The sequence below is a fragment of the Triturus cristatus genome, chromosome 4_2 (genome assembly GCF_964204655.1).
Source record: "Triturus cristatus chromosome 4_2, aTriCri1.1, whole genome shotgun sequence".
In the NCBI taxonomy this organism is placed as follows: domain Eukaryota; kingdom Metazoa; phylum Chordata; class Amphibia; order Caudata; family Salamandridae; genus Triturus; species Triturus cristatus.
The window spans coordinates 923065784-923642499 of record NC_140586.1 but is presented as its reverse complement, the minus strand read 5'-3'; the positions used below and the strand labels follow the sequence as shown (position 1 = coordinate 923642499).

General features: G+C 47.3%; 1 protein-coding gene across 1 annotated transcript; it reads left to right on the top strand.

Moving 5' to 3' along the window:
* Positions 1-173860: 173860 nt before the first annotated feature.
* Positions 173861-503386, top strand: TIE1 (tyrosine kinase with immunoglobulin like and EGF like domains 1). The gene is made up of 23 exons (XM_085602980.1): positions 173861-174540; positions 258098-258388; positions 308630-308740; positions 311030-311185; positions 319876-320007; positions 327598-327738; positions 338610-338738; positions 339885-340030; positions 349752-349896; positions 353597-353755; positions 361772-361909; positions 362432-362722; positions 389224-389514; positions 391725-391918; positions 393223-393433; positions 409438-409548; positions 419978-420168; positions 422648-422761; positions 424854-424924; positions 466298-466338; positions 473515-473611; positions 475724-475823; positions 499357-503386. Exons 1-23 carry the CDS (start codon positions 174486-174488, stop codon positions 499426-499428), a joined length of 3387 nt encoding a protein of 1128 aa, XP_085459106.1. The 5' UTR covers positions 173861-174485; the 3' UTR covers positions 499429-503386.
* The last annotated feature ends 73330 nt before the right edge of the window (positions 503387-576716 follow it).

Here is a 576716-nt window from a genome sequence, read left to right as displayed (position 1 = left end):
AGGTCTGGGAGAGCCAGACCTTTGCTACATTTTCACCACATAAATTTACAAAAAAGAATCGCATATCCTTCAATTATATCGAGACATGTTTTCTCACACTTCCTCTTTACTAATGTTTGCACCACTACTGCTTCCAAATATTTTAACCACATTATAGTAGTAGTAATTTACTTTATTCGATAAAAAATCATCATAAAAGTATACAGCTTTTACAATACAGTGAAGATAAAAACAGAAACCCACCAATCCTTAATACAACGTCAACACATGTTCATTTTTACTATTTTAGTAAATTATACATTAAAACACTGTCAGCTATCACGGGGATTGCCTGCCAGAGTACCTTCAAGCAATTAAGTGCCTTGGTCCTCCTCATACGTGTCAACCAAGCACTGCCCAAATATTTAGCTACTCCGCAAACCATGGCAGTGGAGGACGTGTCAGTACAGAGAACCCGCAGGGCCATTTTATGACATCTAAGGCCCAACCCCTTACATAGAGGCTTTAACCATGTCCTCCTAGCTACCCTGTATGCTGGACAGGCAAAAAAGAAATGTGCCACAGACTCGTTAGGAGCTGCACATCCCGGGCAAGATTTCAATGAACCACCCTGGTTATTCCACCTGGAGGTGAAATCATTCACCGGAAGAATCCCAAACCTAACCTTTAGGTAAAGTGATCTATCCAGGGGTTTTTCTATAAAGTCCGAAAATGGTTCAAATTTCCTTGACCATTTGAACGCCAAGAACCGCTCAGTTAAGGGTCCCCCTGCATCTCGACATAAAGTCTCCTGCTGAACCCAATCCCAACACAACTTCTTAATCATTAGCTTGGGAGGCGGAGATTGGCTCTGCCACGATTCGTTCAACCCCAGTAGCACAACCAACTGCCTCAAATTGCTCAACCACTTGATCTTATTGCCTGTATTAAGCAAAATCAGTTCATCTAAAACTGCTGCGTAATTTTGAAGCTCCTTGGTCCTTCGTAGACGAACCCAAAAGAGTAATGGGCGCAAGCGCACTAGATCTTTAAAAGGGCGCCTGCCCAAATCTAGCCGTAATGGGATTAACGGAGTGGAAGAAGGAAGGGCTACCAAATCTCTCAGAAATTTATTTTCAGATGTAACTAGCTCCGATGTGTTCTCGAACCCCCATAATTTGGAGCCGTATAGGGCAGACGGTAATGCTTGGCCCTCATAAATTGCAAGAATAGGTGCCACAGGTTTACTCGTGGACTCCCGATGTTCTCTCAGGACCGCCCCTGAGACTCTTTTATGATTCAGCAACATTTTGGCCAAATGATCTTTCCAGCTCATCCGACTATTAACCCTAACACCCAAATAATCAAAGGAGTCTACCAGCTCCAAGGGCTCACCATTGAGCGAGAGATTATTCCTGAATCTATTAGAGGGTGATAAGGCCATGAGCTTTGTTTTAGAGGTATTGATAGTAAGACCTCTATCGGTACAGAACGCACTAAAACGATTCAGGAGTTTTTGGAGACCTGCGGGGGTTTTTGAGATCAAAATGGTATCATCCGCGAAGAGTAGGGTAGGTGTTTTTTCCCGTGCCAGGGATGGTGCATCTGCCGGACCCTCTCTCAGATAGACCACCACTCCATTCACAAAGAGAGAGAACAGGATCGGTGCCATAACACATCCCTGGCGTACTCCCCTCTTCACGGGTACCCTCTCTGTCAGTTGTCCTTGGGTGCCCCATCTGATTCTCGCATAGTTCCTCTCATGGAGTTTCAAAATGAAACCCAAAAGTGGTCCTGGGATACCCATCTTCTCTAGAATTTCCCACAACCTTGCACGGGGGACCAGGTCGAACGCCATCCTGAGATCTATGAAAGCCAGGTATAAACTACCTTTTTTGATGGTAACTGTCTTCCAATAGATCGCAAAGAAGCGAAAGACCTGGTCCATCGTGCCCACCTTTTGACGGAACCCAGCTTGGAAGTGAGAGAGAACATGCTCCTCTTCCATCCAGACACCTACCCTCATGATGATGACCCTGCCAACCACCTTCTGGATCACGTCAATCAGACTGATCGGTCTGTAGTTGGCAGGGTCATCTCTGGCACCCTTCTTGAACACAGTTATCACCTCTGCTCCCTTCCACGAGTCTGGCACGGGATATCCCTTAGAAATCAGGTTCATTCTTTGGGCAATAAGTTTAGCCCAAGCTACGGGTTCTTCCAGAAGGAGATCCCCTGGAATCCCATCAGGGCCAGCGGCCTTCTTCGGGGTCAAGTGTCTAATGGCCAATACCACCTCTGAAGCCAAAAATGGTTCTTCAAACATCATAATAGAAGGGACCCTACTCACAGGGTCAGAAGGGGAGGAGGAAGTCGCTTCTAACCCACCGTACAGAGCACAGAAATGGCTATACCATTGTTGGCTTGTTATATGATTAACTATTGGAGGCATGGTACACTGCCTAGCCTTATTAATCATTTCCCAAAACAACGAAGAGTTCTTCATTTTGGAAGCACATTTAAGATCCTGCCAAAATTGTTCCTCCCATTCTCGTTTGGCCAGCATCAGTGCCTTTGCATAATCCTTCCTGGCTGCTCTAACTAGGGGTTGACTCTTTTTACGTAGGGCCGTTATTAACTCTTTCCTTTTTACCTTACACATATCTGAATACCAAGGGTTGCTGGTTTTGGGCGTTTTTTTTCCCATACTGCCATTTTTACCCTGGATTACAAAGTACTTCCCTACTTCCTCTACTGTGTGTTTGTAGGCCAGTGCAAATGATGATCCCTGGGCACTACCTGTTTCCGATTCAAGATCCATCAACTCCCTAGTCAGGTCTACTACATACGCCCGAATCCTTGCCAAATTTTCAACCTGGGGTTGAACCTTGTCCCATTTCAGCCTACGATTACCATTGTATGGGACAACCTCGTTGGTTGTCCTCAGGGGGGCATTCTTCCCACAACCTTTTTGGTTGCCCCACCTTAACTTCATACACAGGGGGTTATGATGGCTGTCCTGTGAGGGTACCACCACCATATCTATTAGATCACACCACAGGGTGACATCCAATAGAATATAATCGATTCTAGACGGACCGCTAAGCCTATTAAAGGTCATTGCTCCCGCATGCTCAGAAAATTACCTACCATTTAATGCTCTTAGGTTATGTTCCACTGTGAGGGCATTGATCTGAATTGCCTTTGGTGACCATTTTTTAATTGGGGCAAGTGTCAGGGCCGGGATGGACCATGTAGAGTCCTCCTCCTCGATACCCAGGGGGTCATCCCCGCCAAGGGGTTCAAATGTGCAATTAAAATCCCCACCCACAATAATTTTGGAGCTTGGGGGGCAGTTGGCTAATGCCTGATCTAAAATCGTTACTGTACTTGAGGTTGTGTTCCCCGGGGTCCCTCTGGAATAGATATTAAATAAATCTATCCTACTGCCTTTTTTTTGTTCTACAAATGAGAGGTGTTGAATGTCCCTACTCGCTAAATCGTAGGTAGAAACATCCCAATTCAATTCTATTTTAACCCACACATGTAAACCCCCTGCTGGTCTGCCCTTCCCACAACATTGAGCAGGCAGAAAAAAGGTTGCGTAACCAAGTTTGTGTACAGGAAGCAAGCTCCAAGTCTCTTGGAACATACATACATCAAACTTCTCGATGAAGGTGTTTCATTCTGGGAGAACCAACTTTTTTTGTAATCCAGCCACATTCCAAGATACGATGTGGATAGCCTCATTACCTGTTGCAACCAGGTCAGTATTAACCCCCTTTTCCCACCCAGCACACAAGGGATAGAATCATTAGAAGCTTCTACTGGGCATATTAATTTTGGCGATGGGCAGCCATCGACACTTCACCCCGGAGACTGAGGATGAGTGGTAGTTACAATCCCTCCAGTAACAAATCTATTGGCCACCATTGAGGCCTTGTTCCCAATATCAGATCTAATGGCCTCTCTATGGATCTCACAATCACTGCCCACTGGGCTAGCGGCGCCTGAACTGCCCTCCCTGCCCAGCATTGACTGTAATCTTCAATCACATTCATCCATACCGGTGAACACATCAAACCTATTCTCTACCTCCAGGGGAGTAAAGGGTCTCAAATGGTCCATTCTCATGTTGACATTTCTGTTACCTCTCGGGGGCACGATGTTCCACCCTAAATTGTCAGCAGCAGGAGCTATGTGTGGGCCATATGCCAAATACCTACTAGTGGGTACTATAGGTAAGTTTGTAAGAATTGGAGCCTGTTTACTTATATGGGATAAAGGGAACACCAGAGATCTAGGGTAAAAATATGTCAAGGCACGTGGGGTAATACAGTTGTTACCATTTCCCATAGGCCAGTTCAGTATGTAATCAACTGCACGTGGGTCTCTAAAGTTAACTACAACTATATCTCCCTCGATGTCTTTACATCTACCGCCCAACCAGAGGAGACGCCTAACATGCATTATCTCACTATTGATATTCTTTGTGATTGGTCTATGTAAACTGAGCCAATGCATAGTTTTGTTTTTCAACTGGGTGAACCCTTCTCTATTATTATCTACCAGTGGTGGCACCCCCGTTAAGACAACCACTAAGGGCTCAGCTTCTGGTGGTAGATCTACTTGTGGCCCATTATTCACCAGAGCCCTATAGTCATTGTAACTTCCCCGCTCTTCTCCCTTGTTCCCAGGGGGTACCTTTGCTCTTCCCCCAGGGGGGACATTAGCTGAATTCCCGACCATAGTATTTACAATCTTAGGGGGCAATAAACCTTGATGGTTTAGAGCTAACTGGTTAGTGGACTGGGGTGTAGCTTTAATAAATTAGGGTATGACATTAGGTGCATCAATAGTAGATAGTGGGTCTATGGGGGTAGAAGTAACGGCCACATTCACCTGGGCTTTGACCAAATCGACCTTCCTGCTTATAACGGATTCTATATCCGCAAGTCGTTTCTCCACCCTCTTCAGACTCTCAATAATGGGCAAGATGAGAGACCTAATCAGATGGCCCAGATTGTCATGTGGGGCAACGGAGGGGGCTGTCATCAGCAGTGGTTCATCGGCAGAGGAGGGTGCCATCAGTAGTGATTCAACGGGGGTAGAAAATAATTCGGAGCTGTTCACATCCGATTCGTGGCCTACAATAGGAGTAAAGGGTCCAAAATAGGCATGATTACTGGTTCAACCACTTTCCCCGGTGTGGTTCTGGCAGTCCACTTTGTATGCTTCCCAAACTCAGAGTGGCTAATCTTAGATTTCACCGGCCCCGCACCCTTCTTACGTCTTATTTTACTTGGTGGTGGGCCATGAGTCTTAACCACTTCAGCTTTCTTAGGGTTCTTCCTAGCCGGTTTACCACAGCTGGGAGTGAGTGTATTTGAGACAACGGATATACCAATAGAACTGTGGAAGGGAGTAACACTAACATCCAGGTCAATAGGGGTACACTGTGTAAGGGTACAATCCCGAAACAAATATGGGGCACTCTCCTGCGAAGGAGGATCATCATTATCATTAAGTCCACCTCCATCCCGGGGGGGTGACTGGGGTATGAAAACTTCTGGAGCCCTAAGTTTTAAACTTTCAACTGAGCAACGACGCTCAGTCCTACGCTCGGCCAATGATTTTTCCCTGACCTCATCCAGCTGAACCCTTGAGAAGTATTTGTCTAGAGAACCATTTATCAAGCCCCCCAGTTTTTCCGAAGTGACTTTATCCGAAACCTGGGCCATTGCAGCAATACTGTCGGGAGATGCAGATGAACACAGGGATATAAATAACGATCAAAGGGACCGAGCCCAGCCCGGCCTCACTCGGCCTCTGAGGGCCTTAGAGGGCCCACCCTTTGCCGGGGCTTCGCCCCGGTCTGCGTCCCGCACGCGTCCCGCTCACGCGAGACTTAGTGTGGCTAAAGTAGTCAGAGGGAGGAGTCGGGAAGAGGAGCCAGGTGCAACAACTGATTAATGCGCAAAGCGCACTGGTTCTCGCAGTCCCAAAGATTAATATGTTCTTAAAAACACTCGTTCCCTCCTCTGCAGCCGGTCGGGTCCTCCGTGGCAAGCCCCACAAGTGAAGGGTTAGGATCAGCAATGTCACAGCCTGCGAGTGGCTCCCGCGAAGCGGGGTCCGCGAGGCGCTAAGTAGTTTACAGGGGAGGAGTCGGGAAGAAGAGCCAGGTGCAACAACTGATTAATGCGCAAAGCGCACTGGTCCTCGCAGTCCCAAAGATTAAAATGTTCTTAAAAACACTCGTTCCCTCCTCTGCAGCCGGTCAGGTCCTCCGTGGCAAGCCCCGCAAGTGAAGGGTTAGGATCAGCAATGTCACAGCAACTTTCGTGGTTCCGTACACTTGGGGTCGCAGGCCCCAGACAGAATGATCATTGGATCCCACCCTCAAGGATCACGCATAGGTCGTTAGACTCAAGAGCAAAATGCAGCGCCAATCAACACGGTACTTTCCGCACAACAGCCATACTCTCCGAACTAAGATGGCAGCCATCATGCATGTGTCACGTCTATCATAGGTCTGGGAGAGCCAGACCTTTGCTACATTTTCACCACATAAATTTACAAAAAAGAATCGCATATCCTTCAATTATATCGAGACATGTTTTCTCACACTTCCTCTTTACTAATGTTTGCACCACTACTGCTTCCAAATATTTTAACCACATTATATAAATGTTGATTTTCTGCTAAAGTACAAGTATTTAAAAAACCACTGATTATCACTGTGCACTCGGGTACCTTGGGTAGAGGAAGTGACATCACATACGCTTTGACCTTAATGACACTGGAAGTTTTATCGTATGACCTTTGACCCTGATTTTTTCCTGGAAGGCATGTGACATGACCCTAACATCACAACAATTGATGCTGCTGAATTCCCTGGAAACTGCATTAGCAAAACAGCTAAACACGTGCACATGTCTATTGCAGATGCCACCTATATTAGGTTGCTGGGTTGATCTTTCAAAGTTCTGGGGCATTATCCGTGCCCTGAAATTAATTGAGTGAGCAAAGCAATTGTAGTTGAGTTCTCACCCCAAGAAAATTGAAAAGAATGGAGTAAAATTGGGTATTTTAATGAACCATTTTCACATAAATTTGCTAAAATGCCGCTGGCGCTGAAAGAGAGAGCACTCATTGAATATGCAAATCCTTTCATGATGTGCCAAGCCAATGAAACCTGGGGTTCCCCAGGAGTGGACACCATTTTTTTCAAAATGTGCTATGAGTGTCAAAAATGATCTCCATTGTGACAAGGCTAACATTTTGTCATGGGTGGCTACATGTTCTATGGGTGCCACGTATATAAAAAATAACATAAAACATGCCGGTGCGCGAAGTTTGAAATTTGTGCCGTCCACATACCATAGGTAACCTTTATGTCAAAAATTACCTCAGCAAGTCAGGGCCAGCACTTTGTCATGGTTGCCACCCTCTGAAATGCCATGTGGTCCGCCTTTTTGCCAAGAATTGCCACCATTGAACCAGCATTCCGCCACTGGTGCCCACCATGCAAAACAGTCCTTGAGTATACCAGTATTTTTCCATGGGTGTCCAATATGCTATGAATTACCTCTAGCGTGCCAGTAACAATATTTTACCATAGGTGCCATTTATGCCAGGAGTCCCCCTCAGTGTGCCACTCCAATAAGTGTCTACCATGTTAAGATTTGCTGCAAGAGGCCAGTGCCCTTATTCTGCCCCAGGCATCTTTATGAGACAAACTCAAAAGCCTTACATCACTCTCTCGCTCACATCACACTCACTCACTCACTCACTCCCATTCTCTCACTCACATTCTCACTCATGCTTTCTCACTCACCCTCGCTTAGCCTCTTACACTCATTTTTATTCATTCTCACTCAATATCTCATTCTCTCACTCATTCTTCTCACTCACCCTCTCTTACCCCATTACGCTCATTCATATTCATTCTCACTCATTCACCTGCATTCACTGTTAATCTCTCTCAATCTCACTGACTCAAAATTTCTGACACTCAGGCCCATGTTTTCTAATGCTGTGCACCAGGCTTCCGTCAAACCCGGTGCAACGTGTGAGTGTGGGCTTCTCTATCCGTCCGACATCCTGGCTTGTGTTGGATGGCCTCTCCAACGAATGTAAAATTGTGCAATGTGCTGCTTTCCATATTTAAGGGGGCACTCCATGGGTGGTGCATGGGCAATTCCTTGCACCCACCCATAGGTTTTGACGCAAATCCCTATCTACAAACATCAATAGACAGGAATTTGTACCAGAATCTTCTGCCTCCGTGGCATAAGTAGAAATGTTTTCGTTTCTCATTGTTTTTCCAAGTGTGCATGTGTGTTGCATTGTACAGCACACATACAAAGTAGGAATAGCCTTAAAGCATAGTTTTTGTACTGGTAGGGGCCTTTTGCAGCAGAAACCCTATGTTTCAGAGAGCGCACACACCCTAGCACTAGGGCATAGTGTGGTGGAAGGGTGTGTGCATTGGCACAGGGCTGTCAAAAGTGCAACAGCGCACAGGGGGAGAAAAAATGCACAATATCTTCATAGATTGGTGCATTATTTCTCTCTCCCTTTGGCGCAATGCAGCGCAGCAACTTTGGCGCAGCGTTGCCTTGCACCAAAGAACAGTAAATCGGGGCCTTGGTCTCGCACGGATTTATTTACTCACTAATGTCCCGACCTCTCAAACACTTTCACTCACAAACAAGGGCTTACACATAGCCTCTTTCACATAAACACTCTCTCACCCGCAAGCACACATACAACTTACATTTAAAACCAGTTTTACTTCTCACAGCTGCCACCAAAGCCCCTGTTCCAGCAAGTTCATTCCATTTTTTATTACACTGATAGTGAATAACTTTTTTTGAGTCTGGCTGTTTGCCTCGGCTTGCAGCTTAAACCGTTAAAGCATTCAAACTTGCAAAACTGACCAATTTTCTGATATCCATAATTTAAAGTGACCACACAATTGATTTAACATCTATTGCAGTGAAACACCTGCTATTTAGTTGCTTAGAAACAGAGGTGTGAGTGCTTTTGTGCATGACAGTTTCAATGTCCGGCTGTTTGCCTCTGCTTGTAGCGTGCGCCCAATAAGTGTTGCAGCCTGCAATTTATTTGATTGTCTGATGCATTAACTAAAGTGCAAAGAGCTTAGGTAGGCTTCCAAGGGTGGATTTTCAAACATTTTGTGCTGAGTTACTGTCACAAAGGTAATGCTAACCAGCACAAAATGTTTTTCTACCAATTTACTTTCCAGCACAAAACTGGTTTTGCATTGGAACGTACCCTACAAGTAACGCAAATGAGCGCAAAGCACTACTTAGTGCCAAGGGGGTGTTACATGGGTGGTACATGGACGTTCCCATGCAACCACCCATGCCTTTTGATGCAAAACCCTATCTACAAACAATTGTAGACAGGGTTTAGCAAATACACAAAAATGGGGGCTAGAGGAGGTTAAGAGACCAGCGAGGGTATACTCGCCTTACTCAATTAATCAAACACACAAGAGCCCTCAGGTATAGATAAATAAGTCAGGCTACAGGAATCAACACAAAAACCGAAAGGCGGCCCTTTGAAGAACAGTTTCCCTCACCCACCAGAGGTGGCATGCTTCATCATTGGGGAAGCTCCTCGCACCATGAAGCCTAGTCATGGTGCGGGCTACGACCCCCCTCACTGAGAGGGAGGAGCTCAGGGATGTTTTATTTGCTAAGAGGGTATTATGTAATTACCCAATGTGAGGTGAAAGGTGTAGTGAAGGACGCAGTGCAAAAAGTGAGGTGAGTTTAAGACTAGCTACAGGGTTCGCTGCTTATCTTTATGCAGGCGACTCTGTGCTAGGATTAAAGGCAAAGACAAAAAAGCACAGCGGGAGACATTAGACCCGCTTGTATTTGTTAGAGATCAACATGTTTTGGCCCGTGACCCTGTTAGTGTCATGCCTTCATCAGGATCTTGTTAGTGCTAATGCTATGAAGGTGAAGTGTAAACCAGGAGATATACAAATTCTTTTATACAAAGCATACAAAACCATTGATCTATTGTTTTCTGGGTAGTGGATTCATTGGTAGTACCTGTTGGGAGACATGTAAGAATTATACAATAAAATATTATCGCTAGCGAAAAAGGTGTTATAGTATCCAAATAAGCCTAAACTTCAAAATTGTAATTGAAACAATCGTTACAACAGATACTTCTATATACATATATAGAAAGTCAAACAACACCAAGTGAGACTCTGGCACTTAAAAGAACCCAAATAGGTGGAACCCAATCTTCAGAACACTGTTTGAGGCATCTGAAAAGGGTCACTTACCCGCCTAAGTAGGGGTGTCATGCCTTAGGTGTCTTTGGCATGAGCGCTCAAGGGGCAGTACACTCTCCGACCTGGTGCTAGTCAGAGGAAAGAATCTTACAGTCAACCAAGACATCAACGTGTAGCAGCAGAACATAGATACAGTGAGGACCAAATCTCTGTCATTAAAACTCATCTCAAAGATGAAGTACATTATGAATATAGATAGCTGGAGAAGCAAAGATCGTCTGTGATCTGGAGCAAATGACTGGGATCACAGATAGCAAAGTGTGGTTTTGTGCGCACACAAGTAATTCACCTGTCGTGCCATGTCAATTCCACTAGGTTGGACTAAGATTTTGGATAAATCTAGACCCTCGTAGGGCTGTCATGCCATGTTTAAGTGAGGTTTACATATGTCTATCGATAAATGGGATTAGAGATTAACTGAAATCCCATGTCATGTTGCGTAGAGGCTATGTTGGCTCCTAATGGATGCCCTCATATCCAGTTGTCCACAATGAGTACGTCCCTGATGGTAATAAAGGCACACAGGTAGAGAAACCATACTGTTGCTAAGTGTAACGCACTGCCCCCCTACACATGTTGGCATAGTAATAAGCATTACGGTATTGGTGGCCCTGTTAGCCTCATGTGTGGGCTCAACCAGGAGATACGAATGCATACTGCTAGCAAATTGAATCACATATGGGGATTCTAGATATTTATCTAAGACATGCACTCAATGGTTAATTTAATCAAAGATTTTCCACCAGTTTTCTCTTTAGGGCCGAATAAACAACGTATATTTAGTGTTTTTGAAGCTTAGTCTTAGATCACCGCTATCGGCAATACTACACTTCCCAGCATGCTATTATAGCACACAGTTGACCTGGGAGTACTAAAATAGGTGATCATAACTGACCGGCTTCCGTGGTTCCTGCTCCCTGGCATGGTCAGCCGTCTCCTGGCTCTGACACTGGCAAGGTGATCCACCTAGGTAGCGCAACGCTGCCAGCAGTATGCATTGGCATCTCCCGCTTGAGCCCACACATGAGGTTCACCCGGGAATGATAGCCTCCGCTGCTGTACTGCTTATTACAACGCCATCCCGTGTAGGGGGGCAGTGCATTTTGATTGAGTATGAAATACAAACAGAAGGCTTACCTGTCCTCTCTCACTACACTTAGCAACAGTATGGTTTTTCTACCTGTGTGCCTTTATTACCATCAGGGGCGTACTCACTACCAACGACTGGGAGTGAGAGCATCACTTAGGTGCCAACATAGCCCCTACGCAACATGACATGGGATTTCAGTTCATCTCTAATCCCATTTATCAATTGACATATGTAAACCTCACTTAAACATGGCTTGTTAGCACTACGAGGGTCTAGATTTATCCAATATCTTAGTCCAACCTAAGCTAAGGCATGACACCTGACTTAGGCGGGTAAGTGACCCTTTTCAGATGTCTCAAACAGTGTTCTGAAGATTGGGTTCCACGTATTTGGGTTCTTTTAAGTGCCAGAGTCTCACTTGGTGTTGTTTGACTTTCTATATATGTATATAGAAGTATCTGTTGTAACGATTGTTTCAATTACAATTTTGAAGTTTAGGCTTATTTGGATACTACAACACCTTTTTCGCTAGCGATAATATTTTATTGTATAATTCTTACATGTCTCCTAACAGGTACTACCAATGAATCCACCATCCGGAAAACAATTAATTGCTGGATTTCTATGCTTTGTATAAACTGAGAAAAATCCTAACTTTAAGACTTTTGGTATTCACAGAAGGCATTTAGGAGTCCTAAAGTTAGGAGTCCTAACTTCTGTGAATACCGAAATGAGTAAGGGCCTTCTGTGAATACCGAAATGAGTAAGTGCCTTCTGTGAATACCAAAATGGTAGTAAGTTTAGGATTTTGTCTTACGTTAGTTCTGTGAATCGGGCCCTACGTCTTTAACTTTCTAAAAGTAGCATTTTCAAAATTGTGACTTAAAATCTGACTTTACTATTAAAGAGGGTTTTAAATTACAATTCTTTGGAGACCAAACTCCATAATTCCTACCTACTCCCAATCAAAACTTATCACATATTATCTTACATTTATTAGAGTCTTTCACTTCCAGGACATGTAAAACTTAAAAATACATGTCTAACTTTTTAAATACACTACACCCTGCCCTATGGGCTGTTTAGAACCTACCCCAAGGGTGGCTTTTATGTATTGAAAAGGAAGTTTTAGGCCTAGAAAAAAGTTTCTTTTGTGAGGACGAAATGGCAGTCGAAACTGCACATACAGGTTGCAATGCCAGGCCCTGAGACATGTTTAAAAGGCTACTTAAGTGGTTGGCACAATTAGTGCTGCAGACCCACTTGAGCATTTATTTACAGGCCCTGGGTACATGTAGTACCACTTTACTAGAGACTTACAAGGACATTTTATGTGCCATTTGGGTGAAAGCCAATTTTACCATGTTTAAAGGAGCGAGAAGAAGCACTTTAGCACTGGTTAGGAGGGTTAAAGGGCACACAGTCCCAAAAGCCAAAAACAACGGGTTCAGATAACAGGAGGGTGAAGGCAAATAGTTTGAGGATGACCCTGCAGAACAATTACTTAATAGCGATAGCACAACCCCATCATTGTATTTTAAAATCATTGTTAAAAGTGACAATAACAACTTGTGGTGTGCTGATATTGTTATGCTGCACATAGAGTAGGAGAGAGGAGGGAAGGAAAGGAAAAAAGGAGCGCATATAGGAAAAGAGGTGAAGAAAGCAATAGCGAGGAGCAAAGTCAGCAGCAGGACAACCTAAAAACACATACACCCTTACAAAGCGCTGCAAGTAGAAGAAAAAATAGACTAAGACGGTAAACAGAAGCAGTGAAAGGGCACTCCACAAGAAAACATAAGCAGGACTTGGTCCATGCTCCCGGGAGAAAGGAACACGCAAACAGAAAGTGAAGCCAGCACACCGACCAAACAGGATCCAGCAAATAAGAGTGACAATGAAGCCAATCAACAGTAAGCAATGGGCAGGCTGTAAGTCCCTTGAAAGTAAGCAACATGTTTCTCAAGTGATAACACAGGCGCTGTCTCATGGGAGACCTAAAAAGTGGGATTCCTGTTTACAGGATCTGGAATGCAGAAGGAGCTCTTGGTGATAGGTCTGGGGGTCCAATGGGGGGAGGGTCTGTAAGATTTAGATGCAGGATGCTTTCAGGCCAGGATGTGGCCTACAGACAGTCTTACGTGCCTCAGATAATGAATAACAATCATATTGGGACAAACTGCAGAATGCACTGTTTCCAATATTTTTAGCAAAAAGCCCCATCCACATTTCAGGAAGACAGTAAAGTTGTTTGCTTCTACCTGTATTCTGCCCATGCTTAATGTAACAGTGCCATGAACCCGCCTTAGTGGTAACGTTGCACTAAAGAGAACTCCACAACATAAATCTTAGTAGTAGGATGTGAGGTCCACCACAGGGTATTGGTCATAGGATAGCTTGGGTTTTGTATTCTGGGTACAGTTGGAGTTCTTTGCTACAAGATTTTGGGTTCTGTTAGATTTGGGGTACAGTGGCATTTTTAGCTTTGAGTTTCGAGTGCTGTGCAGTTTCTTGGTTTTGTTATTTGGGGGTGCAGTGGGAGGTTTGAGCTCTGAGGTTCACAATGCAGCAAGCATTTTAATTGTTGGGTTTGTGGTGCAGTTGATGTGAACTAGAGTGGTCCTTCTTGGTGATCAAATATGGGGGTCAGTAGGAGTAGTGGTAGTCCTGGGGGAGCAGTGGGAGTGTTTGGCTGTAGGACTGGGGTGCAGTGCAATAATTTCAGATGTAGGAAATGGGTGCACAGTGGGTTGCTGGAAGCAGGATTTATAATTGTATTGTTCTTACTGCAGAATTGGGGTATAGTGGACATTTTTGGCTTTAGAAATTGAGGTAAAGCCAGCAAGATTTACAAGCCCTGACAGAAGACCTAGCACACAAACATGCCATAGAAACACAGCATCGCCTCTACGACGTTGGCAATAAGGCAGCCAACCTGCTAGCCTGGCTGGAGAGCCATGACAGGGAGAGGTCTTGGGTACTCGAGATAAGGGATGAGTTGGAGAAAACTCAGACAACCAATGTGGCCATAGCCTTTGCTTCATACTACGAGGCTCTGTATGCCTCTCGAACCACCATGACACATGATGACTGCAAGAATTTTCTCCAAAAATTTTAGCCTCAGGGAGCTGACGGGGGAAGAATGTGAGACCCTGGAAGCTGATTTAAGCGAGAAGGAGCTGCTACGGGCACGAAGAGGGTTGCAATCAGGCAAGGCACTGGGAACCAATGGTATACAGGTCAAACTGTACAAAGGGTTAGTATTCCAGAAATGTGATAGGGTGATGCCAGAGGTAAATACGTATAATCCTCGGCTAAAGAATCCCAAATTATGGATTGGTGTTGTGGATACAGAAAGAAAAATACTATGTTTTTTGTATTTTCTTCTTTATTCAAATGCAAGCAAACACAGGAACAGCCGACAGGTGTTTCGCCCAAAAGGCCACCGGACCAAGGGCTTTTGCAAGTTAAGATATGACAGCTTCTGTATACAGAGGTCTAGCATTGTAATGGTGTCGTCGCTGCGGTATCTGGAACATCCCGGCATGGGATGCGTGTAATGGTCTCTGCGGTCAGGTCATGTTTAAATAGGTAGCAGGGACAGTGGCTAAGCCGATGCTGGAAAAGTATTGTGAAGCACTCCCTACGGGTTGCCTACCGGCTGACCAAAGAGTGGCGACAATAGTGATCAAACCTAAAGAGGGTAAATCCACAGCGGTGTGCGGATCATAAAGACCGATCTCCTTGCTCAATGTGGAGGCTAAAATTCTAGCATTCAGACTGAGGGGAATTTTACCCTCGATTGTTCACCCAGATCAGTCGAGCTTTATCCCTAGTAGAAGTACACTGCTTAATCTGAGGCGCAGCTACGGAGTGCTCCACCTAACTGATTCTTGCCAAGAAACACAGTCTGTAGCAATGGCCTTAGATGCAAAGATGGTGTTTGAATCGGTGGAGTGGAACTATATGTTTGTGGTGCTGGAGAGACTCGGCCTAGGAACAAAGTTCAGGGCATGGATCCGACTTCTTTACCAGGCCCCCATAGCCAGAGTCAGAGTGAACGGTACAATATCCTGCAGTTTTGAACTCTGGAGGGGGACTCGGCAGGGCTGCCCATTGTCCACCATGATGTTTACCCTGGCGCTCGAGCCCCTGGTGGAACGGATTTGGCAGGACTCCTTGATATGGGGTATAGAGGCACTGGGCGGCTGGGAGGAAATAAATCTCATTGTATGTGGACGTTTTCCTGTTGTACATCGCATGTCCTCTATTGTTAGAGTTATGCAAGTGTTTCACAATTTTAGAGAACACTCTGGCTATACGATTAACTGGGCAAAATCAGTAATATATCCTCTGTCCAGTGAGGCCCCCCATTTGCCCCAAGATAGCCTGGCACTGGTGAGACAGGAGAGGTTTAAATACTTGGGAATTTACATCACACTGGACCCACTGGAATTCTTCTGGGAAAATGTTGACCCACAGTTGGAAAGGCTGAGGTGGGATGTGGCACACTGGGGATCCCTGCCGCTGACGTTGGTGGGAATTACAAGATAATGAGCCTTCCGAGATTGCTCTATATACTGCTGAACACACCTTACAAAATTCCACCGACCGTGTTCAAAGGAATCGATCAGGTAGACCGTAAACTGATATGGAAAGGGGAAGCACCCAGAATAGCACGAGCCAAACTACAGCGTGGGGTGTACGACGGGGGATTCGCAGCCCCAGACATCCAGAAGTACTATTGGGCCTCACAGCTGCTGGTCGTGAATGACTGGGTATTTACTGATCATCAAGACCCAGCATACAGGGTTGATAGGGCATGCATGGGTCCAGGAGGATATGAGGGACTTCTTCATGAGGCAGATCGAGGGACCCCCTGCTCCGACATACGCAGGTAGCCATTGATGTATGGAGGAGGGCTACCTGGTTCCTGGGCTGGAAAGGGAAGCTCACTGGCTTGATGCCGCTCTGGTACGGCACACACCTGCCAGAGGTCGGGGACTGGGAGGATTCCGAAATTGGGAACGTATTGGGATAGAGCACTTGGAGGACATTTGGAGAAATCCGGCATACAAAACATTTGCCGACCTGCACGGGGAGCTCAATCTAGCAGATACTGAATGCTTTAGATATCTGCAGTTAGGACATGCCTTGCAATGCCACCTGCGGGAAGGTGAGCAGTTCCCAGAGTCTTCGCCATAGAGGATCATATACTGACTGAGGCCCTGAAGACGAAGGGAGTGTCACTGATTTACAAGAAATTAATGAATAATTCCCCGCATCTGTTAAGCCCCCTGAGGACAGCATGGGAAGGGGCCCTGGGGAAGCTTGAAGATGATGACTGGGTGGAGGCCCAGTTTAAGGTGCTTCGGGGCATATCAGCAAGGGCCGGCGATAATTATCGCTCAGCGCTCTTAGCGTGAGGATAATTATCGCCAGACACTTCTGAATTTTATCGCGGAGATAGCGTGCTATTAGCAACGCTTATCTCCAAAGCGATAAAATTCAGAGCGCAAGCTGCCAAATGTGCGGTTATCGCTGGAAATCCAGAGATAATCACACAACTTTTGGCGATAGCTTGCTGATAGGACCTCACATACGTAGCCATGATATCCACCTTCCGTAGGATATCATGGCTAAGTCAGTTTCAAAGCAGGCGTAAGGAAAGCAGTGATAACAGAGGTTATCGCTACTTCTCTTGTCGCTATGCTGCTTTACGTGAGGCTTGATAATAGGAGAAATGTCGCTATTCGTTATTCTGTGGAGGAACGCCCACTTTGCATCTCATTAGAGATGCAAAGATGGGCGTTAAGGGAAATGGCGATAAGGCAAGGATTCACACGATAGCGTGACCTTGCTGATTAGGCGATAAAATTATTGCCGCTTTTTGTCCGAAAACGGACGCAAAAGCGGCGATAATTTTTTACACCTGCTTGCTGATATGCCCCTTCATAGGGTCTATTATGCGCAGACGCTCTTGTATAAAATAGGTAAAGTGGGTGAAATTGAGGTCGAGGTTCCTGGGGGTTAAATGCAGCGCTCAATGAAAGTTGTTGCTGGCTGAATGTGCTCTGCAGAGAAAGTTAGTGCTGTTAGGTTTTGGGGTGCAGTTTGAGTTTTTTGGTCATAATATTTGAGGTGAAATGTGTGTTTAATTTCTTGAGTTTGGGCTCCTTTGGGTGCTCGTATCTAGAGGACTCTAATGGTCTCCAAGGCCCTCAGTTACAGGCTTTTGGTGCAGGGCAGCGCAGCGAGGCACCTTTGTGCGCTGCTCTGTGCCAATGTGAAAGGACAGGAGTTCACCGTATTTATGCAATTCGGTGCTTTCCTGTCCTTTCTCCCTGAGCTGGCACCGTTTTGGCAGCTTATCGCCAATGCAGGCACCCTTGCACCACGGTGCATGCAGGATTGTTTTTGTGAGGGGAGGGGACTTTCCTGCACAGAAACAATCCTAAGAGGTGTTTTCCTCTTTCTACGTGTGCTGCAGAATGGAGCACACATAGAAAGAGGAAACAACGAGGAGAAATGAAGCTACACCTCGGGAGGCGTAAGGATTTGGCGCTGCCCCAGATTTACAAGATTTTATAAATCTGGGGAAGCATCAAAATCCACGGATGTTGCCTAGGAAAACCCACCCTAATGCCAATGGAACGCCTCCCGGGCACAGAGTGCAGCGATTTGCACTGCTTTGCCTTACACAAGATTTATGAGGTCACTCAAGCAGGGTGGCTTTGAGTGGCTTCATAAATCTGACTCCGAGGCGTGCGTCACGCATGTACCACTTTACACGGTGCAAAAGTGATGCAGGGCTCTCATGAATAAGCCCCAAAGTGGCCCCTACACCGCCTTCAATGTGCCTTAGGGTCTTCACCCCTGCTCAAGCTTTGGGTTCTAGTCAAGTCTCCCTCGATGATTCGGCTACATTGGCCTGTAGGAGAGGCTGTGAAACCACTGGAATGCCTACGGCTCGGTGGAGTAACGCAGACATATGGGTAGTCATGGTGGTAAGGGGCCTTTAACGCGTCTGTTATTTCTGATCGTCTCACAAAGGGACCTGTGCCCAGCTTGCCCCCCCTAAAATTTGAGGTGTTCCTGCACTACAGGGATTGCAATGGTCTCTTATGCCGCTGCAGTGGCTAAAATCTGGTCTTCGTGCTGATAACCCCATCTGCAGCCTTCAGGGCAGGCTCTCTGCTCACAACAGGAAGGAGGAGTGCCTTCCAGATGTTGGACCTCTTGACCTCTGCTGTAGAAGGCAGCCAAGAGCTATTTCAGAAGGACAATGGAGTCCTCCATCCGGGCCTTCCTCCACCTATCCCTGCTGTCCCTCGTCTTCTGCCAAAGGCGCTCAAAGTTCCGCTTGAAAACGCTCTAATTATGGACTTGCATGTACTGTGTATTTATTCAGCAGGACTCACATCAAAACGTCTTACCTGGAAACGACTCACCTCAAAATGACTCGCCTCAAAATAAATCACCTCAAGCCACCTCACCTCAAGACGACTCACCTTGAAACAACTCACCTCAAAATAAATCACCTCAAACCAACTCACCTCAAGACGACTCACCTTGAAACAACTCACCTCAAAATAAATCACCTCAAACCAACTCACCTCAAGACGACTCACCTTGAAACAACTCACCTCAAAATAAATCACCTTAAACCAACCCACCTCAAGACGACTCACCTTGCAAAAACACGCCTCAAAATAAATCACCTCAAGACGACTCACCTTGAAACAACTCACCTCAAAATAAATCACCTTAAACCAACTCAGCTCAAGAAGACTCACTTTGAAACAACATGCATCAAAATAAATCACCTCAAACCAACTCACCTCAAGAAGAGTCACCTTGAAACAACTCACCTCAAAATAAATCACCTCAAACCAACTCACCTCAAGACGACTCACCTTGAAACAACTCACCTCAAAATAAATCACCTCAAACCAACTCACTTCAAGACGACTCACATCAAAATGACTCACTTCAATGCAACTCCCTTCAAAATGACACACCTCAAAACGACTAACTTCAAAAAATGTACCTAAAAAATAACATCTCAAAATGATCCTTCTCACATCAAATTGACTCACCTCAAAACAACTTTCTTCAAAATCACTCACCTAGAAAAATATTCACCTCATATTGACTTACCTAAAATGACTGCTCAAAACTAATGTACTCAAACAACTCTCTCTAACTAACTCATCACTAACCAACTCATTTCAGTGCTCCTATAAAAAGGATGAAGAAGAGTTTTTTATAGGAAAAAAAGAGTAAAGAAACAAGGGGCATATTAACAAGCAAAAGGCAATAAAATTATCGCCGCTTTAGCGGCAGAAAACTGCCGCTAAAACGGTGATAATGGGCTTGATAATATGCCGCAGAGAATTCCAAATGAAGCCCATGTTAAATGTGAAGGACGTCTAACATGGGCTTCAATTGGAATTCCATGGAGCATATTATCAAGCCCATTATCGCCGTTTTAGCGGCAGTTCTCTGCCGCTAAAGCGGCAATAATATTATCGCCTGGTTTGTTAATATGCCCCCAAGTGCTTGAGCTTTCTTTGCATTTAGTTAGAAGTAACAAAAAACTGCAATATTTGTATTAGTGACAAAAAGGCGGATAATGAAAGAAACAAGTGAGGTTAAAATGTGTTTGTAAAAAAACACAATCTGTAGACGTACTCAGCTTCGGTTGAATAATTTAGACAAAAATAACCGTGCACTTAAATAAAACACGATTAAAAAAATACCGCAAAAGACCAACACGCCTGGTCATTTTGATTTGTTTCCATATATCTGAAAGGAAGATTGACGCTGACTTGTTCTAATAGCAAGAAACCAGATGAGTTCTACCAGTAACAAGCATTTACAAAGACAATGGATTACCAGTGGGCAGGGGGATGGTGATTCTGAAGGGGTGGAAGGCTGGAAGGAGAGGTACCTTGAAGAACTGGTCTTCAGAAGCAGATGGGTCAATGCCATAGGTCATTAAATTTCAATATTCCATTTAAAACCACTTTACAGTATGGATCAGGAATCATCACACAAGGAATTGTCCCCTCGTCTAGAGATGAATGCTGCATTTTAAAGCACATCAGAGCCACTGCAATGCATCACTCTTCACTGACATGTACTCTTCTGCGCTGTACTGCAGTGCATGATACTTAGACGGGTTACACTTCAACGCATCACTCTTTACCGACATGTACTCTTCTGCGCTGTACTGCACTGCATGATACTTAGACGGGTTACACTTCAACGCATCACTCTTTACCGACATGTACTCTTCTGCGCTGTACTTCAGTGCATGATATTTAGACGAGTTACACTTCAACGCATCACTCTTCACCGACATGTACTCTTCTGCGCTGTACTTCAGTGCATGATACTTAGACGGGTTACTCTTCAATGCATCACTCTTCACCGACATGTACTCTTCTGCGCTGTACTTCAGTGCATGATACTTAGACGAGTTACACTTCAATGCATCACTCTTCAACGACATGCACTCTTCTGCGCTGTACTGCAGTGCATGATACTTAGACGGGTTACACTTCAACGCATCACTCTTCACCGTCATGTACTCTTCTGCACTGTACTTCAGTGCATGATACTTAGACGGGTTACACTTCAACGCATCACTCTTCACTGACATGTACTCTTCTGCGCTGTACTTCAGTGCATGATACTTAGACGGGTTACACTTCAATGCATCACTCTTCACCGACATGTACTCTTCTGCGCTGTACTTCAGTGCATGATACTTAGGCGAGTTACACTTCAACGCATCACTCTTCACCGACATGTACTCTTCTGCGCTGTACTTCAGTGCATGATACTTAGACGGGTTACACTTCAACGCATCACTCTTTACCGACATGTACTCTTCTGCGCTGTACTGCACTGCATGATACTTAGACGGGTTACACTTCAACGCATCACTCTTTACCGACATGTACTCTTCTGCGCTGTACTTCAGTGCATGATATTTAGACGAGTTACACTTCAACGCATCACTCTTCACCGACATGTACTCTTCTGCGCTGTACTTCAGTGCATGATACTTAGACGGGTTACTCTTCAATGCATCACTCTTCACCGACATGTACTCTTCTGCGCTGTACTTCAGTGCATGATACTTAGACGAGTTACACTTCAATGCATCACTCTTCACCGACATGTACTCTTCTGCGCTGTACTTCAGTGCATGATACTTAGACGGGTTACACTTCAATGCATCACTCTTCAACGACATGTACTCTTCTGCGCTGTACTGCAGTGCATGATATTTAGACGAGTTACACTTCAACGCATCACTCTTCACCGACATGTACTCTTCTGCACTGTACTTCAGTGCATGATATTTAGACGAGTTACACTTCAATGCATCACTCTTCACCGACATGTACTCTTCTGCGCTGTACTTCAGTGCATGATACTTAGGCGAGTTACACTTCAACGCATCACTCTTCACCGACATGTACTCTTCTGCGCTGTACTTCAGTGCATGATACTTAGACGGGTTACACTTCAACGCATCACTCTTTACCGACATGTACTCTTCTGCGCTGTACTGCACTGCATGATACTTAGACGGGTTACACTTCAACGCATCACTCTTTACCGACATGTACTCTTCTGCGCTGTACTTCAGTGCATGATATTTAGACGAGTTACACTTCAACGCATCACTCTTCACCGACATGTACTCTTCTGCGCTGTACTTCAGTGCATGATACTTAGACGGGTTACTCTTCAATGCATCACTCTTCACCGACATGTACTCTTCTGCGCTGTACTTCAGTGCATGATACTTAGACGAGTTACACTTCAATGCATCACTCTTCAACGACATGCACTCTTCTGCGCTGTACTGCAGTGCATGATACTTAGACGGGTTACACTTCAATGCATCACTCTTCAACGACATGTACTCTTCTGCGCTGTACTGCAGTGCATGATATTTAGACGAGTTACACTTCAACGCATCACTCTTCACCGACATGTACTCTTCTGCACTGTACTTCAGTGCATGATATTTAGACGAGTTACACTTCAATGCATCACTCTTCACCGACATGTACTCTTCTGCGCTGTACTTCAGTGCATGATACTTAGGCGAGTTACACTTCAACGCATCACTCTTCACCGACATGTACTCTTCTGCGCTGTACTTCAGTGCATGATACTTAGACGGGTTACACTTCAACGCATCACTCTTCACCGACATGTACTCTTCTGCACTGTACTTCAGTGCATGATATTTAGACGAGTTACACTTCAATGCATCACTCTTCACCGACATGTACTCTTCTGCGCTGTACTTCAGTGCATGATACTTAGGCGAGTTACACTTCAACGCATCACTCTTCACCGACATGTACTCTTCTGCGCTGTACTTCAGTGCATGATACTTAGACGGGTTACACTTCAACGCATCACTCTTTACCGACATGTACTCTTCTGCGCTGTACTGCACTGCATGATACTTAGACGGGTTACACTTCAACGCATCACTCTTTACCGACATGTACTCTTCTGCGCTGTACTTCAGTGCATGATATTTAGACGAGTTACACTTCAACGCATCACTCTTCACCGACATGTACTCTTCTGCGCTGTACTTCAGTGCATGATACTTAGACGGGTTACTCTTCAATGCATCACTCTTCACCGACATGTACTCTTCTGCGCTGTACTTCAGTGCATGATACTTAGACGAGTTACACTTCAATGCATCACTCTTCAACGACATGCACTCTTCTGCGCTGTACTGCAGTGCATGATACTTAGACGGGTTACACTTCAATGCATCACTCTTCAACGACATGTACTCTTCTGCGCTGTACTGCAGTGCATGATATTTAGACGAGTTACACTTCAACGCATCACTCTTCACCGACATGTACTCTTCTGCACTGTACTTCAGTGCATGATATTTAGACGAGTTACACTTCAATGCATCACTCTTCACTGACATGTACTCTTCTGCGCTGTACTTCAGTGCATGATACTTAGGCGAGTTACACTTCAACGCATCACTCTTCACCGACATGTACTCTTCTGCGCTGTACTTCAGTGCATGATACTTAGACGGGTTACACTTCAACGCATCACTCTTCACCGACATGTACTCTTCTGCGCTGTACTGCAGTGCATGATACTTAGACGGGTTACACTTCAACGCATCACTCTTCACCGACATGTACTCTTCTGCGCTGTACTGCAGTGCATGATACTTAGACAGGTTACACTTCAATGCATCACTCTTCACCGACATGTACTCTTCTGCGCTGTACTTCAGTGCATGATACTTAGACGTGTTACACTTCAATGCATCACTCTTCACCAATGCGACATGTACTCTTCTGCGCTGTACTTCAGTGCATGATACTTAGACGGGTTACACTTCAACGCATCACTCTTCACCGACATGTACTCTTCTGCGCTGTACTTCAGTGCATGATACTTAGACGGGTTACTCTTCAATGCATCACTCTTCACTGACATGTACTCTTCTGCGCTGTACTTCAGTGCATGATACTTAGACGAGTTACACTTCAATACATCACTCTTCACCGACATGTTCTCTTCTGCGCTGTACTGCAGTGCATGATACTTAGACGGGTTACACTTCAACGCATCACTCTTCACCGACATGTACTCTTCTGTGCTGTACTTCAGTGCATGATACTTAGACGGGTTACACTTCAACGCATCACTCTTCACCGACATGTACTCTTCTGCGCTGTACTGCAGTGCATGATACTTAGACGGGTTACGCTTCAACGCATCACTCTTCACCGACATGTACTCTTCTGTGCTGTACTTCAGTGCATGGTACTTAGACAGGTTACACTTCAACGCATCACTCTTCACCGACATGTACTCTTCTGCGCTGTACTGCAGTGCATGATACTTAGACGGGTTACACTTCAACGCATCACTCTTTACCGACATGTACTCTTCTGCGCTGTACTGCACTGCATGATACTTAGACGGGTTACACTTCAACGCATCACTCTTTACCGACATGTACTCTTCTGCGCTTTACTTCAGTGCATGATATTTAGACGAGTTACACTTCAACGCATCACTCTTCACCGACATGTACTCTTCTGCGCTGTACTTCAGTGCATGATACTTAGACGGGTTACTCTTCAATGCATCACTCTTCACCGACATGTACTCTTCTGCGCTGTACTTCAGTGCATGATACTTAGACGAGTTACACTTCAATGCATCACTCTTCAACGACATGCACTCTTCTGCGCTGTACTGCAGTGCATGATACTTAGACGGGTTACACTTCAATGCATCACTCTTCAACGACATGTACTCTTCTGCGCTGTACTGCAGTGCATGATATTTAGACGAGTTACACTTCAACGCATCACTCTTCACCGACATGTACTCTTCTGCACTGTACTTCAGTGCATGATATTTAGACGAGTTACACTTCAATGCATCACTCTTCACCGACATGTACTCTTCTGCGCTGTACTTCAGTGCATGATACTTAGGCGAGTTACACTTCAACGCATCACTCTTCACCGACATGTACTCTTCTGCGCTGTACTTCAGTGCATGATACTTAGACGGGTTACACTTCAACGCATCACTCTTCACCGACATGTACTCTTCTGCGCTGTACTGCAGTGCATGATACTTAGACGGGTTACACTTCAACGCATCACTCTTCACCGACATGTACTCTTCTGCGCTGTACTGCAGTGCATGATACTTAGACGGGTTACACTTCAATGCATCACTCTTCACCGACATGTACTCTTCTGGGCTGTACTTCAGTGCATGATACTATGACGGGTAACACTTCAATGCATCACTCTTCACCGACATGTACTCTTCTGGGCTGTACTTCAGTGCATGATACTTTAACGGGTTACACTTCAATGCATCACTCTTCACTGACATGTACTCTTCTGCGCTGTACTTCACTGCATGATACTTAGACGGGTTACACTTCAATGCATCACTCTTCACTGACATGTACTCTTTTGCGCTGTACTTCAGTGCATGATACTTAGACAGGTTACACTTCAACGCATCACTCTTCACCGACATGTACTCTTCTGCGCTGTACTGCAATGCATGATACTTAGACGGGTTACACTTCAACGCATCACTCTTTACCGACATGTACTCTTCTGCGCTTTACTTCAGTGCATGATATTTAGACGAGTTACACTTCAACGCATCACTCTTCACCGACATGTACTCTTCTGCGCTGTACTTCAGTGCATGATATTTAGACGAGTTACACTTCAACGCATCACTCTTCACCGACATGTACTCTTCTGTGCTGTACTTCAGTGCATGCTACTTAGACGGGTTACACTTCAATGCATCACTCTTCACCGACCTGTACTCTTCTGCGCTGTACTTCAGTGCATGATACTTAGACGGGTTACACTTCAATGCATCACTCTTCACCGACATGTACTCTTCTGCGCTGTACTTCAGTGCATGATACTTAGACGAGTTACACTTCAATGCATCACTCTTCACCGACATGTACTCTTCTGTGCTGTACTTCAGTGCATGATACTTAGACGGGTTACACTTCAACACATCACTCTTCACCGACATGTACTCTTCTGCGCTGTACTTCAGTGCATGATACTTAGACGGGTTACACTTCAATGCATCACTCTTCACCGACATGTACTCTTCTGCGCTGTACGTCAGTGCATGATACTTAGACGAGTTACACTTCAACGCATCACTCTTCACCGACATGTACTCTTCTGCGCTGTACTTCAGTGCATGCTACTTAGACGAGTTACACTTCAATGCATCACTCTTCACCGACATGTACTCTTCTGCGCTGTACTTCAGTGCATGATACTTAGACGTGTTACACTTCAATGCATCACTCTTCACCAATGCGACATGTACTCTTCTGCGCTGTACTTCAGTGCATGATACTTAGACGGGTTACACTTCAACGCATCACTCTTCACCGACATGTACTCTTCTGCGCTGTACTTCAGTGCATGATACTTAGACGAGTTACACTTCAACGCATCACTCTTCACCGACATGCACTCTTCTGCGCTGTACTGCAGTGCATTAAACTTAGACGAGTTACACTTCAACGCATCACTCTTCACCGACATGCACTCTTCTGCGCTGTACTGCAGTGCATGATACTTAGACGGGTTACACTTCAACGCATCACTCTTCACCGACATGTACTCTTCTGCGCTGTACTGCAGTGCATGATACTTTAACGGGTTACACTTCAATGCATCACTCTTCACCGACATGTACTCTTCTGGGCTGTACTTCAGTGCATGATACTTTAACGGGTTACACTTCAATGCATCACTCTTCACCGACATGTACTCTTCTGGGCTGTACTTCAGTGCATGATACTTTAACGGGTTACACTTCAATGCATCACTCTTCACTGACATGTACTCTTCTGCGCTGTACTTCAGTGCATGATACTTAGACGGGTTACACTTCAATGCATCACTCTTCACTGACATGTACTCTTCTGCGCTGTACTTCAGTGCATGATACTTAGACAGGTTACACTTCAACGCATCACTCTTCACCGACATGTACTCTTCTGCGCTGTACTGCAGTGCATGATACTTAGACGGGTTACACTTCAACGCATCACTCTTCACCGACATGTACTCTTCTGCGCTGTACTTCAGTGCGTGTTACTTAGACGGGTTACACTTCAACGCATCACTCTTCACCGACATGTACTCTTCTGCGCTGTACTTCAGTGCATGATACTTAGACGAGTTACACTTCAATGCATCACTCTTCACTGACATGTACTCTTCTGTGCTGTACTTCAGTGCATGATACTTAGACGAGTTACACTTCAAAGCATCACTCTTCACCGACATGCACTCTTCTGCGCTGTACTTCAGTGCATGATACTTAGACGGGTTACACTTCAACGCATCACTCTTCACCGACATGTACTCTTCTGCGCTGTACTTCAGTGCATGATACTTAGACGGGTTACACTTCAATGCATCACTCTTTACCGACATGTACTCTTCTGCGCTGTACTTCAGTGCATGATACTTAGACGGGTTACACTTCAACGCATCACTCTTCACCGACATGTACTCTTCTGCGCTGTACGTCAGTGCATGATACTTAGACGAGTTACACTTCAACGCATCACTCTTCACCGACATGTACTCTTCTGCGCTGTACTGCAGTGCATGATACTTAAACGAGTTACACTTCAATGCATCACTCTTCACCGACATGTACTCTTCTACGCTGTACTTCAGTGCATGATACTTAGACGAGTTACACTTTAATGCATCACTCTTCACCGACATGTACTCTTCTGTGCTGTAGTTCAGTGCATGATACTTCGACGGGTTGCACTTCAACGCATCACTCTTCACCGACATGTACTCTTCTGCGCTGTACTTCAGTGCATGATACTTAGACGGGTTACACTTCAATGCATCACTCTTCACCGACATGTACTCTTCTGCGCTGTACTGCAGTGCATGATTCTTAGACGGGTTACACTTCAATGCATCATTCTTCACCGACATGTACTCTTCTGCGCTGTACTTCAGTGCATGATACTTAGACGAGTTACACTTCAATGCATCACTCTTCATCGACGTGTACTCTTCCACGCTGTACTTCAGTGCATGATACTTAGACGGGTTACACTTCATTGCATCACTCTTCACCGACATGTACTCTTCTGCGCTGTACTTCAGTGCATGATACTTAGACGAGTTACACTTCAACGCATTACTCTTCACCGACATGTACTCTTCTGCGCTGTACTTCAGTGCATGATACTTAGACGGGTCACACTTCAACGCATCACTCTTCACCGACATGTACTCTTCTGCGCTGTACTTCAGTGCATGATACTTAGACGGGTCACACTTCAACGCATCACTCTTCACCGACATGTACTCTTCTGCGCTGTACTTCAGTGCATGATACTTAGGCGGGTTACACTTCAACGCATCAATCTTCACCGACATGCACTCTTCTGCGCTGTACTTCAGTGCATGATACTTAGACGAGTTACACTTCAATGCATCACTCTTCATCGACGTGTACTCTTCTGCGCTGTTCTTCAGTGCATGATACTTAGACGAGTTACACTTCAATGTATTACATGCCAACGCATTTAAAAGTGTGCCTCTCTAGTCCATTATTCGTCGATGCATTCAACCCTAATGCGTTACCCTTGAACGCATTACACTTAAGGGTATCACACTCCAATGTGCTATACTGCACTTCATTCATCTTCACTGCCTTATACTCTGACACCTACACTGGTTTCTTATCACTCAACATCAGACTTCAAAGATGACAGAACCAGGCAGCCAGAAGGCTCCCTAGGGATTCCAAACGGGATCCCATCAGACCCGCTCTGAAGGACCTTCAGTGGTTACCTGTAGAAGGCAGGATCGGGTTCAAGGTTTCTGCGCTGTCCACAAAGCATTCTGGGAGAAAGGCCCAAAACCCCTGCTGAAATTAGCTCCAGCCACACCCCTTCTAGAGACCTGGGCTACCTTGATTCATCACATCAGTTCAGGTGGATAAAACACAGATTAAGACGGCTGGGAACACGGGGCCCCAGGACTGTGGAGGGCCCCTGACCCGTCTGAGATCCGAATCCAAGCCCCGCGCTTCAGGAAGCTCCTGAAAACTGACGAGTTTAGACTCTTCCAACAGAACCGCAGAACTACCTGGGGTCATCTTTGACCACCCCCCCCCACCGATCCTTTGTCTTTTGATTAAACTTAGCTGCGTTCCTTAGCTTGCGCTCTGAAGTAATCTAAGACATACATGCAGTGTGCTGTATAACTCTAAAATAAATAAATATTAAGGGGGGGGGCAGTGTCAGTCTGTCCGTCATTGTTAGAATCTGGGGTCTCTGGTTGGCACAGGTAGGTACTTGTCACAAGCAGGGAACCTTTCCTCCAGTCAGGATAGGGGGATACACTTCACTAATAACCCCTGCTCACCCTCTAGGTAGCTTGGCGCGAGCAGACAAGGCGTTATCTCAGGGCGTTTAGGTTAGCATTTATGAATACCCACACAGTAATACAGTGACCCTCCACAAATGGACTCCACACAGGATATATATAAAAAATACTTTATATAGAATTATCAGGCTTAGCACAAGACCAAATAACGTTTAAGCAGGCCACAATACTTATTTTCCAAGAGTTCTTAAGTTTAGCGTACTTTTACAGTTCTGTGCGTGTCGTCCCTCTTCGTACGTGTCGGAGGTGGTAGACACAGGCTTTGGGACGGGTCGTACACGCGCTGCAGGCGCTTCAGGTGAAGCGTACGCCCTACGGCGCGAACGGGCACAGTACCTTGATGCTTGGTGAGTTCGTCACGGACACTTCCTTGACAGCAGGCGTACAGTACGGTGCGAAGTCCTCCGGGCGGCGCGTACTACGGTACGGGAGTCCTTGGGCGCGCGCGGCTCAGGCGACGGGGCGAAATTACGGTCCGTACTGCCAGACGTTCGGGTACGCGACGTACCGGGATCACTGATCTTCACTTGGACTGCTGAGACAGTCGAACAGTACGCTCCGGACGGGAGACGTACGCAACCACCACACGTAGTACGGCCTTTCCCAAAGCAGGGGAGCGGCGCGTACAGTGATAGTACAGTCCGTAGGGGGGTGCGAGCTGGTACGGTGATGTCCTTCAATTACGGTGCGAGCTACGGCTCGTAGGGGCAATAACTTGCGTTGCTTGGGCTGGTAGTACCTTCCTTCGCGGTGCGAGCTACAGCTCGTAGAGGGGCCAAAGACGCGTTGTTCGTGCTGGACAGCGGGATATCAGCTCACAGGGAGTACGCCGCGATCAGCGAGGCGTACACAGTAGCTCGACGCGAAGATGTGAGGAAAACGGCCCATTTTCCACGGCGATTCCACGGCGGTGAAGTCCACTGTTCCTGGGACTTCGTTCAGGGGGCAAGCTCACTCACAAGCCCTTGGAGATCTTCAGCACAAGTCAGATAAAAGTCTCTTTAGTCTTTGTTCCTCTTCTTCAGCAGCAAGGCAACCACTGCATGCCAATCCCCCAGGTCAGGGACAGTACTCCTCCATGCAGCTTTTCCAGTTCCTTCAGGTGAGACAGAGGTTTCTTCTTGGCAGGACAGGATCTAGTTTCTTGGGAGCAGGGCTCCTACATTTATACAGCAATTCTTTTGTTCTGCCACGCCAGGGGTGCCCTTGCCTAGTCCAGTCCGGTTTCTGAGCACTTTGTTTTTGCGATGAAGGCTGTTTCTTTCAGGGTGCAGGGCAGAGCCATCAAACGCTACACAGGGGGCAGAGCCAGCATTGTGGTGGCAGAGCACACTCTTATTCAGAGCCCAGGTGTACTCCTCCCACCCATCTATCTGCCAATCTTCCTATTCACCACCAGGCTACCTATCCCTGTCCATCTGGGTTTCCCCAGCCCTGTCACTCACACAAGCCAGACAGCAGATACACATCACGCAGAGGCGGACTGAAATGGTTAGGCAAGCAAAGGCCAACTTTGTAAAAGTGGCATTTGCAAACCCGGAATATTAAAATAAACCTTACTAAAAGATGTACCTTATTATTCTGAGTTCAGGCATACTAAACTCGATCTTCTACCATGTTCCCTGGACATGTTAGGATCATAGGATGTAACAATCTCAACAGCCCATTCTGGCCTATGAGAACAGGTAGCCTTACAATAGTAAAGTAACGAAAACGGTTGTAATTCACTATTAGGACATGCCACACACATCAGGGCTTGTCCTACCTTATGCTTACAATGCACCCTGCCCTTGGGCCTACCATAGGGGTGACTAATATGAAGTTAAGGGAAGGTTTAGGGACTGGCAAATGTGTGCACTTGCGCAGTCAGCATGACAGTACCTGACTGCACGCAGGTTCTGCAATGGCAGACCTTAGACATATTTTACCAGGCCGCTTCTGGGGGTGGCACAACCAGTGCTGCGAGCCCACCAGCGGCATTTGTATTTACAAGCCCTGGCACTCCTGGTGCACTTTACTGGGGTCTGACAGTAAACCAAATAAGCCAATCATGGAATCCAACCAACATATACATTTTACATAGGGGAGAGCATATGCACTTTAGCACTGAACAGCAGTTGTAAAGTGCCCAGAGTCATAAAACAGCCGACAACAGGTCACAAAAAATGCAGGAGGAAGGCAAAAAGTTTAGGGATGACCCTGCAAAAAGGGCCAAGTCCAACAGTCATGTTTTTGAATCTTCTGTTACTGAGTCAGGCCATCAAACCTTAAATAACAGAAGCATTTACCAGCAGCAAGAAAGTCATGTTCACTCTTTAGTTGTACTGCTTTGGTCCGTAATGCACTGGAATGCAATGCATCATTACAATAATCCAGGTGGAGCAAGACATGCTCCACCCGATGGACGCTTCGGAGTAATCGAAGGATTACTGCAGATCGATCCACGTGACCAAAGCTTTGACTTGATAGTTCGGAGTCAAAGAACTTATCTGGGGGCATATCATCAAGGGCAATATCGCCGTTTTATCGCCCTATCAGCAAGCTGTCGCTAACAGTTTACTGTCAATAGCGCCCCTTGTCAGCACGCGTCCCATCGCATCGCTAATGAGATGCAAAGGAGGCGTGCCTGACCAGACTCCCTAGGGTAAATATCGGTAACCCAGCTTCGTCATATTGACAACGATGGTTAGCGATATTTAAAATCACGTTAAGTATGCCTTAACGCAAGAATTTTACGTCTGTTAAACTCCTGACTAAAGCGTACCTAACATGGGGTGTGGATTGTGTGGCTAAGACCACAGGCCCTATCATCTAGGATATCACCGTTTTCCACCATGGAAAACGGCGATATCCCCACTATCTCTGGAATTTTAATCTCCTCGGCGATGTGCGTTGTTGATAACGCGCTAACCGGGCGACAAATTCCAGAGATAGCCGGCGATAAATATGCAAGCGCTATGCGCGCTTTGCGATATTTATCGCCAGACCTTGATAATATGCCCTATGGTTCTTAGTTTTTGGGTGGATGAGTGAGAAGCGTGTTCAGTATTTGCTCAGAATTTTGTTCGGTATGACACTGTGCTGACAGATTTGACCCGTCACTCTGTATCGTAATTGTAACTGTAAATTGTATTTCAATACCGCTCACTACCCCTGAGGAGGTGCCGAAGTGCTTTGTGGCAAGGAGCACGTTCCTCTAGCACCCAAGATTAGAGGTTCATAGTTAGTACATCAGTCATTTTTTTAGGTCTCGCTGAGCCCCAGCGCTTGCGCTGGCTCGGAGAGACATTTTATAGTTGGTATTTTCAAAGTGCTGCCGTGGCCTAAAGCCTCAGTGCACGTGAACGTGCACGCGCGCAGCGCCATGTGTCTTTCCTCGGCAGCACGCGATCGCAATCGCGATCACTTTCACTTTCGTGGCCGAGGAAAGTGGCGAAAGCTTGTTCTATTTCTTTGTCTTCTTGTTTTATTTTGCAAGTGAAGCCTTGCTTTCCTGCAGCCTGGACATTTCAGAATAGCATCGCTTTCCGTCCCTAACCCCTCGCAGCTTATTTATTTGTTGGTTTGTGAGTTGAGGAAGATGATCTATCTGATGCTTTTCTTTTCACATTCTTGCCGATCTTCCTGCGTGTTTTCCTTCTTTCAGGGGGAGACCGGGGAGAGGGCTTTTCCTAATGGAAAGAATGCAGGGCGTGTGACTTAAGAATGTTTTGTTCTGAGCTAGTTAAGGTGCTATAATGGACGTTTCTTCCAATGTTTTAATGCAGTGTCCGTACCTGAGTCAAATTATTTATTAGGCCTAATTACTTTCACATTCGGCCATTGCTTGTTATGCACTTGTTTTGTTTTCTTCTCTTTCGTAGTTAGGGAAATGTGATGGTGAAAGGCAGCACGAGTACATTTAAAGTGTAAGAATGCTTGAGTTTTCGTCTGTCCTTGTGCTTTCATTTCGCACCCTCTTTTATTTGTTTGCAAAGCGCTCTGATACCCACGGGTCTCGCCAGCGCTATATAAAGCTTTATAAATAAAAACTCGGGCGCACTTCAAATTACAAGAACGGTTCTGTTTCTGGCCAGTCCCGATCACTGACCCTTGGAAACACTCTCTGCTCACTCCCAGCTCAGCACATCCAACTCTTCCCTCAGTCCACAGCACAGAGAAGCCGATTTAAAGGGGGCGCCGTTTTTCCACAGAAATTGCGTGCACTTCGCCCCGGAATCAGACTTGGCACCAAGATAACAGGCCACAGACATGCCTCATAGCTGAAAATAAAATAAATGCAAGTCCAGTCTGGTCATTAGATAAAGCTCTCTACCAGGTTTTATTGTTGTAGCCCTCTCCATGGATGTTTCACGGGAGCCATTTCAATCAAATGCTAGATGTGTACTCTGTTTTCAGCTGCAAGAATTTCCCTGAAACATGAGCCTAAACGTCTGACTGTTGCATGTGGGCACTGATAGGGCTGATAAGGAAGAGTGATTATGGCAATAAAGGAGGCCTGTGCGAATTCTGTAGCCTTCACTGCTTGTGGATAAGCACATTATATGCGTGCTCTCCCCGTTACTTTTGAAAATGTATCCATGTGTTAAGATGTCTGAAATGGCCGCAAGGAAGCTCTACAAATTAGTGCTCCGCAGTAGCACTAATTTCTGTTATTTATTAACAAAATAAACAGATACACATTTGTGTAGCACCCAAATCAGATTTCTAAGAAACTACCGTTGTGAAACCAACACACCAAGAGCCCCACTGTTCGTTCTCTTGAACCATCAGACTGACACATCTGAAGCACTGTCCATAGCACACTGCACCCCGCACTGAATCCTACTTCTGCATACTTAATATACTTCTGCAAGTCATTCATACACTGGCACACTTTAAATCCGTATAGAAAGCATAGCATATTGTGGCAACTAGCTCATACACACATCCACTTGGCTTGTCTATTAGGTACATCTAGGCTAAACATGCATGTCACCATTTGGGATGCATCTGCGGTTAAAATCTACTGTGACACCTCACCTATTGATCATTTTTGCTATTAACTATGGAAAAAGATCATGTGGCACTTTAAATACTCTTGAAATATCACCAGTCCCAAAAATCTGCATAAGTGACAAGTCAAATAGGCATCATTTCTAAATATGCCCTTTTGGCTGGTGCTATCATCTCACCACACCAAGTTCCCAGTCCTATTTACTTTCCATTCTGCAGAGGTCTGGTAAAAATAGTGCAATTTGTTAAGTATTACATCCCATAATGTTTGTGTAAGTTACCAGATCTTTAGCTGCCACGAAACACTTAACCATAGAATGGTCCTCCAGAATAAGGTCAAGACACACAACCAACCACAACCAACCACAACCAACCACACACACACAACCACACATACAACCACACACACAACCACACACACAACCACACACAACCACACACACACACCCAACCACACACACACACCCAACCACATACACACACAACCACAATCACACACACAACCACAATCACACACACAACCAAACACACACACAACCACACACACACACACACAACCACACACACAATCTTAAACGCAACCTCAAACACACACACAACCACACACACAACCACACACACACAACCACACACAAACAACCACACAACAACACACACACAATCACACAAACAACCACACAACACACAAACTAACACACAACAACACACACACAACCAAGCACACAACCACACACACAACCATACATACAACCACACATACAACCACACACACAACCACACACACAAACACACACACTCAACCACACACACTCACACAACCACACATACACAACCACACACACAACCACACACACAACCACACACACAACCACACACACAACCAACCACAACCAACCACAACCAACCACACAACCACACACACAACCAACCACACAACCACACACAACCACACACACAACCACACACATAACCAACCACACAACCACACACACACAACCATACACAACCAATCACACACACACAACCACAACAACACAACCACAACCACACCCCCAATCACACCCAACCACACCAAACCACACACAACCACACTCACACACAACCACACACACACAACCAAACACACACAACCACACACACAACCACACACACAACCACACACACACACAACCACAGCCACACACAACCACACACGCACACAACCACACACACACTCACAACCACACACAACCACACACACACAACCACACACAACCACACACACACACACAACCATACACACACAACCACATAACCACACAAACAACCACACAAACAACCACACACAACCACAACCACACACACAACCACACATGCACAAAACCACACACAACCACACACACACACAACACACAACCACAAACAGTTTTTTGGGCTGTCAGCATAAATAGGCTGTCACCAAACACGATGAACACCTCGGGAAAGTTTAGGAAGTCACCCTCAACTTTGAAACCACTTGCTGTTGCAGAGTGTGTGCTGTACACATGGCAATACCTTGACACAGCGGACTGTTGCAAGGAATACTTTGAGCCTCGGAGGCTGACAGACTTCAGCCTGTGCATTAGTTCACCCCGACTTGGCGCTGCATGTAAACAGGGTGCCCACTGTCCAGCATGAAGTGAGACATTGTGATCGGGGCTGGAGATGCTATTTAGCAATCTGCTTAGAACACTGTGTTTCATTTATGGCATTAAACATAAAGGAGCACTGGCAACGCTGATAAACTGGATTTCAATTTGAGTAGTGACTAAAACTTTAAAAAAACCTTCAGTACTGAAACAAGTGCAATAGGTCTTGCATTTGCAAAAGTTTAAGCTATTAGCATTGTTCATGACAATGCATTTTTATCTATTTTATAAAACAAACACATAAATAAATGTCATTATCATTTACAATGCCAATAGCTAATGTTGCATTATTATTAGCAATGCCAACTGCTCACACTTTTATAATGCGAGACCTATTGCATTGCAAATGCTTGTCTTCCTTTTTTGCAATGGTTGTGTTAGGTTTGTGCCATTGTGTGTTTAGTACAGTTTAGAGACTGAACGACGGGAAAGGATTTGAAAGGGAAGCAGTAAGATATTTTTGAAAGCAGTGGTTGTGTGTGCCAGTTAGTTGGGTCACATGGCTAAAAAAGGAGGGGGAAGTTTGAGAAGGATGTTTGGGGGTTCATAGTAGTCAGAAAGGTTTGGGATGAGTCAGAGAGAGGAGGTATGGGATGAAGGTTGAAAGGTGGATTTTGTGAATGAATAAACAGGAATTAATTTATGCATACACATATGCACATGACACTTCGTAACGTTGTATTGGCTGGAGAAAACCCCTCTTTATAAACACCCATGGGTACAGAAGCAGTCATATTTACAAGGCCTGATGTGCACACTTGTGTCGTGGCAAAGTATGCAAATGCTTTCACGAAATGTCTTAAAGTATTGGTAGCAGGCATAAACTCCTCTATATATGCACCTACACATGAACATAGAAGCACAAATTATGACATTTTCAGATATGCACATGTATGTTCTACTGTAAGATACATTTTTCCTCATATGAATGTATTTGCTTATAACAGGAGGCATAGCTCAATGTACAATGGCACATGTATAACAATAACTTCATGACTATGCCGTGAGAAGCATAGTTGGTCATGTCTGAGTATAGTGTTGCACTATCGTGTAGTGAGTTTATTTGCCACGTGGGGAGGAGCCAGCTTTTGACGAATCTTCAGAACGACGGATGGCTGTCACTGGCCCACTTCCCTTCTTTTTTAATATTTTGGGTGTGTAGCGCCTTCGGGACTCCAGTCCCTGAGCAGAGTCCACCAACCTGTCATTAACTTCTGTTTGCGGTCAGAGGGCTGCATTCAAACTCCAGTCGCTGGGCACTGCCCACTTAGCGGCTGGGAGCTCTGGTCACCTCCATGCACTGCAGTCTAGAAGCGGCAGTGGGAGGGGTCTCTGTTAGCAACAAACACGCCAAACACCCGTAGTATAGATAGGTCTCTTCACAAACCACAGGGGTACAGCGGCAGGGTATAGCCAGGGCCACTGGAATCATGCATCAGGGGAGGGCCAAATTATGCAGTAGCATTGAGTAAATTATGCGGCAAAAAAAGCAAATTATGCAGCACATTTAGTGACAGTAATACTTCTTTATTTTATTTTTTACACTGTCTGGGCGTTGGTTGCACCTCATTAGCACCAGTGTAACACCCACATATAGCAGCAAGCAACTAGAAAGGTGACCAGTCAACCTTTGCAAATGGCCTTCCACTGCGCAACAACACGTTTTGCTGCATTTTTAGTAACCTTTGAACTGTTTGAGTAAGAAACATGTTTGTTTGTTAGCAGCAAATGCTGGATTATGTGGCAAATGAGGCAAATCTATAATGATGCGCATAAGGCAGAGGCAACATAATGTAATAATTCGAGTGACACTGGCTATAGCCCTGGGGTAGGATATTGATTTTCAGAGAGTATTTGCCCATTCATAGGCCTCCCCCCACTTCTCCTGGCTAGCACTGATGAAGCCACACCCCTCGGAGGTCTAGCCTGTCCCGCCTCCCCCTCCCTGTCTCAGAGTCTGGCCGGGTCAGGGAAGCCTGTGGCACAGCCCTGAAGACGGCTGTTTACTGAGGCCCTTCCTTCCCAGCTGGCAGGAGCTGGTGAGCTGTCTGACAGGAAGTGAGAGCTGAACCCAACACAATGGGGCCACTTCCGGCCTCATCCCCAAGCAGGGCGGCTAACAATACAGGGCCCCTAAGGAAGGAGATAAAAACATTAAGGAGGCGCCAGAAAAGGCTCAGAGTGAGAAGAGAATTGTAACAAAAGGGATGGACACACAAGAAAGAGTTCGCATTAACAACAATTAAAACCAAGCTAAACAACCACCACAGGCCCCGCTCTCTCTCACGTCCTCGCGGAAGGGCCCAAGCCCCATGTTACCATCACGTTTAAACGAAAGACAGCCTGTTTCCTGGCTCGCGCTCTGCCAGTCGCACATACTTCAAGAGAACTGTGAGAGGCGCCTCGACGCCAGAGCTGCCTCCCTGGTGGGCGCTATGGGGCCAAGTCACCGGCGGATCACACCGCAGAACCCCCTGCCGGGCAGGGAGCTGCAGACAGCACGTGGGCATGCAGTGATGAGTCTGCTGTTACCCAGCACGACTGAACCTAAAAACCTGTCCCTAGCAGCAAAATACCTTCATCAGCGGATGCAGCCTGCTCCTGCCTGCTCAGACAAATGTAGCACTTAACAAACATTGGCAAAACCAATTGCGCCACCTTTTACAGGTGTTAGCTGACTTTCTGGCTTTGCCAGTATATGCTGTAGATGCTGATCAGCTATTAAACAAGCATTTGCAATGCAATAGGTTTCGCAGTTCTGAGATTTTGAGCTAATGGCATGTAATGCCTTTTATTCATGTGTTTTGAAAACCTGCATGCAGTGCGTAAACACATACGTTGTACTTATGGTAGTTGCTTACGAGAAGCAAGGCTGGCAGTAACTGAGCTTCTTTTACTGCCAGCCTTGCTTCTCGTGAGCAAGGACCATAAGTACCAAGTGCGTGTTTACGCACCCCCTGCAGGTTTTGCAAACACATAAGCAAAAGGAATCCTCATTTACAATGGCAATAGTTCAAACTCTCGCAAATGCGAGACCTATTGCATTGCAAATGCTTGTTTGGATTTGACGTGATGTGGCGCTGACCTCTTTTTGGGTAAGCGGTTTGATGTGCAGCATGCAGGCCCTTCTTCTCGATGAATGTTTCCGCGTTTCCTGCATTTTGCTGCTTAAACTGTTTTTAAGAGAACATGGTGGGTTCTCGTTTGAGGGAATCAAACCCCTCCCTGGCTTTGGAACGAAACGCGCAGCAATAGAAGCCAAATATGTTATTGCTGTGATCAGATCTGAGTATGTCTCAATATGCAAACATGAAACCCCTGATAAGTGAACACTTGCATTTATTTCCAGACCGTGTATGAAAACAGGGACACACAGACATGCTTTCCTGAAATATAGTTATGTATGTGCGCAAGGCCTTTTGTTAATGAATGTTCTGTAAACAAAAATAGTAACACAAAATTGAAAAAAATCTGACGATGCACTTGCTTGACATTGGTTTGAGCTCTTGGACTTGACATGTTGCCTTTGCAATCCTGGAAAATTGGGCTGTGCCCAGAAGACTAGAAATGATGGGTTGGAGGCCAGTTCAGTCCATTAAAGGTCAGTGGATGAGTGGACGTGGCATTGCTTGTAATTCCCAAATTAAGATGTGTGGTTCACATAGGGTTAGTCGCTGATGAGGCCAGCCTGCACCACCACTAGCGAATGAATGCGCCGCTCATATTCGGAACGATGAGGGCGGTGGAAGGGGAGCTTTCCTGGAACAAGCCTTCAAGCAGCTTTTATGGAACTGGGGGTCGGTTTCAAGATGTTCTGGGGGGCCAGGATTATTTGCCGCAATGCTATTATAAATGGGCCAGTTTGAAAGCTAAGAAGACATAATTGTGCCCACACTTGAGTCTCGCACACAGGTTGGCTTTTTCTGGGATCTTTATTGTAAAGAATGAACAAAATGATGTTTATCTGATGTGGTCGTAGTTTACACCCACATTGCATTAGCTTAGTTTTGACAGTGACTGGTTAGCTGTAAAGGGCGTGGTGATCAGACAGCCGTCTAGGAGTGCAAGGATACCGTCAGTTACCAGAGATTGACTAAATGACATGACATTCGCAGGCTGGGAAGCCCCTGGGCAGCCATGCGCTCTATAAATTCCATAAATAAATAATCCGAGCTGTGGGCTCACGGACAGCTGAGTGAAAGCTGGTGCCTTGATGAGGCACGAGCCCAAAGACAGACAGAGAGACGCGGCTGCTGCAGCCACTCTATCTCGTGGTTTATTAAAGAGCCACCCCTGACGAACCGGCTGCAGGCCCTCCTCAAGCTCGGCAAGAGAGGTTGAAGACAGCAGCTGCAAATTAGACATGTCTCCTATTTTTTATTTACATGTGTCTGGGGACGCGTGTAATTTATTTTCCTGCGAGTTGGTAAGCCGAGCTGTGGGCTCACCTACAGCTGAGTGAAAACAGGTACCTTGATTAAGCATGAGTCCAAAGACAGACGGAGAGGCGCATAAATCCGATACTGGCATCAGAAAGGAGTTATTACAACAGGTCGTTTGGTACCTGACATCTTAGAAACCAGTGAAGCCATCATGGCGCTACGAAACTCGTGTTGACAAGTATCCAGCCCACGTACTCGTCAAGGCTTCCCTGTTCACTTACAACACCCAGATTGGACTGGACATTGTAGGGGCATTTCTGCTCTTGCTGATATACCCTCAGATAGGGTATAGTCACCCTACATTAGGGTTCAAGGTCAGCAGTAGGGGTGGCTTACCTATATCTTATGCAGTGTAAGGGTGGCATGGCACAAAGGGCTGTGTGCCACCTCGACTCTTCGGTTTGTCCTACATCTGGACACGCAGCCTGCAATAGCAGCACCACCTGGTCTGGGCGAGGGGTCCCTAGGCAGCCTGGCACAGAGACAGTCCTGTTCTCTGGGAGCAACCCAGAGCTGTGGCCGAAGGCAGAACATTCCAGAATCTCTGTGGAGAGTAGCTGTGTGAAATGTCAGCCTTGCACATTAATGTTCTTGTGAATGGGGGTCAATGCATACATGCTGTCAGTCAGACAGGCACCTCTCCACGTGTACATCCACGCAGGTAGTGTCCTGTGCACAGACGGCCGTGTTCGCAGCCAGTCTTCGATGCCTGGAAGAGGTAGGTTTGTGGCAATTCTTTGCACAGAAAGCTTTGTACCTAGGCAGCGCTGTGCACTAGTGCCCTTGCGCACTGGTGACTCTGTACACTGGTGACCCTGTGCATTGGTGACCCTGTGCACTGGTGACCCCGTGCATTGGTGGCCATGTACACTGGTGGCCGTGTGCACTAGTGGTCTTGCACGCTGGTGTTCCTGTACACTGGTGACCCTGTACACTGGTGACCCTGTGCATTGGTGACCCTGTGCATTGGTGGCTCTGTGAACGGGTGACACTGTGCACTGGTGACTCCGTGCATTGGTGGCCATGTGCACTGGTGGCCCTGTGCACTAGTGGTCTTGCACACTGGTGACCCTATACACTGGTGACCCTGTGCATTGGTGGCCCTGTGCATTGGTAGCCCTTTGCACTGGTGACCCTGTGCATTGGTGGCCCTGTGCATTGGTAGCCCTTTGCACTGGTGATCCTGTGCATTGGTGGCCCTGTGCACTGGTAACCCTTTGTACTGGTAACCCTGTGCATTGGTGGCCCTGTGCACTGGTGGCTCTCTGAACTGGTGGCTCTGTGAACTGGTGTCCATGTGCACTGGTGACCCTGTGCATTGGTGACCCTGTGCACTGGTGACCATGTGCACTGATGGCCCTGTGCACTGGTGACCCTGTGCATTGGTGACCCTATACACTGGTGGCTATGTGCACTTGTGACCCTGTGCACTGCTGGCCATGTGCATTGCTGACCCTGTGCATTGGTAGCCATGTGCACTGCTGGATCTGTGCACTAGTGACCTTGTGGGGTGGTGGCCATGTGCAGTGGTAGACCTGTGCGACGGTGACCCTGTGCACGATTGACCCTGAGCACTGCTGGCCATGTGCACTAGTGACCCTATGGTCTGCTGGTTATATGCACATGGTGTTGTTCTTCCACACAGGCACACTGGTCACCATTTTTTTAGTTCAGAAACAAATTTTATTAAAGGTAAAAAGGTGGCAGTATACAGTATAAATTATTAAGCATAAAACAATGTATCGTAGAAATATTCCAGTATGAATATAAAAGTGAGAAGGAAGCTTAAAGAGAACATAGCAAAAGGAAACTCAGGTAGAACGCAATTCATATTTTTAAAAAAACTAGGAAAACATCAAGAAGAATCATGGGGGTTTAAGCACTTCTTGCTGAGATGGACTTGGTTGAAGATGTTGCAGAGCACAATTGTCAAAAAATGTTGTGACCATAACTGAATTTGCTTCACAGCCATTTGTAAAGGGAACAAAAGGAATGTATCCAGTCTATGATGATGACATACATCATACCACCAAGCCTTGTAGGAGATCTCTGTGAAGTCCTTCCAGTTTCTCGTTATCTGCTGAAAAGCAACTGCTATTAACAAGTCAACAATTCTGACAGTAAGCTTGCAGTTATCCCAAACTGGTGAGAGGCTCCCCAGGAAAACGTCCTTTGCATAGAACGGGATACTGGTGCCAAAGATTAAGTTAATTTGAGACCAAACCTGTTTCCAAAATTTATGTACAAGTGAACATGAAAAAAGCATATGGAACAAATCGGCATCAGAGGATGAGCATGACCAACAAGTGCTTTGTACAGTAGGGAATCTTTTATTTAAGGTGTGAGGAGATAATAAAAGCCTATTGTAGGTGTAAAACAATGTTTGTGTTAGACTAGCTGTTCTAGAGGTTTTACGTATTTTAGTCCAAATCTTATTCCACAATGAGAGGGACCATACCACATTAAAATCTCGCTCCTAGGCGGACTCAGTCTTAGATTTTTGTCTTGGGGTACCTCTGGATTGGAGAAGAGAGTATAAAATAGAAGCTTTAGGTTTAGTACGTAATAGAGTGGATAAGTCAGTAGGCGCATCATTAATATGTGTAGTACCAGAGACACTGGCAAGTTGAGTATATACACTAAGCACCGTACAGCGAAGAATATGATATTTAGGAAGCAAAGCGACATGCAAGTTATAGGACTGACGAAGTGAATGAAAGGAAACAAATTCATGGTTTGAAAATAATTTGATGGACCCAGATCAATCCACGTTGCCTCCAGGACTTCCAATAAAAGGGTCTATTATTTATCAATAAAGTTTTGTTGTGCCAAATGGTGGAGGCTAGAAAGGACTCAAGAGTGTCAGGAATTAAAGGGAGTAAAGGGGAAAGAAGTTTGGAGGTATATTTAAATTGTGGAGTGGAAAGTGTTTGGGGTTTTCGAGAAAAAGAGAGATATTCTTGAAAGGAAAAAGGGGACATAAACGAACATTCAACTGATGCCCATAAGGGACAATCCATTGTAGGGTCAATCAGCCAATAAGAGGCCTGTCGTAATAAAAAAGCTTTTTGGTAGACAGGAAAGTTGGGGAAATTAACCCCTCCCTCAGTTTTAGGACGTATTAATTTGGAAATGGCCATACGTGGTTTCTTATTGTTCCATAAGAAAGAAGACAGTGTCGAATTAATCAATTTAAATAATTGTGGAGGAATGGAGACCGGAATATTGGAGATAACGTATAAAACCATGGGGGAGAGCATCATTTTTATAGTGTCTAAACGGCCCCACCAAGAGAGGTACAAGGGATGCCATTTGGCAGTGAGTTCGGAGAGTTTCTTAATACAATTATTCAAACATAAAGTAACTGTGTCTTTGATTGTGGGTGTGAAATGCAGACCTAAATATTTGATATAGGAGGATTTCCAAGTAAAATTTGTTGGGGCAAAATCGGCTTTAAAAGTGAATTTAGTCAGAGGTAAGATTTCACACTTATCACTGTTCAGTTTATACCCTGAAATCAGTGAGAAGGATTGAACTTCTGTAAGAAAGGCAGGGATTGATTCGCTAGGATTCGAAATAAAAAGAAGAATATCATCAGCGTAGGCAGCCATTTTGACATGAGTTTCGGGGGTCTAAAAACCGTGTATTTGTGTGTTTTGACGAATCTTTGATAGAAATGGCTCAAGGGCTAAGTTAAAAAGAAAAGGAGATAGAGGGCATCCTTGACGTACCCCTCTACCAAGGTCAATAAACGGTGAAATGAGACCATTAGCGCATACCGCAGCACGTGGACTGGAATAAAGAAGTGAGATTAGGGCTATAAACTTCAGACCAAAACCAAACCAGTGGAGAGTATAAAATAAATATTGCCATTCAACTCTATCAAATGCTTTCTCCGCTTCAAGCGCTATAGCAGCAAGAGAATGTTTAAAATGCGGGGCTTTGGATAAAATATTGAAAAACAGTCTCGTATTGTCGTTTATGACTCGCCCTTTCACGAAACCAGATTGCTCCCTACCCAGTAAATTTGGCAAAATAGGGTCAAGACGTAAGGCTAGTGCTTTAGAAAAAAAATTGTAATCTATATTAACCAGTGAAATAGGTCTATAGTTCTTACAATATTGTAAATCTTTGCCTTCTTTAGGAATTAGACATATATGAGCTTCTGAGAAAGATCCCGCCGATTTCCCCGAAGAAGTAAAGGAATTGATCAAGAGATGCAACTTAGGTAATAGTAATTTATAGAAGTGAAGATAAAATTCGACAGTGAAACCATCTGGTCCAGGTGCCTTATCTTTTTTTAAATGCTGGAGTGCAACCAAGAGTTCTTGTTGTGTGATGTCTGTTTCTAAGGACATTAGATCGGGGAGGGTTTGCTGGGTTTTGTGTATGTTTGAAAAGAAATTTGAAAGCATGTGATTAGTGGGGTTTGTTTCAGAAGCGTACAGTGACTTGTAAAAAAGGGCGAATTCATTCAGAATTTCCGTATCATTACATTTTAAAATAGAGTTATCATCAAATATTGAATCAATGTTGAGTTTGTTATGTTTGACTTTCAAGTAATTGGCTAAAGTTTTACCAGCCTTATTTTTCCCACCATAATATTTTGCGCTAGATTTCAGGAGGTAAAATGAAGCACTATCGGTTGATTGCTTATTAAATTGTAGTTTCGCTTTAATAAGGGCATCAAGAACATCTTTTGAGTTGGATGTGTAAAAAGAATGCTCCAGTCTCTTGATATCTTGAAAGAGGGATTTCGAGCGTTTGCGTGCAATATTACGCTTCTTGGTCACAAAGCTGATAATAAAATCTCTCGCTGAGGCCTTAAAGGCATCCCAAATAGTTGAGAAAGGTAGTGAAATAGTATCATTTATGGAAAAATAATCAGCTAAAAAGGAAGAAAACGAGGAAGAGAATGCAGGATTCAGAAGAAGGGAATTGTTGAACCTCCATCTTCTAGGCGCATTAACTTTGGGTAAAATGTCCAAATCAATAGAAACTGGGGCATGATCAGATAACAATATAGGTCCTATTTCTGCATTCAAAAGTGCTTGTGAGATATGATGAGAAACAAAAAAGTAGTCAATGCGTGTTTGAGAGTGATGCACAGGGGAATAAAAAGTATATTCTCTGATGGTGGGATTGCACAGCCTCCAGGCATCCAAGAGTTTGTGCTGTGTGATAGTATTGACAAAAGATGTATGCGATTTATTGGGAATGAAAGAAACTTTGGAGTTTCGATCAACAAAAGGATCAAAAACCTGATTGCAATCCCCTGCGAGGATAAAATGATCTTCTCTGCAAAGGGCAATCTGTTGGGCAAATGAGAACCAAAAGGAGGAGTCACCAGCAGTTGGCCCGTATACAGTTAGAAAGGAGACTGGAACATCCTTCAACATCAATTTAACATGAAGCCAGCGACCCTCTGCATCAGAGTCTTTTGATATAAATTTGTAATTAAGTGATTTACGACAAAGCATCATGACACCATTACGTTTACCATCACCATTAGAGTAAAAACCTCTTTTAAGTTTTAATGACTCACTCTCCGTTCGATGAGTCTCTTGCAAAAAAACAATATCAGCATGCAATTTAGCTAAATGGGTCAGGACTCTATGGCGTTTTATAGGAGAATTCAGTCCTCTAACATTCCAGGACACTAGTCTCAAAGGCATAGAAAATTAAGAGGACAACAAACAAAAAGGAAAAATAGGGAAAAATGGATATCGACAAATCAATTGAAAGAAAGAGTCAAAAAAGACATGAAAGAGGAAAAAAATCATGAGTATGATTACCAGGACCCAAGAGCAAGAGCAAAAAAGAATTAAGAATAGTGAAAGGAGATGAACAGTATTAGGAGTGAGAGCCAAAAAACAAAAGGAAGTATAGCTGGAACTATGAGACGGAGGAAAAAGATAGGAAAGAGATTTTGAGTTGAAGGAATTAGACAACAATAAAAGTTGAAAAGTAGCCACCTTGAGATAAAGAGCGAATGAAATGGGAGGAAAAACAGGAGGAATTACACACAAAAAAAGTAGAGATTTAACAATAACGAAAAGGAGAGTAGAAACAATATATAGAGGGGAAAAAAACTGGAATAATAAGAAAACATAAATAACTGAACTATAGGAGAAAAACATACCTACGAAAGGAGAAACCAGATGAAGACGGGGAGGGGGTGGAACCACATGGAATGGACGAAACATCCAGGGGTCAGCAAGGCGGAAGATCGGGAAGACATCAGAAAACAAGGATAGGGAATCTGTAGCAACAAAGAAAATCGAACGATAGATTGATCTATAAGAACACATTCAAACAGTAAGAATTAAGAACACTGAGAAACAAAATCTGAAACAAGAAAACATAGAAGGCAACACCTTCAAATATGCCAATAGCAGGAAAAAACAGCAGTTAAACTGCCAAGCAACGAAATGAGGGATAGAACGCTCAGACAACATTTCGAAGGAGAACCATGGCCAACATTAAGAAGAAGGTACCGGACCAGAGGAATCCATGACGGTCGGTTTGCACGAGTTGATGAAACTTTGCAGACGCAAAGGATCTTCATATGTTGTTGTTCTGTTATTGTATGTGACTTTGAAGAGGCAAGGATGAAAAATTCCATATCTGGCATCTATTGAACATAATTCAGCTTGCATATTCAGAAAGGCTTTGCGACGGTTAGCTGTAGCTTTAGCATAGTCTTGTGCAAAATACAAGGAAGTGCCTGACCAAGCGATTTTGGGAGAAGCTCTGACCGCTGAAAGAACCTTTAACAAATCAGTATACTCGAGAAAGTATAAGATGACTCCTCGTGGTCTTGAGGAAGGCGTAGTGTGAGCTTGAAGACGGCCAAGTCGATGTGCTTGCTGAATATTGAGCACTGTTCCCTCTGGCATATGAAGCAACTTAGGGATGAATGATTTGAAAAAAGTAAGATTGATTGATGGGGAATTTATAATGCGCTACTTTGCCCGGAGGCGTCAAGGCGCAACTGATGGAAAACAATCATCCAGATCTAAGATACGGAAAGAAAAAGAGCATTAGGGATAAGCTTCAGAGAAGAGCAACGTTTTAAGGCCTCTACGGAATAGGATGAGAGATTCCTGATTCCTGAGGACAAGGGGAAGCTCATTCCAGAGTTTGGGGGCAAGAGCAAAAAAGGCTCTGCCTCCCCACCTCGCTTTCGTGACGCGAGTGACGGTTAGCAACATCTGACTGGCAGATTGCAGGGCCCTACCTGGGGTGTAATACGACACAAGAGACCTAATGCCCTCGGCCCCTGCGTCATGAAGAGCCCGGTGGATGATAATCAGGATTTTGAATTTAATCCTGGCATGCACCGGAAGCCAGTGAAGATGTTTCCTGATCGAAGTTCCTGAGGAGCGTCTAGGAGCATTAACAACAAACCTTGCTGCCGCGTTCTGGACCACTTGCAGCCGATGAACCAGTTTGTTGCTCATCCCAAGATAAAGGGCGTTACAATAGTCCAGGCGTGAGGATAGAAGGGCGACCGAGACTTGTTTCCGGGCATCAGGGGTGAGGTAATGGGTGAGCTTTCTCAACACCCTTAAAACCCCACAGCAGGTGGAAACGGTCCTGTTCACTTGTTTGTCAAAAGCGAGTGAGGTGTCAAATAGGACTCCCAGATTTCGAGCTACGGGGGATGGCTGGGGGCATAGTCCCAGAGTCGATGGACACCAATCGGCTGACCAAACCTCCTTGTTTCCCCCGAACACAAGGATCTCAGTCTTCTCCCCGTTCAACTTTAAGAAGTTTGACGTCATCCAACCTGCCACGGCCCTCATACAGTTCCTAAAGCTTAGGGCCGTGGACCCAACAGATTGCGACAGGGAAACCATGATTTGGGTGTCGTCAGCGTACGAGAGAACTTCCAATCCAAAAGACCTGACAAGCCTAGCAAGTGGGGCCACATAAACGTTGAAAAGTGTAGGGCTCAAAGAGGAGCCCTGAGGGACCCCACACTGCAAAGGCTTGGCGGTGGAGAGGAAGTCACCCAATTTAACCCTTTGCTCTCTGTTGTTAAGGAAGGAGGTAAGAAGACTAAGAGCCGGACCCTCCACTCCCATCTCACTGAGACGAGAGGCCAAGATGGTAGGAGACAGGGTGTCAAACGCGGCTGTGAGGTCGAGCAGGATCAGCAGCGTAGTCTGACCCCTATCGACCTTGGCGCGGATATTGTTGACCACCACTGTAAGGGCTGACTCAGTACTATGCGCCTTTCTGAAACCATGCTGAGAAGGATCCAGCAGGGAGGTTTTATCAAGAAAGGCGCTAAGATGGAGATTCATATGAGCTTCCAACATCTTGGCCGGGGCAGGAAGAAGGGAGATAGGACGAAAGTTCTTTAAAATCCTGGGGTCCAGAGTGGCCTTTTTTAAGAGAGGCTTTACGATAGCTGTTTTCCAAGTGGCTGGAAAAGCACCACTGGATATAGCCTTGTTCATAACTGCCAACAGGGGGGGGATTAGAGTTGCCATACAGTTTATTAAAACTTTGAGTGGACAGGGATCAAGAGGAGAGCCTGACCTAAGGGAATCCAAAAGTTTATCGAGGTCCTTGACTGTGAGAAGGGGAAAACTAGGGTAAGTTTCGGTAGGGAGAGTGGTATTCGTTGAATTAAGAGAGTCTGTCCCTTCAAGACCTTCTCCCAGGTCGTAAATACGTAGATTATTACGTCTACTATGATTTTCCAAATCCTCGACTTGTTTCTGAAGTGTTGAGACTTGAGAATGAAGATGAGAGACAATAACACAAGTCTCTTTGAAAGAGGAAACAGAATGTTCAACTGACAAGACCCTTGCTTCAAGTTGAGAGCAGTTGTCTGTTAATACTTGTAGTTTGGTATTAGTCTCTTCCATAAAAGGACGCAAAGCTCTAATTTCCTCTAACAACAGCTCCATTGACACCGGCGATGATTATTTAGGCGGCGACGGAGGATCTTTTTTTAAGCGTTTAGTATTGGATTTCCCTGAAGCTGTAGATGGGGGCTCCATTGTAATATCTGAATTTTGAGAGGATGAGGCTAAAAAATCTTCCTATTTAGAAAATTCAGAAAAGATCTTTGAATTCTTTATAAAAATGTGTTTTGGTTTGGAAAAAGATGGGCGTGGTATCTTTGTTCTACCCATAAAACACAATTAGCAAACTCCAGGACAATGCTATTATAATGTGCCAGAAACCAATTACAACGGATAAGGCACTTAGCACATGAAAACACTGTCGAAGTTGAGCAGAGAAAGTGCTCTAGTCAGTTGTAGCTAGTACTCCCAGTATTCCAAGCAGATAACAAGGAATTAAGTAGAGCACCAGATAAAATGTTTATGAAGAGCGTGTCAGAAACAGTCTCTTTGAGAAAAATTTGCTAAAAATAGAGGATATCACTGTGGTAGAGAGGTGCTGTATCCTGAGAGCCTGTTATGAAGAGGTGAAGGTGTCACCATACTGAGTGCTGCTTGCTGCTTACATGAAGGTAAGAAATGAGGACAAATGTTGAAAAGAAAAAGGCTGCAGCATTAAAGCGCCACAAATTCCTTCACAAAAAAACTGCCAGGCAGCATGGGCAAGATTCTGGCAATTGGTAGGGTAATCTTGGCAGGCAAAAATGACACTCCAATAACATTGTGAGGAGTCACGCGCTCGCGCGAAAATTTAAAAATGGCGGCCGCGCTAATTACGGGGCTGCCAGAAAACTCACATCGGAAACAAAAGGGTCCAAATGCCGCCAACAAAGTTCGCAAGGGCCATAAAGCATGCCCAGAATCTTCAGAAGCTCGTCGATTGTTTCAAAGGAGCAGCAGCTGGCCTCGAAGCGCCGAGTCTTCCCGACGGACCGCGGAGCCTCTCCCGGGCGCCACCATTCACTCGGGCGCCAAGCCACGCCCCCCCACACTGGCCACCATTTAAGAGGCAGCGTTTCCCACTGATAGCCCTAATCACAAGCAGCCCTTTAACTGGGGGCCATGTGCACAGCGGCACCATGCTTTGGGGTTAGTGTGCACCTATAGTTCTGTGCCTGCTAGCCTCGTGCATGGGCAACACTTCAGGCAGCCTTGCACACTCTGTACCCTGCACACGACACTGCACTCATCGACCCCCATACTGGGGGCCAGGTTTGAACCTGTAGTTCTGTGCATGCTCGCCTCATGCATGGGCAGCAGTGCAGGCAGCCATGCACACTCTCTACCCTACACACGACACTGCACTCATCGACCCCATACACAGGGGGCCATGTGCGCACCTGTAGTTCTGAGCCCGCTAGCCTCGTGCATGGGCAGCACTGCCGGCAGCCTTGCACACTCTCTACCTTGCACACAACCCTGCACTCATCGACCCCATACACTGGGGGCCATGTGCGCACCTGTAGTTCTGTGCCCACTAGCCTCATGCATGCGCAGCATTGCAGGCAGCCGTGCACACTCTCTAACCTGCACACAACACTGCACTCATCGACCCCCATACTGGGTGGCCTTGTGCGCACCTGTAGTTCTGTGCCCGCTAGCCTCGTGCATGGGCAGCACTGCCGGCAGCCTTGCACACTCCCTACCATGCAGACAACACTGCACTCATCGACCCCCATACTGGGTGGCCATGTGCGCACCTGTAGTTCTGTGCCCACTAGCCTCGTGCATGCGCAGCACTGCCGGCAGCCTTGCACACTCTCTACCTTGCACACAACCCTGCACTCATCGACCCCATACACTGGGGGCCATGTGCGCACCTGTAGTTCTGTGCCCACTAGCCCCGTGCATGCGCAGCACTGCAGGCAGCCTTGCTCACACTATACCCTGTACACGACACTGCACTCATCGACCCCTATACACTGGGGGCCATGTGCGCACCTGTAGTTCTATGCCCGCTAGCCTCGTGCATGGGCAGCACTGCAGGCAGCCTTGCACCTTGTCCGCCCTGCAAAGAATCCTGCACACGTGTTACTGTGCTCAGGTAGGCCTTTGACCAGTAAGTACTTCAGGCAGGCTTCAAAATAGCGACCTAGTACTGTACGGGGCACCTTAGGGGTCCATAAGAGGATTGCTTTACCTATGCCATCTAGGGACTTCATCACTTCAGGCAGGTGGGCAGGTGGAGGGAGGGGTTGGATCTACTGTCCTCACTCTGCGCACACGACTCCTATGTGCACAGTCAGGTTGGGCCTGAACGAGTCAGAGGAGGTGGTCCGGTGCCTGGTGGAAGACTCATGGACATCACCTAGGCTCCAGCCCCATCTAAGAGAACCAGAGGACCTCTATGTGCAGGACAGCATGCTGGACAGGTTGGAGTTCCAGGAAAGACCCTTGCATCACGAAGACTCCAGTAATAGCTAGGCCTCATCTGGAGCAAGGTCTGGATAGAGGACTACATCTGGCTGCTTACTGTGGATTGGTAATGAGAGTCAGGGGTTGTTGTGACCTCACAGACATGCTCCAGATCAGAGGAGGGGCGTGGCCTGCTGACATCACTGAAATGTACTGGAAAGGAGGCGAGAACTCATGGGCAATGCAGAACCTCCACTGGATTGTAAAGCCTGCCATTCCCTGGGATTGGCTGTTCCTCCTGACAGCTGTCTCTTATAGCGCCAGCAGGAGGCAACACTCCCCACCCCCCCCCACAGTAGCATGCATGTCTACGAAAAAATAAAACACACCACACAATTTTTGTTTGGGTAAGAAACTGCCGCAGGTTTATTACATACACCGTTATGTAATATGGTGGGTTATCTTAAGGGCGATCCAAGGGCAGGCAACCAACTGGGCCGCCTGCCCGCCTGATGAACCAAGCAGAACTAGCGTGAACCCCATCTGTGCTGCCCGTTCGGTGATCCTCTTCCCGGATCACGGTCCCTTATTACTCATGCCCATTTCAGGGCGGAGCGTAGCAAGGCAAGCCCCCATTTGTTCAGGCCCACAACCGCCCGAAGGACTAACGGGGCGCCGACACGATTTTCCAGGAACCTCCCATGAGGTTCCTGGGCTCTGGCACCCCCTATGGTGCCGCGCAGAGGTAGCCTTTGGTACCCATTTGCTTCCAGATCGCCCTGTAACTCCGCCTGCAACGAAAAAGAACAACATTACAACATTCTATGCCTCCCCCGCTGCTTCCACGCCGGGTAAGCGGTAGGGTGGGAGACGGCGTGTCCGAGGCACAAAAGAGGAAGGACAGAGGGTGGGGGAGGCCTATATACCTCCCCCCCATTCCTCGCGCCCCGGAAATGACGCGCCCTGCGCGCCGCCGCCACAGGTTGACTGAGTAGGGGGACTCCTCCTCGAGGGGTCCCCATAATCAGAGGAAAGGGGGTGGACTGGTGCCTTGCTGGCACTAGAGGCCCACCCTTCTAGGGCACCCTGCGGGCGCCAGGGCAGGCGCATAGCGCCAGCAGGAGGCAACACTCCCCACCCCCCCACAGTAGCATGCATGTCTACGCATAAATAAAACACACCACACAATTTTTGTGTGGGTAAGAAACTGCCGCAGGTTTATTACATACACCGTTATGTAATATGGTGGGTTATCTTACGGGCGATCCAAGGGCAGGCAACCAACTGGGCCGCCTGCCCGCTTGATGAGCCAAGCAGCATTGGGGCGAACCCCATCTGTGCTGCCCCTTCGGTGATCCTCTTCCCGGATCACGGTCCCTTATTTCTCATGCCCCTTTCAGGGCGAAGCGTAGCAAGGCAAGCCCCCGGTTGTTCAGGCCCACAACCGCCCAAAGGACTAACGGGGCGCCGACACGGTTTTCCAGGAACCTCCCATGAGGCTCCTGGGCTCTGGCACCCCCTATGGTGCCGCGCTGAGGTACCCTTTGGTACCCATTTGCTTCCAGATCGCCCGGTAACTCTGCCACAGCTCTGGAGGCGGCCACCGTCGCCGCCAGAGCCCCCCACCAAAATAGCTATAGTCTTGCCCGCTAGCTCTCCTGTCTAGATCCTCCTTCAAATCTAGATGCCCCACCTATTTGCTGATCACACTGGATGCTGCCCTTCTGGCGCCGTGTGTGGCTGGACACATGTGCCTCCGATCTCTGGGACAGCAGCTCACTTGTTAGGAGACCGTTACTACCCCCACTAGTCAATTAAGCTATTAGGGCGGGAAGGGTTATACTTAACCTTGGCACCGTCCCTTTCCTTGCTAAATCAATGCGCTCATGGATGTCCATAACGGCGTATGAACATTGAGCATGGCTGCACCCCAGCAATTGCCCTGCATCCTATATACTTTATAGGAATTGCGACCGCTCAGCTCCCTCTGGGAAGCCCCCTAGGCCTACCCGCTTAGAGAAACTGCTGATTCGATACAGGGTGCACTGTCTGTAATCTATTGCCTAAGTAATCTATTGCCTAACCTTTGATGTGGGAGATGCCACTCACCGCCTAGGTCATGGGGATCTAAAGGAGCACACCATCATCCCCAGGGCGTACCTCTATGTGTATTTGTGCATTTGTAAAGCACGCATGCCCCCGGGGCACGATGACGCTGACTAGCCAGTGTATGTTACCCACTCGCTGATACTTATCTATCCTAGCTGCCCTTACTTGGATTGAAGGTTTGCAGGATGCTACCCCAGGCCTGAAGACTTAATGCTCCAACCCACTTTGACCCCAGAACTTTGGGACAACCCCAGTGGTGACCATGCCTTACATGGTACATCTACCCCAGCGCTTGGCTATCAATGTATTAGGGACCCCAGTCCCAAAAGATGCCCCTTCTATTGTCTGGTTCTAGCCCGCAGCTGGATAACCCCGGGGGGGGGGGGAGGGGCAGACAAGTCGGTGTAACCAGAGGGGAAAGTGTGTGAAAATACCTGCCCTTTCCTGAATTTCGGGATGCCAAAAGGTCGAAAATACCCTGTCGCCATTTGGCTCTGACACAGTGTTTGCCACTCTTTTCTGCGCCACAGCACACTTGTTAGCTGACAACTACCACCACCACCCGCCAGCTGCCCTGGTTAAAGCGCGGGAGGATATGTCTTACTGAAGCTACCTGATACCGGCCCTTGGCTGCAGGAGAATGCCCACCCAGCGTACATGGTACCTGATTCTATATGGTGTGTAAAATTATACTTTCCCACCATTGGGCTGTTAACCGGTGGCAAAGGCAGACTGTTATTTTGCTGCTTCTGGCATTGCCTCCAGATATATACTACAAAACCACAGTACCTACTACACGTCAGTACCCTTGGCTTTAACACTGCTTGTTAGTTGTATAAGATAACTGAAGCCACAATTCTGGCTTCCCTGCGTAGTATATTGAAAATGCTTCCATTCTGAACTGGTGAGACTGTCACCCTAACGTGTTGAACATTCATTAAATGTCTCCCTTCGGTGAATAGCAGGCTCTACCGCAAATGGGACCATTACACCACTCAACTTCCGCAACAGCCAGGCAGGTCACCTGCACGTGAACAAGGTGCCGGAAGCGGAAAGCGGGAGCCCTTTGGAAACGGAATAGTGGCGCACAATCCCCGCGTTGGAGACAAAAGTGACCTCGTTGTACTGCGAGAGAGGCACATGCGAGACAAATTAACTATTCTTTGCAAAACAGAGCCTGTCCGTAACTTTTGTCTGTATTGGGACAAGGATGAACCTTGATAATATCACTGATCTAGTCTGAGATGTCATATCCGCTGCCTCTGGCATATATCTCATGATTCGCCATATCTGACTGACACCAATCACTCATCCTGTGCTTTGTGATCTTGGCCCACTTTGGTGTGAGCAGAGCCCTGTGAAGTATACTTGGCTTCCAGCCCGATAATGCACAAGTGTTAGGTGAGAAAGATGAAACCATACTTGCCGAGCCCCGGCCAAAACCGACAACCATTTTACCAATTTTCATCAGTAGAACAAACATCAATAAGACATTGAGAAGGGCCACATGCATAACTCCTGGTGGCCAAAGGACCTTGTTGGCCAAGCAGCGAAATCTTCGCTCAATGCAATAATCGAAACAGACTTCTCACGGCGCACGCCACCCAGGCGCCAAACAGGACACTGAGGTTTACACCGAACAACCCGACTCCAAAGGAAAGGCACCACCGACCCAACCCCCTGCGCAAGTCACTCACCGAGGCAACGCACAGCGCCTTCCAAGAATAGCGAGCTCAAGCGCAAGTGGGACCCTTACACTAAGCAACACCACCCATCAACGGAGAGACATTTAAATGAATATGAAATTACCTTTATTGCTAGCAAAATCAAACTCTGGAAGCGAGGGAGACATACCGGTCCGTAATTACACCGCACAATGCTCCCGCCAAGCCGCAAGACCAAGTAACATCACCCACTAACCCTGACACTTGGGCAAGAGTGGCAATTCAGATTATTCCAGGCCCTCAAGGCTGTCGGAATGGCTTGGGCAGCGCAACGGAATATTGTGTATATTCAATGATTTATTGCCTGCTGCTGTGGTCATCTTTAAATCGATAAACAGCGCTGACTGGTGGCAAGCTGTCACAAGCGCTGGTGTTGACAATTAAGTGAAAGTGCCACGCACCAGGGACCGTCTGATCTAGCACCGGTGAACTGTCACTTAGTCAAGCTTGCAGGTCACAGTAGGGTGCCCCAGTCGTGAGTTTCAATACAAGACAAGCAATAAACCGGGGGTAACGTAGGCCTACGCAAAGGGGGAAGGTAACTATATCGCCTACAACCCTTCCAGGGGATACCCATTAAACAATGCTCGCATATGCCTCAACAAAAGTAGCATATAGCATGTCAAGAACCCCGCAGGCTACAGTAACTCGATGCCACCGGTGCCCGTTATCCGCTCGGATAGACGGACATACCACCAATCTGACTAGTGCCACCACCCCGCGGGCACAGAGGCAGGCCCACAGCCCCTTCCTACGGCGCCGAAATGACACTAGCGTGAAAGGAGGAATAACACAAACCGCGGGACAGTGCCACCCGGTGGCAAAAACACCTCCTAGGGCACTGAAATATACATGGATACATGGACTAACAATGGAGTATTCCGTACGTGAGCCTCCCTTGTTGTCGTGCTCGTTCCCAGGCTCCGGCACTCTGTTAGCAGATGCAGTCCCTGGTCACATCTTCCTGCCCCACATATGCACAGCCGCCAGCCACGCCATCCATACAAAAACACAATGCAAAATAAACTGGGCACAATCAAGGGCAAGGAACACTGAGGGAGACATATTGATATCAGTAATTACACCCATTGGACCAATGCGAAGCTCTAAGACCACCGAGGTTTAAAGCGTTTTTTTTTTTGTTGGTTTTTTTGTGCGTTTCTGGGCTGGAGCCGCCTGAGCGATGTACGCATGTTCCATAACCCCTGGCGGCACCAGGACCTTGTTGGCCCAGCAGCAACGTCTTCACTCAATAGAATTAAGCGAAACCGATTGCTCACAGCGCACCCCCCCCCACAGCGCCCCCCAGGCGCCAACGGGACAAGCCAAGGATTGAACCGAGCATCCCAACTCCAAGTAAAGGCATCAACGCCTATCCCGTGTGCTATTAACAATTCAATCTTGACCAGACACAGAGATGTAATACTGTGACAACAAAATGGGTATGAGCAGGACGCTTTGTTGCCATTCTGCATGAACTAGGGCTGTTCCTCCTAGCAAGGATGCTGCGCCCATATAATCCGGCAGCCGAATGGTGTCCGTGAACCGCCCACAAACATATCCTGTAACTCTGCATGTTCTGCGAAACCCCGTACCTGAGCAACGCAAGTGCCCCAATTAACTTATCTCCGCATGGGGGAAGACATACGCGTTTTATAATAATTTCTGAAGGAGACAAAATGAAATCACTGCCAAACCAAGCACTTTTACCTGCAGACCGCTGCAGCGCTACAATGTCCCTTAAACATTCCCTCAACTTTAAAATGAAGTAAAATTATTCACCATCTACTAGACAGTTAAAGTTCATGCCAAAATTAGCCAATATTTAAGGTTAATATAAAATTCTACATTAAATAAAGCACATGTTTGTTGGAAACAGCCCCGCTCCCACCCCGCAGGGTGGTGGTGGACCTTCCCAACACAATGGGGTAGCTTGGCTCGAGTGGTCAGGAAACAGGCGCAGTGCTAAGCATACAATATACCCATACAATAACCATGCGTGCATCCGTTCCAAAAACGACTCTACACCGTAAAAATTATGAAAATATTCTTTCTTTATCTTTTTCTCTTAGTTGCTGATTGGAAAAATAAATAGGTCAATCACAATATACAAGTTTCAATTAGTGCAGGTCAAATAAATATGGGCTGTTTGATGAGATAAATAGGGGTGATCATAAATAACAGGGCATAAATACAAGTGCAATATATACAGACAATTAAATACTTTGAGGCAATAAATACTGTACCAATAAATATTGTACACCAACAAGTCCTGTGGACCTATAAATATAGTGCAGCAATAAATAGATAAAAATTCAATAAATACAGTATCCCCAATAAATAATTACAAGTATACAGCACCCCTCATATAATCAGATGACACTTCACTTCTTAAGGGCTGATATGGCCCAGGCACAGCTTGTAGGGTTGTGGAAGGCTTGAGGGGGGAGGCTACTCCCTGGCTGGGACAAGGCTGAGGCCTAAACTGAGGTAGATCAAAGGGGGGAAATACCAATGCCCTGGCTTTCCTTCTCCACACAACCTCTCTAGGTTAGTCCCAGTTCACCCCAGGCACAGTCAGATGGGTTTCAGCACCTCCCTAGCCCCTTAGAGCAGTCTCTCAGGTCTCCACAGGGCCTTAGGCGCCCTCTACTCCACTTACTGCCCTTTTTCTGATGTTCCGACGCCGCTGGAGTCGTGTCGACGCCGTGAGGCGGTTCCGGTTCGGTCTCGGCGGCCTCGGCACAATGTCAGTTCTTTGACGACGCCGGCAGGCGGTTCCGGTCCGATGTCGGTGGCCTCGGTTCGATCTCGACCTCCGATTCGACGGCGTCAGGCAGTCTCTTCACGATGTCGACTTCGGGCGGCTCCGGTCCGATGGCGCTCTCGGCTCCGATGACGTCGGCCGGCCTGGCCTCGATGTCGACTTCCGGCGACTCCGGGGTGCGATCCTCACCCCCGACCTCCGGTGCTCCTCCTCACAGGTTTCGGGCGACTCCGGAGTGCGATCCTCACTCCCGACCTCCGGTGCTCCTCTACCTCGGTCTCCGACGACTCCGGAGGGCGGACTTCACTCCTCCGATGACGCCGCTCGCTCGACCTCGGTTCACTTCCTCCCCGACCTCTGGTATTCCTCTCGACCCCCGTCGGCGCCCTCTCACGACCTCAGGCGGCTCCGGGTACGACGTCTGCTACTTCAGTCAGCGCCGCTTCTCCACCTCGGGCTCCAGGTCTTCAGGCTACTCGACGCCGGACTCCAGGGAAACCAGTTCTCAGGTCAGAATCTTGCTGTTTTCTTGGTTCTAAGGCCTGTTCCTGCTGTCCAGGTCCTTAGGATGGTTTTCTTCTGTCTTCTTCCCACACAGGGCTATAGGCTGGGATCCATCAGTAGGGACAAGTATCAAGGGTGGGTTTATGGACCCCACTCCAGGCACAAGTTTCCACCCCTGCTGCTTCACTCCTTCCTCCTTCACTGTTGTGCTCCTCTCTCTTCACCAGTCAGGTGCCAACTGCCAGCTCCAACTGCCAACTGCCTCTCTTATCCTCCCAACATTCTAAACGGTCTCCAACTGTCACAGAGTTCTGGAAGCTCCTGGAATGTTCTGGAAGGTGCTGGTAGGTTCCAGTGGATGCTGGTGATGTCATAGGAGGCCACCATTTTGTGCTTCAGGCCCTCAGACAGAAGTTTCAGGGGTAGCTAAAATGGCTCCCTGAATCTGTAGCAACACGAAAAATGAAAACAACTGAGGGAAAAAGGGCCAAGTCCTACACAACCCCCTTCCAGCCAAAAGCCAGGGTAGACCGATCAATGCCTTGATGGTCTTCCCTGCTTGGGGCGAGAAAAGGTGGACGCAGGCCCGCAACGGCAGGAGCACCCGCAAGTTCTCCTCCGCTCTGGAACCCACTGGTTCCCTAACTAACCTCCCTGGACCAACAAAACCACCCCACGGGGGCTCCCTAGCTAGTTGTGGCCAGGACCGGCCCCTGGGCCATCCAGATGTCTCTGGCCCGGGTGATCTCGCGGAGTGGGGGGCAGTAGCCCCAGGCCTGTAGTGCCCGTTGACCACTCCGGTCCTCCTCCTTGCAGTCCTAAACTGCCTCTGGTCCTTCCTCCTGGGGTTCACACCCTTAGGCTGACCAGCCTTCAGGGGCGAGGCTCTCCTCCCCCTAACTCTCCTTCTGGGGTTCCTCACCCTACCCTGCAAGGCACCCTCAGACCAACACTTCCTCCTCAGTCTAGGGCCTTGACCCCTCAACTGATCCTTCAACCTAGGGTCTAAACCCTTAGGCTGAGTCGGTGCCCGAGGCGAGACCTTCCTCCCTCTGCACCCCCTTCCAGATTTCAGCACCCTCCTAACGGGAAAAGTACCCCTGGAAGTCAATTCTGGGGGGACCCTGTTAACAGAGGCCCCACCCGCCAGGTCAGGCAACCCCTGAGCCTGGCATCCCAGCCCAGGACCTAAACCCTGAAACTGGGCTAACCCCAGAACCTCAGGCGCGCTGGTTACAGTCGCCCTGGGTCCTCCTGACACTAGGGGCTCCCCTGCACTGGAGGGCACATCGGGACAGCCTAGGCTCCCAACCTGGGGCTCCCTTGCGGAACTCTCCAGGCCCTGAGACTTCGGTTGGGGCACCTCGGGACACCTCCCCGTCTCACGCCTTCCTACAGATAGGTCGTGAGGCCCTACAACCCTCTCTCCCTGGGACCTAGCTGGGCTATCTGCCACTTCTCTCACCTCGCTGGGTTGGGAGATCCCTGTACTACCCCCTTCAGGTTCACACCCCAATGCCTCCTCAGACACCCTGGTGATGTCTTCCTGGGGTAAATATACTTTTAGCTCCTGTGAAGCTTCTGGTATGCTGCCACCAGTGTCCTCGCTGGACACACTCATCTGGAGGGCACGCAGCTTCATCTCCTTCATCCAAAGCTCGTGCGCCATCCTTTTCTCCTCCATCTCTTTCTCCAGCCTTGCTAAGTCCCATGTGAGCTGTCTTTCCTCCCTCCGGTCTGTTAACTTCCTGACTTGGGCCACAGTGTACGTTTTTTGATTCTCTAGTACAAACTCCATCTTGCCCACTCAGGTTAGAGGACAGGTTTTGTGCAGTAACAATGCAGGGGGGTACCTTTAATAATACCTCCTCCCACCACCAGAGTAAATTTGGAAAAAACAAAAACCCACAATTAGGAAGGCCGCTTTGAGAAAACTCCCGGTGTAGGCCTATGGACTACCCACAGTTATTGTTGAGTATATGTAGGCACAGCTCTATCCCACCGCTGCCACCAATTTATGTTGGAAACAGCCCCGCTCCCACCCCGCAGGGTGGTGGTGGACCTTCCCAACACAATGGGGTAGCTTGGCTCGAGTGGTCAGGAAACAGGCGCAGTGCTAAGCATACAATATACCCATACAATAACCATGCGTGCATCCGTTCCAAAAACGACTCTACACCGTAAAAATTATGAAAATATTCTTTCTTTATCTTTTTCTCTTAGTTGCTGATTGGAAAAATAAATAGGTCAATCACAATATACAAGTTTCAATTAGTGCAGGTCAAATAAATATGGGCTGTTTGATGAGATAAATAGGGGTGATCATAAATAACAGGGCATAAATACAAGTGCAATATATACAGACAATTAAATACTTTGAGGCAATAAATACTGTACCAATAAATATTGTACACCAACAAGTCCTGTGGACCTATAAATATAGTGCAGCAATAAATAGATAAAAATTCAATAAATACAGTATCCCCAATAAATAATTACAAGTATACAGCACCCCTCATATAATCAGATGACACTTCACTTCTTAAGGGCTGATATGGCCCAGGCACAGCTTGTAGGGTTGTGGAAGGCTTGAGGGGGGAGGCTACTCCCTGGCTGGGACAAGGCTGAGGCCTAAACTGAGGTAGATCAAAGGGGGGAAATACCAATGCCCTGGCTTTCCTTCTCCACACAACCTCTCTAGGTTAGTCCCAGTTCACCCCAGGCACAGTCAGATGGGTTTCAGCACCTCCCTAGCCCCTTAGAGCAGTCTCTCAGGTCTCCACAGGGCCTTAGGCGCCCTCTACTCCACTTACTGCCCTTTTTCTGATGTTCCGACGCCGCTGGAGTCGTGTCGACGCCGTGAGGCGGTTCCGGTTCGGTCTCGGCGGCCTCGGCACAATGTCAGTTCTTTGACGACGCCGGCAGGCGGTTCCGGTCCGATGTCGGTGGCCTCGGTTCGATCTCGACCTCCGATTCGACGGCGTCAGGCAGTCTCTTCACGATGTCGACTTCGGGCGGCTCCGGTCCGATGGCGCTCTCGGCTCCGATGACGTCGGCCGGCCTGGCCTCGATGTCGACTTCCGGCGACTCCGGGGTGCGATCCTCACCCCCGACCTCCGGTGCTCCTCCTCACAGGTTCCGGGCGACTCCGGAGTGCGATCCTCACTCCCGACCTCCGGTGCTCCTCTACCTCGGTCTCCGACGACTCCGGAGGGCGGACTTCACTCCTCCGATGACGCCGCTCGCTCGACCTCGGTTCACTTCCTCCCCTACCTCTGGTATTCCTCTCGACCCCCGTCGGCGCCCTCTCACGACCTCAGGCGGCTCCGGGTACGACGTCTGCTACTTCAGTCAGCGCCGCTTCTCCACCTCGGGCTCCAGGTCTTCAGGCTACTCGACGCCGGACTCCAGGGAAACCAGTTCTCAGGTCAGAATCTTGCTGTTTTCTTGGTTCTAAGGCCTGTTCCTGCTGTCCAGGTCCTTAGGATGGTTTTCTTCTGTCTTCTTCCCACACAGGGCTATAGGCTGGGATCCATCAGTAGGGACAAGTATCAAGGGTGGGTTTATGGACCCCACTCCAGGCACAAGTTTCCACCCCTGCTGCTTCACTCCTTCCTCCTTCACTGTTGTGCTCCTCTCTCTTCACCAGTCAGGTGCCAACTGCCAGCTCCAACTGCCAACTGCCTCTCTTATCCTCCCAACATTCTAAACGGTCTCCAACTGTCACAGAGTTCTGGAAGCTCCTGGAATGTTCTGGAAGGTGCTGGTAGGTTCCAGTGGATGCTGGTGATGTCATAGGAGGCCACCATTTTGTGCTTCAGGCCCTCAGACAGAAGTTTCAGGGGTAGCTAAAATGGCTCCCTGAATCTGTAGCAACACGAAAAATGAAAACAACTGAGGGAAAAAGGGCCAAGTCCTACAATGTTGAACTAGCATTGTCACTGGAGAGAAAGGAACTATTCAAAGGCATATGTGAACAATGTGCACGGACTTTGTCGGGTCACCCAAGGTGAGGAGGCCAGTGGGAAAGATTGGTTTGCACGTAGCCCCATGCAGTATGCTGCAAGTAGGTGGAGCCTGGATATGCGTGACACCTTAGCAGACCAATGGGTGAAGCCCACTGACCAAGAGCCCCTCTTATTGTGTACATATATATAAATATATATATAAACACATTTTTTTAAATTTATTTTTTTAGGAAAAGCACTAGTCTGACGAGGTAGCTAAAGCTGTGCCAAGGCTATACCGAAAAGGTTTGTCCAACTGAGTGCACCATAAACCATTGAATCCTGAGTAATATTGGGAACATTTCCGCTCAAGGCATCTCAAGTCTGGAAGTCGGTTCCACTCATGGCCAGTCTCAGCAATCTCATAGGCCCTAATATGAGTGTGTTGGAGAGTTGGTGCTGTTTAACGCACTCAATAAAATTGGACTCCCAAGTGATCAAAATGAATTTGGTGCAGTAACTGGCACCAATTCTGAGGTTTGGGGAATAATGTGAATTTTTGTGCTGACTGCGCTAAAATGTGCATGTTGCAGTGGATAATGCACTATTTTCCTTATTAAATCCTGGTAGATTTGATGTGCCGAAATTTAATAAAAGGTGAGATTATGAACACTCAGTAATTAACAAGATGTGATAAATACTGCATACCTCTGAATGTCAACCCCTACGCAAAATTCGTTTGTACAGGAGTCGAAAATAGCAACCCACTCACAATGTCCCGGCTTTCCACCCTTCTCGGATACACTGGCAGGCTGTCGTCACTGTTGATAGGAGGTGCGCGGTGTCGGCAGACATAATATTAAACGGGAACGAATGCTAAATCTGGAGACCACGGTGCTGTGAAAAAGTTGCGTTTGAGGGCTTCCCCCTCTTTATTTATTTTTACCGTTACGATGGCTCAGGGAGTTAAATTGCCAATTATTTCATCCTGTTTGCCTACAGCGAGGAGACTCTTTTGTTCACTCTAGAGCAGGCCGTGCCTTACTGCACTTCCGCCTTTGATCTCAGCACGAAAATTATTTAATACATTTTCTAATGCCTATTTCAAACTGCGTGAAAACACCCAGAGGCTCAATGGGTGTATGCGCAAAGGAAGGAAACGGTCCTAACAGGGCTCAAAGTAGCGTCGTTGGCTTTCCTGCCTTCCAGAAAGGAGCTACAAGGAAATTGATTCGAAGCTGTAAAACACAGAAATGGATTGTAATATCTGCTGAACCCTCAAGGGAGGCTTCAGACAGTTTGTTATTCTACCATAAATACCTGGGCGCCGCTGGCCACAAGCCCGACCGGTCAGGCCGTGAGCCCTAGCACAGCTCAGCAAGCCTGGGACCCCGCATGCGGATCAGCGCTTGGAAAGGCATGCGATGCGCTAGGTAACATGGCACAACTTTTTCAGCTTGGGGTCCGTGGCGACCAACGATCGCCGCAGCTGGCGCGGCCATGTCCGCAGCGGGATCGCGCTGCCGATCCAAACAGCACAGGCCCTAGGCCCTGAACGCGCCCCAAACACTGTGCCGAGCAGCTCGCCAGCAGGTCAGCACTCCCACACACGCAACAATGGGGAGGGCAGGGGGGGACGCCGGAAATGCATTAGACATACCCTGTAACCACCAATTCATACCACCCTCGCTTCAAAAGCCACCCAATGGAACTCCCATTGACGAATGGCACTGCGGAAACTGTCCCCTCCCCCCAGATAACCAGCTAAACACAAAACGTAACATGCATTTGTAACATGCACACCTGTCACCTTTTCCTTTTATAACGTCTCGTTTGCTACCTTTTGTATATTGTTTTCTCTTGATACTTGCACCATTGACACTATTGCCTCATGTTACGTAACGTTTGCTTTTGTAAGATGCCCACTTGTGATTTTTTTCTCGTGTATCAGTGCTGTTCATCTTATGAAGCGCTCTGACACCTTCGGGTGAAGTCCGCGCTATATAAAACGCATAAAGTAATTAAATTGCTACCCCCATCCACTGCCTGGATGGGTGTAGTGTCCTCCGACACTTGTCGTGGGCCTGCCTGGGTGCTACGCCGTTGTAAGTGTGGGGCCACGTGGCAATAATTACACGGGGACAACGCTGCTGGGTTACTTAGTCCGCCGCCATAGCCGTTCTGGCGTACGTGCGTGCGCACCTTTCTTTTATTAACTTAAGTCACGTGATCGGACGCGTACGCCCAAGCGTATCGCGTCACGATTCACGACATCACATTCCTCCCCAACAAACACAAAACCGAACATTTTATTCTTAGAAATGTCCCAACTTAGAAAACACTTTATCTCCACTATTTACTACTATTTATTCAGGCACCTGATGTTTATTTAAAACCAAAACAGTCTTACGTGAAGTAGTCCTTAAGGCGGCAAGACGGCTCTGGATTGCTTCGGAGATTGTACCTTGACACCTCCCCGGTTGGTGAGCGTCCTGAGTCTCCCCTCATTTCACCACTGGACTCGCCACCTCCCTGGCCAGGTGGTTCTGAACATTCGCCCACACCAGACCTCTGAACCTCATTCATCTCCGGCTGGGGGATGATGGGCTCCCGCAAATCGTCAGTGGGACTGGCATCGCTCACAGACCTCTCTACATGCTCTGGAGTGTTGCTGGGAGCGGCCTGCGCCGGACTCTCGACGCTTGGTGACGACTGGTACCTTTTGAAGTACGACACATTCCTGGTGATCTTTTCTCCCCTCCTGACGGCAGTGACGCATGTTCCTCTGACGGTCTCTACTGTCCACGGCTCCTTTTCAAACCTCAGGCAAAACTTGCTTCCGACAGCTCGGTTCTTTATGAGCACCGTGTCATCCGGGCGGATATTCGGGGTCGCCGCTCTTCGCCGAGTGTCGGTACGGGCATGGGCACTCCGTCGCCGGGCATCAATTGCACTGTCTTCTGGGGTTTCTGGCTGCCACTCAGAGTGGTGAGGTATTGTGTCTGTAACTACTCTTCCCATCAGCAGATGCGCCGGGGCATCCCCGTGGTGGTGTGAGGTGTCTGGCGATAGCTCCGAAGGAACGTGAAGATCGCCAATTCCACGGACTGAGACTTGTCATGCACTATGCAAATTACTTTGCTTAGTGTTCTCATGAACCTTTCTGCTTCGCCGTTGGCCTGCGGCCACAGGGGCGTTATTCGCCGATGACGTATGCCCAGGGCTTGTAGATATGCTGCGAAATCCTGGCTCTGGAAGGGGGACCCATTGTCTGTTCGGATCTCCTTCACCAGCCCATGGGTGGCCATGATCTTCTCGAGCTTGGGGATAACTTCACTCGCACTGAGGGCCGACAGGACCTCCACCTCCGGATACTTCGAATGGTCGTCGATCGCTACGAGGGTGTGGCGCCCATCTGGCAGGCTGCCAAAAACCACTCTGATTTTAGACCACAGGACTCTCGGTCGCGGCTCCATGAGGATGGGCACTGGCCGCGGGGCTTCTCCAGTGACTTGACACGAGTGACATGCTCGAACGGTGTTTTCCACAAGGTCATCCATTAGGGGGAACCAGACTTTCGTGCGAAGTCTTGACTTGGTCTTTACCATGCCTTAAAGTCCTACATGGGCCAGATCCACCATCTGCTGGGTCAGTGAAGTGGGGATGACCAGCCGGTGTCCCCTCAGTAAACACCCAGTGCTATCCTCGGTGAGTTCATCCCTGACATGGTAGAGGCTTTCCATTATCCGTTGCGCCGTTGTTGTCAGTCGTTTCCATTCCTCCCAGGCACGGTGCCAACTGTTCTGCTGTACGGCTTTCTTGGCCCGCTGCAGGCACTCATCTTGGCTGGTGGCTTGCTGTATGCTGGAAATGGAGATAGGGATGGGACATGACCGCGCAGTAACGCACTTCACGTACTCCTCGGTGTCGGCGGCTTCCTCCATCCCTTGGGAAGTGGCCTTTCGAGGGTGTCGTGAGAGATAGTCCACCGGATTCCGGGATCCGGGTTGGTATTCTATTTTACAGTTGTACTCTTGTAACTGCAGCATCCACTTTTCAATTCGCGGTGGGGGCTTTGTTGAGGTTCCAGAGAATAGAGATACCAGAGGCTTGTGATCCGTGGCGACCACAAACGGTTTCCCATATACATACAAGTGAAAATGCCGACAGCCCCAGTGAATGGCGATGGCCTCTTTTTCTATCTGTGAATACCTTTGCTCCGTCTCTGTTAAGGATCGGCTCGCAAAGGCTACTGGTGTCCACTCATCCTGAGGCGTCTTTCTTTGCAAGAGAACAGCACCCAGCCCTACCGGACCAGCGTCTACGGCAATGAGCGTGAGCCTGGCGGGATCAAAGAATGCGAGCATCGTGGCCTCTGATAGCGACTTCTTGATTTTGTCAAACGCTTGGACTTGCTCACTTCCCCAGGTCCACGGTGTGGATTCTTTGGTCAACTCCCTCAACGGAGCCGTCAGGTTGGCCAAGTCCTGGATAAATCGTCCACAGTAGTTGACCATCCCTAAGAAGCTTCGGACCTCTGTGACATTGGTGGGAGCGGTCGCTTCTTTGATGTCCCTCACCTTTTCGGGGTCCGGGTTCACCCCTGCCGCCGAAAACGTGTATCCGAAGAACTGCAACTTCTCACACAGGAACTCACACTTCTCTCGGTGCAGCGTTAGGCCAGCCTCCCGAATTCGGCGCAGTACTTGGAGCAAAGGTTCATTATGTTCTGGGACCGTCTTTGCGTGAACGATAATGTCGTCACTGACATTTATCGCCCCTGGAATTCCAGCGATGAGCTCTTGTATCACATTCTGAAACACCTCGGCGGCGCTTGACACTCCAAAACTCAGTGGAGTATACCGCCTGAGCCCCACGTGCGTAGAAAACGTTGTGATGTTTCGAGAGGCTTCATCCAAGACTAGTTGGTGGTACCCTGATCGGAGATCTAGTTTCTAGAACCACCGGGCTCCAGCCATCTCCCCGATCAGGTCGTCGATAGTGGGAATGATGTTTCGCTCCCTCTTGATTGCAACGTTGGGGAGTCGCATGTCAACGCATATTCTGACAGCGCCTGGCTGCTTGGGTTTCCTTGCAACCACGATGGGAGATACCCATGGGGTGGGTCCGGACACCTTCTCTGTTATCCCGGCCACTTCGAGCTTTTTCAGCTCTTCCTCCACCAGCGGCCTGAGGTGGAACGCTATCCGCCGGTGTCGGAGGGCAACCGGTTGGACTGCCGGGTCTATATGGAGGTGGATTTCCTTTCCTCTGAATTTGCCAATCCCTTGAAACACCTCTTCGAACTCACCCAGGATGCTTTGCATAGACTCGTGGTGCACCCCGAATGCAAACGTCACCACTCCCAACTCTTCTGCCGCTCGGCATCCCAGGAGCATGCCCTGGCTATCCTCCGTGACGTAGATGTTGGTGGTCACCGACTGAATTCCATGGGATATGACTGTCCTGAAGCGTCCCCGCACTCTCAGCGGCTTTTCCTGGCCATATGCAAACACCGTTATCGTTGACGGACGTAGCACTGGTCTCGGGTGCATTGCGCTGTGCAGCGCGGCGGCCATGATGTTGATGCTGGCCCCAATGTCCACTACTGCCATCATGTCTTGCACTCCTACTCGGATGTTGCACTGTGGCAGACGCCTTGCCTTGCGCGTGGCGGTGCCTATCATGTGGATTCTGTGCACCACTTTTTCCTCTTCGTCATCTTCATCCATATCGCTTGCTGCTGAGTCTTCGATCTTGACCACATTCACCGCCGGACGGGGCTTGCGGTACCTCCTCGAGCGACATACTTTTTTGAAGTGATTGAAGCGCCCGCACCCCAAAAACTTCTTCCCTTTTGCTGGGCACTCCGCCGCAGCATGTGGCGGTCCCCCGCAGTATCCGCACGACTTCGGCCGCTCTGGGGCGGTGGCTCCTGCCCCTTTTTTGACCCATTTCTGTTTGGGCCTGGCCGACACCGCATTGACTGGTTCAACTTTCACTGGCGCTTGAAGAGCCGCCTCCATGTGCGCTGCCCGCGCTTTTGATAATTCTTTGGTGCGACCCATCGTCAATATTTCCGCCAACGGCTTACCCGACTCTTCCAGTATCCGCTCTCTTAGTTTGGCTGACACGCATCCCTGGATGATTTGACCCCTGATTTCTTCTGTCTCGTCTCGGAACCCACACATGGCCGCTAGATTCTTTAGGCGGGCGTGAAACCTGTCCAGCGACTCTTTCGGCAGCTGGCGCGCTTGTCGATATATGAATCGCTCGTAGTCGCAGTTAGCCATGGGTTCGAAGTGTTCATTCAGGGCCGCTATCAGGGTCATGTGCGTTTTGGGCGTAGCTTCTGCGAGCGTCTTGACGATATTGTGAATGTCCTTTCCCCCTATGTGAATGATCATCGCACGTTTTTGGTCTCTATTGACTTTGGTGGCCTCAAAGAAAATGCGTAGCCTGTCTTCCCAATCTTTCCACCTGGCCGCTACTGCAGACGGTGACCCCTCCACCGTGAATGGTTCAATTGGGGGTATGTTCGTCATGGTTGGCGCGTGGTGCTCCTAACAGGCGAGACCTGCCACTCCCTTGGGTAGCTCTAGATGGCTCAGCTAGGTTGCCGAATGCAGAGGGCCTCAGGGGCGTGCTAGGTGTGTTCCTAGTGTGAGCAGGTGACGTATCCACTCCCCGAGGCTTCAGGCACTCTCCCCCGTGTACTCACAATGGTTCTGGACCGATCAGCAACACTCCTCAGCTGTCAGCACTTGTCCCCTCAAACGCCACGCACCGTGCGCGCGCGCGAGGCACAGAGTCCAGAATCCCCCTGGGGCCTCCAACAGCTGGGCCACGTCGTCACCCTGGCACTCCGGCGCCTTCAACAGCCTGCACCACGTGGGGCGCTCGATCGGCACAACCGCCGCCAGCACAAGCCCCCCAGAGCTCCGAACAGGAGGCCGGAGGCAGGAGGGGTCGAGGGTCAAGCCGCGCAGGGGCACGAGTGCTGCGAAGGACCGAACCTCGCGCAGCCGCCACACCCGCACGGGCTCCACAAGCGAGGGCCCGCCCACCCTCGTCGCCAGCTTTGTAGTGTCCTCCGACAATTGTTGGGGGCCTGCCTGGGTGCTACGCCGTTGTAAGTGTGGGGCCACGTGGCAATAATTACACGGGGACAACGCTGCTGGGTTACTTAGTCCGCCGCCGTAGCCGTTCTGGCGTACGTGCGTGCGCACCTTTCTTTTATTAACTTAAGTCACGTGATCGGACGCGTATGCCCAAGCGTATCGCGTCACGACTCACGAAATCACAGATGGGGGCTGCTACTGCTGCAGTGGACTCACCCTCGAAACACCGCGATGGCAGCACCACCGCCGCCAAAACCACCCTCCATGGAGATTCGTGCACGCGCACGCCGCCGCCGATACTCGGACCCGAGGGGCTGCCTCCATAAGCTTTTTACACCTAACAGCAACAACAAACCGGCACCCGTTGAGGAAAGGCGAGCCCCTGGGCGGAATTCTGGATTCCAGCAGTGGTGGAGGTATCCCCATGAGCTGCTGCTCCGACTTTATCTGGAACTGCCCGGTGATGGAGGGGGGGGCAGCGCTCCCCTCCGAGGGGGGATGGGGGGCTGCAGCGGCCGGATGCGGGGAGATAGTGCGATCAGCCCCAGGGTTCTAGGATGTGGACCCGACCCCGAGGCCGGGGGGGGCTTGGTTTGAAACTGGGGCCTCCATAAAAGCGCAACACATGCGCTCTGCCACAGAGCTACATTCCCTCTGACCGCATCCTAACAACAGCAAAAAGGGGGGACGGGACGTGGCACTCACTGCTCTCCACCCCCCCTTCCCCCTCATCGCCAAGATGAGCGTCGCCTTGCTGCCCTCGGGCACACACTGGGGCCCGAGGGGGTCAGCGCTTTGACCAACTAAGCCACCGCGCCTCCTGCGGAGACTGCCTGTGCCCCCCAGGAGCTGACCGCCCCCCACCCCCAAGGTGGGCCGCCGCCTAGGCAATGGCCGGGCTAAGCAGTCCTGCCTAAGGGATGGGGGGGGCTGCTAATGGGTACAGCTCCTGGGTGACTGGGGCACAACTGGCAGCGAGACGGCGTGTCCCGCAAGGCACCTATGACGGCGTGTCCAGGGCGCAAAAGAGGAAGGACAGAGGGTGGGGGAGGCCTATATACCCCCCCCCATTCCTCACGCCCCAGAAAAGACGCGCCAAGCGCCGCCGCCACAGGTTGCCTGAGTAGGGGGACTCCTCCTCGAGGGGTCCCCATAATCAGAAGAAAGGGGGTGGGCTGGTGCCTTGCTGGCACTAGAGGCCCGCCCTTCTAGGGCACCCTGCGGGCGCCAGGGCAGGCACATTGGAAGAGGATACATGAAGACTCTACTGCCAAGGGCTTTCTTCAGCTTCTGGTATACTTAGAGTCAGGCCTCGAATAAATCTGGTACCCTGATCCACAGCACGGCAGGCGCAGGTTAGGTTTCTCTTCCAGGGCAGATTCCGCACTGCTTCCGAGGTGCATGTAATTACGTGTAATGTGTTAATCTGTTTTATTTCCATAAACGCATTTCTCTTGTGTTTTGACATGCTGCAACTGGTACATAAGTCATTAGGTATGAACATATCTTGCCCTTCGCCCCGCCCCTAGTCCCGCCCACTTGCCGCTCCTCTATTTTAATGAGTACCTGCACTTATTTTTTCCCATTTAAAGGACTGAGTCGGAGAGCAAGGTTTTGAGATTCTTTCTGAAGTCCGATAGGGAGGGTACTGTCGATGATGGAGGGGCAGGGCATTCCAGGTCTTGGCAGTGATGTAGTAGAAGGAGTGACCCCTGCTGCAACGGATTGGGGGTGGGGGGGAGGGAAGGCGCGCTGTCTAGTGCGGAGGAGCGCAGTTGTCTTGCGGGTCGATGGAAATTCAGTCTACGGTTGATGTCGGCCGGTCCGTGATCTTAGTTAGATAAGATATGAAACGACTCCAGAGAACTGAGAGTTGTGGCTCAGAACACATGGACAGTGACTGGCTACCGCCCTCCCCCTATGACCACACCACCCCCGGACACAGCACCCAGACGTGGTATCTTTGGAAGGCGGGGGGTCGCGAAACCCCCCGGCCGTATTTATTAAGTACAAAAACAATAAATTTCACATTTGCATGATAAACGGTTATACAAAATTCAGCAGGACATTAGATACATAATTGTCAACAGGTGTGAGTGTCTATCCTTAACAAAGACTCTAATACAGATTGTTTCCTAACCGAATCTAACATCCTCCTCTGCATTTTGTATACTAACATTTCTGGGCCATATGGCAAGGTCGCTAACCGGTGTCAGGTCCTACTAGCTGCGCCTCCCCTACAGGTGTGCGCATGCGCAGCCGGGCCCGGTAATTACCCGGTCCACGCCGTGAACTTCATTTACCCACTAAAGGAGGGCCCTTACTCTGCGCCATCCGGTGACGTCATGAGTATGCGCGCGCGGGGTGGCTACCAGCCTAAGGAAAGCGTGACTCCCCAACCCGCGCCCCTTTGAAGCACCAGTTACCTTGCCCCTGAAGTTCTAGGAGGGGCCAATGGCCCCTCCCCCTGGGCGGGCACCTCCGTAGGATGATGCCCGCCCCCTCAGACCTTCAAATAGTTGCTCACCGGTCATGACCTTACCGCATGCCCATCATAATAAATACGACGACCTAAGGGAGAAAATTCTAAAGGACAACTACACTGACTAAAATCACAGGTCATGTATAACATCATAAAGCTACAAGGGAAAGAAAAGACCTAAACACGACTGCAACAGTTACACATAATCCAATATCATTCGCTACCTTGGGAGAAAAAGGCCTACAAAAAAGCATAGTCAAGAACATAACTGCACAATACCATATTGATCACTACAATGGGAGAAAAAGTCCTAACAGAAAAACCTCATCAGAAACTAACATCTCATGACAATTTCCCGCGCCCAATGCCCGCTAGTTGGGCTAGCAACACATCAACCACGTACTCCAGGGATGGTGGGTGGGGAAAAGTTATCCGCCCCGAGCGCCGGGGCATGTCCTATGTGGGGGAGCGTCCAGGGAACAAGGGGGTCACCTGGGCGCTCCCCACCGCTTTATCCCCCCCCCAGTGGCCCGCCCCCCTCCCTTCCGACCCGGATGTCGATTAACGACATCCGGGTCATTCAGGCAGCCAATCGGCGGTAGGGCGCGCCCCCTCAGTGACGCGCCCCACCACCGAGTAGTCCGGGGGGAGGTCGCCGCACAGCCATGCAGGCGGGGGGGCCAAAAGCCCCCCCTTTCCACATGGACAGTGACTGGCTACCGCCCTCCCCCTATGACCACACCACCCCCGGACACAGCACCCAGACGTGGTATCTTTGGAAGGCGGGGGGTCGCGAAACCCCCCGGCCGTATTTATTAAGTACAAAAACAATAAATTTCACATTTGCATGATAAACGGTTATACAAAATTCAGCAGGACATTAGATACATAATTGTCAACAGGTGTGAGTGTCTATCCTTAACAAAGACTCTAATACAGATTGTTTCCTAACCGAATCTAACATCCTCCTCTGCATTTTGTATACTAACATTTCTGGGCCATATGGCAAGGTCGCTAACCGGTGTCAGGTCCTACTAGCTGCGCCTCCCCTACAGGTGTGCGCATGCGCAGCCGGGCCCGGTAATTACCCGGTCCACGCCGTGAACTTCATTTACCCACTAAAGGAGGGCCCTTACTCTGCGCCATCCGGTGACGTCATGAGTATGCGCGCGCGGGGTGGCTACCAGCCTAAGGAAAGCGTGACTCCCCAACCCGCGCCCCTTTGAAGCACCAGTTACCTTGCCCCTGAAGTTCTAGGAGGGGCCAATGGCCCCTCCCCCTGGGCGGGCACCTCCGTAGGATGATGCCCGCCCCCTCAGACCTTCAAATAGTTGCTCACCGGTCATGACCTTACCGCCACGGGCCAGCATTGTTAACCGACGATCTGGCCTCCCCCTCTACCCAGACCTAAACCAGGAGCGCGCCTATTTTTTAAAAACCCCTCCAACCAGGCCCAGACATTATTAGACCACAGGACATTAGCTGCCTCCGTCAAGTGCACCCCGTCCCTCAAGTAAAAATGCTCACCCCAGATACACCCATGTGGAATCGTCTGCAACTGGGGGGTCCGAAATAATTTGTCCAACTGTGTGTTGACCCTCCGTACCGAGTGATTCAACGCCCTGACCGAGACCCCCCCTCGCCACTGCCACCGAGGAATAAGTTGCGACCAAACTACTGTGGAACCCGGGCAAGCCCTGGCCACCCACCCCGCAGTGGAAATGATCTCCTCAATGAGCACGCGCCTCCCCAATTTTGCCAAATCATTCTCCCCCAGGTGAAGTATCACCACTGACGGGGGGGGCCGCTGCTGAGCTAAGATTCCCTGGAAGAAACTCCGAAACTGGCTAAGGCATAAACCCCCCCTCCCGAAAAATGATATATCCAACCCCTTTTGCGCTGCGCTCGTCCTACGGTCTCCTGAAAGAAAAACATGTTCCACGCGCCTAACATAAGAATGGCCCACAATCCAAGTCACCAGTTTCTTGTGTCCTCCGTGCTGTGCCGATGTCGATCGTTGTCGCCCGGTGACGAGTTCCTCCCCTGCGTGACAGGTTTGAGAAACTGTAAACAAAAGAAACATACAGGGCGTGAGCACCATCATGTCACAACATGTCAATTCGTACATAACTCTTGTAACGTTCAGACGACCATCTTCCCAGTGTCTTCACACTCTCCACTGAGAGACCCCTCGCCACTGCCTCGGTTGCTGCCCCAATCCTAAATGAATGGGTGCCGAATTCCTTTGGATCGAACCCTGCCAGACTGACCGTTAGCTCCAAGACTCGCCTAAACTGGTACCTAGTCAATGGTGTACCATCGGCGTGACACAGCAGTGTGTCCCCCGCCGTGCACTCCCGCTGCCTACAGAAAGCCTCCACGTGAGAAACCGGGCAGCACGGGTTGGCCCGCGCCCGATGGAGCACTATGGTGTGACCCCGAGAGTCCTGATCGGTTTTTGATTTCTGAATTGTTATTCGCATAACGTCTTCCTTGATCTCAACCCCGGCCCACTGCAGTCCCCCCACTCTATCAGTTTTTGACCCAGCAACTAACTCCCCAACCCTCAAAGCCCCATAAAAGGCCAGGGAAAATGCCGCCTTGAACAAGATAACCTCCCACTGGGAGCTACAAACAGTGTGCAGTGCCCCCAATAAGGCCGTCAGCCGTGCCAATCCAATGGGCCTTCTCCTATCGCCCCGGTAACCCTGTACACGGCGCCAACCCCTCAACGCCTTGCGCACCAGAAAGGTGTTAGTGGGATCTCGCATACCCCTACTCTGCGCAAAGAAGGAGATTGCCGCCCTATGTCTGTTCGCAGTCGCAACTGAGCGCCCTTCCTTGTGCATTGATTCTAGGTAAGCTGCAAAGCTGTCCTCCTGTGCCCACCTAGCCTCCCATTCCCGCCCCAAGAAAGCCCGGTAAGACAAAAACGCCCCTTCGTAAGCTGTCTTGGTCCTGGGGGCTAAGCTAGCGACCACGAGGTCCTGTAATCTGGGGCACCAATCTGCCAAAGTACTGCCGGGAATTGCGCCGGCTGGGTATCTGCCGCCGGAAGGTGTTCCCTGAAAACCTGCATTTTAAAGCGAGAAAGGGAGTCAGCTGCATTATTGAGGATGCCAGGGACATGCTTGGCTCTGAAAACCACATTCCATTTTAAGCATTGCAACACAATCTCCTTCAGTAAGCGGAGTATGAATGGACAGCGTGCCCCCTGCTGATTTATGCATTCCACCACCGTCATGTTATCCGACCAGAACACCACGGATTGGTTACGCAAGTGTTCCGGCCAGACCATCAACGCTACCCATATCGGAAAAAGCTCCAGAAAGCCAATATTGGTAGTCAGACCCTGTGTCCTCCATTCCGCTGGCCACCGCTGGGCGACCCACCTGGTACCCAAAATGGCGCCGAAGCCGGTACTCCCAGCAGCGTCCGTCCATAGGCCCAATTCCGCCGATGTGGAGGGAGGACCCGGCCACACTACTCTGCCATTAAAATCCTCCAGAAATGCCATCCAAATGAGCATATCCTGGCGAACCTCAGATGACAACCTCGTGTGGTGGTGTTTCTCCCGTAATCCTCTCATTACTTGGGCAATAGAGCGTGAAAAAGGGCGTGCCATTGGGATAACCCGAAGCGCAAAATTCAATTGCCCCACCACCTCCTGTAGCTGTTGCAATGTAACCTTGTCTTTGCGTAGGCATTGCCGTAGGGCTGCCCTGAAGCTAGCTACCTTAGCCCTGGGTAACCTGAAGCATCCCTCCACGGAATCAATTTCGATACCGAGGAATTCCAAACAGGTGGACGGGCCCCCCGTCTTCCCCGGGGCTAGCGGGACACCAAAAGCCCGCATGAGCGCGCAAAATTCCTGCAACGCCCAAGCACACTCCTGAGATCCTGCCGCACCCAAGAAAAGGAAATCGTCCAGATAATGCATCACCTGCCGATGCCCCGTCACCTCCCTCATGACCCATTCCAAAAATGAGCTAAACGCCTCAAAGTACGCACATGAGATAGAACAGCCCATGGGCATACATTTGTCCATATAAAACTTGCCATCGAAAGTGAAACCTAAAAGATGATGGTCCAGAGGATGAACTGGGAGGAGGCGGAAGGCAGATTCTATGTCAGATTTTGCCATCAATGCCCCTGGCCCCAGTGCCCGCAATAAATCCACTGCCTGGTCAAATGATGCATACTTGACGCTACAAATTCCCTCATCAATCGCATCATTCAGTGACGCACCTCTCGGAGCCGACAGGTTGTGGATCAATCTGAACTCCCCTTTCTCTTTTTTGGGTACCACCCCTAGTGGAGAACACACAAAATCGGGGACAGGCACCTCCTGGAAAGGGCCAGTTATTCTACCCAGGGCCAGTTCCTTGCTAATCTTAGCAGCCACCACTGCGGGGTTATGTTGCACCGACAGCTGGTTCCTGCAATGTGTGCTACCTGTGTAACCCCCTGCCGGGATCCTAAAACCTTGAGAAAAACCTTCTTGCAGTAGAGTGGCCGCTGTGTGAATCGGGTACCTATTCAACCAAGGGATCATTGCCAAAACATCTATAGGGGTTACGATATCCCGCATATCGGCCCTACACTGGCTTCCCCCTCCCCCTCTGGCTGTGGTTGCCCTGCTTGGACCTGCAAGTTGACTCGGGGTGGGAGGGGTGACCGCAGATCGAACATGCATGTCTGAATTTACAGGTGCCCGGGGCCCTCGTGCAGATACGCTTATTAAAGTCCCAACACACCCCTTTTCTCTCAAACACCCCCCCCCCTACCCCTACCCGGGACCTCACTCCCCTGAGCCGCCCGAAAGGGGTGCTGAGGTCTGGTGAAGTACCCCCTGCCCGCAGTGGCAGACTGTAGTGGGGCAGAGCTCCCAGAGAACTGCCTATGCCATGACACAGAGTCCACCTTATCCCATGCCAATGACGCGTCAAATTCCCTAGCTTTCCTGAAATTGACATCATACTCCTTCCAGGCATCCCCCGGGTACTGCTCGCTCCACCCCACGATTCTACTCTGGTAACAAGCCAATGACGCCTGCACATTAGGAGGCCGCTCGGCCATGATGGTCGTGAACACTGCGAAAGCCCTAACCCAATTGAGCAAAGATTCTTCAACCCTAAACCTAGCACACTGTGCCCTCCACTCACTTGGAAGCATCCACTCCTTTAGTGTCTTTGCCTGGTCCATCTCCCTGTGATCCAGTAGTAATGAAAAAATGTAAACATATTTCCCCGCCCAAATGCATTCCTTCGTTGCCTGGGACACATGTTGTGCCAAATTCTCAGACCTAGAGGGCAATGACCCATCGCCCAAGAGGGGCAGTGCCACCTCCTTACCCTTTTCCTGCGCCGCGACCGGTTGACCACCATCTGCCGTTGGTTGGGCGGGGCTGGAACCTGTAAGTGAAGAAGAAAGGGGAACCGCAGCTCTATCCGCTGCCGCTGCTGCTTTAATCTTTTCTACCAACTGTGCTGCTTCTGGTCTGATGACGCTGGTAAAACCCCCCCCTTTTTTAGCCAAGGTAATAAAGCCACTATCTGAGATGCCAATTCAGGCGGGACCGAGTCTGGGCTATCTGGTGGGACTATGGGCCCCCCGGGAGGCATAGCCGGTGGGGCTGGCCTGATAGGCGATGGAGAGACCGGTACCGGCAGACCCGGCACTGGGATCGGTAGCACGGGCGGGGGGGTAGGCCCCCCAGGAGGTGGCGGCATGGCAGGAGCCAATGTAACGGGTGCCGGGACAGGTACCAAGGGTACTGAATCAGAAACCGTGGGTGTGATTGAAACCGGTACCACCGGGGCTGGGGCACTGCGCCTTCGCCTCTTAGCCTTGGACGACTTGGGCGGGCTAACAAAATCCCCCCTGGACAATGGTGCCTTCCGCTGCCGCGCGGGCCTGCCTGCAGGTGCTGGGGGGTCAGTAAACCTTTCATTCAAGCGTGCTTCCAATTCATCCACTTTACTCAATCTCTTATTGATGCTATTCATCTCCTGCATCATGGCCTGCAACATGACCTCCATCCTGGACCCCCCTTCACTACCCACTGGCCCCGCCATGACTTGGGTGCACCGCCCTACACTAATACCCTAATACAGGCGTCAGTACGCTTATTACCTTCACTAGGTGGAGGATCTACAGGGGGCTGTAAGCACCATGCAACCGTAACCGCAACGCCCCGGCTTATCCGGTTTGTCAGGGGTGAGTGAACTCTAACGTAGACCCACCCGGCGGCTACCAGAAGCAATGTAATGCGAGCCCCCCGCTCTCCTCTTACCGATCGAATCCTGCGTACTCCCAGCCGGAATTGAAGGTACCTGCGACCACAACCGCTGGCCACCACTCGGGGCTTACCACAAGAAATTACAGGGACGTAGTAATAGCACCTGAAATAGAAAATGTATTAAATCCCGGTAGTTATGAAAAGTTACACACGTATGTACGAGCTCCACCTTCCTTCACTGCCCAGTCCACTGGCCTTGGCTGTTGCCCCTTGCGCGTGTTTCAGTGTCACACAGTCCCAGCAGTAAAGCCGATACCCTGTACTTTCCCTGTAACCCCTTGCCCTCTGCCTGAAATTCAGCAGCACCCACTTCCTTTAACTGCCTACCTAAGCAACCACCGGGCGCTTCAATATTAATGTGTACTACGAGTACTTAAAACTGTGCTCAGTAACAGACTTATTTGCACCTATGATCGACCAATCCTTGCTTTTGTTAGGCACGGGGAGATTAAGTGAGTTGCTCAGAATCACCAGCGGTCCTGTCTTCAAGTCGAGGCTAGGTAAAACCACCTTAATATATAGCTGAATGGGGTCCTGGTCAAGTAATGCGTATCAAACCTCCCCCATCAAACTCGACACCAATATATTGTCGCTCTCTTTCAGGCTCTCTGTATTTCTATTTCCCGCATTAAATACAGCATGTGAACATCAGATTCAGGCCTGTTGGCTATGCCAATGCACGTTTAAAAGAGGGTGTGTAATCTAACACTCATCCCTTTACTGACCGGCGGCATCAATGTATGCATAGATCAGAAACATCTGCTCTGCGGTGCCAAATGCAAATTCAAATAAAAACGTAACAGCCTGGGACCTCACACACTCAGCGCACGATCGCAGGAGGGGCGTGCCACCGCCTCCAGTACCTGCTACCTTCCTTGCACGCTGCCGACGCCGGATCACACGCTCGGTTCCCCTCTCGTGGGACGCGGACCACAGAATGCCTCCGTCGCTTCCGGATCGCGAGATCGTATCCCAGGAACACACGATGCCTCCTGGCGGACCCCACGAGGCCGTCCGGCGATTCTTCGTGCTCCCGAAGCCGCTGCCTGCCGTCCGACGCGAACGCGAATCCTCAGCTACGAAGCGAACCTGCAGATTAAAAATAAAACAAGCGAAAAGTTATCCGCCCCGAGCGCCGGGGCACGTCCTATGTGGGGGAGCGTCCAGGGAACAAGGGGGTCACCTGGGCGCTCCCCACCGCTTTATCCCCCCCCCAGTGGCCCGCCCCCCTCCCTTCCGACCCGGATGTCGATTAACGACATCCGGGTCATTCAGGCAGCCAATCGGCGGTAGGGCGCGCCCCCTCAGTGACGCGCCCCACCACCGAGTAGTCCGGGGGGAGGTCGCCGCACAGCCATGCAGGCGGGGGGGCCAAAAGCCCCCCCTTTCCACTCTCTGCACTCGCATGGAGTCTCTTTCTGTCCCTGTACACTCTCAGACCCCCACTGCACTGTCACCTTGCAGCCTCAGACCCTGCTGGACCATCCTTTTCAGACCCCCTACAGTCTTGGACCCCACTGAATCGTCCGTTGCTGTCCTCTGTCTTAGACTCCAGCTCAGTTGGACTGACTGTTTATCTCCCCTTACAGTCTCAGACTGCCTTCTGTGCCATCCGTATCTGTCCCCTTACACTTTCAGCCCCCATTGGACCATCCGTATCTGTCCCCTTACACTTTCAGCCCCCATTGGACCATCCGTATCTGTCCCCTTACACTTTCAGCCCCCATTGGACCATCCGTATCTGTCCCCTTACACTTTCAGCCCCCGTTGGACCATCCGTATCTGTCCCCTTACACTTTCAGACCCCGTTGGACCATCCGTATCTGTCCCCTTACACTATGGGTCCCCACTGAACTGTCCATTTCTGCCCCCTCACAGTCTCCGACCCTGGCTGGACCGTCGGTCTCTGTTCCCTTTCATTCTTGGGCCCCACGGGTCTTTCCGCTTCTGTCCCCCTACGGGTCTCGAACTCTGGTGGACCTCCCATTTCTGCCCCTCAGTGGAGGTCTTCAAACTGAATATTGTGCGCTGAGCCCCGCTAAGCAACATGTTTTGAAGTCAGGCCCCTCTCTAAAACTTAGGATGGGGAGGGAGGGGCGGGGGGCGGCTGAGTCCGAGGAGGGAAGTGCTTATGATATAATTTCAGGGATACCTTTTTATATTCATAATCCATAGAGCGAAAGGGTTTGGTGCGGCACTTTATGGAGCCCAGATTTGGGGTGCCCAGAATGGAGACGCAATTGTTAATTGGACACTGCCCCACCTTCACACTTACAGCCTTGCACGCTGCCAGCCCTGTGCACTGCTAACCCTGGGCAACCCCAGCCCTGCACACTGCAGTCTGTGCACTGTCAGCCCTGGACACTGCCCCACCTTCACACTTACTGCCATGCACGCTGCCAGCCCTGTGCTCTGCTAGGCCTGGGCAATCCCAGCCTTGCACACTGCCCCCCATGCACACTTACTGCCTTGCACGCTGCCAGCCCTGTGCTCTGCTAACCCTGGGCAATCCCAGCCTTGCACACTGCCCCCCATGCACACTTACTGCCTTGCACGCTGCCAGCCCTGTGCTCTGCTAACCCTGGGCAATCCCAGCCTTGCACACTGCCCCCCGTACACTCACAGCCTTGCACACTGCTAGCCTTGGACAACCCCAACCCTGCACACTTACTACCTTGCACACTGCAGTCTGTGCACTGTCAGCCCTGGACACTGCCCCCCTGCACACTCACAGCCTTGCACACTGCCAGCCTTGGACAACCCCAACCCTGCACACTTACTACCTTGCACACTGCAGTCTGTGCACTGTCAGCCCTGGACACTGCCCCCCTGCACACTCACAGCCTTGCACACTGCCAGCCTTGGACAACCCTAACCCTGCACACTTACTACCTTGCACACTGCAGTCTGTGCACTGTCAGCCCTGGACACTGCCACCCCTGCACACTTACTGCCATGCACACTGCAGTCTGTGCACTGTCAGCCATGGACACTGCCACCCCTGCACACTTACTGCCATGCACACTGCCACCCCTGCACACTTACTACCTTGCACACTGCAGTCTGTGCACTGTCAGCCCTGGACACTGCCACCCTTGCACACTTACTGCCATGCACACTGCCACCCCTGCACACTTACTACCTTGCACACTGCAGTCTGTGCACTGTCAGCCCTGGACACTGCCACCCCTGCACACTTACTGCCATGCACGCTGCCAGCCCTGTAAACTGTGAACCCTGTACACTGGTGTTCCTTGCATTACTGGCTCCCTCCCAGACTGCCTAATCCATCGACTTCCCTCCTTCTTCCTTGACTGGCTGCAGTGTGTCCATCCGCCTCTGAACTTCACTGGCCCGTGCAGTGGACATGAGCTGTGTATAAGTGCCTGGCGCGCGGCCAGCCCTTTGTTGCTTGAAGTGCTGCGCACTGAGGGGCCCTGCACAACTTGGCGTAAGTGCAAGAATCCTACTAATACATTGTTATTGTTTGTGTTGTGCTGGACTGAGTGACTCGGCGGGGGGAGGGAGGGGGCTCATACTCAGTGTGGGAAAGCCGGGGAGGGAGTAATCACACGCAGTGAGGCAGCCCTGACCCCTGCATCAGCCCCGGGGGCTTTGATGCAGCGTACTATTTTCAGAAAGTCGTAAAAACTCACTCTTCCTTCACAGCACTATCAGCCCCGCGCCAAGAGACCCACTAGCACCGCGTGCCTTCGTGTCCCAGTGGGCTCCATGTGTGCCCCTCTGTCCTTATGCCAGTGGCCTCTAACTGCACCACTTTATTCCTGTGCAGTTGGGCCCTAGAATCCGCCACAGTGCCTGTGTGCAGTGTCCCTGTGCCTTTGCTTAGCAGCGGTGTTCCTGTGCCCTTGTGCCAGTGGTTTCTAACAGTGCCCCTCTATGGCAGAGCCAGTGGGCTCCATCAGTGCCACTCTGCCCTTGTTGTAGCGGGTGTCAGCAGTGCCCCTGTGTCAGTTTGCAGTAGTCCATGACGTGCCCCTCTATTGTGCTCCAGCAGTGTCAATGTGCCTCTGTTGCAGTGAGACTCAGCAGTGCCTCAGCAGTGGGACTCAGCAGTGCCTCAGCAGTGGGTCTCAGCAGTGCCTCAGCAGTGGGTCTCAGCAGTGCCTCAGCAGTGGGCCTCAACAGTGCCTCAGCAGTGGGCCTCAGCAGTGCCTCAGCAGTGGGTCTCAGCAGTGCCTCAGCAGTGGGACTCAGCAGTGCCTCGGCAGTGGGCCTCAGCAGTGCCTCAGCAGTGGGCCTCAGCAGTGCCTCAGCAGTGGGACTCAGCAGTGCCTCAGCAGTGGGCCTCAGCAGTGCCTCAGCAGTGGGACTCAGCAGTGCCTCAGCAGTGGGTCTCATCAGTGCCTCAGCAGTGGGTCTCAGCAGTGCCTCAGCAGTTGATCTCAGCAGTGCCTCAGCAGTGGGTCTCAGCAGTGCCTCAGCAGGGGGTCTCAGCAGTGCCTCAGCAGTGGGTCTCAGCAGTGCCTCAGTAGTGGGTCTCAGCAGTGCCTCTGTGGCAGTGGGTCTCAGGAGTGCCTCTGTGCCAGTGGGTCCCAGCAGTGCCACCAATGTTCTGAGCCAGTACACTCTCTATCAGTACACCCTGGCAGTGCCATTCCAAAGGGCTGAGCCCACACCAAATATCAAACTTCACCAAAGACCAGCGATACTCTAGATCTGCTCACCACATATGTCTGCTTTTCTATCAAAGTTTTTAAGCATAGGATTAGCACAGTGCCATCCACGCCGAGATAAACAGGGACAAAGTATTTTGCAATTTCTACAGCAAAGTCTAAAGCATAGGGTTAGCACAGCGCCACCCATGCCGAGCTGTAAAATGGCCAAAGCCTTTTACCACTCCAGGCACAGTACTATAGCTTTGGATTGGTAAAATACCATCCAAGCCAACCTGAAATGAGTAAAAGCAACCCCTGACACAGTGTTTCGCTGTCATTAGAGCTCTTCAGAGAGGCATAGCTTTATCCACACACAAGGGAGCACCCAGTATAAGTAAAAACAAAACCCTTTCAGGCATAGAGTGATGCATAAATTATGCAAAACAAGAAGCAGAGAACTCTGGATAGTTCTCAAGTTTAGGTGGAAAGCAGCTCCTGTATAGAGCACTCTCAACACCAGCGACACTCTAGATCTGCTCAACTCAAATCTCTGCTTTTCTATCAAAGTCTTTAAGCATAGGATTAGCACAGTGTCATGCACCCCGAGATAGAAAGGTACAAAGGGGGATATTCTCAGGAACATGTGATAACCATCGCAAATTTAGCTTAACGCAACTCTTCACATCGCAGTCAATTGTGGGAAAATAACTCAGTGTTAACGTAGTATTCTCAACACGGTGGTACCATGCAATAGACCCACGACAACGCGTCAAATGAACGTGCTAAAATCAACGTGACGCCGCAAAAACACGAAACACGAACGGGAAAATAGAAGGGATGACGCCAATCGTGATACAAAAATCAGCAAAAACCAGCCACAGGCCTGCAAATCCCATGCGTCATGCTGGAAAATGCACCATAAAAGTTGAAAAAAAACCCACTAATAAAAGCCAAACAATAGCAAAGCACAATGGAGGCAGCCGGAGCAAGTGCAGAGGAAAACCAGAACCCCACAAGCCCCCCGGAGGACCAGCCTGGAACCTCAGGGTCAGGGAAGGGTAAGGACAAGAAGAGTAGGAAGAAGCGGTTCAGTACGCAGGAAAACAGGATCCTGAGAACGGAGGTGATAGAACACCATCAACTACGGATCATCACCTCCACTGTGTCACTGGCAACTAAAAATGGAATATGGCAGACCATCGTGGACAAGGTGAAAGCAGTCGGAGTGCTGAAGAGGACAATGGAAGAGGTCAAGAGGCGCTGGAATGATGTCAAGGGCAAAACCAAGCACAAACTAGCAAACAACCAGAAGGCAGCAATGCAGACTGGAGGTGGGAGCCCAGCGCCACAGGAGGAGCTGGACGAGATGGAGGAAATGGTGTCCACAGTCATCAGTGGGGAGACGGTGGCAGGAGTTGGGGGACCAGACATAGCTCACCATGACCGAACACAACAGCAACAGGGTGAGTAACGACCAGGGACTGGGGGGAAGGGAGAGATGGGCACAATGGCAGACATTAACAAATAAGCATAGCACATCTGCGGACAAGCCATGCCCCAGACCCCCAAATGCCACCAAGAGGCCAATGCACCCAATCATGCAACATTCGAGCACAGCAGAAGCACAGAAATCAGAGGCACACCTCATGTAAGGGCCAATAGGCAGCCAAATCAGAGCTGCAGGGGCGACTCCCCCAAAATGCGGTGCACACACATTACATGCAGAGCACATCAACATTGACAACGTTGTGGTACAAACCGCAACACGTTCACAACAGAACAGAGGACACAACTGGTGCCGCATGTGCGTGGAAACTGGCCAATCACATTTGGCATTGCATGGAACTGTGAGTTTACAATGTACAAGTACATACACACATCCGTGCTGTAGTCGGAATGTTCACTGTCCCGCATCAAATAGGCAGCTCCCCACAAACAGTCACAATGTACACTGTCATGCAGTCTGAATGTAAACATGTATAATGCGTCAACATACATGTGAACACAATGTTAAACTGCATCTCCCCTTCACATTGCAGGGGGAAATCCAACACCTCCTGCAGAGCAGGCCGAACCTCTCTTCTCTGATGATGAAGAGGACACCACACCTTCGACTCCGACGCCCTCCAACAGCTCGTGGAGAGCCTCCGCAGCCCACTTCCAGGAGCAGGGCAGCCCAGATTCTACCAGCAGAACCAATCCCCTGCACAGAACACACTGCAGGCGGCACCCACCACCACATGTGCCTCCCAGGACTCCCATGACAAACACATGGCCTTCCAACGCCATGTGTTGGGGTGCCAGGAGAAGCTGGCTGAACAGGTGCAGGTGGGGTTCGACCGCATGGCAGACAAACTAGACGCCAAACGTGGGTGTCTAAGTCCCATTAGGGACCACTCACAGTCCCTAACGGACACCCACAGTCCACCCCATGCTCTCCAAGGAACCATAGCTGACATTGCTATAGTCCTGACTCTGCGACAAGAATGACTGTCTAGTCAGAGTGCCTCCAGCGATCTCGCCCGGGAGTTGGGACTCATGCGGAGGCTCATGGAGAACATGGAGCGGACACGGGCGGAAAGAGCGGCTGCACACCAGCGAGAGGTAGCTGGGTCCCTCAATGCCATAAAGATCCTCCTCATGGCATCACTGCCACAAGGCCTGGCGCTGATGCATGCTGCTGCTACCACTCCATCCACATCTCAGGTCCCTGTGGTGTCACTGCCACACAGTACGACACCACCACCCACATGTGAGGCACATGAAACAGCAGTGGACGAAGATGCGGGTGAATCTGCCCTCGTGGTCTGAAGGAACCAGTAGCATTCATCTCCGCCATATGGCCTGTTCCTGCTTGGTTCTGCCCTCTGCATCATCACCTTCTACTGTCCACCGATGCACTCTGCAACACTCACCTTGAACCTCGGCATTGACTGCCATATTCTGTTTGGTCACCAATGACACAGCCATCAGACTGCGGACTGAACTCCTCCTCTACAGATGTTTCTGTCATTCCCTGAAGGGCTTTGGCTGGCCCTCCGCAGATCAAAAATGTGAAGTGGGGTTTGTATGGCCCTGTACTGCTCCAGCTGCAACACTCCACTGAATGTGCAATAAACATTTATCTTAACTAAGGGTGGGCGTAGTGCTCCGCTCCGCCCGCGGAATATGCGTAGTGCTGCCTGCTTCGTGGTCCACGAAGTAGGCTTAGCAGGCAGCGCTACGCACACGCCGCGGCGGAGCAGAGTTGCCCGCCACCCGCCTCTCGGCTGCCCTCATTTTAAAATAACTTATAAAGTGTTTAAAAGTAAGAAAATGTCTTACCTGAGGTGTTGCGTCCCGGGGCTCCCTCTTCCTGCTTCAGCGGCAACTTCTTCCTCACAAATGAGCATGCGTGGGCGCCCACACATACTCATTTGTGAGGAAGAAGTTGTCGCTGAAGCAGGAAGAGGGAGTCCCGGGACGCTGCACCTCAGGTAAGACATTTTCTTACTTTTAACCATTTTAAGTTATTTTGAAATGAGGGCGGCGCGTAGTGGGGCTACGCGGAGTGCACAAGTGTGCGGAGATTTGGTCGCACTACATGATGCTCCACGTAGCCCCACTACGCCCACTACGCCCAGGGTTAATCTTAACACAGATGTGTCATGTCCATGATCCTTCAAGTGTGGAAGTATGGATGAATGTTGGGTCAGTGATTCCCCCTTGCATCCATGTTGCTCATGTGGTGGGACTTGGGTCACAGGGTGACACATTGCGGATCACGGTGCGGGTGGCTCCGATACGACAACAGGGACACATCCTTTAGTCAATTCCTTGCCCAGCCCAGGACAGAACCACTCCCAGAGCCCAGGGCCATTGTTCACACCCTTACACTGGATTGGCATACGCCAGGACAGCCCATTCCGCTTACGCTCACAGGGGGGGACGACAACGCTACAAGTCCCAGGTCTTCCCTGCAGGGATCTGCTGCTCACAGGTCTAGTTGTCGGCATGCCACAGCTACTCCCTCATGGCTGGTATACACCCACACCACACCCATCCAGCACAGGCGTCACAGGACATGTGACCCTGCCAATAAAAGGGCGGGGCTCACGTGCTGGACGCCATTTACACTCTCTAACTGGGTGTCTCCGTGTGGTTCTCATTTATGCATGAGGGCCTAGGGCCCTGCCACCTCACATTGACCATGCCGTCCGCACCACAGGACTCAATCATGAAGGGTCCATGGCTAGCGTGCACAGACTTGGTGGCACCGGATACACTGTGGCAGGCACAGGCACACCGCCACGGGACGGCGTCTTGCGGTGCAGTGAGATAGAAGCACTTGAACTGCTGAGCAGGAGTGCAGCCTCTGATGATGCCACGTCCTGGCGGTTCGGACTTGTGAGGATTTGTGTGTGCCCTGCTGGACCGCAGTGTAGGCCTGAGCCACAGGGCAGTGCAGGCCTCCTGCCACGTGGCGTTGCCTCGCGGTTCACAGAGTTAGTGGCACCTATAGGGTTGAGCAGGTGTGCAGCCTGCGATGATGCCGTGTGCACTGATGTAATCTCTGCCATAGCGAAATCAAGACCCAAAATCAAGTGTGTGACCTTGTGGCCCGCGGTGTGGGGCTGCATTATGTGGAGGGTGCCATAGTCACGGGCCCCTGGCTTGGTGCTCCCTCCGGCACGTGGTGTGCCCTCTTGGAGACACGACGGTGTCAGAAGGTGAGCAGTGAGGCCTGGTTGAGCAGGGTTGGGCAATCTCCGCTGAGCGGCGCGAGGGGCTGGGGTGCAGCGGAATGTGTGCGCAGGGGCGGGCAAGCGATGATGACGTGCGCTACTGCATGGACTCTGCGATTCATGTCTCTGGCAACTGTTTCAGATAAGGGACCTGGGGGACTGCAGTGTGTACCGGCACGTGGTTGGAGACACACCGGTGGCTGTAGGTGAGCAGTGAGGCCTGGGTCCGCAGTGTCGGCAATCTCTCTCCCTCTCTTTCTCTCTCCCTCTCTTTCTATCTCTTTCTCTCTCTCTCCCTCTCGCTCTCTCTCTTTCTCTCCCTCTCTCTCTCTCTTTCTATCTCCCTCTCTCTTCCTCTCTTTCTCTCTCCCCCTCTCCGCCTCACTCTCTCTCTCTCTCTCTTTCGCTCTCTCTCTCTGTACTTTGATGGGCGCATGACACACCTTCTTATCTGTATTTCTGTCTTGCAGGCTGTGACTTACAAAATGCCCAGAGAAGACCCACCGTGCCTCTTCAGAATTGTTCTTTTTTGTTTAATCTGTAAAAAAAGTTTTATTTGGATTATATGATATGAAAGTATGATTTCCCTTTTTCTGGCCACACCTGTATGTTAGGTGTTGTAATTGTGCGACTTCAGGCGATTTGTTTGGTTCATGGTTTCGTGGAGTTGATGTTCATTCTCTTTGTCCAAAGGGGGGGGGTGTCTGGGGATGGTGGCAGTGGGTGTTGTTGTCCTATTGTGGCTCTGGGCTGCATGTTCAGTTGCTCAGGGGCATCTGTTGTTCTTCATGTTTGGCTATGGGCTGTGCTCCCTTGGCTGCTGCCGGTTGTCGTCCGACTTTACACCAGGTCAGAACAGGTGTTAATATCCTGCTGCTAATGCGCCTTATCGTATGTTTTGTGATTTTATAGCCGATCTGGCTGGTCAGTGAGAATGTTGTGGAGTGGTGTTGTTGCGGCTTTTTGCACGAGAAAGCCTACTCTGCATCTCATTAGCGTTAGTTGTTGAGGTCATCTGTGGCGATATTTTTTGCGACTGCTATCGCAATCGCAGGTAAACTGGTGATATGGGCTGTTAGTACCAGCTTGTGAATGGGGCGATAAATTTATCGCGACTTTGGCTTGGCTGCGCTAAAGTGCTGATAACTTGGCGAAAGATCCTTGAGAATATGCCCCACAGTCTTTTGTTATTTCTACAGCAGTCTTAATGTATGTGCATGCACATCTGCCCCCTGCACAACACGGAATTTACTCCTTTGAGGCATCAAGGTGGGCATGTTATAACCTTTTTTAAAACATTTTTATCATGGCAGACATTCAGAATGACTCTAAACAAAAAGGATGTGATGCTGTATTTTGAAACACAGGTGCTGTGCATGCGGTCGCTGTAGTCCAGAAATAAGTGGTACTGGGACTGAAACGCTACAAACTCAAACGCTGCTCTTAGGCAGTGCACTGTCAATAGAATTAATGAGAGTATTGTGTAAAGCGCATGTAGTGCAGTCCCAGATTGAAAATGAAAACAAGTAAATATAAGTGACTCATGCTGTTAAAGTAGATAATTGCATACAAGCGTCCTTCTTCATCGTGCAGGGGCCAACTTCAATCCCGGGGACATCATCCCCCAGAGCCAGGCATTTATATATTTTTTTTTTAAAGGGGGAGGGGGGCCGCATGACCACCCTTCCTGGGCCAACTTCTCCCCCAGGGACCCCATCCCCGGGGCCTGGTCTCTTTGTTGGGGACTGCAGGGGCAGTCTCAAAGCCCCCGGGATCCCTTTTGGCTCCCTGCCTCCTTGCTACTGCTATGCACCTCCCAGGGTCCCAAAGCAATGTCTGTTTCCCTGCTCCCTTCACAGCGGGCAGGGAAACAGACATACTCTGCTTTCTGAAAGCGAGAGCAGTTTTACTGAAAGCAGAATGTTTGTTATGGCTTGGCAGAAGCGGTGCTCACCCCAAGCCATAGCAAACTGCAATGTCCCGGGGTGGGCACCCCGGGACATTGCTGGAGCCGATCCTGGCGGTGAAGTCCCCAAGGCCATGTAGGGCTCCACAAGGGTCCCCCCTTCCACTGTAATTAAACCCCGGGGAGATGGTGGTCCTCGGGACTGCTGGGGTTGCATGGTCCCCGTATTTAATTTAAAGACATACCCGGGGAGGTGGCGGACCCTGGGGCTGCATGAGTGGGTGGAGCTCCCCCACGCATTAATATTTTGTTATAGCCCTAGGCAGGTGGCGGTCCTCAGGGATGCGGTGGGGTGGTGGAGCCTGCCGCATTTTTCACATTTAGTCCTGGGGTGGTGGTGGTCCCCGGGGCTGCGCGGGACTGTGCAGGCCCCCGCATCACTCTTCATATCTTTGCCCCAGGGACGTGACAGTCCCAGTGGCAGCGGCGGAGACCGTAATGGCTACCCTGCATTTACTTAAATAAAACGGTGTGCCCCGAGGAAGAGGTGGTCCCTGGGCCAGTGGAGGGGCAAGCGGGCCTCCCCTTTTTGAGTTTTCATTGCCCTGGGAGGTGGTGGTCCCCAGGGCTGTACATAAGCCCATAAGGGGGCCCCATGTGTCCCCCTCCTTCATGCCCCCAGGATTTGGCCCACCTGGGGGCATAAAAAAAGAATGTATAGGAGCCTGCACGTCTTTTTTTTTTATTTTGCCACTGATTTGCGGATCCTCCCATGAGTCCGTGGCAGGTCTTGCATTTGTTGGAGCTGGAGCTATTGGCATTTTAAATGGCAATGTTTTGTACTTTGCAATAGGTCTTGTATTTGTTGGAGTTATTCACATTGTAAATGGCAATGTTTTTTATTTATCCTTGGGGTTTTATATAGCACAAACTTAAAAGCCTCAGTTGTGAATTTCGATTCATCAAAGTTTTGTGAGCCCTGAAATTTGCACAAGTAAAGTGCTAACAGTATAAATATGGGCACTGTTTAATAAACAAAGCCACTGCAAAACAAGAGCAAAGGTGACCGAGTGACTGCTTCTGGGTTGACGGAGTTGCTTACAATCACTGCCCGTTAAAGCTAGCTAGCCCGCTACTATGAATTTATCAAACTTAATGCTATGTTTTCTTATGTTATGTTATGCTATGTTATGCTATGCAATGCTATGTTTTGTTGTGTTTTGTTATGCTATGCTATGTTTTGTTTTGTTGTGCTATGCTATGCTCTGTTTTGTTATGCTATGCTATGCTTTGTTTTGTTATGCTATGCTATAATTTGTTATGCTATGCTATGTTTTGTTGTGTTTTGTTATGCTATGCTATGTTTGTTGTGCTTTGCTATGCTATGCTATGTTTTGTTATGCTAGGCTATGTTTTGTTATGCTATGTTTTGTTGTGTTTTGTTATGCTATGCGTTGTTATGCTATGTTTCTTTTGTTATGCTATGCTGTTTTGTTATGCTATGCTATCCTATGTTTTGTTTTGTTATGCTATGCTTTATTATGCTATGCTATGTTTTGTTTTGTTATGCTATGCTATGTTTTGTTGTGTTTTGTTATGCTATGTTATGTTTTGTTATGCTATGCTATGCTATGTTTTGCTATGCCATGCTTTGTTTTGTTATGCTATGCTATGTTTTGTTATGCTATCCTATATTTTGTTATGCTATGTTTTGTTATGCTATGCTAAGTTTTCTTTCGTTATGCTATGCTATGCTCTGTTTTGTTATGCTATGCTATGCTTTGTTTTGTTATGCTATGCTATAATTTGTTATGCTATGCTATGTTTTGTTGTGTTTTGTTATGCTATGCTATGTTTGGTGTGCTTTGCTATGCTATGCTATGTTTTGTTTTGTTATACTATGCTATGTTTTGTTATGCTATGTTTTGTTATGTTTTGTTATGCTATGCGTTGTTATGCTATGTTTGTTTTGTTATGCTATGCTATGTTTTGTTATGCTATGCTATCCTATGTTTTGTTTTGTTATGCTATGCTTTATTATGCTATGCTATGTTTTGTTATGCTATGCTATGTTTTGTTTTGTAATGCTATGCTATGCTATGTTTTGTTGTGTTTTGTTATGCTATGCTATGTTTTGCTATGCTATGCTTTGTTTTGTTATTCTATGCTATGTTTTGTTATGCTATGCTATTTCTTGTTATGCTATGCTATGTTTTGCTATGCTATGCTTTGTTTGTTATGCTATGCTATGTTTTGTTATGCTATGCTATGTTTTGTTATGCTATGTTTTGTTGTGTTTTGTTATGCTATGCTATGCTTTGTTGTGTTTTGCTATGCTATGCTTTGTTATGCTATGTTTTGTTTTGTTATGCTCTGCTATGTTTTGTTATGCTATGCTATGCCATGTTTTGTTTTGTTATGCTATGCTATGTTTTGTTATGCTATGCTACGTTTTGTTATACTATGCTATGTTTTGTTGTGTTATGCTATGCTATGCTTTGTTATGCTATGCTATGCTATGTTTTGTTTTGTTATGCTATACTATGTTTTGTCATGCTATGTTGTGTTTTGTTGTGTTTTGTTAAGCTCTGTTTTGTTGTGTTTTGTTATGCTATGCTTTGTTATGCTATGTTTTGTTTTGTTATGCTATGCTATGTTTCGTTATGCTATGCTATGCTAGGTTTTGTTATGCTATGCTGTGCTATGTTTTTTTATGCTATGCAATGTTTTGTTATGCTATGCTATGTTTTGTTTCGTTATGCTATGCTATGCTTTGTTATGCTATGCTATGCTATGTTTTGTTTTGTTATGCTATACTATGTTTTGTTATGCTATGTTGTGTTTTGTTGTGTTGTGTTATGCTATGCTTTGTTTTGTTGTGTTTTGCTATGCTATGCTTTGTTTTTGTTATACTATGCTATGTTTTGTGATGCTATGCTGTGATTTGTTGTGTTTTGTTATGATATGCTGTGCTTTGTTGTATTATGCTATGCTATGATTTGTTTTGTTATGCTATGCTATGTTTGTTTGTGTTTTGTTTAGCTATCTATGTTTTGGTGTGTTTTGTTATGCTATGCTGTGCTTTGTTTTGTTATGCTATGTTTTGTTTTGTTATGCTATGCTATGTTTGTTGGTGTTTTGTTTTGCTACGCTATGTCTTGTTATGCTATGTTTTGTTTTGCGATGCTATGCTTTGTTATACTATGCTATGCTTTATTTTGTTATGCTATGCTACGTTTTGTTATGCTATGCTATTTTTTGTTGTGTTTTGTTATGCTATGCTATGTTTTGTTATGCTATGCTATGCTTTGTTATGCTATGCTATGTTTTGTTGTGTTTTGTTATTCTATGCTATGTTTTGTTGTGCTTTACTATGTTATGCTATGTTTTGTTGTGTTATGCTGTGTTTTGTTATGCTATGCTATGTTTTGCTTTGTTATGCTATGCTATGATTTGTTATGTTATGTTGTGTTAGGCTAGGCTATGTTATGTTGTGTTAGGCAAGGTTGTGTTGTGTTGTGTTTTGTTGTGTTGTGCTGTGTTGTGCTGTGTTTTGTTTTGTTATGTTTTTGTTTTGTTTTGTTATGTTATGTTTTGTGATGCTATGCTTTGTTATGCTATGCTTTGTTTTGTTATGCTATGCTACGTTTTGTTATGCTATGATATTTTTTGTTGTGTTTTTTTATGCTATGCTATGTTATGTTATGCTATGCTATGCTTTGTTATGCTGTGCTATGCTTTGTTGTGTTTTGTTATTCTATGCTATGTTTTGTTGTGTTTGTTATGCTATGCTATGTTTTGTTGTGCTTTACTATGCTATGCTATGTTTTGGTGTGTTATGCTCTGTATTGTTATGCTATGCTATGTTTTGTTTTGTTATGCTACGCTATGATTTGTTATGTTATGTTTTGTTAGGCTAGGCTGTGTTATGTTGTGTTAGGCTAGCATGTGTTGTGTTTTGTTGTGTTGTGCTGTGTTGTGTTGTGCTGTGTTTTGTTTTATGTTTTTGTTTTGTTATGTTTTGTTATGTTATACTATGTTATGTTATACTATGTTATGTTATGCTATACTATGTTATGTTTTGTTATGCTATGTTATGATTTGTTATGTTGTGTTAGGCTGGGCAAGGTTATGTGAAATGCTTTTGTAAAGTATGCCCACACCCACAGGGCCTCATGGCACCAAACATCAGAAACTGCAGTGTTATTGTATTTTAAAAGTATTCCCATTGGGTTGATCTCATGAAAATAGCCATTTCTTGAGTTACTTAAGAAATGAATTCCCACTTGTCAGTGGAAGAGTGTTCTAAGGGTTGGGGCAGGAGTGGGCTAAGGCAGAACAGGGCCTGCCACCCATCCGAATTGTCTGTTTGTTGGTACTTTGAGAAAGAGAGCATCAGAAAGGATGCATGTAATAGTCGAACTGCCAAAAAGGTGTGCCCTGCATGGAAAGCTTTACCTTTTAACATACCGTAAAGTAGACATTTTTTTACAAGACAAACAGGCGATTCCCGGATGCTGATACAAACATCCCAAACGCTTTCTTTAGGATTTGTTTTTTTAATTCTTAGCACAGAAAAATGATCCTCCAATTGGAATCTGCGTGACAGCAAGGCAACATGATCCGCATGATGGTAACAGTGAGGAAATGGAGGTACAATACAGTGAAACAGATCCAGTGATTTACCAGAGATACCCTCGGCTGCCTCTCAAGGGCAGTACATAGAAATGTGAATGCAAAAGCTGCATTTTACTGTGTACACAGCACTACAATACAAATCCTTCTTGTCAATGCAGGTTTTGTAAAACGTGTCGTATCACTTGCATGAAAAAATGTCTTCTGGTGCCTAACCGAAATGTAGGTTTTTGTAAGCTTGCACTATTTGTAGCAGATGTCTTTTTTTATCACGTGTTTATGACACAGAGCAGAAAGGTAAGACATGTCACGTCACCAAACAATGCTTGCCTGTAACCCGAGCCTATTGTCGCATTGAGCTGCGCGTGCAGTCCGCATTCGGGTCCATTTGAGCCATCATTAATGCAAGGAGACATTTGATACCTTTGGAATGCACGTGCTACAACTTTAAAGATCGGTTCATGTGCTCCATTGATTGCAACTAATACTTGCGAGTATTTAACATGCTGATGGATGAGTACCTTTGTGATCTGGAATCCAAGCCAATACGTCATCAGTGCACAACTGCATTTAGGTATGACGGGAAATGTAATTGCGGCCTCTGCAGGAAAACACAGAGTCTGCCGGGATCCCACGTGCCTCCCCATGACCCTGTGCGCCTCTGAGCTCTGTGCCTGCTTCACAGCTGTCGTTAAGACTTTTCTTATCTGCTTGTTAAATAAACTAGAAGATAAGAAAAGTCTTAACGACAGCCGTGAAGCAGGTGAGCCAGTCCGGGTGGGCCGGAACAAAAAGCCAAAGGGAGGCAACCCAGAAAGCTCATTTCTAATGGCAGGCCACTGTTTACCACAAACGGTGACGCCAGCCAATGGGAATGAGGGGCGGGGCTTAAAGCTCCCTTCTGAAATCTCGTTCATCACAAGAGTCTCGCAGAGCATTGCTGTGCAACGCTACGCGAGACCTAAAAATAAAGGGCCCAATTCACAGAACTAATCTGAGACAAGATCCTAAACTTACTACTTTTGGTATTCACAGAAGGCATTAAGTAGTAGTAAAGCTAGGATTCCTAACTTTACTACTACTAAACTGAGACAAAAACCTAACTTTATGACTTTCGGTATTCACAAAACGGATTCAGTAGTAGTAAAGTTAGTATTCCTAATTTTACTACTAGTAAATGCCTTCTGTGAATACCAGAAGTAGTACGTTTAGGATTGAGTCTCAGGTTAGTTCTGTGAATAGGCCCCTTTATTTTGTCTGGTTTTGTATGAGTGGAATGTCCAACTAACTATAACGTCCCTGAAACCTGTGGTTTTTTCAGTGACTTTCTAAGGTTTTTTAAATGCTAATTTCTAACTATAGCGTCCTTAAAACCTATGTTTTTTTCAGTGATTATTTTAAATGCTAATTTCTAACTATCTACAGAGGAAGGACATGTGCAGAAAGAGGAAGAAAGGTGCGGAAAGAAGCAAGAGATATGCAGAAAGAACCAACAGAAGTACAGAAAGAGGCCTTGTTGCAAAATCATCCTGTGCCCTGAGCACCTCCCTAACTTTTTGCTGACTGGTACTGGTGGTATCTGACTCTGACTGACCTGGGCTCTCCCTAACCAGGTCCGGAGCCAGTGCTATGCTGAAAGACACTTAGAATACAGCGAAAACACCTACATACACTAGGGTACACTATGGGTTGGCATGACCTCCCCTGTAAGGCCCTCATACATAATAGGGCAGGGGTATTAAAACTACTTCTTAGTCCCTAGCATATAATAGGGCATGGTAGTTTAGAGGCCAGCAGCCCTTTTCGGCACTTGCATGTGTGCACTGCTGAGCCTGGGGTCAGTTTAAAAGTAGCCCTGTGTGTGCAGAAAGAAACAAGAGAGGTGCAGAAAAAAGCAAGAGAGGTGCAGAAAAAATCAAGAGAAGTACAGAAAGAAGCAACAGAGGTGCCGAAGGAGGCAAGAGGGGTGCAGAAAGAGACACGAGCAGTGCAGAAACAACTAAAAGATGCGCAGGAAAAGGGTAAAAGGGTGCAGAAAGAGACACAAGGAGTGCAGAAAGAAGGAAGAGAAGTGCAGAAAGAAGCAACAGGTGCTGAAAGAGGCACGAAGGGTGCAGAAAGAGGCAAGAGTGGTGCAGAAAGAGGGAAGAGAGGTGGAGGAAGAGGCAAGAGAGGTGCAGAAACAGGCAAGAGAAGTAGAGAAAGAGGCAAGAGAATTGCTGAAAGAAGCAACACAGGTGAAGAAAGAAGCAAGAGAAGTGCAGAAAGAGGCAAATGAGATGTAGAAGGAGGCAAGAGAGGTACAGAAAGAGGGAAGACGAGTGCAGAAAAAGGCAAGACAGGTGCAGAAAGTGGCAGAGATGAGCATAAAGAAGCAAAAGAAGTGCAGAAAAAGAGAGAAAGTGCAGATAGAAGCAACAGAAATACAGAAAGAGGCAAGAGAGGCGCAGAAAGAAGCAAGAGTGGTTTGCTGACCATTAGTACCCACATTTAGCAATAGGTAACAGGTGACCATGCTATGTTTTCAAAGGGCCTTCCACCACGCTGTAACACTTGTTGCAGCATTTTTGGTAACGTTTGAGCCGCTAGAGCTAGAAACAAGGTTTCTGACCTCTGACTCCTGTGATTATCAACACCTGTGGGCTGCATTTAAATGTGAAAATACACATGCATTTCTTAGGTTGATAAAGGCTGCAAGCACAGCCGAAACGCGTTCCTGTTATCATTTGTACAACAAAATGCTGCCAATAAATACATTTAGTATTCCCTACTGAACGAGAGTACGGGCTTCCATTGGATTTGGAGAGAAGGAGTTTGAATGTTTCAAGGGGCGTGCATGGCATTCGCTCCTGACCTGCACCACCGGCGTTCTGGCAGCCAGCCACAAAGCCACACAATATATATATATATTTATATATATATATATATATATATATATATTTGAGGAGAATATGTAGCAATGACAATGATCTCTGGACAGCTCAAGAACAAAGCAAAATTAGGTTCAGGGCGAGGGGTTACTCGGCGAACATCATTGAAAGTGCCATAGTCAGATCCAATGCACTTAATCGTGATGATCTGTTAAAACCCATCAGTGGAGTTACCAGCAACATGTTGTTGCCCAACAATCAAGAGGAGGCCAACAAAAATTCATGCCACAATTTTAGGATCATCATGGGCTTCAGCAAACAACAAACTGATTTACGTAGAATTATCAACAAAAACTGGCCCATTGTGCGCAGTGATCCTGTCTTAGGTTCCATGCTACCACATCAGGTTACTATTACACACAGCCGAGCCCCCACTATGAGACAAGCATTGGTCCACACGAATCCTGAAACCATTGACAAAACGTCTTGGCTTCAACTCAATAGTGGTTTTTACAAATGTAAAACGTGCAAAGCTTGTTCACACGGTGTCAATACTAAAACTTTTATTGATCCTTTCAGTAAGAGACAGCTCAGGATTAATAAATTGATGACATGTAAGACTGAATTTGCTATATATGTCCTCACTTGTCCGTGCAACCTGAAGTACATAGGCAGCACGAAATTAGCGGTACACAAACGCATTTTACAACACTTGCGTGCGATCACCAACCAAGACAATACCTACCCCGTGGCTCGTCATTTTAGAGAAGTTCACAGTAGTGACAACAAGGGTTTAAGCTATTATGTTATTGACTGCATTGAACCCAGTAGAAGGGGTGGGGATCGCGAGTCCAATCTCCGCAAATTAGAAACACGGTACATCCTGCAACTCAACACCAAGGTCCCCGCAGGCTTAAACATGACAGAGGACTTGCATACATGCTTGGGTTGATTTTACACTTTTATACTGTTTTTTAATGGGAAACCTTTTATCTGATGTGTTCTAAGCCATTTTTTACTAATTTTTAGTCATTTGTCTTAACCCTATGAAATATGTATTTTTAGGTTATTTATTTAGTATTTTACTATTTATTATTGACAAAGTGTACTTTTCTTATGTAAAATTTGCGTGATTTGCACATCTCGATCCCATTATAGATTCTAGTGTTCCCTAGCCTATGATTCAACCTCGCACCCATTACCGCCCATATGCTGTCTATTTGACCAAGGTAGCTGGATCATTCTGGCATAGCAACAGGGACCCTCCGCGGTCCATTTGCGTTGAATGATCCCTCTGTGAATTAGCTTAATTCTCTTTAAACGGAGTCCACTTTATCCGTGATTTTGCCTTTTATGCTACCCATTCCACCTATTTTGTGTTCCCCCATTTGTTTACCCTATCCCTGTGCTACATCTGGATGAGAACTGCATTTATTCATGCCCCTATTACTTAGGTCATGCAGTATTCCTAAGCATTAGAGCTCAGGCACTTTAAATAGTATGTTTATTTGTATGTTTATATTTTATCAGTTTATTTTTCTTGCACTATTCACTTTCCTACTTAGATTGGTCTATGGGACAACCTGGATTAACCACATAAATCAATGTTTTTATCTAAAAAATTTTTTTTTATATATATTTATATATTTATATATATGAGATATGCAGTATTATGTCATTACAGTCTGACGAGTACTTTGTGATTCGACCTATTGGTACCTTGGTAATCCTGAGCAACTGGTTATCCACATTTCCAGGTCTCACAATTGACAATTGCTCCTATCCTTTCCAGATTTTCTGAGCATTTATGCCGACATTGTAACTTATTACTTGCTTGAATATTTATTTATTTTTTTACATGTTGATTTAGGATCACTTGTAAATTAGCGATTGGATATTTCTTCTCTTTTTACCAATGGTGTTGTATCCTTGTCTATGTCTATGACCGTACACGCAAGTGATTTCCCCCATGTGACCATCTATTTCACTTTAAATTTGTAACTTCACGAGCTAATAGCTGTCATGTGATCAAGGCTCCACGGAGCCGAAACGTTATGGCCGTCGCTCTGGGTAATAAATGAAACCAGCACCAATTCCAGGCTCGTGTACTTACTTCTTTGGCAGTTGAAGGACTTTCAAGGCTGATGGGAGTAGTCTTCTTGATATATTTGATCGCTAATCAGTTTCACGCGATGTTGACACGGAGCCCTCTCCATTGAAAGGTTGGCGCCAAGCAGTGAAACTGTTTTCTGGTTCACACCGGATGTACTTGCCTCCGGAAGGAGGAGTTGGCGCCTGACCCCCCTTGGATACCACGACCGGCATACCTGTGGACACAGGTGGCGTTGAACTGCGAATAAGGTGATTCTACCAAGGCCGTGATCGGACGACACGACAGGAGAAGAACCGGAGATTCCATCGAGTGATTTATTGAGGTATCGGGGGTTGGCGAGTTTGTTGAGCAGCAGTGGAAGGTTGTTGTTGAAAGTTTGACCCATCTATTCAGCCCCCACGTGCAAACCAATTGAGCCCTGATTTGAGCATGATGGCAGACAGCGTTCGTGAACGGGAGGCTGCGGCACTATCGATGTTTTCGGACAGCCTACCGGTGCCTGCAACTATTCGAAACAAACTCATTACGGATGGGGCTACGCAGGGAAACGCATTAAAAGACAAATTTAAAACATTGGAGAAAAAACTCAAAAACGAACAGAGCAAATGGTGGGAGTCGAAATCGCTACAAAGCTACATTGATGTAAATCGCATCCCCCGTGGGTTGCGTATCCTTACGGCACCCAGCTATGAAAGCCCGAATCCCGAGCTTATGCGTGAATGGGCAGAGGCGAACTTGGAATCCTCTCGTAAGATGGTCTTAATATTAATAAAGTATGCTGATATCGATAGAGCTACACTACTTAAGGAAATTGATGCTCTGAATGAGGAACTCGACAAAATCGAGGATTCCGATGAGAAAACCAAACTAAGAAAAGAGATGACTGAGAGACTCAAGAAGGAGGAGAAAATAATCATGGACAGAAAAGCATTTAAATTCCAACGTGACCGCAATGATTATCAATTGGGCCAAATTTTTACATTTTCAAAAAGATACGATTCTCTGCGAATCTCTAAGTCCAAAGCAGCACCCACCAATCGGGGCCCCAACAAAGAGACTATCTCCAACGACACTACTCAGTCTGATCTCAGCTCAATGGGTGGCAGTGACTCGGAATCGGAACTACGAGATAACTTGGCAGCGGGTACGATACCTAGACCAACTCCAGCACAAGAGATGAATTTTTTATGCGAGGAGAGAAGGCAGACCCTACGACCAAGACCGGCAATGGCAAACCAAGCCGGAAACATTCAAACTTCAAATCCCGGCAGAGGCAGAGGGCAAGGAAGAAACACTGCAAATTCGAACAGGAGAAGAGGAAGGGGGTATTGGACGAAAAATCAATAACGTGCGAGGATGCCAATACCATCATCAATCTGACACCCCTAGAGCTCACCGATGAAGACAAGAGAATTCTTGCACTTGGCTTATCCTTTGCACCTCAAAACAACTTTGATTATGCCTCTCTGTGCGATGTGATATTTACAAAGCTGTCCGGAAGCTCAAGCTTAAGAAATCATTTGCGATGCGCAGCAACAGACGCAATCCCCCCGACAGTGTCAATGACAACGCCTTGCAGGAGGCCATCCAGGATCTTTGGGACACGGAGGGAGCAGGTGTAAGTTCAAACTGTCCAGATGGCATAAGCTCTAAGGGACCCACCACGTCTTTCAGACCGAAATCTACCTACATTCCAGTCATGCCCCATGATGCCATTGATATCTTCTATGACAATGTGACAACGGAGATTAAAGCCTTGCATACCAAAATTCAATCTAGGAAGCCACGCTACAACCGACAATCTCAGCTATATAATCAGCTTATCAGCAAACTCAAAAACAACAAAAAGATTATCGTTCGCCAGAGCGACAAGGGTGGCAATATCGTCCTATTAACCAAGGAACTTTACGACCACGAAGCCTCCATCCAACTCAATGACAGGAACTGTTACATTCGTACAACGGCAGCAGCCATCCAAACTTCTAACAAAGAATTCCGGGACAAATTGGCCAACTGGATGAGACGTAAACTCATTACGGAAGCGGAATTCAACTTCCTGAGGAAAGATAACCCTGTAATCCCCACGCTGTACTTTATCCCCAAGATACACAAGGATCCTGCTAAACCCCCGGGCAGATCGATAATCTCAGCACGTGATGGTATGTATGAGAAAACGTCCCAATACATTGACTATTTTTTACAAGACTTTGTTAGATCATTGGATTCATATGTACAGGACACTGGGGATTTTTTACAGAAGATCAATGGAGTCCAATGGAGAGATGGCTATTGGATGTTAGCTTTGGACGTAACATCACTGTACACCAGCATTAGCCATGATGACGGCATTCAGGCCACCAAACATTTTCTTTCACGCAAACCTACTCAATTTGAGAGTCACAATGCTATGCTGATCGAGATGCTTGAACTCTGCCTCCTTAATAACAATTTCATGTTTAACAGCTTGTTATATCGGCAATTGAGGGGCGTAGCAATGGGGGCTAGCTTTTCCCCAAGCTACGCCTGCCTCCACATGGGTTACTGGGAGGAAACTACCCTTCGCCATGATTATGTACAGTGCCTCACAGATAATGTTGCCATATGGCTGCGGTTTATCGATGATTTATTTGTTATATGGAAAGGTTCACTAGAGGAGGCACACGGGTTTATTGAAAGTATAAATGTGAATAACCTCAATCTCCATTTCACTGCCACATGTAGCCAAACACATGTCACTTTCCTAGATACCGAGGTATACACCCATGCGGGCAAACTAGAAACTAGGCTACATCGTAAACCCACTGCAGGCAATACAACCCTACATGCCACGAGTGCACATCCACCCCACCTCATTAACAGCATACCCTATGGGGAGATGTTACGTTTGAGGAGAATATGTAGCAATGACAATGATCTCCGGACAGCTCAAGAACAAAGCAAAATTAGGTTCAGGGCGAGGGGTTACTCGGCGAACATCATTGAAAGTGCCATAGTCAGATCCAATGCACTTAATCGTGATGATCTGTTAAAACCCATCAGTGGAGTTACCAGCAACATGTTGTTGCCCAACAATCAAGAGGAGGCCAACAAAAATTCATGCCACAATTTTAGGATCATCATGGGCTTCAGCAAACAACAAACTGATTTACGTAGAATTATCAACAAAAACTGGCCCATTGTGCGCAGTGATCCTGTCTTAGGTTCCATGCTACCACATCAGGTTACTATTACACACAGCCGAGCCCCCACTATGAGACAAGCATTGGTCAACACGAATCCTGAAACCATTGACAAAACGTCTTGGCTTCAACTCAATAGTGGTTTTTACAAATGTAAAACGTGCAAAGCTTGTTCACACGGTGTCAATACTAAAACTTTAATTGATCCTTTCAGTAAGAGACAGCTCAGGATTAATAAATTGTTGACATGTAAGACTGAATTTGCTATATATGTCCTCACTTGTCCGTGCAACCTGAAGTACATAGGCAGCACGAAATTAGCGGTACACAAACGCATTTTACAACACTTGCGTGCGATCACCAACCAAGACAATACCTACCCCGTGGCTCGTCATTTTAGAGAAGTTCACAGTAGTGACAACAAGGGTTTAAGCTATTATGTTATTGACTGTATTGAACCCAGTAGAAGGGGTGGGGATCGCGAGTCCAATCTCCGCAAATTAGAAACACGGTACATCCTGCAACTCAACACCAAGGTCCCCGCAGGCTTAAACATGACAGAGGACTTGCATACATGCTTGGGTTGATTTTACACTTTTATACTGTTTTTTAATGGGAAACCTTTTATCTGATGTGTTCTAAGCCATTTTTTACAAATTTTTAGTCATTTGTCTTAACCCTATGAAATATGTATTTTTAGGTTATTTATTTAGTATTTTACTATTTATTATTGACAAAGTGTACTTTTCTTATGTAAAATTTGCGTGATTTGCACATCTCGATCCCATTATAGATTCTAGTGTTCCCTAGCCTATGATTCAACCTCGCACCCATTACCGCCCATATGCTGTCTATTTGACCAAGGTAGCTGGATCATTCTGGCATAGCAACAGGGACCCTCCGCGGTCCATTTGCGTTGAATGATCCCTCTGTGAATTAGCTTAATTCTCTTTAAACGGAGTCCACTTTATCCGTGATTTTGCCTTTTATGCTACCCATTCCACCTATTTTGTGTTCCCCCATTTGTTTACCCTATCCCTGTGCTACATCTGGATGAGAACTGCATTTATTCATGCCCCTATTACTTAGGTCATGCAGTATTCCTAAGCATTAGAGCTCAGGCACTTTAAATAGTATGTTTATTTGTATGTTTATATTTTATCAGTTTATTTTTCTTGCACTATTCACTTTCCTACTTAGATTGGTCTATGGGACAACCTGGATTAACCACATAAATCAATGTTTTTATCTAAAAAATTTTTTTTATATATATTTATATATATGAGATATGCAGTATTATGTCATTACAGTCTGACGAGTACTTTGTGATTCGACCTATTGGTACCTTGGTAATCCTGAGCAACTGGTTATCCACATTTCCAGGTCTCACAATTGACAATTGCTCCTATCCTTTCCAGATTTTCTGAGCATTTATGCCGACATTGTAACTTATTACTTGCTTGAATATTTATTTTTTTTTTTACATGTTGATTTAGGATCACTTGTAAATTAGCGATTGGATATTTCTTCTCTTTTTACCAATGGTGTTGTATCCTTGTCTATGTCTATGACCGTACACGCAAGTGATTCCCCCCATGTGACCAACTATTTCACTTTCAATTTGTAACTTCACGAGCTAATAGCTCTCATGTGATCAAGGCTCCACGGAGCCGAAACGTTATGGCCGTCGCTCTGGGTAATAAATGAAACCAGCACCAATTCCAGGCTCGTGTACTTACTTCTTTGGCAGTTGAAAGACTTTCAAGGCTGATGGGAGTAGTCTTCTTGATATATATATATATATATATATATATACCACAGCTCCAAGGTTCCCTCCGGAATGAGCCGCACTCGAACAGCAGTGTATGCAATGAAGCCTTTATTGGGTATGGACACCACAGATCCGCAGAATCCTTTCGCAGCTGTGCAGACCGTTGAACGCCTAACGCGTTTCCGAGTCGTTAGACTCCTTCATCAGAGGCCGCGGTGTGCTCAGAAAGCCGTTCTGATGCCGCCCCTTCCCTGTTTGCACGAGTTATAGTTAGCTGAACTAACTATAACGGGGGAATTTCAATGGTTTTTTACGAGGGAAATGTCCAGCTAACTATAACGTGTGTGAAACCTATGGTTTTTTCATTGAATATATAATATATATATATATATATATATATATATATATATATATATATATATATATATATATATATATATATAGATATATATATATATATATATATATATATATAGATATATATATATAAATTCAATAGTCCTGGATCACTTAAGCAGTGCTTCACAAGTTACACAGGTACAGACCACAAAGTGCGCCGTAGAGAGTTTTCGTGCTTAATTTATTCCTCCATTGTCAGCATGACGCGTTTCGGCTGTGAACACACAGCCTTGATCACATGACCCCCCGGTGAAACACATGATTTATATACTGTGACTGATTGGATAATCAAAGCTACGTGACGGTTGGAGCAAGGAGCTAAACAAAATACTTTCATTTTTACAAGTATATGTTAAAATTCATAAATATATAAATAACTTAATAAATATATTATTATCACAGTTAAATATATAAAAAGTGAAAAAATACAAAATATATAAAACAAATTAAGTATTAAAAAGACTAATCTTTTTATATAAGCAGTTCTTGAAGAAAGCCTAAATCTGGAGTCTGATTGTAGTCAAGTGACTCAAATAGTAGCTCCTACATATGAATTTGTCCAATTGCACAGCCCCGTCACGTATAAAATTAAAGTGCTAGTGCTAAAATCCAAAAAGTGTTAAGTTACGAATCATAATGATATTAAAATTCATATCATATCCAATATGCCCATTAAAAAAAGGGAAATAATGGCAAATAAAATTCACATATTACATGAATATAAACATTATAAACATAAATGCTTTAAATCTCCTCATCCTCGATTAGAGCATATGTACTACCTATTAAAATCAAAAATTAAGAACAAAATATTCTTGGTATTCAAAATCATCACCTAATAATTCATAGGATAAGTATTTCCATCAAAAACATGCCGAAATTGAGCCCCCTACAATTAAATTACTGTAATAAATTAGCAATGCAGTGTAGAATTGCCTAAATGCATATAATAAGATCATTACATAAAATACATGCATAACCCAACGAAGAATAATAACTTTATAGAAAGTTATGGAGATCCTCTCCTGTATTCAGTCCCTTCGGGATTCTAGTGTCAAGTAGAAGAATGTATTTAGACTCCAATTGTCTTAACTGTTTTTCTCTATTTCCGCCTCTTAAGTTCTTTTGTATAGAGTCAATGACAAAATAGCATAAATCATTTAGGTTTTTGTTATGTACCAATTTGAAATGCCGTGCTACTGGGTAGCTATCGTCTGCATTGACTATTGCTCTAAGGTGTTGTAGGATGCGATTATAGACTTGTAATTTAGTACTTCCTACGTACTTCAATTTACAGGTGCATTCCAATACATACACTGCATAGTCTGTACGGCATGTCAAAAGTTTATGAATTTTGGTATGGTTATTCTCAAATACACTGCAATATTCTGTAGTATTTTTGCCAAATTTACAGGCCCTGCAAGAGATGCATTTGCGGAAACCTGTTTTCGTGGATAACCAATTGCTAGGGTTAATTACCTCAGGGTTAGATTTAACCAGAGCATCCCTCATTGAGGGAGCTCTTCTAAAGGTGATCAGTGGTTTATCAGGCAAAAGAGGCGCTAAAGTAATGTCTGTTTTCAATAAAGGCCAATGTTTAGCTAAAATACCTCTTATTTTTCTTTCTTCTACATTAAACGTAGTTATAAGCCTAGTTCCATCTTGATCATCTTTAAGAACATCATCTGGGTTTTTTCTTTTGGATTGTGCAATGGTATTTAAGCACTCCTCTCTGGTATGGTTATTAGCCTTAGTTTTGGCCAATTCCAACTCCTTCAAACCGTAACCACGGGCAAGAAATCTTTTAAGGGACTCAAGTTGGCATTTTTCTAAATCAGAGTTAGAACTACAAATTCTGCGCATACGTAAAAATTCACCATATGGTATGCTTTTAATAAGATGACCAGTGTGGACACTGCTCGCGTGTAAAATAGCATTACCAGCTGTTTTCTTTCTATGTAATTTAGTTTGAATAACTTTGTTGTCAATATAAATTTCAACGTCTAAAAATTGGACAGAAGATTTACTAATGTCGGCAGTGAATTGTAAGTTGAGACTATTGATGTTAATAGTGTTGAGAAAAGTCTTAGCAGATTCAGGGGTACCTTTCCAAATCAAACATATGTCATCTATGAACCTCCAAAATCTAACTATATTGGAGTCAAAGATCAGTTTGTGGGTGCCTCTGAGGACATGCTCCTCCCACCACCCAACATGCAAACATGCATAGGTTGGGGAAAAGCATGCCCCCATCGCAACTCCTCTCTGATGCCGGTAAATCTCTTTGTTGAAAAGAAAATAGTTATTCTCTAGGCAGATTTGTATCATTCGTAATATCATACCATTTTGTTGACTAAATTCGATGTTACGCTTGTCTAAAAAATATTTTACAGCTGTTAAACCATCAGCATGATGAATGCTAGTATATAAAGTACAAATATCCATGACCACCAGTACATAGTCTTCTTCCCAGTGTACTTCCTTCAATTTGGACAAACAATGTCCTGTATGATTCATGCAGAAAATGGTCCACATATTTGGACATAGGTTCCAGGAGGCTTTTTTGAGCTGAGATGATAGGCCGTCCTGGTACTGGTATAATCTGTTTATGAATCTTTGGAATGAAGTAAAGCGTGGGCGTAACCGGAAAGTCATTTTTGAGAAAACTGAATTCTTGCTTGCTTAGTAGACCTTCCCTCTTCCATTGGTTTAGTTCTTTAAAAACAGACTCTTTAAGGTTTTTAATGTCATTAAATGATCCTTTACTATAGCACAATATGTCCTCCAAATGGCGATTCGCCTCTTCCATATAGAGTGTGCGTGGCCAGATGACAATGTTGCCACCTTTATCAGCTTTGTTAATGATAAGATTAGAGTTGCTCCTTAATTTTTCATCAACTTTGCATATTGATTTTCCATGTATTTATATCTTTTTTGTTTTCTGGATGATACAGTCTGCAATGTTTTCAGATCTTCAATTACTATATCATTAAAGCTGTCAATAGCATCTTTAGGCATAAGAGGTATGAACGTGGAGGATGGTTTAAAGTGACTATAGTATGGAAGGTTGTTGGTTATGCCCATTGATGCCAACTCATCCTGAGTTGAACCAGTACCGCTTTCTTCATTTGTGGATAAGGCATGTACTGTTTTAAGCATGCTGGTGTCTGCTACTTGAAATTTACTCATGGGGCGTTCTTTCGTAGATATGGTTAATGCTTGATCTTGTACTTTGTTTAATTTGAAATACTTTTTCAGTTTCAGCTTCCGTATAAATTTAAAAACATCTATTCGGGTTTGAACATAGTTGAAACTATTGCGTGGGCAGAACGACAGGCCCAGGGATAGGAGTTGAGATTTAGCTTTAGTGAGTATCGTATCAGACAGATTGACCACAGTGTTGTCAGGGGATGTAGTCATTGACTTTTTGATTACCATTTCTTTCCCCTGCCTCTCTTGGCGAAGCCTCGCCCTCTTGCATTTCCGCCTCTGTTTGCGGCATTCGTTGTTCCTCCTGCGTCTTTGTTCTGTTGTTGTTGCTGCGTTCATGGCCGCAGAGTTTGGCGCCTGTCCTCTATTAAAAAACCCAACTCTTCTGAAGGTGAATATTTTGTTAATGGATGGGTTTGTGCAGAGTTGATCGATTCCCCATCCTCCGAGTCAATACTGCTGGTGGCTGGGCTGGATATATATATCATCAAATTCCCAGCGACAGCAGCTCAGCCGAAGAAAGGGACACGAACTCCAGTTTGCGTGCAGGTATATTCTTCTGTTTATTCACAAACAATGACTGGCATGGCAGATAATGTGTTTCACCCAACTAGTGGGTTTGATCACATGACCAGACTTGGCTATTTTTTAATTTTTAAAGCCCCACTCACCCTACAAGTGTAGGATGGATTAAGCCACGCCCTATTTACAACACTAAGTTAGCATAACCGAGATAATTGTTAGCAAGCCAGCTTGTCGTTTCTGCTGCGCTGCACACGACACTGTTGTTTTGTGTTATTCATTTTAGAAATGCTGACTCGACTTTGCCTTACAGGATAACAAACTGTTGTTTCACATTCTTAACATTGAAATGTGTCCTTGGTCTGTACATCATGCAAAGAACGAGTCTGGGTCACTAGAAGGTACAGAGTGTTGTGATTAGATTGATCGTGCCACTTTTTAGACATATCATACATACAGCTGCCAATATCTGAAGGACAAGCGTCTTTAATATTGCAGAACAGTTTGGTTTTACATTCATTCGAACAGAAGAGCTGATGCATGAGAGAGCTAGCTGATCCTTTGATGTGATTCTACTAAGCTGATCTATATGGTATGAGGTCCCCCCGTTAAACCTAAGAGACCTTCTAATAGTCTAATAATAATAATGTATTAGATTCTAGAGAAAGGAGTGTGGCTGTATACCACTGTCATTATTAGTATGATTGCTCCTTTCATTCTGTATGGTATTGTAATAATGCTTATGGTTCTGATCTGTATTGTTAGTCTGCTAGTGTTAGCCAAAATACTGCATCTTAGGACGCGAGGTTTATAAAATAAACTCTTTAAACTTTACCGTGTCTGTATTATTATGTTGTGGACTAACAAATACATACGAACAGGTATTTCGGACTCCCACCACTCCTGAGAAATATCTAAGTCGCTTGTTCTGGTTTGTCTATACATTGGGACCGCCTAGCTAGAGCTAGGCTAACAAATGGGATACTAAGCTAGTCGGATAAGGGGTTCTGGGTTCTGAGGGGAGTTTTCTGGTACACCACAATTCTCTGAGGTCCTGGTCTCCTGCGCATAGTTCTGTGCCTAAGCAGAATCCCTGCAACATGGCACACCTAACGTTTGGTCTTATGATCTGAGACGCTTTAGTAGTACTTGAGTTTAGTCCACAACTACCCTCACTCTCGTTTCCGGGAAAACAAGAGTGATGGTTTAACCTACCTGGGTTTTAACTAAAGGTTTTATCAAGCTTGAAAATTAAAAAGGTTACAACTTTTGAGCCCAAGTGCTACTGTAAATATTGTTGTTACTCTTTAGTGTGTCCTTATGGCGGTTAATATTCCCGCTCATAGTAGAGTTCCTCTGCGCGCTCATTTGAGGGCTTATGGGGTACCTGATGACGGGATGGCCGTGGTCTTTGTGGTCAGTGCTGATGCCACCTACCCTTATGAGTTGTTTTACTCATGGGTGACCTTTGAGGAGGTGGATACGGACGATAATTTGTTCCACGAATATACAGCCACGCCTGTGCCTGCGGCTTATGCCCCATATAGGACACTAGAAATACCTATTTCTGCCTGGCAGCATACAATTTGGTTTAATGGCGCCCTCCCCCATGAGGTCGTATCGGCGAGAATGGGCCTGTTGTCAATTGCAGGGGCCACTTGGCCGGTACTGGCCGGATATACTCCACACCCACGCTACCTGACGGTGGGAGTGGGTGATTTACGAACGCTACACACAGCCCTGATTACGGTCCATAGGGCTTTAGTGCAGTATGTGTCATGCACAGTTCAGGTGGGAGCACCTGCGGTTGCTGGGCACGGGATGGATCACCATCACGCGGTGGTGATAAGCCCTGTTATGGTTAATGCGGTTGTCGGCAAGCGCCCCCTCAGTAAGGATGAATTTCCTTACTGGCTTGCAGAAAAATGTGATCAATTAGAAGCCGTGTTTCCAAACACTACGCCTGTGGATAAACACAGGATACTCACCATTACTTTGCCGAAGGACCTGGTCCCTGATCTTGTTGATTGTGACAATTGGGGCAAGGTCTTTGCTGCGACCTATTCGAAGTGCTACGGCACTCCGTCTATGTCTGTACTACCCTCCATCATCAAGAAAGTCCAGGACAGTCATGGTGCGGAGGCAGCTATTGAGTTAGGATTAAGGCTTGTCGACAGTTTCGATGTGGTTTGTTCCATGATAATGGGCAACCTCAAAGGAGATGCCATGCAGTTCCAAGTTGGTAATATGCTGGAACTTGTGGATGATGCCGATAAACCCAGGGAGTTCGCAAAAATTATTGCAAAAGACTACAGGATGGTTGGACGTAGTGCCTTAGGCGTGAAACCCACCATAAAAATTCCTGATGTAGTACAGCAAACTAAGGTGAGTTCGTCTACAAAAGACGAAAAGCCCAACTTTCCTAAACAAAGTAGGCGAGCCAATAAACAAGAGAAGCAGCAACAGAAACAGGTGTCTCGTTCTGCCTCACCCGTACAGTCGTATAGTGAACGCACTTATGATTTGCGCGATTGTACTCATATTAAGTCGCCTGATAGGTTTCAGGTTTCTGAACAACGCTCTCCTCGTTCTTCACAGGGAACATCGACTACACATACTGGTGGAGGAGAGCGTGGGAGAGGACGGGGTACTCAAAGTCGAGACCAGCCCCGCCAGACTGACGGTAGAGGCAAGCAGGAAGACACTGCCAGACAACGTCCACCGTTTAAGAAAAAGAAAGTTGCTGCTATCTCAGCGAGATATGCCTCAGATGGTGCGGACACAGCTTCGGACCCTGACATGGGCACTAACGCTGCTAGACAGCGCTGCGGAAGTTACAGTAGTGCGGCAAGCGTTGCGTCCATTTCTGGAGGCGACAGCAACTGACATTTATGTGACAGTTGAAACTGCTGATACTCGCGTAGCTCCCCCAGAAAGATTATTTGAAATAGTCCTTAATATAGAGGGTGACATACAACGCAAAATTAAAGTGGTTTTTTGGGACAATCTTACGACCACCTATGATATTCTTTTGGCGGAGAAAGGTTGGCCTCCAGCTTTCACTTTAGATGCTCCAAGGGGTGAGGAAGTCATTCTTCCTTCCTTTGGACACGCAGTGCCCACGGATGAGTCTAATAGGTTAGCCGGGGAGTGGGCACAGGTGCTTGCACCTGCGTTATATTGTAATCAGGTTGGCTGGGATAAATGTTCTCCCAATCATGAGATTCCATTGCGGTCCGATCCCCAGCCTCAACCCCAATACCCCATGCGTTGCGAGGCAAGATCTCACGTCGCGTCTATCCTTGAACAATTGGAATATCAAGGAGTGATTGAGACATGTGTGTCACCCATGAATAATCCTTTATTCACTGTGACGAAGCCTGACGGGTCGTACCGCCTAGTTTTGGATTACCGGCATTTAAACTCGCATTGCCGGACGTGTGCGGTACAAAATACTCATAGTTCGGCTCTCGTCGATAGTCTAGTGAGAAAACGTTTCAAAACCATGCTCGACTTATCAAATGGCTTTTATTGCCATAACCTGGCCCCTCATAGTTATGAGTGGACGGCATTTACCTCGGGTGGAAAACAAAAATTGTTCAAACGGCTTCCGATGGGCTATAAAAACAGCCCTGGAGTTTTTTCCGCTCGCGTGGTCTCTCTCTTGGAGATGGTAGACCCGGAGGCATACTCGTATGTTGATGACATTTATCTGACTGATGATGAGTTGCTTCCACACCTTGCTCGTGTGGATAACATAGTGACTATGTTTGCAGACTTCGGTTACAAGTTTAACTTTACGAAGTCCCACATTGCTGAGTTTACAGTGTTATTTTTGGGGTACGAACTCAATAATGAGGGTCGAGGCTTGGCACCGCAATTCCTTGAGACATGCGCACGCCTTCGTATCCCTACGACACTAAAAAGACTACTATCCCTGCTGGGCTTTCTGAATTTCGGTCGATCCTACATTCCTGATTATGCCCAGCGTATCAAGACGCTTTATGCCTTGATACAACCAACTTTTACCAGATCTTGCTGGCTGCCAGAGCATTCATTAGCATTGTATACTTTGCAAACTGATCTTCTAACGGCTAAATATTTAAAAACTCGTGACAACCACACCAACCTGGTCATTAGAATTGTTCCAGGCGCGGAGGGTTTCACGTACTTAACGTTCAATGAGGGCGACACAGTCCCCATTGCATACAAATCTCATCTATACACTTCGGCTGAGCTGCGATTTTCCACTGTTGAGAAAGTCTTAACAGCAGTTCAGATGGCGATCCTGAAAGAACGAGCGCTATCACAAGGAAAGCGCATGCTAGTGGTAACACCGTTTCCTGCACTGGAAGCAGTCACTAAGGCTAGTGTACCGAATTCTAAGGCTTTGCATCCAAGGTGGATACAATGGGCGACCTCCTTAGCTTCGCCTGACGTCGAATACATCTTTGACGCGGCGTTGCAGACTCAGGAGAGTTTGGAGTATGAATTTGTTCATCCTGCTCCTATGTCATTGCGCCCTATCGAGGAATACCATTGTGTCATATACACTGACGGGTCGGCGCAACCCGCAACTGGATCAAGGCACGCTTATTCAGCGGCTTGCGCAATTGTAGTCGGTACTTTCGTAAATGGAGAGTTCCAATCTGATGCAGTGCATACGCAGTCATTGGGTGATTGTACCGCGCAGTTGGCGGAGCTTCGTGCTCTAGTGCTTGCACTTGAGTTTGCTGATCATAGGGTCACTACTCTTATAGTGAGTGATTCTTACTATTGTGTTCAATCTTACAACGACAATTAGCTTTTTTGGATTATGAATGGTTTTCGTGATTCCAAAGGTAGCACAGTAAAGCATAAAACGCTTTGGGCTCGAGTGGCAGAACTTAAAGGGAGTCTGCCACTTGTGAATGTAATCACACTCTTGGTCACCAACGAGTTGGTGTCCATGCTGTCGGTAACAGTTTGGCTGACGAGGCAGCTAAAACAGCAGTGGCGACATATCTAGTGGCAGCAGTTACAAGATCAAAATCTAAGATTGACGTTGACATCTTGGCAGCTATTGCTGCTTCTGAGACAGGGACAAACTTCCCTAGAGGTTTCCCTTCTCGATACCATTATCACTTAAGTCCTGATAACGTCCCGTTAGTGAGGATTAACGACGTTGGTGATAGATTGATTCCCAACGCGGACTGCAGACCAAATTTGATAACGGCTGCCCACGAAGGTGTTGCGTCTGCGCATGCTGGAGTGTCAGCAACTGTGTCTCTTTTACAGCAACGTTACTGGTGGTACGGTTTGTATAAACAATCGCGGGCTTATGTACTTAGTTGTGACATTTGCCAGCAGATTAAACCTTCTTCTGTTGCGCGTCCACCTCAAACGCAGCTGCATATATCTAATCAACCACTTGCGTGTGTTTATTTAGATCACTGCGGTCCTTTTACCTCTGATACTGCGTACAAGTACATCTTGGTTGCAGTGGATTCGTGCACACGTTTTCTGTGGGTGTGGCCACAAAGGAGTGCTGATGCCAGGACTGTCATCAAAGCATTGCGTGTCTTTATAGGGAGTTTTTCATGTGGTACCCTTCACTCTGATGAGGGCCCGGCGTTCGCCTCTAAGGCGTTAAGAGAAGCAATGAGAAGTTTGGGGGTCCAAGTCAAATTTTCGTCTCCATACCGGCCTGAGGGCAATAGTGTTGTGGAACGGATGAACCGTGACCTAAAGCAATCGTTGACAGCCAAGGTGTTAGGTACAGGCCGGAACTGGCTTGCCCACTTGTATGACATCCAACGTGCACTTAATAACCTCCCTAGAAGGTCTCTGGGTGGGCGGACCCCGTACATGATGCTCTTTGGAGTGAGAATGTTTATTCCGGACCTTGACGGCCTAGACATGGCGGCGGCTGCCGCGCCTTTTGACCTAGATGACCACTGTGCTGTATTGCAGAATCTACAAGAAGCAAGAGACACTCTGGCAAAGGAACACGTGCCCTCTACATCTGAAGAAGCGCTCCTGATTCCGGTAGTCGGCTGGCTACCTCGTGTTGGTGACCTGGTCCGTGAGAAGGTGGAGAACAAGAAAGAGTTTGGCCCCTCTTATCGTGCACCAGTCCCGGTGCTTGGAGTATTGGGTACACGTACAGTTGTTTTACCCCCACTTCCTGGTCGCAAGGGTAACAGGTACATTTCAATTGAGAATGTCAAGCTACACAGGGTGGCCGATTCTCCATAGTATGACACCTTCGGTTTCCTGCCCTTCGATGCTGAGAAACTCTGTTGTGATGCCACCCTCTATCATCGTGCCTGAGGTTTCCATTGAGATGCTTACAGTTACTGATCCGCCTGTGCCACCTACTGCTGGTGGTTTGCCTGATGATCCTGAGTATGCTTATCCTGCAGAAGTCCCTTTGCCCCTATTACATACAACAACACTTACCCAGTCCCATTCTTCCTTTGAAACTGAATCATTGACTTCCACTGCCCCTTCCAAAATTTCTGTATTTTTTGCCTGGTTCAAGAGAAATTTTTTGGTTGCACCTTGGACTTACATCTGGTTGGTGCTGATTTGTATTTTTTTATTCATGACAATTGGCTTTGTGGTAGTGTTTTTTAGACTTATCAATGGACACTACCTGAATGAGCGTTCTACAATTCAATTAATTGATGGAACTTTGGCCCCCCATTCCTCATCACACATCATGAAAAGAGACCAGACGTTTGTGAACATCACCGCCTGGCCTGTACGTGATGGGATTGCTTGGGATGCAGTGAACTTTCAAATTCATGGTCCCACCGAAGTTATTAATGTGCCAACTGTTTTTCGTGTTTCTATGGGTGATGTAGTTAAACAAGCAATAGAAGCACTGTTTTCTGATTTAAAATATTATGCTGCATTTGATGCTGAAGATCTGTATTTAAATACTGCAAACTACGATGAGCAATTTTGTTTTCAACATTATGGCACACATTTCCTACACAGAGCAAATACTTTTCGAAATTTTGTTAATTTCACTCAATGGTAACATTGTCCTGTCCCTATGCCTGGCAGCTCTGCCACTTTATTGAAAAAATTCACATACTTTTCGGATTTTAGTGTGTCAGACCCTGCTTCTTTTTATTTTAAGGTGGCGGTAGAACGCACTTCTAAGGTCAGACTGACACACACAAAATTATTATATTCCAAATCCTTTATGGATGAATTGGCTATTGGAGGTTATGACGTATGGAAAGCTACTATCGATCTTAAATCGGTTTGGGGAACTAAACCGTGGCAGGTACAAGGAACAGAAGCTTTGCATCGTGCCTGTCTTATCCCAAACCATATATTATTTTTGAATTCGTCTATTTTTCAGACCACTTGTTTTGGATTGGCTATATCTAAAAAATTAATTTCTCCCTCGATCCCGGATCTGGGTGCTTATCCTGGTTGGGAGAATCACTCAGATCTGTCCCTTACTATGTTGCAGTCCCTTGTTTCCAATGGCACCTTCAATATTTCAACATTGAATCCTGAGGGTTGGTTGGTATGGCAAACAAGCTCAGATTCCTGTCAACGTCGGTTTCTGGATTTGGCTCCAGGATATACACAACTTATGGTTGACCCTCGTTTTACATCTTCACACACGGTGACTACCTACTCTGTAGGTAAGTTATGTCAGTCGTGGCTGCAACATTCCACGTTAACTTCAGTTAAGCTTCATTTATTACGATTAAATGACAAAATAGATTTGAATGATTTTATTAAGGGTCCTGCAAATGGCAGGTCTAAACGGTGGGCTTATGCTATTTACAATGAAATTTGGAAATTGTCGCAAATTGAAGCTGCTTCTAGACTGCGTGCTATTGACCAGGCCAATATGGAAAAAGTATTGGCTGTGATAGATAATAGTATTAATACTTTGTCTTCTAGAATTTATACATTAGATAATATTGTTTCTTCTGTCGTAGACATTGTGCAAGATGATGTATCTGTGTTGTATCATGGTCAAAATCAGTTGCGTTCAATTATGCAGTTTGCATGGACATTACAAACGTTAAAGGCAGGGAAAGTCCCTTGGGACTATATGAATATTTCATCGTTGTTCCTTCCTTTTAATTTGACAGCAAAACAGCAGTTCATGTCCATGAAAGACGCAACTTACGCATCGCTGCACATTGAAAAATTAGAACCTTTACCTTTTTCTGTTGCTGAGTTGAATTCAGCCGTGTGCATTATACACGGATTGGTTACTTTACCTTTTAGTCTGTTTAAATTTAGTTCGTGCATGAAGCATTATGCCTTGGCAGATATGAACAACTTGGTGATGCGTTCCTGCACGAAGTTTGGTCACTTCCGTTTACTTACAGATGCGTAAGGGATGGCAAGGAGGTTTACTTAAAAGGTGAAGAATGCACTTCCGCTCCTGATCATTCTGTGGTTTGTAGACATATACAGCTACATGGCGCTTGCAATATACACGCTCCTAATTTAGCTTGTGTCCTAAAGGGGATTCCAATGCCAGTTATAACGTCTTCTTTTAAGCTGCTTGCCAGCGGTAGTTATTTGCTTTTAAATAGTGAAGCTTGCTGTGGGATGCTAGTGGGTATTCCTTACTTAGTCACTGTTTCGCAAAAAGTGGTTTGCTGTAATAACGTTCTTTTCCCACCCCCGCAAGGCCGACTCGATATATCCATCTGGCCGGCGATTCCAACCTTGAACGCAGAGTTCAATAGGATGAGCAGAATAAGGGCTCTTTTGTCTAAAAAGGAAGTTGCGTTGACTTCGTCCCGTGAAACATTTCTTCTTAATGTGGCGAACACACGCACTGAGGTACAAGCTCTTTTAAATACTGACCTCCCCCTCCATTTTGGAACCTTGATTCAAACTATCTTTAATGCTTCGTCTATGACTGGCCTTGTTCATTTTTTTAAAATTGTGGGCTCGGGCCTCGTGACATCTTTCCAGACTGTTTTTGGTGTGATCCCCGCATTTTTACATTCTATTTTTTCAAGTGTCTTCGGAGGGTTCCCCTTGTTCCTCGCTTTGGTGGCTGGGATCCTCTTGTTGATTTGCGCACTTCGATATGGCTGCACACCAGGAGTTGCAAGACAGCATGCTCCGCTTGCTCCATCTTCGTAGCCGGATGCTTGATTACTACAGCACCTTACCTCTGGCGGTGTTAAGCGTCAAGTATGGATTGTCTTTCCGGTTTCCCTTTTTTACGTGTGTGCAACCTGTCTTTCATTGCCTAGATTGTCCCTTCCAATGGGCTCTGGACTTGTGCCTGTCAAACTTGGCGTCACCTGACCCGGATTTTGATGAACTAATGTGTCCCTTAGTGGCTCATGAATTTGATTGTTCTGGTGTCGGGTTTATGGCTTTGGGTGCTGCACACGGAGTCCTTGGTAACTGGGATATCGGAGAGGCGGCTATTGAATTCCTTGAAAGGAGTTATATCGAGGATGCTGACAGTTGTCCTATCATGGTGCTGGATGCTCCGATAATTGATGCACACGTGTGTTTCTTTCCGTTGTTAAATTGGATGGCGGATACTTTTGCGGAACGCTCCAATGATTTCCTCTTGGAAGCTGTTGCAACTTACGGTGCTTATACCTTTATGGATTGACTGATTGACATTGTCACTCCAGTATGCATCCAGGGCTGTTAATTTTTCATCGAAATTTTTACTAATTTTGTTAAAGACATCGTTTTTTTTTTTTTTTCTTTTTGACGATTTTTTACTTTTTTCTCGTTCTCGGACTTTACACTTACCTTCTATGGACTTATAGTTCATGCCCTTGGTTCCGTTCTATATCACTTGAACTCTGCGTTCTTGATAAGTGTATCCCTATTGGTTAGTGCTCCGATCATGGGGGGGTGTAGGATGGATTAAGCCACGCCCTATTTACAACACTAAGTTAGCATAACCGAGATAATTGTTAGCAAGCCAGCTTGTCGTTTCTGCTGCGCTGCACACGACACTGTTGTTTTGTGTTATTCATTTTAGAAATGCTGACTCGACTTTGCCTTACAGGATAACAAACTGTTGTTTCACATTCTTAACAGTGAAATGTGTCCTTGGTCTGTACATCATGCAAAGAACGAGTCTGGGTCACTAGAAGGTACAGAGTGTTGTGATTAGATTGATCGTACCACTTTTTAGACATATCATACATACAGCTGCCAATATCTGAAGGACAAGCGTCTTTAATATTGCAGAACAGTTTGGTTTTACATTTATTCGAACAGAAGAGCTGATGCATGAGAGAGCTAGCTGATCCTTTGATGTGATTCTACTAAGCTGATCTATACGGTATGGGGTCCCCCCTGTTAAACCTAAGAGACCTTCTAATAGTCTAATAATAATAATAATGTATTAGATTCTAGAGAAAGGAGTGTGGCTGTAAACCACTGTCATTATTAGTATGATTGCTCCTTTCATTCTGTATGGTATTGTAATAATGCTTATGGTTCTGATCTGTATCGTTAGTCTGCTAGTGTTAGCCAAAATACTGCATCTTAGGACGCGAGGTTTATAAAATAAACGCTTTAAACTTTACCGTGTCTGTATTATTATGTTGTGGACTAACAAATAGATACGAACAGGTATTTCGGACTCCCACCACTCCTGAGAAATATCTAAGTCGCTTGTTCTGGTTTGTCTATACATTGAGACCGCCTAGCTAGATCTAGGCTAACGAATGGGATACTAAGCTAGTCGGATAAGGGGTTCTGGGTTCTGAGGGGAGTTTTCTGGTATACCACAATTGTCTGAGGTCCTGGTCTCCAGCGCATAGTTCTGTGCATAAGCAGAATCCCTGCAACACAAGTGTCATGTGACTAAATAGACATAAACAAAATACTCCACTTAAAAACTTGTTGCAGGCGCATTGGTTTATCCTTTTAAGAATAAATGCGACAAAGAGGGGCTAATAATTCATACATAGTAAAAAACTTTTTACATGATAAAAAATCGATGAATGAGAAGAACAATTATAAAAATTCCTGGTTATGTCCATTACCAATTATCTTAATGACTAATCTATGACAGCATGCATGGAACATATATTTAATCATTCAATTGAAATGTCGAGTGGGCATGTCAGTCATATAGTCTTCGAAGTCCATTATTTTTCATCATTTAGTCAACCCCAACAAAAAATCACTGCTACCTGATCTAGTTCCTTGTGTAGCATATAACACATATATTAGAGTGATTGTGCCATAAAACCAAATTATTAAAAAAAACCATTAGTGATTCGAACTTGGGCGGTTGTTTCTAAACTAATTCTCTACTTTTTTTTACTTTCTCTTACTTCCTCTTTTAGTTACTTTATTTATTATTTTTATGTTATTTTATTTTTTGTTGCCTTCTGATTTTGCATATACATTCCAATTCGTTGTTATTAATCACCTTTATTTTTCTTTTTACTATACTTTTTCATCACATGATCAGGATTGTTGGTATTAAAACCCCTAAAAATATACTAGAATTTGATAGTTGTCTAAAATTTCAGCTAAACATTAATAAATAAACCATACATAGAATGAGATTGAAACCCGCTAAAATAGTAATAAAACTAGTTAGATAATAAAAACCATGTTATCAATTGTTAGATATAAAAACAATTAATAGGTTAAAACCAATATAGGCTAAAACCCAAAAAAAGGGTCCTGATAATTATAGACCTTAACCCCTTCGCTGCGGCGCAAATTCCGCCGCAGCGCTCCCGCAGTGCTGACATTCCGATCACGTGCGTGGTCATGACGTCTCCCGGCCGTCGTCCGCACACGCCCATCGTGACTCATGACGGCCGGGAGACGTCATGAGCACGGAAGTGGTTAAAATAATTATAAATATCAATAAATAATTATAAAAAGTTATATAATTCCTCCCCATTGTTCAATCCATTGGGGGTACGGGTATCTAGTTCAAGTATAAATCTGGCCTCCAATTGTCTCAAAGTCCTTTCCCTATTACCTCCCCTTCTCATAGGTGGTACAGCAGCTATAACATAGTATCTCAGGTCCTCCAATTTATTGTTGTGGGTAGCCTTAAAGTGTCTGGCTACTGGATAAGTCATATCCGAATTGACTATGGCTCTGAGATGTTGTAAAATACGTATGTGTACCTGAAGTTTGGTGCTACCTATGTATTGAAGTCCACAGGTGCAACTTAACACATAAACTGCATATTCGGTACGGCACGTGTACTTAGCCTTGAGATTACTGGTTGTGGGGCCGTATATGGTCGTATACTGTGATGTATTAACACCAAACTTGCATGCCCTGCATGTGTTGATTTAATAAAACCATTGCGGGGAGCTAGCCACATATTTTTAGATTGATCTGGGTTGTTAATAAGTTCAGGGATAGATTTTATAAGGGCATTGTACATGGATTAGGGTTTCCTAAAAGTCAAGGCTGGAGGGTTCGGAAATATTTGATTTAAGACTAAATCAGTTTGAATAATAGGCCAGTGTTTATGAATTATGGTCCTTATTTTTTTATGCTGACAACTGTAGGTGGTTACAAATCTCATTATTTGGTCTGCCTCTTTCAACTTGTGTTGATTGGCTGTATCAGTAGTTGTCGTAGTCACATTCGTTTAAAAAAACTCATCTCTGGATTTCATTTTAACTTTGGCCAGGGCTGTTTAAATATCTTTTTCTTTATAGCCTCGTGCTAAGAATCTAAGACTGCTCTCTTTGATGCTTTTGTCGAAACTCCCTTCTGTACTACAAATTCTGCAGATTCTCAGGAACTCCCCGTAGGGGATGCTCCTGATTAGGTGGGTTGGATGGAAACTCGACGCATGTAGCGTGGAGTTCCCCGCCGTACTTTTCCTATGTAAGGTGGTTTCCATAGAATTGTCCTCAATGTACACATGTACATCTAAAAAATCAATAGCAGTTTCATCAATATAGGCTGTAAATTGAAGATTCAATTTGTTGTCATTTAAAGAATTGATAAAATCACAGACCATTGCCTTTGGGCCATTCCATATTAAAAAATATCATCTATGAAACGCATCCAACAAATGATGCGTTCATTCCAGAGTTTCTTGAAAGTGACCCTGAGAACCTGCTCCTCCCACCAGCCCACATGTAAACATGCGTAGCTAGGGGAGAAGCAGGCTCCCATCACTACTCCTCTTGTTTGATGATATATATCTTTATTAAACATAAAGAAATTATTGTGGAGGCAAAAAGTAATTATATATATATATATATATATATATATATATATATATATATATATATATATATATATATATATATATATATATATATATATATATATATATATATATTACCTACTGGCGGTCGCCAGTAGGTAGTTATAGTTAGGACCACGTTTCCATAGGAAAACCTCAACATTCTATTTTGAATAACTTTGGCGCCGGACGACGAATCCTCGCGAATTTCTCAAAATAGGTGGGGCGCTACGCTCCGCTCCTACCCTGAAAGTCTCGGGGGGATCCGTCAAGCGGGGGCTGAGATAAAAGGGGGGTCCCATAACGCGTTTTTCCCATGCATTTTTCCATAGGACCTTTAGAACGAGCTACAGCCCGAACGGCTGAACAGAATTACTCAAAATTTGGCAGAGAGGTAGTCCCTAGGTCAAGGAAGTGCCTTTTGTAGGTTTGGTGTAAATCTGTTCAGTAGATTCTGAGAAAATAGCCTTTAAATCAATATATATATCTGAGCCCGCTTACGGTACGCTTACCGTACGCTTACGGTAAGCGTACGGTGGCGTGCGCGAGCGCGATTCTGATTGGCTCTTAGATCTTAGTAAACATTCGAATCGGCCGAAACCAGGAAGCGGCGGCCGCCATTTTGTGTATTTCACTCTGAAAAAAAAGAGTGAAAACAAGGAAAGGGGGCAATGAGGAGAGTTACAGACCCCCTAACATTTGTAAGGGGGTCAAAGAAGGACAGAAAAGTACAAAGAAAACATTTATTGATTTTAAAAAAAATCACGGGGTACGCGTACGGTAAGCTTACGGTAAGCGTACGGTAGGAAAAAAAAAAAAAAAAAAATGAAAATCAGATTTAAGTGTTTAGATATTAGGGGGCTCTAAAAAGAGCCGTTGTGTTTATGAAATGATTTTTTAGTGGTACCTACAAGTAAGTACCGATGCAGAGTCTAAGGTTCAAGAGGAAGACTCTGTTCCCTTCATCATTGAAGTGCACACCATCTCCTCTATAAATGTCTTGCATGTCATAACGCAAGTTGTTGTGGTAAATGGCACCCATACCATAGTCACGGAGGAAAGCAGAAACAGATTTGTTGACGTGCTTTCTTGCTTTGTCATCGCACCGCGTGCCCACCGTGCGTGCACGGCACTAACTGCGTAAAGTGGGCGCGCGGTGCGCGAAGCGCACCGCGTGCTCACTGTGCGCGCACGGTGCGCGAAGCGCACCGTGTGCGCACGGAACGAACTGCGTTAAGTGGGCGCGCACGCCACGAATGGCGTAAAGTAACTTAGCATTTAAAAAACCGTACTAATTCACTGAAAAAACCATAGGTTTCACACACGTTATAGTTAGGAATTAGCATTTAAAAAACCTTGCAAATTCACTGAAAAAACCATAGGTTTCACACATGTTATAGTTAGCGGAAATTTTACTGATAAAAAACCAATGAAATTCCCCCGTTATAGTTAGTGCAGGCAACTATAACTCACGCGACCGCAATCTTCTGCTGATGACATATGTGTCTTTATGAAAAAAAAATATTTGTAATATATGTATAGCTATCAATGTATGGAAGAAGACATGGGCAAATAAGTGTCTAAATACAGTATTAGCATCAGCAGAGGATTGCGGTCGCGTGAGTTATAGTTGCCTGCACTAACTATAACGGGGGAATTTCATTGGTTTTTTATCAGTAAAATTTCCGCTAACTATAACATGTGTGAAACCTATGGTTTTTTCAGTGAATATATATATATATATATATATATCAAACACTCCACTTGCCACTGCCACTGGCGCTTCTGTCAGGAAGAATGGAGAACGGACCACAAGTAAGGTGCTGAATATTCGTTTTATTTACCCATTACACGTTTCGGCTCCTGAGAGCCTTGATCACATGACGCGCTGTCTAGTCAGCTGATCTTTTTTATACAATTTTTTTCATTTGTGTTTAAAGTGACCAGTGCATATATAAACAAACAAGATGTCAGTCATACTTCTATATCAACAGAGTTTAGACCTTACAATCTGTTTTACATTTACATTAAAATTTTGTTCATATATGTATAAATGTACAGATCAGCCAGTGAATTATGGTATGAATACCAGAAGACTGTTTTTGTAAATACAGCAGGCTTTCTTAGTACTCAGTTACCTTTGTCTTAATACCCGTAAAGTGTAATTAATTTCATTAGACTTCCAACGGGTTAAAAACATTTGGGTAGTGCACATTCATTTGTAAAACTTTCGTAGATATGTGCAAAGTGTGCAAACTAACAGTACTGTTTAGAAATAGTCATTTCCTTAGGCATCAGGAATTTGATTTTTTCGTCATGCAGGTTTAAATACCATTTCCAATTAAAACATGGCCTCTCTCTCTAAGGGTTTTAGATGTTAAAATGGAAATACTATAATACAATGTTACAATAAAAAACCTTGATCCAAAAATATTTCTACTTTAAAACCAGAGATTACATTGCAAAGACATACCTATTTCTTGTGAAAATTCCGCATACGATACAGTACTAGTTTGATTTTAGCACCTTATTGTAACCTACAGGATTGAAGAAGTTTAAGCAATAGAGCCTGTGTAAATATATGACTATAAAAGTGAAATTAGTGCAGGTGTGTTTTAAAGTGCTGGTGCCGTTTGTTCCTAAGTGTACAGATATAAAAAAGATATCTATAAAAAAACGTTAAAACCATTTATAGCTTTCTGACTTTTGTTACCGTTTGGCTTTTAGCAGCATCCTTCATGATGAGATAAGTGGCTCTATCTCTGTTTGCGTGTAGTATCTTACTAATAGCCTTGGGCTGTTTAAAGACATGTGTAAAGGTCTTCGGTGGTATTTAACCCTCCTGGGCTTTTGGAGTCGAATTCTAGGATGTACCATGTTTCTAACCTTCGCAATGCTCTTTCCCTATCACCACCCCTTTTGGTAGCTGGTACACTGTCTATAAGTTAGTATTTTAGATCTTTATGGTCTGAGTGATGGTGTTCCTCGAAGTGACGGGCTACAGGGTACACAGGGTCATGGTTCTTGGTTGCTCTGACGTGTTGCAATATCCTTTTGTGTCCCTGCAGCTTGGTACTTCCCACGTACCGAAGCCCACAGGGACACTCCAGGATGTATACAACAAATTCTGTCTTACATGTCAGAGCCCTGGTTATGCACTGCTCTTGGTTGTTGAACGCTGTCGTGTAGGATACTTTGTTAATGTCATGTTGACAGGCCTTACAGGATTTACATTTATTTAACCCTTTTCTATGGGTCAGCCAATTTCTCTTTTGTCTGTCAATGGGATTGTTTTGCACCAACTTATCTTTCATGTTGGGCACTCTCCTGTTGGTAATAGACAGTCTAGTTGGTAGTAGGTGGCCAATCACTGGATCATTTCTCATAATTGGCCAATTTTTTCGAATGATCCGGTTGATAGTTTTATTTTGTTTGCTATACCCTACTATCATCCTAAATGCGTCAACTGTTTTTTTGGTTGTATCAGGGGCCTTTGGTGTTGTGACTGCATTTGGTTGTGATTCGTCAAGTTTCAATAGGGCAACCCTGTCTATCGCCTGACTTTTGAGTATTGCGGCATCTATACATCTTTTAGTGTATCCCCTCTCCATGAATATGGGGAGATGATTCGATTAAAAAGAATCTGTAGTACCTTAGTCTCTATCTTACCATTACGAATGTATACTTCTGTATCTAGAAATGTAACCATATCTGGGCTGATGTTGGCGGTGAATTGCAGATTGATTTCATTCACATTGAGTTGCTCAATAAAACTCTGTGCTTCTCAGTCTGACCCATGCCATATTAAAAACATATCATCGATATACCTAAGCCATGTTTTTACATTCGTATTAAGGATCTTTTCAAATTTCCTGTATAGGACCAGCTCCTCCCACCAACCCATGTGGAGTCAGGCATTGCTGGGGGAGAAGCTGGCTCCCATGGCTACCCCCGTAACTGCTGATATAGGTTGCTCTGACATAAAAAGATGTTATTATTTAGACAAAAGTCTATCATGTCCAAAAGCATTTTGCTGTGCTGCACTTGTGTCGCCGGTCTTTTTCTGAGAAAATGTTGTGTAGCTCTCAGCCCATCTTTTTGGTTAATGCTCGTATAGAGCGCTGTGATATCCATGGTGATCAGCAGATAATCCAGTTGCCATGGAAAATTGTAAATTTTAGCCAGGAAGTCTCCCGTGTCTTTTAGGTATGATGGCAGTTGTTGGACAAACTCTTGAAGAAAATGGTCAACATACTGGGAGTTTTTTTCCGTTAATCCATTCATGATGGATATGATTGGGCAGCCTTCTGGTTTTAATGGGTTTTTGTGGAGTTTGGGAATAAAGTAGATTACTGGAGTTGTCTGTGTATCGTTCCTTAGGAATTTGTATTCATCCTTTTAAATTAGGCCCATACTTTTCCAAGCCATTAATTGTTCAGATTTGCAGATTATGCAGCAGATGATGGACTATGTGGCAAATGCGGAAAATGTGTATCTGTGCAAAAGTCAGTGCAGCCAAGCAGTCGCATAATTCCAGTGGCCCTGCTCAGACCTTTGACTAGGTCCAGAAGTGCTCCTCAGTGGTTCCTTCTTTTTTTTGTCTCATTGAGATTATAGTTTAGCTTCTATGGAAATGAGGAAGACTAAACCTGACACCATTTAAAGCAAAGGGTACACTCTGAAACAAGAGCTACCTCTCTGCCAAATTTGGTGTAATTCCTTTCAGCAGTTCGGGCTGTAGCCGCGAGAAAGGTTCCTATGGAAATTAATATGGGGAAAACTTGTTTTGGGACCCCCCTTTTTTCTTGGCCCCGCTTGGTGAATCACCCCAAAACTTTCAAGACAGAAGCTGAATGGAGAGCCCCATTAGTGTTGAAAGTTTCGTAAAGATTCATCAAACTGTGCCAAAGATATTGGCAAATCAAAAAACGCTTTTCCTATGGCAACTAGGTCCTAACTATAACTACCAACAGGTGAAATTAAAGACTACAGCGCTAATGTTATGAATTACAAACTAAAGATAACATGATATTTATGTTGTGCAACTTTGTACTGCTGACTTTGCAAATGAAATTCCTTGCTTTGCCACAGGCGTTTGCTTTGTAATTAATTTGTACCTTTAAAGATTGTAAGCTTGGAAAAGCGGAAGCAACTCCTGTGATTATCAACACATTTGGGCTTCATTTAAATGTGAAAATATGCATGTATTTCTTAGGTTGATGAAGGCTGCAAGCACAGCCGAACCGCGTTCCTGTTATCATTTTTACAACAAAATGCTGCCAATAAATAAATGTGGTGTTCCCTACTGAACGCGAGTGTGCGGGCTTCTATTGGATTTGGAGAGAAGGAGTTTGATGTTTAAAGGGGTGTGCATGGCATTCGCTCCTAACCTGCACCACCGGCGTTCTGGCAGCCAGCCACAAAGCCACACAATGAACTATATATATATATATATAGATATATATCCAAAGAGAAATTCACCAATTCTTGCTGAAAGAGCGAACCACTCCGGCATGTGGTTGATAATCTTAATTTATTCGGGCAGGATAATATATATACACATTCAACGTCGGCATCTTTCATGACCTGTACTACGACAGCACACAAAACTCCTCAGACTCCGTCCTACATAAATGTTTCACCCTTTTAAATTCTTTTCTCGTTATTCATATTTCAGTTAATATAACTTCATTTCCATTTTCAGTGCAAGATTACACAAATAAAGTTCATCTCCCAGGCCTATATATATTCACTGAAAAAAACAAAGGTTACAGGGACGTTATAGTTAGGTTCAGATTTTACACACAGAAATCCGTTGAAATTCAACAGTTATAGTTATCTATGTTAAGTATAACTCATGCCCCCTCACACACAGTTTTCTCATCAATAATTTCACTGCATGTTGCAGTGATATTATCAGTGATGTCATAGAAGATGTTATGAGTGATGTAATATGTGGGGTAATTGTCAAGGGCGCGAGTTATAGTTTCCTTAGGGCCCAAGTTATTGTTACTTGAGATAACTATGACTATAACTGCTGAATTTCTATGGTTTTGTGTGTGTAAAATTTGAACCTAACTATAATGTCGCTGTAACCTTTGTTTTTTAGTCAGTGAATATCTATGTTTTTTTATGCTATTTCCTAACTATAACGTCCCTGTAACCAGAGGGCCCGATTCACAGAATTAACTTAAGACAAAATCCTAAACTTAGTACCATTTTGGTATTCACAGAATGCACTTACTACTTCTGGTATTCACAAAATGAAGTTACTACTTTTGCTATTCACAGAATAAACTTACTACTTTTGTTACTCACAGAATGGATTTACGACTACTAACTTTACGTCCGCACTCGGGCCGGAAATTCCGGCCCGGATGTGGAGCTTCCGGCCCGGAGGTGGGGCTTCTGGCCCGGAGGCGGGGCTGTTGTTTTTGTATCTACTAAAAGCTAGCACTGCAGTAGAATACAACTTTCTTTTGCGCTGCATGCTCCATTTCTGCTATTTCTGAGTGCTGAATATCACTATAACCAGAGGTGAGGGGGTTCTCTTTCGTGACCTTAGCATACATGCATGCAGTATTTGCAAAGGACGCACCCAGATAAAAGGAAGGTATATGGCTCGGGTAGAGACATGTAAGCAGATTTGTTTCAATAAAGAATAAAAGGTTCATACTTAAAAATGGCACCAAACGTAACAGATTTTACCTTATTCCCCCACCATTACAAATACCATACGAGAGGTACATTAATGTTGTCCGCTATGTGCAACATGTGAATGACACAACAGACCAGTGGAAGAAGAGGAGTGGCTGAAAGCCCCTTTAAGTATTCTGTACAAATAATTTTAGAAAACGCAAAAGGTATTGGCTAACACCAGGCCTAAACAAGCATTGGCATAGCCAATAGGTCTCGCCTTTGAGACCTTATAAGTGTTTAGCCATGCCTTGCGCCCCCACCCCTAGTACAGACAATCAACCCATAAACACCCAGAGTGAACATCACCTAATGACAGATACATGTATTAAAGCAAGCTGCTTGCCAATATCCCACAAGCACTGGCAAAGCCAATAGACATGGCATTAGCCTGCCATCATTTCAGCTTTGTGAGTGCTTGTTTTGAGGTATTTTTTGTAAAACATTATTGCTGGTAAGCTGTCCTGATCAATAACAAAAAAAAAGGAACAGAGGCTAAAAAATATTTTACTACCGGGTTTGAGACCCGGATGAAGTTGCTCTGAACAGGACTGAGGCATAGAGAGTGAATGAACGCATAACGAAGTGTGACGTAGCTTGTACGCCCCGAGCGCTGTTCCCCCCCTGGTGGCTTCATAGATCATAAACCTCATGAAAACCTGCAGTTAGGACAAATCATGCATGCTGCACACAAATTCTGGTCCTTGCTATCAACCCTCCTAAACCAATTCACGTCATAGAGAGAACATGCAACCGATGCCAAGATGACATCCGACAATGCTGTGATAATGGCACAATAACCAGGCCCAGTGGAAGTAAGCAGCAAGAAAGGTCCCGTTATGTGGCATAGTGCGGCACATTTTGTGATAGCATTACCACATTATTTTGTTGTTTTTATACATTAACACTGTCATTACAGTGGGTTCATCCCTTCAGTACACATTTCATATCCAAATGCTGCAACAAGCAACTTAAAGGTAGCAAGTCTATTTTGCAAAGGGATTTCCACTACCTACGTGGCGTTCCTATTTCTGAAAAAGAGGCAAATTCTGCCACAATATCTCCGTGTGAAATTCAGCACTTTTTAAATACATATTTGTGAACGGGTGTGTTGTTGCCAAAGATTCACAGGAAACACCGTGGAACATCGCACAGAATGTTTCATTTCTTTCTGTTGAATCAGATATTTTCAAATCCTTAGCTGTTAAAAATACTGTTGGAGACCAGAAGTAAAGCAGCAAATTACGAGGTAAAATGTTTTAAGTATTTTGAAGGAAATGCCGCTGACCGCGGCCCCCGCAGGGGGCCACTCGGCGGTCGGCGCCTTAGTGGCCCCGGTCACCCCTCCCCACTCCCTCCCTTGGGGGGGGCAGGGACACAAACTAGAGCCCCCCTCCGTGTCAGGGCCGGAAGTGACGCGCAATGCTCGTCACTTCCGGGCCCAGGTGTGAGGGGGAGGCTATTTAGCCTTCCCCACCCTCACTGGCGTCCTCTTTTGTCGCCCACCTCGCCTTTTCCCTCCCTACCGCTTACCCGGCGTAGGCGTGGTTGGGGGGGGGGGGTTTCTGAGCGTTGTAATGTTTTCCTTTTCGTTGCAGGCGGAGTTACAGGGCGATCTGGAAGCAGGCCGGTACAAAGAGTACCTCTGCGCGGCACCACGTGGTGCCTGAGCCAAAACGAGGAGCCTCCAGAGAGGTCCCGGAAGCCGGTCGGCGCCCCGCTAGTCCTGCGGGCGGTTGTGGGCCTGAACAACCGGGGGCTTGCTATGCGACGCTCCGCCCCGAGAGGGGGGGCGTGAGTAGAATTACCAACGGCACGTGATCGTAGAAAGAATCACTTGGGGGGCAGCACTTGCGGGCTTCGCTCCCGCGCTGCCCGGCTCATCAGGCGGGCAGGTGAAGTAGATGGTCGCCTGCCCTTGGATCGCCCGTAAGATAACCCACCCATTACATATACTGGAATTATGTAATAAACCTGCAGCATTTGTTACCCACTTACAACTGTTTCTTGTGTTTCATTGGGTAACCTAATTTGGGGAAGGGGGGAAAGCGGGGTGCCCCTGGGGGTACTATACAGACGGAACTGAGACGAAACTGCTCGTTCCAGATGTCGGCTTTGGGTATTTGTTTAAGGCATGTGTAAGCCGCTCACTAAGAAAGAGCTGCATACAGGCACTTTTAATATTTTGTGAGGAGGTAAGGAGACCCCAGCATCGGCCACGAGTGCTGGCGGTGGTTCCCTTTCAGCTATTTTTTTTAGCTCTGCTGCAGTATGCTCAAAATATGGAGGGAGGGCAGAGGAGAGATAAGAACCACAACCCGGTTTTTGGCAGTGGAGCGCAAAATTGTGGTTATATTTCTGCGAGTAAAGTACTTGCAGCTTTAGAAACAGAGGAAGGCTGCAGAGTCCCCCTAGCAGGACGACCATTCCCGGTCCACCGCCATGGTTTTAGTTTGAGACTGCCCTGTGTTAGGATGCTGGCACCGCAGCAACGCTCCCCCGGGGGTGGCGGTGGCAGCAGCCCAGTTGGCGTAGAGGAAGATCGCACCATACTTGCTTTGTACGTGAAGCAATACCTGGACTGCGTCGAGTCGCTGCCTCTTGAGATTCAGCGCAGCGTCTCTCTGTTGTGGGAGATAGACACCGTTACCGAGAAGTTTTAAATGAAATTGACGAGGTCTATGAACAGCATGTGAATAAAAGCGACCCTACTTGCTACAGCTCTGATCTGTTCTGTATGAGGTGCTTAAGCATTTCCGTTTTCATCAGTGAGAAAAATGTATACTTGAAAAACACGCACGGCAGGGTAAACGAGACTCGGCAATGATGTAAAATGGGGCAGGGGCAGCAAAAATTGCTGCACAATTTGAATACATATTACCAGTGAATAAAAAGTCTGAAAGTTGAAAATGCACTACGGTGCAGAAGTTCAGACAATTCTACACCCAATCACACTATAACTCTGCTGAAACGAAACACCAAAGATGTGACACCAGCAAACCCTCACAACAAAGGAAAACAAGTCACCAACATGCGAGTTGCGTGAATGCGAACGCACTAATGAAAAACAGATGGTGGCTGGGGTGAGAGCGGAAGAAACAAGCGCGGCGAACGCGCTAATAAAAAGCAGATGGTGCCCCTGCTCGTAACCTCAAGGCATAGGCCGTGGGCGGAAACATTTTCTAGGAAAGGTGGGACATGCCTTTTACTTGAGGGTATAAACCCTGCTACGGAAATGCTCTACAGGGGAAAAGTGAACAAACAAGTTTTAAAAAACGTTTTGGAGAGGAGGATATTGGGCAGACTGCTCAGGTGCCCTGGCATCTGATTCCAGAGATTGGAAGTGGTGTGGGAAACACTTCTGCCCCCCAAGTGGCTTTCCGAACAAGCATTGAAAATGCAATAGATCTCGACCTCGTTTAAGTTAAAGCAATTCTGTTTGTAATTAGGTGGCTTTTTAGCTTTGCTTGTATTAGTGTCTTTCAAACTTTCATGTACATAACATGCATATGAATGCATCTATGTATATGTATATGTATGCATGCATTTATATTTGTATTTATATAGATATGCAGATTTATATATATGTTTATATATGTATGTATGTATATATATACACATACATATATTACCTACTGGCGGTCGCCAGTAGGTAGTTATAGTTAGGACCACGTTTCCATAGGAAATCCGCAACATTCTATTTTGAATAACTTTGGCGCCGGTCGACGAATCCTCGCGAATTTTTCAAAATAGGTGGGGCGCTACGCTCCACTCCTACCCTGAAAGTCTCGGGGGGATTCGTCAAGCGGGGGCTGAGATAAAAGGGGGGTCCCAAAACACGTTTTTCCCATGCATTTTTCCATAGGACCTTTAGACAGGGCTACAGCCCGAACGGCTGAACAGAATTACTAGAAATTTGGCAGAGAGGTAGTCCTCAGGTCAAGGAAGTGCCTTTTGTAGGTTTGGTGTAAATCTGTTCAGTAGATTCTGAGAAAATAGCCTTTAAATCAATATATATATCTGAGCCAGCTTACGGTGCGCTTACGGTACGCTTACCGTACGCGTACGGTGGCGTGCGCGAGCGCGATTCTGATTGGCTCTTAGATCTTAGTAAACATTCGAATCGGCCGAAACCAGGAAGCGGCGGCCGCCATTTTCTCTCTCGCACTGAGAGTGATTTTTAAAATATAAAGCCCAAAAACATGTAAAGGGGCTGTTTAGACAGCTCCCACACACATAGCCATGTTGAGGGAGTCCCCAAAGATCCCCCAAGGCCAAAAACGGAATTTAAATTTTTTCGGTAATTTTGCCGATTACGCTTACCGTACGCGTACGGTAAAAAATTATAAAAAAAAAAAAATATCCACACTCTCTCTACCCCGTGTGCAATTGGTGCCCTAAGGGCACCAATTGTACATGGCTTATTACAGATAAGATAAACTAAAATATTTTTAAAAAAAATAATAAAAAAAAAAATTATCCACACTCTCTCCACCCCGTGTGCAAATGGTGCCCAAAGGGCACCATTTGTGCATGGCTTATGAAATATATGAAAAATTAAAATATTACCTTTCAAAACGAAGTGCATCATATGTCCTCCATGTGCGCACGGCACTAACTGCGTAAAGTGGGCGCGCGGTGCGCAAAGCGCACCGCGTGCTCACAGTGCGCGCACGGTGCGCGAAGCGCACCGTGCGCGCACGGAACAAACTGCGTTAAGTGGGCGCGCACGCCACGAATGGCGTAAAGTAACTTAGCATTTAAAAAACCGTACAAATTCACTGAAAAAACCATAGGTTTCACACACGTTATAGTTAGGAATTAGCATTTAAAAAACCTTGCAAATTCACTGAAAAAACCATAGGTTTCACACATGTTATAGTTAGCGGAAATTTTACTGATAAAAAACCAATGAAATTCCCCCGTTATAGTTAGTGCAGGCAACTATAACTCACGCGACCGCAATCTTCTGCTGATGACATATGTGTCTTTATGAAAAAAAAATATTTGTAATATATGTATAGCTAAAAATGTATGGAAGAAGACATGGGCAAATAAGTGTCTAAATACAGTATTAGCATCAGCAGAGGATTGCGGTCGCGTGAGTTATAGTTGCCTGCACTAACTATAACGGGGGAATTTCATTGGTTTTTTATCAGTAAAATTTCCGCTAACTATAACATGTGTGAAACCTATGGTTTTTTCAGTGAATATATAAATGCATATGCATATATATACATATATATATATATGTGCATATGTGTGCGCGTAGAGAGGTAGAGAGGTAGAGGTAGAGAGGTAGAGAGTAGAGAGTAGTAGAGAGAGAGGCAGAGAGAGAGGTAGAGAAAGAGGTAACGCGAGAGGTAGAGAGAGGTAAGAGGTAGAGAAGTAGAGAGTAGAGAGTGAGTAGTAGAGAGTAGAGTGAGTAGTAGAGAGTAGTAGAGAGTGAGTAGAAGAGAGTTAGTAGAAGAGAGTAGTAGAGAGTAGAGTGAGTAGTAGAGTGTGAGTAGTAGAGAGTAGTAGTGAGTGAGTAGTAGAGAGTAGTAGAGAGTGAGTAGTAGAGAGTGATTAGTAGAGAGTAGAGAGTAGTATAGAGTGAGTAGTAGAGAGTGAGTAGAGAGTAGTAGAGAGTAGTAGAGAGTGAGTAGTAGAGAGTGAGTAGTAGAGAGTGAGTAGTAGAGAGTAGTAGAGAATGAGTAGATAGTAGAGTAGTGGAGAGTGAGTAGTAGAGAGTGAGTAGCAAAGTGATTAGTAGAGAGTAGTAGAGAATGAGTAGAGAGTAGAGTAGTGGAGAGTAGTAGAGAGTGAGTAGTAGAGAGTAGTACAGAGTGAGTAGTAGAGAATAGTAGAGAGTGAGTAGTAGAGAGTAGTATAAAGTGAGTAGTAGAGAATAGTAGAGAGTGAGTAGTAGAGAGTAGTAGAGAGTGAGTAGTAGAGAGAGAGTAGAGAGTGAGTAGAGAATAGTAGAGAGTGAGTAGAGAGTAGTAGAGAGTGAGTAGTAGAGAGTAGTATAAAGTGAGTAGTAGAGAATATTAGAGAGTGAGTAGTAGAGAGTAGTAGAGAGTGAGTAGTAGAGAGAGAGTAGAGAGTGAGTAGAGAGTAGTAGAGAGTGAGTAGAGAGTAGTAGAGTGAGTAGTAGAGAGTAGTAGAGCAGTAGAGAGTGAGTGGTAGAGAGTGGTAGAGAGTGAGTAGTAGAGAATAGTAGAGAGTGAGTAGTAGAGAGTGAGTAGTAGAGAGTAGTAGAGAGTGAGAAGTAGAGAGTGAGTAGTAGAGAGTAGTAGAGAATGAGTAGAGAGTAGAGTAGTAGAGAGTAGTAGAGAGTGAGTAGTAGAGAGTGAGTAGTAGAGAGTGAGTAGTAGAGAGTGAGTAGTAGAGAGTAGTAGAGAATGAGTAGAGAGTAGAGTAGTAGAGAGTAGTAGAGAGTGAGTAGTAGAGAGTGAGTAGAGAGTAGTAGAGCATAGTAGAGAGTGAGTAGAGAGTAGTAGAGAGTAGTAGAGAGTGATTAGTAGAGAGTAGTAGAAAGTGAGTAGTAGAGAATAGTAGAGAGTGAGTAGTAGCGAGTAGTAGCGAGTGAGTAGTAGAGAGAGAGTGAGTAGAGAGTAGTAGAGTGAGTAGTAGAGAGTAGTAGAGAGTGAGTAGTAGAGAGTGGTAGAGAGTGAGTAGTAGAGAATAGTAGAGAGTGAGTAGTAGAGAGTGGTAGAGAGTGAGTAGTAGAGAATAGTAGAGAGTGAGTAGTAGAGAGTGAGTAGTAGAGAGTAGTAGAGTGAGTAGAGAGTAGTAGAGAGGAGTAGAGAGTGAGTAGTAGAGATTAGTAGAGAGTGAGTAGAGAGTGAGTAGTAGAGAGTAGTGGAGAGTGAGTAATAGAGAGTGAATAGTAGAGAGTGAGTAGAGAGTAGTAGAGAGTAGTAGAGAGTGACAGTGTCTCACACAAACAGTGTCTCACACACACACACACACACACAGTGTCACACACACAGTGTCTCACACACAGTGTCTCACACACACACAGTCTCTCTCACACACACAGTCTCTCTCACACAGTCTCTCTCACACACACACACACAGTCGCACACACACAGTCTCACACACACACACACAGTCTCACACACACACACACGCAGTCTCACACACACACACACTCTCACACACACACAGTCTCTCTCACACACAGTCTCTCTCACACACACACAGTCTCACACCCAGTCTCACACACCCAGTCTCACACACAGTCTCACACACAGTCTCACACACACAGTCTCACACACACACAGTCTCACACACAGTCTCACACACACACAGTCTCACACACAGTCTCATACACACAGTCTCACACACACAGTCTCACACACACACACAGTCTCACACACAGTCTCACACACAGTCACACAGTCTCACACACACACAGTCTCACACACACAGTCTCACACACAGTCTCACACACAGTCTCACACACAGTGTCACACACACACACACAGTGTCACACACACACAGTGTCTCACACACAGAGTCTCTCACACACACAGTATCACAATCTCACACACACACAGTGTCTCACACACACACAGTCTCTCACAAACACACAGTCTCACACACACAGTCTCACACACAGTCTCACACACACAGTCTCTCACACACAGTCTCTCTCACACACACACACAGTCTCACACACACAGTCTCACACACACAGTGTCTCACACACACATTGTCTCTCACACACACAGTGTCTCACACACACAGTGTCTCTCACACACAGTCTCACACACACAGTCTCTCACACACAGTCTCTCACACACAGTCACACAGTCTCTCACACACAGTCACACAGTCTCACACACAGTCTCACACCCACAGTCTCACACACGAAACAGGGAAGAGCAGACTCAAAACCAAAGGTGGAGACTATCAACATCCAAGGACGGTCGTGCAGCCAGAGGCAACACCTATGGAGGTCCATCAACAGCCATGGACAGCCAGCAACAGGTAATATATCTGGGGCCAAAAGTAGGCACCTTCTGTGAACAGAGAATTTAAGTTACGGGAGAGTCAGCCAGACATAACAATGACAAACTTTCACACCTCACTAATATGTGGATGACATTTAAATTAACAGTCTCTGAACAAAGTAAATTTAAAAAAACACCCAAACTGGGTAAAATCTGCAAATAAGGCCAGCTTCTTTCTGTGTGCCCATTTCCCCCCACCCGGTTCCGATTTGCACCAAACAGTGCTGGTATGCGCCTATCGGCGTAAACTAGCAATCAAGGCCGCCCTGCCAGAATTTCAATATATTTCAGGGAATAGAAATACTAGAACGAGGTTGGTACTTGAGTTGAGGATGAGAGCACACCACGCCAATTTGTGCCATATTTGTCGTCTCCACAAAATGCCATATCAGTGTTGTGTCATGCTATATAGATGTGTGTACTGCGCATAGTGTTTAAGAGGCTTGGCAGGCCGTGTTTTTGCCATACTACAGTCTTCTCTGTATTCACAACCATTTCCTGAGATAAAAAAAAAAATTATAACTTGCTGACTTGCCAATCTGTGCGATCATTAATGCAACAAATCCTCGGCGCGACTGAGAAGCATCTCCAAACCCCGCAAAAGTGTCACCCACTACCTCTTGCATGAGCTTCCTGACGAAACCCCAGCCACAATTCCAGGAAACGCACAAAACAAGCGCTCCAAAAGCGACGGAGGATCGCGCCGGAGCTTGTCTTTATGGGGCCATGTGTTTGAAACACATGTCCTCATAAAGATAAGAAACCTTTTGCGACCCACGGAAAGCAGGCGAGCCCGTCCAAGTGGGCCGTCTGAAAAAGCCAAAGGGAGGCAACACGGAAAGCTCTTTTCCAATGGCTGGCCACCGTTTAGCATAAACGGTGACGCCAGTCAATGGAAAAGAGGGGCGGGGCTTAAAGCCCTTTACTGAACCTACTCAAAAACATTAAATCTTGCCAAGCGAGCTGCGCTTGTGCGCAGCCACGATAGGCGAGACCTAATAAAGGGGACCCGCACTCTCCTGGCTGTGGATGATGGAAGCAATCTGTCAGAAGGGGCCAGAGAATTAAAAGGCAGGGCCAGAACGGTTGAGTGTTTGGTGAGCTATGCAGAATGCTTTAAAAATAAAGATAAACAAGAGATTTAAGGATCCGGTCTCCAAGGTTTCTCCATTGTATTTTCAAGACGGGATTAATGAATTGGGATTCATGATGTATATAATAACGTTAAAAAAGTGAGTATTGGAATAATCTCACACGTCACATCAAGGCTCAAGATTTCAAAATTGGAGGGTTTGTCAAAGTGCATAGATCTGGTACTGTTGGTAAAAGTCTCTTGAAGTTCTTCCAGGGCACCTGTATCATTGACGTAAAAACAAGGGGCTATTGACGTCAAAAATGGGACATGGAGGAGTAATGTAAAGTTACAAGGAAGTGAGTACTAAGACATCCAAAGATTTTGGAATAGACGCCTCACCCACTAAATAGTGGCATGCTTCATCATCAGCGCCTATCCACACCCTGGTAGGGTAGTACCACCAGAGCGGGCTCACCCAGAAATGAGTGTTCCTATATAATAATAATAATAATAATAATAATAATACTGGATTTTATAAAGCGCGAACAGCTACCTCACGAGGAGGTGTCCCGGCGCTAGAGGAACCACAGAAGTCCTGGGGCAGAGATAGAAGACCTAGCGTGGCTGGGAGAAGAGCCAGGTCTTTAGCATCTTCTTAAAGCAGGGTTCAGATGGAGCCTGCTGGATTGCTTGAGGTAGGGAGTTCCACAGAACGGAGACGTTTGCTGAAAAGGTACGACCGCCAAGGCGGGCCTTTTTTGCTCGTGGGACGACCAGTAGGACACGGTCATTTGACCGTAATGCACGGCTTTGGGAATATCTTGGAAGGCGTTTTTTTAGGTAAAGTGGGCAGGAGCCATGCAAAGATCTGAACGCAAGCGTCAGAGCTTTGAATTTTATCCGGTTGACCACAGGGAGCCAGTGCAGGGTTCGAAGATGCGGAGAGACTGACTGCTTGAAAGGAATTCGCAGTAGCAGCCTCGCAGCCGCGTTTTGAACTACCTGCAGTTTATGGGTTAGGAATTTTGGGAGGCCCAGGTATAGACCATTGGCATAGTCAAGCCGTGAGGTGACCGTTGCATGGACTACCATTTTTCTGCAGCTCTCTGGTAGAAGTTTAAGAAATTTTCGGAGGTTTCTTAGTTTACTTAAACAGCAACCAGCCACTTGTTGGATATGGGAAGTGAAAGACATTTTATCATCCCATCTCACTCCAAGGTTTTTTGCCGAGTGACTGGGCAAGGGGGGGGGGGGGGCCCATCTCCGCCGGCCACCATAGCTCTGGGGCGGGGGTGGGACCCTTACCGAAAAAGATAACTTCGGTTTTATTGGCATTTAGTTTTAGTTTGTTAGTATTCATCCAGTGAGCAATGTCCTGGAGACAGCCTTTAAAGTTTGTGAAGGATTCCTGTGTCATCTCAGAGTATGGAAATACCAACTGGGTGTCGTCGGCATAAGAAATTGCCTTAACACCCCAGTTGGCAATTAGCGTAAAAAGGGGGGCCAGATAGATATTGAACAAGAGAGGGCTGAGGGCCGAGCCCTGCGGGACTCCACAGTTGAGGGTTTTAGGTGTGGAAGAAATCGTCCCAAGTGCCACCTTCTGCGTTCTCTGAGATAGATAGGAGTTTATCCACCTCAACGCGTTGTCTTGAATGCCTATCTCTGCCAGCCGGCTGAGTAGTCTAGCGTGGTCCACCGTATCGAAGGCGGCCGACAGATCCAGGAGTACCAGCATAGCTGAACTTCCTGCATCCATCGACCACCTCACTGACTCGGCTACCTCTAGGAGCGCTGTTTCTGTGCTGAAACCGGGTCGAAAGCCGGATTGAGTTTCATGGAGAATGTTGTTGGTTTCCACAAATTTACTCAATTGGCGTTGTATCACTTTTTCCAGCATTTTTCCCGGGGCGGCTAGAAGGGATATTGGGCGGAGATTCGTGAGGTCATCTGGGTCCCCGTTTGGTTTTTTCTTTAGGGGAATGAGAGTGGCATGCTTCCAAACGTCAGGGAAGATTCCTGACGTGATGGAAGAATTCCAGATGCTTTGAAGTGTGGGCGCTACAGAGTCCGCTATGGCACTCCATAGTTTAGCAGGACAGGGGTCATCAGGGGAGCCGGATTTACAGCGGCTGAGTTCTTGCCTCACCTCGTTCAGAGGGATATGCGCGAACTGGGTGAGGGTTTCTCCTGTCTCGCCATTGTTCGCTGTGTCCTGTTTTACAGTACTTATTACTGAGCCAAAGGAGTCATATACTTTCTTAATTTTATGATCGAAGTATTCTGAAATTTGCTCGCAAAGTAATGGTGTGGGAACAACCTCTCTTTCAATGCATTGAGGTTTGAGGAAGGACTGTACTACTTTAAAAACTTGTTTGCTGGACTGTTCTGCCTGTATAATCGAGTCCGCGTAGAAGCGCTTTTTATTATTCCTAATGGCTTTTCGGAATTTTTTTGATGCTTCCTTATATCTAGTTTTTTCTTCTAAGCCGTAGTTTTCTCTCCAGAGTCTTTCCAGTTTTTTACAAGCCGCTTTCTCCTCTCTAAGTTCCTGCGTAAACCAGGGAGCTGAGGGGGATTCTCTTTTTGATAAAGCCCGAGAGGCTGGGGCAATAGAAGAAACCATCCCTCCTATCCATTCATTGAGTAGTAAAGCATCCATATTGGGATTATTTGTCAAGGGGGGGGGTGGTTTGCGCCAGAACCGGGAACATAGACTCAGGGGTCAGTTTTTTCCATTGTCTTTTCATAAAGTAGCATTTACTTGGCGCCTTGGTATCACTTCGAATGTTCAGAGTGAATGGGACAAGTGAATGATCTGACCATATCAAAGGGAGAGGTTTTTCAGGCCGCACATCCTTGATATTAGCAAAGATGAGATCAATAGTATGGCCCCCAGTGTGTGTGGGGCCTTCATTGATCAATCTGAGGCCGGCAGCGTCTAACGTTGTTCGGAGCATCTCTGCCATGGCGCAGTCTGCTTTATCCATGTGGATATTAAAATCACCTACCACTAAGAAAAGGGGGTGGAGGAGCGAGCTCTGCACTATCGTGTCTAATGGGGTAGTTAGAATGGGGTCCGCGCTGGCCGGGGGACGATATATCACTAGTCCTACTAGTGAGAGCTGAGGGCTCACTTGGAAGCAGAAGTGAAGACCTTCAATTCCTTGGATAGCCGTGGCAGCCGAGGATGTCAGTACTAGATGCTCTTTGAAAATAATAGCTACGCCACCGCCTCTTTTTGTCCCAGGCCGGTTGGCGAGGCATATTTTAAATCCCGGAGGGATAGCAAGAGCGATAGAGGTCAAGTTGTCCTCTTTGATCCATGTTTCAGTTAGGAACAGGATATCCCAATCCTTCTCTTGTAGTAGGAGCCAGACCTCATCTGTGTGTTTGACGAGGGATCTACAGTTTAGTAGGCCCGCCCTGAGGTTAGTTTGAGGAGGGGATTTAGGGTTGGGGGGTATTGCGGGGGCAGCGCTGTCAAACGTTATCCCGCAATTGCTACAAGTTTGGGCGGGGTCAAAGGTTGCTGGGTCTATAGAGTGAGGGCAGCAATTGGATGGTGGGTTGAATGCCTTTAGGTCCTCACCTGACCAAGATATCTGTCCACCATATGTTCCGATTTCGGCAGCATGTCTGGCCCCGGCCGCAGTCTGGTCGCGGACAGGCGCAGACGGGCTTGCCTTAGGCGCGCCTTCGGCGCGCGAACGGCGCTCCCGCTGCGCTCGTCCGCTGCGCTTCCTGTGCATGCACATTTGTAGGCGGGAGGGGGGGCGTGGCCTCCAGTGGGCGTGTCCGTCGAGCGCGCCTGCTCTAATGGCGGCCGCTATGTCAACAGGGAAAGCACAACAGCGTCTGCAAAAAAAAAAAATATATATATAAAGTATTTCTCTCGAAAAAGCAGTGATCCAGATAGTTAAAAATGTGAAAAATGCCTCACGGTATACTCAGAAAAATTCCTTTTTATTAATAGGCTCCAGTGGGAATGCTTACAAACAGATACAGGGTTTTAATTGAGCATTGGTATCTCAATTGACCCTTGTGATGTGCCTTGTGGTAATGAATTATCCCGCGAGAATAGTTCTATTGTAAATCTGGTTTGGAATTCACCAATGAGTCCAATGAATACTATTCTTTTCCAAGTACTGCAGATGTTCCCAGTTCTGTTTCTGATGTTAGAAATGATTGTGAGGATTTGTCGGGCTCAATTCGGAACTCCAACAGAGCTGCAAACACCTCCCAAGTACTAACAGGATTTTTTGTGCAAATGAAGACGGGCACTCCTCTCACAGCCTGTCATCACAAGCGAGGCCGAAGTATGGGTATTGGGAGAGGTGGAATACCTGGACTGTGACGGGGAAGAGTAGAACTCAGAGTAATGACGATTACCAGTAAGTAACTGGCCTATCTCTTACCTCCAGTAATGTCCCAGAATGCACAAGTCCATGTGTGATGCTTTGAGGGCTGAAAAAAAGAGCGGAAGAGAGGCAAGAGTGTAAGAAACAGAAGGAAAGGGAAGGATCAAAGTAAGTAAACAATGTAAATATTAGAGACTCTGGAAAAGATGACTGCAAGGGCAGAATAGAAACAGAACGAGGTAAAAATCGGAAGATGACAGCTCTTGCTCCACTCTGAGTCAGAAGCCGTACATTCCTTTCCTCTGATTTATGTCCCATAACTTATAATATATTTTTCTTAGATGCGATCCTCGAGTTAAAGGTTGTGTAATGTCATTTCCTTTGATGTAATCATTATGATAATTGGTGGTTTCCGTTCTTGAAAAGTGCCAGATCTGTTTTAGTGGTAGAATATTGGCAAGTATGCCCTTCACCCTAACCACTCCCAGCTACAGAACTAAAGACTAGTCCACCCCCAGATCCTCCCACCCCTTGCAGCTGCAGGGGCTGGACAAAACCAGGCCCATCACTCACTCAACCACTCCCAGCTCCAGAACTAAAGACTAGCACACCCCTAGGTCCTCCTGACCCTTGCAGCTGCAGGGCCTAGAGCACACCAGGCCCATCACTCACTCAGCGACTCCCAGCTCCAGAACTAAAGACTAGCACACCCCTAGGTCCTCCAAAGTCTTGCAGCTTCAGAGACTGGAGCACACCAGGCCCATCGCTCACTCAGCCACTCCAGTCTAGGCCACATCAATATACTCTGCACATCTCCATTCTAAGCTACAGTACTCTACCCCACTTTGCAACACTGCACTCTACGCCATTGCACTCTAGACCAATACACTCTACACCAATGCATTTTACTCTGTAACACTCAACTCTATGCCCCTGCACTCTACGCCAATCCACCGTATGCCTTTCTAATCTACTCTGCACCACTGCCCTCTACACAAATTAACTCTATGCCATTAAACTCTATGCCACTCAACGCAACTGCACTCTACCCTGCACCACTCCACTCTACACCACTTCAGTGTATTCTGAAACTAACTACTCTACACCACTGCACTTTACCCCATTCTACTCTACTCTGTGCCACTCCACTCTATACCACTGCATTCTACGCCACTCTACTCTTAACTACTTCACTCTACACCTATGCATTCTACACAACTGTACTCTATGTCACTGCACACTATGCCACTGCACTCTACTCTGCATTACTATATGCTATTTAACTGCCATCTATGCCACCATACTGTACTGAACAGCAGACTATACTACTCCATTGTGCACAACTCTACGCCGCTCCACTCTGCACTAGTCTGCTCTGTGCACCACTTTAATCTACGCCACTGCACTCTCTCCGATGCTACATTTTATGCTGCTGAATTGAATGCTACTGCACTGTACGCCACTTAACTCTGCAACACTCTGCGGCAATGCTGTACTCTACACCAGTCCACTCTACTCTACGCCACTCCAGTGTTTGCTACACTCTACACAACTTCACACTATGCCACTCCAATACACGACACTCTCTGCGACTCCATTCTACTTCACTCTTCGCCATTCCAATCTATGACACTCGCCGCGACTCTCCTTTGTGCAAAGACAATAGCTCTTGCATAGGCGAGACCTATTGGCTTTACCAGTGCTTGTTAGAAATGCTGCTTCCAAAGTGGATCTAAAGACAACAAGGGCAGAAGAAGGAAGGAAGCTACAGGCTGAGTGCTTCCTGAAATAGACAGCTCACTAGAACGGAAGTCTATCTCCTGCTGCCTGGAGAAGTCTGCAGGGAAAACCTGCACTCAGTGCCCTCCTTATGTGGCTGAGGGGTTCAGGAGACCTTAGAGGCTCAGTGTCCTTATAAAAAAAACGTACACAAACACATGCAGCCTCCCTTTCACTTTGTCTCTCATTCTCTCTCTCATACACACACGCACATACACACATACATGTGGAGCCCTTCTTTCTCTCTCTCTCTCTCTCACACACACACACACACACACACGTAGCCCTTCTCTCACGCTCTCTCTCTCTCACACCTACACACCCACACACACACAAGCAGCCTTTCTCTCTCTCTCTCTCTCACACACAAACAAACACACAGAGCCCTTCTTTCGTTCTCTTTCTCACACACACACCTTCTTTCTTTCACACACACACTCACCTTTCTGTCTCTCTCACTCACACGCACACAGAGCTCTTCTTTCTCTTTCTCTCTTCTCTCATACACACACTCCTTCTTTCTCTCTTTCACACACACAGACACTTTCTTTCTCTCTCTCTCACACACACACACACAAAGCCCTTCTTTATCTCTCTCTCTCTCTCACATACACATGCCTTCTTTCTCTTTTTCACACACACACCTTCTTTCTCTCTCTCTCACACACACACACATAGAGCCCTTCTTTCTGTCTCTCTCTCTCATGCACATACAGACACACACAGCCCTTCTCTCTCTCTCTCTCTCTCTCTCAAACACACACACCTTCTTTCTCTCTTTCACACACACACACCTTTTTTCTCTCTCTCTCTCTCTCTCTCTCTCTCTCTCACACACACACACACACACACACACACACATACACAGAGCCCTTCTTTCTCTCTCTCATACACAGCACACACTTTCTCTCTCTCTCACACAGACACACACAAACACACACTCAGCCCATCTCTCTCTATCTCTCTCACACACACACACACACAGTTTGATATTGTTGTTGCCCATTTCCCAGAATGGCATTGTGCTCCCCACAACAGAGCCCAGTGTCAGACATCCTGTCAGTACCTTCCCACTCCCTGTGGGGCGAGTATGGTTCAGTTAGAACTTGCTGGGCCATGTGGGTGGGTGTAGATTGTCTGTGACTGCAACTCCCATCATGCTCCTGGCTACACCCCCCCTTCCCAGCATGCCCATACTTCCTTCCTCTTGACTCTGCTTCCCTGTGAGGGTGTGTGACAGCAATGGCAAGATGTCTGACTGTGTAGTCCTGGTGTTTGTTGGTGCCCAGTTCCCAGCATGGCCTTGTGCTCCCAACAACAGAGCCCAGTGTCAGACATCTTGTCAGTCCCTTCCCACTCCCTGTGAGGCGAGCATGGTTCAGTGTGAGCTCACTGAGCCATGTGGGTGGGTGTAGATTGTCTGTGACTGCGACTCCCATCATACTCTTGGCTACACCCCGCTTCCCAGCATGCCCATACTTCCTTCCTCTTTACTCTGCTTCCCTGTGAGGGGGTGTGACAGCAATGGCAAGATGGCTGACTGTGAAATCCTGGTGTTTGTTTGGCTACAAGTCCAAAGAGAGCCCCTGTGCTTCACACAGCAGCACCCAGTATGGTGTATCTTTTGCTGATATTTCACAGAGGTGTGGGTCAATGCATTCTACCCGGTGAGTTGTGTGGAGTTTGTGTTGAGGGGTGTGTGTGTCTCCACATGCTGGTAAGTATGGTCAGAGCTGTCAGTCCTCCTTCCCACCCGGCCAGACATTCCACCATAAAAACGTGGGGCGTGCACGTTGTCTTTCAGATTGTCAGTCAGTGGTGTTCTGCTTCTGATTTGTGCACATGCCCTAGCAGGGCCTTGTGCTCCCCACAGCAGGAGCCAGAGTCAGCCATCTTGTCAGTCATTTTCCACTCCCTGTGATGTGGGCATGTTTCAGAGAGGTCTTGATGGGCCAATCAGGAGGGGGAGCATTATCTGTGACTACAGGCCCCATCATGCTTTTGGATACACTCACTTCACCTGCATCCCAACAATTCCTTCCTGTCAGTCAGCTGCACTGTGAGGTAGTGTGTTTGTGGTGGCAAACTGTCTGGCAGTGTCTAATTAGTTTTGTGCCACTGGCTTGCTCTATTTGTTTGTAGGTTGGTACATGTCATGACACAGTTCCAAGTCACTATGAGATGGCAGGTATTGTGTTTGTCTGACTGGCATACACATCTTGGGATGATTATCTATTGGTTACTGTAGCTTTGCTTGCGGTGCATGGTTTCACTGTTCCCTTGCCACACAATCTTGGGTATGTTGTTTGTGTACTCACCAGGTTCTGGTATGTCTGTTAGCCCATAGACGCTATCTGGTGGTAGGAGTCCCGCACCTTCTCCTCCCAGGTCCTGAAGTATACTGGTTTGGCAGGAGGGCCACCACTGGTGCACTGACTCAGGGCCAGATCTTTTTCGATGAGTTTCTTGACCCTCCTGCGCATGTCATACCACCTGTTCTGGATATCGTCCTTTGTGCGCCTTGCTGGTGCTTGAGCGTTCACCTTGTCCACAATCCTCGCCCACATCTTGGTTTTCTGTGACATGGGGGTCCTTTGGACCAATGTACCAAACAAATGTGGCTCTACTCCGATGATCTCGTCTACCCGTACTTCTAACTCACTATCTGTGAACTTTGGATTCTTCTTTGGGGGCATGGTGATGGGTGGTGGTGGTGAGGGATGTGTGTGTGAGGGTGCAAGTGAGGGTGGGTTGGTGTTGGTTTTGCTGGCTGAATGTGTGTGCTTTTGGATGAGGTGCTGATGGTGTGTGGGTTGTGTGATGGGTGAGTTGTGTGTGTCTGTGGTTGCTGTGTAATGGTGTTTGATGCTGGCTAAGTCTCCTGTTTGCAAGGGATGATGGTAGTGATTGTAGTCCTTTATATATTTGGAGTTGTGGGTGTGTCTTTGTCCCATTTTTTAAAATTTTTATATTTATTGGCTTTGTCATTGCTTGTTTGGTAATTTTTTTGTCTTTTTTCCTTTGGGTTTTGTAGGCATGAAGGAGACGTTCATGTGACGGAAACGGACCCTGCTGTTGTCTCGTGCGGGCTTCTCCGCCTCGTTCACGCTGCCTATCTTCTGTGTTTCATACGCGTCGGTCGCGAATGTCTCTATTGCTTGTGGGCCCAGTTGTCTGTGCGTGTCGGTCGTGCGGCTTGGTCTCTGTGTGAGTCAGTCTGGTTTTACACGCATTGCATCGTACTGCGCGGATCGGACATCACGGGTACGGGTCCGTCGGGTTCATTCCGGGTTCGTGTCGGTCGGTGAAAATCACGTCGGTTTTCCGGACGGATCACTATTTTCCCTACAGCTCGGTCGTACGGCTTGTTTCCGTACATGTCGGTTTTAATTCACTCGCGTTGCATCGTACTGCTCAGGTCGTACGGCGCTGGTCCGTGTCGGTCAGTATCCGGTCTGGGTCCGTGTCGGTCAGTTCATTTTACGGCCAGAATCGGAATCGGACCCTTAGTATGTGTGCCGCACAGTGCAGCATGCATGCAAAGTCCGAAAATTAAGGAGACGTGAAAACATTTCTCCGTTTATCGCCTGCTTTTCAGCTGTGTTCATTTTTGGTGCTAAACCCTGTCTACTAATGTAAGTGAATAGGGTTTAGCATCAAAAAGCATGGGTGGTTGCATGGGAACGCCCTTGTACTGCCCCTTTCACGCAAAGTAATGTAAAGCAGAGTTTTGCGCTGCTTTGTGTTATTTTTCTACACAAACCAACACTTATACCAATTAGCGTTGGTTTGTTAATCATCAAATAGGTCTAGCGTTGGGTTAGCATTGCAAAAGCGACGCTAACCCGACGCTAAACCTTTGTGAATCTGGGCCCAAGTGTCTCAGCAGGGGCCCCTGTATAATCTCTTCTTACCCACGTATTGTTCCCAGATATAACAGGAATGACATTAATTGCTGAGGCAGAAATTACCTGACCCTTCCAAGGCACCTCCCAGGGTCACCCTCTGCTACAGTGATGAAGCATTAGGTCCTTAAACATGACGTAAATTAAAGCTGAGATAATGCAACTCTGTTATTATTTGTCATGGTGGGTTGAGGGAATAGGGTAACATCAGTTACGCTCGGTGCCATTTTTAAATACAAACCTTTTATTCTTTATTGAAAAACATTTGCATACATGTCGCTACCCGAGCCATATACCCTACTTTTGGCTAGGTGTGTCCTTTGCAAATAATATATGCATGTATTCTAAGATCCATAAAGAGAGCACCCTCACCTTTGGTTTTGTGATATTCAGCACTCAGAAATAGCAGAAATGGAGCATGCAGTATAGTTATAATTCTGCGGCAGCGCCAGCCTTTGGTAGAAACAAAAACAAATTCCCTTGAACCAGTTACATTAGATAACGCATTGCTGTTTCTCGCACAAACATGATATTAGCTCCTTTGCTTTCTTTCTTTTTACATATGATGTCAGGGGTGCAGGTACAACTACTGTCTTTCAGGAATCAACATGACCCGGTCGAAAACACAGAGGGACGTGTTTATCAAAGGTTTTGTGTTGCCGTTGCGTCACTCATGGGGACATAGGGTGACACAAAACATAGAAGGTTGTTTACCAAACCACGCAAGGCCATCTTGCATGGTCCTGACTCCTGGGTAGTTTGGTAAATCGGAAGTCACTCGGGGCAGTGGACGTCACTGCCTTGAGTTTCTGTGCCCCATTGTTAGAAATGGGGGTCTCTAGTTGGCAGAGGTAGGTACCTTTGACCAAATAGGGACCCTTGCTTCTAGTCAGGGTAAGGGGGTACACTTCTAAAATAACCCCTGCTCACCCCCTTGGTAGCTTTGCAAGAGCAGACAGGCTTATCTCAGAGGCACTGTGTAAAGCATTTGTGAACACATACAGTAATACAGTAAAAACACTACAAAGGGACACCACACCAGTTTAGAAAAATAAGTAATCTTTACTAGACTTAACACATGAACAAATGACAAAAATCCACAATACTGTAATCAAAAATAGACTTTAAAATGGTAGAAATAGCTTAGTTCAATGTAGATGGTAAATGCGACACGCTACTCTCAAAGTACCTTGGATGCATCGCGCAATACAAACAAAAGGGTCACAGGGAAGGTGATGCGTCAGTTCCTTGCTTCAGAGGAGGTGATGCGTTGGTTCCTTACTGCAGCGCAGGGGAAGTGAAGCGTTGGTTCCTTACCGGAGAGGAGGTGATGCGTCGGTTTCTTACTGTGATCCGGTGCGATGCGAGAAAATGGCGTCTTGATGCGATGCGACAAGGTTGGAGGTGATGTGTGCACGCCTAACGGCCGTGCGGCGAACTCGGTAACTTCTGAACCGCGATAGGCTCTGCGACACACTTCTCTGGTGAAGCAACGCGCTTCGTCGATGATGCGACAGCGAACAGCTGCAGCGGCAGCACGCTTCTTCGGCGATGCGACGGCAACTGCTGCAGCGGCGACACGCTTCTCCTCGTTGTGTCGCACTTACAGCTCCCAGCGACAGGCAGTCTCTTCAGAGGGCCCAAACAACAATAGGCACCTCTCTGCAGGCAGAATTCCACAGCAAGGGAATTCAGGGGAGCTGGTGGTGAAGTCTTGTATCCCTGAGACTTCAGGCAGGAGGCAACGACAGTTCTAGCCCTTGGAGATTCTTCTTCAAGATTGCAAAAGTACACACAAAGTTCCTTTTCTCCTTTCCTTGGCAATAAAGTAACCATTGCAGGCCAACCCCAACAGCACAGCACAGGGGCAGTCTCCTCCTTCAGCTTCCTTGGTTCTTCTCCTTGGCAAAGGGTTGTCTTCATTCCCCGAAGTGATATAAAGTTCTGGGGTCTGGGTCCCCCCTTTATACACCAAAATCCTTTGTCTCTGAAGGCAGAGAGCGTCTGTACCTAGTCCAAACCAGTTCTGTGTAATCCTGGAGCACTTTGTTTACAGGACTCCTTCTTTCCTTTGACAATGTGGGCCAGGGTCATCAGACGCACCACAGGAGGTGGAGCCAGCATTGTGGAAGGCAAGCACAGCCCTATTCAGCCCCAGGTGTTACTCCTCCCACCACTCCTCATGCAGATAGGTCTATTCAGCCTTGTGCTGACTCACCCTGTCTCCTGGAGCCACCCCATCCCCTGTCACTCACAAACCAGACATGGAATACACAACCTAGCATAGGCAGGCTTGGATGGTTAGGCAAGAAAATACCTACTTTCTAAAAGTGGTATTTTCAAACACAGAATGTTAAAACCAACTGCACTAAAATATGTATTTTATCATTCTGAGTTCAGGCATACTAAACTTGAATTTCTATCTAGTTCCCTGAGTCAATTAGCATTATAAGATGTTATAATCAAACTGCCCATTCTGGCCTATGGGAACAGGTAGCCTTGCAATAGTGAAAAACAGAATTGGCTGTAATTAACTATCAGGACATGTCACACACATCAGGGCATGTCCTACCTTTTACATACAATGCACCCTGCCCTTGGGCCTACCTTAGGGGCGACTAATGTGTATAAAAGGGAAGGTTTGGGGACTGGCAAGTGGGTGCACATACCAAGTCGACATGGCAGTCACAGACTGCACATAGGCTCTGCAATGGCAGGCCTGAGACACACTTTACAAGCTGCTTCTGTGGGTGGCACAACCAATGCTGCAACCCCACCAGCAACGTTTGATTTACATGCCGTAGGCACACATGGTGCACTGTACTAGGGTCTGACAAGTAAATCAAATAAACCAATCATGGAGTCACTAATCCAATACAACACTTTACAAATGGGAGCACTTGCACTGTGGCACTGAATAGCAGTGGCACAGTGCCCAAAGCATCTAGACCAGCAAAACATATAGCAAAAACACAGGAGGCAAAAAAATGGAAGGGAGACCCACGCCAATGGTGCCAGGTCTAACACCCATGTAGGCGTTCCAGAGGTGGAGCATGGGTGTTCCACCGCAAGATCCATGGATTTTGTGCATTGCCAAATTTACCCTTACTGGTAGACCTGGGAATGTGTCAAAATGCAATGCCTTCCAAGGGGAGGCGTAACGAGGAGAAACATGTTTATTTCTCCCGCTTTTTCATCTCTCTATGGGTTCTGCATTCTGCAGCACATGTAGAAAGAGAAAAATGCCTCTCAGGATTTGATGTGGGAGTGCATTTTCCACAAAAAATAGTGCAAAAAACCAAAAGCACCGTGAACAACAGATGACGTCATTCATGTGTTTCCATGAGTTCACAGTAAACATTTAATGTAAATGGCATATATGCAGTACATTTTTACTGCAATCGAGGGAATGAAAAATAGAACTTACCTGGAATGACTGGCCTCCGCCTCTCCTCCGTCCTCTTCCTTCTTCCTGTGTCGTGTCCTGGCCGGCAGAAAGGAGAACCCGGGCACACAGGATCCCCTGAACCAATCACAACGTTGCAATGCAGCATTGTGATTGGTCTGAGTGCCTTGATTTGGCACTCAGACAGGGACATGGGGACTGTGCATGTTCCCCACCAGGCTGTGTAATGCAGCCAGGTGGGGAACATGAAAAGTGCGCATGACAGTTTGGTCGGCCCAAGAGGGCCGGCCGAACAGTAATGAGCACTTAAGGAGTGCAAACCACTCCTCCCCCCTGCTCTGGCCAGCCCCCCCTCGCCCCTGACTGAGATAGGAAAAATAAAATGATAATAATGTTATGTTACTATCATTTTATTTTTCCTTCTGAGCAGTGGGGTGATGCAACACAAGAGCAACTTAGGAGGGTAGAGCTGATCAACTTTGATTCTCTAAATAATCCCTGTAGTGACAGATGAGCAGCTCTGGCATGCACTGGATCCTGGTGATCCTGAGAGATGAGACAGAGAGACCAGGAGTACTGCACGGGCACACACAGGATCCAGGCAGACATATTCGATGCTCCTGACTTATGATACAGAGTGGCCAGGAGTACTGCACGGGCACGCACGTTATACAAGCAGACATGGTCGGTGCTCCTGACTGATGATACTGATTGGCCAGGAGTACTGCACGGGCGTGCACTGGATCCAGGCAGACATGGTCGGTGATCCTGAGAGATGATACAGAGGGACCAGTAGTACTGCACGGGCACGCACAGGATCTAGGCAGACATGGTCGGTGATCCTGAGAGATGGTACAGAGTGGCCAGGAGGAATTCACGAGCATGCACAGGATCCAGGCAGACATGGTCGGTGATCCTGAGAGATGATGCAGGGTGACCAGAAGGAATGCACGGGCACGCACTGGATCCAGGCAGACATGGTCGGTGATCCTGAGAGATGACACAGAGTGGCCGGGAGGAATGCACGGGCACGCACTGGATCCAGGTAGACATGGTCAGTGATCCTGAGAGATGATACCGAGCGACCATGAGGAATGCACGGGCACGCACTGGATCCAGGCAGACCTGGTCAGTGATCCTGAGAGATGACACAGAGTGGCCGGGAGGAATGCACGGGCACACACTGGATCCAGGCACTCATGGTTGGTGATCCTGAGAGATGATACAGAGCGGCAAGGAGGAATGCACGGGCATGCACTGGATCCAGGCAGACATGGTCGGTGCTCCTGACTGATGATACAGAGTGACCAGGGGTAATGCACGGACATGCACTGGATCCAAGCAGACATGGTCGGTGCTCCTGACTGATGATACAGAGTGGCCATGAGTACTGGAAGGGCATGCACTGGATCCAGGCAGACATCATCGGTAATCCCTGGAGATGATATGAGTGACCAGGGGCAATGCACGGACATGCACTGTGTGAGAAGGTGGCCTGATATATGCTGTCCACTAGTTCTAGTAGGCACCTTGTATCAGTCCAAACAACCCCTTATGGTGAATGGTTAAAGACAGCCTTATGTGAAAGCTATCCTAGTGGTAGCTATGGAGAGCAGCCTTCAGGCTAAGTCTTGAAGGAATGTAAAGCAGCTTGTTTTACCCGTCTATAATCTCTTGAATGATCAAATGAAAAGACAACCACACCAGGTATATATTCAAAATATATGTATCTAAGGTTAAACACACCCCTTTAGTCTCTTTATGAGACTGGAGTTCCAAGTACTAAAGTTACAAGTGATTAAGCATCAGTAAAAATACACGATTGAACCCTAGGGGCGTACCAAACCATATACTAAAACAGTGGTATAAGAACCACGACTGTAATAGGCACTAGGCCTATTGCCTCTAGAATCGCTGGGACGCCAAGGAACCACCCAAGGTAGTGACACAGGGGACCCACGGGAACTGTATGCAGTGTGGAAACACAACCGCAGGTTACTATTATCTTCTATGGGGAATGTCGCGGTTGGAATTTTAAAGATTAGGGACACTTCTAATCGAGTCAGGACCAAACCCTCTTGGACTTTTAAGTTCTAGGGCTAGCACCCACGAGAGTACCGGAGTACTCGAGTTACCTCAGCCAGGGAAGCCGGGTGCATAGGTGTCTTTTGGTGTCGGGTCGTGTCGTCGATTTCAATGGAAGCCATCAAGGAACTGCTGCTGCCGTGAAGAGGAGAAGTGTTCGGAGAGATCCAAGCCTGGATCTAGGATGTAAGGAACCTGAAAGCAGAGGGGACAGAGTCTGGGTCACTTGCCAGTGACCTAGGGCAGGATGGACCAATGCCCACAGATGTAGGGTGCTTCAGGTGAGTTGATGGGTGTCTTGACTCTTCAGCCACGAGGTCCAGGGGGCGTCGACGAAGTTCATCAGCCGGATTCGAGCTGTCCCACAAATTTTGTCGAGTGCTGCTGTGTCGGCGACTAGAAAGGACCCAACAAGCCTTGGCAACGGCAAGTCACAGGAAATCAGAGAAAGGACTGCGGTGCAGACCAGCAAGGTCTGATGGACTCACCCAGCAAATTTAAGTAAGGGCAAGTCTGGAGCAACCAGAAAAGCCCCAGCAGAAGTGGAGTTGCCTTTGTGGGGACCTGCTAGCCAACGGGCTAGTGATTGCGAAGGAGCCTCAAGTGGTCGCACTGGAAGCTGGCCCACGGGTCACTCGTGGAGTGGAGGCCAACAATCTTCAGTGCAGGAGGTGCTCAAGGCTGGGGCTACTCGGAGCCCAAAGTACAACTTCGAGGAGGACCAGGAAGATAGTGTTGCTGCAAAAGTTCACGGTGTCCAGGGGTAACGGTTCCACGTCACCCACGATAGCCACAGGCCTCAGCTTTGCTGTGGACTCAGGGTAGCCTCGGGGAATTCTGGAAATCCATCTCTGGGGATGCAGAGACTTCGGCGTCCGGCGGGAGCTTCAGTAATGCAGACCGGTCAGTTGCTTCTTTGGTGCCTGCCAAGCAGGGGAGTCACTCCTTGACCCCAAGGGAGATTTCTTCCGTCTTCTAGTCGTGAAAGAAAGTCGAAGGTCCAGGAAATATGTTTTAGAGGTTTGTCCAGGGTAATCTAAAGTCCTAGGGACTGGATTCCTATACTTATACTAAGTTTAGGGGATGGACTAACTCTAAGGCTCCACCTATGGGTGAGCCTGGGGTGGGGGTGGTTACACCCCTTCCCCTTTGTCCAGGTTCGTGCCAGAGCAGGGGCTGAGTGCCCCTGCAACCGGTTTGAACTGGGCTATGCACAGGGACGCCTTGTGTGCCCCAGGCAGTGTCTCAAAAGCATTCTTTGAATGCACCCACCCTGCCCCAATACACATCTGCCTGTCTGGGGAGGTGGTCACACCTCCCTGTGACAGGAAACCTATTGTCCAGGCCTCCCCTGCCGGAGTTTCCCTCAGTAGAAGGAGGCCAGACCCGTGTCTGTGGCAGTAGCATCCATTTTGTGATGCCAGGGCTTTGGAAAGTCTTAACCGGGTTAAGCCAGTGTGAACATGTCTCTACCTCTAGAAGGGTGGAATGCTACCCCCGCCGCCAGAACTGGCGGGGAGGGGGTAGTATTCCAAAGCGTTTGACACCAAACACAACATGTTTTGATGCAGCCATCCCAAAGTTAGCATTTACCGCGAGGTTACAATGCACTTAAGAGTATATGGTATGGCTGTATCACAGAACAGCCATAAGGAAGTATTTCCGAATGCTGCAGGGGGGCTCAACTCATGCCTGGGCACCCTTTCACATAAAACCAAGCACTCTGCCTTCAGGATTGTCAAGGCCTGCTATAGGAGTGGCTGATAGGTTTAGATGTGTCTGTATAAGGTAGTAATATAGGTAGCCTATACCACAGTAAGGGGTGCAAGCACACCCTTACCCAGGTTGCAGTAGCAGACCTGTGGTGTCATTTTGGAGTGCTTCCCAGGGGTGGCATAATACATGCTGCAGCCCCTGGTAGGCCTCTGAGGTACCTATGCCCTAGGTACATAGTATACCATATACTAGGGGCTTATAAGGCACTCCAGAATCCAATTAGATATGTACCTAATGTACATGGAAACAATTTTAGAGAGGAAGCAGCAAGGCTGTGGTCCTGGTTAGCAGGGCCACAGCCAGACTAAGGTTGAAAAACAGTTAAACACCAGCAAAAAGTGGGGGTACCTATGTGAAGCAGATCCTACTCTTCTACACCCTGGATCCAGGCAGACATGGTCGGTGATCCTGACTTATGATACAGAGTGGCCAGGAGTAATGCAGGGGCATGCACTGTATCCGGGCAGACATGGTCGGTACTCCTGACTGATGATACAGAGTGGCCAGGAGGAATGCACAGGCATGAACCTTGATCCAGGCAGGCATGGTCACTTATCAGGAGAGATGATAAAGAGCGACCAGGAGTAATGCACGGGCACGTACTGGATCTAGGCAGACATGGCCTGTGACCCTGAGTGATGATACAGGAGTAATGAAGGAGCATGCATAAGAGGCAAGCAGCATAATATATGTTATGTAGAGACTGCCCCGCAGTGTCAGAGGAGTGACCCACAAAGTGCACTGGCTACAGCTGGTCCGTGTCAGTGGTCTTTAGATCACAAAGTAGAAGAGAGTGTCGATCTCAGACTTTATGTCATTTTCCATATCAAATACTTGCGTCTTGCCAGCCTGTTGAGGGCAGTATTCAAATATCTTGGTTGTCCATGAAAGGGCCAACACTATGGAACTGTGTTCTTATAGTGAGTGTCACAAGACTCACATATATTCAATTCTATCACTTTCAAAGTTTGAAAACAAGTGAATATTCTACAAACCAACAACCAGGATGTAGAAGTCGCAACAGTTCTTGCACTTGGTCAAAGATAGATTCTCTGCCTGCTAACTGGTCCATTGAAACTAACAAAGCATCAGCAGAGTGAGAGCCTAAGACAACTCAGAGTAAAGAAGCTGGAGAAACACTTGTCGGCTACAGAGAGATCAGAACCATCAAAACAGAGGAAGACATCAATATAGAAATGTATTGGATAATGAATAAAGTTAAGACTAGAAAACAATTTGGAAATCGTCATACACTTTTGAGTCCATGAAAAATTACAAATCATATGAAATCCAGGAAAATAATATATCAACTTTCCTAAGATGAAATGTGATGTGACAAACCTGTCAAGGCTGGGGCCCTCTCCAGAGTACGTGCCATAGCAATAGCCAGAGGATGCAGAGACAGCGGCAGTGGTAGCAGGGATGTGGTCCAGTAGCATGTAGTGCAGGCAAGTGAGCTCCCTGGGGTCCAGCCAGCCTTATATCTGTGCTGCAGAGGCAGACTCTGTGCCATGTGTCCCTAGTGATAGATCCAACACGGTTGCATTCTATGAATCTGGCCAATCCATGGAAATGTACGACTCGTACACGTCTTCCTCATCGTTCAAATCTTCACCTTCATAAAACCCTAGGAATTGCAACATTGTTGTAGGCATCCAACTGAATTTCCAGCGCACAACTCGTACAAGTTTTGAATCAGCATCCGTCTCCATGACAGTCCAGAGCCAATGGGTGCGCACGGCTCGATCAACTGACTGTACAACGCGTATTTTGAAAATACACATGCACCCGTCTCCAAATGATTCAATGGCCAAGGCGTACGCCTGTCTCGGAACATGCCTGCCCTACACGCATGCATGATAGTCACCCGCGTCGGACCTTATTGCAGTCAATGGCAAAGCGTACGCACGGCTCACTCATGTACCGTGCAATGCGTATGCATTGTCACCCGCGTCGAACTTCATTGCACTCAATGGCAAAGCGTACGCACGGCTCGGTCATGTACCGTGCAATGCGTACGCATTGTCACCCGCGTCGGACCTCTTTGCAGTCAATGGCAAAACGTACGCACGGCTCGGTCATGAACCGTGCAAGGCGTACGCATTGTCACCCGCTTCGGACCTCATTGCAGTCAATGGCAAAGCGTACCCATGGCTCGGTCACGTACCGTGCAATGCTTATGCATTGTCACCTGCGTCGGACCTCATTGCAGTCAATGGCAAAGCGTACGCACGGCTCGGTCATGAACCGTGCAATGCGTACACATTGTCACCCGCGTCGGAGCTCATTGGTGTGACTATTTGACGGCTTCAACACACAATTTCTTGCCAGGGACACATGTGCACACCTACCACACTACAGCATTGGCCACACAGTGTCCCATGGCATGTAAGGCTGCATTCCCTGTGTGTTGGGGAGGGGGCAACATTTGGTTTGTTGTGTGGCACTTTTGTTCAGCCACTCCCAGGCTGTGCACGTGTTCATGGGGGCAGAATCCTTTGTGTGTTGTGCACATTACCACTGTGATGTGCAACTGTACAGTTATGGGCATGAGTCATGGACACATTTGCAGGTTGGATATGTTTAGGACATGTCACATACACCCTGAGTCCTGGGGTGATGGCATGTACATCACAGTGAGAACTGTAGCCACAATTCTGATGTGCACCCACAGTCTATGTGCATGTTGTATCTCAGATGTGGGTGATCAAATGTGCGAATGGGAGACAGTCTCCACATCCATGTGGTATGTGCAGCAACCTTGATGTTGTGTGTGTGTCTAAGAGATGCCCATGTAGGACCTGCAGAGACAACAGTGGCCACTACCTGTGGGACTCACGTTTGCCTTGTGGCGTGTACGTGATACGCCATGTCATGCCAGTGTCGATGTGGCAATACAGGGAGCCTGGGTATCTGCATGGCAAAGATCTGTGATGCCTGGGAGACATCAGGCCTCACTTGTCACTGTGGTGTGTGTTTGTAACGTCACAGCAATACATAGGTAGGGTGACACAGCCCAATGATTGGCCATTGCACTACATGGGACTTATGTGGACATGTGGAATTGAGATGTGAGGTGATGGCCATGTAGGTGACATATGTGTTCATGCCCAACAGCACACACCTCAGTACATTGTGTAATGTCATGATGTATCATGTGATATTTTGCTTGGTCATGGCCACATGGGTGGATAAACCGACAATCTTCCTTTCTGCATCTCTGTTCTGCAGGGCACCAGCTGTCCATCGACCGTTCCCAGACCTTGAAATCATGCAGGAACGCGACTGCATCCGACGGTACCGCTTCACCAGGCCACTGATTGCGGAGTTGGCGGAGCAGTTGATGCCACATCTGCTACCTGGCCGGACATACCCTACAGCACTGACCCCAGAGGAGAAGGTGATGGCAGCCCTGCACTTCTTTGCTACTGGTACCTTCCAGTACACTGTGGCTACTGCTGGTGGTATGTCGCAAACTATGTTTAGTCGGGTGCTACGCGATGTCTTGGAGGGGATGTTGCATTTCCTAGACCTGTACATCAAGTTCCCGGCCCCAGCTGAACTCCCTGAAATAAAGGATGCCTTTTATACACTGGGGAGGATGCCGAATGTCATCGGATATATTGATGTTACACATGTGGCCCTGATACCACCACAGGCACATGAGCAGGCATACCGGAACAGGAAACATTTCCACTTGATCAATGCTCTGGTGGTATGTCTTGCAGACATGTGTAAACATGTGTGTGCATGGTTCCCCGGTTCTGCGCACAATGCCTACATAATGAGGAGTAGTCGCATTGCAACGCTGATGTCACAGATGCCAGACCAGAGTGCCTGGCTTGTCGGTGTGTACTGACTGTTTACCATTGTGTGTGTTTGGCAATGTTGTATTCCGCACTCCTACAAAACTCAGCTAATTGTTCAATTGTTTGTGTGTAGGTGACTCTGGATACCCCAACATGTCGTGGTTGCTGACACCCCTCAGGAACCCTGTGACACCAGCTGAGATGCGCTACAATGAGGCACATGGTCGGACCAGGAGGGTGATTGAGCGGACATTTGGCCTCCTGAAAAGCCCCTTCCGCTGCCTGGACAAGACCGGAGGAGCCCTCTCATATGACCCTGCAAAGGTGTGCAAAATGATGCTTGTATGCTACATGCTACACAACATGGCAGTGCGGAAGAAGGTGCCCCTCATCCAGGATGATGATGACCGACCTCCGCCACCTGTGGAGGATCCTGGCCTGGGCCATGATGGCAGTGATGATGAAGATGAGGGTGACGTCCGCACACAGCTCATCAACAACTTCTTCACCTGAATGTGAGTTTACTGGGTTGTTATGTCAATGTATGGAGTTAGCCTGGGATGTGTTGTGGCTGCTCTGTTGCTGTTTGAGTGTGTCTGTGTGCCACTTGACTGGATGCATGCAGTGATGTGTCCATTCAGGTGGTCTGTACTCCACAATAGTGTAGTACTGCTAACTTGTTTCTGTGTAGGTTTCTTATGACATGTTTTGTGCATGTGTATTGCATTTCTCTCCTGTTCTGCTGTGCCTTTGACTGTGTCTTGTGTCTGTTCTTCCCAGGGTACTTTTCCTGTTGTTTGGTCAACACTGACCCCCAACACCCAGAATCCAACACCAGTGTGGGAGTAGTCAATTGCCATCAAGTGATGTGCCACACCCCCTCGACTTCAATTCTCAGACACTCTGTGATCGTGTGTCCACCGTAACGTACAATTGCCTTGCAACTATTTTAGAATAAACATGTTGCTGATGTGTAATGAACCTGTGCTATGCTTTGTTAGGTGCGTGGTCTGTCTTCCCACATCTGAGTGACATTTGCTTACCTCACATGTGGACTTGTTACCACTGACTGTGGATAGGTGTTGTGTCTGTGCATACCAATGTGTTTCAGGTCAACATCATTGTGTGGGATGAGTAACATGGCCATGGTGAGTATGTGTTGTGTTGCCATAGTGGTGGGTCTCCCTCACATGTGTCACATCACCATGACTCACCTAACGGTGGTCACAGTGTTGTAGTATTTGGCATGCACTGTGTTGTTTAGTAGATCAACATCTCCATGACACATGACACGTTGGAATCACAATAGAGGCAAGTATGGTGTACTGGTGAGTTTATTTTCGAACATGTGTGAGGAAAGTGCACAGGATGGTGGGTGCTGTACATTGGGGTTTGAATCCAAAGTTCACAGTAGAGTTGGAAGTGTTGGTAGATGAAATGTCCAGATTAAAGTCCACAGTCATCTGCTACATTGGACCAACATGAATCCTCCATGTCATGTGGGCGAGTTGTGTCCGATTGGACAAGGTGAACTGGTTGCGCACAAAGAACATTGTCCAGAACAGGTTTAGAGGCCCTGGGGGATGTGCATCTCACATGTCCTTCTTCGGACGACCCCGCCTCTTCTTGGGAGGGGGGATCCTCAGGTGCAGGCCTCTGCGGTGCAGGGGACTCTCCGCCAGAGTCCTCCTTCCTCCCTGTGGCACTGGCAGATGGTGTGGCAACAGATGTTGTGGCCACACAGGGAGGTGTGGACATGTTTGTGCTGATCCTGCGGAGGCATTGGAGTATGTCCCAATGCACTGCAGTAAGTGCATCCCATTTTGCCTCCATGTGGGCATGGTGGGCAGCCTGCTCCTGTTGTATGTCCTTGAGGATCCCCACTGCATGGCCAATTCCTCCGGTGCGATCCTGGTACGCATCTATGATGCGTGCCAGTTGGGGGTCATCATGCAGTCCAGACCCCTCTGCAAGGTGCGCCCTCTGCTTCCCACCCCTCCCAGCACCCCTATCCACACAGGCAGGACCAGCGGCGGCACGCACAGGTGACACTGGGACCCCTTCGGTGGTGTTGCTGGTGGTGTTGGCTGCAGCTTCCGGGGGGTCCTGTGTCCCTATGCTGTGGGTGTTCTATGGCCTTGGTCTGTCAGTGTTGGCGGGGGAGCCCTGTCTGTTTCTAGATGCTGGAGGCGTGGGTACAGGGGGTGCAGATGTTAGTGCTGCTGGTGCTGCATGATGACTCACACCGGAGGTGCCAGGTTGTTCTTCGTAATCCGAAGAGGACAGAGACAGAGTCAAATCAGAGAGCTGAGTGTCCACCAGAGTCTGGGACTGGAAATCCTCTTCATTTGGTGCTGTGTCCCCAGCACCACCTGTGTTTGGAAGAGACACACAATGTAAGTTATGTTTCTACAGGCATCAATGGTTCACAAACATGACATTTTCTACTGTACGAACGGATGCCTGCCTGTACACTGCTGTGTTCCGGCTTGTCACGGACAGAGATTGATATTGTTGTTGCACATCGCCCAGCCAAAATGAAACATTTCAATGTGCATGTCGAAGTGTGTGCATGCCCAGCTCATGGATAGATTTGTCGGTACATGAACATTACTACTCAAGGGCCATCACGTTGCTGACACAGGTGTGTCATCCCTGTACACATGTGAGATTTGACAAGGACATACGTGCTATTCCACTGTGGATATTTTGTGCTATTGGGGCATGTGTGATAGCAGAGTTTTCTAGTCTTTGTGTGCCACATTGGTGTATTGGTACGACATGGTCACAGTCCTGTATGCCTGTGATCTCTTTGGAGGAACTATTTTTTTCCAGTGTTCCTAGTTCCCATCTCATTTCATACAAGTGATGATGTCACCATCGTTAATGAGTCTGGTGCTGAGTTGTGTACGTGCATATGTGATTTGACTTGTCAATGTTCTCCATGGTGACATGGATTGGGCAAGGTAGCACTCTGGCTTTTCAATGCTCATGACAGTGAGGGCCGGTGGTGTGTGTGTTGCAGTTTGGCTGCTGTGAGTAGCATGTCTCTTCCAATGCTGTCCAGGTTTGACCTTGTGTCTACAGTGTCTATGTCAGTGAGTGGTGTGTTGTGTGAAGGATGTCTATGTTTCAGCACGATGTAGGAGTGGAATGCAGCTCACAACAGCACCGAGTGTGAATGCGAACATACTATGGTGTCGGCTATATTGGTGTGTCCATTCCATTCTCTGTCAGATGTCCCCTGTCAATGATGTATATGTGAGTTCCTGTGTGTTTTGTGTAATGTATGGGTCTCCACATTTGTCATCTGCAAGACACACCTCCCCAGCCCGGCCTGGGGGCACCCCTGTACACTGCATCCCCAGACAATGATTTAGAACATATGGTTGCAACGGCTGTGTGTGCGACCGGGTTTTGTTTGGCCAGTGCATATGTGTGATTGTCAGCCACATCATTTCTCAGGCCCAGTATCAGCCATCTTGTCAGTCCCTTCCCACTCCCTGTGAGGCGAGCATGGTTCAGTATGAGCTTGCTGGGCCATATGGGTGGCTGAGCATTGCCTGTGACTGCAACTCCCATCATGCTCTTGGCTACACCCCCTTCCCAGCATGCCCATACTTCCTTCCTCTTGACTCTGCTTCCCTGTGAGGTGGTGTGACAGCAATGGCAAGATGGCTGACTGTGAAATCCTGGTGTTTGTTGGTGCCCAGTTCCCAGCATGGCTTTGTGTTCCCCACAACAGAGCCCAGTGTCAGACATCTTGTCAGTCCCTTCCCACTCCCTGTGAGGCGAGTATGGTTCAGTTTGATCTTGCTGGGCCATGTGGGTGGGTGTAGGTTGTCTGTGACTGCGACTCCCATCATGCTCTTGGCTACACCCCCCTTCCCAGCATGCACATACTTCCTCCCTCTTGACTCTGCTTCCCTGTGAGGGAGTGTGACAGCAATGGCAAGATGGCTGACTGTGAAATCCTGGGGTTAGTTTCGCTACAAGTCCAAAGAGAGCCCCGGTGCTTCACACAGCAGCACCCAGTACGGTGTATCTTTGGCTGATATTTCACTACGGTGTGAGTCAATGCATTCTACCCAGTGAGCTGTGTGGAGTTTGTGTTGGGGGGGGGGTGTCTCCACATGCTGGTAAGTATGGTCAGAGCTGTCAGTCCTCCTTCCCACCAGGCCAGACATCCCACCATGAAACGTGCTTCCATTGGAGGGTGTGCAAGTTGTCTTTCAGGGTGTCAGTCAGTGGTGTCCTGCTTCTGATTTGCACACAACCCATACCAGGGCATTGTGCTTCCCACAGCAGGACCCAGTGTCAGCCATCTTGTCAGTCATTTTCCACTCCCTGTGATGTGGGCATGTTTCAGAGAGGTCTTGATGGGCCAATTTTGAGGGGGAGCATTATCTGTGACTATAAACCCCATCATGCTTTTGGATACACTCGCTTCACCTGCATACCCACTATTCCTTCCTGTCAGTCAGCTGCACTGTGAGGTAGTGTGCTTGTGGTGGCAAACTGTCTGACAGTGTTTATTTGGCTTTGTGCGACTGCCTTGCTCTATTTGTTTTTAGATTTGTATATGTCATGATACAGTTCCAAGTCACTATGAGATAGCATGTATTGTGTTTGTCTGACTAGCATACACATCTTGGGATGATTATCTATTGGTTACTGTGGCTTTGCTAACGGTGCATGGTTTCACTGTCCCCTTGCCACACAATATTGAGTATGTTATTTGTGCACTCACCAGGCTCTGGTATGTCTGTTAGACCATGGACGCTCTCTGGTGGTAGGATGTCCCGCACCTTCTCCTCCCAGGTCCTGAAGTAGACTGGGTTGGCAGGAGGGCCACTGCCGGTGCGCTGACTCAAGGCGTGATCTTTCTCGATGAGTTTCTTGACCCTCCTGCGTACATCATACCACCTGTTCTGAATATCGTCCTTTGTGAGCAACGTTGGTGCTTGTGTGTTCACCTTGTCCACAATCCTCACCCACATCTTGGTTTTCTGTGACATGGGAGTCCTTTGGACCAATGTACCAAACAAATGTGGCTCTATTCTGATGATCTTGTCTACCAGCACTTCTAACTCATCATCTTTGAACTTGGATTCTTCTTTGGGGGCATGGTGATGGGTGGTGAGTGATGTGTGTGATGGTGCAGGTGAGGGTGGGCTAGTGTTAGTTTAGCTAGCTGTATGTGTGAGGGCTTTTGGTGAGGTGCTAATGGTGTGTGAGATGTGTGATGGGTGAGTTGTGAGTGTGTCTTTGGTTGCTGTGTGATGGTGTTTGATGCTGGCTGTGGCTCCTATTTGCAAAGGATCATGGTAGTGATTAATGTCCTTTATATAGGTGGAGTTGTGGGTGTGTCTTTGTCCCAGGTTTTTTTAAAAATATTTATTGGCTTTGTCATTGCTTGCTTGGTCCTTTTTTTGTCTTTTTTCCTTTGGGTTTTCTAGGCATGAAGGAGACGTTCTTCTGACCGAGACGGACGCTGATGTTGGCTCGTGCGGGCTTCTCCGCCAGGTTCACGCTGACTTTCTTCTGTGTTTCATATGCGTCGCCCGTGGAGATCTCTATTACTTGTGGGCCCTGTTTTCTGTGCGTGTCGGTCATGCGGCTTGGGTTCCGTGCGAGTCGGTCTGGGTTTACACGCATTGCCTCGTTCTGCGCGGATCGGACATCGCGGGTACGTGTCGGTCGGGTTCATTCCGGGTTCGTGTGGGTCGGTGTGGCCGGATCACTATTTTCCCTACGGCTTTGTCATACGGCTTGTATTCCGTACGTGTCGGTTGTAATTCACACGCGTTGCATCCACTGTTCCCAATAATTTGCGCGCGAACACGTGCGCGCACTGTGGTCACACAGAGCGTGCAGCGTCCTGGATTTAGCGCGCACACTCCCTGAGAGACCGTTCACGCCGCCGCTTTTAAAACGTGGGCGGTGCAAAATACTGTCATTTCCTGGTTGGGGGAGGCAGGAAGAGACAATGGTAAGATGAGGGAGCGGCAGGCAAGTGTCTCCCTTTCTTCATGCGGTGAGAGTGAGTGCCAAGCTGACAGTTGTCTCTAGTTGGAAGTCTCAACTGCGGAACAGCTTTGCCCAGGTACAACACCTGCCAGTCAGACCAGCTGGCGTAGGCCCCTTTTGGTTCCGGATGCACTAATAAAAACTGTAGATTTCTTCAAAGACCCTGGATAGCTGCTGACTCCAACCCATCCCCATCGGCTTTTCAGAGAGAACAGCCTAACGTGACTGCCACGCCGCCATTTCAGTGACTGAGCCAGACAGAGGACTGGCTCTGCGCCAGGCCTGCTGGCCTCTCAGTCGCCTTGGCCTCACGACTGTCTCTGCCCCAGCCCTCAAGGCCTTTCAGAGGCACCAGCATGGCACCTGACTGGTTCTGTCCCAGCCCTTGATCCCTTTCAGAGGCACCAGCATGACTGTTTCTGACCCAGCCCTCATGGCCTTTCAGAGGCACCAGCATGGCACCTGACTGGTTCTGTCCCAGCCATCGAACCCTTTCAGAGGCACCAGCATTGCACCTGACTGGTTCTGCCCCAGCCCCCGGGTTCTGCCCCAGTCCTCGAGCCCTTTCAGGGGTGCCAGCATGATGCCTGACTGGTTCTGCCCCAGCCCAGGATTCCTTTCAGGAGTACCAGCATGGTACCTGACTGGTTCTGCCACAGCCCTCAAGGCCTTTCAGAGGAACCAGCATGATGCCCGACTAGTTCTGCCCCAGCCCTTGAGCCCTTTCAGGGGTACCAATATGACGCCTGACTGGTTCTGCCCCAACCCTCTGGTCCTGCCCCAGCCCTCGGGCCCTTTCAGAGGTACCAGCATGGCACCTGACTGGTTCTGTCCCAGCCCTCGGTCCCTTTCAGGGGCACCAGCATGGCACCTGACTGATTCTGCCCCAGCCATCGGGCCCTTTCAGGGGGTTCTGCCCCAGCCCTAGGGCCCTTTCAAGGGTAGCAGCATGACACCTGACTGGTTCTGCCCCAACCCTCGGGACCCTCTCAGAGGCATCTGCATGACGCCCGACTAGTTCGAGCCCTTTCAGGGGTGCCAGCATGACACCTAGCTGGTTCTGCCCCAACCCTCTGATCCTGCCCCAGCCCTTTCAGGGGTACCAGCATGGTACCTGACTGTTTCTGCCCCAGCCCTCGGGTTCTTCCCCAGTCCTCGGTCCCTTTCAGAGGTACCAGCATGGTACCTGACTGGTTCTGCCGCAGCCCTCAGGCCCTTTTAGAGGCACCAGCATGACGCCCGACTAGTTCTGCCCCGTCCTCGAACCCTTTCAGGGGTACCAGTATGATGCCTGACTGGTTCTGCCTCAACACTCTGGTTCTGCCCTAGGGCCCTTTCAAGGGTAGCAGCATGACACCTGATTGGTTCTGCCCCAGCCCTCTGGTTCAGCCCCAGCCCTCAATCCCTTTCAGGGGGTCCTGCATGACGCCTGACTGGTTCTGCCCCAGCCCTGGATCCCTTTCAGGAGTACTAGCATGGTACCTGACTGGTTCTGCCCCAGCCCTCGGGATCTGCCCCAGTCCTCTATCCCTTTCAGAGGTACCAGCATGGCACCTGACTGGTTCTGCCGCAACCCTCAGGCACTTTTAGAGGCACCAGCATGAATTTGAATTTGAATTTAAAAACATTTCTATAGCGCACTTTTACCATGCGGTTTCTTGGCGCTGTTAGATTGTGAGAAGCAGGCAGGAGCAGAGGGGAATTTAAGCATTGTAGGCTCGGGGAAAAAGAAAAGTTTTAAGACCCTTCCGGAACTCAATGTAGGAAGATGACATCCGGAGTTCCGGGGGGAGGGAGTTCCAAAATGCAGGAGCAAGCACTGCGAATTTCGTACCGCCAGTCTTTTTCTTGCTGAAGCGGGGGATGGTTAACAAAGCCTGATGAGTAGACCTAAGCTCTCGTCCAGGTATGTAGGGGGTGATGGCAGAACAGATAAATTCCGGGGCAGTGCCTGTTTTAGCCTGGAAAGTGGTGCAGCCAAGCTTGAACAGAGCACGCTCTTTCACCGGCAGCCAGTGCAAGGCCTGCAATAGGGGAGTAGCTCTATGGTATTTAGGCAGGCCGTGAATCAGGCGGGCAGCCTGATTCTGCACTAGCTGCAAACGGCGAATGGCGTAGGCTGGAGCGCCATTGTAAATGATGTTCCCATAATCGAGGCGCGAAAGCACCATGGCCATCACTATAATTTTTAGGGCGGGTAAAGAAAAAAAACGACAAATCTTCCTGATGATTCGAAGGGAAAAGAAACAGGAGGAAACAACTGAATTAACCTGAGAGTGAACAGAAAGTGAGGGATCCAGGAGGATGCCAAGGGTCTTGACCTTAGGAGCTGGGAGCGGGGGAACACCAAGTGAGGAGGGCCAGTGAGAGGGGGACCAGGGACTGCAACCACCTCTGGTCAGGACTAATTCCGTCTTGTCCGGGTTGAGTTTGAGGTGGTTGCAGTTCATCCAATCCTGGATGAACAGCATGACGGATTGGACATTTGAGGCAGAGGAAGAGGAGTGGGAGAGGTCAAAAATTAGCTGGAGGTCATCGGCGTAATTGAACACCGTGACCTCGAGCTGCTGTAACATAAAAATGAGGGGGTAAATGTATAAATTAAACAAAAGAGGGGAGAGGGAAGAGCCTTGGGGAACTCCACATGCAACCTTACGAGAGGCAGCGGTGAAACCAGCAAGATGGACTGCCTGAGCCCTGTCACTCAGGAAGGACTTAAGCCAGGTGAGGGCCAGGCCCTCTATACCCGCCGCCTTGACACGGGTGAGGAGGATGGAGTGGTCCACCGTGTCAAATGCGGCGGATAGGTCTAAAAGAATGAGGGCCTGGGGGACGTTGGTATCAATGCCCTCGCGTAGGCTGTCCATCACTGAGATCACTACCTTCTCCGTCGAGTGGAGGGGGCGAAAGCCCGCCTGCCGGGGGGAGAGGCAGTGGTTGGCTTCCACATAGGTGCTCAGGGTGCTGGTTACATGGGTCTCCAAAACCTTGGCCAGGTAGGGTAATAGGGAAATGGGACGGTAATTGGAAGGGGATGAAGGGTCGGTACCGGGTTTTTTTAGAATGGGAATGACTGCCGCAAATTTATGGGCAGTGGGGACCACTCCAGATTTGAGTGAGTCATTTAAAAGTGTAAGGGGAGGGATAGGGCAGTGTAGGAAGACTTCCCGCAAGATACGAGCAGGGGCAAAGTCTAGGGGGGAACCTGACTTTACCTTTTGGAGCAGGGAAGGAAGTGTAACTATGGTCAGAGGGGGGAAGGAAGTGAGTTTGGAAGTGATGGCAGGGGGGGAGGGATTAGTGAAGGTAGGGGAAGGGGGGGAGATATTAGCCTTGATCGTTGCGACCTTATCAACGAAGAAGTCGTTGAGGGAGTCGCAAAGCGGTTGAGAAGGGGGGATCGAGGCCGTGGCTCTATTAGATGAGGCAAGCTCATGTACTGTGGCAAAAATCTCTTTAGATTGAGATTCAGCTGCTAGTATCCTGTTTGAGTAAAACAGGGTCTTGGCATCAAGTATGCTTTGTTTGTATACTTTGAGCACAGAGAGGTAGATGGTTTTTTTGGCGGGACTATATTCTCTTCTCCATGCGCGCTCTGCTCTGCGTGCGGCTAATTTCCTCTCCTTGAGATCGGGGGTAAACCAGCGATTGGCAGCATGGGCACGCTTCACCGTGATCCGTCTCAGGGGAGCAAAATCGTCGCCTGCCCGGGTCAGCCAGCCATCGATGGTAGTCAGCTGGTCCGGGGCGGCGAGGCCCGAGAGGTCAGGGCAGGAATTGGCCAGGGATGAGCAAAAAGATGGCATGTCTGCCTTACCCCATTTTCTAGCCCAGGTGTTCTTTGGGAGAAGAGGTTTAGGCACTGGGGCTAGCGCGAGGGAGAAGGAGATTGAGAAATGGTCCGACCAAGAACAGGGGGAGATGACAGGGGAAGTGGTGGGGATATTTAGGGTCCAAACCTGGTCGAGCGAGTGGCCATGAGCATGGGTGGGGCTGTGAACGAGGGGACAAAAGTTAAGACTGGTCATGAGGCTGGTGAATTCTTTGGAAAGGGGGGTTTCAGCGGGATCGTTGGGCCAAAAATTGAAGTCGCCCAACACCAACACTGAGGAGTTGTTAATAACCAGTGTGGCGAGGATGTCTTGAAGGCAGGAAACAAAATTGGAAGTTGTGTGAGGGGGTCGATAGATGAGAACAGCAGTAAGGGGGGTAGAGTAAGAGCTAGCACGAATTATTAGGCAGTCTACCTCAGGGATAAGAGGAGAGGGGAGTATTTGAAAGTGGGAGTCAGTATGTGTTATCAGGGCTACTCCACCGCCTCTCCTGCCCTCCGGGCGATCCGCACGAATGATGGAGTAAGAGGGAGGGAGTGCGGCTAGGACGTTGGGGAGGGAGTCTGCCTTAAGCCAGGTCTCTGTTAAGAACAAGAGGTCCGGGTTGTGGCTGTCGAGAAAATCGTGTAGCTCATGCTGATGGCTAACGACAGATCTGGTATTAAGGAGCGTGGCAGTGGTATTATAGGACGGCGTGTGGGGAACAGGCAAGATGGGATGAGTAGGCGCAGCGGCCCAAGGCCGAGGAAGACAACTTTGAATAACGGCGGAGGGTGCAGCGGGGGGGCTCGTAAGGAGATTTAAATGTTGTAATGTGTTAGACACAGTAGGACTAATGGTGCCAGGGATCCAGTGAGAAAGAAGCTCAGAGGAAGTGTATGACAGCGGGAGGGCATAAGGGAGAGCCCCCTGCCCCGGCCTGCCGCGGACGGGCGCAGACGGGCGCAGACGGGCGCAGACGGGCAGGACTCTGGCTTGACTCCGGCGAGCCTACGACGCGCCCGCTGCGCTCGTCCGCTGCGCTGACACATGGGGGACGTTTAAATAGAGGAGCAGCGTGGGGGGAGTGGCGTGGGTGGGGTCGGGCGAACCAGCCCGATCCAAGATGGCGGCCACTACCGCTAGGCGCCTGAGGTGGAATCAGCTGCCAGCCAGCCTCGCTGGGCCCCTGAAAAAGCAGGGTGAGGGTTAAAGGGTACCTGTTGAATTTCAGTACAGGTTATTCAACAGAATCAAGCAATTTAAAAACGAGTGCGTGTCGCCGCTTTCAATCGGCGTGACAACGCGCTAAAAGCACTAGAAGCTCAGTCGCAGCCCTCAGCTCCCACGAGCAAGCCCACTGCCACCGGGCTGCTCGCAATCGCTGGGGAGACTGTGAAGCACTCCTAAATAGAGGAGCAGCGTGGGGGGAGTGGCGTGGGTGGGGTCGGGCGAACCAGCCCGATCCAAGATGGCGGCCACTACCGCTAGGCGCCTGAGGTGGAATCAGCTGCCAGCCAGCCTCGCTGGGCCCCTGAAAAAGCAGGGTGAGGGTTAAAGGGTACCTGTTGAATTTCAGTACAGGTTATTCAACAGAATCAAGCAATTTAAAAACGAGTGCGTGTCGCCGCTTTCAATCGGCGTGACAACGCGCTAAAAGCACTAGAAGCTCAGTCGCAGCCCTCAGCTCCCACGAGCAAGCCCACTGCCACCGGGCTGCTCGCAATCGCTGGGGAGACTGTGAAGCACTCCTAAATAGAGGAGCAGCGTGGGGGGGGTGGCGTGGGTGGGGTCGGGCGAACCAGCCCGATCCAAGATGGCGGCCACTACCGCTAGGCGCCTGAGGTGGAATCAGCTGCCAGCCAGCCTCGCTGGGCCCCTGAAAAAGCAGGGTGAGGGTTAAAGGGTACCTGTTGAATTTCAGTACAAGTTATTCAACAGAATCAAGCAATTTAAAAACGAGTGCGTGTCGCCGCTTTCAATCGGCGTGACAACGCGCTAAAAGCACTAGAAGCTCAGTCGCAGCCCTCAGCTCCCACGAGCAAGCCCACTGCCACCGGGCTGATCGCAATCCCAAGCATGACACCCCACTAGTTCTACCACAGCCCTCGAGCCCTTTCAGGGGTACCAGTATGATGCCTGACTGGTTCTACCCCAACCCTCGGGTTCTGCCCCAGCCCTCGGGCCCTTTCAGAGGTACCAGCATGGCACCTGACTGGTTCTGCTCCAGCCATCAGGCCCTTTCAGGGGGTTCTGCCCCAGCCTAGGGCCCTTTCAAGGGTAGCAGCATGACACCTGACTGGTTCTGCCCCAGCCCTCTGGTTCTGCCCCAGCCCTTGGGCCGCTCTCAGAGGCACCAGCATGACACCTGACTGGTTCGAGCCCTTTCAGGGGTGCCAGCATGACACCTGGCTGGTTCTGCCCCAACCCTCTGGTCCTGCCCCATCCCTTGCAGGGGTACCAGCATGATGCCTGACTGGTTCTGCCCCAGCTGTCAAGCCCATTTAGAGCTACAAGCAGTAACGCAATGCCCATTGGGCTCAAAGGGCTTCAGTCCCCCCCTCCCCTCCACCGTCATGTGCGGCAGCCCGGACTGAGACAGCTTCCCGGGCACACACAGACACAGCCGCACCCGAGTACTTCACTTGTCTTTAAAAGGTCATTTACTTGCTAACGAGGCAATGTTGTGTTTCCACCCCTTCTTAGAGCCCCTGCAGCTCCACTCTCCATGTTGTGGAAGAATCAGCCCCCCACCCCCCCCGAAATTTTTAGTCCAGTCTGAACTACCAAGCCAGGACCTGGCTTGATAGTTCGGGCTGGACTGTTCCCATGAGGCACAGGGTCAAGACTGATTTGCACATGGCCAGGTCTAAACTGGGGTGGCATGGTGAGCAAAAGAATGATGGATTTAACCCAGATCTCTTGACTGGGGGTGAATGTTTTGATTTGTTCAGCATTCCGTCCATCAATTGTGTGTCTTTTGCTTTCTCACCCTAAGTGCGCCAGGTATGCCCAGACATGGGTCCTGGGCTCACTGCGCCACTGGAATCCAGCTATCCTGGCTGAAGAGGGGTGAAACCCCGAAACCAGTCCTAGGACCTCTACCCTTCCCCATCGAGGCAGGACTGATGAAGATCCTCGGCGTCTGGTTTGGAGGGCCAGGGGCAGCAGCGAAGAGCTGGAACGAACGTTTGGCCAAGGTGAAGCAAAAACTGGGCCTCTGGAGCCTGAGAAACCTGAGCATTGAAGGGAAGGCTCTGGTGCTCAGGAACGATGCACTGCCCGTGCTGCAGTATGTGACACAGGCCTGGCCACTCCTGGCCAACGTAGCACGGGCCATCAACAGCATGGTGTTCCACTTTGTCTGGCACTCCAAGATGGACAGGGTGAAACGGTCAGTCATGCACAAGGAGCACCGAAAAGGGGGGAAGGCAGTCCCCGACATCTCAACGATCCTCAGGGCCTTCTTTGTGTGTGGCTGCGTCCGGATAACCCTGTTAAATATGAACAAGGACCACTCTGCCTACAAGGTGTTCCGCTTTTTCCTCCTCCCGGTGTGGAGACAGCTGGGATGGGATAAGTGGGAGAATGCTGTGACTTTCAACTGGGACCTCCCATGGTACTACAAGGAGGTAGAAAAGTTTGTGGGGGAATTTGGGCTGAACTGTGTCACTCCTTGCCTTTGGAAGCCCAAGACAATCCGCAAACTGATCAGGACCAGGGACACCACCGAACCAGTGAGCGACCTGCCACCAGCAACGGCAACGCACGTGTGGGAGAATGTATCCTCCCCAATTCTGAAAAACAGACACAAGGACATAGCATGGATGACTGTGAAGGGGGGCCTGCCAGTGAGGTCCTTCATGCACAGCAGAGGCCTGTGCCCGCACAGGAACTGCCCAAGGGGATGCCCCGCAGAGGAATCTGCACACCATCTCTTCTGGGCCTGCCCCTTTGCCCAGAGACTAAGGGCCGCCTTACGACAAGAACTGGTAGCCCTCATCCCCTACGAGAACATTACGGACCAGTCCATGCTGTACGGGCTGTTTCCAGGGACACACACAGAGGAAGCTATCCAGGAGTGCTGGAGACTCCTCTGCTGTATTAAAGACATTCTCCTGTTCGCCAGAACACGCCTGGTGACCAATGGAGAGGTGGTAAACAGAGAAGGGTGCCGCAGGATGGTGCTCAGCCTGCTTAGAGACTATGCAGCCATGGACAAGAGGGAAAGTGAGGAAGAAGAAGAGCTGTGAGAAAAAAAACCTCCTTCCCCACTGTACTCTTTAAAGTGGCGTCCCCATTAAAACCGTAAAACGCTATCTGCAAATACATCTGATGAAATGTAAAATGTCTCAATGCATTGATTGACTGAAAAGTTAAAGTGGATTGCCTTCCCTAAGGGGTGAGGTACCACTTCCTTAAAAACTATGTATCGCAACTTTTAAGCACTTAATAAAAGTTTTTGCCCCAAAAAAAAAAAAAAAAAAAACAGTCCTAGGACCCTTGTTTCCAGTTCAGGGAGGACCTGGCTTGGCAGTTCGGGTTGGACTGTTCCCATGAGGCATAGGGTCAAGACTGATTTGCATATGGCTGGGTTCAAACAGGAATGGCATGGTGACCAAAAAAACGATGGTTTTAGGCCCAGCTCTCAATACTGGGGCGAATGTATGACATTGTTCTGCATTCTGTCCATCACCTGTTGTTTTTGCTTTATGGGGTACCGGCATGACACCTGACTGGTTCTGCCCCAGCCATCGAGCTCTTTCAGAGGCACAAGCTTGGCACCTGACTGGTTCTGCCCCAGCCCTCGGGCCCTTTCAGAGATACCGGCAGGACATGTGACTGCCTCTTTTCAGCATACCCACCTTTCAATCATATCGGCCTGGCATGGGCTGACTCTGACCCAGCACTACTGGCCTTTCAGAGACCCACCCTTTCAGAGTAAAGCCTGTGATGTGACTATCTCATGCCCCAGCCCTTCCGGCCTCCCACGGGCACCGGCCTGTCGGCACATCACCTCCTGTGTCCGCACAATCACAACACGGGACTGTTTTCCAGGCTGTTGGGGAATCAGAAAATGTTTCCTGTGAGTCTGAGAGTCAGCGACGCCCTTTCCTCTCCGTATTTCCACCTCAAAAAAGACTACGGCGCGAGGGGGAGGGGTGGGATGGCCACGGGACCCGACCAGGGAGAGTGACTGAGCCAGGAGTGAGCGACGGAGGCTGGAGGAGCTGTGAGAACCCGGGTGAGGGACCTCAGTGCCAACTTTACACCGACGACGATTTGTGGTACAGCGGCCTCTGGGGAGTGACTTTCAAAGCAGACTGACTTCACGAGGAGTGTGACTTCCAAGGAGTGTGACTTCCAGGGAGTGTCTCTTCCGAAGAAGAGTGACCTCTCTAGGAGAGTGAATTCCAAGGAGTGTGACAGGGAGCGTTTCTTCTCTAGGAGAGTGACTTCCAAGGAGTGTGACTTCCAGTGAGTTTTGTTTCAAAGGCGTTCGGGCAGCCCAAGGATGTGGGACGTATAAGGAGAGTGACTTCCCATGGAGAGTGACTTCCAAGCAGCGTGACTTCTCAGCTGGACTGACATCTCAAGGACTTCCCAAGGACAGAGACCTTCCGAGGAAAGACACAACCTAAGAGTGGTCGCAGCGGTTCCACTAGGTGGGACCAGGGGTTGGACAAGGCCCCGGTGTCTCTGGTCTCCATTCCTCGCGCCTGGTGATGAGTGTTCACAAGATGGCGCCTGTGGCGCCCTGAAGCCGCGCTGGTCACGAGTGTGGGCGCCTCCGGGGACAGTGCGGACCATGGGCCTCGGCGGGATTGGCACCTACTGGACATTTGTGCTTCTGCCCCTGGCAGGTAAGGTCGTGAGTCCGGGGGTGGCCTGGGCCCCCAGAGAAGGGAGAGGAGCATGGACATATGGGAGCTGCCTGAACGGGGTGCGGCCACTGCTGCCTGGGGAGGCTGCGTGGGCTCAGCTGGAGGGAGGCTGAGTGTACATTCGGAGTGAGACCAGAGCGAGGCTGAGTGTACATTCGGAGTGAGACCAGACGAAAGTTCAGTTCATTCAGAGTGGGACCGGAGTCAGGCTGTGGGTGCTTTTGGAGTGAGGGTGAGTGTGCATTCAGAGTAGGACCGGGGTGAGGCTGAGAGTGTATTTGGTCTGGAGTCGGGGAGTGAGGCTGAGTGTGATTTCATATTTGGAGTGAGTCTGGAGTGCGGTCGAGTGTGCATATGGAGTGAGACCAAACAAATGCTGAGTGTTCTTTTGGAGTGAGACCAGAGTGAGGCTGAGTTAGAGCAGCGTGATGATGATTGTGCATTCTGAGTGTGACCGGAGCGAGGTTAAGTGTGCATTCGGAGTGAGGAAAAAGTGAGGCGCTGAGTGTGATTTCGGATTGAAGTGAGTCCGTAGTGAGGTCAAGTGTGCTTATGGAATGAGACCAAAGCAATGCTGAGTGCTCTTTTGGAGTGAGACCAGAGTGAGACCGAGTGTGCATCTGAAGTGAGAAGGGATTGAAGCTGAGTGTCCATTCGGAGAGAATCTGGAGTGAGGCTGAGTGTACATTCGAATGAGGCCTGAGCGAGGCTGAGTGCCCATTTTGAGTGAGACCGGAGCGAGGCTGTATGTGCATTCGGAGTGAGACCAGAGCAAGGCTGAGTGTGCATTCGAGTGTGACCGGAACGAGGTTGAGTGTGCATTTGGAGTGAGACCTGAGCTAGGCTGAGTGTGCATTAGAAGTGTGACCCAAGCAAGGCTGAGTGTGCATTCAGAGTATTAGCAGAGTGAGGCTGAGTGTGCACTCAGAGTGAGAGCAGACAGAGTGAGGCGGAGTGTGCATTCGTAGTGAGAGCAGAGTGAGGCTGAGTGTGCATTCGGAGTGAGAGCAGAGTGAGGCTGAGTGTGCATTCAGAGTGAGGCTGAGTGTGCATTCAGAGTGAGAGCAGAATGAGGCTAAGTGTGCATTCAGAGTGAGTGCAGACAGAGTGAGGCTGAGTGTGCATTCAAATGAGACCTGAGCGAGGCTGAGTGCCCATTTTGAGTGAACCGGAGCGAGGCTGTATGTGCATTCAGAGTGAGACCAGAGCAAGGCTAAGTGTGCATTCGGAGTGTGGCTGGAACAAGATTGAGTGTGCATTTTGAGGGAGAGCAGAGTGAGGGTGAGTGTGCATTGGGAGTGTGACCCGAGCAAGGCTGAGTGTGCATTCAGAGTGAGAGCAGAGTGAGGCTGAGTGTGCATTCGGAGTGTGATCAGATTGAGGTTGAGTGTGCATTCAGAGTGAGAGTAGAGTGAGGCTGAGTGTGCATTCGGAGTGTGACCGGATCAAGGTTGAGTGTGGATTCAGAGTGAGAGCAGAGTTACGCTGAGTGTGCATTCACAGAGAGGGCAGACAGTGTGCGACTGAGTGTGCATTCGGAGTGTGACCGTATCGAGGTTGGGTGTGCATTCAGAGTGTGACCGTATCGAGGTTGAGTGTGCATTTAGAGGAAGAGCAGAGTGAGGCTGAGTGTGGATTCGGAGTGTGACCGGAACAAGGTTGAGTGTGCATTCGGAGTGCGAGCAGACAGAGTGAGACTGAGTGTGCATTCGGAGTAAGGACAGAGTGAGGCTGAGTGTGCATTCGGAGTGTGACCGGAACAAGGTTGAGTGTGCATTTGGAGGGAGAACAGAGTGAGGCTGAGTGTGCATTCGGAGTAAGAACAGAGTGAGGCTGAGTGTGCATTCGGAGCGTGACCGGATCGAGGTTGATTGTGGATTCAGAGTGAGAGCAGAGTTACGCTGAGTGTGCATTCACAGCGAGGGCAGACAGAGTGCGACTGAGTGTGCATTCGGAGTGTGACCGGATCGAGGTTGGGTGTGCATTCAGAGTGTGACCGTATTGAGGTTGAGTGTGCATTTAGAGGAAGAGCAGAGTGAGGCTGAGTGTGGATTCGGAGTGTGACCGGAACAAGGTTGAGTGTGCATTCGGAGTGCGAGCAGACAGAGTGAGACTGAGTGTGCATTCGGAGTAAGGACAGAGTGAGGCTGAGTGTGCATTCGGAGTGTGACCGGAACAAGGTTGAGTGTGCATTTGGAGGGAGAACGGAGTGAGGCTGTGTGTGCATTCGGAGTGTGACCGGAACAAGGTTGAGTGTGCATTTGGAGGGAGAACAGAGTGAGGCTGAGTGTGCATTCGGAGTGAGAGCAGAGTGAGGCTGAGTGTGCATTCGGAGTGTGACTGGATCGAGGTTGGGTGTGCATTCGGAGTGTGACCGGATCGAGGTTGGGTGTGCATTTGGAGGGAGAACAGAGTGAGGCTGAGTGTGCATTCGGAGTGAGACCAGAGTGAGGCTGAGTGTGCATTCGGAGTGAGGCTGAGTGTGCATTCGGAGTGAGACCAGAGTGAGGCTGAGGGTGCATTCGGAGTGTGACCGGATCGCGGTTGAGCGTGCATTCGGAGTGAGACCAGAGTGAGGCTGATAGTCCATCCAGGCAGTGAAGTAAGACTCATTAGCAGTGAGACTCCGGCTATCCCAGTACTGGTCTTATTTTGGAATATCTCTTGCAGCTGGCACACTAACCTGCAAGGCAATCTTCCCCCATAAGTTGTCTGCATACTCAGCATTGTGTACAGACCTGTCACCTGCAGTGCAAACTCCACTCACACACAGCACAGATGCAGCACAGGTAGCTGCAGTGCAAACTCCACACACACAGCACAGATGCAGCACAGGTAGCTGCAGTGCAAACTCCACACACACAGCACAGATGCAGCACCGGTAGCTGCAGTGCAATCTCCACACACACAGCACAGATGCAGCACCGGTAGCTGCAGTGCAAACACCACTTACACACAGCACAGATGCAGCACATGTAGCTGCAGTGCAAACTCCACACACACAGCACAGATGCAGCACCGGTAGCTGCAGTGCAAACTCCACACACTCAGCACAGATGCAGCACCGGTAGCTGCAGTGCAAACACCACTTACACACAGCACAGATACAGCACAGGTAGCTGCAGTGCAAACTCCACACACACAGCACAGATGCAGCACCGGTAGCTGCAGTGCAAACTTCACACACACAGCACAGACGCAGCACCGGTAGCTGCAGTGCAAACTCCACACACACAGCACAGATGCAGCACAGGTAGCTGCAGTGCAAACACCACTTACACACAGCACAGATACAGCACAGGTAGCTGCAGTGCAAACTCCACACTCACAGCACAGATGCAGCACCGGTAGCTGCAGTGCAAACTCCACACACACAGCACAGATGCAGCACAGGTAGCTGCAGTGCAAACTCCACTCACACACTGCACAGATGCAGCACAGGTAGCTGCCGTGCAAACACCACTTACACACAGCACAGATGTAGTACAGGTAGCTGCTGTGCAAGATTCCTTTGCAGAACAAGTGCAATAGACAGCAGCAAAGCAAGCTTCAGTCACAGAAGATGAACAGCACAGTCTGCAGCTATGCAAGCGTCTCTTGCACAAAGAACTAGTGCATATACTAGGGACTTATAAGGCACTCCAGAATTCAATTAGAGATGTACCTAATGTACATGGAAACTATTTTAGAGAGGAAGCAGCTAGGCTGGGGTCCTGATTAGCAGGGCCACAGTCAGACTAAGGTCGAAAAACAGTGAAACACCAGCCAAAAGTGGGGGTGAAGCAGATCCTACTCTCCTACACAACACCCCCCCAAATGCAGGGACATTAAACTAACCTTGACGAGTTGAGTCTTCATGTTCTAAGTGGAAATACCTAGAGAGTTCATCTGCATTGGCATGGTTACTCCCAGGTCTATGTTCCACTGTAAAGTCCATCCCCTGTAGGGAAATGGACCACCTAAGCAATATGGGTTTTTCACCCTTCATTTGTTTTAGCCATAATAGAGGGGCTTATGGTCTGTCTGAACAAGGAAGTGAGTACCAAACAAGTATGGCCTTAACTTCTTCAGAGCCCAAACCACAGCAAAGGCCTCCCTCTCAATGGCTGACAACGTTTCTCTCTAGGGGTCAGCCTTCTGCTTATGAAAGCTACTGGCTACTCCTGACCTTCATCATTCATTTGTGACAGGCCAGCCCGTACCCCTAACTCAGATGCATCTGTTTGCACAATGAACATCTTGGAGTAATCAGGACTCTGTAGAATGGGAGCTTTACACTTGGCCTGCTTCAGGCCATCAAATGCCTTTTGACAGCTAGCTGTCCACTGAACCTTTTTGGGCATTTTCTTAGAAGTTGAGTCATTCAGGGGTGTTACTATTGATTTATACCCCTTGACAAATCTCCTATAGTACCCAGTCAGGCCTAAGAAGTCTCTCACCTGAGTCTGGGTGGTTGGAGCAACCCAGTCCATGATGGTCTGGATTTTGCTCTGCAGTGGTTGAACCTGGCCTCCACCTACAAGGTGGCCCAGGTACACAACCCGACTCTACCCTATCTGGCACTTGGTGGCCTTGATAGTGAGACCTGCCTTTTGCAGGGCCTCTAAAACATTCCTTAGGTGGACCAGGTGATCCTCCCAGGTGGAGCTAAAGACAGCAATATCATCTAGATAAGCTGCACTTTAGGCTTCCAGACCTGTGAGAACTGTATTCACCAACCTTTGGAAAGTGGCAGGTGCATTCTTCAAACCAAAGGGCTGCGCCAACAATTGGTAATGCCCACTTGGGGTTGAAAATGCTGTTTTTGGCTTTGCATCATCAGCTAGTCTGATCTGCCAGGAGCCAGCTGTCAAGTCAAATGTGCTAAGGTACTTGGCTGAGGCCAAAGTATCTACAAGCTCATCTGCCCTTGGAATTGGATGAGCATCAGTCCCAGTGACTGCATTGAGATCCCTGTAGTCCACACAAAAACTCATCTCTCTTTTCCCACCACTGATGTGAGGTTTTGGCACAAGGACCACTGGACTAGCCCAAGGGCTATCTGAGGATTCAATCACTCCCAAATCCAACATTTTCTGGACTTCTGAGCTGATACAGTCCCTGACATGGTCAGGTTGCCTATAAATCTTATTTTTAATTGGCAGACTGTCTCCAGTGTCCACTTCATGAGTGCACCAGGTAGTCTGACTTGGAGTCAGAGAAAACATGTTTCTGAACTGATTGAGAACCTATCTGCAATCAGTTTGCTGCTGGGCAGTGAGGCTGCCTGCCAAGGCCACACCATCAACTGACCCATCATCAGGGTTCTGTGAGAGGAGGTCAGGGAGTGGGCCACTCTCTTCCTCCTGTCCCTCATCAGTAGCAATGACCAAGCCCATGTCAGCCCTGTCTACATATGGCTTTAGTCTGTTGAGAACCCTGTGGGCGCTCCTGGGAGTTCCTAGGTCTACTAAGTAAGTGACCTCTCCCTTCTGTTCAACAATAGTGTGGGGTCCACTCCACTTGTCTTGGAGAGCTGCTGGGGCCACAGGCTCCAACACCCACACTTTCTGTCCTGGCTGGTAAACAGTCAGTACAGCCTTTTGGGCATGCCAGGCTTTTTGCAGTTCCTGGCTAGCCTCAAGTTTTTTAGTTGCCTTTTTCATGTACTCCTGGAGCGGAGACAAAGTACAGAGTCCACTATGTCTTGCTTTGGGGGCTTGAGAGGTAACTCCCATCCTTCCTTCACCAAACACAATGGACACCTGACAGGGTGACCAAACAAAAGTTCAAAGGGGCTGTAACCAACCCCCTTTTGTGGCACCTCCCTGTATGCAAACAAAAGGCAGGGCAAGAGAATGTCCCATCTTCGCCTAAGCTTTTCTGGGAGCCCTTTAATCATGCCCTTTAAGGTTTTGTTGAACCTTTCAACCAAACCATTGCATTTTGGGTGATAGGGTGTGGTGAACTTGTAAGTCACTCCACACTCCTTCCACATGGCTCTTAATTAACCAGACATAAAGTTGGTAACTCTGTCTGATACTACCTCTTTAGGAAAACCCTCTCTTGAGAAAATTCCCAACAGGGCTCTTGCCACCACAGGTGCTGTAGTGGTCCTAAGGGGAATAGCTTCTGGGTACCTGGTAGCATGATCCACTACCACCAGGATAAATCTGTGCCCAGATGCTGTTTAGGGATCCATGGGACCAACAGTGTCAATCCCAACCCTTTCAAAGGGCACCCCCACCACAGGTAGTGGTCTCAGGGGGGCCTTTGTAGTGCCAACTGCTTTGCCACTGGCTTGGCAGGTTACACAGGAGCGACAAAACTCCTTTGTGTTTTCAGACATGTGGGGCCAGTGAAAGTGAGGGACAAGCCTGTCCCAAGTCTTGTTCTGGCCCAGGTGACCTGCTTAAGGGATATTATGGGCTAGGGTCAATAGGAAGCCCCTGAACTTCAGAGGTATAACCAACCTCCTGGTGGCACTAGGCTTGGGGTCTCTACACTCTGAGTACAGGAGTCCATCATCCCAATATACCTTATGGGTGCCACTAACATTCCCAGCAGCCTCAGCAGCAGCTTGCTGTCTGAGGGGTTCAAGAGAGGGGCAGCTGGAAGGGCCCCCTGTCCCCAGGAACTCAACCTGATCAGGCTCAAGCTCCCCTGGGAGAGTTCCTTCTTCAGGACTGTGATCATCTCCCTCAAGAGACTGATCCTTCTTCTGAGTCAGAGAGGAAGGCTCTGCCTTAACCCTTCTGCTCCTCCTCTTGGATGGCACTTGGTCCACTGATCCAGAATCCAAGGCCTGTTCAGTTTCAGACATTTTGGCCTGTGACCTGGTCGCAGCAAACACATCTGCAGGGATGCCCAGCATTTCTGCCTGAGTCCTGAGCTCTACTTCTGCCCAAGCTGAAGTCTCTAGATCATTGCCAAGCAAGCATTCGACTGGTAGGTCTGCACTCACCACAACCTTCTTAAGGCCAGTTACCCTTCCCCAGGAGAAGTTAACAACTGCCAGAGAATGGGTGGTTCTGACATTTCTAGCATTGGTCACTTGGTACATTTCACCAAGTATAATCTGCCCAGGATCCAAAAGATCTTTTGTCACCATTGTGACACTTGCTCCTGTGTCCCTAAATGTCAAAGCCTGTACTCCATTGATTAAAGGCTGTTGCCTGTACTTGCCCAAGTTACTGGGACTCACAGAGGGGGTCATATCCATGCCCCCATCACAGACAAGAACAGCCTGAGTGGTTTCTGTGACTAGGCCAGAGCCCAACTCAGTACCCAGGGTCAACCCTACTAAACTCTTGGCTTGTGTACTCCCACCACCAATTTTATCTGCACTAGGGGGAGCAGGTTCCTTAGGGGCATTGGTGGGGGCTGGAGTATTCTCTTTGGACTTGGTGCAATCACTGGTCCAGTGTGTCTTTTGCTTACAGACTTTGCACCATGGTTTCTTTTGGCCTTTCCCTTTGTTAGACTATGAATCCCCCCCTGAAGAAGATTTTTGGGGCCCTTGTGAAGACTTCTGGTCTTTACCCTTGTCCCCACCCTTATCAGACTTCTTAGAATCTTGCTTCTTTGGGTCACCACCTTGGTTCTGTACCTTCTGCCTCACCCTGGTTCTGACCCATTTGTCTGTCTTCTTTACCAATTCTTGGGGAGAGGTCAGATCAGAGTCTACCAGGTACTGGTGCAATAGCTGATTTTGCCAGTTATTAAGAATCTGCTCCCTCATAATCAGATTGTACAATCCTGTGAAGTCACACACCTTACTGCCCAATAACCAACCTTCCAGAGCCTTAGCAGAACAGTCAACAAAGTCCACCCAGTCTTGATTTTGTGCCTTTTGGGTATCCCTGAACTTTAACCTGTATTGTTCAGTGGTTAGGCCAAACCCATCTATCAGTGCACTTTGTAAGACCTGGTAATCATCAGCATCCTCTTCTCTTACAGTGAGGAGCTTATCTCTACCTTTGTCTGCAAAGGAGAGCCATAAGATTGCTGCCCACTGCCCTTGGGGTCTCTCTGTACTTTACAGGCCCTCTCTAAGGCAGTTATACATTTGTGGATGCCATCCCCACTCTGGTAGGGAGGGACAATCTTACTTAGGTTTCTATGGTCATAAGATCTCTCCTTATTTCTAGGGAAGATGCTGTCACCAAGGGACTCTAGTCCCTCCTTTCTTCTAGCTCTGTGGGCTTCCTTATCTAGGGCCATCTGCTGTTTTCTGAGTTGAAGCTGAACTTGCTCATACTTCAGCAGTCTCTCTCTCCTCTCCTCGGAGGTTTCCCTCGCCATGTGAGAAGAAATAGAGGTCCCTAGAGATGAGGTAGAATGGACAGACTCCCTTGAGAGAGATCTTTCCCTTCTAACCCTACTTTCAACTCTTCCTGGAGGGACAAAGAGGGGAGCATTGTGCTCATCCTCATCATCTTCATCCAGTGGAGCTGGGTTGTCCAGATCCTGATCATTGTCATCAGTCTGGTCAGCAGCAGAGGTTGGGCCAGGGGACGTTCCACCCCTCGGTCCACCCTCAACTGCTGCCCCACCCACTCTGCCTACCCCTTCAGGCCCACTAGGCCCCGAGAGATCATCCAGCCTGAGTATCTCCAAGAGATGCTGGGTGGTTGGGCTTTTGCCTGTCTTCAGCTTCCTAATAGAACATAAGGCCCTAAGCTGAGCAAAGGTGAGATCCTCATACTTATAGGGGAGAAGCCCACTCGCTTCTGGCAGGGACCCACTGGTTCCTGGCTGATTAGACATTACTAGTGTGGTGTGGTGTATTGCACTACCTACACTAGTGTGGCCTACTAAACTCTCTTGAGTTGTAGAAAGGGTGTACTAAGCCCTTGACACACAACTCTAAGTTCAGTAGAACTTACTGTATACCAAGCTTGATATTATATGTACCTTTAGTGGTTTTTAGTTGATCAATTCAATTGAGATTATCTGGTAAAACAATAGCAAGCTGGAATCCCACACGCTGCACACCAATGTGAGAAGTTGTCCTGGAATATGCTGTCCACTAATTAAAGTGGGCACCTTGCAAAAGTCCAAACAACCCCTTATGGTGATAGGTTAAAGACAACCTTTATTGAAAGCTAGCCTAGTGGTAGCTATGGAGAGCAGCCTTCAGGCTAAGTCTTGAAAGAATGTAAAGCAGCTTGTTTTACCAGTCTATAATCTCTTGAATGACCACATGAAAGGACAACTACACCAGGTATATATTCAAAATATATGTATTTAAGATAAAACACATCCCTCTAGTCTCTTTATGAGGCTGGAGTTCGAAGTACTTAAGTCACAAGTCAGTATTCAACAGTAAAAGCACAAATACACGTTTGGGCCCTAGGGGCGTACCAAACCATATACCAATAAAGTGGTATAAGAACCACGACTGAACTAGACACAAGGCCTAGAGCCTTTAGAAGAGCTTGGGCCCCAAGGAACCACCCAAGGTAGTGACACAAGAGACCCACGGGGGTCGCGTGCAGTGTTAGAACACAGACACAAATCACCGTTAACTTCTATTGGGAAAGTCGCGGTTGGAAAATTACAAGTTAAGGACACTTAGAGGATGACTACAAGCCAACCCTTTTGGACTTGGAGGTGTCTAGGGCCAACACCCAGGGAAGCCGGGTGCATAGGTGTCTTTTGGTGTCGGGTCGCGGCGTTGTTTTCAATGGAAGCCTGCAAAGAACTGCTACTGCCGTGAAGAGGAGAAGTGTCGGAAGGGATCCAAGCCTGGATCGGGGTTGGAAGGAACCTGAAAGCAGAGGGGGCAGAGTCTGGGTCACTTACCAGTGACCAGGGGCACGATAGTCCAATGCCCACAGATGTCGGGTGCTTCAGGTGAGTTGACGGGTGTCTTGACTCTTCAGCCACGAGGTCCATGAGGCGTCGACGATGACCAGGAGTTGGATTCGAGCTGTCCCACAAAGTCTGTCGAGTGCTGCGGTGTCAGCGACCAGAATGGACCCAACAAGCCTTGGCAACGGCAAGTCAAGTGGAAATAGAAGAAAGACGTCGGTGCAGACCAGCAAGGTCTAGGGGACTCACCCAGTGAGGGTGAGTCAGGGCATGTCTGGAGCAACCGGGAAAGCCCAAGCAGAAAAGGAGGTGCCTTCGTGGGGACCCACTAGCCAACAGGCTAGCGATTACGAAGGAGCCTCAAGCAGTCGCACTGGAAACTGGCCCACGGGTCACTCGTGGAGTGGAGGCCAGAGATCTTCAGTGCTGTAGGTACCCAAGGCTGGGGCTACTCGAAGACCAAAGCACAACTTCAAAGAAGACCAGGAAGAGGATGTACCGGCAAAAGTTCACGGTGTCCAGGGGTCATGGTTCCACGTCACCCATGATAGGCATGGTCCTCAGTTTTGCTGTGGACTCAGGGTAGCCTTGGGGAAGTCTGGAAATCCACCTCTGGGGATGCAAAGACTTTGGCGTCCAGCGGGAGCTTCAGAGTTGCAGACCGGACAGTTGCTTTTTTGGTGCCTGCCAAGCAGGGGAGTCACTCCTTGACCCCAAGGGAGATTTCTTCCATCTTCTAGTCAAAATAGAAAGTCGAAGGTCCAGGATATATGTTGCAGAGTTTCGTCATGGGTAATCTTAAAGTCTCAAGGACTGGGTTCCTATACTTATACTAAGATAGGGGGCTGGACATACTCTGAGAACCCCCCTATGGGAGGGTTTGGATAGAAGGGTGGTTACACCCATTTCCTTTGTCCAATTTCACGCCAGAGCAGGGGCAGGTAGCCCATGCAACCGGTTTGAACTGGACTATGCACAGGGACACCAAGTGTGCACCCAGTGCAGGACTTCAAAGCACCAGAGAGTGCTCCCGCCCAGCCCCAATACACATCTGCCTGTCTGGGGAGGTGGTTACACCTCCCTGGGACAGGAAACCTATTGTCCAGGCCTCCCCTGCCGGAGTTTCGGTCAGCAGCAGGAGGCCAGACCCATGTCTGTGGCATCCATTTTGTGATGCCAGGGCTTTAGAAAGTCCTTACCAGGTAGACCAGTGTGAACATGTCTCTCCCTCTAGAAGGGTGAAATGCTACCCCTGCTGCCAGATCTGGCGGGGGGGGGGGGTAGTATTCCAAAGTATTTGGCACCAAACATGACATGTTTCTGTGCAGCCAGTCCAAAGTTAGCATTTACCGCAAGGTTATAATGCACTTAAGAGTATATGAAGAGGCTGCACCACAAACAGCATCAGAGGAGGTACTCCGAATGCTGCAGAGGGGCTCTGCTCATGGAGGGGCACCCTCTCACATAAACACTAAGCACTCTGCCTTCAGGATTGTCAAGGCCTGCCATAGGAGTGACTTATAGGTTTTATATGTGTGTGCAATGGTAGTGATATAGGTAGCCTATACCACAGTAAGGGATGCACGCACCACTTTACCCAGGTTGCAGTAGCAGACCTGTGGTGTCATTTTGGAGTGCTTCCCAAGGGTGGCATAATACATGCTTCACCCCCTGGTAGGCCTCTGAATTGCCTATGCCCTGGGTACATAGTATACCATATAATAGAGACTTATAAGGCACTCCAGAATCCAATTAGAGATGTACCTAATGTACATGGAAACCATTTTAGAGAGGAAGCAGCTAGGCTGGGGTCCTGATTACCAGGGCCACAGCCAGACTAAGGTCGAAAAACAGTGAAACACCAGCAAAAAGTGGGGGTACCTATGTGAAGTAGATCCTACTCTCCTACAGTCTTTCTTTTCTGATACACGGGTGACTTTTTGCACCCTGCGATAGGAACACGGGTGACTTTTTGCACCCTCACGCAAGGGTGACTTTTTGCACCCTGCGATAGGAACAGTGTCCTTTTTAGGTCGAGCCTAGAGCAGCGCATGTGCTGCTTGCTCGACTTTTAGGAAAGGGGTAAAAAAAAGTGCTACCAGATGCTGCCATGACCGGCCTAGAGCTTGAGTGCATGTGCGCAGGTGCACGATTTGCGTGCCTCTCGCCGCGCTTCAATTTCCTCCCCCTCCCCCAGCACAGATCTCGTCACTCTGCTGGCCTCATTAAGTGCATCGCAAACACTTTGACTTTCGCACACAACTCCTGGGCTTCTCTTGCGTTTCTTCCCCCACTGTTCTTCCTTTAATTCCTCTCCAGCCCCTTTAAGCATCTCCCAATATATGCTGCCTGTTTCTCCTTTTTTCACGGTTCTGCTTCCTTCCTGTCTACACTCTGCTCCCTCTCTTTTACACTTTTCACACTGTTCGGCTGTCCCGACTTTGCTCCTGTTTTTGCATTCCTTTCTATCTTTTTGCACATATCTCATGAGCTGGTCCTCTGTCTGTCCGCCATCCTTTTCCCATTTTTTCCACTCTGTTAAACATCTCCCACTTTCCTTTTCCTCTGTCTTGCACACTATCCTCTTCTCTCCAATTTCTCCTATCTGCATCCTTTCCCTCACCTTATACACATCTTTTACCAGTCTTCTCATGTCTTGAATGTTGTTCCTGCTTCTGTCCTTTCAGCTATCCTTTCCATCCCCTTTAACCGCCTCCCACCATCATGCGCCTTTCCCGTCCACACTGTTCCCCCAACAAACTACATCATCTTTGGGTAATTTTGCAAATTTAGGGCCCGAATGCCACTCTGATGGGTTTTGGAGCACCAAGTCATTAAAGCATATTGAAAAATCAAGTCGCAATGAAAAGAAGAAACTGCAGTTAGGTCATGAGTTACAGCAAGGATAGGCGTAAAGCAGCACTTCCCACCACGTTACGAATTCTTTGCATGGATGTTATTTGCTTTCACAAATGACTGTTTCTCCGAAAAGGGTGCCTTGTTTTCTCGTCTGTTCTTTTATTGAAAAGGGTTTATGTACTTTAAATAAAAAACATGCATTCACCGAGTTTATTATTGACCAAATAATTGTGTCCTTTTAGTACTGGCTCGAGATGAATTGTTTCATTTCGGTACTCTGGTGTGGGTGCTCCCAATTAAAGGCAGCCATTTTTGTCTTTATATGGCTGTCTATCAAAGTCCACCATTTGAGCCGATTAGATTTGCCCGAAGGAAGAAAATTGACCCCGAGAAGAGGGGCTTAGAGACAGATCTGTCAAGTAGTGGGTGGGAGGTTCTAGTTTTCGCTCTTTCCAATACTTTTCTCTGAGAGTGTGCAATTTTCCGCTCTTGTAATTGTACAAGACTTAGTTGTTTTGATCCCTCCTGTGATTGCTCTACACCATGTCATTGTAATGTGGTTTCATGAACTACTTCTGTTCAGAAATGTTAGGAGTGAAATCACCCAGTAGGTGCACAACACATCTATTCGAACTCTATAGTGTGATGGCAGTCTTTAATATTTAATGTCCATCCTCCAAGATCTGCATTGACTTTCCCTAAAGTTTTGTGATCCATTCAGTTCGGTCTTAGCAACATACTGAGCATTTCAATGCTTTGGCCGCAAGATAAAATAAGCAGTGGCGCAGCCAATAGGTCTCGCATTTGGGACCTTATAAGTGCTTAGCCATGCAACAGTTGATGTTGTTGCACCAAGGATATTGTGCTGCATAACTAGACAAGTATAAGGTCCCAAAGGCGAGACCTATTGACTATGCCAATGCTTGTTTGGTTTTGATATTGGCATATGGAGCATGGACACTGGACATTAATACGCACCTGGGTCCCCTTTCTTCTTTTGTGATAAATACACACAGGTACAGCACAGGGAGCTTCAGTGCAAGCTTCGGACACACACAGGTACAGCGCAGGCAGTATCAGTGCAAGCCTCGGACACACATAGGTACAGCACAGGGAGCTTTTCTGCAAGCCTCAGACACACACAAGTACAGCACAGGCAGCAGCAGTGGAGCTTCAGTTACACAAACAGGTACACCACCAGGGAGCTTCAGTGCAAGCTTCGATCACTGACAGAACAGAAACCGCGCACGGAGCAGCAGTGCAAGCTTCAGTGACACAAACACAGGTATAGCACAGAGAGCTTCAGGGCAAGCCTGGGACACACACAGGTACAGCGCAGGCAGCATCAGTGCAAGCTTCTGTCACACACACAGGTACAGCACAGGGAGCTTCAGTGCAAGCCTCGGACACACACAGGTACAGCACAGGGAGCTTCAGTGCAAGCCTCGGACACACACAGGTTCAGCGCAGACAGCATCAGTGCAAGCTTCTGTCACACACACAGGTACAGCACAGGGAGCTTCAGTGCAAGCCTCGGACACACACAGGTACAGCACAGGGAGTTTCAGTGCAAGCCTCGGACACACACAGGTTCAGCACAGGGAGCTTTTGTGCAAGCCTCAGACACACACAAGTACAGCACAGGCAGCAGCAGTGGAGCTTCAGTTACACAAACAGGTACAGCACCAGGGAGCTTCAGTGCAAGCTTCGGTCACTGACAGGACAGACACCGCGCACGGAGCAGCAGTGCAAGCTTCAGTCACACAAACACAGGTATAGCACAGAGTGCTTCAGTGCAAGCCTCGGCCACACACAGGCACAGGACAGAGAGCTTCAGTGCAAGCCTCAAACACACACAGGTACAGCACAGGGAGCTTCAGTGCAAGCCTCGGACACACACAGGTACAGCAAAGGGAGCTTCAGTGCAAGCCTCGGACACACAAAGGCACAGGACAGAAAGCTTCAGTGCAAGCCTCAAACACACACAGGTACAGCACAGGGAGCTTCAGTGCAAGCCTCGGACACACACAGGTACAGCAAAGGGAGCTTCAGTGCAAGCCTCGGACACACACAGGTACAGCGCAGGCAGCATCAGTGCAAGCCTCGGACACACACAGGTACAGCACAGGGAGCTTTTGTGCAAGCCTCAGACACACACAAGTACAGCACAGGCAGCAGCAGTGGAAGCTTTAGTTACACAAACGGGTACACCACCAGAGAGCTTCAGTGCAAGCTTCGGTCAGTGACAGAACCGTCACCGCGCACGGAGCAGCAGTGCAAGCTTCAGTCACACAAACACAGGTATAGCACATAGAGCTTCAGTGCAAGCCTCGGCCACACACAGGCACAGGACAGAGAGCTTCAGTGCAAGCCTCAGACACACAGGTACAGCGCAGGGAGCAGCAGCGCAAGCTTCTGTCATTCACACAGGTACAGCACAGGGAGTTTTTGTGCACGCCTCAGACACACACAAGTACAGCACAGGCAGCAGCAATGGAAGCGTCAGTTACACAAAAGGGTACACCACAGGGAGCTTCAATGCAAGCTTCGGTCACTGACAGAACAGGCACCTCTCATGCAGCAGCAGTGCAAGCTTCTGTCACACACACAGTTACAGGACAGAGAGCTTCAGTGCAAGCCTCAGACACACACAGGTACGGCGCAAAGAGCAGCAGTGCAAGCTTTGGACACACATAGGTACAGCTCGAAGAGTTTCAGTGCAAGCCTCAGACACACACAGGTACAGTGCAGGCAGCATCAGCACAAGCTTTGGACACACATAGGTACAGCACAGAGAGCTTCAGTGCAAGCCTCAGACACACAGGTACAGCACAGGAGGCTTTTGTGCAAGCCTCAGACACACACAAGTACAGCACAGGAAGCAGCAGTGGAAGCTTTAGTTACACAAACGGGTACACCACCAGGGAGCTTCGGTGCAAGCTTCGGTCAGTGACAGAACAGTCACCGCGCACGGAGCAGCAGTGCAAGCTTCAGTCACACAAACACAGGTATAGCACAGAGAGCTTCAGTGCAAGCCTCGGCCACACACGGGCACAGGACAGAGAGCTTCAGTGCAAGCCTCAGACACACAGGTACAGCGCAGGGAGCAGCAGTGCAAGCTTCTGTCATTCACACAGGTACAGCACAGGGAGTTTTTGTGCACGCCTCAGACACACACAAGTACAGCACAGGCAGCAGCAATGGAAGCGTCAGTTACACAAAAGGGTACACCACAGGGAGCTTCAATGCAAGCTTCGGTCACTGACAGAACAGGCACCTCTCATGCAGCAGCAGTGCAAGCTTCTGTCACACACACAGTTACAGGACAGAGAGCTTCAGTGCAAGCCTCAGACACACACAGGTACGGCGCAAAGAGCAGCAGTGCAAGCTTTGGACACACATAGGTACAGCTCGGAGAGTTTCAGTGCAAGCCTCAGACACACACAGGTACAGCGCAGGCAGCATCAGCACAAGCTTTGGACACACATAGGTACAGCACAGAGAGCTTCAGTGCAAGCCTCAGACACACAGGTACAGCACAGGGAGCTTTTGTGCAAGCCTCAGACACACACAAGTACAGCACAGGCAGCAGCAGTGGAAGCTTTAGTTACACAAACGGGTACACCACCAGGGAGCTTCAGTGCAAGCTTCGGTCAGTGACAGAACAGTCACCGCGCACGGAGCAGCAGTGCAAGCTTCAGTCACACAAACACAGGTATAGCACAGAGAGCTTTAGTGCAAGCCTCGGCCACACACAGGCACAGGACAGAGAGCTTCAGTGCAAGCCTCAGACACACAGGTACAGCGCAGGGAGCAGCAGTGCAAGCTTCTGTCATTCACACAGGTACAGCACAGGGAGTTTTTGTGCACGCCTCAGACACACACAAGTACAGCACAGGCAGCAGCAATGGAAGCGTCAGTTACACAAAAGGGTACACCACAGGGAGCTTCAATGCAAGCTTCGGTCACTGACAGAACAGGCACCTCTGATGCAGCAGCAGTGCAAGCTTCTGTCACACACACAGTTACAGGACAGAGAGCTTCAGTGCAAGCCTCAGACACACACAGGTACGGCGCAAAGAGCAGCAGTGCAAGCTTTGGACACACATAGGTACAGCTCGGAGAGTTTCAGTGCAAGCCTCAGACACACACAGGTACAGCGCAGGCAGCATCAGCACAAGCTTTGGACACACATAGGTACAGCACAGAGAGCTTCAGTGCAAGCCTCAGACACACAGGTACAGTGTAGGCAGCATCAGTGCAAGCCACGGACACACACAGGTACAGCACAGAGAGCTTCAGTGCAAGCCTCGGACACACAGGTACAGTGTAGGCAGCATCAGTGCAAGCCACGGACACACACAGGTACAGCACAGAGAGCTTCAGTGCAAGCCTCGGACACATAGAGGTACAGCACAGGGAGCAGCAGTGCAAACCTTGCTCTCACACACAGGTACAGCGTAGGCAGCATCAGCGCAAGCTTTGGACACACACAGGTACAGCACAGAGAGTTTCAGTGCAAGCCTCAGACACACACAGGTAGAGCGCAGGCAGCATCAGTGCAAGCTTCTGTCACACACACAGGTACAGCGTAGGCAGCATCAGCGCAAGCTTTGGACACACACAGGTACAGCACAGGGAGCTTCAGTGCAAGCCTCGGACACACACAGGTACAGCACAGAGAGCTTCAGTGCAAGCCTCGGACACACAGAGGTACAGCACAGGGAGCAGCAGTGCAAACCTTGCTCTCACACACAGGTACAGAGCAGGCAGCATCAGCGCAAGCTTTGGACACACACAGGTACAGCACAGGGAGCTTCAGTGCAAGCCTCGGACACACACAGGTACAGCACAGGGAGCTTCAGTGCAAGCCTCGGACATACACAGGTACAGCACAGGGAGCTTCAGTGCAAGCCTCGGACACACACAGGTACAGCACAGGGAGCTTCAGTGCAAGCCTCGGACACACACAGGTACAGCGCAGGCAGCATCAGTGCAAGCCACGGACACACACAGGCACAGCACAGGCAGCATCAGCGCAAGCTTTGGACACACACAGGTACAGCACAGAGAGCTTCAGTGCAAGGCTCTAACACACACAGATACAGCACCGTGAGCAGCAGTGCAAGCTTCAATCACACAAACACAGGTATAGCACAGAGAGCTTCAGTGCAAGCCTCGGACACACACAGGTACAGTGCAGGCAGCATCAGTGCAAGCCACGGACACACACAGGCACAGCACAGGCAGCATCAGCGCAAGCTTTGGACACACACAGGTACAGCACAGAGAGCTTCAGTGCAAGGCTCTAACACACACAGATACAGCACAGTGAGCAGCAGTGCAAGCTTCAATCACACAAACACAGGTATAGCACAGAGAGCTTCAGTGCAAGCCTCGGACACACACAGTTACAGCGCAGGGAGCAGCAGTGTAAGCTTCAGTCACACAACAGGTGCAGCACAGACAGCTTCAGTGCAAGCTTCGGTCTCACACACACACACAGAGCAGAGAGTGTTATGTCCTGCATAGTATCCTTATATCTAGCAGTTTACCAGTCCACCTGCTGCTCAGCCACTGTGTGTGTTTGGAGTAGAATGTTGGTAATGCCGTGATGCGTGGAATGTTGGGTGCCCGACTGAGTGAGGTATGAGTTACAGATGGGCTGAGCAGCAGGCAGGCTGCTCCTGGTGAGCTGCTGTGGCATAGGACCAAGGGCTGACCACTGAGCTAACCTATATCATTTCTACTTGTTTATCTGCTCTCCCAAGCTGATGTACCTACTTGCCATCCTGCTGTACAACTGGAATAAAGGTACATAAGTACCTTACTCAGCTACCAGTGTATATTTTTACCACAGGGTACAGCAGAGAGCTTCAGTACAAGTCTCGGACACACACACACACACAGGTACCGTGCAGGCAGCAGCAGTGCAAGCTTCAGTCACACAAACAGGTGCAGCACAGAGAGCTTCAGTGCAAGTCCCATTCACATGACAGGCACAGCACAGACTGCACCAGTGCATGCTTCCCAGGGGGCACGGCTTCGCACTCCCTGAACCCAGCGGCGCAGTCAGGTTTCATTGGTCTTAGTGCAAGGAAGGAAAACGGACCGGAGAAATAGTGTCAGTAAAACTGAATCACTGCACCGCCCAGTCTAGTCACAACAAACGTTTCTCTCTTTTACTTCTTACAGTGCTACTGCCCACCTCAATTGACCAGCTGCCAGATGCCCATAACAGATATGACTTAGAACATTGTGATTGAGAGGCAACACGTAGATTAACATAACACATGCAACATCGAGTTCATTAACAAGAACAATTCCATATATATGGACAAATATTCTTAAAGAGATTTTTTATTATGTCTTCTTTATCTTTTTTTCTCATCTTGTGATTGTTACACATAGATGCAACCAATGCGTTTCGCCCTAGACAAGGGCTTCTTCAGGGCTGAAGAAATTTAGCCTGAGCCTTCTGACTGGACCATTCAGCAACTTTGCTGGGAGAATCTTTGCTCTTCCCAAGAGCATCCACGGACCAGCAATTGGCTGTCAGCTCTGCAGCGGGAAGAGCAAAGATGGGGGCTTGGCATACCTACTTCTTCAAACAAGAGCCATTCTGGGCCTTATGCAATGATCGGACATTTCAAATATGGACTCTGCATAATGAGCTAGTATTAGGGAACAGGTGTAGGCAGGGCCGGCTTTAGGGCGGTGCGACCGGTGCCACCGCACCGGGTGCTGGGGGCGCCGTGTTTGAAAGTTTATTATGCTTTTGAAGCACCTGCTGCAGCGTTTCTTTCCTCCGGCAATTACCAGGCCTCGCATAAATGTCAAGATAACTCGTGTGATTAATTATCTTCCTGGAGAGAGATCAGCATTTTGTATAGTTGAGGTTTTGATTTAGGTGAAGTTAGTGCAGAGGGTTAATATTCCTGCTGCAAAGAACGTGTACCAAGTAGATTACAGAGTGCGTATGATGTAAACAGAACAGCAGGTTACTGCTTTCAAAAGAGACATCCTTTTGTTACTTGCAATTTATAACTTAAAGTCCTAATATAGGATAGTGAGCTATTAACTTTCATCCTAGAACTGCATACACACTGCAAAGTATACATTATTAGAACATTGGTTAATGTTGCAAAAAGGGTTAATTTGGCTAGAAATCGATTATTATTAAACAAAACTCCCAACTATGCTGTTTCTTTTTCGACTCTGAGTTTGTGCTTCTCCACACCAAGCTCTCTTAAACTATACTGCCTACCAGTATGGATGACATACACTTTTAGCCCCTTGGCTTATGTAACATTTCCTACACACTGATTTACACACGTATGATTTATTGTCTCTGTGTAATGTGCGTGTGATGCAAAGTGCTCGGACACCCTACACTGGTATGAGTGGCAGCAGTGCTATAAAACTAATTAAACGTATCTGAGAGAGAGTGGTTATGGAGACTCGGTCACTGTTAAAGGGTGCCAGCGAGAGAATCCGTGGTGAAGGTGGTCATTGGGGGGGGGGGGGTCGCCAACAAACATTGTGGCACAGGGCGCCACCAGCACTAAAGCCGGCAAGCTCACATTTGTCCTTCTGAGCCTTAAGTTGTGATCTGCTACTCAGTCATTGTGGGTCTAATGTGACTATCTTTGTCTATTGTAAAGCGCCTCAACACCTTTGGCTAATGTCAGCGCTATAAAATGCATAAATAAATACATACATTTGAGAACACGTACTCTACGACTTATTATGGAATGAACAGTATTTAATGGGATGCTACCTCCCTCCCTTTGCCAGGTTGGAATCTGGGGTGTGCAGGAAGAGGACGTGGCGGTGCCCATGGGCTGGGAGTCGGGGAAGGCAGGAAGGAAGCTGTAGAGATGGAAACAGTGCGGGGAATGTATGAGGGTGACTGAGCTGTTCATCGAGCGCATGTTGATTCATATTTTTATATCTGACGTGTTCGGCGTGTTCACGAGCCCCCTTATGTCGAACGTTGATCTGCAGCCCCGTGTGCGCCGAGTCCCAAGTAGGGTCTAATGCGATGGAGTTTGTGCAGTGAATGTCATAGCAGTGGCTGAGCCATTTGGGTGAAAGCGCGTGTCCCCAGCAGGCGGAACTAGGATGTCCTTCTGAAAGCGCGTGTCCCCGGCAGGCAAAGCTAGGATGTCCTCTGAAAGCGCATGTCCCTGGTAGGCGAAACTAGGATGTCCTTCTGAAAGTGCATGTCCACGGCAGGTGAAGCTAGGATGTCCTTATGAAAGTGTGTGTTCCCAGCAGGCGAAGCTAGGATGTCCTCTGAAAGTGCGTTTCCCTAGCAGGTCAAGCCAGGACGTCCTCTGAAAGCACGTGTCCCCAGCATGTCAAGCCAGGACGTCCTCTGAAAGCATGTGTCCCCAGCAGGCGGAGCTATGATGTCCTTCTGAAAGCGCGTGTCCCCAGCACGCGGAGCTAGAATGTCCTTTTGAAAGCACGTGTCCCCAGCAGGCAGAGCTAGGATGTCCTTCTGAAAGCACGTGTCCCCAGCAGGCGGAGCTAGAATGTCCTTCTGAAAGCGAGTGTCCCCAACAGGCGGAGCTAGGATGTCCTTCTGAAAGTACGTGTCCCCGGCAGGCAAAGCTAGGACGTCCTGGAAAGCGCATGTCCCCGGCAGGCAAAACTAGGATGTCCTTCTGAAAGCGCATGTCCCAGGCAAGCGAAGCTGGGATGTCCTTCTGAAAGTTCATGTCCCCAGCAGGCGAAGCTAGGATGTCCTTCTGAAAGTGCGTGTTCCCAGCAGGCGAAGCTAGAAAATCCTCTGAAAGCGCGTCTCCCCAGCAGGTCAAGCCAGGACGTCCTCTGAAAGCACGTGTCCCCAGCAGGTCAAGCCAGGACGTCCTCTGAAAGCACGTGTCCCCAGCAGGCGGAGCTAGGATGTCCTTCTGAAAGCGCATGTCCCCCGCTCGTGGAGCTAGGATGTCCTTCTGAAAGCGCATGTCCCCCGCAGTCGGAGCTAGGAGGTCCTTCTGAAAGGGCGTGTCCCCAGCAGGCGGAGCTAGGATGTCCTTCTGAAACCAGTGTCTCCAACAGGCGGAGCTAGGATGTCCTTCTGAAAGCACGTGTTCCCAGCAGGCGGAGTTAGGATGTCCACTGAAAGCACGTGTGCCCAGCAGGTGAAGCTAGGATGTCCACTGAAAGCACGTGTCCCCAACAGGTAGAGCTGCGATGTCCTTCTGAAAACGTGTGTCCCCAGCAGGCGGAGCGAGGATGTCCTCCTGAAAGCGCGTGTCCCCAGCAGGCGGAGCTAGGGTGTCCTTCTGAAAGCGCGTATCCCCAGCAAATGAAGCTAAGATGTCCACTGAAAGCACATGTCCCCAGCAGGCGGAGCTAGGGTGTCCTTCTGAAAGTGCATGTCTCCAGCAGGCGGAGCTAGGATGTCCACTGAAAGCACATGTCCCCAGCAGGCAGAGCTAGGCTGTCCTTCTCAAAGTGCATGTCCCCGGCAGGCAAAGCTAGGACATCCTTGAAAGCGCATGTCCCCGGCAGGCGAAACTAGGATGTCCTTCTGAAAGTGCATGTCCCCGGCAGGCGAAGCTAGGATGCCCTTCTGAAAGTGCGTGTTCCCAGCAGACGAAGCCAGGATGTCCTCTGAAAGCGCGTCTCCCCAGCAGGTCAGGCCAGGAAGTACTCTGAAAGCACGTGTCCCCACGAGGTTCGCTTATATGTCTTTAAAGGAGAAGGCCTTTCAGCTCTGTTTTGAGGATCACCAGCGAAGTGGCGGTGCGTAGTTTCAGGGGCTGAGGTGTTCCATGTTCTGGTTCTGTTTCCTGAGAAGGATTGTGCCGTGAGTCATTACTTTTCAAAGGCTGGAGGTTCAAGCAGCAGAGCTTAGGTATATTGCGATGGTCTCGTGCCTCCAGGGAGCTTACGTTTTTCTGCTACGCAACCAAGAGTGGATGGCTTTAGTGTGATACAAGCAGTCTTATGTATGGACCTGGCTTCAATCAGCATGTGTAAGCGAGATAATTTCAAACTTTTATGCTACGCTCCCAAAGCTCTTCCTAATGAAGGCACCAAGATCCTACGGGCCACGGTGGTATTTTATAAACCCTCTCGTGACGTTAGATCTCGCAGTATGGTCCTATAAAAAAACCAAGCTTCTAAGGAAAGTTCCTTCGGGTGGCGGATCTTTCTCGTCCTTAGCCCCCGCTCAGTGGAATTCCTTACCTTTGGAGATTCGTGACCAGATTTAGAAAGGACTTGAAAACCTGGCTTTTTCCAGGGTAATGGATGATATAAGGGCCCTTCTTCAATGTATTCTAGCAGTGGTTACTTGAGGCAACTACTTAGCGCCGCGCTATCCCTTTGGGGATAAGAGTTGAGCTTTAGAAATAAAATAAATAAATAAATAAAAATGGGCAGCCAGTGGGGAGGAACCAGCATGGGAGAGAGGGGGACCTTCCTCTTGGCCCTGCAGACCACGCGTGCTGCGGAATGTGGAACTGATTTCAGAGGGGTGAGATGGGTCTCGGGGAGTCCAGTCAGGAGAGAGTTGCAATAGTCAATTCTGGAAAGAAGCATTGATCGAACAGCAGGCTTCAGGTCTTGCTCTGGATACAGCTGCTGATTCCTCAGAGAAGAAGCAGTTGATATCACGCGTTTCTGGCCATTGTGCTGATTATTGATTGTAAGTTGAGCTTGTGATCTGGGATGACCCCATAGGATGTGCCACTGTCAACAGTGGTGGGTTTACTGTTAAGGATGTTGAGTGAGTCCACCTAGGATTGTGCTGGACGCGTTGTCTTCGAAGAGAAGATGAGGAGTATTTAGTTTTGACAGGGTTCAGTTTTAATTTATGAGAAGTCATCTGTCTTGTACAGAGCTTAGAGTGATGGTGAGATACAAGATGTCCTATGGAGAGGAGACCTTTGCATACAGTTGAGTGCTATCTGCATTTTGACGACAGAGTATCCCTGCCTTTCTTAGAAGGACTCCACAGGGCTCGATATAAAGGGTATATAAGGTCAGAGTGAGGTCGAACTCTGAGGGACCTCTTGATCTACCACCATCGGAGTTGAGACAGTCATCAAATTTTATCTTCTGCGACCTGCCCTTGAGGAATGATTCAAACCATTTAAGGTCCACACCATTGATGCCCATTCGATTTGTGAGTGTGTCAAGGGGCGTAAGGTGGTTTACTGTGTCAAAGGCTGCTGATATCTCAAGAAGAACCAGGAGGAAAGAGTTGCCTGAGTCGAGGTTTGAAGAGCCTCATCGCCCACCTGTAGCCGTGCTGTTTTGTTGCAACAGTCCAAACTGAAATTGAATTGATATTCGTCAAGGAGATTGTTGTCTTTGATGTTTTGGGTTAGTTGCTCTGCAACACATCTTTCGAGGATTTTGGTAAGAAAGCGCAAGTTGGAAATAGGGCAGACGTGGTTACGGTCCTTCACATCAGCAGAAGGTTTTTTGAGGAGTGGGGTGACTAGCGGTGTTTTGAGGGAATCAGGAAATGTTTTTTGGCCGAGACAGAGTTTCAGCATGTCATGTAAGAGAGCCTGAAAGTGGAGAGGTCTTTGGATATGTTATACGGGAGAAGGTCCACAAAGTGGTTCGAAGGTTTAGTCTTCATGATGACTTTGAGTGAATCTTTCTCAATTACTATGTCACTAACCTGCCCAGTATTCTTGGATTGGCACATCGTGCTAGGAGCAGGACGGCCGTCTTGGCACATCAGTGATTTTACTTTGGAGTCAAAGAACTGTACAAGCTCTACTGTTTTCGGAGATTGGTCGTCAAATTTGATAGGGCTATTGGTGGGTTTGACCGGTTCAAAGGGTTGTTTAGGACGGTTCTTCCAGGGAAGTCTGCTTGTAGTTTTTCTACGACAGTTGGAGAGATTTGGAGGGTACATATTTTGAATGAGTTGGCTCCCGCTTTCCACAGCATGAGAGAATTTATTGAGTGACCATAGGGTGGACGGGAGTGGGAGAAGGGAGAGTGCCTCGGTAGAGGGCGAGGAGATACTAGAGGCCAGTCTGCAGTACATGACTGTAACGATTATTAGAACATTGGAATGTTGGGCGCTCCATTGCAGACAATGGAATGCTCCAAGCTTCTACGGGCCGGTAAAAGCCCACAGAGCAACATTCTAATGTTTTACAAAGGCCTCTCGGAGCTTCAGGGAAGCTTCGAGAGGCCTTTGTTTAATTTGTTTGAACATTCTGCCCTCTTTGGCAGAATGTTCTAATAGCCTTATAGCCCTTCGTAGCAGGGCTATACCGGCTATTAAAGTCCCTGTCCCATGTTAAAGTCCCTCGCCTTCGGTTCGGGTTTAACGCGGGAGCGGGCCTTTAATAGCCGGTATAGCCCAAGGCTATATTACATTACATGCTGTTCAGAGCCAACACCGCACAGAGTCTGTTGTGAGTCTTAAAGTACGTAGCTGTAATAGACATTCAACACTGTTGAGAACCCTCGCGCTGCTCTACGTTGTAAACTTGGTGCTCCCCTCAAAGCGTCCTGCCCCACTTTGGTTATTTTACAGCTACTGAGCAGGTTTGAGATGTAAAGTCTGTGCACTAATTGGTGACACATCTGACCAGGCCTCGTGCCCCTCTCCGCTGCTTCCCTCAAGACATTAGAAGCCAGAAGACCAACATGCCTGACCCTCCCTTGTATTCCACGGTCTAATAAAGGCAAGCGTGGCATAACGCAACTATTCCAGTAAAGGTATGAATGCACCACCGTGCCATCTTAACTTCTGTGCTGCCTGTTATGCGGCATCTAGTGAATGCTGATTTGTGAACATCCATGCTTTCACCAAACACAAGCTCGGTGGCCAATACCCCTAGGTACTTGGATCTTGAAACTGCCCAGGTCTACTCCTGCGAAGTACTACGTTGAACTATCTCTACATTTGCCCAGTACTAAGACCTTCATTTTTCCTACATTAATATTTGAACCCTGGAGGCGGAAGCTCTTCTAGCCCAAATACTTCCTGATGACTCACCCTTCCAGCAGCGCATGCGCCTGCGTGACTCGTGGCTGGGACACCTTGGTACCTGATTTTATAATTATTCGTGAATTCACTGTGACTCCTGATTTTTCTGTGACTTTTCCATGTACCTTGGATTGTGATTATACTATGACACTTTGACTATGATTTGTGATTTTGGCGTTGTTTGTGGTTTTGCATCTGATTTTGCCAACCTTGGGTGTTTAACATGATCAACAACTTTACCATGACTCCAGATTGTGTCCTCGCTTCCGGCTCCATCATGACGTTGATTTTGTCAATACTTGCGATTTTAATGCTGTCCTCGGTAATGAGCACGGCTCGTGATTTAACAACAAGGTGTGATTGTGCCTGGCTTCTGATTTCACTGAGGCCTGTTTATACTGCAAAGCTTTACTGTGGCTGTTGGTTTTCCCTTAACTAAGGATTTTATGGTCACTTGTGATTTTGCGATATCTAATGATTTTACAGTGACTTGTCGTGTTGCGATGTCTAAGTCATGTTGTGGTATCTAATGATTTTACAGTGACTTGTCGTGTTGCGATGTCTAAGTCATGTTGTGGTGTCTAATGATTTTACGGTGACTTGTCGTGTTGCGATGTCTAAGTCATGTTGTGGTGTCTAATGATTTTACGGTGACTTGTCGTGTTGCGAAGTCTAAGTCATGTTGTGGTGTCTAATGATTTTACGGTGACTTGTCGTGTTGCGATGTCTAAGTCATGTTGTGGTGTCTAATGATTTTACGTTGACTTGTCGTGTTGCGATGTCTAAGTCATGTTGTGGTGTCTAATGATTTTATGGTGAGTTGTCGTGGTGCGATGTCTAAGTCATGTTGTGGTGTCTAATGATTTTACGGTGACTTGTCGTGTTGCGATGTCTAAGTCATGTTGTGGTGTCTAATGATTTTACGGTGACTTGTCATGTTGTGATGTCTAAGTCCTGTTGTGGTGTCTAATGATTTTACGGTGACTTGTCGTGTTGCGATGTCTGAGTCCTGTTGTGGTGTCTAATGATTTTACGGTGACTTGTCGTGTTGCGATATCTAAGTCCTGTTGTGGTGTCTAATGATTTTACGGTGACTTGTCGTGTTGCGATGTCTAAGTCCTGTTGTGGTGTCTAATGATTTTACGGTGACTTGTCGTGTTGCGATGTCTAAGTCATGTTGTGGTGTCTAATGATTTTACGGTGACTTGTCGTTTTGCGATGTCTAAGTCATGTTGTGGTGTCTAATGATTTTACGGTGACTTGTCGTGTTGCGATGTCTAACTCATTTTGTGGTGTCTAATGATTTTACGGTGACTTGTCGTATTGCGATGTCCAAGTCATGTTGTGGTGTCTAATGATTTTACGGTGACTTGTCGTGTTGCGATGTCTAAGTCATGTTGTGGTGTCTAATGATTTTACAGTGCCTTGTCGTGTTGCGATGTCTAAGTCATGTTGTGATGTCTTATGATTTTACAGTGCCTTGTCGTGTTGCAATGTCTAAGTCATGTTGTGATGTCTAATGATTTTACAGTGCCTTGTCGTGTTGTGATGTCTAAGTCCTGTTGCGATGTCTAATGATTTTACAGTGACTTGTCGTGTTGCGATGTCTAAGTCATGTTGCGATGTCTAATGATTTTACAGTGACTTGTCGTGTTGCGATGTCTAACTCATGTTGCGATGTCTAATGATTTTACAGTGACTTGTTGTGTTGCGATGTCTAAGTCATGTTGCGATGTCTAATGACTTTACAGTGAGTTGTGATTTTGAGATGTCTGATGATTTTACAGTGAGTTGTCATGTTGCGATGGCTAAGTCATGTTGCGATGTCTAATGATTTTACAGTGACTTGTTGTGTTGCGATGTCTAAGTCATGTTGCGATGTCTAATGACTTTACAATGAGTTGTGATTTTGAGATGTCTAATGATTTTACAGTGAGTTTTCATGTTGCGATGTCTAAGTCATGTTGCGATGTCTAATGATTTTACAGTAACTTGTTGTGTTGCGAGGTCTAAGTCATGTTGTGATGTCTCATGATTTTACAGTGAGTTGTCATGTTGCGATGTCTAAGTCATGTTGCGATGTCTAATGATTTTACAGTGACTTGTCGTGTTGCGATGTCTAAGTCATGTTGCGATGTCTAATGATTTTACAGTGACTTGTCATGTTGCGATGTCTAAATCATGTTGCGATGTCTAATGATTTTACAGTGACTTGTTGTGTTGCGATGTCTAAGTCATGTTGCGACGTCTAATGACTTTACAGTGAGTTGTGATTTTGAGATGTCTGATGATTTTACAGTGAGTTGTCATGTTGCGATGTCTAAGTCATGTTGCGATGTCTAATGATTTTACAGTGACTTGTTGTGTTGCGATGTCTAAGTCATGTTGCGATGTCTAATGACTTTACAATGAGTTGTGATTTTGAGATGTCTAAGTCATGTTGCGATATCTAATGACTTTACAATGAGTTGTGATTTTGAGATGTCTAATGATTTTACAGTGACTTGTCGTGTTGCGATGTCTAAGTCATCTTGAGGTGTCTAATGATTTTACGGTGACTTGTCGTGTTGCGATGTCTATGTCCTGTTGTGGTGTCTAATGATTTTACGGTGACTTGTCGTGTTGCGATGTCTAAGTCATGTTGTGGTGTCTAATGATTTTACGGTGACTTGTCGTTTTGCGATGTCTAAGTCATGTTGTGGTGTCTAATAATTTTACAGTGACTTGTCGTGTTGCGATGTCTAAGTCATGTTGTGGTGTCTAATGATTTTACTCTGACTTGTCGTGTTGCGATGTCTAAGTCATTTTGTGGTGTCTAATGATTTTAAGGTGACTTGTCGTATTGCGATGTCCAAGTCATGTTGTGGTGTCTAATGATTTTACGGTGACTTGTCGTGTTGTGATGTCTAAGTCATGTTGTGGTGTCTAATGATTTTACAGTGACTTGTCGTGTTGCAATGTCTAAGTCATGTTGTGGTGTCCAATGATTTTACAGTGCCTTGTCGTGTTGCGATGTCTAAGTCATGTTGTTGTGTCCAATGATTTTACAGTGCATTGTCGTGTTGCAATGTCTAAGTCATGTTGTGGTGTCTAATGATTTTACAGTGCCTTGTCGTGTTGCGATGTCTAAGTCATGTTGTGGTGTCTAATGATTTTACAGTGATTTGTTGTGTTGCGATGTCTAAGTCATGTTGTGATGTCTTATGATTTTACAGTGCCTTGTCGTGTTGCAATGTCTAAGTCATGTTGTGATGTCTAATGATTTTACAGTGCCTTGTCGGGTTGTGATGTCTAATTCATGTTGCGATGTCTAATGATTTTACAGTGACTTGTCGTGTTGCGATGTCTAAGTCATGTTGCGATGTCTAATGATTTTACAGTGACTTGTCGTGTTGCGATGTCTAAATCATGTTGCGATGTCTAATGATTTTACAGTGACTTGTTGTGTTGCGATGTCTAAGTCATGTTGCGATGTCTAATGACTTTACAATGAGTTGTGATTTTGAGATGTCTAATGATTTTACAGTGAGTTTTCATGTTGCGATGTCTAAGTCATGTTGCGATGTCTAATGATTTTACGGTGACTTGTCGTGTTGCGATGTCTAAGTCATGTTGTGGTGTCTAATGTTTTTACAGTGACTTGTTGTGTTGCGATGTCTAAGTCATGTTGCGATGTCTAATGACTTTACAGTGACTTTGTGATGACTAGTGATTTTACGGTGACTTTCATTTTTCTGGCATGACTGGCTTCTGGTTTGATCAAGGCTCATGATCATATTTAGCGATGGGCATAACTTGTGTAACTCCGCATTGCATAATCATTTTGAATTACCTAAGAATTTTGCGAGATTACGCAGAACTATGCAAGAAGCCGCTTGCAATCGCTAAATGTGCTATTGGGGTAGGATTTTTCCACAACTTACTCCCACCATTCAAAGCTATTTTTTTAGTGCAAAATTCACCCTCACGTCCAAAATGAAAGCGAGGATGCATTTTTGCGCTAAGAAATAGCAGTAAATGCAGCAGAATACGATTGGTGAGTACAATCGGCTGAACACGCTCACTAGACGTGCTATCTCAGTATGATTTGTTTCCTCCAAAATATGCGATCTTGGGTAATCGTGTAGTTTCTGGTAATTCTGCATCAAAGAGTAACTCAGAATTACCAAGATTACTTTGATTACTCCAGCATAATTGAAATTCCGCCAAGGCCTAATTGTAATGCTGTCATCGGTGATGAGCACAGGTATAGTGCATGAGTCATTTGCCCCAGTTCCTGATTTTTGCCAGGATGTATGATTTTTCACGAGTTTGTGAATTGTCATTTTTCTGTGACATGTCGCTGTACCATGATTCATGATTTTGCCACCGCAATTCTGGGTACACAACATTAGAGAAAATATATTTTCCCATGATGATACAGTGTAATATTTGTGGGAGCAGTTTTTACACCTTGTTCTGGCCTGACTGGCCATTCTGTCACTCTGTTATTTTCCCAGTGGGCCGCAGGTTGGGGGACTTGTTTAAGACTTATATAACCTGCCATGTCCCTCTGACCACATTCCATCAATAGCTTGCTGCAACGTGGGGCTAGTTTGAACATTTTTAAGTCTCGCCTAAGAGAGTGACATGACATATATATATATTCACTGAAAAAACCATAGGTTTCACACATGTTATAGTTAGCTGTACATTTCACTCGTAAAAAACCAATGAAATTCCACGTTATAGTTAGATCAGGGAACTATAACTTGCGCGATCGCAATCCACTGCTGATGACGTCACATATTACATCACTCATGACATGGTCAGTGACATCACTCATCACATCAATGATGACCTCTCAAATGACACATTGTGGATTGCGGTCGCGCAAGTTATAGTTCCCTGATCTAACTATAACGTGGAATTTCATTGGTTTTTTACGAGTGAAATGTACAGCTAACTATAACATGTGTGAAACCTATGGTTTTTTCAGTGAATTTGCAAGGTTTTTTAAATGCTAATTCCTAACTATAACGTGTGTGAAACCTATGGTTTTTTCAGTGAATTTGTACGGTTTTTTAATTGCTAAGTTATGTATTTATTTTTAATTTTTGCGTGCACCGTGCGCGCGCTGTGGGGACTCGGTGCACTTCGCGCACCGAGTGCCCACGTTGCGCATTTCGTACCGTGCACGCCTCGCAATTTTTTAGAAAAAATCAATTGTTTTTTTCTCTCTTGGGGGTCCTTAGATTTATATATTAAATGTGATTGTTAATTCTTTTTTTTTTTTTTTTTTTTTTTACCGTACGCGTACGGTAAGCTTACCGTACGCGCACCCCGCGATTTTTAAAAAAAATTATTAAATTTATTTTTCATACTTTTTGGTCCTTCGTGAACCCCCTGACTAACGCTAGGGGGTCTGCAACTCTCTTCGTTGCCCCCTTTTCATGTTATCAACCTTTTTTTTTCAGTGCGAGAGACAGAAAATGGCGGCCGATACTTCCTAGTTTCAACCGATTCGAATGTTTACTTTGATCTAACAACCAATCAGAATCGCGCTCGCGCACGGCACCGTACGCGTACGGTAAGCTTACCGTAAGCGCACGGTAAGCGCACGGAGCGCGCTTACAGATATATATATTGATTTAAATGCTATTTTCTCAGGAACTACTGAACAGATTTACACCAGACCTACAAAAGGCACATCCTTGACCTGCGGACTACCTCTCTGCCAAATTACAAGTAATTCTGTTCAGCCGTTCGGGCTGTAGCTGTGTCTAAAGGTCCTATGGAAAAATGCATGGGGAAAACGCGTTTTGGGACCCCCCTTTTTTCTCAGCCCCCGGTTGACGAATCACCCCGAGACTTGCAGGGTAGGAGCGGAGCGTAGCGCCCTATTAGTTTTGAAAATTTCGCGAGGATTCGTCAACCGGTGCCAAAGTTATTCAAAATAGAATTTTCAGATTTCCTATGGAAACACGGTCCTAACTATAACTACCTACTGGCGACCGCCAGTAGGTAATATATATATATATATTCACTGAAAAAACCATAGGTTTCACACACGTTATAGTTAGGAATTAGCATTTAAAAAACCTTAGAAATTCAGTGAAAAAACCATAGGTTTCACACATGTTATAGTTAGCTGGACATTTTACTCGTAAAAAACCAATGAAATTGCCCCGTTATAGTTAGTTCAGCTAACTATAACTCGCGCGCCCGCAATGCACTGCTGATGACGTCACATATTACATCACTCATGACATGGTCAGTGACATCACTCATGACATCACTGATGACATCTCAAATGACATCACTGATGACATCACTGATGACATCATCCTTGTGATAGAGTGACAGACCTCCTCTCACCCTAATATAACCTTTGATACACACATTCAAAAATAGAGACTAAAATTTTCAAAACAATGGACATACCAATACCAGTTACAACAACCTCTTCAGTAATTCTAAGATCCACATACACATCCACTCATTCACCAATAGTCCTATACAGTCACTCATACATGTACTCACTCATCATATGTACTCATACACCTATACATCCTGTTACACAATGCCACTCATCCATAGAGTTACTCACACACATAGTCACTCATGCTAATAAAGAATCAAACATACATTCACCTGCATATACAGTTATACACACACCACCACACTTACTTCTACGGAAACTTACACATACTTAGTCTTTTAAACAATCACTTATAGAAACATATACTTATTCATACAGGAACTCTTTCAATCTCTCCCTTTCACATATACTCACATATATACACCAATAGTCACATATACTAGTTTAAAACATATGTAGTTACTCCTGAAGACACTATTGAGACAGTCATTCACTCACTAAGACACCCATACACACACTCATCCACCCATACAGTCCTGCACACATGCTGTGTTCAACACATACAAACAGTGAGTCACTCATTCATGCACCTATGCACTACGTAATACCCCCCACCGAACCATGCAGACACTCAGACTGATACTCAAAAAAACAACTAATAACCTATATAGACACCCATGTAGCTACTCACCAACCCATGCAGCCACTTATACACAAAGTGAGAGACTGTCACAGATATTTATATGTTTAAACATTACTCACTAAACCATGTATTCACTATGATACACTTAAACAGTCAGTTACACAATCAATTTTTCAAAAAAAAAACAACCATTTACACACTTATATACCCATTTATTCTTCCATCGACCTTGAGATATACATATATAAAACATATTTAATTTTTCAGAAAAACACACATTCACTGGATGATGTCATCAGTGATGTCATCAGTGATGTCATTTGAGATGTCATCAGTGATGTCATGAGTGATGTCACTGACCATGTCATGAGTGATGTAATATGTGACGTCATCAGCAGTGCATTGCGGGCGCGCGAGTTATAGTTAGCTGAACTAACTATAACGGGGCAATTTCATTGGTTTTTTACGAGTAAAATGTCCAGCTAACTATAACATGTGTGAAACCTATGGTTTTTTCACTGAATTTCTAAGGTTTTTTAAATGCTAATTCCTAACTATAACGTGTGTGAAACCTATGGTTTTTTCAGTGAATTTCTAAGGTTTTTTAAATGCTAATTCCTAACTATAACGTGTGTGAAACCCATGGTTTTTTCAGTGAATTTGCAAGTTTTTTTAAATGCTAATTCCTAACTATAACGTGTGTGAAACCCATGTTTTTTTCAGTGAATTTGCAAGGTTTTTTAAATGCTATTTTTTTTTTTTTTCTATTTTTTTAAACATATTTTTAATTTAATGTTCTAACCTTTTATAAAGACTATGGTTAAATTAATAAAATCCTTAAATATTTTTTTTATATATATTTTTTAAAATAAACATGTAAAATTTATTTCCAGATTTTTTTTTTTTTTATTTTTTTTATTTTTTATAGTACGCGTACCGTAAGCTCACGGTAAGCGTACGGTTTACGCAACGTCCGTAATCTATCTACGCTGCTTGCGTATAGTTACGTACTTTGCATAGCCGCGCGTACTGCGCGTGGGACGCGTGCGCGCTTACGCCACACGCGCACGTTACGCGGAAGTGCCGGGGAGTGACTGTTATGCGCATGCGCGGAAGCGCGTGTCTTTTTTACGCGCATGCGTACTTTTTGCCGTAAGCGTACCGTAAGCGTAACGTAAGCGTACGGTAGGTCATGTGATCATGAAACACAACTTTTGATTGGTTGAAACTACTTTCAGTTCTAGAACTCTCCTACACCACACCCATTCCCCTCATTTCTGCTTGTGATCCCTTGGGAGAAGGAGCTGGTTTGTCTTTGGGATACGATGGCAGAACAGCAGAGCTCTTCTGAGAGTGAGGCTAGCACCAGCAGCACTGTCTTGAGGCAGAGAGCGAGGAAAGTAAAGCCCTCTTATGTATGGGATTATTTTACTTTTCCTGAAGGCCAGCAAAAGGTGAATGCACCCTTAGTTACTTGCAAGCTGTGTCAGCGTGTACTTTCTAGAGGTAATCCTGACAGGAAGTATTCCTTTGGGAATCACACCATGATGAGGCACCTCAAGGATGTACACAAAAGGACACATGCTCATCTTTTTGGAGGTAACTCTTCAGAAAGACGAGCCAGTACATCCACAGCAGCTCAGCCTGGACCATCACCTGCAGAGCTTACTCCTTCTTCTGCAGGTCAGGTGAGCCCTTCATCTGTGGGGGGAGAATCTCCTTTTGCTGGCCCTCTGGAAATGAACCTTCGATTTCGGAAGGTTGATATTCATTGCACATTTTGTAAAGCTCTAATTTGTTATAGGGAGACCAGTGTTTCCCTAGTGAACAACAAAATAGATCAGCACATTTGTAGCTTTGAATGATTTTCCCATGGTTCCTTTCCTCTGTCCCTGCATGAACACAACGGTTCTTTTAAGAGCCAACCTTATCTTTCATCTTTTTTTTACATATGTTTTTAAAAACTTTTTTTTTTTTTTTACCGTACGCGTACGGTAAGCGTACCTTTTTTTTTATTTTTTAAAAAAAACACTAAAAATCATTTATCACATTACAAGGTCCTTGAGAGACTACAATTATTACTATTGACTTACCATACTCACTCAAAAAAATATTTATTCATTTGTTTTTTTAAAAAATAGTTTTTAAAATGGTTGTAGTTTACGAAAATTTTCTATATCGATCTGAAAAAAAAGAAAAAAGTATTAATATTTTTAAACCATTTTATAATACAGTACACATATTTACATTTTTTACCAAAAAATATTTTTGCCTTATTTTTGCTGTTTTCAGAATATATTGCATTTCACTATAAATTGTGAAAGCAATTGCATTCATCATTTTACAGCGGGCAAAAAAAAATAACAATCTCAAAGATTGTATTAAAAAAGCCCAGAATCTGTTCTCACTTAAACTTATCATTACAGAAATGCATATTATTCTAAAAAAATATCATCTAAAAACAATACTTTTTTCTTTAAAATACCGTCTGATATTTTTGTTTCAGGAGTATAATCACAATATTATATCTCAAATAACTCCAAAATACATCTGATTTTATTTCCTTTAGGCCAAATAGTATTTTTTTTTTTTCCCTGGAATAAATTTCCAAGGGAAAACCATTAAAATTCTAAAGTTTAATCTGTCCAGATCTCACCGATTCTCTGTAACATTTTGGTTCACGAAAATTTTTTGAATAATTTATTTAGTCCACAATAGAATTGCTTACTTTTCCACATGGCCAAATAGTAATTTTTTAAATCATTTTTGTAAAAATTTCCAATGGCAGTCCAATAGCATTCCAAAATTTAAAATGTGCAGAAGTTACCGATTATCTCTAAATTATTGGTTTTTCAAAATTGCATTAAAAATTTAAAAAGTCCACATTACAATTGGTTATCTTTCCTTTAGGCCAAATGATAATTTTAAAAAATATTTTTTCTACAAAATTGCAATGGTAATCCAGTAAAATGGTAAAATTATTTTGTCCAGATCTTGCCAAGTCTCTCTAAAATTTAGGTTTCAGAAAGATTAGATAGGAATTTGCTAAATCAAAAGGCAAACGTTGTTTGAAAATCAATTGGGAATCATTACACAGTGTCCAGCCTTTTTCACATTTAAGATAAACTGTGTAATGTCCAGAAGTAACAGTAGGTCCATCATGGAAAATTATTGCAACAGTTACAAAAGTTTTTCCTGAAATTGATAATTGCTGTCCTGTAAACTTCTTTATTAAAGTATCCAATTTTGAACCATCAGCTCTACATCGTTGCATCATTAAAATTACATACTGTCCGTATTCCCTTAAAATTAATGTTGAAAACATGTCAGAATTACACTCACCACATTTCATGCTATGATTAGCATCTTTAACTAATTTTGCAAAAGTGACTGTTTTACTCTCTGGCAATGTCAAATAAATAAACCTTTCATTATCAACAATAGAGCCACATATATTATAACAATTTTCACAACTATGTTCCCATTTATAAGAGAGACCAAAAAAAATGTCAATGGGAACTCCTTCTTCTTCCACTACCTGAAGAAAATACATCAAAAATTCGTGTGCATCTTGCTGTTCATTTTGAGAAAACTGTGTTCGTCCTGAACATACATCTAAAAGTTTTCTAATGTCAGTAGCACTTTCTATTTGAGTTTTATCTTTACTCAGCTTTTGAAAAAGGAGACTGAGCTCTGAACAGAATCTTTTTCCCTGATTTACTATTATCTGCTCTTGCAAACTTTCCAGATAAAATGCAACATTCAGCACTACATTAGCGTAGCAGTTGACACCAGAGCTATTTTCAAAATGACATCCTACAACCTGTTCTTCATTTTCCTTATTCTTTTTGCTTGCAATTACATCACTCCTCTTTTTTTTCCTCTTCTCTACATCTTCATTACAGATATTCTCATTTCTCCTTTTACGAGAAACTACACGTTTCTCCAACACAGGATACTGACCTAAATGAGGAGCATAGCTTCTTCTTAATCTATTATACTCCTTTACACAGTTTGTATCAGCACTAACTTTTGAATCATCAAAGTCAATCATGAATAAACCTGATAATGTTTTGACTCGTGACAAAGCTACATATGCCATACCTTCTTTGAACACAGTTGAACCAATGTTCACAAATGCACAATCTACAGTCAATCCTTGAGACTTGTGGATAGTTACAGCATATGCTAGTGAAAACGGAAACTGCTTCCTACGTACATATAAGTCTTTCACAAGCATGAAACGAACTGAACAACGACAAATGTCTTTAACTTCCTCTATCTGATCAAATTTTATTTTTAAACATTCAATTCCATCTTTTTTCTGATAATTAATAAAACCCACAACTCTTCCCATCGCTCCATTCACTAAGCCTTTTTCAACATCCAAATTTCTCCTTAAAAACACTCTACAGTTCATGCAAACATATAGATTTTTTTCTAATCCTGCTGTTTTGGAGATATTCTTCTCTAGTGAGTCCAATTTATTTTTCAGTTTGCCTGTTACTGTGACAGTAATTCTTCCATCCTCAATTTTGTCCACTGCTTCCAATTTCCTGATGTCTTCATTTTCCAATTTCAAAAGCTCCTCATTAAATATTGAGCATTCACGTAGAGTTGGCATTAAGCAGATGACACTTTTGTTTTCTGCAATATTCTTGTATATTTTCTCTGCAACTATTTCTTCCTTTGGAAATAAGTTATGTAACAGCCGACTCTGTAATGCTTTTTTGCCAACTTCTGTGAGTAGTCCAATTCTGATATCTTTCAGAATACTTCCATATTCTTCATCGTTTGCTTGCCTCATATTAGTTGTAAGTTGCTTGTACTCAAAGAAGGACCAAATATTTGTATTTCCAATGCTTCCCAATGACTTCTTCGTGTCTTCATGTGTCACAGTATTAAACACTGGTTGTCCTTTAACTGGAGTAAGTTGCAAAAGATCCCCAAAAACTATGACGTGTTTTCCACCAAATAACACGTCATAGTCTGTCTTCAAAATTTGCTGCATTCTTAAATGCACAAAGGCAAGCATTAAGTTTGATACCATGCTCACCTCATCAATAATGAGAACTTGCATCTTCTTCAATACTCTTGACACTTCCAAGGATGCTTCTCCAGTTAGCTTGTTGAATTGTATTTTGTTCTCATGCTCCACTGGTAACATTAGCAAACGATGTAAGGTGATTCCTTTTATGTTATATGCTGCTAACCCAGTTGGAGCAGTAACCACACAAGACAAAGTAGAATCCGTTTTTTGCTTTAGGTAGCTTCTGATGACTTTAATTAGGAAACTTTTTCCAGTGCCAGCTTGTCCGCTTACATACATCCTGATTGGATGAAATGATGTGCATGAGCACTCTTTTTTGATATGTAGAAATCCGTGATCAATTTTGTTTTTGATCTCTTCATAAATTTGTTGCTGCTCTTGATTCAGTTGTCTTTCCAAATTTTCTAAGTCTATAAATTCTTCTTGAGCTTGATTCATAGCCGTTTCCACTTCATTCATGGCTATTGATGCTTCATTTTCAACGATTGGTTGTCCTAGGGGATCTTGACTGTATGTTCCTGAACTTTGGCTGTCCTGAGAACTGTCTCTAGCTATTTCTGCTGCAATTGTAGTTTCCTGTTCAATTTCTTCATTTAACATTTGCAGATAAGTTGAGAATGTACTGCATTGTATGCTGTCTTTGCAAGCATTAAAAGAATCTTCATAGCTCTGGAATTCTCCCAGTAGTTCATCCTCTGTACGCCATGGTTTAAACAACTGTAAAAGAGCCAAGTAGTAAAATTCTTTCTTGTCGGTAGTGTCGCAACTCAGCTTCCGGTGATTTATCAAACTTCCTTTGGTTTGCTTCACCAAACATCCTTCTTCACCAACAACTTTATATTTTCCACTGTTGATGTCTTCTGCAGCTTTCCGTGAATAAATGTAGTTCTGCAGCACTTCATAGAGACACATGTTCTCCAGATGATGACTTCTCTTGGGATAATATGTGTCCAACATGTTTGTTTTCAATATGTCTGTACTTTCTGGGTCATTCTCAGCCAAATATTCAATTTCTCCAACAGATTTCAGTACCCGATTTCTCATTGCTGCAAGGCCTAAACTTGCCCAAATTATTCTTCTTGACTTCGAGTAGAGACTTGCAAAAGATAACCTATCTGAACATTCGTAGGATCCAATTTCTCGATGCGATAACATCTTCAAACTGAAACTGTACAGCTTCTTACTGACAGTCTTCTCATGAGAAATCTCTTCCCACATTTCCTTCAATTCTGTTTTTTCTGATTTCGTAATGTAAGACGTTACATATCGAGCAACAGCAATGGAATTGTCAGCAACATACTGTATATCCATGTTAGCGTTCCACATGGATAAAATGACTGGGTTGTAGTCATTTATATTTTTTGATTCTTCTTTTCTTTTAAGGTTGTAGGTATTCTTAGGTGATTTTCTTGTGATAGTATGTCTCACAGCTGACATAAAACTGTTGACTCTTCCATTTGTAAGAACAGGTCTAGGAAATCCAAATCGACATTTAGTGTAGTATTTTTCTTTGCTCTTGTATTTCCGTCGACAGTATTTTCCACACCGATGACTTTGGAAACGTAGAACTTGCTCCTTTAACTTGTTCTCTTCTGTGCTTTTAGGTATAGCACATGTTGCATATTCTTCAATGTAAGATAACACTGCTTCATCAGTATCTGTTCCAAACTTTGGGGCATCCTTGATCCACAGCAGCATATGAATATGAGGAGCACCTCTTGCCTGGTACTCTTTTCTCCAAAAGAAATCCACTACTTCTCCAAGGGGTGGATTTTTTTTATTGCAGATGAAGGACATCATAGCCTCAAATCTATGATTGAAATATCTGCAAACATTAACCGGATCCAATGAGCACAGTTCTCCTGCTGTCTTGTATTCGATGTTTTCAATGTTTGAATTGGCCTCTCGTAGAAAATCCAGTAAATCATCCCAAGCGTACTCGGCGCAGCTTAGGGTAAGGAACCATGTTGGTGTTCCTAAATTGCGTAACATGCATTTTAGTTCACCATGGCGTCGGTACCAATATTCATTTGTCCCACGCTGACAAGCCATCAGATTGATCAGTTGTGTTTCCAAATGATCATCTCGGTGCTGCACTTTCTCCATAAAATCCTTAGCAGACACATTTTGTAAATGTACTCCACTTTTTAAAATGTGATTTACTGCATAAGACAGTGCAGACAAGTCGCTTTCAAATAAAAGATGGAACAAATAAGGGATACTTTGTCGAAATCTGGGATCTTCAGCATATAGTCTTGTAGTCCGATACTCAGAAGCTGGAATCTGTTCCGGACGTTCATCGTATCGTCCTCCTTTTCCTTTAGGAAACAGCTGGGGAAAACATCGAGCTTCCAAGCTCTCCTCCCATACACTCACGGGATTTCCTTTTGCTTTCTTCATCTGAAAGAGATCAATATTGTCTCCCATAACTTCTTTCGAATGGAGAGGATGTATGCTAAAATGTTCATAAATTTCTTCTTCCTTTGACTTGTCCACTTTTTCAATTTGTCCAGTTGGTGTTTCTGTGTCTCCTTGTAAATCTTCTTCTTCTTCTTCTTCTTCTATATAAATTGATTCATACCATTTGTTATTTTTTTTCAAATACAAATTTGCTCTTTGTACTTTCCGCACATCTACCAGCTCCTGCCAAATCTTCTTATTCTTTGTAGGGACACCATTAACCAGAATAATTAATGGTTCAGTTTCCAAAGTATCTGCATCAATAGTTTCCATATTTTTTTTCAAATCCAAGGGCAAATACACCACTCTACCTTTTAAACCTCTCAGTAAATCTGAAGGAGGTAATTTACCAGTTTTGGGCTCCATACGTACTATGGTCTGGAACGGATGAACACATTGAATGAGTATAGACTCATATGTATTTAATTCAGAAAGTTCAGCAGGAATAGCATCCAATTCTAAATTATTATGTACAGCTCTGGTCGGCATTCTATTTTCCTCTAACTTGTTGTAGCAGTATTTACAAATACGCTGATCTTCACCCAATTCAAAACAATTTTCAAGAAATATATATGTGGCAAAATCCATCCACTTATAATTATCTTCATTTTCACTCTTTCTGTAGAGATCAACATTCCTAGTTTGTTTTCTATAATGAGTTCTGCGGCAACAAATACAAGTAACATTTGGTCTTTCATTAGAGACTATTGCAAATTTTGTTATGTGATCATTAAATGTCTTACTTACACAAGGTTCTACATTCTCTTCCACTTCTGCCTCATTTACTGTGTCCTTCTCTGCACTGTTTTGTTCAGGACCAAAGTAACAAAACTGAATTTCATCAACAACCTTCTCTACATCTGATACCGTTCCTCGGAACAGAGCCCTATTCAATTCATTTAACTGTATTGCTGGACTTTTGGCAAAATACAACCGTCTCACAAACTTTCTCATTTCAGTATGATGAACAGCCAGCATCCTAAAATGATGGAAAACACTATTGCACACTTTTCTAGATAGACAAGCAAGAGAATGACCCTGCAAACCAGTATTCTCTCTCACTCTGCATGGATCCAGACTTTGAAGCACCTTAATCTTTTGTTTTACACTTTTTTTACTATATTCTCTTAGAAACTCTCGAAATCTGTCAATAGATTCCTGACGCACAGTGCAAATACTACTACAATTCCAAGTGTACACTGGGGCTTTAGGACGTCTCCCCATTGCCTCATCTGCCATCACTTGTACCTCATCTCTTGGAACCATTATCTCCTTCTCCATTATGCAACCATTTTTTACTTCGTATGAACGACCTCTGGTGTCAACTGCATGCAGCAAACTATTACTTTGAAAATAGCTTTCTTCATTAAAAAAAGGTTCACTACTTGAACTATGCATCCACTTTCCTAAAAACACTTTACAAAAGTTTGTTCTGTTCACTACTCTTTTGCTTTTGCTTTGTGATTTCAGTACATTAACCATTTTATCTAATGTACGCATCCTATTCAAAATTAATATGAATAGTTTCCTTTTTAATTCTAATGCTTTTGCTGCAATGGCTTCAATTTCTTTTTTTCTCTTGTAATATTTAGCCTTTTGCTTATATTTCTTTATATCCTTTATCAAATTGGACATAACTCTTCTCTGAAACATTTTTCTACGTATCTCTTTAAATGCTGTTTTTCTGTTTATGTTAAACTTTTCAATTGCAGAAGGTATATTTGCATTAACTAAATCCTCAATTTTTTGCTGTTCTGTAGGTTTTGTTACATTTTTCCGAGAACAGACATTTTGTACATTTTTGTTTGTTTTCAATATTTTGTTTAGGAATTGTTTTTTTTGCTTACCAGAAGATTTTTTCTTTTTCCCAACATCAGCATCTTCTACTAACTTTGGTCCTCCAGTTGTCTTCAAATATAGTTTTTTTTTTAGCGTTTTTTGAACTCGAGATTTTGTAGGCATCTTAAATTTTGTTCACTGTTCTTCAGCAATACCTGAAAAAAACTAAAAAAAAAATCCTTTATTGTATTTAAATATATTACTACATTTCTTTTCACAATAGTCACAAAACGAAATTTCTTTGCCATTTTGAATGCACACAAACTGCTCTTTTTTTTAAATTTATTTAAATGCACATGTCCAAGCTGTTTTTTTTTTTCAGACCACCACCGTGTGTATTCTCTGTGACTGCCTACACTCCAGCAGGGGCAACCAGCCTTAGTGATGCTGAATGTATTTGCATTACAGACTTAAACCTGAAAACCCCACTCGCTTCTAATTACTGTGCATGACTATACATGGCAAGCACATGGGTGTGTGCTAAGCCTCTGCTTCTTCCCCCAAAAATTCGCTCCTCTTTTCCATCTACTGCAACTGTGAAATCACCAGAGCAAGACGCAATAAATTTCTGCCTATAATTCTTCTATGCACACAGAGTCATGTTTTCACATTAGTGCCAAAACGAAATTTCTTTGCCAATTTGAAAGCACACTTACTGCTCTTTTTTTTTCGGGCCAAGTGAAAATCTCTTTTTACACTTTGAAATCACTTTTACAGACTGACACATTCTGAAACCTTTTTTTTAAATTTATTTAAATGCACATGTCCAAGCTGTTTTTTTTTTCAGACCACCACCGTGTGTATTCTCTGTGACTGCCTACACTCCAGCAGGGGCAACCAGCCTTAGTGATGCTGAATGTATTTGCATTACAGACTTAAACCTGAAAACCCCACTCGCTTCTAATTACTGTGCATGACTATACATGGTAAGCACATGGGTGTGTGCTAAGCCTCTGCTTCTTCCCCCAAAAATTCGCTCCTCTTTTCCATCTACTGCAACTGTGAAATCACCAGAGCAAGACGCAATAAATTTCTGCCTATAATTCTTCTATGCACACAGAGTCATGTTTTCACATTAGTCCCAAAACGAAATTTCTTTGCCAATTTGAAAGCACACTTACTGCTCTTTTTTTTTTGGGCCAAGTGAAAATCTCTTTTTACACTTTGAAATCACTTTTACAGACTGACACATTCTGAAACCTTTTTTTTAAATTTATTTAAATGCACATGTCCAAGCTGTTTTTTTTTTTCAGACCACCACCGTGTGTATTCTCTGTGACTGCCTACACTCCAGCAGGGGCAACCAGCCTTAGTGATGCTGAATGTATTTGCATTACAGACTTAAACCTGAAAACCCCACTCGCTTCTAATTACTGTGCATGACTATACATGGCAAGCACATGGGTGTGTGCTAAGCCTCTGCTTCTTCCCCCAAAAATTCGCTCCTCTTTTCCATCTACTGCAACTGTGAAATCACCAGAGCAAGACGCAATAAATTTCTGCCTATAATTCTTCTTTGCACACAGAGTCATGTTTTCACATTAGTCCCAAAACGAAATTTCTTTGCCAATTTGAAAGCACACTTACTGCTCTTTTTTTTTTGGGCCAAGTGAAAATCTCTTTTTACACTTTGAAATCACTTTTACAGACTGACACATTCTGAAACCTTTTTTTTAAATTTATTTAAATGCACATGTCCAAGCTGTTTTTTTTTTCCAGACCACCACCGTGTGTATTCTCTGTGACTGCCTACACTCCAGCAGGGGCAACCAGCCTTAGTGATGCTGAATGTATTTGCATTACAGACTTAAACCTGAAAACCCCACTCGCTTCTAATTACTGTGCATGACTATACATGGCAAGCACATGGGTGTGTGCTAAGCCTCTGCTTCTTCCCCCAAAAATTCGCTCCTCTTTTCCATCTACTGCAACTGTGAAATCACCAGAGCAAGACGCAATAAATTTCTGCCTATAATTCTTCTTTGCACACAGAGTCATGTTTTCACATTAGTCCCAAAACGAAATTTCTTTGCCAATTTGAAAGCACACTTACTGCTCTTTTTTTTTTGGGCCAAGTGAAAATCTCTTTTTACACTTTGAAATCACTTTTACAGACTGACACATTCTGAAACCTTTTTTTTAAATTTATTTAAATGCACATGTCCAAGCTGTTTTTTTTTTTCAGACCACCACCGTGTGTATTCTCTGTGACTGCCTACACTCCAGCAGGGGCAACCAGCCTTAGTGATGCTGAATGTATTTGCATTACAGACTTAAACCTGAAAACCCCACTCGCTTCTAATTACTGTGCATGACTATACATGGCAAGCACATGGGTGTGTGCTAAGCCTCTGCTTCTTCCCCCAAAAATTCGCTCCTCTTTTCCATCTACTGCAACTGTGAAATCACCAGAGCAAGACGCAATAAATTTCTGCCTATAATTCTTCTATGCACACAGAGTCATGTTTTCACATTAGTGCCAAAACGAAATTTCTTTGCCAATTTGAAAGCACACTTACTGCTCTTTTTTTTTTGGGCCAAGTGAAAATCTCTTTTTACACTTTGAAATCACTTTTACAGACTGACACATTCTGAAACCTTTTTTTTAAATTTATTTAAATGCACATGTCCAAGCTGTTTTTTTTTCAGACCACCACCGTGTGTATTCTCTGTGACTGCCTACACTCCAGCAGGGGCAACCAGCCTTAGTGATGCTGAATGTATTTGCATTACAGACTTAAACCTGAAAACCCCACTCGCTTCTAATTACTGTGCATGACTATACATGGCAAGCACATGGGTGTGTGCTAAGCCTCTGCTTCTTCCCCCAAAAATTCGCTCCTCTTTTCCATCTACTGCAACTGTGAAATCACCAGAGCAAGACGCAATAAATTTCTGCCTATAATTCTTCTATGCACACAGAGTCATGTTTTCACATTAGTGCCAAAACGAAATTTCTTTGCCAATTTGAAAGCACACTTACTGCTCTTTTTTTTTTTGGGCCAAGTGAAAATCTCTTTTTACACTTTGAAATCACTTTTACAGACTGACACATTCTGAAACCTTTTTTTTAAATTTATTTAAATGCACATGTCCAAGCTGTTTTTTTTTCAGACCACCACCGTGTGTATTCTCTGTGACTGCCTACACTCCAGCAGGGGCAACCAGCCTTAGTGATGCTGAATGTATTTGCATTACAGACTTAAACCTGAAAACCCCACTCGCTTCTAATTACTGTGCATGACTATACATGGCAAGCACATGGGTGTGTGCTAAGCCTCTGCTTCTTCCCCCAAAAATTCGCTCCTCTTTTCCATCTACTGCAACTGTGAAATCACCAGAGCAAGACGCAATAAATTTCTGCCTATAATTCTTCTTTGCACACAGAGTCATGTTTTCACATTAGTCCCAAAACGAAATTTCTTTGCCAATTTGAAAGCACACTTACTGCTCTTTTTTTTTTGGGCCAAGTGAAAATCTCTTTTTACACTTTGAAATCACTTTTACAGACTGACACATTCTGAAACCTTTTTTTTAAATTTATTTAAATGCACATGTCCAAGCTGTTTTTTTTTCAGACCACCACCGTGTTTATTCTCTGTGACTGCCTACACTCCAGCAGGAGCAACCAGCCTTAGTGATGCTGAATGTATTTGCATTACAGACTTAAACCTGAAAACCCCACTCGCTTCTAATTACTGTGCATGACTATACATGGCAAGCACATGGGTGTGTGCTAAGCCTCTGCTTCTTCCCCCAAAAATTCGCTCCTCTTTTCCATCTACTGCAACTGTGAAATCACCAGAGCAAGACGCAATAAATTTCTGCCTATAATTCTTCTATGGACACAGAGTCATGTTTTCACATTAGTGCCAAAACGAAATTTCTTTGCCAATTTGAAAGCACACTTACTGCTCTTTTTTTTTTGGGCCAAGTGAAAATCTCTTTTTACACTTTGAAATCACTTTTACAGACTGACACATTCTGAAACCTTTTTTTTAAATTTATTTAAATGCACATGTCCAAGCTGTTTTTTTTTCAGACCACCACCGTGTGTATTCTCTGTGACTGCCTACACTCCAGCAGGGGCAACCAGCCTTAGTGATGCTGAATGTATTTGCATTACAGACTTAAACCTGAAAACCCCACTCGCTTCTAATTACTGTGCATGACTATACATGGCAAGCACATGGGTGTGTGCTAAGCCGCTGCTTCTTCCCCCAAAAATTCGCTCCTCTTTTCCATCTACTGCAACTGTGAAATCACCAGAGCAAGACGCAATAAATTTCTGCCTATAATTCTTCTATGGACACAGAGTCATGTTTTCACATTAGTGCCAAAACGAAATTTCTTTGCCAATTTGAAAGCACACTTACTGCTCTTTTTTTTTTGGGCCAAGTGAAAATCTCTTTTTACACTTTGAAATCACTTTTACAGACTGACACATTCTGAAACCTTTTTTTTAAATTTATTTAAATGCACATGTCCAAGCTGTTTTTTTTTCAGACCACCACCGTGTGTATTCTCTGTGACTGCCTACACTCCAGCAGGGGCAACCAGCCTTCGTGATGCTGAATGTATTTGCATTACAGACTTAAACCTGAAAACCCCACTCACTTCTAATTACTGTGCATGACTATACATGGCAAGCACATGGGTGTGTGCTAAGCCTCTGCTTCTTCCCCCAAAAATTCGCTCCTCTTTTCCATCTACTGCAACTGTGAAATCACCAGAGCAAGACGCAATAAATTTCTGCCTATAATTCTTCTATGGACACAGAGTCATGTTTTCACATTAGTGCCAAAACGAAATTTCTTTGCCAATTTGAAAGCACACTTACTGCTCTTTTTTTTTTGGGCCAAGTGAAAATCTCTTTTTACACTTTGAAATCACTTTTACAGACTGACACATTCTGAAACCTTTTTTTTAAATTTATTTAAATGCACATGTCCAAGCTGTTTTTTTTTTTCAGACCACCACCGTGTGTATTCTCTGTGACTGCCTACACTCCAGCAGGGGCAACCAGCCTTAGTGATGCTGAATGTATTTGCATTACAGACTTAAACCTGAAAACCCCACTCGCTTCTAATTACTGTGCATGACTATACATGGCAAGCACATGGGTGTGTGCTAAGCCTCTGCTTCTTCCCCCAAAAATTCGCTCCTCTTTTCCATCTACTGCAACTGTGAAATCACCAGAGCAAGACGCAATAAATTTCTGCCTATAATTCTTCTATGCACACAGAGTCATGTTTTCACATTAGTGCCAAAACGAAATTTCTTTGCCAATTTGAAAGCACACTTACTGCTCTTTTTTTTTTGGGCCAAGTGAAAATCTCTTTTTACACTTTGAAATCACTTTTACAGACTGACACATTCTGAAACCTTTTTTTTAAATTTATTTAAATGCACATGTCCAAGCTGTTTTTTTTTCAGACCACCACCGTGTGTATTCTCTGTGACTGCCTACACTCCAGCAGGGGCAACCAGCCTTAGTGATGCTGAATGTATTTGCATTACAGACTTAAACCTGAAAACCCCACTCGCTTCTAATTACTGTGCATGACTATACATGGCAAGCACATGGGTGTGTGCTAAGCCTCTGCTTCTTCCCCCAAAAATTCGCTCCTCTTTTCCATCTACTGCAACTGTGAAATCACCAGAGCAAGACGCAATAAATTTCTGCCTATAATTCTTCTATGGACACAGAGTCATGTTTTCACATTAGTGCCAAAACGAAATTTCTTTGCCAATTTGAAAGCACACTTACTGCTCTTTTTTTTTTGGGCCAAGTGAAAATCTCTTTTTACACTTTGAAATCACTTTTACAGACTGACACATTCTGAAACCTTTTTTTTAAATTTATTTAAATGCACATGTCCAAGCTGTTTTTTTTTCAGACCACCACCGTGTTTATTCTCTGTGACTGCCTACACTCCAGCAGGAGCAACCAGCCTTAGTGATGCTGAATGTATTTGCATTACAGACTTAAACCTGAAAACCCCACTCGCTTCTAATTACTGTGCATGACTATACATGGCAAGCACATGGGTGTGTGCTAAGCCTCTGCTTCTTCCCCCAAAAATTCGCTCCTCTTTTCCATCTACTGCAACTGTGAAATCACCAGAGCAAGACGCAATAAATTTCTGCCTATAATTCTTCTATGGACACAGAGTCATGTTTTCACATTAGTGCCAAAACGAAATTTCTTTGCCAATTTGAAAGCACACTTACTGCTCTTTTTTTTTTGGGCCAAGTGAAAATCTCTTTTTACACTTTGAAATCACTTTTACAGACTGACACATTCTGAAACCTTTTTTTTAAATTTATTTAAATGCACATGTCCAAGCTGTTTTTTTTTCAGACCACCACCGTGTTTATTCTCTGTGACTGCCTACACTCCAGCAGGAGCAACCAGCCTTAGTGATGCTGAATGTATTTGCATTACAGACTTAAACCTGAAAACCCCACTCGCTTCTAATTACTGTGCATGACTATACATGGCAAGCACATGGGTGTGTGCTAAGCCTCTGCTTCTTCCCCCAAAAATTCGCTCCTCTTTTCCATCTACTGCAACTGTGAAATCACCAGAGCAAGACGCAATAAATTTCTGCCTATAATTCTTCTATGGACACAGAGTCATGTTTTCACATTAGTGCCAAAACGAAATTTCTTTGCCAATTTGAAAGCACACTTACTGCTCTTTTTTTTTTGGGCCAAGTGAAAATCTCTTTTTACACTTTGAAATCACTTTTACAGACTGACACATTCTGAAACCTTTTTTTTAAATTTATTTAAATGCACATGTCCAAGCTGTTTTTTTTTCAGACCACCACCGTGTGTATTCTCTGTGACTGCCTACACTCCAGCAGGGGCAACCAGCCTTAGTGATGCTGAATGTATTTGCATTACAGACTTAAACCTGAAAACCCCACTCGCTTCTAATTACTGTGCATGACTATACATGGCAAGCACATGGGTGTGTGCTAAGCCTCTGCTTCTTCCCCCAAAAATTCGCTCCTCTTTTCCATCTACTGCAACTGTGAAATCACCAGAGCAAGACGCAATAAATTTCTGCCTATAATTCTTCTATGCACACAGAGTCATGTTTTCACATTAGTGCCAAAACGAAATTTCTTTGCCAATTTGAAAGCACACTTACTGCTCTTTTTTTTTTGGGCCAAGTGAAAATCTCTTTTTACACTTTGAAATCACTTTTACAGACTGACACATTCTGAAACCTTTTTTTTAAATTTATTTAAATGCACATGTCCAAGCTGTTTTTTTTTCAGACCACCACCGTGTGTATTCTCTGTGACTGCCTACACTCCAGCAGGGGCAACCAGCCTTAGTGATGCTGAATGTATTTGCATTACAGACTTAAACCTGAAAACCCCACTCGCTTCTAATTACTGTGCATGACTATACATGGCAAGCACATGGGTGTGTGCTAAGCCTCTGCTTCTTCCCCCAAAAATTCGCTCCTCTTTTCCATCTACTGCAACTGTGAAATCACCAGAGCAAGACGCAATAAATTTCTGCCTATAATTCTTCTATGCACACAGAGTCATGTTTTCACATTAGTGCCAAAACGAAATTTCTTTGCCAATTTGAAAGCACACTTACTGCTCTTTTTTTTTTGGGCCAAGTGAAAATCTCTTTTACAGACTGACACATTATGAATCCACCATGTGTAACTACAACAAAAACAATTCCCATTTCTATTATTCATTTCTTAAGTTACCACATACATCCCCTCTCAAACTGTAAACTCACCTTTAAAATTAGTTAGTTGTGAAAGAAATGTGTCACTCAAACAGCAGATTATCAGAGCCAGGATCTCTGTTGTGTTCACCTCTCTCCTCTCAGCAGAACCAGATAATGGCAAACTTTCCCTCTATTTTTCCACACATATACATGTAAGTTTCAAATCTCAGTGCTTCCCCCTTTTTTTCAAATGTAATGACACATTTCTATTGGTTGAAAACCAACCCTTTTCCAAAAGTACCCTGCCCCCAACTTGACTTCTGCCTAGTACCCTTCCCCCAACTTGACTTCTGCCTGCTACCATAGCAACAGCTCATGGAACACTGCTGTGTGCAGTTAGGTCAGAAGTTCGACACACAATGTTTCAATTCCACAGAGCAAGAGTGCTTGACTTTTCAATCCTAACAGCAAATCCATAGTACTGTTCTTTGGTTACACATTTTTTTGTACCAATACAAAACATGCTTCTATTAATTTTCACATACAGCCTAGTTTTTTTTCTAGAATGGTATGAAACAGCCAATCAGTTCTTTTTGTTTTGTAAAAAATATGTATGCCTCCATTTCCAAACTGTCTTTCTTTTCATATTGCCATTCTACTGAAAGACACCTCCTGAGTGCATCCAGTTCTCCTTTGAAGATGTTCACAGTGTGGATTGTAGGGCACAGCTATGTCTTCTGGAGTGAAAAGTTTGCAGAGAAAACAGATATGGTGAGAGACCTTGCTTTGCCAAATGTAGACATTAAATGGATTGGTCAGAGAGGGTTAAAGTGGCACCAATTGATGCCATTGGTGAAATCCTTCATGCAAATCCAACACCCTGACCTCATAATAGTGCACTGTGGTGGCAATGACCTAGGCACTTTGACTGGGGTAGGTCTGGAAATGCTTATGAAGGACACCTTTGCACAACTGTTTACACTTTTCCCTAAAACTGCCTTTGTGTTTTCCAACATATGCCAAAGGCAAAAATGGAACTGGTCCAATCATTTCTGTCCACAGATTGACAAAGCAAGAAAGCACGTCAACAAATCTGTTTCTGCTTTCCTCCGTGACTATGGTATGGGTGCCATTTACCACAACAACTTGCGTTACGACATGCAAGACATTTATAGAGGAAATGGTGTGCACTTCAATGATGAAGGGAACAGAGTCTTCCTCTTGAACCTTAGACTCTGCATCGGTACTTACTTGTAGGTACCACTAAAAAAATGACTCCATAAACACAACAGCTCTTTTTAGAGCTCCCTAATTTCTAAACTCTTAAATCTGATTTTCATTTATTTATAATTTTTTTTTACCGTACGCTTACCGTAAGCTTACCGTACGCGTACCCCGTGATTTTTTTTAAAATCAATAAATGTTTTTTTTGTACTTTTCTGTCCTTCTTTGACCCCCTTACAATTGTTAGGGGGTCTGTAACTCTCCTCATTGCCCCCTTTCCTTGTTTTCACTCTTTTTTTTCAGAGTGAAATACACAAAATGGCGGCCGCCGCTTCCTGGTTTCGGCCGATCCGAATGTTTACTAAGATCTAAGAGCCAATCAGAATCGCGCTCGCGCACGCCACCGTACGCTTACCGTAAGCGTACGGTAAGCGTACCGTAAGCTGGCTCAGATATATATATTGATTTAAAGGCTATTTTCTCAGAATCTACTGAACAGATTTACACCAAACCTACAAAAGGCACTTCCTTGACCTAGGGACTACCTCTCTGCCAAATTTCGAGTAATTCTGTTCAGCCGTTCGGGCTGTAGCTCGTTCTAAAGGTCCTATGGAAAAATGCATGGGAAAAACGCGTTTTGGGACCCCCCTTTTATCTCAGCCCCCGCTTGACGGATCCCCCCGAGACTTTCAGGGTAGGAGCGGAGCGTAGCGCCCCACCTATTTTGAGAAATTCGCGAGGATTCATCGACCGGCGTCAAAGTTATTCAAAATAGAATGTTGAGGTTTTCCTATGGAAACGTGGTCCTAACTATAACTACCTACTGGCGACCGCCAGTAGGTAATATATATATATATATATATATATATATATATATATATATAGTCCTGGCACTCATTTCATGGACTATTATGACCAGAATGCCTTGCGCCCATTGGGGCGGGCCTTTTTTAATAAATAACATGGATTTGAAAAATGGCTGCATTTGCATTTCACGTTGTTGCCACTGATGAAGAGCGGATAGACTGCTCGTAACGCGTTTGGCTGATTGAGGCATGGCGGTATCCTGTCAGCGCTACTGCCGGCAGTGGTGTGCTGTAACCCCTTCCGGAGAGACCTCCTCACTGGGGCACCCCTTTTGGCTTTGTTGTAATGCGGCTGGTCCGGCCGCGAGGAGGTCCCGCTGCTTCTCGAGCGGATCCTCGGTGCTTGCAACTGCAGCACCGTTTGGAGGGATGGGGGTCTCGCTGTCTGGGATACTATGGGGAGCATGGCAGTGTATTTTTCATGTACCTCTACCCACATGGGACATTATATTAATTTTATTACACCATTTGGTTTGCTTGTTTGCAACATGTGGCACCCACTGGGGTTTACAAAGAAATCCAGAGTCCTGGCACTCATTTCATGGACTATTATGAGCAGAATGCCTTGCGCCCATTGGGGCGGGACTTTTTAAATAAATAACAAGGATTTGAAAAATGGCTGCATTTGCATTTCACGTTGTTGCCACTGATGAAGAGCGGATAGACTGCTGGTAACGCGTTTGGCTGATTGAGGCATGGCGGTATCGTGTCAGCGCTACTGCCAGCAGTGGTGTGCTGTAACCCCTTCCGGAGAGACCTCCTCACTGGGGCACCCCTTTTGACTTTGATATATATATATATATATATATCATAGACTGCTCGCTCTATGACTCCATACCACTCCGCTGGAACAAAGCGAGATAGGACCCAAATAGGTGCTTGATAGATTTTATTCACAAGCCACTCTCCACCATGACGCGTTTCGGCAGCTTCTCTGCCTTGATCACATGACAGCGCTGACACGGGAGACATTCATTTTTAAAGTGATAGTGCAAGGTCACATGATACAATCAATACCATCAACATAGAAAACATACTATGAAATTACAAATGTATAATTTAAAAGAAAGACATCAGGAATTGCTTATTTAATCGCTAAAAGCCACTCATTATAACAGGACCTGATTGTCATGACTGTTGGTGATGTAATGTTTAAATATTTATATACCCAACCTGTCACTTCAAAGGTTAAAATAATGGCCTAAATGCCAAAAGCCTTTGTGTTTTCCGTTTGTTGACTGATTGTTTAGCATAGGACCTTTGTAATAAAAAATGATTAAACCCGTGTGTCCAATAAATATTAAAAAAGAAAATTTTAAGAAATTAGCAAGAGAACCGGTGTTGAAATTTTCGTAAAGTGCAAGTGCTTAAAAGGTAATAAAATAGTGTGCGCAGTGGATTGGTTAATAATATATAACCTCCCAGTATGTGCGAATGTAATAACTGCAAGGATGCTATCTAGTGTCACAGACAAAATGTCTGAGCTATAAGTTCTAAAGAAATATATATCGCCGACTGAAATCACCTATATGCCATATGCTCAATTAGAATATTAACTTTTGCCTCATGGACTGACAATTATATGTTGTAGGGGCTTAGATAATGACTAGACATTCCTAGCTCTAATAGACCTTTATAATTAATGGTATAAAATGTTTTAAATACATAAATACATAAATATAAATATAAATAAATTCTTAAAACATCCACATATAAGATCTATAAAAACCTCCCCTAAAAAAGTGGGTAAAATACCAACATTGTAACATATCATTATTGTCTGTGCAAAGATAAATTAATTAAAAGATCTCAAATCATAAGACAATTGAACAATTTATGATGAAAGAAGAGTTACGGTTCAAAAAGTGATAGTGAGGTGTGACAAGCATGTAATATAAAATATGTTAAAAGAAGAATTTTTGTACTTGGATGTTGGTATATACAATCTTAAAATATTCTTCCACATAAATATCCAATCCTAGCATATCACACCATCATCCCACTGAATTCTATTCATCCCTGGCAATAATTAGGAAATAAAGGAAAGGAACCTAATGCCATTAATACAGCTGATAAAAATATGTCTAGTCAAGGTATGTATACAGATCCTCGCTAGTATTAAGACCTCCTGGATTCTTGGTGTCTAGCTCTAAAATGTAGCGTGTTTCAAGGCGCCTAAGTTTTTGTTCCCGATCACCCCCTCTGTCTAGTGGAGGTATCGTATCAATGACATAATACTGAAGATGTTTTAAATTATTGTCATGTTGTGTCTTGAAATGCCTTGCTACAGGGTAGGTTGGGTCGCTGTTGGTAATGGCTCTAATGTGCTGTAATATGCGCTTGTGTACTTGTAGCTTGGTGCTACCTATATACAATAAGTTACACGAGCACTGTAACACATATATAGCAAAGTCAGTGCGACAGGTCAAGTGATGTTTGATATCTCGGGTCGTACCATTGAACGCTGTCTGGTAAGTGGTTCTATTTGAAGCATAGTTACAAGCTTTACAGACAGAGCATTTGAAAAAACCTTTCCTAGCCACCAGCCAACCCACTTTCTTACTTTCCTCAGGGTTTTTCCTTACTAGAGCTTTTGCCATTGTGGCTGCTCTTCTGTATGTAATGGCAGGTTGTTTAGGCAAAAATGTACCAATTATAGGGTCATCATGAACTATTGGCCAATTCCTTCTTATTATAGTTCTTATCTGTTGTTCCTGTTTGGAATATGTAAGGATAAGTCTAGTGGGCTCAACTAGAGTTTCTCCCTTATCCTTTCTCTTTGTTACATTATTTATAAGCTCATGTCTAGCGAGCCTTTTTGATTTGTCAATCGCACTCTGGATGGATGCATTTGTATAACCCCTGTCAAGGAATCGCTGTCTGCATTCTTGCTGTTTAATGTTACAGTCCCCATCCTCACTACATATTCTGCGAATTCGAAGCATTTCCCCATACGGAATGCTATATATCAAGTGTGGAGGATGTGCACTCGAAGCATGTAAAAGAGTGTTGCCTGCCGTTTCCTTACGATGCAGTGAAGTGTTCATGCAATTGTTCACTATGTTGACCTGAACATCTAGGAAGGTTATACTGGTGTTGCTTATGTTGGAAGTGAACTGTAAATTTACATCATTAATATTTAACGATTTGACAAATTCAATGGCTTTATCCTGGGTTCCCTGCCATATAATGAATAGGTCATCTATATAGCGTAACCAGCATACGATGTTGTCTTTGTATGTCTCTTCATACGTTTTCATGAGGACCAGCTCCTCCCACCAGCCCATGAAAAGACAAGCGTAGCTGGGGGAAAAACTGGCCCCCATAGCAACGCCTTGAATTTGCTGGAACATTTGATGTTTGAACATAAAGTAATTGTTCTCTAAACAGAAACCCAACATGTCCATTATCAACTTGTTATGCTGTGCATAGTATAATGGTCTATATATATATATATATATATGTATAATTTAAAGCAGAAAACCATTGGTTCTTGCACTCCTATAACAATAATTGTTCTGTTTGTTGTCCTAATCTCTTACATAACTTAAAAAATGTTTTTCTTCTTTGTAAGCAGAAGTTCATTAGTTTTTACACTCACCTGAAAATATTCCTATCTCTGTTGGCACAGACAAAGACAAAAGATGAGGCTGACCATATTGGAATGGATTGCAATGGTATTTTCTACACTTCTAAGATGGCCGTCAGGTTGCATATCGACACAACATGGGGTTCATCTCAGAAGCATAAAAAATGATCGGTTGTATTGGACTTTCATGGCTGTCGTGTTATGTCTAGATGTAATGTGGCAGCCATTTTGGAAGCCTAGAAAATAACATTTGACGATCCAGGAATGCTATTTTCTGTACTTCCACAATGGCTGACACATTGCATCTAAGTGAAGCCTGATGGTCATTATCAGAGTCAGAACTTGGTAGGGGAATGTTACCTGCATGGTAAACAGGCGTGTTCTCCTGCCGTGAGTGCCCAGCTGCACGTGAAGCTGGTAACCTGCCTTTTTATTGCCCTAGGGTCATGTTAATCTAGCATGTGCACCGAGGCTTAGGCCTGCCCATGACAATGTGAGCTGAAGCTCTTGTCATGTACCTGGAGGGTCGCACATATACTAGGGTGGGGACTACTGCCCATGCTCTCGGGACAGCACATAAAACAGTATGGCAGTGCACCATGTTTTCTGAATTTGTAATGTGGCCAGGCGTTTTTCTCGCTGTCAATGAGAGTGTAGTCTACTGACACCTTTCATATCAAATATTTCTGCTTTTATGCGAAACTCACAACTTTGCGCTAACATTTCGTGTGCATGTCAAGCATATGCTTATGCGTAATACTTGTGTAGCTCATGTGTGGTAGTATGGCTGGGTGTGTTGTGTGTGTACTGAGGCCAGTGTGTCCCATTTTGGGAGCCTCTGGCTTAGCATGGCACATACTAGAGTGCAAGCATTACTTCACAAGACACCAGTGCACTGTCGTCATGCCTGTGTCTGGTGGGTGGAGACCCGGACACTGAAGTTAGGAAGATGGAGACAGAGCTTTGTTTCGAAGTTCCATGAGTAACAGTAGAGAAAGTGTTGGATAGCGGGAGGGTAAAAATTACTATTCCCACTCCAGAGAGTGCAACAGTAGGGAAAGTGTTGGATAGCATAGGGGTAAAAATTACTATTCCCACTCCAGTGAGTGCAACAGTAGGGAAAGTGTTGGATAGCGTAGGGGTAAAAATTACTATTCCCACTCCAGAGAGTGCAACAGTAGGTAAAGTGTTGGATAGCGTAGGGGTAAAAATTCCTATTCCCACTCCAGTGAGTGCAACAGTAGGGAAAGTGTTGGATAGCATAGGGGTACAAATTACTATTCCCACTCCAGAGAGTGCAACAGTAGGGAAAGTGTTGGATAGCGTAGGGGTAAAAATTACTATTTCCACTCCAGTGAGTGCAATAGTAGGGAAAGTGTTGGATAGAGAAGGACTAAAAATTACTATTCCCACTCCAGAGAGTGCAACAGTAGGGAAAGTGTTGATAGCGGGAGGGTAAAGGAAAAAAATGCTATTCCCACTCCAGAGAGTGCAACAGTAGGGAAAGTGTTGGATAGCGGAGGGGTAAAAATTACTATTCCCACTCCAGTGAGTGCAACAGTAGCGAAAGTGTTGGATAGCGTAGCGGTAAAAATTAGTATTCCCACTCCAGAGAGTGCAACAGTAGGGAAAGTGTTGGATAGCGTAGGGGTAAAAATTGCTATTCCCACTCCAGTGAGTTCAACAGTAGGGAAAGTGTTGGATAGCGTTGGGGTAAAAATTACTATTCCCACTCCAGAGAGTGCAACAGTAGGGAAAGTGTTGGATAGCGTAGGGGTAAAAATTACTATTCCCACTCCAGTGAGTGTAACAGTAGGGAAAGTGTTGGATAGAGTAGGGGTAAACATTACTATTCCCACTTCAGAGAGTGCAACAGTAGGGAAAGTGTTGATAGCGGGAGGGTAAAGGTAAAAATTACTATGCACATTCCAGGGAGTGCAACACAGTGGCGTAGCTAGGGGGGGGCGGTGGGGGCGGTCCGCCCCAGGCGGCACTATTTTGGGGGCGGTGGCGGCCAAGGGTTGCGCGACCCTGGTGGCACACGGCGGCAGCATTTATTGTCACACTCTGACATACACGTCACCGACCCGGCCAGCACCCACCCCACACACGCGACTGTGAGTCTGTCGCGAAGGAACGCTGTCTGCACATGTGACTGCAATAACTGCCTGCAAGCGCACTGGCTTCCTGCAGTGCACGCACGCACCACCTAGCATAGTGGCGGTGGTGCGGTGCGCGGCATAACCTTGTATGTGGCTCCCAGGGCCGTCAATCACGCAGCGCGCGAAAGCGCTACGAATGACGACCCTGGGCGTCATGTTTTGGACAGCCCCTGCGCAGTGCCTCTAAAATGCAGCAGTAACGCGAGCCACCGCCACGCGCTGACGTGACGGACCTGGCAAGACTAGAGAGGTTACGTTACCCACGCTGCCCATCGCCTGAGAGAAGGAGAATTGCGGCCCCCAATAAGACGGGCGGAGGCACAAAGGAGCCGGAGTCTGTCAGGTCCCACGTGGACGCACTGTTGGTTGGGCAGGAGCCGTGTCCGGTGGGCCCAACCTGTAGCAGGATGTTCAATTTCCTGCCCGCCAGCTGGGCCCCAAGCACCCAGGAAATTACTTGCTGTTCTGCTGCATGGCCAGGCCGAGAAAAGAAGGAAGCCGATGTTCGAGTCGAGAACCGACCACCTCCTCCTGAACTCGCCATGGGCTGTTGCTGTGCCCAGGCAGAGCCTAACTTGTGCCCTGGACTCACCACTCACAGGATGAGTCCCATAGGGAGCAGGCGGCGCAGGCTGCTCGCCCTGACTGAAGAAGAGACAGGCAAGCAATCTCCAGGGTCCGCCAGCAGCATCATTCTATCAAGAGACTAAGTAAGGCACATTTTAATATAATTTATTCCTGCCTTTTAAAATATTTGTTACGAGAATGGGGAGGGGGCCCCAGCACAGCACAGCGCCGTGCAAATCCACACTAAAGTTGTCTGTGCTGTAAATACAGAGCCATCTAAGGTGGTAGTTTTGTCTAATTAAACTAGCAGTTGATTTACTGATTTATTAGTTCAAAGAGTTTAATATCTTTGCTTGACAGTACGAAGCCGCAGGTTTTATTTTCGCAACACTAAGAGACTTGCTAAGTGAAGTCACATATAAATCGGGTGATTAAAGATCCCACTGGACAGAGGTCATACTGTTTTCTACTGATAGTTTTCACTCTCACCATAAAGTAGCGCAGACAGTTAATATGCCTGCTATAAAGAAAGTCTACCAGCATGTTACAGACCTGTGTTGTATGTGGATAGCTCAGTGGGTTGCCGCTTTTGTCACAGAGTTCCCTTTGTTACTTGTGGTTCAGCCTCACCTGGAGCTGCGGTTGGGGCGGAGGATGCTAATTAATTAGAAATTAACAAATAGCTTTAAAAGCACCTGCTGTAGAGTGTGACTTTCATGTTGCACAAATGAGTGTGTTTTCTGATATTTGTCTGTTTCCATGGACTTCATTGTGGGATTTTGGTTGCAAGAAAGTGTCACTTTAAATGTCACAAATGTAGTCACTGAATGTCTCATAAATCCACTGAATCTATGAAAATGTCACACATAAGCAATCTGAAACATTAGCAGATGTGCTTTAATGGGTGTAATTTCTGATATTAATAGGTTTCCCTTATCTTCATTACTTGATTTGCTTGCGAGAAAGTATCTCACTCATAGTCGTTGAAATGTCACTCATAATTACACTGAAATTATGAAAATGTCACACATAGCAATCTGAAACCTTGGCAACTATGTTACATCCGGAGCGGGGTCCCTCCGTGTACTGTGCATGGGGGCCCCCTCAACTTTCGCTACACCACTGCTCTCCGTGCCAATGATGACTACGCCTTCCATGTCGGGATGTGGCCACATGAATCATGGAACTGAAAGGCAGGTTGGGAGTATCGTATCAGAGCCCGGGCCAAACAGCAGGAAAAGAAAAGGGCCTGCTCCGCACACCACACAAGTTAGTTACATCGTGCAGCCACTGCTGCGAGGCCTAAGAACTAGGGCTCACTGTAAGAGATAGTAGCATGAGGAGGCAGCGGCGCATGAGGAGGCAGTGGCGCCTGAGCACAAAGACGTGGCGAAGCACAGACAATCTTTATGAAGCGCGGACAAGCACCAGCCCCCCCGAAGACAGAGGCCCAAGAAGGGAAAAAGGGCTACTATTGATAATTAACCAGGTGATTATACATGATGTGAGAAATGTTTGTGCACAAAATCTGACTGTGAGGAGAGTGGTAATTATATTTGGAGCAGGCCGCTGAGGTGATTGCTAGTGACGGGGGAGGAGGAAGTTGTACAGTACAGCTGCTCAGGGGCCCTCACAATCATTTTAATGGAAACTGTTTGTTACATGTATTTAAACTGCATGCTTTAAAGGCTTCATTTACCTTTTTTTTATTACAGATATACAATAACATTTGCAATGTCAATAGCTTTAAATCAAACAATTGCGAGACCTATTGCATTTGCAATCGTAAATCAAAACGTTTGACCACTGGCATATTACACCACTTAGCACAAAAAATGTAATTGACTAAAAAGTAATTACAGACATGGTGGTCTGCTGACCCCAGCAGGCCACCATCCCTGTAATTTTCTCCAGTAGTACTGTGTTGCAATTTGTGATCTATCTTAATTTTCATAAGGATGGTCAGATTCTGACCCACAACGATTTAGATTTTTAAGATTAATCCTACAGCACTTCTTAAAAATCTTAACTGTTCGCAATATGCAGCAAGTACTTTGTGACCAGATTTTTGCGCCTATGGCTCATCGTTTTCTTAATGCATGTAATCCTAATATCTCTGTTTTGAACCCAACAGTGTGCTTAAAGGCACCTGATCCTTGCAACTTTTACTGATGTACACTCATGCTTGTATCAACTTTGACTCACTGATCGACTTCTGCATATATCAATATATTTTAGATTTTAAAGGACTACTCCCTTCTGTTATTTGTGTGCATACAGTTACCGGCTGTAACTTTCTGAACACAAAACAACCGGTATTGCAGAGGACACTTGTAGTCTGATGTTGGGGCTATGTGAGTCTACTGTCATGTATGCCTAAAGGAGCTCTCAATTGTTCTCACACCTGGTTTTGTTAGGATTCTATGTTTCACTATTAGGTTTAACCCTATTTGTGAAGACCTCTGAATCTTAAAACAAGCTATTTGGTGTTTTTTAGGGGTTTATAAAATGTGCGTTACATCCTTTATCCCCTATGGATGATCAAGTAAAGCTATGAAGTTTCCATCGGTTTTTAAAAATCTCACAAAGATTATTTCTTGCTTATTTGTCGGCCACATTTAAAATTTCATTCTTTCCCTCAGTAACTTAATTTGTGAGAGGAACCTAAGCCATTCCAGGATTCGGCTGGTTTGCTTTTGACTCCCACTCTAACAGGAAAACTGGCACTCCCTAAGAAGCTTTATTTATTATGTATGGTTAAATTTATCTATGGATCTCCAAGTAAAAACTCAGAACTGAAAGGGGTAAAGAAGCATGGGGTCCCAGATACAGAATTAATTACCATAGGTTTCAAGCTAGCCTTGGTTTAGGAGACAGCCTGCCATGCTTCTGAGCACCGAACAGCAGGAGATAAAGAAACTGAAGTTTGCTTCACGTCGAAATTCGCGATTGCGGTCTTTGGTGTTGTCGACAAGTGATAGGAACAATTTCATCTTAGAACATTACTGAGAATGAAACCATTACTCTTCTTACTTGTGTTATCAAATACATGCTAATAGGTATCTTTTCTCCTTATTTTGATCTTCCATAGCCACCACCTTATAAGTGAAGTTTTGGGTCTAGTATGTGTGTAGGCTCATCACAAGAGATCAGCATGTACAAGCATGTGTTCTACGTTAATGCAAGTCACGTTTTACATGCATGGCTCTAGAGTAGCCATAGTCACTCCTCAGAATGCAGGGTGCAAAAGAAAGGAAAGGAAACCAGCTGCCTTTACAAAGGTTTCTTACTTTCTCTCACCAAAGGCCAGCAAGAACCACTCATGCTTTCTCAGTGTGACACTGGATGTTAGGGCCACTTACACACGAAGGTGGGACCTTAAAACTTTAAAGTGACATCTGATTCCTGGACATGTTCCTCTTACAGGTTTGCAATGGTTTGCAACAAGACAAGGTTTTGACTGTCCTTGGACACTGACTACAAGTGAGCTGCTGTGAGGGCAAGCCTGACCCAGGCTGGAGACAATGGCTCTACAGCGAGCAACTCCTGCATCAATAATCTCCCAAGAACAAAAAGCCAACACCAAGCTGTGGGAAATCAGGTACTCAAGTTGGACAGGGGACGCAGTGTGCATGAAACTGAAAGTGTCCAGTCATATTTGTGAGCCATCACCGAGAGAGTCGCAGCCACAATTGAGAATAAACACAGCACAGATCTGAAATCATTTTGGTTAGCAAGCATCTGACAGTCATACAACACAATCATGAACTTTTTAAAGTCCTGAGGAGTGCTCAAAAGCAGAAAGAAATTGTGATGAGTTATTAATAGCCTCAATTTAGGAAGGTGTAATAACATCTATTCAGACCAACACATTGCCACTGCATATAGGAATCTGGTCATATTTTTGGTTAAATATGCTGGAGGTTGCAAACAAGTCAACCTTGATACCTCTGTACTTGTAGAACTGTAGAACAATTGATGGACAGAATGCAGAACAATGTCACACATTCATCTCAGTACAGAGATCTGGGCCTAAAGCCTTAGTTTTTTTGCTCCCTATGCCATTCCAGTTTGAACCCAGCCATATGCAAATCAGTCTTGATTTGCATATGACCAAGTCTAAACAGGGGTTGCATGGTGAGCAAAAGAATGATGGATTTAACCCTGATCTCTTGACTGGGGGTGAATTATTTGATTTGTTGTGCATTCCGTCCATCAATTGTATGTCTTTGTACTGCCGGTGTATTCAACTGTGTAGCCTTGGCGTGAGTCATGTATGTGCATGTAACTTGCATGATCGAGGTAACTATTAGCGGCGATATCACGTGTCTCTAGGACCTCTTTCAAGTGCTCGCCGTTCTTTTTACCCAGCACCCCCTAACTCCCGCTACCTGCCATGGGCGGCAATCTGAGGGATAGCCCCGGGCGCCAGAAGCTCTAGCTACGCCCCTGGTGCAACAGTAGGAAAAGTGTTGGATAGCGTAGCGGTAAAAATTACTATTCCCACTCCAGTGAGTGCAACAGTAGCGAAAGTGTTGGATAGCGTAGCGGTAAAAATTACTATTCCCACTCCAGAGAGTGCAACAGTAGGGAAAGTGTTGGATAGCGTAGGGGTAAAAATTGCTATTCCCAGTCCAGTGAGTGCAACAGTAGGGAAAGTGTTGGATAGCGTTGGGGTAAAAATTACTATTCCCACTCCAGAGAGTGCAACAGTAGGGAAAGTGTTGGATAGCGTAGGTGTAAAAATTACTATTCCCCCTCCAGTGAGTGCAACAGTAGGGAAAGTAATGATTTAATAATTAAATATATATAAATGAATTATCAATACAAACACAAATGTATTAAAAAATTAATTACCAATTACAAATTATTTAGTAATTAATTAATTTTAAATACCAATAAATATTAATTATGAAAAATAATTTCCTATTATTAATTAATTAACAACAAATTAATTTTTAATACCAAAAATGAATAAGTAATAAAAAAAATATTACCAATTAATAATTAACAGTAAATTAATTATCAATACACAAACATAATTTCAATAATTACTTAATTACAATTAAATTACTTCCCACTCTATTCCCCTATAAACCCACAACCCGCTCCAAATACAAAATAATACAATTAATATCATTATCAATTAATCAATTAATAAACATTATTACCAATTAATAAACATTTATTACCAATTAATAATTAATTAACAATAAATTATTTTTTCGATACAATAAATAAAATAAAAAAATTACTTAATTACAATTAAATTACTTCCCACCCTATTCCGCTATAAACCCACAACCCGCTACAGAACTAAAACGTAAAATTACATTTAAAATATTTCATAATTACTAAAAATTAATATTTAATTTACTTTAATTAAATTAATTCCCACCCTATTCCCCTATAAACCCACAACCCGCTACGGAATAAAATTACGCAAAAAATTAAATAACATAAAATTCATTACTTTAAAAAAATTCAAACATACATTACAAAGATAATACATACTTTTAACTTTATGCAACATTTAAAACTCTATAAAAAAAAATCGATATTTTTAACAACTCTGGGGTCGATTCCGATCCTGGAAAAATATTCCCCATACGAATCGTATCCGGATTTTTTTACGTACGAATCGTACAAGTCCCGTACAAACTGGCAAGTACGATTCGTATGTAAAAAACACCATACGAATCGCATTGGGAATATACCCCGACACGTCCTCGGGTCGGAAAAAGTGTCCGAAACATCCCCGGACGTTTTTACGTACGACTCGGTAAACCAACGTCTGAACGCGCAAGTACGATCCGTCCTGTCCGTCTGAATTCACAACCGTATGGTAAAAACACCGTACGGAGCGAACCTCCACAGCAACCATGGAGCCGTCCAAACATGTGCCCGCATACGCGCCGAACATCCCCCCCCATGTCCGCGACGTCCCCGCAGCCCTCCCGTATGTCCGCGACGTCCCCCCAACACCCCCCGTTTGTCCGCGATGTCCCCCCAGCCCCCCATATGTCTGCAACGTCCCCCCACCCCCGTATGTACGGCGCGGACCCCCACCCCACCCCCGTATGTTCGGTGCGGACCCCCACCCCCGTATGTACGGTGCGTTCGGTGCGGACCCCCACCCCACCCCCGTATGTACGGTGCGGACCCCCACCCCACCCCACCCCCATATGTACAGTGTGGACCCCCACCCCATCCCCGTATGTACGGTGCGGACCCCCACCCCCGTATGTACGGTGCGGACCCCCACCCCACCCCCGTATGTACGGTGCAGACCGCTGGGGGTCCACACCGTACATACGGGGGTGGGGTGGGGGGACATCGAGGACATACGGGGGGCTGGGGGGACGTCGCGGACATACAGGGGGGCTGGGGGGGAGTCCGGTGCGTACCGGGCCCCCTTTTCCTCACACTTCGCGGCGTACTTAGCTTTACCGGCACTTTTTGGGTGCTGTAAAAATATAGCCGTCCGGAGTGCTGTCGGTACGAATCGTACTTGCTGGTATGTAAAAAGGTGCCTAACTCCGTCCGCATGTCGCGTACGCGCCGTCCCGGATCCCATTTGTATGTGTTTTTGTGTCGGTCGGTGTTTTGTACGAATCGTACTTGCATGTTTGTATGGTGTTTTTACCGGGTACGAGTCGGACGGAGAAAACGCTCCGACCGACGGTTCGTACCCGGTTTCTCCAGGATCGGAATCGACCCCTCTATTATGAATGTCGATATCACTAACTTCGATATTATAAAAATCAATATTTCTTACCTGAATTTCGATATTCTGCACCGCTATATTTTTGCAGTTCGATATTCTGTCCATTCTATATTAAAAGCTTGATATTCTGTCCAGTCGATATTTTTTTGGGGATATTGTGACTAGTTACTGCCTCATGCTCGGGGATCAGGCAGACACCGACCCCGACTGAACAGCAGCTCTTCAAGGACTCTTTTGAGCACTCCCTTCCTTAGTCAAGAAGGACTTGAGAATGAAGCCAAGTGGGGTGGTTTGGTCCAACTTTTATACACATCTTTTGAGCCTGTTGATATATATACACTGTGTGAGGCTTCATAACTGGTTTGGGTTGGTCTTCTTTCAAATGACTTTTCCAAGCTGCTCTCAAGACACAGTGTTAGAAATGGGGGTCTCTAGTTGGCAATGGCTGGCCACTGTCCAAGTAGGGACCCTTCTTCCTAAGTCAGAGTAAGCAGCCTACACCCTTTGACAACCCCTGCTCAACCCTGTGGTAACGTAGCACGAGCAGCTAGGCTTATCTCAGAGACAGTGTGTGAAGCATTTATGACCATACACAGTAATATAATGAGGAACACTACAAATGGACACCACTCAAGTAGTTATGAAAAATAGGTATTTTTATATAGACTTAATCACAAGACCAATAACAGTAAAAATCCACAATACTATAAAAATATAATTACTTTAGAAATGCTGCAAGGAAAAATAGTTCAGGATGCACAAAATGATGTTTAGTTCAAGGCAGGGATCTCTGCGACCCTGTTACTCACAAAGTATCTGGTTCCTAGAGCAAAGCAACAAAAATGTCGCTAAGGTGTTGTAGCGATAAATTTCCTCACGCTAACCAGCGATGCGTTGAATCCTTACCGCAAGGGAGGATGATGCGCTGGGTTGAGGTCAGGACAAAGCGACAAACTTCCTCACGCTAGGCCGGTGATGCGATGAAATCCTTGCCGCGAAGGGAGGATGATGCACCGAGCCTGTTGCGTGTGCGATCTTGCTGCGTTGACAAAGATGGCGCTCCGCGAGGAAGCGACGATCCGGATTCGATGCGGGGAAAATGGCGAACGCTCGGCGTCCGCGCTGCGATGATCCTGTTGCGATGATTTCCAGATAGCGGGCGTCTTCAGGCCCGCAGACAGGTGCTGCGACGATCTTCGGATAGCGGGCGTTTTCAGTCCCGCAGACAGGTGCTGCGACGATCTTCGGGGTTAGCGAGCACTCGGCGACAGCGGAGCGGCGATTTTTCTCACGCTCACCAGCTGCAGCGGCTCGCTAACGGAGTTTAGCGACGATTTCCAGCGCTCTCTTCTCAGCAGTAGAACTAGAGGCCCTGGAACACACAGGAGCCTCACCTGCAGATAGTAATCCTCGCTGGGAGGAAACAGGAGGCTGATGGTGGAGTCTGATGTGCCTGAGACTCCAGCAGGAGGCTAGCTCTCTCCTAGCCCTTGGGTGATTGCTTTAGCACAAAAATAAAAGTCCAATCAAAGTTCCTTTCCTCTTCTTGAAGTCCAGTAGTAACAGCTGCAGGCCAGTCCCAGAAACAGCACACAAGGCACAAGGACAGTCCTTCTCTTGCAGATTCCTGTAGCCACACGGACAGAGGTTCTTCTTGTTATCCAGGAGCAATACCAATTGTAGGGGTTTGTGCACAAATATTTATACCCCCAAAGTCTTTGTTTTTAGGGGTCCCAAGCCTCTGAACCCAGCCAGAACCAGTTTTGCCCAGCCCTGGAGCACTTTGTTGATCAGGCTGCATCCTTCCTTTCAGAAAGAGGGGGTCTGCCTCAGACGCACAGTGGGAGGTGGAGCCAGCTTTCACCTTGCCAGGCACAGCCCTATTCAAGTGCAGGAGCTACCCCTCCCCTCACACCTAGGCAGGTCGCTCTATTCAACCCAGGTCTGACTCAGCCTGCCCTGTCCCTCCAAAACCAGACAGCCAATACACATAATAGCAGAGCAACTGGAAGGCTTAGGCAAGAAAGTACCTATACCCTAAAAGTGGTAGTTTCAAACACAGAATATAAAAATAACCTTCACTAAAAGATGTATTTTAATATTCTGAGCTCAGGCATACTAGATTCGTTTTTCTACCATGTTCTGTGGGTCAGTTAGGACTATAGGATGTAATAGCCCAGACCTCCCATTCTGGCCTATGGAGAACAGGTAGCCTTACAGTAGTGAAAAACGAAATTGGGTGTAATTCACTACTAGGACATGCTACATACAACAGGGCATGTCCTACCTTACACATACAATGCGCCCTATCATAAGGGGGGCTTACATGATGCCAAGGGAAGGTTTAGGGGCTGGGAAGCGGGTGCACTTCACAGCCAAGATGGCAGTTCTGGACTGCACACAGACACTGCAGCGGCAGGTCTGAGACACACTTTACAAGCTGCTTCTGTGGGTGGCACAAACCAGTGCTGCAGGCCCACCAGCAGCATTCGGTTTACCAGCCCTGGGCACACACCGGCCATGCTACTAGGGACTAACAGGTAAACTGAATAAGCCAATCATGGATGTACCAATTCATATGTCATCTTTACAAAGGGAGCATTCGCGCTGTGGCACTGAATGGCAGTGGCACAGCGCCCAGAGCATCTATAACCAGCAAAAACAGAGGAGACACAGCGAAAAACGGAAGGGAGACTCACGCCAATGGTGCCAGGTCTAACACACAGCCTTTGTGCAAATGGATGGCTCTAATAGCAGCTAGCAATGGGCTTGGTTACAAGCAGGAGTACCCAACTCGTGGACAAAAGGAAGTGTGGGTTCTCTGCACCTGTCACCAGCCTTCCTGACACAGTAGTCAGGGACAGACAAAATGTAGGTCCTGCCTAGAAACGCCCTTCCCTAAAACAACAGAAACTGCAGTCCCACCTGTGACCCCCACTGTGCACCAGCCGGTAGTGCTGGGGAGGAACTGACCAGCAGATGCTCATGGAATCTCTGAAAGTAGACATGTCTCTATCCTACTCATGCCAGTGTCTGGTGCTCTGCCCTGCAGCTGCAGAACTGTAGGCAATACACCTGTAGTCTCGGATGAAGCTATCCTCACCCTCCGTCTTGGACACCACTGGCCCCAGTAGTCAGACTCACACAATGCTCCGAGTCCTACTTCTGCACTTGTACTGCACATACACACACTTGACGCGTTTTAAAGAGAAAAACGAGGTCTAGAAGGGAGTTAATATATTAACTTTAAAACTCTTCATTTAGTCCCTTGAAGAATTTCCTGTTCAAGTGAGATCCAAGGCTTCGAATTCATCAAGTAGAAGAATTGTAGAAAAAAGAAAAGTCAACGAGTGTTTCGCGACTGTGATCATTATCCTGTCGCTCTGTAGGATTAACAACTTCTTGTGATTTGAGAACTGACGTTTTGCTGGAGCACAGGGTACTTTGGGTGAGCCCAGAAGATTCTGGTTGGCAGATTAAGGTTATCGTTGGGTTTAAAGCCATTAAAGATGTAAGTCCAGTGCGGCAGCGTGAGGGGTTTTAAAGTCCAGGATGAGTAACTGGTGAGAGCGCCAGGGGTCCCGGTGGCCATGGAGGAGGGAGTGTGAAGTGTTCTCATTATTAAAGGTAATGCCCTTCTCCAGTGGGGGAAAGGAATGGTCCGGGGACCCACAAAGGCTAGTAGCCAACCCATGCTTTGGCCAGGTGGCATGGGCTGAAGGGTTGGAGGTCACATGGGCTCACTACTTGTTACCGAGCTGCAGGAGCCGCTAATCCCATATTAGGCTGAAGAGAGCTCTGAGATTCGTCAAAGAGGAGTCAGTGTCAGGGAGTCCAGGGGGAAGTTTAAGGGAAGTGATGAAGAGGATGGAGAGCATACGACAATGCAGGGCGCATGATGGCAGGAGAAGTGAGAGGCCAAAGGAGAAGAGGATGTTACCAGGGGGACATGTAAAGAGTGAAAAACACGAGTGAATCTTGCGCTGCGTCTTGGCGTCCGGAGAGCAGTGGACGCGGGCGACCGTTGGCATCGTTGCAAACTGAGAGGATGGATCAGAGAGGCTGGAGGCAAAGAGGGCTCTCGCGGCACGGGTTCACTGCCCCACTCTCAGGTCTGCAGTTTGCTCAAATTGTGAAGGTAAGTTGGCACTTTTGAAGGAGAGAGTCAAGAGTGTTTGTGTTTCTAAGCCTGGCTTTGATGAAGGCGTCAGCTAAATTGGGCCTTTTGTGTAGTGCCAATGCATGTATGCATGTGGCTTTTGGGTATAATGTATGTATGCGTGTGGCTTTTGTGCATAATGTATGTATGTGTGTGGCTTTTGTGCATAATGTATGTATGTGTGTGGCTTTTGTGCATAATGTATGTATGTGTGTGGCTTTTGTGTATAATGTATGGATGCGTGTGGCTTTTGTGTAGCCCTAATGCATGTATGCATGTGGCTTTTGTGTATAATGTATGTATGCGTGTGGCTTTTGTGTAGCCATAATGTATGTATGTGTGTGGCTTTTGTGTATAATGTATGTATGTGTGTGGCTTTTGTGTAGCCATAATGCATGCATGCGTGTGGCTTTTGTGTATAATGCATGTATGCATGTGGCTTTTGTGTATAATGTATGTATGCGTGTGGCTTTTGTGTAGCGCTAATGTATGTATGTGTTTGGCTTTTGTGTAGCCCTAATGTATGTATGCATGTGGCTTTTGTGTATAATGTATGTATGCGTGTGGCTTTTGTGTAGCGCTAATGTATGTATGTGTTTGGCTTTTGTGTAGCCCTAATGTATGTATGCATGTGGCTTTTGTGTAGTGCTAATGTATGTATGCGTGTTGCTTTTGTGTAGCGCTAATGCATGTATGCATGTGGCTTTTGTGTATAATGATTGTATGTGTGTGGCTTTTGTGTATAATGTATGTATGCGTGTGGCTTTTATGTAGCCATAATGTATGTATGTGTGTGGCTTTTGTGTATAATGTATGTATGCATGTGGCTTTTATGTAGCCATAATGCATGTATGCGTGTGGCTTTTGTGTATAATGTACGTATGCATGTGGCTTTTATGTAGCCATAATGCATGTATGCGTGTGGCTTTTGTGTATAATGTATGTATGCATGTGGCTTTTATGTAGCCATAATGCATGTATGCGTGTGGCTTTTTTGTATAATGTACGTATGCATGTGGCTTTGAAGTAGCCATAATGTATGTATGTGTGTGGCTTTTGTGTATAATGTATGTATGCGTGTGGCTTTTGTGTAGCCATAATGTATGTATGCGTGTGGCTTTTGTGTATAATGTATATATGCATGTGGCTTTTGTGTATAATGGATGTATGCGTGTGGCTTTTGTGTAGCCCTAATGTATGTATGCATGTGGCTTTGTGTAGCCCTAATGTATGTATGCGTTATGCGTGTGGCTTTTGTGTAGCACTAATGTATATATGTGTGTGGCTTTTGTGTAGCTCTAGTGTATGTATGCGTGTGGCTTTTGTGTAGCCCTAATATATGTATGCATGTGGCTTTTGTGTAGCGCTAATGTATGTATGCGTGTGGCATTTGTGTAGCGCTAATGTAAGTATGCGTTATGCATGTGACTTTTGTGTAGCACTAATGTATGTATGCGTGTGGCTTTTGTGTATCGCTAATGAATGTATGCGTGTGGCTTTTGTGTATAATGTATGTATGCATGTGGCTTTTGTGTAGCCATAATGTATGTACTCGTGTGGCTTTTGTGTATAATGTATGTATGCATGCAGCTTTTGTGAAGCCTAATGTATGTATGCGTGTGGCTTTTGTGTATAATGTATGTATGCATGTGGCCTTTGTGTAGCCCTAATGTATGTATGTGTGTGGCTTTTGTGTATAATATATGTCTGCATGCGGCTTTTGTGTAGCACTAATGCATGTATGCGTGTGGCTTTTGTGTATCGCTAATGTAGTCGACAAAGCAAAGGAGCGCTATTACAAATCACAGGTCAGCATCCATCGACGGACAATAGTAGAGGCAGCTCTGTTGTGGATGGCCATTGCGTTGTGATGTAGTGTTCTTGACAGAGATGAGTCTACAACCCTTTCCTAAAGTAGAGCAGCGTATGGCGGTCTGCATGGATATGGGAATGTAGCTTCAGATCCTGAGTGCATTGATGGACAAGCCCTGCCTCCTTGCTTGTGTTGTTTACACTTCTTCTCTAGTCCGAGGGTGTCCTGGCTGCGGGCGTGCTGAGAACCACCAGGGAGGATGGGCTTGTCTGCGGGGTACGCGCGGGTAGCGGGAATGATGGCTCTGTCGAGGCCTCTTTCTCTTCTCTAGTCTGAGTGTGTCCTGTCTGCGGGTGTGCTGAGAACCACCAGGGAGGATGGGCTTGTCTGCGGGGTACGCGCAGGTAGCGGGAATGATGGCTTTGTAGAGGCCTCTTTCTCTTCTCTAGTCTGAGAATGTCCTGGCTGCGGGCGTGCTGAGAACCACCAGGGAGGATGGGCTTGTCTGCGGGGTACGTGCGGGTAACGGGAATGATGGCTCTATAGAGGCATCTTTCTCTTCTCTAGTCTTAGGGTGTCCTGGCTGCGGGTGTGCTGAGAACCACCAGAGGGGATGGGCTTGTCTGCGGGGTACGCGCGGGTAGCGGGAATGATGGCTCTGTAAAGGCATATTTCTGTTCTCTAGTCTAAGGGTGTCCTGGCTGCGGCGTGCTGAGAACCACCAGGGAGGATGGGCTTGTCTGCGGGGTACGTGCGGGTAGCGGGAATTATGGCTCTGTAGAGGCATCTTTCTCTTCTCTAGTCTTAGGGTGTCCTGGCTGCGGGCGTGCTGAGAACCACCAGGGAGGATGGGCTTGTCTGCGGGGTATGCGCGGGTAGCGGGAATGATGGCTCTGTAAAGGATGCAGCTGGTGATGAAGATGGCGCAGGTGCGTGGATGATGGTGGCATATATCTTCTGGCCCTGGATGAGACGTGCTGTGGCATGTAGGATGGCTTTAAGGGGTGCCAGTGTGGAGTCTTGGAGGCCATGGAGAAGGGCGCAACCACTATCCACATGCGAGTGTGTCATCCTTTTAAGTATGTCTGTTAACCATTCTCTGTGCTGTTGCTGTCCGTCGGGGCAGCCGCAGCCTCTCACTAAGGCTGCTTGCATTGGTGTCTGAAGGTCTCAGGTGTCTGCAGGTTGTGTGGTGTCTCCGTGGTTGATGCCTCTGATCCTGTCACTTTCCATCATAAGTAGGGAGGCTGAAAGTATGCCTATGAACTTCAGACGGATTTCTTTTTGACATGGTATCCCACCCAAGAGGCCGCCCTGTCCTCCGAAGGGATCCTGCGTTGGGTAGATAGACAAACCCAACAGTGGTTCCTCAGAATTCGCTTTTCAGCCTATTTCGTTCCTATCTCATTGGGGTCCACAGTCCCAGACCCATGGGCAGGAAGTCATTCGTGGAAAACAATTGCTGGAAATGCAGTAGAACAGATTCATTTGATGTGAAACCCGAAAGAGAACAAATCAAGCGGATTATTTTGCGGACAGACTATCTGATTCTGGCAACTCTTTACTGGGTGATCTGCATCCAGCGATGACTTCAGACAATTTGTTTGAACCAGACATTAGTGGGGGAGACTTCTGTTTGCTCTTAGACTGCTGGTTACAGCTGTTAATCTCTCTTAATGGCAGCATAGAGCAACTGAGGTTGTTTCTGGTGCTTCTCAGCGACCTGATGCAGTCCATAAATTTCTACATAAGGGTTGAAACTTCGACATCGATCCCCTTCGACTGAATACTTTGTAGTAATTAACAGGGAGCATATGTTGATAATTAAAATTGTTTCATTTACGTCAGCTTGAGTTTTTTCCTATATCGTGTGTTTCTCACATTTTCTGCTCACATCATTTAGATGCACTGTGCTGTTTGCACAAATGTGCATCTATGATACACTGTACTGGTGCTTGGTTCGTATATATGTGCGTTTGATTATGGATTGAGGTGCCTTTTTAGGTATCGCCTGCGAACGCAGCGTGAAGCGCTGCTGTCCGCAGCGAGATCTATTGTTGCTGACTTGCCTCGGAAGTGGGACAGGAGATGGGCACGCGCAAGGTTTGTGGCGGATTTGAGCTGGTGTACGCGCACGTGAACACGCACGTGCACACACGCAATGTGCACATCTCCTGTCCTGCTTCCGATAACATGCCAGCCCTGTTGGAGGTTCCGTGTGGGCTATTGTTGGCGTAAAGTGTTCTTCACCCGGGCCCCCTCCTGGGACCCGGGGCTTCTCTTCACTCCGGCCGCATCCGCAGGGCTCTCCCTTCAACATGGGAGCCCCGCGTTAGCACGGCACGCCGGTTTCTGTTTTTGCCGGAGCAGGCCCCGCCCACGTCCCGGGCAAGGGCGCCTGACTTCCGGCTTGTTTGCTTTTGTTTGAGAAAGTAAGCATTACTTATTAGGATGGGTACGTCATTGCTTAAGTAACTGCAGCAAAAGTAGCCACTTCCAGGGTGTGTAACCAAACATAACTTCTGTGCTCTGATCGCATCCTTCCTGTCCCGCCCAGCGCCGCCCGCCAGAGCTCGGTTACGTAAGAGCGTCAGCGCGCATTCACCTTCCGATTACATGATCTCACGGGGCTGATCACCCTGGCTGCACGCGACGCCAGGGAGACCTGCTAAGCTTATAGTCCACCGTCGTCTCCTGCATTGTTCAAGCACTGAAGAAATGTGTCACGGTTCAGCCCGCAGCACCCTGGAGGAGATGACTGCACTGTGAAATGTGAGAGATAATACCTTAAGAGACAAAAAGGGCGGCAGCAGAGGGGAGGACCAGGTTTCCTGCAGAAGATTAAATCTCAAGATTAGATGCCAAAAAAGTAACAAGGGAGGTCAAACGTGGTAAGATCTAGGGTACAGCTTGTCTGCTTCACATACGTCTGGGATGAGCAGTGGCCATTTCTACCAATGTAGTTGGTTGTTACACCGATCAAGCAGGTTGGTGGGAACAAAAGATCAACCATAACCTTTGTAGCAGGCGCGCAACACCCATTGGACTCAAAAGGCTTCAGCCCCCCCGTCGTGTGTGGCAGCCCGGGATGAGACAGCTTCCCGGCGCACACACAGCCGCACCCGAGCACTTCACAGGTCTGTTGCATGTTAATGAGGCCTCGCTGTTGTTTCACCCCTTCTAAGAGCCCCTGCAGTTCCACTCTGCCTATGGCTTAAAATATTCAGCCCCCCCGACATTTTTTCTTAGCCCCCCCCCCCCGAAATTTGGCTCTAGTTGCGCCTCTGCTTTGTAGTACATTTCGTTCTTCTACTTGTTCAGGCATTTCCGAATTTCAGAGGCATCTATGTGTTCCATGTGATTGACCAGAACCGCAGCGGTTCCATTCAGGGTATTGTGTCTTTTTTCAAAACACTCCTTCAGTGTTTAAAGTGTTATAAAACGATGGTGGGGGGTTTCTGTAAAAGAGGCATGTTATCTTCACTTCACAAAGATAAAAAAACAAGCATTTGCAATGCAATAGGTCTCGCATTTACGCGAGTTTGAGCTTTTGGCATTGTAAATGACAATGCCTTTTATTTATGTTTTGGTTTTTAAACCATAAATAAAAGGCATTGTCATTTACAATACTAATAGCTTAAACTCTCGCAAATGCGAGACCTATTGCATTGTAAATGCTTGTTAGAGATGTGTGTTGGCATTAGTCTAGAAAATACCTGGAGGTGTTGTTGAGTTAGGTTGAGGAATTCTGGCAGGGCTAATGTTAATATAGGTATGTTGTTGTTTTAGCTAGAAGAAATGGAGTCTCTGGTTGTTGGCCGTGTCTTCCATATGGAGTTGAGCAGAGTCTCTGGTGATTGGCTGTGTCTTCAATATGTAAGCGAGTGGAGCTTCTGGTTGTTCGCTATTGTTGGAAGCCGGAGTCCCCGTTCCGCACCACTGTCACCAAGTGCGTGACCCGGGACTCCCCACTCAAAGTTAGGCCAAGTAAGGACACCGTTTGAGATAGCCCTGCTCACCCCCTTAGTAGCTTGGCACGAGCAGCCAGGCCTATCTCCAAGGCACGAGTGTACAGTATGTGCAACCACACCCAGAGCAACCCACTGGTGACACCACAAATGGACTCCACACCAGTTTGATAAAACGAGTATAAACTTTATATAAAAAGATATACGATCAGACAACATGATACAAAAGCCAACATATAATCAAGGGTAATATTCGTTCTGGCAGGCTGTTAGGTTGAAATCCCAACCACCGCTTTCAAAATGCTATGCTGGTCGTAATGCTAGAATCACACACGTTTTAATGGACAGACAATAATGCACTGCGTAACGATACAATCCTGTGCAGGGCAAAGGAGAAATAATATAATGCGCAATGATACACCCAAGTAACTTGCAATGGGGGAAATAATGCAATGCGTGCTGCTACAATCATGTACTGCTCAATGGAGGAATAATGCAACGTGTCACACCCCAATCACGTACTTTGCAATGAAGAAATAATGCAATGCGCGCCGCTACAATCATGTACTTTGCAATTCACGAATAATGCAATGCGTAGCTACAATCATGTACTTTGCATTCAAGAAATATTGCAATGCGGGCCGCTGCAATTCCTGTACTTTGCAATGGAGGAATAATGCAATGCGTAGCGCTACAATCGTGTACTTCGTTATGCAGAAATAATGTCAGGCGTCCTAAGACAGTCCAGCAGTTCGTTAGCAGCAATATTGGCAAAGTGTGTTACGACAATCAGCCTCTTCGATAACAGTTGCCTCCCAGACGTATCCACGACGACATAAATTGCAGCTTCTTACTCTGGCCCCTGTACTGCCACTCTGTTGGCCAGTACGGACCCCAATCAATCAATCAATCAATCATAGCATTTGTAAAGCGCACTACATACCCGTGAGGGTCTCAAGGCGCTAGGGGGGGATGCTGCTACTGTTCGAAGAGCCAGGTCTTGAGGAGTCTCCTGAAGGTTTTCGGTCTGCCGTATGCGAATGGGGAGGTTGTTCCACGTCTTGGCGGCGAGGTGGGAGAATGATCTGCCACCGGCGGTCACTCTTCGGATGCGGGGGATGGTGGCGAGAGCATGGTCTGCGGAGTGGAGCTGGCGGGCGGGGGTGTAGAGGCTGAGTCATCTGTTGAGATACGCTGGTCCTGTGTCGTGGAGTGCCTTGTGTGCATGGGTGAGGAGCTTGAAGGTTATCCTCTTGTTGATGGGGAGCCAGTGCAGGTCTTTCAGGTGGGTTGTTATGTGGCTGCGGCGGGGGATGTCCAGGATCAGGTGAGCAGAGGCGTTCTGGATGCATTGGAGATATTTCAGGAGTTTTGCCGGTCTTCCTGCGTAGAGTGCGTTGCCGTAGTCCAGTCTGCTGCTGACGAGGGCCTGGGTGACCGTCCTTCTAGTTTCGGTGGGGATCCACTTGAAGATCCTGCGAAGCATGCGGAGGGTGTTGAAGCAGGAGGAGGAGACGGCGTTGACCTGCTTTGTCATGGAGAATGTGAATTTGAGGGTGACCCCTAAGTTTCATGCATGATTGGTGGGTGTAGGGGGTGTTCCTAGTGCCGTCAGCCACCAGGAGTCGTCCCAGGCCGAGGGGGTGGAGCCGAGGATGAGGACCTCCATCTTGTCCGAGTTCAGCTTCAGTCGGCTGTTCCTCATCCAGTTGGCGACGGTCTTCATTCCTTCCTTTGGTGGTGTGGGGGTCCTTGGTGAGGGAGAGGATCAGTTGGGTGTCGTCGGTGGCTTTGGAGCGGAAGGGGGGAGGCGGACGCTCTGGGTTCTCCCGGAGAGGAAGGAGGTGGTCCAGTTCAGGGCCTTCTCTTGGATTCCGGCGTCGTGGAGGCATGCTCTTAGTGTGCGGTGGCAGACTGTGTTGAAAGCGGCTGACAGGTCCAGGAGGATCAGGGCCGCGGTTTCTCCGTTGTCGAGCATGATCCTGATGTCGGGTGATGAGGGCAGTTTCGGTGCTGTGGTTGCTGCGGAACCCTGACTGGGATGGGTCCAGGATGTTGTTCTCTTCGAGGAAGCTGGTCAGTTGTTTTTTTTTTTTGTTGAAACATTTTTTATTGTTTTCCAACTCAACAAGGCAACAATCATCTCACCATCCCCACCCGTCCAGGAAGTACCACACATGTAGCAGCAACCCCGACTCTCCTGAAGACGGCTCAACCTTCCCACCCGGTCCCCTCCCCCCCCTCCCTCACCCCCTGTCAGTGTGCCCCCGTCCCCTACCCCTTTCCCTCTTTCGACATGCCCCCCCTCCCTAGACAATAAGATACAGGAGCCCAGCCTCTCCCTAAACAAACAGAACCTTCCAGCTTGCCCAGCCAAAGGTGCGGGCGGCCAGAGCCCACCGCCTCGCCTCTTCTACTCCCCGCTCCCCACTACCTCCTGCCCATCAGACCCGCTCTCCTCGGCCCCAGCCTCGGACATCAACCCCTGAAGTTCTACCACCAACGCTTCCCATGCCCGGGCCGTCCCCAGCGCCTTTTCGTCATCTCTCCGGAGGGCCAGTTGCACCCGGAGCGTGCCCTCAGCCCCCGCCCAACGCGCCAACGCCGATCTCCAGCGCAGGAAGTTAGGTCCCCCCCGGGATTTCCAGTGCAGAGTCAGTTCCCTCTTGGCCATTATCAACCCCAGATCATAAAATTTGCTAGTAACCTTCGTGCGGCGAGTGTGGGGGAACCAAAGCAACAAACAGGTCCCCATATCCGGGGCAATGGAGCGATCAGTTACCTGGTTCAAACAATCCACCACTGCTTCCCAGTAGTCGCCCAACTGCGTACAGGACCAAAACATGTGCCGAAAGTCCGCACCGTCTACCCCGCACCGCGGACACTGAGAGTGCGCTCCCCCGAAATATCGCAGTATCTTGGCCGGCGTCAGGTATGCCCTGTGTAACGTAAAAAACTGGACTAACTGAAACCGGGCATTCCTCGTTCCCTTCCAGGCCCTCCGCACCAGCGTGGACCACGTGGACTCGGGGATCTCTTTTCCAAGGTCCGCTTCCCACTTTTCCCTCAGAGCGCCCAGAGGGAGGAGTCTCTCCGTCGACAGCCAGCGATAGAGGCAAGTGATGGCCTTAGTCGTCCCCGCCGCCATCACTACATATCGGCAACCCGCGGCAGTCGGCGGTTCCGAAAGCCCCATGTTCCAATGCTTCTGGAGGCTCGCCCTGGTCAGTTGTTTGTTGGCGGCCTTTTCGATGACCTTCGCCGGGAACAGGAGCAGGGAGATGGGTCGGAAGTTTTTGAGGTCCTTGGGGTCCGCCTTGGGTTTCTTTAGTAAGGCTTGGATCTCTGCATGCTTCCAGCTCTCCGGGAAGGTCGCTGTCTCAAAGGAGATGTTGATGGTTTTCCGAAGGTGGGGTGCGATGGTCCTACTGGCTTTGTTGAAAATGTGGTGTGGGCAGGGGTCTTTCGGGGATCCGGAGTGGACGGTGTTCATGATCTTGATGGTGTCGTCATCGTTGGTTGGTCCAGGCGAGCAGGCGGTTGGTGCGGGTGGTGGTCGTGGGAGTGGGGGTGTCGTCTGTTGCCGGGGTGGTGACGGCATCGAAGCTGTCGTGGATGTCTACGATCTTGCGATGGAAGAAGCTGGCCAGCGAGTCGCACAGGTCTTGTGACGGTGGGATGTCGTTGGTGTTGGAGCTGGGGTTGGAGAGTTCCTTCACGATGCTGAAGAGCTCTTTGCTGTTGTGTGCGTTGTTGTCGAGGCGGTCTCTGAAGGTGGTCCTTTTGGCAGATCTGATGAGTTGGTGGTGTCGGCAGGTGGCGTTCCTGTGGGCTGTGTAGCTTTCCGGTGTTCTTTCGCGGGTCCAGTTTTTTTCTAGTTTTCGGCAGGTTCGCTTGGAGGCCTGGAGGTCTTCGGTAAACCAGCTGGATCTCTTGCTGGTGTGGGAGTTGGGGGAGTTTCTTGAGCGGGGCGAGGGTGTTGGCGCAGTCGTTGATCCATTATTTTAGGTTGCGGACTGTGGAGTCGGGGTCGGTTGGGTCTGCGGGTGGGCTCTGGGCGAGGGCGGCGGTTAGCTGGCCCTCGGTGATCATGCCCCAGCTGCGGCGAGGCATCTGCTGGGTGCGGTGGTGTGTGGTGGGTTTCCGGAAGGTGAAGTGGATGTAGCAGTGGTCGGTACAGTGGAGTTCGGTGGTGCGGTCAAAGAAGACGTGGGTGCTCGCTGAGAAGATGGGGTCAAGCGTGTGGCCAGCGGAGTGTGTGGGTGCTGTGACGAGTTGTCTGAGTCCAAGGTTGCAGAGGTTGGCGATCAGGGTGGAGGAGTTGGGGTTATTGTTGTTCTCGAGTTGGAAGTTCAGGTCCTCGAGGAGGGTGTAGTCCATGGAGGCGAGGGCGTGTGTGCTGACGAGGTCGGTGATGGAGTTGGGGTCCAGGGGTCTGTAGATAAGGGTGCCTCTGAGGGTGGTGTTGGGGTCGGTGTGGATCTGGAAGTGCAGGTCGTCAGCATGTGTTTTGAGATTTTGAGAGTGTTTCTGTGCAAGATGGCAATTCCTCCTCCTATTCCGTTGGTGCGGTCCTTGCCGGTGATCTTGTAGCTTTCCGGGATGGCTATGGCAATGTCAGGTGCCGTGGAGGGAGTCAGCCAGGTCTCCGTCAGGAATGCGACATCTAGGGTGTTGGTGTTGAGTAGGTCCCTGAGTTCGACGGCGTGTTTGCGGGTGGAGCGGGTGTTGAGCAGGATACATCTGAGGAAGTTGGTTTCCATGTTGGGCGGGTTGGCGGGCCAGAGGCTGGTAAAGCTGCAGTTCAAGCAGGAGAAGGGTCCTTGGGTGCGTTTCGGGGTGACCTGGCAGCAGGTGCAAGATCGTCTGGCATTGAGTGCATGGAGAGTGCTGGGGTCATAGCGGAGACGGGTGTCGTGGTGTGTGCGGGGGCCAGGGTTCCTGGTGCTGGGCGTGGTCCAGGCGCGGACGGGCGCAGATGAGCTTGCCTTAGGCGTGTCTTCGGCGCACCAGCGGCACGGCCGCTGCGCGTGGCCGCGCAGCGTTCGGCATATATGGGGAGAGGGAGGAAACAGTGGCACAGAGGCAAAAAACAGGGCACAAAAGAGGGGGAAAACAGTGGCACAGGGGCAAAAAACGGGGCACAAAAGAGGGGGAAACTGGCACAGAAGCAAAAAACGGGGTACAAAAGAGGGGGAAACAGTGGCACAGAGGCAAAAAACGGAACACAAAAGAGGGGGAAAAAGTGACACAGAGGCAAAAAAACGGGGCACAAAAACGGAGGATGAGCACACTTACGAGCGAGTCCTTAGCAGCGGCAGCTGGAGCAGGGGCACACAGGCGGAGCTGTGCGGAGGGGGAGCGACCTACCAGGAGGGTCAGGGGTCGCTCTCCTCACCGTGCAGCGTCCGGCATATATGGGGAGGTGGGAGGGAGGAGCAGCTGGGAGGCGGGAGGTGGGAGCACCGAATGGGCAGTGGGCAGACAGGGGGGTGGGCCGCAGGGTGCTCAGCGGCGGGGGAGACCAGTGGCACAGAAAGCAAAATGGGGCACAAGAGAGGGGGAAAACAGTGGCACAGAAGGCAAAAAACGGGGCACAAAAGAGGGGGAAAACAGTGGCACAGAGCCAATCTGAGCCAAAACAAAGGCTCATGTTGCCAGAGGGATTGAGAGGCCGAGAGAGTGTCCCTCCGAGCCCACGCCCAGCCCAGGTAGTGATCCACGTTACCTGGGGGTGTGACCCCACTCTCCTCGCCTCCTTCCGCTAACTGGGTCTTCCGTGCAGATCTTTCTCAAGGGGCCTCGGCGGCTCGGCCTGGCAGCTCAGCTTCTCTGGGGCTGCTGAGCCGTGACTGTTAGGAAGGTCTCAGGCGGCCGCAGGGCACACGTACCCCACACCCCTGAGATTATATTACTCCGGGAGCACGTTAACCACAGCACCCTCCGGGACTCCTCTGGCACGAAGCCGCACACACAACGCTGATGGGACTTCATGTCGACTCCGCGTGCACGTTCACCAGGCACTCCTTCCTGCAGTCTCAGTTGGCACCAAGACATGCACACCGGGCTGCAGAGCCTCATTTTCTTCCGGTGCACACGATGATCAGCCGATCACCTCCACAGACCCAGGTTGCACCAAAGCACGCACACTGCTTCACTGAGACTTACTCCAACTCCGGTGCCCCGATATCCAGGCGCCCTTCACCAATGCCTTCGGCTGTACCACGACATGCTCACCGTGTCCGAGCCTCACTTCTCCTCCGGTGCACTCGATGACCAGGCACTCTTCACCAGCGCCTCCAGTGCACCCTGACATGCACCATGCCCATCCGAGACTTATTCCTCTTCCGATGCACACGCCGACCAGGCGCTCCTCACGAGTGCCTGCGGTGCACCACGACACGCACCCTGCGTGTACAAGTCTCACTTTACCTTCGATGCACACATTAACCAGGTGCTCCACGACATGCTCCCAGCATGTCCAAGACTCGCTTCACCATCGATGCACATGTTGACCAGTCTCTCCTCACCAACGTATCCTGTGCACCGTGACACGCTCCCAGCACGTCTGAGTCTCACTTCTCCTCCGTGTGTCCAAGATCACAGGGCACACCTTCCAAGGGTCTTAAGCTGCCACAACATGCGCCCACTGTGTTGCTTTAAACTTCTCCGGAAACTTTTATGTTCCTGTGTTTCCAAACAGGGAGCCAGCTCACCTCGGGCCCTTGGGGTTACAAGACACAGCACAAAGCACAGTCATCTTCAAACAGGGGGACCCAGAGCACACAGCAGAGTCCCAACAGCCTCTTCCTTGGTTAAAACATCAAACTGCAGACCAGCCCCAGATCAGGAAGCAAGGATTGGTCCTTCCCAGCAGTCTCTTCAGTTGTTCTCTCCCTAGCAGAGGTTCCTCTTGACCACGAAATGGGTCTAAGCCTTTTCAGTCTCAATCCATTTTGTTTACAATGTTCAGGGACCTCAGCTCTCATAGTTATACCCCTAAATGTCTTTGAAGTTCATTGTGCCCAAGGGTCCCTGACCCCTGCCTATATCAGTTCTGGATGTCTCCCTCCCAGTGTCATCATTCTCCATTTGATACTGGGGGTCTGGATCCTTAATCACTCAGCAGGAGATGGGTCAGTTGGTTTATAGCACCAGCCCAGGTCTTTTCATCTCCCGGGCTTCTCCTACCCCTACTCTCCAGATGCAGAGCAGCCTGGTGCCATCTCAGCCCCTCCCTGGGTCAAGATCTCTCCCAGCTCCTCTCACCTCGCAGATACAGACAGTCAATCCACATTCAGCAGAGACATACAGAAATGCATAAAGCACAAAACTCAACCACTTTCTAAAAGAGTGGTTTCTGAACACACAGTGACAAAACCACTTTCATAGAAAGATAATTTATGACACTGTGAGTTCATACATACTAAACTTCACCTCTCCATTTTAAACTTAAAGGAAACTAGGCTAGCAAACACAACACCCAGCCTCCCCATTCTGTCCTATGGGCAGGATGGCCTTTCAGCAGTGAAAAACAAAATGGAGTGTTTTTCACTGTCAGGACATAACACACACCTTAGTATATGTCCTGTCTTTTACTTACACTGCACCCTGCCCAGGGGTTACCCGGGACCTACTACAGGGGTGCCCACTGTATACGCAAAAAGGAAAGTAAGGCCTGACAAGTGGTTGCACTTGTCAGGACAACATGCTAACTTAGCAAACTGCACACAGGCCCTACACTGCAGGCCTGAGTTCCCTTCTCCACGCAACTTTGCATTACTCGCCCTGGCACACACAGTGCACATCACTAGGGACTTTACTAGTAAGGCAACCATACCAATCATGGCCAACCAATTACCATTACACTTCACACAGGGAACCCTTGTACTTTGAAACTGATCAGCAGTGGCAAAGTACCCAGAGCAACTAAATTGGCAACTCTATGTCAGGAAAACAGTCTAGGGGGAAAGCAAAAAGTTTAGGGAACTTTAGCCAAAAAGGCTATATTTTCCATATGAAAGTGGATGGAGTCTCTGGTGGTTGGTGGCATCTTCCAGATTGAAATGGATGGAGTCTCTGGTGGTTGGTGGCCTCTTTCATATGCATATGGAAATGGATGGAGTCTCTGGTGGATGTATGTGTCTTCAAAATGGAAGTGGATGGAGTCTCTGATGGTTGGTGGTGTCTTCCATATGGAAGTGGATGGAGTGTCTAATGGTTGGCCGTGTTTTCTGAACAGAGTTGAATGGAGTCTCTGGTGCTTGGCCGTATCTTACATATGGAAATGAATATAATCTCTGGTGTTTGGTCATATTGTCCATACACAGTCTGCGGTGGATGGATATTTCTTTCTTAAGGGAGTAAATGAAATCTCTGGTGGTTGGCCGTATCTTCCATATGAAGTCTGTGGTGGTTGGATGTATCTTGCATAAGGAAGTGAATGAAGTATCTGGTGGTTGGCCGTATCGTCCATATGAGGTCTGTGGTGGATGGATGTGTCTCCACAAGGGAGTGAATGAAGTCTCTGGTGGTTGGCCATATCTTACATATGGAGTCTGTGGTAGATGAATGTTTCTTCCATAAGGGAGTAAATGAAGTTTCTGGGAGTTGGCTGTATCGTCCATATGGAGTCTGTGGTGGATTGATGTGTCTTCCATAAGGGAGTGAATGAAATCTCTGGTGGTTGGCCGTATCGTCCACATGGCGTCTATGCTGGACGGATGTATCCTTCAATCATTCTCTTTCTGTAACTTCCTCATCAGGTGCTGTGTTAGACGTCGTGCTAATTTCTCATACGCCTGCACCACCATCAGATGACACCTACCTGAGGTGTGTGACAGGTCAGCGGGATGGAAAGGACATGCGTCTACAGATCGAGAGGGACAACCAGATCGTCCGCACATCCCCACCTCATCGATTTACCACCACTCAGGAAGGGAACGGAGTCCGAACATTGGGTCTTACCCGCAAGGAGCTGGTGGGAGTCTTCTTCTGCACGGGAAAGAGCTCCATCGAGATGACCAAGGTGCTCTATGTCTATAACAGCCAGCACGGTGAGTTTGCATGCCAAAGGCCCGCTTGCATGGAGTGCCATGACCATGAATCTGTGTGCATTACCTCTAGGCATGCATCTTGTGCCATGAGCATGAGTCTGCATGCATGACCACCCACACCTTTATGTTGTGTTTTGGCCATTCTTCTGAATGCCTGGTCTCTCACACCTGCTTATTTGGCCCCAGTTACATGTTTGAATACATGATCCCCACCATACACCTATTGTACCATGTTTATGAGTCTGAAAGCTCAGACGTGCATGGGTTTGCACAACTCAATCCCCAGACCTGCACATGGTGCCATAGGTGGGAATCTGCATGCATTACCCCCACCTGCATGTTAGGTTGTTGGCATGGATTTACATGTGTGACCCCTTACACGTGCACGTTGGGTTGTTGGCATTGATTTACATGTGTTACCCCATACACGTGCACATTGGGTTGTTGGGATGGATTTACATGCATTACCCCATACATGTGCATGTTGGGTTGATGGCATGGATTTACATGCATGACCAACACACGCACGTTGGGTTGTTGGCATGGATTTACATGCATGACCCCCTGCACGTGAACGTTGGGTTGTTGCCATGGATTTACATGTGTGACCCCTTACACATGCATGTTGGGTTGCTGCCATGGGCTTACATACGTGACCCCTTACACATGCACATTGGGCTGTTGGAATGGATTTACATGCGTGGCCCCCTACACGTGCATGTTGGGTTGTTGGTATGACTTTACATGCGGGACCCCCTACAAGTGCACGTTGTGTTGTTGGTATGGATTTACATGTGTGACCCTTTGCACGTGCACATTGGGTTGTTGGTATGGATTTACACACATGACCCCATACATGTGCACATTGGGTTGTTGGCATGGATTTACATTGACCCTCCACAACTGCACTTTACATTCTGGGCAAGACTCTGGATGCCTCGTCAGCCAGATCTGTATATTGCGCTCTGGGTATGTGTCTGAATGGAATATGCCACGTTAAATCATATGCTTTTTCAACGCATGCCATTACAAAGCGGTCATTACAACGACCACATTGTTACATTGCATGCCATTACAGCGCAAGTCGGGTGCTGGGTTTTGGAATATTATAATTTTCTATTCCAACTCCAGTTTGCGCAACAGTAGGGAAGGTGTTGGATTTTAAATCCAACAACTTCTGACCACTACAGCAAGTCGTTGTTCCGACTTGCGTTGTAATGGCATGCGATGTAACAACGCGGTCATTGTAATGATTGCGCTGTAATGGCATGCGTTGTGTCGCATGCGTGGTAAACAATGTTTACCGTCTGAATGAATGACCCCCACCTGCATTATGGCCAAAGCGGTGGAAAATCCTTGATGGACAGGAAGGGAGTCTTCGGAACAAGTCTGACGTGCATGGAATTCGCAGCAGTCAGAGGTGCACAAGCTCTGGGGTAAAATGTGGCATTTAAGGTGGCGAAGACCGCAGGGTGCCTGATGTGCCCGAGTGTGGAAACACCCTGCTGGGTGGAACGTGGAAAATCAAGTTACAACCTAGAGTCCCCTGACATGCCACAGTCTTCAGTTCCTGCAAACGACATTCAACAGCATTGAGACTGTTCTTTACTTTGTATCACTAATTACTATTTTTTTTAGGAAATCAAAGCATGTTTATTACATTAAGCAAACAACAGCAACTCATCAAGCATTAGCAAAGTCCATAGGCCAGGTGTTGGCCGCCAGCCTTTTGGTAATTCTAGTTTTGTTTTCTCCAGGTTTTTGCAAAATGCTATGGTTTGGGAAGCTTCTGGGCCTTCATCCATCTAAAAAAGCATTGGCTAAGAGCAAAGACGTTTTCTGGGCTCAAAAAAGCACACATTACCATAATACTCACCCGCGCTGAAGGGAACTACTTTGTGTGCGGCTTGTGGCAGAGCAGCATGATGTAACTCATGGTGAACTCAGCCAATGACTGTAGTGAGCTCACGCATTGCCCCTGATGCATGCAGGGGGTGGATGAAAGAAAAATGTGAATGCCACAACCACAGACTATTGGATGGCATCTGGCTCAACCCACCCACCCCCATATGTAACTATATTATACACATAATTTTAGAGAAATCAAAATGTTTTGGCTAACACACACTTAAAGAAGCTAATGGGTCTGTCAATTGGCTGCCCGCCTCTTGCCTTTGAGAAAGAAGACAAGAAAGAAATAAGGCATAAAATAAAGAAAGAAGAAAAAGAAAGAAAATTGAAAGAAAGATGGAGGGAGTGTAAGAAAGAAGGAAAGAAAGAAGATGAGAAGACAACAAGGAAACAAGAGGGAAAGAAATAAAGCAGAAAGGAATGAAAGAAGACAAGAAAGAAGAAAGGAAAAATGAAAGACGAAGGAAAGAAGAAAAACAAAGAAAAAAACAAGAAAGAATGATAGAAAGAGAGAAAAAAGAAAGAAAGCAGAAAAGGAGAAGAGAACGGAATTAAACAGAAAAAAAGAAGGAAGGTAAGAAGGAAAAATGAAGGAAAGAAAGTAGGATGGCAAGAAAGAAAGAAGGAAAAAGAAAGAAGAAAATAAGAAAGAAAAAAGACAAGGAAAGGCACGAAAAGAAAGAAAGAAGGCAATGAAAGAAGGAAGTCAAAAAAAGAAGGAAAAGAGAGGAAAGAGAGAAGAAAGAGAAAAACTAGGAGAGAGAAAGAACACAAAAGGAGTAAAGAAAATAGAAAAAAAGGCAAAAAACAGGCATGAAATAGCAAGTAAGAGGCAAGGAAACAAGGCAAGGAAAGACAGCAAGAAAGAATACAAGGAAAAATGAGGAAAAAATAAGTAAAGAAAAAAGAAAGAAGGTGAGTAAGAAAGAAAAAGCAAGGAAAGAAAGAAGACAAAAAGAAGGAAAGAAAGTAAGAAGGACAGAAAGAATGAAAGCAAAAGGAAGAAAAATGAAATAAAGAAGAAAATAAAGAAAGAAAGCAATGAGGATAGAAAGAAAGCAATAAGGAAATACCAACAGGGTTTCAACGATAGAGAACACCCATGAGCTCAAATTCAGAGTTTGTGCAAACTGCTGTTTGTATTACTGTTGTCTTTTAAAAGGGTCTGTTTTCCACAAATGTTTCAAACCAGTAAAATAGCAGCAGTCCAAAAAACAACATTTTCAGGAGACTGGAACCGATAAGGCTGGAATGTGCCCTGTACTTCAAAAACATCTTTCAATCACATGAGGCCTAAACACAAAGACAACACTAAAGTAATTATAAAGTAGAAGCAAAAACACTGGGCGAAGAGAACTACTTTGTGTGCGGATGTGCTCCTTGTGAGAGAGCAAGTTGCAGTCACTCAAAGTGAAGTTAGCCAGTGGCTGAAGTAGTCTGACCCACAGGGGCGTAACACAGGCCCCCGCATCCCCCACGGTGCGGGGGGGCCTCCCAGCTGCAGGGGGCCCCTCAGCACAGTGTTCGGGTCTGAGCGCTCCAGATAAAATCCAGAGCAGGGGCCCCTCTGTGTACATTGCGGGGGGCCCCTTAAACTTTCGTTACCCCACTGCTGACCCACTGCCCCATGCTACATGTAGTGGACAAAAGCACAATGTAAATGACACAACAGACACTTGATTGGCGAGAGGTGGCTGAAAGCCCCTTTAAGTAAGCATATTATACAACTACTTTTAGTGAAATCAAAAGGTCTTGACTAATGCCAGACCTAGAAATGTCCAGAAGTAGGTAAATGCTGAGGCTATGTCACTGTTGTGCATGCCGTCATTAGGAGGGTCATATGACCTTCAGGTGACAGAGCTGTTTATGGTCTACTAGAGGTACCACCACTGATGGGAATAGTCCAAGAGAAGCGTGGTCCCAGATGATGTGTGGCCGTTTTGCCTGTCAGTCTGCCTGGGGTGAGAGGGTGATTGGCTAGGCCATCGGATGGGCATGTCCGAAGTCTGTCTCAGTAAGTTCTGTACGCATTGAGTGTTCGAGGCTGGAGTAGAGGTTGCCTCTATGAGGTGGAGCTTCTCACCTGTGGTGAGTCAGTGCATGGCAGGTTCATCCTAGTCCTCTTGCTGGCGGATGTAGTCACGGGTCAGGAGGCTGGAGGGAGTAGATTGCAGGATTGGGCTATGAGCCCAATAACAAACATCACCCTGGAAAATCAGGAGACCTACTGATTCCACCTGTGATGCATGTAAGTACTGGAGCCACTGCGGCTGCATATGGGTTCTTTACAGGGCACGATCCTCCAAAGAGTGATCCCTTCGTCAGGACCTAGTTATGCATAACTAGGTCCTGACGAAATCCACGATACCTCTCTTGGTCTATAGGCTGAAACATGTAGACCTGTCCTCGTCCATTACCTGCAGTTATAAATTATCACTGTTTTTTAGGTCTCGCCTAGGCAGCGCGCATGCGCTGCCCTAGGAGAGGGCCTTTAGCAATCGGTCTTCACTTTTCAAGCACTTATCAAGCACTCGCAATCGTGCTTGTGGCGGCATCCAACTTGAGGGAGCGAGCAGCGGCGCGCTGTTTGTAATTAACATGGCCGCGCAGCTGTTCGCTCCCGCAAGGTGGATGCCGCCACAAGCACGAGTGCGAGTGCTTGAAAAGTGAAAGCAGTGGTCTTCCCTCACCTCCCTTGAGATGTATCCTTGTACCTAATTTGGTGACATTTAGATTACTAAATGTTGTAACACCAGCTTCAGCATGCAATCATCATGCGTGATTAATCAATTAATTGCACGCGATCATCATGCGCGATTAATCAATCAATCTCCCCATGGTCCCCCTGTTTACTAAAAACGGGGTGCTAAGGAACATTGACATGTACTATAAGAAGGGACCACCTCATTAAATCTGTTTTGTGTTTCTAATATTTGGCCTCGTTCTGATCTCCCATGTTCCCCCTTCAAGATCCTCCTCTCCTTCCGCATTCTGCCAGCACCCTCCTACCCATTAGTCGTCCACCACCATCATCATGTCCACCACCACCACCACGTCCACCACCACCACGCCCACCACCAACACCACGTCTGCCACCACGTCCAACACCACCATGTCCGCCACCACCACCACCACGCCCACCACCACGCCCACCACCACCACCACATCCACCACCACCATGTCCACCACCACCACGTCAACCACCACCACCACGTTCACCACGTCCCCACCACCACCCCACCACCACCATGTCCACCACCACCATGTCCACCAACACCACCATCACCACGTCCACCACCACTATTTCCACCACCATCACCACCACATCCACCACCACCACCACATCCACTATGTCCACCACCACATCCACCACCACGACCACCACCACCACCATGTCCACCACCTCCATGTCCACCACCACCACCATGTCCACCACCACATCCACCATCACCACGTCCACCACCACCACCACCATGTCCACCACCACCATGTCCACCACCACCACCACCACCACATCCACCACCACCATGTCCACCACGTCCACCACCACGTCCACCACCATGTCCACCACCACCATGTCCACCAGCACCACGTCCACCACCACAACGTCCACCACCACCACCACGTCCACTACCACCACCACCACATCCACCACCACCACCACATCCACCACGTCCACCTCCACATCCACCACCACCACCACGTCCACCACGTCCACCACCACCACCATGTCCACCACCACATCCACCACCACCACGTCCACCACCACCACCACGTCCACCACCACCACATCCACAACCACCACGTCCACTGCCACCACCACGTCCACCACCACCACGTCCACCATCACCATGTCCACCACGTCCACCACCACGTCCACCACCATGTCCACCACCACCACATCCACCAGCACCAAGTACACCACCACAACATCCACCACCACCACCACCACATCCACCACGTCCACCACCACCATGTCCACCACCACCACATCCACCGCCACCATGTCCACCACCACCACCACCATGTCCACCACCACATCCACTGCCACCACATCCACCACGTCCACCACCACATCCACCACCACAATCACCACATCCACCACCACCACGTCCACCACCACCCCCACATCCACCACCACCACCACGTCCACCACCACCACGTCCACCACCATGTCCACCATTACCACCACGTCCACCACCACCACATCCACCACCACGTCAAGGGTGCGAGAAGATGGGAATAGGGGCTAGAAGTATTACAGCAGACCCAAGATACATTTTGAAGAGGCGCAATGTCACAGGGGCTTCTGTAAAAGTACTTGCAGCATCTCTACCTCACAGTGGCATACCTGCACGAGCCACTCACTCAAAACAGGCATTGGCATAGCCAATAGGTCTCGCCTTTGGGACCTTATAAGTGTTTAGCCATGCAACACTTGATGTTGTTGCACCAAGGATATTGTGCTGGATAACTAAACACTTTTAAGGTCCCAAAGGCAAGACCTATTGGCTATGCCAATGCTGGTTAATCCTGGTCCCAGGAACGAGTCAATAAAGTCATTTGTTTTGCACCTGGTAGCTAGCTTTAACATCACTACCCTCACAGTTTATATACATTTGTTTGCGCTGCGTCCTCTACCCAACCTGATATCTTTCTACTCATTGTAGGATTCAGTATATCCTAAAAATTAGGAATGAAACATCCCTGAGCTCCTCCCTCTCAGAGAGGGGGTTATAGCCCATGGTGGGACTAGGTTTTCCGGTCACGAGGAGAATCCCAATGATGAAGCATGCCACCAAGGATGGGTGAGGGATTTTGTCCTAACCAAAGGGTCTCCCCACCAGCAGCATGAGATAATCTCTGGTTCTTCTATGTTTGGCAATTTAGACCCAAGGGTTTTTCAGTGTTTATCATCCTTGAGTGCCACCAGAAGCCATGTACATCCTTGGGTGCCACCAGAAGAGTGTACATCCTTGGGTGCCACCAGAAGCTGTGTACATCCTTGGGTGTGACAGAAGCTGTGTACATCCTTGAGTACCACCAGAAGCATGTACATCCTTGGGTGCCACCAGAAGCCATGTCCACCTTGAATGCCAATCGAAGCTGTGTACATCCTCGAATGACCCCAGAAGCCGCGTACATCCTCGAGTGCCACCAGAAGCCGTGCACATCCTTGAGTGCCACAAGAAGCCATGCACATCCTTGAGTGCCACCAGAAGCGTGTACATCCTTGGGTCCCACCAGAAGCTGCGTATATCCTCGAGTGCCACCAGAAGCTGTGTACATTCTTTGGTGCCACCAGAAGCCGTATACATCCTTGAGTGCCACCAGAAGCCGTGTACATCCTTGAGTACCACCAGAGGCCATGTACATCCTTGAGTGCCACCAGAAGCCGTGTACATCCCGAGTGCCACCAGAAGCCATATATATCGCTGGTTTCCACAGAAGCAGTGTACATCCTTGGGTGTCACTGGGAGCCAGTCGGGGGGGCATGCGGGTAAGGCAGAACATCCACGGATCCTACAAAAGGCCAGTGACATCCTTCAAAAAAGCCCCACCAGGGCTTGTTCGTGTCTCACAACTGCCATATGGCAGGAGGGTGGGTGAATGCAGAGCACATGAAACTTACTGAAGATCTGTGGAGGACGAGTCAAAACACCAAATGAAGTTGAGGCATCAGCCAAACAATATAACAAATGGCTGGAAACAGAATCAAATCAAGTAGCCCCCGTAAGGATGGTTAAATAAAGCGACAAAATCCCTCCGCCCCTTGGTTCTAATTGGACCTTAGCAAATGTAATCAAAACTGCAATAAACAGGAAAGAAAATAGAGAACAAACTGCAAAGAGGAAGAGGAGGAAAAATACAAACAACATATAGCCATATATAAAGATCGTATCTTAAAAACCAAGGCGGAATATTTCACGAAGAAGATTGAGAAAGGCAAAGACTCAACTAAACTACTTTTTCGAACAATCACGGCGCTAAGAAGCAATTGCAACAAAAAAATCTCTGGCTGCTACTCAATCTTTTTGGAATTCACTGGCAGATGTCTTCTTAAAAAGAGTAGAAACAATCTTTAAAAACGTCTCAAATTCTAAACCATTGCCTACTATATTATCTGTCAATAAGAGCAATCAACCCTTTGATGCATCCAAAATTATGACAAAATGTATTGCTCCATCAATAGAAGACATTAGAAACCTATTGGAAACCGCTAATTCTGACTCGCCATATGACCCCTGCCCACCTAACATAACTGAGCTGGCAGCAGAATCCATTGCGTCTAAACTAACGCCTATTTACCAAGCCATGTGTGAAACAGGCAACTTCCCAAATAGTTGGAAAAAGCAGCCTTGATTCCTCTTCTAAAAAAAGCTTCACTTGACCAGCCTGACCCATGCAATTATCGTCCAATTTCCCGTCTCCCACTACCAGCTAAAATAGCTGAAAAGTTTTTGAATGACCAGCTGGTAACCTTTATTGAGTCTAACAAACTCTTAGACAGTACCCAATTTTGTTCCCGGAAGGGCCACAGCACCGAGAGAGCTTTGCTCAAGGAAACCAAAGAGATCAGGCAGGTTCTAGATCAAGGAAAAGGGGCAGCCCTTGTCCTGCTTGATCTCTCAGCGGCTTTTGACACTGTTAATCATGAATTATTACTAAGTCGGTTAGCAACCTGTGGAGTCACAGGCTTGGCCTGGAAACTGTTAAAATCCTATTTAATGGATCGGGAGCAAAAAGTAAAGTTGGAGAATTTTGCTTCCCATCCTTTTTCCCTTCCATGTCGAGTCCCGCTAGGGTCCTCGTGAAGCCCTTCTCTTTTTAACATGTCCCCTCATTAGCAGATCTGATAAGAAGCTTTGGATTCTCTCTTACATCCTATGCTGACAACACCCAAATTGTAGTCTCCACAGGAAAAAATGATGCTGGCACAGGAATTAGATTTCATGATTGCATGCTGGCTGTCCACGATTGGATGGACAGCAACTGCCTTAAACTAAACGCAGAAACACAGAAGTCCTGCTCTTTGGACCACAATAGTCCTTTTGGGGTCCATCAGCCTGGCCCAATCTCCTCTCCAGTGGAAAAGGTTAGCAATTTGGGAGTGATCATTGACAATAAACTCAATTTTACGGATCATGTAAATAAGCTTACTTCATCCACGTTTAGCACCCTTAGAATAATTTAAAAAGCTCTGCCTTTTATACCTCCTAATTTGCAAAAGACATTAGTTACTTCTTTAATCCTGTCTGTTGCAACAGTCTGCTTCTCACGACTCACAAGCACGATATAAATAAACTTCAGGTCCTGCAAAACGCTGCGGCTAGACTTTTGTTGAAAATTTCCAAACTTTGCTCAGTGTCCCAAGAACTAAAAAGTCTGCATTGGCTTCCAAACAAAGAATCCCCTTGAAGGTGCTATGTCTGGCTTACAAGGCATTTCATGATCTCAGTCCTGATTTTTTGAACCAGAGTTTCAAACTTCATCTCCCTATCAGAAATCTTCGCTCAGCAAATGCAGAACTATTCGCATTGCCAAGATTTAAACAAGTACGATGGGGCGGAGAGATCGTTGTGCTTGAAGCATCCAAAGCGTGGAACATACTCCCTCTCTGCATACAAACAGCCCCTTGTCTCCTTGCTTTAAAGAAAGCTGTAAAGACCTGGTTATTCAGGTTTTGGTCACTTTTTGCAGTCCTTTGATACTCGCAGCTTGAACTGAATAGCACTTAGACGCCTCTGGGTCGTAATGCGCTTTATAAATCCAGCTAACATGACATAACACCTCACGTCCTGTGGTCAATGGAGCAAGAAAAATATCCATGTGCCCATTACTGCACATTCCACAGTAAAAAGCATGATTCACGACAAAAGCTACATTGGCAAAGCCAATGCACAGGGATCGACAGAGTGGGAGCTGGAGATGGGCAGAGGAACCAGGCCCTAGTTTGTCTGCAGGTCAACGTGACTCCAGGTACATAAAAGGTGCAGCAGACAACGACACATACACAACTCAAGAAGACTAGTGATGCTCCCATGGCATTATGGGCTGCCTCATGTGGGCTCTGGTGACACGCTGTCAACAGTGGGGGTTATAGACACCCAGATGTGTCAGTGGCATCTGAAGACCGCCTTGCACCCAAATCAGGATGACGAAGCAGGGCTAGCGACAGGCCAAAGACATGACAGGCCTGGTCCGGGTCCATCAGAGGAGGGTGGATACCCCCTCAGGAGGGGGAAGTGCCTCAACAAAGGCCCGTCTCACCTCTGCCATGTCCATCACAGGAGTCCCCCTCACCTCTGCCATACCCATCAGAGGGGGCTGCGGACCCACTCAGAAGGCGGAAGTGCCTCAACAGAGCCGCCTCTCACCTCTGCCATGTCCATCACTTCTTCCATGCCCATCAGAGGGGGCTGTAGACCTCCACAGAAGGCTGAGGGGCCTCAACAGAGCCCCCCTCTCACCTCTGACATTTCCATCAGATGGGGCTGCGGACCCCTTCAGAAGGCTGATGTGCCTCGACAGAGTCACCCCCACCTCTGCCATGTCCATCAAAGGGGGCTGCGGACCGCCCCAGGAGGCGGAAGTGTCTCAACAGAGCCCCCCTCTCACCTCTGCCATGTCCATCAGAGGAGTCCCCCTCTCTCCTCTCCCATGTCCATCAGAGGGGGCTGCAGACCCCCTCAGAAGGTTGAGGTGCCTCGACAGTGCCACCCCTCACCTCTGCAATGTTCACCAGTGGGGGCTGCGGACCCCCTCAGAAGGCTGAAGGGCCTCAACAGAGCCCCCCTCTCACCTCTGACATGTCCATCAGAGGGGGCTGCGGACCCCTTCAGCAGGCTGAGGTGTGTCGACAGAGTCCCCCCACCTCTGCCATGTCCATCAGAGGGGGCTGCGGGCCCCCTCAGAAGGTGGAAGTGCCTCAACAGAGCCCCCCTCTCATCTCTGCCATGTCCATCAGAGGAGTCCCCTCTCTCCTCTGCCATGTCCATCAGAGGGGGCTGCAGACCCCCTCAGAAGGCTGAGGTGCCTCAACACAGCCCTCCATCTCACCTCTGCCATGCCCATCAGAGGAGAACGCAGACCCCTCAGAAGGCTCAGGTGCCTCGACAGAGCCACCCTCACCTCTGTCATGTCCATCAGAGGAGACCGCAGACCCCTCAGAAGGCTGAGGCGCCTTGACAGAGCCCCTCCTCCCCTCTGCCATGTCCATCAGAGGAGACCGCAGACCCCTCAGAAGGCTGAGGCGCCTTGACAGAGCCCCTCCTCCCCTCTGCCATGTCCATCAGAGGAGACCGCAGACCCCTCAGAAGGCTGAGGTGTCTCGACAGAGTCCCCTCACCTCTGCCATGTCCATCAGAGGGGGCTGCGGGCCCCCTCAGAAGGTGGAAGTGCCTCAACAGAGCCCCCCTCTCACCTCTGCCATGTCCATCAGAGGAGTCCCCTCTCTCCTCTGCCATGTCCATCAGAGGGGGCTGCAGACCCCCTCAGAAGGCTGAGGCTCCTCGACAGAGCCACCACTTACCTCTGCCATGTTCACCAGTGGGGGCTGCGGACCCTCTCAGAGGGCTGAGGCGCCTCGACAGAGCCCCCCTCACCTCTGCCATGTCCATCAGAGGGGACTGAAACCCCCCCAGAAGGCTGAGGTGCCTCGACTGAGTCTCCCTGTCACCTCTGCATTAGCTCTTTACAGATCTCCTGAAGCACCCGGGCATTCAAGGCTCTTTCCTATACAGTGAACTTTCAATCTAACTTTTTGCAGAGGGGATGCATGGAGACAGTCCCTTACTTCATGCAGTACTCAGTATCCATCAATAGAGTGACTCTGTATCCATGGTGGACAGTTCCTTACTTCCTGCAGGACTCAGTATCCATGGAGAGTTCCTTACTTCCTGCAGGACTCAGTATCCATGGAGAACAGTTCTTTACTTCCTGCAGGACTCAGTATCCACGGAGACAGTGTCTTACTTCCTGAAGGAGTCAATATCCATGGAGTACAGTTCCTTACTTCCTGCAGGACTCATTATCCATGTAGAGTCCCTTACTTCCTGCAGGACTTCGTATCCATGGAGACAGTTCTTTACTTCCTGCAGAACTCAGTATCCATGGAGACAGTCCCTTACTTCCTGCAGGACTCAGTATCCATGGAGACAGTCCCTTACTTCCTGCAGGACTGTCCCTTGCAGCATCTCATGGGACATCTGGTGTGACCCTCCTTGTGTAAGGGGGTGCTGCAAGGACTCTTCATGTGTAAGGGGGGTTGTAGTGTAGCGATTCGGTATCGCGCGCCATGTTAGAGTGTAAGGCGCGCGATGCCTTTTCTAGATGTTATGTATTGTGTACCTTTGAAATGTAGCTCGGGGCATGGCGTTCTTCTTCGTGGACATTCGAATGGCATTTTAGCAGTTGCCGTTCGGACGTCTAACTGAGGGGACGCTCTTGCTGCGGGTGGAGTGTATTTCCACGGATTTAAATAAACCAAGTTTACTCACCGCGCTTCTGCAACTTGTTTCATCTGGCGACGATCGGGATTTACTCCACCCGTCGAACCACGCGGATTTTGGTGAATTTCGGCACGCTCCCTGTGCGAAGTTTCAGCGCCGTCGATGTGGATGCCATCAAGTTAGGACTTCGTCGATCGCCTCTTGGGTAATGAAAGAACATCCAGAGGTAAATTAAAAGAGGTTTTAATTGGGCGTTCCTCATTCATCGATGGTTGGGAGCTCATTGTGTCCCCGCGCATGCGCATATCTACCGAACCATTCCTCCAAGTGACGTCGACACGTTAATAACGTGACGCCATCTTGGATTGGGATAAACTTTTGCAACTCTACCGGCTTAAAGGGTGAATCGGCTGCTGCCTGCCTGCGTGTTGCATCTCGACGACACGCACGTCATAATTGGTACAAAGCAGGCGTTTCATGTTAGCAGCGCATCGCTAGTCTTTTTGAAGAGACTATTTGCTGGATTTTATTTATTCGGTGTATATTTCAAGGATACACACATCATTATTTTTTTTATTTTTTTTTAAAAGAGAAGAGAGCATTATATATTCAGAAGAGTTGGAGTACATTTTCACAGTTGATTATTTAAAAAAAAAAAAAAAAGACTTTCATGAGCTTATACCAACACATTACATAATTCAACGTCCATACTGATCCATTTTAGGATTACTTGTGTGACATTTGGTGAATAAGCGTTCAGGATAAGAAATGTCTTCAAACAATCAACAACTCGGCCTCAACCTTACTCAACCACCACCATTTTTAAGCAAGCCTGGTAGTCCACCTATTATCTGGATGGAATGGTTTAGGCTTTTTGAGAACCACCTTGTAGCGATAGATGCTGACGGATACTCTCCTGCTCGCAAGTTCGCTATACTTTTTGGGTGCCTGGGTCAGGCGGCTCAAAGAATCTTCGATAGTATCATCCCTATTCCGCCACCAGCTGCACAGTCCTGGGATAATCGTTGGAATGTATATGTAGAGGCCGTGGCTAGACTCAAAAAGCAATTTGAAGATGAACCCAATATTATGCTTGAACGACACAATTTTTTCTCTCGTAAACAGAAGGAAGAGGAGAAAGTGGAAGAGTACATTTCCGCTCTGAGGGTGTTGGCTACTACCTGCGGATTTGGTCCATTATCCGATAACTATATAAGAGACCAGTTTGTTTTCAATTGCGTATCACGTAAAATCAGACAAAGGATCTTGAGTTGTAAAAACCCGCCTTTGTCTGAAGTCATCGAGTTGGCCCTAAGCATTGAACGTTCAACAATTACAAGTAACGTGATACAAGCTGACACTAAAACTGGTATTAATGTTATTGAACCGAAGGTAGATCAAGAAAATACATTAGCGTCAGCTGGAAGCGTGTTCCAAAAATTAATGGATACCCTGTTCGAAGGGATCGTGGGGGTCCAGGCATACTTGGACGACATCCTGATCTATGCTAAGTCTCTTGAGGAACACGATAAAATCTTAAGACAAGTTTTGGCTGTTCTCGAATCCAGAGAAATGACAGTAAGAACAGACAAATGCAAATTCGCGGTGCAGGAATTGGAATATTTAGGACACACGGTGTCCGAGAATGGAATAAAACCCAAATTTTCAGTAATTAGGGCAATTGAAGAGGCTAAAGCTCCGAACGATAAGGACGCTTTGCGTTCGTTCCTGGGGTTGGCGGAATACTACGCTAGGTTTGTACCTAATTATGCCCAGTCTGTAGAGCCTTTGCGTGGATTGCTAAAGAAAGGACATAGTTTCAAGTGGAGTGATGATATGGAGTCAGCATTCAGGAAGGTTAAGAAACTGATCGTTTCTGCCCAAGCCTTGTTCGCATTTAGAGATGATTGTATGTCCACCATAACAGTAGATGCTAGCATGTCTGGGTTAGGGGCAGTACTGAGTCAGAGTGTAAATGGGCGTGAGCAGACCGTGGCATTTGCCTCCAGATCATTGAAACAATGTGAAAGATTATACAGCACAATAGAGAGGGAAGCCCTAGCGTGTGTATGGGCCATACATAAATTCAAAATGTACATTTGGGGGCGGAAATTTGAGTTAGTGACAGACCATAAACCACTAGTGTACATTTTTAATAATATTAATTCTGCTAGCATGTCAGCTAGGCTTATGCGGTTAGTCTCCAAAGTCCAAGAATTTAATTTCTCTGTCAGACACATTCCAGGTGGGAAAAATTTTAGAGCGGACTGCTTATCAAGGTTGTTAATGGATAAGGATGACGAAGATGACGTTTTGGTGGATGATGTGGAATGTGTTGCGGTGGTGGATGCAATTCAAGTGTATGATTCGATATTGTCAGAGAACGCATGGAAAGAGGCATGTGGCAAAGATGCAGTCCTAAAGAAAGTAATTGAGTATTCATCAAGTTCATGGCCTGAACCTAGGAATTTGGGCGGAGATCTTAGAGCTTTTGCTCAAGTGGCAAGTGAGTTGTCAGTTCAAAATGGAGTTGTTCTTCGGGGGGACAGGTTTGTTCCACCGGTTGATCTGCGTGCTGTAATTATAAACAACGCACATTTAGGCCACCTAGGGTCCACGAAGACTGCAATGAAGATTAAGCAGCATTATTGGTGGCCTGCGATAGATTCACAGGCGAAATCCACCATCGATAATTGCCCTGAGTGCTTGTTATCAGATAAGCATTGGCGAACTTTGAAAACCCCGCTCCATCCTACTGAACTTCCGAGTTCCCCTTGGGAAAAAATTGGTCTAGATTTCTCCGGACCGTACTCGGTTCTTAATCAAGATAAAAAATTTATTTTACTAGCGGTGGATTATTTTTCCAAATGGATGTATTATAGTTTCATTGAATCTCCTGATACAGAGTCAACGTTAGCGTTTTTGAGGAATATTTTTTCAATCGAGGGTGCTCCAAAGGTTATTGTCACAGACAATGGCACGCATTTTGTGTCAGAGAAAATGTGTACTTTTTTGGGACAGCTTGATGTAAAACACCTCAAGGTAGCTCTGTATTCCCCGACCTCCAATGGTTTGGTCGAAAGGGGGAATAAGATTGTGAAGGAAAGCATCCAGACCGCCCTGGCGGCGGGCTTGGATGTGAATGCATTTCTGGAGGAAAAATTGTGGAGCTATAATACCTCCCCTCACTGTACAACAGGGGTATCTCCTTTTACATTATTAAGAGGTAGGGAAGCACACACTGTTCTATTTCCATCTTGGTTAAAAGAGAGATCTAATGATAAGAAGATAGATATTAAGGGGAACAACCTTTACAACGCAACTTTTACAACGCACTACCATTACAACGCATTTTTTACAACGCATAATCCATTACAACGCATGACATTACAACGCATGACACTACAACGCATTTTTAAAAACTACCTTTACAACGCATTCCATTACAACGCATACTACCATTACAACGCATACCATTACAACGCATAATATTACACTATACTATCCAACACTTACCCTACTGATGCACCCCCTGGAGTTAGAATAGTAATTTTTACCCTTATACTATCCAACACTTACCCTACTGATGCACCCCCTGGAGTTAGAATAGTAATTTTTACCCCTATACTATCCAACACTTACCCTACTGTTGCACCCCCTGGAGTTAGAATAGTAATTTTTACCCCTATACTATCCAACACTTACCCTACTGATGCACCCCCTGGAGTTAGAATAGTAATTTTTACCCCTATACTATCCAACACTTACCCTACTGATGCACCCCCTGGAGTTAGAATAGTAATTTTTACCCCTATACTATCCAACACTTACCCTACTGATGCACCCCCTGGAGTTAGAATAGTAATTTTTACCCCTATACTATCCAACACTTACCCTACTGATGCACCCCCTGGAGTTAGAATAGTAATTTTTACCCCTATACTATCCAACACTTACCCTACTGATGCACCCCCTGGAGTTAGAATAGTAATTTTTACCCCTATACTATCCAACACTTACCCTACTGATGCACCCCCTGGAGTTAGAATAGTAATTTTTACCCCTATACTATCCAACACTTACCCTACTGATGCACCCCCTGGAGTTAGAATAGTAATTTTTACCCCTATACTATCCAACACTTACCCTACTGTTGCACCCCCTGGAGTTAGAATAGTAATTTTTACCCCTATACTATCCAACACTTACCCTACTGCTGCACCCCCTGGAGTTAGAATAGTAATTTTTACCCCTACACTATCCAACACTTACCCTACTGTTGCACCCCCTGGAGTTAGAATAGTAATTTTTACCCCTACACTATCCAACACTTACCCTACTGTTGCACCCCCTGGAGTTAGAATAGTAATTGTTACCCCTACACTATCCAACACTTACCCTACTGTTGCACCCCCTGGAGTTAGAATAGTAATTTTTACCCCTACACTATCCAACACTTACCCTACTGTTGCACCCCCTGGAGTTAGAATAGTAATTTTTACCCCTATACTATCTAATACTTACCTTAAATGTAATTTAATATTATGCGTTGTAATGGTATGCGTTGTAAAGGTAGTATGCGTTGTAATGGTAATGCGTTGTAAAGGTATTTTTTAAAAATGCGTTGTAGTGTCATGCGTTGTAATGTCATGCGCTGTAATGGATTATGCGTTGTAAAAAATGCGTTGTAAGTGCATGCGTTGTAAAAGTGTGCGTTGTAACGTCATACATCCAGATATTAAGGACGTCACCAAGAAGGTCTGCTCAAAGCAATTACTAATGAAGGAAAATTTTGATAAGAGGTGTCATCTCACAAAAGATGATGTGTTGGTGGGAGATTGGGTCCTAATTAAGAAACCAACTAAAGTAAGAAAAGGGGAATCAAAGTTTTTAAAACCAGAAAGGGTGTGTAAAGTAAGTAAAGGAGCCGCTTTTGTTGGAAGTAGAGGGTGGTGGAACAAGAGGCAACTCGTTAAGGTTTCTGACATGCAAGCCAAGACCTTGTTAGAAAGACAACAAGATAAGGTGCGTGACGACCTTCATTGGGGTCATTGGTTGGAATCGAATGAATTGCATGGGGTTCCATGTACGCGCACCCTGGCTAATGAAGTCCCTAGTTCTCAGGGGTCAAGTATTGTATCTATGGGGGAGTGTTCACGTTCTAGTGTGAATAAAACCTCAACACAGTCTTATGAGAGTACGAGCAGTGTCCACACTTCCAGTGGACGCACTTCTAGGATTCCCAGGCGACTCAAGGATTTTGTTAGGTACTAAGGGAATAGCGTTGTTTAGATATGTATTAATATGGAAAAAAAAATGGAATAATTTTGTCTTTGACAATGTATCTTCTTTGATTTCTGTAAAAGGGGGAAGGTGATGTAGTGTAGCGATTCGGTATCGCGCGCCATGTTAGAGTGTAAGGCGCGCGATGCCTTTTCTAGATGTTATGTATTGTGTGCATGGCGTTCTTCTTCGTGGACATTCGAATGACATTTTAGCAGTTGCTGTTCGGACGTCTAACTGAGGGGACGCTCTTGCTGCGGGTGGAGTGTATTTCCACGGATTTAAATAAACCAAGTTTACTCACCGCGCTTCTGCAACTTGTTTCAGGGGTGCAGCAGGGACTCTCATCTCACGACCTGAGGGTGGTTAGTGACACACAGACTTCTAAGCGCCTGGTGGGTTATTAGTCTGAGGTGGGGTGATTTATGGCCGCTCCGAATCCGGATTTAACTCTCACACTCAAAATTAAGGAGCCATACTTGATGTTTTGTGATCCCGGCCTGCTATGGGGGACCTTTATTATGTGTCTTTTATTTGTAATTAGTGAACAAAGGGAAGTGATCTTTAACCACCCTCTGGTAAATTCAGCCTCCACCTATCCTCTTAATATCAACATAAACATTGTTTTTGGAAAAGAACGCCTTTGTTCCACAATAAACTCACTGAAATCATGCACTGAGTCGCGGAAAGTGGAGCCATACCCGCCCCAACATAGCGCAATTTGAAGCGGTTTTCTGGGGCCAGAGGAAACGGCAGAAACACTGTAATTCTCATTTGTTTAACTCCTGCTGATGATCATAAAACTCACCGACAGTCCACGGTTTACAAGGGTCTCTGAAGCATTCCTGTAACATAAAGGCTGGACACAGGAAGGCTGTTTCTTCTTAAGTTTATTCCATAGAGAATCCCATCCATTACCAGGCAGGCATTATCACCAACTGCTCTGGTTACTTCCATATCTCATTATAGAATCCAGTGACATGGGTACATGACATATGTAAGATTCTGCATATGACATATTACATTTCTACTACTAGTACAATGCAAGTGAGGCAGGCAGTACACCACACACCTCCCTTCTTTACCTAAAAAAAATAACAATAGAGTAAAACAACTTATACATAATCAGAAAGATAAGATGCCCGTTTGCACTTTCTGGATGAACTATGATTTGCACGTCTTTCACCAATCTGTGGAGGAACACAAGAGCTATCCCAGTTTTCATTAGAATCATTGCTTACATTTCCCTTAACTATCATAACTCTATTCATATTCCAAATCTGATGATCTTGTGTTTTTATTGCATTTTTAAACACTTTGATTACTTTGATGGGTTTCATGAATTTGGAAACAGAATTTCCCTTTAAACCTGGGCGTTTAATCATTACTACATCACCCACCTCCACTTTGGTTGTCCTTACAACTTTCTTTAAATAAAAATAACTTTTCCTTTGCTTTGCCTTCTCTTCTTCTTTCCTCTGAATGATAAAATTATCACACTTTTTCTCTTTACCTATACTTAATTCATACTTGTTGACCCATGCAGGCTCCACACTTGTATTAGGAACTCTACCTTGGAACAGTAAGAAAGGAGTCTTCCCAGTGATAGCATGAGGAGACAATCTATATTCCTCAATTTTCTTTACAACTGCACATTTCCAATCTAAAGATAATGACTTTGCTAAAGCAATAGTTTCTTTAATCACTCTGTTAAATCTCTCTACCATACCATTGGCCTTGGGATGATAGAGAGAACAGGTTTTATGTACAATTCTCTTAGAGGAAAGAAAATGTTCCATCTCCTCAGAGACTAGCTGAACCCCATTATCAGCTAATATTGATTCAGGGATCCCTTCCTTTGAAAACAAACTCTTTAAACATCGAATCACATGAGCAGAATCAACAACAGGCAAAAAGAAAACTTCAGGCCACCGTGAAAACATGTTGATCACAACCAACACAAAGGTTTGTGAACCATTATTATGTATCCGACCAAGAATATCTAAGGCAATATCTTGCCAGGGATTAGAGGGACGCCTCCTTAAAACCATAGGTTGAACATGTGCACACTTGGATTTGTCACTCAATGTGCACAGAATACAATCTCGTATTATACGTTCAACTTCCCTATCCATGCCTGGCCACCAATACGGCATGCGCAATCTCTCTTTACTTTATGTTAATCCAGCATGTGAGAAATGAACTAAATCAATGAGCTCCTTCCTAAGGCTGCTAGGAGGAATTAATCTCGTGCCACAAAACAATAGCCCATTGTCCACAGACAACTCATTGCGCATTATCCAAGATTTTTTAGTGGCATCAGATCCCTCCTTGTTGCTGATCCAACCCTTTTGAATAAGGTTCAAAACTTCGTTTAAAGTAGAATCTTGAGCCATTTCATCACACCACCTCTTTTCAGAAATTATTTCTTGATCAATCACACAAACCCATTCATCAGCATCCTGCAATTCTTCTTCTTTAGATAATACTTTGGGTGTAAGGCGAGACAACACATCAGCTACGTTATTATCTACACCCGGAATGTACTTTAGTGCAAAATTGTATTCCTGTAAACCTATAACCTATTTAGTTATCCTACTAGAGGTTGAATCAAGACCCTTCTTGCTAAATATCTCAACCAAAGGCTTGTGATCAGTGCGTACCTCAAAGTCAATGCCCCAAAGAAACTTTTTAAACTTTTTAATTGGACAAAAGACCGCAAGAGATTCTCTCTCTCTACCACTGAATACCTAGTTTCAGGGTCTTTAAGACTGCGTGATAAAAACATTATGGTTTGCATACCCTTCGGGCCTTGCTGTTGCAAAACTGCCCCCAGACCCTTTTCACTGGCATCAGTGATGAGAATAGGTTTAATCTTCGGGTTAAAGCTTCTAAGAGAAGGTGCAGCTTTAAGTTTCTCTTTAATGCAAACAAACTCTTTCTAACAACAATGTGTCCATGCAAAATCAACACCTTATTTCAATAGATACCTCATATTGGCAGCACAGTCAGCAAAGTTTTTCACACATTTTGCATATTATTCCACTACTCTTAAAAATTTCATAAGCTCACTCTTGTTGGAAGGAGAACTCATTTCTTGAATGGTGTTGATTAAATCAGTCTTCAGTTTGACCCCCTCACTAGTAATGTTGTGACCTAAATAATTTATGGAGTTTGTTCTGAACTTGCATTTTCCTGCTTTTATAGTAAGGTTGTGATCACACAGCATCTCCAAAGCTAATTTTAAGTGCGCATCATGCTGACTTACATCATCCCCAAAAAACAGGATATCCTCTTGATACACCTAGACACCCGTGAGACCATGAAGTATATTTTCCATTACTTTTTGAAAAACCGATGAGGCTGACATTAGGCCAAAAGGCATTCATATAAATCTGTAAGTACCAAAAGGTGTACTGAATGAAGTAGTCCCTGCATGACTCCTCCAATTCTATTTGGTGGTATGCTGAAGTAAGGTCGATTGTACTGAAAACTTTTGTCCCCACCCAACAAAACCAATAACTCATTTATGTTTGGTAACGGATATTTATCAACCACTACACATTTGTTCAACTGCCTCAAATCAATGCAGAGCCGCAAGTCCCCATTAGGTTTGCGCGCTGCTACAACTGGGGCCAACAATTCAGTACCTTCAACCTTCTCTATGATACCCCAATCCTTTAGTTTAACAATTTATTTTTGCAAGTCTTCCTTGACAGAAAGAGGAACATTTCTTACCTTACAACTTACCGGATTGGAATCCTTATTAAGTATAATTTTATGTTTACAACCTTTCAGGCAACCCAAATCCTTTCTGAAAACATTTGGATATTCTTTCTTAAGAGTAGAAACCAAATCATCGTCTTCCTTCTCAAGAACAGAATTCACATATTTTTTAAGTTGAATAGGAGGATCAGCATTAGAATCAAGGAAAGCTCCAAGTTCACCTTGATGGATCCAACTAATAATGCTGTATACTTTTTTTGAAACATAAATGTTTCCTGTGACCAATCTATCTTTATATTCAATATTCAATAAGACCTATAAAATATCCATGTAGTTTAATAGGTTCCCCTCCATAAGCTAATGGCGTTATGTCTGGTTTCAAGAGTTTTACTTTATCTTTCACATTTTCCATGTAAAATCCACAAGAGACAATAGTAATTTTAGCACCTGAATCAAATAATACTTTAGCCCTAGCTCCCTCAACTAAGATATTATCACAAGGACAATTTTTTTTCCTTTCTCCATTTACCACCTGTATTACAATTTGTCCGCACTCATAATCATCCGTGCTCGATTCACCATTTTCGCCATCATAAATCTCTACCTCTTTATCTTTGGATAGAGGCTTACTGTTACACAGTAAGGCTAAGTGACTCTTCTTTTCGCATCTAAGACCTGTTTGACCCAATGCAGGACATTTCTTTTGTTAGCCAAGTGTCCCGTCCTACCACACCTGTAACAGTTACAGTCTACCCATTTTTCATTAAAACTTTCCTTGTTTGATATAATATTTTTATAATTTTTATCTTTAATTGCAACATCTTGTTTACTCTTATTTTTAATTTCTTGAACCGTACATTCTTTTTCAGAGTCTTTCTTTAAGACGGCAACACATTTCAATGAATGTTCAACCCTTTAAGCCACACTGAGAACTTCATCCAACGTAGTATCATCACGTAGCCACAATTCTTCTCTGACTTTTTACATGTTACATCCGAACATAAACTAATCTCGAATGCATTCATCAGTCAGATTTTCAAATTTACATGAAGACGCAAGCATCCTCAAATAAGTTTCATACCCTTCTACTGTTTCATCACCTCTCTGCATTCTTTTAGCGAACTTGTATCTTTCTAAGATGGTGCTCACCTTTGATAAATAATGCTTATCTCGTTTTTTTATGCATATTTCATGATCATTGAGCCCTCTGGCTTCTTCTGGAGATAAATCCGGTAGATGGTCAAATACATCCAGGCCCTCCGACCCTAAACAGTGTAGAAGCAATGAAGATTTCCTTTCAGCGCTAAGTGAAGGCACACACACTCTAGCATATCTTTCAAATACCACCTTCCACTTTTTCCACTGTATAGGTGGAGTTCCTGCGCTAGTAAGAAAGAACAGTGCAGCAGTAACATTCTGCATTTTTAATACCCCAAACTTAACTTGAAATAAAGGAGAATAAATATGTTCATGCAAAATTATTATGTATTACTGCATATTTCAAATGTAATTGCAATTCAATTAAAAACTGTTAATAATAAGGCATGCATGCTGTGTGCATCAGCGTGAAGAAAGAAAGTAAAAAAACTATGCTGTACACGTTTGTTAAGTTTGACTATGAATTTTTTTTTTTTAATAATGAAACAAATTTTTACAAGTAGTGCTGTGCGCATCAGCGCAATGACTATCTCATTAAAGACATGCTGTGCACATCAGCGCAAAATCGATGTCACCACCGATATGTTGTGCACATCACAGTGCTGTAGGCATCAGCGCAATGACCATTTCATTAAAGATATGCTGTGCGCATCAGCACAAATGAAATAAATCTTCACGCTCACTGCAGAGGGATGTAGAATGCAGCTGAGATGTGCCACGAAATGAAAGTCAGAAACACATTTACATACTGACTCATCCAAGATGGCTTCCACGTTATGTTACGCTGCGGAATGACGTAGAACGCAGCTGGGGAGATCTTAACACACTGCAGAATGACGAACACAGATGAAGAGAGGGCAGCCTCAACACTCGGGATTCCACTGAGAACAACGGAGCTGCGCATATGGAAGGATTCCAACACAAACACGTCAACACTCAGGTACCGACGGCGAAATACGTTGATGTTTACTTTCAAAGTTTAAACCATTACTACAGTTCTCGCCGCAGACAAATCCCAAAATTCTCATGTTTTCAAATTCACATAGCTCTAGTTTTGATAATCAAAACCCAAGAACAGGAAAATCTGTGAGTCGGATTAAATGATGAATCAGGAAGTTCGATTGAATGATAGTTGTTACTTCCTCGAGCAATGCACTGCCACAATATCAAACGCTGACCACCATCTCAAGCGCTTGTTATAGAAAATAACAACTCTCCCAGATCAGCAAGGACGAGCCCGACATACATATCTCCCAACCCCACCAAAGCAGCCAAGAGGGGCGAGCATGCGGCGAAGCTCCCAATCCATTGAATATTAAGTCATAAATTAACAATCTTATCTTGTTTAAAACTCATTCCTTAACGAATATGGAGAGAGAAAGACCTTGAAGTTGGTAGAGACCCAGACCTTGCCATTTAAATTCCTGGAATGACAAATCCTTTTTTTTTTTTAAATGACAGATATCTCTCACCAATCTTTCGTGTTGAGAGCCTCATAAGGCATCCTGCCGACTACGCCAGTAAGGCATTCCTGTAACATAAAGGATGAACACAGAAAGGCTGTTTCTTCTTAAGTTTATTCCATAGAGAATCCCATCCATTAACAGGCAGGCATTATCACCAACTGCTCTGGTTTACTTCCAAATCTCATTATAGAATCCAGTGACATGGATACATGACATATGTAAGATTCTGTATATGACATATTACAATTCTACTACTAATACAATACAAGTGAGGAAGGCAGTACACCACAGTCTCCTGCTCAGAGAACAGAAATGGGAGTGGAAAAGGCCCTGTGATGTCATTAAGCCCGGGGCGGGGCTTCGCTTGTGGTTTTTGACCATAACACAGGGTCGAATGTTATTCCCTATTCCGAACGGAATACCTTGGAACAGCTGAATTTAGATGTGGGGATTCCAGCAGAAACCGGAAATACCGCCTCCGGACACCCCATATTCTTTCAGCTATAGCTGGGCTGCTCAATGAGGTCCTAAAACAGACCCCGGCAATGGGATGAGGGGAAGGGTTGGGCCAGGGGCATAAGGAAGCTGTACCTCAAAGTAACCTTAGAAAAGAATGTTGCATCATAAGTGAGTTTTCAGACCCAATAATTCTTCACATTTTTTATTTCTTCATTGTGCTGTTATTCAACCCCAGCTTATTACGCAGAAAAAAGCAGTCTCTCTGGAAACTTACCTCCAATTTATGTTTGGGGCTGAGGTTTGGGGGGCATATTATCAAGGACGGCGTTAAAAAACTTATCGCCGGTTTAGCAGCAGAAACCTGCCGCTAAAGCGGCAATAATGGGCTTGATAATATGCCCCTGAGAATTCCTATAAAAGCCCATGTTCTGGTGTGAACCTGGGCTTCTATGGGAATTCTCTGCGGCATATTATCAAGCACATTATCGCCGCTTTAGCAGCAGTTTTCTGCCGCTAAAGCGGCGATAATTTTAACGCCGAGCTTGATAATATGCCCCAAAGTTCTCCTGGCTAAACGGGTGAGTTTCATATTGCATTCTGTAGAAGGCTTCCTGGTGCCTCGTTGTCACAATATCCATAAGTGGTCCCATCGGTGCGGCCCTCCTCCTGCGGCCAAGGACGCGCTGCTGCCCCAGCAGTGACCATAGCAGCTGCAGGAACTTCAGAGAGACCAAACACGGCCACACACCGGACAGCCAATCAGTGACCGGAGCCTTCAGGAAACCACAGGATTAGTTTAGAGAAAGGTTCCACGTCTCAGCACACAGCAGCCTAAAATGTGTCATGTCTGTTCACAATAGCCCAGAAGTTCATACATATATATATGTAAGGCATGTAGCAAAGTGGGTAAAAGTAAATGAACTTATGTTACTTTTCTTTTATATGAATGCAAATAGGTACATTTTTAATTTACTTAAAAAAATATGCATTGTGTTCTTACCCCCTCCCAAAAAAGAATGCACGTCCCCTTTTAAATCAATAAAGTGTTTCACATTTTTCCTCATCTAGGGGTGGGCCTCCAGCAGGCAGTATCATGCTCTAAAAGCATAAAAACGTTTGCAGAGAATGTGGCAACATGGGTAGAACATTGTGTGTGCAAAATTCACACACATGAAATTCCGGAAGTGTACGAAAACAGTACGTCACAGCAAGAGACCAAGGACATGAAAATGATTCCGATTCAAAGAAAGATTTTCTCAAATACGAAAAGTGAATCCTAAACTATACATGTCTTATGAGTATTCAAGTAGATCAAACTTTACAAATATCAGCTGTGCCTCTTCAGCAAGGAGGACAACAAGCACCTCAGGGCGCAGCTCCTGTGCAGCAATCGCAGCCTGCAGCAGACAGCCAAAAAGACTTAGGGTGCAGTTCCTGTGCAGCTGTCGCAGCCTGCAGCAGACAGCTGGAGAGCCCCTCAGGGCAGAGCTCCTGTGCAGCAGTCGCAGCCTACAGCAGTGTTAGACGGACCGGGAGGGTCGGCCGAGGACAAGGGGAGAGGTCTCCGGGGAGAGCCAGCTCCACCGATCGTACAGATGAGTAACTTCCCCCCCCCACAGATATACACCACACAAGGATAGGATTTAACGCTCTTTATAGGTGATTTCTTAAGGTACGATGAAATGGTACAAGGAGGTCTGGACTCAGGGGTCCCCTCGATTCTAGTCTCTGGGTTTGGGAAAAGGGGGTAGCGGGACAGTCTGGTTACCAATCTGGTAGCTGAGATGGTATGGTGGATAGCTCACAATCCTCGAGCTCGGTGTTCTAGCTTGGACGGGCCGCGGCAGCGCCAGCAGGTCCCGGTGAAGGTGGTCGTTACACGGTCCGCGGCAGCGCCAGCAGGTCCCGATGAAGGTGGTCGTTACACGGTCCGCGGCAGCGCCAGCAGGTCCCGATGAAGGTGGTCGTTACAACGGTCCGCGGCAGCGCCAGCAGGTCCCGACGAGGATGGATGATGCAGAAGGCCGCGGCAGCGCCAGCAGGCAGGACGATAATTCACAAGGCAGGGCTACGGCAGCGCCAGTAGTCCGTCAAGGCTGAGTTCTTCTCGGTGTCTCTCGACTCCAGGATACAACTGCCTTCCTGCTCTGGAGCTGCCCTAGTTATAGGTCTGGCGCCCTTTGATGTCCGGACCCTCGCACTTGGAGGTCGGGGGGTCCGGGATGAGGGAGTCCAGACACCCAGCAGGGAGTGGAGCCAGCGCCCGGGGGAGCTGGAGGGCGATCGGCACCTGGCGGGGGAGAGCCATCGACACTTCTTTCTCCCATTGACCTGCCAAGTGGTCCGTTCACCTCCTGGGTGGATGGTGGTGCCGGGATGTCGGGGCCGGGCCAGGCCCAGGGTTAGGGTCGAGCTGAGGCCACGCGGCCTCGTGGCGCAGTGTCCAAGATGGCGGCTGATCCGGCCGGGGGAGCCGGTAGTGGTTCGGCCCCATGATACATGGATGTCCGGGGGCAGGAGTTCCGTCGGGAGACGGGGTGCGGGTTGCTTTTGTGGGTAACACCTGGGAGTCCGGGGCTTGGGCCGTGTCATGCGGGGAGGGAGCAAGCCCTTCATGTGGCCTGTCCAACAAGCAGGAGAGCACTTCAGGGCACAGCTCCTGTGCTGCAGTCGCAGCCTGCAGCAGACAGCCGGAGATTGGCTTAGGGTGCAACTCCTGTGCAGTAGTCACGGCCTGCAGCAGAAAGCCGTAGAGCACTTCAGGGCGCAGCTCCTGTGCAGCAGTTGCAGCCTGCAGCAGACAGCCAGAGATTGACTTAGGGTGCAGTTCCTGTGCAGCAGTCGCAGCCTGCAGCAAACAGCCAGAGATTGACTAAGGGTGCAGTTCCTGTGCAGCAGTCGCAGCCTGCAGCAGACAGCTGGAGAGCACCTCAGGGCACAGCTCCTGTGCAGCAGTCGCAGCCTGCAGCAGACAGCCGAGAGCACTTCAGGGCGCAGCTCCTGTGCAGCAGTCACAGTCTCAGCAGACAGCCGGAGATTGGCTTAGGGTGCAACTCCTGTGCAGTAGTCATGGCCTGCAGCAGACAGCCATAGAGCACTTCAGGGCGCAGCTCCTGTGCAGCAGTTGCAGCCTGCAGCAGACAGCCAGAGATTGACTTAGGGTGCAGTTCCTGTGCAGCAGTCGTAGCCTGCAGCAGACAGCCAGAGACTGACTAAGGGTGCAGTTGCTGTGCAGCAGTCGCAGCCTGCAGCAGACAGCTGGAGAGCCCCTCAGGGCGCAGCTCCTGTGCAGCAGTCGCAGCCTGCAGCAGACAGCCGAGAGCACTTCAGGGCGCAGCTCCTGTGCAGCAATCGCAGCCTGCAGCAGACAGTTGTAGAGCACTTCAGGGCGCAGCTCCTGTGCAGCAGTCGCAGCCTGCAGCAGACAGCCAGAGATTGACTTAGGGTGCAGTTCATGTGCAGCAGTCGCAGCCTGCAGCAGACAGCCAGAGATTGACTTAGGGTGCAGTTCTGGTGCAGCAGTCGCAGCCTGCAGCAGACAGCTGGAGAGCCCCTCAGGGCACAGCTCCTGTGCAGCAGTCGCAGCCTACAGCAGGAGACCACTTCAGGGCACAGCTCCTGTGCAGCAGTCGCAGCCTTCAATAGCCAGCCGGAAATTGACTTAGGGTGCAACTCCTGTGCAGCAGTCACAAGCTGCAGCAGACAGCCGTAGAGCACTTCAGGGTGCAGCTCCTGTGCAGCAGTCGCAGACTGCAGCAGACAGCCAGAGATTGACTTAGGGTGCAGTTCCTGTGCAGCAGTCGCAGCCTGCAGCAGACAGCCGGAGAGCACTTCAGGGTGCAGCTACTGTGCAGCAGTCACAGCCTGCAGCAGACAGCGGAGAGCACTTCAGGGCGCAGCTCCTGTGCAGCAGTCGCAGCCTGCAGCAGACAGCCGGAGATTGACTTAGGGTGCAGCTCCTGTGCAGCAGTCAAAGCCTGCAGCAGACAGCCGGAGAGCACCTCAGGGCTCAGCTCCTGTGCAGCAGTTGCAGCCTGCAGCAGACAACCGGAGATTGACTTAGGGTGCAGTTCTTGTGCAGCAGTCGCAGTCTGCAGCAGAAAGCTGGAGAGCGCCTCAGGGCGTAGCTCCTGTGCAGCAGTCGCTGCCTGCAGCAGACAGCTGGAAACTGCCTTAGGGTGCAGCTCCTGTGCAGCAGTCGCAGCTCAGCACCTTTCAATGTCCCCCAAAAGTATTAGGAAATGTTAGGGAAGGTATGCTCAAAGTATGGCTCTCGGGCCACTTGCAGCCCCCAGATGGCCTGCAGCACTGGCTCCTGCTTACTTAACTGAGCACTAACCAGGGCCGGACTGGGAACCCAAAGCAGCCCTGGCAATTTTGTCAGACCAGCCCCACCGCAGGCGGGGTGCAAGGGTGAAGCACTACGGCTTTTGCTACTGGGGGTGGATATTTCAGCACCACTGCAAAATTGGTCCCCATTAACAAAACCTGCCCTGCCCCGCCCCCCACTGCTGCAACCCCCCCTCCCCCCACCACCACCCATCCATCCTTCCAGAGAAACGCATGAGGCCCTGGCGCTAACTCAGAAAGGGGTTGAACGGGCAAGCATTTAATATGCCTTAACTAAGGTAAAAGAAACAAGGTAAAGGTGCCCTACACCACTTATCTTTAGGAAACCACTCGTTTTTAAAGACATTGTTGTACAAACTTGTAACAATGTGATAAGTTCTATTCAAAATTAAACAAAGTACATTTCATTAACATGCAGACGTGTTTCATCTGATTATATCACTGCATTCAGAGGCATTTGCTAGAGGTGATAGTTTTTAAACATTCAGGCCTCCCCCCACCAAGACAGAAATGCTATGTGTGAACAAAGAGGCAAGCCATTTGTCACTACCCCCTCTGGGTGGCCTGGGTTGTTGTTGTACATGGAACAACATAATTGTTTATTAAATCAAACACAAGATAATGTTTTGTGCAGCGCTCATCCTGAGCTCATGTACTTCAAGGTCCTCTCATATGTGATAATCAAGAAAGAGGAGGGAAAGTGAAATAAAACATTTGTCTAGGATCACACAATTTGGCCAAGTGGGGAAAACAGGATTGATCCCAGGTTTCCTGGTTTCGCATTGTGCAATTCAGCCACTAGATGGTCAAGCTAACTACCCCCAAGGAGTGCAGGCTCCCTGTTCCTGAGGAGTGCACGCTCTCTGTCCCTGAGGAGTGCACGCTCTCTGTCCCTGAGGAGTGCACGCTCTCTGTCCCTGAGGAGTGCATGCTCTCTGTCCTTGTCCATGAGTCGTGCAAGCTCCCTGTCCCTGAGGAGTGCACACTCTCAGTCCCTGAGGTGTGCAGGCTCCCTGTCCCAGCCCCTGTCCCTGAGAAGTGCAGGCTTCCTGTCCCTGAGGAGTGCACACTCGCTGTTCCTGTCCATGAGGTGTTCAGGCTCCCTGTGCCTGCTCCGTGGGTAAACGACGGAATGCTTAGTGGAGTTAGCTACTGCACCCGCAACCCTTTGATAAATCAACTTTACCTTTACATGCTGAAAAGCATATAACCAGTTGACAAAAGTGACCTTTGAAAAATATCAGTCAATGAGAGAGGTGATGATTTTGGGGTCCCCCTAACCTAGGGGGAGGGCAAGCAGATGCCTTGAACACAAACAGCATATCATGCTGAACGATTCGGTGGTCCCATCCTCCTAGGACCACCCCAAGCAATGTTATGGGCAAAAATACAATGCCAACCAAAGGCCCAGCAAAGCATTATGGGGCGAGATTCTAGAGTTTAGTGAATATTATAGTATTAGCTCTCAGCTGAGCCCCAGAGCCTGCCCCTTGAGGAATGTTTTGATATTGGATACTATAATATGCACTGCACCCTAGAATATCGTCATATAATGCTTTGCAGGGCCTTTGGTTGGGATTGCATTTTTGCCCATAACTGTGCTTGGGGTGGTCCTAAGAGGATGGGACCACCACCAATCGTTCAGCATGATGTGCTCTTTGTGTTCAAGGCATCTGCTTGGTTCTCTCCCTAGGTTAGGGAGGACCCCAAAATCATCACCTCTCTCACTACTTGCTAAATTTTCTTTTTCATTATTGTGAGATGACTGTATGCTTTTTTGCATATATCGATAAAATAGAGTTACTTTTGTATTATCAAGGGTATGTGAGGTTTCTGTTGTATTAATTGGGGTGACACATAACCAACTCTGCAGCAGAATTCCCTATAGTGGTACTCAGCCACTACGCTAACTATGCCCACCCTTATTTGAGTCCCAGATGAGTGCAGTCTCCCTGACCCTGCTCCAGAGGTGTGCAGGCTCTCTGTCCCTGAGGTGTGCAGGCTCCCTGTCCCTGCCCCTGCCCCTGCCCCCGCCCCCGACCCACCACTGAGGTGTGCAGGCTCCCTGCCCCTGAGGAGTGCAGGCTCCCGGCCCCAATCCCTGAGGAGTGCACGCTCTCTGTCCCTGAGGTGTGCAGGCTCCCTGTCCCTGAGGTGTGCACGCTCCCTGTCTGTGAGACCGGCCTCGTGGCGTGGGCCCTCCCGACCAGCAAGTCACGCTACAAACACGCCGAACCTCGTGGGCACGGCCTTCTGGCCTCTGTGGACCAACATCCCGAGGGCCGACCAGATACCCAACACGCATGCCCGGCCGAGGGAGAACGACACCCCCCCAAAACCAGACCGAGAGGCGCCGACTCTGTCACACCTCTGGACTCTTCACCAAGGGAGGTTTCGATCGGCCACCAGGCCCCCGGTGAGCGGGCGCCTCTCCTGCTGGGCGTCTGGGGTCCCTCCCGGACACATCTGAACAGATCAAGGGGCTGAGCGACAGGAAACCCCGACACCTCGCCCCCCAGGCACGAGACCCCTCTCCGCGAGAACTCCGGACTTCAAAGAGGAGGGAGAGTATAACAAGGGGTGCGGAAGGGACGAGAGGCAGAGAAGACCTGGACTGACGAGAGCCTGCGGACCTGGTCGCGGCTCGATCGCTCACCGAACAGAAGAAACGCTATCCGAACTCTGAAACCACCTGAGCCCTGCTGACGCCGTCGCGGCTCCTCGAATTCTGAACCATCTGAGCCCTGCTGACGCCGTCGCGGCTCCCCGAACTCTGAACCATCTGAGCCCTGCTGACGCCGTCGCGGCTCCTCGAATTCTGAACCATCTGAGCCCTGCTGACGCCGTCGCGGCTCCCTGAACGCTGAACCATCAGAGCCCTGCTGACACCGTCGCGGCTCCCTGAACTACGACCCTCCGGTGCCTGCTGAGTGACTCGCGGCCTGCTCCTCCAAAAGAACCGGCAGAGATTGCCGAGAGAAGCAACATCCCCTCAGCTCGAGGATTGAGAGCTGTGCGCCGGATACCTCGCAGAGACACTGATTGAAAGACTGTCCCGCTACCCCTTTTCCCATCATCACAAGATCGCTGCCGCCTGTGGCATTAATTCTGCACCTGCCTCCCGGATCATAAAGATCCCTGACAACTACCGATAAAAGCTTATTGCCTTGTAACGAACTACTGTGTGGTGTCCCTCTATCCAAAGAGAGAGTAAGCGCAGCGCGTGCGATCCTAGGTGCGAGACCCTTCCAGGAAGGGCCTCCCTGCTCTTGCTCGGCCTAATTCTGGGAAAGGTGGGTCTCAGGGTGGGCAGGAACCCATTCCGCAGCCTCCCCGGGGAACGCCTTCCAACATTTGGTGGCAGGCGACGGGATCCGAGCCAACACCTAGAGATCGTGCAGTAGACGGCTTACGCACCACCAAGAAGAATGGAAGGAGAAACTTCCCTAGGTGCCGCAGGCACCAGCCCAAGCACGGCATTTCAAAAGGACCAGTTAGAATCGTATACGCACCGAGAACTGAAACAATTTTGCAAAGACTTTGGAATCGCTACCACCGGACTAAGCACGAAAGAGGACTTCCAGGGGGCATTAAAAACCTGGGTCGAGGCAGAAACTCCCCGGTCACAAGCAGAAGGAGAGCACCCCAATGAACCACGAAGCAGCCCGGGGAGGAACGGCGCCCCCTAGGGGGGCCTATCCCCAGAGGAACTAGCGGACCGAGAAAGAAGTCGCAACCACGAACTGGAACTAGCAAAACTAAAAATCGAAGGAGAGATAAAGCTGGCTGAGAAAAAACTGGCAGTAGAACAGTTACGCCTACACGGAGAACTAGAGGACAAGAAACGACAGAGAGAACACGAAGAAAAGAAACTCCAACTAGAGCACGAACGTAGCCTAAAAGAAATCGAGCTCAAGGCCAAGAGGGCGGAGACCCGACCCTCAGAAACACAACCCATCTCCTCCACCGTGGAACCGAAGGTCCACATCCCCAAGGATGTGGTGAAAGAATACTATAAGAACGACGACATTCAGCAATGGTTCAAGGCCTACGAGGTTGCCATGACCTCCCACCAAGTCCCGCAGAAAGACTGGGGGGCTGGGCTGTGGGGCCGGTTCCTGAGTGAGGGGAGAGATACCCTGCTGGACCTGCCCTCCACCGTGATGAACTCCTACAGTCACATGAAAGACGCCCTGGTAGCCAGATATTGGCTCACCCCTGAAATGTACCGGCAACGGTTTAGAGACTGCAAAAAGATACCCGGTACTACATGGGTGGAGTACGTGAACTTTTACAGCCGGGCCTTGGACGGATGGATCAAGGGCAGCAAGGTCTCCACTTTTGAGGAGCTGTTCGACCTAATCGCATGGGAACACTTGGCCGCTAATTGCTTCGTAGACCCTCGGAAACTGGCCGTCGAGGCTGACCGGTGGGTGAACAGCCAGACCTCCCGGGGCCCCGTGGGAGACTACGGTCGCCACAATCAAGGACCCCCCCGCCAGAGGGGCGGAGGGAACCAAGGCCGGCAAAGGGAGCTCCCGGGGGGATCCCCGCTCAGCCCTCCCAGAGGACAATCTCCGCCCTTTCCAGCTCCGCCTCCGGCCAGCACCGGGCCCCCACGGAGGCCGGGACCCCGAGGGAGAATCACATGTTTCCGCTGCCAGCAGACCGGACACTATGCCAGTGACCCTCAGTGTCCCCTGTACCAGCGGACCACCCCCACAACCCCGCCGGCTCGACAAATGGCCTCTGTAGCCCTGGGCGAAGAGATGGAAGACTCCGAAGAATGGGAACCAGCCGCCATGGCCTTGGTCTCCCTAGGGGACCGGGAGATGGTCCCCGGAACGCCCCTGCCCGCCAACACGAAGAAGTACCGACAGCAGGTGACGGTCAACGGTCACCGCATCGAGGGGCTTCGGGACACGGGGGCGAGTGTCACGGCGGTCCACTGTCACCTGATTTCCGAGGATCAGATCCTGCCTGACGCCTTTTGCCCCGTCATCTCATCAGACAATTCCGAGAGCCTCTGCCGGATGGCCCTAGTTAGTCCCCTTCGAATGGGGGGGAGTCACCGGCAAGTTAAAAGTAGCGGTACGAACCTCCCAGCCCGTGGACTGCCTCCTGGGCAACGACCTGGAGAACTCCCCATGGGGACAAGTGGAACGAAGGGCCCACCTCGAGATGAGGGGCCTACCCGAGTGGGTATGCGCCACCACGCGCTCGATGACTCTCCGGGCGCCTTCCTCCGAGGGGGGAGAGGCCATGCCCCTGAACACCGCCACCATCCCCGAGAGCCAGGATACACCACCAGAGGCCAACGACCCCCTTCTGGACAAACCAACCGTGCCGGCGAAGAATCCGGGCCTTCCGACCACGCAACCCTGACCAAACTCGGGGACTTGCCAGAACTGGCCCCGTGGCCCTGCGAAGGGGGCCCCTCCCGTGAAGAGTTCTGCCAAGAACAATCCACCTGCCCGTCCCTCATTGGACCCCGACAACAGGCCGAGGCCCAAGCAGCAGGCGACCAGACTGGCACCCACTGGGTATACTGGGAGAACGGACTGCTGTACAGTGAACAGAAGTCGGCCGAGTTGGGATCGGCCCGAGTACTAGTAGTACCCCTACGCTTCCGAAGTCTTCTCCTGGGCCTGGCCCATGATGTACCCCTGGCCGGACACTTAGGCCAAGATAAGACATACCAGCGACTCGTCACCCACTTCTACTGGCCCAAGATGCGAGCAAATGTGGAGGCCCACTGCAAGTCCTGCCCCATGTGCCAGGCCAGCGGAAAGAGTGGGGGCAAGCGCAAGGCTCCGCTCCAACCCTTCCCCGTCGTCAGTACCCCTTTTGAGCGGGTAGGAATCGACATTGTCGGACCACTGGACCCTAAGACCGCCCAGGGCCACCGGTTCATCCTCGTCCTGGTGGACCATGCCACCCGTTACCCCGAAGCCATCCCTCTCCGCACCGTAACGGCCCCCGTGGTGGGCCGGGCCTTGATGGGGATCTTCTGCCGCATGGGGTTCCCCCGCAAAGTCGTGAGTGACCGGGGCACGAACTTTATCTCCCGATATATGAAGTCCCTCTGGCAGCAGTGCGGAGTATCGTACAAATTCACCACCCCGTACCACCCCCAAGGAAACGGCCTAGTCAAGCGCTTTAACAAGACACTGAAAGGGATGATCATGGGCCTCGAGGAACCCCTACGCCGGAGGTGGGACGTCCTCCTCCCCTGTCTTTTGTTCGCCTACCGGGAGGTCCCCCAAAAATTCCTGGGGTTCAGCCCATTCGAACTGTTATATGGACACCCCGTCCGAGGACCCCAGAGCCTGGTCAAGGAGGGGTGGGAAGCAACCCCCCGGGGGACCCCTCCAGACGTGTTCCGATACATCCTGGTGCTCCGCAACCAGACCCGAACATTCAGGGAACTCGCAGAAGCAAACCTCGAGGCCAGTCAAGAAGAGATGAAGCGCTGGTATGACCAGAATGCTACGCTGGTCGAGTTTCAGCCGGGCCAACAAGTCTGGGTCATGGCCCCGGTGAGACCCTGCGCTCTCCAAGATAAATGGACTGGGCCCTTCAAGGTGATCGAGCGGAAGAGCCAAGTCACATATCTCATCGATGTGCAGTCCCCGCGGAACCCCCTCCGGGTTCTCCATGTGAACCGCCTCAAGCCCCACTTTGTGCGGACCGAATTAAGTCTACTCCTGGCCACCGACAATGGGACCGAAGAAGACACCGAGCCCCTCCCAGACCCCCTGGGGGCGAAAGAAACCGATGGATCCGTGGAGGGAGTGAGACTGTCAACCGCCGTCACAGCCCAACAGACCGACGACTGCTGCCAGCTACTTGGGCAGTTCGCGGATCTCTGCTCCCTGACCCCCGGGGTCACCAGCTGGTGTGTCCACGACGTGGACACCGGAGACAGCCCGCCAGTGAGACATCGGGCCTACCGGGTCCCTGATCGGGTCCGGACCTGCATCCAGACCGAGGTGGCAAAGATGTTAGACCTTGGGGTGATTGAACCCTCCGACAGTCCCTGGGCCAGCCCGGTAGTCCTGGTCCCGAAAGCGACTACCCCGGGTGTTGCCCCCGAGCTGAGATTCTGCGTGGACTACCGAGGCCTCAATGCGGTCACCCGAGCAGACGCTCACCCTATCCCCCGTGCCGACGAACTCCTTGACCGCCTTGGGGCCGCCTGCTACCTCAGCACCTTCGACCTGACCAGTGGGTACTGGCAGATTGCCCTCACCGAGGGAGCCAAGGAGCGCTCCGCCTTCTCCACCCCGGATGGGCACTACCGCTTTAGGGTGATGCCGTTCGGAATGAAAAATGCCCCGGCCACCTTCCAGCGGCTGGTGAACAGGGTCCTGGCCGGACTAGAGGGGTTCAGCGCAGCATACCTTGACGACATAGCGGTCTTCAGCTCCCAATGGACCGAGCACCTCCAGCACCTCCGTCAAGTCCTGCTGGCTCTACGCCGGGCCGGCCTCACCATCAAAGCTAGCAAATGCCAAATTGGGCATGGCTCCGTAACTTATCTGGGGCACCAGGTGGGGAGTGGGCAGGTCGCCCCCCTCCAGCCGAAGATCGACGCCATCTTGTCCTGGGAACCCCCTACAACCCTCACCGGCTACTACCGAAGGTTCATTAAAAACTATGGCAGCATCGCAGGCCCTCTCACAGAACTAACCTCCAAAAAACACCCCAAGAAAATACACTGGACTCCCGCCTGCCAGAAGGCGTTCGACACCCTAAAGGCCGCAATGTGCGCGGCTCCAGTACTCAAAGCACCCGACTACGCCCAGGAGTTTGTGGTCCAGACGGACACCTCGGAACACGGCATCGGGGCAGTCCTCTCACAATACGACGACAAAGGCATAGATCAGCCCATAGCCTTCATCAGCCGAAGGTTACTGCCCCGGGAACAGCGGTGGAGCACGATTGAACGTGAGACGTTCGCCGTAGTCTGGGCTCTCAAAAAGCTACGGCCCTACCTGTTCGGAACACACTTCCGAGTGCAAACAGATCATCGACCCCTGCGGTGGTTGATGCAGATGCGAGGGGAAAACCCCAAGCTGCTACGCTGGTCCATCTCTCTCCAGGGGATGGATTTCACTGTGGAACATCGCCCCGGGACTGACCACGCCAACGCGGACGGCCTGTCCCGATTCTTCCGCTTCAGCGAGGAGAACTCCCAAGTGGATGGGTAGTTCTCCCCGCCTTTCAGCTGGCGGGGGCACGTGTGAGACCGGCCTCGTGGCGTGGGCCCTCCCGACCAGCAAGTCACGCTACAAACACGCCGAACCTCGTGAGCACCGCCTTCCGGCCTCTGTGGACCAACATCCCGAGGGCCGACCAGATACCCAAAACGCATGCCCGGCCGAGGGAGAACGACACCCCCCCAAACCAGACCGAGAGGCGCCGACTCTGTCACACCTCTGGACTCTTCCCCGAGGGAGGTTTCGATCGGCCACCAGGCCCCCGGTGAGCGGGCGCCTCTCCTGCTGGGCGTCTGGGGTCCCTCCCGGACACATCTGAACAGATCAAGGGGCTGAGCGACAGGAAACCCCGACACCTCGCCCCCCAGGTACGAGACCCCTCTCCGCGAGGACTCCGGACTTCAAAGAGGAGGGGGAGTATAACAAGGGGTGCTGAAGGGACGAGAGGCAGAGAAGACCTGGACTGACGAGAGCCTGCGGACCTGGTCGCGGCTCGATCGCTCACCGAACAGAAGAAACGCTATCCGAACTCTGAAACCACCTGAGCCCTGCTGACGCCGTCGCGGCTCCTCGAATTCTGAACCATCTGAGCCCTGCTGACGCCGTCGCGGCTCCCCGAAGTCTGAACCATCTGAGCCCTGCTGACGCCGTCGCGGCTCCTCGAATTCTGAACCATCTGAGCCCTGGTGACGCCGTCGCGGCTCCCTGAACGCTGAACCATCTGAGCCCTGCTGACGCCGTCGCGGCTCCCTGAACTACGACCCTCCGGTGCCTGCTGAGTGACTCGCGGCCCGCTCCTCCAAAAGAACCGGCAGAGATTGCCGAGAGAAGCAACATCCCCTCAGCTCGAGGATTGAGAGCTGTGCGCTGGATACCTCGCAGAGACACTGATTGAAAGACTGTCCCGCTACCCCTTTTCCCATCATCACAAGATCGCTGCCGCCTGTGGCATTAATTCTGCACCTGCCTGCCGGATCATAAAGATCCCTGACAACTACCGATAAAAGCTTATTGTCTTATAACGACCTACTGTGTGGTGTCCCTCTATCCAAAGAGAGAGTAAGCACAGCGCGTGCGATCCTAGGTGCGAGACCCTTCCAGGAAGGGCCTCCCTGCTCTTGCTCGGCCTAATTCTGGGAAAGGTGGGCCTCAGCGTGGGCAGGAACCCATTCCGCAGCCTCCCCGGGGAACGCCTTCCAACACTGTCCCTGAGTTGTGCAGGCTCCCTGCCCCTAGCCCTGAGGTGTGCAGGCTCCCTGTCCCTGCCCCCACCCCTGAGGTGTGCAGGCTCCCTGTCCCGGACCCAAGGGTGTGCAGGCTCCCTGTCCCTTCCCCAGTCCCTGATGTGTGCAGGCTCCCTGGCCCTGGCCCAGTCAACTGAGGTGTGCAGACTCCCTGTCCCTGCCCCTGAGGAGTGCACACTCTCTGTCCCTGTCCATAAGGTGTTCAGGCTCCCTGTCCCCGAGGTGTCCAGACTCCTTGTCCCTGCCCCCACTCCTGAAGTGTGCAGTCTCTCTGTCCCTGCCCAAATCCCTGAGGAGTGCAGGCTCCCTGTCCCTGAGGTGTGCAGGCTCCCTGTCTCTGTCCCTGAGGTGTGCATGCACCCTGTCCCTGAGGAGTACACTCTCTCTGTCCCTGTCCCTGAGGACTGCAAGCTCCCTGAGGAGTGCATGCTCTTTGTCCTTGTCCCTGATGTGTGCAGGCTCCTTGCCCCTGCCCAAGTCCCCAAGGAGTGCAGGCCCCCTGTCCCTGAGGAGTGCACGCTCTCTGTCACTTTCCCTCAGGTGTGCAGGCTCCCTGTCCCTGAGGAGAGCAGGCTCTCTGAGGTGTGCAGGCTCCATGTCCCTGCCCCTGAGGTGTACAGGCTCCCTGTCCCTGAGGAGTGCACGCTCTCTGTCCCTGACTGGGGGTGAGTGCTTGCAATGTTCAACACTCCGTCCATCATTTCCTTTGGTTTTTGCCCTGTCCCTGAGGAGTGCACACTCTCTACCTTGAGGTGTGAAGGCTCCCTGTCCCTGAGGAGTGCACATTCTCTGCCCCTGAGGTGTGCAGGTTCCCTGTCCCTGAGGAGTGCACGCTCTCTGTCCCAGAAGAGTGCAGGCTCCCTGTCCCTGCCTCCACTCATGAAGTGTGCAGGCTCCCTGTCCCTGCCCCAATCCCTGAGGAGTTCAGGCTCCCTGGCCCTGAGGTGAGCAGGCTCCCTGTTTCTGCTCCCACCCCTGAGGTGTGCAGGCTCCCTGTCTCTGAGGTGTGCAGGCACCCTGTCCCTGAGGAGTGCACACTCTCTGTCCCTGTCCCTGGGGGCTGCAAGCTCCCTGTCCCTGAGGAGTGCATGATTTTTGTCCTTGTCTGTGAGGTGTGCAGGCTCCTTGCCCCTGCCCCAGTCCCTGAGGAGTGCAGGCCTCCTGTCCCTGAGGAGTGCACGCTCTCTGTCCCTGTCCCTCAGGTGTGCAGGCTCTCTGTCCCTGAGGTGTGCAGGCTCCCTGTCCCTGCCCCCACCCCTGAGGTGTGCAGGCTCCCTGTCCCTGCCCCTGAGGTGTGCAGGCTCCCTGTCCCTGCCCCTGAGGTGTGCAGGCTCCCTGTCCATGATGAGTGCACGCTCTCTGTCTCAGAGGAGTGCAGGTTCCCTGTCCCTGAGAAGTGCACACTCTCTGCCCCTGAGGTGTGCAGGCTCCCTGTCCCAGAGATGTGCAGGCTCCCTGTCCCTGAGGAGTGCACACTCTCTGTCCCTGAGGTGTGCAGGCTCCCTGTCCCAGAGGTGTGCAGGCTCCCTGTCCCTGAGGAGTGCACACTCTCTGTCCCTGAGGTGTGTAGGCTCCCTGTCTCTGAGGAGTGCACACTCTCTGTCCCTGAGGTGTGAAGGCTCCCTGAGGAATGCACACTCTCTGTCCCTGAGGTGTGCAGGCTCCCTGTCCCAGAGGAGTGCACGCTCTCTGTCCCAGAACAGTGCAGGCTCCCTGTCTCTGAGGAGTGCACACTCTCTGTCCCTGAGGTGTGAAGACTCCCTGAGGAGTGCATACTCTCTGTCCCTAAGGTGTGCAGGCTCCCTGTCTCAGCCCCTGTTCCTGAGGAGTGCAGGCTCCCTGTCCCTGAGCAGTGCATACTCTCTGCACCTGAGGTGTTCAGGCTCCCTGTCCCTGGCCCTGAGGTGTGCAGGCTCCCTCTCCCTGCCCCCACCCCTGAGGTGTGCAGGTTCCCTGTCCCTGAGGAGTGCACGCTCTCTGTCCCTGAGGAGTGCACGCTCTCTGTCCCTGAGGAGTGCACGCTCTCTGTCCCTGAGGAGTGCACGCTCTCTGTCCCTGAGGAGTGTACGCTCTCTGTCCCTGAGGTGTGCAGGTTCCCTGTTCCTGAGGAGTGCACGCTCTCTGTCCCTGAGGAGTGCAGGCACACTACATTAGTCCTTGGTGCCGGGGATGATTTGTTAGTGATAGGTGTGCAGTCCCCTTGGCCCAGAGACGTGCAGACACACTGTCCCTGAGATGTGCAGACACGCTGCATTAGTCACTGGGGCGGGGGTGGTGTGTTAGTGATAGGTGTGCAGGGTCCCTGTCCCTAAGACGTGCAGTCACGCTGCATTAAACCCGGGTGCCGGGGAATGGTTTGTTAGTGATAAGTGTGCAGGTCCCCTGCCCCTGACCGCCCCTGAGACGTGCAGACACACTGCATTAATCCCTGGTGCAGGGGATGGTTTGTTAGTGACAGGTGTGCAGGCTTCTGCCCGTTAAATGCTTTTAAAAACAAATATGGCGTCAGGGAATGGGGTTCAGGGAGCATTCACTACTGCATGTGCCTCCCGGCGACAGGTTTCACTGAATCCATATCACCTGCTGCTAGTTCCGTGCACGGGCCTCAGAATGGTGAGTGGCAGACGTGCACCACAGATCTGAGGTGTGATCTTGTGCACCCCAGGCTTTGCGACCGCTAGTTCCGTGCACGGGCCTCAGACTGATGAATGCTGGACGTGCCTCGCACCTCTGGGTCGTGCACGCACACAGCTTCAGGTGCTGGGAAAGTGCTTGTTGTTGTTGTAAGCTTGTCTTGTGTTCCTAGTTATCTCACTCAAGTCTCTTAGATTTGGCCGCCAGCCAGGAAAGGTTCGTGTGCAGGAAGTGAGATAGGGAGGGAGGAAAGCAGAGTGTGAGAACTGGAAGGAGGAAGGAGGCGTGCGGTGGGGGAGGGGCGACGAGAGACGGACACATGGGGCCGAGGAGACCCAGGACTTCCCAGGGTTTGCCCCGGAGTCTCACACCATCGCGGGTTCATTCACAACCCACATGAACACTTCTTGTACCTGTTCCGGCTGCACACAGCACAGGCGAGACTGTCATTTTTATTAACTACGTGTAGCGGGGTGTCATCTTACACAACACTGAATGATTTGTGCTATACAATAACATTATGAACATCTGCTTACTTGATTTCAAGCGCTAGACCAGTTCAGGCTTCGAAGCGCTGTAGAAAAGTAAGATAAAACGAAAGTTAAAAGTAACAAGGGCTCGTGAGTCTATGCAGTGAGTCCGTGACCAGTGCACGCCGAGGGCCGCCTGAAATCAGGTACCATTGGTGGCTGTCTTCGCCAACACCTGCGACTTCATCTCCTCACCCTAGGGGGCATGAGTATTCACAAACATTTTTCCAGGAGCCACAAACTTTGGTCTTTGATGTGACCGAGGGCACATTGATGCCGCAGGGTGGCGGTCGAGGGCTGGGGGTGGGGTAGGGGCGTTGGAGGCAGGCGCGCAACTCCCATTGGACTCACAGGGCTTCAGACCCCCCCCTCGTGTGTGGCAGCCCGGGATGAGACAGCTTCCCGGCGCACACACAGCCGCACCCGAACACTTCACAGGTCTTTAACCCCTTCCCCGCTCATGACGGAACCGCTCCGTCATGAGCCACGGTTGCCGTGTGCTCATGACGGAGCGGTTCCGTCATGCCACGACCGTTGGCGGCCGCTCCGCCCACGCGGCGCTGTTTCCCCGCCTGTGCGGGGGGACAACGCAACTGGGCGGAGTCATGACGGAACCGCTCCGTCATGAGCGCAGCTCAACCGTGGCTCATGACGGAGTGGCTCCGTCATGAGCACAGCGCCACCGCGCTGCCCCCCGCACACCCCAGCGCTGCGGCGGAATTCCCGCCGCAGCGAAAGGGTTAAAAGACCATTTGCATGTTAATGAGGCCTCGCTGTTGTTTCACCCCTTCTAGGAGCCCCTGCAGTTCCACTTTGCCTATGGCTTAAAAGATTCAGCCCCCCCCCGAATTTTTTTCTTAGACCCCCCCCCCCCCGAAATTTGGCTCTAGTTGCGCCTCTGGTTGGAGGTAAGGTGGGTGCAGGGGAAGTGAAGCATAGATGTCTAGTGTCTGAACTGCACAACGTGAAACCAGAATCTTGGGAATAATCTCAGCTTTTCCACTTAACCGCTGTGTGATCCTAGGCAATTATTTTATTTCACTTTCCCACCATTTTCTTCATTATCATGTCTGAGGTCCTCGAAATACATAACTTGAGGATGTGCGCTGTACAAAACCACCTCCTGTGTTTGATTTAATAAACGTTAACGCTGTTCATGTATTATAGAAACCCAGGCCACCCAAAGAGAGCACACACAAACTGCCTTACATCTTAGTTCACTATTGACCTTTTGTCAGGGTGGAGTGAGGAATGAATGGTTTTAAATTCATGTTTGAGAACTATCACTTTAAAAGATACTTCTTAATGCACTGATATAATCTGATGTACTAAGGGGAAACAGATCTGTATATGAATGAAATACACTTTCTGAATTTTGAACGGACTTTATCATACTTAACACTTTTGCTGCAAGAAGTCTTTAAGAATGAAGGTATTTCTAAAGTGAAGCGATGCAAGTCACCCTAGGTACTTCCTTTCTTTAACTTAAATGAACCTTTGAATAAATCTTTGCCTCTTTTCTTAACATCTTAGTGCAGACTCGAATAAATAGCAGCTCATGCTCCTGGTGATGAGGGGCCTGCACGTAAAGGCCATGAGGGCCGCATGTGGCCCCCGGGCCGTACTTTGAGTATCACTGCTCTGGGGGGTACCCATAGCCTCCTCTAGGGCTGCTCCCCTCTCACATTACAGTCACGAGGCAGGACAACAATAAATTAATGTACAATGCATAGGTCCTGTCACTCACTCCCTGTCCGGCCATGACACTCCTCACCTGCGGGTCCATCTCCTCACCTTCTAGGTTGAGCCCCCCCAGCTGAATTCTTTTAGATGTTGGGCCCCCCACCACCTGACAGAAATTTCTGGAATCGACCACCATGTACATATTCCGGGCATATCCAGCAAATAATGTTCAATACAATAAGATTGTTTAGTAAACGGCAGGTTTGTGAGTGGGTGTGGAGAAATGACAGAGGCTTATTACACAGCTCAAAACACCACTTTCCAAGATAAAATGTGCGCAAATTGTTTTTACTAGGATGCTTTGTTTTACACATGACATAGATTGATAATAACACCACCAACATAAATGTGAGGGGTGTGCCTGTTTTTCAGAGATGGTCAATCTCTGGATGGATTCTTGCTACTGCCATCCTCAGGTTGTGCTCCACGTCCAGTCTTGAACGGTACTTAGTCTTTAATACCACAAGTGCTGAGAACCCAATCTCACATAAATAGGACGAGGTGAAAGGCAAGAGAGTTTTGATCGCAGTTTCTCTCAAAGCTGAATATTCTGCAGATATTTTCAGCCAAAACAGGGACTGTAAGGGAGACAGTGTTGTCAGATGTTTCGAGCACTACCTTGCTCAGAGCTGGTACACGAGAAACAAATCTTCTCTAGAAATCATTAACAAACGTTTTAGGCATCATCCTAATGGGATAATTGCCCAACAACCAGTTATGGATCCGAAGACAGTTGAAAGCCCACAGAGGGGGCGCTGAACGAACACCTAATTGAGAATTCCTTAGTGGTACGATAAGTTGCTTACCTGAAGCAGTGGGGGTTTAGGACACATCACGCTTATGTTTAAAATAAATAGAACTAATAATAAATGAATGATGTTGTCTATTTTACTTCAGAGTAATGTTGTCTGACAGACTTTGTGATGGGATGGACATGTTAGGGATTTTGGTTGCCCTGGGCCAAAACTAATTTGGGGACCCCTGTTCAGTACAGCTTTGAGTTTAAATGATTTACTTTCAATACCCTATTTAGCCAGTCTTCTAACGGTGCACAGGCACTGTAGTCGAAATTCTAAAAGCGTTTACATCTAATATTCAGAGATAGTGATGTGTTTTCACTGTTGTAACAAAGCAGCAGCCCACTAATTGTACAGTGAATAATATCTGGGATATCCTCCAATTTCTCATATGTGAGGACTCGCTTGGATCTACCTTTTTGTGGTTAACTTTTTTATGGTTGTTGCATGAAACAAACACATTTCTCTGCAAATAGTAATAGACTCCCTCACATCAATCACATTAAACAGAAATTAAACAAAACGGTATTTGCAAGAATCTGTTAAGGAATGATTCCAGCCCAACAGGGCAAAAACAGAACTGTCTCTTTCAAGGGGACCCTGGAAGGCTGGATTGCAGAGCATTTAGATGTCTCCTTTTGTAATTTAGGACGAAAACCTTGATGGGGCACGACATGCCCATACTTGTGTACAGGGTGAGTGAGGTGACCATATGAATTTAGGTGCGTATTTTAGTGCAGAGTGGGACGAATTAATGTATGATTAGGGGTGGCTTATTTGAGTGAGATTGCAGATTGAGCAGTGAGGGGGACAGGTGTGTGAAGTATCTCATGATTGCAGGGTGAGTGGTGTGCTCGTGTGACTGCAGGGTGAGGTACAGGGTGAACAGCGCAAGTGCATTGTGAGTGAAGAGTGATCACTGTGAGTGCAGGGCAAGTGGGTGAATGATGTGAGTGCATGTTGATCAGTGTGTGTGCAGGGTGAGCGGGTGAATGGTGTGAGTGCATGGTGATCAGTGTGAGTGCACGGTGAGCGGGTGAATGGTGTGAGTGCATGGTGATCAGTGTGAGTGCACGGCAAGTGGGTGAATGATGTGAGTGCATGTTGATCAGTGTGTGTGCAGGGTGAGCGGGTGAATGATGTGAGTGCATGTTGATCAGTGTGTGTGCAGGGTGAGTGGGTGAATGGTGTGAGTGCATGGTGATCAGTGTGAGTGCACGGTGAGCGGGTGAATGGTGTGAGTGCATGGTGATCAGTGTGTGTGCAGGGTGAGCGGGTGAATGGTGTGAGTGCATGGTGATCAGTGTGAGTGCAGGGTGAGCGGGTGAATGGTGTGAGTGCATGGTGATCAGTGTGAGTGCAGGGTGAGCGGGTGAATGGTGTGAGTGCATGGTGATCAGTGTGAGTGCAGGGTGAGCAGGTGAATGGTGTGAGTGCATGGTGATCAGTGTGAGTGCAGGGTGAGCGGGTGAATGGTGTGAGTGCATGGTGATCAGTGTGAGTGCAGGGTGAGCGGGTGAATGGTGTGAGTGCATGGTGATCAGTGTGAGTGCAGGGTGAGCGGGTGAATGGTGTGAGTGCATGGTGATCAGTGTGAGTGAAGGGTGAGCGGGTGAATGGTGTGAGTGCATGGTGATCAGTGTGAGTGAAGGGTGAGCGGGTGAATGGTGTGAGTGCATGGTGATCAGTGTGAGTGAAGGGTGAGCGGGTGAATGGTGTGAGTGCATGGTGATCAGTGTGAGTGAAGGGTGAGCGGGTGAATGGTGTGAGTGCATGGTGATCAGTGTGAGTGCAGGGTGAGGGTGAAAGTGAAGGGCGAGAATGAGGAGCGAGTTGTCTGAATGCAAGGTGCATTCTCAGACGCTTGAAGTAACTCAGCATGTTATTGACGGCAGAGTAGGGTTTCAAATGTGTTAAACTATTGCTCTTATGACAGTAACCAGGGATCAGGGTGGAGGAAAGAAATAGTGTGCTGATGCCTCAACAAACTTCCAGTCTTATGGTTAGGGTTCCAGCTCATTATTTTGATGTCACAGACGGTATAGAAATAAGCAGTCACCTAAAGCTGTATTTTCAGCACTTGTCTGTCTATACTTTGAACAGCAAATATAAATAGAAAGAACTTTTAATTGTTTTCTAGAGCTGTCTGAATGATCCATGACTGATAATAAAAGGGAACAAAGACAGAAAAGTCACATTACACATGAATACATACTTCTTTATTTATAACCATATTTAGTGTCAAGACAAGCAATTTGCAGGCTGTTTAAACAACACATGGCTGGCTGGCATTTTGCGCGCCTGCCTGTGTAATTTTAAAAGAAACTTAACTCTGTCTCCTTTCTTGGAAGAGCTAACTCTTCCAGGAGGGGGTTAATTCATAGAGCTGAAATGCTTCAGCTGCAGTGGGAGGCAAGGGGTCTCTGCTATGATATCAAACAGGAAGGCACAGGACTGTCTGTTCCTTTACTTTTGGTTTTAGCAGAGGAGACATCTTGCGTCCCACTGCAGCTGAAGCATTTCAGCTCTATGAATTAACCCCCTCCTGGGAGAGTTAGCAAGACAAAAGCATGGGCCCATAGTGCCCCATCGATTTCCCCTCCCTCCCCCCTCCAACCATACCAGAGTTTTTAGAGTGGAGTGCGCCCCCCACCCCCAGATGGTGTCACGCTCCCCCAGGGGGGCGCGCCCCACAGATTGAAGAACTCTGCAGTGAGTCTAGGGGGTACCCAGAGCCTCCTCCAGGGCTGCTGCCCTCTCACATTACAATCAGGCAGGAGGCAGGACAACAATAAATGAGTGTACAATGCATGTGCAGTTGTGTAAAATTAGCCCTTGCAGCCCCCGTGGTGCAGGGGGCCCTGCTCTCCCGTGGGTCCCTCCGGCACTGTGTAGGGGCATAGGGCCCTTGGTTTGAGAGCTCCTGACTGGGTCTGGAGTGTGGGGGGGGGCTCTATGTAATTTGCAAGGAGGAGGCCTCCAGTTTCATTAAGCCACTGTGCATGTGTTCTGTCAATCACTCCTCCTGCCATGTCACTCCATCACAAGGGCCCTGAGACAAGGGCATCACTCTCGTCACTCACTCCTCTCCCAGCCAGCCATGTCACTACAACACATGGACCCTGAGACAGGGCATCACTCTGATCACTCACTCCTCGTCCTGCCATGTCACTCCACCACAAGGGCCCTGAGATAAGGGCATCACTCGCATCACTCACTCCTCCTGCCATGTCACTCCAACACATGGACCCTGAGACAAGGACCTCATACTTGTCACTTACCTGGTAGGTACATACAACGACTGCAGCTTCACTCAGTAAGTTAAAGATTCTCGGTGCTTACTTGTGAGTGAATTGTTTGATGTTAATGGGGTTGTTTCCCGCCAGTGCATTTAATCCAGAGCTGGAGAGTGTGTGTGTGAGGGTGGGGGGGGGGGGGGGGGGGTTGCACTGAATCCAGCAGCGGTATCTGGGTTGCTTCCCACCTAGTGTAATCTACCGCTAACGCACCTCTAACGCACTTACTACATGCTATCGCATGTCTGTCTATCGCGTGTTAGCGCGTGTTTTCGCTTCCTTTCCCGGACACCATAACATGTTATCGACTTCTTAATAATACGTCGATAAACATGTGAAATGTGTCCAGGAAAGGAAGCGATAAATGAAATGCGGATGACTTTCGCTGGCGATCATTATCGCCTGTTCTAGATAATAAGCCCCTTAGATTTGGAGGCAGTTTTTGACTTTGTTCAAACACCCTATGTAAGACATGAGCTTACACTGTAGGAACCCAAGATGTGCCTGTGTGTATGAGTAATTACACTAATAATCATTTACACTGCACCTAGTCATTTATTTTTTAGTTTGTGTACTCATGGCAGCGTAGCTATAGCCAATAGGCCTCGCCTTTGGGACCTTATAAGTGTTTAGCCATGCAACAGTTACGTAACTAAATACTTACAAGGTCCCAAGATCGAGACCTATTGGCTATGCCAAGCGAAAGTGAAAGTGATTGCGATCGTGATCAACATCAAAGCGGCCTTGCGGCCGCGAAAGTGAAAGTAATTGCAGTAAAACGCAGCGCGCGCGCCCGCGCACGTGCACTGTAGCTCTAGGCTGGCCTGGTAGCACTTTTTGGAGCCCTCTCAATAACTCTCGCCAGACCAGCGCATGCGCTGGGTCAGGCGAGACCTAAAAAATCAATGTAAAAAATATTGGAAAAAAATACAGATAACAAAAATATCAACTCCCATACCTACAAAGGTATGTACAAAAATATTGAATCAAAAATATCGATGTTAAAAATATAGATGTAACAAATATTGATTTTAAAATATATATTAAATAATTTAATATATTTTACCTATATTAAATATTAATATTAATTTTAACAAAATAAATTACATTTAATATACATTTTTACAAAACATTACAAATAAACTTAATTAAATCAAAATAAACACCAACCATACTAATGTATACATATATATATATATATATGAACTTTAAAATAATGAATAAACTATTATCTCTAATTTATTTTAAAAGTTTAAAATTATATAAAAATAATATATATATAAATAATTTAAAATATCAAAACAAAATTCTACAATAAATTGAAACATTAAACTATGAAAAAATATTTAAACTTAAATTGCCCAATACAGTCAATGGCAACAGTAGGAAAAGTGTTGGATAGCAAAATAATTACATTTACTATGCCAACTCGCATGAGTGCAACAGTAGTGAAAGTGTTGGATAGCAGAGAGGTAATATTTACTATTCCCACTCCAGTGAGTGCAACAGTAGGGAACGTGTTGGATAGCGGAGGGGTAAAAATTACTATTCATACTCCAGTGAGAGCAACAGTAGGGAAAGTGTTGGATAGTAGAGGGGGAAAAGTTACTATTTCCACTCCAGTGAATGCAACAGTACGAAAAATATTGGATACTGGAGAGGTAAACATGATTATTCCCACTCCAGTGACTACAACAGTAGGATAAGTGTTGGATAGCGGAGGAGTAAACATTACTATTCAAACTCCATTGACAGCAACAGTAGGGAAAATGTTGGATTGCAAAATAATTAAATTTACTATTCCAACTCCAGTGAGTACAACAGAAGGGAAATTGTTGGATAACTGAGGGGAAAAAATTACTATTCCCACTCCAAGGAGTGCAACAGTAGGGAAAGTGTTGGATAGCGGAGGGGTAAAAATGACTATACCTACTCCAGTGAGAGCAACAGTAGGGAAAGTGTTGGATAGCGGAGGGGAAAAGATTACTATTACTACTCCAGTGGGTGCAACAATAGGAAAAGTGTTGGATAGCAGAGAGGTGCAAATTACTATTCCAACTCTAGTGAGTACAACAGTAGGAAAAGTGTTGGATAGCGGAGGGATAAAAATTACTATTTCCACTCCAGTGAGTGCAACAGTAGGGAAAGTGTTGGATAGCGGAGGGGTCAAAATTACTATTCCCTCTCCAGTGAGTGCAACAGTAGGGAAAGTGTTGGATAGAAGAGGGGTAAAAATTACTATGCCCAATACAGTGAGTTCAAGAGTAGGGAAAGTGTTGGATAGCGGAGGGATAACATTTACTATTTCCACTCCAGTGAGTTCAACAGTAGGGAAAGTGTTGGATAGCAGAGGGGTAAAAAATACTATTCCCACTCCAGTGAGTGCAACAGTAGGGAAAGTGTTGGATAGCAGAGGGGTAAAAAGTACTATTTCCACTCCAGTGAGTTCAACTGTAGGTAAAGTGTTGGATAGCGGAGGGAAAAAAATTTCTATTTCCACTCCAGTGAGTTCAACAGTAGGGAAAGTGTTGGATAGCAGAGGGGTAAAATTACTATTTCCACTCCAATTAGTGCAACAGTAGGGAAAGTGTTGGATAGCAGAGGGATAAAAATTACGATTTCCACTCCAGTGAGTTCAACAGTAGGGAAAGTGTTGGATAGCAGAGGGGTAAAAATTACTATTTCCACTCCAATGAGTGCAGCAGTAGGGTATGTGTTGGATAGCAGAGAGGTGCAAATTACTATTTCAACTCCAGTGAGTGCAACAGTAGGGAAAGTGTTGGATAGCAGAGGTGCAAAAATTACTATTTCCACTCCAGTGAGTTCAACAGTAGGTAAGGTGTTGGATAGCAGAGGGGTAAAAATGACTATTCCCACTCCAATGAGTGCAACAGTAGGGAAAGTGTCAGCCCTCAGCACCACAGGTGATGTTATTGATCAGATGTTTCTAATCCTCTCCTCTCCTCCTCAGCCAATCTGTTTCCTGTGAAAGTGACAGTGACGGTTAATGCGAATGAGACAGCGGTCCTGTCTGCCAAGATCAGGAACCACAAGAGCATGGACGTCATGTGGAAATCAAACGGTAAGAACCGACCAATCACCCTGTACAGACATTAGTAGCAATGTAAGAACCAACCAATCACCCTGCACAGACATTAGTAGCAATGTAAGAACTGTCCAATCATCCTGCGCAGACCTTATGTAAGAACCAACCAATCACCTTGCTCTGACCGCAGCGCAGGACATGACCCGGAAGCATCCGCGGTACTCAGCAGAGGTTGGGCAGATAATATTATTCATTACAATGAAGCTATCTTTCAATTTTCTGCTTTTGTCCATCACTTAAACTCCTTTCATTACTTTCAGGAATAGTCTTTCATAAATAGTCTTTTTCTTGACATAAGTAAATGTGTTTTTGTATGCAAAATGTTATAATGTTCCATATTTTTCATTCTATATCATGTTTGCAGTAGCAGACCTGTGGTGCCATTTTGGGATGCTTCCCAGGGGTGGCATAATACATGCTTCAGCCCCTGGTAGGCCTCTGAGGTACCTATGCCCTAGGTACATAGTATACCATATACTAGGGGCTTATAAGGCACTCAAGAATCCAATTAGGAATGTACCTAATGTACCTGGAAACCATTTTACAGAGAAAGCAGATAGACTGGGGCCCTGAATAGCAGGGTCCCAGTCCAACTAAGTCATAAACCAGCAAAACACCAGGCAAAAAGTGGGGGCAACCATATAGTCAGATTCCACCTTCCTACAGTACTTCTGAAAGCTCTTTTTCTGTTGATCGCTGTGCTATCGAGCCGGATCTAAAAAGGGAACCTCAGGGATTCCCGTGCCAGCTCATGAAGTTCACATCAGCCATTTCAGAGGGAAAATATACAGAACAAAGGTGGATCTTTTTAGACCTCAAGGGATGGGGGCAGGGGTGGTCACTCCGGGCTACCACTTCATATGTGAGCCCTGAGGCGTTGGCAGGTCTTGTGAACATGTTACATGTGGACTCCATGTAGAGCAGTTACCTCGATGTACACCTTCCGACTCAGTAAAAAACAACAGAGGCTAACGGGGTATATCAACAAACGGCAGCGATAATTATCGCTGGCGCTCTTAATGTGAGATTGCATATCGCCGGCTATCTCTGGAAATTATTGCCGTACTAGCGCTGTATCAACAAGGCATAGCGCAATGGCGATAATTATTCCAGTGATAGTGGTGTTTTCCTTGGAACATCGCTGGTTTTCCAGCGATTTTCCATGGAAAACGGCTATATCCATGGTGATAGGGCCTGTGGTCTTAGCCACACAATCCACCCCTCATGTTAGGTATGCCTTAGTCAAGAATTTAACAGACGTTAAATTCCTGCATTAAGGCATACTTAACGCGATTTCAAATATCGCTAATCCTCGTTGTTAATATGACGAAGCTGGGTTAGCGATATTTTCCCATGGTGTTTTGTCAGGCACGCCTCCTTTGCATCTCATTAGCGATGTGATGGGAGGAAACACGTGCTAGCGTGTCCTTGTTGATAATGCGATAATATTATCTCCGCTTTTCACCCGAAAATGGTCTCTAAAGCGGCGATAATATTATCGCCGCCCCTTGTTGATATGCCCCAACGTTTTTAGAGCATCACGGGACATATTAACAAGGGCATTATGGGGCATATCAGCAAGGCGAGGCGATAGAATCATCGCCGGTTTTGCGGCCGTTTTTGGCAGAAAAGCGGCGATAGTTTTATCGCCTAATTAGCAAGCTCACGCTAACACGTAAAAACCTGTGTTAGCGTAGGAATTCCTAACGCCCAGCTTTGCATCTCTCCTGTACATGCCAGCGTATGCCCGATGTCTTTTGGAGCCCTTGAGACCGTGGAGATGTTCCAACGGATGCAGAAAGGGCGCAGAGGGGTTGGTGGGACTCTGATAAGGCTTCAAGGCTGCAGGAGGGGAAGCCACAGAGAACAAAACACATTCATTACGACTGGACAGCCACGGACGGGCATAGTTTAGGGTCAGTTAGTAAGGAACTGGCACTTAGGGAGCTGGACCCTATGCACTTTTCTAGAGTGTGGTATGTCAGTGTGAGTGGGAGGTGGGGCAGCATCTTGTGTAGCCAGATTTTGTAGCCTTGTGTAGGATCTGCGCGTACTGAAGCTGATACAATGGAGGCTTGGAGTCTTGGCCCTTCAATTGTAAAATCTTTTGGGGTCTATGTAGAGAAGACAAACATGGCTAACAGCAAGGACTTTCATTCAAGGAGGTAGATGTTCCATCGAAAAGCCTAGCAGCTTGATACAGTCTCAGTTAATGCCCACCCTGATTGGATTGTGCCGTCACTTCTCTTGTCTCTTTTTCCCCAGGCACCTTCTACCAGACCACATACAAGGCTGACGTGGTTGACGGCATGACAATGCTACGCATCCCCCTGGTGAGCTATAGCCAAGCAGGAGTCTACAGTGCCGGGTTCATGGGCGAGAGCCCCATGGTGAGCGCCTTCTTCAGGCTGATTGTGCGAGGTAAGAAAACAGTGGAGGGCTGCAGAGCCCTGGGAGGGGAGGGAGCTTTATAGGTCCTCTTTGACATTACCTGGCCTCGTGTTGTCTTATCATACATGAATGGAACAACAACATGCAGATACCTGTAGAGGGTTGACCAGATATTGTACGGGCCACTTGCTTCATGGGAGATGCACATGGACATTGTTGATTGTGTTTCAGTGTTTTTCCTCCATGTCAATGATGCCTAGTGCAACTTAATTCAGCTTCAGAAGTCCAGCCTAGAGAGGAATACCATCGCCAAAACAATACTCCTGAGGACGACTCACCTCCATCCCAACCTTCTCAAGCTAAGCCACCTTCCCCTCAACTACCTATAACCCAATCATGGTTTCCCAGATATCTCCCTTAAATGAGCTGGGGGCCAACAGGCTCCATACCCACTACCACCATTCACAACTCAATCCAACTCACCCGCTTCTATCAAAAACAAGTAAGCAGCCAGTTGCCCCAGTTTCCTAACCTGGGGGCCTCCAATCTCGGACACAGCCATCTGAGGGTCCATCACCATCAACCCAACCACCTCCACCCCATCCGTCTCTAACACAACCTGCCCGACACTTCCATCAAAAGCATCTCTCAGCCAACTTGTCGATCAACCATCTGCACTCCAAACATTTCCAATACAAACCCCTTTACCCTCCGACCTCCATCCAAACAACCTAATAGCAACCTCCGGCCATATCACCCCGGCCGAAAGCAACAATCCGGAGCCTCCACCGCAGCAATCTTTATAATAATATGGATGGAATGAAGTACAGAGGCAGCACAAGGCTTTAAAAGATGACTTATAATGTTCCCCACATGACTAGAATGCTGGGGTATACAAAAAATCCAGAGAGCTCTCCTACATTTAACCTAACCAGATTTGTCATATATTAAAGCCGGCAAATGTTGATTCCAGTACCACAGTTACTGTTACTATTTTAAGAATAATTGGCCATATATGCCAGCTTAAAATTATTAAAACTTTTCTTTCAAATACATTTTTAGACTGTTAGCCTGGATGAAGTAGAATTATTTTCACAAAACCCTTATTAACTGTCAGTTAAGGAAGTGTTGTAATTTTATGACCTATGGAAGCAAATGTAATATTAACATGGCTCTTATGAAAAGCGAATAACATCCATGTTATGTATTACTATTTATTATTATTATTATTATTATTATTATTTATTTTTATAAAGCGCATAGTCACCCAGAAGTATCCCAGCGCTAGTGAAACCCTAGTTCAGCAGACCTGAGGAACGGGAGCTGAGAGCAGAGGAAGGGAGGGGTAAGGAATCGAACACGGGGAGTATGAGAGCTAGGGAAAAAGATGCGTCTTTAGCAACTTCCTAAAGCGCAGATATTGAGGTTCAAGACGTAGGTCGCGGGGGAGTGAATTCCAAAGACGAGCAGTTTGTACCGAAAAGCGTCGTCCTCCCGATCGGGCTTTCCTGAATCTTGGGGTATTAATCAGGTTTTCTGTGTTAGAACGGAGGGATCTGGTGGTTATGTAAGGGATGATGAAGTTGCTGAGAACTGGGGGGCCTTGGTTATGCAACGTTTTGTGGACGAGGCACAAGGCTTTGAATTTGACTCGCTCCCTTATGGGGAGCCAATGAAGGAATTTGAGAGCGGGTTTAGCAGATGATCTGGCCGGGGTGTTTGTGATGATCCGGGCAGCGGTATTCTGAATTCTTTGAAGTTTATTCAGGGTCGCTTCGGGAGCGCCGAGATAAATCACATTACTGTAGTCTAGTCTCGATATTACGAGACCTTGGATTAGTAATTTCTGGGATTTAGGGGGAAGAAGGGGCAGGACTTTCCTCAAAGATTTTAGAAGGCCAAAGCAGGTCCCTGCTACCTTCTTTGCTTGCGAGGTGAATGAGAGATCAGAATCGATCCATACACCCAGACTTTTCACCTCTGTTTTTGGATCAGGGGGAGGACCTAGACAGGCTGGCCAGCTGTCCAGGGGGAGAGCGGTTCCTTTCGGGCCAAGTATAAGGACCTCGGTTTTTGACCCATTTAGCTTTAGGGCTGATCTATTCATCCAGCGATGGACCTGCGTAAGGCAGTTGAAGAGATCAGCTTTCTGTTGTTTGGGATGGGACAGAGACACCACTAGTTGTGTGTCGTCAGCATAGCTGACGACGCTCACTCCGAATGGGGTGATAACCTCCTCCAATGTGGACATATAGATGTTAAATAATGTGGGGCTCAGGGAAGAGCCCTGAGGCACACCACATTGGAGGGGCATTTCGGATGAGCGGGCGTTCTTCTCCCAAATCTGATAGGACCGTTGGGCCAGGAAAGATGCAAGCCAAGATAAGGCTGTGCCTTCCACTCCAACTCCTGAGAGTCTTTCAATAAGGAGTTGGTGGTCAACGGTGTCGAACGCCGCGCTAAGGTCGAGGAGGATCACTGCCACTGATCCTCCCCCATCCAATAGCGCTCTGGCCTCCTCTACCGCTGCCAGGAGGGCGATGTCGGTGCCCTGCCCTGGTCGGAAGCCCGTCTGAGAATTTTTTAGTTTGTTATTGGCCTCTAGGAACTGCGAGAGTTTCCTATTAACTAATTTTTCTGCGATCTTGCTGACTCCTGGGAGTAAGGAAATGGGCCTGTAGTTCGCCAGATTCTCAGGGTCGAGAGAAGGCTTCTTCAGTAGGGCTTTTACAACAGCCTTCTTCCAGCTCAAAGGTACAACTCCTTGTTGGAATGAGATATTGATCAGATGAGTAAGGGAGGGGATGATAGTGGGGGCTACCTCCCTAAGGATCCGCAGAGGCGCAGGGTCGCTAGGGGAGCCGCTCTTCATGGAATTGAACGTATTTCTCACTTCGTCTATCGTGACCTGGCCCCAGGTGGACAGACACGAGGCGGATGTCGTGTGTGAGAAAGCGGTTTCTTCCCCCGGGCTCGAGGGCGGGATAGAGTCCAAAATTAGACGGATTTTGTCGTGGAAGAAATTAGCCAATTGTTGGCATTTCTCCTGGTCGGCTTTGGGGTCGGAGGGAAGACCCAGTCCTTGTTCTGAGGGTTTTAAAAGCTCTTTCAGGATGACGTATGATTCCTTACTGGAGCATCCCGCTTTCTCTATTCTCTCCTGATAAAACACGCTTTTGGTTTTACGAATAGCGTTTTTATAGGTTAGAAGAGAAATAGAGTAGCTGTTTTTGTTGGTTCCTGATTTGTCGCGTCTCCAAGAGCGTTCGGTTTTCTTACACTCTTGGCGCAGAGCTTTGAGCTCTGGAGAATACCATAAAGCGGGGGATAATCTTTTGGGCTGTTTGAAGGTGGTGGTTTTCGGGAGTATCGTATCTAGAGACGAAGTAATCCAATCACTAAATTGCTTGTCAGCCGTATTGGAGTCAGAGGAAAGTTCGGGAATGGAAGCTGCAAGGGAGGCAGCTCATTTCTCAGGTGACAATTTGCGCCATTGACGGTCGGTGACCTTAGTTTTGGGGGTTGGGAGGATAGGTGTATTGATTTCCCAGGAAAAAGGGACCAGGTAATGGTCCGTCCATGGGAGGGTCACGGGTGATTTGGTGGTAACTGTTGCTATATTGGTGAGAATAGGGTCCAATAGGTGGCCCTTCTCATGGGTAGGCTCGTTGTTCACTAGATGGATCTTTAAAGATGTTAGGTCGTGTTTAATGTCCGAGGCTCCTCGGTCCGTGGGGTCCAAGAAGTGAAAATTCAAATCACCTAGCATAAGGAAGTTGGAGGTGGAGGAAGCTAGTTGTGATACAAATTCAAATATTGAATTGATAAAGTTGCCAGGGGCACCTGGGGGGCGATAAATCAGTAGCCCTGCCAGGGTGAGAGCTGGGGAGATTTGGATGGAAAATTGGCCACTCTCGCAGTCCTCGATACAGGCGTTAGTTGTACTACAAATGAATTGTTCCCTGTGAATTATAGCTATCCCGCCTCCTCTCCCTTTAGGTCTATTTAGGGCTTGGCAATGATACCCTGTGGGGAGGGCCGCGACGACATCCGGGTCGGTGTTGTCAGATAGCCATGTTTCCGTTAGGAACAGTAGGTCAAGATCCTGATTTTGGACCAAAAGATTTACTTCGGTAGCATGTTTGGGAAGGGAGCGGCAGTTAAGAAGTCCCATCTTCAGAGCGAGTGTGGTAGATTTCAGGGAGGAAGTCGGGTTGCATCGTGGGCAGGTCGAGAACGCATTGCCTGCGGTAAACGTGTGGTAACAGGTAAGGATGTTATTAGGTCGTAGTGCGCGTAATGTATCTGCCGTATACATCACTCGCTCCTGAGGGCCACCAGGCAGAGTAACGGGGCCTGGGGCCGTCTGGGCCCGGACGGGCCCAGACGGGCTTGCCTTTGGCGCGCCTTCGGCGCGCTGACGGCGCGCCCGCTGCGCCCGTCCGCTGCGCGTCCGGTGATTGCACATCTTTAAAGGAGGAAAAAGGGGCGTGGGGGCGTGGCCTAATGTAGGCGTGGCCTCACTTCCTCGTCGTGAATGGCGGCGAGAAGTGCTTCTCTCGCTTCGTTCGTTGCAGCGAAGGGTCGCTGTTAAAGCATGTCTCTAGCCCGCTGCTGAGGTGCTTGCTGGGTGAGTGCACTATGAAATACAATTTTTAAATGGTGACACAGATAATAACAATTTTAAAAAGATCGGCGGTCTCCCGGCTTCCGCCTCAGGAGATTTCCAAGGGTTCTGAGTGCTTCACGCTGTCGGCAGCATATTTATACTGTGAGGGGGGCGTGGCCTAATGTAGGCGTGGCCTCACTTCCTCGTCGTGAATGGCGGCGAGAAGTGCTTCTCTCGCTTCGTTCGTTGCAGCGAAGGGTCGCTGTTAAAGCATGTCTCTAGCCCGCTGCTGAGGTGCTTGCTGGGTGAGTGCACTATGAAATACAATTTTTAAATGGTGACACAGATAATAACAATTTTAAAAAGATCGGCGGTCTCCCGGCTTCCGCCTCAGGAGATTTCCAAGGGTTCTGAGTGCTTCACGCTGTCGGCAATGTATTTATACTGTGAGGGGGGCGTGGCCTAATGTAGGCGTGGCCTCACTTCCTCGTCGTGAATGGCGGCGAGAAGTGCTTCTCTCGCTTCGTTCGTTGCAGCGAAGGGTCGCTGTTAAAGCATGTCTCTAGCCCGCTGCTGAGGTGCTTGCTGGGTGAGTGCACTATGAAATACAATTTTTAAATGGTGACACAGATAATAACAATTTTAAAAAGATCGGCGGTCTCCCGGCTTCCGCCTCAGGAGATTTCCAAGGGTTCTGAGTGCTTCACGCTGTCGGCAGCGTATTTATACTGTGAGGGGGCGTGGCCTAATGTAGGCGTGGCCTCACTTCCTCGTCGTGAATGGCGGCGAGAAGTGCTTCTCTCGCTTCGTTCGTTGCAGCGAAGGGTCGCTGCTAAAGCATGTCTCCAGCCCGCTGCCGAGGTGCTTGCTGGGTGAGTGCACTATGAAATACAATTTTTAAATGGTGACACAGATAATAACAATTTTAAAAAGATCGGCGGTCTCCCGGCTTCCGCCTCAGGAGATTTCCAAGGGTTCTGAGTGCTTCACGCTGTCGGCAGCGTATTTATACTGTGAGGGGGGCGTGGCCTAATGTAGGCGTGGCCTCACTTCCTCGTCGTGAATGGCGGCGAGAAGTGCTTCTCTCGCTTCGTTCGTTGCAGCGAAGGGTCGCTGTTAAAGCATGTCTCTAGCCCGCTGCTGAGGTGCTTGCTGGGTGAGTGCACTATGAAATACAATTTTTAAATGGTAACACAGATAATAACAATTTTAAAAAGATCGGCGGTCTCCCGGCTTCCACCTCAGGAGATTTCCAAGGGTTCTGAGTGCTTCACGCTGTCGGCAGCGTATTTATACTGTGAGGGGGGCGTGGCCTAATGTAGGCGTGGCCTCACTTCCTCGTCGTGAATGGCGGCGAGAAGTGCTTCTCTCGCTTCGTTCGTTGCAGCGAAGGGTCGCTGTTAAAGCATGTCTCTAGCCCGCTGCTGAGGTGCTTGCTGGGTGAGTGCACTATGAAATACAATTTTTAAATGGTGACACAGATAATAACAATTTTAAAAAGATCGGCGGTCTCCCGGCTTCCGCCTCAGGAGATTTCCAAGGGTTCTGAGTGCTTCACGCTGTCGGCAGCGTATTTATACTGTGAGGGGGGCGTGGCCTAATGTAGGCGTGGCCTCACTTCCTCGTCGTGAATGGCGGAGAAGTGCTTCTCTCGCTTCGTTCGTTGCAGCGAAGGGTCGCTGTTAAAGCATGTCTCTAGCCCGCTGCTGAGGTGCTTGCTGGGTGAGTGCACTATGAAATACAATTTTTAAATGGTGACACAGATAATAACAATTTTAAAAAGATCGGCGGTCTCCCGGCTTCCGGCTCAGGAGATTTCCAAGGGTTCTGAGTGCTTCACGCTGTCGGCAGCGTATTTATACTGTGAGGGGGGCGTGGCCTAATGTAGGCGTGGCCTCACTTCCTCGTCGTGAATGGCGGCGAGAAGTGCTTCTCTCGCTTCGTTCGTTGCAGCGAAGGGTCGCTGTTAAAGCATGTCTCTAGCCCGCTGCTGAGGTGCTTGCTGGGTGAGTGCACTATGAAATACAATTTTTAAATGGTGACACAGATAATAACAATTTTAAAAAGATCGGCGGTCTCCCGGCTTCCGCCTCAGGAGATTTCCAAGGGTTCTGAGTGCTTCACGCTGTCGGCAGCGTATTTATACTGTGAGGGGGGCGTGGCCTAATGTAGGCGTGGCCTCACTTCCTCGTCGTGAATGGCGGCGAGAAGTGCTTCTCTCGCTTCGTTCGTTGCAGCGAAGGGTCGCTGTTAAAGCATGTCTCTAGCCCACTGCTGAGGTGCTTGCTGGGCGAGTGCACTATGAAATACAATTTTTAAATGGTAACACAGATGATAACAATTTTAAAAAGATCGGCGGTCTCCCGGCTTCCGCCTCAGGAGATTTCCAAGGGTTCTGAAAGTCCTTTCTTTGTAACTACTTAATTGACCTTCCTTACCATAATGTTTACGCTCCCTACAGATAAAAAACTGCTTCTGTAACTAATACCTGACTGAAGTGGGCGGTAGCTGTGTGGAAACTTCTTGTTCATAGAAAACAACCTGTCTATGAGCTCTTTCTCTACCCATGCCATTCATAACCATCTCCAACCCATTAGCCTCCTCCTTTGCCAAAACAATTTGTTCTAATAATCTCTGACTCGCAGTTGGTGCAGAAACCTCTGCTCCTTCCACCCCTGATCAATCCCCTCTAGACTAGATACCTGCAACCCAACCACCTCTAACCCAGTCGCCTACACTTACACAAGCAGCCAATCACCTCCAACACATCAAACGCTAAGCAAATTAACTGAGGTACAGCCACCTCCAGGTACATTTTAATCTATCTCTACCCCCATCCATCCCTCATCCAACCAACTCCAGATGATTGAAAGGTAGGTGAGCCACTTCCAGACAACCATCTAACTCACTATGCAATGCAGCCCAGCCAGCTCCTTCCACATTCAGTACACCCAACACTACCACAACTACAACTACCTTCAACTCAGTTACCTCTGGCTATCAATCTTCTGCACAACAACATCTGGCCCATCTATATTCAAAGCTAACACAACCACCTATATCCAATTATCTTCGCTCAAAGCACCTCCGGTCAAAACACATTCAGATGAACCACCTCTGATTCAACAACTCCATGCCTAACACCCTCTGGCTCACCCGCATCCATGGCTGCCACCTTTAGTTGAGCCACTGGCAGCACAATAATATTCTGCCTAAGCACTGCTTGCCTACCCAACAAAAAGACAACCGCCTACTCCCCAACTACCTATAACCCTACCACCTCCAGCTCAGCTATCGTCTGTGCAGTGACCTCCAGTGCAGCCATAATGAGCACAGCCACTTCCAGCAGCACTTGCCTCTTCTTTCACCCAGGCACTATGCTTCTGCTCCAGAAGCCCCCTCGGTGCCATCTTTGTTACAAAGTCCAGTGAACCCTATGTAGACAAGAAGTGGGAAACTTACTACTCCTTAGACTGATGCTCATCTAATGGGATGCTGTGCAGTAACCAGGGATACTTGGTCCTTTCTTTCTAAACAACTATTCAGTGGAAGATAGTATGCTTTAAAAACCAAACAGTGCTGGAACTCTTCCTCCACCCATCAAGAGTCCTCCGGTTCCACCGAAACGCCTTAAACCCACACCACGTTCACTCGACAACATGTCTTGGCAACAGATACGTCTGAGAAAATCCCCTCTTCACTGGTCATAGTTCTGGTACTGTCTACTGTTTCTTCAAGATTTGCTTTTTGTTTAATAACTTATTGCACTATTCTAAGTTTCCATCTGGTAGGTTACCTGCTTTTCATTGTATGTTTATTGAGATCTAATCACTGTCGGTCAACATCTTTGCACTGCTTGACCATCCACTTTACCTCTGCTCCTTAGACCGATTTAGTTTACTCTAGCTCAAATATTTGTGTTGTTGAGATTGGTGACTTCCCATACCAGGAGAGAAGTCAGAGTCACCATGAGTTGTACCCACAATTTCAGACACGAGCTGTCGATGACTGAATCATTCTCCTGTTCCACTTGTTTCAATTGAGAAATAGTTTCTGACATAATTGTCTGTCTCCAGACATTCTCCCTCATCTTCAACCTGTCTTCCCCCAGGGTGTGCTGCAAAGAAGTGGGGCTCCAGGTGTGAGAAGGAATGTCCCGACTGTCTGAATGGCGGCATCTGCCACGACATCACTGGCGAGTGCGTCTGCCCACCTGGCTTCATGGGAACGCGCTGCGAGAAAGGTGGGTGAGATACACCATGGGTAAGAAACATCTCCAGTCTTCATTAAAATGTGCTATTAGAAAAGTGGATGCGATACACCATGGGCAAGGAACATCTCCAGTCTGTATTAGAATGTGCTTTGAGAAAGGTGGGTTTGATACGCCAGGGGCAAGAAACATTGCCAGTCTCCATTAGAATGTGCTGCGAGAAAGGTGGATGCGATATGTCATGCGCAAGAAACATCTCCAGTCTTTATTGGAATTAGAATGTGCTGCGAGAAAGGTGGGTGTGATACTCCATGGGCAAGAAAAAGGCACCTTAGTTTATTGGACCTTCTTTATTTAACCTTGATAGGAAGATACCTTTGCTTATTGGCCTCGGTTTATTGGACCTGGTTACAAAGATTCCTTGGTTTATTAGAACTTGCAAGGATGATGCCTCTGGTTATTGGACCAATTTAGGAAGGCACCTTAGCCGATTGGACCTTGTTAGGAAGATTGCTTGGTTTATTGGACCTTCTCTATTAGACTTTGGTAGGAAGACACCTTTGTTTATTGGTCTTTGTAGGACTTGGCCTTTTTGGCTAAAGTTCCCTAAACTTTTTGCTTTCCCCCTAGACCGTTTTCCTGACATAGAGTTGCCAATTTAGATGCTTTGAGTACTTTGCCACTGCTGATCAGTGTCAAACTACAAGTGTTCCCTGTGTAAAGTGTAATGGTAATTGGTTGGCCATGATTGGTATGTTTGCCTTAGTAGTAAATTCCCTAGTGAAGTGCACTGTGTGTGCCAGGGCTAGTAATGCAAAGGTGCGCAGAGAAGGGAACACAGGCCTGCAGTGTAGGGCATGCGCGCAGTTTGCTAAATTAGCAAGTTGTTCTGACAAGTGCAACCCCTTGTCAGGCCTTACTTTCCCTTTTTTGTACACAGTGGACACCACTGTGGTAGGTCCCGGGTAACCCATGGGCAGGGTGCAGTGTAAGTAAGGTGTGTGCTATGTCCTAGCAGTGAAAAACACTCCAATTCGTTTTTCACTGGTGAAAGGCCATCCTGCTCATAGGACAGAATGGGGGAGGCAGGGTATTGTGTTTGTTAGCCTAGTCTCCCATTATTTTAAAACGGAGAGGTGACGTTTAGTATGTATGAACTCACAGTGTCATAACACATCTTTCTATGAAAGTGGTTTTGCCACTGTGTGTTCAGAAACCACTCTTTTAGAAAGTGGCTGAGTTTTGTGCTTTAAGCATTTCTGTGTGTCTCTGCTGACTGTGGATTGACTGTCTGGATCTGAGAGGTGAGAGGAGGTAGGGAGGTCTTGACCCAGGGAGGGGCTGAGATGGCACCAGGCTGACCTGCATCTGGAGAGTAGGCAGAGGAGAAGCCCCGGGAGGTGAAGAGTCCTGGGTTGCTGCTATAAAACAATTGACCCGTCTCCTGCTGAGTGATTAAGGATTCAGACCCCCAGTATCAAAGGGAGAAAGGTGACACTGGGAGGGAGACACCCAGAACTGATTTAGGCAGGGGACAGGGACCCCTGAGCACAACGAACTTCAAAGACATTTCGGGTTATAACTATGAGAGCTGAGATCCCTGAATGTTGGAATAGAAATGGATTAAGGCTGAAAAGGCTTGGACCCATTTCGTGGTAAAGAGCAACCTCTGCTAAGGAAGGAACAACTGAAGAGACTGCTGGGAAGGACCGACCCTTGCTTCGTGATCTGGGGCTGGTCTGCAGTTTGCTGTTGTAATCAAGGAAGAGGCTGTTGGGACTGTGCTTTGTGCGGTAGGTCCCCCTGCTTGAAGAAGACTGTGCTTTGTGCTGTTTCTTGTTACCCCAAGGGCCCGAGGTGAGCCGGCTCCCTGTTTGGAAACACAGGAACATAAAAGTTTCCAGAGAAGTTTCAAGCGATGTGGTGTGCGCGTGTTGTGGCAGCTTGAGACCCTCGGAAGGTGTGCCCCATGAGCTTGGACACACGGAGGAGAAGTGAGACTCAGACGCACTGGGTGCGTGTCGTAGTGCACAGGAGGCGTTGGTGAAGAGCACCTGGTCAACGTGTGCATCAAAGGTGAAGTGAGTCTCGGACGCACTGGGTGGTTGTCGTGGTGTACCGCAGGCATTGGTGAAGAGCGCCTGGTCAGTGTGTGCATCGGAGGTGAAGGGAGTCTCGGACGCGCAGGGTGCGTGTCGTGGTGCACAGGAGGCGTTGGTGAGGAGCGCCTGGCCAACGTGTGCATCGGAAGTGGAGTGAGTCTCGGACAGGCAGGGTGCATGTTGGGGTGCACCGGAGGCACTGGTGAAGAGTGCCTGGTCATCGAGTGCAACCGAGGAGACGTGAGGCTCGGACCAGGTGAGCGTGTCGGGGTGCGGCCGAAGGGGTTGGTGAAGAGCGCTTGGATATCGGGGCACAGGAGTTGGAGTAAGTCTCAGTGAAGCAGTGTGCGTGCTTTGGTGCAACCTGGGACTGTAGAGGTGATCGGCTGATCATCGTGTGCACCGGAAGAAAGTGAGTCTCTGCAGCGCGGTGTGCGTGTCTTGGTGCCAACTGAGACCGCAGGAAGGAGTGCCGGGTGAACGTGCACTCGGAGTCGACATGAAGTCCCATCAGCGTTGTGTGTGTGGCTTTGTGCCAGAGGAGACCCAGAGGGTGCTGTGGTGAATGTGCACCCGGAGTAACGTAATCTCAGAGGCGTGGGCTACGTGTGCCCTGCAGCCCCCTGAGACCTTCCTAACAGTCGCGGCCCACACCGGCAGCCCCGAGGAGCTGAGCTGCCAGGCCAAGCCGCTGAGGAAGTTCTACACGGAAGGCCCAGTTCGCTGAAGGAGGAGAGGAGAGTGGGGTTTCGTCCCCAGGTAATGTGGGCGGGGTGCGGGCTCCGAGTGACACTCTCTCGGCCTCTCATTCCTTCTGGCGATGTGAGCCTTTGCTTCGGCTCAGATTGGGGCCCCTACTGACCAAAGAAGTGGCAGTACTGGGGCCAGAGTGAGAAACTATACTTTATGTCATCGTTGATATGTGTGGGGGCAACTGTTAGTGAAGACGCTGATTTTCGTAATACACATTGCCAATATTGCTGCTAACGAACTGCCGGTCTGTCTTATGATGAAGTACACGATTGTATCGCTACGCATTGCATTATTTGTCCCATTGCAAGGTGCCGGAGTGTATCGTTAAGAATTGTATTATTTCTCCTTTGCCAAGCACAGGATTGTATCGTTACGCAGTGCACTATTGTTTGTCCATTGGAACGTGTGTGATTCTAGCATTACAACCAGCATAGCATTTGGAAAGCGGTGGTTGGGATTTGAACCTACCAGCCAACCGGAACGAATATTGCCCTTGATTATAAGTTGGCTTTTGTATTGTGTGGTCTGATCGTATATATCTTCTTATATAAAGTTTATACTTGTTTTATCAAACTTGTGTGGAGTCCATTTGTGGTGTCACCAGTGGGTTGCTGTGGGCGTGGTTGCACACATTGTACACTCGTGCCTTGGAGATAGGCCTGGCTGCTCGTGCCAAGCTACTAAGGGTGTGAGCAGGGCTATCTCAAACGGTGTCCTTACTTGGCCTAACGTGGAGTGGGGAGTCCCAGGTCTCGCATTTGGTGACAGTGCTGCGGGACAGGGACTCCGGTTTCCAACAGTCTTCGTTTATTGGATCTGCTTAGAAAGATGACTTGGTTTACTAGAATTAATTAGGTAGATTCCTTGGTTTATTGGACCTGTTTTATTGGACCTTTTTAGGAAGACGCCTTGGATTATTAGACATGGTTTATTTTATTGGACCTTTTTAGGAAGACGCCTTGGATTATTGGACCTGGTTTATTGCACCTTTTTAGGAAGACGCCTTGGATTATTGGACCTGGTTTATTGCACCATTTTAGGAAGACAACTTGTTTTTTTTCAAATGGTCTATTGGACCCTGCTAGGAAGATACCTTGTTTTTTTAGACCTGTTCAGGAAGATTCCTTGTTTTATTGGACCTTGTTAGGAAGACACCTTGGTTAATTGGGCTTGGTTATTAATCCTGCTAAGAAACACGCCTTGGTTTATTTGACCTGGTATTGGACCTGATTAGGAAGATGTCTTGGTTTGTTGGAACTGGTTTAATGGACCAGTTTAGGAAGACTTTTAGGTTTATTTGACTTTGTTAGGAAGACACCTTGGTTTGTTGGTCATCGTTAGGAAGATGATTTGGTTTGTTGGTCATCGGTAGGAAGATGCCTTGGTTTGTTGGACCTTGATAGGAAGACACCTTGGTTTGCTGGACCTTGTTAGGGAGACACCTTGGTTTGTTGGACCTTGATAGGAAGACGTCTTGGTTTGTTGGTCATCCTTAGGAAGAAGCCTTGTTTTGTTGGACCTTGATAGGAAAATGCCTTGGTTTGTTGGTCATCGTTAGGAAGACGCCTTGGTTTGTTGGACCTTGTTAGGAAGACGTCTTTGTTTTTTGGTCATCGTTAGAAAGACTCCTTGGTTTGTTGGACCTTGTTAGGGAGATGCCTTGGTTTGTTGGACCTTGATAGGAAGACGCATTGATTTGTTGTTCATCGTTAGGAAGATGCCTTGGTTTGTTGGATCTTGTTAGGGAGACACCTTGGTTTGTTGGACCTTGTTAGGAAGGCGCCTTGGTTTGTTGGGTCTTGTTAGGAAGACGCTTTGGTTTGTTGGACCTTGTTAGGAAGACGCCTTAGTTTGTTGGACCTTGTTAGGAAGATGCCTTAGTTTGTTGGACCTTGTTAGGAAGACGCCTTGGTTTGTTGGACCTTGTTAGGAAGACGCCTTGGTTTGTTGGACCTTGTTAGGAAGACGCCTTGGTTTGTTGGGTCTTGTTAAGAAGACGCTTTGGTTTGTTGGACCTTGTTAAGAAGGCGCCTTGGTTTGTTGTGTCGTCTTAGGGAGACGCTTTGGTTTGTTGGACCTTGTTAGGAAGACGCCTTAGTTTGTTGGACCTTGTTAGGAAGACGCCTTGGTTTGTTGGGTCTTGTTAGGAAGACGCCTTGGTTTGTTGGACCTTGTTAGGAAGACGCCTTGCTTTGTTGGACCTTGTTAGAAAGACGCCTTGGTTTGTTGGGTCTTGTTAGGAAGACGCTTTGGTTTGTTGGACCTTGTTAAGAAGACGTCTTGGTTTATTTTGCTTGGTTTACTGGACTTGTTTAGGAAGACATTTTGGTATATTTGGCTTGGTTTACTGGACCTGTTTAGGAAAACATTTTGGTTTATTTGGATTGGTTTATTGGACCAGTTTAGTATGACACCTGGGTTTATTACACGTGTTTAGGAAGACGTCTTGGTGAGTTGCCTGCCTGGCTCGTTGTGCCATACTTGTTGGTTTTGGCTCTCTACATCTGTAATTTACATAGACTTGCATAATGCCTTCTGTCGTGATTGGTTAATAGCTGCTGATTGTGATAAGTACTTTTTGGGAATTTAAGTCAGTTATGGTATTTGAAACCACTTTGAAACACAAACTTTATCTGTTGGCTTGGGATGCTGGTCATGCTGCCATGGGAGTGACATCATTCAGCTCTGGATAGAATAAATTCTCTGGCATATGTGAATACGTCTGTCGATTCCAATGTGAGAAGACAGCTGCTTTGATGGTGGGCGAATGCTTCGATGCTGGATGCTTTGATACTAGGTAGGTGCCCAGGTACCACATTCCAGGTGAGCTTCTGCAAGCTTCTATACCACCTAACTGTACCCGTGCTAGGTGAGTTCCTCTCTGGCAGGTAAGTACTCCTTTGCCAGGCAAGCTCCAAAATGCCAGGTAAGTGTCACCATGTGAGATAATGGCCCACTTGCAATTGAACTTTGATGAAATACATGTCTTCATTTCAAGGTGTGCATGTCTGCAGTCTAAATAAAGGGCAAGGACTGAGATTTGAAAGTGTACACGTGTTCAGTCTAAATCACGGCCACCGACTGAGATTTCAAGGTGTGCATGTCTGCAGTCTAAACAAAGGTAACGGACTGAGATTTCAAGGTGTGCATGTCTGCAGTCTAAACAAAGGTAACGGACTGAGATTTCAAGGTGTGTATGTCTGCAGTCTAAACAAAGGTAACGGACTGAGATTTCAAGGTGTGTATGTCTGCAGTCTAAACAAAGGTAACGGACTGAGATTTCAAGGTGTGGATGTCTGCAGTCTAAACAAAGGTAACAGACTGAGATTTCAAGGTGTGCATGTCTGCAGTCTAAACAAAGGTAACAGACTGAGATTTCAAGGTGTGGATGTCTGCAGTCTAAACAAAGGTAACGGACTGAGATTTCAAGATGTGTATGTCTGCAGTCTAAACAAAGGTAACGGACTGAGATTTCAAGGTGTGGATGTCTGCAGTCTAAACAAAGGTAACAGACTGAGATTTCAAGGTGTGCGTGTCTGCAGTCTAAACAAAGGTAACAGACTGAGATTTCAAGGTGTGGATGTCTGCAGTCTAAACAAAGGTAACAGACTGAGATTTCAAGGTGCACATGTCTGCAATTTAGATCGCTGTCATGGGCTTAGATTTGAAGGTGATCATGTCTGCAGTTTAGATCACGGTTACAGTCTTAAATTTGAAGCTATACATGTCTGCAGTTTAAATCACAGTCATGGGCTTAGCTTTGACTGTGTACATGTCTGCAGTTTAGACAGCAGACACAGGCAGAGATTTGAAGGTGTACGAGTCTGGAGTTTAAATAAAGGTCAACGTTTTGGAGATGTATGTGTGTCCAGTTTAGATCAAGCTCACAGGTTGAGATCTGAAGGTGCACATGTCTCCAGTTTAGATCAAGCTCACAGGTTAAGATCTGAAGGTGCACAGGTCTCCAGTTTAGATCAAGCTCACAGGTTTCGTTCTGAGGGTGCACATGTTTGCAATTGAGATCATGGTCACAGGCGGAGATCTGAAGGTGCACACGTCTATAGTTTAGATCAAGCTGACATGTTGAGATCTGAGGGTGCACACTTCTGCAGTTTAGATGAAGCTGACATGTTGAGATCTAAGGGTGCACATGTCTGCAGTTGAGATCAGGGTCACAGGCTGAGATCTGAAGGTGCACATGTCTGCAGTTGAGATCAGGGTCACAGGCTGAGATCTGAAGGTGCACATGTCTGCAGTTGAGATCAAGCTCACAGACTGAGATATGAAGGTGCACACGTCTGCAGTTTAGATGAAGCTCACAGGTTGAGATCTGAAGGTGCACATGTCTATAGTTTAGATCAAGCTGACATGTTGAGATCTGAGGGTGCACATGTCTGCAGTTGAGATCAGGGTTACAGGCTGAGATCTGAAGGTGCACATGTCTATAGTCTAGATCAAGCTGACATGTTGAGATCTGAGGGTGCACATGTCTGCAGTTGAGACCAGGGTCACAGGCTGAGATCTGAAGGTGCACATGTCTGCAGTTGAGATCAGGGTCACAGGCTGAGATCTGAAGGTGCACATGTCTGCAGTTGAGATCAGGGTCACAGGCTGAGATCTGAAGGTGCACATGTCTGCAGGTTAGATCAAGCTCACAGGCTGAGATCTGAAGGTGCACATGTCTGCAGTTGAGATCAAGGTCACAGGCTGAGATTTTAATGTGCACATGTCTGCAGCTCAACCCCATTTCTTCATGCATGTTTTGCAGCCTGCCGCGAGGGAAGGTTCGGACACAACTGCCAAGAAGTGTGCAAGAAGGACCACAGCTGCCATGGGCTGACCTTCTGCCTGCCCGACCCATACGGGTGCTCCTGTGCCACCGGCTGGCATGGACTTCAGTGTAACAAAGGTACCCACCTCCACCCACCCCCAAGCCATGCAGGATCCATTGGCTGCATCATGTGATAACTGAGTAACAAAGACAGTAATATAATTTTTACTTATTTCACTCTTTACCTCAACAAAACCAGGGGTATAATAATACAAGCATGTAGTTGGGGAAGAGGAAGGAAGAAGCAGGTGTCGCGTGAGCCACAAACCAGGGGCCCCCAGAGAAGGCCTGGCCTCCCAGTTATGGGGCAGATTTATCATTATTTAATGCAGCTGTTGGACCCGGCCTCGTGGCGTGGTCCTTAACCCCCTGGATTGTGCCCGTTCCCCGCCCCGGCCGTCACGGGCCACCCGTCTGAACTGCACCAAGGCCCTTCACCCGGAGCTGCACGTGGACGCATACTCCTCGTGGCTCCGCCATCTTGTTGGCATCCACGTCACACCGTGCACCAGCCGGCGCGACCCCGCTCAACCCGGCCTCGACCCCAGCGAAGCCCCGACATCGAGGCACCACGAACTAGCCAGGGGGTGCCGCAGGAACCATTCATCGCCCCGGCGGAGGACAGTATCGATGGGACCCCCAACTGTCCTCCCCTCTCAAGGTGTGATCGCCCTGCAACTCCCATGGGCCTGGCGCCTCTCCTGCTGGGCGTCTGGCCACCTCCACCCGGCCACTCCGCCCCCTCGGGCGCATCGGTCCGGACATCAAAGGGCTCCAGACCTATATCTGGGGCGACCCCACCACAGCTCGGCAGTTGTATCCCGGAGTCGAGAGCCCTGCTGATTGAATCGCGGCTGACCCTACGGAGAAGAACTCTTGTCGGAACCATCACGAGCCCTGCTGACTGCGTCGCGGCTCCCTCCTGTGAACCCTGTTCTGAACCACCTGGAACATCGGAGCCCTGCAGACGCCGTCGCGGCCCAACCTCGCTGGAACCTTCCTCGGAGCCCTGCTGACGACGTCGCGGCTCGAGCTGAACAGAGACCATCTTGAGAGCCCTGCTGATTGAATCGCGGCTCTCCACGAACTGTACGCCAGAGCCCTGCTGACGCCGTCGCGGCTCGACCCCTCCGAGATCGGAGGTCCTCCAGCGTGAGGATAAGAACTGGGCCCCAGGTACCCTCGTACCACATTCCTGCCAAAGACTGTCCCGCTACCCCTACCCTTCCAAAGAGACATTGAGACTTTTGGTGGATCCCTCGATCCCTTCGTGTAAATATTGAGCTCGTAACCTTTTTATTGATGATAAAGAATTGCTTGTCTTGAGACAACCTCCTTGAGTCCGGTGTGGTGGTGTTACTGTGCTAGTACGGGATAGGAGAAGGATCTCTCAGGAGACTTCTCGGCAGCACTCGGCTACTTCGTGCAGTGAGAGGGCCCCCCCCCCTTGGTGGTCTCACCGACTCCTCGGGGTCCGCCTTCCAACATTTGGTGGCCAGCGACGGGATCCGAGCCGAACGCAGTACGTACCAGCCAGTACCCACTAGCTACCCATCCAAACGAATAGCATCATGAGCAGCCAGGAAAACAACGCGACAATGGAGTTCCAGCCCGAACGGCTGGAAGAATATACGCACAAAGAATTAAAACAGTTCTGCAGAGACGAAGGCATTGCAACCACCAGCCTCGGTACCAAGGAAGAGATGCAGAAAGCTCTGAGGGCATGGTTGGAGGCTGGGGCAGGCCCCTCCCAGGAAGAGGGGCCCTTGCCCCTGACGGAGACCACAGCAACCGCACTGACCCCGGCAACCGGAGGAAGAAAGAGCCTAGAAACCGGCCTCTCCGAGGAAGAAATACGAGAGCGGGAAAAGGTCCGGAGCCACGAACTAGAGCTCGCCCGACTGCGGCTGGACGGCGAACTCCAGCTGGCAGAAAAGAAACTGGCCCTCGAGCAGCTACGCCTTCAAGAAGAAATAGAAGAGAAGAGACGACACCGGGAGTTGGAGGAAAAGAAACTAACTCTTGAGCACGAGCGCAGTCTCAAGGAGCTCGAGATCAAGGCCAAGAACGGAGGGACCAACACCCCCAGTACTAGAGACACTCTACCGCCCCCCGAGGCCAAGGTGCATATCCCGAAGGAGGTCGTCAAGGAGTATTACAAGAATGACGATATCCAACAATGGTTCAAGGCCTACGAGGTGGCCATGACCTCCCATCGGGTGCCCCGAAAAGACTGGGGCGCAGGCCTGTGGGGGCGATTCCTGAGTGAAGGGCGGGACACGCTGCTCCAGCTACCGGAGGAGGTGATGACCTCCTACGATCACATGAAGGAGGCCCTGCTCACCCGATACGGGCTAACAGCGGAGATGTACCGCCAGCGGTTCCGAGACTGCAAGAAAATCCCGGGTACCACATGGGTGGAATATGTGGACTTTTTCAGTCGGGCCCTAGAAGGGTGGATCAAAGGCAGCAAAGTAACCACCTACGGACAACTGGTCGACCTCATCGTCTGGGAACACCTTTCCAATAATTGCTTCGTGGAACTGAGGCAGCACCTCCTCGACAGCAAAATGACCGACCCGCGAAAACTTGCCGTCGAGGCCGATCGATGGGTCAACTCCCGGGTCCCCCGGAGCTCAATGGGGGAGTACCAGAGGAACCCCAACGGACCCCCACGCCAGCGCGGTGGGGGGGGAGGGCCGAACAGGAACCGAGACCCTCCCGCTGGGGCCCCCAGGAGCCCCCCTCGAGGGCCACCGCAGCCACATCTCTCCCCGAGCCTAGCGCGAAGGGTGGGCCCGGCCCGACCCGGACCACGGCCACCCGTGACCTGCTATGGCTGCCAACAAACCGGACACTTTGCCAGCGACCCGGCCTGCCCCCTGAACCGAAGAAACGGGGCCGGCGGGCCCCCGCCCCGGCAGCTGACAGCCGCCGCCTTGGGGGGAGAGGAGGAAGAAGAGGCCCTCGACCAAGAAAACACTGAGTGGGAGCCGGCAGCCATGTCCCTGGTCTGCCTGGGTAGCCGAGAGATGGTACCCTGCACCCCCATCCCAACCAACACCCAGAAGTACCGGCAGCAGGTCACGGTCAACGGACAACGGGCCGAAGCCCTTCGCGACACCGGCGCCAGTATCACCGCTGTCCGCTGCCACCTGGTGACCCCTGAACAGATTCTACCGAATGTGCTGTGCCCGGTGCGGACGGCCGACAACAGTGAAAGCCTATGCCAGATGGCCCTGGTCCCCTTCGAGTGGGGAGGGGTGACGGGCCTGCTGAAGGTGACGGTGCGCGACGACGCCCCGGTTGACTGCCTCCTGGGGAACGACTTGGAGAGTTCCCCCTGGGCTCAAGTAGAACGACGAGAGCACCTCCGAATGTTGGGACTGGCTGATTGGGCCTGCGCCATCACCCGGTCCATGACCTCCCAGGCCCCCCGCTCCTCCTCGACCTCCGGGACGGCCCGACCCGAGGGGCTCACACCCCCTCCCGCCAGCAGCGAGGAGGAGGCGGACACCGACCCCGGGCCCAGCGAATCCTCCCCCGAAGAGATGGCTTCTCCGAGCGCCCTACCAGAACTGACGCAATGGCAACATGAAGGGGGCCCCACCCGAGAGCAGTTCCAGCAAGAGCAACAGTCCTGTCCCTCTCTCGAAGGGGTCCGACAGCAGGCGACCGCGCAAGCCAACGGTGACCAGACCGGCACCCACTGGATCTACTGGGCCGAGGGCCTGTTGTACAGTGAACAGAAAGTGGCAGAACTCGGGGCCGGCCGCGTGTTGGTGGTCCCCCTCCGCTTCCGGGAGTTCCTTCTCAACCTGGCCCATGATGTGCCCCTCGCCGGACACTTGGGGCAAGACAAAACGTACAGTCGTCTGGTGACCCACTTCTACTGGCCTCGGATGCGGAGAGATGTGGACAACCACTGCCGGTCCTGCCAGACCTGCCAAGCCAGCGGGAAGACGGGGGGTCGGGTCAAGGCCCCCCTCCAGCCCTTTCCCGCCGTCAGCACCCCGTTTGAACGAGTCGGAATCGACATTGTGGGACCCCTGGACCCCCAAACCGCCCTGGGCCACCGCTTCATCCTGGTCCTCGTGGACCACGCCACCAGGTACCCGGAGGCGGTCCCGCTCAGAACTATAACGGCCCCTGTGGTAGGACGGGCCTTGATGGGGATCTTCTCCCGAGTGGGATTCCCCAGCGAAGTGGTGAGCGACCGTGGCACGAACTTTATCTCCAGGTACATGCGGTCCCTGTGGCAACAATGCGGGGTCACATACAAGTTCACGACCCCATATCACCCCCAGGGGAACGGGCTGGTTGAGCGGTTCAACCGAACATTGAAAGGGATGATCCAGGGCCTGGAAGAACCCCTCAGGCGGAAATGGGATGTCCTGCTGCCCTGCCTCCTGTTTGCCTATCGGGAGGTCCCGCAGAAGTCCCTGGGGTTCAGCCCGTTTGAACTATTGTATGGGCACCCGGTCCGCGGACCACTCAGCCTGGTCAAGGAGGGCTGGGAGATGAAGCCCCGAGGCGCCCCTCCTGACGTCTACCGATACCTCCTGACCCTCCGAAACCAGACCCGCAAGTTCCGAGCCATAGCCGAAGCCAACCTCGAGGCCAGCCAGGAGGACATGAAGCGGTGGTACGATCGCAACACTTCTACGGTAGAATTCGAGCCAGGTCAGAAAGTATGGGTCATGGCCCCGGTCGAACCCGGCGCCCTCCAGGACAAGTGGACCGGGCCCTTCAAGGTGGTGGAGAAGAAAAGTCCCGTCACCTACCTGGTCGATCTGGAGTCCCCCCGGAACCCCCTCCGGGTCCTACATGCGAACAGGCTAAAACCCCACTTCGCCCGGACCGAACTGAGCCTGCTGCTGGCGACCGACGAGGGGAGCGAGGACGACTCCGAGCCCTTGCCCGACCTCTTGCAATCCGACAGTCACGATGGATCGATCGAAGGGGTCCAACTCGCCTCATCCCTGACCCCGGAGCAGCGCAACGACTGCCAGCGATTACTGCGGGACTACGCAGCCCTCTTCTCTCTCACCCCGGGGGTGACCCACTGGTGCGTCCACGACGTCGACACCGGGGAGAACCCCCCCATACGACACAGAGCCTACCGGGTGCCTGACCGAGTGCGGGCCTGCATCCAGGCCGAAGTAGCGAAGATGCTGGCCCTGGGGGTCATCAAGCCTTCCGACAGCCCGTGGGCCAGCCCTGTCGTCCTGGTGCCCAAGGCCGCAGCTCCCGGTCACCCCCCGGAGTTGCGATTCTGCGTGGACTACCGAGCCCTGCATGTAGTAACCAAGACAGACGCACACCCGATACCCCGGGCCGACGAACTGATCGACCGCCTAGGGGCCGCTCGCTACTTGAGCACGCTGGACCTCACCGCCGGGTACTGGCAAATCCAGCTCACCCCCGGCGCCCAAGAAAGATCCGCCTTTTCGACCCCGGATGGGCATTACCACTTTCGGGTGATGCCCTTCGGAATGAAGAACGCCCCGGCCACCTTCCAAAGACTGGTGAACAAGGTTTTGGCCGGGCTTGAGGCCTTCAGCGCGGCCTACTTAGATGACATTGCCGTGTACAGCAACCACTGGGCCGAGCACCTTCTCCACCTGAAGGCCGTCCTGGCCGCCCTTCAGCGGGCCGGGCTCACAATCAAGGCCAGCAAATGCCAAATCGGCCACGGATCCGTGACCTACCTGGGCCATCAAGTGGGGAGCGGGCAGGTGGCCCCCCTCCAAGCAAAGATAGATGCCATCCAGACCTGGGAACCCCCCACTACCCAGACCGCTGTCCGGGCCTTCCTGGGCCTCACCGGATACTACCGGCGGTTTATCCGGGACTATGGGAGCATTGTTGGCCCCCTCACAGAGTTAACGTCCAAAAAGCAGCCCAAGAAGGTACACTGGACACCCCGCTGCCAAACAGCCTTCGACACCCTAAAGACAGCCATGTGTACTGCTCCGGTGCTGCAGGCCCCGGACTACCAGAAGGAGTTCGTGGTACAGACGGACGCCTCCGAGTATGGGATCGGGGCCGTCCTATCCCAAGCCGACGAAAAGGGGCTCGACCGACCAGTGGCCTTCATCAGCCGACGACTACTGCCCCGAGAGCAACGCTGGAGCACTATTGAGCGGGAGGCCTTCGCTGTGGTGTGGGCCCTCAAGAAGCTCCGGCCCTACCTCTTTGGCACCCACTTCCGGGTCCAGACCGACCACCGGCCCTTGCAATGGCTAATGCAAATGCGGGGCGAGAACCCCAAGCTGCTGCGGTGGTCCATCTCGCTACAAGGGATGGACTTTGACGTCGAACACCGGCCCGGCAATGACCACGCCAACGCCGACGGCCTGTCCCGCTTCTTCCGCCTTGACGAGGAGAATCCCCAAGGAGATGGGTGACTCTCCATGCCTTCGGCTGGGGGGGACGCCTGTTGGACCCGGCCTCGTGGCGTGGTCCTTAACCCCCTGGATTGTGCCCGTTCCCCGCCCCGGCCGTCACGGGCCACCCGTCTGAACTGCACCAAGGCCCTTCACCCGGAGCTGCACGTGGACGCATACTCCTCGTGGCTCCGCCATCTTGTTGGCATCCACGTCACACCGTGCACCAGCCGGCGCGACCCCGCTCAACCCGGCCTCGACCCCAGCGAAGCCCCGACATCGAGGCACCACGAACTAGCCAGGGGGTGCCGCAGGAACCATTCATCGCCCCGGCGGAGGACAGTATCGATGGGACCCCCAACTGTCCTCCCCTCTCAAGGTGTGATCGCCCTGCAACTCCCATGGGCCTGGCGCCTCTCCTGCTGGGTGTCTGGCCACCTCCACCCGGCCACTCCGCCCCCTCGGGCGCATCGGTCCGGACATCAAAGGGCTCCAGACCTATATCTGGGGCGACCCCACCACAGCTCGGCAGTTGTATCCCGGAGTCGAGAGCCCTGCTGATTGAATCGCGGCTGACCCTACGGAGAAGAACTCTTGTCGGAACCATCACGAGCCCTGCTGACTGCGTCGCGGCTCCCTCCTGTGAACCCTGTTCTGAACCACCTGGAACATCGGAGCCCTGCAGACGCCGTTGCGGCCCAACCTCGCTGGAACCTTCCTCGGAGCCCTGCTGACGACGTCGCGGCTCGAGCTGAACAGAGACCATCTTGAGAGCCCTGCTGATTGAATCGCGGCTCTCCACGAACTGTACGCCAGAGCCCTGCTGACGCCGTCGCGGCTCGACCCCTCCGAGATCGGAGGTCCTCCAGCGTGAGGATAAGAACTGGGCCCCAGGTACCCTCGTACCACATTCCTGCCAAAGACTGTCCTGCTACCCCTACCCTTCCAAAGAGACATTGAGACTTTTGGTGGATCCCTCGATCCCTTCGTGTAAATATTGAGCTCGTAACCTTTTTATTGATGATAAAGAATTGCTTATCTTGAGACAACCTCCTTGAGTCCGGTGTGGTGGTGTTACTGTGCTAGTACGGGATAGGAGAAGGATCTCTCAGGAGACTTCTCGGCAGCACTCGGCTACTTCGTGCAGTGAGAGGGCCCCCCCCCTTGGTTGTCTCACCGACTCCTCGGGGTCCGCCTTCCAACAGCAGCGCAGCAAGTCAGCTTGCTACGCTGTGTGACAGGGCAGGAATGCGCTGTATTTCACATCATACAGCGCCTTCCTGTCCTTTCCTTTCGCTGGCGCACACGTGCTGCCATGCACCAACGCAGGCAGGAGGTTTTTGCATAGGAAGGGACACACTTTCCTGTACAAAATCAATCCTCAGAGGCATTCTCCTTCTTGTAAGGGTGCTGCAGAATGCAGCACACTTAGAAAAAGGAAACAACAAGGAGAAATGAAGATATTTCTCCTTGTTGCACCTCCCCTGGGAAGGCGTAGCATTTCGACGCATTCCAAGCTTTCGCAGTGTTGGTTAATCTGTGAATGCGCCAGAATACATGGGTGAATCCATGGGAACACCCACACTCTACCCATGGAACGCCTTCCCTGACTCAGAGTAATGCACAGCAGCGATTTGCACTGCCTTGTGTTAATGCAGACTTATCTAGCCACACAGACCACACAAGGTGGCCTCGCCAGTCTTGTTAAATCTGACTTTGTAGTTGGATCGCCCTGCACCCCTTTGTATGGAGCACGGGCAATGCGACACAATGACCAATAGGCCCCTATGGACCACATTTATGAAAGAGCGGCACAGTGCAGCATGTCACCTTGCTGCGCTGCCCTGCGTCACAGTGGAAGGTCTACAATGCGCCAGATTGATCCAATACATTGCATTCCTGTCCTTTCCCCCCTGCGATGGTGGCATTTGGCAGCCTAGCGCCACTGCAGGCACCTTTGCACTATGGTGCAAGTGTACCTCTGTTGTAGGCATCTTCCTGCTCAAAAACAATCCTGCGAGCCTTTTTTGCTCTTTCTATGTGCGCTGCAGAACGCAGAATGAAGCACACATAGAAAGATGAAAAAACGAGGAGAAATGAAACATTTGCTTCTCTTTCTGCCTCTCCTGGAAGGGGGTGTCTTTTGTCACATTCCCAGGTTTACCTGTGCTTGTAAATCTGGGAATTCATCAAAATCCATGTATGTTGCATGGGAACACCCACGCAACGCCCATGGAAACACCTCCCCGGTGCAGAGTAATGCAACACAGAGATGCGCGCTGCATGACATTACTCAAGATTTGTGAAGCTGCGGTGGGCCATGCAAGGTGGCCCTGCGTGGCTTCAAAAATCTCCTTTTACATTTGCATCGCTCTTGCACGACGTTGCATGGTGCAGGAGCGCCACAAAGAGGTTCATAAACATACCCCTTTGTTCACTAATGTTCCACGCAGCTTTAACTTATGTCCAATCATCCAAGGAGTTTATCATTAGTAATTCTACATAATGCTTAATGTAAAAAACAAATGTTTATTCACATCCTGTTTCTCAGCTAAATTTTATCACAACTCCCATCCTCAGGGAGCTTATATTTAATGCGAAAAGAGAGAGTCCTTTGGACAAAGCTACGCAGTATACGTGCTTGACAGACTATTACACTTGAGACCTATGCAAAACCTCACTCTAATCACCCACTCATTCTTACTGGAGATGATTAGACCATATATAGTCAACAAATGAATAAAAAACAATAATATAATATAAAGAACTAAGATATACAAAGAATACATTTATTCACAAAATCACAATTAAAAAAAACAAAGCAATGATAAACATAATATTTGACAATAATCACATAAACAATTCATAATTATAATAAATGAACCAAAGACGTAAAGAATAAAAACTAAAAGAAAAGAGAGTATACAACAGACAAAGAACCTATGTCTTTTAACATTTTACATATCTGTGATATAACAATGCGTTTGGCGCGGAACTTGGTGTTTTTATAATTTTCACTCGTTTCCTCGCCCGTGTTCACGGATTATGTGGTTAAAAGGGCGTCGATGCGTTTCGATGGGTGTAAAATGTATCCATCTTTCTCAAGACAAATTGATTAACTCTCTGGAATTAGAAGAAAAATATTTGAACCAAACCAATAAAAAACCCTCTATGTTTGGTTTCCAAGTCGATAAAGAATATCGCACACTTCCAATGGGGCCTCGGTATCAATTTTTGGCGGCCACGCTTAGTTTCTTATGTAGTTTTTAGAAATAGTAGCCTCTTGTATAATTCCTGGGGCCCATATATATATATATATATATTTTATGATGGTTCAGTTTCAAATTACAGCAATTTGTTCTTAAAAGAAAGGAGCCATGGTTCAAGTGCGATCCTAGAATTATGACGGAGGCCTTGAAATAATTACTCGATGCGGGCTATTCCAGTGTTTCTAGCCTTAGGGTGCTCCCTTGTCAGGTAAAATCAATTTTGGTAGATGTAACGCTCCCGCGTGTGTTTCAATCGGGGGTAGTAAAATCCCTGTAATGGCAGGGCTTGGTGTCTTACACATCTCGGCAGACCTTTCTGCAGGACGTAAAGATCCGCTTGTGGATCCAGTGATCGAAAGCGAGCCCATTTTGATGCTGGCTTCAATCTGATTGTAGAAGTGACGGCGTTTAATAGTGAGGTTCCATCTTTAGAAGCCATGTTTTCTGTCTTGGTTCCAGGGGCCCCTCCTCCGCTATGGCGGATAACTTACAGTTACAGTTACAGTTACAGTTACAGTTACAGTTACTTACAGTTATTATCATTTTATGCTTGTGCTGCTTTGCGGCGGGCAGGTGGGCGGGGCTGCTCTGCTCTCGGAGCAGGGTAGGAGTGGTTTGCCAACTTCTAAGTGCGCAATCACTGTTTGGTCGGCCCTCTCGGTCGCCAAAACCAGACTTGTGCACTTTCCCTGTTCTCCATGCAGGCTGCATTACAGCCTGCTTGGAGAACATGCCCACCCCTCCAGCCCCTGGCAGAGCGCCGTGTCACGGCACACAGACCAATCACAATGCTGCATTGCAGCGTTGTGATTGGCTTAGGGGAGGGAGCCTGGCTGCTTGCTTCCTGTTCCTGTCAGAGTCGGAGGCAGGAGAGAAGGAGCAGAGGTGCAGGACCCGGCCTCAAGGAAAGTTCTTTTTTAAATTCCAATCCCCCCTATTTGTGGCACTCCCCGCACCCTCCGTGCCCGCCTCACCACCCATGAGCCATGCCAGCCTCCACTGCTTTGTTCATGCCCAGGTCCCCATGAACACTGCCAATGACAGGAAAATTGAAAAAATGTCCCCCAAGCCCTGGGACATTAGGTTTTCACTGACTGGGGACAGGGGTTCCCCGATGTTTTGAACGCCTTTCCAGGTATGGCTGCTGATATTGCCGTGACCTGACAGGCACTGAGCTGTTCTCCGCCGCTACTAACGGGAACTGAGCACTGGTTTGTCCACTGTCTGAGATCTTGGCGCGCCTCTGAATCTTGTCCACTAATAACACCCTCCCTTTTGGTCTCCCCTTTAGAGTGCAGCATCAACCACTATGGGGCTGATTGCGCCCTGCAGTGCCAGTGCCAAAACGGAGGAACCTGTAACCGCTTCAGTGGTTGTGTGTGTCCAACGGGATGGCACGGGCAGCACTGCGAGAAATCAGGTAAGGAACTGAGTTCCACCACCACCTTCTCTGGTTTGGTAATGTCCCTTTTGAGACCATGCACTGATTTCCTACTCATCTGATCTGTGAATGGGTGGCCTGTAAGCCACATGGTGTCTTCCTATTGACTGATCAATGAATGAGTGGCCTGAAAGCCGCATGGTGTCTTCCTATTGACTGATCTGTGAATGGGTGACCTGAAAGCCACATGGTGTCTTCCTATTGGCTGATCTGTGAATGGGTGACCTGAAAGCCACATGGTGTCTTCCTATTGGCTGATCTGTGAAGGAGTGACCTGAAAACAACATGGTGTCTTCCTATTGAGTGATCTGTGAACGGGTGAACTGAAAACAACATGGTGTCTTCCTATTGGCTGATCTGTGAAGGAGTGACCTGAAAGCCACATGGTGTCTTCCTATTGACTGATCTGTGAATGGGTGACCTGAAAGCCACATGGTGTCCTCCTCTTGAGTGATCTGTGAATGGGTCACCTGAAAGACACATGGTGTCTTCCTATTGGCTGATCTGTGAAGGAGTGACCTGAAACCCACATGGTATCTTCCTATTGACTGATCTGTGAATGGGTGACTTGAAAACAACATAGTGTCTTCCTATTGAGTGATCTGTGAATGGGTGACCTGAAAGCCACATGGTGTCTTCCTATAAACTGATCTGTGAATGAGTGACCTGAAAGCCACATGAGGTCTTCCTATTGGCTGATCTGTGAATGGGTGACCTGAAAGCCACATGAGGTCTTCCTATTGACTGATCTGTGAATGGGTGACCTGAAAGCCACATGAGGTCTTCCTATTGACTGATCTGTGAATGGGTGACCTGAAAGTCACATGAGGTCTTCCTATTGGCTGATCTGTGAATATGGGTGACTTGAAAGTCACCGGGTGTCTTCCTATGACCCAAATGGACGGTCATGCACTGAGTACCTACATATACAGGATGAGGTGCTCTGGGGATGTGTGTTGGTTTCTTCTGCCTGTGATCAGAGATGGAATGCCAGGGAGGCCATGCCGTGATATGTGCTGAGGGCATCATCAGTTCTCTGTACATTTCTGTGCTCTGTCATGTCCTCCTTGCTTTACGGCTCATCTGAGCTCTGCTGCTCCTGACGTTTCATTCTTCTGCTTCCAGACCGGATCCCTCAGATTATCGACCTGATGCCGGAAGCTGAATTTAACATGAACTCGAGCTCAGTGGTGCAGTGCACGGCGACTGGGAACCCACCCCCGGTGCGAGACAGCATGGAGCTGCGCAAGGCGGACGGGTCTGTGCTCACGGTATGTGTGGGGTGTGGCGGGGACAGGTGTCCCCTCAGCTGAGGTGTCTGGAGGAGAGAGCAATGTCTGTAGAAGCAAAAGAGAGCATGAAGCTGGCGGTGAGAGAACAGAGGTGAAGGGTGGAGTGATGGTTAGAGAGAGAAGTCAAAGGGAAACAGTGGAATAAGGAAGGCGAGAGTGGGAAAAGGGGCAGTGGGGTAAGTAAAAAGGTGGCAGCGCTGAAGAAGTCAGGGGAGATCTAGAAGATAAATTAGGATGGGAAAAACTGAAAGAGAGTGTACGGAAGAGAGAGGAACATTAAATATGGAAAAGACAGAAAGAACGTTAGCATGAAATAAGGCTCGTGAAAGAGGGGAGGTAAGAGAGAGGCTGTTAAGAGCTTGGAAGGGGGGCAAAGGGAGGGTGAGATGGACGGTAAGAAAAGAGGATTTAGGGGCATATCAGCAAGGGCCGGCGATAATTATCGCTCAGCGCTCTTAGCGTGAGGATAATTACTGCTGGCTAACGTGGAGTTTTATCGCTGAGATAGCGTGCTATTAGCAACGCTTATATCAAAAGCGATACAAAACCTAGCGCTAACTGCCTAACGTGAGATTATCGCTGGAAACCCAGCAATAATCTCACGTAGTGTGGCGTTAGCTTGCTGATAGGGACTCACAAACTTAGCCATGATATCCACCCTCCATAGGATATCATGGCTAAGTCAGTCCTGAAGCAGGTGTTAGGAAAGTAGCGATAACAGGGGTTATCGCTACTTTTCCTGCTGCTATGCTTCATAGCGTGGGGCTTGATGATAGTAGAAATGTCGCTTAGCGACATTTCTCCTGTCATGTCAGGTCAGGAACGCCCACTTTGCATCTCATTAGAGATGCAAAGCTGGGCGTTAGGAATTAGTGCGCTAATGCAAGGTTTCACGCGTTAGCGTGACCTTGCTAATTAGGCGATAAAATTATCGCCGCTTTTCGGCCGAAAACGGCCGCAAAAGCGGCGATAATTTTCTATCGCTGCGTTGTAGACATGCCCCTTAAAGAGTCACGGAAGGTAATGTGTAGTGATTACATGTGAGGGGGAAGTAGGTTAAAATGAACAGGGGCAGCAGTAAGGAAATCCGGGAAGGAAGGAAGGAATGTATGGGGAGAAGTAGGAAGAAAAGTGCAAGAAATGTTGACGGATAAGAGAAATGGGTGAATTTAGGGGATGGATGAGACAAGTGAGAGAGCAAAGGGAGAGGTAAGAGAGGGAAGGTGTAAGACAAATATAGGGGCATATTTACAAGGGCCATATCTCCGCTTTTTTGGCTTTTAGGGGCATATCAACAAGGGCTTTATCTCTTCTTTTTTGGCTTTAAAAGCCAAAAAAGCAGAGATAAAACTAGCGCCCTATCAACAACAGGGTGCTAACATGCAAATTTGCATGTTAGCTCCCTTTTACTTTACGCTTCCCCTTGCATCTCTAATGAGATGCAAAGGGGGCGTTCCAGAGTAAAATAATAGGAGAAATGTAGCTAAGCAACATTTCTCCTATTATCAAGAATGTCGCTAACCCTGTTAGAGACAAAAAAAGCAGCGCTAACCGCGGTTAACGCTGCTTTTTTACGTCTGGTATTTTTCAGACTTAGCCATGATATCCTATGGCAGGAGGATATCATGGCTAAGTTTGCCTGTCCCTATCAACAAGGTAACGTGAGATTATCGCTGGGTTTCCAGCGATAATCTCACGTTAGCCTGTTAGCGTGAGGATTTTTATCGCTATTGAGATAAGCGTTGCTAATAGCACGCTATCTCAGCGATAAAAATTCACGCTAGCCGGCGATAATTACCCTGGCGCTAAGTGCGCTTAGAGATAATTATCGCCGGCTGTTGTTGATATGCCCCAGAAAGCCAAAAAAGTGGAGATAAAATTATTGCCCTACTTACAAGAGGGTGATAACATGCATTAGCGCATGTTAGCACCCTTTTACCCGACGCCTCCCTTTGCATCTCTAAAGAGATGCAAAGTGAGCGTCACTGGGCAGTACAACCATGTAAATATCGCTGATGTACACACATCGCGATATTTACAAGGCTGCCCACGCATTTTAGCAGACGTTAGTTTTTGGAGAAAACAGCTGTTTTCTCCCAAAACTAAGGGGCATATCTGCAAGGCGAGGCGATATTTTGCATCCGTTTTTGGCCGAAAAGCGGCGATAATTTTATCGCCTAATTAGCAAGCTCACGCTAACGCCCAGCTTTGCATCTCTAATGAGATGCAAAGTGGGCGTTCTTGACCTGACATGACAGGAGAAATGTCGCTAAGCGGCATTTCTCCTATCATCAAGCCACACGCTATGAAGTATAGCGGCAAGAAAAGTAGCGATAACCCCTGTTATCGTTACTTTCCTTACGCCTGCTTCAGGACTGACTTAGCCATGATATCCTATGGAAGGTGGATATCATGGCTAAGTTTGTGAGTCCCTATCAGCAAGCTAATGCCACATTGCGTGAGATTATCGCTGGGTTTCCAGCGATAATCTCATGTTAGGCAGTTAGCGTGAGGATCAAAGCGATAAAAATCCACGCTAGCCGGCGATAATTATCCTAGCGCTAAGGGGCATATCAACAAGGGCTTTATCTCTGCTTTTTTGGCTTTAAAAGCCAAAAAAGGAGAGATAAAACTAGCGCCCTATCAACAACAGGGTGCTAACATGCAAATTTGCATGTTAGCACCCTTTTACTCTACGCTTCCCCTTGCATCTCTAATGAGATGCAAAGGGGGCGTTCCAGAGTAAAATAATAGGAGAAATGTAGCTAAGCGACATTTCTCCTATTATCAAGAATGTCGCTAACCCTGTTAGAGACAAAAAAAGCAGCGCTAACCGCGGTTAACGCTGCTTTTTTACATCTGGAATTTTTCTGACTTAGCCATGATATGCTATGGAAGGAGGATATCATGGCTAAGTTTGCCTGTCCCTATCAACAAGGTAACGTGAGATTATCACTGGGTTTCCAGCGATAATCTCACGTTAGCCTGTTAGCGTGAGGATTTTTATCGCTATTGAGATAAGCGTTGCTAATAGCACGCTATCTCAGCGATAAAAATTCACGCTAGCCGGCGATAATTATCCTAGCGCTAAGTGCGTTTAGAGATAATTATCGCCGGTTGTTGTTGATATGCCCCTAAGTGCGCTTAGCGATAATTATCGCCGGTTGTTGCTGATATGCCCCCAACGTCTGCTAAAATGCAGACTTAGCTATACTTACCATTGGGGGTGGATTATGCTGATACGACCCTGTGGGTCGTATCAGCAAGGTTGTTGCCGTTTTCCATGGAACATCGCTGGAAAACCAGCGATGTTCCATGGAAAACATCGCTATCGCCGGGAAATTATCGCCATTGAGCTATGCGTTGTTATTGTTAATACAACGCTAGCACGGTCATAATTTCCTGCGATAGCCAGCGATAACTTTTTTCTCGCTAACAGTGGCCAGCGATAATTATCGCTGCCGCTTATTAATATGCCCCATAGATGGTAAACGAGACAAGCTTTGGCTTGCCTGCAATACCGAAAATAGGCACATGATGGCACCAATGCTCCAGGCAGCATGCTAAAATGGGACGTGAAATGCCTCTATGATGTTTTCAGTAGCACCATGTAAACATCTGCCATAGACGTTATAGCTCTGCGTCTGTGGCATGGAGCTTTGTAGGCTGCCTTGGCTAGATGCTAGAAGGAGTAAAATACAAGAAATGTGAAGTTAAGAGGCAGTGTGTCACTTAGGGGAGAGATGGGGTGAGACATGTAGGAAAGATACAAATGAAAAGTGTAAAGAATAGATGTGTAAAGAGAAAATAGGGGGAGAAAAGAGAACATGAGGAAGAAATAAAAAGAATGCGTGAGAAGGGAGTGAGGGTTTTTCTGTCATTGCCTTGGAGCTCGAGCCTTTGTTCTCTTTAAGGACCATAATTAAATAACTGCCCTGTGAGGACCAGCATGTTCTCTGGGGCCAAATAGAACACTCTAGAATGAAATGCAATAACGAGAAGCCACATTACTTCAATCCAGTTACTGAAAGATCAAATAATTCTAGATGAGCTTTCATTTCTGATCGATACTTTGAACCTCAAACCTGTAGGGGGCACCCTTCAGCTCCCTGTTGACTTCCTTCTATCCCAGAAGTGATGATGGAGTTACTTATAAGTGCCACTCCTGCGAGTCAACATCAGTTCCTTTCTTTCCTCGCCTTCGTACGCGCGTCCGGTGCTTGGTCCCAACTTTTTCCTCATCAGTTGACAAGTTTTCTCTTTCAAATGGGTGGGCTATGTCCCCTTCTAAAAACAGGGGGCCTTATTTATGAGAAAGTGACAAAGCGTGATGCTGCAAGCCAATTTTGCTGCACCGCACGCAGGGGCAGATTTACAAGCCTGTGCGCCGCCGGTGCATCACGTTGCGTGACGCACTGGCGGGGCAACCTGCTGTGTGATAGTTACAAGCAGAGGTAGAGGCACCCTGCGTGGCTTTACCTGTGCTTGTAAATATCGCCCCTTTTCACGCAACACTTTCCATGTTAGGGGCATGACATGGGTGTTGCTGTGGGTGTTCCCACACAACACCCATGTCCACTGGTGCATTTCCAGATTTACGAGCAATCGTACATTTGGAAATGTGTCAGAATGCTACGCTACCCTAGAGGTGGCGTAGCGAGGTGCAATGAGCAGAAATGTGTTCTTTCTCCTCGTTTTTTCCTCTTTCAATGCGTGCTGCATTCTACAGCACACATCAGAAGAGGAAATCACCTCAATTGATTTTTTGTGTGCAGGAATGTGCCCCTTCCTGCACAAAAACAATCTCCCCATGACGCAGGCATCCTTGCACCATGGTGCAAGGGTGCCGCAACCGGGGCATGGCTGCAGTTTGTATGCCAACGCAGGGGGAAGCTCAGAGATGCAAAAAATTGTTGTAAATATGTTGCATCCCTGTGCTTTTAAACTAATGCAGCCCGGCACAGCAAAATGACTTGCGGCACCATGCTGCGTTAGTTTCTTGTAAATCTGCCCCTGCGTCACTTTCAAAGCACAGGTATGCGTCATATCTACAATGATATGACGGATCCCTGTGCTCTCACCTATGCTGGTGCACAATAGACTGCCATGCGCCGACGCAGGCACCCTTGCACCATGGTGCAAGTGTGCCTGCGTTACTGGGATGATTGTTTTTGTGCAGGAAGGGACACCTTCCTGCACAAAAACAATCACAAAAGGTGTTTTCCTCTTTCTCTGCATGCTGCAGAATGCAGCACGTAGAGAAAGAGGAAAAAAACGAGGAGAAATTAAAACTCTTCTCCTCGCTGTGCCTCCCTACTCCTCCCCTGGGGAGGCGTAGCATTCTGCGGCATTCCCAGGTTAACGTTTTCTCGTAAATCTGGGAATGTGGCAGAATCCATGGGTGCTGTGTGGGAACACCCGCAGCAACACCCATGGAACACCCCTTTTAAACAAAGTGCTGCGTGAAAAGGGGCCGTATTTACAAGGACACAAAAAGCTACGCAGGGTGGCTTTACGTGTCCTTGTAAATATGGGGCAGCAAAATGCGCCGCCGGTGCATCACAAAAAGTGACCTACCTGCGGCGCACTGATGCTATCTCCAGACAACGAAGACCTTAGTGAATTGTCCCTTCTGTTGCCATGGATTCTATCGCCATCAAAACGAGGACTTCAATAAAGTAACCCTTTTAATGCCCTGAATGCTGTCTCCACCCATAACGAGGACCTCAATAAATCGCCCTTTTGGTGCCCAGGATGCTGTACCCATTCATAACGAGGTCCTCAATTAGTTGATCCTTCAGATGCCCGGGATGCTACATCAACTTGTAAGAAGGACCTCAGTGAATTGACCCTTTTCCTGCCCTGGATTCTATCTCCACTTGTAAAAAGGACCCCAATGATTTGACCCTTTGGGAGCCCTGGATGCGATCTTAACAAGTAACAAAAACCTTAATAAATTGACCCTTTCGCTGCCCTGGATGCTGTCTCCACTCGTAACGAGGACCTCAATGTATTGAGCCTTCTGATGCCCTGGATGCTGTCTCCTCTCGTAACGAGGACCTCAATGTATTGAGCCTTCTGATGCCCAGGATGCTGTCTTCACTCATAAGGAGAACCTCCATGAATTGGCCCTTCTGGTGCCTGGGATGTCATCTCCACTCGTAATGGAGACCTCCTTGAATTGGCCCTTCTGGTGCTCGGGATGTCATCTCCACTCGTAATGGAGACCTCCATGGATTGGCGCTTCTGGTGCCCCGTATGTCATCTCCACTCGTAATGGAGACCTCCATGGATTGACGCATCTGGTGCCCCGGATGTTATCTCCACTCGTAATGGAGACCTCCATGAATTGGCCCTTCTGGTGCCCGGGATGTCAACTCCACTCGTAATGGAGACCTCCATGGATTGGCGCTTCTGGTGCCCTGGATGCTGTCTCCACGGTAACAAGGACCTCAACGAGTTGCCCTTCTGGTGCCCTGGAGGCTGTCTCCACGGTAACAAGGACCTCAATGAATTGGCCCTTCTAGTGTCCGGGATGCTGCTCCAAGTGCCCTAGTTTGACATAATTTTCAATAGTGAACATCACCATAAATTGCATAATTTTCCGGGAGGAAGTAAATAGATATAATACATTGGCGGAGGACGAAATAAAATATATCTCCCGGTGCCAGGAAGCACGCAGGCTGGGGGAGGGAGGTAGACCTGGAAGGACACTAGCCCATAAGGTACGTACGGAGCGCAGGCAGCAAACGGTCACTCAGATAGAGGATGACAGGGGGCACATGCATTATGACACTCAGGGAATACTTTGCTCTTTTGTGGACACATACCGGGATTTTTATAAATCTCAGACCACGGCTCATACAGTCGATATTTTAGACTATATTTCAGACATCGCCCTGGTATGGCTATCGGATAGGCATAGAGAATATCTTGCTAAACCCATCTCAGAGGAGGACGTTTTATCGGCAATCAAATCACTATCTGACGGTAAATCGCCTGGGCCTGACGGGTACACTGCGGAATTCTACAAAGCATTCTCGGACCTCTTAATTCCACCGTTGCTAGAGATGTATGATGAAGCATACCAAAACAAGATCCTTCCCCCTACGCTGCGGGAAGCACTCATAGTAGCTCTCCTGAAACCAGACAAAAATCCGGACAAGGCAGAATCATACCGGCCTCTATCATTAATAAATATAGACGCAAAAATACTAGCCACAATTATAGCCATGAGAATGAAACCACTTATGCCTAGGATAATCCTACCTGATCAATCCGGTTTTATACCAGAGCGCTCCACAGCTCATCACCTCCGCACCATCTTTGCCCTACTACATCAGCTAAATCCGGAGATGCAGGCGGTGGCGGTACTCCTAGATGCAGCTAAGGCCTTCGACTCAGTCGAGTGGTCGTATCTGTTTGCAATATTAAGAGCAATAGGCTTACCACCTAGACTCATAGACTGGATTGCCCTGCTCTATAATAAACCGACTGCCCGGGTCAAGGTTAATATGCATATATCAGATACACTAGACATACAGCGCGGTACTAGACAGGGCTGCCCGCTGTCCCCCATACTGTTTGCCATAGCGTTAGAGCCTTTAGCTTGTAAACTACGTCAGAAATATGCACATGCTGCCCTGCGATTTAGTCAGAGACCCATCATCTTATCGTTATATGCAGATGATATGCTGCTATACTTGCGTGACCCGGAAGACACCCTTTCACCAACACTGCGGGAGTATATAAAATACGGTCGGATCTCCGGATTATTAATTAATTGGAGCAAATCAGCAGTAATGCCACTAACAGCAAACACTAAAGAGCCACAAATGGAGTTTCCCCTGGTTTGGCATGACGACCCAATCAAATATCTAGGGATCTGGGTGCACCGGGATGCGGAATTGGTGCTGAGACACAATTATGGAGTCACAATAGACCGCATAGAAGCACAAATAACAAGATAGATCTCACTCCCTTTGTCCCTAGCATATAGAATAGCATTAATAAAGATGATACTGCTGCCCAAGCTATTATATCTCTTCATTAATATACCGATAAAACCACCCACCCATATTTCGACGGATACGATAAAATTTCAGCAGACTGATATGGGCCGGAAAGCAGGCCCGTATTGGACTTAATATCATGTCCTTACCACATGAATCGGGTGGCTTTGACGTCCCGGATATCTATCTATACTATCTATGCGCTCAAGCACAATACGCGCATTATTGGTATCACCCGGTGAGATACTTAGCACACTTAGCGGTGGAAGAGGGCGATGCAGACCCAATACCGTTATCTAGCATAGTCACACACACTCGACAACACCTATCATGGTGCGGACGACATCGGAAGCTTGGCACAGTATAAGTCAGATGGCAGGCAAAACCCCGATATATGCCCCAGACCTGCCTTTGGCATATCACCCTGCACTGTCTGTAACACAGGAAAAGAATAGCATGGGGACCCTAGACGAAATTGGGATTACAGGGCTGGGTGATTTGCATAAAGATGGCCGCTTCATCTCCTTAGAGGACTTATCCTATGTTAGCAATCAAACATTACTATTCAGATTTACTTATCATGGACTGAAAGCAGCTATAAAAGAACTATATCCTACATTCCCAGAAGAACCCCCAGTGCTGAAGCCACTGCAAATGTTAATAACCGCGTCCGCGCACACTAACATAATATCCAGACTATATAAGTTACTTCAGGCTGAAATTGGAGGGCAGACACATAAGGCCCGGGATAACTGGAACATACTATTAGATGCTCCTTTGACAGATGCAGAGTGGGCATCATGCTGTGCGCTAATCACCCTTCTTACTCCTAACGGTAATCTCCGTCTTACTCACTACAAATACACCCATCAAGCCTATTACACGCCGACCAAATTACACAAATATGGATTGAGGGGTGATGCGGGGTGTAGGAGATGCGGGGTAGACCGGGCGGACTTCATACATCTAGCATGGCATTGTGATAGGATAAGGAGGTATTGGGAAATCGTGATTCATCACCTGGGTATGTTATCCTCCTGCACACTGGAATGTACACCGCAGTTGTGTTTGCTGGGGCTGAATATACCGATGACCTCAAAGAAAAAGAAACTGGCTGCTATATTACTACTCCTGGCAAAGCGCAGGGTATCTATGTGCTGGGACAGCAAACTAGCCCCTACACTGGCAAACTGGCTACAAGATGCCACATACTGCAGAGACAATTTTATATTATATGCTGAAGAACTGCCAGACATGTCAAAGCCATTGGATATTTGGGAGCCATTTACAGTATACCTGCGTGACCACGCTAATCTACTTCAAGAGACCTGCTGATTTGATTAATGCACTGTATAAGTAATATTTATGTATATCTGACCACTCCACTATGTAGATTTGGGTAATGTGATGTCTAGATTCTTACAAGGTACTGTGGCTGTGATATTGTCCTGTGGGAGACGATCATACTGTATGTTTATCAAAAAACTCAATAAAAAAAAAATGTAAAAACTTTTGGGGCATAATTTGGATTTCTGTGTGTAAGACACTCTGCCAGGTAACGCTCTGTTTCTCACACAACTTCCAGGAAACCAGGAGGGACAATATAAGTTATGGTTTGAGTCTGTTTTCCTAATGTATGGGCATTTCACGCAAAACCATCAATTTCCGTTCTGATGTTCTCTCCCCAGGCGAGCAAAGCCATCATGGAGACCAACAAAACCACCTCAGAGTTCTTGCTGCCCCCGCTGCGTGAGTCCGACAGCGGGTTCTGGGAGTGTCGCGTGTCTACAAGCGGGGGACAGGACAGCAGGAGATTTCAAGTGAACGTAAAAGGTGAGGACATCAGCTGGCAGCAGGTGGTCCATTATCAGAGGTGAGGAGGGGGTGGCAGAAGGAGGTCCCATGTGCATGATAGGGACCTGGGCAGCAGGAGGCTCCACACATGCATAAGGACTGGGTGGGAGGACAGAAGGAGGACTCATTGGCATGAGAGGGACCAACAGATCAGAAGGTGCCACTCGTATGCATAGGGACATGGGGAGGAGGGCAGAAAAAGATCCCGTTTGTATGAAAATGAGCAGGACTTCAGGGCGCTTCACATATGCATAAGAACTGGGAAGTAGTAGATAGAAGGAAGCCCAATGTGCACATGTGCATGAGAGGAAGGAGGACATCAGGAGGTTTCACGTATGGATAAGAACAGGGCAGAACAGAAGGAGGACCCATGTTCATGAGAGCGACCAAGATCAGGTATGCATCAGGAGTATAGCTTTCATTGGTGCAACAGGTGCAGTGGCTCCTTGGCCCGCTGAATCCTATGTATTGCTATATTTTCACAGTTCAAACAGTGACCAGGGGGCCATTAACTTTCTTGCACTGTTGCCCTAGTTGGTGTGTATATTGTCTTCTATAGATGGGTCTTGTGAGTTGTTACTACAGTAATATCTTGTGTACTTTGCTGTCCCCTCATGAACCGAGCTGTGGGTGGGTCTTGTGGTGTTACTTTAGTTGATGTCATTGTGTGATTTGATGTCCCCTCTTTTTGGAGCTACGGATGGGTGTTGTGAGTTGTTAATAGAGTTAATGTCATTGGGTGCTTTGTTGTCTTCTCATGACCCGAGCTGTGGTTGGTCTTAAGTTGATATCATTGTGTGCTTTGCTATTCCCTCTTGACTGAAGCTATGGATGGGTGTTGTGAGTTGTTACTAGAGTTAATGTCATTGGGTGCTTTGTTGTCTCCTCATGACCTAAGCTGTGGTTGGTCTTAAGTTGATATCATTGTGTGCGTTGCTATTCCCTCTTGACTGAAGCTACGGATAGGTGTTGTGAGTTGTTACTAGAGTTAATGTCATTGGGTGCTTTGTTGTCTTCTCATGACCCGAGCTGTGGTTGGTCTTAAGTGGATATCATTGTGTGCTTTGCTATTCCCTCTTGACTGAAGCTACGGATGGGTGTTGTAAGTTGTTACTATAGTTAATGTCATTGGGTGCTTTGTTGTCTCCTCATGACCCGAGCTGTGGTTGGTATTATAGTTGATATCATTGTTTGCTTTGCTATTCCCTCTTGACTGAAGCTACGAGTGGGTGTCATTAGTTGTTACTATAGTTGATGTCATTGTGTGCTTTGCTGTTTCCTCTTGACTGAAGCTACGGATAGGTGTTGTGAGTTGTTACTAGAGTTAATGTCATTGGGTGCTTTGTTGTCTTCTCATGACCCGAGCTGTGGTTGGTCTTAAGTTGATATCATTGTGTGCTTTGCTATTCCCTCTTGACTGAAGCTATGGATGGGTGTTCTGAGTTGTTACTAGAGTTAATGTCATTGGGTGCTTTGTTGTCTTCTCATGACCCGAGCTGTGGTTGGTCTTAAGTGGATATCATTGTGTGCTTTGCTATTCCCTCTTGACTGAAGCTACGGATGGGTGTTGTGAGTTGTTACTAGAGTTAATGTCATTGGGTGCTTTGTTGTCTTCTCATGACCCGAGCTGTGGTTGGTCTTAAGTTGATATCATTGTGTGCTTTGCTATTCCCTCTTGACTGAAGCTACGGATAGGTGTTGTGAGTTGTTACTAGAGTTAATGTCATTGGGTGCTTTGTTGTCTTCTCATGACCCGAGCTGTGGTTGGTCTTAAGTGGATATCATTGTGTGCTTTGCTATTCCCTCTTGACTGAAGCTACGGATGGGTGTTGTAAGTTGTTACTATAGTTAATGTCATTGGGTGCTTTGTTGTCTTCTCATGACCCGAGCTGTGGTTGGTCTTAAGTTGATATCATTGTGTGCTTTGATATTCCCTCTTGACTGAAGCTACGGATGGGTGTTGTAAGTTGTTACTATAGTTAATGTCATTGGGTGCTTTGTTGTCTCCTCATGACCCGAGCTGTGGTTGGTCTTAAGTGGATATCATTGTGTGCTTTGCTATTCCCTCTTGACTGAAGCTACGGATGGGTGTTGTAAGTTGTCAGTATAGTTAATGTCATTGGGTGCTTTGTTGTCTTCTCATGACCCGAGCTGTGGTTGGTCTTAAGTGGATATCATTGTGTGCTTTGCTATTCCCTCTTGACTGAAGCTACGGATGGGTGTTGTAAGTTGTTACTATAGTTAATGTCATTGGGTGCTTTGTTGTCTTCTCATGACCCGAGCTGTGGTTGGTCTTAAGTTGATATCATTGTGTGCTTTGATATTCCCTCTTGACTGAAGCTACGGATGGGTGTTGTAAGTTGTTACTATAGTTAATGTCATTGGGTGCTTTGTTGTCTCCTCATGACCCGAGCTGTGGTTGGTATTATAGTTGATATCATTGTTTGCTTTGCTATTCCCTCTTGACTGAAGCTACGAGTGGGTGTCATTAGTTGTTACTATAGTTGATGTCATTGTGTGCTTTGCTGTTTCCTCTTGACTGAAGCTATGGATGGGTGTTGTGAGTTGTTACTATAGTTGATATCATTGTGTTCTTTCCTATTCCCTCTTGACTGAAGCTACGGATGGGTGTCATTAGTTGTTACTATAGTTGATGTCATTGTGTGCTTTGCTGTTTCCTCTTGACTGAAGCTATGGATGGGTGTCATTCGTTGTTACTATAGTTGATGTCATTGTGTGCTTTGCTCTTCCCTCTTGACTGAAGCTACGGATGGGTGTCATTAGTTGTTACTATAGTTGATGTAATTGGGTGCTTTGTTGTCCCCTCATGGCCCGAGTTGTGGGTGGGTCTTGTGTAGTTACTGTAGTTGATGTCATTGTGTGCTTTGCTGTCCCCCAAAGACCCACGCTGTGGGTGGGTCTTGTGGTGTTACTATATTTTACTTTATTGTGTGCTTTGCTGTCCCTGCATGGCTGAGCTGTGGTTGGTCTTGTGTTGTTACTATAGCTACTATAGCTGATTTTATTGTGTGCTTTGCTGTCCCCTCATGACGAGTTGTGGGTGGGTCTTGTGGTGCTTTGCTGTCCCTTCTTGACTGGAGCTACTGATGGGTGTCGTGAGTTGTTACTAGTTAATGTCATTGGGTGCTTTGTTGTCCCCTCATGGCCTGAGACGTGGGTGGGTCTTGTGGTATTACTGTAGTTGATTACATTGAGCACTTTATTGTCTCGTTATGACCCAAGCTGTGAATGTGTCATGAGTTGTTACTATAGTTGATATCAATGTTTGTTTTGCTATCCCTTCATGACTCAAGCTGTGGATGTGTTGTGCGAGTTTTCACTTTAGTTGTTGTCATTTCTGCTTTGCTTCCTACTCCTGCCTAGAGCTGAGAGAACAAACAATGGTGAATTGCCCAAGGTCTGTTGTTATCCCTTTGTGGTTGGGGCTGGTGTTGTATACTTTCTGTTGTGATCATGGTTTATTCCATTGCATGCTGATATGTACTGTAGACCGAACTGTAATACAATTTTCTATCATCACACGAGTTGCATGTGCTTCTTGGCAAGTTGCCGATTGTGTGTAGTGGATTATAGACAAGGAGAGAGTGGTGAGGTCTTTGGAGGTGGTGGTGTGACTGCTGAAGGACAATCCACCACTGATCTGCCTCTTTTTCTGTAGTGCCTCCGACGCCTCTGTCTCCGCCCACCCTCCTGCTGAGACAGAGCCGGCAGCTCGTGGTGTCCCCCATGGATCGATACTCTGGCCACGGCCCCATCACTTCCGTCAAGCTGCTCTACAAGCCAAGGGACAACGGCGCGTCGTGGTCGTCAATCGTGTGTGAGCATCACCTCTACTTGGGCTCGCTGTGGGATTTCACAGCAGGGGTTATAGGGTTGGAGTTGGCAAGGGGTTACTTTGTGTGATTAGATGTTAATGATGACTTGTGTGTATTGATTTACGTCAACAGTGTGTGGTACCTGGCCGACGACCTAAACCGAATGAGGTGCATTTACAATTTAAACCCCCGTCTCCCCCACCAGCAACTTTATTCTTTTGATCCGGTGTCAACTCTCTGTTATGAAATGGAAGTGATGCTTTCTGGTCATTGGTCACAATAATCACTTTGAGATTATTCTTTCAAGTCATTGGTCACAGTAATTTCCTTCAGATCATTGGTCTCAGTTATCCCTTTCTGATCATTCCTTTTAGGACATTGGTCACCATAATCTCCTCCAGATTATTACTCGTGGATCAATTGCCACTGTAATCACCTTCAGAATATTCCTTTCAGATCATTGGCCACTGTAACCATTTTCGGATTTTCCTTTCAGGTTATTGGTCACCGTAATCACTTTTAAACACGCTGGGTCAACGGAGAAGCCCCCCTGAACTATAGCCTGCGTCTGGGAGGTTGTCTCGCTGGCACGACTCTCTTGCTATATATTAGTGGTTGTGTGAAGTTGCAAAGGTTTGCTCCGGCATTTTTGTGAAGTTTTTTTTTCAATACCTATTATAGGACAGTAGTATCTGCAGGAAAAGACCACAGCAAAACCCAATTTCAGTGGGAGAGGTTGGGAAAACCCTTCTTCAAAAACCTTCATTTTTCAGCACTTTGAATCTGTAGGCAAAGGTTTGCGGAGGTGGATAACTTTACTCGATGCACATTTGTCAACACAGCAAGCGTTTGCAGGAAAAATGTTCACATACCCATTTCTATCTCTACTATAAATTACCGGACAAAATAAGAGCTTTATATTACGCAGAAGATTTAAGGATTGGGTTGTAGCACTCTTTGGATACCTTTCCTGACTTCAGAGTGGTCAAAAGATTGACTTTGATGAAAGTCAAATTGTAAAATTTAGGTCAAGGAATTACTGAGGGTAAAGCTTTATTAAAATTAGATTACTCTGATTTTATTTATACCTGCAAACCTCAACCACCGCCTCTCCTTCTGCACTCCCACCAGACATCTCCGCTCAGCCCAGCTGGCCCTGGTCACCCTCCCATGGATCCGCAAAACCTCGGCCGCAGGAAGATCCTTCTCCTACCTCGGTGCAAAGACCAGGAACTCCTTGTCTCGTCACCTCGGGCAATCTCCATTGCTGCCGCAATTCAGGAAGGATCTCAAGACTTCGATCTTCGACTGAACTGCAGAACCTCCTCCCCCTTGGTCCCCCCAGCTCCTTGAAACCCCAACGGGTGATTAGCTGCACTCTATTAGAACCATGATCGATTGATTGATTGAACGACTGTTTTGCTGTGACTGACAAGGCAGATACAGTAAACATTTTCAGTGATGTTATCACTTGTCTTAATCTAAGTTTGGTGCCTGTCTTTATGCTGGTTCGTGTTTGCCTGTAAAGCCATCATGGTACCCATGCTGACTGACAGGTCTGAGATCTGGATAAAGAAATAAACTAGGATCCTGGTAAAGCTGGTTACTTCCGTTGAAGCCTTCTGCCCCGTAGATATTGTTAGGTCGGTGCTTGGGGTGCTTGCGGGTAGGCTGACTGTCTGTGTAGATTTCTATTTTACGCTGGCTTGAGCTTCAGTCATGTACTTGTCCTCATAACTGGAATTATATTTCATGTTTCCATAAATGGACTAAATGGTTTGCCCTAGCAAATGATCTGGATAATACCAATGAAGGGTCGTGACGTTCAGATCAATACTGAAGAGCATAGATCATAGGATGCCAACCTGGAAGGGACTAAAATGCCTCCTTGTGATCACAAAGCCGTCCCGGTTAAGACTTGTGCCATTGCCCTTTCTTAAGACCACTGGTGTTTGGATTCTACAGTTGATCAATTAATAATTTAAGCACATCCTTCTGAGCTGTCTCCCTTTTACAGGAGTAAGGATAACGCTGTCCAATGGTTATCCGTCTGGGATAAAGATATCTACTGGATCAAGGCGGTACCTTACGCTTATCAACAGCTGTTGTTATTTATTATTTAGTGACTTTTTTCAAGCCCTGGGCTCTGTTTCAATTCAACAAGACAACAGGTACCTGTCAGTTTCTTGTGTTTCTCACCATGTGCACTGTGGGGCAGAGGGGAAAGGTCTCTGCTCTCGAACTCTGAAGATCCCCCAAGGGTGCATCTTTCAGCATCAATTTTAATTACCAAAAACAACCGCTTGGGTTTTTGACACACATGAGCCCCAGTGACCAACAGACCTATGTGCACTTGTCCTTTTGATTCCAAGATACCGCATTGCGGGAAATTCCCCTTCACTCACTTCCCGTCAGTGAGTCTCCCCTGGTCAGGAAGCCTCTTTGCTGGCAGGTCCCCCCCATACTCCTTACCTTGTTTTTCTTTTGCAGTACACACGGGGCACCCACATTCTGTTCTACCCGCGAGTCGAACCTTCTTAGGGAACTTGTACTCGAGGGGGCAGATTTATGTTAACTGGCGCATCCCTGCATATCAGCAGGGATGCGCCAATTATTATGCGCCACAGCTGCGCCACCATGGATGCGCCGCATTTATAATGCGGCGCACCATGGGGCAAAAACGGCACAGATGTGTGACGCATCTGTGCCGTAAAAGTGGCACATTGCTGGAGTTGCGTCGCAAGCGCGACGCAGCTCCAGCAATGTTCTGGGGGCCCTATCTGTACAATGCTGCGTCAATCCTTACGCCTGCTTCAAGCAGGCGCAGGGTTTTGACGCAGCATGAGCCTAAAAGTGACAGAGTGAAATCTCAGCCACTTTTAGGAGGCGTTCCTGCGCCATAACGCCCCCACCTGCCCTGGAACGCCTACATGTGGCGCAGGGCTTTACAACGTGACGCATCTCCCAGATGTGTCACGTTGTAAATACCCCACACGATGGCGCAGGATTTGCGCCGCTGCTGCGTCACAAAAGTGACGCAACGGCAGCGCAAAAGTGGCGCAAGTGCAACATAAATCTGCCCCGAGGTGTCGATATCCATGCGTTTCTCTGCTGTCAAATGTCCCCCGCTGCATTCGTTTCGGGTAAGCCCTCGCCCTCTCTAGGGTGTTAACTTAGATAGGCCGCTTAACTGCGAGGAAAGTGACGCGTTTTCTGTGTATAGCGTCAGCATCATGCATTTAAGTTCAACAGAGTTCTCAATGTATTGCAGTAAAGCAGTTCTTATTTTTGGCCCTGAATTGGTTTTCCTCCTACTTTATGTAAGACGTTGCAGAAGCAGGGCACAAGTCCCATAAAAAGAAGTGGGGGGACTGACCAAGTAAGACAATATGCAAATGGCCTCATGACATAATGACGTAGCGCTATCAAAGAAATAAATTAGTGCTTTTTAAATTATTTGTGTAAATATTGGGACAGACGAACCCATCTGACAGTCTTACAGTGTCTGCATTTCTATACAGGGACAGAACAAAGGCAAACGCATGCCTCTCTTAAGCACCTGTGAAGAGAAGGCAAGCTGTGTGCCTTTGTTTCCCTCTGCGGCATTTACATTTAAATGTAAGGTTCCAGGCAGCCCCCATTCAGCAAATACAAACAAAACGAGGCCCAGCTGGAGGTGAGAGAAAAAAGGCTCCCTTGCTGCCTGCACATTGCTGCTGGGAATGGAGAGCGGGCAACGTGCAGACGCTGCTGAACGTGTCCAGGTGTCTGAAAATGACACCGGTATAAGTTCAGCATAATTCTGTGGGGCCCAGCTTCTTGGCAGGGGGGACGTCGTCCACCCTTTGAAAAGAGTCGTGGGACGCCGTGTACCTGCGTGTACCCTCGACTCGGGCCCTGTGCAGAAGTAATGCCTGACATAAATATGTTGCCATGAGAATTGACGTCAAGAAAATGCTGTGAGTGGACAAAAAATACACACAAAAAAGTCCTACGGAAATCCATGGTGCAAATCTGAAGCACATTTGTTTGCTGAGTAAAACAAAATGTGGGGCATATTAACAAGCCAGGCGATAAAAGTCGGTCGGAAACAAGGCTTCCGACACGGATTCGGGCGAACTGAATGCCGTTTGGAGCCTTTCCGACCGACATCGTAATCGGGCCCTAAATGTCAATACCTGTCAGATATGTGCCAATCGGCACAAGCAAACCTGTGAGCTGAGCCTCGGACAGAGGTTCTAATTTCAGCAATGTGTACTCAATATTGAGCTTTTCAAGATCAATCATGGGTGAATCATTGAAAAGAATAAAAATAACCATTAAGACACTGGTGGAGAACACTATTTGTGGCGTTGGCCACTCTGCTGAAGTGATGATGGCATGGGACTCATGCCCAGGAGCACATTGTCTTATCAAACTGCGTGACCCTGGCCTTTGTGAGGACAGTTTTCAATAGTCGAAGCTGCTCACACAAAATTGTAATTTTAGTTGGTAAAGAAAATGAATTAAATCCTACATTTTATATTTAACATTTTGCTAATTATAGGGAGGGAAGTTGCATGCATAAACATCTTAGAATAGAAAGTACAGAAAACACAGCAAAGTATTGAAAGTGACACGTGTCAATGACGTGGCAGGTAATATCTGCTTTAGGCAGACGTCAGCGTGGCTGCCACAGACTGTCATCTACACCAAGGACAGAAGTCGCATCTGGGCGGGCTTTGTAGCATGAAATGTCGTAATAATCCTGAGTTAGAATCCACTGTTGGACCTGAAGGGTGACGGCCAGAATCTACAGTCTGCTTCTAAGGTCAATAAAGGAACCGCCTTATAGTGCCCCCCCCCCCCCCCCCCCAGACAGTGCTGTTCACAGGGATGTGTAAGCACGAGGCTCTGGCAGGAAACACTGTGCAAACACGTTCATTTGACGTCATCTGTTATCAGCATATTGATTGACTGCCTCGAGAGTTTCTCTGTAAGCCCCTCCCTCTCTGAGTGTGTCCCACGTGCACTCGCGTCGTGCAAGCTTCGCTGTCCCCAGCACCTGATGGTTGTGACAGAGCAGCCTGGGCAGCTTTCCTGCCCTCAGGGGCATAGCTTCAGGGGGGTTGTTTGGGGTGTGGCTCAACATCCCGCAAATAAATGCTTTCTTGGCTTGGTCGGGGGGGCCTGTTGTGTCTGTGTCTGTGTTTCTCGCCCTGAGCCAAGAGTGAAAGACAAACAGTGACCTTTGGTGTATGTAAACGGATCTGGTGGCTGCACTTCAAAATCTGAAACCAGGAAACCTAGAATCCATACTGGCTTCCCTGCTTGTCCAAACGGTGTGATCCTCGGCAAACGTTTTATTTCACAGAGGCCCCTTTATTTTTACACATGAGGGAGACTTTAATACTTGAGTTGAGGATGCGTGCGGTACAAGCGCCTCTTGTCAATCAGTCAGTCAATTCTTTATTTATATGATTAATAAAATCCTTACAAAATTCTCTATTTCCACATACTAAAAACATTATAAAATAACATACGTATTAAAATATTGGTATCTGAACATATAAATCAGAGCATACGTATCCGCAGATTCACCTCACTAGAAAAGTAGGTGGGTCCCCAAAGTGCGTAAAGTGACTGAAGGGCAGTCGAATGTTGCTGTGGCTTGAGACAGAGTGGCATTTCAAATGACTGTGCTTCCCAGCCACTCTTGCCCTTTAAATGTACACTGAATCTCAATTCAATTAAAAACAGGCAGAAGTGTGTGGGGGTGGGGGGTGGGGGTCAGGGACTCGCTGGAGCGTTGTTAAAGACCCCGAAAGTACATAGAGTGTGCAAAGTGCTGTCTTGACTGATTCCTCACAAATCACAGGCACATTTCACGGGCATCATTGAGTAGCATTTGATCCCCCCTGAGTTGAACCCCTCTCATGTTTCTTTAATAGAATATGTTGTTGCCCCATCTGTGATAAGAATCTGGGCCACTGACTCGCCTCTTAGTTCACTAATGGCATTGAGGTGTGAGCCACGAAAGTTTCTAAAAGCTATCATATATAAATATCTGTTGAGGCAGGGATATCATCTTATATACTAAGAGGAGACGCTTCCACGTCTTAAGGAAATACACTTTTTTGAATTTTGAAGAGATTGAATCTTATTCCTATATTATATGTGTTACATGATATACATGACACATATTTTGATATCCCTCCTCGTGCACCGACTCTTAGAACTCAGCCAGACCCATGGCTCACTTCTGGTTCGGATCATCCTATTAATTTGCCTGCAAGCCTTCCTCGCGCTCTCATTCCGTCCATCATCTGTTCTGTTTGCCTCTCTAAGCGAGTCATGCTTAGTACCTGGGACCGACCGTCACTTGTTAAAATGACCTGTAAAAAGCGTGGACTAGAAACACGGAGCCCGCCCACATGTATTGATGACTCGACAATCAGGACCTCTTGTAGCAGAGTTTTTGAATCAGGATATTAAATGTATATAGTGAGCGATTTACCAAAAAAGTAGCAATTCAGCACCCTCAGAAGTACCCCTTGGGCGCAAATGTCCTCCCTTTTGAGTTCACAAACACCAGCAGTAGAAGGCTTGCAAGCTGCACTCAAGTTTCCAGGCACACTACTGGAAATCAAACACCTGAATGGTGATGGACGAAGCTTTGCATATAGTCTAGCCACTGACAATCGCTCGGGTAGCATTCCCGCCATCGGTGTGAGCCCACGCCAGACAGAGGTCCACCTCATGCCGGCCAGTACTTACCTGACCCTCGAGGAGTGTCCCTGAGGCCACTGCTTTTTTAGTTGGGACATTTGGGGTACACATCTCCCGGCCCTTATTGGCTAAGCTATGCCCCCAAGTGCCCCAATCTGAGGCAAGGGGGAGAGGTGGCTGCACAGAGCTGGACTCCAGTGGCCGGGGCTGGTGGGGTCTGCGGCGGGAACCAGGACTCATCTAGCACAATATTGAAAGGAAACAGGTCATAGGAACTGCATACACAGGGGTAGAGCTGAGAGCTCCTAGCAGACTCTAGTGACCTCTGCCCTCTCCTCTACTTATCTCAGACAGCCATGTTCATGCAGAAAGGCAGATTAGAGGCTGAAATCAATGAAGCCTTGGCAAATGTCACTGGAGTGTAGTGAACCTGTCAGCAGCAGCATTGCCTCCCTTTGTTTCCTCTCGTAGCACGATTCTCGATTCTCCCATCACGATGTAAAATTAGTGATGCTACATTTTAGATAATGCCATGAAATTCATTCTATTCACTTTCATCTTTTTTAAGGCTAATGTAAACTCTTCTAAGCCACAGAGAGAGGCCGTGGCACAGAGAGCAACAGTGCAAACCTTTCTTAGACACTGAACATGTACATCACTTGGAAGAGGGGTGCAGGATTGCCTAACGCCCACAACGAGGGGCGTGACAATCATTAACGCAGCAGGCACACTGGCACTGGTACCGCTCTCCTCTTCTACTCAACAGTGGTACATTGTCCTGTTTTACCCACAATTTCCAGGTACACTCGGGGAGAACCCCTGGATCCCTCTTAGGGATGGTACGCTCTCTCACAACATAGCTTGAGGCATGATAGTGGTGCGCATGGGCAGTGCCAGCGCAGGACGCGGGCAGCACGAGTGGCAGATGTGGGCAGTAGCATCTCTGGAACGATGGTGGCCACATGTGTTTATCATGAGCACTGCCAGTGGGAGATCCGCATTAGACCCTCGGTGCATGAAACCCCCTTAAATCGCAGAAGCACTATGGATTTGGGAGTGAATGACGTACAAGACTGAAACTGAATCTTGGGAGCTCTGGTTTGAAGCTTTCTGTGTGGGAAGCATTTCCTTTTCAGTTTTGATGTGAGCTTCAGTCCTGGTAAATCTGTTCTCTGAAGACACATATCCCTTGAGTTTGTACCTCTCTGTGCTCATTTTGATCTGTGTCTTGTTTTATGCATCGTGTGTGTTTGTGTCATGTGTGGCCTTCATCTCTGACCCTGTCTTTGGTTTAAAAATTCTCCTTTTAGTTGACAATAATGAAAACATCACCCTGATGAACCTGAAACCGAAGACCTCCTACCTGGTGCAAGTGCAGCTGACGCGACCTGGCCACGGGGGTGAGGGACCTCGCGGACCCTTGGCCGTCATGGAGACAGATTGTCAAGGTATGGTCCAGAAGGACAGAGGAAGCAAGCTCTGGTTCCACCCCTCAGAAGCTGGTGCTGTGGAGTCAACTGACCTTGTGCAGGAGGCCAGGACTCTAGAAGGATCCCTCTGGTTCTGAATGATTCACTGTGCAGAAGTACTCTTTATTGTGGCCACGGGTTGACCTCCCCGACCATGGACTGGTTCCACTGGTCTTTGGTTCATCTTCTCTGACCGGGTTCTTTACCAGTGGTGCTCGGTTATCATCCAGCACTAGGTATTGGGTTGCACTGTTCTTTGTTTATGTCCGTGACTGTGTGCTGGTGTCAATGTTTTTGGTTAGAAAACTTGACTGTGAAGTTGGTTATCACTCCCATACATAAGTTGCATGCTGCTTCCACCTGTTATATTCTTACCAGACTGAGAGCTAGTTATCGAAAGGGCAAACACACATTTCAACATCCCGCTCAGTCAGCGTTGTTGTGCCATATGTGTGCAAGCAAAACCCTCTGAGCGATGAACTGATGTATGTCTTTATGCAGAACCCACCGTGAAGCCGGAGATTGAGGGGTACTCGGTTGAGGGCCGGAACACGCTACATGTCACCTGGCGCCTCCCCCATGGCACCTCGAATGGCAACGGCTTCATTGTCCGCCTCTTCCACCCTGAGAAGGTACTGATCCGTGAGGAGAAGGTGTCGTCCATGTATGTGCTCTCTGCCTTCATCCGGGATCTGGACTTCAACAAGGAGTACAGCCTGGACGTCCTGGTGTATCACTGCACCAGCCAAGGACCCCCTTCAGACCCGCTGAAGGTCAAAATCAGCAGTAAAGGTAAGGCACGAAACATTTAGATGGTTTAAGGTCCGGTGCATGGAACAATCTACGCGACAGGTATAGATATGCAATTTATATATACGTAACCTGAAGGTGTGAGGAACTCTGTGTGTAGTAACAATAGCAACAGAGCAGGCATCAACTGAACAGGAAGGATCCTCACTGCAGAAGCAGACAAGACATCCAGTGTGCGCACTGCAAGGACAGTACATACATGCAGTGTACGCACTGCAGGGATAATCCATAAATCCAGGGAGCACACTGCAGGGACAATTCATACAGTCATTGTGCACACTGCAGGGAGAGTCCATACATTCAGTGTACACATTGAAGGGACAGTCCATACATGCAGTGTGCGGACTGCAGAGACAATCCATACATACAGTGTGTGCACTGCTGGGACAGTCCATACATGCAGTGTGCACACTTCAGGGACAGTACATACACCCAGTGTGTGCACTGCTGGGACAGTCCATACATGCAGTGTGTCGACTGCAGGGACAGTTCATACATCCAGTGCACACCCCACAATGACAGTCCATACATCCAGTGTGCACACTGCAGGGATAGTCCAAACTTCCAGGGTGCACACTGCAGAGACAGTTCATGCATTCAGTCAGCGCTCTGCAGGGAGAGTCCATACATCCACTGTGCACACTGCAGGGACAGTCCATACATCCAGTGTACAGAGTGTAGGGACAGTCCATACATCTTCAGTGTCACCACTGGAGGGACAGTCCATACATCCAGTGTACAGAGTGTAGGGACAGTCCATACATCTACAGTGTCACCACTGCAGGGACAGTCCATACATCCATTGTGCAGAGTGCAGTGTAGATGCAAGAAAGGACAAGCATCCAGTTGTAGTTGGAATTGAAGGCCACCAGTGCCAACAGAGGAGACTGACGCTCAGCCTTCATGCATGGGTTGAGGAGTCTCTGTAATGGGTGAAGTCAATAAATGTTCAGTGCAACCTCTCTGTCTGGGTTTGGAGCTAGACTGAGGCAAGACAGACACCCCGGAGTGCATTGTGTGGGACCAAACTACACCAGCAGCTCCTTTCTTACCTCTGTCCTCCATCCCTGCTACTGAATGAGAAGATTGCCCTGTTTCACACTCACACCAGTCTCCAAGAATTGTGTGTGCTCGGCTGAGCCGGTGACCACCGTGCAGGAACAATGGTTTGCATTTATGATGCTGATCCCAGTGCACGGTGTGTTTAGCTTTGTCTTGTTGCCTTCACCTCAGGGTAGGTTTAGCTTTGCCTTGTTGTCCCTACCTCAGGGTGGGGTTAGCTTTGCCTTATTGTCTCTACCTCAGGGTGGGTTTAGCTATGCCTTGTTGCTTCCGCTTCGGGTGCATTTAGCTTTGCCTTGTTGCCTCCACTTCAGGGTGGGTTTAGCTTTGCCTTGCTGCCACCACCTTGGGGTGGGTTTAGCTTTGCCTTGTTGCCTTTACCTCAGGGTGGGTTTAGATGTGCCTTGTTGCCTCCACGTTAGGGTTGGTTTAGCTTTGCCTTGTTGCCTCCACCTCAGGGTGGGTTTAGCTTTGCCTTGCTGTCTCTACCTCAGGGTGGGTTTAGATTTGCCTTGTGGCCCCCACCTCAAGGTGGGTCTGGCTTTGTTGTGTTGCCTCCACCTCAGGGTGGGTCTAGCTTTGCATTGTTGCCTCCAACTCAGTGGGGGTTTAGATGTGCCTTGTTGCCTCCACCTCAGGGCGGGTTTAGCTTTGTCTTGTTGCCTCCACCTCAGGGTGGGTTTAGATTTGCCTTGTTGCCTACATCTGAGGGTGGTTTAGCTTTGCCTTGTTGCCTCCACATTAGGGTGGGTTTAGATGTGCCTTGTTGCTTCCACCTCAGGGTGGGTTTAGCTTTGCTTTGCTGCCTCCACCTCAGGGTGGGTTTAGATGTGCCTTGTTGCCTTCACCTCAAGGTAGGTTTAGCTTTGCCTTGCTGTCCCTACCTCAGGGTGGGTTTAGCTTTGCCTTATTGTCTCTACCTCAGGGTGGGTTTAGCTATGCCTTGTTGCTTCCGCTTCGGGTGGGTTTAGCTTTGCCTTGTTGCCTCCACTTCAGGGTGGGTTTAGCTTTGCATTGCTGCCACCACCTTGGGGTGGGTTTAGCTTTGCCTTGTTGCCTTTTCCTCAGGGTGGGTTTAGATGTGCCTTGTTGCCTCCACGTTAGGGTTGGTTTAGCTTTGCCTTGTTGCCTCCACCTCAGGGTGGGTTTAGCTTTGCCTTGCTGTCTCTACCTCAGGGTGGGTTTAGATTTGCCTTGTTGCCCCCACCTCAAGGTGGGTCTGGCTTTGTTGTGTTGCCTCCACCTCAGGGTGGGTCTAGCTTTGCATTGTTACCTCCAACTCAGTGGGGGTTTAGATGTGCCTTGTTGCCTCCACCTCAGGGCGGGTTTAGCTTTGTCTTGTTGCCGCCACCTCAGGGTGGGTTTAGATTTGCCTTGTTGCCTACATCTGAGGGTGGTTTAGCTTTGCCTTGTTGCCTCCACATTAGGGTGGGTTTAGATGTTCCTTGTTGCTTCCACCTCAGGGTGGGTTTAGCTTTGCTTTACTGCCTCCACCTCAGGGTGGGTTTAGATGTGCCTTGTTGCTTCCACCTCAAGGTGGATTTAGCTTTGCGTGGTTGCCGCCACCTCAGGGTGGGTTTAGCTTTGCCTTGTTGCTTCCGCCTCAGGGTGGGTTTAGCTTTGCCTTGTTGCCTCCACCTTAGGGTGGGTTTAGCCTTGCCTTGTTGCATCCACATTAGGGTGGGTTTAGCTTTGCCATGATGCCTCCACATTAGGGTGGGTTTAGCTGTGCTTTGTTGCCGCCACCTCATGGTGGGTTTAGGTTTGCCTTGTTGCCTACACCTCAGGGTGGGTTTATCTTTGCTTTGCTGCCTTCACCTCAGGGTGGGTTTAACTTTGCCTTGTTGCCTCCACCTTTGCTACACGAGGAGGGGGTCCTTGTAGCCTGCTAGAGTTTGGAGTGGGCTTGGCAGGTGGAATCAGGTGAAGGTTTTGCAGCTTTTCTGCACACCAGAGTAAGTTAAAGTTTAGTTACCCATGTGTATGGACCCTTCAAACAACTTACAAGCAGGCATGACCTAATCTAAATGTGCACCTGCATGAAGCAAAGTCTATTGTCTAGGTGCACTAATGTGTCCACTCTAGGGGCCTGTACTCAACTTTATGCTCACAGGTTCACTCTCAGCGGATCCACTCAGCCTTTCATCCTTCTGAGGTTGATAAAATGAGCACCATTGAGTTGGGTAACAAACATCTGTTATTCAGCAGCACCAAGGTACTCTTGGGTGAGTGTGTGCTTTGCAAATACACATGTTGTGTTATGTTTATGTTATCTGTCTGGCATAGGGTGCGCTGTCTCACCTTCTATAGATGTGGAACTTTGACCTGTTAGGCTCTCACCACAGAGTCCCCCCACCCTCTCTGTGCCGGTCTGTCTAGCCCAAGTCTGCATCTCACTCATGCCCACGGTAGGAAGGGCCGGGCCATCCTCAGGAGTGTAGCATCTCAGTGAGTCCTTCTTTGTTGTTCACAATATCTATGAACTTCAAAATCCAGGTGGGTCAAAAGCCGCACCTGCATTAAGCTGTTGAGTACTACTGCAAACCTACCTGCTCTGTGCACTTGGATTCACCGTGTCCTGGGCATGGCTGCCTACAGAGTGACTTGAGCCCTCTGGAGTGGACAAGCAGCTCAGATGCTGTTTCCTGAGCAGGGACCCATCTTCTGCCACCTCAGCTCTCATGAGCAGGCCAGATCATGCATTTTACCAGGCGCGCAACGCCCATTGGACTCAAAGGCCTTCAGCCCCCCCCCAACCCCCCCCCCCCCCCGTCGTGTGTGGCAGCGCGGGATGAGACAGCTTCCCGGGTACACACACAGCCGCACCCGAACACTTCACAGGTCTTTAAAAGACCTTTTGCTTGTTAATGAGGCTTTGATGGTTTTCACCCCTGCTTAGAGCCCCTGCAGCTCCACTCTGCCTTTTGCTTGAAGAATCAGCCCCCCCCCGAAATTTTTCTTAGCCCCCCTCCGAAATTTGACTCTAGTTGCGCCTCTGCATGTTACCCACTGCCATACATCATGGTATCCTCTTGCCTGGGTCCACTACGACGATGTACATTTCACGGTAGACAAGTCTGTCAGACCTAAGTTCTAATCCAGACCACGGCCTGTCCCCAGAGACATCTATCAGTGCTGTACGAGCCTGTTTCTTCTCACAGACCCTCTTTCTCTTAGACGTATCCCTCACCCACACAGCTCTGCTAGGGTCCATCCTTCGACAGCACCCTCTGCCCTCAGACTCCTCTCTCCACATCACCTGCCCAACCGAACCCACGACTTCACCTGAACCGGAAGTGAACTGAGTTCCAAAATGGCCGCCACTTCCCATTCCCACATATAGACTCGTCCTCGTCTCTGTTAGTACTGCAGACAGGAAGGGTGCATCAAAGATGAATCAACACAGTTAAGGCACTTTTCTATAATGGTGGAAAGTTTCATTTTAACCCATTATGTCAGTAAAAGGGGTTTATGTGCATAAAGAAAGAGAAAACTTGAAGAAACTCTTTCAAACGTGTCATTGTCCTGCTTTGATGGCGTTTGTCACCCTGAGCAGTGGTCTTCAAACCTTTTAATGCTGCACCCTCCCCCCCTTGGAAAAAATTAATTGGGTCCCCCCTGAAATTTTTTCACATTCTATTAAACTGGCAATGTTTAAATGTGTCTAGACTTAATTAAACATTGCAGTTAAGTTATTTCACTCTTTTAAAAATGCAATCAAATACATGATTGCCAAACATACTATTCTGGTCAGACAGGCCTTATTAATGTGTAAAAGTATCCAGAGTGATTATTAGAAACGGGGGGGAGGGTTTGCAGAATAGTTGGAGTCCGTTCTCTTTTCACACTTTCGCCCAGCCAGGCTATACATGACAAAGGTTGCTAGGGATGGCCCATTACAGAGCAGCTTACTGCAGGTCATTCACCCCCTCCCCCAAAAACAAAATACTGTTATCAGTATACTGCCTCTTTTGGCCAGAGCCTGGTGCCCTCCCCCCCCCCCCCCATACGGGGGCCCGTCCCCCAATTTGAAGGCCTCTGCCTAAGAGCATTGGTCTTCAAATTTGTATACACTGAGCCTCCTGAGCACAATGTTTTGGAGTCAGGGTCCCCCTCAAACCTTTGCAAGGGGTGGGTGGAGTAGGGGGGCAAGAATTGCTAAATCGTCACACTGGGATTTCCACTGGGCAAAAAGTCATAATTGGGTCCTCAAAGCCACATTTAAGCCTCCTTTGAAAACCATTATCCTGACCTTTCTCTATAAAGTCGAATCCTGAACACACTCTAAATTTCAATTCAAACTCTTAAGTAGATGTACAAACTTGTCGCACAGGGATAGTCCATACATCCACTGTGCACACTGCAGGGACAGTACATACATCCAGTGTGCGCACTGCAGGGGCAGTCCATACATCCAGTGTGCGCACTGCAGGGGCAGTCCATACATCCTGTGTGCGCACTGCAGGGAGAGTCCATACATCCAGTGTGTCCACTGCAGGGACATTTCATACATCCAGTGTGTGCACTGCAGGGACAGTCCATACATCCAGTGTGCGCACTGCAGGGACTGTACATACATACAGTGTGTACACTGCCGGGAGAGTCCATACATCCTGTGTGCGCTCTGCAGGGACAGTCCATACATCCAGTGTGTATACTGCAGGGAGAGTCCATACATCCAGTGTGCGCACTGCAGGGACAGTCCATACATCCAGTGTGTACACTGCAGGGACAGTACACACATCCAGTGTGTACACTGCAGGGAGAGTCCATACATCCTGTGTGCGCACTGCAGGGACAGTCCATACATTCAGTGTGTACACTGCAGGGAGAGTCCATACATCCAGTGTGCGCACTGCAGGGACAGTCCATACATCCAGTGTGTACACTACAGGGACATTTCATACATCCAGTGTGTGCACTGCAGGGACAGTCCATACATCCAGTGTGTGCAACATTTTATACATCCTCTGTGCACACTGCAGGGACAGTACATACATCCAATGTGCGCACTGCAGGAGCAGTCCATACATCCAGTGTGTACACTGCAGGGAGAGTCCATACATCCAGTGTGCGCACTGCAGGGACAGTCCATACATCCAGTGTGTACACTGCAGGGACATTTCATACATCCAGTGTGTGCACTGCAGGGACAGTCCATACATCCAGTGTGCGCACTGCATGGACAGTTCATACATCCAGTGTGCGCACTGCAGGGACATTTCAGACATCCAGTGTGTGCTCTGCAGGGACATTTCATACATCCAGTGTGTGCACTGCAGGGACAGTCCATACATCCAGTGTGTGCAACATTTCATACATCCAGTGTGTGCACTGCAGGGACAGTGCATACATCCAGTGTGCAGATTGTATGGACAGCCCATACATCCAGTGTGCGCACTGCAGGGACAGTCCAAACATCCATGGTACACACTGCAGGGACAGTACATACATCCAATGTGTGCACTGCAGGGAGAGTCCATACACCCAGTGTGTACACTGCAGGGACAGTCCATACACCCAGTGTGTACACTGCAGGGACAGTCCATCCATCCAGTGTGTGCACTGCAGGGAGAGTCCATACATCCAGTGTGTACACTGTCGGGACATTTCATAAATTGTGAATTCTAAATGTTCTGTTTATTTTTCCAAGCAGCAGATCCCAAAAATCAAATAAATCACAGTGTATTGGCAATAAATTTGTTCGCCTTAACAGGTCTTTCCTCTCTGGATAAAACTTTATGAATTATGAGGGAGATGGTGTTTGTGGGCTTAGAGGGAGGGGTGCTCTCTCTGTTCTGTGATGCTGGATAGGATGGTTTACACCGGTCGGTTGGTAATGTATGTTAAGAATTGTAGTAACTGGTGACAGAACATTATGCGGGCCGTCTTATACTGAAGCTGTGTAGTGGGAAGTAGCAAGCTGTGCATACATTCATGCTAGCAGTACAGTCAGAGACACAGATGATGTCTGTCCCTTCCTGCACATAAACAATCCTAAAATGCCGTTTTGTCACTTTTATGTTTGCTGCTTCATGCAGAACACATGAAAGTCACAAAATGGCATTTTTTTTACAGAATGTTTATGTACAGGAAGGGGGACCTTCCAAGACAAACAATCGATTGCAGTTTGCTTTTTCCATGTGTGCTGCACAAGGCAGCACACATGGAAAAAGCAACAACGAGGAGAAATAATGCATTTCTCCTTGTTTCGCCAACTTAAGACCAGGTTCTACCTGGTCTTAATTTTGGCACTGACACCCATGTACGCTGCCCTTGTACATAAGAGGCAGCATCAAAATGAATGGGTGTTGCGGTGGAACGCTCACCACAACACCCACTGTTCACCCCTTTCACGCTAAACATAGCATGAAAGGGTGCCTTATGTACAAGGCAGCATTAAGCCACGTTAAGTGGCTTAACGCTGCGTTGTACATAAGGCAAAGCCCCTATCGCCACCACAACATCCATAAACGTGACGTTGTGGTGGCGATAGGGGCATGTACATATGCCCCTATATTACGCAACATTAACAGGAGCACATGCACAGGAGTCTCACGCACTAATGTTAAACAACACACAGCCCTTGGGTGGTACAGATCTCTTCCACATCGACTCCAACATTCTCCCCATCAGCCTGCCCCGCCCCAGGCTATTTTGTTCAAGGAGCTTTGCTAATCCTGCCCCCGGCCATTTCAATTAACGCCCCAAACAGAGCCCTATTCCTGGCAATGAATGAAAACACACCCACTAATGTTTCCTCACTGCCCTTGCGAATGGCTCAAGGGCGACAGAGGCGTCGCCCTCCAATTCATGCGCACTGCTCAGGAGGCCAGATTCCAGGCTGCAACCCCTGCCCCTATCTAAAAAACACAGACTTAGCTAACAATGTCACCGAGCAGCAAGTAAAATTTACATTCACAGCGTTTCTAATCCTTTGCTGTTTCTTCCCCGAGGGTACTGTGCTTTTTTTTTTGTTGCAGATTTATATAGCGCGAACTCGACCCGAAGGTATTGGAGCGCTTTACATGAGCACCGATTACGTTACACAAGGACACATTCAGGCACGGGGAGATTAAGTGATTTGCCCAGAATCACTGGATGTGGACGCGACCCCGTGGTTCAAACCTTGGTTTCCAGCACCAAAGTCGGCAGTCTAGCCGACGGACCACACCCAATGACACCAGCCACCCCAGGTTACAACGTCTCGATCTGTCTCTGCACACCCTCTGTGGAGTGAATGCAACACAACATTAATCTCGCTCTATCGGGCATGGTCTGTCCATGGACAACCTCTTGGAACACACGTTGTGGACAAGTAATTGCCCTGTGTGCTCCATATGAAACGTATACGAAAACATAATGCCTCGTGTTCCTAACAGCGCCCACCCAGCCCTGGAAGAAGGAAGTAATACGAGGGCGAAAAGCAGACCCAAGATGGTGTAATACGGATCAGTAGTTGGAGAATCCTTGCTGTGTTTGGAGGGTGTCTTGCCCCTACTGTGGAGCCAGGTGTGGCTTCTGGAAGGGTCAGTGATTCAAGCAGACGAGTGGACATTGAGCCCACTTTAGCTCACTAGTGGTAGCTGGTTTCACGATGACGGTACGCGTGCAAGCTAAACCCAGCCATGCAGTTTCCATTACCATTAGGAGAGCAGTGGATGGCATGAGATGCTTGTAGCATAAACAACAAAGATGGCGTCCATTGAGACCTTCTGCTGGAAGGTGGACAGAGTGACTTTATAGAGTGTCTTGTGTGTCACCCAAGAGCTAATCGTTCACACCGACACACGGCATTGAACAACTGCCATGTTGTCATTCATCCCTTCCTGTTATTTACTAGATGGTTCCCGCAGACCATGGCTAGACCAAGACAAAGAGATTCTCCATTTCTGGTCCAGCTCCAACACAGTCCGTGAAACACAAAGTCTGAATGAAAGGGCCGTGTCAGCGTGAAGCGTCCTGTTCTTTTGTGGCTTCCGAGCTCAATCTTATGGCCAAATGACAGCGGCAGACATCGTCCCTGTGGTGGGCCAGGCATCACTCAGCCAATAGTTCTCACTTTGTGCTTAGGATGAAAATCTGTTGTGTTTAGACCACCAACACGTTCTTCATTCTATATGAAATTCTATAAATTGATAAAAACAGTAGGACTAGTGGCATATTATAAGAGCAGGTGAGAATTTGAGGCCTGCACCATCTGCAGAGCACCAGAAAAGTCGCATGTTTGCTGGTGTGGTAGGAAGCAGGCATTGGGCCCTATTTACAAAGGTATTTCTGTTTGCAAATTCAAGTTTATGGCTGAAAATAGCACTTTCAATTGACAAAGGGCTTCCAGATGGGTGTACATATATTTAGCACTCCAGATTTCTCCACAAAGTTGCACTTGTAAAGACTACTCACTGCTCAGGAAGTGGACATTCTAAGGGGTGGCTTCCTATGGAAGTTTGGGAACTGCCACAGACACCACCATTTGTGATGATGTAATGCTTTTCCACCCTGGAACAAACATGCATTTCTAGAGGATGTTCCATTCCTCCTGTGCAGAGCTCTATGCTCTGTACAGTGGAGGTTCCATTCCTCCTGTGCAGAATTCAATGCTCGGTTCAGAGGATGTCCCATTACTCCTGTGCGTAGTTCGATGCTTTGTACAGAGGAGGTTCTAATTCTCCTGGGTGGAGTTCTGTCTATGCTATGTACAGAGGAAGTTCCATTCCTTCCATGCAGAGTTCAATGCTCTGTACATAGGAGGTTCCATTCCTCCTGTGCGGAGTTCGATGCTGTTGGAAGGCGTTCACCGGGGAGGCTGCGGAATGCGTTCCTGACCACCCGGGGACCCACCTCTCCCAGAGTTAGGCCGAGCAAGAGCGGGGAGGCCCTTCCTGGAAGGGTCTCGTACCTAGGATCGCACACGCTGCGCTTACACTCTTCTGATAGAGGGACACCACACAGTAGTTCTTCGTAAGACAGTATACTTTATTGTTAGTTGTAAGGGATCTTTATGATCCGGAAGGCAAGTATGGAATTAGTGCCACAAGCGGCGGCGATCTCGTGATAGGGGTATGAGGGTAGCGGGACAGTCTTTGAGTCAGTGTCTCTGCGGAGTATCCTGAGCACAGCTCTCAATCCTCGAGCTGGGGGGATGTTACTTCTCTCGGCAATCTCTGCCGATTCTCTTGGAGGAGGGTGCCGCGAGTCACTCAGCAGGCACAGGTGGTTCGTAGTTCGGGGAGCCGCAACAGCGTCAGCAGGGCTCAGATGGTTCAGAGTTCGGGGAGCCGCGACAGCGTCAGCAGGGCTCAGATGGTTCAGAGTTCGGGGAGCCGCGACAGCGTCAGCAGGGCTCAGATGGTTCAGAGTTCGGGTAGCGTTCTTCGGTTCGGGGAGCGATCGAGCCGCGACCAGGTCAGCAGGCTCTCGTCAGTCCAGGTCTTCTCTGCCTCCCGTCCCTTCCGCACCCCTTGTTATACTTCCCCTCCTCTTTGAAGTCCGGAGTCCTCGCCGAGAGGGGTCTTGGTGCCTGGGGGCGGTGTGTCGGGGCTTCCTGTCGCTCGGCCCTTTGATCTGTTCAGGTGGGTCCGGGAGGGACTCCAGACACCCAGCAGGCGAGGCGGCCGCTCACCGGGGGCCTGGTGGCCGATCGAAACTGTCCTTGGGGAAGAGACCAGAGGTGTGACAGGGTCGGCGCCTCTCGGTCTGGCTTGGGGGGTTCCTCTCTCCCTTGGCCGGGCCTGCGTGTTGGGGTCGGGCCGGCCATCGAGATGTTGGGCCGGGGTGGCCGGAAGTCTGTGACATCGAGGATCGGTGCGGTTGCAGGGTGGCTTGCTGGTCGGGAGGGCCCACGCCACGAGGCCGGTCTCACACGTGCCCCCCCCAGCTGAAAGGCGGGGAGAACTACCCATCTACTTGGGGGTTCTCCTCGCTGAAGCGGAAGAATCGGGACAGGCCGTCCGCGTTGGCGTGGTCCGTCCCGGGGCGATGCTCCACAGTGAAATCCATCCCCTGGAGGGAGATTGACCAGCGTAGCAGCTTGGGGTTTTCTCCTCGCATCTGCATCAACCACCGCAAGGGTCGGTGATCTGTTTGAACTCGGAAGTGTGTTCCAAACAGGTAGGGCCGTAGCTTTTTGAGGGCCCAGACTACTGCGAAGGTCTCCCTTTCAATGGTGCTCCACCGCTGTTCTCGGGGCAGCAACCTTCGGCTGATGAAGGCTATGGGCTGATCTACGCCTTTGTCGTTGAACTGTGAAAGGACTGCCCCGATGCCGTGTTCCGAGGCGTCCGTCTGGACCAAAAACTCCTGGGCGTAGTCGGGGGCTTTAAGTACTGGAGCAGTACATATAGCGGCTTTCAAGGCGTCGAACACTTTCTGGCATGGGGGAGTCCATTGTACTTTCTTGGGGTGTTTCTTGGAGGTTAGTTCTGTGAGGGGGCCTGCGATGCTGCCATAGTCTTAATAAACCTCCGGTAGTAACCGGTGAGGCCCAGGAAGCGCCGGACTTCCGTTTGGGTCGTTGGGGGTTCCCAGGACAAGATGGCGTCGATCTTTGGCTGGAGGGGGCGACCTGCCCGCTTCCCACCTGGTGCCCCAGATAGATTACGGAGCCTTGTCCAATTTGACATTTGCTGGCTTTGATGGTGAGGCCGGCCTGGCGCAGAGCCAGCAGGACTTGTCGGAGGTGCTGGAGGTGCTCGGTCCATTGAGAGCTGAATACCGCTATATCGTCGAGGTACGTTGCGCTGAACCCCTCTAGTCCGGACAGGACCCTGTTCACCAGCCGCTGGAAGGTGGCCGGGGCATTCTTCATTCCAAACGGCATCACCCTAAAGCGGTAGTGCCCATCCGGGGATGAGAGGGCAATCTGCCAGTATCCGCAGGTTAGGTCGAAGGTGCCGAGGCGGTCGATGAGCTCGTCGGTGCGGGGGATAGGGTGAGCGTCCGCTCGGGTGACCGCATTGAGTCCTCGGTAGTCCACACAAAACCTCAGCTCGGGGGCGACACCAGGGGCAGCCGCTTTCGGGACCAGGACTACCGGGCTGGCCCAGGGGCTGTCGGAGGATTCAATCACCCCGAGGGCCAACATCTTCGCTACCTCGGTCTGGATGCAGGTTCGGACCTGATCAGGGACCCGGTAGGCCCGGTGTCTCACTGGCGGGCTGTCGCCGGTGTTCACGTCGTGGACACACCATTCGGTGACCCCGGGGGTTAGGGAGAAGAGGTCCGTGAACTGCCTTAGTAGCTGGCGGCAGTCGTCGGACTGTTGGACTGTGAGGGCGGTGGACAGTCTCACCCCCTCCAGGGAACCATCGGTCTCTTTAGCCCCCAGGGGGTCTGGAAGGGGCTCGGTGTCTTCTTCAGCCCCATCATCGGTGGCCAGGAGTAAACTCAACTCCGTCCTCACAAAGTGGGGTTTGAGGCGGTTCACGTGGAGGACCCGGAGGGGGTTCGGCGGGGACTGCACATCGACGAGATAGGTGACTTGGCTCTTCCGCTCGACCACCTTGAAGGGACCAGTCCTTTTGTCTTGGAGGGCGCAGGGTTTCACCGGGGCCATGACCCAGACTTGTTGGCCCGGCTGAAACTCGACCAGCGTGACATTCTGGTCATACCAGCGCTTCATCTCTTCCTGGCTAGCCTCGAGGTTCGTCTCTGCGAGTTCTCTGAATTTCCGGGTCTGGTTGCGGAGCACCAAAATGTATCGGAACACATCCGGAGGGGTCCCCCGGGGAGTTGTTTCCCAACCCTCCATGACCAGGCTCAGGGGTCCCCGGACGGGGTGTCCGTATAGTAGTTCGAACGGGCTGAACCCCAGAGATTTTTGTGGAACCTCTCGGTAGGCGAACAGGAGGCAAGGGAGGAGGACGTCCCATCTCCGGCGTAGGGGTTCTTCGAGGCCCATGATCATTCCTTTCAGGGTCCTGTTAAATCGCTCGACTAGGCCATTCACTTGGGGGTGGTATGGGGTGGTGAATTTGTACGATACTCCGCACTGCTGCCATAGGGACCCCATGTATTTGGAGAAAAAGTTTGTGCCACGATCACTCACGACTTCGCGAGGGAACCCCACGCGGGAGAAGATCCCCATCAAGGCCCGGCCTACCACGGGGGCCGTCACGGTGCGGAGGGGAATGGCTTCGGGGTAGCGGGTGGCATGGTCCACCAGGACGAGGATGAACCGGTGGCCCTGGGTGGTCTTGGGGTCCAGCGGTCCCACGATGTCGATTCCCACCCGGTCAAAAGGGGTACTGACGACGGGGAAGGGTTGTAGCGGAGCCTTGCGCTTCCCCCCACTCTTTCCGCTGGCCTGGCACGTGAGGCAGGACTTGCAGTGGGCCTCCACATTTGCTCGCATCTTGGGCCAATAGAAGTGGGTGACGAGTCGCTGGTAGGTCTTATCTTGGCCTAAGTGTCCGGCCAGGGGTACATCATGGGCCAGGCCCAGGAGGAGATTTCGGAAGCGCAGGGGTACCACCAGTACTCGGGCCGATCCCAACTCAGCCGACTTCTGTTCGCTGTACAGGAGGCCGTTTTCCCAGTACACCCATTGGGTTCCGTTCCGGTCGCCTGCTGCTTGGGCCTCGGCCTGCTGTCGGGGTCCAATGAGAGAAGGGCAGGTGGATTGTTCTTGGCAGAATTCTTCTCGGGAGGGACCTCCCTCGCAGTGCCACTGGGCCATCTCTGGCAGGTCCCCGAGCTCGGTCAGGGGTTCGGGATCTGGAGGCACCGACCCATCGTCGGGAATGGTCGCTTCTTCCGGAAGAAGGTCGTCGGGCTCGGGTAGTGCGTCCCGGACCTCGGGGACGGTGACTGTGTTCAGCGGAATGGCCTCACCTCCCTCGGAGGAAGGCAATCTGAGAGTCATAGAGCGCGTGGTGGCGCATACCCATTCGGGTAGGCCCATCATCTCTAGATGGGCTCTTCGTTCCACTTGTCCCCACGGGGAATTCTCAAGGTCGTTGCCCAGGAGGCAGTCTACGGGCTGGGAGGTTCGGACTGCCACCCTCAACTTGCCGGTGACTCCCCCCCATTCGTATCGGCCATCCGGCATAGGCTCTCGGAATTGTCTGACGATATGACTGGACAAAAGGCGTCGGGCAGGATCTGGTCTTCGGAGACCAGGTGACAGTGGACCGCTGTGACACTCGCCCCAGTGTCCCGGAGGCCCTCGACGCGGTGACCGTTGACCGTCACCTGCTGTCGGTACTTCTTCGTGTTGGCGGGCAGGGACGTTCCGGGGACCATCTCTCGGTCCCCTAGGGAGACCAAGGCCATGGCGGCTGTTTCCCATTCTTCGGAGTCTTCCATCTCTTCCCCCAGGGCTACGGAGGCCATTTGTCGAGCTGGCGGGGTTGTCGTGGCGGGTCGTTGGTACATGGGACATTGAGGGTCACTGGCATAGTGTCCGGTCTGTTGGCAGCGAAAACAGGTGATCCTCACTCGGGGCCCCGACCTCCCCGGTGGCCCGGTGCTGGCCGGAGGTGGGGCTGGAAAGGGCGGAGGTTGTCCTCTGGGGGGACTGTGCTGGGATCCCCCCGGGAGTTCTCTTGGTCGGCCTTGATTCCCTCCGCCCCTCTGGCGGGGGTGTCCCTGACTGTGGCGACCGTAGTCTCCCACGGGACCCCGTGAGGCCCGGGTGTTCACCCATCGGTCAGCCTTGACGGCCAGTTTTCGAGGGTCCGTGAGTTTGCTGTCCAGGAGGTGCTGGCGTAACTCCACAAAGCAATTGGCGGACAAGTGTTCCCATGCGATTAGGTCGAACAGCTCCTCAAAGGTGGAGACCTTGCTGCCCTTGATCCACCCGTCCAAGGCCCGGCTGTAAAAGTTCACGTACTCCACCCATGTGGTACCGGGTATCTTCTTGCAGTCTCTAAATCGTTGCCGGTACATCTCGGGGTGAGCCCATATCTAGCTACTAGGGCCTCCTTCATGTGACTGTAGGAGTTCAGCACCGAGGAGGGTAGATCTAGTAGGGTATCTCTCCCCTCGCTCAGGAACCGGCCCCACAACCCAGCCCCCCAGTCTTTCTGCGGGACTCGGTGGGAGGTCATGGCGACTTCGTAGGCCTTGAACCATTGCTGGATGTCGTCGTTCTTATAGTATTCCTTCACCACATCCTTGGGGATGTGGACCTTTGGTTCCACGATGGAGGAGAGGGGTTGAGTTCCCGAGGGTCTGGCCTCCTCACTTTTAGCCTTGAGCTCGATCTCTTTCAGGCTGCGTTCGTGTTCTATTTGGAGTTTTCTTTCTTCGTGCTCTCTCTGTCGTTTCTTTTCCTCGAGTTCTCCTTGTAGGCGTAATTGTTCTACCGCCAGTTTCTTTTCGGCCAGTTTTAGCTCTCCCTCGATTTTTAATTTTGCTAGCTCTAGTTCGTGGTTGCGGCCCCTTTCTCGGTCCGCTAGCTCCTCTGGGGATAGGCCCCCCTCGGGGGCGCCGTTCCTCCCCGGGGTGCTTCGTGGTTCGTTTGGCGGCTCTCCTTCTGTTTGTGCCCGGGAAGCTCCTGCCTCGACCCAGGTCTTAATGCTCCCTGGAAGTCCTCTTTCGTGCTTAATCCGGTGGTAGCGATTCCAAGGTCTTTGCAAAATTGTTTCAGTTCTCGGTGCGTATAAGATTCCAACTGGTCCTCTCGGAATGTCGTGCTCGTGTTGGTACCTGCGGCACCTAGGGAGGTTTCTCCTTCCATTTCTTCTTGGTAGTGCGTCAGCCGTTTACTGCACGATCTCTAGGTGTTAGCTCGGATCCCGTCGTCTGCCACCAAATGTTGGAAGGCGTTCACCGGGGAGGCTGCGGAATGCGTTCCTGACCACCCGGGGACCCACCTCTCCCAGAGTTAGGCCGAGCAAGAGCGGGGAGGCCCTTCCTGGAAGGGTCTCGTACCTAGGATCGCACACGCTGCGCTTACACTCTTCTGATAGAGGGACACCACACAGTAGTTCTTCGTAAGACAGTATACTTTATCGTTAGTTGTAAGGGATCTTTATGATCCGGAAGGCAAGTATGGAATTAGTGCCACAAGCGGCGGCGATCTCGTGATAGGGGTATGAGGGTAGCGGGACAGTCTTTGAGTCAGTGTCTCTGCGGAGTATCCTGCGCACAGCTCTCAATCCTCGAGCTGGGGGGATGTTACTTCTCTCGGCAATCTCTGCCGATTCTCTTGGAGGAGGGTGCCGCGAGTCACTCAGCAGGCACAGGTGGTTCGTAGTTCGGGGAGCTGCGACAGCGTCAGCAGGGCTCAGATGGTTCAGAGTTCGGGGAGCCGCGACAGCGTCAGCAGGGCTCAGATGGTTCAGAGTTCGGGGAGCCGCGACAGCGTCAGCAGGGCTCAGATGGTTCAGAGTTCGGGGAGCCGCGACAGCGTCAGCAGGGCTCTGATGGTTCAGAGTTCGGGTAGCGTTCTTCGGTTCGGGGAGCGATCGAGCTGCGACCAGGTCAGCAGGCTCTCGTCAGTCCAGGTCTTCTCTGCCTCCCGTCCCTTCCGCACCCCTTGTTATACTTCCGCTCCTCTTTGAAGTCCGGAGTCCTCGCCGAGAGGGGTCTTGGTGACTGGGGGCGGTGTGTCGGGGCTTCTTGTCGCTTGGCCCTTTGATCTGTTCAGGTGGGTCCAGGAGGGACTCCAGACACCCAGCAGGAGAGGCGGCCGCTCACCGGGGGCCTGGTGGCCGATCGAAACTGTCCTTGGGGAAGAGACCAGAGGTGTGACAGGGTCGGCGCCTCTCGGTCTGGCTTGGGGGGTTCCTCTCTCCCTCGGCCGGGCCTGCGTGTTGGGGTCGGGCCGGCCATCGGGATGTTGGGCCGGGGTGGCCGGAAGTCTGTGACATCGAGGATCCGTGCGGTTGCAGGGTGGCTTGCTGGTCGGGAGGGCCCACGCCACGAGGCCGGTCTCACATATGCTCTGTACATAGGAGGTCCCATACCTTCTGTATGGAGTTCAATGCTCTGTACAGAGGAGGTTCCAATCCTCCTGTGTGGAGTTCTGTCTATGCTATGTACAGAGGAGGTCCCATTCCTCCTGTGTGGAGTTCGATGCTCTGTACGAAGGAGGTGCCATTCCTTCCATGCAGAATTCAATTCTCTGTACAGAGGATGTCCCATTACTCCTGTGCGTAGTTCGATGCTTTGTACAAAGGAGGCTCCAATCCTCCTGGGCGGAGTTCAGTCAATAATATGCACAGAGGAGGTTCCATTCCTCTTGTGCGGGGTTCTATCTATGCTATGTACAAAGGAGGTTCCATTCCTCCTGTGTGGAGTTCGATGCTCTGAACAGAGGAGGTGCCATTCCTTCCATGTAGAGTTTGATGCTCTGTACAGAGGAGGTTCCAGTTCTCCTATGCAGAGTTCTATCTATGCTATGCACAGAGGTGGTTCCATTCCTCCTGTGCGGAGTTCTGTCTATGCTATGCGCAAAGGATGTTCCAATTCTCCTGTGTGGAGTTCTATCTATGCTATGCACAGAGGAGGTTCCAATTCTCCTGTGCGGACTTATAGCTGTGCTATGCACAGAGGAGGTTCCATTCCTCCTGTGTGGAGTTCTATCTATGCTATTCACAGAGGAGGTTCCAATTCTCCTGTGCGGACTTATAGCTATGCTATGCACAGAAGAGGTCCATTCCTCCTGTGCGGAGTTCTGGCTATGCTATGTACAGAGGAGGTCCCATTCCTCCTGTGTGGAGTTTGATGCTCTGTACGAAGGAGGTGCCATTCCTTCCATGCAGAGTTTGATGCTCTGTACAGCGGAGGTTCCATTCCTCCTGTGCAGAGCTCTATGCCCTGTACAGTGGAGGTTCCATTCCTCCTGTGCAGAATTCAATGCTCTGTACAGAGGATGTCCCATTACTCCTGTGCGTAGTTCGATCCTTTGTACAAAGGAGGTTCCAATCCTCCTGTGCGGAGTTCTGTCTATCCTATGTACAGATGAGGTTCCATTCCTCCTGTGCGGAGTTCGATGCTTTGAACAGAGTAGGTGCCATTCCTTCCATGTAGAGTTTGATGCTCAGTACAGAGGAGGTTCCAGTTCTCCTATGCAGAGTTCTATCTATGCTATGCACAGAGGAGGTTCCAAATCTCCTGTGCGGAGTTCTATCTATGCTATGAACAGAGGAGGTCCCAATTCTCCTATGTTGAGTTCTATCTATGCTATGCACAGAGGAGGTTCCAAACCTCCTGTGCGGAGTTCTGTCTATGCTATGCACAGATACGTTTCCAATTCTCCTGTACGGAGTTCTATCTATGCTATGCACAGAGGAGTTTCCAATTCTCCTGTGTGGACTTATAGCTATGCTATGCACAGAGGAGGTTCCATTCCTCCTGTGCGGAGTTCTATCTATGCTATGCACAGAGGAGGTTCCAATTCTTCTGTGCGGAGTTCTGTCTATGCTATGCACAGAGGAGGTTCCCATTCTCCTGTGTGGAGTTCTATCTATGCTATGCACAGAGAAGGTTCCAATTCTCCTGTGCGGAGTTCTATCTATGTTATGCACAGAGAAAAATCCTCCTGTGCGGAGTTCGATGCTCTGTACATAGGGGGTGCCATTCTTTCCATGCAGAGTTCGATGCTCTGTACAGAGGAGGTTCCATTCCTCCTGTGCGGAGTTCTATCTATGCAATTCACAGAGGAGGCTCAAATTCTCCTGTGCGGAGTTCTATCTATGCTATGCACAGAGGAGGTTCCAATTCTCCTATGTGGAGTTCTATCTATGCTATGCACAGAGGAGGTTCCATTCCTCCTGTGCGGAGTTCTGTCTATGCTATGCACAGAGGAGTTTCCAATTCTCCTGTGCGGAGTTCTATCTATGCTATGCACAGAGGAGGTTCCAATTCTCCTGTGTGGAGTTCTATCTATGTTATGCACAGAGGAGGTTCCAATCTTCCTGTACGGAGTTCTATCTATGTTATGCACATAGGAGGTTCCAATCCTCCTGTACGGAGTTCGATGCTCTGTACAAAGGAGGTGCCATTCCTTCCATGCAGAGTTTGATGCTCTGTACAGAGGAGGTTCCATTCCTCCTGTGTAGAGTTTTATCTATGCTATGCACAGAAAATGAAATGAATGAAATGAAAAGATAATTTATAAAGCGCGATGGCTACCATGGGGCGTCCCAGCGCTGCAGAGGTTGGGCTGGGCGGAGTTCGCTAGACTTAAACGAATTATTAAAATAATTTATTACAAAGATGATTTATTAAAAAGATGATTTATTAAAAAGCCAGGTTTTAACGAGCTTTCGGAAGGTAAGTAGTTTAGGTTCTGATCTGATTGAGAGGGGGAGAGTGTTCCAGAGCTTGGCTAGGTTGTAGGAGAGCAACCGGCTTCCACACCTGGCTCTCTTGATTCGGGGCACTGTGGTGAGATAAGATGTCCCGGATCTGAGGAGACGATTGGGATGATAGGCATTTACCAGGGGGCGATTGATATCAGGGCCTGTTCCCCAGTAGGAGCGATGGGCAATACACATGGCCTTGAATTCAATCCTCGATTTCACAGGAAGCCAGTGGAGATCTTTCAGTCGAGCTTTGACTGAGACTCGTCGCGGGATATCGAGGAGGGTCCTGGCGGCACAGTTTTGGACAATTTGAAGTCTATTGAGCGTGGACTGTGGAGCCCCAAGGTATAGGGCATTTCCGCAGTCAAGGCGAGATAGAATCAGCCCTTGGATCATGATCCGTTTTGAGTGGAAAGGGAGAAGGGGGAGGATTTTGCGGAGTAGCCTCAGGAGCCCGAAGCATGTGGCAGCAAGCTTAGTTGCCTGGTAGTTAAAGTTGAGTGTTCTGTCCAGCCATATGCTGAGACTTTTGATTTGTTCTTTGGGTTCGGGGGGACAGCCTAGGCAAAGGGGCCAGATGGAGTCGATAGATTTGGTGATGGTATTTCCCAAGAGAATAATCTCTGTTTTCTCCCCATTTAGTTTTAAGCAGGAGGCCGACATCCAGGCGGCGACTGCTTCCAGACATTTGTATAGGCTGTGGTGGGAATTGAGAGGGGGGTCCAATGCCACCACCAGCTGTGTGTCGTCCGCATAGGTGATAATTTTCACTCCAAAGGGGCGGACGACATCAGCCAAAGGACTAAGGTAAACATTAAAAAGGGTGGGGCTCAGGGAGGAGCCCTGGGGCACCCCACAGTTCAGGGGTCTGCTGAAGGAGGTGAAATCTTTCTCAAATACCTGAAAAGATCGATCTGTGAGAAAAGATCTCAGCCAGGTGAGTGCCGCTCCCGAGATTCCTATCCTACTGAGACGGTGGAGAAGAATGTTGTGGTTTACAGTGTCGAAGGCGGCACTAAGGTCGAGTAGAACGATGGCCGAAGACCCACCGGTGTCTAAGATCCTTCTTGCCTCCTCCGTCACTGCGACCAAGGCTGTTTCGGTTCCGTGAAGGGGCCGAAAGCCCGTCTGTGAGGAATCAAGTATGTCGTTTGATTCCAAGAAGTGTGTCAGGACTGAGTTGACATATTTCTCTAGTAGTTTGCTGAGCCAGGGTAGCAGAGAAATAGGTCTATAGTTGGAAGGATTGTTTTGATCGAGGCTAGGTTTTTTTAATAGAGCCTTGACCATTGCTCTCTTCCATAAAGGCGGGACGATTCCAGCGTGGAGAGAGGAGTTTAGCAGGTCCTGAATGGTGGGTGAGATCTGACTGGTGATCGGGGTGAGAACTCGCGGAGGGGCCGGGTCAGTGGGTGATCCTGATTTGACCTGTTGCATAATACTTTCTACATGGCTAAGATCTAAGGGCGGGATATATGTGAGGGAGACGGGTAGTGCTACCGCAGAACCTGGGTCTACAGGGCAGCTGGGCAGAGGGATATTTTGAGAGAAAGAGGAATTAATGATTTCTATTTTGGGAGTACCATTCCTCCTGTGCGGTGTTTGATGCTCTGTACAAAGGAGGTGCCATTCCTTCCATGCAGAGTTTGTTGCTCTGTACAGAGGAGGTTCCAATTCTCCTGTGTGGAGTTCTATCCATGCTATGTACAGAGTAGGTTCCATTCCTCCTGTGCAGAGTTCTATCTATACTCTGTACAGAGGAGGTTTCATTCCTCCTGTGCGAAGTTCTATCCATGCTATGTACAGAGGAGATTCCATTCCTCCTATGCAGAGTTTGATGCTTTGTACATGGGAGGTTCCAATTCTCCTGTGCTGAGTTCTATCCATGCTTTGTACAGAGGAGGTTCCATTCCTCCTGTGCGGAGTTCTATCTATGCTATGTACAGAGGAGATTCCATTCCTTCCATGCAGAGTTTGTTATCTGTACAGAGGAGGTTCCAATTCTCCTGTGTGGAGTTCTATCCATGCTTTGTACAGAGGAGGTTCAATTCCTCCTGTGCGGAGTTCTATCTATGCTCTTTACAGAGGAGGTTCCATTCCTCCTGTGCGGAGTTCTATCTATGCTATGCAGAGAGGAGGTTCCATTCCTCCAGTGTGAAGTTCTATCTATGCTATGTACAGAGGAGATTCCATTCCTCCTATGCAGAGTTTGATGCTTTGTACAGAGGAGGTTCCAATTCTCCTGTGCTGAGTTCTATCCATGCTTTGTACAGAGTAGGTTCCATTCCTCCTGTGCGGAGTTCTATCTATGCTCTGTACAGAGGAGGTTCCATTTCTCCTGTGCGGAGTTCTATCTATGCTATGCACAGAGGAGGTTCCGTTCCTCCAGTGTGAAGTTCTATCTATGCTATGTACAGAGGAGATTCCATTCCTCCTATGCAGAGTTTGATGCTTTGTACAGGGGAGGTTCCATTCCTCCTGTGCGGAGTTTGATGCTCTGTACAAAGCCTAGGATCATGGAGACTAGTCACACAATATTCTTAGTAGCATGGCTGAAAACCAGCACCAGGCACAGCTTTTCAGGTGTCCTGCTAGGAAAGTAAAAGTGCATTTAGGTGGAGATGTAAAGTTGTCTCCACCTGTCCTTTTACACTTCTTGTTGATAGAATCCAGTGTATTTACTCTGGGAAGGAAGGCCGCTGAAGCTCTAAAGAGAGGCAGTTCAAATACCCTTTTCTGAAGGAAATGCAGATTGATTCATTTTATGGTGCTTTCTCAGCTCCTGCACATTTTCTGAAGATTTGTAAAATTGAGAAAAGCCCAGCTGATTCTGCATAAGCAGCTATTCACAAGGAGCAGGAGTAGTAACGACAGTAGTAACAATGCCGAGTGACTTACTCGTTACTTATAGTAACACCTCAGCCGAGCTGATGACTGGTCTGAGCAGTGGGCACCTGCATAGTAAACTTATGCAGTGAAGTCACCCGGCCCTTCACTGAGACACCTCCTGATTCTGCCTCCCATAACTGAACGTAGCAAACAGGTGGGGCGTTTTAGGTGACAAACATATAAAGGAGGGCACAAGAAACAGTGCTTGAGAGCTCAGATCCCCCATCACCAAGATGCAAAGGCTGCTGGGAGGTGTGTGAGGGAGAGACTTTGTTGTCCTGATTCACATACTACAGCTGAAGAGAGATTTGAGGGAGAGGGCGAAACCCAGCAGAACTTACACATTTCAAGGTGTCTTCTAAACAAGAGAGAGGAGTTGGCCTAATGGCTAGGGCCGTCTACCTCAAATCTGCTGAACTGGGTTTAAGTCTCTGCAATGACGCTGAACACCCTGTGATTCTGGGCAAATCACTTAATCTCCCCATGCCTAACCAAAAAATGAATGTGTATCCTCATGTAAGGTAACTGGTGCTATGTAAAGCGCTTTGATACCCAATTCGGGTCAAGTTTGCGCTATATAAAACTCTGCAAAAAAAAAAAAGAGCGCAGTTTGATTTGTTTATCCCATTATATTTGTCATTGGCTTAAGACACATTAATGTAATTTCGTACAGCTATTTTTCACACATTTTACTTCCATTTCCCGCAGAAATCGGAAAATAGTGAAAACCCCAAGGTGTGAATTGTGTTGACTACATGTAATCCCAATGCAGGCACGATCTGACGTTGGCACCTCATTCAAGATTGCTGCTGTGCTCGAAAGGAGCCCCTCAGTGGAAAGCCTGGGTTACACTAGGGAGCTGAGTCTCCCTGGGAGGGACCGACTTCATGCTCTCTGCATAAAGCTGGCTGATGTCCAACACACTCTTCTCTCATTGAGAAAGAGCTACAGCCCAAGGAGTGAGACATCTGATGGAGTGAAACTTGCTGCTTTTATATTATCAAATGTATGTTCCATCAGAGGCGCAGAATCACTGCTGGGTTCTGAGGTCAAACACTTTGGGAAACTACTTGTGGTCAAACTTTGTAGTCAGGCTTAAACTACTTGTTGAGCTGAAACCACTTCTGATGGGCTGAAGCCACTTGTGTTCTGGCTGGAACCACTTGTGGTTGGGCTGAAACCACTTCTGATGGGCTGAAACCACTTCTTGGTGAGCTGAAACCACTTCTTGTTGAGCTGAAACCACTTCTGATGGGCTGAAACCACTTATGGTCAGGCTGAAACCACTTGTTGTTGAGCTGCAGCCACTTCTGATGGGCTAAAACCACTTGTGTTTGGGCTGAAACCACTTGTGGTCGGGCTGAAACCACTTCTGATGGGCTGAAAATACTTGTGTTCGGACTGAAACCACTTGTGTTTGGGCTGAAACCACTTGTGGTTGGGCTGAAACCACTTGTGGTCGGGCTGAAACAACTTGTGGCCCCTATTGTGTATTGAGGTCAAACACTCTGGGAAAACACTTGTGGTCGGGCTGAAACCACATGCTGTTGAGCTGAAACCACTTCTGATGGGATGAAAACACTTGTGTTCAGGCTGAAACCACTTGTGGTCGGGCTATAACCACTTGTGGTCGGGCTGAAACCACTTCTGATAGGATGAAACGACTTGTGTACGGGCTGAAACCACTTGTGGTAGGGCTGAAACCATTTGTGGTCGGGCTGAAACCACTTCTGACAGACAGAAACCATTTGTGTTTGGGATGAAACCACATGTGGTCGGGCTGAAACCACTTCTGATGGTCTGAAACCACTTGTGTTCACTGCTAGGTATTGAGGTCAAACACTCTGGGAAAACACTTTTGGTCGGGCTGAAACCACATGTTGAGCTGAAACCACTTCTGATGGGCTGAAACCACTTGTGTTCAGGCTGAAAGCACTTCTGATGGGCTGAAACCACTTGTGTTCAGGCTGGAACCACTTGTGGTTGGGCTGAAACCACGTATTGTTGAGCTGCAACCACTTCTGATGGGCTAAAACAACTTGTGTTCAGGCTGAAACTACTTGTTGTTGGACTGAAACAACTTGTGGTCGGGCTGAAACCACTTCTGACAGGGTGAAACCACTTGTGTTCGGGCTGAAACAACTTGTGTTCTGGCTGAAACCACTTGTGGTCAGGCTGAAACCACTTCTGACAGTCTGAAACCATTTGTATTTTAGCTGAAACCACTTGTGGTCAGGCTGAAACCACTTCTGATGGTCTGAAACCACTTGTGTTCACTGCTGGGTATTGAGGTCAAACACTCTGGGAAAACACTTGTGGTCGGGCTGAAACCACATGTTGAGCTGAAACCACTTCTGATGGGCTGAAACCACTTGTGTTCAGGCTGAAAGCACTTCTGATGGGCTGAAACCACTTGTGTTCAGGCTGGAACCACTTGTGGTCGGGCTGAAACCACGTATTGTTGAGCTGCAACCATTTCTGATGGGCTAAAACAACTTGTGTTCAGGCTGAAACTACTTGTTGTTGGACTGAAACAACTTGTGGTCGGGCTGAAACCACTTCTGACAGGGTGAAACCACTTGTGTTCGGGCTGAAACAACTTGTGTTCGGGCTGAAACCACTTGTGGTCAGGCTGAAACCACTTCTGACAGTCTGAAACCATTTGTATTTTAGCTGAAACCACTTGTGGTCAGGCTGAAACCACTTCTGAAGGTCTGAAACCACTTGTGTTCACTGCTGGGTATTGAGGTCAAACACTCTGGGAAAACACTTGTGGTCGGGCTGAAACCACATGTTGTTGAGCTGAAACCACTTCTGATGGGCTGAAACCACATATATTCGGGCTGAAACCACTTGTGGTCAGGCTGAAACCACTTCTGATGGGCTAAAATCACTTGTGTTTGGGCGGAAACCACTTGTGTTTTGGCAAAAACCACTTGTGGTCTGGCTGAAACCACTTCTGGTCAGGCCGAAACCACGTCTGGTTGGGCAGAAACTGCTTCTGGTCGGGCTGAAACCACTTGTGGTTGGACTTGAGACTTGGTTGGAAGCATTCTTTAGTTGAGGACTTTAGGATTCACAAGGGTGTGTGGTGTTCACTGACTTACAGGCTTTTATTCCAGAAGGGTGGAGCCTAGAATTTGGATCAGCCTAGAAGTCATGCAGAGCAATCCTCATCTTCCATTGTGCATTGTCTCTTCCTGTTAGATCCGCATAACCAGCGATTAAGACACACATAAACACAAACTCTCATCAAGTTTAGTGTTTTCCAGTTTCTATGGTTATCCTACTACGCGGCATGGTCCAGGTGCTTGTCCGCAAACTATTCCGAATTCCCCATACTTTTCTATTTATCTCTTGACAACACAAGCTCCTACCTTGAGTCCAGAAGCTGGATCAAGACTAGGCCTGGGCAGAAGTTTAACTTTGCGGAGTTCCAAAGAGTTACAAAACTCAGCGAGATTCCACATAATTCTGTGAACGGGCGTAAATAGGCACATAGTGCTGCTCGCACTGTGAGTTAGCACCAGAACCCCGCTCCGCGCTGAAATCAGCGCGAAATGCACCACGCAGTGTGCCAGAAGGTGCAACTTCTTGAGTTGATTTTGCTGCCTCTCCAGTAGATCTTCTATTTGAGTCACAGATTTCTTACTGTGAATGGTTACCACCTCTCACGTTGGAGAAATCTAGCCGCGTGCCCTCTTAACAACCAAAAATCAAGCTAGGGGAAGCTAAATCTCGCTCGCCAACTTATTGATGGGGAGCCGCGTGTGACAAACAACTGTGCTATGCGGTGGTTGACAGAGTTTGGCCAGAACTTCGTGTCAGAAGCGTAACGTGGAGTGGCCAAAACTCCGCTGCCTGACTGGAATATACCACCCATCTCTAATCAAGAACACGATATCCTGTTGCTGGGACATTAATATCATCTGTGGAGTATGACTTTGTTTTTGGCTTATCTCATTATTTGATAAGAGCCTAAGGGTTCAAAGGTGAAGCTAGATTTGACAAGAAGAGGGCCTGTGAATTTATCGCACTCAAACAAAGTGAGACCTGTACTTAACTGAGACGAACCAACCACTGTTTTATTGGGGCTTTGCTGTTGATCGTAGCATAAACTGATCTGTGATTTGCAGTATGTGTATGTTTGTTTATTGGAAAATGCGTGTGAATGAACCAGATAATACAGCATGGAGGAGTGCACCAGGGTCTTGATACCCTGTGCCAGCCTGAAGCCTGTGGGTCATCTTTACAGTTGCACTGATTTCTCGTTGCCAGGTCCGTCGCCTCCTCGAGACCTCCATGGCAGTGCCCAGTCTGAAAATGCAGTGCAGCTGACCTGGTCGCCACCCGAAGACCCCAATGGAGGAATTATTAAGTACACGATCGAGTGCCAGGCGATGGCAGTGCCCAGCGAGCAGAAGTGGATCGATACCGACACTGAGAATGAGACCCGGAAACTCATCGCCGGGCTCAATGCCAGCACAGAGTACCAGTTCAGAGTCCGTGCCAACTCTAGGATCCCAGGAGACTGGAGCCAGCCTGTGAGAGTCCGCACCCACCATGAAGGTAAGGTCGTTGGTGCGAGGGAGGCGTGATCCAGTGGCAGAACAAAACTTGAAGGGGCCCCCCCTGCAAAGTACAAGTACTACCAGTCAGGAGCTCTCAGACCAGGGGCTGGCACATGTGCACAGTGCTGAAGGGGCCCCCACTCGATGCTCAGGGGTCCACCCCACTGCAAGGGGCTGCAGGGAAGCTAATGTTACGCCACTGGTGTGATCAAAGAGGGGGGCTGACCCCAATCGTGTGGAAGGAAGAGAAAGTTAGACTCCATCAATGCAGGAAGAGAGTTGAGGGAAGAGGCGGTCAAGCCCTTACCTTGGGTGCCAAGGACACCAGAGTGGTGGAAGGGCCAACGCCAGCTCCTGTGTGAGAGGGTAAGGATTGCCACGGTCTAGGGCTGGAGACAAGAGGTGTGAGGGTAGGGTCAGGCCAGTAGTACTGAGCACAGGAGTTGTGAAGAAGAGATGGACCAAACTGGAGGATGGCCCAAGGTGTGTGAAGGAAGATAGGACCTGCTTCTGCTGGGCCAGAGGGTGTGAACATAACCTATGGAGGTGTCTGGTCAGCTTCAACCAGCCTGGACAAGACACTCTTGGGTCTCACCTGAAGAACCACATTGCGGTCTCATCTCTGAGTCAAACATGCTTTGGAAAGTGCAAGTGCTGCTGGGGGCTGATAGACTACTCACACCAAGTGTTATTCATAGCAGAGAAGGGACACTCCAAGTCTGAACTTGAGTGAGGAAGAGGATCTTTTAGAGAAATGAGACAGAATGTGTCTCTGAAGGATGTGCGAAATGTTTGTATATAGTCTTTGCAAAATTACGCGAAAATGTCAGGTGAATGAAGGTGCTCTAAAAACCACATATGATGCGAACAGCAGCCGCTAGTGTGTTAGGTCATGTTGTTCCCATGTTCACAACATATGATTTTTCCCTGAACAGAGGACAAATTACATAGCATGTTGTAATGGCGTACTATCAGGCATTAGTGTAACTTGAAATGTCAGAATATATTAAACAATACACTAGCATAATGAAAATGTCACCAGGTCCTAGACTGAACCAAGAGTAGGGAATAGCCAACAGCAAATAGATGTACAGTCCAGGCGTGAACCATTGACCAAATGGTGCAGGTCAGGGTTGAACTCTAGATGGATAAACAGATGGAACAGCTCAGGCTTGAGCCCTAAAGCAAGCTCATGTCTCACCCTTAAAATGATGACAAGAATATACAGCCCAGGGTTGAACCCAGAGTGAAGAACAGAAGGCAAGGCCCACCCCTGTAGTGATGGGCTGATGGTGCAGTCAAGGTCTCACCCTTAAAATGATGAAAAGAATAAACAGCCCAGGGTTGAACCCAGAGTGATGAACAGAAGGCAAGGCCCACCCCTGTAGTGATGACCAGATGGTGCAGTCCAGGTCTCACCCTTAAAATGATGAAAAGAATAAACAGCCCATGGTTGAGCCCAGAGTGATAAACAGAAGGCAAGGCCCACCCCTGTAGTGATGACCAGATGGTGCAGTCCAGGTCTCACCCTTAAAATGATGAAAAGAATAAACAGCCCAGGGTTGAACCCAGAGTGATGAATAGATGGTAAGGCCCACCCCTGTAGTGATGACCAGATGGTGCAGTCCAGGTCTCACCCTTAAAATGATGAAAAGAATAAACAGCCCAGGGTTGAACCCAGAGTGATGAATAGATGGTAAGGCCCACCCCTGTAGTGATGACCAGATGGTGCAGTCCAGGTCTCTTCCTTAAAATGATGAAAAGAATAAACAGCCCAGGGTTGAACCCAGAGTGATGAATAGATGGTAAGGCCCACCCCTGTAGTGATGGCCAGATGGTGCAGTCCAGGTCTCACCCTTAAAATGATGAAAAGAATAAACAGCCCAGGGTTGAACCCAGAGTGATGAACAGAAGGCAATGCCCACCCCTGTAGTGATGACCAGATGGTGCAGTCCAGGTCTCTTCCTTAAAATGATAAAAAGAATAAACAGCCCAGGGATGAACCCAGGGTGATGAACAGAAGGTAAGGCCCACCCCTGTAGTGATCACCAGATGGTGCAGTCCAGGTCTCACCCTTAAAGAGAAGAGAACACCAGACGGACAGGTTTAGATGCCACAAAAGGGATTTCTTCTTGACTCATCCTGGTAGACACAGCTGTAGGATAAGGCTCCCCTTTCCAGTCTTGTTCCTCGTCCTTCTTTCTACAGATCTGCAGAACCTCCTCCCCAGCATGGAGAGCCGGAGCCCGCAGGCCTCGCGGGGCAACCAGAAGCTGCTGCTGGCGATCATCGGCTCCGTGTCGGTCACGTGCATCACCATCATCATCGCGCTGCTGGCCCTCTTCTGCATCAAGAAGAACTTCTTCCACCGACCACGGACCTTCACTTACCAGACTGGATCTGTGAGTAGAATTCAGCGCTCTCCTCATCGCTGAGGGGTGACTTCTCAAAACACCGCTGACGGGTGACCCCTCTAAACACCACACTCCCACACTCCTCATCCTTGATGGGGGACATATAGATTAAGTGAAACAAGAAGACAGCTTGGCAGACACAACAAGAGGGGATGGGCACAAGGGCAGTACAGCAGTGACGCACTGGGGCGGACTCGCACCCTGACACTGGGGCTGGCAAACAAGGGGACATAATAAGAAAACGTACGCACTCATCAATGTACTTCAATTTGAAAATAGGTAATCAAAGATCCTCTGGTTAGTGTGCTCGTGGGGATCACCCTCCGCTCATGGGTGACGCAAATTCAAACACCATATGCACGTATAGAAAACTACACGCGTTAGTAGTACAGCCAGTGACAATAACACTGAAGCAAGGAGACACAAAATCGAAAATACTGGAAAACAAATCAAAAAACGCAAAACAATGCGAAACAGATGAAACACTAAGCATGTTGGCAGGCAGAGCACGTTACATACACCTTCTAGGAATAAGACCCCCATAAGCAGAAGCACAAGCCGACTACACTCGACACCGGCAACACACTCACACAAATACAAAGTAGCAAAATACCCCTGACCTGGACCACACACTGTGCCAAAGTTCATAATAGACTGGAAAACCTGCATGAACACACCTCTTCTGTTACAGTGTACTGACCGACACATGGTCTGTTACCAGAAACTACACCGTGTCATAACCCCGCTGTGTGATCCACTCATCTGCACCTATTATCTGTCATCGATAATCATATTCCGTTCTCTAATACTGCATCCAATATAATTCATTTATTTCTGTTGACTGTATTCTGCTTTCTTTTCCCTTCCAATGGACTGGTCTCTTGCTTTAAGTCCCTTCTCAGTAGATTGACCAGAGTCTGATGTCTCTACATGTCCTTTCTATTAGTATCTCTTCAATCCATCAGTTAACTAGGCTCACTCAGTGGCAACAATGTGTGGTAATCCATCACAACTGAGGCCCTGACCTGCCAGACCCTTTGACCTCTACCTCCTGAACTGTCCGGTCCTTTGACCTTTACCTTCTGACCTGTCTCCTTTGACCTCTACCCTCACCTCTGACCTGACTTGTCTGGTCCTTTGACCTCTGCCTCCTCACCTGTCTCCTTTGACCTATACCCTCGCCTCTGACCTGTCTAATCCTTTAACCTCTGCCCTCCCTTGTCCTCTCCCCTTCCCTCTGGTGTTACCTGTCTGATACCCTGACCTCTACACTGTCTATGCTTCTTCCTCAGGGGGAGGAGACAATTCTCCAGTTCAGCTCTGGGACGCTGACGTTAACACGCCGCCCGAAGCCGCAGAGTGAGCCGCTCACCTATCCCATCCTGGAGTGGGAGGACATCCGGTTTGAGGACATGATCGGGGAGGGGAACTTCGGCCAGGTCATGAGAGCCATGATCAAGAAGGATGGCGTCAAGGTCAGCGCCGCCATCAAGATGCTGAAAGGTGAGCATGAGCAGGGGGAGGGGGGAGTCTGTGACCGAGAGCAATGTGCAGGGAGAGAGTCTGTGACCCAGAGCAATGTGCAGGGAGAGAGTCTGTGACCCAGAGGAATGCACAGGGAGAGAGTCTGTGACCCAGAGCAATGTGCAGGAAGAGAGTCTGTGACCCAGAGGAATGCACAGGGAGAGAGTCTGTGACCGAGAGCAATATGCAGGGAGAGAGTCTGTGACCCAGAGAAATGAGCAGGGGCAGAGTCCGTGACCCAGAGGAACGTCCAGGGAGAGAGTCTGTGACCCAGAGGAATGAGCAGGGAGAGTGTCTGTGACCCAAAGGAATGTACAGGGAGAGAGTCTGTAACCCAGAGGAATGCGCAGGGAGAGAGTCTGTGACCCAGAGGAATGAGCAGGAAGAGAGTCTGTGACCCAGAGCAATGTGCAGGGAGAGAGTCTGTGCCCTAGAGAAAGATGGAGGGAGAGAGAGTGTGACGCAGAGGAATATGGAGGTCGAGGCTTTTCATGCAGGAAGAAGTCTCAACATATGTGTATATTTCCAACTAGAGTACTGGATTCTATAGCACTCACCACAGTTTTGTTTATTGCTACTTATTTCTTTGATGATACTTTTACAAATGTAGTTATCTTCATTTACAAGGCTGGGTGCAGCCATCAGGAGATGAAGCTTCCGTCTTCAAAATACACACAATTATTTATAGCCCAATGCTTCACCCACTGAGCTATCCTACCAGTTGACCTATGTTACAATCATCCTGTAGGTTATAAAATAAGTATGTTTATTAGGTTTAGTTCAGCTACAGGTAGGCCCCACCATGACCAGCATCCTTGCTGCTCAGCTCTTTCCTTCAATGGACACCCCTTCCAACACAAACACTCTCAACATTCTGATGACCTCACATGCTGGCTGAGCAGCAAAGGAACAGAGCACTAGGGAAGAGGGCATTGCAGAATACACAAATCCAACAACCTACAATTGATTTAGTGACCTAGGTCATGAGGAGAGAATATGAAGGGAGAGAATTGGTGATAGGGTAGCTAACAATTGTTGCAAACATCAACAAAGTGTGGTTCATTGGACTGGTTCCTTAACCAGTACATAAGTTTCATCTTGTCACAACATTACGCACAAGAACACAGGTGAGCAGGCCATCTCTCATCAACCTCAGAACTGACGTGGGATCCCTGTGCCACATGCTGTGAAGGATCAGGAAACCATAACCGATCTCCCATTAACCTCAGACCAAACGTAGGATCGCTGTGCCACATCCTATAGAGGATCACAGGACATCAAGGGTTCTCTCGTCACTCTCAGAACAGAGATGTGATCTGTGTTCCACACGGCATGAAGACGTGTCTGAGAAAACTTTCACTAGTTTTTAATTAACTAAGATATTTCAACCTGTCCCTAAATTTTACATATGATCCCTAGAGATATCAAGGGTGGTGTTATACTTAGAGAGTGTGTTCCTGTTTGCACCGCGGCACACCTTTAATGAAGTTCATCAGGTGCAGGATGGGACCCTGCTCTGGGGGCAGCACATTAGTAAATGAGGACCATCTTTGAAGCAGCGCCGCAGCCCCCCTCCTAGAGCCCTAGAGGGCCCTGGGGACCGACCACCACCTAGGGCCGGCTCCTGCAATGTCCCGGGTGCCCACCCCCGGGACAATGCCGTTTGCTATGGCAGGGCGGGAGCACAGCTCCCGCCCTGCCATAGCAAACATTGCTTTGCTTCTTGGAAGCGAGAGCAGGAAACCTGCTCTTGCTTCCAAGAAGCAAAGCAAAAATGCTTTTGGGCAAGGGGAGCTGCATGTCAGCATCTCCCTTTGCCCAAAAGCAATGCCAGCTCACGCAGGAGGCGGGTTATCCGGCTGGCACCGTGGGGGCATTGAGACTCCCCCCCACGGTCCCCAAAGTAAGGCCAGGCCCCGGGGAATGGGGTCCCCCGGGCCAATAGTGGCACATTGCTGGTGGGGCGATGAGGTCCTCTTGTGTCCTGAGGACCTCAGGACTAAAGCGGACTTCATCCTGGAGCAACAGTGCACCAGGAGGCGCATTCGTAGAGTGGTGTAAAAAGGGGCGTGGTCTCGGCCACTCTCAACAATCCAGCTGTGTGGGGCTTACTGGAGGTACCTGGTGGGCTAGTTGGCCCCCAGTAGAATGCACCAGGAGGCGTGTTGCAGGGAAGTGGAGAAAGGTGTGTGTGGCCTGTGTCCACCTGTCAGCTATCTCACTATCTGGGGCATACTGGGGGTATCAGGTAGGGTAGTTGGCCTCTATGGACCCCCAGCAGCAAAGGGGACTTTAATCTCCATCCAAGAGCACACCAGGAAGTGCGTTTGCAGAGTATTGGGGAAAGGGGGCATGGCCTGCTATGGGAAATTAACAATCCTGCTGTGTGGGACTTACTGGAGGTAATAGGAGGTGTAGTTGGCCCCCAAGGTTGACCTTAGGGGCTAACTACCCCTCCTGTTACCTCCAGTAAATCCCACACTGTGGAATAGCTAAGAGGTCTTTGGAGGCCACTCTCACCTTTCTCCAGCACTCTGGAAATGTGCCTCCTGGCACAGTACTGGTTGGGGGATGAAGTCCACTTTACTCCTGAGGGACTTTGGCGGCCAAGTAGCCCTCCTGATACCTCCTGTAAGTCCTACTCAGCAGAATTTCTGAGTACTGGTTGGAGGCCCAGCCCCCTTTCTCCACCTCTCTGCAAACACGACTACCAGTTAAAGAAACATTTGTAATGTAATAGGTCCCGCATTTGCAAGAGTTAGAGCAATTAGCGTTGTAAATCTAAAAGTGTTTTATTAATGTTTCTTGGAGTGGAGTGGATGTTGGGCAGTGAAATTAAGTAGATAGAAAGTATGTGGTATTTAGTGTATAGGAATTATGTAAAGTGGGATTATGTGGTATGGAGAGTAATTATGTGGTATGGTAGTCTGTGTTGTGGAGTGGTAACCTCAGGTTTAGTCTTCCTTGTTTCCATAGAAGCTAAACTATGAAATCAATGAGACAAAAAAAGAAGGAATCACTGAGGAGCACTTCAGGACCCAGTTAGAGGTATGAGCAGGGCCACTGGAATTATGCGACTGTTCGGCTGCACCAACTTTCGCACAATTAAACATTTTCCACATTAGTCGCATAATTCATCAGCTGCTGCCTAATCTGCAGATTTGAACAAAAAAGCCTTGTTTCTAGCTCAAACGGCTCAAACATTACCAAAAATGCAGCAACAAGTGTTTCAGTGTGGTGGAAGGTCGTTTGTAAACCTAGAATGGTCAACTGTTACTTATTGTTAAATGTGGTGTTAAATTGGTACTAATGGTGTGCAAGTCACTCTTGCTTCTTTCTGTGCCTCTCTTGCCTCTTTCTTTATTTCTGTTGCTTCTTTCTGCACCTTTCTTTCTTTTTCTGCACTTCACTTGCCTCTTTCTTCACATATCTTCTACTTTCTGCACCTCTGTTGCCTCTTTCTGCACCTCACTTGCTTCTATATGCCCCCTCTTGCATCTTGCTGCACCTCTCTTGCCTCTTTCTGCACCCCTCCTGCCTCTTTCTGCACCTCTGTTCCTTCTTTCTGTTCTTTGTTTGTTTCTTTCATCACCTCTCTTGCTTCTTTCTGCACCTTGCTTGCTTCTTTCTGCACCCCTCTTGCCTCTTTCTCTGCCCCTCTTCCCCCTTTCTGCATGTCTGTTGCTTCTTTCTGCACTTCTCTTGCCTCTTTCTCCACCCCTTTTCCCTCTTTCTGCATCTTTTGCTTCTATCTGCACTTTTTTTGCGGCTTTCTCTACATCTCTTGCTTCTTTCTGCACCCCTTGTGCCTCTTTCTGTACCCCTCTTCTCTTTCTGCACTCCTCTTGCCTCTTTCTGTACCTCTGTTCCTTCTTTCTCCACTTCTTTTGTTACTTTCTGTACCTCTCTTGCTTCTTTCTGCACCCTTCTTGCCTCTTTCTCCATCCCTCTTCCCTCTTTCGGCATCTCTGTTGCTTCTTTCTGCATCTCTCTTGTCTCTTTCTCCACCCCGCTTCCCTCTATCCGCATCTCTGGCGCTTCTTTCAACACTTCTCTTTCTTCTTCCTGCACCCCTCCTGCCTCTTTCTGTACCTCTCTTGCCCATTTTGTGCACCTCTCCTATCTTTTTCTGCACCTCTCTTGCCTCTTTTTGCACCTCTGTTGGTTCATTCTGCACTGCTCTTGCTTCTTTCTGCACCTCACTTGCCTCTTTCTGTACTTCTCTTGCTTCTTTCCACACATCTGTTGCTTCTTTCAGCAATTCTCTTGCCTTTTTCTGCACTTCTCTTGCTTGTTTCTGCACCCCTGTTGCCTCTTTGTGCACCCCTTTTTTCTCTTTCTACACCTCTCTTACCTCTTTCTGCACCCCTGTTCCCTCATTATGCACCTTTCCTGTCTGCTTCTGCACCTCTCTTGCCTCTTTCTGTACCTCTGTTGGTTCTTTCTGCACTTCTCTTGCTCTCTCTGCACCCTTTGCACCTCTTTCAGCAACTCTATTGTTCATTCTGCACTGCTCTTGCTTCTTTCTGCACCTCACTTGCCTCTTTCTGCACCTCTCTTGCTTCTTTCCACACCTCTGTTGCTTCTTTCAGCAATTCTCTTGCCTCTTTCTGCACTTCTTTTCCTTCTTTCTGCACCCCTCCTGCCTCTTTCTGTACCTCTCTTGCCTCTTTTTGCACCTCTATTTGTTATTTCTGTACTGTTCTTGCTTCTTTCTGCACCTCGCTTGCCTCTTTATGAACTTCTCTTGCTTCTTTCTATACCTCTGTTGCTTCTTTCAGCAATTCTCTTGCTGCTTTCTGCGCTTCTCTTCCTTCTTTTTGCACCCCTGCCTCTTTCTGTACCTCTCTTGCCTCATTGTGCACCTCTCTTGCCTTTTTCTGTACTTCACTTGCTTCTTTCTGCACCTCTCTTGCCTCTTTTGGCACTTCTTTTGCTTCTTTCTGCACTTCCCTTCGCTCTTTCTGCACCTCTGACTTAGAGTTAGTTTTAACCCCCCTGCCCTAATACGTACTAGGGCCTTACAGGGGAGGTCATGTCAATCACAGGGGTACCCCAACCCATAGTGTACCCTAGTGTATGTAAGTGTTTTCACTGTATTCTAAGTGTCTTTCAGCATAGTACTGGCTCCAGGCCTGGTTAGTTAGAGTCAGTTACCACCAGGAACCAGTCAGCAAAAATTTGGGGGCACAAGATGACTTTGCAACAAGGCCTCTTTCTGCACCTCTGTTGGTTCTTTCTGCATATCTCTTGCTTCTTTCTGCACTTTTCTTCGTCTTTCTGGACTTCTGTTGCCTCTTTCTGCATTTCTCTTGCTTCTTTCTGTGCCTTTGTTCATATTTCTGCACATGTCCTACCTATGTCGGCATAGTTCGAAATAGCATTTGAAAAACCTTAGAAATTCACTGACAAAACCATAGGTTTCAGTGACGTTATAGTTAGAAATTAGCAATTAAAAAACGTTTGGAATTCACTGAAAAACCATAATTTTTAGGGACGTTATAGTTAGAAATTAGCATTTAAAAAACCTTTGAAATTCATTGAAAAAACCACAGATTTCAGTGACATTATAGTTGGTCATTTCACTCATACAAAACCAGAGAAATTCGGCCGTTATAGTTAGTTGAGCTAACTATAACTCGCGCCCCCGAAATGCACTGCTAATGATGTCACATATTACATCATTCATGACATGGTCAGTTTCATCACTGATGACATCTCAAATGACATCACTGATGACATCATCCACGTGATAATCTGATGCACCTCCTCAAACCCTAATATAACCTTTGATATACCCACTCTAAAATACAGACTACTATTTTCGAAACCATACACACCAATACCAGTTACTACATACCCACTCACTGATTCCTAGGTCTACTCACACATCCACTCATTCATCCATACAGTCACTCATACATGCAACACTCATCAATAGAGCACTATCATTTGCACTCATACACCTATACATCACTCACAAACCACCATTCATCCATAGAGTTACTCACACACCTAGTAAGTCATGCAAAGAATCAATCACACTCTCTTTTACTCACCTATACAGTTATACACACACCACCTCACTTATTCATACAGATACTAACACATATTCTCTTATACAATCACTGATACAAGCACACACTCACCCATACAGCCACTCTCACAATCACTCACTCTCACATATAGTCATTTATATACTCCAACACTCACATATACTGCCTTTCATATACGTAGTTACTCACACATATACCACTGAGACATCCATTTACTCACCAACACACCCATACACACACTCGCCCACCCATACAGCCCTTCACAGATGCACTCTTGAACCCATACACCCAGTGAATCACCCACTCACACATCTATGCAGAGTCACACACCCCCCACCCAGCCACACAGACACTCAGGTACCCCTACAGATAGTCAGACAACCAATCAATAACCCATATAGACACTAATGTAGCTACTCACCAACCTATGCAGCTGCTTACACACCAACTGACAGACTGATGCAGACATTCATACAGTTTAGTCACTAACCCATGCATTCAGTAAGACACGTTTAATCACTCACTTATACAGTCAGTCACGCACATACGAAATCATCCATTCAGACACTTATACACCCACACATTCTTCAATACACCTTGGCATATATATATATATATATATATATATATATATATATATATATATATATATATATATATATATATATATATATCTGTATATCTATATCTATATATATATATATATATATATATATATATATATATATATAACTTTACAGAAACACACAGTCACTGGATGATGTCATCCGTGATGTCATTTGAGATGTCATCAGTGATGTCACTAACCATGTCATGAATGATGTAATATGTGACGTCATCAACAGTGCATTGTGGGGGCGCGAGTTATACTTAGCTCGACTAACTATAATGGCCGAATTTCTCTGGTTTTGTACTAGTGAAAAACCCAACTAACTATAACATCCCTGAAACCTGTGTTTTTTCAGTGAATTTCTAAGGTTTTTAAAATGTGAGTTTCTAACTATAACGTCCCTGAAGCATATATATATATATATATATATATATATATATATATATATATATATATATATATATGCTTCAGGGACGTTATAGTTAGAAACTCACATTTTAAAAACCTTAGAAATTCACTGAAAAAACACAGGTTTCAGGGATGTTATAGTTAGTTGGATTTTTATATATATATATACATCCAAAAAAGACGACGCCGTGTGCGGTTCAAAGCTTTATTTAAACTGCCGTTATCAAACGTGTTTCAACTGCAAAGCAGCCTTGTTCACTGATAGCAAAATTCAAAACGCGCGGCCATTTTAAAGTGCATACGTGCCTGAAAACTAATCACATGGTAAACTACAATCGTGACAAACGTGAAAACAGACTCATAGTTTTTTCAAGTAATGCACATCAATAGTCAAATTAGTTTTAGAATTAAACCTTCACATCATATACGACGGTTTTCATAATTAAATTCATATCGGATAGTTCAACAATTAAACAAAATATAATTGCACGCTCTACTTTGGTGCATAATATTATGTTTGACATATAAACAATATTTGTCAATTTCGCTCATGTGAGCTTATGACAAACCGCTGAAACAATTATGCCCCAGTGGGCTTACATTCAGTTACGATTTCATTCTTTGATTTACTAATAGATGCTATAACGGCAGTTTAAATAAAGCTTTGAACCGCACACGGCGTCGTCTTTTTTGGATGGATGTATCAGGACCTGCTCCCGAGAGGTCCCTCGTGGCGACGCAGCTCTCGCTAAGGAGTGGCAAAGAAATACTCGAGAGAAACAAGAGGATATATATATATATATATATATATATATATATATATATATATATATCAAAAGAAGCACCCTTGTGGCAGGCACTCACTCAGTTAGGTTCAAGGCCCTTGTCAGGCTCACGGCTCTCATGCAAACTACCCCCTCAGTAGCATTGGTTGATGCGTTTCGGTAAACAATCCCTTTATCATGAACCATACCAAACAGCAAGTGGCAGGCAAACGGGCTACCGCAAGTCCTTCTTTTATTGATGAAGGGATTGTTTCCCGAAACGCGTCAACCGATGCTACTGAGGGTGCTTCTTTTGATTGGTAAATATGTGGCCTCAACCCGGTCACGGCTTGGCACCACTATGAAATCCTTGTGGAACCGCCCCTGTTACACTTGGCAGGAGGGCGGTATGGGTGGCCTGGAGGTTGCCCTGTGTTATGGCTGTCAGCGGAACTCATTGGCCCCTTCTTTTAAGAACTTTTTATGCAGAAACAAAGCGGCAGACACCCCACTTGGGAATTATATTTTGGACTACATGCCCCAGTGTACAATGTGCCTCACTTGAGACAGACTTCCTGTACTAATTGAAATAAAAGAAGGACTTGCTGTAGCCCGTTTGCCTGCCACCTGCTGTTTGGAATGGTTCATGATGAAGGGATTGTTTCCCAAAACGTGTCAACCAATGCCACTGAGGGGGTAGTTTGCATGAGAGCCGTGAGCCTGACAAGGGCCTTGAACCTAACCACCCGTGAGTGCCTGCCACAAGGGTGCTTCTTTTGCTTGATATATATATATATATATATACATACTCACACATACACACACACATTGTAAATCTATGAGCTGGCAGGAAGTAATAAACATTCTCTAGGCTAGGGCCCTGATTACAAGTGGGCTACTAATTGCAATATGTACGGTAACTTCTGTCACCACACATATCGGAACTGAGGGCCTATTTAGGAGAAAGTAATGCAGCGTGGTGCCACAAGCCATTTGGCTGTGCCACGTTGCGTTACTTTGGAAGCAAAGGGATGTGTCATATCTACAACGTTATGACTGATCCTTTTTCTCTCCCCTGTGCTGGTGCACAATTGGCTGCCATGCGCCGAAGCAGGCACCTTTGCACCATGGTGCAAGGGTGCCTGCGTTTCAGGGATGATTGTTTTTGTTCAAGTAAGGATACCTTTGTGCACAAAAACAATCATAAGAGGTATTTTCTTTTTTTACTGTATGCTGCAGAATGCAGCACGCATAGAAAGAGAAAAAAACAACTAGAAATAAAGACATTTCTCCTCGTTGCTCCTCCTTACACCTCCGCATTTCCGGGTTTACGATTTCTCGTAAGTCTGGAAATGCGGCAGAATCCATGGGTGTTGCGTGGGAACACCCACATCAACACCCATGGCATGCCCCTTTCACGCAAAGTGATGTGTGAAAAGGGGCCGTATTTACAAGCCCACTAGAAGCCCTGCAGGGTGGCATTACGTGGCCTTATAAATATGGGGCAGCACACTGCGCCATCGGTATGTCACAAAAAGTGACGGAACCGGCGGTGCAAGGGGCTTGTAAATGTGCCCCTATGTGTTTAGTGATAAATATTGGCAGGTTAAATCTGACAAATATTATTAGGTAAAAGGGGATATGACCAATATTTCCCAAAAACTCGTGATAGACAATAATTATCGAACCCAATAAAGCCTAGACATAAAAAGAATACCTTTGAACTTTGCTGATTGTCAAATGGTTGGTTAGTTTTGTGAAGTAAGAGGGACATATACTGGTTGTTGGAGGGAATGTGATTTAAAACGTAATGTGATTAACATTCAGAAAGAAGAATATTGTTGTGCCTTGTTCATTATGGGCCTCATTAGTCATTACCATGTCGGTCGGAAAGGCTCAGAATTGCATTTGGTTTGACCAAACTCTTGTCGGAAGCCATGTTTCCGACCTACTCGGAAACATTGCCGACCAACCGATTATGATACAAGGTAATCGGTCGGTCATTTCGAATCGGTTTTGACCGGCATTCGGAGAGTCCAAGTCAGCCGAATCGTACAGCTCTACGGACCACTTTTCGGACCAACCGACTACGATGCCGGATTCCGACAGCCTTTCTGAATCAGTCTGTCCAACACAGATCGGCTGTCGGAAACCGACTTTGGGCGCCCGTAGCAGGCCCCCCTTCAGCCAGAGGCCTCCAGTTGGGGCCTGTGGAGTACCAATTGGTCCCCTCTTTTCAACCATGCTCAGTGTGGCAGTCACCATGGGGTACCCACCACAGGGGGAAACATCGTTTACAACGCGGGGATTACATCGCGATGCCATTACAACACGGTTTTTACAACGCAAGTCGTTACAACGACTTGCGCTAGATGGCGCTCTAGGACAAGGAATAGTATAATTTACTATCCAACACCTTTAATTATACTACTCCTAAGTCCAGCGCCCTCCAACGCAAGTCGTTGTAACGACTTGCGTTGTAAAAACCACGATGTAATGTACCGCGATGTAAATGTATGCGTTGTAACATCATACTTCCACCACGGGAATCATCCTTTACCACGCAACCATTACAACGCGGTATGGTTACATCGTGGTTTTTACAACGAAAGTCGTTACACCGACTTGCACTGGAGGGCACTCTAGACTAAGGAATAGTGTGAATTACTATTCCAACACCTTCCCTACTGTACGTAGACTGAAGTTGGAATAGTAATTCACACTATTCCTAAATCCAGCGCCCTCCAACGCAAGTTGATGTAACGACTTGCGTTGTCAAAACCGCGATGTAACATACCGCGTTGTGATGGTACGCGTTGTACCATCATACATCCATCCACCACAGGGTGCAAAGTTTTCCACGACCACCCCTTTTTCAAATGGGAGGCTGTGTTGTCAGTCGGAAAACAGGCTCCCATCGAAGTCAATGGGAGTCAACCCAAATGGTGTTCGGAAACATTGTAATCGGTCAGTCGGACTCCCAGATGCCAAGTCAGTCGGAAATGCTTCAGACAGGGAGTCGGTCGGAAGGCTTTCCGACCAACATTGTAATGAGGCCCTATATGTATTTTCAATGCAAGATGAGTCTTGGTGATTGCATATCCCCTCTTCTGTGTTTCTTATGTTAATAGTTGTATGTGCAGTTAACACAGCAGCCTGGCTGGAATCTTGAATTTTTTTAAAGATGCAAAGGAGGTTCAGAAGGTTTCCTGCAGCTGTGCTGCTGTTGCAATTACAAATGGCAGCAGCATGAATCAATTTCTGTGTTGTCTTTGTGTTGTATTCTGGTGTGTTGTGTTGATTTGCCTTCTGATGTGATGCACCCAAAGGGGAGTGTTTGCAACATGGATGTTCAAAATTCAAAAGGGGCATTGTATTGCTTGAAGGAATTGCCCGATATTGGTCTGTGATGTTTAAAATAGCATCTGAAAAAGAAACCTAAATGTGCAATTCACCTAGGGGGATTTTTCTTTTATTATTGAGTAACGACTTGTATGGTTACTTATTATAATTAAGGGTGTGCATAATTCCATAACTTCGCTCCGCCAAAAGAATTCCTCATATATTGTTGGTAAAATAACAAATATCTCTGTCTTTAAATGCTAAAATGCATATAGTAATTTCGCAAAAGTGAAAATTGAGCAAGCAGTGAGAGAGGTGATGATTTTGGGATCCTCTCTAATCTAGGGAGAGAACCAAGCAGATGCCTTGAAAACAAAGAGCACATCTTGCTGAATGATTCAGTGATGGTCCCAGCCTTAGGACCACCCCAAGCAATGTTATTCTGTGCAAAAATACAATCCCAACCCAAGGCCCTGCAAAGCATTATGGGACGAGATTAGCAGTGGGCAGTGAATATTATAGTATCCAATATCAAAATAATTCTACAAAGAACTGCAGTTCAACTCTTCGTTACTAGGTGTCCCTCACGTGCGTCTAACCCAAGAATCTAGGGGCATATGAACAAGGGTTTAAGCTCCGCTTTTTTGGCTTTAAAAGCCTAAAAAGCGGAGATAAAACTATTGCCCTATTTACAAGAGGGTGCCAACATGCATGATCGCATGTTAGCACCCTTTTTCCCGACGCCTCCCTTTGCATCTCTAATGAGATGCAAAGTGGGCGTCACTGGGCAGTACAGCCTTGCAAATATCGCTGATGTGCACATTGCGATATTTACAAGGCTGCCCCAGCATTTTAGCAGATGTTAGTTTTTGGAGAAAACCGCTGTTTTCTCCAAAAACTAACGTCTGCTAAAATCCTGACTTACCCATCCCTAACATAGGGGGTGGATTATGCTGCTACGACCACAGGGTCGTATCAGCAAGGTCATCGTCCTTTTGCAGGGAACATCGCTGGAAAACCAGCGATGTTCCCTGCAAAACGGCGATTACAGAGATAGCCTGCGATGAATAACAAAGCGCTAAGCGCGCTTTGCGTTATTCATCGCCGTTCCTTGGTGATATGCCCCCTACAGAGGAGCCTTCAAGGTAACGAAAGGGAAGTTTGCTCCACAAGTTACAAATGACAAGTGATGTCAGCAGAAGCTGCACATTTCATTAAAATTGCCAATGATTATTTAATTAAGGAAGTATTTGCAACATTTAATAACATTTGTGGCTAATTATGATGAAATTGATACATTACATTTATTATTGTCTGGTCTTTCTATTTAGATGTTGTTCTAGTGAATTATGTGGTCTTACAATTAATGAGGTATGTGTAAGGAAGATGTTTTACATTTTATTTGCAAATTGATAAAATATTGCAAAGTTGAGAAGCTATGCAATAAATTACCTTGAAAACAAATACAAATAGCTGTGCTAATAAATAAAGAAATTAATAAGCAGCTGCAAGTCAAAGGCGGCAGAAGGGCCCCTTGTCCCAGCCCATCCAGCTGTTCATGGTAGAGTTGTCGTGTTAGTCTTCCTGTTGTCACTGACGCAGATCAGGGTCTTGGGTTTTGGTCATGTGTCAGCCACTTCCCATCCTATCTGTGCCGTGTCCTGTTCGGTGATAAGGGATCTCTCCAGGCTGCTGATGCAGTCACTTCTCAGATGATCTGCTCTTGCACTCAGGCGATGAGCTTGCAGGGTTTCTTGATGGGTTGTGATTGGTTCTATGCTTGAGCTTGATTTGTCTCCTACTTTGATGTCTACTCTCTTGTCCCACCTGCCTTGTTTCCAGTCACTGCTAGAAGAGCACCTGGATTCATTTACTGTCAATGTGCAAATTCTCAAAATGCCTCCAGCGGGATCGCAGAAGGAGCTGAGAAATCAGAACATGTAGCATCTGGTGGGTAGCTCTGAAAGACCTGGACCACAGGGGAAGTGACAGATGCCGCAAACATTCTGTCAGATATGCTTTGGAAAAAGAAGCCCTAATTTCCAATTTGGAAATAATTCTACTTGTGTAGGCTCTATCATAATCCCAAACGCCAATCTTTGAGAGCCCTATACACATAGGCGCGATAATCCACGAAGCAGACAATGGCCTGAACTTCTGATTCGAATGATATATTCCCAGGTCCTTTGTCCATCTAGGATTAATATCTTGTATACCTGGGTGGTTCTGCCATTACCCACCAATGTCCCAACACCTAGGCATTTGTGTACACGAATTGGATGACCACGTTCACAATTATTACTGAGTGGTTGAGGTTCCCACCAGGAGGAGAAAGTGGGTGAGAAGCTTGGACACTGCCTGACGCAGTAAATGGCACATTAAAATTACAGTACAGGAAGAACTATTACTAAAAGCAGTGATAAGTGTTTATTTAAGGGAAGGTAGAGTATGGCAGTGAAAATAAGGATGGGCACACAAAACAAGAAGGATTTGGATGGACTTCCATTAACTTCAATGGAAGCCTATGTTCTGACCGAATGCATAGGCTCCCATTGAAGAAAGGGGTGGCTGGGAAAAATCGGGCACCTGGTGGCAGGCACCCCCTTGTGCCTGCCACATTGTGCATGGCTGGTAAGGGGGACACATGGGTACCCCCACGGGCCAGCTTGAGAAGGCTCTGGGTGCCGGGGGGTTTGCTACGGGCCCCCAAAGTCTGATTCCGCCTTCCGATTTGAGTCGGATGATACAATTCGGAAAGGCTGTCTGAATACAGCATCGTAATCGGTCGTTCGGAAACACGGCCAGTAGAAACATACAATTCTGCTCCGTACGGCTCAGTCATTCCAAATGCCGTCGGATTCGGAATGGGATATTCCTAAGCCTAACTCGCATCATACTGGGTCAGTCGGAAACTTTTCCAAATCGATCGGAAATACATGTTCCCGATCCCATTTAGACAGAGTAAATTCTGTTAGGAGGCCTTCTTAACCGCATCGGAATCGGGCACTTAGTCCTTATTCTTTCTTTATCAACTCATCCATCCTCTCAATGCTGTCATAATATTCAACACTATATGAGCTTCTGTTAAGCTTTGAATTACTTAGCAATGATTTTGTGACTCTTAATTGATGGGATCTTAAAATCCCCTCTTCGGCATCAGAGTGAATAGCATTGCAAACATAAGATCAGCATCACATAACAATGAATGCTACAAGGCCGGTTTTGAGAATGGATGTGCATTAAATGTAGGGTATCACCATCATAGAAAAATACATTGATTTCTTTAGGGTGCCCATGGGTGATGTGGTTGAACATTTTAACCTTTTAATATCCTGGTGACTCCTTCTTTTCCCAGAAGACATGGAGACTTATTTTTAGCAGAATGCATTGCCGATTCCTACATAAAGCAGTGCAAACCTCAGAAATATGGCAATAAATAGAAAAAATACAAATCGTATGAGATGAGGGATTAAAAACTGTTTTGCCTCCAGTTAAAGCCAAATTTCTGGTATATGAAACGTTTAGAGCAATGATGAATCATATCAATGCAAAGGCACTCCTGCCATTTCAGTGACCTATAACATATCTCTTATCAATGAAGAAGTTACAAGGAAAAAGACTTTTGGGTTAATAGAGATTATTGGGAAATTCAAAACAATATTAAGGATGACAAAGACATTTATGGACCTCAAGGGACCGACCAGCAGAGACTGATGGAGAGAAGTGGATTTGGTTGACTATGCACCCCAAGCCTTCATTTCTGATGACTCGAGGCAGCTGGTCGGACTGCCACGGTTGAGTCGTCGGAAACCCACATCGTAATCTGGAAGGCGGTCTGAGATCCCTGTACTACCCTATTGATGCTGCTTTTCTCCGACCGCCATCTGGGCAGTCAGAGAACAGCTGTCGGAGTAGGCGTTCTATAAGAGTACAAAAAGCATGCATCGTAATCCAGCGATTGGATCAACTGCTTCTGATGAGACCTTTGGCGGTCCGACCACCTCCATCAGGACTGGGGAAGCTGGTCCGACCGCCATCATAATGAAGCCCAAAGTATGAAGGTTTCTTGGCAGAAATGACTGATAGAAACTTTAAAATAATAAATTAATTCTCCTCAATATATTTTAGCACAAAGCAATATTTTAAGGGCTTAATATTTCACTCCTAAAATGCTGGTCAACTTAAACCAGAAAACTATTTCTGTTAGAGGTGCACTTTAAAATGTGTTTTGTATTCACCAGAGGACCGCGTGAGCACAGCGTTACCAGTTAGGTTTTTATATTATTTACCAGGATGGTGTCAACAAATTTGGAATTCCATGCAAGAAAAATTATATTTGGATTTGAAAATAGAAAACCACTTCTCTTTGTAGATGTTGGAATCATGAAAGCAAAAATGTAAAATGCAGAGTTTTTGGCTTTGGAAATGAGTGAAGATCATGATAGATGGTGAACGCGTGTCGGAAATACACACTATTCACTTAAAGTTTGGTTTTTGTGTACGCTGAATGTTCTTTTTGCCCTTTTCTCCATCCCTTATGTGTATGGTGTGTAATTTAGAACAACCACACTCTCCTCTTTTATTTTGTTAGAAGGGGCACACATTGCCCTGCCAAAAAGATAGGAGTTTTTCTAATGTTTGTGTGTCATAATGAAAATATTTAAAGTAAAGCCTTTGCTTGTTAAGATAAATTGATTTTCAATACTTCATTTTCTACATTTACATTTGTGTATCACTGTTTAGTCTATTACATGTGGTGCAAAACGTCTCTAATGATGCATGATGTTCTTGCTTATCTTTCAGAATTTGCATCAGAAAATGACCACAGGGACTTTGAGGGTGAACTGGAGGTTCTCTGTAAGCTGGGTCATCACCCCAATATTATTAACCTGCTCGGAGCCTGTGAGAACAGAGGTGAGGCCCACCTAGCCTGTCCCTGATGGGACTAGTCGAAGAACGCAGAAACTTTACTTCCACAGACAAGGTGCGCAGTGACCTAACGCCCATCAGCTCCTGAGTCTTGACCACAGAGCTTGGTGATGCTGGGGATGCTGTCCCCTTACTCACATTTTTATTTACACAACAAAAAACCTAGCTGTCACTTAGAATGCTGCTTTTTACTTAGACTCAGGCCATTCTATGATTTAAATGGTCTGTAGCATGTATTTACTTCTCATTGAATCTTTTAGACGTTCATATCATCCGTTAAACATGTCACACTGAAAGACAGACATCTGGCTTCCATCAATAAACATACATGTAAATCAAATTTTTACAAAAAACATAAAACTCACAATACAATACATACAATGCATAATGAAGGGGATTACAATCATAAGGAATCCAGTCAATATTCAAAAATAAACAGCAGCAGTTATCTGAATTAATTTGTCAGATAATCATTATTTTGTATTAGAGGCTGCTAACCACAAGGGACACCTGTGTGCCCTCTGGGAGCAGAATTTTGCACCAAACTACTCCCTACAGGTAAGTGTGGCTCAGTTTGTGTGTTTCCCCAGTGGTAATTATTGCCAACGCGTTTCGAGCCCCATGGTGATTATCGGGGTTCTCTTCAGGGCTTAGACTAAATAAGATCTGTTGCGTTTAGAATATACCTTAGTGTCCTGTGTTTTTATAATGAAAACAGGATATTCCTTTAGTGTTAAGGATCTCCGTTTTCACTTCTTTTGAAGTGTTGTCGACTTTGTGACAAATGCTCGTTATCGTCAGTTGCAGCATTTACATATGGGTTGCTGCTGTCTCCTTAACGGGCGGTGGACATCAATCCAAGCCAGACGTGTTAAGTGGGACGTCATTTTGGATGGGATGTTGCATTCTTGAGCTCTTTCCTGACTTGTCATGTTAGGTGCTTCCGAACCTCTGAGTACAGGGTTTACTCAAGGCATGCCACAGCTCCTGCATGCGCCCATAGTGTTAGGGGTGTTACTCTAACAAGGCTTAGCCTTTCATACGTGGAGCATCGCCTGTGTCCATGGTATTAGGAAACATGGTGTGGGTGGTATATTCTTTTTGAAAACTTGGATATACTGTTTCGCCTGAACCCCTGGGTGTGTCGTGGTGCTGTGCTCTTAAACAGGATTTACACTGATCATCAGCTGTCTCCTGCCGCCCATGGTTTTTAAGGGTGTTCTGCGGGTAGGATGCTTTTGTCCATACCCTGGGCATGCCCTGTCTCATGCCGCCCATGGTTTTAAAGGGTGTTCTCCTGATAGGACGCTTTTGTCCATAGCATGGGTATGCCCTGTCTCCTGCTGTACGTGGTGTTAAAGGGTGTTCTCCTGGTAGAGTGCTTTTGTCCATACCCTGGGCATGCCCTGTCTCCTGCCGCCCATGGTTTTAAAGGGTGTTCTGCGGGTAGGATGCTTTTGTCCATACCCTGGGCATGCCCTGTCTCCTGTTGCCCATGGTTTAAAGGGTGTATTCCAGGTAGGATGCTTTTGTCTATACCATGGGCATGCCCTGTCTCCTGTCGCCCGTGGTGTTAAAGGGTGTTCTCCTGGTAGTGTGCTTCTGTCCATACACTGGCCATGCCCTGTCTCCTGCCCCTGCTGTGTTAAAGGGTGTACTCCTGGTTGGGTGCTTTTGTCCATACCCTGGGCATACCCTGTTTCCTGCCACCCGTGGCGTTAAAGGGTGTTCTCCTAGTAGGGTTCTTCTGTCCATTCACTGGGCATGCCCTGTCTCCTGCCGCCTGTGATGTTAAAGGGTGTTCTCCTGATAGGACGCTTTTGTCCATACCATGGGTATGCCCTGTCTCCTGCTATACGTGGTGTTAAAGGGTGTTCTCCTGGTAGAGTGCTTTAGTCCATACCCTGGGCATGCCCTGTCTCCTGCCACCCACGGTGTTAAAGGGTGTTCTCCTGATAGGGTGCTTCTGTTCATACACTGGGCATGCCCTTTCTCCTGTCGTCCATGGTGTTAAAGGGTGTTCTCCTGGTAGGATGCTTTTGTCTGTACCCTGGACATGCCCTGTCTCCTGCCACCCTTGGCATTAAATGGTGTTCTCGTGGTAGGAAGCTTTTTCCCATACCCTGGGCATGCCCTGTCTCCTGCCGCCCGTGGTGTTAAAGGGCATTCTCCAGGTAGGATGCTTTTTGCCATACCCTTGGCATGCCCTGTCTCCGGCCACCCGTGGTGTTAAAGGGCATTCTCCAGGTAGAGTGCTTCTGTCCATACCCAAGCATGCCCTGTTTCCTGCCGCCCGTGGTGATAAAGGGTGTTCTCTTGGTAGGATGCTTTTGCTCATACCCTGGGCATGCCCTGTCTCCTGCCGCCCATGGTGTTAAAGAATGTTCTTCTGGTAGGGTACTTTTGTCCATACCCTAGGCATGCCCTGTCTCCTGCTGCCCGTGGTGATAAAGGGTGTTCTCTTGGTAGGATGCTTTTGCCCATACCCTGAGCATGCCCTGTCTCCTGCCACCCGTGGCGTTAAAGAGTGTTCTCCTGGTAGGATGCTTTTGCCCATACCCTGAGCATGCCCTGTCTCCTGCCACCCATGGTCTTAAAGGGCATTCTCCAGGTAGAGTGCTTCTGTCCATAACCTAGGCATGCCCTGTGTCCTGCCGCCCATGGTGTTAAAGAATGTTCTTCTGGTAGGGTGTTTTAGTCCATACTCTGGGCATGCCCTGTCTCCTGCCGCCCGTGTGGTTAAAGGGTGTTCTCTTGGTAGGATGCTTTTACCCATACCCTGGGCATGCCCTGTCTGCTGCCACCTGTGGCGTTAAAAGGTGTCCTCTTGGTAAGATGCTTTTGCCCATACCCTCGGCATGCCCTGTCTCCTGCCACCCGTGGTGTTAGAGTGGGGGTTCTCTTGGTAAGATGCTTTTTGCCATACCCTGGGCATGCCTTGTCTCCTGCCACCTGTGGTGTTAAAGGGCATTCTCCAGGTAGAGTGCTTCTGTCCATACCCAAGCATGTGCCCTGTTTCCTGCCGCCCGTGGTGATAAAGGGTGTTCTCTTGGTAGGATGCTTTTGCCCATACCCAGGGCATGCCCTGTCTCCTGCCGCCCATGGTGTTAAAGAATGTTCTTCTGGTAGGGTGCTATTTCCCATACCCTGGGCATGCCCTGTCTCCTGCCGCCTGTGGTGTTAAAGGGTGTTCTCCTGGTAGGGTGCTTCTGTCCATACATTGGGCATGCCCTCTCTCCTGCCGCCCGTGGTGTTAAAGGGTGTTCTCCTGATAGGACACTTTTGTACATACCATGGCATGCCCTGTCTCCTGCCGCCCGTGGTGTTAAAGGGTGTTCTCATGGTAGGGTGCTTTTTCCCATACCCTGGGCATGCACTGTCTCCTGCCGCCCATGGTGTTAAAGAATATTCTTCTGGTAGGGTGCTTTTGCCATATCCTGGGCATGCCCTGTCTCCTGCCGCCCATGGTGTTAAAGAATGTTCTTCTGGTAGGGTGCTTTTGCCCATACCCTGGGCATGCCCTGTCTCCTGCCACCTGAGGTGTTAAAGGGCATTCTCCAGGTAGAGTGCTTCTGTCCATACACTGGGCATGCTTGGTCTCCTGCACACCTTGAGAAGAGGTACTTTGCTGTCGTAGGTTCTGTCCTGCATAGTGGGACCAAACGCTATCTTCTGATCTTCCCTTTCTCATGGTGCTATGGAAGTGCTGTTATGTACCCATCAAGTGGTGCAATGTCCCTCTTGCACCATGGTCTCATGATGTTGGGGTTACAGTGTTGGTGGATTTGCTGTCAGAGTTGAGTGTTATGTGTGCTATGCTCCTTTTACCATCTCACGGTTTCATGGTTTCTGTGCTGCTGTATTTGCTGTCAGTGTTAAGTGTCAGGGGTGCTGTTCTCCATGTGCCACCTCGTGGTGCATTCTGCAGTTGTATTTGCTGTCAGCGTTGGGTGTCAGGGGTGCTGTTCTCCATGTGCCACCCCATGGTGCATTCTGCAGTTTTATTTGCTGTCAGCGTTGAGTGACAGGGGTGCTGTTCTCCATGTGCCACCTCATGGTGCATTCTGCAGTTGTATTTGCTGTCAGCGTTGACTGCCAAGGGTGCTGTTCTCCATGTGCTACCTCATGGTGCATTCTGCAGTTGTATTTGCTGTCAGCGTTGACTGTCAGGGGTGCTGTTCTCCATGTGCTACCTCATGGTGCATTCTGCAGTTGTATTTGCTGTCAGCGTTGACTGTCAGGGGTGCTGTTCTCCATGTGCTACCTCATGGTGCATTCTGCAGTTGTATTTGCTGTCAGCGTTGACTGTCAGGGGTGCTGTTCTCCATGTGCCACCTCATGGTGCATTCTGCAGTTGTATTTGCCGTCAGTGTTAAGTGTTAGGGGTGCTGTTCTCCATGTGCCACCTCATGGTGCATTCTGCAGTTGTATTTGCTGTCAGCGTTGAGTGGGGTGCTGTTCTCCATGTGCCACCTCGTGGTGCATTCTGCAGTTTTATTTGCTGTCAGCGTTGAGTGACAGGGGTGCTGTTCTCCATGTGCCACCTCATGGTGCATTCTGCAGTTGTATTTGCTGTCAGTGTTGACTGTCAGGGGTGCTATTCTCCATGTGCTACCTCATGGTGCATTCTGCAGTTGTATTTGCTGTCAGCGTTGACTGTCAGGGGTGCTGTTCTCCATGTGCTACCTCATGGTGCATTCTGCAGTTGTATTTGCTGTCAGCGTTGACTGTCAGGGGTGCTGTTCTCCATGTGCTACCTCATGGTGCATTCTGCAGTTGTATTTGATGTCAGCGTTGGGTGTCAGGGGTGCTGTTCTCCATGTGCCACCTCATGGTGCATTCTGCAGTTGTATTTGCTGTCAGCGTTGACTGTCAGGGGTGCTGTTCTCCATGTGCTACCTCATGGTGCATTCTGCAGTTGTATTTGCTGTCAGCGTTGAGTGTCAGGTGTGCTGTTTTCCATGTGCCACCTCGTGGTGCATTCTGAAGTTGTATTTGCTGTCAGCGTTGGGTGTCAGGGGTGCTGTTCTCCGTGTGCCACCTCATGGTGCATTCTGCAGTTGTATTTGCTGTCAGTGTTGACTGTCAGGGGTGCTATTCTCCATGTGCTACCTCATGGTGCATTCTGCAGTTGTATTTGCTGTCAGCGTTGACTGTCAGGGGTGCTGTTCTCCATGTGCTACCTCATGGTGCATTCTGCAGTTGTATTTGCTGTCAGCGTTGACTGTCAGGGGTGCTGTTCTCCATGTGCTACCTCATGGTGCATTCTGCAGTTGTATTTGATGTCAGCGTTGGGTGTCAGGGGTGCTGTTCTCCATGTGCCACCTCATGGTGCATTCTGCAGTTGTATTTGCTGTCAGCGTTGACTGTCAGGGGTGCTGTTCTCCATGTGCTACCTCATGGTGCATTCTGCAGTTGTATTTGCTGTCAGCGTTGAGTGTCAGGTGTGCTGTTTTCCATGTGCCACCTCATGGTGCATTCTGAAGTTGTATTTGCTGTCAGCGTTGGGTGTCAGGGGTGCTGTTCTCCGTGTGCCACCTCATGGTGCATTCTACAGTTGTATTTGCTGTCAGCTTTGAGTAGGGTGCTGTTCTCCATGTGCCTCCTCATGGTGCATTCTGCAGTTGTATTTGCCGTCAGTGTTAAGTGTTAGGGGTGCTGTTTTCGCTTTGTCACCTCGTGGTGTTAGTGGCATTGTGCTTCTGTATTTGCTGTCAGTGTTAAGCGTCAGGTGTGCTGTTCTCCACGTGCCACCTTATGGTGTTTGTGGTATTCTGCAGTTGTATTTGCTGTCAGTGTTGAGTATTAGAGGTGCCGTTTTCCTGTATTTACAGTCAGTGTTTAGTGTTAGGGGTGCTGTGTTCCCGTTGCAGTCTCGTACTTTTGGAAGAGTTGTGCTGCTGTATTTGCTGTCAGTGTTAAGCGTCAGGTGTGCTGTTCTCCATGTGCCACCTCATAGTGTTTGTGGCATTCTGCAGTTGTATTTGCTATCAGTGTTGAGTGTTAGGGTTCTTTGCTCCTGTTGCCCTCTCATGGTTTTGGAAGTGTTGTGTTGCTATATTTGTATTTCAGCGCCAGGATGCCTACAACGGTGACAGTGCGCTTTATAAATGCCGAAATATTAATTGCTGTCAGTGGTAAACTGCAGGGGTGCTGTTGTCCCTTTGCCACCTTATGATGTTAGGGGTGTTGTGCTGCTGTATTTGCTGCTGTGCTGCTGTATTTGCTGTTAGTGCTGAGTGTCAGGGGTGCTGTTCTCCACGTGCCACCTCATGGTGTTTGTGGCATTCTGCAGTTGTATTTGCTGTCAGTGTTGAGTGTTAGGGTTCTTTGCTCCTGTTGCCCTCTCATGGTTTTGGAAGTGTTGTGTTGCTGTATTTGCTGTCAGTGGTAAACTGCAGGGGTGCTGTTGTCCCTTTGCCACCTTATGATGTTAGGGGTGTTGTGCTGCTTTATTTGCTGCTGTGCTGCTGCATTTGCTGTTAGTGCTGAGTGTCAGGGGTGCTAGCCCACATTTGCCTCCTCATAGTGGTAGGAGTGCTGTGTTGCTGCTGTGTCTGCTGCCAGTGGTATTAAGTGTCTGAAAGGCTGCCCTGTTGGGTGTTTTGTGGCTATATCCACTCACTGGCAGATGTGCACTCGGCCCCCACCCCCTGAACCCTAATATTGGGTTAGGAGTGATCACAGGTAGAGGAATTGCTACAAAGATCAATTGTGGAAGTGAATATTGACTATGTGAATTGAACAATAAAATGAAAGTAGCTTAGATATAGTATTTCAGATAATCATATACACAACATATTACACAATTATCTGAGGTCTGGAACAAAAACCAAAGGGTGTGAAGGTCAAGAAGAAGAGGGTGGACAGGAATGGAGCCAGATGGATGTGAAGGTGGAGAGGAAGAGAATGGACAGAAGTGGAGCCCGATGGGTGTGAAGGTGGAGAGGAACAGGGTGGACAGAAGTGGAGCCCAATAGGTGTGACGGTGTAGAGGAAGAGGGTGGACAGAAGTGGGGCCACATGGGTGTGAAGGTGGAGAAGAAGAGGGTGGATAGAAGTGGAGCCAGATGGGTGTGGAGGTGGAGAGGAAGAGGGTGGACAGAAGAGGAGCCCGATAGGTGTGAAGGTGGAGAGGTAGAGGGTGGACAGAAGTGGAGCCACATGGGTGTGAAGGTGGAGAGGAAGAGGATGGACAGAAGTGGAGCCAGATGGGTTGTAAAGAGGAAGAGGGTGGACAGAAATGGGGCCAGATGGGTGTGAAGGTGGAGAGGAAGAGGGCGGACAGAAGTGGAGCCGGATGGGTGTGAAGGTGGAAAGGAAGAGGGTGGACAGAAGTGGAGTAAGATGGGTGTGAAGGTGGAGAGGAAGAAGGTGGACAGAAGTGGAGCCTGATAGGTGTGAAGGTAGAGATGAAGGGGTGGACAGAAGTGGAGCCAGCTGGGTGTGAAGGTGGAGAGGAAGAGAGTGGACAGGAATGGAGCTAGATGGGTTGCAAAGGTGAAGAGGAAGAGGATGGACAGGAGTGGAGTCAGCTGGGTGTGAAGAGGAAGAGGGTGGACAGAAGTACAGCCAGATGGGTTGTGAATGTAAAGAGAAAGAGGGTGGAAAGGTGTGGAGCTAGATGGGTGTTAAGGTGAAGAGGTAGAGGTGGACAGGAATGGAGCCAGATGGATGTGAATGGTGTAGAGGAAGAGGATGGACAGAAGTGGAGCCAGGTGGGTTGTAGAGAGGAAGAGGGTGGACAGGAATGGAGCCAGATGGGTTGGCAAGGTGAAGGTGAAGAGGAAGAGGGTGGACAGGAGTGGAACCTGATGGGTGTGAAGGTGAAGAAGAAGAGGGTGGTCAGAAGTGGAGCCAGATGGGTATGAAGGTGGGGAGGAAGAGGGTGGACAGAAGTGGAGCCAGATGGATGTGAAGGTGGAGAGGAAGAGGGTGGAGAGGAAGAGGGTGGACAGTAGTAGAGCCAGATGAATGTGAATGGCGGAGAGGAAGAGGGTGGACAGGAATGGAGCCAAATGGATGTGAATAGTGGAGAGGAAGAGGATGGACAGAAGTGGAGCCAGATGAGTTGTGAAGGGGAAGAGTGTGGACAGGAATGGAGCTAGATGGGTTATGAAGGTGAAGAGGAAGATGGTGGACAGAAGTGGAACAAGACAGGTGTGAAGGTGGAGGGGAAGAGGGTGGCCAGAAGTGGTGCCAGATGGGTGTGAAGGATATTGAGGAAGAGGGTGGACAGGAGTGCAGCCTGATGGGTGTGAAGGTGGAGAGGTAGAGGGTGGTAAGAAGTGGAGTCAGATGTGCTGAGAGGAGGAAGAGGGTAGACAGGAGTGGAGAATGATGGGTGTGAAGGTGGGAAGGAATAGGGTGGACAGAAGTGGAGCCTGATGGGTGTGAAGGTGGAGAGGTAGAGGGTGGTAAGAAGTGGAGTCGGATGTGCTGAGAGGAGGAAGAGGGTAGACAGGAGTGGAGAATGATGGGTGTGAAGGTGGGTAGGAATAGGGTGGACAGAAATGGAGCCAGATGGGTGTGAGGTGGAGAGGAAGAGGGTGGAGAGGAAGAGTTTGGACAGAAGTAGAGCCAGATGGATGTGAATGGTGGAGAGGAAAAGGGTGGACAGGAATGGAGCCAAATGGATGTGAATGGTGGAGAGGAAGAGGATGGACAGAAGTGGAGCCAGATGAGTTGTGGAGAGGAAGAGGGTGGACAGGAATGGAGCCAGATGGGTTGTGAAGGTGAAGAGAAAGAGGGTGGACAGGAGTGGAGCCTGATGGGTGTGTAGGTGGAGAGGAAGAGGGTGGACAGAAGTAGAGCAAGACGGGTGTGAAGGTGGAGGGGAAGAGGGTTCCCAGAAGTGGCGCTAGATGGGTGTGAAGGATATTGAGGAAGAGGGTGGACAGGAGTGCAGCCTGGTGGGTGTGAAGGTGGACAGGTAGAGGGTGGTAAGAAGTGGAGTCAGATGGGTTGTGAGGAGGAAGAGGGTGTACAGGAGTGGAGCCTGATGGGTGTGAAGGTGGGGAGGAATAGGGTGGACAGAAGTGGAGCCAGATGGGTGTGAGGTGGAGAGGAAGAGGGTGGAGAGGAAGAGGGTGGACAGAAGTAGAGCCAGATGGGTGTGAGGTGGAGAGGAAGAGGGCAGACAGACATGAAGCCTTATAGGTGTGAAGATGGGGAGGAAGACAGAAGTGGAGCCAAATCGGTGTGTAGGTGGAGAGGAAGAGGGTAAACAGGAGTGGAACCAGATTGATGTGAAGGTGGTGAGGAAGAGGGTGGACAGAATTGGAGCCAGATGGGTGTAACGGTGGAGAGGTATGGTTAGATAGAAGTGGAGCCAGATGGGTGGGAAGGTGGAGAGGAAGAGGGTGGACAAGAATGGAGCCTGATGGGTCTGAAGGTGGAGAGGAAGAGGGTGGTCAGAAGTGGAGCCAGAAGGGTATGAAGGTGGAGAGGAAGAGGGTGGACAGAAGTGGAGCCAGATGGATGTGAAAGTGGAGAGGAAGAGGGAGGACAGAAGTAGAGCCAGATGGGTGTGAGGTGGAGAGGAGTGGAGCCAGATCGATGCGAAGGTGGTGAGAAAGAGGGTGGACAGAAGGGGAGCCAGATGGGCGAAACGGTGGAGAGATAGAGGGTAGATAGAAGTGGAGCTAGATGGGTGGGAAGGTGGAGAGGAAGAGGGTGGACAGAAGTTGATCCAGATGAGTGGAACACAGGCGGGACAGGAGTAATGGCTGTGGGAGTTGACAGAGGAGAGACAGGAGCGATGGCTGTCGGAGTTGGCAGAGGAGAGACAGGAGCGGTTGCTGGGGGGAGTTGACAGAGGCGAGGCAGGAGTGATGGCTGTGGGGCAGTGTCCAGGTAGCAGGTGACCGGATGTCTTGTGGGAGGTGACCTGAAGGGTGAAGCATTGGATATAAGGTGTGCATGGTTTTTAGAGAGAAAAGAGAGATGGACACCACGTGATCTTTCGAAGATGGGAGGTGAGCAGGAAGAAGACTGTGGTATATAAGTCCATTGGACGGCATCCGAGAAGGGATGGCCACTGACTGCCTTAGAGATACAGGGAATTGCACCAGAGAAGAGTGGGCACGGAATTACCTCCTGGGGGCCAAGAACCAGCTCAACTGGGGAGGTGATGAGGACAGGGTGCGAGTAGGGTCAAAGCAGGAGGGTGAACGGGGAGCCTAAAAAGGGCAAACGGTGTTCCCACTGATCCAAAATGTGGAGAGGAGATGTGATGCAAAGACGATTGACCATACACTGGAGAGAGTGCTGTGATATTCAGAATAGTGCCTTTGCTGTTAGTGGACTGTGGGGGTGCTGCCCTTGGCCTGAGGGGGCTGTGCTTCGGAGATGCTTGTTCAACTCCTAGAACATCACAAGGTGTCTTAACAACCCCCCCCCTTTCCTTCTCCAGGTTACCTGTACATTGCCATAGAGTACGCCCCCTATGGGAATCTCCTGGACTTCCTACGGAAGAGCAGAGTCCTGGAGACTGATCCTGCGTTCGCAAAGGAGCATGGGACAGCATCGACTCTGACGTCACAGCAGCTCCTGCAGTTCGCACTGGATGTGGCTAAAGGCATGCAGTACCTGAGTGAGAAGCAGGTCGGCAACATGTGACATATAGAACCCGTCTAATTGTGTCCTCTGTGAATGTGTGCTCTGTTAGTGTGTGTTCTGTGTATGTGTGTGTGGGGGGGTACATGTGGTTTGTACTCTATGTGTGCTGCTTAGCCTTACAAAAATGTGGTAGGGTGCCATGGAGCCATGCAATACATTGACTTGTCAAACCTTTCCTCATAAAACCACAGAACCATTGGCAGGCGTCTCACAAACTAATATCCCCTCACATGAGCCATGAACCCACTGAATGCGTCTTTTGTCAGACCTTCCCTCTTATTAACCACGGAGCCATTAAAAACGTCCTATAACAAATCTTCCCTCTCTCATATGAGCCATGGGGCCATTGGACATCTGTCCTTGGCAAACATCCCTCATACTAACCATCTTATACGCAAAGCTTCCCTCATATGAGCCATGGGGCAATTGGACATCTGTCCTTGGCAAACATCCGTCATACTAACCATCTTAAATGCAAAGCTTCCCTCATGAGCCATGGGGCCATTGGACACCTCTCCTTGGCAAACATCCCTCATACTAACCATCTTATATGCAAAGCTTCCCTCATGAGCCATGGGGCCATTGGACACCTCTCCTTGGCAAACATCCCTCATACTAACCATCTTATATGCAAAGCTTCCCTCATGAGCCATGCGGCCATTGGACATCTGTCCTTGGCAAACATCCCTTATACTAACCATCTTATATGCAAAGCTTCCCTCATATGAGCCATGGGGCCTTTGGACACCTCTCCTTGGCAAACATCCCTCGTACTAACCATCTTATATGCAAAGCTTCCCTCATATGAGCCATGGGCCATTGGACATCTGTCCTTGGCAAACATCCCTCATACTAACCATCTTATATGCAAAGCTTCCCTCATGAGCCATGGGGCCATTGGACATCTCTCCTTGGCAAACATCCCTCATACTAACCATCTTATATGCAAAGCTTCCCTCATGAGCCATGGGGCCATTGGATATCTCTCCTTGGCAAACATCCCTCATACTAACCATCTTATATGCAAAGCTTCCCTCATATGAGCCATGGGGCCATTGGACACCTCTCCTTGGCAAACATCCCTCATACTAACCATCTTATATGCAAAGCTTCCCTCATGAGCCATGGGGCAATTGGACATCTGTCCTTGGCAAACATCCCTCATACTAACCATCTTATATGTAAAGCTTCCCTCATGATCCATGGGGCCATTGGATATCTCTCCTTGGCAAACATCCCTCTTACTAACCATCTTATATGCAAAGCTTCCCTCATATGAGCCATGGGGTCATTGGACATCTGTCCTTGGCAAACATCCCTCATACTAACCATCTTATATGCAAAGCTTCCCTCATGAGCCATGGGGTCATTGGACACCTCTCCTTGGCAAACATCCCTCTTACTAACCATCTTATATGCAAAGCTTCCCTCATATGAGCCATGGGGCCATTGGACATCTGTCCTTGGCAAACATCCCTCATACTAACCATCTTATATGCAAAGCTTCCCTCATATGAGCCATGGGGCCATTGGACATCTCTCCTTGGCAAACATCCCTCATACTAACCATCTTAAATGCAAAGCTTCCCTCATATGAGCCATGGGGCCATTGTACATCTGTCCTTCGCAAACATCCCTCATACTAACCATTTTATATGCAAAGCTTCCCTCATGAGCCACGGGGCCATTGGACATCTCTCCTTGGCAAACATACCTCATACTAACCATCTTATATGCAAAGCTTCCCTCATATGAGCCATGGGGCCTTTGGACACCTCTCCTTGGCAAACATCCCTTATACTAACCATCTTATATGCAAAGCTTCCCTCATATGAGCCATGGGGCCTTTGGACACCTCTCCTTGGCAAACATCCCTTATACTAACCATCTTATATGCAAAGCTTCCCTCATATGAGCCATGGGGCCATTGGACACCTCTGCTTGGCAAACATCCCTCATACTAACCATCTTATATGCAAAGCTTCCCTCATGAGCCATGGGGCCATTGGACATCTCTCCTTGGCAAACATCCCTAATACTACCCATCTTATATGCAAAGCTTCCCTCATGAGCCATGGGGCCACTAGACGTGTCTCCTTGCTAGATCTTCCTTCCTACTAACCGCAGACCCATTGGCGGGCCTCTCCTCTGAAGGAAACTACTACATATTTCCAAAGTGCCAGAGGAGGTCTTTCCTCCCAAACCTTCCCTCATACTGACCACAGAGACTTTGGCGGTATTTCTGTGGAGACCTTCCTCACACTAACCTTTGAGCTGTTAGAGGCATCTCCCATGTAGAGATGTCTCCTGTGACCAAAGAACACAGGACACGTACCTGCCCCACGTTTGTCCTCTTGCGAATGGAAAAACCTAGGGAGCCAATGAATTCCTTTCTTTACCAAACATTTTCTTTAAGGTGCTTTCTAAAGACACAGGCAAGTTAATATATGTGTATTTTGTTAAGTTTATCCACAGGGACTTGGCAGCCAGGAATGTTCTGGTTGGTGAGAATCTGGTCGCAAAGATTGCCGACTTTGGCCTGTCACGTGGGGAAGAGGTGTACGTGAAGAAGACCATGGTGAGTGAGAAGGTACCACACGTGCCACTGCTTGTAGTTCATGACATGCTGTTCTTGTAGAGTCAATGTCTAAACATGTATGCAAGACAAGACCCAAATATAACTCTCACCAGAATAAGTGCCCTGTCATCAGATGCCTACACCCTATGAACAGGCATTCAAACAAGCATTTGCAAAGCAATAGGTCTCGCATTTGCAAGACTTTAAGCTATTAGCATTGTAACTGACAATGTCTTTTATTATGTTTTAAAAACCAAAACATAAATAACAGGCATTGTCATTTACAATGCCAATAGCTCAAACTCGCATAAATTCAAGACCTGCTGCATTGCAAATGCTTGTTTTATATGCTCTATCTTGTGCTTTGCTTTTTTTTTATTTGATTAGCCGAACAGCACTTAGCGCTGTTTTATATTTAGCTGTTGCTGCAGCGCTGCGTTCCACTTTATGAAAAATTGCCTTTTACACTGTGTTATATTTTTTTGTATTTGAGGCATTAGTATTTGCGTGTGCGCATTTTCAGACAGAGGCTATGTTATTGATGTAGTGCCTAAGTTCTTTCATGCGATGAAGGGGGGGGTGGTGGGGTATGGACATAGGAGTAAGAGCAGGGCCGGCTTTAGCACTAGTGGCGTCAGGTGCGACAATCATTTTTGGCGCCCCCGCATCCCATGACCTCCTCCTCGGATTCTCTCACTACCACCGGGTAAAAGTGCACTGGGAAGAGGTGGGCAGGGCTAGGTGGGAGGCGGGAGATACCAGGCAACATGCGGGAGTGGCGATGCGGGAAAAAGAAAGGAGAAAGCAGTGAAAACGAGGGAAATACAAGTAGAAGATGCAAAAAATGGGTTAAAAAGCAAGGAGAAAGCGGTGAAATTGAGGGAGAAGCTAGGAGGAGACACGGAAAAAACGGGAGAAAAGCAAGAGAAAGCGGTGACAATGTGGGAGAAGCAAGGAGAAGGCACAAAAAACAGGGGAAAGGACAGGAGAAAGCACGGAGAATGGGGAAAAAGCAAGAAGACACAAAAAAATTGGGGGAAAAGCAAGGAGAAAGCAGTGAAAATGAGGGAAAGCAAGGAGAAAGTACTAAAACAAAGGGGAGAAGCTAGGAGAAGAGAGGAGCAAGAGCGATGCAGCAGCACGAGGAGAGCTGGGCCTGGGACCCGCTTAAAGGGGTCGCGCTGGAGCCTGCATTGAGTAGGTCATGGGAGGACGGGGGTGCTGGGAAGCAGTGGTCGGGGCTAGGCGGTAGGTGGGAAATAATGGGCGGCATGAGGGAGTGGCAATGAGGAAGAAAAGAAAGGAGAAAGCTGTGAGAACGAGGGAAAAGCAAGTAGAAGGCACACAAAAAACGGGGGGAAAAGCAGGAAAGAGCATTGACACCGAGGGAGAAGCAAAAAGAAGGCACTCAAAAAACAGGGGAAAAGCAGGAGAAAATAGGGAAAATAAGGGAAAAGCAAGGAGGAGGCACACAAAAACTGGGAAAAAAGCAGGACAAAGCAGTAAGAAAGGGGAAAAAGAAGGAGTAGACACTCAAAAACAAGAGAAAAAGCGAGGCACTAAAAAAATTGGGAAAAAAACAAGGTGAAAACTTTGAAAAACGAGAAAAAAGCAATGAGAAAGTACTCAGATAGTGGGGAAAAGCAAGGAGAAGACAGGAGCAAGAGCGATGGAGCAGCACAAGGAGAGCTGGGCCTGGGACCCGCTCAGTAGGGTCGCGTTGCAGATCACCCTCCCCACCAGAGTCAGCGCCCTATGGCTAGACCTCCATTCACATTCAACGTTTGCATACACTAGGACCATCCTGAACATCAGGTGACGCTGTCTCTAGAGATCTCTCTCCCCACACCAGGGCCTCTGTCATGCCACAGATAATCCCCACAAATCCTTGCTATATTAGGGTTACCGTCATCAGAAAACCCTTCAACCCATCAGCAGCCACTTTACTGTCCTAGTTTCACTTTTCAGAAGGTCACCCTCACTGTGAAAATCAAAGCCCACCAAAGAGCCCTCATTGGAACAGCCCTCATCCCCAGAGATATGCCATGTTGTCAAAGCACTTTGTGCCTCAACTCCTCTCCTTGTGTTTTAGGGGCGGCTTCCAGTCCGATGGATGGCGATTGAATCTCTGAATTACAGTGTCTATACCACAAAAAGTGATGTGTAAGTATTCTGTGAGATTATGAGGCACATAGAAAAGACACAGAGGTGGTTTGGGGTGCAGGAAAGCAGTTTTGTGAATCAAGAAAGTAGTAATTTGTTGCTGACGCAGGTGAGATCAGATGTGGGTCACCGCTTGCTGTACTTCACGGCTGTCTGTATCATGTGTAGGTCAACTGGTCCTTTTCTCATCACTCCCCTGTGGAACCAATAAAGCAATTGCTCTGCTTGTCTACAACCAGGGCTCTCCACTATATCACTGGTCTGTAAGGTTGTGCGGAGTGACTCTACGCCGAGTATCACAGAGTTTAAAAAAAAAACTGCAGAACTCCGCTCTGCCCTAATTAAAAAAGTGGGAACCTTACACACCTTTGGTAAAGCGACTCTACCTTTACATGCTGAAGAGCATCTAGCCACCTCACAAAAGTGAGCTTGGAAATATATCAAGCAGTGCGAGAGGTGATGATTTTGCGGTCCCCCTAACCGAGAGAGAGGACCAAGTAGGTGCATTGAACACAAAGAGCAGATCATGCTGAAGGTGGTGGTCCCATCCTCCTAGGACCACCCCAAGCAAAGTTATGGGCAAAAAATGCAATACCAACCAAAGGCCCCGCAAAGCATTATGGGGCGAGATTCACAAAATCGGAGTGTAAAGTTACTAAAAATGATTGATATACACATCACGGGGTGGAGTCAAATGTGTGAGTGTAAGTTGCTACTGCCAAAAAGAAACAGTAGTAACTCCAGCACCAAAAAATGCCCAACCACTGATACTGCTGCACCCTCCCATAAAAAATATTGGGTGGCAGGGACTTAAAATAAAACACCTTATGAAATAATGTTAAATTAAAACAGTTAAAATAGTTAAACAATAGCAAAGTAGCATTTTTTCTTTTGTTCTACATAAGGTACATTAATATTTATCATAAAGATATTTTTACCCACGTTTTTCAAGGCCAGTAAACTTTTTCCCCCTGTATTTTACCCTACTGAGATCTCTGTCCCTGCTAACTATTCTGATTGGCCTCTGTGGTGCCACATCGGTTCCCGGATACCGCTCTGGTTTACCACGCTGTACAAATACCAACGGACTGGACTGGGAAATAGAACCAGAGAACATTCAGGTGCCGCAGAAGCCATGGCTGATGTTTAGGCAGGGCTTTAAGTGGGCCGGGTCTCACCGGTGCTGAGCACCGGTATTTTTTAAAGGAGGCCTCGAAACGGGTCTCTATCGGGCTCTGTTTTGTGCCCGTTTTTTCCCGGACTGCAGTGACTCAGGCACATTGAGTGCGCTGCTCACACTGCTCACTTCTCACTAGTGGAGAAGTTACGGCGTGACGTCATGCCAGGGGAGGGTTGTGGGGGAAGGGAAATCCTTTAAAGAGAGTCCTTTTCTCTCTGGATTTATCTTCTCATTTTGAGACTCATGAGCAGCACCGTTGTGGGGGTGTCACCAGGGCTTTAAGTGGAAGCTTTTTCAATATTATATACAGGCCAGAGTTGCTGCTTATTTATCTTATGCAACTAACAACCATTGATAAAGCCAATAGGCCTGACTTGTTGTAGGTATGATGTTACTTGTTGAATCATATATCTGGATAAAATGTCGGGTGGCACACTGTGCTAAGCACTGATTTTTAGCTTATGTGTTTTTAAGCCACGCCCTTAATCACATAGGCCACACCCCCTTGAAAGCCCTCCCCTCCCCCCCCAGTTTTTTCATCCCACTTAAAGCCCTGTGTTTAGGATTCATGTGGGTAACGCTGGGGTGGACCTGCCTTCTAGGGCCAATGACTTCGAGGATTACCAGCGGCTTGGAACAGCGGGGGTTATCTTTTCCATTCTGGCTTCAGGACACAAATCTTTTTTTTCTAGTTTGAAAAGGCCTTTGACCTGGGGCGGGCTCCTGTGGGGGCACTCTCTGGGTTAACGGCTTCTTCTGGATTTGTTTTAAATACATAATTATTTGTGTGGATATAAATTCCTTGCAGTTGAAATGTTGAAATTTCATTTATATAGTGCTTAAAACCCCTGACAGGGCGTTGAAGCACTTTACAGCGAGTACCACGCCACCCAGGAGCCCTAAGTTAGCGGTCAGTCCATTGGTTCTTGGGGTTCGTCTTGCCTGCTGAGCACTAGCGTAACGAAACTCGAGGGGGCCTCCATGCAAGACACGTGGAGGGGCCCCCTCCGGGCTCAAACAGGAGCTCTGCAGCCCGAGTGCTGTGCTGAGGGGCCCACTGGAGCTTGGGGGCCCCCCGCACCGCGGGGGCTGCGGGGGCCTGTGTTACAACCCTGCTGCTGAGGAAACCACTCTATTCCATGCGTTGCAGCTTCTTTGTGGTACGGTAGTGACTTGGATTTTGGTTTAACCCTTTGGGCACTGGCAGTTTATCTGAAGTTCAGTCGTGTCTCGGGGGTTCCAGGCTGCCCCTTGCCTGCCTTTGCCACCGCAGGTGACTGCAGCCACAGCCCCATACCCGGGCCCTTTTGCGGCAGAGGGGGTGTGCGAAGAAGACGCCACATTTGGGGACTGTCCCCAAAAAACGTTGACAGCTTTTATGAACGTTTTGGTCTCTAATGGCAGTGAGATGACAATAATATATATTTTTACTACGCTATCCACAAAGTGTTTTACACACATTTACTTTCACCAAATCGCTCCTCATTCATCGACTTCTGATTGATGAAACCCTGAGTCACATCTGCGAGGTTTCTAACTTGTCTCTTCACACTTCTGATAGGTTGTCCAAGTTGAGCATTCCTCGACATAGAACCGCACTGGCTGCCCATGAGTAGCACCTCCAGTGGGATAGTGTTTAATAGGAGTGTGCACAATTTTCATCCTCTTATTTGGCGTCATTATGTTGCATTTTGAAAACAAAAAAAGCAAAATTACATGAAATTATTGAAAATGAAAATCTGGCATTTAGTGCTATATTTCAGTGTCAAATGTGCCCTTGTGCCCATTTTGGTTGTAAGGACGCTTTGCGCGCTAAAACAAAATGTCAAAAAAACACAAGTGCCTTGAAGCACAGCCTTTGGAGTTCTAGGCACTTGCGTTGCTCCTGAAATAGATTTTTGACTAAAATGGTCTTTAATTACAAGACCAGGCCTAATGATGGAACTTTGGGAATTTCGCACCACGAAATGTCAGAAACGATGCCAGCTGATGCTAGGCAATTAAAGTTTGCCCAGGCCTCGTATTCTATCACACGTGGCTGCAAACAAACACCACGCACATGCCTGGGACCTGAAGCGACATTATTTACTGAAAGTTGAGGTAGCCACGAATGATCAAATGTGGGTTTATGTTGCTGATGTAGAAGGATGAATATTTTTTTTACAAAGTTTACTCTAAGAAACATTTTGACATTTTCTGCTGAGACTAGATCAGCTTTTTTTATGGCACAGATACCAGTCGCTGAGGAGGCTATCATGTGCCTTTTGGTGCCATCTGCATATTGATGGCTGGTGATGCCCCAACTCCTAACTGGACTCTCGGATATACATTTAAATCCAGGATGGAACCTTGTGCTGATGCAGACGAGATGGGAGCAGGGTCAGGCGAGCTGTTTGTGATGGGCTGGGAAGGATGTGAGTCGGCGAAGGCCCTCCCTTCCTTCTCAAGGACGCGGTGAGGCCTCTGGGGGTGTACATTACTTTAAAACGCAAGAACATGAGGAAACAGTGCTGCATGGGCATCGCTCAAGCTGGCACGGGGTCTGCATGTGTGTACACTGTCCACGCATGATCGTGTGCGTGGCATCTGTGTGTGCGCGGCTCCTACTACGTTAAGGAAAAGAAATAGCACAAGACAGGAATATAACGCAGAAGGAAGAACCCTTTGCATTTTATGTGCGCCAAGCAGATTTCATTTGATTCAGGAAGAAGTTTACAAAATTAAAATGGCTGCAAAGTTTTGAACAATTTACAAAGTGTGCTTTTTGTGAAAGCTACAAAGGTCTGCAGATTTAGAGAAATATATAAATATATATTTGTTTTGTGACCGATGTTCACGTCTAAAAGTGAGTGTTTTATTGATGAGTTCCTATCTTTGCATGAAGCCTGGCCCTGTGTCGTTTCAATCTTGCAACTTACGCGTCTCGTCCTCAGGAAAGGTGGAAAGGCTCAAGGTTCGTGCCCGAACTTTAAGACATTTGCGGAGGACAGACAGCACTACTTTAAAAGCATACAGGATTTAAAGGTTTTATTGACTTATAAACTTCTGATTATTCATATTTTTATATTTTAATATACTTTTGTGGAAGTTAGGTCACAGTATAGGGTCACATTTGGGCTGTGTAATCTCTGAAATCGCCACGCAATCACTTGATCTCCAATGCCTTCAGCTTACGTTTCCCTCAGGTTCGGTCATTACCCTGGTTAATGTTTACTCCCGTCCTACCAAGTCAGGCAGTGAATCGCCTACACTAGATTTATTGGATAAATTTATCCAATCCGTAAAAGATAAGGGCACCTTGATTGTTGCAGGCGATTTCAATTGTCAATTTGAGCCCCTACCGGGGCTCATTGACCCAATTACTAGGGAGGAAGATGAACAATGGTCCATACCGGCCCTTCTAATTCCACCTGTCAAGGCTTGGACATCACTAGCCCTGCAAATTAACTCCCTAACATTATCTAATTCACTCAGAGCCTGCAACGGGCGCTCCTTGTCGGACCTTGAGGGTAAACATACTTTTAATCGCCCAGGCCAGACTTCGCGAATTGATTATATCATGGTTGAGGCCAAAATGTGGACAAGGGTTATAGATTTCACGATCCACCCTCGACATGATAGCGACCACAATGCGCTGATCCTCGACCTTACTGTAGTAAGGGAAAACAATCCCACGCAAAATAGTGGTACGCCCCGACCCTTACATCTCTCCGGCGACAGAAGACGCCTTAAGTGGATGCTGATTCTTAAATCCCCTGATAAAATCAGCCTTATCTACTCGGCCACATGTAATGCCCTTGCACAAATGTGCCAAATCTTAGATCAGGACAATGATATCAGGAAAAATCATGTGTCCGAAATCCACACTGGGCTAGCCAACATATTGGGAAACTACCTAAATCCTTTGATCTCTAGGAAAAAGAGAACCGCAATTGCACTCTCCTGGTTTAACCACGAATGCAGAGAGGCAAAACTAGCCCTATTGGCCACATTAAAATCTGGCGATAGGAAAGCGGTCGCTATGAGTAGAATTACTTACAAGCAAACTGTAAAAGTGGCAAAGCAGAACTGGGAATATGATAAATGGGAGGACATTAAAAGAGCACTCATTAAAAAGGACATGAGAGAATTTTGGCTAATTGTCAGATCAGAATCAAAGGATGGCTGTATAGCCGATGACCCCAACATTGCATCGAGCCAATGGGTTGATCACTTCCAGAGTTTGTATGCTCCGTTGGCACCCACTACTGAGGCTCCATCCCCCCCTGATGCGGTTAACGAAGCCATTGTTAGTATAAGCCCCAGGGAGGTAGAAAAGGCCATGAACAGACTTCCAGTAGGAAAGGCTCCTGGCCTTGACAAGATTCCTGGGGACCTTTACAAGCATAAACCCGAGGTGTGGATACCATACCTTTGCTTACTCTTCAATGCCATTCTTCATGGTGCCCCCATTCCCAACACCTGGGCAGGCGCAGAGATAGTCCCGGTTTTCAAGAAGGGCTCCCCCCTCTTGCCTAGCAACTACCGCCCGATCAGCCTAATTGACGTTAGTCAGAAGCTCTTTGCACGCATCATTCTAGATCGAGTACAAGCCTGGATGGACGAAAAACGAATACTAACCCCTTACCAGGCTGGCTTTAGAGAGAAGACATCCACGGTGGACCAACTTTTCCGATTACAACTTCTTTATTGGAAAACCGTGAGGGTAGAGGGTGGCAGCCTCTACCTTATCTTCGTCGATCTCAAAGCAGCTTTTGACTTAGTCCCCCGGCAAACTCTGTGGGCGGTCTTGGCTGAGATGGGGATGCCTGCCTGCCTTTTGGGGATTATAAAACGGCTACATAATGACAACTTTGCTCAAGTCAGGTGTGGCAAGTGGGGCAAATTGACTCCAAAGTTCCCGGTTAACCGTGGAGTAAGACAGGGATGCGTCCTGGCCCCAACCCTATTTTCTCTCTATACTAATGCATTAGTGGCCCACCTGAGGGGAGTTAAGGACATCGATGCCCCCAAACTTAACAACGAGCAGGTGGTTGCACTAATGTTTGCTGATGATACCCTCCTGGTATCTAAATCCCCTATGGGGATTCAACGTGCCCTCGATAGTTTCACCGATTTTTGTTCCCAGAGAGGCCTTGAGGTTAATTCCTCAAAAACAAAATTTATGATATGCAACCCGCCTAAAAACAACGGTCCAAACCCTTCTCTCAATGGTGTTGCACTGGAAAGGGTTTCAGTCTTTGAATATCTTGGTGTCATGCTTTCGGACAGGATGGAATGGGGTCCCCAGCTAGCAAAAGCTAAATTGCGACTCACGCAGACCTGCGGTGGGATCCTTAAAATATATAGAGCTTCCATCTCAAAACCGATAGCACCCACCATTGAGATATACAAAGTACAAGCACGGGCTGCATCTCTCTACGGGGTTGAACTATGGGGGCACTGCTCAACTGGAGACATTGGGAGATCAGAAAACTCGTTCTTAAGGTCAATACTGTCCTTACCACCCAGCACTCCCCTTATTCCACTTAGAATGGACTTGGGAGTAAGGTCCATCCAAGACGAAATTGCTTTAAGGCCACTACTGTATTGGCGCAGGCTGTGGGCAACTCCAGAGCTAGTGGATTATCAAAACGATTTAAAATCGTTAATGACCCCTCGTGGTATAGATAACATACCGTGGCTTCTCTACATCAAAAGGGAGCTTATTAGATTAGGGTTTCCTGAACTATGGCACCATCCTGAAACACATGCCCCTACACTTTCTAGAGCTGAATTGGCAAATGCATTTTGGATAAATAACAAAAACACGATGCTAACCAATAATAAATTAGGCTCATTGACCTTGGACTTTTTTAATATCAAAGAAGATTTCAAAATAGAGCCAGTCCTAGACCTGATGGAGCCTAATGCCTCTAGAAAACTATATATGCAATTCAGGTATGGAACATTGCCTTTGAGAGCCTTCACAGGGAAGTGGTCGATAAATAATCCTCTCGACTGTCCAACCTGTGGAGCCCCTAGCGAAACTGATCTACACGTTCTCTTTTTTTGCCCCACATACAAAACTATCAGAAAACGTTGGCTTCGTCAACTCTGTAGGAATTTGGGGACCATACATTGTAAAGTTGCCTACAGAATTCTGAAGACAGACACAGCATTACCTATAGTTTTTTCGCTATCACGCTTCTGGTATGCTGTGTGGCGAAGGAGAAGCTCCCTTTTATTGTCGAATTTGCCGGTATAATGTATTGTTTTTATGATATCTTAACCTTTTAATCTTTTATCTATTCTTTTAATGAAATAACCTGCAATCAATCTAATCTTTATTGTACTCACTTTTTATGTAATTTAACAATTTCTTGTTTTTATGGACTGCTTATCTTTTATGGTCTACGACCGAAATAAAGATTTTGAATTGGAATTGGTTTAATAGGAGTGTGCACAATTTTCATCCTCTTATTTGGCGTCATTATGTTGCATTTTGAAAAAAAAAAAAGCAAAATTACATGAAATTATTGAAAATGAAAATCTGGCATTTAGTGCTATATTTCAGTGTCAAATGTGCCCTTGTGCCCATTTTGGTTGTAAGGACGCTTTGCGCGCTAAAACAAAATGTCAAAAAAACACAAGTGCCTTGAAGCACAGCCTTTGGAGTTCTAGGCACTTGCGTTGCTCCTGAAATAGATTTTTGACTAAAATGGTCTTTAATTACAAGACCAGGCCTAATGATGGAACTTTGGGAATTTCGCACCACGAAATGTCAGAAACGATGCCAGCTGATGCTAGGCAATTAAAGGTTTGCCCAGGCCTCGTATTCTATCACACGTGGCTGCAAACAAACACCACGCACATGCCTGGGACCTGAAGCGACATTATTTACTGAAAGTTGAGGTAGCCACGAATGATCAAATGTGGGTTTATGTTGCTGATGTAGAAGGATGAATATTTTTTTTACAAAGTTTACTCTAAGAAACATTTTGACATTTTCTGCTGAGACTAGATCAGCTTTTTTATGGCACAGATACCAGTCGCTGAGGAGACAGACTATCATGTGCCTTTTGGTGCCATCTGCATATTGATGGCTGGTGATGCCCCAACTCCTAACTGGACTCTCGGATATACATTTAAATCCAGGATGGAACCTTGTGCTGATGCAGACGAGACGGGAGCAGGGTCAGGCGAGCTGTTTGTGATGGGCTGGGAAGGATGTGAGTCGGCGAAGGCCCTCCCTTCCTTCTCAAGGACGCGGTGAGGCCTCTGGGGGTGTACATTACTTTAAAACGCAAGAGCACGAGGAAACATTGCTGCATGGGCATCGCTCAAGCTGGCACGGGGTCTGCATGTATGTACACTGTCCACGCATGATCGTGTGCGTGGCATCTGTGTGTGCGCGGCTCCTACTACGTTAAGGAAAAGAAATAGCACAAGACAGGAATATAACGCAGAAGGAAGAACCCTTTGCATTTTATGTGCGCCAAGCAGATTTCATTTGATTCAGGAAGAAGTTTACAAAATTAAAATGGCTGCAAAGTTTTGAACAATTTACAAAGTGTGCTTTTTGTGAAAGCTACAAAGGTCTGCAGATTTAGAGAAATATATAAATATATATTTGTTTTGTGACCGATGTTCACGTCTAAAAGTGAGTGTTTTATTGATGAGTTCCTATCTTTGCATGAAGCCTGGCCCTGTGTCGTTTCAATCTTGCAACTTACGCGTCTCGTCCTCAGGAAAGGTGGAAAGGCTCAAGGTTCGAGACCGAACTTTAAGACATTTGCGGAGGACAGACAGCACTACTTTAAAAGCATACAGGATTTAAAGGTTTTATTGACTTATAAACTTCTGATTATTCATATTTTTATATTTTAATATACTTTTGTGGAAGTTAGGTACAAACAACGCACAAGAGGTGGAGCAGTCTGTCCCCCTCGGCCTCTCTCACCCCATCTATCCAAGCGGTGCTCCCCACTCCCGCGCCCTCCCCTCCCCCTCCCCCCTGCCTCTCTAGTGCTGCTGACTCGGCACCTTGTGTCAGGCCCTCAGTGCGCTTTATCAGCTTTCCTGATGCCAAATCAGGACATCTTGTTCCTGCAGCTTTAATCAGCCATCATGATAAGAGGCGCACGACGGGGCGCGTGCAGGGGGCCGAGATTACCAGGGTGACAGATTGGGGGTCCCACGAGTCCAAGCAACTGGGGCCCCATGAGTCCAAGTGACTGGGTTCCCACGAGTCCAAGTGACTGGGTCCCCAGCAGTCCAAGTGACTGGGGCCCAACGAGTCCAAGTGACTGGGGCCCCACGAGTCCAAGTAACTGGGGCCCCATGAGTCCAAGTGACTGGGTTCCCATGAGTCCAAGTGACTGGGGCCCAATGAGTCCAAGTAACTGGGGCCCCATGAGTCCAAGTGACCAGGTTCCCACGAGTCAAAGTGACTGGGTCCCCAGCAGTCCAAGTGACTAGGTCCCCACGAGTCCAAGTGACTGGGGCCCCATGAGTCCAAGTGACTGGGGCCCAACGAGTCCAAGTGACTGGGGCCCAACGAGTCCAAGTGACTGGGTCCCTACGAGTCCAAGTGACTGGCGCCCCATGAGTCCAAGTGACTGGCACCCCATGAGTCCAAGTGACTGCGTCCCCACAAGTCCAAGTGACTGGGGCCTCATGAGTCCAAGTGACTGGGTCCCTACGAGTCCAAGTGACTGGTGCCCCACGAGTACAAGTGACTGGGTCCCCACGAGTCCAAGTGACTGGCACCTTATGAGTCCAAGTGACTAGGTGCCCACCAGTCCAAGTGACTGGGTCCCCATGAGTCCAAGTGACTGGGGCCCCACGAGTCCAAGTAACAGTGGGCCCACAAGTCCAAGTTACATGGGGCCCCACGAGTCCAAGTGACTGGGGCCCAACGTGTCCAAGTTACATGGGGCCCCACGAGTCCAAGTGACTGGGTCCCCACCAGTCCAAGTGACTGGTGCCCCACGAGTACAAGTGACTGGTGCCCCACGAGTACAAGTGACTGGGTCCCCACGAGTCCAAGTGACTGGCACCTTATGAGTCCAAGTGACTGGGTCCCCATGAGTCCAAGTGACTGGGGCCCCACGAGTCCAAGTAACAGGGGGCCCACAAGTCCAAGTTACATGGGGCCCCACATGTCCAAGTGACTGGGGCCCAACGTGTCCAAGTTACATGGGGCCCCACGAGTCCAAGTGACTGGGGCCCAACGTGTCTAAGTTACATGGAGCCCCACGAGTCCAAGTGACTGGGACCCAATGTGTCCAAGTTACAGGGGGCCCCACGAGTCCAAGTGACTGGGACCCAACATGTCCAAGTTACATGGGGCCCCATGAGTCCAAGTAACAGGGGGCCCATGAGTCCAAGTGACTGGCGCTTTTGCTGAACATGGATTACAGGGGGTGATTTTGTCGTATTGAAGTTGCATTTATATAGCACCTCATACCCTAATGTTGTGCTGAGGCGCGTTAGCGGATGGGTAGCACGGAACACCCAGTGGCATGCCTTGTTGGAAGTGCGCCGCAGTGCCGTGTGCTCTGCAGAGATGTGTTTTGGTGTCACACGTGACTGACCAGACTGGGGACGTCAGTGTCTGCGCTGAAGCATGGAGAGGTGCAAAGACAGTGAGGGGTGGTCGCACATGCCGCTCTGCAGTAGTTTCATTATGTGTCTGGCTGGAAGGGGTTGTGAGTGGGGTCTTTGTGAGGAGTCATTGTGTTGTGCAGATTGCACTATTCTTGTGGCTGACACTGAGAGTCGGTGAGCATGTCTTGAGAATGAAGGCGAGTGAGAGAGCGATGCTCATGGGGTCTCATCCTTGAGAGGGTATCGAGAGGTGCTGCTTCTGGCAAAACTGCCAAGGTTTCACATTGCTTATGTGTGACATTTTCATAATTTCAGTGTTATGAGTGGCATTCAATGACTATGAGTGACTCTTTCTTGTGAGAAAAAGTCAAGCAATGAGGACGAGGGAAACATATAAATATTTGGCGTGGGCAGTTAACTCCGCTCCGTTCGTGGAGTTTTCTGCACTCCGCGTTCCGCAGAGCTCGCGAAGTGCAGAAAACTCAGCTCCGCGTAGTGCAGCGGAGTTTTTCCTCCACTCGTGCTTGCGAACAGTAAGTTGGCAAGCGCGATCCACAGCTCGGGTAGAATCTCTACCTGAGCGGCAGGAAAATCAGTACGAATGACAGTTTGCACTGTACTCGGCCACTTGCAGAACTCCACTGAGTTTATTTGTCACTTCCCGGAGTACCGCTTAGCAAACAATGCCCAGGCGTAATAACTATCAGAAATTACACCCATTTGAGCAACAAGAAACTCTAAGAAGATTTTAAAACTGCTGCAAAGCACCAGAAACTGACAGGCACTGACCGACATGACACGCAGCGGCACGGCCTTTAGGAAGGCTTCAGCTCCTCTCTGCATCAGTATATTTGTCATCACAATAACCAGCGAAGCGCAAAAAATAAATCTGTTCCAACTTATCAGTAAAAACTTGTTTACTTATTTAGAAGACGAAAATAATGGAAAAACCATTATAATTCCACGCAGCGCTGGAGAGGGGTTTGGGGGAACAGGGTACCACAGACAGGTCCGAAAGAACTGTCTGTGAGAGTCCAGTGTAAGATCAGCTTGAACTGCGTTTTCAACTGTATTAGACACAAGTGCTACTTTTTCACCAATGTGAATCTCGTTGCGTGTAAACAATGAGAAACTATCTCAAGTGAGACTTCAACACCGCAGGGGAAGGGGCTCCGTACTGCACACAGCAGGGGCCGACGAGCACTATGCAACCAATTGATCGTATTGAGACATCTAGTCGCAGATTCTTTACATTAGAATACTCTCCAGGTGCCAGACTGGATCCAGAAATGTTTTCAGCAGTACCTCTGCGTGTCGATAGAGGGCATCGAGCGACTCCGTGTTGACGTCATCTCCTGAATGTGACGTCAACGGAGTCCATATAAGCGATCCCTGACACGCTGACATCAGTTTCTTCTTTTTTGCGCTAAGCAACGCGGATCTGCACTGCCGTTCCTCTGGCCGTTGTTCGATCTACTTGAAATCTTTTCATTGACAGGGCAGTGTTTCTTTTTCTACCCTTTTTAGGTCTCGGCTGCGAAGGCTGCGCTTGCGCAGTCTCGCTCCGAGATTTAATGACTTGGAGAAGAGGGGCTTGAACCCGCCCCTCTTCTCCCCTGTTCTCCATTGGCTGGCCTCTTGAATGCTGGCCAGCCATTGGAGAAGAGGTCAGTCATTCCTATTAGGCCCCGTCCTTTTCGGATCGGGGGGCGTGTTTTTTGCGAGAAGTCTCAGGGAGAAGACAACAGCAAAACACGCCCCCGAATCAGAAAAGGACGCTGCGTTTCTCCGAGGCATTTCTGCTCTGCCTCGGAGAAAGGTGGTGGTGTTGTGTTGTGTAGTTTTACAGTAGTTGACTATGCATGTTTTTATTCCGATTTGTTACGTTTCTGTGTCTTTAATTCTATATACATCTTGCTAGTGGCTCCAGGGCCGATCGGGGATCTGTCTTGTCGAGTGTCGCGTATCTTCATGAACACTTCTCAACGACTCTGCAGCGTGATCTGGCTTTTTGTTTTTTTCTCCTATGTCGGGGACGGGCCTTGTGCCAGTCTCAGGCCATTCTAAACCGCCTTCTCCCCCCGCGCGCCAAGTTGTGCTCTCCGCCGCTGTACGTCACGTGATCCGTCTCGCCTCACTCCTTCCCCGGTGCCCGAGTCGCCCCCCCTCCCCGGACGTGGCATTGTCCTCGCACGTGACCCGCCAGAGAGTGCGTACGCGACGGAGCGCGGTGTGAAGATGGCGGACGAGGAGGCCGAGCAGGAGAGTGGTGGCGGTCGCCCCAGGGAGCCGCCGGGGCTTGGTGAGCGGCTGAGAGCGCTAGAAGAGGCGTTGCGGCGGAGCGAGGAGCCTGCAGAGAAAGCGGCCAGCGAGTACTGCCAGCGCTTCTGTCAGGTGAAGCACATAGTGTCTTGGTCTTTTGTGTCTGTGACCCGGGAGGTGGGAAGGGACGGGCAGTGGTCTCAGCGCTCTTTCAGTAGCGTCGCTGTTCAGAGCGCGGATTGGCCCCTCGCGCAGCTTTTGTGCGCGCCCCTGGGAACCTGTCATGGGAATGGAGAGGGTGTGGGTCCAGGCCTTCACCGGTTGGGCTTCAGGCCTTATGTGTGGTGTTGCACACTGGATGAAGGGCTGCCTTCTGCAGAGGTTGCCTCGGCGACACTCCTTGCACAGCCCCCACAACCAGGCTTCACGGCTGAGGTGTTGCCCCTTGGGGAAGGGGTCTTTTAATTGCGTTTGCTCGTCCTTTGCCATCACAGAGCCAGTGACAGCGTACCTTTTCTTCTCTCTGTACGTCACTATCGTACCTGTCCTGCCCTTGTATTTGTTGGAATACTGTCGTGATCACGACTGTTTAATGGGTATGTTTTTGGAGGGGGACACTGGGCCTGTTAAGTAAATAATCTTTACTAACTTGGTTGCATGCTTGTCGCCAAGGGGTTAGTGAGATGCGTACATTTAAGCTGTGGTGCCCGACCACAAACGACGTAGTTCTTTTTCCGAGTTAAGTTGCTTTTGTATGTCCTATGTTTCTTGTTTTGACGTGAAGCTGTGACTTATTCACTTTTCCGTAGTTTGGTGGTCATTACCACAGACCAGACGCACTTCTTTCTAGAAGGTGTTCCATCGCGAGGGGATTGTTCTGTGATTCTCCGATTATTTCAGGAAATTTTAAACGTTCCAGCCAGTGTGTTGTAGAAGCTCCGTTGCTGTTATTGTTAGTAACATCCAGTCATACGTTTTAAGTGTATATAAACAACAACAAGCATTTACAATGCAATGGTCTCGGCATTGGTAAAGTTAGAGCTATTGGCATTGCTCATGACAATGCCGTTTCTTTAAATGTTTTAAAAACAAAAACATAAACAAAAATAATGTCATGAGCAATGCCAATAGCTCTAACTTTACCAATGCCGAGACCATTGCATTGTAAATGCTTGTTCCATGTCCTAGAGGTTCAAGCCTTGTGAGTCCTGTGGATGACAAAAGTCCACCATGGACCGTCAATCGGTCCGCATGTGGTGTCTGGGTGAGCACCTCTGATGATGCCCCGCGGGATTCAATAGGTTACTCACCCGCTGAATTATTTGCTCTTAGACCGTTAACGGCTGAACATTGCCTCCAGGTGATTGAGGTAGGCTCTGGTACAGAGGGCTGTGGTAAGTGCAATGTTTCCATTACCACCTCTGTATCTCCACTGGTAGAGATTGAAAGTGGGTTGGAACGAGGGGTAGATAGGAAAAGTCTTCTTTTTAACTGCAGGTCCCTGGGTAAACATACTTATGAGATCGCTGACCTGCTGAGCTCTCAACAGCCAGGAGCCCTGTCCCTGGTAGAAGCCTGGCTACATGACTATTCTGCACCAGGCGCTCTGGATGCGATTCCTGAGGGATATGCTATGCTGAGATTAGACAGAGCAAACCAGAGAGGAAGGGGGCTGGCAGCTATTCTTAAAAACGAGCTCCAAGTCCAATGAACTGCGGTGACCATCTTGGGCTGTGAAGCAGCCCTGTTTCTTTTCCACTTACTCAGTCCTACTGTGCAACGGGGCTCCTGATATATCGACCCCCAGGACCAGCCGAGGCTTTTTAAAATACTTTTGTGGATTTTCTTCCGCCCGATCTCCTGCGCTTGTCTAAATTTGTAGTATTAGGGGACCTTAAACTACATTTGGGTGACATACAATGTCCTTTAGCATCAGCGCTTGTGAAAGATCTTGAAGCGATGGAGTTGCTCCAGCTTGGTATTGGTCCCATGCACTCTGGAGGGCATACTCTCCACCCTATTTTTGTGAATGTCAATTTTATAGAAGCCGCTTCCTTGACGCTGTTGGCGGGGTCTGACCAATCTATCATCTCCTTCTGAATGAAAGACCTTCTAACATCGTCGGGGCGCTCCAATATTGCCACCGTGGTTCAAGAATCCTGCAATTGGTTGCTAGCTACCCCAGAGGCTAACCTAGCTGAGAGTCCCCCTCTTTAAGATACCTGCCCACAGAATGCCAATAGACAAGCATCTTCCGGGATACATGATGCGCTGAATACGTTGGTACCTCTGAAGACAGGTAATAACTTACGACGTACTCTTACGGCCAAAGGGTTCAACAAAGAATTTTCAGATAAAAAAAACAGATTGCAAAAGATTGGATCGTCTTTGGAGGAAAGGATATAGGAAGGAGGACAAAGGTACTTATTCAAAATCATTGAGAAACTATCACAAACTGATCAAAAGAACGTGCGCTGAGTTTTATAAGCACAAAGTTGAAGCCTCAAAAGGGTCTGCAAAGAGATCTTTCAGATTGTTAAGAATCGGTCCTCTCTGGAACGAGTTACTTCTCGTATGCCATCTTCTATAGATCAGTGTAATTTAGTGGCCCAATATTTTCTAGAAAGATCGAGACAATCTATGGCTCCTTTCATGCTCAGCCCCCCGGAAACTACACTCCAGTCTGTAAATTTGCCCAACTTTAGAATGCCAACTCTTTCGATCTTCTTTCTGATGTCACATCTGACTCACCTAATGACCCTATGCCCCCCAATATGAAGCTACAGGGTAAAAATGCCATAGCTCCGGTTGCTCAACTGTTCATTTACTACTGGTATACTACCACAAGAGTGGAAACATGCATTGGTGGTCCTGTTACCTAAGAAACCCTCTCTGGACCCCTCCCTTGCAGAAAACTTGCGACCAGTCTCTTTACTCCCTCTCTTTGCAAAAATGGTCGAGAAGTTTCTTAATCTACAGTTGACTAAGTATCCGGAAGGTAACACTCTGTTAAATCATACACAATCAGGGTTTAGACCTCTGTATGGCACTCTGCTGTTGGCTTCGGAATCATTGAGAATGGCTGCAGACGAGGGCAAGACAGCAGCCTTGATCCTGTTGGACTTAAGTGCTGCATTCAACACTGTGTCACATGGCCTCCTCTTGAAACGCCTATGGGAGCTTGGAGAGAGGGGAACGACGTTTGATTGGTTGACCAATTTCCTACTCGATAGATTGTTTCAGATCGTCCAGCAGTGCCACAAATCTGCGGTGTGCCTCTTGCGACAGGGCGTCCCCCAACGGTCTGCTTTGAGTCCCACATTGTTCAATGTGTACATGCGTCCAAAGGCAGAGGTTGTGGAGCGTTATGGGGTGCAGATGGTGTCTTATACAGGAGGCACGCAGCAAATCATCATGATGACACAAGACGCGGCTGAGTCGGTTCCTAAATTTAGAGCTTGTTTGGCGGACCTTGCTAATTGGATTACTTTGAGCTGTCCCCAGCCGAATGCTGGAAAAGCAGACATCCTTGTGGTGACAAAGCATCCATCCTTGTGGTCTTCGGTATGGTGGCCCCCAGAATTGGGCCATGCCCCTACCCCCAAACCTAAAGTGAAGAATTTTTGATTTTGGTGCGATACAGCTCTTTGCTTTGATCCTCAAATTTTCACACTGGCTGGCACCCGTTTTGGCATCCTGAGGATGCCGTGAAAAATCTTAGACTTATTGCCAGAGGCAGCTAAGAAAATAGTTATCCAGGTGCTGATAATATCGCTCATGGATTACTGCAAACTGCTGTATCTTGGAGTCTCCCGGGGGCAGACTAAAAATGCTGCTGAGGGTGCAGAATTCTGCTGCCCGATAGTTACTAAAAATTCTGAGGCGATCGTCGCTGGACGCTGCCCTGGCTAAGTTACACTGGCTTCCAATACAGGACAGAGTGGACATTAAAGCACTTTGTTTCTGGGATAGAATTCTAAATGGTAAATGTCCGCTCTTTCTATTCCTTTGTATTAAACCTTATCAGCCAATAGGGGGTCTTAGAACATCAGGCACTGCACGGGTGCTGGTCCCTAAAGTTCACAGGGCTCGCTTAGGTGGCAAATCCATCTGATTGTGGCAGTGAAAAAGTGGAATCTTCTCCCTTAGACTTAGGATGCAGCCATCTGAAATGCGGCTTCGCAAAGATCTTAAAACATGGTTTTTCAGGCAATCTACCATCAGCGAAGTCTAATGGTCCAATATGTGGTTAACGCTAAGTTGAGGGCAAGAACTATCCCTAGCGCGTGGGCACACCATTGGGAGAAACCAGACGCTTTATAAAATACTAACATAACATATCCTGTTGGGTGCTTGGGCTAAACCTGAAACAGGGCTCCCTGTCAATCGCTCTATCACAGGTATCGCCGGCCCCGGAGGATCCGTCCTTTCTTCTTAGACATTCATCTAATCAGAGCTTTGTGGTACAGCCTGCTTCTGCCACCCAAAATATTGATTTTATCCCACCTGTCCCCCCGGAAAGAGAGGCCAGGAAACATGATGCTTGTGGTAGTCGTATTTTCTCTTCTTCTACCTCTGCCCTCCATCTCTGAACACTTCCTGTGCCCTTGCCCACCTCTCCCTCTCCTTGTGTGACTCAGTGAAGTGCCTCTTGCCCTCCTTTCTGAGGAAGCCCAGAATACTCTTGTTCCATTGGTATGAGATGGGCAACAAGCTGCCAAACTTAGCACCTGCTGCGGTATGGATACCACCGATTCTATTGGTCGGGCTATGGCCTCTTCCGTAGCTCTATCTCAGCGAGCATGGCTGCGCCCTCCCAGTTTTTTGGACGCTGTGCAAACTACTTTGATTGACATGCCATTTGATGGTGCCTCCCTTTTTGGCACGTATGTTGACTTGGCTTTACTCCGGTTCAGAGATAGTCATCGTGGTGCTGAGTCTTAACTCTGTCGTTGTACTTGATTTGTCAGGACAATTTGTTTCCCCATGTTTCGGCTCTTCACAGGGTGGAGTGCTTCTCCCCCTTCCAGGGCTACACACGGTGTGGTATTCCTGCTTGCTGCAGGTGCTTTTCTTCTAATTTATTCTGTCGATGACAGGTTTAGTTTCCAGCCTTCTGGAACATGTCTTACTTTGTGGCCTCGTGGGAGACTGTTCTTACAGCTTCCTTTTGCCGCTTGATGTTTTCTACCCGAGTACTTGCTCTATGTCGGGTATTCTGTATTGTTGTGTGGATGCACTATAACCGTGTTTCTTTTTTTTTTAACAACTTATTTTGTATGCCCTAGGGGCATTTTGTGAGCTACCTATACACTTAGTATCCTTTATAGGGACTTCAACTTTATCATTTCTCTTTTCCTTAAGTCCATATGGGCGATAATGGTACCACAGGCAGGCAGACTCTTTGGCCTGGGTACCGTTTTCTTGTGTAAGACCTTTTTCTATTTTATCTTGCTCCTGCTGCTGTTAATCGTCAGCAGTTTGGTGTTCTTTGTATCTGTTTTAACCCATTCAATATTCTTACCTACCTAATTGAGTTACAGCCACTGCTGTTGCTTCCTCTGGGGCGCGGAGGGGGTGGGGGGTTATACATATCTGACATCGCACCTGTGGGGTAGCTGTTGTGTCTGCTGTTCTTTTCAGTTCTGTTACCTTGGGACACCAGTCTGTTTGGTTGTTTGGATCCATGGCTTGGTATCCTTTTTTCACAGGAGGCTAGGTTCCCTTTCTTTCCTGTATCGTCCATCCTCCACATAGGTAAAGATACTGTTTTCCCTCTCACAGCTGCGTATGCCACTCCCAGTTTTCGTGGCTTCATTTTTTTTTTATGTGGTGGATTACTTTTCCTTTTTCCCTCCTCCCTTTGGGAGAGGTTCCGTTTCCCCCCTTTTTTTGTTGGGGGGTATTTCATTACTTTTTATTTGGGCATATCCCATCTTCTGTCCAACTTCCTATTTCTGTTGCTTCTGTACTGTCATCCAATGTTTGGGGCTTTTATTCTCACCTTCCTGGGGTAGTCCCCTCATACTATGAACTCCCAGTTTTCATCTTGAGCTTTGGTTAGGTTTATTACCTGTTTCTCAAGTTTCCATGGATCGTTGGTCATGTTTCTTACCTGTTTCTCATGCCTCCAGGGGTTGGACAATGTGTTGCCCTTGGTTTCCGTCATCCCTTTTGTTTCACCCTGGTGGTCTTCTTCTTCTTCATGGTGAACTTCCACATGATGTTTATTATGGACTCTGTTGATGTCACATTCAGGAGACAACGTCGCTACAGAGTTGCTCGATGCCCTCTGCTGACATGCAAGAGTACGGCTGAAAAACAGTTTTGCACCCAGTCTGGAACCTGGGGAGGATTCTAGGATAAGGAATCTGCGGCTAGATCCTGTCTCTACCAGATAAGGCATCACCGAAGGTAAGTAACTTGTCCAGCTAGTTGGGTACAAATACAGGGCTTCAAGTAGCTGTTAATCATGCACTTCAAAATGCAGGTGTAAAAAAAGAAAGGATTTAGGGCAATCTAGAGGTGGCTTAGTGACAGAGCTGCTCTAATGCAGGGGCCAAGTTAAACAACTAGTTAACTGAACGACTCCTGGAAAATTAGCACGTGGTATTATAGAGAACAAACAATGTATTGGCATTGTGAGATTCTTTCTATATTTGTAATTACTCTGCTGTCGCAGAAGCCTATTCGTACAACCTTGATGCACCCTAAAAAACCAGGGGGCATATCATCAAGCCCCGGAGATAAAATTATCGCCGCTTTGGCTTCCGTATTCGGACGGAATGCGGCGATAATTTTATCTCCTAATCAGCAAGGTCACGCTTTCGCGTGAATCCTTGCATTATCGCCCTTTCCCCCAACGCCCATCTTCGCATCTCTAATGAGATGCAAAGTGGGCGTTCCTGCCCTGACATAACTGGAGAAATGTCACTAAGCGACATTTCTTCAATTATCAATGGGCATGCTAACCTGCAGAGCGACAAGCAAAGTAGCGATAACCTCTGTTGTCGCTACTTTCCTTACGCCTGCTTTGAAACTGACTTAGCCATGATATCCTATGGAAGGTGGATATCATGGCTAAGTATGCCTTGCCCTATCAGCAAGCTTTCGCCAAACCGTGTGCGATTATCGCTGTATTTCCAGTGATAATCGCACAATTGGCAGCTTGCGCTCTGAATTTTATCGCTTTGGAGATAAGCGTTGCTGATAGCACGCTATCTTCGCGATAAAATTCAGAGTTGGCCGGCGATAATTATCCTCACGCTAAGAGCGCTGAGCGGTAATTATCGCATGGCCTTGATGATATGCCCCCAGAGATCTCAAGTTTTCAAGGTCTATGCGTGAATAGTTCATTCAGTCCAGGATCTTCCATAGCACGTAGGAAAAATAACAACTTTTAAAGTTATATGGTGCAGCTTATCACCCGTGCGGGTATCCAGGCGCTGTCCATGGGCACTGGGAGATTACGTGATTTGCCCAGAATCACAGGATGTTGCACAGATGCCACGACTTGAACCCGGATTCCCAGCTGCTGAGTTGGCAGCTCTGGCCACTGCGCCACAACTTTTAGACATAGTTGATTGCATTACATATTTTGTGAGATGTGTATGTAAACCTTTCTGCACTTATTTGACCTGCTTCATTGAGAGTCACCCAGGATAGCGTGTTTCAAGTTGTCGGCCACACTTTTTAGAAACCACAGTTGTAACTAGGTCCACTGGAATAATGCTGCATATTTTCTTAGGGTACCTTGAGCGGGAGCCCGTTTCCCTTCTGGATGGTAGGGCACTGACAGGCTCAGTTCGAACCCTCGGTAGTCCATACAAGCTATAGCTGCAGGCCTGGGTCGATCACTTGCAGCAGAGATACTTCGACCGTTAGGCCTGACAAGTAGTAACACCTACCGGCTGAGGCAGCTGATCGGTCGCTGCCGCCAAAGAGCAAATTTGAGGAGTTAGATTAACACTCCTGCACTGTTTCTCTGACTTACTTGTGAGGCTGGCGAGCCACGGCAACTCGGTTTACCACGGCAGCGAGCAGACCGCCCGCCTCCCCAGACTCCTCACCGCTGCAACGACTCACCCCCTCGGCAAACGTGGCTGGGTCAGGATTGACTTTAAATGTACTGCCACGCGGCGGTGCGAGCAGCTGTGCGGCACTGATTTGCTGCAGCCTAGCCATCCTCCAACAAACTCTGCAGCCGGCAGCAGGACGTGACGTCTTAGTCTGACTTGTCACACTCAACTTGAGTCGGCTGATATCTTGGTAGTAGCCATTGGGCACTGCCTCGCCATGACGTCAGTCAGAATGTTATGCTGCGCTGGCCAGGGGGGGGAGTCTCCTTCTATATTGTGATACATTGTAGCAGCACCCCCCAAGCCTGCCGGGAGCAGCTTGAGCATGCCACGGCGCGCTACCAGGCACTCCAGCTTGATTAATCAGCATAGCACCATCCGGCTGTAATAATGGCTTGACAACCGAGGCGCTATGCCTATTATGCGGGACAATACATTTCAGTGGCTTGATGCAGGCCTCCACACTGAAATGCGTTAGTCTAACGCCTGATGCGTGGTACTTTGCAGGATTGTTCTGAGTCGGGTTAAGTGCAGCATACGAAGGCAATGATTACCTGAAGCCAGGTCCATAAAAGAGCGATGGGACCTACGGGCCAGAGATGCCAGGTTCGAGTCCCAGCGATCACTTAACATCCTGTTACACTGGGCAATTCACTTAACCTCCCTGTGCAAATAGAAAAAACAAAAAAAGACCTTGTTTAATGTAACTTGGTGCTCGTTTAAAACACACTGATGCCTTGGGGCCAGGTTTGTGCTATACAAAACTGCAAAAAAAGAGGGGCAGAGCGAAGGCATGTAGGAATCCACTGGTTACACGCAGACAGGGTACATACCAAATGGTATCCACCCAAGAGCAACAAAGGGGCAATGCACAGGTATGAACTGTACACAGGCTGCCAGTGGCAATGTTCTACAGGGTCCACAGGAGAGAGGCTGAGCTGGCACCCCTAGGAATGCACTGGTTACATGCGGACAGGGTAAATACCCAAAAGGATCCTCCATGGGAGCAATAGAGGAGCAGTGCCCAGGTATGAACCGTATAGACTGCCACTATAAATGCTCTACAGGATCCACAGAAGAGAGGCAGAGCGATGACTAATAGGAATCAACTGCTTACACGCCGACAGGGTGTACCCAATAGTATCCACCTGAGAGCAATAGAGGAGCAGTGCACAGGTATGAACTGTATACAGGCTGCCACTGGCAATGTTCTACAGAATCCACAGGAGAGAGGCTGTGCTGTGACCCATAGGAATGCACTGGTTACATGTTGACAGGGTAAATACCCAATAGTATCCACTCGAGAGCAAGAGAGGAGCAGTGCATTGATGTGAACTGTATACAGGCTGTCACTATAAATGCTCTACAGGATCCATAGGAGAGAGGCAGAGCTATGACTCATAGGAATGCACTGGGCACATGTTGCCGGGGTAAATACACATCAGTATCCACCCAGGAGCAGCGGAGGAACAATGCAAACACGAATGACCCGTTTACAGGCTGCCACTGTGAATGCTATACAGGGTGCATATGGGAGAGACTAAGCTATGGCCTCTAGGAGTGCATTAGTTACATTGAGCTGGGGTAAATACCCAATGGTATCCACCCAGGAGTGACAGACGATCAACCCACAGGCATGCACTGGATTCATGCAGCCAAGGTAGATGCTTGATGGCGCCCATGGAGAGCGGCATAAGAGTGATCCATAGAATGGAATGTTGCAGTCAGCCGTTGTAAATGATGCATAGAGGTCCACCCAGGAGTGACGGAGGAGCAGTGCGCAAGCATGCACTGTATGTAAGCAATCACGATAGCAGCTTGACGGAGTCCATCAAGGGGCGGCAGTAGGGTCACCCATGGACATGCACTGTATGTATGAAGTCACGATAGCTGCTTGACGGAGTCCATCATGGGGCGGCAGTAGGGTCACCCATGGACATGCACTGTATGTAAGCAATCACAATAGCAGCTTGACGGAGTCCATCATGGGGCGGCAGTAGGGTCACCCATGGACGTGCACCTTATGTAAGCAGTTACGATAGCTGTTCCACGGAGTCCATCAAGGGGCAGCAGTAGGGTCATCAACAGACGTGCACTGTATGTATGCAGTCGCGATAGCTGCTTGACGGAGTCCACCAAGTGGCGACAGTAGGGTCATCCATAGATGTGCACTGTTTGTATGCAGTCGCGATAGCTGCTTGACGGAGTCCACCAAGTGGGGACAGTAGGGTCATCCACACACATGCATTGTATGTATGAAGTCACAATAGCTGCATGACGGAGTCCATCAAGTGGCGGCAGTAGGGTCATCCACAGATGTGCACTGTATGTAAGCAGGTACGACAGCTGCTCAAAGAGGTCAGTCAAGGGCGGCAGTAGGGTCATCCGTAGGAATGCTCTGTATGTACGCAGTCACGATGTAGTGTAGTTCCTATATCCCTGATAGGTTCTGCGCATTGGAATAATATACACTATAGTTTTGACATAGGTCTGAGGTCAGTATGTCTCTATCGAGTACATTCAACTTAATTACTGGTGTGTGCCATATGAATATACGAAATGGGGGTGCGCAGCTCACAAAGTCCAGTTGGCCAGATTATAAGAAAAAGTCACTTCTTTATTTGAAAATGTTTCACTTTAAAAACATTCCATTGAAATCATCAGCCAACGCGTTTCGCTCCTACATAGGGAGCTTCCTCAGGGCGAAAACAAAGGTAATTGGCAATATACCAGTCACAGCGTATTTCTATCCAATATATGATTACTCGTTGTCCAGTAGTATACCCGTCGTTGTATCTAAGGTACTTGTAGTATTCCCATATGTTCCTGTATAAAAATATTGAAGTATTCAATTCAATCCGCAACCAAATGGAAGAAGTAAATCCGATGATTATCCGTTGTAAATATCAAATAGGATCAGCAATGCTTTAGCCGCTGCACTCAAGTTCGAGTCGCCACAGAGTAGGCAGACCAAAGTAATTTGAGGATTGGAAAAGGTGTCCGATCAGTGTGGCAACAGTAGAAGCGGCTGAATTTGGCCAGTATCTGAAAACGTAACTCGATCAATCCGTAGTGGGAGGTCGAAGAAGTCCGTAAAAAAATTATAATTAAATAACCAAGGACAAATGTCTATAGCCCATTCATCTGGTGACTCCCACACGACGATTACAAATCAATGAGGTCACGTGTATTGCATCGTGTCCCGAAAGTTATGAAAGCTGTAAGTACAGTATTCCTTAAAATCCGTGAGTGTACTTGTGTGTGCCAGCTAATTAAGAGGTCACTAGAAACGTCTCGAATAAACAAGAAGAGATTAGTTTCTGACAACCGCATAAGCATGACAACTTTGTTTCCCTTAGAATCGGAACAATCTCAGAATCGTGGAAACAATAGATAATAGTTTCACTCAGTCAATCGTGCATGCTTCGTTTCTACAGAGTTACACAGAAATAGACAGGCGTTTCAATAAAAAGGGTTTATTGAACAGTCTTATTTTTCGTGCAAGAGATATGAACTGCTACAATCGTAAGACAGAATGCGAAGTATAATACGTACAGCGTTAGCAGTAAGATAAAATAATACTTTAATAGCATGGTTTATAGCTATGACAGATATTCATAAAAACACATAGATAAACAACCCAGGCTAACATGTTAATACTCATCAGATGCTTCTAGCTAGTTTTACCCCAGTGTACCTAACCTAAGTGTAGTATGAGGTAAGAAGTAGGTGCTGTTTGTCTATAGTTTAGTTTAGCTCTAGTGGCCTAGATTTGCCAAAAGTCCCTCTAGGTTCTAGTCCACTCCATACCTTAGAATGAGTGAGGTTGGAATCTCTTTCCGAGTCTTGATCTCTAACACCCCGCAACGGGAGTCAGAAACACTGGAGCTGGATTCTCTGCGAGGAGGATGACAGCGTCTGGTCAGTGCATCAGGCGGGGACTTGACTTCCTTCCGAACTTGCCGTGGCGAGCCGCGTCGTGCAAGTTGGCAGTGAAAGTATATTTATAATTTGAAGGTGTTTAGGAATGCCAGTATTGACATAAAAGTCGGGCAGAAGAACGTCATGAAAGAACCCCTAAGGAATAGATGTTCATGCATAATAAATTAGTTCTTGGAGAAATCAATATCCAAGCAGTGGGAAGTCCTAAAGGCTTAAGAGTCTGGTTTTCCAAGAACTCGTTGTGACGTGGATGAACGGATGTAGTTGGCCATGCCTGTATTTGGTTAGCATGGATAATGCCTAAATAAGGGTAGGATTTCTATGCCTAAATATGGACACTGCGAATTGTGACTATATAAGGACATTAATCGGGAAACCTATATACGATATCTAAATCGACACACAACAATGACAGCTGCTCAAAGGGGTCAGTCAAGGGCGGCAGTAGGGTCATCCGTAGGAATGCTCTGTATATGCGCAGTCACGACAGCTGCTCAAAGGGGTCAGTCAAAGGGTGGCAGTAGGGTCATCCACAGACATGCACTGTATGTACGCTGTCACAACAGCTGTTCAAAGGGGTCAGTCAAAGGGCGACAGTAGGGTCATCCACAGACATGCACTGTATGTACGCTGTCACTACAGCTGCTCAAAGGGGTCAGTCAAGGCCGGCAGTAGGGTCCTCAATAGGAATGCACTGTTTGTACGCTGTCACGATAGCTGCTCAAAGGGGTCAGTCAAGGGATGGCAGTAGGGTCATCCATAGGAATGCAATGAGTACCGACCGCCATTGTAACTGTTACATATATTCTATCCAGAAGTGACAGAGGGGCCGTACACAGGTATTTAGTGGATACAGGCAGCCATGATAGATGCTTGATGGCGCCCATGGAGGGCGGCACCAGAGTGATCCATAGAATGGAATGTTGCAGACAGCTGTTGTAAATGATGCATAGAGGTCCACCCAGGAGTGACGGAGGAGCAGTGCACAAGCATGTACTGTATGTAAGCAATCACGATAGCAGCTTGATGGAGTCCATCAAGGGGCGGCAGCAGGGTCACCCATGGACGTGCACTGTATGTAAGCAGTTACGATAGCTGTTCCACGGAGTCCATCAAGGGGAAGCAGTAGGGTCACCCATGGAAGTGCACTGTATGTATGAAGTCACGATAGCTGCTTGACGGAGTCCATCAAGGGGCGGCAGTAGGGTCACCCATGGACGTGCACTGTATGTAAGCAGTTACGATAGCTGTTACATGCAGGCCATCAAGGGGCAGCAGTAGGGTCATCCACAGACGTGCATTGTATGTAAACAGTTACGATAGCTGTTCCACGGAGTCCATCAAGGGTCGGCAGTAGGGTCATCCATAGACATGCACTGTATGTATGCTGTTGCAATAGCAGCTTGACAGAGTCTATCACGGGGCTGCAGTAGGGTCATCCATAGACGTGCACTGTATGTATGCAGTCACGATAGCTGCTTGACGGAGTCCGTCAAGTGGCGGCAATAGGGTCATCCACAGACATGCACTGTATGTAAGCAGTTACGATAGCAGCTTGATGGAGTCCATCCAGGTTCGTCAGTAGGGTCATCCACAGACGTGCACTGTATGTGTATGAAGTCACGATAGCTGCTTGTCGGAGTCCATCAAGGGTCGGCAGTAGGGTCATCCAAAGACGTGCACTGTATGTAAGCAGTTACAATAGCTGTTCCACAGTGTCCATCAAGGGGCAGCAGTAGGGTCATCCACAGGCGTGCACTGTATGTATGCAGTCACGATAGCAGCTTGACGGAGTCCATCAAGAGGCAGCAGTAGGGTCATCCACAGACGTGCACCGTATGTATGCAATCACGATAGCAGCTTGACGGAGTCTATCAAGGGTCGGCAGTAGGGTCATCCATAGACGTGCACTGTATGTATGAAATCATGATATCTGCTTGACGGAGGCCATCAAGGGTCGGCAGTAGGGTCATTCACAGACGTGCACTGTATGTATGGAGTTGCGATAGCTGATTGACGGAGTCCATTAAGGGTGGGCAGTAGGTTCATCCACAGACATGCACTGTATGTATGCAGTCGCGATAGCAGCTTGACGGAGTCCATCAAGGGGCAGCAGTAGGGTCATCCACAGGCGTGCACTGTATGTATGCAGTCGCGATAGCAGCTTGACGGAGTCCATCAAGGGGCAGCAGTAGGGTCATCCACAGACGTGCACTGTATGTATGCAGTCACGATAGCAGCTTGATGGAGTCTATCAAGGGGCAGCAGTAGGGTCACCCATGGATGTGCACTGTATGTACGCAGTTATGACAGCTGTTCAAAGGGGTCAGTCAAGGTCGGTAGTAGGGTCATCCACAGATGTGCACTGTATGTACGTAGTCATGACAGTTGCTCAAAGGGGTCAGTCAAGGGCGGCAGTAGGGTCATCCGTAGGAATGCTCTGTATGTGTGCAGTCACAATAGTTGTTCAAAGGGGTCAGTCAAAGTGCAGCAGTAGGGTCAATCATAGGTATGCACTGTTTGTAAGCAGTCGTGACAGCTGTTCAAATGGGTCAGTCAAAGGGCGGCAGGTGGGTCATCCACAGACATGCACTGTATGTACACAGTCACAACAGCTGTTCAAAGGGGTCAGTTAAGAGCGGCAGTAGGGTCCTCCACAGACGTGCACGTTATGTATACAGTCACGACAGCTGCTCAAAGGGGTCAGTCAAAGGGTGGCAGTAGGGTCATCCACAGACATGCACTGTATGTACGCATTCACGACAGCTGTTCAAAGGGGTCAGTCAAAGGGCGGCAGTAGGGTCATCCACAGACATGCACTGTATGTAGGCTGTCACTACAGCTGCTCAAAGGGGTCAGTCAAGGCCGGCAGTAGGGTCATCCATAGGAATGCACTGTTTGTACGCTGTCACGATAGCTGCTCAAAGTGGTCAGTCAAGGGATGGCAGTAGGGTCATCCATAGGAATGCAATGAGTACCGACCGCCATTGTAACTGTTACATATATTCTATCCAGAAGTGACAGAGGGGCCGTACACAGGTATTTAGTGGATACAGGCAGCCATGATAGATGCTTGATGGCGCCCATGGAGGGCGGCACCAGAGTGATCCATAGAATGGAATGTTGCAGACAGTTGTTGTAAATGATGCATAGAGGTCCACCCAGGAGTGACGGAGGAGCAGTGCACAAGCACGCACTGTATGTAAGCAATCACGATAGCAGCTTGACGGAGTCCATCAAGGGGCGGCAGCAGGGTCACCCATGGACGTGCACTGTATGTAAGCAGTTACGATAGCTGTTCCACGGAGTCCATCAAGGGGCAGCAGTAGGGTCACCCATGGACGTGCACTGTATGTATGAAGTCACGATAGCTGCTTGATGGAGTCCATTAAGGGGCGGCAGTAGGGTCACCCATGGACGTGCACTGTATGTGCGCAATCACCATAGCTGCTCAACTGAGTCAATCAAGGGCGGCAGTAGGGTCATCAACAGACGTGCGTTGTATGTACGCAGTCACAGTAGATGCTTGACAGGGTCCATCAAGGGGTGGCAGTAGGGTCATCCGTAGACATGCACTGAATGTACGCAGTCACAGTTGCTGCTTGACAGGGTCAATCAAGGGGCGGCAGTAGGGTCATCCGTAGACATGCACTGTATGTACGCAGTCACGGTAGCTGCTTGACAGGGTCACTCAAGGGGCGGCAGTAGTGTCATCCATAGACGTGCACTATATGTAAGCAGTCACAACAGCTGTTCAAAGGGGTCAGTCAAAGGGCGGCAGTAGGGTAATCCGTAGGAATGCGCTGTATGTATGCAGTCACGATAGCTGCTTGACAGAGTCCATCAAGGGGCAGCAGTAGGGTCATCCACAGGTATTCACTGTATATACGCAGCCGTGATAGCTTTTTGACAGAGACCATCACGGGTCAGCAGTAGGGTTAACCATAGACATGTACTGTATGTATGCATTCGCGATAACTGCTTGATGGGGTCCATCAAGGTGTGGCACTAGGGTCATCCATAGATGTGCACTGTATGTAAGCAATCACGATAGCTGCTCAACGGAGTCAATCAAGGGTGCAGTAGGGTCATCAATAGATGTGCACTGTATGTGCGCAGTCACAATAGCTGCTTGACGGGGTCAATCAAGGTGCAGCAGTAGGGTCATCCATAGACATGCACTGTATGTATGCAGTTGCAATAGCAGCTTGACGGAGTCTGTCACCGGGCTGCAGTAGGGTCATCCATAGACGTGCACTGTATGTATGCAGTCACAATAGCAGCTTGACAGAGTCTATCACGGGGCTGCAGTAGTGTCATCCATAGACGTGCACTGTATGTATGCAGTCGCAATAGCAGATTGACGGAGTCTATCACAGGCTGCAGTCGGGTCACCCATGGACGTGTACTGTATGTATGCACTCACGATAGCTGCTTGATGGAGTCCGCCAAGTGGCGGCAATAGGCTCATCATAGACATGCACTGTATGTATGCAGTTGCGATAGCTGCTTGACGGAGTCCGCCAAGTGGCGGCAGTAGGGTCATCCATAGACGTGCACTGTATGTATGCAGTCGCAATAGCAGCTTGATGGAGTCTATCACAGGGCTGCAGTCGGGTCATCCATAGACGTGTGCTGTATGTATGCAGTTGCGATAGCTGCTTGACGGCATCCTTCAAGGGGTGGCAGTGGGGTCATCCATAGGAATGCAATGGGTACCAACCGCCACTGCAACTGGTACAAAGAGTCCACCCAGAAGTTGCAGAGGAGCTGTGCACAGGCATGCAGTGGATACAGGCAGCCTTAGTAAAACTCTCATCAACGCAACTCCCACAGGCACTCAGAGGGCACAAGCAGCCAGGATCCATAAATACTCTATATCCTGTAATCCCACTGCAAGTTCACACTAGGTCTTTAAGAACGAGACAGCTTGTTCTGACTTGTAGGCAAGGACTAAAAGGGATGCTTGGGTAGGTGGCAGCACAGGGGTTGCATGGTGTCTGTCCGGCTGACCCGGAGGTAAACCAGCATGTCAGAGAAGGTTACTGATAAAAGAATAGGGTGGTAAGAACATCTGTGTTTGTGTCATCTATCCTGTATCCAGCAACTGGCAACAAGGACTGCATGCCCACCCTTCTAAGAAGGTTGTGTAATGGGACATTCCAACAATTGGAGGTTCAGGACCTGATACTGCTTCCTGTGAACAGGTGGAAGTGGTCTCTTGTATCCAGGACCTTCTGTCCTCGTGCCCAAGTTGACTTTCCATAGTCTTTTCATCTCAGAGGCTCTCTCAGTGAGCAGGGTGGTAGTGCACAGTGTGGGTGTCTCTGCTTCAGGGACAATTTAAGGATTTTGGGGCCCTGGGCCAAACATAGTTTGGAACAGCTGTGACTTTATGATCCAATGTCAGCACTTTCATGTGCACTTTGTCCAAGATTGGACAGTGCCCAGGCACAGGCTAATAATATTCAGGGATAGGGACTTGAGTTTTCAATATTGTAACACAGCAGCAGCTCACCAATATTACTGCAAATATTCTCAGGGACACCCTCCCATTTCTCATATGTGAGGTTCTGTTTCGATCTAAAAGAAACTTTTTTTATGGCTTTTGCTTGAAACATAAGCACAACTTTTGTCCAAAAGTGTATGTAAAGGACTCTCACACATCAACCACATTAAAAATAAATTTAAGGGGGGGGCATGGCCTAGCAATCCATGAGTGCTAGGCAAGCTCCGCCCTGTCTCACCAAACATCATTCAATTATCCTGTTTCTCCAGTCATTCCTAGTAACTTGACCATATCTTAGGTGTGGCGCGAGTAGGGGCTGTGCTTTAAGCCCCGTATTGGACCTGGATCGCTGCATGAAGTGCAGGACAGCGGCAGCCTGGATTGCAGCCGGGAGATGGCGGAACTGAGACAGGGCCTCGCTGCCTAGTGCAATGGCTGAAGAGACGGAGCGTGCTGTGTCTGGGGCCTCCAGCGGAGTGTTGGGACAGCGACGGAGAGCCTGCACGGGAGTCTCGCAGTGAGTGGGGCTTGGTGCAGTGGTGGCCGTCCGGGTCCGGACTCCTACACCCGGTGAGAGGACGTTTCCTTGCCCCTCCCCCCGCGGGTTATGGCCTTGTTGTCGGCGGCAGTATCGGGCCGCAGGTGGAGTAGCGCGGGGGTGCAGCCTTGCTGGGGGGCCTGCGGGGACATTTCTGATACCGGGCTGGCGAGGTGATCGGGCCATCTCTGAGCTTCAGTACCCGGTGGGCCGCCCTCGGGTCACGCGAGTCATCGGGGGGGGTCATGGGCTGTGGGATCAGTGGGGGCCATTGCGGACCTCGGCCGTTGTGTTGATTGTATTGTATTGTATTGTATTGTATAAACTCTTTTATAGCGCTGTCTGCCACCCAACGGGTATCCTGGCGCTGAGAGACTGTAAAAAACCTGGAATAGTAAGAACGAGAGTCGATGGGCCAAGATTGTTGCACTCTATTCTCTACCAAAAAGCCACGTCTTAAGATTTTTTCTGAAATTCAGCAATGATTTGGCTTGTCGTAGTTCTTGGGGGATCTGGTTCCAGAGGCGGGCTGCCGCCGTGCTGAATACCCTGCCTCCCGTCTTGGTGTGTTTTACTCTGGCGACCACTGCCAGACTTTGGCTAGTGGACCGAAGAAGTCTCTTTGGTTCATACCATGAGAATCTATCACACAGAGGGGGCGGACCAATATTGTGAAGGGCTCTGTACACCATGACCAGTGATTTAAACTCGATCCTTTTATTGACCGGGAGCCAATGAAGGTCCCTCAGTGCCAATGTTGTTGAGGAGTCACGTTGTCTCCCCAGGGCCAATTTGGCTGCGGCGGACTGTATTCTTTGCAATCCCTGTATAGTATACAGGGGGGCGCCCAGGTACAGTGAATTGCAATAGTCCAGCCTGCTTAGGATCACACTCTGAACTACCAGAGATCTGGTCTCATTAGGGAGAAGTGGGAGAATTTGACGCAGAGCTCTTAATAAGGCAATACAGGTACCTATGGTCTTGTTCGCCTGGGATTGCAGCTGGAGATCTTTGTCCATCATAACCCCCAGGTTACGGACTGTTTTTACTGCCAATGTCGGGGCGTCTTCCGGTAGAAGCCGGAACTCACCCAGAGGATGTTTAGGTAGTCTAGCTGCACAGCAATGCAGTAACTCTGTTTTCCCGGCATTCAGCTGTAGTGAGTTGGCTCTCAGCCAGTCTGAGACTTTTCGCATGCATGCCTGGAAAGAAGTCATGGGCACAGCATGCTCTCCTTCCAAGGAGAACATTAGCTGAATGTCATCAGCATAGTTGACCACTTCAATCCCGTAAGATTTTATTAAAGGGATCAGGGGTCTCAGATAGGCATTAAAGAGTATGGGGCTGATAGCTGAGCCCTGGGGTACTCCATGGCGAACCGGAGTCCAGGAGGATACAAAAGGCGTCAGGGTCACTGCCTGTTGACGATCCGTCAAATATGACCGTAGCCATTCCAAGGCGCGACCTGTCACCCCCATATCTTCTAACCTTGCCAACAGCACTGAGTGATTAACCGTGTCGAATGCTGCCGACATGTCCAGCAGCACCAACATGGAGGAGCAGCCACTGTCGGCACGCATTCGAAGTTTGTCCAAAACGGTAATCAATGCAGTTTCCGTCCCGTGCCCAGGCCGGAAGCCAAACTGGTCCCTGTCCAAAATCAGATGTTCTTCCAAAAAATTTGACAGGGATTTGCTGACTAGTTTTTCCAAGATTTTGATTGGAAATGGCAAAAGGGAGAGAGGGCGGAAATTAGCTGGCAGTGATGGATCAAGAGAGGGTTTTTTCAATAGTGGGGTGACCATTGCCTGCTTCCACCTGCTTGGTACAGTACCTTCGCTCAGGGATTGACAACAGATCTGCCACAAATCTGAGAATAGAACGGGTCCGAGCTCCTTCCAGATCTTATGAGGAAGGGGGTCCAAGGGTGAACCTGATGATATCTCCCGCGCTATCTCATTGAAAGAATCCTCCGTAGGGGGGTTAAAATGGCTCAGTGCAGTGTCTCTCCTGGTATCTACACTAATCTGGGAGGGCTCTATATCGTTCTGATTGAACCCACCCACGATGTTGTTGACCTTCTCAACAAAAAATGTAGCAATTTCATTGCACAAGTTTTGTGATGGCTGGACAGTACTGGCCAGGCAACCCGGGTTACTAAGGTCTCTAACGATGTTGAAGAGTGCCCTAGTTCCGTTGGGTGCCTGCAGAATGGAGTTAGCATAGAATTTCGCCTTAGCTTTCCTAATAGCTGCCTTGTATTGGAGTTGTACAATTTTTAAGGCTATTCTATCTGCTTCCAGGTACTGTCTACGCCAGCTTCTTTCGGTCTGTCTGCGTACTAAGCGTAGCGCTTTTAACTCCTCGCTAAACCAGGGGGCTGATGGAGTACTACGCATTCTCAGTTTTTTTTCAGGTATGTGGCCTTCCAACACTATAGTGATGGATTTACTATATCTAGTATAGTTTTCTTCCGGTGAGGCTTTTGGGTCAAACAGATTAGATCTTGGGAAGATGGAGGATGCTCCTCTCTTGGAAAGTTTAGCCCAGTCTCTTCCCAATCTAAAGTGGGCTTGTTTGTTCCCAGCCAATTTGTCCTCTTGTGTACGTATCCTGAACTGTATTAGATAGTGGTCAGTCCAATTTAATGGGGCAATACTGATTACTTCAGTTTCAGAGGGTTTAGCGAATACTAGGTCAAGTGTGTGGCCTCCTACATGTGTAGGTTGTTGGACAAGCTGGTGGAGGCCACAGTTCTCGCAAGTGTGATTCAGGGCTTGTAAGTGATTTCCAGAGCTCCCCGTTTCCCAAAGATTAAAGTCTCCCAAGAGCAGCATTCTGGAGTGTGTGGAAGCCAAAGCAACAATAATGTCCAATAGCGCCTGATGGTTAGCGTCCATACCCGGGGGTCTATAGCAAACCATACCTGACAGCACTCTCCCCTTGGTCTCCTGTATAGAGAAGCCCATAATTTCATAACCTGTTATGGCTTCAATAGGTAGCATAACGCAATCCCACTGTTCCTTGAAGATTAGCCCTACTCCTCCCCCTCTCCCTGTTGCATGAGGTTTCTGGAGGATCTTATATCCAGCGGGACATGCTAGCCCGAGTTCTACTGAGGAATTCACATGAATCCAGGTCTCAGTTAGGAACAGCAGGTCGAGGTCTAAATCATCCAGCAGGTTATAAATATCTTGATGGTGTTTGATAAGAGACCTGCTGTTGATTAAACCACAAGACAATGCCTGTCGTTCCTTCTGTGGCCTGTTACCTAGTTTAAGGAGGATATCTTTGGAGTAGCAGAGCCTATCACCGCAATTCTGGTCAGCATTCCTAGCGCAAGGCGCGACCGAGGCGCGGACGGGCGCAGACGGGCTTGCCTCTGGCGCGCCCGCTGCGCGCGTGCGCGCTTGCGTCTCCTGCATTTAAATAGTGCAGGCTGCTAGAGCGCTAACCACAATGGCGTCCGGAAAGTGTCCCTGAGGTGAGGAATCTCGCAAATGGCGAGTGATTGAGCTTTTTATATTTTTTATAGTGCGGGTGAGTGAACACAGAAAAGCACAGTTCCTATCCGATTGCCCCCAAGTTAAAAGGATAACTCAGCACAAACACCCTCAGATAAAACAATACAACGTACTTGAGCCTCTGCAGCAGAAGCGTTCTACAATCAAGGTTAAGTTAAAATATCGTCTCGTTGGGGAGACTGGTTGCAGGCCCATGAGGGGAGGCGTGGAGTGTGTGGGCCCCACCCCTGATTTCCCGGTAGGGAGCACCATGAGCGGCAGCACCCGAAGGTGCGAAATAACCCTGTGATCAGCACAGTAGGCACTGGCGGGGCATAGTAACGCCCCAGCGGTGGGAATTTGCTGAGTAAACGTCATTGGGCTCCTCACCCCCCCATTGGTTGGCAGTCCCACGTTCGGCGGCCAGGTCGGGTCGCGCAGGCCACAAATACGTATTCCTGTGGTCTTGTGTGGGGGCCTGGGAGGCCTGAGTCTGAGTGGTGGGCCTTCGTGGGGCATGTGGTGGGCTCTATACCGCCTTGCTCTCTTGCCACACTACGTGCACTGGAGGGCCTGCCTATGCCTTCCGGGTTCTGGAGGCCTTTGGGACCTGGTCCCTTGGACTTTGGCAGCCATCTGCACTTTGACTTGGCAGTATCATTGCTGTAGCTGGAGTCAGGAGGCTTGGAGTGCTGTAGGAGTGGGCGGCTTGCCTCTGTCTGCCTGTTGAAGTGGCCACGGAGGAGGTGAGGGTGTAGGGTGCCCATTGGGGGGGGACGCACCTGCCTGCAGAGGCGGCCAAGCTAGAGCCTGGTGCGGCTTGTGGGCGGGTAGTCCTCATTCGTCCTGAACACTCTTTGGCTTCTGGAGTTGAGGCGGACCGATTCGCATACGTGAGCGAGCCTCCTCCCTTTCCTGAATTGGGGGGCACGCAGTGTCCTGGCTGAATTGCACAGTGAGCTGGAGTGGGACTATCCTGGGAGCTAGAGGGCTCGAAGGCCACCATGACGAAGGACAAATCAGGAGGGTGCACGGCCAAACAGAGCACGTTAGACAAATTTACAGGCCCTGGGGCCCCCGCAGCGGAGTCTGGAGAGGCGCATGGAGGCATGCCTGACAATGCCGCACTCATGGCTGCTTGCACGCATTCCAGGGATGCCCTGGACGCTAAAATTGGAGCGGTCGGCTCCAACATCATGCTGCTGCGACAGGATTTGCGCAACGCGGTGGGGCGCATTACAGAGTCTGAGACAAGGATATCTGGAGTGGAAGATGTGGTCACCTCCTTGCATAAAAGGGTGGCCTCACTGGAGACCACCCAATGTGGTTTGGCGACACAAGTGGAGGATGCTGAGGATAGGGCCAGACATAACAATCTCCATTTTGTTGGCTTTCCGGAGGGCTGCGAGGGGAGAGACATGGAGCGGTGCCTTACTCAGTGGCTGGAGAGCTGGCTTCCCCTGGAGTCCTTGTCTCTGTGTTTTGTGGTGGAACGCGCCCATAGGGCCCTGATGCAAAAGCCTCCGCACGGGGCCCGCCCGAGGCCGGTCACAGCTAAGTTGCTAAATTACCACGATTGTGAAGTTATTCTGAAACAGGCCAGGGCCAAGGAATCTTAGCTATTTGATAATGCCCGCATCCTGATATTTCCCGACTATACAAAGCTAGTCCAGCAACGGAGACAATCATTTCTGGCAGCCAAGGCTCGTCTTTGGGATCTCAAGCTTCCATATGCCTTGCTGTATCCGGCCAGACTGCGGGTGGTCTATCAGTCCCGCACCCACATTTTTGACTCACCGGAGGAGGTCTTTCAGTGGACAGACGAGACAGTGAAGCTTCATCCCCACACGCCGCCCAGGCGGGAATCAGACTCTTCGTCTAGCGAGGTAGCTCGGAAGCTGCCCAAATCAAAGCTTAAAGAGAATAAATGCTCCAAGTCCATACGTCGATCTCAGTCGTGCAGTGATTCTTCCTGGGCCGGGTCGGCCCCTCAGCAGCATGCATCGGCCTCCTAATCGATGGGGGGACCAGAGACCTGTGTGACTCAGACACTATTGCTTTGACCGGAGAAGCACATAAGAGGGCTGGTATCTCTGCTGGACTTTCTCTGACAATTAGAGTGCCTGCTGACAATGGGCTGTAAGTTGGGGATCCATTGGCGGAGGTGCGCCGGGACCTCCTGTTGGGTTCCGCAGGCCGCGCCCGCCGCGTCAGATACTTCAACGGTTTTGAGGTATAGGGTGGGGGTTTGTTGGGTTGTTGTTTTTGTCCTCTGATCGCACTATTCTATACCAGTACAAAGCCACCATGCACACACCAGACACTTTTCTATGCACCAGTAAATATCACTAGGGCCTCCCATGATAGCCCCATCAGGTAGACAACGGGTTCCCTCTGGTACCCTTCAGATAGTAAGTTGGAACGTCAGGGGGTCATTGGATAAAATCAAACACAGGATTGTACTTCAGCAGGCCAAAAGGGCTCAAGCTGACATTCTCATGTTACAAGAGACGCACCTTATGGGGATGAAGGCATTATGCTTTCAACATTATGGATACATCCAGGTGTTCCACTAGGTGTTTACAAGGGGCTCCCGGGGTTTGGCATTTCTGATCCACCACAGGGTTCCATACAGACAGGTTAAAATGTGGGCTGACACTCAGGGGAGATATTTGTTCCTTCATGGCACTGTTTGTGAGGAGTGTATGGTACTGGAATGTGTCTATGCCCCCCCACCACTCTCCTGGGGCTTGGTAGAGCGACTCATGACTTTGTGGGCGGATATGCCGGACGGCATGTCTGTGGTCGGGGGGGGGGACTGGAATGATGTGATGGAAGTGACCAGAGATCAATGGAGGCCCGGGAGATGCTGGGATGTTCGCCAGCCCACTAAACTACACTCCCTGGTGATGGGGCTTGATTGGGTGGACCCTTGGCACTGACTACACGGGAATGTGCAGGGATACACATATCTCTCGGCAGTTCATGATTTCTATTCCCGCATGGATTATTTATTTGTACCCTGAGTGGCGGTTGGCAGGGTGGTGGAGGCTGATATCCTCCCGCTGCGTCTATCAGATCACTTGCCGGTAGCTCTTACCTTGCAGGTGGGCCTGGCGAGACAGCCTTTCCGATGGTGCCTTTCGGTTTGGAACTTACAGAAGGAAGAATATGGGGAGCATATAGAGAGTGCTATCGATCGCTAATTGACATTTAACGTAGGATCTGTTGTGGGGGCTGAACCCCTGTGGGATGCAATGAAGGCCACTATAAGGGGTGCTGACATCTCCTTTTGTGCGGCAGCTCGCAGAGCGCGCAAGGAGTCCCTTCTAAAATCTGAGGCTAATATTATAGAACTGGAAAGTCGCAGTAGGGATGACGGGGTGGTCAGGTCCATCAACAATTATTGCTAGCACAGCAGGTATATGCAGACCTTTTGTTAGATGAGGCCCACCTGGCTTGGCTGGCGCCCCGTAGTAGGGTTTATCAGTGGGGAGATAAGTCCAGTAAGCTGCTCCACAGGTTGTGTCAGGGGATATTTTACCCCCAGGCCCTCTCTGGTATCGCCGGCCCAGATGGGGAGTCCCTCCCGGATTCCTCTGAAATTGAAGAACGTTTTGCCACATACTATGCGGAGCTATATACCCCAGAGACTGTCTACATGAGGATGTGATAGGCCGCTTTCTTGACGATCTTCCATCTAAGGCTTGATCTAGTGAGACATGCGTGGAGCTGGATCTTCCACTCACGGTAAAGGAGCTGGGTGTCTCCCTAGAGGACCTGAACCCTGGGAAGGCCCCAGGGCCGAATGGTTTTCCATGTGAATATTTTAAAAAGTACTTTTCGCAGCTAGGGCCCCATTATCTTAGAGTGGTGGAGGAGACCAGGGAGCGAGGTTGTCTTCCTCGCGACTGGAGACATGCGCAGGTGGTGGTCTTATACAAGCCTGGCCGACCCCCTGACCAGCACACTTCATATCGCCCTATCTCTCTACTGAATGTGGAGGCAAAAATCTTGGCCAAGACTTTGGCCTATCGCCTTCGGTCCCATATAACTACCTTAGTGCATCCCGATCAGGGTGGTTTTATGCCTCAGAGAGCGACACGTCACAATATTCGTCGAGCTCATGTTACTATTGCAGCCATTCAGGGGTTGCGTGAACAAGCAGCGATGTTACTGGTAGACATGGATAGGGCATTTGATTCCCTCAGTTGGGTATATCTATTCGCGCTCTTACACCGGCTGAATATAGGACCACAATTCTTGTCCTACCTGACATTGCTTTACACTGACCTCACCGCGTCAGTGCACGTAGCTGGTTCTACTTCCTCAATATTTTCCATTTGGCGGGGCACCAGGCAGGGCTGCCCTTTGTCACCATACTTGTGTACGTTGGCTATGGAACCCCTGGCCGCTTGGGTGTGAATCGATGCACAGGTGACCGGCTTTGACAGGGCGTGCGGCTGTCGGACCGTATTGCACTGTACGCTGACGACGTGCTATTCTTTGTTACCAATGTGAATAGGACGAGACCGAGGTCGCGTCGCATCATGCAGATCTTCGGGGAGTTGTCGGGATTATATATGAACCCTCAAACGTCCACTCTGAGGGTCCTTGGGGATGCTGCAGGTCTGGGCTCCTGAGCCTCGTCTGTTCGGGTGGCTACAGGGGGGATGAAGTATCTGGGAGTATTCTTGTCAGACTAGCCTAGCGTGTCTTGGGACAGAAATTTGGCCCCAGTATGGGAACGTGTACGGGAGAATCTTAAAACCTGGTCCCATATGCCATTGTCCATTTATGGTAGATAGGCCATCTTCAAGATGGTCTCGCTCCCCCGTTTACTATACCACTTGCAAAATCACCCCTACCCGATTCCTCCCAGATGGTTCCAACAGGTTAATGCGACCTGAGACAGTTTTTGGGGGCTGGTGGAGTGGCCAGAGTTGCATTATGGACGTGTTTCCAATCTACGTACTGTGGGAGGCTGTCAACCTCCAACATTCTATCGTACTATATGGCCTTGCACCTGCTTGTCTTAAATGAATGGTGGTACGGGGATAGGGTCGACCCTGCCTATGCAGTTGAACGGAGGTGTGTGGGGGATTCCACTTTGCACACTATAAAATACTCTGCACCACTGCGCAACTCTTTGCCGCCAGTTACGAGGGTCAGTTTTCAGATTTGGAGGCAGGCCCTACGGAGGATGGGGTGGTGGAATAGGCTGACGAGGGAGACTCCCCTCTGGAACAATGGACGATTGCCACAATTGGCTACTCTATCTGGGTTTCGTGGCTGGGACAGCATTGGTATCTCTTCCCTGGACGATGTAATGCGGGGACCGGTCCTGAAGTCCTTTCAGGATCTACAGAAGGGCTTTCAAATGCCGAGAACCCAATTTTATAGATATCTTCAGTTCCGGCATGCTATTTCCCCTAGATTGGAGGGCTTAGAGTCGCTTGCCGAGTTCAGCCCGATTGAGGCAAAGGTGTTTATGGGAGATCTCCAAGACCATAAGATCTCTAAAATCTACCAATCCCTGGTTACCCATAGCTCCTCCACTCTACAGAAGCTCAGAGAGGCCTGGGAGGGTGATGTTGGCCCGCTGGAGGGGGAGGACAGGATGGAGGCACTAGCCTGCCCGTGGGGGGCTGCAATAGCAGTTCTTACGCCTTATCCAGTTCAAGTACCTTCATCGGGTATACTTCAAAATGGTTAGATTGTGGAGGGCGGGATTGGTTGCCTCCCCTATATGTCTCAGGTGCGAGCGGGAGGGGGGTAGCCTGATGCACACGGTCTGGCACTGCTCTGCCCTGGCACGATTTTGGAGGGAAGTAAAGGCCTGCCTCTCGGAGATATTGGGCTGGGACCTTCCCCGCTCGCCAAAGCTGGTACTCTTACATATTATGGAAGGGGTGGAGGGAGACATATGCTATTGGGGTTTACTATGGCTAAAAGAGATATCGCAAAGTCCTGGAGGGCACCGGCAGCGCCCTCAGTGTCCGCATGGAAGAACGGCCTGGACTTTTGCATGGGCTTGCTGATCCCCATTTTTACAGCAAGGGGGTGCCCTCACAAACATTTTTAAATTTGGAAGCGATGGGCGGACTATCGAGGCATGCAGTTGGAACCCGTCTCTACCGCAGGGCTCCTCCACCCAGCTTAATTTCCTCTTTGTGCAAGACGTAGTTTCATGTGTAATAGTGTGCTGCAGTTATTGATGTAGGTGCATTTCCTAATGATGTGCCGCTCTAGGGAAGACTTTAGTGCGACGGGGGGGGGGGGGGCTTGTTGGGTTATAGTTTCTTTGATGATTTTTTCATCTGTATTGCTTTCCATTTTCCCTTGATTTGCTTTTGTAAAAGTCAAAGTCATGATGATGTAAACTTATTATTCAGAAGTTTCTGGGTTACAGAGCTCTGCTTCACATGTGCTATTTGACAAATAAAATCTGTTTAAAAAGAAAAAAAATGTATTTAAGGGAAATGGCATTAAAAACAATCGGGTTAAGACTTACTCAAGGTCATCAAGGCTAGTCTCTCTGCAGAACAGAGCTGCTGTTATGTTATGCTATGTTAAGGAATGTATAGAGCGCTCGTATACCGTGAGGCGTCAGTGCGCTGGCTCTATCAGGGGCCCCTGAAAGGCTGGGGCCCTGGGCCAGAGCCCTCTTTGGCCATGCCTTAAACACTCGCTGCTCTGCTTCACTCTTTGTCCTCTGCTGACTTTGGGTTTCACATGTGACACGTGTTTCGCTGTTTCTTGTCTCTCAGGTGGTCGTTCGGGGTGCTGCTGTGGGAGATCGTCAGCCTGGGTGAGTACAAGCTCCTCCCATCTCCTACCTCATGCCCCGCCCCCTCCACGCTGCACTCATCTCTGAATTCTGCCACAGCCTGTCCCCTGTCCCTTGCTCCCATTGGCTCACTGTCATTCACTGAGGCCACTATACTAACACTGCTTCTCCTTGGCTTTCTCGGTCTTTCCTTGGAACTATATTAAATGTACGTGGTGTGCTTAACCCCGCACCTAGTGTTTGGTCTTGGAATAGCATCGTGCGTCTTTGAAAGTTAAAGGCTCGTTTGATCAGCTGGAATGAATCATCATGTTTCCACCCAAAACCCAGAGTGCCCACACCTCAGGCCTGCCTTTGGTTTGGTATATGAGTTGTTGTACCATGAGCCCGATAGAAGATTATGACGTGCCTCTTTAAAGCATCTATTTTCAATAGCGCACACATGCAATTGTATTACTTCCAAGCGCTGCATTTTGGGTGTTGAGGCAAACGGAGCAAAGAAAGTTGAAACTATTTTCCCAGGGCCAGGATCACACAGTGTTATGAAGTGAAGGAAGCCGAGATCAGAGTCCATGTCTCACACTTCCACAATCCCATGTGTACCCACTAGACCACAACGTCCCCTGTGAGACCTTCAAAAATAAAAGGAAAAAACATAAATGAGGCAACAGCTGCGTCTACATCTTACTCTTTCACTCACATACAGATGCACAGAATCTATCTCTCTCTGTATATATGTCTCTCATCGCTCTCTGTCTCGCTCTGCCTGCCTGTCTCGCTCTCTCTGTCTCTCTTTCTCTGTCTGTCTCTCTCCTCTCTCATCTTTCTCCTCTATCACTCTGCCTCTTTCTCCTCTCTCTCTCTCTCTCTCTCTCTCTCTGCCTCTTTCTCCCCTCTCTCTCTCTCTCTCTCTCCACTCTCTCTCCTCTCTCTCTCTCTCTCTCTCTCTCTCTCTCTCTCTCACACTCTGCCTCTTTCTCCCCTCTCTCTCTCTCTCTCCACTCTCTCTCCTCTCTCTCTCTCTCTCACACTCTGCCTCTTTCTCCTCTCTCTCTCTCTCTCTCCTCTCCCTCTCCTCTCTCTCTCCTCTCTCTCTCACTCTGCCTCTTTCTCCTCTCTCTCTCTCTCTCTCTCTCTCGCTCTCTCTCTCTCTGTCTCCCTGTCTCACTCTTTCACTCCCTCTCTCTCTCGCTCCATGTTTCTCTTTCTCTCTCTTTCATCTCTCTGTCTACAGTTCAGCTTTGCTTTACAGCTCTCCGGTTTCTAGGCGCTGCCAGATCTTGGCAGGTTCACAGACACTGCTGTCGTTGGGATTCTTGTGGTCTCTGATGCTCTGATGGTGCCGCAGGACCACAGATTCTGTTTCCTTTTCTGCCATCTGTAGTTCTCGTCCAGGGAGGGCCTAGCTCTTCTGTTCATCCTTCACCCTAGAGATGTTCTTCCACTTGTAGGATTTTAGCCCTTCGTAGTTTGTGGTGGTGCGTGACCTCTTCCTTCTTATTTTCTAAGAGGTTCACGTTGCGTTGTTCATGTGTTTGTTCTGCTTTCCATGACTGTCTCTGTTATTCTCATGAGTCCTCTAGCACATCATGTGTGTGGTGCTGCTGATCATGTGTGCGGTGCTGCTCATCATGTGTGTGGTGCAGCACATCATGTGTGTGGTGCTGCTGATTGTGTGTGTAGTGCCTCTGATCACGTGTGTGGTGCTGCACATCATGTGTGTGGTGGCGCTGATCATGTGTAATGCCACTGATCATGTGTGTGGCGCTGCTCATCATGTGTTTGGTGCCTTACATCACGTGTGTGGTGCTGCTCATCATGGGTGTGGTACCGCTCATCATGTGTGTGGTGCCGCTAATCATGTGCGTCATGCCGCTCATCATGTGTGTGGTGCAGCTGATCATGTGTGTGGTGGCACTGATCATGTGTGTGGTGCTGCACATTATGTGTGTGGTGCCACTCATCATGTGAGTGGTGCTGCTCATCATGTGTGTGGTGACGCTGATCATGTGTGTGGTGCTGCTCATCACGTGTGTGGTGGCACTGATCACGTGTGTGGTGCCGTTCATCATGTGTGTGGTGCAGCTCATATGTGTGGTGTCACACATCATGTATGTGGTGGTGCTCATCATGTGTGTGGTACCACTCATCATGTGTGGTGCCACTGATCATGGGTGGCGCCGCTGATCATGTGTGGTGCCGCTGTTCTTGAGTGTGGTGATGCTCATCATCTGTGTCGTGCCGCTCATCATGTGTTGATCCGCTGATCATGAGTGTGGTGATGCTCATCATGTGTGTGGTGCCACTCATGATGTGTGTGGTAGTGCTGATCATGTGTGTGGTGCCGCTCATCATGTATGTGGTGCCGCTCATCATGTGTGTGGTGCCGCTCATCATAAGTGTGGTCACTTGTCCTTGTGATTCTTCACATTTTGTCAATCTAAGGCTGCGGTGTAGTTTGTGTTAAGTGGTCCCCATGATTGTTCGACTGGATATCGACATGGGATATTGTGGTACAATCAGACCAAGGACAGAATATTGAAAGATGTGTGCATATAGGGATGTATAGATTTATTATTCTTAATTACACATTGATGCACCTTCAAGCTATAAATATGTACTGCGCAGCTACATATATGTGAAGTTAGGTATAGAAAATCTAGACTCACTGACCTGTCGATATATTTTTTCTATTTTGTCCCCTATATTTAGTACCATCACTATCCTGACTCTCGTAATTAGTATGCACACACTATGCAATTTGTTATTTGTTCTTTGTTTGACTTTTTGGTAGATCACACACACACATATAAATATATGCCATGCTTCTCAGATTTTCCTGTTTTTTGTGGTGGCTGTGCTTCTCGTTTCTTTGTGAGGGGGGAGGCCTCTCCTGTGGTGTTAAAAGAATTTTTTGCCTCATTTCTAGATTTCGCAAACAGTTGTACTGGAGAGTTGTTTTCAGTTCTCTCAAAGCGTGTCTAGCATTCTGCCTTTTGTTTTTGGATGTCAGTAAGCGAGGGGTCTCTGTCTAGTTCTATTCAGCAGACATTGATGGGAGAATCCTGAGCACCGTCAGTACTTGTTTCTAGAGCAGGTAGTGCTTGTTTTCAGTTGAACTCGATTCCTGTGTGATGTAATTGTGGCCTGTGAGGGACCCCTTACATCGCTGTCCTATTGAGTGGTGATTTGAAGACCCCATCAAATAGTTTCACTTGGCGATTTGTTACACTTGTGCGTAGTCTTTTTGGTAAAGCTGGGTGTAGTTGGCGGAGTACCACTAAACTCTCCACTCCGCAAATCCATTCCATCTCCACCCCATTAATAAAACAGACACCTCACATACCCTTGATAAAACAACAAGTAACTCTATCTTTACATGCAAAAATGCATATAGTCATCTCACAAAAGTGAAAATGAAAATAGAGCATGCAGTGAGAGAGGTAATGATTTTGGTGTCCTCCCTAACCTAGGGAAAGAACCAAGCAGATGCCTTGAACACAAAGAGCACATCATGCTGAACGATTCGGTGGTGGTCCCATCCTCCTAGGACCACCCCAAGCACAGTTATGGGCAAAAATACAATCCCAGCCAAAGGCCCTGCAAAGCATTATGGGATGAGATTCTAGAGTGCAGTGAATATTATAGTATCCAATATCAAAACATTCCTCAAGGGGCAGGCTCTCGGGCTCAGCTGAGAGCTAATACCATAATATTCACTGCACTCCAGAATCTCGTCCCATAATGCTTTGCAGGGCCTTTGGCTGGGATTGTATTTTGCCTCTAACTGTGCTTGGGGTGGTCCTCGGAGGATGTGACCACCAAAATCGTTGAGCATGATGTGCTCTTTGTGTTCAAGGCATCTGCTTGGTCCTCCCCCTAGGTTAGGGGGGACCACAAATGCATCACCTCTCTCATTGCCTGATATTTTTCAAAGCTCACTTTTGTGAATTGGTTATATGTTCTTTAGCATGTAAAGGTAAAGTTGTTTCATCAAAGGGTTGTGGGTGCAGTAGCTTACTCCAGAGTTTATGCATGAATTCCGTGTTATGCAAATTAATAAAACAGAAATCTGTTTTTTTCAGTGTAATGTGGATTAATAAAACAGAAATCTCACATACCTTCAGTAAGACTTCAAGTAACTATCTTTACATGCTAAAATACATATAGTCATCTCATAAAAGTGAAAATGAAAACATAACTAACAGTACATTTAGTTAAACAATAATTAATTCTATCTTTACATGCTAAAATGCATACAGTCATCTCACAACAGTACATTTAGTAAAATAATGATGAATTAGATCTTTACATGCTAAGATGCATACAGTCATCTCGCATATAGTCATCTCACAAAAGTGAGAATGCAAATATATCGCAAAGAGAGAGGTGATGATTTTGGGGTCCTTCCTAAGCTAGGGAGAGGACCAAGCAGATGCCTTGAACACATAGAGCACATCATGCTGAACGATTCGGTGGTGGTCTCATCCTCCTAGGACCACCCTGAGCACAGTCAGTCATGGTCAAAAATACAATCCCAACCAAAGGTCCTGCAAAGCATTATGGGACGAGATTCTAGAGTGCAGTGAATATTATAGTATCCAAAATCAAAACATTCCTCAAGGGGCAGGCTCTCGGCTCAGCTGAGAGCTAATACTATAATATTCACTGCACCCTAGAATCTCGACCCATAATGCTTTGCTGGGCCTTTTGTTGGCATTGTATTTCTGCCCTTAACTTTGCTTGGAGTGGTCCTAGGAAGATGGGACCACCACTGACTCGTTCAGCGTAATATGCTCTTTGTGTTCATGGCATCTAGTTGCCCTCCCCCTAGGTTAGGGGTGACCCCAAAATCATCTCCAGTTGGGTGTCGTCGACGTAGGTGACCATATGGATCCCAAAAGGGGCCATGATCAAAGCCAAAGGGGCCATATACGCGTTGAAGAGGGTAGGGCTCAAAGATAAGCCCTGCGGTACGCCACACAGAAGAGGCCGAAGTTTGGAGCTCACACCCTCTTCAAAAACCTGGAATGAATGTCCTTTCAGGAAGGAGCGCAGCCAACTCAGAGCAGTTCCGGCCACTCCCAAGTTGATGAGACGATGAATCAAGACTTGGTGATTCACTGTGTCGAATGCCGCACTCAGATCCAATAGTATGATGGCTGCTGAACCTCCAGCATCTAGGATTTTCCTGCTTTCCTTCACAACCGCTAGCAGGGCAGTTTCTGGGCTCTGCCAAGGCCGGAAGCCTGTTTGGGATGGATGTAGCAGATTAAAGGTTTCAAGGAAATTTGAAAGAATATGCTTGACATATTTTTCAGTGATTTTGCGATGCCAGATAGAAGAGAGATAGGGCGAAAGTTGCCCAGGTCTGCGGGATCCAGTTGAGGCTTCTTAAGAAGGGTTTTGACCATTGTCCCTTTCCAGAGGGGGGGGGACTACTCCTGTGCTAAGTGAGGCGTTGATAACATGGGTGATCGTGGGGCCAATAGTAGATCCTGCCTTTATTAGGATGTTCATGGGAGCTGGGTCTCTTGGTGATCCGCGTTTTACTGTGGACATAAGGGCCAGGAGCGTTTCCAGGGGGAGAGGAGGAAAGAACTCCAAGCGATGATTGGTGGAGGAGGGGTTGGGAGGAGAGCTCATGCATGCGGGGTCGATTCGAGGGAGCGTTTTAATGATGTTCTGAATTTTGGTGTAAAAATACTCAGCCTGATTTTCGCAGCGTGTACCATGGGGGTCAGTTGGGCCTAGAGGGGCTGGGCTTTTAAGGAGCCTTTTTGTGATGGAAATAGTCTCTCTGGGGGAATTGGCGGCTAGTTGAATTTTTTCCTCGTAGAAGGATGCCTGAGCTATCTTCATTTCACCTCTGTATTTGCATATGGCCCTTCTGTAAGTGAGCTTGCTGTCGGATGCAAAGTCTTTCCTCCAACGTCTTTCTAGAATTTTAAAGCTCTGTTTCAGGGTGCGTAGTTCAGCGGAGTACCAGGCTGATCTGTGTGAGCCGTTCTTTTTAATGATCCGGGCTTTAGGGAGTACCTGATTCAAAGAGTCCTCTATCCAACTGCAGAAGTTATCATACATTACAACTGGGCAGGGAACCAATTGAGGTCTGTTATTTTCCAATTCTTGAATCCAGTTCTCCTGTGGGAGCTTAGACCATGGTCGGATAAGTGTCCGTGAGGGGTGGGCGGGGGTTTTGGGGCGCCAAGATAAAGGCACCAAGTGATGGTCAAACCAGAGAATTGGGATAGGGTCATTTCCCTTGGAGATTCTCCAAATTAGAGAACACTGGGTCAAGACAATGTCCCTGCACATGTGTGGGCAGAAGAACATTTTGCACCAGCTGGAGTGGCGCAAGGTCATTTGCTAGCTCAACTGCTGAGGTGGCTCCAGGATCATCGAAATGCAAATTAAAATCACTGAGGAGTGTACAATTGGCGGATGTGCTAGCTAGATTGAAAAAAAAGAGATTTGCAAAAGGAGCCGACCGCACCCGGGGAGTGGTAGATCAGAATGCCTGAGAGCGAGAGGAGAGGGGAAAATTCTAAGGAGAAGCGTACATTCTCGCAGTCCTCGAGAGGACTGCCAAATAGGCGGCAGGTGAGGTGGTTCTTAAAGACGATCGCAATTCCTCCGCTTTTGCCTGTGGTTCTGTCCACCCTTTGAATCACATACCCCTGGGGCAGAGTTTGTACTATGTCAGGCTCAGAGCTAGTGTTGAGCCAGGTTTCAGTTAAAAATAGAACCTCTGGGGCAGAATCTTGTAGTAGGATCGAAATTTCCGTAGAATGCTTGGGAAGGGATCTACAGGTTAAAAGCAAAATTCTATGAGCAACCCTTGAAGGGGGAGGTGGCCGAAAAAGGGGAGAGAGTGTATAAGGGCAATGAGGACAGTTTGATATGGAATTTTCAGCTCGTATAAGATGGAGACAGATGGCCCTGGGATAGTTATTTAGCTGGAGCAATTGCGCTCTTGAATACCTGAGGCGTGCTGGGGGAAAAGGTGCAGGGGTCCTGGCCCCTGGCTCCGGTCGGGCGCGGATGGGCGCAGACAGGCTTGCCTTGCATTTGTAGAGACCATTGAGACTTCAGACTTCTTCAGGCACAGACACTTGTTTCCAAGTCCATTCCTTAACAGTTCACACACTCCTGACGTGTTCTCCGCCACATGACTCTTTTGTTGTGTTGTCACAGGTGGGACACCGTACTGTGGCATGACGTGTGCAGAGCTGTACGAGAAGCTGCCGCAGGGCTACCGGATGGAGAAGCCGCTAAACTGTGATGACGAGGTGTAAGTGTCATTTTACCCCCCCTCCATTTACCCATAATCCCTCCTTCCTGAACTCACTTATTCTGCACAGGAGGTCAAGCATTGCCTCACGTGAGTTCTGCATCTTGGAATAAAGTGCAACTCTGCACCAGGAGGTGTGTGCCCTCGAGGCAGATTCATGAATTGTTAGAATTCACAAAGATTTCCAAAGGTACACCTAGAAAGGTTTTGTGAATTCTAAATTCCATTCTTCATGAGTCCTTAAATATAATTTCTAATTGCATTTGCAAAACTGCCTTAGTAGTAGAATTGAATGTCTTTTATTCTCCTTGGTGAAAAAATGTTTTCCTCTGGTGAAAACCTTCACAGTGTGCCCCACAAATTTAGGGGGTTGTGCCCCACAAATTTAGGGGGTTGTGCCCCAACAAATTTAGGGGATGTTTTCTTCCTATCCCCAACCTGGAAACTGATTTACATCCATTCTTAACAGGAGTAAATCTCCAATTATTTCCAGAGTGGGAATTAGTGGCGGGGATGTTGGTGAAATACCACAAACATTCTAAAGCTTCAACAGCATGGAATCCTTTCCTCCCTGCACCTAGGAGATGATTCACATCACACTGGGGTATTGTTAGGCATGAGTAAATCCTCTTACCAGTGTACGTATATGTTTTGTAAATTTCACAGCTGAATTTGAATGCATAATTGGAGCCCTTTGCGTGCGTAAATTGAACATTTAGGGGCTTCTGTTTGGCAGCCCTGCATCACTTTTGCACCACGTAAAGTGTTACGTGTGTGACGTAGAGCTCTCATAAAGATTTATGAAGCCACGCAAAGCCACACCTTACTCTGTGCCTGGGAAGTGTTCCATGGGCGTGGCAGGGGGTTTTCCCAAGCAACTCCCATGGAATTTTTTATGCTGCCTCAGATCTTAAAGCGAGAAAGCAAAAGACACACAATAGATGGACGGAATGCAGAACAAATCAAAACATTCACCCCCAGTCAAGAGATCTGGGTTAAATCCATCATTCTTTTGCTCACTATGTCACCGCAGTTTAGACCTGGCCATATGCAAATCAGTCTTGACCGTGTGCCTCATGGGAACAGTCAAGCCCGAACTGCCAAGCCAGGTCCTCCCTGGACTGGAAACAAGCATCCGAGGACCGGTTTCGGGGTTTAACCCCTCTTCAGTCAGGATAGCTTGATTCCCATGGCACAGTGAGTCCAGGGCCCACGTCTGGGCATACCTGGCGCACTTAGGGCGAGAAAGCAAAAGACACACAATTGATGGACGGAATGCAGAACAAATCAAAACGTTTACCCCCAGTCAAGAGATCTGGGTTAAATCCATCATTCTTTTGCTCACTATGCCACCCCAGTTTAATGCTTGTTTCCGGTCCAGGGAGGACCTGGCTTGGCAGTTTGGGCTGGACTTATCCCATGAGGCACAGGGTCAAGACTGATTTGCATATGGCCAGGTCTAAACTGGGGTGGCATGGTGAGCAAAAGAATGATGGATTTAACCCAGATCTCTTGACTGAGGGTGAATGTTATGATTTGTTCTGCATTCTGTTCATCAATTGTGTGTCTTTTGCTTTCTTGCCCCAAATCTACAAGGACTTGTAAACCTGGGGAAGCGCCACATCCTTACACCTTTCAAGGTGAGGCATAACGAGGAGAAATATCTTTATTTCTCCTCGTTTTTTCCCTCTTTCATTGCGTAGTACACATAAAAAGAGGAAAACTCATCCTACAATTGTTTTTGTGCAGGAAGGTGCCCCTGCCTGCGATCGAGGCACATGTTGCACAATGGTGCATGGGGGCCTACCTTGGCGCTAAGCTTCCAAAAGTGCACCCGTGCAGTGGGAAAGGACAGGAATGCCCTGTTCGCCTTGGCATAGGGCAGCGCAGCAGGTGCCTCGCTGCGCTGCCCTACCCCAAAATCCCATAAATGAGGCCCTTAGTCCAAATGTTTAGGTGAACTGTGCCCTTAGTGACTGGGAATCCGATTTCCGTTTAGCGCTGAAGTACGACTTGTGTACAGCGTGTGAGCCATGCTGGCCCCATCAGCGCTCCATGTGTTGTTACACAAACACACTCATCGTGCCGTCTGTGTTTCTCTGCTTTGTCCAGATATGACATGATGAGACAGTGCTGGCGAGACCGACCCTACGAGCGCCCTCCATTTGCTCAGATTTCCGTGCAGCTGGTCCGAATGTTGGAAGCACGCAAGGTACAGTATCACAGAACCCGTGTGCACATGCGATCACATACAAACATGCAGATAATCCATTCTCTCACTACATGAACTGATTCCAATATCACATGTCATGCATGCACATGTCCTATAATGTCAAAATCTGCCTGGGTGCAAATACCACAGATTCATACCAAACCCCTGTGAGAACGGCACACCAACACATATTACACAGGATATCATGCAAACCAAGTGCGTGCTGTAAAGCATCACATCCATCCAGGTAAAAACAGCATCATTTAACATCCAGCCTATGTGAAAAGAGCACCATTTCACATCCAGCCTATGTGAAAACAGCACCATTTCACATCCAGTCTATGTGCAGACAGTACTTTATTGTAGGCAATCTCCACATAATACATTATCACACCCTATCTGCTTGGGCACAGTACAGTATCACACCCTGTCTGCACACAGTACAGTATCACACCCCGTCTGCACATAGTACAGTATCACACCCTATGTGTCTGCACATAGCACAGTATCACACCCTATGTATCCGCAAACAGTACAGTATCTACCCTATCTTTCTCCACATTATATAGTTTCATACCCTATCTGTCCGCACACAGTACAGTAGCACACCCTATCAATCTGCACACAGTACAGTATCACACCCTATCTGTCTGCACATAGTACAGTATCACACCCTGTCTGTCTGCACACAGTACAGTATCACACCCTATCTCTCCACACTCAGAATAGTATCACACCCTGTCTGCACAAAGTAGAGTATCATACCCTATCGGTCTGCACACGGTACAGTATCACACCCTATGTGTCCACACACAGTACAGTATCACATCCTACCTGTCTGCGCATAGTACAGTATCACACCCTATCTGTCTACACACAGTACAGTATCACACCCAATGTGTCCGCAAACAGTACAGTATCACACCCTATCTTTCTCCACATTATATAGTTTCACACCCTGTCTGCACACAGTACAGTATCACACCCTATGTGTCCGCAAACAGTACAGTATCACACCCTATCTTTCTCCACATTATATAGTTTCACACCCTATCTGTCTGCACACAGTACAGTATCACACCCTATGTGTATGCACACAGTACAGTATCACACCCTATGTGTCTGCACACAGTACAGTATCACACCCTATCAATCTGCACATAGTACAGTATCACACCCTATCTCTCTGCACACAGTACAGTATCACACCCTATGTGTCCACACACAGCACAGTTTCACACCCTATCTGCTCGCACATGGTACAGTATCAAACCCTATCGGTCAGCACACAGTATAGTATCACACCCTATCTGTCCGCACATGGTACAGTATCACACCCTATCTGTCCGCACACGGTACAGTATCACACCCTATCTGTCCAAACATAGTACACTATCACACCCTATCAATCTGCACATAGTACAGTATCACACCCTATCTCTCTGCACACAGTACAGTATCACACCCTATGTGTCCACACACAGCACAGTATCACACCCTATCTGTTCGCACACGGTACAGTATCAAACCCTATCGGTCTGCACACAGTATAGTATCACACCCTATCTGTCCGCACATGGTACAGTATCACACCCTATCTGTTCGCACACGGTACAGTATCACACCCTATCTGTCCAAACATAGTACAGTAGCACACCCTATCTATCTGCTCATAGTACAGTATCACAACCTCTCTGGCTGCACACAGTACAGTAACACACCCAATCTGTCTGCACACAGTACAGTATCACACCCTATGTGTCCGTACACAGTACAGTATCACAACCTATCTGTCTGCACATAGTGCTGTATCACACCCTCTCTGTCTGGACACAGTACAGTATCACACCCTATCTGTCTGCATATGGTACAGTATCACACCCTATCTGTCTGCAGACTGTACAGTAGCACACCCTATCTATATGCACATAGTACAGTATCACATCATATTTGTCAGCTCATAAGACAGTATCGTACCCTGTCTGTCTTCACACAGTGCAGTATCACACCCTATCTGTCTGCACACAGCACAGTATCACACCCTATCTGTTTGCACACAGTACAGTATTGTACCCTGTCTGTCTCCACACAGTACAGTATCACACCCTATCTGTCTGCACACCGTACAGAATCATACCTTATCTGTCTCCACATAGAACAGTATCACACCCTATCTGTCTCCACACAGTACAAAATCACACCCTATCCATCTGCACACAGTACAGTATCACACCCTATCTATCCGCTCACAATACAGTATCGCACTCTATCTGTCCTCACACAGTATAGTATCACATTATATTTGTCTCAACATAGTACAGTATCACACCCTATCTGTCTCCACACAGTACAATATCACACCCTATCCATCTGCACACAGTACAGTATCACACCCTATCTATCCGCTCACAATACAGTATCACACCCTATCTGTCCTCACACAGTATAGTATCACATAATATTTGTCTGCACATAGTACAGTATCACACCCTATCTGTCCGCACACGGTACAGTATCACATTATATTTGTCTCCACACAGTACAATATCACACCTTATCTGTCTGCACACATTACGGTATCACACCCCATCTGTCTGCACATATTACAGTATCACACCCTATCTGTGTCCACATAGTACAGTTTCATACCCTAGCTGTCTGCACACAGTACATTATCACACCCTATATGCCTGCACATATTACAGTATCACACCCTATCTTTCTGCACATAGCACACTATGACACCCTATCTGTCCGCACACAGTAGAGTATCACACCCTATCTGTCCGCATACAGTAAATTATCACACCCTATCTGTCTACACATAATATAGATTCACACCCTACCTTTCTGCACACAGTACAGTATCACACCCTATCTGTCCGCACACAGTACAGTATCACATCCTATCTGTCTGCACACAGTACAGTATGGCACGCTAACTATCTGCACACAGTACAGTATCACACCCTGTCTGTCTGCACATAGTACAGTATCACACCTTATCTATCCGCCCACAGTATAGTATCACACCCTACCTGTCTGCGCACAGTACAGTATCACACTCTGTCTGTATGCACACAGTACAGTATCACACAGTGTCTGCACACATACAGTATCACGCACACATACAGTATCACACCCTAACTCTCCGCACACAGTACATTATCACACCATATCTGTATGCACACAATACAGTATCACACATCATGTTTCTGCACATAGTACAGTATCACACATTATCTGTCCGTGCGTAGTACAATACATTACCCTGTCTGTCTGCAAATATTACAGTATCACGTCATATCTGTCTGGATACAGTACAATATCATAACCTATCCGTCTGCACACAGTACAGTATCACACCCTATCTATCCACTTACAATACAGTATCACACCCTATCTGTCCGCACAAGGTATAGTATCACAACCTATCTGTCCGCACACGGTACAGTATCACACCCTATCTGCCCACACATAGTACAGTATCACACCCTATCTGTCCACACATAGTACAGTATCACACCGTATCTGTCTGCACACAGTACAGTATCACACCGTATCTGTCTGCACACAGTACAGTATCACACCCTATCTGTCCTCACACAGTACAGTATCACACCCTATCTGTCCTCACACAGTACAGTATCACACCCTATCTATCTGCACACAGTACAGTATCACACCCTATCTGTCTGCACACAGTATAGTATCACACCCTATATGTCTGCACATGTTACCGGATCACACCCTATCTTTGTCCACATAGTACAGTATCACACCCTATCAGTCTCTACATAGTACAGTTTCATACCCTATCTATCTGCACACAGTACATTATCACATCCTATATGTCTGCACATATTACAGTATCATACCCTATCTTTCTGCAAATAATACACTATCAAATCCTGTCTGTCTGCGCATAGTACACACTCACACCCTACCTGTCTGCACACAGTACAGTATCACACCCTATCTGTCTATACACCGTACAGTATCACACCCTATCTGTCTGCACACAGTACAGATTGTACCCTGTCTGCATACAGTACAGTATCACACTCTGTCTGTCTGTACATAGTACAGTATCACACCCTATCAATCTGCACATAGTACAGTATCACACCTTATCTCTCTGCACACAGTACAGTATCACACCCTATGTGTCCACACACAGCACAGTATCACACCCTATCTGTTCGCACACGGTACAGTATCAAACCCTATCTTTCCGCACACAGTATAGTATCACACCCTATCTGTCCGAACATGGTACAGTATCACACGCTATCTGTCCGCACACGGTACAGTATCACACCCTATCTGTCCAAGCATAGTACAGTATCACAACCTATATGTCTGCACATAGTACAGAATCACATCATATTTGTCTGCTCATAGTACAGTATTGTACCCTGTCTGTCTCCACATAGTACAGTATCACACCCTATCTGTCTGCACACAGCACAGTATCACACCCTATCTGTCTGCACACAGTACAGGATCACAACCTATATGTCTGCACACCGTACAGAATCATATCTTATCTGTCTCCACATAGTACAGTATCGCACCCTATCTGTCTCCACACAGTACAATATCACACCCTATCCATCTGCACACAGTACAGTATCACACCCTATCTATCCGCTCACAATACAGTATCACACCCTGTCTGTCCTCACACAGTATAGTATCACATTATATTTGTCTCCACAAAGTACTATATCACACCCTATCTATCTCCACATAGTACGGTATCACACCCTATCTATCCGCTCACAATACAGTATCACACCGTATCTGTCCACACACGGTACAGTATCACACCCTATCTGTCCTCACACAGTATAGTATCACATTATATTTGTCTGCAGATAGTACAGTATCACACTCTATCTGTCTGCACACGGTACAGTATCACACCCTAATGGTGTCCACATAGTACAGTTTCATACCCTAGCTGTCTGCACACACTACATTATTACACCCTATATGTCTGCACATATTACAGTATCAAACCCTATCATTCTGCATATAGTACACTATCACACCCTATCTGTCTGCACATAGTACAGATTCACACCGAATCTGTCCACACACAGTAGAGTATCACACCCTATCTGTCCGCACACAGTACATTATCACACCCTATCTGTCTACACATAATATAGTTTCACACCCTACCTGTCTGCACACAGTACAGTATCACACCCTATCTGTCCGCACACAGTACAGTATCACATCCTATCTGTCTGCACACACTACAGTATTGCACGCTAACTATCTGCACACAGTACAGTATCACACCCGTCTGTCTGCACATAGTACAGTATCACACCTTATCTATCCGCACACAGTAAAGTATTACACCCTATCAGTCTGCACACAGTACAGTACTGTGCCCTATCTGCACACAGTACAGTATCACACCCATTCTGTCTGCACACAGTACAGTATCACACCCTGTCTCTATGCACACAGTACAGTATCACACCCCGTCATTCTGCACACAGTACAGTATCACACCTTATCTATCCGCACACAGTACAGTATCACACCCTATCTGTCTGCACACAGTACAGTACTGTACCCTGTCTGCACACAGTGCAGTATCACACCCTATCTGTCTGCACACAGTACAGTATCACACCCTGTCTGTATGCACACAGTAGAGTATCACAGCCTGTCTGTATACACACAGTACAGTATTACACAGTGTCTGCACACATACAGTATCATGCACGCGTACAGTATCACACCCTAACTGTCCGCACACTGTACATTATCACACCATATCTGAATGCACACAATACAGTATCACACATCATGTTTCTGCACATAGTACAGTATCACACATTATCTGTCCGTGCGTAGTACAATAGCTTACCCTGTCTGTCTGCAAATATTACAGTATCACGTCATATCTGTCTGGATACAGTACAATACCATAACCTATCCGTATGCACACAGTACAGTATCACACCCTATCTATCCACACACAATACAGTATCACACCATATCTGTCCGCACAAGGTATAGTATCACAACCTATCTGTCCGCACACGGTACAGTATCACACCCTATCTGTCCGCACATAGTACAGTATCACAACCTATCTCTCCGCACATAGTAGAGGATCACACCCTATCTGTCCGCGCATAGTACAGTATCACACCGTATCTGTCTGCACACAGTACAGTATCACACCCTATCTGTCCTCACACAGTACAGTATCACACCCGATCTATCTTCACATAGTAGAGTATCACACCCTATCTGTCTGCACAGAGTATAGTATCACACCCTATCTGTCTGTACACAGTATAGTATCACACCCTATCTCTCTGCACATATTACAGTATCACACCCTAGCTTTCTCCATAGTACAGTATCCCACTCTATCTGTCCTCACACAATACAGTATCACACCCTATCTATCTGCACATAGTACAGTATCTCACCCTATCTGTCTGCACACAGTATAGTAGCACACCCTATATGTCTGCACATATTACAGTATCACACCCTATCTTTGTCCACATAGTACAGTATCACACCCTATCTGTCTCTACATAGTACAGTTTCATACCCTAGCTGTCTGCACACAGTACATTATCACACCCTATATGTCTGCACATATTACAGTATCATACCCTATCTTTCTGCACATAATACACTATCAAATCCTGTCTGTCTGCGCATAGTACACATTCACACCCTACCTGTCTGCACACAGTACAGTATCACACCCTATCTGTCCGCACACAGTACAGTATCACACCCTATCTGTCTACACATGATATAGTTTCACCCCCTACCTGTCTGCACACAATACAGTGTCACACCCTATCTGTCTGCACACAGTACAGAATCACACCCTATCTCTCTGCACACAGTACAGTTTCGCACCCTAACTGTCTGCACACAGTACAGTATCACACTCTGTCTGTACATAGTACAGTATCACTCCCTGTCTGCCTGCACATAGTACAGTATCACACCTTATCTGTCCGTAAACAGTACAGTATGACACCCTATCTGTCTGCACACAGTACAGTATCCCACCCTGTCTGTATGCACACAGTACAGTATCACACAGTGTCTGCACACGTACAGTACCACACCCTAACTGTACGCACACAGTACATTATCACACCATATCTGTCTGCACACAATACAGTATCACACATCATGTTTCTGCACATAGTACAGTATCACACATTATCTGTCAGTGCGTAGTACAATAGCTTACCCTGTCTGTCTGCAAATATTACAGTATCACGTCATATCTGTCTGGATACAGTACAATATCATAACCTATCCGTCTGCACACAGTACAGTATCACACCCTATCTATCCACACACAATACAGTATCACGCCATATCTGTCCGCACAAGGTATAGTACCACAACCTATCTGTCCGCACACGGTACAGTATCACACCCTATCTGTCCGCACATAGTACAGTATCACACCCTATCTCTCCGCACATAGTAGAGTATCACACCCTATCTCTCCGCATATAGTACAGTATCACACCGTATCTGTCTGCACACAGTACAGTATCACACCCTATCTGTCCTCACTCAGTACAGTATCACACCCGATCTATCTTCACATAGTACAGTATCACACCCTATCTGTCTGCACAGAGTATAGTATCACACCCTATCTGTCTGTACACAGTATAGTATCACACCCTATCTGTCTGCACATATTACAGTATCACACCCTAGCTTTCTCCATAGTACAGTATCCCACCCTATCTGTCCTCACACAATACAGTATCACACCCTATCTATTTGCACATAGTACAGTATCTCACCCTATCTGTCTGCACACAGTATAGTATCACACCCTATATGTCTGCACATATTACAGTATCACACCCTATCTTTGTCCACATAGTACAGTATCACACCCTATCTGTCTCTACATAGTACAGTTTCATACCCTAGCTGTCTGCACACAGTACATTATCACACCCTATATGTCTGCACATATTACAGTATCATACCCTATCTTTCTGCACATAATACACTATCAAATCCTGTCTGTCTGCGCATAGTACACATTCACACCCTACCTGTCTGCACACAGTACAGTATCACACCCTATCTGTCCTCACACAGTACAGTATCACACCCGATCTATCTTCACATAGTACAGTATCACACCCTATCTGTCTGCACAGAGTATAGTATCACACCCTATCTGTCTGTACACAGTATAGTATCACACCCTATCTGTCTGCACATATTACAGTATCACACCCTAGCTTTCTCCATAGTACAGTATCCCACCCTATCTGTCCTCACACAATACAGTATCACACCCTATCTATTTGCACATAGTACAGTATCTCACCCTATCTGTCTGCACACAGTATAGTATCACACCCTATATGTCTGCACATATTACAGTATCACACCCTATCTTTGTCCACATAGTACAGTATCACACCCTATCTGTCTCTACATAGTACAGTTTCATACCCTAGCTGTCTGCACACAGTACATTATCACACCCTATATGTCTGCACATATTACAGTATCATACCCTATCTTTCTGCACATAATACACTATCAAATCCTGTCTGTCTGCGCATAGTACACATTCACACCCTACCTGTCTGCACACAGTACAGTATCACACCCTATCTGTCCGCACACAGTACAGTATCACACCCTATCTGTCTACACATGATATAGTTTCACACCCTACCTGTCTGCACACAATACAGTGTCACACCCTATCTGTCTGCACACAGTACAGCATTGTACCCTGTCTGCATACAGTACAGTATCACACCCTATCTGTCTGTATACAGTACAGAATCACACCCTATCTCTCTGCACACAGTACAGTTTCGCACCCTAACTGTCTGCACACAGTACAGTATCACACTCTGTCTCTACATAGTACAGTATCACTCCCTGTCTGCCTGCACATCGTACAGTATCACACCTTATCTGTCCGTAAACAGTACAGTATGACACCCTATCTGTCTGCACACAGTACAGTATCCCACCCTGTCTGTATGCACACAGTACAGTATCACACAGTGTCTGCACACGTACAGTACCACACCCTAACTGTACGCACACAGTACATTATCACACCATATCTGTCTGCACACAATACAGTATCACACATCATGTTTCTGCAAATAGTACAGTATCACTCATTATCTGTCCATGCATAGTAAAATATCTTACCCTGTCTGTCTGCAAATATTACAGTATCACGTCATAACTGTCTGGATACAGTACAGTATCATAACCTATCTGTCCGCACACGGTACAGTATCACACCCTATCTATCCGCACACAATAGAGTATCACACCCTATCTGTCCGCACACGGTACACTATCACACCTTATCTGTCCACACATAGTACAGTATCATACCCTATCTGTCCGCACACAGTATAGTATCACACCCTATCTGTCCTCACACAGTATAGTATCACACCAAATCTGTCTGCACATAGTACAGTATCACACCCTATCTATCTGCACCTAGTACAGTATCACATCATATCTGTCTGGATACACTACAGTATCTTAACCTATCGGTCCGCACACGGTACAGTATCACACCCTATCTGTCCGCACATAGTACAGTATCACACCCTATCTATCTGCACATAGTACAGTATCATGTCATATCTGTCTGGATACAGTACAGTATCATAACCTATGTGTCCGCACACAGTACATTATTACACCCTATCTGTCTGCACACAGTACAGTATTGTACCCTGTGTGCATGCAGTACAGTATCACACCGTATTTGTCTGCACACAGTACAGTATTGCACCCTAACTGTCTGCACACAGTACAGTATCACACCCTGTCTGTCTGCACATAGTACAGTATCACACCCTGTCTGTATGCACACAGTAGAGTATAACACAGTGTCTGCACACGTACAGTATCACATCCTAACTGTCCGCACACGGTACAGTATCACACCCTATCTGTCCACACATAGTACAGTATCACACCCCATCTATCTGCACATAGTACAGTATCATGTCATATCTGTCTGGATACAGTAGAGTATCATAACCTATGTGTCCGCACACAGTACATTATTACACCCTATCTGTCTGCACATGGTACAGTATCAAACCCTATCTATCTGCACATAGTACAGTGTTAGAAAAGGTAGACGGACCGGGAGGGTCGGCCGGGGTCAGGAGGAGAGGTCTCCGGGGAGAGCCGTCTCCAGCGATCGTACAGACAAGTAACTTCCCCCCCCCAGACAGATATCACACACGGATAAGGTTCAGCGTTCTTTATAAGCACTTATTTAAGGTACGGTTGAATGGTACAAGGAGGTCTGGACTCAGGGGTCCCCTCGATTAGAGTCTCGCAAGGTAGGGAAGGGGGTAGCGGGGCAGTCTATTTACCAATCAGGTAGTTCGGATGAGATGATGATGAGCTCACAATCCTCGAGCTTGGTGGTTAGGGGGTACGGGCCGCGGCAGCGCCAGCAGGTCCCGGTGTGGATGGTCGATACAACGGGCCGCGGCAGCGCCAGCAGGTCCCCGGAAGATATACGGTCCGCGGCAGCGCCAGCAGGTCCCGGTGAGGATGGTCGTTACAACGGGCCGCGGCAGCGCCAGCAGGTCCCCGGAAGATGACTGTTGCAGAAGGCCGTGGCAGCGCCAGCAGGCAGGACGATGGTTCACAAGAGCGGGCTACGGCAGCGCCAGTAGACCGTCCAGGTTGAGTTCACTCGGTGTCTCTCGACTCCAGGATACAACTACCTTCCTGCTCCGGAGCTGCCTCAGTTATAGGGCTGGTGCCCCTTGATGTCCGGACCCTCGCACTTGGAGGTCGGAGGGTCCGGGATGAAGGTGTCCAGACACCCAGCAGGGGGTGGAGCCAGTGTCTGGGGGAGCTGGGGGCGATCGGCACCTTGGCGGGGGAGAGCCCTCGACACTTCGTTCTCCCATTGACTTGCCAAGTGGTCCGCTCACCTCCTGGGTGGATGGTGGTGCCGGGATGTCGGGGCCGGCCAGGCCCGGGGTTAGGGTCGAGGGGAGGCCATGCGGCCGCGTGGTGCAGGGCCCCAGATGGCGGCTTGACCCGGCCGGGGAAGCCGGTGGGGCTGGACCCCGTGATGAGTAGGGGTCCGAGGGCAGAGGGTCCGTCGGGAGACGGAGTACAGGTGCTTGTCGTGGGGATATGCCAGGTGGGCCGGAGTTCGGGCCCTGTCGAGCGGGGAGAGAGCAAGCCGTCTGTGAGGCCTGTCCAACACGCGTCCCCCCCAGCTGAAGGCGGGGAGAGTCACCCATCTCCTTGGGGACTCTCTTCGTCGAGGCGGAAAAAGCGGGACAGGCCATCCGCGTTGGCGTGGTCTTGGCCTGGTCGGTGCTTCACGGTGAAGTCCATTCCCTGCAGGGAAATGGACCAGCGCAAGAGTTTTGGGTTTTCCCCCCGCATCTGCATCAGCCATTGCAGGGGTCGATGGTCGGTTTGTACCCGGAAGTGGGTACCGAAGAGATAGGGTCGGAGCTTTTTGAGGGCCCACACTACTGCAAATGCCTCCCTCTCGATGGTGCTCCAACGCTGTTCTCGGGCCAGGAGACGTCGACTGATGAAGGCCACCGGCTGGTCATGACCTTCGTGGTTCAACTGAGAGAGGACGGCTCCGATGCCGTGGTCGGAGGCGTCGGTCTGCACCACAAATTCCCGACTGTAATCGGGGGCCTGGAGCACCGGGGCGGTGCACAGGGCGGCCTTCAGCTCCTCGAAGGCCGCTTGACAATCAGGCGTCCAGTTGACCCGCTTCGGTTGGTTCTTGGATGTGAGACCCGTGAGGGGCCCCACGATGCTGCCGTAGTCCTTCACGAACCGCCGGTAGTAGCCGGTGAGCCCCAGGAAGGCTCGGACTTCGGTCTGGGTGACGGGGGGCTGCCAGGACTGGATGGCAGCAATCTTAAGTTGTAGTGGGGCCACCAGCCCGCTCCCCACTTGGTGCCCAAGGTAGGTCACAGACCCTTGGCCAATCTGGCACTTGCCGGCCTTAATGGTGAGGCCGGCCCGCTGGAGGGCTTGTAGGACCTCCTGGAGGTGACGGAGGTGGTCGGACCAGTGGCGGCTGTATACAGCGATATCGTCCAGGTAGGCAGCGCTGAATTCTTCAAGTCCCGCCAAGACCTGGTTCACAAGGCGTTGGAACGTGGCGGGGGCATTCTTCATGCCAAAGAACAAAACCAAGGGATGCAGTTCCTCTGGGAAGGAAAGGGGGAGAGCGATTAGTCTCTATATAATGCCCTCACACACCTAGCAAGGTGTCATGCTTCATCATAGGGCTGTGCTCCTCGTCGGGCCGGCGCTGCAATGCCCGACGGGCTCCCGCGAAGGGGCTCTTTTTCGGAGATCTTTTTAAGAGACAGCCGTATGGGTGCGTGGGGGTCAGTGCAACAAGTGTAGTGAGTGGTGGTGTAGTGAGTTAAAATAGGTATGGTATTACCAGGCATGACCTTAAATTGATAGTGGCCATCGGGGGTAGAGAAGGCTGACCGTTCCTGAGCCCTGGGTGTGAGGCCGATCTGCCAGTAGCCCGCCGTTAGGTCGAAGATACTAAGGTAGCGGGCGGCACCCAGCCGGTCGATCAGCTCGTCTGCTCGGGGGATGGGATGAGCGTCGGTCCGGGTGACAGCGTTCAAACCCCGGTAGTCGACGCAGAATCTTAGTTCAGGGGCGGAGCCGGGGGCAGCGGCCTTGGGAACTAGTACGACCGGACTGGCCCAGGGACTGTCCGAGGGCTCGATGACCCCGATCGTGAGCATCTTGGCCACTTCCTCCTGTATGCAGGCCCGTACCCGATCTGGTACGCGGTAGGCCCGGTGCCGGACAGGGGGACTGTCCCCGGTGTCTACGTCGTGCAGACACCAGGGGGTGACCCCGGGGGTGAGGGAGAACAGGGCAGTGAACTGCAGCAGGAGGTCCCGGCAGTCCTGGCGTTGCTCCGAAGTGAGGGCGTCAGAGAGCCGGACCCCGTCCACGGAGCCGTCCTTCTCCTGAGTCTTCAGGAGGTCCGGGAGGGGCTCGGAGTCTTCTTCCGTGCCATTGTCTGTAGCCATCAAGAGGCTTAGTTCGGATCGCACAAAGTGTGGTTTGAGCCGGTTGGTGTGGAGGACCCGAAGGGGGTTCCGGGAGGACCCCATGTCGATGAGGTAAGTGACGGGGCTTTTGCGCTCGACCACTTTGAAGGGCCCCGTCCACTTATCCTGCAGGGCACATGGTTCGGTGGGGGACATCACCCATACTTGCTGCCCAGGCTCGAATTCAACAGAGGAGGCATTGTGATCATACCACCTCTTCATGTCCTCCTGGCTGGCCTCGAGGTTCGCCTTGGCCATCTCCCTGAAGCGCCGGGTCTGGTTTCGTAAGGCCAGGATGTATTTGAAGACGTCTGGAGGGGTCGTGAGGGGGGCCATCTCCCAACCTTCCTTGACTAGGCTGAGGGGCCCTCGCACAGGGTGCCCGTAGAGGAGTTCAAAGGGGCTAAAACCGAGGGACTTCTGGGGAACTTCCCGGTAGGCGAAGAGGAGGCACGGGAGCAGTACATCCCACTGGCGACGGAGAGGCTCTTCCAATCCCCCAATCATCCCTTTGAGAGTGCGGTTAAAACGCTCCACTAGTCCGTTCCCTTGGGGGTGATAGGGGGTCGTGAATCTGTAGGTGACCCCGCATTGTTGCCAGAGGGACTTCATGTATTTGGATATGAAATTCGTACCTCGGTCGCTGACGACTTCTCGGGGGAAGCCTACCCGGGAGAAGATCCCCATCAGGGCCCGGCCAACCACCGGAGCGGTCACTGTCCGTAGGGGCACCGCCTCGGGGTAGCGGGTGGCATGGTCCACTAGTACCAAGATGAACCTGTGTCCTTGCGCCGTGCGGGGGTCCAGAGGTCCCACAATGTCTATCCCCACCCTCTCGAACGGGGTGGTGACCACAGGGAAGGGTTGCAGAGGGGCTTTCAGCTTCCGACCACTCTTCCCGCTGGCTTGGCATGTGGGGCAAGATCGGCAGTGGTTCAGGACGTCATTCCTCATTTTCGGCCAGAAAAAGTGGGTCACCAGGCGACTGTACGTTTTGTCCTGACCCAGGTGTCCAGCCAGGGGGACATCGTGGGCCAGGTTGAGCAGAAAGTCTCGGAAGCGGAGCGGTACCACCAGAACTCGACCGGCCCCCAGCTCGGCGATTCTTTGCTCGCTGTAGAGCAGGTCGTTATCCCAGTAGACCCAGTGGGCTCCGGTGGTGTCCCCGGCGTTTTGGGTGCTGGCTTGTTGGCGGAGTCCCTCGAGGGAGGGACAGGTCTTTTGTTCCTGGCGGAACTGTTCTTGGGTGGGCCCCCCTTCTTGCCGCCACTGAGCCAGATCCGGAAGGTCCTGTTGGTGCGCGTCTTCTTCGGTAGTCGGGTCCGGGAGGTCGGACTCGCCGTTGTCCTCTACGGGGGCAACCGGGGGCGGAGGTGCTGGCCATTCGGTTTCTTCTGATCGGGGGGCGGCACGGGCGGCCATGGATCGGGTGGTTACGCAGGCCCAGTCCGGGAGGCCCAGCATCCCCAAGTGCTCTCTTCTCTCGACGGTGGCCCACGGGGAACTCTCGAGGTCATTCCCCAGGAGGCAGTCCACGGGGGCATCGTCCCGGACCGTCACCTTCAGTAGGCCGGAGACCCCTCCCCATTCAAACGGGACGCAGGCCATCTTACACATGCTCTCAGAGTTATCCGCCGAGCGGACGGGGCAGAGAATGTTCGGCAGGATCTGCTCGGGCTTTACCAGGTGACAGCGGACGGCCGTCACGCTGGCGCCGGTGTCACGCAAGGCTTCGGCTCTCTGTCCATTAATGGTCACCCACTGACCGTATTTTCTGGTGTTGGCGGGTAGGGGAGCCCGCGGAACCATGTCTCTTCCCCCTAAGCATGCCAGGACCATGGCGGCCGGTTCCCACCCTTGCTGGGCCGGCTCATACTCTTCGGGTCCCTCCGATGATTGCTCTTCCCCGAGGGCAGCGGCAGCTACCTGGCGGGGCTTGGGTGTTTGGTTCTGCGGGCAGCTCGGGTCATTGGCGTAGTGGCCGACTCGCTGGCATCGGTGGCACGTGACGTTGGCCCGGAACCCAGGACGCAGCGGGGGGTTGCTCCGGCCGGCCGGAGGCGGGGTGCTGGCCACGGGGGTTGCCGGCAAGGCGTCTCTCCCTCGCCCCTGGCCTCCTCCTCCACCCCGAGGACGGTGCTGGCTTTGGTTGCTTCGATTCTGCTCGTGTGGCCCTCTCCGGCCCACTCGGGTGCTTTCCCATCGGTCAGCTTCGGCGGCGAGCTGCCGGGGGTCAGTTAGCTTACTGTCGAGTAGGTGCTGCCTGAGCTCGACGAAACAGTTGTTTGACAGGTGCTCCCATACCATAAGGTTGAAGAGTTGTTCGTAGGTGGTGACCTGACTTCCCTTGATCCAACCCTCGAAGGCCCGGCTGAAATAGTTCACGTATTCTACCCAAGTTGTACCTGGGATCCGGGTGCAATCTCGGAACCTCTGGCGGTACATCTCGGGCGTGAGGCCGTAGCGGGTGAGGAGGGCAGCCTTCATGTGGTCGTAGGACGACATTTGGTGATCGGGGAGCTGTAGTAGGGCATCGCGACCCTCGTTGATAAATCTCCCCCAAAGTCCGGCTCCCCAATCACTCCGGTCGATCCGGTGGGAGGTCATTGCGATCTCATAGGCTTTAAACCACTGTTGTATGTCGTCTTCTCGGACATACTCGCGGACCACATCCTTGGGGATGTGAACTTTTTTCTCAATTGGCCCCGGGGTGTGTGGTCGCTCAGGCACCCCCAGTTCCTTATTCTGTTTGCGCAGTTCTATTTCCGCCAGTCGGCGCTCGTGCTCGAGCGTTATTTTTTTCTCTTCCAGCTCTCTCTGTCTCTGCTTTTCTTCCCGTTCCTCTCGAAGCCGCATATGCTCGAGGTTGAGTTTCTGTTCAGCTAACTTGAGTTCCCCATCCATCTTGAGTCGTGCCATCTCTAATTCGTGTAATCTGACTCTGTCTCTTTCTCGTATCTCCTCCTGCGAGAGGCCCGTTCCCCGCTCCTCGGGAGCCGTGGCGTTCCCCTCTGGTGTGATGCTGTTTTGGTCTGGTGTGACGCTGCTTTGGTCGGAGGGTCCTGCGACCCCGGTTTCTGTCCATGACTCAAGAGCGCGCTTTAGATCATCCTTGGTACTCAGGCCGGTGGTAGCAATGCCAAGTTCTATGCAAAATTGTCTCAGTTCGCGGTGGTTGTATTCTTCTAATTTCTCCATTTGGAACTTCTCGGTGGAGCTGCTATCTTTGGTCGACATCGTGTTTTTGTCGTGGGGTGAGCTACTCTCTGTACGATTACGCGTTGATTCGGATCGCGCCGCTGGCCACCAATGTTAGAAAAGGTAGACGGACCGGGAGGGTCGGCCGGGGTCAGGAGGAGAGGTCTCCGGGGAGAGCCGTCTCCAGCGATCGTACAGACAAGTAACTTCCCCCCCCCAGACAGATATCACACACGGATAAGGTTCAGCGTTCTTTATAAGCACTTATTTAAGGTACGGTTGAATGGTACAAGGAGGTCTGGACTCAGGGGTCCCCTCGATTAGAGTCTCGCAAGGTAGGGAAGGGGGTAGCGGGGCAGTCTATTTACCAATCAGGTAGTTCGGATGAGATGATGATGAGCTCACAATCCTCGAGCTTGGTGGTTAGGGGGTACGGGCCGCGGCAGCGCCAGCAGGTCCCGGTGTGGATGGTCGATACAACGGGCCGCGGCAGCGCCAGCAGGTCCCCGGAAGATATACGGTCCGCGGCAGCGCCAGCAGGTCCCGGTGAGGATGGTCGTTACAACGGGCCGCGGCAGCGCCAGCAGGTCCCCGGAAGATGACTGTTGCAGAAGGCCGTGGCAGCGCCAGCAGGCAGGACGATGGTTCACAAGAGCGGGCTACGGCAGCGCCAGTAGACCGTCCAGGTTGAGTTCACTCGGTGTCTCTCGACTCCAGGATACAACTACCTTCCTGCTCCGGAGCTGCCTCAGTTATAGGGCTGGTGCCCCTTGATGTCCGGACCCTCGCACTTGGAGGTCGGAGGGTCCGGGATGAAGGTGTCCAGACACCCAGCAGGGGGTGGAGCCAGTGTCTGGGGGAGCTGGGGGGGATCGGCACCTTGGCGGGGGAGAGCCCTCGACACTTCGTTCTCCCATTGACTTGCCAAGTGGTCCGCTCACCTCCTGGGTGGATGGTGGTGCCGGGATGTCGGGGCCGGCCAGGCCCGGGGTTAGGGTCGAGGGGAGGCCATGCGGCCGCGTGGTGCAGGGCCCCAGATGGCGGCTTGACCCGGCCGGGGAAGCCGGTGGGGCTGGACCCCGTGATGAGTAGGGGTCCGAGGGCAGAGGGTCCGTCGGGAGACGGAGTACAGGTGCTTGTCGTGGGGATATGCCAGGTGGGCCGGAGTTCGGGCCCTGTCGAGCGGGGAGAGAGCAAGCCGTCTGTGAGGCCTGTCCAACATACAGTATCACACCCTATCTGTCCTCACACAGTACAGTATCACATCCTATCTGTCCGCACAAAGTATAGTATCACACCCTATCTGTCCGCACACGGTACAGTATCACACCCTATCTGTTCGCACATAGTACAGTATCACACCCTATCTGTCCGCACATAGTACAGTATCACGTCATATCTGTCTGGATACAGAACAGTATCATAACCTATGTGTCTGCACACAGTACAGTATCACACCATATCAGTCTGCACATAGTCCAACATCACACTATATCTGTTTGTAGAAAGTACGTTATCATATCCCATCCATGGTTCAACAGCACAGTATCACGCCAATAGTTTTGTAGAGAGTACAGTATTGTGTCTCGACCATGAACCATTTGCACAGTATCACACTTGGTCTGTTTGCTGAGGGTTCAGTGTCAATTCCCATCCATGAGCCGACAGCATAGCATGACACCTGATCTGTTTACCGAGAATACAGCATAATATCCCGTCCAAGTGCTGGCGAAACAGTAGTGTAACCCTGCTGTTTGTATACAGTGCACTATTATACCCCATCTGTGAGCTGATTACTCAGTATTACACCTGGTCTGTTTGCCGAGAGTCCAGTATAATATCCCATACATGAGCCGACTGCGCAGTATCACACCCCGTCTGTTTGCCAAGAGTACAGTATAATATCCCATACATGAACCCACTGCACAGCATCACACCCCGTCTGTTTGCCGAGAGTACAGTATAATATCCCATACATGAACCCACTGCACAGTATTACACCTGGTCTGTTTGCCGAGAGTACAGTATAATATCCCATACATGAGCCGACTGCACAGTATTACACCTGGTCTGTTTGCCGAGTACAGTATAATATCCCAAACGTGAGCTGACACCACAGTTTTACACCCTGTCTGTTTGCCGAGAGTGCAGTATAATATCCCATACATGAGCCGACTGCACAGTATCACACCCCGTCTGTTTGCCGAGAGTACAGTGTAATATCCCATACATGAACCCACTGCACAGTATTACACCCAGTCTGTTTGCCGAGAGTACAGTATAATATCCCATACATGAACCCACTGCACAGTATTACACCCGGTCTGTTTGCCGAGAGTACAGTATAATATCCCATACATGAACCCACTGCACAGTATTACATCCGGTCTGTTTGCCGAGAGTACAGTATAATATCCCATACATGAGCCGACTGCACAGTATCACACCTCGTCTGTTTGCCAAGAGTACAGTATAATATCCCATACATGAACCCACTGTACAGTAATACACCCGGTCTGTTTGCCGAGAGTACACTATAATATCCCATACATGAACCCACTGCACCGTATTACACCCGGTCTGTTTGCCGAGAGTACAGTATAATATCCCATACATGAACCCACTGCACAGTATTACACCCGGTCTGTTTGCCGAAAGTACAGTATAATATCCCATACATGAACCCACTGCACAGTATTTCACCCGGTCTGTTTGCTGAGAGTCCGGTATAATACCCCATACATGAGCCGACTGCTCAGTATCACACCCGTCTGTTTGCCAAGAGTACAGTATAATATCCCATACATGAACCAACTGCACAGTATTACACCCGGTCTGTTTACCGAGAGTACAGTATAATATCTCATACATGAACCCACTGCACAGTATTACACCTGGTCTGTTTGCCGAGAATCCGGTATAATATATCATACCTGAGCCGACTGCACAGTATCACACCCCGTCTGTTTGCCAAGAGTACAGTATAACATCCCATACATGAACCCACTGCACAGTATTTCACCTGGTCTGTTTGCCGAGAGTACAGTATAATATCCCATACACGAACCCACTGCACAGTATTATTCCCGGTCTGTTTGCCGAGAGTACAGTATAATATCGCATACATGAACCCACTGCACAGTATTACATCCGGTCTGTTTGCCGAGAGTACAGTATAATATCCCATACATGAGCCGACTGCACAGTATCACACTCCGTCTGTTTGCCAAGAGTACAGTATAATATCCCATACATGAACCCACTGTACAGTATTACACCCGGTCTGTTTGCCGAGAGTACAGTATAATATCCCATACATGAACCCACTGCACCGTATTACACCCGGTCTGTTTGCCGAGAGTACAGTATAATATCCCATACATGAACCCACTGCACAGTATTACACCCGGTCTGTTTGCCGAGAGTACAGTATAATATCCCATACATGAACCCACTGCACAGTATTTCACCCGGTCTGTTTGCTGAGAGTCCGGTATAATATTCCATACATGAGCCGACTGCTCAGTATCACACCCGTCTGTTTGCCAAGAGTACAGTATAATATCCCATACATGAACCCACTGCACAGTATTACACCCGGTCTGTTTGCCGAGAGTACAGTATAATATCCCTTACATGAACCCACTGCACAGTATTACACCTGGTCTGTTTGCCGAGAATCCGGTATAATATATCATACCTGAGCCGACTGCACAGTATCACACCCCGTCTGTTTGCCAAGAGTACAATATAACATCCCATACATGAACCCACTGCACAGTATTTCACCTGGTCTGTTTGCCTAGAGTACAGTATAATATCCCATACACGAACCCACTGCACAGTATTATTCCCGGTCTGTTTGCCGAGAGTACAGTATAATATCCCATACATGAACCCACTGCACAGTATTACATCCGGTCTGTTTGCCGAGAGTACAGTATAATATCCCATACATGAGCCGACTGCACAGTATCACACTCCGTCTGTTTGCCAAGAGTACAGTATAATATCCCATTCATGAACCCACTGTACAGCATTACACCCGGTCTGTTTGCTGAGAGTACAGTATAATATCCCATACATGAACCCACTGCACCGTATTACACCCGGTCTGTTTGCCGAGAGTACAGTATAATATCCCATACATGAACCCACTGCACAGTATTACACCCGGTCTGTTTGCCGAGAGTACAGTATAATATCCCATACATGAACCCACTGCACAGTATTTCACCCGGTCTGTTTGCTGAGAGTCCGGTATAATATCCCATACATGAGCCGACTGCTCAGTATCACACCCGTCTGTTTGCCAAGAGTACAGTATAATATCCCATACATGAACCCACTGCACAGTATTACACCCGGTCTGTTCGCCGAGAGTACAGTATAATATCCCTTACATGAACCCACTGCACAGTATTACACCTGGTCTGTTTGCCGAGAATCCGGTATAATATATCATAACTGAGCCGACTGCACAGTATCACACCCCGTCTGTTTGCCAAGAGTACAGTATAACATCCCATACATGAACCCACTGCACAGTATTTCACCTGGTCTGTTTGCCGAGAGTACAGTATAATATCCCATACACGAACACACTGCACAGTATTACACCCGGTCTGTTTGCCGAGAGTACAGTATAATATCCCATACATGAACCCACTGCACAGTATTACACCCGGTCTCAGACCCAGGCGTTTTGCAGAGAGCACTGTATCTTTTTCTGCCTATGAGATAATACCACAGTATCACACCCGGTTTGTTTACAAAGAGTACACTATCCCCCCTTGTCTGTGAGCTGATAGCGCAGTATGGTACCTGATCGGTTTGCAGAGAGTATATTATCATATCCCATCCATGGACACATTGCACAGTATTATATATAGTCTTTTTGGAGACAATACAATATCATGTCCGATCCATGAGATGAGAGCACCATATCACACCTGGTGTGTTTGCAGAGTGCAGTATCATATTCAGTTAATAGCATGGTCTCAGAGCCTGCTTGCAGAGAGCACAGTATTGTACCCCACCCGTGGGATGGTAGCACTGTATCACACGTAGACATTTTGTATAGATGGCAGTATCAGATCCTGCCCATGGGCTAATAGTAAGGTTTCAAATCCGGTTTGTTTTCAAATACCTCAGTTTCACAGTCCGTCTTCTAATAATAGTAGAGTATTGCATCCAGTTCATGATCTGATTGGACAGCATCCCTCCTGATGTCCTTGCAGATGGGACGGTATTACACACTACCCATGCAGACACAGTACAGCAGCACACAGAGCTTGTGTGCAAATCATGCAGTTTCACATCACATCCTGGTGTATGTGGGAGGACATGAACCCTCCCCAGTCTGTCTGCAGCTATTCTATACCCAGAGTAGTAAGTGTAGTCTCACATTTTAGTGCATTCGTCACCGGCATCCAGTACCCAGTGTGAATCCAGCACAGTATCCCACCCCCTGCTGTGAAAATAGTACTGTATGGAACCCCATTCGGGGCAGATGGTACAGTAGCAAACCAACATACTCCATAACTGAGTCAACAGCAGGCATCCACTCACCATCCAATGACAGACAGTACAGTGCCACACAACAGCTATGTTCAGATAGTACATCATTACACCCCATCTGTATGTATATTGTTCTATAGAATATCCAACCCAGGTGCACAACAGCAGGCATCCACTCACCATCCAATGACAGACAGTACAGTGCCACACACAATATCTAAGCCAGATAGTACATAATTAAACCCCATCTGTGGGTATATTGTTCTATATAATATCCAACCCAGGTGCACAAAACACAGCATCATATCCCACTAATGGGCATTTACTTCAAGAAACTTCTCTGCGAAATGTACAGAAAGTTCAGTATCCCCCTCTCATATGGCAGCAGAGATTGAAATTCCGCATCACGCCCATCCGAGTGTCGATATTACAGGATCGCCCTACCTGTGCACAGGTAGAACAGTGCCACAGCACATCATTGTGTAGATGGTGGAGCATCACAACCTGCCAATGTGCATAGTACAGTATTGTTGCAGACAATATGTATAAAAACACTATTAAACTGTATAATCCAAGAGCATCAAATTAATTAATGTCAATTTATAGCCATTAATGGCTTTGAGCATAATTCAATATTTAATCAATTTGAATGTTATGTACCCTTCTGTGTCCTTTCCAATAAGTAACTGAGGACACATGATGGTGTTGGGTTGGTTTTATTTGAATAAGACTACAGTAAGTATGCATTACAATAGAAACGTGTTACTGAGAGTAAACTTACGTAGATCGTCACCAAAGTACCAGCCATTCCAAAAGAATATCTCAGTATCTTGAGGGGATAAGCACACCATATACCAGACACCATACTTGTAACTTTAGATCCAACATCTGATGTTCTGACCACTGGCATTGTAGGATTTTTTGTTTGCATATTACCATCTTGCAGAACTTGTCTATGTTAGTAAGAGGGTGAGTTGTGAGCGACACTCACTCAATAATGCCTACAAACTGAAAATAAGTAATCAATTTGTTAGTATCTGATCTTACAATTTATTGGTGCATTTAGATGAATCTTCTTTAATTTTGCTAACTATAAAGGTTCAGCAACGGAGCGTATATTTTTATGATAATTACAGTCTTTATTAAGTGTGACCACTGCGAAACCGTGTTGCTGTATTTTAATGATATATCTGCGATGGGTTGATGGACATATAGCAAGACAAATGTAAATTAAAGCCCTTATGATAGGACTGAACTCCAATTGCATGGAAGTACTCTCATTTGTGTTATGTGTCATTTGTTGCCAATTTTATTTTAAATAAGACTTTTACATATACTACCCCAGAAGGGTAGCTGGTGTATGGAAGTTATTGCTTGTTATACCCACAACAATTTCTATTGCATGTTACAGTACTACACACCTTTTAAGTGGAGATGGAACAGTGTACCTGAGCGCTGTCTTACTATCATCCTACACTTAATGTCGTATAACATTACACCAGCACTTAACCTTTTCCAGCGGTGACACCTACACTTAATATTGTCCAGCTTAAAAAAGGAAAATTCCTCATGTGTTATTCTGGATTCTGGAAACATGCATGGCAGTGCCTTGCTTCCAACCAGTGTGCCACAGCATTACAGATAAAACTCCAGTCTAATTCTCACTATTGGTATATTCTTTCCAGGCGTACGTCAACATGGCTTTGTTTGAGAACTTCACCTATGCAGGAATCGATGCCACAGCGGAAGAAGCCTGAATGTGACCGAGTTGGAGCCAAGTCCATGCCCTGGGAGAGAGGACGATGAACATGCATTGTATAGAAATTCCACATTTGGAAAGAGGTTGCCCAATTCCTCTTTAGTAATATGGTGAATATGAACTTGTTATTCTTTGTCTACGGCAGAATAATGTTCACCTCATGGTATTGGTCATTACTCAGGAAAACAAGCAAGAGCTCCAGGGAAAGAAATCTACCCGGTGACAATAAACCTCGGCACAATGCTAATATGTATACAACTCCAGGAACTTTACAGAGATAGCTGGTCTTTCTCTTCCCCAGCAAGACTATAATAGTATTTTCTGTTCTACCAACACAAAATGGCATCACTCCATCGCAACAGCAACTGTCCATCCATTTACATGATCACCCCTTTGATCCTAAGTCTAACTCCATCTTGCAATTTGTCTATCGCAAGGGCAACATTCACTGCTTCCATCTCAAAGTAGCAGTAAGTGAGTCTGGCACACAAGAATGTGTCACGTATACTAGCATGCAGCAATCACTAAAATCATGCAGCACACGTGGAAGCAACAATCCGTCAGACATACAAGAAGTTGTCTAATCTGCATCGTGCCAGGGTCATTAATTTCTTCTGTCAAACAAGAATTCACAACTTTTTCAAAAAGATCTCACTATTTCCAGTAATAGATAGCCACAAATTTGTCAACAAATTTCCAGCAATCCTCACAGTACAAAATATCATGTTGTCATCCCACGAGGATCCAACAACTCTGGTAGCACACAAGATTCCATCAATAGTTGCAGCACGTACGCATCAATGAATTCTTCATCTCATGAAGATCCATCCGCCTTTGGAGAATGAAAACATTCTTCATGCACGTGTCCATTAATTCCTCAAGTATCTATCAATCTTTCATTATACATGTACCCAGCAGTCATTGAAATACAGAAGCGCCTTTCAATTATTCTTTCCCAGAGAATCTGACAGTTTTAGCCCAGACGTGTCAAGTTATCCTAAGAACACACCGGCATCCATCAATCCTGCACAATACAAAAATCTAACAGTTATTTTCATCCCACTAGTGAATCCATCCGTTCATCCAGTATGAAGGAATCCATCTGTTTCTTCATCTCAAGAGGATCCATGAATTCAAGAAAACCTCCACAAATCCCTCTACTGAAAAAGTGTCCATGACTTTATGGAGCCACAAACAGCCATCAATTCTGCACAAGACAATCACCTTTCAGTTAGTCACCAAAAGTGGATCGATAGATCTTACCAGTGCCCAAGTATCCATCGATCCTTCAACCAGAGAAGGATCTATCAGTTTCCCCGTTATTAAAGCAACGATCAGCTCATCACCTCAAGACGATCCATCACTATAGTTGTTTCAACACAGAGGTATCCATCGATACTTCTATTTGCAAACACCGATCACAAATAGATCACAAATAGACCATCAATGCTTGAAACACACAGTCATCGATCAACTCTTCCTCTCGAAAGAATCCAAAGCTTCTCTTACTACACAATATGTATAATGTGTACACCACTGAAATATCTATTAACCCTTCCAGTATACATATATCAATCAATTCTTCAGCTTATTAGCACTTGTCAAGCCTGTGATAACATTCAGACGCAGCATGCAAGCCTCTGCCAATCTCCCATCGCAATAGCATTCATCCAGAATGCAAAATGTAATCAGTCTTTCCAGCACAAAAGGATCCAACAAGTTTGCATCGCACACGAATAAATCAGTTTCTAGCATTGAGTCTCCATAAATTCTGTCTAACACAAAAGGAATCCATCAGTCCTTGAAATACCTAATGACCTTTGAAACAAAAGGCTCCATTAATTGTCAGTACAAGAGCACCTACGCATTGCTTCTTCATCACACAGGTATCTTTGAGTCCTTCCAGCGCACAAGTAACCATAAATTTCTTTCTCACGTACAGATCTATGATTTCTCACAGAACCTGCATGACCGCCCACTCTTATTTCAAGATTTTGTGAAACTTTCAGTGCCTCTGTAGCGTAAGAGTTTTTAACTATTTTAATTACCACGATGGAATCATTATTCCAGCACACATGGACCCATCAATTCTTCCGGCAGACGAAGGTCCCTTGATTCTTCAATCGTATAATGTTCTTCCTGGCTTATGAACATGAGGATTTGCCGGTTCTTCCTACACACAACTATCCATCTCAAGAAGATTCATAAACTGGTTTTATCAATTGTCCCTGCACTAAGGGAACCTCAGATATTTAAAAAACATGGACATCCATTGACCTTTCAAGTACACAAGAAATCAGTCATCCATCACTTCAAATGAATCAATCAATCTGGGACAAGTGTTTATTTATACTTCTAGATCATGTCTCTGGAAGTGTCATTTTTGAAGTACCACCCACGACTGCCACCCCTAGTGGCCATTTTTGCTGGAGAGGAAGGAATATTACTGTATTGGTGGTGATCAGCACCTGAACCCAGGACTCTTACGAGCATTGAGTGGTGACTGGTAATGTGATTAGAATTTTCTTATCTATGTTGCCTTACTGGTTACAAGACTTTTCACTTACTGATGAACATTTGTTTATTACAATTTGTAGTGATAATTTCAAAACGAGGCTTTCGATAGCCGGATTTAACCTGTTATCACCTACTGTGCAGCATGGGGGTATCAATGGTTTTCCACTGTATACCTGCTCAGAGGAGACCAGCATGGCTGCTGGAAGGGTAGCTTCTGATCCCTACATTCTTTCAAAGGGTTGCCCTTTGATGGCGAGCATGCTTGGCCAAGCACTTCTTAGTTCCTGGAAAGAGGGTTCAAAGAGGTAAACATATGTAGCATTCATGTTATGGTAGTGCTAATTCTTCAATTGCTCCCTTACTCATGTCCATCACAGAGAATACCGTGTGCAGTAACTTGGAAAATATGGAGACACTGTTGCGGGAACCTCAGATCATGCAAAAAAGGACAGAATATAAAGTGACCCTTTAGCGCCTGACATGTGGGTGGGGGCTAGCTCAGAAGTTAGCTCGGAGGGTTTTTGTATTTTTTTGTAAGCAGTATAATGCTTTGTTGTGTGTGTTTGTTAAATGTCATTCATTGGTCTGTGAAGGTCATATAACATTATTACTATTTACACATCTGTAGGACTTGAGTTGTCCCAAAGAAATGTAATAGTAGTATTCCCTTCTCAATTTTACATTCACCTAAGCTCCTTCCTGCTGTGGCTTCTTTGTGTCAGTCAATTTCACTCATAATTCATATCCAGATGCCTTCTAGGAAGATGATACACTGAGTCCCCAGGACAAGAGGCTCTCGTTACAATCCTGGTTGGCGAAGACTCTTTCTTAAACATATGTCCTGTTTGGCTTCACTTGCTCCTCTTTTCTATCCTTTTCTTCGCCAAGCACCGTCATGTATATTTGCATGAACCCCATTGATACCTAAACCCCTGCTGGCTGGTGATGTTGTCAGACAGAATCAGCGCCAAGACACCTCCGAGACATCGAGCGCATTACAAATGAAAAATGAAATCAATGTGAGGGTTGTGAGTTTGAGAATCCCTTCGTGTAAATATTCGCCAGCAGAGAGCAGAAGTCCAGCTCCCTCTCAAGAAGTTATTGTCATGTAGGTTTGTCTGTGTCACACACCCTCATTTGTTCAGACGTGATCCTATGGGAAGGTGCACTGTCCACCATCGGCCAGACATGTACATACATAGATACAAACTGCTTCTTGTTTCTTTGGACCTGTCCAAGCAGTTGTGCATGATGACTGTGCATCAACCTTCATAGATGTGCAGAGTGTGGTCCCCTAGTTATGCAAGCGAGGGTGTGAAGGCCCAGACGCCTAGCGTACTTTCGTTTCGTAGCAGAACACTGCCAAAGGGAGATGTCCCTGTCAAGATAATGTAGCGATTAATTGTATTTCAATAAATAAACAAATGCTGATTTCCAAAGACTGTTGATTTGATTGTCTTTGTTACGAAGCTGTCCTGGGTTTCAGATTGCTATTTTGGCATAAATTAATGACTTTTACTTCAAGACTCTTGTCCAAGAGGGGATGTAGCAACCACTTAAAAATTGGCAGAGGCCACCCAAGTATTTCCACTTTCCAAAAGGTCCGCATGTCCTGTTGTCCTGAGATTTCAGAGTAGCCTGGGTCCAGGAATCGGTGGCATGTGATGCAGCGCGGGTATTATAAAAACCTTTTCTTATGACACCAACCCAGAAAAACCCTTACCCAACTTGTTCATCGGTGGGGCCCATAACATCAAAACACACACTTACTCAGTTTTCTGGATCAGTGATAAGTAGGTGAGCTGCAAGACATACTGGGTACCTTGTTAACATTTTTATCTAAATAATAACTATATACATTATATACATTTGATTCTGAAATTGTCCGTTCTGAACATCAATGTACTCCGCTATTTAGGTTGATGGACCAACTAGTAGGAATCAGTTGATGGCGATTAAGTCCAGCTCAATAACAATTAAAACCTTTTATCAATTATTGATCATAACTTTAATTCTAATAACCACAGACTCAGTTTGAGTTAACATGAGATTTTATCTAGATTAATTGAATAAATTGAATAAGTAAAGTTTTATTAGACAAATATTCTAGACATTATTTTCATAAGCATTTAAGTAAAGATTGGAAATAGAAACGGAAAATACTCATTACCCTTGGCCTTAGGGCGATGACGAGAATGATTCACCAGAACATGAATCGAAGATCACAGGATAGGTTCCCAAAACTGTCTGACTGTCCCTCTAACCTCCTCGGACGTATTCCCTCCCAGGATAGAATCCCGCGACAGTCTCGTTCCTTTTCCCCATCAAAGTTCGAAGTTCAAAATTGTCAAAGTCTTTTCAGCATCAGAAGGAAAATCGTCTCAACAGACAGCGTATTGTGTTGAATAGATCAATGTAGAATAATGAGTGACGCACGTCATTGTAAGCACAACTCTTTTATACCCTTTCACTAACTTGCTAGACCCAAAATTGAAACCTTTTTAGGGGCTACATTCATTCTGATTGGTCCATTGGAGGGGTGGTGATGATCACCTCATTGTCCTCCTTGCCTGAACCGGTTCTGCAAATAATCCATTCATACAAACCTATTTTAATATAATTTCAGATTTGTAAATAAATTAGATTTTTGCAAATGCCAGTTAGTTTCCCACGTGTAGTGTCTAATTAAATGTGCATTTATTGATTAATTCATGCATTCAAACAGTTAGTGTTTTTAAAGTTATGAGGTCATTAACTTTGAAGGGGGTACACATTTTTTTTTGTATTTCCCCTTCTCCATCCATTCCCCGCTTTGGTGATTTATTTTAATATCACCACAAAAACCATCTCTACCAATTTATCAGAAATCATGTTTCTTGTCCTTTTTCATGTGTTAGCTCAAACAATTGTATTCTTCACATTCTGTCTCTTAGACTTGTTGTACATTTTCTCTTTAAATTCTTCTAATTCAATCTCCCCATTTCTCGTTCTCTTTGTTTATTTTTCTCATATTGTCTTTTTACCTTATTTTCTCTCTTCCTTTTCCTAATACATACACATGCTAATCTCAACATCAATGTCATTAGTCTTGCTATTGTCACTGGTATTAATATTTCCCAACTAATTAACTACTTATTTCTGCAAACCATTTCTTTACTGAGGAAAAACTCTTACCAAGTTTCTCCCAAGCACCAGTGGGGTAACTGCTTCATGCAATTTAGTAATATTCTTTATATACCTTTGTATATTCTGACTTTTATCTGGAATGTAAGTGCAACAATGTTGTACCTTCAGCATTCCACAGACTCCTCCCTCTTTTGCCAAGAGAATATCAAGGGCAAGTCGATTTTGCATCACCATAGCTCTAAAGGCAACCATCTCGGTATTTACCATCAAGAACCCTCCAGCAGTATTCATTGATAAACGATCTACTATTATTGAAATTTTTCGAATTTTATATGCATTAAAAGATATACCCACTGCTGGTATCAATGCTCCAAAAATGTCACCTATTATCTCTGAGAAACTTTCCCTTCCTCTACGTGTTAGTGGTTTACCTATCTCGTGAGTTCCTTTAGTTCCCCTATCTACATGAAATGTCTTTGGAAAGACCAGGCCTAGATAACATGTTCCATACCAATGGTCCGGCAACCTATAATAAGCTTTGTTCCCACAAATTAAAAAGATCCCTGGGAATACTGGATCTTTTCCTCCTTTGAATCCCCATCTCCCTATAATTCTGTATATATCTCGGCATTCACTAGCACCCACAAAATAGTTGTCATACATAGTGTTATTTCTACAAATACACAATTTCCCTTGTTGAGGCAAATCTAACCCTATTGCTACATTAGTTTCACTCTTATCATAACTTACTTCCTCAATACCCCAAGGTGGTGTTTTCATCTTTTCTCCTGTTAGTTTTCTTTGAAACTTAACTCTTCTATTCTCTACAACTTCTAAAAATACTTTTTCTTCTTTCCTTAATCAACAAGTAAGGTTGTGTCTGAATGCGTTTTCTAATGTTAATTCCTTTGTTTTTAAGAAAAATTCTCCAAAAACTTTACCAGGCTTCACCTTATTTAGTTCAGAAACTACAGAAATGTTAGCAAAAACATCATCCATATCAGTATAGTAATATTCTAATTTGCCTGCTTTATAAAATAAACTAGCTAACACACTGCAAGTTATTCCATACGTCAAGGGAAGGTGATGATATGTTACACCCTCTGTCACAGACGCAGGTAACTGCATGCAGACTTAACAATCCCCAACATCCATTGTCTCTACATATTCATATAAAAGCTTTGTAAAAACATTCTTAGAAAAATCATTTATTGACCTGTCTCTTTGAGGCTCAGTATTATCTATCAATGTTGCAGTATTCTTTGTTGTATGTGCCTTGTCACTATTCGTTTTATTGCTCATCCCAGACGTATTCTCTGCAGTTAATCTAAGTGGAATAACTATTGCTAAAATTAACCAGATAAGCATCAGTAAACCTGTACAGTAAAAACACATCCTATACAATCTGTGCATAAAACTACACCTAGATCTTCTATTTTCATTCTCTGCCATGAAAAACTATAATCTAAGATACGTACAGAAAAATGTATCTCTCCACACTCAAAAATATGTATGGCCTTCGAACCAACTGCCCATAGTGCACTGTTTGGTCCTTCAAAATTTTCTTTGATTTCATCAGTTTGTCTTTATTCTGGTTTCTTCGGTCTCTTCAGGATGGGCACAGCTCACTTTCACCCTCCTGTTTACAATTTTCGTTTGAGTTCTCTTGACTGCTATCCACTTCTTCGATGTCGGGCAGTGCTATGTAAGTCCATTCAGGTGATTTGTATTTCAAATTAGGTCTTTTTACTCTTTTCGGTCTCTGCAATTGTCCTTTATTCAAATTTATTTGATTTCTTTGACTCGTTATTTAATTTACCTGTTCTTCCTTGTCTTTGTTTAAATTTATTATTTTATATCTCAGTCTTTTACATTCGTTGGGCCAATTGTCTCCTTTTCTTGGCCTTTTTAGTCCAGTCTCTGTTTCTTCTCGTTCCACTTTCCAAGCTCTCTTTCTTGGTCCTCTCCTTTGTCTTATTTCTTCTTCACTTTCTTCCGATTCTGTTTCAGATCTCCCTTCACTTTCTTTAACTTTGAACTTTATGATCTCTGATTCTTCGTCTGATTTTAGATTTTCTTCTGTTGTTTCAATTACTTTCGAAGGGATTTCCTCAAAGCTTGTGCTTGGTTGTTCGACATCACTGTGAATTAGTTCTGTCTCTCCTGTTAAAATATCAATTGTCTGTCTTTCAAAGTCCTCTGTTTGCTTTTCAATGTCCTCTGTTTGGTTTTCACTAACTTCAGATTGTTCTGCCTCAGATGTCGAACTGGCGTCTGATATTTCCAGATGTCGACTTACAGGTCGATCTTCAGGATCTGGAACTTTGATTGTATGACTGGCATGAATCCAATTTATCACACCTGCACACTTTACTACTGTGATAGTCACCAAGATCACCTGACGTGGTTTATCCCAGCGAGGAACCAGGCCATTCCTTCTTCTGTGGACTTTTATGCAAACCAAATCTCCCGGACTCAGATCAGGAGCTGGGTTTCTCTCAAGAGTGATCGCATTCGGTCCAACCTGATGAAACACAGAATGCACTACATCAGCCAATCCTTTGCAATAGTCCAGAATAAGATCATCAGTTATAGTCATCAGTTTGTTGACAGGTACGTGTGCTTGACTCATTACTAGTCCCATTATTATTTCATGAGGACTCAAACCTGTTTTCTTTCTGGTACGCTCCTCATGCTTATGAGCACAAGAGGTAGGGCATCTGGCCATTTGAGTCCTGTGGCTAGACACATTTTTCCTAGCCTATTCTTGATTGTGCCATTTACTTGCTCAACCACCCCAGAAGCCTCTGGTCTGTAGGCACAATGCAGCTTTTGTTGAATGTCTAATGCTTTACATATCAGCTGGATAATTTCATTTGGAAATTACTTACTCTATCTGTTTCTATCATTACTGGAAAACCATATCTAGGAATGAATTCTCTCAGCAGGAGTTTTGCGACAGTAACTCCATCATTCCTTCTGGTCGGATAGGCTTCCACCCAATGAGAAAACAAATAGATAACCACCAAGACATACCTCAGTCTCTTACTCGGGGGCATTTCAATGAAATCTAGTTTCATTCTGGTAAAAGGACCACCTTCTCGTCCTATTGTTCCCAAACTCACTACTGTTTTCCTTCCAGGATTTAACTGTTGACATATGATATCTTTGACAAAGGCTTTCAGCTATAACCCTAAATTTTGGGTTGTACCAAGTCTGTTTAAAAAGTCTGATCATTGCATCTCTACTTATATGTGCCTGTCCATGGTACATCTGTGCCATGTAAGAGATCATGCTATCAGGCATAATTGGTCTTTCATCTCTGTAAACCCAAACTCCATCTTCCTCTCTTCTTCAACTGCCTGATTTTATCCATATGTATTTTTCCTCATCATTTGCTTCTTCCTGTAATTGTCTCACTTCTTCCCACGTTTCAACTGTGTTAATAAACATCAAAGGACATGAAACATGTCCTTTTTCCCTCCTTGGATTCATTGAGGTCGTATGTCTGGCACAATATTGAGCTATTTCGTCAGCAAATCTATTGCCCTCTGTAATGTAGTCAACACCATTCTTGTGTGCAGCATACTTCACTACTGCAATCTGTTTAGGCAGCTGTATCGCCTCAAGCAACATTTTCACAAACTCACCATTCCTAATTGGAGATCCCGAAGAAGTCATGAATCCCCTCTGGGACCAGATCTGTCCAAAATCATGTACCACTCCGAAGCCATACTGGCTATCCGTGATCACAGTGATTTGGAAGTTCCTTCCCAGTTTACAAGCTCGAATCAGAGCAATCAGCTCAGCAACTTGGGCTGAACGTATTTCTCTCAAACAAGATGCTTCCATTATGTCTGCCACTGTACATACAGCATACACAGCACTTAAAATTCCTTCTTCCATTCTCAAACATGATCCATCCACAAACATCACATAATCCGATTCTTTTAGAGGTTCATCTCTGATGTCAGGGCGGGGCTTTGTGCAGAATTCGAGTACATCTAAGGAATTGTGATCAACGTCATCTTTGACCTCTGTATTTACTGCATCAGGCAAAAAAGTGGAAGGATTTACACTTATGCATCTCACAATCGTGAGATTGTCTGCACCCAGATTCACCTTCTCATATCTGGTTAATCGACTATGTGTCATGAATTGGGTCTTGGTTCTGGTCAGAAGGATTTCAACTGAATGTGGCACATATATCCTTAAAAGATATCCCATCACAATGCCTTCACTCTGTTCCAGACTCACACAAGTGGCTGCTACTGCTTTTAGACATCCAGGCAATGCTTTTGCTACTGGGTCCAAAACAGCTGAAAAATATGCTATCGGCCGTCTCATTCTTCCATGTCTTTGTACTAGTACTGAAAGTGCACATCCGTCTCTTTCACTACAGTACAACTCAAATTCTTTCTCATAAGCTGGCATTCCCAATACTGGGGCTTCACACAACCCGTTTCTCAGTTGCTCGAATGCTTCCATCTCTTCCTCATTCAAGACAATTGGATCTTTTACATCACTTTTTGTTAATCGCTGTAAAGGTTTTGCAATCAATGAAAATCCATTTATCCACTGTCGGCAGTAACCAACCATTCCGAGAAACATTCTCACCTCTCTCTGTGTCATTGGAGGTCTCATTCCTTTGATAATCCTGATTCTTTCTGTTTTGACTTTTGTCATCCCTTTTTCAATCTTATGACCTAAATACTGTACTTCTTGTTGACAGAACTGCAGTTTAGATGGGGACACCTTATGTCCTCCTTCTGCCAAATGATTCAATAATGCAATTGTGTCATTAATACATGCCTCTTTGGTCCTTGATGCCACCAACAGGTCATCAATATATTGGACCATAACGGATTTCTCAGGCATTTTCAAGCTTTCTAGAGATTTCTTCAAAATCTGATTAAAAATGGAAGAACTTTCAGTATACCCTTGAGGAATTTGGCACCATGCCAAAATACGCTCGCCAAACTGAAGGCAAATAATGGCTGGCTATCAGGGTGTAATGGAATTGAAAAAAATGCATGACACAAATCAATAACCGTGTACCATTCTGCATCATGGGGAATTTGATACAGTATTACAGCAGGGTTTGGTAGAATTGGACAACAGGGAACAACAATTCCATTGGGATTTTTCAATCCCATTATAGGTGAATTACATGGGCTACTCATTACTTCTCTCAGAATCCCTTGTTCAATCATCTTATCAATCATTTATGTTATTCCTTCAAAAATTTCTGGGGTTAATTTGTACTGTGGAGTATTCGGGTAAATTGTTTCTTCTTTTACAGTAATTTTTACAGGATCAATTCCTTTCATTAGACCTATATCTTCACCCGTAAAATCCCATACATCAGTCTTCTCTGTTCCTTTCAATTCAGGAGGGATTTTCTCTGCATCAAACACAGGAAATGTATCACAATTTTCTGATTCAAGTGCTGTCATAGTCACTTTATACAGAACATCATCATCTGATGTCTGGAAAGCAATACCATCTGGGGTACAGTAGATCTTGCAGTTCATTTTACAAAGGATATCGCGTCCAAGCAAATTTACATGACTGCAATCACACACTACAAAACGGTGCATATCTTTAAAGGGACCAATTTCCACCTCTACTCGTTTAGTAAGGGGGGCTTTAATTTGTCTGTTGGAGACACCTACGACTTGGATGAATTCTCCTGAGAGAGGAAGGTTTGGAATTTCAACTGATCTTACAGTAGAACGGGTAGCACCAGTGTCCACAAGGAAAGTAACATTTACACCATTCACCTTTCCATCCACAAATGGACCTGACTGATCTACCTCTAGAGTTGCGCCAAGCACGCACTCCTCTTCCTCTCCTAGGCACCGTCATAAACTTTCATCCGATTCATCTCCATCCGGTCGTAGCCAATACTGTGAGACAGCAGCTGCGCATGGCAATTTCGTTACCTGCTCTCCACTGTTGAATCTTGTCTCTGCACTTTATCTTTGAAGATTTACACTCTTTGGGAGAGGTGGCTGCGACACCTGACTCTGTTGAGTAACTACCTGTTGCTTTGGCGGTTGTTGATAACCCACCTCATTCTGCACCTGTGGATTTAATGATTTATTCTTGGTATTAACTTTTGGAGGCAATTAATACTCGTTTTTCCGATACCCTAATTTTCTGCAATTATGACATGGCCATTTCTTTTTAGCTTCTTCTATATTCATCTGACCTTTTCCTTTACCAATGTTTGGTTTCATTTTTGTCTGCCCTGCGTCATTAATCTCGTTAATTATCAGGGCTTCTTGCTGTTCGCAAACCTTCACCTGTGCCCACATTCAATGAATCAATCAGAACATTTGTAAAGCGCACTACTCACCCGTGAGGGCCTCAAGGTGCTGGGAGGGTGCTGCTACTGCTCGAATAGCCAGGTCTTGAGTAGCCTCCTGAAGGTTAGTAGGTCCTGGGTCTGCCGTAGGAGGATGGGTAGGGTGTTCCATGTCTTGGCAGTGAGGTGGGAGAACGATCTGCCACCAGTGGTCGCTCTTTGGATGCAGGGGACGGTGGCGAGGGCGAGGTCGGCGGAGCAGAGCTTGCGGTTTGGGGTGTAAAAGGTGAGTCGTCTGTTGAGGTATGCCGGTCTGGTGTTGTGCAGTGCTTTGTGAGCGTGGGTGAGGAGCTTGAAGGTGATTCTCTTGTTGACGGGAAGCCAGTTCAGGTCTCTCAGGTGGGGTGTGATATGGCTGTTGCGAGGGATGTCGAGGATCAGGCGTGCAGAGGTGTTCTGTATGCGTTGAAGTCGTTTCAGGAGTTTGGCTGAGGCTCCTGCATAGAGAGCGTTTCCGTAATCTAGCCTGCTGCTGACAAGGGCCTGGGTGACCGTTCTTCTTGTTCTGGTGGGGATCCACCTGTAGATCTTGCGGAGCATGCGGAGGGTGTTGAAGCAGGAAGATGAGACGGCGTTAACTTGCTTGGTCGTGGAGAGTGTTGAGTCGAGGATGAACCCCAGATTGCGTGCGTGGTCAGTGGGTGTCGGTGCTGCTCCCAGTGCGGTCGGCCATCAGGAGTCGTCCCAGGCTGAGGGGGTGGAGCCGAGGATGAGGACCTCCGTCTTGTCCGAGTTCAGCTTCAGATAGCTGTTCTTCATCCACTCGGTGATGGCCTTCATTCCTTCGTGAAGGTTGGTTTTGGCGGTGAGGGGGTCCTTGGTGAGGGAGAGGATCAGCTGGGTGTCGTCGGCGTACGAGATGATGAGGTTGTGCAGTTGGGCGATGTGGGCGAGAGGTGCCATGTAGATGTTGAACAATGTCGGGCTGAGGGATGATCCTTGGGGCACGCCGCAGATGATGGGGGGAGGCGGATGCTCTGGGTTCTGCCAGAGAGGAAGGAGGTGGTCTAGTCCAGAGCCTTGTCTCTGATCCCTGCGTTGCGGAGGCGTGTGCGTAGGGTGCGGTGACAGACAGTGTCGAAGGTGGCTGATAGATCCCGGAGGATGAAGGCCGCGGTTTCGCCATTGTCCAGCAGGGCCCTGATGTCATCGGTGGCAGTGATGAGGGGAGTTTCGGTTCGGTGGTTGCTGCAGAACCCGGACTGGGACGGGTCCGGGATGTTGTTCTCCTCGAGGTAGCGGGTCAGTTGTAAGTTGACGGTCTTCTCGATGACATTCGCCGGGAACGGGAGCAGGGAGATGGGCCAGAAGTTCTTGAGGTCCTTTGGGTCTGCCTTGGGTTTCTTGAGTAAGGCGTTGATCTTGGCGTGCTTCCAGCTCTCTGGGAAGGTTGCGGTCTCGAAGGAGATGTTGATGGCCTTGCGGAGATAGTGTGCGATGCTGGCACTAGCTTTGTTGAAGATGTGGTGTGGGCATGGGTCTGACGGAGAGCCGGAATGGATGGTGTTCATGATTTTGATGGTGTTGTCGTCGTTTATGTTGGTCCAGGTGAGCAGGCGATCGGTGCGGGTCGTGGCCGTGTGGTCTGAGGTGTCGGTGGCTGTCAGGGTGGCCCGGTTGTTGAAGCTGTCGTGGATGTCTGCGATCTTGTGATGGAAGAAGGTGGCAAGGGTGTTGCACAGGTCTTGCGATGGTGGGATGTCGTTGGTGTTGGAGCTGGGGTTGGAGAGTTCCTTCACAATGTTGAAGAGCTCTTTGCTGTTGTGTGCGTTGTTGTTGAGGCAGTCCTTGAAGGAGGCCATTTTGGCAGATCTGATGAGGTGATGGTGTCTGCGGATGGCGTTCTTGTGGGCTGCGTACTTGTCCGGTGTCTGTTCGCGGGGCCATTTCTTCTCAAATTTTCGGCAGGTTTGTTTGGAGGCCTGGAGGTCCGCGGTGAACCAGCTGGCTTTCTTGTTAGTGCATCTGTTGGAGGGTTTCTTGATCGGGGCGAGAGTGTTGGTGGAGTTGTCGATCCATCGCCTGAGGTTGTGGGTGGCGGTGGCGGCGGGTGGGCTTCGGGCGAGGGTGGTGTTTAGCTGGCCTTCGGTGACTTTGCTCCAGCTGCGGCAGGGGATCTGTTGAGTGCGGTGGTGCGTGGTGGGTTTCCGGAAGGTGAAGTGGATGCAGCGATGGTCGGTCCAGTGGCGTTCGTTGGTGTGGTTGAAGGTGACGTGGGAGCTTGCAGAGAAGATGGGGTCAAGCATGTGGCCGGCGGAGTGGGTAGGCGCTGTGACGAGCTGTCTGAGTCCGAGTTTGGCAAGGTTGTCAATCAGGGTGGTGGAGTTGGTGTCGTTGTTGTTCTCGAGGTGGAAGTTCAAGTCTCCGAGGAGGATGTAGTCTGTGGAGACAAGGGCGTGCGTGCTGACGAAGTCGGCGATGGAGTCGCTGAACTGAGGTTGGAGTCCGGGGGGTCAGTAGATGAGAGTTCCTCTGAGGGTGGTGTTGGGGTCCGTGTGGATCTGGAAGTGCAGGTGTTCGGCGGTGTTGAGGGTGTCGTCGGTGCTGGTTGAGACCCTGAGGGTGTTCTTGTGGACGATGGCGATTCCACCTCCTACCCCATTGGTGTGGTCCCTGCAGGTGATCTTGTAGCCGTCCGGGATGGCTATGGCGATGTTGGTGCCGAGGAGGTGTTCATCCAGGTCTCTGTCAGGAAGGCGACGTCCGGGGAGGATGTGTCGAGCAGGTTCCAGTGTTCGATGGCGTGTTTGCGTGCGGAGCGGGTGATCAGTAGTATGCATCTGAGTTGGTTGCATTCTGTCGCGGCGGGTGGTTTGGTGGTTCGGATGCTGGTGAAGCTGCAGCTCTGGCAGGAGAAGGGTCCTTTGGTGTGATTCGGGGTGGCAAGGAAGCAGGTGTGCGGTCGTCCGGTGCTGAGTGCCATTATGAGGGGAGGTGGTGCTGTGAGGCGTGGGGGGGCGACCTACCTGAGTCAGGGTCAAGGGTCGCTCTCCTCTCCGCGCAGCAGCCGCCATTATGAGGGGAGGTCGGAGGGAGGAGCAGCTGGGAGGCAGGAGTAGGTAGCGAATGAGTAGGCAGCGGGGCGGGGCCGCAGGGGACGTAGCGGTGGGAAAGACGGGGCACGGAAAGAAGACAAGGCAGAAAACCGAACAAGAGTCAATAAAAACAAAAGGCAAGACAGAACAGCAGAATCAAAAAAGCACCAAAACAGAGCAGGGGGACACGGTCACACAGGTGGTGCTGTGCGGCATGGGGGAGCGACCTACACATTGCCTTGTCTTTGAGCTTACGTTGTCTGGCTTCAATGTCATCACTACAATATTTTGCATACCTTAGTACCGCATCCACTCTACTAGACTGCCAACACAACATATGCTGCTTAATCATTTCACTTATCTCAGGTCTCAGACCATACACAAATCAATATACAAAGTGACTCATATCTTTTTCACTCAAACTCTCATACCCAATGTACTGTTTAAAAACTAGAAGCAACCTTTCAAAATAAGAGTTCCTGAGTTGTTCTATCGATCTTTACCCAATCTGTTTCTCTTGGGGGAATCTTATTTTTCAGAAATGTGATTACTTGCTCATATTTTCTCATTACTTTTGGACCTGGAGCTCCTGTTTTTGCATCTCTAGGATATTCTTCCTTTGGCCAATCAATAGTAATTTTACATTCTGTCCACAAATCAGCAGGTACAAAAATCTCAAACAATCCGTCCAAATCTTCCCACAATACCTTTGAAAACTTTACAAACCTTTCCACTTGTCTATACCATTCTACAGGATTTTCTCTCAATCTTGGAAAATCATTTGTAAATGACAATATATACTGTCTGGACCATGGGACATGTACATACCCTCCTCCTGGAGTTTCTCTCATTGGACTTTCTATTACTGTTGGTTCCTTTTCTTGTATTGGGAAAGCTAAAGTTGCTTTATCAGCCGTTTCTTCTTTTCTCCTTATCTATCTACTTCTCCATCTGTCTACATCTCCCCATTTTCTCAGTAACACAATTAGTTCTTTTATCTGTGTTAAGCGTCCTGAAGTGTTCACATTTTCTCTATCTTTCTCACTAAAATCTACTCTGTAAGGTTTCTGTAATCCTCTGACTTTCGCAAAATCTATTCCCAATTCCTTTGCTGTTTCTTCCAATTTTCCTTGCAAATTCTTAGCTCTCCATGTAATACGTTTACACATAAACATCAATTTATCATCCTGATATGTTTTTAACTGATCTGTACCTATAGTTCCTAGAATCAGTTCTTCCATATCTACTTTTAATCTAACTACATCCAAAGGTTGTAGTTCTGTATCTTTCTTCTGCAAATTCTTGACACATTCATTTAATTCTTCCACCGTCGGACTCACAGGGGTCATATTCAAATCTACTCTATTCACACTTTTCTCTGGTGTTTCAGTTGCTGACTCAGCTCCCATAGGAATTTTATTTATTGGACTCTGATTTATTGTCAAATCCATAGGTGGAGTTAACCTGACTGAATATTTTGTCTCCCTAATTTCAGGATAAATCTTTTCTCGTACCTTTTGCATACTGGAATTTAAGGGAATCATTAAGGAATGTTCATCTATCTTTTGATTTTCAAATAAAGGTATCACTGGACCTATAGTTACTGGCTCAGTTACAGCTTCTACATTCTTTGTCAATTCTTTTATCTTTTCAGCCAATTCTTTTGTTGTTCTTGCTAGCTCAGATGCATTATGATTATCAGGTTCTACAGTCTGTGGTATTTTCTGTCTATTAAATGGACTATTTATTTCAGAAAATCATTCTAGATTTTTGTTCACCACAGTTTCCATTGGCGGTGCATTTGGTGTCACCACCGCAGAAGCCTGTTGATATGGAGGGGGTCTTTAATTTAATATGTCCTCCAGCAACTCATCATCTGTATCACTGGCTCCATATCCACACCTTTCTGGTACTGTATGCTTCTTTTTCTCACATTACTATCATCCCTTGTACCTCTGTGTCTCTCTCTTTCATACATCTCATATTCACCTAGGGCTTCAAACTGAGTCGGTCTAGGTCTCGGTTCAAGTCTCATCATATGGTTTCTCAAATTGTGTAGTATAGCTGTACTAAACAAACCAGTTTCTGCAAACGCCAATACTCCATCATTTTGAGTATATTTTGCCCAATTTTCCACCCAAATACAAGTATGATAACCACATTTCGTCATCATGTAAGGTGCTTTTGTTTTCGGTGGAGGAAGCACTTCTACCTCTCTCGTTACAATCCTTTTATCTTTCTTAAAAAGGTTCTTGAATTTCGTAAACCATGAAGGTTTTTCTGTCTCTCGTCCATCATAATAAGCCATATTTCGCAATTATCTGCCGAAGCAAATTCACACAACTCTTCTTTAATCTGCTTGACTATTCCTTCCTATCCCAGTGCGAATCACACTAACTCACCAATCAGAAAGCTCCTCGTACTTCTGTGACTGTCCAATCCCAGCGTGACTCACACCAAGGTACCAATCAAAAAGCTCTTTGTACTTCCGCAACTGACCCTTCCCAGCGCGACTCACACCAACGTACCAATCAAAAAGCTCTTCGTACTTCCGCAACTGACCAATCCCAGCGCGGTTTTTTCTGACGTCAGCCCTACTCCTGCTTCTGCTGTCCCCTCCTTTACAAAAATTGTCGGCACTGTTTTATAACTCGTTGATTTGACAAAATCGGTTAGTTACGACATAAACACGTTTCCATTGTCCGTTTCCCTAAACCAAAGAGATAGTATATTCAAACATTCAAGAATACTGTTTTGTTCGATAAGTAGCACTTCCCTCTACCTTACCCTTCTTTCAAGCAAGAAGTAAACCCGTTTTTCTAGGGATAAAACACATATGGAGACTATAGTGCTCCTGAGAATTAAGGCCAGAGTTTCACAAGAAAACTGATTGCTATTCCACTCAACGCAATTTGCACATGAATTTCCCTAACATAACACAGACCCGTGTTATCACCAAATTGAAATCAGACAATGCACAATTCCATGTGACTTCTCTTTTCACACAAATCCACTTCCTACTTCCCAGAAGCTTCAAAATTCCGACTACATATAACGTGACACAAACTCAACATGGAGTGTTAAACATAGAAATTAATAATCAATAATCCATAACCCCTTAAACTGACGTATAGAAACCATAACTCTGCTACCAAGAAAACTGATGCAGCGGAGCTATTATAAAAACCTTTCCTTATGACACCAACCCAGAAAAACCCTTACCCAACTTGTTCATCGGTGGGGCCCATAACACCAAAACACACACTCACCCAGTTTTCTGGATCAGTGATAAGTAGGCGAGCTGCAAGACATACGGGGTACCTTGTTAATATTTTTACCTAAATAATAACTATATACATTATATACATTTGATTCTGAAATTGTCGTTTCTAAACATCAAGGTACTCCGCTATTTCGGTCGATGGACCAACTAGTAGGAATCAGTTGATGGCGATTAAGTCCAGCTCAATCACAATTAAAACCTTTTATCAATTATTGATCATAACTTTAATTCTAATAACCACAGACTCAGTTTGAGTTAACATGAGATTTTATCTAGATTCATTGAATAAATTGAATAAGTAAAGTTTTATTAGACAAATATTCTAGACATTATTTTCATAAGCATTTAAGTAAAGATTGGAAATAGAAATGGAAAATACTCATTACCCTTGGCCTTAGGGCGATGACGAGAATGATTCACCAGAACATGAATCGAAGTTCACAGGATAGGTACTTCTTTTACAGTGCTACACAGGTGCTTTCTTTGCTCCTCATTCCAAAAGGTACCTTTGCGCAACTCCATTGCTCTCTCGGCTCTCGCCCACTCCTGTCACTTTCCCTCACCCACCCCTGATCCCTTAGAATTGTTTATTTTCTCTTTTTCTTCTTAACTGATGATGCACAGCATTTACAAAACGAATCGGCAAAGTAAATAGTTCAATAGGGCCTTACCTGTTTGCTTAGCCAATGCTTGTTAAATATTGAAGGCCTAATTTCCTAACAAGCACATGGAAATATGTCTGGAGATTTCTCCTTCTCTGCGAGCGAAGGACTAAATAGTTTAAGGAAACTTTCCCAGGGAATTGTGATAGTTATTGAAATCTCATTTACATTGAGCTTACTACCCCTGATGAGGCATTGAAAAGCTTTTCAGCGCGTAGCACACTGCTCCGAACCCAAAAAGTATTAGTGGTGAATTAGAATCAGGAAATATTAAATTACTTTGAGCAGTGGACATGTGAGTCTGTTAGCTGGATTGAAGAGGATAATGGAGGGATAGAAGAAGGAAGGGTCTAGAAAGTGCTTATTTGGAGATCAAAGCAGTAGGAGAAGGTTTGGGATGAGTGAAGGAGAGATGGAGGAGGGAAGAGTCTCTAGAAGTGAATTAGGGAGAGAGATGAGGTATCGGATGAGTCTAGGAGGGATACATGAGTTAAAGGTTTAGAAAAGCTTGTTTGGGGATCTGAAATGTAAACGAGGTTTGAGATGGTTCAAGGAGGGGCGAGTCAAGAAAGGGTTGTTTTGGTGATCATAGTAGTAGAATGAGGTTCGGGATGAATGAGAGAGTGGAGGTAGAGGACATATTGAGAGAGGTATAGGGTGAGATATAGGATAGTGCTTCGTAGATGCTGAATTAGGAGTGGGATGAATGAGAGAGTGGAGGTATAGGATATATTGAGAGAGGTATAGGGGGAGATATAGAGTAGTGCTTTGGAGATGCTGACTTAGGAGTAAAGTAATAAATATAAAGATACATAATTACATGGAAGGTATATATGTATAAGAAAGGTAGTATATCTAGATTTAAGTTGCAATTAATAAACTCAGATTTCCATGTGTTGCTGTACTATAAGCTAAGTTATTTTTTTTTTTAAATATTTTTTTCTTTTTCAGTTTTTCCTCCTTTTTCCTTTTAACAATCAATAGGGAAGCAATTGTAGATAGTAATGATAAAAACATACTTATTTATGCAGTGACCTATATACATGTTAAATATAAAATAATAAAACCATAAGTAATATATATATTTGTTAAGCAGACCTAATAAATATCTATATATTTATCAACATAATTATCATACACATTTATACAAAGGAATAGACATATCTAGAAACATACTTTTAATCCTAATAAATGTATATAGAGACAGGGATTTGCTATACATTTATGTTTGAGTATGGTGGTTATGTGGGGAAGAGCCAATTCTGGAGTGGTCTTCTGAAGATTGGATAGTGATCAGTGAACCTTACTAGTCTTCTAGTGTGCTGACTGACGGAATCCTTCCAGCCTGCCACCACAGGTGCATTTCTGGCCCCCTGCAGGTGAGAGCCCACGCTCTCAGAATGTCAGGAACAATGCCTGCTATGGCAGGAGGTGCTGTCACCTCCTCCAGCATGATGGCTAGTGAATCTACATACCAAGGCCAGAGACTTCAAAGCCTCTGCCACCTTTGATATAAGCCCCTGGCTTCTCCCAGACCTGGGAGATGCCACCACCAGCCCTGAGGCCCATTTGGCACCAGGACAGGTGGACAATTAGCTAAGTCAGGAGGCGTGTTCACTTTCAGGCTAATTACACCCCTAAAGTGGGCTGCCTGAAGTGAACACAAAAAGAAGGGTTCTACCATCTTGTTTTTGGTGTAATTAGGAACTCTGTGCCAGGGCCACGCCCACTCCCCACAGGAAGTGGTCATATGGGGGGGTGCAGGGACCCCAACTGTAAGTATCCCATTAGCTACTACCCTACATACCACTTAACTCCCCAAAATTTGTTATTTAGGTGGCCCCCTTATGCCAGGAAATCCAATAAAGGAAGACGAGGAAAGACCCACAGAGCGAGAACAGAGAACCTGTACCAAAGTGTAGCGTCAAACTCTTCCAGGTTACTTGTACTTGGCCAGTCACCAAGGTCGACTTCACAAAAAGCTGGACACCCTCCCAAAATCCTTAGAGGATTGTCCAGCACCTCAACAACCAGGAAAGTTCTTCCTTGAAGTGAAGGAACCCCTTTCCTGCACCAGCAGGCACTGACTGCAGGTACCCGTCCAGCGCTCTCCTGACCCCTTGGGCCCAACAAGGGAGCAGTATCCCAGAAAAAAAATCATCATGCGCTAGGAGGTCAGACCCTTCTCATCACTGAGTTTGGAGATGCCAGCACCCCCAGGAGCTGCCCTGAACCAATACCCTGGGTACCGGAGCAGTTGACGCAACCAAGGTTTGTTGCGTGTCTAGTCCGGACACCATCAACACTGAGTTATCTACTAGAGACATCAGGATCCACAAGGCTTGCAGGAGAGCCCCCTTTCACCTGGTCCCCAATTCACAGTGAGAGTCTCTAACAGCGCGACCCTGCCGGACGAAACACCTATGCACCCGAGCCCTACAGTCTGAGTCAGTGGAACCCGACAATGTCCCTGTGACCCAGAGACACTCAAGAACTGAGCCCCTGCTAGATTCAACTGCACTGGTCCCCCGGTACCCACTTGCAGCCGCTTTTTAGAGGTATTCTTTCCCATTGACTTTAACAGGGAGCGTTTGAGGCTACAATCGCCACCAGGAAAGATGTGTCAGTTACTCCTTTCTAAGTATGATCCGGGAGCATTTTTTTGTGAATTTTTAAATTGACATTGGCATAATCCTAGTGAGAAATTGTGTGCTTTGCACAAGTATTTATTGTGGAAAGACAGCACCTTTTTGAAGTGGCACATTACAAAAAGAAATCCCCTTCTACTCATTGGTGTGGTGAACCCCTTTTGCAGCTAAAGGCGGGCTGGGATCCTTTATGGGGCTGATTTATCTGCAATTTGGCAGATTAAAGCTTATAACTAACGCTGAAAGGAAGAAAGAAAGATGGGTTGATAGAAAAGAGAAAGAAAGATGGACGTGTGGATGCATGAGTGGGTGAAAGGGTGGATGCATGAGTGAGTAAAAAGGTTGGTCGATGAAAGGATGGATGAATGAGTGGGTGAAAATATGGGTTGGTAAAAGGATGGGTGGGTAGGTGGCTGAAAGGATTGGTGGGTGAAAAAGTTAATGTGTGAAATGATGGGCACAATAAAGGATGGATGGATGAGTGGGTGAAAGGATGGATGGAGAGTGGATGGAAGGGTGGGTGGATGAATGGATGCATGGGTGGGTAAAAGATGGATGAGTGTGTGGGTGAAAGAATGGGTGGATTAAAGGATGAATGAGCGGGTGACATGATGGGGGAAATGATGTGTGGGTGAAAGGATTGATGGATGAGTGGGTGGGGGAAAAGATGGGTGGATGAAAGAGTCGATTGATGAGTGAGTGAAAGCCTAAATGGGTAAAAGAATGAGTGGGTGGGTGGAAGGATGGGTGTGGGAAAGGATCGGTTGATTAGTGAGTGAAAGGATGGATCATTGAAGAGGTGAATGGGTGAGTGAAAGGATGGGTGGATGAGTTTGTGAAAGGATGTGTGGATGAGTAGGTGAGAGGATGGGTAGATGGGTGGTTGAGAGGATGGCATTCTAAATGTAAATCTGAGAGGATGGATTAATGGATGGAAGGAAAGGTGGGTTGGAAGAATGGCAGAATACATCAAAATCAGTTGGATGGGTGGGAGAAAGAACGACAGGGTATTTGGAAATCTGAGAGGATAGATGACTTATGGATGGATAGCATAGTAAATGGAAATCTGAATGGATGGATGGATGGATTGGTGGATGAATAAATGAACAAAAGGATCAACTGATGGATTAAAGAGCTTATAGGTGGATTGGTAAGTCAAAGGATAGATGCATAGGTAGATAGATGGATGTCTACATAGAAGATGGACGTGTGAATGGCAAATTGATGGATAAAATGGTGAAAGACTTAAAAATGGATGAGAGAATGAATAAATGAGAAAATGAAAGGTAAAATGGTGGATATCAGTGGGTGGATGGAAGGGTGAAAGGATGAATGGATGGATTTTTGGATGGAGGAGACAAGGGAAATCTTCTAGTGAGATTCGGGCTCATTTGCTTTGCTTACTTGGTACCATCAGAGCTTTGGTTCAAAGTGGGAGGTATTTACATTTTCTGGCTACTCCCTTTTGGGTGTTCCATTCACCTTCCCAGTGTAGCAAGGGGTTTACGTGTGCCCTTGACAGGAGTAAATCTCTGACTATCTCAAAGATGAAAAAAATTTGAAGAGGCTGTTCACAAGGTTTGAAGCGGAACCACGGGGCATATCAACAAGCAGGCGATAACAAATTATCGCCGCTTTTGCGTCCGTTTTCGGACGAAAAACGGCGATAATTTTATCGCCTTATCAGCAAAGTCACGCTATCGCGTGAAACCTTGCCTTATCACCATTTCCCTTAACGCCCATCTTTGCATCTCTAATGAGATGCAAAGTGGGCGTTCCTCCCCAGGATAACAGGAGAAATGTCGCTAAGTGACATTTCTTCTATTATCAAGCCTCACGCAAAGCAGCACAGCGACAAGAAAAGTAGCGATAACCTCTGTTATCACTACTTTCCTTACGCCTGCTTTGAAACTGACTTAGCCATGATATCGCTAAACTTCGTGGGATTATCGCTGGGTTTCCAGCTATAATCTCACGTTTGGAAGTTAGCTAGGATTTTTATCGCTTATGAGGTAAGCATTGCTAATAGCTATCTCAGCGATAAAAATCCACGCTAGCCGGCGATAATTATCCCAGCGCTAAGTGCGCTTAGCGATAATTATCGCCGGTTGTTTCTGATATGCCCCCACATCTTAATACACCACCTCAATCCTTTCATGGGATTTGCTAATGTGAAAGGTGCGTTCCTGGCAGTCCTAACCACAGCCATGTGCATGTGTAAGTCACAAGAGCCCTCCGCGTTCATAACAACATTGTTTTGCATTTTAGGTCTCACCTACCAGACAGCACAAGCGGCCTGGTTGCGAAAGACCTTCGGTGGGGCTCAGATCCCGTTGCTTCCCATAGATTGGATTTATAGGCCCTGTCATTGGCTGCTTCTTGTTCAATGGCTTGCCTTTCCCTACTTCTGGTTCACGCTCCAATGGAGCGTATCCATCAGCACCGCTCCACTCTAGGACAGAGTTGAAGATGCACCTGCAGGACACAGCATTAACTGTCCACAAACCAGGGACCTCTCTTAGAACTAAATGACTTTACTCTTATATTTGGCCCTATACAGTGCATCACTGCCTTTTGGCTAGGTTGCTGCTATAGAAGTACTGCATACATACATATCCTCGGTAGCATCCTTTTGATTGGATGGCTTGTATCCTTCCTTTGCCTAAATTTGGAGAACTACTTATCAGTGCATGTGTTTTCTAGCCCTCCCCTCTCCCCAAACATCCTTTTCCTATCTCTCATGTATAGCTTTCTGTCTTAGGTGCTTCTACCCCATCCCTGTGCTCTGCGTTGCTCACACTCGTGGGCTGCTTTCTCTCTCTCTCTCATCTGCTTCTCCCCTGCATCACCTGAGCACTACATTGCTCTCCTTTGTGTGCTGTTTTGCCCAATCTCCCTACCCTGCTTTATTTTATTATATTCCACACTGTTGCTTTCCCGCACCTGCTTCTCTGTTGCTCTCACACCCCTCGTGCAACATGTGTTGCTTTCCCGCACCTGCTTCTCTGTTGCTCTCACACCCCTCGTGCAACATTTGTTGCTTTCCCGCACCTGCTTCTCTGTTGCTCTCACACCCCTCGTGCAACATTTTTAGTGCCCCTTTTTTAATGGGCAGAACCAATCTGGGTTGCATCCTCCACCTTACATTGGTCAAAACAAAAAGGAAAATGGCTACAGCATCATTCTGTGGCTGGGATCCATACATATCCCTACAGAATGACACTACCAGCAGCAGAGATCTCGTCACTGTGCTTTCTTTTCTTTGCTTTTGCTGATTATGTGCAGCATTGGTAAAGCCAATAGGACCAACAGATGAGACTTTTTGATGTTGACAATGTTTGTTTACTTATGCTTTGGCAATGCCAGTAGTTTTGGCTTTTGTCTACTTAAAACGTTTTTGAAAAGCTTCACTAACACACAGCACATGTAAATCATGAGCAAGGCCAGGGCAAGCTTCCTCAGCATAAATGCTGCTAAGATGCAGGTAGCAATAGCAGCACAGCAAGGTATAGAACAAGCAGCAGCGGAGCATACACACAATAAGCATGTGCAGCAACTGTGCAAGCTTCCCTCATACAGAGAGCATTATTGACACAAGAAGCCAATGTGCTAAACATTTTAACAGTTGCAAAAGTTCCAGTTCACGTGTGCTACTGTTAAAATGTTTTTTCTTATGTACAATATGTACAAGATCACAAATGGATACCGATTCGGGCATGTTCTAGGCATCCCTTCAAATACTGAATCAATAACTAATGTATTAATGTTTTGCTACCGATATCCAGTCACAAGCATTGATTTTCTACCAACACCTTAAAGGAGGTGGTAATGCATTTACAAAAGGGAAGGGGTCCCAAAGAGACACCGTTCCCTATTATAAATGTAAAAAGAATTTGATGACGTAAACTTTTCTTTTTCCTTTCTTTTTTCTTTAACCCCTTGCCTGCTCATGACGGAACCACTCCGTCATGAGCCACGGGCGCCGTGTGCTCATGACGGAGTGGTTCCGTCATGCTGCGGCCGTTGGCGGCCGCTCCGCCCACGCAGCACTGATTCCCCGCCTGTGCGGGTGAACAATGCTAGTGGGCGGAGTCGTGACGGAACCACTCCGTCATGAGCACAGCGCGCCCGTGGCTCATGACGGAGTGGTTCCGTCACGAGCAAGGCGGCGCCGCAAACACCCCAAACCCCCCCCAGCACCGCGGCTAAATTTGTGCCGCGCCGAAGGGGTTAAGAGAAACGGGCTGCATTTTAAAAGGCAATCGCAGACATGGTGGTCTGCTGGCCTCAGCAGGCCACCATTACCAGTTTTGCACTCCAATTGTAGTGAGTTGCAATTTGTGATTTACCTCAATTATAGATATTAGGTAGGTCAGATTGCGACTCACATGCATTCCGATTTTTAAGAACCAACCCATTAGTTATGGGTCGTTGTTAAAAATCTTTACTGGTTGCAAAAATACTTTATGACCACATATTCTTATATCTGGCTCAAGGTTTTGTTTGTAGAAGTTTATCCTGCAAAACATGTTTTGCTCGACATAGCTTTTTTCCTGCAAAGAGGTGGGGTCAAATTAATTATGAGTTTGTCAAGTATTTCCAAAAGAGTGCTACTTACTGTTCTCATAAATTCTTTTGTGAATTTCCTTCGAAATGCCCTATCCCTTATTAGTGAAAGTGCAGAAATGGCACAGTGCTTTCTATACATGTTTATGAATATTCCCTGAATTTTATATCCATTTTAGATGTTTTGGACTCAATTCACAAATGTTTCATGTGAGGAAATGGGGTGTATTCTATGATGTGGCTGTGCGACCTCACTGTTTAATACAATTACCAACCCCTTTAGGGCCAGTAAGTTTCGCTTGTTAAACCCTCTGGCTCGACCCTGGGTAGCTGTGGCTCTGAGCAGCAAGGCCACACAAAGGGACTAGTCTAAAGCATTTCAAAAGCACCAAACACTTGGAGAAGTCAACAAGCCACCAAAGAAATGTAACACCAATTTATAAAAATAAATAGTGTATTTTTATGTATTTTTAGTCACCACAATGAAAAAGATCCACAGGAGGGTTCCAGAGATATAGAAATTACAAGATATAGTAGCTCATCACATTTCAGTCAACCGTGAACAAGCATTGGCAAATTTAACTAATCTGACACAGAAACGTTTTCACTAAAACGTTGGGCTAGTTGTAATGCGGTCACTTAGGGGCTTATTATGATGTCCGTGGGTCCAACACCGATGGATCGTTGGTGTCTGACCCACCAACATCTGCCCCTGCAATCCACCTGCTGCATTAGGTTGTGGCAGGCAAAGGCATCGGGCAGAGGGACTCTCTGCGGTGTGCGTCAGAGGGTCACTAATACCTACAATAAGGGCGGTGCCTGCTTAGGCACCACCGTAGGGATTACAATGTCCCTTTACGCCTCCCCTTTCATGGTGGTTCACCCGCCATGAAAAGGCAGGCATAAAGTGACTTTTGAGGCCCCTAGCAGGCCCCCCTTCTCCTCTGGCCCTCCCCTCAGTGGCCTGGGGGATACCTCTGGTGTTCCCATAACTATCCCTGCACCATATTTTAGGCACTGCATGTTGCCTGCCACACGGTGCAGGAATGTTTTTAAAGTGTTCATTTTCTTCTGGTGAGTGTGCTGCAACCCCCAGCACATGCCCCAATAGATAATATATACGCGTTAGTGGTCGCACTGAAATCAGGGCAGCGGGACCGCCGACTTCTAGTCGGGCGGTCCTGCTTCCGCTACAGAGCCGGTTGAACGAGAGTCCGATCGGCATCATAATGATGTAAATGTAAATTGATACTTGTATAGCGCACTACTCACCCGCAAGGGTCTCAAGGCGCTTGTACGAATACCGCTGTGGAACCCATCCTGGCTTTGCCTGTGAGGCGTCCACTCCTGGGCACCCCCAAGGAGAAGGCCAGGCATCCTTAGCGTTGTGGGGGCTGTTGTGGAGATTAAGCAAGCTATTGCCCAGAGTTGCAGAGTGGGACTCCATGATTGGAATAGGCACCGAGGCGAGAATTATCATGTCTGTGGAATTTTTGAGCCCAAGACCCACCGAGGCAGGGAATTGAACCCTGGTCCCGGGCTAGATCGCTGCATCAGGGTCTGCCGCTCTAATCATTGAGCCACACTTCTCCATGATGCCCATAGAGTCACTTTAGGCAACCAACTCCTATAGGAAGCCAAACAGGGGTATGAGTACGGCCTTCAGAAACAGTTACCTCATCAGAAGAGGCAGTCTCCCAGCAGTTCCGGTCACAGTATCCTTGTTCAATTGATTCCTATGGGAGTAGTCTTGATGCTGAGGATACAGGATGCTTGAAAATGTTCAAGGATGCTCTGGGAGAGACGCAGTTGATGAGGGTTATTTTCAGGGACTCCATGGTCTGCAAGGGTGATGGTAGGGTCCTGGGCAGAGGGTTCAACATCTCACAAAGACTTCTCTGATCTGGCCGAAGTCCATTTGCCACTGAACTAATAGCTGTCCTGTGTTAGGGTCACAGCCAAATCCTTCCCTGGGCTGTAGCTTGCCTTCTCATCAACCAAACTTGCAATCTGAGAACCCTCCTGGGTTCAGCAGACTCAGGTGCAACTTCTGAGGATCAGGTCCAGGTTCTTGGTGCTGCATGACAGCTAGGAGGTGCGATCTGGTCTAACTCTCGCCCTTAGCAGGCTTCTTGAGCTGTTGTGCCCCTGTACATGCGAACAGGAGGCCAGTCGGCTGACCCTTTGATTCTCTTTGCTTTGTTTGAGCTCTGCTTGAGCAGGACACAGCAGGCTCAGTCCCTCTTCTTTGTTAGGCACCAGTTGCACCAAGTGCAGTTCACGTCGATGCAGCCTCTCTTTGCTGGATGATTGGTGCAGCGGAGCAGTCGTTCTTTGCTCTTTCTTCCAGTCCAGTTGAGATCTGATTTATGGGTGCCAGGGGTGCCCTTTTTATGTACAGAAAATGCTCTTAGTGTAGTATGTGGTTGATAGTCAATGAGCTACCAGGTTCACGCTCTCCTGATGGCCACTTCATGGGCAGTGTGGAATCTGGCTATCCCAGGATGCATCATTCTGCCCACTCCAAAGAAGGCAGAACCCCTATCTAGGCTTTTGGAGCTCCCTGGCCCATGGCAGAGGTGTGTGTCCCAAGGGGGCTACACTCCCCTAGAGAACTGGCTTGACAACAGTTTTACCCTTTCCGTCCCGGGTTCCAGCTAGTCTGCCTAAATAATAGGCTGTTCCTCTACCAAGTGTTTCCATTCGCCCTTCAAAGGTGGCTTCAGTTTTGAAGCATTCCTTTTGGGCCAACCCCCATGTGGCTTCCTGCAGGAGGTAGGTGGCACCTTTAACCAGTGCAGACCCCGATTGTCTCCTTTCCTGGGAGCCGTTAGCATACCTCTCTAGGAGGGCCGATAGATGTCTTGGGTTCAAGCTCCATGAGCAACTGTTAACGTCACAGGAGATTGATGAACACAAGGTGGTACCTTTTTAAAAGTTTCATACTGTGACAGTTTTTACATTCATTTTGACTTGATCACAAAGTTGAGATTAATGTAACAAGTTGTTTGATGCCTTGGACTTTGGTTGCACCGTTCAGGAGTTAGCACAGCTGAGGGGTCAGCCTTTAGCCCTGCACTTGCCAACAGGGCAACCAAGTATTTCCAAAGTACAAACAACAGTCTTGTGTTTTACCATCAGAAGATATAAAAATACATATTCCGTCTAAGAAATATGCTGCACCCTGTCTTGGGGCTCGATAGGCATGCCTTAGGGGTGACTTACACAGGTTTCAAGGGGGATAGTTGACTTTGCCATACCTTTTAAATGGCACAGTTTGCTAGCAGTTCGAAACTACACCTTTCAGTCTGCATTAGCAGACTGGGAGACTCATTTTACGCTTATCATAAGCCAGGGTGCTACAATCCCTGGGTGGGGGGGCTAACTTAAAGGCCCTGGATACCCTGGATACCACATACTAGGAACTTACAGGTATGTTAGACTATAATAATTGGGTATAAGCAATTGTTTTCAGTTTCTGTTTTGGGGAAATTCTGGTGTTTTTCCCCCCACTGTTTTCCAGTGATTCCAATACCTTTAAAAAACAGTGGTTATCAGTGGTTACACATTTTTGCACCCTTATGAACAGAAACAGTGCTGTTGCACTGTTTATGGATTTTTTTGCTTTTATTATTGCTTGCTTACTGCACTGAAAGTGCATGGTATGTACACAATGTACATACTGTGTATATGAGGTCCAAATACATTTTTACAAATCAAACTCATTGTAGTGCACCATACAATACTTCTTCAGTTAGTCTTTGTTCATGCACGCTCCATCTTTCCTTTCCATGTAAACTTTTATCTGTAAATAGGCAACGTCAAAACAGCCAACACACAATATGCTAACTCTGGCCATTGATATAACTTTCCATGCCAATACTGGTGCACCTCAAGATTGCGATTCTCTGTGACATGTTCTGCAACATATACGTTGAACTGGGTGCATATGCCCTCAGAGTTTCTTGAAGCAGCCATACTTTTCAAAGTCCGGAAAAAATTCCCCTTTATGGAAGGGATCTAGAACTTGTGCAGAGTGCCACATTGAGGCTTCATTGACTTCAAATGCCATGGTTGGTGAAGGGACATTTCTATGCATCAGTGCAAGCCATTTCTCATGCATTGTAAAATAAAATTTCCTGAATTGCTCCTCAAATGTTTTTTGCTTACCGAGAGCGAAGCATTCTAACATGGAACATGTTGCAGCACCAAAATCACTCAAAGTGTTGCCCAGCCTAATCTCAAGGAGATGTTTCACATCTACACCAATTACGCTTTTCAGATTCTAGTTTTTTTATTATGTCCACTACAGCAGTTATGTTTTCCTGTAAAAATCTAGCAATGCGGTAAAGTGTACTTTTTCACATCACTATCATTCTACGGCCGAAGATCCTCACATTTCTTGCCTTAGGCATCATCACTAAGCAAATATTCGGTAAACGGTCGCCACATGTATAATATAGCATTCACGGCCTCTAGGACTGCGAACCAACGGCTGAATGGCACAGTTAAGATGACTCTTTCTTTGATGCCACACAAAGCCCAAAATTTGAAATGTTTGCGTTTTAGCTCCCGTGCATAGTGAAACAGTGCACCAGAATGGACCACAAAGTCAATAGCATTCTTCATTTACTCCGAAGATTGTAAAGATGCTTTCAGCATTCCATCTAACAAGTGGCAAGGACCTCTTACAGGGAAGCACTTCAACTCAGGTATCATTTTGACAGACCATCACACAACTTTTTCATATACATAGCTGAATCACTGCATTACAAATAATATCACTACAACTTATGTTGAACTTGGTAAGAACTTTTTGCAGCAGCATTCCAAGTGACACTGCGTTCCATGTCTTCCAAAGGTCTGGTGTCATGTTTTTACCACTACCCCAGATGCCTGGTGACAGCACTCTTTTCACATACACCCGTCACTACACCTTGCGTTGAATGTTTTAAGCCTGGGGTGCTTGGCAATTCACCTCCTATCAACACTGACTTGCTAGAAAAGGGGGCTGATGGATCGAAGGGTTTCACCCATTCCCTGTCTTTGGGTAAATGTGATGGTACATATTGGGGAAGTTTCTTATGAAACCAGCAATTTTACTTATCAGTAGAAAAAGAATCAAACATAGCCTAAATATCAAATATGATGTTGATATTTCCTGATTCTCCGCAGTTTATAAAATAATTCAATAAAACATGCTGCTAAACCCTGCATCTTTAGACCAAATACCACAAAACTGAAAAAGCAAAAGGAAGAAGAAACTATATTTAAGTGACAGCTCTAAACAACAAAACTCAAGCAGAATCATGTTAGCCCAGTCTTTCTTGCTACTATATGGTATAACATAGTTACATTGTCCTTGCCCCTTCAGGAAGGAATAAATATGACTCTTACACTCTCCTTTTCCTTTCCTTGAATGGCTTTTAGTTTGTGGTTGTGCAGGTGTTTCTCAGTGTTTGAATGTTTCCGACTGGTAAAGGCTATTTCCCTTACGGTGGGGTTTTATCAGTTATTATATGTTTAAACCTAAAACAGGATAGCCTACCAATGTAACATGCACATTTTTGGGTCAGGGCACTGGAAGTGAGGTCTGGTTAGTAGGCCACAGTGCACTCTCAGAGCTAAAAAACCAGCAGCATCAGTTAAAAAACCTGGTGGTGACCATATCAAAAGCAGTGTTTCCTGTCTTAGTGAATTGCGTGCTTACTGTTTTACAAACCATTACACAATCTATCAATTTCTTTCATCAGGCTAAACAGTGTGGGCTTGATTCACAAAGATTAACTTCCATTTTTGTGTAAGTTTACCTTTTTTTGCTATTTACAAACCACAAGTTATTAGTAATTTTATGACTGTGAAGACTTCACAGTCAGGGTGGAGAACTCGTACATAAAAAGAAGGGCTTGATAGGTCTGTCCTATTGTTATGTGCTTAGTTCTCCACAAAGAAATCTGAGGATATCTCCCTGGCTCTTGACAAACTTCATTAGCTTCCAATGGCGCAGATAATAAAATTACATTTTCTTGGCACCATAATCAAAGCTCTGGAAGTCTGGACCCAAAACATCTTTCCAAATTCTACAAACCTTGTCAAAAAATTACAATTTGGTAAAATGTACTCAAATCACTCAATCTAGGTTTATAAAGAAGAAACACTGAGGGAGATCAATCCAGGTGCTTGATACCCAAGTCTGGACCTCGCTCTGCACAGATATCAGAAACCTTAGCCTGGCAGTCTTCAAGAAACACTGAAACAAGTCTGTCCAAAGATTTTTTCACTTCTTCCTAGATGCTCATCTGAGGCTACCCATCCCTCCTGCTTGTGGCAGTGGGCCCATGAAGAGCACATGATTAACCACACTTAAGTTTTCCACTGAAGAACTTACTGGAGGTTTCTCATCCACAAGCTGTGTGGCCCAGTGAGTCGGTCACCCGGACACGCTCCTTCCTTACAAAAGTGCAGCAAAATGGGCCCTTTGACAAGACAACACTCTACAAAACACAAGAATAAATTAATAAAAGTATATCAAACATATCAGCATTAACACAACAAGAAATAAACAACTATGGCATTGAATACAAGTGCCCCAGAATTATGCATATTATTTCCGCACCCCTGAATTACACTTAAGGGGGGTTCCCAGTAATTCAGGGGTCTGGAAGGACATGGTTAATACAAGATTTTGGTGAATAACATGTGGAATTAGTGTTTCTGCAGAAATGACTTCACATTTCTCCCTGTCTTTTACACGAAGAGTTGAGTTGCAGCAGAAATCTCTGTGTTCCTGGTAACTAACATTAAAAAGATTATAGGGCCCATTTGAATTATCAGGCCACATGCAATGTAAACCCAAGTGGCCACAGAGGTAATCTATGGGGTATATTTATGAGGAGCTTTGTGTTGCGTTTGCAACACGGATTGTGGTATATGCGTGACGTAAACCTTAAGAAGGATTTATGAAGCCATGCAAAGTGGCTTAATAAATGTTGAGTATGCAGCGCAGCACATATCTCTGCATTGCATTACTCTGCCCTGGGAAGGCGTTCCATTGGCGTTGCATGGGTGTTCTCATGGAACTCCCATTGTTTTTAAAGCTTTCCCAGATTTACCAGAGCTGGTAAACCTGGGAATGCGTCAAAAAGTTACACCTACCCCGGAGAGGCGCAACGAGGAGACATATCTCTATTTCTCCTTGTTTCATCCTCTTTTTATGTGTGCTGCATTCTGCAGCAGATATAGAAAGAGGACTATGCCTCCCAGGAATTGTTTCTCATGCAGGAAGATGCCCCTTCCTGCACAAAAACAATCCTGCATGCAACAGAGACACCCTTGCACCATGGTGCAAGGATGCCTGTGTTGGTGCTAGACTGGTAAAGGGGTGCCAGTGCAGGTGAAAGGACAGGAATGCCAGTGCAGGAGAAAGGACAGGAATGCACCGTATTGGAAAAATGCCCTTTCCCTGTCACACAGTGCAGCACAGCGCAGCAAGGTGACTTGCTGCGCTGTACTCTGCGACTTTCTCATAAATGAGCCCCTATGAGTGTACTCCAAATGTAGTTTGCTGGATATAGACTAAAGTGCTACTGTTCTAGGAGTGAGATGTGTGCATGTCGTAGCAGGGTGTTCAACACAATTTGTACTTGCACTGAAAAAATATTTATAAAAGCATGTGGTACACTGGATTGTGTGTACATCCCAGAATACGCAAAGTACATATCTCTAATATATTGTACATCCTCTAACTTACATAAAACAGCCTTCATTTCCTTATGTGCGTGTCAGGAAGTCTGGCTGGATACATAACTTATCATTTAAGACTCAGCTATGAGGGTGAACGATACGCCAAACCCCCTCATGCTGAGTCTACGTCAGAGAAGGAAACGTAGTGGGGGAATCTTTGCAGAGTGCCAGTGGTATCTGAAAAGAGGCTTTGCATGAGTAGAGAATGCACTTCGCAGTAGCACCCGGGCGACAAATTATATTCATCAGCAGACCAAGAGCTCCCACATCGTTTGGGGCTAACTTCGGTGGGCATCTTGGATTCCTGAGCATAACTTCCCTTGTGGGCCACATGGTAGTTCTAACGTTTTGACTTGACTGGGGCAACACCTCCCAACAATGCTAGTTTATAATTTGTCTTCCCTTTGTTAAAATACTTAGGATATTTTTAACTTCTGCCAAAATATTTCTGGACTAGAGTTTGTATAATAAGTAGTTTCCTGGACTATTTAAGCAAAGTTGCACTTGCCACAGGTTTTCTAGCATGGAGTTGGAATGGAGGATCTGCCTTCACAGGATCCACAAACCCTGTTAGGCAATCATGATACTGGATTGCTGCATCCAGGATCCTGACAAACTAACCCAGGATTTCTCTTCAGAAACTGTTGTTTCACTTTGGAGTTGTGTTGTCGGACAATAGGGATACAGAACAGTGCTCTGACAGCTGAGTCAAGTTGGGAAAGCAAAGTTTGAACCAGTTCTGAACATTTAACTTCTTCTCTAAAGACTGTAAGATTGTTGTTTACACTTCAGGTCACTTGTGACAGAACATCAAGGATTCTTAAGTCAGAAATGTGCATGGTATTTATAGTTTCATTAATGGTTCTAAGAGGTCTCCAGTTTGGAATCACAAGATCTTACACATGCTATCTACTATGCAATAGCATAAGGGACAAGTAGAAACTATGACTCATCTTCTCCACATAGTGCAGAGGGTCAAAGCTTGAGGGAGGTGTCCTACTCATAGAGAAAAATATTTCTCAAGGCGAACAGAAGGTTTCTCAATGCGAGGGATTGCGACCTGCCACGCCCACTTGCATTGAGAAATCCGACCACCCACGTTGAGAAAGCTTGCTAGGAGGTTGATTTTCCTTGCTTACGCTCGTCAACTAGATCTTGGCGTGTGCGAGTGAGGTACAATCTTGCCAGGAGGTGAATTTTCCTTGTTTGCGCTCCCAAATTTGACATTGACCAGTGCAAGCGTGGAAAAAAACTATGCTCCCGAGTTTTTGGGAACTCGGCGTTCTCTGCGGAGTGCAAAAAACTCTGCAAACTCTGCAAACAGAGCAGAGTTCACCACCCAGGGCTACAAAATACCCTTCTGGATGAACATGTCCTTTATAAATGTGCATATGGTGGCCTATTCACAAAGGTAAATCTGCACCTGAAGATTTACTACAAGTAACTTTACTCTTGCCCTTTTGAGTATATTTACTACTTTTGGCTAGTCGCCATTTACATGTGTAAAGTTACTTAAAAGGGAAGACTTACATGTCCCCACTCCATGAAATATGAGGTGAAGTCACTAAAAACATCAAATACAACCAGATAGTTACTACTAGTGGTGGCTTTACTACCATATTTGGCGTTCTGCACACTTGGCAGAGACTCTCACTATGGTAGAGTATAAGTAAAATTATATAAGTTTAATAAACCTAAAATATGGAAGCAATTATTTTATGCTGAAAATTAAGTATGATTTTATATAATTATTTGAAATGTAAAACTATACCACAATGTTAACACAATAACTTAATTTAAAATGTAAAATAAATAACTTAGAATAAATTAAATTGAAACAAAATTCTTTTTCTTCAATTTATATTTTAAAAAATCCCCCTGAATCAAAAAATCATATATTTGAATATGTATTAAAGGATATTAAAAGTGATAAATTTACAATGTTCAAGAAGGAGCGTTCCATATAAATTCAAGATTTAACAGTCCAATACTGTAGTCCAGAGAAGTAGAAAAAGGTCGTAGAAATGTTCACTTCAAGTTCAGGTCTTTTATTTTTAGATGGAATTTACTTCATCACACATCATCCAACTCCAAAGAAAATAATGTAGTTACAGCCAAATACTGTAGTTACAGCCAATGCGTTTCGTCCTTCTTTAGGACATCATCAGGGCTGCAAGGTAGAAATACACAAGATCACAATTTTATCCATAATGTCATATATCAAATCTCAAAATAACCAATATTAGGATGCCTGCCTGTTTAACAATCTAAATATAATTCAAGGGAGAAACTTTTACAAAGACAAATAACAAAATGACTGTGTACATTTTACAATGTAATCCCATATTTATTCAAGAGATAATGATTAATCAAATGATAGCAGATTTGAACCCTCATATTAAAAAGTTGCTCATAGGCATTAGTAAATCAATAATTGATGCATCTACTGTATTATGAGCACCCACTAAGTCCTGTACCCATCAAAATTCTGACGCTAGTCACCACACACTAAGGAAACACTTCATTGTTACGTGGATACAGTAAAATTAAATCTTCCTCACCTCCTATTTATTCAGATCCTCCTATCCTCTTGATTCTGATTAGATGTGACAGCCGAAATCCAACAAAAAAAATAATTTTTCCTATTATTGGATTTACGTATCAACTCCCTGCAATATTAAGCGAAAAACAAAGGGGTTCGGAAAAAAGAATACATTAAAAATCCTAGGTTATATCCCCTCTTGATAGTCTCCTCAACTGTTTCACAATTACCTCACCTGTAAGCTTATATGAATAAACTTGTTCTCTGCGCCACACAATTCAATACTGAATAGCCCGATTTTTCTGTCAAAGTGTTCAGTTCTGTGTTATTCTAATTCTGCACGAAAAAATATAAGACATTGTTCTATTAAATTCCGTATATATATTGCCTGTCCCTCTAAATGTCCCTTCAAAGCGCCGTTCTTCATAGCAAAGAAAATCAACGTGCCTCACCTGTAAGCTTATTTGAATAAACTTGTTCTCTACTCCACTTGATTCAATACTGATTAGCCCAGTTTTCCTATCAACGTGTTCGATTCTGTGCTATTCCAATTCTGCACAAAAATATGAAGCAATATGAAAAGAAACGAGAAAAATTTGGAACCCAATTCCTATTGCTGGTTTCAAATATCCCTCATTATCATCCCTTCTATTTCGATTAAAAAGATCAAACATGCATCAACCCCTTCATACCTGCTTGAATCCCAACGGCTGTCTTTCAAAAAATACTCCGACCTGCCACAAACCGGTGCGATAAATCCGGAATGCCACCTTTTGCCGCCAGGCTCCCTCTTTAAAACCAGGAATATCCAATCAAAAGTCCGTATTCCATGCCTGTAATCATGCAAATCAAATATGTTTACTGGACAGCCTATCAAACCATCGGCAAACCCAAAGAGCCAATCAGGTGCACCCTGGCTTGAAAAGATTCCCACTTCCTCTTAACATGAATTTGTGAACCGACCAATCCAAATTTCCTAATTTCAATCCTAACTTCGTGTTTCCTATCAGGTCCGCCGCCACGTGCTTGAGCGTATTCGTAACTACCTGCTATCTCTTTAATGCGTGTGAACCTTCTGGTCCATGGTTGTTCTTATCATGGATACGGTGTAAAACGACCCTTATTCTCATGCGATTAAGGTGGCCGAACAAACTACCTCACATTAATTATTGACATAAATAATTATTTCTCGCCTAATCATTAAAAATGATTTCTTATAACCACCGGGCAACACGCAAATTCAAATCGACAATACTTTATATTATTTGTATTTCAAAAACCCACATTATAACCCTGTTTTTGCAATAATTTCAATCTTAAATACCTAATGTCAGTCTAATTGTTTTTGAGTTATAACGAAAACCCAACCTGTTTTTGCGATAAATTCGATCTTCAAAACCTAATATCAGTCCAAATATTCTTATAATTTTAACAAATGTTCCTCTTACAACAATTTTATTCATAGACTTATTATTCTTATATTAAATCATTAAAATCTATTAGGTTTTGAAGATCAAATTTATCGCAAAAACAGGGCCATAAGGTTGGTTTTCGTTATAACTCAAAAACAATTAGACTGACATTAGGTATTTAAGATCGAAATTATTGCAAAAACAGGGTTATAATGTGGGTTTTCGAAATACAAATAATATAAGGTATTGTCGATTTGAATTGCGTGTTGGCCGGTGGTTATAAGAAATCATTTTTAATGATTACGCAATAAATAATTATTCATTTCAATAATTAATGTGAGGTAGTTTGTTTGGCCACCTTAATCGCATGAGAATAAGGGTCGTTTTACACCGTACCCATGATAAGAACAACCATGGACCAGAAGGTTCACACGCATTAAAGAGATAGCAGGTAGTTGCGAATACGCTCAAGCACGTGGCGGCGGACCTGATAGGAAACACGAAGTTAGGATTGAAATTAGGAAATTTGGATTGGTCGGTTCACAAATTCACGTTAAGAGGAAGTGGGAATCTTTTCAAGCCAGGGTGCACCTGATTGGCTCTTTGGGTTTGCCGATGGTTTGATAGGCTGTCCGGTAAACATATTTGATTTGCATAATTACAGGCTTGAAATACGGACTTTTGATTGGATATTCCTCGTTTTAAAGAGGGAGCCTGGCGGCAAAAGGCGGCATTCCGGATTAATCGCACCGGTTTGTGGCAGGTCGGATTATTTTTTGAAAGACAGCCGTTGGGATTCGAGCAGGTATGAAGGGGTTGATGCATGTTTGATCTTTTTAATCGAAATAGAAGGGATGATAATGAGGGATATTTTAAACCAGCAATAGGAATTGGGTTCAAACAGGCACATGCATCATCATAGGGTTTTGCGATTCCTTAATAGCGATTATTAAGGAATCGCAATTAAGGAATAGCAAAACCCTATGCATGTAGGAATCGCTAAAGAAATAGCGATTCCCACAAATTCCTTAATTGCGACTAGCAAATTGCGAGTCGCAATTAAGGAATGTCTTCCCATTCATTCCTATGGGCCTCCAGGCCCATAGGAATGAATTAGAGATTGCGGGAGCAATTTGCGAGTACCAGTAGGCACTCGCAAATTGCTCCCGCAATTTCGATGGTGCAAGGGTGTCAAAATGACACCCTATTGCACCCATGTATGTTCACTCTGCACAAATGTTGCATACACACATGCTCTAAGGGCATGTGTGTGGGCAACATGAAACTTAGAAAAATGCAAATAAGTGCATTTTTCTAAGTTTTCGCAAATTACCATGAGGTCCAGCCTCATGGTAATTTGCTCACGCTAATAGCGAAATCGCTATTTTTTAAACTGTAATGCATTGCATTTAAGGAATCTCAATTAGGGATTCCTTAAATGCAATCGCTATTTAAGAAATCACAATAATTTGCGATTTCTTAAATTGCGAGTGGCAAGTTGTTTCATGCATCGCAAAAGCTATTTTTGCGATCGCAAACGGCCGATTTTTGCGATTCGCGCCGTTTGCGATCGCAAATAGCTTTGATGCATGTGCCTGAAAATGTTTTTCGTTTCGTTTCATATTGCTTCATATTTTTTGTGCAGAATTGGAATAGCACAGAATCGAACACGTTGATAGGAAAACTGGGCTAATCAGTATTGAATCAAGTGGAGTAGAGAACAAGTTTATTCAAATAAGCTTACAGGTGAGGCACGTTGATTTTCTTTGCTATGAAGAACGGCGCTTTGAAGGGACATTTAGCGGGACAGGCAATATATATACGGAATTTAAAAGAACAATGTCTTATATTTTTTCGTGCAGAATTAGAATAACACAGAACTGAACACTTTTGACAGAAAAATCGGGCTATTCAGTATTGAATTGTGTGGTGCAAAGAACAAGTTTATTCATATAAGCTTACAGGTGAGGTAATTGCGAAACAGTTGAGGAGACTATCAAGAGGGGATATAACCTAGGATTTTTAATTTATTCTTTTTTCTGAACCCCTTTGTTTTTCGCTTAATATTGCAGGGAGTTGATATGTAAATCCAATAATAGGAAAAAAAAATTTTGTTGTTGTATTTCGGCTGTCATATCTAATCAGAATCAAGAGAATAGGAGGATTTGAATAAATAGGAGGTGAGGAAGATTTAATTTTACTGTATCCACGTAACAATGAAGTGTTTCCTTAGTGTGTGGTGACTAGCGTCAGAATTGTGATGGGTACAGGACTTAGTGGGTGCTCATAATACAGTAGATGCATCAATTATTGATTTACTAATGCCTATGAGCAACTTTTTAATATGAGGGTTCAAATCTGCTATTGTTTGATTAATCATTATCTCTTGAATAAATATGGGATTACATTGTAAAATGTACACAGTCATTTTGTTATTTGTCTTTGTAAAAGTTTCTCCCTTGAATTATATTTAGATTGTTAAATAGGCAGGCATCCTAATATTGGTTATTTTGAGATTTGATATATGACATTATGGATAAAATTGTGATCTTGTGTATTTCTACCTTGCAGCCCTGATGATGTCCTAAAGAAGGACGAAACGCGTTGGCTGTAACTACACTATTTGGCTGTAACTACATTATTTTCTTTGGAGTTGGATGATGTGTGATGATGTAAGTTCCATCTAAAAATAAAAGACCTGAACTTGAAGTGAACATTTCTACGACCTTTTTCTACTTCTCTGGACTACAGTATTGGACTGTTAAATCTTGAATTTATATGGAACGCTCCTTCTTGAACATTGTAAATTTGTGGTTTGGGGCTTTAACGGTGAGCCACAAGGAGTTGACCGCATTTAATTTATAATAATCACTAATTAGGCTCACTTGTGCTCACAGGGTCTGACCTCCACCGTTGTTCCTTGGCATTTTGGATATTAAAAGCAATCTATAGAATTAGTTAAAAGTAATTCAATTATTTTTCATTAAAAATGTTACCTTATTGGTATTAAAATACATAAAAATGAAATAACTATGTTTTATTTATAGATGGTTTATTAAATATTATAATAAATATAAAAATATTTTTTAATCGTCTAAATGATTTCATTTCATGTAACATTAGTTTCAATGGGATTTTAAATTAAATAGCCAATTTCATTAATTTCAATAGGAGGGTGTTACAGACAGTAACAATTGTTTGCCATATTTGGAGCTGGAATTAGTTTGGCTTGGATCTCAAATACATTTACAACAGTTTTGAGTCATTTTTTCTGAAGTAACTGTAGAAGCAAAGTTTGTGAATAGCAATGGGCTTACTCTATTGTGGGGGGTGCATGTTAGGCCTGGGCGGAGTTCGCTGAGTTCCGCTACAGAACTCCGCGAGGTGACAAAAAAACTCTGCGTGCTTCACCGAGTTCCGAAAGTGGCAGAGTGAGGTAAGTTGCGCTGCTTGCGCTGATTTTTAGTGCCGGGAGTTTGTCCCGTGCTGTGAAATCAGCATGAATGGCACCATGCGCAGAACTAGAGGGCGCAGCTTCTTTCTGCAGCTCAAGTAGATGTTCTACTTGAGCGGCAGCTTCCTCAACACGAGCAGCAGGTTTCTCAACGTGAGCGGTAGCGACATGCCGCGTCCGCCAGTGATCAGAAATCTTGCCGGGAGGTGGTCTAGCATACGATTGTTTGACACAGGCGCGTGCCAAATTAACACTGGTGAGCCGCGAGGAAGGAAAACTCTGCTCTGCGCCGCTATGCAGAGATTTTCGGAAAGCCGCACTCTACGCGAGTGGAAAAAACTCTGCATACCTCTTGAGTGGGGTGGAATTTTACACCCAGGCCTAGTGCATGTCCATCCCTAAACCTCTTCCTAGCCCCCTCTAAACCCCACCTTACTCATCCCTTAACCCCTCACCATAGTTATAAATAATACCAATGTTCCAGCCATTCCCTTCTGTGCACTGACATCTTCACATTCCAGGCAGTGATCTCTACACATTAAAGATAGAAGGTGCAGACCTGCGCATGTCGGTCTGTGAAGCATTTTGTAAAACATTCACAGTGCTACTGTAGTACTCCTAAACAGACTATAAAATGCAGTTTCTGAATAGGCCTCTCTGTTTTCATGATTCACCCTCATACTCTTGTGTGTGGTCATTGGTTGAGGCAGTGAGAGGATGGAAGAGGGAATATCTTACTTTAGATCTCAAGTACAAGGCTAACACTCTTTGTCGGCACATCGTGATACCAGGAACATTTCTTGTCATCACTAAGGTAGAATAAGAAAGTGCTTGGTAAAGGAATCCACCACAAGATCATTGGCTAGTCCCGAAATACTAATCACGCCTTACAGTGAGACCTTAAACCGACGCCCACTTCATCAAGCTCACCTTAGACCCAGCTCTAAGTGCCATTCATCAAGCTCACCTTAGACCCAGCTCTAAGTGCCATTCATCAAGCTCACCTTAGACCCAGCTCTAAGTGCCACTCATCAAGCTCACCTTAGACCCAGCTCTAAGTGCCATTCATCAAGCTCACCTTAGACCCAGCTCTAAGTGCCATTCATCAAGCTCACCTTAGACCCAGCTCTAAGTGCCACTCATCAAGCTCACCTTAGACCCAGCTCTAAGTGTCATTCATCAAGCTCACCTTAGACCCAGCTCTAAGTGTCATTCATCAAGCTCACCTTAGACCCAGCTCTAAGTGCCACTCATCAAGCTCACCTTAGACCCAGCTCTAAGTGCCATTCATCAAGCTCACCTTAGACCCAGCTCTAAGTGCCATTCATCAAGCTCACCTTAGACCCAGCTCTAAGTGCCACTCATCAAGCTCACCTTAGACCCAGCTCTAAGTGCCATTCATCAAGCTCACCTTAGACCCAGCTCTAAGTGCCATTCATCAAGCTCACCTTAGACCCAGCTCTAAGTGCCACTCATCAAGCTCACCTTAGACCCAGCTCTAAGTGCCACTCATCAAGCTCACCTTAGACCCAGCTCTAAGTGCCATTCATCAAGCTCACCTTAGACCCAGCTCTAAGTGCCACTCATCAAGCTCACCTTAGACCCAGCTCTAAGTGTCATTCATCAAGCTCACCTTAGACCCAGCTCTAAGTGTCATTCATCAAGCTCATGATAACAGACGCCATTACCAATGTGAAATGAAATAATAATAATAATAATCCACATGCGTAAAGCGCGAACAATCACCCACAAGGGTCTCTAGGCGCTGTCGGGAAGATTAAGCAAGCTATTGCTCAGAGTCACATGGTGCTGGGCTAATCTGCCGCCTGCGCCGGGAATCGAACCGCGATCCCAGATTCCGGAGTCAGTCGCCCTGACCGCGCCGGGCCGGCCGAAGAGCAAAGACACTGCAAACATGGTTGGGAAGCAGTCAAGTCATGACTGACAGTTACAATGCCTTCTGGGTATGGTGGGGTTTCTCACCAGCAGCGATGGGAGGGGCTTGCCAGTTGAGCAGAGTAGAAAGGATCATCACCAAAACAAAACGTTTGAAGGGCGAAAAAATATGTGCTCCCTGTTCCTGACTCTAACACAGGGGGCTTCAAACTTTTTAATGCCGATCCCACCCCATATAAAAAAAAACATTGCCCCCACAATTGTTCACAATCATTCTATGCAATTTGCAATGTTTAAGTATGTCTAGACTTATTTAAACGTTGGAGTTATGCTAAACCTTTTAATAATGGCCCATTTCAGAGCGGCTCACTCACTGCTGATCGATTGTTCTCAGCTTAAAACAAAGCACTGCCATCAGAATGATGACCAGAGCCTGGCGCCCAGGGCTTTAAGTGGGCCGGGTCTCACCGGGTCTGAGCACCGGCAGTTTTTTTTAAGGAGACCTCGAAACGGGTCTGTATCGGGCTCTGTTTTGTGCCCTGGCACTGGCGGTCCGTAACTAACAACCATTGACAAAGGCAACAGTCCTGACTTCTTGTAGGTATGATGTTACTTGTTGTGTCATATATATGGATGCAATGACAGAAACAGCAAAATACAAATCGGGCGGCACACCATGCTAAGAACAGATTTTTAGCGTAAATGTTTTTAAGCCACGCCCTTAATTACATTGGCCACGCCCCTTTGCGAGACCCCCCCCAGTTTTTCATCCCACTTAAAGCCCTGCAGTGGCGCCCCCTGGGATCACTTCAGGCCCCCCCTAGGCGGAACCCCTCCCCCAGTTTGAAGACCACTGCTCTAAGTGGTTAAGGGGGCACTGGCACCGAGGCCCCCCCAGGGGAGGAGGTACAAGGTAAAGCTGAATGTAAGGAAAGAAGTGGGGAGTCGAGGGAAGGAAGGACGCTGCGGAGAAGGAAGGGCGAGGGGTGTGTATGGGGCAGAGGGACAAAGATGGCAGGATGAGTAAAGTGAGGGAGGGACGGAGACGAGGGTGCGGCACGTGTACAAAGAAGGAATGGGGGAGGGGCACGGGCAGGTAAAGGATTGTGAAATGGAAGGGAGAGTGCAGGCTGAGGGGGCATACTTGACGGGATACACAAATGAGAGGATATGGCTTAACGACCAGAGCTGCTCAGAAGCCGACTTTGGAACTGGGGGACCGAGTTCGAGACTCAGCGTCGGCCCAAACTTCCTGTGATCCTGGGCAAAACTATCTCCCCGTGCCTACCAAAATGAATGTGTCCTCGTGTAACATAACTGATGCTCTTGGGAAGCGCCCCCAATACCCTGGGGTCGAGTTAGAGTTATGCAAAACAGAAAAAAAGGGAGGGAGAAAGAGAATGAGTGCAGTGAGGGAGGGAGGGGGGAGACATAGGGAGTGGCAGTAAAAGTGGCAAGAAGAAGACAGCAGAGGGAAAAGGATATTTGGGTGGGAGAGAGATAGTGGGGGAAAGGAGGTGTCTCCTCGAAGATACCGGAGGGGCCTTGTGAGAGGGCAAGGTGATGGAGGAAGTGAGAGGGGGATGGAAAGGAACTCTAGTAAAGGGGAGAGTGGAGAGAGTGGGGAGTGAAGAACAGTTAGGGGGGGTTTCAGAGGGGGGAGAAGCAGAATGCGGGAGTGGTGGTGAGAGAGAAGAGCAAAGACAAGTGTGGGAGAGCAGCTTCCAGTGGTCAGTGTTGAGAGGGGGCAGGCAAGGCAGGAGCAGGGACTGCTGACACTTGGAGGCACCTGAGAGAAAGGAGGTGTGGTTTGATGGAGAGAGTTATCTTCCATGTAGCTTGCTAGCTGGCTACCCCCAGCCCCGAATCCCCTCATGGAGGAAGGCTGGGCTTCCTGGGGTCTGCATCTAACCACAGGAGGAACTAGCAGAGGAAGTGAGATTAAAGCTGCAACTTCAGAGGCAGAGAGGAGCCAGCAGACACAACAAGGCTGGGGCAGGAGGCACTCATGGGCATGGACACTGAGGGCCCTGGACCCAGCTGAACTCAAGACCCAGAGTCAATGATGGACCCACAGGTTGAGGTCATATTATGTGTGTGTGTGTTACAATAAAGAAACAAACGTTATAGTCAAGTGTAATACAACATCTGTTGTTCAGCGCCAAGATACCCTGTCTGGGGTGAACGTGCGCTTTACAAATACACATGTTATGTTATGCCATGTGTGAGAAAATATCTCTTTTTCTTTTTTTTTTAAAAACCTTGGAAATTCACTGAAAAACAAACGTAAAAGTAACATTATAGTTTGGTGAAGTTGTCAGTGACCACATTAACATTTCGAACAAAAAAAACAAAAAACTGAAATTCACCAGTTATAGTTAGCTGCTAACTATAACTTGTGCTCCTGTCATACACTGCTTATGACCTCACATACTACATCACTTATGACATGTTCTATAACATCACTGATACATCTTAAATGACATCATTGATGACATAACCAATCACACCATCCAAGCTTCTTTTGCACACATTGCTCTATAAACGGATATACCATTAGAGCTATGAACGTAGGTGCAAAGTAGCTCAGAATAACATGAATCATCATTAGTCCTATCGTACATGCAACCCCCAAAGGTAGAGCGAGCTTTTGTTATGTGCTGCATTGACCCTATACCCCACACTTCAAGGGCCGCCGAGTTCATGCTGACTCTGACCCACAGATGAACGGCTAACCTATTCTGCACATGATGTTCAATCTGTATACAGCTGTTCAGGTAAAGCCAAGTCCCTCCAGATACTGAAGCCCTGTTACAAACTACATAACTACTGCCCTACAACCAACCGTCTTTACCTGTATCAAACCCTGATCGTCACTGAACCTACATTGAGAAAGGAAGTGGATATGAGTAGAAAAGTGGGTACTCTTAACACTGGTTACTCTATAGATATCCTATTAAGGAGAAAACAGCAAGACATTTTAGCTCACCCACACACAATTCTAATATAGGTCTGAGTGTAACTAAGGGCGAACATAAATATCGACTTGTAGAACATAACGTCAACCAGACTAGGGAACACATAACCAGGAGACTGTACAACCAGTGAACAGCAGTGGTCTCGGAAGCTTCCCAGCGCTAGATGTGGAACCCATGGAGGAAGCCTCCCACACTGGGTGGGTGAGGGTTTGTCATCCTTTGTGAGTACATGAATGTGTGGCGATCCCACAAGAGGCTTGGCTGTTTCTCCAGGACTGTTTTACTTCCTGTAGGTTTATGTCTGCTCACGGAGAGCATGCAACAGCCCTTTCACTCCTCTCGTCTCACTCCCTCTTTAGTGTGATACCTGCCTCTGTTATGCCGGTTCAAGATGCTCGAGAGAACCATGTGATGCCTTTGACCTATTCTGTGTGTTATGGAAGGTGTTGTTGCTGCTGCTCATGTCATATCTTTTTACTAAACGTTCCACTACAGAAAAGACAAAACTATTTGCATTGCTAATGCTTGTTTTATGAATGTTGCAAATAAAAGAGGGAGTCATCACAAGATAGGTGAGAAAAATGTACCTCTGGTGTTAGGTGTGAAACAAGCAGCTTCTGAAATGCGCTAAACTGCTTTGTAAAACAGCTTATAAGTGGATTAATGAGGCCAATGCTGGTGTTGTACCCAACAGCACTTTACACTCTTGGGGGCATTATCATCAAGGGCTGAAGATATAATTATCGCAGCTTTAGCGTCTGTTTTTGGGCGAAAAGCGGCGATAATGATATCGCATTATTTGCAAGTACACACTAGCGCGTGTTTCCTTGTTTCAGCTCCCGTTTTGTTCACGCCTCGCTTTGCATCTCTAATGAAATGCAAAGGAGGCGTGCCTGACAAAACACCATGGGAAAATATCCCTACCCCAGCTTCGTGATATCATCAACGAGGGGTAGCGATGTTTTAAATCCCGTTAACTATGCCTTAACGCAGGAATTTAACCGCTTCGGTGTTCATGACGAGCCCACCTCGTCATGAGGCACAGTGGAGCTGTGCTCATGACGAGCTGGGCTCGTCATAACAGTCGCGGCCTGCCCACGCGCGGTTGATTCCAATCAGTAAGCGGGGTCGTGACGAGCTCAGCTCGTCATGAGCACAGCTCCACTGTGCCTCATGACGAGCTGGGCTCGTCACGAGCACAGCGCCACCACCGCTGCTCCCCCGCACCGCGGGGGAATTACCCCTGCGTGGAAGGGGTTAACGTCTGTTAAATTCCTGACTAAGGCATAGCTAACATGGGAGGTGGATTATGGTGATACGACCACAGGGTCGTATCATCAGGGCTATCTCCGTTTTGGGTGCAACATCGCTGGTTTTCCAGCGATGTTGGCCCATTTCCCTGGAATATTATCGCCCTGGAGTAACGCCTTGTTAATAACGTGTTACCAGGGCGATAAATTCCAGCGATACACGGCGATAAATAAACAAGCGCTAAGCGCGCTTTGCGTTTATTTATCGCCGTCCTTGTAAATATGTCCCTTGGGTTTTAAGCCCAAAAAAGCAGCGTTAAAAGCAAAACCGCAAGCCTACAATGCTGCTGGATGGAAAGCCAGGAATGGTGGATGGTATGAAATGCAGGCCCACTGGAATCATACGGCAGTGGCTGAAAGAAATATGCAGCTAGGAAAATTTAAATTATGCGGAATAATTCGGCACAGCCTGTAGCAGTAATATTTTTTCATTTTGTCATTTAACAACAATAAAAAGTGCCTGGAGACATTTGCATCACATTATTGCCAGATGAAAACCCAAACACTGCAATCGGCAACTGAAAGGTCACCAAAAAAACTTGGCCAAGGACCCGCCTCTGCTTAGAGTGACATGAAACGCTTTTTGTTTAATAATGTTTGATCTGTTTGAGCTGGAAAAAACATTTCTTTTTCTGGTGAGATATTACAGCTATGCAGCTGATGGTGATTAAGTGGCAAACCGGAAAATCCATGATTAGGGCAAAAAAGCTACAGTTGCAAACACTCATAATTCCAGTGCCCCGAGTATAAATGTTAGTCCCAATTCACAGACACATGAAGTGCAAATTAAATTCAGTTCCTAAGTTACTGTCTTTTTTCTTGTAGGCAATCATCGATTAAACAGATCATTAGGGGGCATATTATCAAGACAGGCGATAAAATTATCGCCGCTCTAGCGGCAGAAAACTGCCGCTAAAACGGCGATAATGGGCTTGATAATATGCTCTATGGAATTCCAATTGAAGCCCATGTTAGATGTGAAGGGCAACCAGACTGATTTGCATATGGCCATGTCTGAACTGGGGTGGCAGAGTGGGCTAAAGAACGGTGATGGATTGGACCCAGATCAGTTGACTGGGGGTGAGTGCTTGCAATGTTCAACACTCCGTCCATCATTTTCTTTGGTTTTTGCTTTGTTCCCCATAAGTTGGGAGGGTATGCTCAGACGTGAGTCCCTTGCTCACTTTGCCACTGGATTCAAGCAAGCCTGGCTGAAGACGGCTGAAATGCCAGAAACCGGTCCTAGGAAGCTTGTTTCCGGTCCAGGGAAGACATGGCTTGGCAGTTCGGGCTGGACTGTTCCCATGAGGCACAGGGTCAGACTGATTTGCATATGGCCATGTCTGAACTGGGGTGGCAGAGTGGGCTAAAGAACAGTGATGGATTAAACCCAGATCAGTTGACTGGGGGTGAGTGTTTGCAATGTTCAACACTCCGTCCATCATTTCCTTTGGATTTTGCTCTGATTTAGATCTCAGCACAGGGGATACTCCGTTACAACGGTGACAGATATCCCGTCTGCCGAAATATAAATCCCAATATATCCAATGGGATTTATATTTCAGCGGACGGGATATCCGTCAGCATTGCGACAGAGTATCCCATCCGCCGAGATGAAAATCAGACTCTCCATTTTTAATGTAGATTTATATAGTGCTTACTATCCATGACAAGACTTTGATGTGCTTTGTGCATATCTAGTAACCTGGCAGTAGTAGCCTACCTAGTTTAAGCATATATCCGAATGACATTGGAAGAAGACTATCCAGCAGGATCTAAAAGATTTTGGAAAGGCCGCCTCACCCACACCTTATTGTGGCATGCTTCACCGTAGGTGACCTAACCACACCAGGGTACGTAAGTACCACTCTGGTGAACTCAACATATAGAGGGAGCTCCTAGATAAGTATTTTACTGGAATAGCGAAGGCGTCCAGATAAAAAAAAAAGCTCAAGTTTATACCCAAAGGATTTACCCTTCATTATAATCGTAACCATGGATATCATTAAAAACAGAACTCAGGGGTAAAGCTAGATGTATAATGGTTCGGTTACCCATAAAAGGTTAGGCAACATGTTTCGACTGGAATTACAGCTCACACGAGTCTACGGCCTTCCTTAGGGCTCCTATGTATCCCTGCCTGTCTAATAGTGTATTCAGTGCATGCCTATGAGTCCCAATCCTCTCATACATGAAATGTTTTCCTCTTGGCGAACCCCCTAACGTATTTACTGTCAACCTTGCAGGGGAAGTTCCCATGTAGTCACACATTCTTCAGGCTAAAAGCTGCAGCCACTTAACCAATAACACTAACGCCTGCCTGTCGCCTAACTTTGTGGACCGGTAGCATGCTACTCAGGGGTGTAGTTACCATTGCATTGCAGCAGGTGTAGTGGCACAGGGGCGTTGAACCCTGATAATTGCTGTATTTTACTATGCCAACAGCAGACAAAGACCCATTTACCCTGCTTCCACCAGGGCCCTTGGCACCCTTGAGATGCTTCCGACGCTACTCCATGGAGCACCAGGGATAGTTATTAATGCTGTTTGTAAGTTGTATATAATACATGTGTACAGCAATCCATGTATAAAAACCTGTCTCCAATTTTCTTGTTACAGAACACTTGTGATGGCTTTAGTTGCTGCTAATAAAGACATGACCTAGCCGCACAACTTTTTAGCTTATTACATTTGAGTTCTGACTTCATAATGCCTACTGCCATTGCGTGCAGCTGCTTGGGAAGGCAGAACATAATGCATAATCAAAGCAGCAGTTTGAAAGAAACTAAAACGAAATGTGTTTTTTTCTTCTTCTGTCCTGGTTTTCTAGATGAACAGTGATAAGCAGAAATTAGATTTTTTTTGGCTTTAGGAAATTATAGGAAAAATAGAATATCTCTATGCATGTTTCTATGCAATCTGAGCTAGAGCGTTGAACATTTTTTAAAATCTGACTTGTACTAAACTGATCCTAATATATTTTTTCAACAAATATCTGACTGCTTTTTGTTGTGGTTAATTGCATCTGGAGATGCTAATTTTATTGTTCCAATCATCACTTTTATATGAAATAGCATCACTGAAAGGATTTAAGTGATTTGTGACATGGATTATGTTGTGACGAGTTCCATGACCTTAAAAAGAAACTCAACCTTTGACCCCATTCCTCTATATGGTCACTGAACTTCTTGATGCCTTGCAATGGGGTACACACAGCCCAGAGTGCCTCTCCTTCCATGCGTATCACACCACCTCATCCTGTCAGTGTACCCCTAAATTCCCTCGCTCTGTACACACCAGTGCCCCAGCTCCTAACACTCAAATCCCCAGTGCTTTTTATATAGACCCGGTCAAGCTCACATCTGTCTCTCAGGTAAGGTGGAATAATTTACAGAGAACTTTTTTATTGTAGCAGGAGCATCTGAAGCACAAGGGGCTGGTCCTAGAACAGCATAATGCAAGGGTTCGGTTGTTATCTAGTTTATGCATTAAAATTACATATCATGACCCTTTTCAAAGCACCAGGTGGAAGACAAAGGACATTAAGTATTATGTTATTAAATTGTCTATTCCATACTTCAGCCATTTGTATAGCTACATAGTACACTCAAAATCTGGTATCTGTTAATTCACCCCTAATAACTGTTTGCTACTCAAATTATAATTCACATACTATTTCCCAACCTCTTCCCTCCTCTTGTTTATATCCCCCACCACCCAACCCCCCCAAAAAAAATATAACAACCATTTAGAACAGGCAGGCAAACGTTGCCAACATTCCCCCCAAAAAAACACTGAACATTTTTTTATAGTAATTATATTTTTAATAAGCTTGTTCACTTATACACACTCTCATCTTAATTATAGACATAGTAACAAAAATGCTTATAAAACTTTTTTTATCAGAACTTTGCAAGATGTTGCCCACAAGCCACACTACTCAACAACATAGCTTAAACACATTAGCAAAGCCAATAGCTCTGGCTCAACACGTATGAGCTCCCAAAGGTGAGGCATATTGGCTTTGCCAATGCTTGTCTTCTTTATTTTCTGCCCCTATGTCAGGCTGTGGCAGTGTTCCTATGGTCATCTGCATTTACTACTGCTTGGGTCAAAACTACCAAAGGGGCAGATGCCAACAGTAACAGCAACAGCAGTTGGACTCAGTTTTTTTGAAGAGAATTCTATTTATTTAGCAACTTTCAAAATATGCCCAGTTTCTTTGGTCCTCTGTGATTTATTTGAATAAAATGATAACTTCTGGCGCTTTCATTGCCTTTTTAAAAAAGATATCTTTTGAGTAGCTTTGTTTAGGTCTCGCCTACGCAACACGCATGCGCTGCTAAGAGGGCCTTTAGCCGCCGTTCTTCACTTTTTCAAGCACTGCACTCGTGCTTGTGGCGGCATCCACCTTGCGGGAGCGCGCAGCGGTGCGCCACAACCATGACTGCAGTACTTGAAAAAGTGAAGACTGCGCGCATGCGTGCGCACGCACCACTCCCGGGCTTGATAAAATAAGAGTTTAGCGTGTTCTCAGGTGCGTTGTAATCCTTACCCGGTGTGCTGTCTCTCTCTCTTAATTGAATTACTTTAAAATGAAATCGATTAATATAAATTAGCAATGATGAGAACAAGCACGAGTGCTGTAAAACAGCTGCTGCTTGTGCTCTTCTGAAAGATGGGAAGTTACAGGTTTTCCGAACATGCGGATTCAAGTCTTCACTATAATTGTTTCATTTTTTTGTTCTGCATGTATTTATTTGCATATAATATAGTATCCTCAGAGCATTAGGCTAGAATAGCCACAAATCGTTAAACTCTGCAAACATGTACGGGTTTTATATTCGAACCATTGTCATAATGAAAGTTGAGCTTTAGAGTACTCACCCTAACTGCAAATGCCTTGCATTAATGACTGACTCACTCTCACTGACTATCACACTCTCACTGACACTCTCACAGACTCTCACTCTCTCACACTCTACTGACACTCTCACAGACTCTCACTCTCTCACACTATCACTGACACGGACACTCTCACTGACACTCACACTCTCACTCACACTCTCACTCACACTGACTCTCTCACTCACACTGACTCTCTCACTCACACTGACTCTCTCACTCTCACTGACTCTCTCACTCACACTGACTCTTACTCTCACTGACAGACTCTCCCACTCTCACTCTCTCACTCACACTGACTCTCACTCTCACTGACAGACTCTCCCACTCTCACTCTCTCACTGACTGACTCTCCCACTCTCACTCACTCACTTTCTTACTGACAGACTCACTGACAGACTCTCACTGACAGACTGACTCACTCTCACTGACAGACTCTCACTGACTCACTCTCACTGACAGACTCTCACTGACTGACTCTCTCACTCTCTCACTAACTGACTCTCCCACTCTCTCTCACTGACTGACTGACTCACTCACTCTTACTGACAGACTCTCACTGATAGACTCTTACTGACAGACTCTCCTACTCTCTCTCACTCACTGACTGACTCTTCCACTCTCTCTCACTCACTGACTGACTCACTCACTCTCACTGACTGACTGACTGACTCACTCTCACTCACTGACTGACTCTCACTGACTCACTCTGACTGACAGACTCTCACTGACTCTCCCCCTCTCTCACTGACTGACTCACTCTCTCTCACTGACAGACTCTCACTGACAGACTGACTCACTCACTCTAACTGACAGACTCTCACTGACTCACTCTCACTGACAGACTCTCACTGACTCACTCTCCCACTCTCTTACTAACTGACTCTCAAAACTCTCTCGCACTGACAGACTGACTGACTCACTCTCACTGACAGACTCTCCCACTCACTAACTCTCACTCACTCACTGACTCTCCCACTCACTCTCACTCACTGACTGACTCACTCTCACTGACTGACTGACTCACTCAGTCTCACTGACTGACTGACTGACTCACTCTCACTGACACTCTCACTGACTCACTCTCACTCTCTCACTGACTGACTCTCTCACTGACTGACTGACTCACTCACTCTCACTGACTGACTGACTCACTCTCACTAACAGACTCTCACAGACTGACTCACTCTCACTGACAGACTCTCTCACTGACTGACTCTCTCACTCTCTCACTGACTGACTGACTCACTCACTCTAACTGACAGACTCTCACTGACTCACTCACTCTCACTGACAGACTCTCACTGACTGACTCTCCCACTCTCTCTCACGGACTGACTGACTCACTCTCACTGACTGACAGACTCTCACTCACTGACTGACAGAATCTCTCTCACTGACTGACTCTCACTGACTGACAGACTCACTCTCACTGACTGACAGACTCTCACTCACTGACTGACAGAATCTCTCTCACTGACTGACTCACTCTCACTGACTGACAGACTCACTCTCACTGACTGACAGACTCACTCCCACTCACTGACTGACTCACTTTCACTGACTCACTCACTCTCACTGACGACTCTCACTGACTCTCTCACTGACTGACTGACCCACTCTCTCTCACTGACTGACTGACTCACTCACTCTCACTGACAGCCTCTCACTGACAGACTATCACTGACAGTCTCTCCCACTTACTCTCACTCACTCACTGACTCTCCCACTCACTCTCACTCACTGACTGACTCACTCTCACTGACTGACTCACTTAGTCTCACTGACTGACCCACTCACTCTCACTGACTCATTCTCACTGACAGACTCTCTCGCTCTCTCACTGACTCTCCCACTCTCTTGCTGACTGACACTCACTCTCACAGACTGACTGACTCACTCTCACTGACAGACTCTCACTGACTGACTCACTGTCACTGACAGACTCGCACTGGCTGACAGACTCTCACTGACAGACACTCCCACTCTCTCTCACTCACTGACTGACTCAATCTCACTGACTGACAGACTCACTCTCACTGACTGACAGACTCATTCTCACTGACTGACTTACTCACTCTCACTGACTCACTTACTCTCACTGACTCACTCACTCTCACTGAAAAACTCTATGTATCTTCCCATCCATAAGCAGTCCATGTCTCATCTCCTCTTATCTGAAGCATTCTGCAAGAGGCTCAATTGCCTGAGCAAAGCAGCTGGACTCAGTTTATTATCACTTCGTGGCAGCTAAAGACTTGGGCCAGAAATAGGATTTCTCAGTATTACCTTTTTTGTAGTATTGCTCGGCTGCTGTTCAGGAGCTGGATTGTGGTCTTTCAGGGTGGCTGAGTATAAATATGAAGCCTTTTCCAGAAAGAAAAAACAAAGTATTACAAGGCGGAAAACCCCACCTGGGATCACATGCTAACTCTACTTAGGAGGGAAGTAAGACCGCCCATATCAAAGTATAAACAGGCGTGGATGTTAGCAGCAAAGAGAGACCATCACCGAGGAGTGGGCTTCTACATTCACTGAATTCACTTACCATAGCCCATAAGGGTAAGGGTGTGGAATTAACACTGGAACATTGTGCTTCATCAGAAATATCCGACTCACTGCTAAGCCAGACCAAATCTCTTTCTCCAGAAGATAGAGTGTTAGAATCCGGGTTCTCTGGTTGGCCCAGGTAGGTACTTGTGTCAAGCAGGGAACCTTTCCTCTAGTCAGGGTAGGGGGGTACACTCCAACAATAACCCCTGCTTACCCTCTAGGTAGCTTGGCGCGAGCAGACAAGGCCTATCTCAGAGCGTTTATGTTAAGCATTTGTGAACACACACACAGTAAATCAGTGACAACCCCACAAATGGACTCCACACTGGGATATAGAAAAATAACACTTCATATATATAGTTTAGGCTTAGCACAAGACCAGATAACGTTTAAACGCCCCACAATACTTATTAGACAAAGAGTTCTTGGTTTTAGCGTAGTTTTAACGTTCTGTGTGCTTCGTTCCTGTCTGTACGCTTCGTACGCGGTAAAAACTGCTTGGGAACAGGTCTCACACGCACATCGGGATGAAGCGTACACCCTACGGTGCGAACAGGCACAGTACCTTTACTTGGTGAGTTCGTCACGGATGCTGCGCTGACATCAAGCGCGATGTACGGTGCGTTGTCCTCCTGGTGAAATGCGTACTACAGTACGTTAGACCTTGGGCGTGCAGGGCTTCAGGGGACGGTGCATAGGTACGGTGCTTTCAATGTTCATCGCGGCGTTCACGCCATACCATGAGATCGGCAATCTTGATTCAAAGCGCTGGATACAAGCGAACGGTACGCTCCGCACAGGGGAGACGTACGCAACTACCGTACACACTGCAGCCTTTCCAAAGCAGGGGAAAGGAGCGTACGCCGGCAGTACGGTTCGTAGGGGATAGTAGCAAGTACGGTTCGCAGTCCTTCCGTTACGGTGCGAGCTACGGCTCGTAGGGGCCTGTTAGTCACGTTGCTCAGGCCGGACGATACCTTCCTTTACAGTGCGAGCTACGGCTCGTAGAGGGGCCTTAGTCACGTTGTTCGGGCCGTACAGCGGGATACCAGCTTTCAGGGGGTACGCTGCGATCAGCGAGACGTACGCAGCAGTTCGAGTCGAAGATGCGGGGAAAAAGGTCCGTTTTCCAAGGCGATCTCACGGCGGTGAAGTCCACTGGTCCTGGGACTTCGTTCAGGGGGCAAGCTCACTCACAAGCCCTTGGAGATCTTCAGCACAAGTCAAATAAAAGTTCCTTGAGTCTTTTCTTCCTCTTTTTCAGCAGCAAGGCAACCACTGCAGGCCAATCCCCCAGGTCAGGACAGTACTCCTCCATGCAGCTTTTCCAGTTCCTTCAGGTCGGACAGAGGTTTCTTCTTGGCAGGACAGGATCTAGTTTCTTAGGAGCAGGGCTCCTACATTTATACCACAAATCCTTTGTTCTCTCAGGCCAGGGGGGCCCTTGCCTTGTTCAGTCCAGTTCTGAAGCACTTTGTTGATGCGATTCAGGCTTCTTCTTTTAGGGTGCAGGGCAGAGCCATCAGACGCTCCACAGGGGGCGGAGCCAGCATTGTGGTGGCAGAGCACAGCCCTATTCAGAGTCCAGGTGTACTCCTCCCACCCATCTACCTGCGAATAGTCCTATTTACCACCAGGCTACCTAGCCCTTCCCATCTGGGTTTCCCCAGCCCTGTCACTCACACAAGCCAGACAGCAGACACACATCACACAGAGGCGGGCTGAAATGGTTAGGCAAGCAAAGGCCAACTTTCTAAAAGTGGCATTTGCAAACGCAGAATATTAAAATAAACCTTACTAAAAGATGTACCTTATTATTCTGAGTTCAGGCATACTAAACTCGATTTTCTACCATGTTCCCTGGGCCTGTTAGGATCATAGGATGTAACAATCCTAACAGGCCATTCTGGCCTATGAGAACCGGTAGCCTTACAATAGTGAAAAACGAAAATGGCTGTAATTCACTATTAGGACATGCCACACAGATCAGGGCTTGTCCTACCTTATGCTACAATGCACCCTGCCCTTGGGCCTACAATAGGGGTGACTAACATGAAGTTAAGGGAAGGTTTAGGGACTGGCAAGTGGGTGCACTTGCGAGTCAGCATGTCAGTACCAGACTGCACGCAGGTTCTGCAATGGCAGACCTTAGACACATTTTACCATGCCGCTTCTGTGGGTGGCACAACCAGTGCTGCAAGCCCACCAGCGGCATTTGTATTTACACGCCCTGGCACTCCTGGTGCACTTTACTGGGGTCTGATAGTAAACCAAATAGGCCAATCATGGAATCCAACCAACATATACATTTTACATAGGGAGCACTTGCACTGGGGCACTGGTTGGCAGTGGCACAGTGCTCTGAGCGGCCAACACCATAAAAACACATGAGGCACAGCGACAAAAAGTGGAAGGGAGACTCACGCCAAGGTGCCAGGTCTAACATAGAGGCTCTTCTGAAGGGGTAACGGAAACTCCTTTGGGACATTCCCAGCAATCTAAACATCTGGATGAAAATGAGACACTGGTCACAAATAATCCTCACAGCCTGGGGTGGCCTTGGAGAATCAATGGAAGGATGCTGTTTGCAATAATTTGCCTGTGACTATAAAACAGCTCAAGTTCATGCTTATTCTTGCGTGAATGCAGTTACTCTTAGAACATTCTTTGTGGCCACAACTGGCAATATGACCGCTTACAACATTCACAATTCAACAATCCTGCCACAGTATCCAATCTTTGGTAGAACTCCATCTTGAGGTTCACAAGGAGAGAGTCCACGAGTTGATTCCCCCATCACAGAGTGGTAGCAGGGTGATCTAAAATGGGCTCAACATGCTTGGATCAGTGGCTGCTTTGGCTGAAACCAATTATGGAGGAACTGAACTTGACTCTGAGACATCGACTCTCCCTCCAACAGACTGGCAGCAGTCCAGAATATGATTTTCCATTGAAAGCAGCATCCCCATGAGCTCCTATGTACACACACTAGATCTTGAGAATGGGGTGTCAGTGGGTGCGTTGAAGGAATCTAATGCTGAACTATGCGCTATACTTAAGCACCTATTTGTTGAAATCCAGGAAATGAAAATGGCTCATAAGGAGATAACACAAAAAAGTGGGAATAAGATGGATTTAATTGATAAAGGTTTACAGAATTTGAATTCCAGATGCACAGAAGCCGAAAAAAGGATTTAAAATTTGAAGGATTCAAAATTGTCCTAATCAGAAACAGCTTCTCAGCTTCTAGAAGACATGCACCAGGTTAAATTCAAATTGGAGAATCTGGAGAATTGATCACGATGAGCAAACATGAGGCTGGAGGGGATCCTGGAAAACTTTGCTCAAAATAAGGATTTGATTGAGGAAACGTCTATGCTCCTTTTTAGGTTTTGCCTGAAATCTAATGTATTAAGTGTATCTTTAAAGGGACTTGCTGCACCCTTACTTTAAAGTTACAGCACTGCCAAAGTGCTATGGGATCAGTGTGCTGTTACTATCTCCTCTGACGTACCTTTTATTACTTTTTGTGCTCCAGAGGAAGCACGTACTATCTGGTGCTCCCGGGGCACAAGCAGGCACCCACTTGAGTTCTTTTTCTCATCATGTGCACTCCACCGTCCCCGTGGGCACATGCAGGCATCTGCTTCAGTACTTGTTCTAACTGAAACTACTAAATCATAATAGACTGAAATACCATTCCACAGTGTTATATAGTGGGTTCTGTAACTGTGTGAGTTGGGTTCTACCTGATTACTTAATTTTTACTCTGATATGATATTTTTATCATTAGATTCTCCTGTGTTTTGTTATTGCTTTATTTGATGTATTTTGTAAAATGCTGCTTGCTTTGAGGTGAGAGTTATGCTTCAAAATTTTAAAATCAATAAACTTCTACTAATCTTGTTTTGTTAGCAAACATTCAGTCAGTGTGGGATGGAATGAACACAACGCATCCATTTTCACACCACGGTCAGTAGTGGAGAGAAATTTAATCAACTAAATGGTGGAAAATAATATGGAATAAAGACAACTGCAGGCTTGAAGCATCCCACCGGCCCTCTGCTAAGCCTCGTGGCATCGCCTGTGTGTTCTGGTAATGACCATGCCATCCTCTTTATTTGCATCTGCATAGCTGAAGTAGAGTAATATGTGCACGCTGATCTACTCCTCTAGGCACGCTCTGCCCTTGTTTCTCCTCCCACAGCTGAGCATGCAGCCTCCAGTGCATTTTTATGTTTACTTCAGCTACTCCGATTATGGTAAACACTGGGAAAAATGGTATTATGCTAATCTCACACTGTGCACTCGCTCTTCTAAAACTGACAGCTGCTCCAGCTCCAGAGTTATTTATATCCAGGCCACTCCTTTCAGGGGTGGAGGGTGCACGCGGGGCTGCCTCAGCTGTGGCAAATGCAGGGAAATGTAGGTAAAAACAATGGGGCTTAATCTCTGAAATAATTGCCTCACTTTCTGTACTCTCCAGTTGCAATCATAGGCAAATACACGCTTTTCCATTGGTTAGGCGAGGTGAGGTAAATGTGCCATCTCTTATGCAGAACCAAAGGATGACATCTTGCCCGTTTTCAAGAAGTGACTCCTTTGGCAGATAATGGAATTGAAGGAGATGGAGACACATTGGCTTGCGAAGAATCACACAAATCTGGTGAAATTAGTACACCTCATTTCTCCTGGTATCAAAGCCACCAACCTGCACACCGAACCACGTCTCGAAAGGACTGCACCAGGGTGATTTACATATTTTTACTACTTCATAGAAAATCATTGTATTTGGTATATAACGTTTCTTCCCTGCCATGTCTTCTCAAGATTTGGATGACTTCGGGAGCGTTTGGCAGAGGAACATGGCAACCACCAGCTAACGGCCGCGGTCGCGCTCCCTCGGGTCTCTCGCTAGGACCGATGTTGAAGCCCCAATCTCTGTAAATCTGCCATAATCCTCCATAATTTGCCCTCACCTGTTAGCTGATATGCGGGGAGATCTTACTTTTCTTTGTTACGGCAGTCCGGTGGCCCCGGGTGTTTGCAGCAGCAGCGCGGAGATCGGCGTTGGAGGTGGGGAGAAGCCGAGTACGAGAGGAGACGCCGGGACACCGCCTGTTTGCTGCTCCGGTTCATCGGAGTCAGGGTCAGCACCAGTTTTGGTGTATACCCAGGTCTCCGGACTTGGGAATCTTGTGAGGCAGACGTCGAGCAGTTGGGGGGGGTTCCAGCGACCAGCTCTTCACGGAGGCGCCTGTAATAGTAAGATTGGCTCAATTTACTTACCTGAAGGTAAGCGGGAACTAAAAATCTTTCCTGGGAGAGAGAGATTTATTGATAGCCCTCCGTCTTGCCAAGTGAGAGATTTTTTGATTGAAAAGGGAGAGGCACCTCTCTATTGTATGTAGAAAAACAGCGGAAATAAAGTGGGTATTTCTCCATCTAAAATAAGTAGGTACACCCTGCGAGCCAGAGCGGCCCATTTATCTTCTAATACAGCTATCACTCAGTGGATTTTGTCTTCTCGGGTCTCCCCCCCTCATCTCTGAGGTCAGAGCATCAATCAAACAACATAGGCGGGGGGGATTACTACTGACAGAGTGGCTAATAAAGGCAAAGGAAGAAGCAAGGACAAGAAAACACTCCCTTTAAAAACGAAAATCACCCCATCTTTAAAAACATACTATCAAGTCATGTCCCTGTCTATGTCCACGTCCATGGCCCTGGCGCGCCCAACTATCAAGGTACCAGCTTTATCCGGTAGTGAAATCATAAGCAATGTCAGTCAGGCCAGCCCAGTGGGGGATGATGCAGGGGTCCAGGACTCCTTTGCTGGTAGCGTAGGCAAGTCAACGGATAAAACCTTGGGCGTTTTGGATCAAGCACCAATCCCGGTAGTGGTGGTAACTGATCCTACACTTTCATCTACAGTGCCCGAAATTGATTCTGTGGTCCACCCTACGGTGAGCCTTTCTAATAGATATTCCGTCCTCGGAATACAAGAGGAGTAGGAGTGGGAGCAGGCACAGGAGCCGGTAGTCCAGCAAAGTATAAAGTCTCCGGTCCTCGAGGAGTGCGTTGTTTCAGCCTTCACCATGCATTCATTAGTCGATATACTTTTGGCTTTGAAAGAAGAGATGACCAGCGGGTTTAAAGTATCAGAGATTAACCAAGCAGAGCTAGCTAGCAGGTTCTCTGTATCTGAAGCAAATCAGGCCGCTATTCGATCATCATGTGAGGTGTTGGCCCAGAAACTAGAAGAAGTCACTTTAAGGACCGATGCAATTGAGTCTGAGATTTCCAAACTAAAAGAAGCAATTCAAACGACTTCTGCTGATCTGGTAAAGCTATCGACTCAAAATAAGGAACTAAAGGATGACCTCGAGCGATTGGAAAATCATTCTAGGAAAAACAATCTGAAGTTCCTAAATATCCCGGAAGCTCTTGAGGGGACGGACATTAAGGGGTTTGTGATTTCCTTATTAAATGGTACAGTCTTGAAAAACTCCCAAGCATCGACCTTGTACCTGAAATTCAAAGAGTACATCGGGATCCCTTTAAGAGAAACCCAGGAAAGCAGAAACCCAGGAAAATGCTGGTGAATTTTTTGTCTTATTCAGTTAAGGAGATGATCTTGACTGCTGCACTCAGGGAAGGTGTGATTTGATCTACACTTCCAGATCCATCCCCCTTTTCCTTCTCTATTAGATCTGATATCTCCCACATAACTGCAACGAGACAGTGGGAGTTGGGGAAGAGGTTAGCACAACTAAGGGGTATATTATCAAGAAACAGCGTTAAAATTATTTCCACTTTAGTGGAAGAAAACTGCCGCTAAAGCGGTGATAATGGGCTTGATAATATGCCCTGGAGAATTCCAATAGAAGCCCATGCTCTGGTGTCAACAGGGGCTTCTATTGGAATTCTCTGCGGCATATTATCAAGCCCATTATTGCCGCTTTAGCGGCAGTTTTCTGCCGCTAAAGTGGCGATAATTTTAACGCCGTGCTTGATAATATGCCCCTAAATAGCTTGGGGGCGAAGGCTCAATTGAGGTTTCCTGCCACACTACGTGTGATGTGGAAGAATCCCATGCTACTAATTCGTACAACTGAGGAGGTGGATGCCCTTATTGTTAAGATCCAAAGGGAAAGGGAGCGCAATGAAGGAGGGATTAGAGGTTAAGGGGGCTTTCGGCTTCAGGTCCCAAGTCCTTAGAGTTAAGTATTCGTTTATGAATGTTACCTGAGGGAGGGGCGACCGAATAGGTTTAGCCTATTGGAAGGGAGGGTTCCTCAGGGTGAAGGGGGTCACAGGTGGCGGGAGGAGGGAATTGTGGGGTTCACTTTGTGGGGAGCAGCGGGTAAAAAAACAAAAAATTATTTCTCATCTCATGTGTATTTTAAGAAATGCTGTCTAGTTGAAGAAAGGGGTCCACTAGTTGATGGCAGGTAATCTTAAAAAGGACAGTAAAATCTGCTTTATTTCTTGGAACGTGAATGGTCTAAGGTGCCCACATAGGCAAAGGTTGATATTTAAGTACTTAGAACTCTCCCCAGCCCAGGTCTTTCTTTTACAAGAGACCCATCTGACTTCTGCAGAATCTCGTTCAATTTTTTCAAAAATCCCTTTGATAAATTGTTTTTGTTTTTCGCAACAATCAATCAACAATAGAGGTGTTGCAATCTTGGTGAAGAGGGGGATCCCCTGTGTAATTAAATCTGTTCAGACGGTTCAAACAGGGAGATGGATAGAGGCCCAGATGGATTTTGGGGGATTAGAACTAGCTTGTTCTTCCTTCTATGGCCCTAACTTGGACGATCCCTCATATATCTGTAAGTTGCAAGCTAAACTGATGAAGGTGATTCTCCCGTCGATTATAGGAGGTGATTTTAATGTCCTCCTGGATCCATGTAAAGATAGATCTAACTCGAGCCGTGTCATAGGGGCTCCGAGATCTCGTCGGGCCATGTAAAATCTGTTATATGATATTGACCTGGTAGATGTCTGGAGGGCTAAGAGGGGAGATCTCTAGGGGTTCACATTCTACAGCAAAAAATATCACCATTCATCAAGAATAGATTATATTTTAGCCAATAGCGAAGTGTTAGATAATTTATTCGAGATATCTGTACTACCCAGTCACCTCTCCGACCATGCCCCTGTCTCATTTTCATATTCCAGGAGAAGTAATATGTCACAAACCAGATGGACGTTAAATAAATCAATGCTGTCAGATCCCGGAATTATTCAGTCCATTAAAACATCTTCCTCAGAATATTTTTTATTAAATATGGCTCTACGACCATAGACTACGTATGGGATGCTTATAAAGCTAGCCTGAGAGTCATGTTGCATGGTCTAATAAGTTCTAAAAATCGGGCTAAGGCCCAGGAATTCCATTCCATTTAGGAAAGGATAGTGGAATTAGAAGCCGAGAGGAATCGCCTCAATAAGGAGAGCCTAGATAGACTGGTACAAGTTCAGAAAAGACCTGGAGTGGGCTAGGCAGGAGCTTAGGAGTATTTTGGACCAGAAGTGTCGGACACAATGGCTTGCTAAAAATATGCAAAACTTTGAATATGGGGAAAAGGCTGGTGCTCTATTAGCATGGAAAGTCAGAATGGATCAATCAAAAAACAACATCAATGAATTGATAATCAACAACAATGGGGATAAATCTAGCAAAGCAGAAGACATGCAAATGTGTCTTCTCTACCTTTTTTCGGATCTGTATAAGGAGAACCTGGCCCCTTCCCAGGACAAAATACAATCCCTGCCCATTTTATCTGAAGCTAGTCGGGCCCTTCTTGATGCCCCTATTACCGTAGAAGAGATTAGGAATCAAATAAAGAGGTCTAAAAACAATAAAGCGTCTGGACTGGATGCTCTTCCGAACGAAGTTTATAAACTTCTATTGGACGAATTGACCCGACACTCTGTACTTTATTTAACTCAGGTTATAGTCCAACAGGGGTGGTCCCTAGATCCTGGAAGGAAGCTACCATCGTTTTGATATTGAAGCCGGGAAAGGACCCACTAAATGCCAATTCCTATCACCCGATCTCCCTGCTGAATGCCAATTATAAGATCTTAATGGGCATTCTGGCGGGGAGAATGGCTAAATTGGTTCCTAGCCTGATCAATATTGACCAGAAGGGCTTTATAGCAGGGAGGTACATCCAGGAACAGACACAATTGTTGATAGGGAACATCGACTTGGCCTTGGTAAGAGCGAATCCTTTGGCAGTGGTGGCCTTGGATGCGGCCCAGGCTTTCAACAGGGTTTGCTGGAGGTATCTCTGGGAGGTCCTCAAGGGACTGGGCCTCGGCCCTATCTTTGTTCAAAACTTGAGGAAATGCTACCAGGGAGCCGCCGCAAAGATCCGGCTGAATGGCACTCTGACCCCTAGTTTTGACATCCAGAGGGGAACCAGACAGGGGTGCCCCTTATCCCCTCTTCTATTTAACATTTATATTGAGCCTTTGGCGCAAGCTAGTAGATTAGACGATTCAATCTGTCCTTTTAAGTCACAAACTTATCACTGCAAGTTAGTATTGTATGCTGACAATATTATCATATATGCTAGCGACCCGGAGGCAGCCATTCCATGGCTTGAAGCCCTTTTTGGTTATCTAGCCAATTACTCGAAAAAGGAGGTGATGTGTTGGAACATCGACTATAGGGGAGGCCCTATCAGTAACGAGTTTAAGTATTTGGATATTGAAATTGTTAAAGATTTTAATAAAATCCCCTTGATCAACTTACCATAAAGGAAATCGATCATCTCTTTGCCAAATGGAGGAACCTTCCCGTGACCATCGATGGGAAGGTCAACGTGGTGAAGATGATTATTCTCCCTAAGTTGACCTACTTGTTCAATGCAGTTCCTCTGGCCTTTCCTAGTAAGAGCATTAGTAAGATCCAGGGTAAAATTGGGAGTTTTATCTGGGGGGTAAAAGTGCAAGGATGTCCTGGAAAAAGCTGAGGAGGAGGCTCACTATAGGAGGGTTGGCCCTCCCTGAAATCAGATGGTACTTAATTGCCTTCCAATTTAAGGGTATTAGGATGCTGCTTTCGAACCCGGATGGGACAACATGGGGCAGGGTCCTGGGTGAGATGGCCATGGTTGAGGGGGGGAGTGAGGAGAAGGTTTTCTATAAAAGTTCGGGGTCCCAAGATACTTCAAATGTGTGCTTCTTAAGGTCCTTAAGGCCGCCCTGGAAACATGGTATAAAGTGAGAAGCAGATGGGGCATTGGATATTTCTCTGATTTTGCTCCTATATGGGACTCCCCCGGGAGTCTGATTCAGAGACAGTCTGGCGATACCAATTAAGAGAGCGGTGTGGCTAAGTGGTTTGATTTGATGGATAAAAATGGAATTCTCCCTTGGGAGGTATTAAGAGCTAGTATAGGTCCTGCTCTCTCTAAGTTTAAGTCTCTTCAACTTAATTCATGGTATGAGGCAGAAGTTGGTGAAGTAAGGGGCGACTGGGAACTAGAGCGGTCATTGCAAAACGTTCAGCCAAAAAAGAAAGAGATATCCATGTGGTACACGAGGTCTCTCGATGCAGATGATATGGACCTTCCACCCCAATCATCGGTCTGGAATCAATCTCCCCTTGAGCCTAACACCGAAGTTTGTTTTTAGCCTTCTTTAAAATTGCTCTACAAATACATCAAACCAGCCAGCCTAAAAAAGAATCACTTTTTCATTGTTAACAGACTAAATTATACCCCGACCAGGATAGCCAAGTTTGCCCCGCTCCGCCCCCCCCTAAATGTCCTAGGTGTAAATTACCGAATGCGGACGATATCCACATCTTCTTTGAGTGTCCGGAGTTAAGATCCTACTGGAAAGATGTGGAAGAATCCCTATCGGGCATCTTCGAAGTAAACATCGAGATTATCCTCCTGCTGGTGTTTTTTGGGGGTAATGGCGCAACTAACTTGGCTTTATCTCAGATCCATAAGGGGTTGTTGTTATACCTGATACTGCTTGCTCGGAGGGAGCTATGTATAAAGTGGAAAGATCCTATCCTCCCGAACAGAGAAGACTGGCTCAAAGCCTCTTTTGCTATGGCATGACTCGAGCAAGAGGGGAGGAGGGAAACATCGACCAAAATCTGGCAGCCTCTACTAAACTGGGGTCGGTACTTGCGATTAGTTTTTCTTCGTTGTGAATAATCAGAAATGTGTTGGTCTTCCCCCCGGGTCCTATGATTACACCAAGCCCTTACTACCCGGGGCTGGTCGGGCTGACCAAGGCAAATGCAGTTAGCCGTGGGGCACCCAGCTGGAAGATATGACGGCGTTTTAAATCTGCAGAAGCTTCTTGGTGAGATGAGGACAAAAAAAAAAAAGATTTGGATGACTTCAAGTGTGACCAGCATTATTTGGCTCTAATACATTTGCTCCCACTCCTCACACCACAAACCATTTCTCTGAACTTTAAAGTTAATCGATATGGCTCTTATTTGGTGGTTTTTGCTATACACTCCGGTCTTTTCTTTTAAGCAGACAGGATCTCTTTTGCACAGTAGTGTTGAAGGAGCTGGAGAACCTACTAGACTGGAGTGCCCACATCATCCTCCAAGTGACATCTCAATAGGCTTCCCGAAGACAACAACACTAAACGCTAATAACCAGGTCACCCACCCACTGAGACAGAGGATGAAATCCACACCCTGCACTTGTGGGTCAAACTTTACCTCATTTCCTGATTATTTGACTTACTTTCCTGACTTTACATGGTTGTGCAGAGAAGTTAGTGTTCTTTCTGAAATCAAGGAACTTTCGGCTAAATGCAAAAAAATCAGAATAGGAAATTCTCAATTGCGATTTGTTGTGCATCACAATTAGGAAATCGCTATCCATAATGTTGGTACTGTCATTGGAAGCGTTGGCAGGGCGGAGGAGACACAACTCTCTCAAACAATGAAACAACCCTATCTGGCTTTCAACACCTCTCTGGAAGGTTATAGCTTTCGAGTAATCACTGACCCAGCATTCAAATTCACTCGTGCGAGAATAGTATACTTCGAATACATTTAGTTTACTACATATTTAAAAGCCCTGTACCATCCTGCATCTTCAGATCAGTCTACCCATGGAATCGTCTCTGTGACAAATCTGTACCACCTTCCATTCCACATTCCAAACCATTCCAATCCACAGACGTCCCAAGGCAGACTGATGCAGTGATGCAGAACAATGAGAGCCAAACACATTTACATACAAATAAATAACCAGTACATAATACAAATACATAACAAGTACCTTGGCATACCACATCTCCTATCCCCACAAAAAAAAAGAGGAAAAAAAATGAACTTTCTTTACATTACAAATTCTTAAAGAAGTCACAACACTTAAACGGAGTTTCACTAATATATATTTCACAACTATTCACCAAGCTACAACTGACAACAAAAAACTGCTTCTTTTTAATAACATAGGCAAAACCTAATGCATTTACCAATGCTTGTTAACCTTGTCGTGGCTGATCAGTGGTCTATTGCTAGAGCACACAGGGTCCCCCTCACTGCACCCAAAGCAAATGCAAAACCAGAGACTATTCTGGTTTGACTGCAGGACTTTAGAATTCCAGAGAAAATGCTTAGAAAAGCTTTTCACCTTAAATCTGAAATTATGATTTTTATTTGAAAAGTTTTTCCTGGCCTGGCATATAAAACTTCCAGATGTCATTGGGAATTGAAACAACCGCTGAATCCTTTAGGGCAAAGGGTGTACAGGCTCAACTGCTAGACACAGCCACACTGAAGGTTTTGTGGGGGACAGCGGGAGCGGTATCATACTATTATGGATCCAACGGAATCTGAGAATTTGCTATCTCAGATGGGGTGTCCAAGAGGTGAAAGGTGATAGATCTGACCCACTGTTGGTGCAGGAGGAAGGCACCATTAGATTACAAGAGCGACTGTGCTTAACTTCCAGAGGTTAAGAAGATTTGTTGAGAGAAGGCAAATTGGTGAGCGTGGGGGATTTTTAGGTGATGGGAGTGTAGGTTGAAGGGGGTCACTGCGTGGCGAAAATTTGCTTGGGTACAGCAGAATAAAATAGTAATTGGAGACGAATGTATGGTATGGTTAAAGTTGCTGCAAAAACAACAATTGATGGAAAGAATGCAGAACAATGTCATACATTCACCCCCGTACAGAGATCTGGGCCTAAATCCATCGTTTTGTTGATCACCATGCCATTCCAGTTTGGACCCAGCCATATGCAAATCAGTTTTGACCCTGCACCCAATGGGAACAGTCCAGCCCGAACTGCCAGGTCAGGTCCTCCCTGGACTGGAAACAAGCATCCTAGGACCGGTTTCGGGCTTTCAGCCCTCAGCCAGGATAGCTTGACTCCAGTGGCATGGAGAGCACGGGACCCATGTCTGGGCATACCCGTCCCACTTGGGGTGACAAATGCAAAAACAACAATTGATGGACAGAATGCAGAACAATGTCGTACATTCACCCCAGTACAGAGATCTTAGCCTAAATCCATCGTTTTTTTGTTCACCATGCCATTCCAGTTTGGACCCAGCCATATGCAAATCAGTCTTGACCCTGCACCCAATGGGAACAGTCCAGCCCGAACTGCCAGGCCAGGTCCTCCCTGGACTGGAAACAAGCATCCTAGGACCGGTTTCAGGCTTTCAGCCCTCATCAGCCAGGATAGCTTGACTCCAGTGGCATGGAGACCACGGGACCCACATCTGGGCATACCCGTCGCACTCGGGGTGACAAATGCAAAAACAACAATTGATGGACAGAATGCAGAACAATGTCGTACATTCACCCAAGCAGAGATCTGGGCCTAAATTCACCCTTAGTTGGCAGGGTATGCCCAGACGTGGGTCCCTTGCTCACTTTGCCACTGGATTCAAGATAGCCTGGCTGATGAAGGGTGTTACCCAGAAACCGGTCCCAGGATGCTTGTTTCCGGTTCAGGGAAGACCTGGATTGGCAGTTCTGGCTGGACTGTTTCCATGAGGCACAGGATCAAGACTGATTTGCATATAGCTGGGACTGAACTGAGGTGGCCAAGTGAGCTAAAGAATGATGATGGATTCAACCCAGATCTATGACTGGGGATGAGTGTCTGCAAAGTTTCAGTGCTCTGTCCATGTCCTCCTTGTTTATGCCATGGTTAAAGTTGTTAACACTCATTGCAACATATGTTTAGCTTCAGGATTGCCTAAAAAAGGGGAAAATGTTACATAGAATGTGTTACAATTAGCTATAACACAAATGGTTTAAACAATAGACAGAAGAGGGATGCTTTTTCACTTGACCCTTGCTGGTCCAGACACTACATCTTTTTCGCTTGCCACGTTGTTTGCAGCTGACAAGGCTTGTTGGTGCTCCTGACAGTCACCGACCCCCCAGCTCTTGACATCCGACATGGGACAGCTCGTGAATGGCTCCTGGTCTTCCATAGCGTTGCCTGGCCCGCACAGCTGCAGCTCCAAGTTAATTATCAACTCTCCTGGATCTCCCGACATCGTGGACATGCGTCTTCCGTACCTCTTGGTCAATCCTGGGTGGTATTGACTCTGTCCCCTTTGCTTGCAAGTACTTCTCATCTTAAATCCACCTTTGGGTTTCACCGGACACTTTCACCTTCTTCTTCAGCGGCTTCTTCCTGAAGTCCTCTATTGTGTTCGACAACGGTTTCTGACTCTACTTCACACCTATGCACCCGGCTTCCCTGGTGTAGGTATCCTGGGTACAAGGGCATCCACGGGTGAGGTGGCTCTTCAACCTTCTGTTTTCCACGGGGTTTCTTGAGGGTCCACTGGAAAGGGTTCTTCTTCTTTATAATTTTAAATGCGACTTACCAATTCACTTGAATTGAGCACGTGGTCATGTTCCCACTCTGCACACGGCCTCCATGGGGTTCCTGGGTACTTACCTTGGGTGGTTCCTTGGGTCCCCAGCACTTCTATGTCTTCTTGGTATAGTCTTGACTTGAGTCATGATTCACATCCCTCTATTTTAGTATATGGTTTGGTCTTCCCCTGTGTATTTGTGCTACTAACCTGTTTTCTATGCAAAGTGTTATGTGCATTGTGTTATCTTCAGGTAGGAGATACGGTTTTTTAAAACATTTAAGTTTCCATCATTGCTGACGAGGTCCATTGTCAGACTTTACGAAAATACATCTGCTCAAGTGACTATAAATAATTAATGTGCGGGCACCATACTACCCAGCAGAGGTATGCGTCAAGGTGCCTTATTAATTAACCCTTTTCCCAATATATCCGCTCCCATGAGGGCATTCTTAAGGGGATTGGAGACTTGAGTTTCCCACAGTTCTTGTGACCAGAAATCTCATAAGTGGGTAAGGGGACAGGACAAACTCTGGAGTGAATTGTGATGGGCGTGGGTCCCACACATTGAGTAAAGTGAGTGAGGTCTAATCAGAGACTCAGGGCCATATTATCAAGGACGGCGTTAATATTATCGCTGCTTTAGCGGCAGGAAACTGCTGCTAAAGCAGCGATAATTGGCTTGATAATATGCCCTTGTGAATTCCCATAGAAGCCCATGTTCACTCCGGAACATGTGCTTATATGGGAATTCACAAGGGCATATTATCAAGCCCATTATCGCCGCTTTAGCGGAAGTTTCCTGCCACTAAAGCGGCGATAATTTTAACACCGTCCTTGATAATATGGCCCCAACTCCCTCTGTTGGCCTGCATGGCAGCGTTAACTTTTGCCCACTGTGAGCCAACGTAGGGGCACTTGGCCGGGGTGGCTCCTCACCAAGGAAGATAAGTAAGTCCCCTGCACATACCTCCCTGCGGAGTACTATGGGCATTAACTGAGAGCAGGGGGATGACTAACCTATAATAAATAGATGAAGAAAAGCAGCCGGGCTCTGGACATGCTGTCAGTTGAGTCCTAAAGAGTTGAACCGAGAAAGGTGACAAGTCTAGGACTGAAAGATTGCACCTGATAATCCTGGTGCATTGGTTCTGCCAGCAAATACACACTGTTACTCCTGCTAGTGAGGCACACCTTATACCTGACATGGCCAAGCAAACATTTGCCCAGTGAGCATGTGAGGGTCCCCATGTGGGTAGGACTACTTCCATAATGGAGACAGACATCCTCATCTTCGTGTTTGTAGGCATTTACTTGTGGTATTGGTGGTCGCCACAATATACAGGCCGAGCCCAAGATGGGAGATCAATATCCAGGGACGCATCTGACTTAATTAAAAAGCCCCAGAGAGGTGAAGGGGCTGCTGTGGGTGGTGGCAGTCCCGGTGGTGAGATACGCATAACTGCCTCTGCCAAGAGATATGGCTTTCATTGGATGGAACAAACAAAGAAATCCGCTAAATTTGAGGTTTGCAGAGGATTCTGGGTAAGAAACCGTTGGGGGATCCACGCAAGCCATACCTCCCTGGAACCCCCTGGGTGTCTAGTTTTCAGAAATGTGTGGGTTTGGTAGGTTTCCCTAGATGGCCGCCGAGCACCGGGCCAAAAACCCAGGTGACCCCCCTTGCAAAACCAGGTTGTTTGGCGATAGGCCATTTTGATGTCGCCTCACTACGTTTTGAGCCCTTGCCTGCCGCGGGTACTTGGGCCTCCCACACAAGTGAGGCGCCATTTTTACCGGGAGATCCAGGGGAACGCTGGGAGGTGGGAAATTTGAGTGAGCCTGGTGATGCCACAACTTTCCCACACAAAAATGTGTGAAAAAAGTGATTTTTTCAGCTAAAATTGAGGTTTGCAGGGGATTCTGGGTAAGGAAACGTTGGGTTATCCATGCAAGCCATACCTCCCTGGAAGCCCCCGGGTGTCTAGTTTTCAGAAATGTATGGGTTTGGTAGGTTTCCGTAGATGGCCGCCGAGTACGGGGCCAAAAACCCAGGTGACCCCCCCTTGCAAAACCAGGTCGTTTTGTGATAGGCAATTTTGATGTTGCCTCAATACGTTTTGAGCCCTTGCCTGTCACGGGTACTTGGGCCTCCCACACGAGTGAGGCACCATTTTTATCGGGAGATCTGGGGGAACGCTGGGTGGTAGGAAACTTGTGTCAGCCCAGTGATGCTCCAACTTTCCCACACAAACCTTTGTGGAAAAAGTGATTTTTTCAGCTAAATTTGAGGTTTGCAGAGGATTCTGGGTAAGAAAACGTTGGGGGAGCCACGCACGCCATACCTCCCTGGAATCCCCCGGGTGTCTAGTTTTCAGACATGTGTGGGTTTGGTAGGTTTCCCTAGGTGGCTGTTGAGCACGGGGCCAAAAACCCAGGTGACCCCCCTTGCAAAACCAGGTTGTTTTGTGATAGGCAATTTTGATGTCGCCTCAATACGTTTTGGACCCTTGCTTGTCACGGGTACTTGGGCCTCCCATACGAGTGAGGCATCATTTGTATCGGGAGACCTGGGGGAACATTGGGTGGTAGGAAATTTGTATCAGCCCAGTGATGCTCCAACTTTCCCACACAAACATTTGTGGAAAAAGTGAGTTTTTCAGCTAAATTTGAGGTTTGCTGAGGATTCTGGGTAAGAAAACGTTGGGGGAGGCACGCACGCCATACCTCCCTGGAATCCCCCGGTTGTCTCGTTTTCAGACATGTGTGGGTTTGGTAGGTTTCCCTAGGTCGCCGTTGAGCACGGGGCCAAAAACCCAGGTGACCCCCCTTGCAAAACCAGGTTATTTTGTGATAGGCAATTTTGATGTCGCCTCAATACGTTTTGGGCCCTTGCTTGTCATGGGTACTTGGGCCTCCCATATACGTGAGGCACCATTTTTATCTGGAGACCTGGGGGAACACTGGGTGGTAGGAAATTTGTATCAGCCCGGTGATGCCACAAATTTCTCACACAAAAATGTGTGGAAAAAGTGATTTTTTTCAGCTAAATTTGAAGTTTGTGCGGGGGATTCTGGGTAAGAAAAATTTGTGGGATCCACGCAAGCCATACCTCCCTGGAATCCCCCGGGTGTCTAGTTTTCAGAAATGTGTGGGATTTGTTGGTTTCCCTAGGTGGCCGCCGAGCACTGGGCCAAAAACCCAGGTGACCCCCTTTGCAAAACCAGGCCGTTTTGTGATAGGCAATTTTGATGTCGCCTCAATACGTTTTGGGCCCTTGCCTGTCACGGGTACTTGGGCCTCCCGCACGAGTGAGGCACCATTTTAATTGGGAAACCTGGGGGAAAGCTGGGTGGTGGTAAATTTGTCTCAGCCCAGTGATGCCACAACTTTTCCACACAAAAATGTTTGGAAAAAGTGATATTTTCAGCTAAATTTGAGGTTTGGAGGGGATTCTGGGTAAGACACCGTTGGGGGATCCACACAAGCCATACCTCTCTTGGATCCCCCGGGTGTCTAGTTTTCAAAAATGTGTGGGTTTCCCTAGTTGACCGCCGAGCACGGGACCAAAACCCAGGTGACCCCCCTTGCAAAACCAGGTCGTTTTGTGATAGGCAATTTTGATGTCGCCTCAATACGTTTTGGGCCTTGCCTGTCGCGGGTACTTGGGCCTCCCATACGAGTGAGGCACCATTTTTATAGGGAGACCTGGGGGAACACTGGGTGGTAGGAAATTTGTGTCAGCCCGGTGATGCCATAACTTTCTCGCACAAAAATGTGTGGAAAAAGTTATTTTTTTTTCAGCTAAATTTGAAGTTTGCAGGGGATTCTGGGTAAGAGAAATTTAGGGGATCCACGCAAGACATACATCCCTGAAATCCCCCAGGTGTCTAGTTTTCAGAAATGTGTGGGTTTGGTAGGTTTCCCTAGCTGGACTCCGAGCACGGGGGCAAAAACCCAGGTGACACCCCTTGCAAAACCAGGTCATTTTGTGATAGGCAATTTTGATTTTGCCTCAGTACGTTTTGGGCCCTTGCCTGTCGCGGGTACTTGGGCCTCCCACACGAGTGAGGCACTATTTTTATCGGGAGACCTGGAGGGAATGCTGGGTGGTAGGAAATTGGTGTCAGCCCAGTGATGCCACAATTTTCCCACACAAAAATGTGTTGAAAAAGTGATTTTTTCAGCTAAATTTCAGGTTTGCAGGGGATTCTGGGTAAGAAAACTTTGGGGAATCGACGCAAGCTATACCTCCCTGGAAACCCCAGGGTGTCTAGTTTTCTGAAATGTATGGGTTTCCCTAGGTGCCGGCAGAGCTAGGGTTCAAAATCTACAGCTAGGCACTTTGCAAAAAAAGGATCCGTTTTCACTGTGAAAATGTGGTGTGTCCATGTTGCGTTTTGGGCCGTTTCCTGCCGCAGACACTACGCCTACCCAAACAAGTGAGGTACCATTTTTCTCGGAAGACTTTAGGGAACGCGGGGTGGGGGAATTTTGTGGATCCACACAGATTCCAGAACTTTCCACCACAGAAATGTGAGGAAAATGTGTTTTTGTTTTACAAATTTTTAGGTTTGCAAGTGATTCTGGGTAATAGAACCTGGTGAGACCCAGTAAAGTCAGCCCATCCTGGATTCCCCTGGGTATCTAGTTTTCAAAAATGTGTAGGTTTGCTAGGTTTCCCTAGGTGCCGGCAGAGCTAGGGTTCAAAATCTACAGCTAGGCACTCTACAAAAAAAGGGTCAGTTTTCACTGTAAAAATAAAGTGTGTCCACGTTGCGTTTTGAGACGTTTCCTGTCGCGGCCACTAGGCCTACCCACACAAGTGAAGTACCATTTTTATCGGGAGACTTAGAGTAACACAGAATTGTAGAGCAACTGTTATTACCTATTGATTTTTGATGCATTTCTGCCTTCCAAATGAAAGACAATGTGTAAAAAATAAGTCATTTTGAAAAATGACCTATAATTCTCATGCTAGTATGGGTACTCACAATTTGGGAAATGTGCAAATATCTACTGTTTATAAACTCTATATTTTGTTCCAATTTCAGAAATACATAGGCGTCTTTCATACCGATTTTTCCATGTATATATTTCCCCAAATTAATTGCTATATACCCGGTACATAATAAAAAACCATTGAGAGATGCTGCTCAGTTTTTGGCTCTGGGTTCGTCGGGTTCTTGGTGAACGTGCAAGTCCTATATATCCTCACAACCAGAAACGTCCAGCGGATGTAACGGTATTTTGCTTTTAAACAGCTGTCATAATTAGAAGAAGTTACAGGTGAAAACGTTGACACAAATGGCTGTTTTTTTTCAACTAATTTTCTATTTTTCCCATATTCAACGGTTAGTTTCTATAAAGAAACCTTGAAGGATCTACATAAAATGACCCCTTGCTGAATTCATAATTTTGTCTACTTTTCTAAACTGTATAGCTTTCCAGGATCCATTATTGCTTTCATACCCATTTCTACCATTAACTGGAAAGAGGTTGAAAGCACAAAAAATAGCAAAAGTAGGCTATGTCCCAGAAAAATGCCAAAACTGTGTAAAAAATGTTGGTTTTCTGACAAAAGTCTGCTTGTTCCTGAAAGCTGGGAAGATGGTGATTTCAGCCCCACAACCCTTTTTTGATACCATTTGCAGGGGAAAAAACAGACGCTTTAATCTGTAGTCCTGTTTTCCAATTCCACCCCCCTCCCCCCCAAAAAATGTTGTTGTATTATTTTGGCTAATTTCTGGGTCCCCTCCAGGGGAATCCACAAACCCTGGGTACCTTTAGAATCCCCATGATGTTGGAAAAAAGGACGCAAATTTGGCGTGGATACCTCATGTGGTCAAAAAGTTATAGGGGCCTAAGTGCGCACTACCCCAAATAGCCAAAAAAAGGCTTAGCACGGGGGGGGAAGGCCTAGCAGCGCAGGGGTTAAAAGAAGGCTCTCAGGACTGAAAAGATTTGGGTCAAAGCCATGCCATGTTCAGCGACCTAACAGCTCACTCCTTAGACCTATGAATAAAGCAGTTAGGACATCGATCACTGGGTCAAAAGAGGCTCTCAGGGACTTTGGGGCTTATTATCAAGGACGGCGTTAAAATGATCGCCGCTTTAGCGGCAGAAAACTGCCGCTAAAGCGGCGATAATGGGCTTGATAATATGCCCTGGAGAATTCCAATAGAAGCCCATGTTTCACACCAGAACATGGGCTTCCATTGGAATTCTCGAGGGCATATTATCAAGCCCATTATCGCTGCTTTTCCTGCCGCTAAACTGACGATAATTTTTAACGCCGGCCTTGATAATATGCCCCTTTGATGGGTGCCATCAGGCAGAACTTCTCCAGGTCATGAGTGGGGAGCTGTTACAATAGTGGGGTGCACCTATCCCTTAGAGGCCAGGAGGGCTTCATCCAAGGAAATGCAGGTGCGGCGGGGGAAGGGCGAGTTTGCCAGTGACCTCATCACCCTGTGGTGGGGATTTGAGCAGAGGAGAATGGGGCTCCTCCCGAAAGTGGAGTGATTGGCAGGTTTTGAGCCCCTGATGGGGTAATGACCATGGTGGGCACGGGGCTGGCTGGGGGGCGGGCTGAGTTGCTGGTGGTCCTGGACCTTTCAGCCCACCCTGGGTTGCCTGGCGTTGATTATGGATGGGGGCTTCACCCCGGGCAGGGACGATGCGTAATGCGGTGCCCTGGAGTTGTGTGTTGTGTATCAAACGATGCGCATTTTCCATACCTCGCCTAGTCAGAGGTGAAGCGTGTTTAAAAGGATGTTGGTTACGTTATTTGCCTAATAACCCTCGGTGGGGGATGAGAATTGTTGACACCAGGTCAGGTGCCAGCCACTGCGAGGGGGTGTATTGAATGAATCTGCGGCTATGATCCATCTATGAGCTGTTTCTCACTGGACTGGGGAATCATGGCTGGGTGTGTTTGGGGTCATTTATCTCGAGTCGCTTGCTGTACAACATGGCTGCTGCTTTCCTTTGTTCCTTGCTTCGATATCTGACTCCTATATGACTGCTATTTCATTGCCAAAGGCTTGTTGCTTGATTAAATTGTAATTGTGATTCCATTTATAGCGCTTACCATCCCTGACGAGATAGCTACGTCTGGTAACAGCGCGCATTTGAGTGGGCGCTCATTCACCTCTGAGGACGGGGGGAGGGATGTAGGGGTGACGTCCTGAGACTTGCGCGTCGCGAGTGCACTATTTGCACACGAGCAGCTGGGGCCTCCCACACTCGTGTCTAGGGTTTCGCTAGTGCAGAACTGTGAGTGTCCCGACACTGTTCGTGTGAACACGGGCTTCTCGCGGGCATCTCTGCCCTACGGCCGAGCAAACTTCTGAGTTTAAAAAGTGTAACATTCGGTGTTTTTCTTTAGCGTGGGTCCCCATGAGGTATTTCTAAATACAGATGTGTGTGTT

What these genes read in the sequence shown, in the direction of transcription:
- TIE1 (XM_085602980.1), top strand. Translation starts at nt 174,486, where the DNA reads ATGGGCCTCGGCGGGATTGGCACCTACTGGACATTTGTGCTTCTGCCC. An exon ending in GCAGCACTGCGAGAAATCAG is followed by an intron (nt 338,739 to 339,884) that starts GTAAGGAACTGA and finishes TTCTGCTTCCAG; the next exon opens with ACCGGATCCCTCAGATTATC. An exon ending in AGTCCGCACCCACCATGAAG is followed by an intron (nt 389,515 to 391,724) that starts GTAAGGTCGTTG and finishes TTCTTTCTACAG; the next exon opens with ATCTGCAGAACCTCCTCCCC.